This window comes from Lissotriton helveticus, chromosome 4_1 (genome assembly GCF_964261635.1).
Source record: "Lissotriton helveticus chromosome 4_1, aLisHel1.1, whole genome shotgun sequence".
NCBI classification, from domain to species: Eukaryota; Metazoa; Chordata; class Amphibia; order Caudata; family Salamandridae; genus Lissotriton; species Lissotriton helveticus.
This window is the reverse complement of record NC_136063.1, coordinates 2,140,355,855-2,140,932,570: the sequence shown is the minus strand read 5'-3', so window position 1 is coordinate 2,140,932,570 and position 576,716 is coordinate 2,140,355,855. Positions and strand designations below refer to the sequence as shown.

At 45.5% G+C, this 576,716-nt stretch overlaps 2 protein-coding genes, 1 long non-coding RNA gene and 1 pseudogene across 4 annotated transcripts; 3 read left to right on the top strand and 1 right to left on the bottom strand.

The window, feature by feature from the left end:
* Positions 1-83,554: 83,554 nt before the first annotated feature.
* LOC144828258 (thioredoxin-like protein 4A pseudogene) lies at positions 83,555-83,986 on the top strand (annotated as a pseudogene).
* Positions 83,987-143,428: 59,442 nt separating this feature from the next.
* On the top strand, positions 143,429-144,460 carry LOC144827818 (G-protein coupled receptor 12-like). The gene has a single exon (XM_078685985.1). It carries the CDS (start codon positions 143,429-143,431, stop codon positions 144,458-144,460), a length of 1,032 nt encoding a protein of 343 aa, XP_078542111.1.
* Positions 144,461-236,116: 91,656 nt separating this feature from the next.
* On the bottom strand, positions 236,117-470,069 carry LOC144829578 (actin-binding protein WASF3-like). 2 transcript variants are annotated; one of them, XM_078688839.1, is made up of 8 exons: positions 469,906-470,069; positions 466,367-466,501; positions 352,807-352,960; positions 333,096-333,213; positions 323,595-323,770; positions 276,309-276,572; positions 265,963-266,354; positions 236,117-238,905 (listed from the first exon to the last, which is right to left on the bottom strand). In XM_078688839.1, exons 1-8 carry the CDS (start codon positions 470,036-470,038, stop codon positions 238,748-238,750), a joined length of 1,530 nt encoding a protein of 509 aa, XP_078544965.1. In that variant the 5' UTR covers positions 470,039-470,069; the 3' UTR covers positions 236,117-238,747. The 2 variants fall into 2 exon arrangements, with proteins under 2 accessions (XP_078544965.1, XP_078544966.1); XM_078688840.1 differs by having other exon boundaries at positions 323,655-323,770.
* Positions 449,904-450,549, top strand: LOC144827817 (uncharacterized). Its single transcript, XR_013610393.1, has 3 exons — positions 449,904-449,977; positions 450,228-450,305; positions 450,390-450,549. It is a non-coding gene; the product is annotated as an uncharacterized LOC144827817 (long non-coding RNA).
* Positions 470,070-576,716: the final 106,647 nt, after the last annotated feature.

Sequence of the window (576,716 nt, the reverse complement as noted above, 5' to 3'; positions counted from 1 at the left end):
CTAATATTGGAAATAAAAACACAAATTTTGTTCAGACTGCAAATTCAAATCTTGGTCAAGGAAAAATTAAGGGTAATAATATTATCAGAAAATGTAATCCTAAAATCGAAGAGATGAAACAAAAATTGCCTTGTTTTAATTGTGGCGAGATTGGACATTGGAGGGACGAATGTAAGAAACCACCAAGAAATTTAAAAAATCCATTGTTAAATCCACAGATGCAGAATGATGTTGATCTGCAGCGACAGCTACAGTTACAACAGAGTATTAATGAGTTAAATCTTCAGCGACAGCTGCAGCATCAGGTGAATCACCAGCAGAATCAGTTGCCACAACCTCCCTTTCCTAATTGTGGGGGAATACAAAAATATAATTCTGGTGTGGGATTTCAAGGAGATGAACAGGTAATAAAATCCCAAAGGCAAACTGTGCAAAATGCTTCACAACAGTTTTTGTTAACTGAAGGACAGAGAAGTGACTCTGATGATTATTTCTGACGGTGCCCGAGAGAGGGGGAAGAGTGTGTTATTGGAGCCACTCTTGAGGTTGACCAGTCTGGTCCTTTCATAAACGGGAAAGTTAATGATGTAGACATCACTTTTCTAGTGGACACTGGTGCTACCCGTTCTACTGTTAGATCAGTAGAAATTGAAAACCTACCTCTCTCTGGGGAAACCATCCAAGTTGTCGGAGTAAGTAATCAACAGATCAGGACTGACCTAACTGACCCGGTACCGGTCGAAATTGGAAATTTTAAAGACAAACACAGGTTTGTGGTTTGTAATAGTAGTCCAGTAAATTTATTGGGCAGAGATATATTGTGCAAAATGAATTGCAGAATATATTGTTCTCCTGATGGGGTTGAATTACAAACAATAGAAGAAGATGGCTTGGACAGAATGACAATGATGTTGATGGAATCAGAGGAATCAAAATTGTTTCCCACATTTGAAAAAGAAATTCTGCCAGAAGAACTCAAAATTACTGTAAAATCTGAAATTTGGGATTTGACTGGAAATGAGATGGGTCTGATGAAACATGTCGATCCAGTCAAAATTACATTGAAGCAGGGAATAGAATTTCCTAATATTCCTCAGTACAAGATGAAAGCAGAGACAATTGAGGGAGTTATACCTGTGATTGAAAAATTCATTAAACAAGGTGTTTTAAAGGAAATTGGGAGTAGTCCTTGTAATTCACCGATCATGGGAATTAAGAAATCGAATGGAACGTACAGAATCGTTCAGGATTTGAGAAAAATTAATCAAATTGTAGTTCCATGTTGTCCTGTAGTTCCAAACCCAGCAGTTATTTTGTATCAGATTCCACATGATGCTGAATGGTACACTGTCATTGATCTTTGCAATGCGTTTTTTACTGTTCCTTTACATCCAGAGAGTCAGGAAATTTTTGCTTTCAGATTCCAGAGTAGGACCCTCGCATGGTGTAGAATTCCTCAGGGGTATACAGAAAGTCCTTCAATCTTTAATGAGCTGTTAAAAAGATCTTTAGAAGATTTAGATTTACCTGGCAGGTCAACGTTGGTGCAGTATATTGACGATTTGTTAATTGCTGCTAAAACAAGAGAAAATTGTGTGACAGACACCATAATACTTCTGAACCATCTTGCAGATGAGGGACATAAAGTGTCTCCAGCAAAATTGCAGTTTTGTAAACAAGAAGTGAAATATCTTGGTCATAGAATTGCTAAAGGGAAGAGACAGGTGACAGTTGAGAGAATATAAATGATTCAAGCAATGCAGCCACCGAGAACACAGAGACAAGTTAGGATGTTTTTGGGAATGGTTGGCTACTGTCGACAATGGATAAGTGGATTTTCAGTAATTGCAAAACCACTACAGAGACTTACTAAGTCTGATGTAAAAGATCCAATTATTCTTAATGAAGCTGAGTTGGAGTGTTTTGAGAATTTGAAAAAGAGCTTATGTCAAGCTCCGGCTTTAGGCATGCCAAATTATGAGAAAGGTTTTGAACTGTATTGTAGTGAAAGAGAAGGATGTGCATTGTCTGTGTTAATTCAGAGACATGGGAATTTGAAGAAACCCATTGCATATTTCTCTGCAGTTCTTGATCCTGTAGCTAAAGCCTTACCAGGTTGTTTGAAAGCAGTTGCAGCTACTAGTGTTAGTCTTGAACAGAGTGAAGGAATCATAATGGGATTTCCTGTGAAAGTTTTTGTGCCTCATTCAGTTGAAATATTACTGACAAGAGGTAAAACTCAACATTTAACCAGCAGCAGGTTGACAAAATATGAGAAAATCATTCTAGGAGCAGACAATGTTTCCATTTCAAGATGCTTGAATTTAAATCCATCTACTTTATTACCTGATTCAGAAATTGTTGATGAGAATGAAGTGGAACATGAGTGTTTGGATGTCATGGAATTTTGCACCAAACAGAGGCAGGATATTAAAGATGTACCTTTGCCTGAATCAGATGTCGTCTACTTTGTGGATGGCTCCTGTCTGAGGACAGAAGGAGGCGTTTTGAAGGCAGCGTACTCAGTTTGTACAGTTGCAGATGCTGAAGAAGCATCATGTCTTGAGGGAATTCGTTCAGCACAAGTGGCTGAATTGATTGCTTTGATTCGTGCTTGTGAAATATCAAAAGATAAAAGAGTTACCATCATTACTGATAGTCAATATGGGTACGGAGTTGTGCATGATTATGGACAGCTCTGGTCCCAGAGGGGCTATTTAACTTCAGCAGGGTCACCAATTAAAAATGCAGTTTTTATTAAAAGATTAATTGATGGTATACAATTGCCTAAAGAGATTGCAATTGTAAAGTGCGCAGCACATACAAAAGGAGTGGATTATATTTCAAAGGGCAATGCCTATGCAGATGAAACTGCTAAATTTTGTGCGAAAAATTGTCGCGCATACAATCGGGAAAAAAGTAAAGAATGTGATTCAAATTCATTGATGCTAACAACAACAGTAGAGACATGGCAGGAAATCAGAGACTTACAAAATGAAGCAGATGATGGGGAAAAAGGTTTATGGTTGAGAGCAGAATGTAGACAACGTGATGAGGATGGAGTGTGGACTTACAAAGATGGTAGAATAGTTTTACCAAATTGTTTGATTGCTGACATGGCTGGATTATATCATGGTCCAGCTCACCTTGGAAGAGATGCTATGATCAGACTTTTTCGAGAGACTTGGTTTAATACAAAATTCAGAACTATTGCAGAATCTTTTTGTCAAAGGTGTTTATCATGCCAACAAATGAACCCAAACAGAAAATCAGTTGTAGGAACAGGGGTAATTGGCTGAGAGGGTGGTCCTTTTACCAGGTTGCAGATGGATTTCATTGAGATTTCTCTACACAATTGTTTGAAATATGTTCTTGTGATTGTTTGTTTGTTTTCAAGATGGGTAGAAGCTTTTCCTACACGACATTGTGATTCAATTACTGTGGCAAAACTGCTGCTCAGAGAAATTATCCCAAGGTACGGTTTTCCAGTCACTATTGAGAGTGATGGAGGAAGCCATTTTGATAACAAACTTATGAAACTAATATGTGAGGCATTGAATATTGAGCAGAAGATACACTGTGCATACAGACCAGAGGCATCTGGGGTGGTAGAACAGATTAATGGAACAATAAAAAACAGGATTGGAAAAATGTGTTTAGAAACTGGTGTAAAGTGGACTGATGCTCTTCCACTTGTCTTAATGTCATTAAGAAGTACACCTGATAAAAAGACAGGTTTGAGTCCTCATGAAATTCTCATGGGAAGAGTCATGAGACAAGCTTTTGTACCTGTAGGCAAATTGTTAAGTATAAATGACAGTGCTATTTTGGATTACTGTAAGAGGTTATCTGATATAGTAACTTCTGTGTCTAATCAGGTGGGAACTGAAGCACAATCAAATGAGAAAGTTCAGACTCATGATTTGAAACCTGGTGATTGGGTCAGAACAAAAGTACATCGAAGAAGAAATTGTCTGGTTCCTAGGTGGCAGAAGCCTAGACAAATTATTCTGGTCACTACAAATGCAGTAAAGTGCAAAGGATTGAAAAGGTGGATCCATCCTAGTCATACTATTCCAGTGCCTACTCCTGAAAATTCTGATGATGAGAGTGATACTACGGAAGATTCTGATTCCGAATTAGAAAGTGAAACAAATCCAGATTCTGAAGATCGACAGGGAGGTCGACATCTGGAACATGTACCTGTGAATGAAGAGTTGAAAAGAAAAGAGTTGGAAATTATTGAAATAGATTCTGGAGAAGAAGAGAATCTATTAAAAGGAAAGATAACTGAAGATTCAGTTAAGAAGATAAATGGAGTAAAATCTATTGAAGACAGAGAAGCTGAACAAATTGAAATTTCTGACCAGGAGAGTATCGAAAAGCAGAAATCAAACTCTGAAGTAAGGAACGGAAGACCAGAAACTGGAAAGTTGGAGGAAATTGAAGAAGAGGAGGAGGACGAATTACCGAGTACCAGTGATGGAATACAAAGCATAGTTCCTGACAGAGTGAAACTGCCGAATAGAAAAATTCCTGAGTCAATCATTGAAGTTTCAGACTACGATTCTGGAGAAAGTGACGTAGATGTTGAAAGTAGAAGTGCAAAGAAAAGATCCTGGAAGTCAGAAGTAAATGTTTCTGAACCAAAAAGAAAATTTGTGAGAAAAACAGATTTCTGGCCAGGTGGAAGATTGAGAGTCAGATTAATCAAAAAACCAAAGGAGCAGGTGGAAGAAATAAGTAGTCAAAAGGATTGTGAAAAGGAAGTTGGAGTTGGAAGAAAAATTGAAGTAGTGACAAGAAAGACAAGGAGGATTATAAAGCCAAATCAAAAATATAAATCTCCTGAGTGGTCTTATCTAGTGATTCCACCTGTTATTGATATTTACGATAGCAGCCAAGAAGAAGAAGAAACTGAAGAGATTAGTGACAATGATTGAAGTATAGAGATTTTAATTTGGATTTTTGAGTTCTTTATTTTTGACAAAAGGCCGAAGAAATCTTGTTAGGTGACATAAGGTCGAAGAAATTTTGTTTAGCTGAGAAAAATTGTTTGTGACATAAGGTCGAAGAAACACTGTTAGGGAAACAAAAAAAAATAAAATTCTTTTAAAAAGGGGGGTGTAAATAATAATTAGTTAATTAGATTGTTTTTAAAATAATTTTTTGTTTTCTTTTAAGGCAAAGATAATAAAAGATGCCTTACGTCATGGGTCAGAGTACTTCAAGGTGTTCCATTTTTAAGAGATGCTGTAGGATGACTCTGGTGTGTGTGCTCATTTTGATTCTGCTCTGGTTAATTTTAGCTGTTGTTATTCCTTTTGAAATTAACAAAGATTCTCACAAAGTAAATATGACAAGCAAAGCTTCGATTAGTCAAAACAAACATAGTGTAATAAGCAAAGTTATTGATCATCAACCTGACATTCATCAGGACAAATCTATTAGTGATTTTTCAGGCAATACATTTACAAGGCTTTTGAGCGAATATGTCAAAGTAATGAATGCTAAAGATTGTTATGTTTGTATTAAATTACCTGCTTCTGTTTCTGAGGGAGTGACATACAATATGCTTCCTCTTACATATGGTGTAACATGTAGTGTGTTAGCTAGTCTGTTCTATTAAACTGGACGCTTAGAATATTATTATTCGAATTTTGATGACATTTTTGCTAATTTAAAAATTGAGGCTACTTTAAATAAGCATAAAAAGGCTAAACAGATGAGGGAATTTTTTCTTGTTACTAATGAGCTCACATATGAGTATGCTTACAAAAACAATCTAACCTGCAAATTAAGTGCTGAAGGAAAGAAATTTTTGAACCTAGTTGAGGAAAGGAGAGCAATTTACAAGAGAAATGAAATAGTCAAACAGACTAAGTCTAGGTTCTGGCAAAAAGAGGATGAGAAGTTAAATGGTAAAACGCTTGATAACGCTGCAATTCACATAGACAAACCAATTAGTGGTAAGCTTTGCATTAGAAGAGACAATACACTTTTTGATAATTACTTTGTGGGTGCGAGCAATTGTGAAGATACATATCAGATTTTGGGAGGTTGGGGATTCAAAGGTGGAAAAGATCCAATTTTCCCTGGGATTTATTTTGTTTGTGGTGATAAAGCTTACTACAACCTTCCTGACCACTGGTATGGGACTTGTTATGTTGGGATTGCTTTCCCTAAAATCTTTCATGTTGATAGAAACACAGAAGGTTTGTTCAAAATTAATAATTATGTAAATAGGGCTAAAAGAGAAACTTTTACAGAAATTTTGGGAGATATTTTTGAAGCAGTGATACCTTTAGTAGTTATAACCCTGAATGCAGGGAGAATTAGAAAATTGTCCACAATTGTTGACAGATTGTCAACAGATACAGCTGATGGTTTCCAATTAGTGAATGTTGAGGTCATTGCAATTAGATCCATGGTGATTCAAGATCGCCTTGCTTTAGACATACTCCTTGCAAAAGAGGGAGGAGTCTGCGGCATTTTACATGTGCAACATTGTTGCACTTACATTCCGATGAGAGTAAGAACATTGAGATGTATATTAAGAATATTACTGAAATGCATTCAGAGATAATTCCATTGGAAGAAGAAGATTTTTCAGAAAGGCTTTCAAAGAGATTTCAAACTATAAAAAAGTGGTTCCATGATATTGGAAGTTCAATTCTTGGCAAGATTTTGGCACCTTTGATTGTGATAATATTCATATTTGTTCTGACGAAAATTGGTTGTTTGTTGCATAAGAGAAAGAAACAAATGAAAGAAAAGAGAAGAATTTATAAAATTAAAAAAGAAGAAGAAAGGGAAATCGAGTTACAAGAATTACACAGAGCACAGTATGACAATTGCAAGGATTTTGCAGAAACACATTTCTAGAAATACTAACTCAAATGAATTTGAATCATTTTCCTAGTAGTCTAAATTTTCCAAATTTTGGGTTGTGGTGTGGTGATTTGTTAATCACCAGGGGCCAGATGTAGGTAAATCATATTTACCGACTCTTAAATACCGAATTTTACCGATTCGGTATTTAAGAGTCGGTAAATATGAAGTACCGAGATTTAGGTAAATCCAGATGTGGATTTACCGATTCTTTAAAAGACGGTATTTACCGATTCGGTAAATACCGACCGGTAATGCTCCATTCATTCCTATGGGCTTTGACGCCCATAGGAATGAATGGGGCATTACCGGTCGGTATTTACCGATCGGTAAATACCGATTTTGGCAAGGGTGCAGGGGGTGTCACTTTGACACCCTCTAGCACCCCCAAAAAAGGTTCGGGGGCCATATGGCAGGCAGACCTGCCCTAAGGGCAGGTCTGCCTGTCATATGGCACAGGTGTGCATGCACACATGTGCATGCACACCTGAATCGGTATTTCACCATCAAATTGGATTTGATGGTAAAATACCGATTTCTTAGGCCTTGTGGGACTAAGAAGAGTCCCACCTACATATCAATTTTACAGATTCTGTAAAAATACCGGTCGGTAAATTTACCGACCGGTATATTTACAGAATCGGTAAAATTACCGATTTGCCCAGTTTACCTGCCCCTACATCTCGGTAGCCAAATACCGGTCGGTAACGGCCGAATTCGGCCGTTACCGACCGGTATTTGGCTACCTACATCTGGCCCCAGATGAGGGAGTTGATGAAGCGAGATAGAAAATAAAATTTTGTTTAAACTCGTGAAGTCACACTTCCATAATATAAATTAATAATATTAATGATTTGTGATGTGTTATGCTAACTCAACTTAGATTAAACTTTACACATGGGTTATTAACATGTGTGCTCATAAACGTGCATTATTGTTGCATCTTTTGTTTGTGCAAAAATAATAAATTAATTTTGTCGTTTTCATTTTTGTCATTACTAACGGCAGCAGATTTAAAAGTGGTATGCGCTTGTATTGCTTCCCTTGTCTATGTGATGTTATTTCTACTATTATAGGTGCATATAAGATTTCATGGATTTATGAAGACTGGTAGATATAAAATGCTGCTTTATTTGTTTGCTTCTTGCTAGGTAACACTAGACTAATAGGGTGGGTTAATTAATTAGTAAACTAAGGGTGGAAACAGAATAAAATAATACTTCTTTCATTAATACTTTTCTTGTGTTTGTTTTATACTAAAAAAATAAGTTGCCTGCTTTTGGGCCTAGTTTGCTCGAGTTTGCAAAAAGATGAATTCAATTTCTGCCTGAAGCACGATGTCCACCCTAAAGTTTTCCATGAAAGTTACATTCACTTAACAATGAAGAAGCGCTGTCATTATTTTTGTCGGACATGGCCAAGGTCAGAAACCGGCAGAAAGAACATTTTGATAACTTGGCATCCGAGGAAGTAAAATGAAGCCAGTGAGAACTCTTGTTCAAATTTGTTGCAAACTAAGGAAGCTTTGGAACACGTACAATAAAGACAATGGTCTCAAAGAATATGACAGAATGGAAGTTTTGAAATATGGGGTGACATGTCACTTGTCACTTTCGGACCAATGGGACATCGACTTTTGCAGAAAATTTTCCTTTACTTAGATTAGCTAGCATAGAAAGGTATAAAAATCTGTGCCCTATGGTTAGGGCTGGCTGCTGCTTTTCAACTTTCAGATGAGGGTGTCGTGCTGATGGACTTTGCTTGGAGCACGTAAGAACTCATAAAGACTTTACTTTATTTCCATTTATTTTAACTTAGCTAGGGACTTAGGATTTTAGAAATGCTAAACTTTAAATTTCTTGCTTGAAACTGTAATTTCCTATAATGTTTTCAAATATGCTTACTATGGTTCTAATAAAATTACATTTATAAAATTATATTCACAATAATCTAAATTAGTTAATAAAATCTTACTTTTGGAAACAAGCTGGTCTTGATTATTCAGAAGTGTGGGTTACTATTAGCTAGATGCCATCGCCATGGTGGTCATTTAAATAGTTAGGATTTGTTCAAATGATGTTGTCTTTTACCGCGGATGTATATAAATTGTAAATAAGTTGTATATAAGTTTAATTTGGCCACCTGATTCAGTAGGTCAAAATATGTCATATTTGATTAATGGGTCCATGAGTTAGAGTAGTGTTTAATATAGTAGGTTATAGAGTTAGGTAGCGTTGCTTATGACATATTTCCTATAGGCCGCTGGATCACCAGCGCAAGTCGTTGTAACGACTTGCGTTCTAAAAACCGCGATGTAATGGCATCGTGATGTAACGACCGCGTTGTAAACGACGTTTCCTGTTGAAGGCAGCAGTAAGGTCTAGAAGGACAAAGAGGCAAGTGAGACTAACATCAACAATATGGTGGATGTTGTGTTTGTCGTAGATGAGGGAAGCTTTTTTTATACCTTGGGCAGCTCTGAGGCTGGACTAATGAACTGTGAGCAGATACGCTTTGTTGCTAAGATCATTCAGTTAAAGAGTGACACATTTTTCAAATGGTGTACTTAGACAAAGAAGGTTAGGAAAGGGATGGTAGTTGGGTGGCAGAGCAGGATCAAGGTAGAGTTCTCAGGGGATCAACTTGAACCTATTTTAGTGAATCAAGGACAACTCCTTGGTTTAGGGATACATTAGAAATATTGGACAACAGTTCAACAAGGAAAGGGACATTGACTTTAAATGATATTTGATGGACTGATGTCATTGAAGCATGGAGTTGAGATCGTTGACAATTCAAAACATATCCTCACGAGGGACTGTTTGAAATCATCCCAAATCATCAGTGTTTTAGAATGTACCATGTGTGTGGTCCTGATTAGAAGAGAGGAGGTCTGGATTGAGAGGATTTTGTTTTTGAACTAATCCAGAAATGTGTTGGGATGGATTGTTGCTGACACCCGAGAGGAAGTGACGGGGAAGATGTTGGAGAAGATGAATCGAAGATAAGAGCCCGAGAGGGTTTTTGAAGACTGTAAAAGCAGGGAATGCAGATGATTAGACTTAGATTTATCAAATGCAGTGTTTAATTTGTGCTAGCATTTGCCGGTGATCATTACTGTGCTTATTTGTAAATACTGGCATGCATTTCTGAGAATACACCCCATGGTGGCTCTATGCGTGTATTTGTTGTAAGCACAATTCATTTTGTGGGGCATTTAACTATTTATTTTAATGTTATAAAAATGACAAAACGTGGGCTTTTTTACATTATAAATAAGGATCCCTGTTTTCCGTTTTTACTGATTTTTTACACATAAATACAGACAGAAAACATTCATTTCTTGTCTGTATTTATTTTTAAATGTGGATAAAAACGGAAATTGGGTTGCTTTTTGAGTACTTCTAAATACTGTCTACCATGACTGCCAGGCCAATAGATGTGTGGTTTGATAGATAAGTGAGTTAAAAAAGACTTTTAATAAAGAGGCTTTAACAGCAGTAGATATGCACAAGGTTGATACTGAAATTAGCATATTTTCATATAAGTCCACAGATTTTTTTTCTGCTGGTGTTCACAGCCTTGAAACCTGCCAGATATTCAAGCTTGAGTGCATATTTATTGGTTGAATAAATGTTGAAAGATACTAATTTCAGCTAATTTTTCCACAAAACCCAAAATAAATATGGATAAATACTGATAAAATGAGCAAAAAAGAAATATGGATAAATACAGACGGAAATGGCAAAAAAAAAAATACCATAAAACCGGGAGCCCTAATATAAAGTAGCATCTGCTTTTTGCTAGCTGCAGTGGACCCTGTGAAATACTTTGGGTAGTGGCATGTCATTTTTTTAAAACAAATTAAGCACTGAATAGCACCAAATTTATCAGCAAATGAATACGTCATAGACCCCCCCCCCCCCAATCCTTTCCCATTGATAGATCCATCGAATTGATTAGACACAGAGCAGGCTAAACATACCAAGATTTGTGCAGATTCATCAAACTGTGCCAAAGCTAACCGCAAATCAAAAATGCTTCCCGGGTCAACCCCTTCTAGCTTTGCCTTCAATGGCTTGGTGCAAAAAATACCTACACTGGGTGCAAATCATTAACTGACAGATGCATTGGAGCAGATTTGTCCAGTCATGCTAAAGTTATAAGGAAATTAAAATATTATTGCCTCTTCCTTGATGGATTAGGATAAAATTAGACATACCAATAAATAACAAATCCTTCCAACCTTTTGCTGAATTTTGGACAGATTCCTCACACAGTGGCAACCTTTTCAAGACCACCAGAATGCTTTTCAAACCTAATATATCACAAAAACAACTTGCTAGATTTACAACAAATTCAGAAAAGGGCACTTTCTGAATAAAAATCTACTTTCATGTCAAGTTTGGTGTAATTCCAGTCAGTATTTTCCCCGAAGATGCAAGCAAACGTTGCTATTGAAGCTAAAATGGATAAAACAAATCTTTTTTTACTTCGACTCACTCCTTTAACATGGCTCCCTTGGTGTGAAAGTGCATGAACATCATGGCATTATTATCATATTTCTAAACCGATGAACTACCTACATATAGTTCTATTATGGATGAACCCAAAGTATTTTCAATGGATGTCTATTGACAGCTATATTAAGCTCCCACATGTTGCGGGCAACATCACGTAGGTGCTATTATACACACAATAGTAAGTTAAATTCGTTCTCTTCATTAACTCCGATTTCACACTTGGCCTTCCTACTACACATTTTCTGGAGGTGTGGGGGGGGGGTATTGTATATACATTATTCACTCAATGCACTTTCAAAATCTGTAACACCTTTCTTTTTTAATCTGTTTCTTGGAAAGCATGCTGTGTAAATTTCATAGATGAAATTAATATTTTATTTAGCACTAATAACGTTAAAACTGTGGGTATTTTGTTATTAATTGGGGAAAATGTCAACTACACGCACTGAGATCATTAGGTAGCTCTAGTGTTTGAGGCAAAAAAATAAAATAATTCAAGTGTTTCAAGATGTGGTGAATGAAACACAGAGTCAAGCTCCCCTGAGTCAAAAGGGAGGCGTTTGACACCGAGAGCTCCTGAAAAAAACTTTCTTGAAAGCCCTCTTCTTTTTACACAGAATTTAATTAATCACTTATATGCGCTAGGTTAATTTCATTGCTTTCAAGGGATCACAAAAATAACCCTCCAATCATTCCTCTGGAGGTTTGACTCAGAGCAACAGAACCAGGAATGCACATGGTGAAAGTGCCTTTTCTATGTTCATGAAGACTTTTCTGTTTTAATTTGTGATGTTAACTCTTTTCTGCTTGATCTTCTGAAAATGTGGAGGCACACATTTATCCAGAGGTGATACGAGGAAGGAGCTAGGATATCTGACGGCTCCAGTTCCATACATGGGGTCCTTATCAAGGAGGCTCTTCTGTATCATTTGACTTGCCGTTTTACATATTGCTGCTACTTCAGCAACACAGTTCCTTTTCCGCAAGAACACTACCTACACATGGTTTTGAGTGAATTTGGACCTTTGGTACTATACACGCCCTGACGAAGTTCACCCTGATGAACGAAACGCGTTGGCTGAGACTCTTTGCACCATTTTGGAATATTTGAATAAAGGATATATTTTTTCACCAAAAGATCTTGACTACTTGTTGTTACCTGGAACAGAGGACCAGGTTAGTGCACCACTCCATTTTTTCCCTGATTCCTGATCATCTGCTTGGCAGTTTGCACCTCACAACGGCATGCAGGAGCAGTTTCTACACACCAACTGTGAAGATTTTGGTAATAATTTATAAAGGGAACACAGCTAAGAGGTGCGGCCACAGGAGTCCGCCGTTGACCATTGCCTTTCCCATGATTTGCATATTTGATTTACTAGTAAGTCCCTAGTAAAGTGCACTGTGCACTGGGCCTGTAAATCAAATGCTATTAGTGGGCCTCCAGCACTGGTTGGGCCACCCACTTGTGAAGCCCTGTAAACCTGTCACTACAGTCAGTGCTTAATTTGTGCCGGTGCTTTCCGGTGCTTAGCAGCAGCAGTTATTTCTTAGGGCCGGGTCTACACGGGTATCGATTTGTGCATAAAATATTTAAATTTGGAACCCCGGATGCCTGCCTTCAACTGCCCGATTGAGGTCCCTGCCACAAGTGTAATAAACAGCAATAATAGTAGTGTTACCTTCCCAGGAGGCACGTGCAGGCCCAGGTCTGGTAAGTGAACTGTGCGACACCTGCCCCGAGGGCCGCACTAGACCCGGTCGCCGTGTGTATACAAGCCGCCTCGGTCGGCTGAATAGAGGGTGCGCCAACCGTGAACTGTGAGTGAAGGGTGTGGAGAAGATCAGATGGCCTCCTTTGGTGGTGCAGAACACAGATACACTGAGAGGAGATGGGGAGGCACTCACCATGTAAGAGCCACACAGTCGCGCAGCGGGGCTACCATCAAGGCTCAGTCGCCCGATGCTCAGCCAGCACCCAAGACGCCAGCTATTATCAACCAAAGTGGGCCTGCAATGCATGTGGCTAGTGGGGATGGTGAGCAGGAGCACAGCCCAGCGTCGTGCAGCGAAGAATCACTGGGGGTGGTAGTGTCTAGGCGCAAGTGCAGTAAATAGACCCAGCCCAAAGGCCCCATCAGCAGAACAGGTGGGAGCTGGCGAGCTGGCGAGGGTCCACGCAGCCCCACTCACAATCAGCGGGCGGTCGAAGGACACGCCATCCTCGGCCCAGGCATGTCTCCTACCGCCAGCGATGGCCCCATGCCTGCTGCTCTCAGATGCATACCGCATCCTCAGAGCAGGCAGTTTCGATCATAGCCTGCCAATCCGGTAATGTTAAAAAGGCCTATGGGCCTCCTCCCATCTCAAGCTTGCGGCCCTGTGAGTGAGCACTTAACCATGCAGTGCGGCGCACAGCCCCTGGTCTGGCGACAGGCAGCCGGCACAGTGAAGAGTGCTTCACTGAAGGGCATGGCTGTTTGAGAAAAGTCGAGCTGCAGCTGCGATAAGCTCCCAGCACACAGAGGTCGGCAAATGTCAGCAAAATGTTCCCGTGGGGGCCTTACTGGTTGTGGTGGTCACTACGGTGACTGCCCAGGTGGGTGGGCAGCCCAGTGTTTGCAGGATGCCTGCAGAGTTTTAGGTTTAGCCGGCGGAGCCTCTCTAGAGAATGGGCCCGGCTAAGCTCCGCCCCCACACCTCAATATTTACTTTCCTTTTATTAAAGTTGAGTTAATGGTGTTGGCTGATCTTTATTTTGGTGAAATCAATTTCACACATGAACGCTGCTAGGACATCTTTGTTGCAGTTGGCATATCGTTGTATAAAAAGTTCCGATATAGACTGAACCAAATTGATTCATATGCTCCCTTTGAGGTTTGGCAGGTCTGCCAGGGGTTAGGAATGGGCCGTGGATTTATATTTAATTCGGCCTCACACCACATACTGTCACTCATAGATAGACATGTTTTTTGCTAGTAACAGAATTGTACCAGCCCTTGTCCCTATCAATAACAATTGAAAAATTGATTATCCCGCCCCCTTTGTTCCTCTTTGGAGCTGAATCATCTTTCCTCTCGAGAAGTTGGACCAATGCAGACCAGTCCGGTGTCCCCACTTTTCACCCACCCTGGTGTACTGCACAGCTGCAGCAGCAATAGTCAGTTGAATTGACTCAAGAAGCAAGCAGAGTGAGTCACGTTGACTCAAGCAGCAACAGGCCTTTAAACCAAAAGGCAAAGTAAGTAATGATTTAATTTTAACATGCGTTAGTACTGTAGTGCGATGCAAGTATGTTGTTTAATGGTTGACACACTTGCCCAGAAAAGTTTGTTGCCCGCGTTTGTTTTATGTAAATGACCTGCCGTGCAATTCTGACTGCTGGGCTACCCGAGTAGTATTAATGTGTATGCGACAAATTGATTACGTGGGTGGGGCCAGTGGAAAAAAGTAGGTGGAGCCGGGGAAGTGGGTGTGGCCTCCTACTAAAATCTAAGCACCTGGACTTAATATTTTTCAAATTAAGCACTGACTACAGTGCTTGTGCATGCAGTTTTAAACTGCCATGTGAACCTGGCAAGTGCACCCTGATAAGCGTGGCTCAAATCCACCTGAGCGACTTACCTCACTCATCTATCATTCTCATATAATAAGCCAGCCAGGCAGTAGAGAAGAATTAGAAATATATTTATTAGGACATAATATTCATCTGCAGATGGGCCCTGTCAGGTCTACACCCCAGGGAGTGCATCGAGAGGACTGACTCATCCTATCATGACAATACATTATAACATAACATGGCAGGGTAAAGACACGCCCAGCCTGGAAAATTACAGAACTAGCGAAATGGTGAACAATGAACTCATACATGAGGCATCTGCACCTGCGAAGGCAACACTTATCTCCCCTCAAGGTCACAGAGCCGAAGCTCTGCTTCTCCAGGGCATGGAAACATTTCTGCAAAACTAACTCAAGGCAAGAAAAGGGAAGGGAGGGGGGAAAACTGTACCATGAGACTTTGGGGCTGCAGAGCAAATGTCAGCATCAGAAGTCTGTCTGCCATAGACAAGCTTCTCTCTCTTATTGGAAAGTATACAGAAATATCAATAATGGGAACCTAGCCAAGGGAAAGTAATGTACCACATCAGGTTTTCTAACTTAGAAGGCAATAATAAGACAAAAGCTTACACATTACAGAAACATTTCTATCCAACTGAAGCTTGCACATTACAAAAATAGCTCAGTGGGTTGCAGCACATGAATAATAGGCTGTAACTGCATGTTGGTTAGACACATCATGCTAACTCATAAGCGTAATATATACAGTGGGCGGGGCATCGAAAACTGAAACCTGTCAACCCACTTTCTAGGCTGAAACGACACCTTTTTCTACATGTAAGGCACACCTAAAGTAGGCCCACGTTAGCCCCATGGGAAGGATGCAGTGTATGTGAAAGGTAGGACATGTCCTGGTGTGTTTTATATGTCCTAATAGTGAAATACTGCCAATTTAATTTTTCACTATTAAAAGGCCTATCACTCCCATAGGTTATCTTTGGAGCTGCCTTGTAACATTTTACAAGTTTAACTTTCAATTGTGAAGAGATATAGATTTGGAGTTTAGGCTCCCTGAGCTCAGTATTCTAAAATACATATTTTAGTGAAGTTGGTTTGTAAATTGTGTGTGTGAAAATGCCACTTTTAGAAAGTGGGCATTTTCTTGCTTTACCATCGTGTGCCTCTATTTGCCTGTGGAATCAATGTCTGGTTTAGACTGACAGCTGGGCTGTCTGTTCATTCACTCTATAAAGTCATACAGAGGGAGCTGCGGTGTGCCTTACATATCCTGATGACCCATCACCAGGCTGATGGGTCTTCCTGAGAAAGAGTGGTAGGAGTTGTCACTGACACCTGAATAGGGCTGTGCCTGTCCTCTCACAATGTTGTTTCCCCTCAACCCCGTAGAGTGTCTGGAGCCAGGACAAGGCAAGGCGCTACACTGTGCACTACAACGATTATTCCCTTCGAAGTATGCCTACTTCAAAGACCAACAGGGGTATAAATATTGGACCTGTAACCCCATATCTTTTAGAACGCTTCCAGATCAAGAGGAGATCCTACCAAGAAGAAAGCCTGGAGAGCTGTCAAGAGGAGTACTACCCCTTTGCTGTGTGTTGCTTTGCTAGGTTGACCTGTCTGTAGAAAGAGTAAAGGACTAGGCTGTCTTTCCATCTTGCTTAATAAATGTTCTTCAGGGTCTTGTACGGGCTTTCCTGGCCATCAAAGACTACACTTGGGCTCCAGCTCTGGAGGAAGTGCGGAGTTTCCTCGCAGCCCTTGCATCTGGTGGGCGGTGAGTGCTTGTTCCCCACGGCCGCCTGTCGGTCAGCAATTTCCTGCCAGCCTCTGATACGGCTGTTGGTGCCGCCCCCCTCACACTACTGCCTGGCAACCAGTTCCGTGCCAGGAGCACTTTCTCCTGCGGCGGGAAGGAAACTGGAGCTGTGCACCTCTTCCCTTGCAAGCCAGCTGTGACACTGCACACCATGAGCCAGCCAACCTCACCGACTCAAGGTACACTGTACTCTCTGGTGGGGGCCACACAGCTTCATGAGGTGGACCCACCACCACCGTATGTCAACATCCCTAAAATGTGGTTAAAACTGGTGTCTCGGGGGCGTGGCTTAGCGGCTGAAGATGGCAGTCGCATAGCTGTAGGGCTCCGTGAGTGAGACAGCGACCCCACAACAATCCGACCATTAATCCGACCTAGAATAACCTTGGACCGGTGGAACCCGGATCCAGGACTGAGCGGGACCCACCCGGAGGCGAAACGACCGAAAACGGACACCGGGAGGCTAACTTCGAGCATCCGCCACCAGAGGGCCTGCGTCGCTCCAGCAACACCGGGATCTCGTGGATCTGGAGGCCGGGAGGAAGTGCGTGGGAAGCGGCACAGAGTGACCGGAAGTGAGCGTTGCTCACCCCTCCCCCCGAAAACAAGCCGGACCCACGGATCGGACCACTCCCCGAGTGACTGCGCTCCTGAGACGCCCACGGAGGTGGTGGGGCGCCGATCGGCGGAGGGGCAAGGTCAGTGTGGGTGCACTCAGACGGAGAACGCAGTCGGCGGTAGGGGGAGTACGGTGAGCACGCTTGGCGGGGGCCTCAGCGGGCCGGCTCTCAGTCCCCGCATACAAGGGACCAGCACTCGTGCGGCTCGCGGCACCTGCCGCATCCTGAAGTGGGCCGGCGCTACTCTGGAAGCGGCCGCATCTAGGAACGGGAGCGGACTTTGCTGAGCACAAGGCAGGGGGGGAGCGAACTGCTGAGGAGCGGCATAGGAAGAGGAGAAGGCCCGGGCAGAGACGAGGGTGCGAGCAAGGTGCCCATATACAGCATACAGCCCCAGAATCTGACGGTGGGCTGGGAGTGACTTCCATCCCACACATGGCTGGCATTGGATTGGGGTTTGCTGAGGAGTCATCACGTAGCGCGGATTGAGGTGGAGGGCGGCACCCCAAGGCGAGGAGGACCGAAGAGTGGAGGGCTGGTAGCTCGGTGCAAAGGGTCCGACCCGGTCTGCCCTTGAACTGAAGCCCCCTTCTGGCTGTTTGTCAGGACAGGGATCTTGCCCGTCACATTGCCATACACGGACTGCCCGCTCTCCAAGTAGGGGAAATACGTGGACGTGCACTTCGAGGTCCACCCTTCACCCATTACTCACTGACGCCCCACAGGAGCAGGGTCGCAACATGGCAGGCAGGGGCCCGAAGAACTCCTCGTCGCAGTCTACACTGACCAAATTTGCGTATGAGAGGCAGGCGCACTCTCAGGCTGAACCACGCACGTCAATGGGAAAATCGCCAGAGACTGATGGGACAAAAAAAGCGACGCTAGAGGACGTGATGAAGGCGCTGGCACAGGTACAGGCCACAGTGGGATCCACGGCCACAGAAGTCTCGCTCCTGAGGGCGGACTTCCAGAAAATGGGAGAAAGAGTGAAACAGGTCGAAGTGGTCACCAAGTCTCTAGTGGAGGACGTCTCCGACCTACAATTGGCAATGGAACGAGTGGCGGCCGAGAATAAGACACTGAAAGAAAAACTGGACGATCAGGAAGGGCGCTCGAGGCGCAACAACATAAGAATTCTTGGGGTCCCGGAGTCGGAAGGAACTAAAGCCATGGATCTGTACGTGGAGGACCTGGTCAAGACACAGCTTAAGCCCAAAGGCCTCTCGCACTTCTTCTCCGTCGAAAGGGCGCACAGAGTTCCGGGGGGTCAGCCCAAGACGGGGGCCGCCCCCAGACCCATCATAGCGAGACTGTTCAACTTTCGAGACCGGGATGCGATCCTACAGACGGCTAGGAGGGCGGCACCGCTTCAAATCCAGAACTCCACGATAGCCTTTTTCCCGGACTATACAGCGGAGGTGGCGCGCCGACGGAGGACCTTCCTCGACATCAAAAGGGAACTGAGGACTAAGGAACTGCCGTACTCGATGCTGTTCCCGGCCCGGCTGCGGGTGGTCGCGGACGGCAAGACTTGGTTTTTTGATACGCCAGAGTCAGCGCGTGATTGGCTGGATGGATGGCGCCAGGTAGGGTTACCCCGCCGCTCTCAGAGAACGAACCAGACCCACCAAGGAGACAGCCAGCCGAGGTCCCAAGCATCAGGTGGAATTGAATCTACGCACTCACAGGCGCAGGAGCACTCCGTTAGTCTGGAAGAAGTGGAGGAGTAGTCCCCGACAACGAATGGAATGACCATTGCCATGGCTTCGAGGGTGTGACCCGGCTTAGACACTGGCTGGGGGAGACCGGAGGGGGCAGGGGTCATGTCTACTCCGGAGGACACTTCACCCCAGCAAGCAAGTACTGTTCATGGGTTGGGTAAAGCACTCTGCTGAGTTGGGGAGGCGGTCAGTTTTAAGCCCGTCTGGCAGGGAGGCAGGGAGGGGGGGGACAGGGGGGGATGTTTGAACGTTTTATGTGTACCGCGAATTGTATTCTGCTGCATGTTTCTCCAGGTTCAGTTGGGGAAGGGAGAAGGGGAGCTAGTTGAGTTTTTAGGAGGTCTACTGGGTTGGTCGGGTTGTGCTGGCGGGTGCCCACGTTGTCACGATGGTCAGGAAGGGAGAGACACGATGGTCGTAGGGCATATTGGTCACATAGATAGCCACACGATGGGTCATGGCAGATTGCTCACAACGTAGGGGGGAAGTGAGTGCACCTAGTCCCCGGGGTGCACCCCTTCGCATTCTAACATGGAATGTGCGGGGCCTGGGGGATAAGGTAAAAAGAGGGCTGGTACTCACTGCATTGAAAAGACAGGGGTCGGCTCTGGCGCTTCTACAGGAAACTCATCTTCAGGGGGGGACTGTAAAGGCACTTGATAGGAGAGGTTATCGAATGGCGGTGCATTCAGAGTTCTCCTTTGGGTCTCGAGGGACTGGGATATTACTTCAGAAATCCTCACAATTTATACCACTGAGCACGAAGACAGATGAGCAGGGTTGCTTTGCGGCCATACAGGGTCAGTGGGAAGGAAGACTTCTTAATGTGGTTTCGATCTATATTCCACCGGCCCTCCATTCCATCATGCTCCCGGCTCTGGGTGAATTCCTGCTGGCACTTCCGGAGGGGGACATTATCCTTGGGGGGGATTTTAATGCCACTGTGGACGTCACACTTGATAGATTCCCACCCATGGAGCCGTCAGGGGTTCCCTCACGCTTTCAACGATTTCTGACTGCTATGGGTCTGGTGGATATGTGGAGGCATGCACACCCACACATGAGTCAATACACTTACCACTCAGCTGTCCACAACAGCCTCACGAGGATAGACTACTTCTTGGCACTGGGGGAAAGTATGCAACACATGGACACCATAGACATTCACCCCAGGGGCATTTCGGACCACTCCCCGGTTCTCTTAACACTCTCCACCCAGGGGAAAATCCGTAAACGGATATACCCTATCCCGGCGGCGTGCCTCAAGGTGCCCAAGGTCAGGAAGGCGCTCAAGGCGGCCACGAAGCTTTACTTCGAAGAGAATCTAGAGTCCGTGCATTCGGCAGCGACCCTGTGGGAGGCGTACAAGACAGTGTTGAGGGGGCACGCAATCGCTACACTTGCAGGCCATAGGAGAGAAAGGGCGCGCGAATTGGCCGAAATAGAGCTGGCACTGAGAGAAGCGACAGTGACACACGAGACACGCCCCACACCGGACTCTGCCCACACACTGCGCCTCCAGCAGCACACATATACGGAGTATCTGCGGCATCAGGTCAGAGGGCAGATAACGGAAACTAGGAACAGAATATATGACATAGGAGACAAAGCGGGCAGGATGCTGGCCTGGTTGGACAAGAAAGGAGGGAGCTCTAGAGGTATCCAACAGGTGGCAGATAGAGGGGGGGTGCTACACACGAGCCCGGAGCGAATCGCGGAGATATTCGCTGTCCATTTTGAGGGTGTTTACACGTCTGATAGGGAGGTGACGGTGGAGATGGCCAGGGCAGCGCTAGAGCCGCTCCACACACCGCGGTTGCAGCCGGAGGCTTCAGATGACCTGGAGGCAGACCTGACGGTGGATGAAGTCCAGATGGCAATACGAGCATTGAAGCCCGGTAAGGCGAGCGGCCCGAATGGCATCCCGGTTGAGTGGTACCAGGCCGCATCGGGACGGCTTAGTGAATACCTGCTGGCCATGTACGAGGATAGCCTAGTGAGGGGCGAGCTACCACCAGACCAAAGACTAGCGACGATTATCGCGATTCCCAAACCCGGGAAGCCACCGGAAGACTGCGACTCATATCGCCCCATTTCCCTGCTCAATGCAGAAGCCAAAATACTAGCCAAACTCCTAGCTACCCGGTTGCTGGCACACCTGCCGGACCTTATACACCCCGACCAGTCCGGGTTCATGCCGCATAGAAACACAGCATTGAATCTGAGGAGAGTGCACGGAGTGCTGGCGGGAGCGGAGTCGATTCTCGAGCCGGCGGTAGTATTGGCACTCGATGCGAAAATGGCATTTGATATGGTTGAGTGGACTTACCTGTTCGAAGTCCTGTGGCACTTTGGGTTCGGTCCCAAATTCATAGCATGGGTGAGGCTGTTATATGCGGGGCCACTGGCACAGGTGGTAGCGAATGGTCATATCTCGCGCACGTTTCCACTGGGTAGAGGAACTCGTCAAGGTTGCCCCCTGTCGCCACTGCTCTTTGCGATCGCCCTGGAACCGCTAGCGCACCTGATAAGGTCCACACCACTGATTAGGGGGATTTCCTGGGCTGGGGGGGAGGAGGATCGCGTCTCGCTATACGCAGACGACATGTTGGTTTACCTCACTGACCCGGACCACAGTATTCCGGCGCTCCTGACTCTGTGTGATGATCACGGGAAAGTCTCGGGATACACGTTGAACTGGAATAAGTCGGTATTGTATGTTTTGAAGGGACCAGGCCCGACACTGGATGCTCGTGGCCCCCTGACCGAGGCCGGTTCATCCTTCAAGTACCTGGGCATACATGTCACCAGGGACCCGACTGAATTTGCGCGGAAAAACCTGATGCCTCCTTTAGAACGGCTCAAACAAGACGTCGGGGTGTGGGCCGGGCTGCCCCTCACGATGCTGGGTAAGGCAGCTTTATATAAAATGATGTCATTGCCGCGATTCCTTTACATACTGGAGAATACGCCGTACCCGGTGGAACCAGGATACTTTAGGAGAGTGTCGGCGGTGGTGGCGAGTCTCCTGTGGAGTAACCGCCCGGCCCGCATAGCGCAGGCCAAGCTGCACAGAGGGTGGTTCGATGGAGGGATTGCATTGCCGGACCTGAAAATGTATTATTGGGCGGCGCAGCTGAAAATCATAAACCAGTGGATACATGCCCCCCAAAATGACCCTGCGTTCAGAGCGGACAGGACACAGTTGGGAACTAGTACCCTATTGGCCCCTTTATACGACCAACGCAAGGTGCGCACACTTCAGGGACCCACAAAACTCACTGCGGGGTTATGGCACAGGGCTCAGGCGACTCTAGGGTGGAAAGGGAGGATAACGAAACTTACGTCCTTGTGGGACTCCCGGGCGCTGGGGAACCTACGGAACAGTGCGGGCTTCACCCAATGGGACATGTTAGGCCTATCCACGGTGGGGGATCTGTGGGACCGGGGCGCGGTGATTCCGTTTGCACGACTGAGAGAACAATATGAGCTAGGACCTCGAGAAACATTTCGATATGCACAGATCCGACATGCATTACTCGCAGCCATCCCCCCAGACACGGAGGTGCCAGAGGCCTCGCCACTAGAGGACCGTCTCCTTACGGAATATATGCCAGAACGAGCCACTTCACTCACGTATAGAAAGCTAAGCAACAATCTACCGGACCCCATGCTCAAACTTAAGGGAAAGTGGGAGGGGGATGTGGCAGCTATGGATGAAACCGAATGGAACGCAGCAGTGGCTTCGCCCAAAGAAGTAGGCATATCAGCTAAATTCCGGCTCATACAGCTCAAAATACTGCACAGGGTATATTATACTAGGACGACGCTACACCTCATACACCGCGCGCAACACCCATTTTGTCTCCGAGGGTGTGGGGAGGAGGGAACTTTCTTCCACACGATATGGGACTGTCCCCGCATTCAAGTATACTGGAGAAGCATACTGCGCACCATATCACAAACTGTAGGAACCTCCCTGATCCATGAACCGCGCAAATGTTTACTTAATGTGTGGGAACCTAATGATTTGACCAGGTACGGGTTGCAGTGGGTCACGTTGGGGTTGGTCATAGCTAAGAGGGACATAGCACAGAAATGGGGGGCCGCGGAAGTGCCGACGAGGTCACAGTGGTGTGAGAATTTGGACAAGGTAATGCTCACAGAAAGAGAGGTGTATAGGAACAGGGCTTGCCCGAGGAAATGGAATAAGATCTGGTCCCCGTGGAACACGTACCGGGGAGACATTTGTGAGCCCCTACCAGAGGACGAACCGCCATCGTCTGATGAGGAAGATGAGGACGAGTAGCGTCCACAGGAGGTGGTGGAGTGGGGGAGGGGTGGGGGCAGCGGGTGGCACTGGGGAGGTGGGGGGGTTGGCACGAAAGGGGACAATATAGCAGGTGCACCGTAGGACTTCCATGTAACCTTGTCATCAGCACTATTTGTTGTGGGTAATTGTAAGAATATTTTGCAGGACAATTTGCCAGGAACTTTGCAAAGTACACCGTGTGCGGAATCGCTTCAGCGCGAGCTGACCTACCCGAGATTTCTTTGTTGATTTTTAGGTTTGTTTATTGTTTAAAGCATAAAAACCAAAACCTAAACCTTGGGCGAGCAGGACTTTACTTGTGAACAGGGCACATTCCCCACAGAGCGAGTTGTCCGGGACGTGGCCACAGTAACTGATGTGCAGACTTTTCCACTACAGAGGCTCATTCTTTTATGTTGTAGCGGCCGGCCCGCTGGGTTGTGCGCCAAGTGCTGTGTGTGATTATATGATGCAATAAAGGTTTTGGGAAAAAAAAAACAAAAAAAAAAAAAACTGGTGTCTCATACCTGTGTCAGGACGTGCCTGACGGGGCCACTGTTGTTTGTGTGCACTATGAGGGTCGGTGATCTCTATTGGTCAAGGAGACCATGCTGGTACTCTCACAACTCGAGTGCTCTCCATGCACTCGCCAATAATACTGTATCCTCCTTAGAGGGAGCGCCCGCATTGTTCACACCGACATTCCAGCACCCAAGCGGGCCGCTCTCGTTGGGAGCTACTATAAAGCATCTAGTAGGCATGAGGGCAATTTTAAAACAGGGATTACTCAGTTCAATCTGGTTAAATCTCCATTCCTTGATTTATGTATGTTGGATTTTTGCCACTTTGATCTTGTCTTGTTTAGATAAAGATTGGCTACTTTTCTAAACTGGTGTGGTGTCCCTTTTGTGGTGTTTTCACTGTGTTACTGTGTGTGTTATATACAAATACTTTACACATTGCCACTGAGATATGCCTGGCTGCTCTTGCCAAGCTACCAAGGGGGTGAGCAGGGGTTATTTTAGGTGTGTAATCCCCTTACCCTGACTACAAGCAAGGGTCCTACTTGGACAGAGTGAAAGCCACTGCCAAATAGAAACCCCCATTTCTAACAGTGTCACATTGGGAGTCATTACTTTACAGGTAAGCAAATAAATAATATTTAAATGCACTTTAGCTGTAAACACACACACATGCACACACAGCCACACACACACAAACACAATATACATGCGCCAAAATTGTTCTGCTGCTAAAAAAATAGACAAATGCAAAAATAATAATTGATGGACAGAATGCAGAACAATGTCATACATTCACCCCAGTACAGAGATCTGGGCCTAAATCCATCGTTTTTTTGCACTCCACACCACCCCAGTTCAGACATGGCCATATGCAAATCAGCCTTGACCCTGTGCCTCATGGGAACAGTCCAGCCCGAACTGCCAAGCCATGTCTTTCCTGGACCGGAATCAAGCATCCTAGGACCGGTTTCTGGCTATCAGCCTTCTTCAGCCAGGATAGCTTGACTCCAGTGGTGTGGAGAGCATGGGACTCACGTCTGAGCATACCCATCCCACTCGGGGTGACAAATGCAAAAATAATAATTGATGGACAGAATGCAGAACAATGTCATACATTCACCCCAGTACAGAGATCTGGGCCTAAATCCATCGTTTTTTTGCACTCCACACCACCCCAGTTCAGACATGGCCATATGCAAATCAGCCTTGACCCTGTGCCTCATGGGAACAGTCCAGCCCGAACTGCCAAGCCATGTCTTTCCTGGACCGGAATCAAGCATCCTAGGACCAGTTTCTGGCTATCAGCCTTCTTCAGCCAGGATAGCTTGACTCCAGTGGTGTGGAGAGCATGGGACTCACGTCTGAGCATACCCATCCCACTCGGGGTGACAAATGCAAAAATAACAATTGATGGACAGAATGCAGAACAATGTGATACATTCACCCCAGTACAGAGATCTGGGCCTAAATCCATCGTTTATTTGCACTCCACACCACCCCAGTTCAGACATGGCCATATGCAAATCAGCCTTTACCCTGTGCCTCATGGCCTCATCGGCCGATTTTGTTACAAGGCCGATTTTGCAGCTATGCTGCAAAAATGGCCCCCAGGGGCCCAAATCGGCCCCCACCCTTGCGGCGCACCGGGGGATTGCCGATGCCCGCAATGGCCCGTCCGGGCCTGCACACATTGCGAGAGAATAAATAAAACGATGGCATCTCAGAGAGAGTGCACGCCTTCAGTACGCACAAGATGAGGCAAAGAGGCTGTCAAATATGTACACGCTATGGCAATACCAGTGTCCCACACCGGTTGAAAAAAATGGTGTGAAAACAATGAAACACTGTATATAGCGCAGTGCTCAGTCACATGAATAAAGTCAGTTTGTGTAGAATAAGGAAATCACTGCCAAGAAGGATGCCCAGTGGGTGATCAGTAAATGCTCAGGCAGTCACTGGAGATCACAGGTATAACAGCATACAGCACAAAAAATACATAACTCACCAAGCTTGAGTTGATGTTGGCAAGCCCAGGTGAGGCTGACCGGTGTAGTTTGGTCACTGGTGGGGCTGGGGCTGCCAGATGGTAACGCAAGGATGGTTGAAACTTGGATTTCATTAAATAGTCACAGTATTTGTTGAATACTTAATTGCTGTAGAAAAGTTACTTGAAGTGTATGTCCATTAAATTTGAATTCACGCAGGGGTAAAAACCATATCATCGCCAAAAATGTCATAGCATGAAGTCCACCGGAAGCCAGGTAGTAGTTCCAAGTAGTAATTTATTAGATGGTTCAGTTACAGAGGTGATAAGGTAAGTAGCCAAGGTAGTAGGTAGGCCAGTAAGTAAGTTGATATGAGGGCCCCACCAGGAGCAGCTTCCTTCTGCTCAGCCTGGAGTCAACTGACTAACATGAGTCACCCCACATTCTGTGACATCATACAACATTCCAAATATCCTCAGGCTGAACAAAGAGGGAAGACAGGCTGGAAAGGAGGAAGACAAGAAAAGACCATACAACAACCGTCTGCCGGTTTTCCGCCCGGTCGTAGAGTCGACCGGGCGGAAAAGCTGCTAACATCGTGGCGGTGTCTGGGAGACACCACCATCCATATTAGCATGTTGCCGCTACGGAAAGGCAGGAGGTTTATGCCATTGGAGCCCCGTAGCAGGCCCCCAGGGATTCTGGGATGCACATGGGGGGTACCATACATTTCAATGTACAACGTGGCAGGTACCGCGCGGTGCCTGTCACGTTGTGTATTGAAAGGCACAACTTGCTTTTGTGGCATTGTGGTGGGCAGTGCTTTCAGCACCGCCCGCTGCAATGTTACAAATACGGTATGCGCCCGCCAGTATGACGGGTGCTTCCTAATTGTGGTTGCGGGACCGCAGCAAGCATTGCGGGCGGTCCCGTTTCCCGGGGGTATAGCGGGCGGACAAAGTCCGCCCGCCATACTAATGACCCCTTAGAGTGGAGTAGAGCGGGGTAGTTTGTCAGAGCAGAGTGGATTAAAATGGCATGGATTGACATAGAGGGAGTTCTGTAGAGTGTAGTAGAGTACCATAGAGTGGCATTGAGTGTTTTAGAGTACAGTGGAGTAGAGCGAAATGGTGATGTGTAGAGTGGAGTAAAATGCCATAAAAGGGACATGGAGTAGAGTACAGTAGAGTCGCGTATTATAGAGTGGCATGTTGGAAAGTGTTTTAGAGTGAAGTATCATACAGTGGAGTGGTGATAGAGTGTCGTGTCGTACAGTGGAGTGGTGTGTTGTACAGTGGAGTGGTGTGTCATAGAATGCATTGGTGTGTAGTAGAATGGAGTGGTGTGGAGTGACAGACAGTAAAGTGGAGTGTTATAGAGTGGAGTGATGTGTCATAGAGAAGAGTGGCCTGGCATAGAGTAGAGTGGCGTGTCATAGAGTTCAATGGCGTGTGGTAGAATGGAGTGGCATGGAGTGACGTAGACTGGAGGGGAGTGTCATAGAGTGGAGTGGTGTGTCGTAGAGTGAAGAAGCGTGCTATATAGTGTAGTGGCATGTAGTAGAGTGGAGTGGATAGGAGGGTCCTAGGTTGTCTTTTGTCATATATGAATTTCTTTTTTGATTTTAGTAGGTACAGCTGTACTTCCTATGTAGTTTAGAGGAAGTATCGTGGTACTCCGTACACTTTTTAAAAACATATAAAATAATAAAAATAGTTTTTCCTAGCTTTACACAAATAGTTGTCTAAAATTCCTAATTTTTTTCTATACCTTCCATAAACAGTAATAACCTACATATAACTCTCTCTCTTGACAAGGAAAATATTTTACTGCATTTATTCTTCAAATAGTCATCGTTTACCAAATATAAACAAGCTTAGTGCAGAAAGCACAGGAAGACTTCCTAGCTTTAGGATGCAGATGCGCAGAAAAGGCTACTCTCCTTCACGTAAAGTCATATACAAAGAAGCTTTAAAAAAGTACCACAACAGCTGCAAAACTGCTAAAGCAAATTACACTACAAAAACAGTGACTGATGCACAAAACTGTCCTAAGGTGTTATTCTCCGTCGTAAAAAAACTGACCGGTGTTAATTCCACTCCTCCTCCTCCGGCTCTTGATGCCGCTCAATGTCAGTCCTTAGCAGATTACTTTAAAAACTGTATTCTCCCTTGTGTCCGACCCCTTTTTAAAATTACCCCTCGCTGCTCTGCACTATTGCACTTTGGACCACTCGCTTTCTTGAAAGACTTAATTTTCTTGGAAGACATAATTTTACCTGGGGAATTGGCACTATAGCGTGAGGACTTCTACTTCCCTCTTCCCACGATCCCAAGGTGCTCGGCAGGGCTGGTGAAGCCCCGGGTCCCGGATTACGTGGCGGCCATCTTTGGTTGGGCTGTAGTTGCCAGTATAAAAGGGGAGGCGGGAGCCAAAACGCGAGAGATCATCATTTCATTACACCCCCGAGATTGAATCGGGCGGATCGCTTATTTTACCAGTGCTCTTTTAAAAACTGTATTCTCCCTTGTGTCCGACCCCTTTTTAAAATTACCCCTCGCTGCTCTGCACTATTGCACTTTGGACCACTCGCTTTCTTGAAAGACTTAATTTTCTTGGAAGACATAATTTTACCTGGGGAATTGGCACTATAGCGTGAGGACTTCTACTTCCCTCTTCCCACGATCCCAAGGTGCTCGGCAGGGCTGGTGAAGCCCCGGGTCCCGGATTACGTGGCGGCCATCTTTGGTTGGGCTGTAGTTGCCAGTATAAAAGGGGAGGCGGGAGCCAAAACGCGAGAGATCATCATTTCATTACACCCCCGAGATTGAATCGGGCGGATCGCTTATTTTACCAGTGCTCGTTTAAAAACTGTATTCTCCCTTGTGTCCGACCCCTTTTTAAAATTACCCCTCGCTGCTCTGCACTATTGCACTTTGGACCACTCGCTTTCTTGAAAGACTTAATTTTCTTGGAAGACATAATTTTACCTGGGGAATTGGCACTATAGCGTGAGGACTTCTACTTCCCTCTTCCCACGATCCCAAGGTGCTCGGCAGGGCTGGTGAAGCCCCGGGTCCCGGATTACGTGGCGGCCATCTTTGGTTGGGCTGTAGTTGCCAGTATAAAAGGGGAGGCGGGAGCCAAAACGCGAGAGATCATCATTTCATTACACCCCCGAGATTGAATCGGGCGGATCGCTTATTTTACCAGTGCTCTTTTAAAAACTGTATTCTCCCTTGTGTCCGACCCCTTTTTAAAATTACCCCTCGCTGCTCTGCACTATTGCACTTTGGACCACTCGCTTTCTTGAAAGACTTAATTTTCTTGGAAGACATAATTTTACCTGGGGAATTGGCACTATAGCGTGAGGACTTCTACTTCCCTCTTCCCACGATCCCAAGGTGCTCGGCAGGGCTGGTGAAGCCCCGGGTCCCGGATTACGTGGCGGCCATCTTTGGTTGGGCTGTAGTTGCCAGTATAAAAGGGGAGGCGGGAGCCAAAACGCGAGAGATCATCATTTCATTACACCCCCGAGATTGAATCGGGCGGATCGCTTATTTTACCAGTGCTCGTTTAAAAACTGTATTCTCCCTTGTGTCCGACCCCTTTTTAAAATTACCCCTCGCTGCTCTGCACTATTGCACTTTGGACCACTCGCTTTCTTGAAAGACTTAATTTTCTTGGAAGACATAATTTTACCTGGGGAATTGGCACTATAGCGTGAGGACTTCTACTTCCCTCTTCCCACGATCCCAAGGTGCTCGGCAGGGCTGGTGAAGCCCCGGGTCCCGGATTACGTGGCGGCCATCTTTGGTTGGGCTGTAGTTGCCAGTATAAAAGGGGAGGCGGGATCCAAAACGCGAGAGATCATCATTTCATTACACCCCCGCGATTGAATCGGGCGGATCGCTTATTTTACCAGTGCTCTTTTAAAAACTGTATTCTCCCTTGTGTCCGACCCCTTTTTAAAATTACCCCTCGCTGCTCTGCACTATTGCACTTTGGACCACTCGCTTTCTTGAAAGACTTAATTTTCTTGGAAGACATAATTTTACCTGGGGAACTGGCACTATAGCGTGAGGACTTCTACTTCCCTCTTCCCACGATCCCAAGGTGCTCGGCAGGGCTGGTGAAGCCCCGGGTCCCGGATTACGTGGCGGCCATCTTTGGTTGGGCTGTAGTTGCCAGTATAAAAGGGGAGGCGGGAGCCAAAACGCGAGAGATCATCATTTCATTACACCCCCGAGATTGAATCGGGCGGATCGCTTATTTTACCAGTGCTCTTTTAAAAACTGTATTCTCCCTTGTGTCCGACCCCTTTTTAAAATTACCCCTCGCTGCTCTGCACTATTGCACTTTGGACCACTCGCTTTCTTGAAAGACTTAATTTTCTTGGAAGACATAATTTTACCTGGGGAATTGGCACTATAGCGTGAGGACTTCTACTTCCCTCTTCCCACGATCCCAAGGTGCTCGGCAGGGCTGGTGAAGCCCCGGGTCCCGGATTACGTGGCGGCCATCTTTGGTTGGGCTGTAGTTGCCAGTATAAAAGGGGAGGCGGGAGCCAAAACGCGAGAGATCATCATTTCATTACACCCCCGAGATTGAATCGGGCGGATCGCTTATTTTACCAGTGCTCTTTTAAAAACGGTATTCTCCCTTGTGTCCGACCCCTTTTTAAAATTACCCCTCGCTGCTCTGCACTATTGCACTTTGGACCACTCGCTTTCTTGAAAGACTTAATTTTCTTGGAAGACATAATTTTACCTGGGGAATTGGCACTATAGTGTGAGGACTTCTACTTCCCTCTTCCCACGATCCCAAGGTGCTCGGCAGGGCTGGTGAAGCCCCGGGTCCCGGATTACGTGGCGGCCATCTTTGGTTGGGCTGTAGTTGCCAGTATAAAAGGGGAGGCGGGAGCCAAAACGCGAGAGATCATCATTTCATTACACCCCCGAGATTGAATCGGGCGGATCGCTTATTTTACCAGTGCTCTTTTAAAAACTGTATTCTCCCTTGTGTCCGACCCCTTTTTAAAATTACCCCTCGCTGCTCTGCACTATTGCACTTTGGACCACTCGCTTTCTTGAAAGACTTAATTTTCTTGGAAGACATAATTTTACCTGGGGAATTGGCACTATAGCGTGAGGACTTCTACTTCCCTCTTCCCACGATCCCAAGGTGCTCGGCAGGGCTGTTGAAGCCCCGGGTCCCGGATTACGTGGCGGCCATCTTTGGTTGGGCTGTAGTTGCCAGTATAAAAACGGTCGGCCATGTCTCCGCGCAGCGGACGCGGTCAGCGGGCGCGCCGGATCTGTGCCGGAGTCGTGCCAGAGTCCTGCCCGTCTGCGCCCGTCCGCGCACGGAAGGGCGCAGGGGCAGGGCCCCCCACCAAACGGATTACATACTCTGGTGAGGAAATCCGTTATCTGAATGGGGCTATGACATCTCCAGACCTGGCTACACTCACTCGTATTGAGGAACTGTCTATCCAGGCGCCGCAGATAGGTAGATCCCGAGCCCCCCCGCACACTTTAAAGCTCGTCAGCCTAAACACTAGGTCGCTATGCTGTCATAGTCTCGAGATTTACACTCTACTACAGGGCGAAGACATTGACATCCTGACCTTGTCCGAGACCTGGATGGGGGATAACTCCCTACCAGACATCATAGCTGCTGTTCCTGAAAATTACGACATCCACTGGCAGAATCGCATAGGGAAGACCCGAGGGGGAGGGGTGGCAATAATTTTCAAGAAATATCTAGCAGTGACTAAAATACTGGCGGAGTCGGCGGATTTGGCCGACTTGCTGGCGATAAAAATTATGTTTGATAACATGTGTGTTACAGTTCTCACAGTCTATCGCCCTCCCAACGCAACCCCAGGTTTTAATGACTCCTTTATGACCTATGCCTCCGACATGTGCTCTAGATTTAGAAACGTCATAGTTACAGGAGACTTCAATTTTCACTGGGACAAAGATAAGAAACAGCCAGCGGCCAGCACCCTAGAGACAACCATGTCCTCCCTGGGATTCAGGCAGCTTTTAAACGCTCCCCCCCATATAAAAGGCCACACCCTAGATCTGATATGGACCACAGATCTTAGGGTGGTACTAGCTGAAATCCTCCCTTGTATGTGGTCAGACCACCACCTGATCTACTGTGACATTCCCCTGGATATCATACTCCCACGCCCAGCATCAAAAACCAGACTGACCCGCCAGTGGAAAAACGTAGACCAACACACACTGACTACATCACTCAGAGGAACTGTCCAGCCGATAATGCCTAATAAAGATGTAGATCAGGATTGTAAAGATATGATGGGCTATTTGGTAAAGGCCATTGATCAGATAGCCCCTGAGAAACTTCAGACAAAAAACAGTGGGAAAAAGGGAGCCCCTTGGTTCACACCCGCCTTGAGGGACCAAAGGAAGGCCCTGCGCAATATAGAGAGAATCTGGAGGAGGAATAAGGACACAGCCACTTGTGAACAATACAAGATGGCGTTTCGTAGCTACAAAAAATCTATCCGGACAACTAAAGCCGTATACTATGAGGTCCGTATAAACAGGGCGAACAATGTCCAAAAGGAAACGTTTAAAATCCTGAAGGAACTAACAAAAAGAGCCCAGGATGCAGAAAGTAGCATAGACTGTGACACTTTCCAGAAATATTTTCTGGATAAAGTTGACACTATCATGCGCGAAATAAAAAGCATGGGGTGCAGCTTAATTGAGCAACATATCGCTCTAAACCCTACTGCCAGCTGCTTATCATCATTTCCCCCTATGGATTCACTAACCCTTGAATCACTGATGAGAAAGACAAAATCTGGCTCCCCAGCAGATCCATGCCCCCCAAGTATTTTTTGCTTGGCAGGTCCAATTCTAGAGGACCATATCCTAGCTACACTGAACAAATCCCTGAGCACTGGCAGGCTCCCCACTAGCTTCAAAGAAGCTCGTGTAAGACCATTGCTAAAAAAAGTGGGGGCAGATCCCAATGCCTTAAAAAATTATCGACCCATATCCCAGCTGCCCTTCCTGTCCAAAGTACTCGAGCAACATGTACTAAAATCTATGTCAAGCTATCTGGAGTTTAACCATCTACTCCATGAGAGGCAGGCAGGCTTCCGTGCACACCACAGCACCGAGTTGGTCATGCTCTCGGTGCTGGACGAGCTCAGAAGGATGGCTGACAGTAAAAGACCGAGCGCCCTGATTTTGTTAGACCTATCAGCGGCGTTCGATACTGTCAGCCACTCCATTCTGTTGAATAGGCTGGCAGGGTTTGGGATTCAGGGTTTAGCCCTTCGGTGGCTCGAATCATTTCTATCTGGGAGAACCCAGATGGGAGATAGTGTATCAGGAGTGGGAAGGCTGACTTGTGGCGTCCCCCAGGGCTCAGCACTGTCCCCACTCCTGTTTAACATATATCTACAGCCCCTGATTAACACACTAGCGGGGATGGGCTGTCGGGTGTTTAACTATGCTGACGACACACAGCTGCTGCTGGGCATAGATGACACAGCACAAGCCCAGTCACACGCGCAGGACATACTTAGATATACGGTCCACTGGATGTCCACAAACCAACTTAAAATTAACCCGGAAAAGACAGAGGTGCTGATAGTACCATCCAAGCGCTCTTCCTAGAGTGACATGTATTGGCCCCAGGAGCTGGGCCCAACCCCACAGCCAGCAGCCACGGTTAAAAGTCTGGGCATTAAATTGGACAGTGCCCTCTCAATGACCAACCAGGTTTCCACCGTGGTCGGCACTTGTACGGGTCTTCTAAGACAGTTGCGCAAACTAGTCCCTCTCCTCTCTCAGTCGATGCTACGCACAGTGGTCTCGGCCACCGTAGTGTCAAGACTCGACTATGGCAATGCGCTCTACTTAGGCCTGCCAAAAATGCTAACAAACAGACTTCAGGTAGTCCTAAACGACGCCGCTAGACTTATTTTTAACCTACCGCGGAGAACGCATGCCTCTCCACTATTAAAAAGTCTACACTGGCTGCCAATTGGACAGAGGTCCGTTTTTAAAAGCCTCTGTATAGCCCATAAAGCCATCTATGGGAAGGCCCCGACCTACATAAAGGAGCGGATTGAGATATACAGACCGGAAAGAAATCTCAGGTCCTCTGATGCCAAACTCCTTGTATGTCCTCGTTTTAAGCTGGCCACAATGGGAGGGAGATCCTTTTCGGTTTTACTACCGAACCATTGGAACGCCCTGCCTGAGACACTCCGAAAGGAGGGGAATCTACTCCGTTTCAGGAAAGCCTTGAAAACTAACTTGTTCAGAACAGCACTCAGCTTAGCTTAAGCACTCCACCCTTTTTCATATCCCGGATGTTATGTTTGGTGGTCAAAGCGCCCTGAGACCTGTAGGTGACCCGGCGCTATATAAATCCACTATAACAATAACAATAACAATAACAATAACAATAACAAAAAAAAAGTTGATCTTATTTACGATCATTTTACCACACCTTCAGAGACTACTCCCACTGCCCCTGTTACGGTCCAGGAATTGGTGAATACCACCACCGATGCAGTAATTACTACTTGGCAGCCTTTAGATGCCACTTCTTTTGAGTCCTGCTTAAACAGTGTGCGATCAGGCTCCCCACGGGACGTTCTCCCGGCCAAAATATTAAAACAATTAGATCCCCTCACCCACCCTCTCCTTATTAAATTAGTAAACGCTTCTCTGAGTGAGGCCCTGGTCCCCCAACCTTGGAAACACGCCATGGTGGTACCTTTGCTAAAAAAATCGGGTGCAGATTCTTCCAACCCTGCCAATTTTCGCCCGATATCTCTGCTGCCAATCTTCTCGAAGATACTGGAGAGACATATAAATTCCCAGCTTTCTAAACTGGTTGAAAACACTGCTTTCCTCCATCCTTCTCAGTCGGGTTTCCGGCCTAGGCATTCAACTGAGACAGCTCTCCTGGGGGTAACGGAGAGTCTGAGGCACGGTGTCGATCAAGGTAACACCATGGCGCTCATCCTGTTGGATTTGAGCGCAGCGTTCGACACCGTGTCACACTCCATCCTCATTGACTCTCTGAAATCTCTAGGTGTGGCAGGCCAGGCCTTGGCCTGGCTGGTGTCTTTCCTCAATGACCGAAGTTTTCAAGTGTTCTCCCCTAAAGCAGCTTCCACCATCTGTCCATCTACCCGCGGCGAGCCCCAAGGCTCAATCCTTAGCCCTTTATTGTTCAACATTTATGTTAAACCCTTGGCATCTATAGTTGAACAGGCTGGGCTTACCCTGTTTTCCTACGCTGATGACACCCAGATTGTCTTCTCCCTATCAGGGAGAGACGAGAACAACATCTCCGCACTCAAGTCGGGCCTCACTCTTGTGGCGGACTGGATGCGGAGAAACTGTCTCAAACTGAACGGGGAGAAGACCGAGGTGGTCATCTTGGGTCGGAATAAACATCTCTGGGGTCCTCGCCATTGGCCCATCGAACTGGGTAATGCGCCAATACCATCTACTGCAGTTCGTAACCTGGGTGTCATTATTGACGACAGGTTAACTATGAGACAACAGGCCACTAAGGTTGCGGCCTTTTGCTTTTCAACGCTGCGGTGGCTTCATAAGATTCTGTGGATGCTCCCCCTCTCCTCCCGCAGAACCGTAGTCCAGGCGCTTGTAACATCACGCCTGGACTATGGCAACATTCTCTACTTAGGCGCAGATAAAGCCACCTTACATGTGCTGCAGGTAGTACAAAATGCGGCGGCGCGCCTGTTAAAAAACATTCCTAGACGCACTTCAGCCAATACCGCCTTGCGTGACCTTCATTGGCTGAGCATCCCCGAACGCGTTAAATTCAAGGCACTCTGCTACATGTTCAAGGTTAAGCAGGGCAGCGCTCCTGCCTATATCCAAGGGCTGATAACACCCTACAGACCCCTACGCCCACTAAGGTCATCGGACATGGGAAACTTCACTGTGCCAAGATGGAAGCTGACAAAAATGGGAGGCCGTTCCTTTTCTGTTCTGGGCCCCAAATATTGGAACTCCCTCCCACTGACACTAAAATCAGAGACCAACCTACTCCGCTTCCGTAAGGCTCTGAAGACTTTGCTTTTTACTCAGCGTGGCCAATAGTCATTTGTGGCTTCAAGTCAGGTGATATACCCTCCTTCTTCTATAGTCTATCCCTAGCGCCGGGAAACCCATTGTGGGTAGCTGCGCGCGATATAAGCTTAAATAAATAAATAAACACACCGCGCTGTATGGTGACAACTGGTTGAGGTCGTGAAAGACAACTATTATTGACCACCCCAGCACACAAACAATGTACACTGCTTGGAGGTGTTGTGGTAAACAGCATGTTTGTGCCCTGAAGAGACCCGCTTAAATTGTGTGTAGGGTCAAAACATCAACAATTTTAAAAGGGATTGTTTGTTATTTGAAGACCGTAATCAGTGAATACATTTTGAACCGTAATTTATTAATGAACTTTGAGGCATCCCACTGTACATAGGTACCATAGTAGATGTTGCACAACACTGCACCTTGCCGCAATGGAAAGGCATGCCGTCTCTGAATGTGGGGGCCTGTTGCGGGCCCTCAGGGTAATGGGGGGTCGGCACATGGGGGGTACCTATGGTATCCCCCTGCATTTGCATGCACAACATGGTAGGCACGGTGTGGTGCACGTTGTGCATGCAAATGCACAAGGTGCAGCCACAGCATTGTGGTAGGTGGTGCTGTGTGCACCGCCCGCCACAATGTTGTGGATGGGGGATGCCATAGAGCCTGCCAAGAGCCGTTGTGTTGGCTTTATGTATATGACAGCTACATATAAGACGGGATGCAGAGCTACAGTTACATCTGTAAAGTGCCCTCCATCATTTTTATAAATTCCTTGTATTTCAAAATGCTGATTGTTGTTATAGATACATCCCATGCGATAGACACTGAGAAATGCAGAAACAGTTTTGTTAACGTGTTTCCTGGCATTGTCAATCTGTAGACAGACTTGATTTGATCACTTCCATTTCAGTCTTTGGCACATACACCAAGACATTGTGAGGGAAAAGTGATTTCAGTCCTGCAAAGGCTTCTTTCATCAGGATTTCCAGCCCTACTCCAATGGTTCAATGTGCCTAGGTCATTGCAACCACAGTGCGCAATCATGAGGTGAAGGTTCACAATGGTTTTCACCAAAGCCAGCAACTTATGAAACTTTAACATTCTCTGGCCAAACCAAGTATTCTCCACATATGGCAAAACCAAGTCCATATCAATAACTCTCTTTTTTGCAGCCTCTTTAGCCCAATAGATATAGCTGTGGCCCATAATCCATACTCTAAAAAAAATTAAGTGAAGGAGCAATAGTAGTCAGAAGAAGGCTGGAGCTGAATGAGGCAGTTTTCTTAAGGAAAAGTAGTTAAAATGGAGGTGATATATTTCATTGGATGCTGTCAGCATTAAAGCGAATAAAATTAGGTAGTGTTTTGGATGCCTTAGCAAGAAGTCTTATTATTGGCCATTTTTTACAAAAAGAAATGTAATACAGACGCAGATATGCTTTTGAATCTGTGCAGGAAAGCACATCGGCTGTATTTTAATTCAAAGTAGCATGTTCCTTCTAGAATGTGCTGTGAACTTGTGACCTACTGATTCCACTGGGTTGCTAGCTACACTGAACTAAGGGCCCCATTAGCATGGCGGGCGAACTTTGTACGCCCGCCAAACCCCCGGAAAAGGGGACCGCCCGCTGAGGGAGCGGTGGTCCCGCACTCCCAAAATAGGATGCGCCTGCCACAATGGCGGGCGCATGGCACATTTGCAACATTGCGGCGGGCGGTGCTGAAAGCACCGCCTGCCGCAATGCCACAAAGGCAGGTTGTGCCTTTCAATGCACAACGTGACAGGCACTGCGCGATGCCTGCCACATTGTTAATTGAAATGCAGGGGGGTGCCATAGGTACCCCCCATGTGCACCAGCCACACCCCAGAGCCCCTGGGGGCCCGCTATGGGCCCCCGAAAGCAAACTCTGCATGCCTTTTCGTGGCGGCAATGCCGCTATGGAAAGGCATGTTCCCGGCCACATTGTAATATGGCTGGTGGTGTTCAACAGACACCGTCACCATATTGAACCTTTTTCCGCCCGGTCGACTAAACGACCCTGCAGAAAAGCGACGGATGGTCTTTCCGTCTGCCGTGGACCCCCCAGCCATTGTAATATTGCGGGGGGTCTTTGCTGCAAGGATGGCTGGCAGCTCGCCTACCGCCGGCCCCGCGAGGCGATCTGTCCGCCATCCTAATGGGGCCCTAAGAGTCTATTTGGGGGAGGAAAATTTTTTTAAAAGTTGAGGAGCGATGACACAATTTATGTAATGGCAAGCTTTAATTTCCAACTCAGGACTGTGTAATAAATTGTTGTTGAGAATTTAAATTTAACAAAAATTAAGCTAGCTTTAGGTTTGAATTCCCATTTTTTTCCCAATTACTCCACGATGATTGCGAAAACATTGCGAAATCGTACCGGCAGGAACCTCGTTTTGAAAGAGATGGAAAGGGTTACCAGATGCTAACCATTCACAAGTGGAGATGCAATAGTCTAAAATGAAAGACATGATTTCATTTGCTGCCTCTCTTATGATGATAGAGTGGAAAGTTTAAAAGGTTGCCATTTTAGAGTTGCTTTGTATGAGGGTAGTGTACTCTTCTTGTGCTTAGTTTTTACAAATCTTAACAGTCTCAAAACTAAAGAGAAAGAGCTAAAACAACAATGTAATCTACACACTCAATTAACTGGTATTTATATAACTTTAAATTCTATAAAATATGTACATTGGAAATGAAGATTTATATGGGAGTTTCCTTAAAAAGAATATCATAGTGAAGTAATAAAGAATATATATATGTATCTGGCAGAGGGTATGTGTTTAAGATGTTAGTACTGTTGAAAATCACCATGATCAGTGCCCTAAAGGAAAGAACCTGGCGCTCCCAGTACTGTCCATTGGCTAAGGCCGCATACTGCTCAGCCAGGAAAACATACCAAAAAACTCTACAGAACCATAAAACAACCTACTATTCATCTAAAGTCCTCAACTCCACCAACAAGTCAAAAGAAATTTTCAGGATTGTGAACGACCTTTGCAACGACGATAGAACTTCCCCCCCGGTAGTTCCCTCACAAGCGTTATGCAACTCCCTGAACGACTTTTTCCGTGATAAGATCTTAACGATTAAGCAGAACATCTCCACACTCCCATCATCCGCCCCAGTGGACGACATCTATTTCAATCCCTCAACTTTACATTCCTATCCCCTTATTGATTTGAAAACTTTCTTGACATTATTGTCTAGAGTCAAATCAGGATCCCCTATGGATGTCTGCCCCCCCCATATCATGAAAGAAATTGGTCGAGCTATGCCCAACAGCATGATATCCCTACTCAACGACTCTCTTACGTCAGGGACAGTACCTAGCAGCTTCAAACAGGCCCTACTGATTCCCCTCACCAAGAAGCCTGGCATCGACCCGCTCGACCTTACGAACTATCGGCCCATATCTTTGCTACCTTTTCTATCGAAAATGCTGGAGGCGCACGTCACCAACTGCCTCTCTAACTTCGTGGAGGAAACAGAATATCTCCAACCCAACCAAGCAGGCTTTCGACCTGGCCACTCCACTGAGGCAGTAATATTGGCAGTCCAGAACACCTTGAGGTCCAACGCTGATAACAACCTTCATCAAGCCTTAGTACTTCTCGACCTGTCCGCGGCATTCGACACGGTTGACTATTCCATTCTGGTCAACCGTGTCGAACAGGCGGGTCTTAGAGACTCTGCCCTAGCCTGGTTAAAATCGTTCATCACCGAACGCACCCAATCGGTTCGCTTAGGCTCTTTTTCTGCCGCCAAGGTCAAGTCTTTTTGTGGGGTGCCCCAGGGCTCCTCACTATCCCCCCTGCTATTTAATCTGTACATGCGGCCCCTCCTCTTTGCCCTGAGTAAGCACAAAGTCACTGCATATAACTATGCAGATGACTTACAGCTTATCTTTGTTCTCAATTCCCCTAACGCGGTGGAGGACTTCCAAGCCACCATGACCCTAATCCAGAGCTGGATGTCCTCAAATCACCTCAAGTTAAACCCGGGGAAAACTGAGTTGATTCTGCCCGGCAAGAGCGAAATCAGTTGGAGCCCTAACTTCTGGCCGTCGGACATGGGTCTTCCCCCTAAGAAATCTTCCACTGTAAAAAGTCTGGGGATAACCATCAACGGGGACCTCTCGCTAAAATCCCAAATTGGTACCGTGGTCTCCTCTGGATTTTTCCAACTAAGAAAAATCAGGAAAATCGCCCATTTCCTCACTCCCTCCGCCTTAATCCAGGTAGTCATGGCCCTAGTCCTCTCCCACATTGACTTTTCTAATAGCCTATACCTAGGCCTACCCGCAGGACAACTCAAAAGACTACAGTACCTGCAGAATCAGGCCGCTAGGCTGATCTGCAAAGTACCCAAATGGGAATCTATCAAACCAGGCCTGGAGAGTTTGCACTGGCTACCCGTGGCTCAAAGAGCCGAATTCAAAGCCGGGTGCATTATCTTTAAGGCTCTGCAAGGCAAGGGACCCCTATTTATCAGACAGCTGATCGGTAGATATGTCCCTTCACGGAATCTAAGATCTGCCCACAAAGACCTTTTAGAAGTTCCTCGTTTTAAGAAAAAACGACAAGGCGGCAGCAGCTTCCACTTCCTGGCAGCCACCCTATGGAACTCTTTACCACTAGCCCTCAGACAGAGTAAAGACCTCCTTGCCTTTAGAAAGGCTTTTAAAACTCACCTCTTCATAAAAGCTTACCCGAAATAACTCTTCCGGCAGACTCACCTCTTGTTATGTTTTTTATCTTACCAGCGCCAAGAAGCCCCTGGGCGTACGCGCGCTTTATAAATTTTCAATAACATAACATAACATAACTTTAACAATGATAATGTTATAACTGTCTAACCATTTTGTGCAGAATAGATACATCTATATTATTTGCATTCTGGGAGTGTGGTAGTTTTAGTCACATTTTTAAACAGGAGTGCTGTAGTCATGAATAAAACATAAGACAATGTGCTGTGCCTGTAAATAATTTATAAAGACGTAATACTTGTTAGGTATGTATTAGGAAGTGTTTGTCTTTGTGGTTTTTAACTTATAACCAGTTTGCATATGTCTAGATTGTGAGGTATTGTTTTTCTGGTTGCAGATAGTATGATGAGAGAGTTGTTTACTTAAAGATGCAGAGAACTATATATTTATGGAAAGAAGGCCTTTGTGAGTAGTATTGAGTAATTAAGTGATTTTCCTATATAAAAAAAGCACTGATTGGACAGACATTCATTAAGTGTTGCTTGTTGCATTACTGAGTTCTGAGTCTAGCCCACAGCACCACCCCCTGAGTACGCCTTGGACTTCTGTGCTTCACTACCTTGAGAGCTAAGCGCTACATTCAGGTGCTTAATTCACAGTTTGAGTTCTGCAGTTCAGGAGGCCCAGGACACAGAGGAAAACAACCCCTAATATTACCATTGGGACTAACTATTATCTGACTGCCCGGGGACCCTTTTATCCAGATTTCTCACACTTATCAACATCCAGCCTACAAAAAAATATAAAAATTTGAGCATTCATCAGAAGGTGAAACATGTTTATTTTTAGCCAGTGCTTTTGTCATGCGATCATTTATTAAAATGTATGTTTTGAGTATATGAGTAGAACAAATTTTAGTGGAAGTGAATTGCAATGAGTTTGCTCATGTGATATTAATAAAACATTTGTTCAAAACAAACTATTGATTGCCCTCTCATCATTTATGTATTATGAATCTGAGGCAATGGCTTTTCATGCTCTGCACACACAGCCTTCTAGCCTGGCATTTGCAAGATGAGATTGTGGGATTCCTGACTTTCCTGCCCTTCAGTCCCCCGCTTTGTTGTGGCCCCCTTGCCTATAACCTGGCACCTTCCTCCCTATTAGCACCCCAGTCAGGCCAATAGGCTAAGTGATTGGGTCTGGGGCCAGAGTCACCTGAGCAGGCCTTCCTCATCCCATCAAACCTTTCACAGCCCCTTAAGTTTGGGGAAGGAACCCCAAGATTACCGTCTCCATGTTGTGCCTCTCCCATGGCTGCTGTGACCATTGATCAGTCCAGAAAGCAAGTCCAAAGGAAAGGTGGTTAGAGCAAGCACTTTCTACTGTGCAATTGTATGTTAAATATGCAGTTTTTGTGTAGGTACTAGTGCTTACATTTCTTTCCTTGCTTTCCATAAACTGCACTAAGGTTACATAGGGCCAAGCCTCCCTGATCCCAAAATACATTCAAAATAGGAAAAATAACTAACCCGAAACCCTACCCCGAGTGTGTAGAGACTGCTCAATCTGTTTTCTGTGTTTTGAATTGTGTTTGGGAGTATGTTTAGCACTTGTTGTTGTGTGGTAAGAGTAGTTTTTTTAAGTATGTGAAAAGTATTATTTGGTAGATTGACATTGTATCTTGCCTACAGGGTTGAACGGGAACGGCAAAGAGTGTATTGGGCCAGTCTTCATCCAAGGGGATTATGAGCTAAACAGCAGCATAAGATTTTCAGGTAAGAAACCACTCACTTACAAAATCTTTATCAACTAAGAATCCCCAAAACTCCACCTAAACTAAATACACAACCTAATATACAAATATTGAGTGACTTTAACTACTAGGAAAACTCCCCATCAACAATCTAACTTTTACTAAGCAAAACATCAACACCACACAACCTATAACAAACAATGCACCAATTTAATAACCACAAACCAAATACACTACAGAGTGCCACTTGCCAGTAGGAAAATCAAGAGAAGGCAAATTTTGTTGCGTGCACTGCATCACCAAATGCGATGCAGTGCACGCAATGAAATTTGTTTTATTTATTTATATGTTTACTTACCTGTTAAACTCCGTAATCCATACATTACTACCCCCCATCATGCCCCTCCCCCTCCCCACGTCACCGCCCTGCAGAAACTCCTAATACCGACCGCGGCTGCTATCTGCTTCACTTCATCTCACAAAGACACTCAGATAAGGGATGATAATAAAATTGTCCATCCAAAAAGAGATCTCCATTGCCAGCTCAGGGGGGAACATCCTTTACAACGCAACTTTAACTCCGCACTTCCATTACGACGCAGCTATTACAATGCAAGTTGTTACAACGACTTGTGCTGGAGGGCGCTGTAGGATAGGGAATAGTTTAATTTTCTATCCAACACCTTCCCTACTATCCACAGGGACTGGAGTTGGAATAGAAAATTAAACTATTCCACTATCCAGCGCCCCCCAACGCAAGTCGTTCTAACGACTTGCGTTGTAAAAACTGCATTGTAATGGCATGTGGATTAAAAGCATGCATTGTGATGTCATACATCCAGCTCAGGACTACAACTGCAGGCAAAATCTCAGATTGGACAACCCCCTGCAGTAATCAGCTAAGCACACTATATTATATGAAATACCATAAAAGGACCTGCAAAGCTAGCAGCATGCTGAGAACCATAAAAATGCATATCTGTCTGTCACACATCATCATTGTACACACTGCTACATGCTGTATCCTATAACGCGATAACCTCACCTCTGTGGTCATCACGCTTAACATGGAAACACTTCCCAAATGGGATCAAAACAAAGATAACATCCTTCTATCCACACACCCTACACTTCGTTGCGGGATATCCACTTATTCAAGTGCTTTAGTGCCCCATAGGGAGAGTAAGCACTATACAAGTGCTGCAATACAGTACAATAAACATTTTGTTAGTTGCCTGTTTCCCTCACAATATCTCTCCACATAGATCACATACAACTACTATCTGCTACCAGAACTCTATTTTCACTTCTCTCTCCTTCTGCAGCACTCATGTGCTGACAGCAACGTCACCCGCAAGTATACCAACCAGTCTTGATGTAGAAGGTGGGGAGATCGTTTTGCAGATTGACAGAACTGGGGATTTAGAAATGAATGAGTGAAAACAGAGACCGGGAAGTGACTCAGCAAACGTGGTATGCCTTTTCTTTAGACTAGTACTGTTCTACAGGAATCGGTCTACTGCAGCAGGAGCCATTTTTAGTAAGTCAGTGCTTGCACTGAAGGCATGGGAAGATGAGTGGCTATTGTCCATAGACTGGATGTGGCTGTCTAAAAGAAGGGAGAAGCTTTCATTGAGCTGGACAGGTTCCAGTGCTTTGGCTACACTCTTCTGTTCCTGGTCACTTTCCAGACATCACTGTATGGCTCATCGCATTAGAATGGAGGCAAATAGTTAGTACCACACATTCTGAGCTGTCTATTTGTCATTTGCAATGTCATCAGTGATGTCATGAGTGATGTAATTTGAGATGTCAGTAGTGATGTCATTGACCTTGTCATGAGTGATGTAATATTTGATGTCATTAGCAGTACATTGAGCTCAGGTAACCATACTTAGCTCAGGTAACCATAACTGCTGAATTTCTCTGTTTTTATGAGTGGAATGTGAGCCTACCTATAATGTCCCTGTAACTTTTGGTTTTTCAGTGTATTTTTAAGTTTTTTTTAAATCTGTCTCCTAACTATAACTTCCCTGTAACCTTTGTGTTTTTTCAGTGAATTTCTATTTCCTAACTGTAACCTGTAACATTTGAAAATAAGTGTGTGAGTGAGTGCAAAAGGGTCTCAGTGGGTGTGTAACTGAGGGCATGAGTGTCTAAATGGGTGTGTGAGTGGGTACGTGAGTGTCTGACTGGGTCTGTGAGGGAGTGTATGTAAATGTAAATGTAAATGTACAGGAATTTATATAGCGCAAATCACCGAGCGGTTTCTAAGCGCTTGCTTAGGGAACCCGTCCTGGTATTCCCTTGTGAGATAACCCCGGCAGGGTATCCGCAAGGTGAAAGCCAGGCATCCCGCCGCGAGGGGCCGTTGTGGAGATTAAGCAAGCTATTGCCCAGAGTCGCAGAGTGTGAACCCGTGAATCGAGTAGGCACCGGAGCGAGAATTGTCGAGTCCATGGACATTTTAGGACTCAAGACCCCGCCGAGCCGGGAATTGAACCCTGGTCCCGGGCTGACCTCTGCTTCCAGGTCTGCCTCCTCTAACCAGTGAGCCACACTTCTCCACATGAGTGACTGAGTGGGTGAATGAGTGTCTGAGTGGGTCTGTGAGTGTGCGTGAGTCTCTGAGTGGGTCTGTGAGTGGATGCATGAATGTCTATGTGGGTCTGTGAGGGAGTGTCTAATTGGGTCTGTGAGTGGGTGTGTGAGTCTCCGAGTGGGACTGAGTTTGGATGGGTGTGTGTCTAAGTGGGTCTATGAGTGAGTGTTTGAGTGGGTGAAAGAGTGTCTGAGTGGGTCTGTGAGTGGGTGTATGAGTGGGTAAATAGATTTGTGAGTGGGTGTGTGACTGTCGAATCCACATTTGAATGTGGGTGGGAGTTGTGCAGCCCCCTACCCAGGATGAGTTCAGTCTCGGGCCCCATCCCTTGGGGCCCGCCATAATACAATGGGGGTTGAGAGGTGGTCTGATTTTGAACCTATAGACCCAATTCTCTGGAGCCAGGCCATAATTCAATAGCGGAGGGGTATCGTGCAGCCCTCCTTCCTGGGCCGTTTTCAGCCCTACGGGCCCCATACCCCAGGGCCCAGCCAAAAATAATGAGGGAGGACGGGCCATGTGGCCCCATCCCTGGGGCTCGCTATAATTCAATGAGGGCGGGTGGTGGGCCGATTTTGGCCCTGGAGACCCAATTCCCTGTGTCCAGGCAATAATATAATAGGGAAGGAGTATGCGCAGCCCCCGTTCCTGAACGATTTTGGCCCCAGGGACCCCATACCCCAGGGACCAGCCTTTTTAAAATGTTACTTTTATTAGGGAGGGGGCTCTATGACCCCCCTCCCCAGGCCAATTCTGGACCCAGGGATCCCAACCCCCGGGGCGAAGCGATTATACTATGGGCATGGGGCCACATGGTACCCCCTGCTTGCGGGAGCAATGCTTTAATCTGCTTCCCTGCTGGCATATTTGTGGGCAGGGAAGCATATAAAAACTATGCCTCCTGCAAGCCGGAGCTCTGGACAGCTGGACAGCTCTGGTTTGCAGAAAGTGGAGTGATGTTTGCTTTTGCTTGGTGGGAGCAGTCAGCTCCCGCCAGGCAAAAGCAAACAGCTACTTCCCAAGGGTTGGCATTTCAGGAGGTAGCAGCAGCTGGCTTTGGGGGTGGCGGTCCCCAGGGACATCCATGGCTCCAATGTAGTATTTAGTCCCAGGGCCGAGGGCCGTGATGGATCTCCTACATTAATTTATTTCAGCCCCAGGACTGTGACGGGGCTGTAGGGGAGGGTGACATGACCCCCGCATTTATTTATACAGCTTTGCCCTTGGGTGGTGGTGGGCCCCATGGCATGGGTGTGTCACACGGGCACCCTAACATACATTAAACGCAGTGCCCCTAGTAGATGGGGGTCCCAGGACATTCTATAAGCCACCCAAGGAGGGGATGCCCGTGTACCCCCTCCTTTTTATAATTCCTTATGCCCCCAGGACCTGGCCCACCTGAGGACTCAATACAAAACAAGCAAATTTTGCCACAAATATGCAGATCAACTTGTGAGTTTGTGGCAAAATTGGAAAACAAAATGTTTTGATCCCCAGCGTGGTCCCTCTGGGACCCCACTACTACATCTAGGGGGTCAGGGTATTCCCACCGCCCCCTTTTCTTTATTTTAAACTTTTTGGGGGACGCGACTCGGCTCAAGCCAAGTCCCAAGACGGCAGCCATCACTTCCTGGTTGAAGTGCTGGCAGCCAATCAGATTACAGCATGGGGACTGTTGGATCTGCAGACAATCTGTGTCCCTATATATACAAATTTGGATTTTGGTTAATATCTCTAAAACTATTGAACACATTTACACGTAATCAAAAAGAACATGCTTTCTGGACCAAGAGCTAGTTTTCTGCCAAATTTGATGTAATTCTGTCCAGTGGTTCGGGCTGGAGCTGTGTTCAAAATCCATATAGGAATTGACATGGGGAAAATGTATTTTGGGACCACTCCTTTTACTCTTTCGTCACCCCACCCGCCTGCTCCCCTTGATGGATCACCTCAAAACTTTCCAGACCAGACACAAGCTGAAGGGATTGTTGAATTTATTTGGAAAATGTTGTGAAGATTCATCAACCGGTGCCAAAGGTATAAGTAACTGTAAAAAACTGCTTTTTAATAAGAATCCAGTCCTAACTATAACTACCCACTATCAACTGCCAAAAGGTGTCTGCATATATATAAATAAATATATATATATTCCAACCACTTCCGACTTCACCATCAAAATCGGACACCGACACAGGAGTTGCTTTGCCATTCAGCCTTCTGCTTAATTTAAACTTCTCTCTGAATATATATATATATATATATATATATATATATATATATATATATATGTATATATATATATATATATATATATATGATGGCAGAGAAACCTTCAGCACCTCCAAACTGGCGAACTGAGGAAGAACAGACCACCGGGAACTTTTCAATGGCAGGTTTTAATTTTATTTATTCCTTATATCCACAACGCGTTTCAGGCATCAAGTGCCCTTGATCACATATATATATTGTGTTGAGACCCTTCTTTCTTGTGAACACTCCGATTCTCGGAGGTATTCAGCCTGTTCCAAGATGGCGCCTACTGTGGTGTTGGAAGGGCTGGTCCCTTGTCAGTGTTTACTTTTGTTAACAAACCTTTATTAAAACCGGAACTGCTTGGTATCGGTGAGAAACACCGAGGAAGGCTAACGCCGAAACGTTTGTTGCTGCTGAAAAAATCACTGTGACTTGTCACTGTCGGAGTGCTATTTCCTTTCGTTAAGGGAGAGGATTTGTGAGCGTCATATATTGCGGGGTCCACGGCCCGCCAACAGCACCCGCTCCAGAGTGCCCGGGATTTTTTGTGGAAAACGGAGCGTTTTTGAAAAACCCTATTTCCGAGCACCGCCGTAATTGCGAAAGGACAGGCGAGAGGACCGCAAAGAGACTACGCGGTGAAAATCTCTCCGACCGCCGGCTGGGACGAGTTCTTCGCATCTAGCTGGTGAGTCTCTTATCCTCCCTCTTTTGCAACTGTAAAGGGGATTGCACAATACGGTAGAGCGTCTAGGCGGACGGCAAACACAGTGAGGCTCGACCTAGCAGGAAAACGAGCGCAGCAACCGGCAAGAACTTACCCATACCTGCTATCAGCATGGATGTGTTCGGCGAGGAAGAGCGTCGTGCTCTCGCGCAAGATATGTTTGAAAGGCGCGATAGACCATCAGCAGCGTCAGCCCCGTCCTCTGATACGGGAATGGGAAGTAACAAACTGAATGAGGCAATATTTAAACTGGGAAAATTACATGAGCGTGAAATACGGAAATGGTGGGAGGCCACCAGCCTGAGCAGCTACATAGATATGAAGCGGGTGCCAAGGGGACTGAGGGTGTATACAGTACCATCATACGAGCACCCAGACCCCCAATTGCTAACAGATTGGCATGAACAAACGCAAAGCTACTGTGAGGGGATACTTAAGTTACTGGTCAAGTATGCATGGAGCGACAGAGACAGGGCTCTGGCTGAAATTAAGATCTTGGAGAATGATATCGATAAAGAAGAAGACATTGCTAAGGTACAAGAGCTTAAGGAGGCAATGAAAAAACGCTTAATCAGATATCAACAGAAAATCATGACGGGCAAACAGGAAAAATTCGAGCACGATGAAAATGACTACCGCCAGAGGCGTGTCCTAACGTTCGCCATGAAATATGATGCACCAAGAAAGGCCATGAACCAGGGAACCTTGGTAATCCCCAGCTCAAGTGTGGCAACCTCAGAATCTGATGCCACAGCGAGGAATCAGGTGATGAACAGCGAGATCGTGGGAATGAACGAAGGAGAGGGGCTGTTCCTTTTCACACCGAGTTCCAACTGATAAGACAGAACTGGCTGAGGGGGGGGGAGAACAAGTCCCCAGAGCAACAAGAAGAATGAGAACCAGGAGATCAGGGGCGGCGGAAAAAGGAAAAGGAAGGGGAAGAGCAAAACCCCAGAACCGATCCTATCGCAACAACAAAAATAAGTAAGGGATAACACACAGATTGAGGCGACGAATTTGACTGTGGGCAACCTCACGGATCAAACCCTAACAGCCGAACAACACGAACTCTTGAGTCTAGGGCTCACCTTCTGTCCTTACACCAATCTGGAGTACACGCAAATGAAAATTGATCTTTTTCGGTTCACCAGGAGACAGAAACTACATAAACACTTTAAATTAAGACCCCATACTAAAGGACTACCTAAACAAGGCATAAGACTGACAGCCACCAATGCTTTGATAGACAATGATATACCTTGCATCGAAGCCATGGAAGCTCTAAGAACTGAGACAGACAATACAGATGTCAAGGGAATGGATATGGTGCAAAGGGCGGCAATACAGGGAATTGAACAAGAGCGAGACGAAAGTCATTTCAAATCTCTTTCTACATTTATTCCCCAGTCACCATGGGATGCCATCGATGCTTTCTCGGAGGCCATAACGATGGAGTTGGTTAAGCAAAGGAAGGATATCAATATCAATCCTCGCAACATCACAGAACCACAGAAAAGAGCCTTACAAGAACTGATGAACAATAAGAAAATCATCATAAAACCCTCGGACAAAGGGGGGAATGTTGTACTGATGTTAAGAGATTATTATCGTGAAGAAGCAATGAGGCAACTTTCCGATATTAAATTCTATTCCATCACCACCAGGAGTGTTTATGAAGCAAGCATCAGGCAATACGACGATTTGGTTCTTAAGTGGTACAACCTTTCCATGCTAGGGAAGGATGAACATATCTTCCTACGCAGCAACAACCCCATGATACCGACTTTCTATCACCTACCCAAGCTGCACAAAAACAATACCTCACCTCCGGGCCGTCCCATTGTGGCTTCCATCGACGGGCTAACAGAAAATATGTCCAAATTTGTGGATAACTATATCTTTCCACTGGTCTTGGAGTTGAAGTCTTACATCCAAGATACTAAAGACTTTTTGAGTAAAGTGGCTATGATGGAATGGAAATCAGACTATCTATTTCTGGTGATGGATATCACCAGTCTTTATACCATCATTGACCATACCCACGGCCTGGCTGCTATTGAATACTATCTAGGCAAACGCCAAATTCGTTTTGCACATCATAATATCATGTTAATTGAATTTGTGCAGTTTTGCCTAACTCACAACATTTTTCTGCTCGAGGATAGATTCTACAGACAAATTTCTGGTACGGCGATGGGCACCTGCTTCGCCCCCAGCTATGCGAACTTGTTCGTTGGCTGGTGGGAGGAGCGGGGGCCCAGGTGCTGGAAGGAAGGCCAGGAAAGCGGTAGGGTGGTACACTGGTACCGCTACATCGATGATTTGTTCATCGTGTGGCAAGGTACCAGTGACATGGCAGAGAAATACATCAAATCTCTTAATAACAACATCTACAACATACACCTATCGGGGACAATTAGTGGGGTGGCAGCCAACTATTTGGACCTCCGGGTGTATGTTGAAAATGGCCATGTCCATACCTCGCTGTATCGCAAGGAGACAGCGGGGAATTCTATCCTCTTTGCTAAAAGTGGACATCCAACAAAACTTGTCAATAGTATCCCTTACGGGGAACTATTGAGAATCAAGAGGAATAGCACCCAAGACCGGGAATTCGAGGCGGCTGCCTCTGATTGCCTGGCCCGCTTTCGTCTAAGAGGGTATGACGAGCCACTTTTACAGAGCACTCTTAAAAAAGTCAAGAAGATCCCTAGGGATGAACTGCTCAAAAAGAAATATAAAGGACCAAATATCTCTAAAAAAGATACATTTAGGATGATAACACCATATTCCACAGGTGCCAACAGACTAAAAGCAATGATGCGCAAGAATGGGCACATCTTGCTTACCGATGAGGTACTAAAAGACGATTTACCACCATATCCACTAGTGACCTTTAGCAAGGCTAGGTCCCTGGGCGATATGCTGGTGCATAGCCATCTGGAAGCTCCTAGTATCCAATCTAACACTTTGAGGGAAATGAGTGGGTTCTTTCCCTGCGGAAAATTCAAAGCATGTGCCAACAGCCGTAGGGTACTCCAATATGATATTTCGGATGCGGGCAGAACAAATAAAATCCAGAAATGTATCACGTGCAGTACTACCTATGCCGTGTATTGTTTAATATGCCCGTGTGGCTTACGCTACATCGGGAGCACTATTAACCAACTCAAATTGAGAGTGCTGGAGCACCGTAGGTCAATCGATAGAGTAGACCCCTCATATCCAGTAGCCCAACATTTCGCGGAACACCACAAGAAAGATAGAAACAAATTGCGATTCTTTGGGTTAGACCATGTTCCATGCAGCCCACGGGGAGGGGACAGACTTAGGAGGCTACAACGCCTTGAATCAAGGTATATTATCGATCTGTCCACTAAGTACCCGAAGGGTATGAATAGCGGGGAGGAAATGGCAGTACACCTTGGTAAATAATGAATAACATCTATAACAAGCCTTGTGTACTGAATTGGGGGAGCCAGCTGTATCATCTTGTCTTACTCGGTCCACATGATCTAGGGAGTCAATCATAAAACTACCATATATCTCTGCCCTTGACCATGCTTTGATTACTGCTCTGCAATAATTTGTGACAATAACAATTTTTGACATTATGAAGGGATCTTCTTTAAGTATCATGCAGTTTATCTGGTGTACCGATATGTCATTTATTGATAATGAATTATTATTTTCCAAGTTCCAATAATGGAACCTTGGGAATTTGAATATGAACTATGAAATGTTTTTATCCTTTGACTGCCATTCAGATTTTGTGTTTCTTCTTTTTCTACAGTGTCAGTGGCATGGCAGCTTTCGCTTTATGATAGTCATTTCATTATTTGCAATTATATGTAATATATCACAGTTCATTAATGATGTTATGAAATGCGCTGAACATCTACATGCAGTTCCCAGCATTATATCATCTGTATATATTTGTTATACTGTATTCACTTGTATAGGGACACATGCCGATCCACGGCCTTATTGTGTTGAGACCCTTCTTTCTTGTGAACACTCCGATTCTCGGAGGTATTCAGCCTGTTCCAAGATGGCGCCTACTGTGGTGTTGGAAGGGCTTGTCCCTTGTCAGTGTTTACTTTTGTTAACAAACCTTTATTAAAACCGGAACTGCTTGGTATCGGTGAGAAACACTGAGGAAGGCTAACGCCGAAACGTTTGTTGCTGCTGAATAAATCACTGTGACTTGTCACTGTCGGAGTGCTGTTTCCTTTCGTTAAGGGAGAGGATTTGTGAGCATCATATATATATATATATATATACACACAGCTCGTTGTAGGAAGAGACCACACAGGCTGGGACGCTTCGCGACCCATATCTAGCGTGAACAAATAATGAAGGAAAACGTCCAATGAAAATGCACTTTATTTCTGCAATTTGCATACAATTAGCCAAAAATTACACTAAATATTGATAGTGTCTTATGTCATTGCTTTCATTCTTGCTTTTAGATGGTATGCTTGGTGGTAAATTTTATGATTTTATGATTTTGCGATGAACCTAACCCAGTACAGTACTCTGGGGAGAGGAGCACAGTTCTTAAATGATGCTGTTGCCCAATCACATGTTGCTTGCCTATTATAATATTAAATGATCAAATTCTTTAGAAATTCAGAATTTGGGGTTATTAAGCAGTGTTACTATTCCTGCCAGTCGCACATCCAGAAACCTTATCATATCCTGTTTCTTTGAGTTAACATGCAGTAATTCTCCTTTTCACCTGCCAATATGGAGTGACATTTAATAAGTGACTGAACCATCAAACTGGTCACATCCTGTATGAAGGCATGCTTCATTCAAAGATTTCGAGTGATCGTCACCAGTAATTGTTCATTAGGAATGCCGAACTTGTAATTCTATGGACGTGTTTACAATTTGAGTATGTTTTTGCACACTGCATTGACGGACGTGGGATCCAGAATGAAAGAATGTGTGCTCAAATCTTAACGAGTGTACTGTGGGAAGGCTTGTTTTACTATGGGCTTGGTTGTGATTTACTTATTTATTTTAAGGATTAAGACTTACCTACTGAACAAAACAAAGATTTGTGAATCACAAAATATATTTTTCATAAGAATAACTTACTTCTGGTAATGCCTGAATAAGTGCTGGCTTGTACTGGAGTAAGACACATCTATTCACATGACAAGCTTGTGAATCAGGTCTTGATACTTAGTTGCAACTCACATTTAAGACAGGGCTCAGACACAATTACTCATAGAACAAGCTTTGTGAATTGGGCTTTAAGTGGCATGCATGTGTGTGTGTGTGTGTGTGTGTGTGTGTGTGTGTGTGTGTGGACATGTGTATGTGTATAAGTCTGTGTGTGTTCATTGGTGTAGGTTAGACAGGATTTTATTTGTTCACTGAAATCGAATGTGGAGGCTAGGAGAATGCTATCCTTAAGATTGTATTTGAGAGGGAGGAGGAGCTTGGCGGGCATCCGAGATGGCCGCGTGAGCACAGCGCTCCCCGGACCCCCGCCACTCCCGGCATGATATCCTGAACTTATCCTGACTTTTTACGAGGATTTGTATAGAGGACACTGGGCTGATTGCCCTGGACTTTTTGGAATTCGATTTGGACCCGGGGTTCCGGAGTTACGTCTGTTCGAACTTTCGGGCTCCACTCTCGAGGTACGCCCGGGACTGGGTGAGGCTCAGTGGCCGTCTTGAAGTTGAACAACAACGGCAGGGGGATTCGACCTGTGGGTCCCCCTCTTAAGTTTCGGTTTCGTTTCTGCCTCAGACTGAGACATCTGGCAGAGGAGCCTGGCCTGGGCTGCAGTCGGGGCACGGAACGGCTGTCGGGCCTTTGGCTAGCTTATTCTCCTATCTGTTGGCCTTTCTCTTAGTGGTGCCCTAGCTGCGGTTCTTTGGTCCCGAGGCCCTACTTTCCTGTGGCCACTTCATCCAGCCTGGTTGATTACCTGGTGACGCAGTTCTGATATGGCGGGCAGAGGGGACCGAGAGACTCGGAAGACCAAGACGCCCCTGCGTGGGGGCCCGATCCAGTCTAACGTGATGGACCGCTACACCCATTCCAAGGGGTCCCCCGGAGCCGCCTTGCCCGGAGCCAGTAATGCTGATCTCACTGTGGACGCGTCAACGGAGCCTTCTTTGCAGGACATCATGGGCGCCATTTCTGCTATGAAGGAATCGATAGGCCAACAATATGAAGCTTTGGCCCACAAAATCGACACCGTGGCCATCGAGGTCAACTTGATTCGTGCTGACCTGTCGAAAACCAATGAGAAGGTGAAGTCACTGGATCTTAAGTCATCCAGTCTCACGGAGGACGTTTCGGAGATACAGACGGAGGTCGGCAACCTTCGCAGGGTGTACGACTTCATGACCCGGCGCTTGGAGGACTTTGAGAACAGGGCACGTCGCTGTAATGTACGAGTGGTCGGAGTTCCGGAGAATCCAGAACCTCACTCTGTTGATCTCCTTGTTGAGGATTTGATCCAGAACCACCTCTCTCCGTCTGGTCTGACGAAGTTTTTCGCTGTGGAACGTGCCCATCGTGTTCCGGGGGGCAAGGGTAAACCAGGTGCCCCGCCGAGGCCTATTGTTGCGAAACTCTTCCATTATAGGGATCGGGACGCTATCCTGCAAGCATCGCGTGTGAAGGGCCCGGTGGCCTTTGAGAACGCCACGGTGAACTTCTATCCGGACTTTTCTCAACAGGTCCAGAGACAGCGTATGGGCTTCCGTGATGTTAAGAAACGTCTCCGAGACATGGGGCTTCGCTACGCCATGCTTTTTCCGACCAGGCTGCGCGTTGAGTACAACGACCGAACCTTCTTCTTTGATCGGCCTGATTCTGTAAATGACTGGATGGACTCTCTGCCTGATCGATCTCCTGAGACTGAGTCCGCCGCCCACCCGGGTGCTGCTGAGGGTGGTGTGGAGAGCTGAACAATCCGCCTACGCCTGGGCCCTCGACTAGAGTAAACTCTTCAGGGATTTGATGCCTCAGTGCCTCTGCTGTTTGTGTATTCTCCTCATTATCTGTCTTATTCGGGGTGGCGGGTGGGCCGGAGCCTTTCCTCCTCCGGGGTTCTTTTTGTGGAATGGGGGTTCCTGGGCGACAGGCACACTGCATGTTGGGGTGGCTATTTAGCATTTTGCAGGGGTGCAGGGTGGGGGGTGTTTTCTTGATTGTTGGGGGGTGGGTGGTTGGGATGTTCGATGTTTTTGTGTTATGTTTTCAAGGCGAATCAATCTGGCTTCTGCTCCTTTTTATGTCATGCTCATTGCGGGGGGGTTTCGGGGTTGCTGTGTGGGATGGGGGGTAGCGGGTTTAGGCTTGTTTCGTGGAATGTTAATGGTCTGGGAGATCGCATTAAGCGGAGTGTGGTGTTAAAATGTCTACGCCGTTTATCTCCCGATATTGTTTTCTTGCAGGAAACTCATTTGGTGGGCAATACTTATCGTGCGATGAATAGGTGGGGGTATCGCCTTGCTGCACATTCGGGGTTTACCACGGGTTCCAGGGGGGTGGGTATCCTTGTTCGGGCTTCCCTCCCCCTAGCTATTGATGATGTGATCCTTGATGATCGGGGGCGTTATGCTGCCCTCGTGGGTCGCTATGAAGGTCGTACCCTCTCCTTGTTTACTGTTTATGTGCCCCCCGGCCTACAGACTTCTACCTTTGCCGATTTGGGCCGTGTGTTGTTGGACCTTCCTGATAGTTGTTGGACCTTCCTGATAGTACTCTTTTTCTTGCAGGCGATTTTAATTCTGTGATCTCCGGTCTGCAAGATCGCTACCCCCCTAGGGATACTCCTTTAGCCCAACAGTGGTTAGGTGGGTTTTTGGATACGTTTGGTTTGGTGGATTGCTGGAGGCTCCTGCATCCTACCCAGCTTCAATACACTTTCCATTCGGGGGCCCACGGGAGTCTGTCTAGACTGGATTATTTCCTGATGCCCGCGGCGCAGACGCCGGTGGTGCGTGAGATCAGACACCTCCCCCGGGGCATCTCCGATCATTCTCCGCTCTGGCTTTGTTTTGAGTTGGGGGTGGAGGCGGTGGGCCGAGTGGCTCCAATTAACCCCTGGTATATTGCCTCCCCTGAGACCCGGAACCTTTTGACTAAGTCTTTAGATGCCTACTTTTTGGACAACGAGGGGTCGGTTTCCTCGGCGGTATCCCTGTGGGAGGCCTTAAAAACAGTGATTCGTGGGCAGGCCCTTTCTCTAATTGCTGAATCCAAGAAGGCTAGGAATCGGGAGGTGGTGGACCTTGAGATAGAGATTGCTGAGAGGGAGGCCGACTTAGAGTCTGAGATCACCTCTGATAAACTCCACGCCCTGGGTCTGAAACAATTTGCTTATAAATCCTTGGTCACGGATGCGGCTAGACTGATGTTCCGGGAACAGCAGGGTCGTCTGTATGATGTGGGGGACAAAGCGGGTAAATTGTTGGCATGGTTGGATAAGAAAGAGAGAGCGAATCGTGTGGTGCCTGTGATTCAGTCGTCGAATGGTGTCGGAGTGACAGACCCGGTTGGAATAGTTGAATGTTTTGCTGAGTATTTTTGTGTGGTGTATACCCCTGTGTCTGGACGAGATGTGGCTGACTCTCGCCTTTTGTTGCGCGATATAGCTTTGCCCAGTGTTTCCGATCGGGACCGTGTTTCATTGGAGTTCCCTTTTACTATGGATGAAATAGCGACTGCCATTCGTTCGCTCTGTTCGGGCAAGGCATTGGGCCCGAATGGGTTGCCAATTGAGCTGTACAAGCTACGCCCTGACAAGGTAGCGCCCTATCTTCGTGCCATGTTTTTGGAGTCCCGGGAACGGGGTATTCTCCCGTATGACCAGCGTCTTGCCACGATAGTCGTTATTCCCAAGGACGGGAAACCGCGGGACCTCTGTTCGTCTTATAGGCCCATTTCCCTGTTAAATGTTGAGCCTAAGGTCCTGGCTAAGCTCCTGGCAACCCGCCTGCTGACGGTCATTAGAGACTTGGTTCATCCGGATCAGTCCGGATTTATCCCGCATCGCAACACGGCTCTTAACCTACGTCGTCTTCACGGCGCTGTTGCGAGGGCGGGGCTTCTGACGGAGCCGGCCATTTTGGCCTCGTTAGACGCCTCGATGGCTTTTGACACGGTTGAGTGGCCCTATCTTTGGGCAGCTCTCGAAAAATTTGGTTTTGGACCTGAATTTATTGGATGGGTGAAGTTGTTGTATATGGAACCCTTAGCGCAAGTGGTGGTGAATGGTAGAGTTTCTGTCCCCTTTAGCCTTGGTAGAGGGACCCGTCAGGGTTGCCCCTTGTCTCCATTGCTTTTCGCGCTGGCCTTGGAACCGTTAGCTGCGTGGCTTCGATGGGAACCCTCCCTCAAAGGGATCCGTTGGTCACCGGACTTTGAAGACCGCGTCTCTCTTTACGCGGACGACATTCTTCTTTATTTGACATCCCCGCGTAAATCTTTGAACGTCTTATTTGATGTTCTTACTTCGTTCGGTGCTAACTCGGGCCTTGTTATTAATTGGGCGAAGTCCTGTGTGTATGTTCTCTCAGGTGTTTTGCCCTCTTTGCCGGCCAGATTCCCTATCCAGGTGGTGCAGTCTGGCTTCAAGTATTTAGGGATTTTTATTACCCGGGATTCCTCCCTCCGGTTGGAGCGTAATCTCCTCCCCCCGCTTCTTAGATTGCGACTGGATGTGGCCCGTTGGCGTAAGCTGCCCCTGTCTTTTCTGGGTAGGGCTGCTCTCTTTAAAATGATGTCTTTGCCGCGGTTCCTCTACGCCCTTCAGAATTCTTTCGACGATGTTCCTGCTACTTATTTCAGAGAAATCGAGAGTCTCCAAAGACAATTGATTTGGGATGGGCGTCCACGTATAGCCCTTGCGAAACTTACTATCCCTTGGTACGACGGGGGCATGGCACTCCCCGACATCAAGAGGTACTACTGGGCAGCCCAGCTATCGGCCATTAACCATGCGATGTACTCGCCGGGTCGCGATCCGGCGTTTGAGATGGATAAGCTCCAGTTGCCGGGAGGGGACTTTAATAGAGCGCTATACTCCAGATCGGCCGGGCGCCATCTTGTGGGCCCGACCAGGGCAGCGGTCAACGTGTGGCGCGCAGCGAATGTGAGTTTGGGATGGGAGAATCGGCTGACGCTGGCGACTCCGCTTTATGCTTCTGAACGTTTGGGATGTCTCTGGTCTTCTAAGGGCTTTGACCGCTGGGATGTGATCGGGATTTGTAAAGTGGGTGACGTTTGTGTGAATGGTCGCGTGAAATCATTCCAGGCCCTTAAGGCGGAATACGACTTGAGTGATAGAGAGTTTTTCCGGTATCTGCAAGTCCGACATGCCTTGGCCTCGGTTCTGACTCCTGATGTGGCCCTGCCCGAGTCTTCCCCCCTTGAAGATCGTATACTAGATGGACACTTGCCCGACAGCACCATCTCTCTCATCTACAAGAAGCTGATTCATAATCGCGCTGATTTGTTGGTCCGACTCCGAGAAATGTGGGTGGGTGATGGCTTGGAACTAGATGACGAGGACTGGCAGTCGGCACTCTCCTCCCCGAAGGAGGTCGCCATTCCCGCCCGTCTTCGTTTGGTGCAACTTAAGATCCTCCACCGGGTGTATGTGACTGGTCCGCGTCTGGTCGTGATGGGTTTTTCCCCGGATGGCTTGTGTAAGCGTGGCTGTGGGATGAGCGCTACCTTTATGCACATACTTTGGGAGTGTCCTGTGGTGGCAGCTTATTGGGTGGATGTGCTTGCGTTGATGACTGAGGTGACTGGTGTTGACCTGCGGCCTGAGGCCCGTCGATGTCTGCTGAATGTGTGGGAACCCTCCGATTACTCTGTGGCCCAAACTAGATGGGCGACCCTGGGTTACATGGTCGCGAAGCGTGACATTGCGCAACTCTGGGGCGCATCCCGACCTCCTGATGTTTCAGCGTGGGAGGACAACATGGACTGGTCCATGTTCCGTGAGAAGACAGTCTACATGGCTAGGGGCAGGCCGGGGGCGTGGACGAAAATTTGGGGTCAATGGAATGCGTACCGTGGAGAAATTTGTACCCCTCCCTTGGTTGCCACCTCCGATGCTACCCTGTCTCCTTAGGCTGACGTTCCCGAAATTTTTCGCTCTGTTCTAGGATTTTCCTGTCCTCCCTGCTTCCCCCCCCTCACGGCCTTCCCAACTCTCATTGATGTATTTTTGTTCTCCTGTTTCGTGACCTCCCCCTCTGCTATTTGGGCTGACTTGATTATTGCACTCGCCTTATGTTTGTGTTGAGTATTTTTCATGTTTTATATAGAAAATTGCTGTATCCTGTTCTATGTCTGTAGCAATTTCGTTCTACGATTTGGCCTGACCTAGGAACTGATTGTTTATTTCATGTGTCGTACTATGCGACTTAGCGGCCAGCCCGTGTGGTTGTGGGCCCATCTATGTACTTTTACGTGATTGCTCAATAAAAGTTTTTAACCAAAAAAAAAAAAAAAAAAGATTGTATTTGACTTTGGTTTATCTCTTGATCATTGGAGGGATTTATGAGAGGGAATTCCCAGGAAGCGCAGCGGACGGGTGCAGCGGGAGCGTCGGCGGGGTGCCGAAGGCGCACCAAAGGCAAGCCCGTCTGCGCCCGTCCGCGACGGGCCGGGACCAGGGGCCACAACCCCTGTCAATTTACCCAGTGATACACCCACCAGGCCAAGGATAATGTATTCCATCGGTGAACTTAAGAGACTGAACATCATGTCTCCACAAAAGCGTGGACTATGCGCTCAAGTGGGACCCGCTGAGACAATGGGCCTCTTCTGCTGCAGAAACTGTGGTTGGGATAGCAACTCCATGCATGATCCCACACCTAAAAACACTGTCAACCGCGATATCAATTGTATTTATCTCAATGCGAGGTCGCTCCCCAAGCATGCAATCGAAATTTGGGACACCCTGAATGAAGCCAAACCGGACCTAGCAGTTATTACTGAGACATGGCTCGACACACACAATACCCCAGATATCGTAACGGCACTCCCAGTAGGGTATAAAATATTAAACATGAATAGAGCCAACAAAAAAGGAGGAGAGGGTGGCCATACTATTTAGAGAATCCTTTACATGTAGGCAAGAAGTAACCACACAAGTAGGCAAACACGAAGCCATGGCATTCTCGGTCGGCATAGACACGAATGTTTTGTTTGGCGGTGTGATTATCTACAACCCACCAGGGAGCACAGCAGATTTAGGACTCAGCTCCTCGCGCAGATTATGCCGATCTGTCTTAATAACATAAAGGTTCTTATTTTAGGAGACTTTAATGTCCATTACGAAAATAAGATTAACACATTAGCCAAACACCTATCTGAGGATATGGAGATATTACAATTGTCCCAGAAAATAGACTCACCTACCCACAGAGCAGGACATATGTTGGACCTTATATTCACAAATATAAATTCTACCTTCATAAAATATATCAAACCACTGACCTGGACTGATCACTATAAGATTGAATTTACTATAAATCTCCCTTTTAAAAACATGAGGTCACTGGCACAGACTACAGGGAATGCCAGGAGCTGAAAGAAATTTTCAGTTGAAAAGTTTCAACAGCATTTTGACTACACAATGGATGCAGGATCCTCCGTTGATCTTGCAGTCAATCAACTGCAGAGCAAAATTATGAGTGCTCTAGATCACTGTTCATCAACCCGCCGCAATTATAATCCCAGACGAACCCTCTCTGAAAAATGGTACGGCCCAGATTTAAAGATACTAAAGAGGAAATGTATAACACTAGAACACAAATGGAGACTAACAAAAATGTACGACGCCCGACTCACCTACAAAAAGGAACTTAGGAAATATAACGCAGCCTTAAGGAAGGCAAAAAAAGAATATTTCACGCGGAGAATAATGGACAATAAAAATTCATCTAAAGATCTATTTAAAATTGTCAAAGAACTGTGCAGCCCCTTAAGCCTTTCCTCCAATCTGACTCCCTCACAAGAGGGCTGCGATAAGATAAGTGATTTCTTTTGCGAGAAAATAGAGAAAATCTATACCTCCTTCTCAAATAACAGTTCGGCTCAAACCAATTGCAAGGTACTTTCCACTCCCCTGGCATGTTGTACCACTTTCGGTCCCTTTTCAGAGGATGAAGTAAATAAAGTCATGCTGGAAATTAAATCGGGCTAGACCCCTGCCCACATCACATTTTCTCAAAACTTACCCAGGTAATATGCCCGGCAGTAACACAAATACTCAACCACTCATTGAGTCAAGACGAATTCCCATTAAGCTGGAAGAACGCTATAGTCACCCCATTAGTAAAAAAAGCCGGAGCTGATATCAACAACCCTGCCAATTACCGGCCCATTTCACAACTGCCATATCTGTCAAAAGTATTGGAAAAATTGGTCAACAAACAACTTACAAATTTCCTGGAAACAAATAATGTATTGGACATTTTGCAAACAGGCTTCAGGGCCAACAATAGCACCGAGGCCACACTCTTGGCAGTACTGGATGACATCAGGACCCAGGTGAACCAGGGGAAAATGATCGCCCTGATACTATTAGATCTTTCAGCTGCATTTGATACCGTACCCCACCACCTTCTATTAGAAACCCTAGCCGACAAAGGAATTCGAGCCTAAGCACTAGGTTGGCTGGAGTCATTTCTATCTGACAGAACTCAGGTTGTGCGTATGGGGAATTTTTCATCCTCCCCTTGGACTATCAAATACGGGGTCCCACAGGGGACCTCGTTAAGCCCAACACTTTTCAATGTATTTGTGTCATCCCTGGCGACTATAGGGAGAAAGTGGGATATCAACATCTGCTTATACGTGGATGATACCCAGCTAATGGTAGCCTTAAATGAAGAAGACGATCCGAAAAACAGGCTGCTTAACTGCCTCACGGAACTATCAGACTGGATGGATAGCCATTGCTTGAAGTTAAATGCTGATAAATCAGAAATCCTCCTGTTTGGCGGATCGCAGCATTTATGGGACAACACCTGGTGGCCCGCAGCCTTAGGCACACCCCCCAACCCCACACTGACTGCCAGGAACTTAGGAGTCATTATCGATAACACGCTATCCATGAAATACCAGGTATCGTCAATCTGTGGTAAAAGTTTTGCCCTGTTAAAAATGCTGAAAAGAGTGTTCCCATGGATTCCTATCGAATGTAGAAAGATCTTGGTCCAGTCACTGCTGATGAGCAGGCTGGACTATGGGAATGCCCTATTTGTTGGCATGGCAGACTATTTATTTGCAAAATTGCAACTGGTGCAAAACGCTGCAGCAAAGGCTATTTGCAACAGGAAAAAATATGACCCAGCCAAGAGCTGCCTGTGGGATTTGCACTGGCTTCCAATGAGGCAGAGAGCCTCCTTTAAGATGCTATGTATAGCGCACAAGGCATTGCACAACACCGGTCCAAGTATCCTAAAAAACAGGATCAAGTTTTACGCTCCCAATCGTAACCTTCGCTCGCAATTTACAGCAAGAGCGGTTACTTGGCGAGTAAAAAGAGCCAGGATGGGAGGGCGGGCTTTCTCCCACCTGGCAGATACTATTTGGAATGATCTGCCCATCGATCTTAGACTCACGGATTGTCATCTACCTTTCAGAAAAAAGTTAAAAACCGCACTTTTCCCAAAACTGGATTAACATTGCTTGACTCAAATTGGTGCCCCCTGCTATTCACTAGCAAATTCAGCGCCGTGATATCCTTTCCAGGATGAATGTTGCGCTTTACAAGAAATATTAACTAACTAACTAAATGATAGTGGTGGTTGCAGGAATGATTTTATGACTCTCTTAGGTAAAGTGGTTAACTTATTTCCTCTGCATATGTCATCTTTTGGTGAAATGAATTTTCTAAACCATATGTCTTTCCTTGCCGTCTACAGACCAAGTCCGACAAAACTCTTGGGACCTTTGAATCCAGGAATGGATTGAGTGACTGGCTTGAAGATAATTCAATAGCTCACATGCCACACTTAAGTCACTTGACACTGATCTTAATAATTACCCTGTGTGAGAAAGCCCTTCCTTTTGCCCTGATCACCCTTATTTTTTGATGGATACTGGTGGTGACGGTGACGGTGCCCTGGGATCTGCTAACCTGAACAAGGGCCAGTACTCTGATTACAAGGTATATGAAAATTAGGTTGAGTTACATTTTAAAGGTAGCACTGCTTTTCAAACTGCCTTTACATTAAATGTATATGCAACTTCAACTTTGGATTTAAAGGTACTTCCAAAGTCTCACACTACCTTATTTTTACATATAGGTTACCCCAAATGTGTCCAAAGGTGCCCCAGGAGTAGTGTATCTAAAAGTTATAAGCAGACACATTATAAAAGTTGTTTCATAAGCCCTGGTGAGGGAAAAACTACCAATTTCGATTTCCCCATTGTAGAGAACTAGCTCTATAGGCTAACATGGGAATATTTTATTTAAGTATAAATACTGACAGGAACAAGCTAGAAACTTAGACTTAAATTAATAGTTAGAATAAATTCAACAACTTGTCATTGGGAGATTTGTTATAACTATTACAGAAAATATATTATAGAACGTTCTTTTCTGCAAGCCGAATTCCAGCTTTCCAGCTGCCCTCTCCTGATTGGCCACCCTCTGCCAGGCTGAGCCAAGCTGTCTTAATGAGGTGTGAAGTGGCCTGCTGGAGAGACAAGGGATTTCCTGTGGGTGGGGAACTGCAGCTGCAGAAGCAAAAGGCAGGATGGACGTGGAGTAGTCAGACTGATTTTCAAAAGGAGAATGACACTATAGGGAAGCACAGACTCACCGCCATATCCTGCACCACCAGCCACACTGGAGCCCCTGTAATTAGATTAGTAGAGGTCCTGGCAGGGGAGTGTTAGAGAATCTTAGCCACACAAGTGGGTTGGCTTAGCCAGATCTAACCCTTCAAGAGAAAATTCCACCATTTTGTGTTTTTAGAGGTATAGTGCTTTCTGGGACAAGAATATGCCACACTTTGGAGGAAGTGGTCATACCGAGGGTGGCACCCTGCATCCCATTGGTCTGGGGTGCCCCTCTGCTTGAAGCCCAGGAACACTGAATAAATATGGAAGAGATGCCAAGCAACTCAGATCTATTGCCTTAATCAGCAAGGAGAAAAAGGGCTGCCCTGCTCGAACCCTGATCTGCACCCGAAGGACTGCACTCAGAAGCACCTGCTGCACAATTTGGTACTATAGCCCTAAGAACTTTGCCTGACTTCACAAGGATTACGGAGTGGGTTCTCTGAAAGCTAAAGGTTTACAAAGCCCACCTGACTCATCTCCACAAATAAGTCCCCATCCTAGAGTGCGTACAGTAGACTTTCAAGGATTTGGCCACGTACATTGAGCGAATGGTATTCCCAACATCCCAAGGACCATCTCAGAGCTTCTAGATCCTTGGATTGGTGTTTTTGATACTTTGAACCCACAAGAGGAACTTCAGAAAGAACTTCCAGAAGTTTGGAGACGTTTGGAGCAACTTTTGGAAAAAGTTCCGTAAGGTGACCAACCCGACATCGAGAGTCAAGCTGGCGACATCAAACCGCGATGCGGCCTGGATTTCAGACTCGTCCCACTGAAAGCTCCGGAGTTCATGACTTCCAGGAGTTGATTGAGGACTCGCGCTGGACCATGCTGACAAAGCCACTGTGAATCCGGCCTGCTGGAGAGACCTGCTCGATGTCGAGAGAAAATCCTACAGAAAAGTTTCTAAGTGCGATGGTAAAATTTTGACCAAGGCCTCCCAATTAGTTTAGCCGACCCAGTTGGCGCTATTCATTTCTAAGCACTAAAAAGGATTTATTCTTAAAAAAAACATATCTCCAATTCCCTGCATTGGATTTTTGTCATTTTGGTGTCTATGTGTTCATAAACATATAAGCTATTATTATAAATTGGTGTTGGATTTTTATTCGGTTTTGTGTCTTACTTATTTAATGTGTTAGTGTTTTTGAATGTTTTACACACATTTCCTAAGTTAAACCTGCCTGCCACCAAGGGTTGAGCAAGGGAATCATTTATGGAGACCTTGACTGAACCTTTTATTGGATTGTGGCCTTATTACTAGCGGTAATTCCCTACTAATAATCCACTTTCTGACAATCAGTCGGGTCTTTGTCTTCAGCTGAAGCTAGACAGTGGAAGGTGATAGCCTAATATGCAAAGACAATGTTGTTGTTGTATGACTTTATTCGATATGTAAATATCATAAAAGTATAAACAATCAATTCTTCCGAAAGGAAAGTATTGCTTTGTCATACACACAATCCAGTACAAAATTAAAAGTGTTTGCGACAAAATTTTCACAAGTATAAAATCTTTCTCATAAAAATAACTGTACAAGGTTAAAAACAATTATTATAAAAATTAGGGACCAAGCCCTAACGGAGGGGTAGTACTGTGATTTCTGGTGTTTAGCTCTTCTACCTAAGGAGCTTGGTTCTTAACCACCAAGCACCACCCAAATATTTTGCTGTCCCACAGATTACACTAGGACTGGAAGTCTCTGTTGATAAAATGCTAAATGCCTCCCTACAGTTCTTAGCTCCCAAGTTGGAACACACAGGTTTTAACCATTCTCTTCTCACCTGTTTGTACAGCGGGCAGGCAAAAAGAAAATGCAAAATAGATTCTGTGGGGGGATGGCATCCCGGGCATCTCCTATCAGTTGCTTTCATATGGTTCCACTCTGCGGTGAAATCATTGACTGGAAGAGTACCAAACCTTAGCTTAATAAACAGTGCCCTGTCTCTTGGAGACTCTATAAAATCGAGGAAAGATTCCAGTTGCGAGGCGGGCTTGTAGTCCAGAAACTTTTCAGTCAAAATACCATGTTTCTGGCTACGTAAAGTTCCTATTGCAACCCACTCCCAATAAGCCTTACTAACCACTTGTTTAGGGGGCGGAGTCTGACTCGCCCAGGCTTCTGCCAATCCAATGTCCCCTGCCAGCTGTTTCAATTTGGTAACCCAAGCTATCTTGTGTTCCGTATCCAGACGGATTACTTCCGTCAGGGCAGAGGCATCGCTTTGCTACCTCGCCTATTGAATGTATCCCCAGATCTTGATGGAGCGGAACTAGTGGGGTTGATGGAGGAAGCGAGACCAGGTCTTAGAGAAACTTGTTCTCTGATCTTGCTAAGTCTGTAGTATTCTCAAGGCCCCACAGCTCCGCCCCGTAAAGGGACGAGGGCAGGGCCTTACCCTGGTAAACCTTAATGGCAGGAGCCACAGGTCGGCTATCGGAGAGACGTTGGTGTCTTGCAATAGCACCCGCAACACGTTTATGATTTAGGAGCATTTTTGATAGGTGGGAATTCCACTTCATCTTGTTGTTGACCCGTACGCCCAGTTAGTTGAAAACTTCGACTAATTCCAATGGGGAGCCATCCAACTTGATGGTGTTTCTAAATCATTTTGCTGGTGCCAATACCATTAATTTAGTTTTATTTGTATTTATACTCAAGCCTCTGGTGTTGCAAAACTGGCTAAATTGATCTAATAATTTTTGTAGGTCCATTGGGGTTTTAGAGATCAGAAGGGTATTGTCTGCAAAAAGCAGCGTAGGTGTTTTCTCTCCTGCCAGGGTTGGGGCATCGGCCGGGTCCTCCCTCAAATGGTCTACCACCCCATTTATAAAGAGGGAGAACAAGGTTGGGGCCATAACACAGCCCTGGCGGACCCCTCTTTCTACTATTACCCTCTCAGTCAGTTGGCCCTGGCGTCCCCACCTTATTCTGGCGTAATTCCCCTCATGGAGGCGTTCAATGAGATCCAGAATCGGTTTTGGAGTACCGAGGCCAGACAGAACCTCCCAGAGCCTGGCACTAGGGACCAGGTTAAAGGCTGTTTTTAAATCAATGAATGCCAAGTAAAGGCTGCCTTTCTCAATGGTTACAGATTTCCAATATAACACAAAGAGTCTGAAGACCTGGTCCATTGTGCCGACCCCCTGTCTGAACCCCGCCTGGAGGTGGGACAAAACTTCATCCTCATCTATCCATGACCTCAATCTCGTAAGGAGGACCCGGCCAACCACTTTCTGGACCACGTCGATTAGACTGATTGGTCTGTAGTTGGCAGGATCCTCCCTATCTCCCGTTTTATAGATAGCAACCACCTCCGCACCCTTCCATGAATCCGGGACTGGATGCCCACTCGCAATAAGATTCAAAACCTGAAGAATAAAAAGGGCCCACAGATTTTTATCATGGCGGAGTAGGTCACCTGGGAGGCCATCGGGGCCCGCCGCCTTACCAGGTGCGATGCAATGTATTTAGCAGCAAAGGAGTCTTCACTAAGAAGGATCCTCTTGATTTTACTCCAAAGGTCTTTAAAAAGAACATAAAGTTTATGCATAGTTCCAAATAGCATGGAACTTGGATGACTGTGGCAGCCGTGGTAGGAACCTGTGTAGGGCTACTACGACAACTTCGGAAGCTGTCAACGCTGCTATCCTCCTCCACTATACGGACTGCGGTTTCGGCCCTGATACTTGCCCGCTTGGACTACGGTAACTAACTTTATGTGGGGTTGCCAAAAAAATCCTTGGCCAGGCTTCAGGGCGTTATGAACGATGCAGCCAGGCTGATTTTCAAAAAACCTAGGAGGACACATGTTACTCCACTGTTACAGGACTTGCACTGGCTGCCTGTATCTCAAAGAGTGAAGTTTAAAAGTTTGTGCATCACTCACAAAGCCATTCATGGCTCGGCCCCAAATTTCATCAAGGACAAATTGGCACACTATGTTCACAGTAGGGGGCTGCGGTCCTCAGAAGCTTGTCTTCTGGTATGTCCGCATTTTAAGCGCTCTACTCTGGGTGGGAGAGCTTTTTCAACCATGCTGCCACCCTTATGGAATAGTCTCCCTGAAAGCCTGCGTAAAGAGACCAATTTGCTCACTTTCAGGAAGAGATTAAAAACTGTTCTCTTCCTGGAAGCTTGGAGCCCGACTCGCCCGACTCGCTGCCCCTCTTCTCTGGACCCTCTTGGACAGCGCTTAGAGACCTCTTGGGTGATAACGCGCTATATAAATACACAATAACAATAAAAATAACAATAACTGAGATCCAACAGCCATGTGCACATACCCCATGACTTTCTAGACTGTAAAGCTGTCAATGAATGTGAAAATTATCCCATTACTCTGATTTTTGTTGTGGAGGCCTTTAAGTGGGATGAAAAGGCTGGGGGTGGGGGGTCCAACAAAGGGGGTGGCTTTAATACGTAAGCTAAAAATCCGTGCTTAGCATAGTTTGCTACCCAACTGGTGATTTGCTGTGTCTTTCTGTACCTGTATCCGATACAATACAACAACTGACATTTCATCTAAAGCAAGCAGGACTGTTGGCTTGGTCAATGGTTGATGCATATGATAAATTAGTAACAAAAATGACTTTGCTGTATATAGTATTGAAAATGCTTCAATTATGAATTGATGAGACTGTGAAATAACGAGTCTCCATGTTAAAGTTAAAGTCACAGGCCAATGAAGGGTGGTGCAGCTGTTGAGTTAAGATTTTTTTTCTCTCTCTCTGCGGTGAGGGCAATAACGGAGAGTCCAATATGGACCCGTCTCAGCACCTGCTTTTTAAAACTGCTGATGCTGAGCACCAACAGAACCCGGCCCACTTAGAGCCCAGCTGTGGTACTTCAAATATGGAGCCCTATTCTGTTTGGTCTAAAAGCAGGCAACCAGAAATGCTACATAATCTGTTTTTTCAAGAAATGCTCTCTATGACCAACCTGGTTGGCTTGGCGACTCTTTAAACCATGTGGTGGTCTCTTTGCTCAGACAGCTATGATTGGCTGCACTGTAGCAAATCAGAACAGCTGGTGGCTGCCACACCTTCCTTGACCAGTTTCGAGGTCTGGGGAGAAAAAAAAGACATAGGATGGGTTGTATTGGTGGGTAAAAATGCTACGGCATTCAAGTGTGGAAAGTACTTGGAGTCTGAAACTAATCTGTAGATTCCACACATTTTGCATGTCAGTGAAAAATAATGTAATCTACAACAAACTGCCCAACTTCAGCTGGCTTTTATCAGGAACGAAAAAAAAAACGCAATTTATTTTCACTGATTTGAGATGTTGGTGGTCAAAAATGTGGGTATTGTGTGCACATGATTTTTGTGTCATTATTTACCACCAGCTAAGAACAACTAAGGCCAGATGTATCAAAAGTACCCATTCTGTGTCTATGGGAAAATGCGTAGGTACATACGACCCTAACAGCCAGATTCATCATTGTCCCGTTTTGTGAGTCCTTAATAGCGATTATTAAGGAATCGCTATTAAGGACTTGCAAAACGGGATTCATGTAGAAATCGCAAAATAAATTGCGATTCCTACAGCTTCCTTATTTGCGATTAGCAAATTGCTAATCGCAAATAAGGAATTACTCCCCATTCATTCCTATGGGCCGGCCCATAGGAATGAATGGGGAGTAATTCCTTATTTGCGATTAGCAATTTGCTAATCGCAAATAAGGATGGGATTTCAAGGGTGCCAGGGGTGTCCAAAGGACACCCTGTAGCACCCCTGAAATGAAAATGTAGACTGATGTTGCGCACACACATGTCCAAAGGACATGTGTGTGTGTAACATACAACTTAGAAAAATGCACGAAGTGCATTTTTCTAAGTTTTCGCGATTTACCACGAAGTCAGACTTCGCGGTAAATAGCGGCCAAAAATTGCGAATTCGCAAATTAAAAATGGTTAATGAATTGCATTTAAGGAATCTCAAATAGAGATTCCTTAAATGTAATTAATCGTAATTTAGCGATTTTGCTATTAGCGATTTTTGCATTTCAGATGATGAATCCCAAATGCAAAAACTGCGCTTGCAAAGGGCCAGATTCTGAGAATCTGGCTCTTTGCGAGCGCAATTTTCAATGATGAATCTGGCTGTAAGTGCCCAGGAAACAGTGCAAGAGAAGCAGCGTTTGTGTGCAGCCAGTGCTAAAACAAGAGCAAATACCGCTTGCTAAACGGCTGAATAAATATCATAATTGCTTCTAAAACTATTCATCGTAGAGTCGTCAGAGTACCAGATAAAATCATATTAAATAATACAGCGTAGGTCAAGAGAAATCACACACGTAAAATAGACATGGTTCAAACATTCCTCCCTTAAAAAACACGTATATACATATCTGAACCACAAGCGACGCTCTGCAGATGCCAACATTACATTTCTGCGTGTCAGCACCACGGAGAGCGCCCAGCGGGGGCCCCCTTTCACTGTCGGGAGAGACGCCTAGTGTGATTCAATCTGGCAGGGAAAGCAATCCCGCGTTATCGAGAGAATTGGATCCGGGCGGAAGTAAATAAACACGTCTGGAAGCGGGTGTCACAGCCGCTTGTCAGACCGACGCCGACCCCAGCACGGAAGCGTACGTGGCGGCGTTCACACATGCAGACAGCGGCGCTACCTGCTGCTGAGTGGGAAACGAAAAGCACACGTTTGCATGCAGAGTTTTACATTATTTTGCAGACGAATCTTTGGTCCATGGCAACGACCCGGAAATGAGGAGTAGCAATCAATGAAATAACGTGGGGCTGCCGCGCACATGTGCGCCTCTGTGAAAAGTACCTTGGCATTTCCACGCACGCAGCAGCCATCTCATGAACACATGACGTCAGTGCAGAAACGAACTTGTGCGCATCTTAGCGCCGGCGTTTGCGTGAATGCAGCAGCGTGTCTGTGATTTGTAGGACTAATCATGGCCGGACTGGGAACCAAAAGCAGCCCTGGGAAAATGTTTAACCAGCACCTCGCCCTTACTCTCTCTTTCCATTTATTTTCTCTCTCTCTCTCTGTTTCTCTCTCTTCTGTACTATAGTATTTTATATTTGTGTTTTGCTGGACAACCTTATGAAATGTGCACCAATTGTTGAAAAATGTAATGTGGGCATTTGAGATGCTCACAGTATAGGACATGTTCGCAGCAGAGGATGAACCATTTGAATCACAGAAACATGGCTGCACGTGTGCCAAACAGAGGTGCAAAAGTGTGTAAACCAGTTATTGCACAGGATCACAATGTCCATGACTGGCCCCGGATTACGTTAATTGCACTACTGTAATTTTCCACTGATTCAATCACCAATTGCAAAAATTACACTTTGCACGAAATGCTGGTGAGAGATCGAGTGCAAAATTACACTGACATCAATGCAATATAAGCTGTATGGAAAAAGTGCAAACTTCCAACCTATATACTCTGACCATATATAGGTTGTACTTTGGTGCTGCTTTGCCACACGCAATGTAATCAATGGGAAACACAATAAACCATATCAGAAAGAATTTACATATGCGTCATTATGGTACCGGTTGAGGTCAATGTATGCTACAAGGGACTTGATTGTAAACAGCAATAGATTGCAAATAGGAGTAGTACAAATGTATCGTCCTCCAGTGAATCAGAACTGATATCACACTGATAGACTAGAGCATATTAAATAAAGAGTGGAAGGAAAAATAGAGACACGGAGGAAATAAATTATATGCAAAGAGTCATTTTATATTTGGGTGTCAAAGCATCATATGGGGAGATACATTGAGAGCAAATCAAGCAAAAAAAGTTATGAACAGAGATATAGTTCGCATCAACTCATTCGTTCACAACAAAGACATCAACTCCTGGTGGATATAGCAAACAACCAAATAAACAAATTAATAATGGTTGTATGTTGGTGCCAGCGCAACGCTTCTGGAGATGATGGAAGTGTCGACGTTTCGGTCTTGTACTGCAGTCGTCAAGAAGACCATCATCAGGACAATAATCATTCGTTGCTGGGACAACCCCCTGTAAATGAGGCAAGTTTGGTTCGCAGGATCGTTTCGGACAAGAAGATACTGTTTCAAGTCGGCTGAATCAGAGGAACCTGTTTAAGAATTGAGGGTCAAGAACATGGGTTCGTAGTTGTAATATTCTCCACGTCGTTATGGGACTCTTTACCACGCAACAATGAGATGAGGTAATGTAATTTTGCAAACACCGTGACCAGAACGGCGCTGAACCATCGGCGAACCATCGGCTGAACCATCGGCGAGCGTAGTCATTTGATGACTACGCTCGCCGATGGTTCAGCGCCGTTCTTGTTTCCTTTCTGCTGTTCGTGGTGTCAGTGCAGGGGCGGGCCTTGTTGAGGGTCGGTGTCAGTCCGGTGGCTCCAGTCATCTTCCCTGCCCGGCGCTGGTGTACTGGAGGGTGCCTGGGCTGGCTCTTGGGGGCAGGATGCTTTTTGGTGAGTCCTTCCTGCCCATGTGGTGAGTACCGCATATCGGTTCCGCTTTTCTTCACAGTTGCCTTGCACTTACATGTTCCTCTGGCTTTGTGTTTTGTGCTGTGCCTGGATGGGTCTGGCTGTGCGCAGTGGGGCTGCTTCGGCAGACTTGACTGGGAGACCTGCTCGGCCCCTTCAGTGGTTTTTTCTCCCCTTGTTTGCTTCTGGCGCTCTCACATTCCTCATAGGTTTGTTGGGTTGTTGCTGGTGCTCTGGGGCCCGGGGTCCTCCGGTCTCTCCATCTGATGGTTGATTCCTGTTGGGACCTTTTTTCCATGCTGGCTTATGGGGCTAACTGTCCCTGCGTGCTGGGTTGGGGTTTTGCGTGTTTTTTTTTGCGCTGTGTCTCTTCCTTGCTTCCCAGTGCTGTGAAAAGCTTCCTCCACAGGTTTTGGGTTCCCAGGCCTCCTGGTTTTCCGCTTGCTGGGCGCTTGTTGCTGGATGGCGTCTGGGCGAGGGGGTTGGGGGACGGTCTTTGTTTGGTGGTGTTGGCCTGTCGCCCTGGTGCGTTGCACATTACGGGTTTCTTCTTCCCTGTATTATGCTCTTCTGCTGTGCTGGCCTGCGGCCTTGGCTCCGGGTTTTCCTCTGCTTGGGGTGTGCCGGGGCTGGCGGTGCTGTGGACTTCCGCCCGTTCCCCTGTGCCCGCTTCTTCTCTCGTGGGCTTTTTTTTTTTGGGTGGGGTTCGGCCTGGTTCCTTCCTCTGGCCTCTGGGTTTCCTGCCTTCCTGCTCTGCGTGCTGCTGTTCTCCATGACTGGGCCGGGTTGGTGCCTGAAGGGGTGTCTGCCTTTGTTGCCTGTTTCCGGGCTTCTTCCGCTTCCTGCCTGTCCGCCCTGTTGGTTCCTGCCTGATCTTGTGGGTTCAGGCCTGGTGCGTACCTGTCTGGGTGCCTGCCTGGGCTCCTGGTGCTGGGCACTCCTTGCTTCCTTCTGGGGGTGTTGGCTTGGCCTGTGCTCGGGGTGCCTTGTTTCTTCCTGCCCCCCGGTGCATGGCCGGTGCTCTGGGCTTCGCTGTGTGAGGTTTCCTGGCCTGTGCCCTTTTTCCTCCCTGCTGGCGCCTGGTAGTGCCTGGGTGTGATGGCTGGGCCTGCCGGTTCCCTTGCGTTCGCCTCTCTCCTCCATCATGCCCTCCTGCCCGGGCTGATGGGCTCTTTCCCCCGGCGGGTTTCCTGTGCGTGGGGTTCGTGCTGGTTGCAGGTCGTGGAGGTGGGCGTGCGGCTCCCCATTTTGCCCCGTCTTCGGGTGCGGTGCCTCTGCTCTTGCACTTAGCCCCTGCTTGGGTTTGGCTGGGTCACTTCATGCGTCCTGCATCGGAGTCCTTGGTGCTTCCAGACTCCCTGTTACTTGGGTTCCTTTGTTTTTTTCCAGGGCAGGGGGCTGTTCTGTCCTCCCTCTGTCCTGGTGGGCCTTGGTTGGCTGTTGCTCCAGGTCTGTCCTGCAGGGTCCCCTGGTGGGATTTCTGGCTATGGTTGCAGCTTGCCTCTTGCCTGGTGCTGTGTTGTGTTGCACTTGGTTGGCCGGTGGGGTTTGGTTTCCTGTTGTGGTTTCCTTTTCCCCTCGTGTGGCTCTTTTTGTGGCTTGGTGCGCTTTGGGGTCCTTTGCCTTTCGCTGCCGCTCCCTTTGCTGCCTGTGGTGGCTGGGTGTTGTGGGTCTTCCTTGTCTCCTGTCTGGGTGGCTCCTTGGTTTCTTGGGTGCGCTGCTTCTGTGCCCCTACCTGTTTCAGGGTTTGGGCTGCCCTGTGCCCTTCTTTCCTGCTTTGTGAGTGCTGTTCCTGGCATCCTCCTCCCCATGCCTTCTCTTGGTTTTGGCAGGTGGGTTGTTGGTGGGGTTGCCAGTTGTGGTCTGGTGTCGTACTCCCCTGGTGTGTGGGACGCGTTGCTGCTTCCCCGCTCCCCCTTTTTTTCGGCCTTGCCTGGCCCTGCTGCTGGGACGTTCCCCTTGTAGGCTTGTCCTTGGGATTGTGCGTTTCCCCTTCCTGTGCGGCCTGCTTTCGGCCTGTGGTGTCTCTGGCCGTTGCTCTTGCTGTCTCTGCGGGGTTTGTTCTTCCCCTTTTTGGTTCTGTTCCCGCGCCCCTGAGGGGTTGTGCGCCTTTTGTTCTCTCCTGGCTCCTCTCCTGTGGTTTGGGGTTGCCTGGGGTGTTCCGGGGTTCTGTGGGGCCTCGACTCTGCCTCTGTTGGGTTTGTTCCCTTGCGGTCCCTGTTTGTGGCCTCCCTTTGTGGGGTCCCTGCCTGGGTCCTTCCCTGGCCTCTCGTTGTCTGGTGCTTTTGGGCCTCTTTCACGGCCTCTTGGTGGCCTGTTGTTCTGTCCCTGATGGTCTGGGTATTGGGTTGGGCTTGTATCCTTTCCTGTAATGCTCCTTTGCTCCTTTGCGCCTGGCTGGTGCACTGGGCCCTTTGTGTTGGTTGACGGTTGTGGCTTGATGATCTCCCTCTCTGTCTTCCTGCTGCTTCTCCTCTCTTGATGGCATGGCAGTGGCGGGCCTTGGTGCCATTCCCTGGGCACCATCTTGATTGAGGGTTTTTGGAGTTGGGTCGGTTGGCCCTCTGCCTCTCCTTTGGGGTTCTGCCGGCGCCGTGTTGGGGTCCTCCTGGCTGGTTGGCCTGTCGGTTGTCCGGTTGGCTTCTTGGGTCTTTCTGGGCCTCCTGCGTTATTGGGCTCTTGGCCTTCTTGTTGGTCCTTCCTGTTTTGCCCTTCTTGGGGTTCGCCTTGGGTGGTTCCTTGGTGTCCTCCTGGCCTGTGGGTCGGCTTTTGGTTGATAGCGGTTCCTCCTTCACGTTTCTGGGGTTGGTTTGCCCGGTTCCGTGTTCGGCCCTTGGTTTTTCTCTCTTGGCTGTACCCTGGCCGTATGTGGTGTCTGCTTTGGGTGTCGCTTTTTGCTCTCCCTGTCCTGGATTGGGCAGGTTCCTGGGTTCGTGTCCCTGTGTCTCCTGCTTTTGGTTGCCTTGAGCCTGGCCGATGGCTGGTTCCTGTGCCCCGGGTTTCTTCTCCCGGTGTGGCGGCCTTGGCTGCGGCCTTCCGGTGTCTCTGCTGGGGTTGGCTGCTTGTCTTTCCTGCCTTTGGCCTGGGCCTTCTGTGGGATTTCTGTGCTTTCGGTTCCCTGTTGCCGCGGTTGTCGGCTGTGAGTAGGGGCCTTGTCTGGGTTCCTTGGCCCCTTTCTTCCTGGTTGTTGCTCTGGGTCGGTGCCTGTTTTCTTGTCTGGTTCCTCCCTTTTCGGTCTTGGTGGCTCTGATGTTGGCTTCCCCTGGTGTGTTGGGTTTGGCCCTGTGGTTGGTCGCATTCGTTGTTCTCTTCCTTTGGCATGCCTCTTTGGTCTGGTCTTCCTTCCCCTCGCCTTTTGGAGTGGTCGTTTGTGGGTTGCCCCGGCTGTGGGTCGCTTTCTTCCCTGCTTTGGGGCGGTTCGCTCTCTGTCTTGCCCCTGCTGGTTTCCTTCCTATGCCTTGGAGGTGTCCTCCTGTGCAGCCTGCTCTTGTGTGCTCGCGGGAGTTGGTCACTGGTGGGGTGGCTGCTTGACCGTGCCTGGGGCTGTGGGTTTCTCCCTTGGTGGTTTTTCTCCCTGGCCTTTTGCCCTTCCCGGCAGGGTTTCTTCCGCTTCTCCGGGGTTCCCTTCCCCCGGTAGTTCAGGGGGTGGGGGGTCTTTCTGGTCCTCTGGGTGCTCCCTTGGGTCTTGGCTCTGGGTGCATGGACTTTTTAGGGCTTGCATTGGGGGTTCTTGTGCTTGTTTGTGGTCCTTTCTGGGTCGTCCCCTGCTTGTTTTGGGGTCTTGGCTCTGTAGGCTTGGTTGGGGCGTGGCTGGTTGTGCTCCTGCCTGCATTTTCTTGTGGGCTCCCTTCTGCTTCGGTTGGGTGCCATTTTGTTTCTCAGTCTGGTGCCCCTGGCGTTGGTGGGTGTCCGGAAGGCCGGGTTGTTTGCTTTGGTATTCTCCACTATGTTTAGGAATGGGACGAGGACAGGAGGACCTGGGGGTAATGTCCTATTACTTACCGGTAATCTTCATTACTCCTGGTCCTATTGTCCTCATCCCATTCCTAACACCCCTACCTCCCTCCCTGGCGGCCGGCCTTCTGGTTGTTGGCTTGGTATTTTCAGGCTGCATGCTGGGTTGGCACCGCTTATGTACTCACAGTGGGAGGGAGTGGGTTAGGTATCCCAGCATGCTCCTGTTCTTTTTGATCTCCACTATGTTTAGGAATGGGATGAGGACAACGGGACCAGGAGTAATGAAGATTACTGGTAAGTAATAGGACATTAACACGCCACTGGTGATTTAGGCCTTAGTGCACATGCAGTCAGCTGAAGTTTAAAAGCCACTCAGTTGATTGGCCCTTATCTTTGCATTAAAAAAATGTGACGTTTGCATCTCTCCTGGTCCATCACTTATTAATCTTATGAGAGCCGTCCCCATGGAAAGTGCCAACTAATACAGAAGATGGCAATTATTGAACTCAAGGGAAGGAATGTGCGTTTTTAGACGCCACCTTCTCTATCCCAGTGGAGTCATGTGACGCAGCTCTGAGTTTTGTGCGATGACCTTCAAGTATTGCTTCCAGCAGAGTGAAGATTGCCGCCTGTGCTTGCCTTCTTCAGGCAGGAAGGCTGGCTTCAAACTACAAGGGACGACCCATAGATTTCGATTTCTTTCCAAGGAACTCCCAAGAAAGAAACATGGCGCCCAATATTTTGAGAAACCAGGCAGCTGGAGATTTACCATTTAACTGAAATCCATGTGATTCTGGACAAACCAACTAATCTCCCTGTGCCTAAAACTGTAAAATTGTACTACAAAGCAAATGTAATTTTTTGTTTGATAATGTAATTTAGTATTTCAAATAAGTAAATCCCTGTGATGTAAATGATCTTGTGTTGTTTCCATACCACATATATCTATGTACAGCGCTCCCTTTTTCCAGATCTAGATTTGTGCCACGTCAAGCACATAACACATCAGACCTAATCATAATCAATACATTTACTGCACTTAGCTGATTCGCCAGATCCTCTCCCTTTTGATGGATTTTCCATTACCCGCCCTATAAACAATTGTTTGCTACTTGATCTTTCTGTAAATGCAAAAGTTATGTCAGAACTATTACCACTGTTGACACTAATCACACTTTGGTGCAATTTTTTAAATGTGGCAAACATTATGCCTAATACTACTTTTTGTGATCAATGTTGCATTTTTGAAAACTGTATGTATGTATAGAAAAATTCATATCCAATCTTTATGAACCCACACAATCACAAAATCTAAAAATACTAGTTATTTCCTATTTTAAAATGTATTTACCAGAAACTGCAAAGTTTAGGAGTTTTTTGCTATTCAAAAATCAACTATTTTGACTACACATCTAAATTTTGGGATTTAGGATTACATAACTAAAGCAGAATGTCTGCAGCTTTGCTGTGCGTTTAAAATGCCAAAATGTAGCAACTGTGTTTGTTTGAGTCTTATCCAATTTAGAGCTGTGAAAACTAATTTAAAGATAGCACTGTGTGGGAGACTTCCATGTTTCCATGGCAAAGCTTTATATGCATGGCATTTCCTGGGTGTGAAATGAACCTAACTAGTACATTTTGAATGATGATATTTCTCTTTATAGGATCTGCCTAGTCAATATGGGATTAGTGTGTTCTTGTTTTATCTGTTGATATAATGTTTACATAGAATATCAAGTTAAGATTGTTCTGTAAAGTAAAGCCTGGGTGAGAGCAGTGAAGAGATTTTGTAGAGCAATGTAGGACATACAAATACAATCTTTACGTCAAGTAGCTTCAAACATATTTTTCTTTTTTCATAGAAAATGTGGTCTACAGGCTAAATTTCCATGGGGCCTGGAGACCTAGGGCCTCATTTATGAGGCTGTGCGTCACTTTTACGCTGCCGGTGCGTCACTTTTTGTGACGCACCAGCAGCGTAAAAAATGTGCCTTGTTGCACCATATTTAGAAAGTGATACATCTAGGTAGATGCGTCACTTTGTAAACCCCTGCGCCACATTATACCTGCACCAGGTATAATGTATGCAGGGGGGGCGTTCTGATGCAAGAAAGGGTCATAGAAGTGACGCAGTGAAATCTATAAGATTTCGCTGCGCTACTTCTAGGACACAAATGCGTCAATTTCTTACGCCTGCCTCACAGCAGGCGTAAGACTGACGCAGGTCCTTTCACATGGGACTTGCCCCATGTGAAAGGACACATTGCTGGAGTTGCGTCACTTTTGTGACACACTCCAGCAATGCGTCACTTTTGCGCCATACAGATATGTCAGAAATACTGACGTATCAGTAACTCCTTGCGCCATGATGCGTCATACTGTAAATATTACGCATCATTGGTGTCGCAAGGAGTGCGCAGTGAAAACTGACGCATCGCTGTTTTCACGCAGCGATGCGTCACTTTTCATAAATGAGGCCCCTAGGTTCTAATCACAGTTTTGGAACTTGCCCGACATTTGTGAGTCTGGTCTACCTGCTTTGCTTCGCTGTGCCTCAAAATGTAAATATTCATCAAGTAAATACGAAAAATCGAACTGTCCAGTCTACTGTCCCACTCAGAGCATCCTAATTTCTGTGATCCACTCTCATGTGGACCCAATATACCAGACCATAATTGTGATGCTTCTGCTAGAATAAAAATGTTTTCTTTAAAGCTCACCACTGCCTTTTCGGGCCAGGTCTGCGCTGTATTAAATATACTACTGAGGAAAGAAATTAACCATGTTCCGAAGTCATGACATGTTGCAATCAGACTAGGAGTAGGCCTTCCTACTAGGACGATGAGTGGACGATGAGGATGCCTGGACTAGTAAAAGTGAAATCAAGCACCATTTAACAGCTGTTGACTTCAAAGGATTAACCAACATTGTCCCACCCTTAGCTCCTCAGAAGCCTTCTGTTTGCTGCTAGTGTAAGAGCTCTGTTTACTTTCAGTGTCTTTCGCTGCCTTCAAGAGCACTGTGGATAGATGTAGGAAGGGAGGTGCCAGCAATAGCACAGGTAGGTCAGGCTAGAGGAAGCAGTTGATGTCCAGGGGTGCTTCATGCTGGCAGCTCTTCACTTCCTTGTCAAGTAGTGACTTAGGGCCTAATTACGATGTCGGTCAGACAAGAGTTTAAATGACATCGTAGCGGAATGGAACCGCCCGACTATAAGTCGGAGGTTCAACCCACTGAATTAGGATGCAACCGCCCTATAGGCAGTTGGAAAAATCTATTTTTCTATAGCAGCTTTTGCTGCGGCTGGAAAAAGGCCACAGCACAAGCTGCAATCGAAAAATTGATGTTATCAAACATCCTTGCACCCGGTGGCAGGCACAATGCGGTGCCTTCCACACAATGCAGGGATGTTTAGGTGGGCACAAGCCCCATAGCGGAGGGCCAGGAGGGAAGGGAGCCCTGCTATGGGCTCCCAGAGTCACTTTCCGCCTGCCTTTTCATGGCAAATGGACCGCCATGAAAAGGCAGGTGGAAAGCAGCATCATAATCCCGATGGCGGAGCAGAGTCTGACTCTGCCATCATTATGAGATTACTATTCCGCCCGCCGCCCTGACGAGCTTTGTGACCCGGACGGAAGTGCAGCGGAATCCCCCCACAGGTATCCCGCTGACCACCAGTATTGTAATACGGTGCTCAGGGAGAAACCTATGATGTCGGGCGGAAAGCCTCCAACGAGCTGTCGGATGGCTTTCCGCCCGACATCATATTTTGGCCCTTAGTAATTAATGCTCATTACTTAAGATAGGGTGACGCCTGAGATTGAGGTGTGTGGGACAATAACCGAAACAATGAGCATAAGAGCACTTCCGGGTTAAATCCCATCTTTTGCTGATAGTCAATTACTTTGAATCTTCCTCATTCAACTAGAAGTTACATGCCCTTCTTTCTTTTGAGAGTTTGTTCTTTATTCTACTGGAGAGGAACGATTTCTGTATAGTATTTTTTAGGAGGTATAGTTGCCTAAAGATTAATCAATTTGCTTTTTAAACTACTAATTACGAACCTGTTCTTAGATGAAAAGCTTATATACATGATTGATGGGAACTGGGACAATTCAGGGAACTGTGAAAATGTCAGCTACACAACCTGTTTTGCAGTATCATCGGGTTTAGGACTGTCTTTAACGTGCTACCCAGCATTTGTGCATGCAATGCATGGGCACAGCATTTGCAAATGCCTGTGTTTGCATACAGTGGCACACCAAAGCCAGACTTATTGGCTTTGCCAGTGCTTGTTAGAGTCAGCACTTAACCGTTTGGACGGGGGAGTCTCTGAAGGACCAGAGTGGATCACGTTGTAATCACCCTTTCCTGATACTGATTATTTCATATTGATTTATAGGAGCTTATTTTAAGTCATTTCGTGTTCTATGAATAAATTAAGAGAGAGATTACAGGGTATAAACCGGTTACAATGAGTGAAACATGAGTTTGAAGCACATACGTGATGAATGTCATGAGTTTGCCAGTAGCCACAAAAAAAAGAATAGACTTTATTTTACTGTAGGTTACTGCACAGTTTTTAAATGTTATTGTACTTTAGGTACAATTTATGTCAATTGCTCTGTTGAGTTTTTAAGTAAAAGTCAATAGAGTAATTTAAAAAACTGTCCAATGCTCCTGATTGGAAGAAAATGATTTAAAGGTAGTTAGGAGTCAGGATGAAAGCTAGCTACAAACAGTCGAAGCCCGGTCAAACAAAGGCCAAATCACTGAAACTGTGAATGTGGAGTTACCACATGATGGACACTTTGGGGCATATTACCAACGATTAGCGATATTTATCGCTAACAAGGAATTTTTTAACGCTAAGCATCGCCGGAAATTATCGCAGAGATAACTTGCTATTAGCAAGGTTTATCTCAGAAGTGATAAAAATCCTCGCGCTAACTGCCAAATGAGAGATTATCGCTGGAACACCAACGATAATCTCTAGAAGTTTGACGTTAGCTTGATGATAGGGGCTCACAAACTTAGCCATGATATCCACCTTCCATAGGATATCATGGCTAAGTCAGGAAAATACCAGGTGTAAAAAAGCAGTGCTAAGCGCGGTTAGCGCTGCTTTTTTTATCACTAACAGGGTTAGCGAAATCTTTGATAATAGGAGAAAAGTCGCTTAACAACATTTCTCCTATTATTTTTCTCTGGTACGCCCCCTTTGCATCTCATTAGAGATGCAAGGGGAAGCATAGAGAAAAAGGGTGGTAACATGCAAATTTGCGTGTAAGCACCCTGTTGCAGATAGGGAGATAATTTTATCTCCGCTTTCTTGGCTTTTAAAGCCAAAAAAGCGGAGATAAATCCCTTGATAATATGCCCCTTTGTTCTGCTATGAAAATAAATTTGCACATTGAACAAATAAACCATCAATTTTTTTTCAACACTTTAATCAAAATCCACGCTGTGGATTACAATCATACCGGAAACATCTGCAGAGGACTCCGTTTCATATATATGTAGGTGTGCCTAGCTCAGATACTTAGGCGAAGCCATAGTTGGGGTGGGCAAAGTTTTGACAATGCCCTCAAAGGCAGAGATAGTCAGGAAACTTTGCATCACTGAGATGAAAAAAATATAGTAAATTATACTCAACTTTGACCAAGGGACAGTCAAAGCCTCCCTGCCTGTCGAAGCAGTCAATTTCCTGCACAGACTTTCCTATGGGACAGCCATTCAACGCCAGGAAAAATTAAAGAGATTTCCAGGGAGACGGTGCAGCCCTTGCGCACAGGTAAGAGGGAAGTGGGTGGTGTCCAAGCAGGGGCAGGGGTAAGGGATGCAGATTGTGGCCAGAGGGGGAGTAGCTCAGGTGTTGTTAGGGGGCAGAAGCAGCAGGCATGGATGATGCTGGGAACTGGACTTTTAGCTTTGTGCGATACCCAGAATAGTGGATATAGGAATGATGCCAACTCGTAGCATCACTCACTGCTCCGCATTGTGCTTCACGGAATAGGAATCATTTCTCACGGTGTGGATAGTAACAATTAAAGTCAGAATATCAATGGTATTATATATCGAGGACAAAATATAGAAATTCACAGGTAAGTACGTCAGATTTTCTGTACCTAGCTCCACATATATGTACATACTCCGCAGATATATATTCACGTTATGCAGTTGTGGAATTAGTAAGAGTTATCTATAGTTCCCTAGGTGTACTTACCTTTCGATATTTTCCCGCGATATTCTTGTACGTCGATATTCTTCATGCCGATATTCAGGAATACAATCGTTTCCCAATACAGAGAATGGCCACTTCAGCAGCACCCCTATTTTTCAACTTAGTGAGCTGCACACTCCACAAAGTTTATTAAGTCTGGGCAAAAAAAAAAGTGAACTTGAATGTTGCAAAATTAACAACTTTGGATCCCCCAAACCTTAGGCTTAAATAGAGAGCAAGCAGGAAGAGAAGGTTCAGGCCAATGGCAACAATACCAGTCACTGGGAATGTGTACAAATATTGATATTTAAAACACAAAGGCAAAGCTCTTGTGTGCACAGCGATTTTACCAATGTACTCCAACAGTGAGAACTTTGATGATCAATCACCATCGCACGCCCACCCATCTGCAAGACTATATACTAGTGCCGGCTGCTCTCAAACCCAAGTGGCATTGAAGGTTTCCTTCATCCCCAAAGATTGCAAAGCACACTCTGCCAATTGGAAAAGTCTTCCATTTTTTCACAGAAGTATCTTGCGTGCCATTATATATATCCTTACCAAATGGTATTTTGTTTAAATACAATTTGTACATTTAGTCTTGGAAAACAGTTTTCCTGGAGGAGATTTATGAGCCTATAAACAAAATGATACAAACCAAGGGGAGTCTGACTGTCTTTCAGTTCCGGTCTCATGTATAGACAACCTCCAGATAAACTGGTTCTTGATGCCGGCTTGCAGAGAGGCAGCAGGTCAATGGACTGCCAGGGCAGCGTGCAGGAGATATCTCGATGTAAGGTAGGGAAGGTATAGGACTGGTCGTTCTCTGCCAGGAAGGCATGGCGACTATCAACTCCAGAAGCCAGAACAAATTTGTGAAGATGCCGTACATGCTCTCTCATTTGCACAATGGATGGCAAGTGAATATGGCCATCCTTTTGGAAAAAGATCGTGCTTTGGCTATCCGCTTTGGCCATGATTGGGATCTAACATGCATGAAAGTGGATAGTGTTGCGGAGAAGATAATGAATTTTGCTGTTATTTATATAGTTGATATCACAGAAGTGCCAGATTTCAATAAGATGTAAAAGTTGTATGATCCATACACGCTCATGTGGTTTTTTTTTAGGGACAAACACATTATGACTGATTTAGAAGCAAGAAACAATCACAAGACAATGGAGGATATGCAAGAGACATTTTGGAAATGTGTTTATAGAGGAGCACGTGAAGGTCACGTTCTGGTGGTATCTCCAGGAGCATCGATATTTAACTGGTGCGATAAACACCTTACCAATACTGGGCACTTGTAATCAAGGTCTTAGAATGTTTACAGCTTTAGAGAGTCCACATTTTCTTAAAATTATCTAAGCTAAAGAATACTTACTTAAAATCACTTACCAATTTCAAAAGTAATTTTTTGTTTTGTTTGCCTTATGAGTTGTTGAATAAGTTGAGGTATTTACCATGTGTAGGAAATACCTCCTTTCCAAGTTAGTTTTTAGTTTGTGATTGAGGCATAGAATGTGCAATTGGGATTTAACACAACCAATTCTGAGTGTTTTGTCTTTTGGTTTTTCCCCTCTTATACATTTTGGCTGGATTCTATCTGATGGAAACTGCAAAGGTGGGATAATTATGCCACAACTCGTAATTCTGATCCCTGCGCAAACATGTGTAATGAGGTCCTTTGTATTCTTTTAACATTATGATACCTTGCCACAGTTATAGCATCTAGTCTTTGCTGTATCCTTCTGGGTATTAAATATTTAAACGTCTTAGGTTACTTTGTAAACCAGGTTAATGGATGAATTTTCTAGCCTAATTTTGATAGTTTTCAAAATCCTTGTAACTTTGTGTTCCAAAAACAAGAAATGTTCAGCTTGTTAATTGATTACATCTTCAGTAGGTGTTATTCATTTTTGGTTTACGGTGCAGCAAGAGGCTTTAGAGAGATACATACAAGTTTTATATTCCATTGAAAGACCAATGCACATAGACGTTTAAATTGCTTGGTGAGGTTTGTATATGACAATGCCACAATCTGGTCAGAAAACTTCTTTCCCTTCATCAGAAGAAAAATTATGAACCTAAACAAATAATAGGTGGCAATTTACGCTGAATAATCCATTCTAATGTTTTATAAAATTGTTCCTCATTATGGACCTAAGTGACTTTAGATTAACCCTGGGCATGGAGTACAGATAGCTAATAGCTAACTCAAAAACATCCTCAGATGTTTTGAAAAAGCAATTTTACATGCTAGAAAGCATATAGCAATTCACAAAAGTGAACTTTTTGAATGAATCTATTAGGCAATGAGGGAGGTGATGAATTTGGGGTCCCCCCTAACCTAGGGGGAGTACCAAGCTGATGCCTTGAACACTAAGAGCATAAACAAAAAGCACATCTTGTTGAAATTCGGTGGTGGTCCCATCCTCTCAGGACCACCCCAAGCACAGTTATTGGCAAAAAAAAAATCCCATCCAAAGGCCTTGCAAAGCATTATGGGACGAGATTAGCAGTGGACAGTGAATATTATGGTATCCTATATCAAAATAATTCTTCAAAGAGCTGCAGTTCAACTATTCGTTACTAGATGTCCCTCACGAGTTAAATGCAAAGTCATTGAAATTATTCTTACATCAAGCTGCAGTTCCACTAGTCGTTACTGGATGTCCCTCAAGAGTCAAAGACAAAAGCATTGAAAGACCCTTTCATGACTATTTGAACTGCAGCTCTTTGTAGAATTATTTTGATAATGGATTCTATAATATTCACTGCCCACTGCTAATCTTGTCCCATAATGCTTAGCAGGGCCTTTGGTTGGGATTGTTTTTTTGCCAATAACTGTGCTTGGGGTGGTCCTAAGAGGATGGGACCACCACCAAATCGCTCAATAAGATATGCTTTTTGTTTTCAAGGCATCTGCTTGGACCTCTCCCTAGGTTAGGGAGGATCCCAAAATCATCACCTTTCTCACTGCTTGCTAAATTTTCAGTTTCACTTCTGTGAAAGTGCTATATGCTCTTTAGCATTTAAAAATAGAGATACTTAATTCATTATAACTGGCACTGCACAAGATGCCGTTTGCATTTATTGTACAGTGCAGAGAAGTACAGTGCCATCAGCTACTCACTACCAAGAAAGTTCAGTACTATGCAAAGTTTAAAGTATACTATGTGAAGCTATGTGTAGTGCTACTACGCAAACTACGCCCAGGATTACTTTAGATGACACAAAGAAACCTTGTATAACTCTTCAACGTTCACATTACACAAGATCTTCCTTTAATCTCTATAACCTTAATGTGGGCTATGTCACTGCTCACCTCAATGGTGCAAGTCGCACAATTCACCCAAGGGCATGGTCATCCATACGTCATGGTGTCTGGGGTATTGATAACACGTGTCAAACAATGCCCAACTAGATGATGTATGGGTAAAAACAATATAAGGAAACTACTTGTCTGTGCTGTCGTTGGTCTGATTGCGACGCATAGCTTTCAAAAGTGAAGCCATCCTTGTTTGCATAGTGGAGTAAGATGTCCATTTTGCCATTTGTGCTGCATACAGATCTTTTACCCACAACAACACCATGACATGTCCCATTTGTGTAAAAATCAAATGTCGTTCTGATAGAGCAAGATTTCGCATCGCGACTTGCTCGAGTCATGAACCTCGAATCTGTTGTAATCCTATAAACAAATTGTACGTGTTACTAATCTCCTTTATTTTTGATATGCGTGTGTATTAGTGAAGCTTGCCTATGTGTTCTACTAATACAAATAACCCTTGTACCTAAAATGGCCGCTGCTTGAATTTTCGCTTCTGCGCATGCGTTAGTCATACTCACGTGACTTTACGTAGATGGAGTTCTGGAGGGAAAGGGTGCGCATGCGTAATAGCTATGAGATGGCTGCTTAATGTGATAACGAGGTGAAGCTCGTGCTGTTGCTCATCGTGTCGTTATGTGTAGCACTTACCCTTAATCGCATAGTATATTTTTATGATGATAAACCTGAAGTGTGAAATCATGACATGTAATACATTCATTTATTTCTATGTTTTAATTTGTTTTCGCTTACTTTTCATGTATCCCCGGCACGGAGGGGTGATGGGGGTTTGTGCGTCCATCTTGGAGTGCAGTACTGCGCAGGACCAGAAGTGGCGAGGTGGCATTGAAACCGAGCCAAAAGAAGGTTGCTGCCAAGAAGGGCCTGGGAAGATGCACCTTCACCCAGCCAGAGAAATCAAATTGTGTTACATTGTTAACAATGTATTCTTCCCCATTGTATTCCGTGCGACTTCTCATGGGAACCTCAATCTTGCTAGGCGGTACCCAAAAATGTAGATTAGGCCTTAGAAAAGTCTGTTCTGATTGGTGTGTTAACCCATCCTACCTTAGGACCAATCGAAATTGGGGATTCTGACACTTTGCAACATTTGGGGGGGTGGTACACTGACCCAAAACAGTATATCTAGCCTAGGTTCAGCTAGAGAAATTGTCCGACTTGTCCGAATAGCTGGCCTGTCACTGACCCAACGCACTCAATAGGTGACTGAATTTACAGAGCCCTGCGGAGCACTCTGTCCGAATTTGACCATAGACTCTAAGGTTTTACTAAACCTTAAGTGCTGGCAGAGCACTTTGCTGGGGAGTTCGCTAACCCAATCGGGGTTCTGACTAATAGCTGCAGAGAGGGTGGAGCGCAGGCGTTGCTTCCGAACTGCGGGTGCTGGTCGTATCCTGGTGGTCCTGTCCTGATCCTAATCTGGGTTTCCTGTCCTGTCCTGGGGTGTCCATTCTGCACCTGCTGTCCCGTTGATGTCTGTCCTTCCTGGGGGTATTTCCTGTCCTTAACTGACCCGTGGCCAGGGTTGGTTTTCACACCAGTCTAGGTAAATATCTTGCCGAAACTCTAAACCTGCACCTTTCCATTTTCTGTCTTTGCTTCAATAAAGACATACCTTTGCATATGATAATTTTCCATGCTTTCCGCAACATTGCCTATCATAAAGTCATTTGCATTTAATTTCATAGCGTGTTCCTATGTTACCCTACCTTTTAGAAATCATTTTCTCCATTGCAGTTTGCAATTTCCTGATGTGGTCTATAATTTTCTCTTATAACATTGACTGAAGTACTTTACTAGAGTTATAGCGTGTTCCACTTTTCACCCTTACTATAGCTGTTTAGGATTCCTAATTTCCCATTCATTTTCATGAAATACGTTTCCCATAGTATAAATTTATACTTGCATAACTTTGCCCATTTAAAGATGTCTACTCTTGAGTTCCATTCTTAGCGTGTTCCCTGTCGCACTATTTACACACTTAAATGATTGCCCTTACACTTTTCTTGTATGGTTATGTGCTTTTTGTTATCTTGATTATCGATTGCCTTTTTACTGTAAGCCTAATGCTCTCAGAAACTGATTTCTAGATAAAACCTTTAAAACTTCTCAGTTGTCATTTTATGCAGATTATCAAAGTTTATGAAGTTGGGTTTTGTATTTTGCTGCCTTTCCTTTTACAGCTAGCTCCCTGACCCATCGTGGTCATAGGTACCCGTAACGGTGGATGGTAAGTCGGGTACTCTAGAAACAATCGAAAGGACTCACGGTTATTGGTAGTAGATTGTAAGGTCGTCTGATCAATGTATATGGTGAATTAAGTATATGGGCCCGAAACCTAAGTGGTGAAATTATTGGTCGGGTGACCTGCGATCTCTATCAGTAATTTTCTGGTAGCAGAGAGGATGGTTAGGGAATAGTTAAAGGTTAGGTAGGACTAGTTAGATTAGCTAAGTTGGATGCTGCTAGGTAGGGAACCTTATTTGCTGCTACGAGAGTAGGCAGTTCAAGGGAATTGATCACTCGGTTGAAATGGTTTACTTTGAAAAATTATGAAATGTTTTAAAAACGTTATTCTTGTTATTATACTGTTATATGTATTAATCCATTCGTTTGTAAAACGTTTTATGTGTTGTCGGAAATCCCCGGGGAATTGAATAGCGAGTGGTGAATAGAATCCACTTGCTTTGAGGTCACTGGCTTTCAAGGAAAGTTGGTGCAGGTTAGGCAGAACTGGAAGCACTAACTAGGGTTTTCTGAATTTATGATTGAAAAAAAATGTTAGCAACGAGGTTCATTGGCAAAATTCCTATTGTGGCATAACCTAGTGAGGGTCACACCGGAAGAGTAGCAGGTTCATCGGAGCTTGGGTGAAAGCAAAGGGGCTCGCTGGTGAAACTTTAGACTTGTATATATCCCGGAAAAGGGGATGAGTCTAGGGAAGTAGCAGGTTCTCCAATGCTAGTGTGAAGGATAGGCAGAAGAGATCTATCCGTAGTGTGTGAAAAGTAAATAGAAGTAGTTTACTTGCAGTGAAACAAATTCTTTCCTGTCTAGACACTTGAGCACAGTGGCGAATGTGTATTCGTTGTTAAATAACCAAGCACTAGCACTTTAGAAAGAAAGAAAGTTTCCGTTACCTTGTAAAGGAGGGAGTCAGGCGCGAAGCTGCTCTGACGTCACTCTGTGCCGCGCTGGGATTGGTAGACGCAGCGGGTGGGTAGCGGAGCTGGAATTGTAAAGGAGGGGTGAGTGCCGAAGCGTGAGAACTGTCTCGCGAAAAGGCCGCGCACCCATTGGTCGAAATTATTTGAAATCGTGCATTTCATTGGTCGCACGAAAATAAAAGACGCACTTGGATTGGAAGTGATTTTGTAAACAAAGTCACTCGTAGAAATCGTATGTGGCATTCGTATAGACCGCATACCAGACCTGATCCACGGCATATGGGATTTGAGAACGATCAGTGGAAAGGTGTTAAAAACGACATTATGTACGGAAATAAGAGAAAATTGTCTCTTGTAAACAAAGTGAAGAATTATTTCAAAAAGGACAAGCCGATTAAAACTAGAGAAGGTGTTGTCATACCGCCACCCAACACTCCCGCATCTTTCATGATGTTCGATAAAGGGTACAACACATGTGTATGGTTGGAGAACTGGGCGGAATACACGAAGGATGATGGAGTATTGGCTTTTCCGTTAGAAGGTACATTTAACAGCAGGATTCTATTCAATCTGAGAACCCGGATGAATGATTTACATCCCAGACCTGGATTAACGCAGTACGAAGCACTAGAGGAATGGGAAATTGAGGCTTTTGGAAGGGATAAGCCCCGAATGGATAAAGGGTTAACTAAATTTTATCCAAAATTGAAGCAAGAAGCCCGAGCCAAAAAGATGAAACAGTGGAGACAGAATATGATTGTAGAAGGACTGTTTCCCATGATGCCAGCATGTGGTCCTCCTGGGGGGGAGAAGAAAACAGAAAAGTGCAAACATTGGGGGCCTATTGGAGAGTCGGAAGATGAATTATTAGATGACCTGTTTATGAGAAGTCCGCCTCCTTACAATGAAAGAAATAGACCTTCCAGTGAGGGGGATAATTCCCGAAGACTTCATCTCCAGGATGAGGCCCGATCTGCCAGTGTAGGAGGGGGTTGCCTCATACCTCCTTATACCGAGAGTTTAGGTCCCGTAGATACAAGAGATATTTATCCAAGAATACCAGCTAGTGGGGATGCGAGATACTCCCGTGAAAGCGATTTTTCCCCGAGACCTCCCTACGAAGGTGAGGCGAGACCATCAGGTTCAGGAATGCCGTTCTTACAGCCTCTATATGAAAAGGAACCAAGATCCCTAGGTACAGGAAGTTTGTTCCCAGGACCTAATTATGGTGAAGGACCAAGTGAGACACATCCCACTGCCCCGAGTTATGCTCCCACTCTGACCCCGCAGGTGTTACATGACAAATCCTTAGAGAGATTATTGGAAGAAAAGGAGCGAGAAGTTCTAGCAAAACAGAGAGCAGAAATAATTCAGAAAATCTCCCAGTTAAATACCAGTCCTGAAGCTTTGACAATCCCAGTAACTATCGGACCCGTGGTTCCGTTGTATGGGGACCGGCAAGAAAGTCCAAAACCTCCAGTCATTACCCCAGTCATAGCCCAGCCAAGACCAGAACCCTTAATCGTAGATGAACAGACAAGCGAGTGCGAGTCTGAAGTCTCACTAGTGGATCTGCCCATTAGGAATACAGGGAAAAGGATGCAGAAAAGACATAATCCTTTCAATACGAGGGAGATTCAAATGGAATCGACTTCGGGTACTAGAAGTGTCACCTTGGTTACACCTGAGGAAATCGAAAGATGGAGCCAAGAATTAAAAAAACAAACTCCGCAGACGAAAACCTTTAGATCTCTACAAACTGAGAGTAGAAATAGAAGAGTTAATGGCAGGAAATGTAGGATTAGACAGATTAAATACCTACTCTGAAGAAGAGCTGCTGTTTATTTGCAAAAGTCTTACCCAAAATGCCCGAGTACTTCATGAAAAATTGACAGATACTGCTGCTAGCATGGGAATAGATATTTCAAAATCGAAACCTTTGCAGAAACCATACAGAGCAGATTTCTCAGACAAAGATTTGGAAAACCTGAATGTGTCAGGGGAAAAGGCACAGGTCAAGGAACTATTGACAGTGTTGCAGAAATTGGGAGATGTAGAGAGATGGAAAGCCAGATGGGCTAGGAAAAAAGATGAGGCCAGGTCTAAGCAGGTAACTCCCGAATTCGTTCTAAAAGAGGCTGACAACCCAGAACAGTTATACCCTATGCGCGAAGTGCCAGGTGGAAAATATGTGCATGTTCCATGGTCCAGACAGGATATTGTGTCCTTTACAAATGATTTCCCAAAATTACGAGAGAAACCTGTGGACTGGTACAGGCAGGTGGAAAGGTTTGTAAAGGTTCAAAAAGGCCTGTGGAAAGATTTGGATGGGTTCTTTGATATCGTAGTTTCGGTAGACTTATGGACCGAGTGTAAAATCACCATAGGTTGGCCTAGTGAGGAATACCCGAGGGACTCAACAACAGGGGAACCATCTAAAGAAGTGATGAAAAAATATGAACAAGTAATCCAACACCTGAAGGGAAAGGTGCCCGCAAAAGAAACTGATTGGACTAAAATAGATAGAACCACGCAGGAAAGGGACGAGACTGTACATTCCTTTTATGAAAGGCTGTTACAGGTGTTCAAAACATACAGTGGTATAGATAACATCGAGATGAAGGATATGACCCACTTCATTTACAGGTTTGTAAACGGTTTAAGACCCGAAATTTGCCAGTGGATAAAAGATAACAAAATCTGTTGGCAGTCCAAGAAAATGGACGAGGTCCTACGGTACGCAAAGTACTGTGAGGACAAGATGGCAGAAAAGAAGAAGGCTCTGAAGGAGAAAGTGATGTGGGCACAAGTAAAGCTCGCAGAACAGCAGGAAAAGCAATTGAATAAGTTAAATAAAACTACTCAGAACCAAGGCCCTGGGGGTGGGGGTGGAGGAAAGCCCCGAGCGAAAATGAGCAGAGAGGAAGCCAAAAAGAAATTTCCCTGCCACCAATGCGGGGAAATTGGACATTGGAGAGACGAGTGTCCGTATTTACAGCCTGATAATACCCAAACCCCTGATTTAACTCCACAGGCGCAGAATGAAAAGCCAAGAAAGACCCAGCAGCAGGAAAAAACGATTCAAGTACCCCGAGCACCAGAGCCAACTTTTAAGGGAAAATCACCGCAGGGTGATGACGTAGAGATCTGGGGGGGCAATGAGAACAGAAATGCAGCAACTTCGCAGTATTTGTTAAATGACGCTTTCTTCTGTGACGATCAGTACTGACGGGGCCTGAGAGGGGAGGACAAGGAGTGCGTACTTAGCGCCTCCTTGCCGGTAGACCAGTCAGGGCCCTACATTGAAGGAAAGGTTGATGGAAATGATGTCACCTTTCTGTTGGACACTGGTGCTACCCGTTCTACTGTGAGGACAGCAGACGTTCCAAACCTACCCCTCTCGGGAGAAGCAATCCAAGTAGTGGGTGTATCTAATCAATTGATTAGTACCCCTGTTACAGAACCCATGGAGATCTCAATAGGGAACTTCAAAGAAATGCACAGATTTGTCGTCTGTGATACCAGTCCAGTTAACTTACTGGGACGTGATTTGCTGTGCAAAATGAACTGCACTATCTTTTGCACACCAAAGGGCGTTGAAATTCAGACCCAAGATGAAGATGGTATTTACAAGCTAATGTTAGTCAGACCTGACTCAGAAATTAAACGAATGACTATACAGGACTTACCTGAAGAACTCCAACAGACAGTGAAACCAGAAGTATGGGACTTTACAGGAAAGGATGTAGGATTAATGGCCAATGTAGACCCAATACAAATAGCCATGAAAGAAAATGCAGTCTACCCCAAATACTAAGCCTTACAGAATGAGTGCCGAAGTGAGAGCAGGAGTTGCCATTGAAATACAGAAATTGCTAGAAGCAAACATCATACAAGAAGTGATGAGTAGCCCGTGTAATTCCCCCATAATTAGAATCAAGAAACCTAGTGGCAAGTACAGAGTAGTGCAGGACCTGAGAAAGGTAAACAAAATTGTGGTTCCTTGCTGTCCTATCGTCCCAAACCCAGCAGTGATTCTGTATCAGATTCCCTGGGATGCTGAGTGGTTTACTGTGATAGACCTATGCCACGCATTCTTTTCAATCCCATTGCATCCAGACAGCAAATTTCTTTTCTCATTTGCTTTCAACAGTCACGTGTATGTCTGGAATTGTGTCCCCCAGGGGTACACAGAAAGCCCCTCTATCTTTAATCAGATCTTGAAAAAATGCCTTGAATCTTTAGTCTTACCTAGAAAGTCTGTTTTGGTGCAATACATTGACGACCTCTTGGTGGCGTCCAAAAGTCATAGGGATTGCGTGATTGACACCATTGCCCTACTGAATCACCTAAGTGAAAAGGGACATAAAGTGGCCCCTGAGAAATTGCAGTTCTGTTCAAAATCAGTGAAATATCTGGGGCACCAGATAGAAAAGGGAATCAGAAAAGTCACCTCAGAGAGAGTCAGAATAATTCAAAAGATGCAGTTACCCCGTACTCAGAAAGAAGTCAGAATGTTCCTTGGAGTTGTAGGTTACTGCAGGCAATGGATTGTGGGATTCGCAGTCCATGCAAAGCCTTTGATAAAAATGACAAAGAAAGGAGCACCGGACCCTGTGGAATGGGATGATGAAAGCTTAACAGCATTCACCAAATTACGGGATTGTCTGTGTACAGCCCCTGCTTTAGGGATGCCTGACTACTCTAAGGAGTTTGCCCTGTTCTGTGACACCCGTGATAATTGTGCTTTGTCAGTCCTAACTCAGGAGCATGGCTTGACCAGACAACCCGTGGCATATTTCTCTGCCACCTTGGATCCAGTGGCTGCTGGATTACCTGGGTGTCTGAAAGCAGTAGCTGCAACTTGCACGAGTTTAGAACAGAGTGAATCCATTGTCATGGGACATCCTGTAACTGTGTATGTTCCGCATGCAGTTGTGATTTTACTGACCCGAACCAAGACTCAGTATCTCACCCCTAGTCGGCTGACTAAATACGAGAGGATTCTCGTGGGTGCTGCAAATGTGGCCATTGCTCTGTGTAATATTTTGAACCCAGCCACACTACTCCCTGACTCAATGATTATGGAAGATGGGGGAGAAAATGAGCATGACTGCATTAACCTGACAGAGTTCAGTACTAAACCCCGTCCAGACATTAAAGAAACACCTTTGCCCAAACATGATAAGGAATGGTTTGTGGATGGTTCATGTATGAGACACGAACTTGTAGGCCTAAGTGCTGCATACGCTGTGGTCAATTTAGACAAAATTGAAGAAGCATCCTGTTTATTTGGAATAAAATCTGCACAAATAGCCGAATTGATTGCTCTGATAAGAGCCTGTAAATTGGGAAAAGACAAAAGAATAACAGTGTATACTGACAGTCAGTACTGTTATGGGGTTGTGCATGACTTTGGCCAATTATGGCTACAAAGAGAATTCCTGACTTCATCAGGTACCCCCATTCGAAATGGAAAGGTTGTACAAGACCTTCTAGAGGCAATCCAATTACCAAAAGAATTGGCAGTGGTCAAATGTGTTGCTCATAAAAAGGGCCTTGACCCTGTATCTTTGGGAAATGATTTTGCTGATCGAGTGGCAAAACAATGTGCTATGGATCGCATGTCAATAAATATCAGACTGGGAGGGATTGGAAACAGCTGCCAACTTATTGTGTTTGAAGAAGTGCCTACCTGGGATGAAGTGAGAGAATGGCAGCATGCTGTGCCCTGGGAAGAGAAAGAGAAGTGGAAGGAACTTGGTTGTCGACCAAGACGTGAGGATGGTGTGATTGTGGGCCCAGATGGTATGCCTGTGTTACCTAGACACCTGCTTGCCCCTATGGCCAGATTGATACATGAAGGATCACACATTGGTAGGGATGCCATGGTTCTGGTATTTCAACAGACCTGGTACAAACCGAAGTTCAGGAAGGTAGCAGAATCCCTTTGCCAGAGGTGCTTGACGTGTCAACAGTTCAACGCTGGCAAGAGAACAGTAGTTGAACTGGGGAAAATTGGGAAATCAGGGGGTCCCTTTGTGAGAATACAAATTGACTTCATCACCATGCCTCGTTGCGAGGGAAAAAGATATGTCCTTGTCATTGTCTGCCTATTTTCAAAATGGGTGGAAGCTTACCCTGTCCCACAGAGTGATGCCTTAACAGTAGCCAAATTGTTACTGCGAGAATTGATACCTAGGTTCGGGGTTCCAGTCACTATTGAATCAGATAGAGGCAAACATTTTCAGAATGAGGTAATCGATCAGCTCTGTAAAGCATTCGGAATCACACAAAAGCTGCACTGTGCATATCGTCCAGAGGCTTCTGGAGTAGTAGAGCAAATAAATGGCACAATAAAATCGAGATTGGCAAAAATGTGTGACTCAACTGGAATGAATTGGATTACTGCCTTGCCTCTTGTTCTGATGGGACTCAGAAGTATTCCAGATCGGAAAACAGGCCTGAGCCCCCATGAAATCCTAATGGGAAGAGTGATGAGACAAGCATGGGTACCAGGATACAAACTGTTAAGCATTACTGATGATTTGGTACTTGAGTACTGCAAGCAACTGGGTGACCAAGTGCGTTCTATCTCTCGCCAGATTGGGGAAGACGCCATCGCCAACCCGACAACTCCAGTTCACAAATTGGTTCCTGGTGACTGGGTTAGAATCAAGAAGCACACTCGTTCGAGTTGCCTTGCCCCGAGGTGGGGAGAAAAACGCCAAATAATACTGGTGACCACGACAGCGGTGAAGTGTGCAGGCGTTCCCAAGTGGATCCATGCCAGCGATACCCAGAAGGTGATACCAGACAAGGAGCCTGGAGCTGAAGGTTGTCCAGCTGAGGGGTCTGCAGACGTTGGTCCTGAAGTAGCTGATGACGTACAGCCAAGCACCAGTCCAGCTGAGGGTCCTGCAGACGTTGGTCCGGAAGTAGCTGATGACGAGCAACCGAGCACCAGCCAAGATGATTGGATACCCATAATCGATCTCATTGAAGACCCAATCAGAACAAGAGAGCGAATATACGAAGATAGAGAGTGGAAAAGAGAGGTCAAGATAGGCACAGGCGAAGACCCTCAGATCATTGAGATTCACGTCAAATCTGAGGACGAAGAGGAAGGTCAGACAGGGACAGAACAAGTGATTGACACTCCTCCACTAACTCCTGAAATCGAAAAGGGACAGACTAGAACTAGTGTAAAAGTTTGAGCAGAAGAAAATCAAGGGATTGAAGTGCTTGAACAGGATCAGACAGAACTAGAAGAACGTGTTCAGGACACAGAAACAGAGACATTCGAAAGCCATAACCAAAATTCACCTGAACCAGGCCAGCTTAGTAACCAGGCAGAAGAAATAGATACAAGACCTGGGACTAGTCAGACAGGAAGGGAAGAGACAGAAGAAGTGCCACAAACGAATGAAAACAAAAGAGCATTAGAATAAAGTCAACTCACAGTGCCAACCAAAAGACTCAAGAAAAAGAAAAATATCGAACCAAGATACATTAAGAGACTAAGACTGAGAATAAAAACCGTAAAAGAGAAACTTGCTGACAGACGAAAAGGTATACGGATAGCAGAGCAAGCTGGAGAAAGTTCCAAAAGAAGGAGTGATCGAATAAAAAGACTAAATGAAAAATACCAGGATCCTGAATGGACATACCTAGTCTTGGAAAATTTTGAAGAACTTGATATTACTGACGAAAGCGACGGGGAACCGATTGCTGATTACTCTGCAGAGGAAGAGGACGAACCGTCGTGAAATTGCTCAGCATAAAGATACCTGGGCAAGGCCACAAAGAGGGGTTGAAAACTTCTTCTGAGCCAAAATGTCTGATTCAAACGTGAGTGGTAGACCTAGCCGCAGTTGTTGCAAAACATGCTGCAAAGTATGTATATGTAGTATAGTTATAGTTATATTAGTTTGGATAGGACTAACAGTTTTCATTCCTTTTATGGTAAGCAAAAATACTAATATTGACCCTACTCAGACTACCGACACTGAAGAACTGACAACACGAAGTGTAGAAAGACGTGAAAAAGCACTCAGACAAACAAAACGAGACTTAGAAGCATCAGATGAGGAAGGACTACATTATCATGGAGTTAAGAACCAGACACATTTAAATGTTTTCGCAAACCTGTTAGTGCATTATGTAGAAACTATGGAGATAGAAGATTGCTATGTCTGCATGAAGCTACCTACTTCTGTAGCTGAAGGCGTGACTTACCATCACCTGCCCCTGACATATGGAATTTCCTGTAGTATTTTAGCAAGCTTATTTTACAAAAGAGGAGCGTTACAGTACTATTACTCTAACAATGACGTGATATTTTCGGAACTTCCTATACGTGGAAATCTGAATCCTGTACATACTAAAAGTGACGTTACACGTTATATGGGAGAATACTTTCTGACTATAGGTACCATAGACCTAAATGACGCACACAGGGACAACTTGACCTGTTCATTACATGAACAAGAAAAAATATTTTTGAACATGGCAGAGAAAAGAAGGGAGAGTTTCCAAAGAAAGGCAAATGACAAAAGACAGAAAACCCCAAAATGGGCTGAGGACATGGAAAGCACCTCAAATGGCGGGGCAGGGCCTGCTTTGTTGCTGGATTTCGAAAGGAAAGGGAAACTCTGTCTTCATCGCGAGAAGACTAGTTAATATAATAACATTTTCATTGGTTCCAGTCAATGTGAACACAATTACAAGGTAATTGGAGGTTGGGGTTTCAAAAATGGGTCAGAACCTGTGTTTCCCAGAATTTATTATATATGTGGAAATAAGGCTTATTTCAAATTGCCGGATCACTGGTATGGAAGCTGCTACTTTGGCATTGTTTTCCCGAAAATATACCATGTGAATGAAATTGCTGGAAGCAATGAAAACACTAATGGCTTAATGCGTAGCAAAAGAGAAAGCGTAGGTGAAATAATGGGTAGTATTTTTAGTGCACTGATACCTGGAGTGGGAGTGGTTCTGAACACTCACAGAATTTGTAAATTATCCACAATAGTGGATGTGTTGTCTACTGACACGGCTCATGGATTTCTGCTGGTCAATACCGAAATGGTTGCGATCAGATCAATGGTTTTGCAGAACAGACTTGCGCTTGATACCTTATTAGCAAAAGAGGGCGGAGTCTGCCGGATGTTGAAGGCGCAACATTGTTGCACTTACATTCCGGACAAAAGTGTGCAGCTCAAAAGATATGTGAAAAACATTACTAATTTGGAAAAGGAACTCAAACCACTCGAGGTTGACAGTGCCTGGAAGAGACTGGTTGATGGTCTCTCCAACGTAGGTCATTGGTTTGCTAGTTTAGGTAGAAGCTTATTGTTTAAGATACTGATGCCAATTGGAGTAATAGGTCTTATCCTATTTCTCATATTCGTCTGTTGCAAATGTCGCAAACACAACAAGAAGTACCAAGTGAATGCGAGAGGTGTGAAAAGGAGTGCGGATGAGCTTGAATTGAAAGAAATGAATAATCAGATTCACAAAAGGGTGAAAAATTCTCACCCTACCAAAAATGAGAAAGAGAAACTGAATCGCCTGTTGGAAGAGATAGAGTTGTACAAAGTGTGAAAGAAAGTTGGCATCTGGTTCCGTTATTTTGTGATGATAGTAAATATCATCAAAGAGGGGATTGATAGAGCAAGATTTCGCATCGCGACTTGCTCGAGTCATGAACCTCGAATCTGTTGTAATCCTATAAACAAATTGTACGTGTTACTAATCTCCTTTATTTTTGATATGCGTGTGTATTAGTGAAGCTTGCCTATGTGTTCTACTAATACAAATAACCCTTGTACCTAAAATGGCCGCTGCTTGAATTTTCGCTTCTGCGCATGCGTTAGTCATACTCACGTGACTTTACGTAGATAAAGTTCTGGAGGGAAAGGGTGCGCATGCGTAATAGCTATGAGATGGCTGCTTAATGTGATAACGAGGTGAAGCTCGTGCTGTTGCTCATCGTGTCGTTATGTGTAGCACTTACCCTTAATCGCATAGTATATTTTTATGATGATAAACCTGAAGTGTGAAATCATGACATGTAATAAATTCATTTATTTCTATGTTTTAATTTGTTTTCGCTTACTTTTCATGTATCCCCGGCACGGAGGGGTGATGGGGGTTTGTGCGTCCATCTTGGAGTGCAGTACTGCGCAGGACCAGAAGTGGCGAGGTGGCATTGAAACCGAGCCAAAAGAAGGTTGCTGCCAAGAAGGGCCTGGGAAGATGCACCTTCACCCAGCCAGAGAAATCAAATTGTGTTGCATTATTAACAATGTATTCTTCCCCATTGTATTCCATGCGACTTCTCATGGGAACCCCAATCTTGCTAGGCGGTACCCAAAAATGTAGATTAGGCCTTAGAAAAGTCTGTTCTGATTGGTGTGTTAACCCATCCTACCTTAGGACCAATCGAAATTGGGGATTCTGACACTTTGCAACATTTGGGGGGTGGTACACTGACCCAAAACAGTATATCTAGCCTAGGTTCAGCTAGAGAAATTGTCCGACTTATCCGAATAGCTGACCTGTCACTGACCCAACGCACTCAATAGGTGACTGAATTTACAGAGTGCTGCGGAGCACTCTGTCCGAATTCGACCATAGACTCTAAGGTTTTACTAAACCTTAAGTGCTGGCAGAGCACTTTGCTGGGGAGTTCGCTAACCCAATCGAGGTTCTGACTAATAGCTGCAGAGAGGGTGGAGCGCAGGCGTTGCTTCCGAACTGCGGGTGCTGGTCGTATCCTGGTGGTCCTGTCCTGATCCTAATCTGGGTTTCCTGTCCTGTCCTGAGGTGTCCATTCTGCACCTGCTGTCCCGCTGATGTCTGTCCTTCCTGGGGGTATTTCCTGTCCTTAACTGACCCGTGGCCAGGGTTGGTTTTCACACCAGTCTAGGTAAATATCTTGCCAAAACTCTAAACCTGCACCTTTCTATTTTCTGTCTTTGCTTCAATAAAGACATACCTTTGCATATGATAATTTTCCATGCTTTCCGCAACCATTGCCTATCATAAAGTCATTTGCATTTAATTTTATAGCGTGTTCCTATGTTACCCTACCTTTTAGAAATCATTTTCTCCATTGCAGTTTGCAATTTCCTGATGTGGTCTATAATTTTCTCTTATAACATTGACTGAAGTACTTTACTAGAGTTATAGCGTGTTCCACTTTTCACCCTTACTATAGCTGTTTAGGATTCCTAATTTCCCATTCATTTTCATGAAATACGTTTCCCATAGTATAAATTTATACTTGCATAACTTTGCCCATTTAAAGATGTCTACTCTTGAGTTCCATTCTTAGCGCATTCCCTCTCGCACTATTTACAAACTTAAATGATTGCCCTTACACTTTTCTTGTATGGTTATGTGCTTTTTGTTGTCTTGATTATCGATTGCCTTTTAACTGTAAGCCTAATGCTCTCAGAAACTGATTTCTAGATAAAACCTTTAAAACTTCTCAGTTGTCCGTGGTCATTTTATGCAGATTATCAAAGTTTATGAAGTTGGGTTTTGTATTTTGCTGCCTTTCCTTTTACAGCTAGCTCCCTGACCCATCATGGTCATAGGTACCCGTAATGGTGGATGGTAAGTCGGGTACTCTAGAAACAATCGAAAGGACTCATGGTTATTGGTAGTAGATTGTAAGGTCGTCTGATCAATGTATATGGTGAATTAAGTATATGGGCCCGAAACCTAAGTGGTGAAATTATTGGTTGGGTGACCTGCGATCTCTATCAGTTCCTTTGTATGTTTTCGTACATGCTAATTGCAGTGCCCAACTATTGAACCATGTATGGGCAGCATGGAGAAACAGTTTGATGCCTCATCACTTTGTGTCTTGCAGTTCTACACATTAAATCCTCTGTAATGGTTGGAGAAAAAACAATATTTTATCAGCATTTTAGATCTAACCGCAGCCCCTCCACTATCACTTTCATCTAGGACATCCATGCTGTGTCACCTCATCTTGGCGAGAGGATACCCCTTAACAATGCTGAGACCATGTCTCCAGGTCTATGACAGCATGTGCGTCACCACTGGGAGTGAGTCAGCACTGCACACACTCCATACTGTGGTGTCCATTCTTCTTAGCTTCAGGGAGTGTTGCATGTTGCCATGAAATGTGGCATGCTATCTGATAAACTTTAAAAAAAATTCCTTTGGTAGAAGCTGAAGACAGCTCCAAAACATACAACAAGCAAACACTCTCTGATAGGCAAAGTTTTTATATGTATTAAAAACAGAAAAAAGAGACAATATCCTGGAATTACTTCATTCCACTACATTGCTAGTCAATACGTTAAATTCGTGAATAGTGACAATAGTGATTAAAGTGACAAGTGCAATGTATATGGTGACACTTATGTACACAACAATTATTTACAATATTTTGGTCCGAGCATTACCCACGGACAGCTTGTGTTTGGCGTTCGTTGTTCAAATTCTTGAACTTTACCGTGGATTCAGATCGCGGTTGATACCACTTCGAGGGTTGACCAACGGGCGACCCTCTGGAATAACTCATCATTTGACCGTTTCCTTTCCCCTTGTCTTGATAAAGACCCGCCGCGACCACCAATTGGGGCGCTATCAGGGTCGAAACGTCGACGCTATTATCTTGGCCAAGCTAAACTCCAGGAACTTGGACATTAACCATTTGGTTTTCCTTGGAATATTTACTTATAAAAGACTGGCCTCATAAACGACAGAAAATACCTCGTTTTCCTCTTTTCCCCCCCGGTCCCTTCCCTTTGTGGTTTTATTGTAAATAATTGTTGTGTACATAAGTGTCACCATATACATTGCACTTGTCACTTTAATCACTATTGTCACTATTCACGAATTTAACGTATTGACTAGCAATGTAGTGGAATGAAGTAATTCCAGGATATTGTCTCTTTTTTCTGTTTTTAATACATATAAAAACTTTGCCTATCAGAGAGTGTTTGCTTGTTGTATGTTTTGGAGCTGTCTTCAGCTTCTACCAAAGGAATTGTTATTGCTACCCAACAGAACCACTTTGTTTGTTAATCGCATATACCCAGGTTCTGAGGGACACAGGGTTACCCCTTTTTTGTAAATCATCTGATAAACTTTAGTTCCTGTTTAATAAAGCAAACAGCGGGGGAAAGGATCAAGGCTGCTGGAGAGCAAGGGTTGATAGGGGCTGTGTGGTGGCCACCACCAACACAGAGGAGGACACCAAATTGGAAGTCCACCATGTCCTCAGCAAAGGGTTACAGGAGCCAGCAGCAGGCACCTTTAGGACTCAGACACAAATGGTGAAGTGGTTGTCATTGCCACAAATATGGCCCGGAAAGGAAGCACATAGAAAGGATATCCTGGCTGCCCTCATTGTCAACAATATCAACTCACTCTGTGCCAGCTCTCCTTTCCCTCCTCCACAAACCAGATCCTGCACTACTAAAGCATTCCCTCCAGCTCTGCAACAGCTGGTTGTGGACTAAGCATCTTGTAGAATTAATGCTGTACCAGAAACAAAAGGGTCTTTTTAATCTCTGTCCTCCCTCTGGGTGCAGTCTATCCGTAAGCAATACTTGGGGATGATACAGCAGCTCAACCCTGTGTTTAGCTAACACTAGCAAATTGCGGAGGAGAATTAACAGCTATCTTACAGACGTGATGGCTATTGTCACAGTAAATAGATGTCAAAAGGAGAACCCTTTAGGGACTAGGGGTGGGGTGTTAGACAAGATAAGCATGAACAGACTTGGAGGTAAGCCTCAAGAACCCAGGAACTCCGGCCTAAATCAGACTCTTGGCAGCCATTTTGAAAAACTAAGAAATGGTGCTCCAAGGAATTTAATTCACCACATAGTGCAGGATGTGATTGAAAATACAGGATAAAGATTGGATGTGAATTTCCATTTGATACGTGTAGAAAAATGCATCAATCACTAGTGGATTGTTCCTTTTAAATAAAGCTCCCCACACTTAGAAGTAAGAATGTTCCTGGAATTGAGACCGTCAGAAGATACCTGTATGGATGAATTCTTGGCTCTCTGGAAGAGGACTATAGAGAGTCCAACTCACCCTTGAGTCTCTGCATCTAACAGCTCATCCCAGAACTAGGAAAGCTATCCCTTGGTGATGTATCAAGGGGAAGAGGGATGCGGCATTGATCCAGGAGGACCCACCTTTGTTAATCAACTCCCAAACAGGCTGCGAAACGGAGATGCTCTTTAGATCAGATCATACAGGGATAACTTGAAGTAAAGCCGGACAACCATTAGGAACTAGAACAGAGAAGCTTGAACAAAGATGCAGCCTGGAAGGCAACATTACCAGGGTTCACGCGATCAGAACATTGTAACCATCAAGTCTGAGACTCCAGGTGGACCATGCAAATAAGGTGTTTGATCTTGTGGAGCCTTACTTTGCTGGAGGATTTTAAGCCCCCAAAATGTCTTCAGTCCAAAGTTGCTCCAATCAGTCATGCAAAAAGTGTGCCTCGTCACCCTAAGGATAACATTGACGTTTACATTTTCCACTGTTTTCTAAGGAATCATTCAATTGCATTCTTTATTTCGCTAAGGCAGGCTTGTCCCTTTGTGCCAAGCTACCACGAATAAGCCCCATGAATTCCTCATAGAAACCTACTTTTACTTCAAAGTACTAGATTTTCAGGGCGAGCCTAGGCAGCGCACATGCCCTGTCTGCAAGGCCTGCTGTAATCAATAAAACAACTTTTTCCATAGGTTTAGTTCAGTGTTGCTCTTCTTTGCTGCCTCCTAACTCGTTCTCTCAGCTGATACGTCACTTTCGTTGAAGGCTGAGACGCACCAGCCAAGTACAGTTTCCTTCCGCTTTCAGGGCGTATCTGTTGTTTGGGAGAACTCTTTATCTTCTGCTGCCTTTCAGTGCACTACAAGCCCAGCTCGCTTGTGTGTTCGGTGCCATGCATGTTCAGCTTCAGTGGCCGTCTTTTTTTAAATACTTTCCAGCTCGCTGGGCCATGCGGTGCCCTCCCCCCACCTCCACCTCCTGTTGCTGCTTGTTTACATTTTTCCTTTTGCATCTCCCTGTCTCCCACATAAGTGCCCTCTTTTGCATTCCCCCTCTCCTACCGCTCTCCACACACATTTGGTTTTGCTATCCCACAACACATTTTGATTTAGTATCCCACGTCTCTTTACTCTCTCAAGTCTGTTTTCTGTCTTCCTCAACTTCCCTCTTCCACCCAAGTATCCCAGCTTTCTTCATTTTCCTGTCACGCACAGACCCTCTCTTAGCCGCATCTCTCTAACCTTCCCATGGCTCACCTCGCCTCTGCACTTCCCCCTCTCGCTTGCACATCCCTCATCTCACCTCCATCCCCCATATGTTCTTGACACAGGCTTCAGGTGTTTGCCCCCATGCGCAGGAATTGAATTTTTCAATAATTCCTCAGACAAGGTCGGGACTCTTAACTGGCCGTGCGCCCTGGGCATCATCTGGCGCTATGTCTGACTGAAAGAAGTAGAAGATTGAGTTTTAATAGGCTCAACACGGCGGCCATTGTCCTCCGACAAAGGCCATCTATTGACAATAGCCAGAACAATCCATGGACGCGAGGCCATCTCAGTGACCAGAGTGGGGAGAGATTGGGGGAGGCAAGGCAATGACATCATTGCACACCAAGGCAAAGGGACATGTGGATGACAGGGTCTCATACGATAAATTTGGCAGACAGAGCTCCAACCTGTGGCTAAACATGCAGGTCTATCTCCATTTAGTAGAGCGGGTTTAGTTTTTGGCTGCAGCCGGTTTGCGAATTTTAGGTTAGCTCTTCCAGTTTGTGAGGATGTGTATGAGTAAAGTTAGCAGTGCAGTATTATTGTGTCATGTGACCCAGCCTGACAGGCTTGCTGAGGCTATGACATCAGAAAAAAATGTCCATGGGCGTATGACACATAAATCCACACTGTGCAATAGAACTCCACACCATGCCACATACTGCCACTACTAACCATGCCACATAATTCCACACAACACCACACAATTCAATGCCACAAAATTCTGAATCACACAACATAATTACACTCCACATAATACCACTCAGTGCCACGTAATTACACTACACATAACTACACTGTACTCAATACAACATAAATAAACCCGACATAAATGCACTCGATGCCAGATACCAACAATAAAACATAAATGCACTTCACAACATAACATATAATTCCAATAAGCATCATTTTGCTCAACCCCACACAATACAACTCCACACATTTCCAATACACCCCACAGATTTCCCCATCATGCCAGGAAATTTAACAGCACACCACATAAATCAACTTCACAACATGCCACTCCACAATACCATTACACATAATTAACTCAATTACTCAATTACACACATTCTCACTATACATAATTCGAATACACTTAATACCATGTAATTACTATCCACATACTTCCATAGCACACACCATGCCACATATTTCCACTACACAATTTCACGCCACACAATTCCACAACAAACAATTCCAATCCAACACATCTCTCCCTTGCACTTGCACCAACCCTGTAAACTCTACCTCACACTGCCGCTACCCCCTGTCATCTCAAAATCCCACTGCCGTTCTCATCCCCTCACACTCCCTGTCTCCTCTCTATACTGCCTGCTCACACATGCTACCTTATTTATTTATTTATTTATTCAAAGTTTTATATAGCGCGAACAAGATCCTTACAGATATCAGAGCGCTTCACAATGACAGGGTAGGGGCAGTAGGAATGAACAGAGGAGCAATGTAGTAGTCACTAACATGAAAGGATAATAATAACATACATAAAACATATCAATATACAGTCAGGTAAACAAGTAATATAAGACGGCATAAGTCATTGATCCCACTACAGAGGTGTTCAGGTACACTTTGGGTGTGTGGAAGGCTTATAACAGTGTTTTAGTATAGAGAGAGCACTGAGTGGGGGCAGCGGGAGGGTGAATCAGTGACCCAGCATGTATCATATATTGGTCGGTAGTAAGAAAGTAGCGTAGTAGTGTCTCCATCAAGTAGAGGTATAGTGCCAAAGGACAAGGTGAGCATTGACACAAGGCAATGCAGAGTCTCTGATCCAGCACCTATAAAGTTCAGGAGATCTTGGCCAGAAGGATGGTTTTCACCTCTTTCTTGAAGAGTGCAGTGGAGGAGATAAGCCTGGTTTCAGGAGTGAGCGCATTCCAGATCCTGGGTGCCATTCCTGAGAAGGAGCGCTTGTAAGTTTTCTCTTTCCGGAATCTACGGGGTTTCAGGAGTAGATTTTTTGAGCTTCTATTGGATCTCGAACCTCCTGATATGGACAACTTTTGAGCGAGGTAGGTGGGTGCATTGTGGTGCACGGCCGCGTGTGTCATAACTGCAATTTTTTGTTGTATTCTGGCTTCAAAAGGCAGCCATTTTAGGGACTTTAAGTCTGGGGAAATATGCGAATGTTTTCTTGAGCCAGTAATGAGTCTTGCGGCAGCGTTCAGGGAGGCTCTTAAGGGTGCTGTTGTGGATAGCGGGAGTCCGCTGAGGGCCACAATTCCGTAGTCTATTCGAGGGATGACTAACGCTTGTACAGCAGTTCGGAAGTCTTCAGCAGGGAGGAAGGGTTTAATTTTCCTCAGTGTGTTGATTTGGAAATTAGCTGCTTTTGTGGCTTTGCTGACGTGCTGCTGCATGTTGAGCTTGGCGTCCAGTGTGATGCCTAGGGATTTCGCTGAGTCCACGATGGTGGGTTGGACATTGAGTGCTGTTAGGTTGTTGAGCCATGTTTGGGTGGTTGAAATTTTCGCCGGGAGTGAGATGAGAAGGAACTCAGTTTTCAGAGCATTTAGTTTGAGGTGATTATCGGCTAGCCAAGATTGAGTGTTAATAAGCGTTGAATTCAGATGTTTGATATCTTCCGGGGATTGAAGCTTTAGGTACAGTTGTGTGTCGTCGGCGTACATATGGAATTGGACATTAGAAGCTTGGAGCAAGGTGGCGAGCGGTTCCATGACGAGGTTGAACAATGTGGGGGAGAGGGAGGATCCTTGTGGAACACCTAGATCTGCAGGCACAGGTGAAGATAGCACATTGTCGATCTTGAACTTCTGAGTCCGGTTGTGAAGGAAGGACGAAAACCATTTGAGAACCGTTCCCGATAGTCCCATTCTAGTGCTTAGCAGCTCCAGCAAGTTCTCATGTTTGACCGTGTCAAATGCTGACGAGAGGTCCAGAAGGATGAGGAGGCAGGACTCATTGCGATCAAGAATTTGGAGGGCGTCATCAATTATGTGTGTCATAGCTGTTTCCGTGCTAAGTTTCGCTCGGAAGCCTGATTGATGAGAGTTGAGGAGGTCAAATTGGCCAATGTGTCTTGTTAGTTGGAGTTGGACACATTTCTCCAGCAGTTTGGCCAGGGTGGGGATATTGGTGATGAGCCGGTAATTGTTTAGGTCAGACGGATCAGCTGTAGGTTTCTTGAGTATAGGCGTCACTTGCCCCACCTTGAGGGAGTCCGGAATGAGGCCTTGTTGCAGGGAGCTGTTGATGATTTTGGTCCAGAGAGGGAGGAGCAAGGGGATGAAGTCTTTTACCGCATTAGCAGGTAGAGGGTCTGTGAGGTGATTAGAGGGCTTCAAGGTGCAGAGCAGTTTGCGGATTGCTTCTTCCGAGTAGGTATCGAAGTACAGCCAAGATGCCTTGTTTTTAGGTTGAGTGTAAGACATTCTGGTGTTGTTGGGGAATCGACTTACATCCAAGATGAGGTCATTTCTTATGTTGTCAGTCTTTAGCTTAAAGAAAGCAGAGAAGGCTTCACAGTGTGGGGTGTCGCTTGTTGTGCTGTTTGATTGTAGGGGTTGAGTCTTTGTTTGGGTCTTGATTAGTTCGAACAGCTTTCTTGGCCTGTTTTTTGCTTGATCCAACTGACGGCTGAAAAAGTCCGCCTTTGTGCGCTTTATTTTCCTGAAGTAGACGTTTCTTTTGTTCTTAAGCCTTTTGAGGTGCAGTGCTGAAGGGTCCGATCTCCAGGTGCGCTCTGCCATTCGCATAGTACGCCTGTCATCATTGAGTCTATCATCATACCAGGGGTTAGAAGTTTTGGTGGAGACTCTCTTCAGTTGAAGTGGGGCGACTTCATTGACTACTGTGTTCATAGAGTCAAGGTAGTGGTCCATCAGTGTTTGAACATCCGAGGCACCTGAAGGGGGAAGGAGGAGATTGCCGATGTGGGGAGGCAGGGTAGAGGGGTTAAGGTTCTTCATGTCCCTTTTCCAAGTTTTGGATTTGATTGGTTGAGCTGGGGTAGGTTTCACTTTTTCATTGATAAAGAAGGTGATAATGTGGTGGTCAGACCAGTCGCAGGGTTGGATCGCCTCCAGTTGTGTTGAGTTCTCTTTGGCAATGATGAGATCGAGTATCGAGCCTTTGTCATGTGTTGGTCTATCGCATATTTGGGTGAGGTCAAGCGCATTAAGGAAAGTTTTGAGGCTATTCACCACTGTGTCTTTCTGATCGTTCCAGTGAAGATTGAAGTCACCCAGGTAGACTTGGGTTGTCTGCCGACCGGCATTGGAAGTGATCATGTCCATGAGTTGTTGGGTGAATATGAGGTTGTCACCAGGCGGGTGATAGATGAGATGTAAAGCACAAGCTTGTTTGCCCTCGCTGGTGATGTCGAGGCAGAGGAGTACCTTCCTGTACCTTGTAACGCTATGCACTGGTCCACCTCTCAACTCTCACCACACCCCCGGGTGCACCTCCCACTTGTCCCTCTATCTCTCGCTCTCATACGCTCTCTCACCCCCCTCGCTCTCTCTCTCTCATGCACTCTTCCCCCCTGTCTCATGTGGTTACCTTCAGGTCTTCAAGCACAGTTTCTTTCCTGTGCCTTTTCAAGGTTTCCATCCCTCAAACCCACGGCCTCCTTCTCTTCTTAGGGTGTCTTCTGCGTACACAGGTCTTCCCGCTTTATATGTTTGTGGCCTGTTCTCCCCTTCTTCCTCTCTTTCTCACAAACTCTTACTGCTCCTCTGTCTCGAGTTCATTCACCACTTCATGCACAAACTACCTATCACTCTCTACCTTCCTTTCTATCTATTCTGTGCAGCTCTCACCCTTATCTGGCAACCATGCCACATAATTCCACTACACAAATGCACTCCACATCACACAATTCCACCCCACGCAATTCCACAACTAACAATTCCAATATCAACCCACATAATTCCACTTCACACCACATACATCCATTACACGTCAAACCAAAACACATAGGTAAAAATCATTGGCCCATGTATCAAAAATCCATTTTGCATTCCTTAAATAGTGAATTTTAGGTAATTGCTATTTAAGGAATGCAAAATGGTATGTAAGAAAATAGCGATTACCAAATAGCAATTCCTAAAGATTCGTACCACAATTAGGTAATCGTTATTAGGTAATACAACTACATTCATTCCTATAGAGCTAGGTGCAAATGGTTTTGCATTAGCTAATTTGTGATTACCTAATCGGTAATTGCAAATTAGGCAATGCAAAACCAAGGGTGCCTGGGGGCCTAAGGCCCCCCTGAAGTAACCTCCAAAAAGATATGCCCATGTAAAGCGCACATAAGCGCACGTGTGCGCTCAATGGCACTATGAAAAATGCATTTTTGTGCAGTTTTCATAACTTGCACATGGTTACCATTGACTTGGAGTCGATGGTAATAGCATTTCCTAATTGCACAATTTGCATTTTGAAAATGCTTACAGAATTGCAAATTTAAATTCCCTATTTGCATTCGCTATTTTAGGTAATTGCATAGAATTGTGATTACCTAAAATTGCGACTACAAAGCCTTTTATACATCTTGGAAAACTTCTTTGCATTCGCAAATGGTCGAATCTAGCGATTCGCACCGTTTGCGAATGCAAAATGGTTTCATACATGTGGCCCATTGTGATTTACAATGCCAATAGCTCAAACTCTTGCAAATACAAGACGTCTTGCATTGCAAATGCTTGTTTAACTTTGTGCGACTTCCGCCACTGTTCACATTTTCTCTTCACCCTAGCTAACATTCCAGTTTGCTACACGTATCATCATCTGTCTCTACAACGTGTTCTGAGATACTTACAAAATACAGAGTAGGCACCTCTGTGTTTACTTCACATTTGTTGGTTGTACTTTGAAACAAGAGCTTCACTAATTCCTACATGGTTATATTTAAGCCATGTACCAAGAGGAATTAGCTTTTCTAATTCGCACACAGTAGCATTATTAATTAGCCAACACGTGATCCATGATATTGCTTCCTCAGGGATGAAACAAAAAACAATCTCATTCAGTGCATCAATTGATCAAAAACGAGCTTGCATTTGGGAAATCCCTTAAAAGTCGCCTATTTTCATCTCATTAGTGGTTAAGTTTGGGACACCTTCTTTCACTTTCCAGCGCTGAGACACTTTGTCCAGTAGCTGAGCGCTTTACAAGTCATGCATTTATTCATTTCTTCAATCAGTTGAAAAAAGCAATATCAGTTTCGCTTGATTCAAATCACACACATCAATATCTATCTGGATAAATAAATACCTAAAACATGCACTCAACTACTAGTTACCACTTGTGAGTTATAAAGTTTATGAATGAGTTCTATGTGGCGAGGACTTATTCTGGTCCTTATTCTTCAAAAATATAAAAATAAACAAAGATAAACATTTACCCGTCAGTAAGTCAGGATATCACGCAGGATTTGTGGAGGGGCGGGGAAGTAGAAAGAGGATTTGGCTAGGTATTTCCCGTGGTGGGTGAGGCTGCCCTCATTCAGCAATGACTGGGATGAAGGGACAAAGTAACTCGGGGTAATGAAATGTATCAGTGAGTAATAAACTCATTACTTGCCAACAGGGCACAAGTCCTATAAAAAGAAGTGGGGGAGCTGACAATATGCAAATGACCCCACCATGAGGTCACGTGCTGAGCGCTTCCTGGTGTCTGAAAATTACACCGGAGACACGTTCAGCATATTTCTGTGGGGCCCAGCTTCTTGGCAGGGGCGATGGCGTCCACCCTGTGAAAAGAGTGGGGGGACGCTGTGTACCTGTGTGTACCCCCGACTCGAGCCCTGCTTGCCAAGCTGGTCTTGTGTTGACCTGGAACTGTAAAAGAAACATCAAGTTGGAGTGATTCTGATTATAGCGGTCCCCAGAGAGAGCATCTCATGATTCTAAGTACAGTAAAGATATCTATTATCAATTCGAAACCTCTCTAAGTCTGTCATTTGAAGCGAGGGTGATAAATTATACTGCATGACTCTAATAAAGCACTTGCAAATTTTATGAAATGGGTACATTTGGATTTTTACACTTGAACAAGGTTTATAATATTATGCATGAATAATAATCCTCTTGTGTATTTACTTTTGGAAATCAGGATGGATTCAGAGTTGTACTGTGGTGCTGGACTGCTTGGCTTTGATTGGCTACTTTTCTTCTGCTGTCATTCCATCAACGAAGCAGATGTGTTTACTTATCCAGCTACTTCTCAAATACTGCATTAGCATCTTGTGACATTATTCTGTGAATCCCTCAATGCCCAATATCTGCCTCCCCAACTGTGTGTAGCATGTAGACCACACATGTTCCATAACACCTATTTGTCTCAGTTAAATAGCGTGACCACAATCCATGCTGTTCTTAGAACTCTTCTTCTCCCCTTCTCAACTAGGTCAGGCCCCCTCCTCCACTTGTATTCATGCATACAGGGCGCAACTTCAGTTTGGGGCGCACATCTAGGAAGGTATTTTATTATATTTTAAGTGCCTTTATATAGCGCTTTTACTCCTGATGAAGACCTGAAGCACTTCACAGCAAATTACACTCTACTCCAGAACCCAACAAGTAGCAGTTAATCCAGTGGTTATTGATTATTGGATTTAGTCTTCAGGCAGTGAGGGCAGGGGGCAGTGGGAGCCCCGGAGTGGATGAAGTTCATGATGGCTGTGGTGTTCGGTGTGGTGAGCGGTTCCCATGTAGTTAGATGTTGGTCGGGGAGGTTTCCGTTGGGGTAAGGAACCTGAGGAGGCCAGTGGGTTGGGGCTCCTAGTTCCTGTAGATAGTAGATATCTTGTTGTGGAAGTGATTCGCTAGAGCGTTGCATAGTTCCAGTGAGGGAGGGGTCGTGTTCTCGGTGGCTGTTGGGCAGGAGAACTTTCTGATGATGGTGAAGAGTTCCTTGGTTTGGGTGGAGCTAGCCTCAATGTGGTCTGCAAGGGTGTTCTTTTTCGCGTCTTTGAGTCATTGGTGGCACTTGTTGAGGGCTGACTTGAAGGTGGCTCGGTCTGTATTGTCCCTGCTGGTAAGCCATCTTCTTTCCAGTTGTTTTAAGCATGCAGCAAAAATTACATTATTTGCATGTGGAATAACTGTTTTTTATGTACTTTTGTTAAACATAAGAATAGGGGCAGCTGCCTGTCCACCAATAGAATTAGTTGCATTTTCCCATAGGTCTTTAAGAAATTAGACTGAAACTTCCGCCCAAATATAGCGACCGGTATTTTTTTTATATGTCCCATCTTTTGAGCATAGTACATTAGGGGGTCTATGAAGGTAACAAAGGGAATAACCAGTTCTTGATCATTCACAGCATTGTTTATAGATTGTACATCCATCCTACAATTGTAGGATAGAATAACTGCTGACTGCAAGTTTCTCCAAAGTCGGTCCTGGAGTGCCGGACCCATGCCAGACTTTTAAGATAACTACATTTATCAAAATGGAGTTTTGCTAAAAATCTAGCATGGATCCTGCCCTCCAGGACTGACCTTGGAGAACCCTGGATCATAGCATGGAATGTATGTGAATTACATCATGATTTTTTATCAGTTATAGCACAGTGTATGCTTCAATAAGTGAATCGAATTCTATTGATCAAAGCATTCTTGATCAATAGCACAGTATCTATGTTGATGATAGCATGGACATAAACAGTAAGCCATTCATATTAATCATGGAGTAGAGTTCTTACTGATCAAACAATAATGATCATATTGAAATTATATCTAGTAACAAGCATGAGAGTTATGTGGATTATAACACAGAATGATACTGAAAAAAGCCTTGTTATTTATCACAGCACTATATTCATGGAGCATAGTCTGAAAATCGAATTAATCAAAGTATGTTCTTACTATTGAGTAAAGCTTTGAATTCCTGATTGATCATAAAGAGGAATTGTTTTTTATGTTATGGTACATTGATTTGTGTAGCGCACTAATCACCCAAGAGTATCCAGGTGTTCGGGCAGGTGTGTAGGTGTGTGCTCACCATGGTGCTATACAAAGAGGCAGGCCTTCAGCTTTTTGCGGAACTCAAGAAGTGAGAAGGAGGCTTTGATATTTGGAGGGAGGTTGTTCCATGTCATTTGTGCGATGTAGGAGAATGAACGACCTACATGGCTGTGGATATTGTGCATTTGATGGATTCTTTGTAGATGACAGTGAGTCCTCCTCCTGGCTACTGAACACGGTCCTGTTGAGCAATCCTGTAGCCCACTGGGATTGCCATGGCGATGTCGGGGGCGATGAGGGGTTGAGCCAGGTCTCTGTGATGAAGAGGATGTTGAGTGCATCGCAACTCAGCAGGTCTCATATTTTGGTTGTGTATTTGCTGAGGGATCGTGTGTTAAGAAGCATGCATGCAAGTGGGTGTTAATGTGCGGCTTTGCTGTTGAATGTGTTGTAGGGTGAGAATGAAGGCGTTGCTGCTTATGCAGTGTGTGTGTTGGGAGGGGGTGTTAAAGGCATTGTTAGTATTTGTGTGAGGGGTGTGGATGGGTGGCTGCTGTAGAACCGACAGTGGGTGCAGATGAAAGCTTCTACCGTGGTGTGAGGCGTGGCAACAGTTGAAGGATCGTTGTCCAGGGTCTAACGACCTAAGAAGTGCTGCGAAGTATTGCTGGGCAGTAACTGTACCAGGGTTCTTGGCACTCAACGCGGTCCAAGCGTGGACAGGCAAAGACGGGTGCAGACGAGCTTGCCTTCGGCGTGTCAGTAGCAAGCTTGCTGCGCGTCCGTGTTGGTGTATGATGGGATATCCAGTAATGTAATTTCCTGTGCAGAGTGCTGATGGGAATTTAAGTCCTTTTGCTTAGCTTCCTTTTTTAAGATGTTTTGGCAGTAAAACCAGAAATGTCAAGATGGATGAGGGAAATTCAGTGATGTCACGTCTTGTGTAGGTGGGTGATTGAAGATCCAGTGATGTCACTTCCTGTGCTGAGGGGTGATGGAAAAATTGCATCATTGATGGGAAAATAGCATCACGGTTCTCATAACCATTCAAGCATGGAATTCTTATTCATTAAAGTACAATGTTTCTATTGTTTTTCGCACAGGACATATTATCATTTTATGTGCATATTGATCACCGCATGGAGTTAAAATTTATTGTATAGTACATTGGTATTGCTCAAGACAAATACAACATTTTTATGGATCACAGCACAAACGATTTCTTCACACTAGCATGGGGAATATATGATAAAAGATTAGAGCCTCATTATTCATAATGATAATAGTATAAAATTGTCATATATGTTTTTATGGTTTTTATATTTACCATATCACAATATTATTATAGATCATAGCTTGAAATACCTTTATCTTTGTGAGGATCATACCACTTAATTCTTTTTGATTATGGCATGGGCTATTGATATTTTAATTTATTTGAAAGATATATATAGCACGACATAACCCTTGTGGGTATCAAAGCACTTTACAATTGTTCAGAGAGCAGGGTCAAATTATTAGTTCTACCAATTAAACTTTATTACCCAAAGAAGAGCATTCTCATTAAGCATGAGATTGCATTTTTATTAGTCATGTCAGTACTATCATAATGATTACATAAAACTTTTCTTATTAAGCATATTATTATTGCTCATAATATGGATTTTGTATTGACCATACCATGGTCTTTATTGATCATGGAATTCCTACTGATCACAGCATGATATTGTCATTAATCATGGCATGGTATTATTATTAACAGACGCGCAGAGATACTCCTCGGAGTCTATTCTGGCGCCCTATAAACCCTTAAAAAATAAAATTAACATGAATCGTGGATTTTTTTGTCGTTATAGCACCCTTTTTTATGATTGAGTACAACAAATTATTTCTCGAACTAAATCCAATAGAGGTTTTTTTTCAAACGTTATTTAACTTTTGGTATAATCAACACACAAGAAAACAAAACCATCCAACAGCGTCGGTGGAGAAAATACAATTACTGTCAAGGTAAAAGATTACTGACAAAGTTTCCCTATTTCAGCTATATCATTATATAGCTTATGGAACACAAACGATTTGGGGCCACAACTGACCTCTTGTTATGTTATGTTATGTTATGTTATGTTATTATGTTAGTAGTACTTATTAAGCACAACAAATCTCCATCTCTAGGCGCTGCTATATTTTTACAGATCAAGAGGCAACAGAATTCGGGTCTTTTGAATTATCTACTGAATAGCAGAGCTAAAACAACCATGCTTTAGGAGCTTTTTTAAACTGTCTAAAATTAGAGCAGGCATGTAGATGTGGTGGAAGCTGGTTCCAGTGCTGAGGTGCCAAGTACAAGAAGGATCTGCCTCCATATCTAGCAGTTCGGATGCAGTGAGAATGTAGCAAAACCAGACCTGAGACTCCTAGTGGGGGAATACCATTTAAGTTTTTTTCTGCAGGTGCTGTGGTTGATTCACATAAAAGGATTTGTGGACCAAACAAATTTAAACAGTGATCGCTTTTTTTATGCGCAGGGAAGGTGACAGACTAGCCGTGCCGCCGTGTTTTGAACCACCTGAAGTTTGGTGAAACGTCCTTCATTCATAGAAGCCATTAGCACATTCCCATAGTCCAGGCAACTGATTATAAGGGCTTGGACTAGGGATTTTCTTGATTGGAGCAGTAGCCACTGAAATGATTTTCTGAGAGTGCGCATGATTCCGGACATGAACCCGTAATGGCGTTCACATGTTCCTTCATGGAAAGGTTCTCATCCACCATGCTTCCCAAGTTTCTCACCAGTACCTTCGGAGTTGGGACTAGGCCCAAGCTATGAGGTAACCAATCATCAGACCATACAGAGTGAACCTTACCAAACAGTACAATCTCTGTTTTAATTGCATTAAGTTGAAAACAGTTTTGCTGCATCCATGTGGTGATATTATTCATGCAATCTCTGAATCTTACTTTAGTAGACCCTGGATTTGGTCCCATTCTAATAACAATCCGAGTGTCATCTGTACAAGAGATGACCTTGAAACCATAGGATTTTATCACTAGCCAATACTGCCATGTCGATGTTAAAAAGAGTGGATTTAATGTAGATTGCTGTGGCACTCCCTTGTCCAAGGCTATGGTTCGAGAGTAAAAGGACTCCAGCCGCACCATGTGGGTGGATCACTCAGATAATTCTTCAGCCAACCCAAGGCTTTCCCATCAACACCAATCTCTCCCAGTCTTTTAATTAAGACAGCATGAGAGATGATGTCAAATACTGCCAACAGTTTCAATAGGACTAGCATTGCTGAGTGTCCGTCATCCAGGGAAAGTCTTACCTGACCTCTTCACCACCCAGATATCAATATAAACTACATAGCCCAAAACATCAAAATATGTTACGTGTGATTATGTTGTGTGCATGAGTGATTCAGTTTGTTTGAAGCCTAATTTTCGTGACAAGCAATCTTTTTAGAAAGGATGAACACGACTGGCCAGCAACATATGCAAAAGATACCAAAAATTCTTAGGCTTCGCTGTGGGTAGTTAATGTTGGGCATACAACTCGCTATTCATATTGCAAAGTATTAGGTCATTATGCCATGTTGTACATCAATTGAAGGGCTCTACTTATACCTATAGCAACACTCCTCCTGGCCATCAGTAGCACTACTGCTATATATTTGTGACTCGCCTTGGAGAGGTTGTGCACATACTCCAGCAGAGCCAACAGGTGGTCCAGCATTGTATATGTATGTATGTATAAATTGTTTTGTAACGCGCACTGTTACTTGGGAGTATCCTGGCGCGATGGGAAGGAGCAAAAGGAAAACATACAAGGATCAGCTTATGTCACACTTCTAAAGCATTCCCTGTACCACTGTCATCTTTGTCAGATCTTTTAAATGCCTATGCTTGAGACTGTGCTACTGGAGGGCATCCCCAGACCAAATGCAAGAAATAAGGCTCTGAGGTCCCTGCATCGTGCACAGTTTGCACCAATGCAGAACTTGAGATACCTGAGACCAATGAGGGTGGAGTAGACCTTCAACCAATCAATCAGGACATTTATAAAGCGCGCTACTCACCCGCGAGGGTCTCAAGGCGCTGGGAGGGGGGGCTGCTACTGCTCGAAGAGCCAGGTCTTGAGTTGCTTCCTGAAGGAGAGATGGTCTTGGGTCAGTCGTAGGTGGGTGGGGAGGGAGTTCCACGTCTTGGCAGCCAGGTAGGAGAAGGATCTTCCTCCGGTGGTGGTTCTGCGAATCCGTGAGATGGTGGCGAGGGCGAGGCTGGCGGAGCGGAGCTGTCTGGTGGGTGTGTAGAACGTGAGGCGGTTGTTGAGGTTTTTGGGGCCAGTGTCGTGGAGAGCTTTGTGAGCCTGGGTGAGGAGCCTGAACGTGATGCTTTTGCTGATGGGGAGCCAGTGCAGGTCTCTCAGGTGGGTAGAGATGTGGCTGTGTCAGGGGATGTCCAGGATGAGTCGTGCAGAAGCGTTCTCTATGTGTTGGAGTCTTTTCTGTAGGTTTGGCTGTGGTTCTGGTGTAGAGGGCGTTCCCGTAGTCCAGTCGGCTGGTGACGAGGGCCTGGGTGACCGTTTTTCTGGTGTTGGCGGGGATCCACCGGAAAATCTTTCGGAGCATGCGTAGGGTGTTGAAACATGATGATGAGACGGCGTTGACTTGTTTGGTCATCGTGAGGGAGGAGTCCAGGATGAAGTCTAGGTTGCGTACATGGTCCGTGGGCTTGGGGGCGGTGCCCAGTGCAGGGGGCCACCAGGAGTCATCCCAGGCAGAGGGGATGGTCCCAGGATGAGGACTTCCATCTTGTCTGAGTTCAGTTTCAGCCAGCTGAGCTTTATCCATTCCGCAACGTCTTTCATTCCTTCCTGGAGGCTGGCTCTGGTGGTGGCGGGGTCGTTGGTGAGGGAGATGATCAGCTGGGTGTCGTCAGCGTAGGAGATGATGTTTAGGTTGTGTTGGCGTGCGATGGCTACAGGGGGGTCATGTAGATGTTGAAGAGGGTGGGGCTGAGCGAGGAGCCTTGTGGTACCACGCAGATGATTTTGGTGGCCGCTGAGCGGAAGGGGGAGGTGGACTCGCTGAGATCGGTCGGAGAGGAAGGAGGTGATCCATTCCAGGGCCATACCTTGGATCCCGGCGTGGTGGAGGCGGCTTGTTAGGGTGCGGTGGCAGACTGTGTCCAATGCGGCCGATAGGTCGAGGAGGATGAGGGCAGCAGTTTCCCAGTTGTCGAGCAGGGACCTGATGTCGTCGGTGGCTGCGATGAGGGCTGTCTCGGTGCAGTGGTTTGCTCGGAATTCGGACTGCGAAGGGTCGAGGGATCCGTTGGTCTCGAGGAAGGAGGTTAGCTGTTTGTTGACGGTCTTCTCGATGACTTTAGTGGGAAACGGGAGGAGCGAGATGGGGCAGAAGTTCTTGAGGTCCGTGGGGTCTGCGGTGGGTTTCTTCAGGAGGGCGCTGATCTCCGCATATTTCTAGCTCTCCGGAAAGGTGGCGGATGCGAAGGAGTTGTTAATGATGTCCCGGAGTTGGGGTTAGAGATGGAGTCGGCTTTGTTAAAGATGTGGTGTGGACAGGGGTCGGCAGGGGAGTCGGAGTGGATGGAGTTCATCACGAGGGTGGTGTCTTCGGTGCTGACAGGGGTCCAGGTGCAGAGGATGGTGGCGGGGGGCGTTGGTTCGGTGGTTGGGTGCGTGGTCTGGGCGCTGAAGCTGTTGTGTATGTTGGTGATCTTGTGGTGGAAGAACGAGGTGAGTGCGTCGCAGAGGTCCTGCGAGGGCGTGATGTCGTTGTTGCTGGCGCTGGGGTTGGAGAGCTCTTTAACGATGTTGAAGAGTTCCTTGCTGTTGTGGGTGTTATTGTCCAGTCGTTCTCTGAATGCTGTCCTTTTGGTGATGCGGATCAGCTGGTGGTGTTTGCGGATGGCGTTCTTGAGGGCTGACATGTTTCCAGACTTTCTCGAGGGTACGGCAGGATTGTTTGGAGTCTTTGATGTCGTTGGTGAACCACAAGGTTTTCTTGCTGCCGGGTCTGCTGGGAGGGTTCTTCAGCGGTGCAAGGGCATTGGCGCAGTTGGTGAGCCACTGTGTGAGATTACGGGCTGCTTCGTTGTAGTTCGTATTGTTGGTGGGGGGTTTTGGCTCAGGGCGGTGGTGAGCTGGTCGGTGGTGATCTTGCTCCAGCATCTTCGGGGAGCCTGTTGCGGGTGGTGGTTGGTCGTAGTTTTCCTGAAGTTGAAGTGGACGCAGCTGTGATCTGTCCAGTGTAGTCCGGTGGAGTGGCTGAAGGCGATGTGGTTGCTGGAGGAGAAGACTGGGTCAAGTGTGTGGCCTGCGTAGTGGGTGGGGGTGTTCACCAGATGCTTTAGTCCGAGGTTGGCGAGGTTGTCCAGCAGGGTGGTGGTGTTGTTGTCGTTGTTGTTTTCCAGGTGGAAGTTGAGGTCTCCCAGGAGGATGTAGTCTGAGGAGGTGAGGGCGTGCGGGCTGATGAAGTCTGCGATGGCTTCGCTGAACTGTGTGCGTGGACCCGGTGGTCTGTAGATGAGAGTACCTCTGAGGGTGGTCCTGGGGTCGGTGTGTATCTGGAAGTGAAGGTGCTCGGCTGTGGTGAGGGTGTCGTCGGAGTTGGTTGTGATGCGGATGGTGTTTCTGTGGACGATGGCGATGCCACCTCCGGTTTGGTTGATGCGGTCCCTCCGGTTGATCTTGTAGCCATCCGGGATGGCTATGGCAATGTCAGGGGCTGAGGAGGCGTTCATCCAGGTTTCCGTGAGGAAGGCGACATCTGGTGATGTTGTGTCGAGGAGGTTCCAGAGTTCGACGGAGTGCCTGTGGATGGAGCGGGTGTTGAGCAGGATGCACTTGATGTGATTGTTGTTGGTGCCTAGCCTAGCGGGTGCGGTGCAGGTCCGGAGGCAGGTGAATTTGCAGGCTTGGCAGGTGAAGGGTCCGGGGTGCGTTTCGGGTGGCTCGGTGGTAGGCGGGGTTCTGGCTGGTGTTGAGAGCGTGGAGGGTGGCGGCGTCGTAGTGCAGACGGGTGGGCTGGTATCGCTGAGGGCCAGGGGTCCTGGCGCTGGGTGCGGTCCAGGCGCGGACGGGCGCAGACGGGCTTGCCTTTGGCGTGCAATCGGTGCGCCCGCTGCGCGTATGCGTGGACTCTGCCATTAATGGCAAAGTGGGAGGGAGGAGCAGCTGGGAGGCGGGAGCGGGGAGGCGAATGGGAGGGGGTACAGAAGAGAAAGGGGCGGGGCCGCAGGGGAGCAGCGGCGGTGAGCGGGGGGGGTAAAGAGCGGGAAAAAACGGAGGCGAAGGGGCAAAGAAAACAGGACGATTACGGGCAGCAATACAGGCACAGAGTAAAAACACACAATGCTCAGCTGCAGGAGCAGCGACGAAACATGGGCAGAAAAACAGGCACAGGAACAAAAACCAGGAGCTCAGCTGCAGGGCAGCGGCGAACTTGTGGCAGCAGCGGTGAAGCCTGGCACACTCACGGGGAGTCGGTCAGTGCGTGGAGCGACCGCCCCTGAAGCAGGGTCAAGGGTCGCAGCTCACCACTGCGTGGACTCCGCCATAAATGGCCAAGTGGGAGGGAGGAGCAGCTGGGGGGCGGGAGCAGGGAGGCGAATGGGAGGGGGTACAGAAGAGAAAGGGGCGGGCCGCAGGGGAGCGGCAGCCGGGAGCTGGGAGCGGGGGGGTAAAGAGCGGGAAAAAACGGTGGCGAGGGGGCAAAGAAAACAAGACAATTACGGGCAGCAATACAGGCACAGAGTAAAAACACACAATACTCAGCTACAGGAGCAGTGACGAAACACGGGCAGAAAAACAGGCACAGGAACAAAGACCAGAAGCTCAGCTGCAGGGCAGCGGTGAACTCGTGGCAGCAGCGGTGAAGCCTGGCACACTCACGGGGAGTCGCGCAGTGCGTGGAGCGACCGGCCCTGAAGCAGGACCTTCTGTAAACATTTGTAGTGGACTGCTCTTTGGCAGCAATTCAAAGATACATTCTGTTCCTGCTGACAATTGTACTTCCATGTGTATAGTTAATTTCCTGGCTAAGTTTTCCTCCCATCTTTTCTTAACATTGAAGGGACTCCTGTGTTCAGCTGTCACTGAAATATTACAACTTTTGGAGGCTTGCTCTTTAAAATTAGGAACACTAAGATATGAGTTATGAGAGCTACACCAATTCGGAGGGTTCCTGCAAGAAATCCTTCAGATGCTGTTTGAATGTCATTTTATTTCTGTTGTATAAGGAAACATCCAATGTGGATCTTTTATCATGTTCAGAAAACTTCTCAAGTGTCAGTAACCAGTCACCATGGACTAATTTACCCAACATGGTATTACCCTTCCAGAGGCCAGATTTCTGTTCTGCAACAAATGGAATTACCCGGTTGCCATTGAGGGGGGTGGGGTGAGGTAAGTGTAATTTTGGTGTCACTGAATATTTTTCAGGATAACGCACTGCATTGACTGTGCTTTCAAGCAGTTTAACATCTTTGGGCCTGATTACGAGCTTCTGGTAATATTCCGACCCCGGGCGTAAACTCTTGTTTACGCCTGGGTTGGAATTACAAGTTTGAAGATTTTTAACGCATGTGAGAAAAATTGGATGCATTAAATAACTCAACCTTCATTAAATTTTGCCGGGTCGAATCTCATGAAATTTAACATGGGAAAACGTACAGTAGTTCCAGTATCATGCGGATTTTGGTGCTTTAAACACCAAAATCTGCATGTTATTCCCCATGAACTCGTAAGAGGTGGTATTTATCTCAATGGATAAATAACGTTATTCAGCAGGGGCGATATATAACGCCTTAACACGTAGTCAGATCCTTTGAGGGATCTGCATACTGCTTGGCAAAGCACAGTCAGTAAATGTATGGGATCACCTATATCCATTTCCATATGTGTTGTGGAAAAGGAGTGGGATGATGCAGCAGTATGCAAAGTGGACCTGAGCACGAGTGTAAAAGAAAACTGGGTCTGATACTTCAAGTTCCCTCTCTTGAGATGGTGAAATCAATGTGGACAATTTCATCCTGGTTGCATGCCTGTCAAGAATGCTCTGGTCAACTGCAATTGGAATGCGGCAAAGAAGTGGCTAGTTGGATGTATAAAAATGTAGTTAAAAAAGAATGTATGTCAACACATCGCATACTAATACCACGCTTGTGTATTACTACGCGATGTCAATGACATTGCATACCATTACATCGCATACTTTTACAACGAGTATGCCTTTACCACGCATGCCATTACAACGCAAAGGCATGCGTGGTAAAACCATACTCACAGTAAAAGTATGCAAGGTAAGTAAAATCCCTACCCCTACACCTACACAACACACTACTGCCACCCCTACACTACCCCTAACCCAAAAACACTACCACACTACCCCTACCCCTACACCTGACACTACTCCCACCCCTACACTACCCCAACCCAAAAGCAGTACCACACTACAACACTACCCCTACACAACACACTACTCCCACCCCTACACTACCCCTAACTCAAAAAACACTACCACACTACAACACTACCCCTACCCCTACACCTACCCTAAACCTAAATCACTACACAAACACTACTACACTACCCTAACCTAAATCACTACACTACATAAACACTACTACATTACACTACCCTAAACCCTATAGCACAACACTACCCTAAACCACTACACTACCCTAAACCCTAAAACACTACACAAACACTACTACACTAAAACCTAAATCACTACACAAACACTACTACACTACCCTAAAACCTAAATCACTACACCTCATAAACACTACAACACTACCCTAAACCTTAATACACTGCACTACACAAACACTACAACACTACACTACCCTAAAACCTAAATCACTACACTGCATAAACAATACTACACCACCCTAAACCCTAATACACTACATTAAACAATTACTATAACACTACACTACCCTAAAACCTAAATCACTACACTACATAAACACTACCCTCCCTAATACACTACACTAAACAAACACAACAACACTACAACACGCACTAAAACGTTTTTAACTAAAACACAAACACAAACATTACCACACTACTTATACAGTACCCTAAACACTACAGAAGTAACCCCCACCCAATGCGCAAACCCCCTTACTCTCTCCTCTCCAGCGTCGCTGAGGGATCTTGCTTCCTCCTTCCTCTTTGGTTCTCGTCGTTGTGAGGAAACAGCCTAAGTTTCCTCACAACAACATGGATAGCCGCCGCCGCCATTACATCGCATGTGTTGTAATAGCGCATGTGATGTAATGGTATGCGTGGTTATACCACGCGTTATAACATCGCATGCATTTTAACGCATGTGATGTAAAAGCGCACGTGGTAAAACCCGTGTTGTAATGGCTGTTCCCTGTTAAAAAATATAGGAACTTGGGCAGGACAATCATTTTAATCAATGTGATACTGACAACGATTGTTAGTGGAAGTCATATCCAGCGTTCAATTTGACCAGTTAATTTATAAATGGCTCTACCGTAATTCCACATTAATATGGAGTCTACGTCACAATGAATCTGAATCCCAAGATATCTAATTGGGAAGGTACTCCATTCGACATGTGCTGTCCATCAAAGAGAATATAGTGATGTTGCGAATTGTGATTCCTTGAGATGGCCTCATATCTTCGCATCGCCCTGATAATTGGAGACAGGTTCATGCCCATTTTTGTCATACATAAGGTGAAGTCATCGGCATTGAGAAAAAAGTAAAGTGAGAGTGATGCTGGTGTAGCACACAAGCTATTTTTTCTATCCCAAAAGCAAACAATACTGGGGAGAGAGGACATCCCTGCCTCGTGCCACGTTAGATGTTAATTGTAAAGGAGACTAAATGATATGATTGCAGTCTATCCATAGGATTAGTATAAAGCAATCTTGCCCAATTTGAATATGGGGCTTATTCCTATAGAGCTTAGGATTTGAAATTGGTAGATCCATTAAGGATTAAGGAATCAAATGTCCCAAGTGCATCTAAAAATACTGCTGCGGTCTCTCTCTCCAAATTAAGTAGTAGCACAAATATCTTGCGGAGACTGTAGACCGTTGATCTCCCAGGTATAAAACCTGACTGTTGGGATTATGATAGTAGGAATTAAAGGGAGCAGCCTGCTCACTAGTCGTTTTGCTGGGATTTTTTTGTTGGTGTTTATTAGCACATGGGGTCTGTAAGAGCCGCAAGATGCTGGGTCTTTGCTGGATTTAACCAATGTAATCAGCAGGACCTCTCGCACAGTGTCCGGGAGAGAGCCTTTGCCGAATGCTTTCTGGAATGTATTGAGCAAAAATTGGGTAATAAGCCTAGCATTCTGTATAAAATTCTCTTATCAGCACATCGCCCCTGGGAGCTATACCATTTAGCACACTACGGATCGTATCTATGACTTTTCACGGACCAGATACTCGCGGTTGGTATACATGAGCCATGCCAGTCACTTTGTTAACATGTGTGTAATTCTCTGTCATGTTAACCAACCTACTTAACTTTAATAGGGTTGTTTAGTAATTTGTAAAGGCCTGCCGGACAGTCCCTGACTCTTGAGTAGAGTTGTCTGAAGTTGTGTGAATCTCTGTGATATCCGACGCGGTCAATGTCTATGAGTTAGTGCAGGTCAAAAACCCTAAACTAGAAAACTCACTGATCCTGAGTTGCAATCAATATTCTTCAAAAAAATTATTGAATAATGGGATGCAGCAAAAAGAGTACTTGTAAGTAGGTGTCAGTGACACTAGACAGTCATTCACTAGGATAGTCCTAATCGTTACTAATCAATTTGCAATATTTGCAATAGATCACCTTGCCGATACCAAAACTATTTAATAATCATCATAATACAACAATTGCCGTTCAAGCTCATCTGATTCCTTACTGCAGTTAAACACAACATACACAAAACACATTCAATCTAGCATTCTGTGTTTCACAGGTCTACTCAACAATCGCTATGCATTCGTATACTCATAACTGCATACACTAGTATTATTTTAGACGAACAGAACCTAAAGAAAGCAGACAATAAATTCCCATTGTGAATCCCTTAGGTGGCCTGAAGTAACAGGGAAGCTGTTTTCAAATCATATTAAAGAATATTTTTACAGTTTCAAAATGGCCACCACATTGAGTGACAAATGTGGCATGATAAAAAAAGTCTCCTTCATTCAACTGGAACCCACGGAGTGTGATGCAACCTGGTATCCACCTTGAATGCATAACAAGATTGCTTTCTATATTTGCAAGATGGCCACCACATTGCATCTCACCATGTTACGTCACATGTGGCGTCCCTCTTGAAAGTATAAACTTTCAAGCTAGCAGGTTGCCACTGACTACTTTACCAATACTGACACACTTTCTTAAAGCATCTGGCGTTGGCAAAGCCTATATTGACAAACAAAAAGCATTAGTAAAGCCAGATCAATAGGCTTTGACAATACTTGTTTTGATAAGGACTCCATCTGTATGGATGGATTGTTGGCTGTGTAGTAATAAATGTATAAAGAAGTCAAAGTAAAAGAAGAGCCTGTGGAGCTGGCACAGAGATGCTCTCTACAGTAGTGTTGGGCATTAGAGGACCAAGCCAGTAAATACTGTGCCCTGCTGCTTCTCTTCTCACCCACTTTTGTGTAGAGTGGTACCTTTCTATGGCCGCTATTTTGTCATCTTTATTCTGTGATTTCCATTATGGCTATTTCTGTCCAGTAATATCACTGTAATATAATCTTGTGCAGTCTGTATCTTCCATACATAAGTGTGTGTGTGTGCTCTTTATAAACAGCAGTCTAGAGTTATATTCCAATTATATTGTGTGATGTTGATAATATCGCACGTGATTTGAAATTTCTTGTCGACTCTCCTTGTCCACTTTGATTCACTAGTACTTACCTAGTTACACATCCCATTGTTACACCTATGGGCTCACATGCATGCTCGGGCCACCCAAGGTAGTAGTTGTGAAGATCTGGCACGCCTGAAGGCTGGAGTGGGGAAATGTCAAAGTTGCCTCAGCATCTCCATGGTAACCAGGGTTTAAGGGCAGGAGAAAAGAGATGGGCAACCTCATCCACCACAGGTCTAGGAGAAAAGGGACAGGCAACCTCAGCCACCACAGGTCTTGGGAAAAAGGAACGGGCAACCTCAGCCACGACAAGTATGGGGAAAAAGGGACGGGCAACCTCAGACACCACAGGTCTGGGGGAAAAGGGACGGGCAACCTCAGCCACGACAGGCATGGGGAAAAAGGGAAGGGAAACTTCAACCACCAGAGGCATGGGGAAAAAGGGACTGGCAACTTCTGCCACCACAGGTCTGGGAAAAAGGGACTGGCAACATCATCCACCACAGACCTGGGGAAAAAGGGACAGGCAAACTCAGCTACCACAGGTCTGGGGGACAGGCAACCTCAACCACCAGAGGCATGGGGAAAAAGGGACAGGCAAAGTCAGCTACCACAGGTCTGGGGGAAAAAGGGATGGGCAACCTCAACCACCAGAGGCAAGGGGAAAAGGGACAGGCAACCTCAGCCCCACAGGTCTGGGGAAAAAGGGACGGGCAACCTCATCCACCAGAGGCATTGGGAAAAAGGGACAGGCAACCTCAGCCCCACAGGTGTGGGGAAAAAGGGACGGGCAACCTCATCGACCACAGGCATTGGGAAAAAGGGACGGGCAACCTCAGCCACCACAGGTCTGGGGAAAAAGGGACGGGCAACCTCAGCCACCACAGGTCTGGGGGAAAAGGGACGGGCAACCTCAGTAACCACAGGAATGGGGAAAAAGGGACGGGCAACCTCAACCACCAGAGGCATGGGGAAGAAGGGACGGGCAGCTCCAGCCACCACAGGTCTGAGGGAAAAGGGACAGGCAACCTCAGCCACCACAGGTCTGGGGAAAGAAGGACGGGTAACCTCATCCACCACAGGTCTGGGGAAAAAGGGACGGGCAACCTCATCCACCAGAGGTCTGGGGGAAAAGGGACGGGCAACCTCATCCACCACAGATCTGGGGAAAAGGGACAGGCAACCTCATCCACCACAGGTCTGGGGGGAAAGGGACGGGCAACCTCATCCACCACAAGTCTGGGGGAAAAGGGACAGGCAACCTCATCCACCACAGACTTGGGGCAAAAGGGACGGGCAACCTCTGCTACCACAGGTCTGGGGAAAAAGGGATGGGCAACCTCAACCACCAGAGGCATGGGAAAAAGGGACAGGCAACCTCAGCTACCACAGGTCTGGGGGGGAAAGGGATGGGCAACCTCAACCACCAGAGGCATGGGGGAAAAGTGACAGGCAACCTCAGCCCCACAGGTCTGGGGGAAAAGGGACGGGCAACCTCATTCACCACACGCATGGGGAAAAAGGGACAGGCAACCTCAACCACCAGAGGCATGGGGGAAAAGGAACAGACAACTTCAGCCCCACAGGTCTGGGGAAAAAGGGACAGGCAACCTCAGCCACCACAGGTCTGGGGGAAAAGGGACAGGCAACCTCATCCACCACAGACTTGGGGCAAAAGGGACGGGCAACCTCTGCTACCACAGGTCTTGGGAAAAAGGGATGGGCAACCTCAACCACCAGAGGCATGGGAAAAAGGGACAGGCAACCTCAGCTACCACAGGTCTGGGGGGGAAAGGGATGGGCAACCTCAACCACCAGAGGCATGGGGGAAAAGTGACAGGCAACCTCAGCCCCACAGGTCTGGGGGAAAAGGGACGGGCAACCTCATTCACCACACGCATGGGGAAAAAGGGATAGGCAACCTCAACCACCAGAGGCATGGGGGAAAAGGAACAGACAACTTCAGCCCCACAGGTCTGGGGAAAAAGGGACAGGCAACCTCAGCCACCACAGGTCTGGGGAAAAAAGGACGGGCAACCTCATCCACCACAGGCATGGGGAAAAAGGGACGGGCAACCTCATCCACCACAGGTCTGGGGAAAAAGGGACGGGCAACCTCATCCACCACAGGTCTGGGGGAAAAGGGACGGGCAACCTCATCCACCACAGGCATAGGGAAAAAGGGACAGGCAACCTCAGCCACCACAGGTCTGGGGAAAAGGGACGGGCAACCTCATCCACCACAGGCATGGGGAAAAAGGGACGGGCAACCTCAACCACCAGAGGCATGGGGAAAAGGGACGGGCAACCTCAGCCTCACAGGTCTGGGGAAAAAGGGACGGGCAACCTCATCCACTACAGGCATAGAGAAAAAGGAAGGGCAACCTGACCCACCAGGCTTCTGGGGAAACCATGACGTCACCTTATATGCCACCCTCACTTTTTATTTCATCTTCTTTTGATAAGTTTCGGACTAAACCCGCATCCGAAGGCCCCTCCGTGGACTGGGTGTCATTGATTGGCCGGCTCAGCTAGAGAAGGGGGTTTGCTAAGTCTAGCTGCCTCTATACGAGCCATGCTGGCCCAATTTTGCCTCTTTCAGCATGGTTCTTTCACTCCTGTCCTGTATTACAATTTGTTTTCATACACAGTTTAGGCTGAATAATAGTTTAGGAATGCCTGGTAAAGCCCACATTGAGGGTGTAGTGGTCCATCAAGCAATGATCGTTATGTCTATGGGTGGTTAGCTCGCTGGAGTCTGAACAGCCGTCTTCTCTAGTCGTCTTTAAGAGGTCTGTGGACACAGTGGCTTTGTGTGTTGGTCTAGCCTAGCAACGTTTGCTGTAAGTGCTGGTCATGACCCCTAGTTTCAAGTAAGGAAGTCTGGTTGTGTTCCATGTGACTTCTATTGGTTAGTATTATCCTGCCTACCAGAAGGTCTGGTGGAATGGAAGGACCTTGGTGTGCCTTCATTACGCTGCAGTCTATAGTATTGCTTGTTATACTGTGTTATGCACTGATCATTTCTTTGCGTTGCACTTTTTGCCCTATGTGGGATGGGTATGCCCAGACGTGGGTCCCTTGCTCACTGTGCCTCTGGATTCAAGCTAGCCTGGCTGAAGAAGGGTGACTTATCCTGAAACTGGTCGCATGATGCTGGTTTCTGGTCCAGGAAGGACCTGGCTTGGCAGTTCGGTCTGGACTGTTCCCGTGAGGCACAGGGTCAAGACTGATTAGCATATGGCCATGTCTGAACTGGGGTGGCATGGTGAGCAAAAGAACAATGGATTCAACCCAGATCTCTTGACTGGGGTGAATGTATGATTCATTCAGCATTCCGTCTATCATTTGTTTGCGTAGCATACACTGATCTTAAAACAGGTAACCCTGTGTCTCTTCTCCCATTGGTTGACACAATGAGGCACCCAGCCACCTCTCCTGCTGATAATGCTGTCCTTCCATCGGTGTCCTTTGCACTAATGAATAGAGCCAGGATACAATGTTTGAGCAGTAAATGGAGGTTGATGTATGTCCCCCAAAGCACAGAAAGAGCAGCGGACTAGTCAAGGTGAACCGAAGACTGGGCTTGTGACATGCGGCTGAAAGATGTTAGCCTCTGTGCTCAGCTGGGAAATCCTGCCATTGGTCTATTCATTACAGGGGCCCTCTAATTGGTTTGCGGTTTGCTAATAGAGCAGCAATTGTCAAAACTACAGCAGCTTCCTGGCTATGACGTCAACAATTACAGGGCGATTAATTAGCGACGTCAGCCGAGTTCATCTACTGCGTGCTTGAATCGACCGCAGAATTATATGCATGGATGAACACACTTCGAGAAGACACCGATGCTCGCCTATTACAACTGCTGTGAGGCTGTGAAACAGATACAGACTTTTTAATTAGGTGGTGGGAGAGTCATAAAAGGCTTTTTACCTAATGCTCGGAATGCGATCCTATCTCCACCATTTTATGTGTGGTTTTATTATCAAACGGAACGCACTCGGCGGAATCACCGAGTCATGGAATGACCGAATCATGCGAACCGAGGTGCAAATTTAAATCAGCCTGGCTGCAGCACGCCAGCTTGGGTGCATGCAGGGGTGGCCATGGCCCTCACAGCCGTCTGAGCGCAGAGGCTTCCAAGGCGCTGGCCAGCTGCTGCTCCCGCGTGAGTCGAGAGGTCTCTGGCATATCCTCGTCGCCAGAGCCTATACCAAGCCTCGTCGCCACAGCCTATACCAAGCCTCGCAGCGCCGCTGCACCTGCAGCGCCGGCTCGTCCCTTGCAGCGTCAGCCGCGAGGGAGGCTGGGAGCAGGTTCACCTTGGGAGGTGCGCTTCGACGTCTCCGCCAATCTTATGAATGAAATTCCAGAGGACTGTGGTACAGTATGCATGTGCGCGTGCATGCCTCCCCCTCCCCTCCCCGTGCATGATGTGAGTGAGTGTGTGTGTAGAAAGGAGGTGGGTGAGAGGGAGGGGGCGGGTCCCTCCTTATTATTCTTCTCACAGCACCTCTGATTCACAGACTCGGGAGCCGATGAGGAATGTAAGTGCACACTTTGACGTCAGAGCCCGGATTTATCAGCAGAACCAATGGGGCAGGAATATTAAGTGCAAGTCAGCGGCGGCGGCACCCCCTGGCAGCGGTATTCGCCTGGCCGGGGAGGCGTGAGGTGAGGCTGGCACCCGAGGTCTGCGAGCACCGGCTCCACCAGGGAAGCGCAGCTGGCCGCCGGCAGCCACCAGCAGAGGTAAAGCCCCAGCAGACGTACCATGCCGCGGCGTATTGTTCTGCATGCACAGGGGTGGGGGGCCCAGCAGCATCGGGGAGGGTTCTCTAGGTGACAGTGGGCATCCTTGCTGTCAGCTAGGGGCTGGGATGCTGCTCTGTTTTACCGCATGTGCTCATCCTGCAGCCTGCCAGTTGTGTGGTTATGCGACACCCAGGGGTGCCTGCCCGGGGAGTGGGAGCAGCCTTCATCCTTGGGGAGGGGAGGGAAGGGCCCAGGCCGCCCCTGCAGTGCAGCAGTCTTTCCTGACAGACCCTCCACGCACAAAGGGGGTTTTCCTCGCTTCAGTGGAGGACCTGTGAACTTCGTCTGCGGCTTCCTAATATAGCCGCAGTTACTTAAAGCATCGAGAGGGGGGTCTCAGCCCGCTGCACCCGGATAATGAGCTCAGCTGGGAGGCGGGGCGGGAAGGGGGGCACATTTCTGAGCATGCAGCCAGACAGATGTCACCGCACCGGCAGCACGCGCCACACAAGGTGGTATGTGCTGCACCGTGACTGCGTGGTGTGCGGGGCTGGGGCAGTGACAGGCTGCTTCTGCCCATGTACTCTGAGGTGGGGAGGGATGCCAGCCACACGGAGGCGGCGAGGTGGCTCGGTGTTGGCACGCACCGAGCCGGGGCTGCTGGGCTCAGCCTCGGTTGCTGGGGAAGGGGATGGGGGCACCCAGGAAGCGTTGGGGTGAGCGGCAAAGTCCCGCCGCTGTGCTGAGATGTACGGACAACGTAGTACACCGTGTTACATAGCAAGCGGCGGCGGCGGGCGTGCACGGGGAATTCCTGATGGCGTACCTGCCTCCCACGGTTTACGTATGCGCCCTTCTCACACCCCCAGTCTTTTCTCAGTTCGCAATTCGCTGCGCATCTTCAATGTTCCTGCACTCCCGCGCTTTCACCCTTCTATTCATTTCTAATAATTCCCTGGCTTGTCGATATAAAACTATTATGACTCACAGTTCTGGGGTCTATTGATTACATTTCGTGGATATTTTTTAATTGCGTGGTTCTTTCATTCCTCCTTTCTTTATTTCTCTAGTTTCTCTTATTCATCTGTTTATTCGATCTCTCCATGTACTTGTTGTCTCTTAATTCTGTTCTCCTCTGATCTCTTCCTATACTTACCTTCTCTTAATTCAGTTGTTCATTGAACTCACCCTGTGATTGCTTTTTCTTAATTCTCTGACTGGTTGCTGTCATACTCTGGTTCGATTCTATTAACTGTGCAGTTCTTTTCTGTCATTCTACTGGTAGTATCTCTTATTTCTTGGTTTTCCTCTTTGGCCCTATGGTTAGTTCTCTCCTTCTTTGATTCGTTGCTCAACCACAACCAGGCTGTTGTTAATAGTTTCGCCTAATTATGTGGTTTATTACTCTCCACCTGTGATCGTTTGATTTCGCTGTGTAGATCTTTGGTGAATACTTTTGGTGTATTATTGTCATGCCTGTGTTGCTTTGTTGCCAGCGCGTGGCTCACTTTCTATAGTTCTTAGCTTTCTTGTGTGTCTCTTAGATCTTTCTTAGTTTGTGATTGATTGTTCACATCCACTGGTCTCATCCTCCACTTATAATTGCTTTGGTGTTATTTTGCTAATTTCTTCTACTGGCTGTTCTTATTATGGTTCTTTGCTGTGTTTGCTTTGATAATACCATGTAATTCGATGCTCTCGGCACATGGCTACTTTCTCTTAATTATTAGTCATTTTAGCTCATCCTGTATTTAGCTTCCCTCTTCATTCAGTGTTGTTCTGCTCTCAACCTGTATTGCTCTGTGAACATCTTGTGTTGCTTTGCTCTGATCCAATGGTTCTCAGCTCCCCTATAGTGTGTCTATGCTTTTATTCTGTGGTTTATTTGTCCTGTGTCTATTTTATCTAATGTTGTGGTTATTTCTTCTTCTCCTTTGGTCATGATTTGCTGGCATTTTATTGCTCTTTCCTCTCAGTTGTGATTACTTCGTTTCGTTGGTCGCACCCCTGCCTTCAGCCTGTGGTTCTTTTACCTACCATCCCTGGAATGGTTTGGCTGTCATCCCTGCAGTTCATGCCTGCCACCAGCCCTCCCATAGCTGCGTCTTTTGCTGTTGCGTGGGTGATTTTTGGCTCGCATGCCCATGGCACTAGCACTCCCTCGTGGCCGTGATTCTTTGCTCTTTGTCTGCAGTGACTTCATTGTATTCCAGGGATGCTTTGATGTCATACCATCACTTGTTTGCTTTCATGAATCCGATGCCTTGTTCTCATGCCTATCTGGCTTTTCTTTCCGGTGGTTGTGCCTAGCAGTAATGCTGTGATTCGTTGCTCTTCTTGCTGCAGTGCTTTGCTTGTGTTCATGCAATGCTTGGCCCTCATAGCTCCAATGATTAGCTCTTATGTCTGTAGTACTGTGCTTATTTGGTTATCAGGCTTGAAGATCATAACTGTGGTGATTTGCTTCCAAGCCTGTAATCTCTAAATCAGTTGCCTGTGATGCTTCAGTCTTACAGCTGTGATGATTGGTATTCACGTCTGTAATGCTTTATACACTTAATGCTTGGACTCATAGCTGTGCTGATTGACTCCCATGCCTGAAATCTCTTACTCATTTGCTTATCATGCTTATGTCCATTAGTTATTACAATTGACTTTCATGTCTATAATACTTTACTTGCTCACTTCTTATTTATAGGGTCCTATTATGGTTCTATATCTTCCTCTCTTCCTCACTTGCTTATGATGCTTGGGTCTCATAGTCATGATGATTGAGCCGGTACCCACAATCTCTCCCTCCCTTGCTTATGATGTTTGGATCTTATACTTGTCTTTATTGTGATGTGTGGGTCTCTTACCTGTGATGATTGACTCTCGTGCCTGTACTCTCTTACTTGCTTGGTTATGATATATGGGTCTCTTACATGTATTGATTGGCTCTCATGCCTGTAATATCTTGCTTGCTTGTTTGTGATTTATGGGTCTCTTACACGTGATGATTAACTCTCATGGCTGTAATATCTTGCATGCTTGTTTAGGATGTATGTGTCGCTTACCTGTGATGATTGACTCTCATGCCTGTAATCTCTTGATGTATGGGTCTCTTACCTGTGATGATTGACTCTCATGCTGTAGTATTTTGCTTGCTTGGTTATGATATATGGGGTTCTTACCTGTGATGATTGGCTCTCATGCCTGTGATATCTTGCTTGTATATGATGCTTGGGGCTCTTGCCTGTAATGATTGGCTCTCATGCCTGTAATATCTTGCATGCTTGTTTGTGATGTATGATTCTCTTACCTGTGATGATTGACTCTCATGCCTGTAATCTCTTGCTTGCTTAGTTATGATGTATGGGTCTCTTACCTGTGATGATTGACTCTCATGCTGTAATATTTTGCTTGCTTGGTTATGATACATGGGTCTGTCACCTAGAATGATTGACTCTAATGCCTGTAATATTTTGCTTGATTGTTTGGGATGTATGGGTCTCATTCCTGTGATGATTGGCTCTCACGCCTGTAATATCTTGCTTGCTTGGTTATGATGGATGGGTCTCTTACCTGTGATGATTGACTCCCATGCCTGCAATATCTTGCTTGCTTGTTTGTAATGTATGGGCCTCTTAACTGTAATGATTGGCTCTCATGCTTGTAATATCTTGCTTGCTTGTTCGGCTCTCATTCCTATAATCTCGTTTGCATCTGCTTATGATATTTGGGTTTGATACTTGCTCTTTTTTTACCGCTCACTTTCCTGTGATGCTTGGCTTCTACAGCTGTGATGATCGACTATAATGCATGTGCTCTTTTGCTTGTTTGTTTACAATGCTTTGGTGTAACTGCTGTGATGATTGGCTCTCACACCTATTCAGCCCTATGGTCTCTCCAGCTTATTTTGCAATAGTGATGAGAACTTCCAGGAGGTTGGGTAGTTCTACCACTTTCAGTTGGGAGTGAGATGGGACATGTGTGAGACCAAACTTTTTGTCTTTCTCCTCCATTTTTGCTGATCTAATTTTTGTTTGTTTTAGGACTCTGTGCACTTCACCACTGCTAACCAGTACTAAAGTGGGTGTGCTGTCTACTTTAATCATTGCGAAATTTGCTTGAACCCAAATGGTATATTTAATTTACTGTAAGGAGGAAGCAACCTCGTACTAATGAAGGCGACAGGTTAGTCTAGGCCCTCTTCCTTTAACTGTGTGAAGATAGCCCCTGCTTCATGCTCTGAAGCATTATTCTGCACAACGAACCCCTTAAAGAAATCAGGAGCCTTGAGTACAGGTGCTGTGCACATGGCCTCCTTGAGAGTGTCAAAGGCTTTCTGACAATCCTGTGCCCAGTTTGCATTTTTGGGCAGCTTCTTTGAAGCCAGCTCAGTAAATCGAGCAACAATGGCGCCATTGTCCTTAACAAACCTCTTGTAATATCCGGTGAGACCCAAGAAGGCCCTCACCTCAATCTGTGATTTGAGGGGTTGCCAGGCCAGAATAGTCCCAGTCGTGGCCTGAAGCAGCAACTTGCCCTCGCCCACCATGTGGCCCAGACATACCCCAGTACCATACCTTATCTGGCAATTACTGGCCTTGGTAGTCAGACCCGTTTGCTGCAGGGCCTGAAGCACCTCATGGAATGGGTACAGGTGTTCCTTCCAGCTGAAGCGTAAAACAGCTTTGTCATCTAGGTAGGCAGCACATAATGCCCCTTGCCAGCCATGACCCTGTACACTAATCTCTGAAAAGTGGCGGAGGCATTCTTTAAACCAAAGGGCATCACCCTGACCTGGAAGTGGCCTCTGGGATCAAGAATACAGACCTCTTGTTTGCTCCCTCAGTCAGAGCAATCTGCCAGTGCCTTGATGTGAGATCGAAGGAACTCGGGAAATTGGCAGCACCTGTCCTGTCATTGAACTCATCTGCTCAGGGATAGGGTTAACATCAACCTTCTATACTGAATTGAGTCCCCTGTCATCTGCACGGAACCAGAGTTCTGGGATTCTGCCTGGTGGGGAAGCCTCAGGTACCCGCATCGTAGGGCTGGACAAGGGATTTCTGGAGGCTAAGGGGCACATGCAGCAATATTGCATTTTGCGATTCCTTAATTGCGAAAAATAAGGAATCGCAATTAAGGAATTGCAAACTGCAATGCATCAAGAAATTGCTAAAAAAATAGCGATTTCTTAAAATTCCTTAATTGCGATTCTCTAATTGAGAATCGCAATTAAGGAATACCTCCCCATCCATTCCTATGGGCCTAGAGGCCCATTGGAATGAATGGAAAGACATTCTTAATTTGCAATTCACCATTAGAAATTCGCAAATTAAGAATGCAATTTCAAGTGTGCAGGGGTGTACAAAGAACACCCTGTTGCACCCCTGAAATCTGCTTACAAGTACATTTTGCACACTCACATGCCCCATGGGGAATGTGTGTGTGTAAAATGGAACTTTGAAAAATGCACTTTAGTGCATTTTTCAAATTTTTCGCAAATTACCATTAAGGTCATCTTCATGGTAATTTGCTCCCCTTATTTGCGAATTCGCAAATTTTTTACGTTTGATGCATTGCATTTAAGGAATCTCAATTTGAGATTCCTTCAATGCAATCGCAATTTAAGAAATCACAATTTTGCGATTTCTTAAATTGCGAAAATTACAAAAATGTTAATGCATCCCAAAAATGGGAATTGCATTCGCAAACGGCCGAATTTTGCGATTCGCACCATTTGCGAATGCAATTTCCATTGATGCATGTGCCCCTATATCACCCATAATACCAGCAGCTCTTCCTTGCTACTGGCCCGCCCCTCATCAGACAGCCTGTACATTTCGTTGTTGACTGGCATACTGTCTCCAATCTCAATGTGGTAGGGACACAAGAGGGCGAGCCCAGGGGAAAGGGAGAACAGAGCAGAAAACTGGTCCATTAACTGGCGACAATCACTCTGCTGTTTTGGTGTCAGAGTAGTGGAGACGTTAACATTCTCTACTCACCCATTGTGCTCCTGTGTAGACAGTTGGTCAATGAGAGGTTCGCTCTCCATTTCCACTCCGTCATCTTTTACCAAGAACATGGTGACTTCAGACCTCTCAAAGTAGGATTTGAGGTGGTTTATGTGGAGCACCTTAGGGAGCTCCAAGGGGCCTTGAATTCCACCAGGTAAATACTCTCCCCCTTTCACTCCTGTACCTCATATAGGCCTGTCCAACAGTCTTGGAGAGCTATGCGCTCTTCTGGCTCCATGACCTACATCTTCTGGCCAGGTTGAAACTCTACCATAGTGGCTTTCGGGTTGTAACAAAGTTTCATTACTTCTTGACTGGCTTCAAGATTGTCTTTAGCCTTTTTCCAGAAGCTCTTAACCTGGTTACAGAGAGCCAGCATGTAGGTGACTATATCCTGAGGGGGGTTACCTGAAGCTTGCTCCCACCCCTTTCTCACAAGTTTGAGAGGTTCCCTAACAGGGTGTCCATAGATGAGCTCAAATGGGCTAAACCCAACCCCCTTTTATGGCACCTGCCTGTAGACAAAGAGTGAGCATAGCAATAGGACGTCCCACTTTCACTTCATGGGCAAAGGCAGGCCCATGATCATGCACTTCAGGGTCTTGATGGATCTCTCAAAAAGCCTGTGGATTGAGAGTTGTAGGGTGTGGAGAACGTGTAAGGTACCCCAGACTCATCCCACATTGACTTCATTTACGCTGATATGAAGTCTGTGTCTCTGTCAGACACTACTTCATTGGGGAACGCCACATGGATAGAAATCCCCATCAGGGCTCTGACCACCAGAGATGCACTCACTGACTTTAGAGAGATGGCGTCTGGGTACCCTGTGGCGTGGTCCACCAAGACCAGCATGACTCTGTTACCTAAGGCTGTCATGGGGCCCAAGGGACCAATAATGTTGATGACACCCGTTCAAAGGGGGTGACAAAAACATGCAAGGGAACCAGGGTATCCTTCAGCTTTTTTCCTGCTGGCTTGGCAGGTGGAACAAGATCTACAGAACGTATCCAAGGCTGTCTTCATCAGGGGCCAATATAAGTGGGGGACATGGCTGGCAAAGCTCTTGTTCTGTCCCAGATGTCCTGCAGAGATATATCAATAGCCATCCCCAGTAGGAGGGCCCTGTAACACTGAGGGACCACACGCACATGTGCTGCCCAGGTCCAGGAACCTTAGGCTCACTGTAAAGGATGCCATTCTCCCAATATATAAGGTGCTCTCCAGAGATATCACATGCTGCCTGGGCCTCAGCTTGCCACATCAAGTGCTCTAGAGTTGGGCACTCTTTCTGTGCCCTGCAGAATTTCTCCCTGGTATGCCCACCCTCAACTTGCCATCCAGCAAGCTCAGACAGGTCTCCTAGGCTGGAAAGTCCTCCCCAGTAGGCTTAGGGATGGCTTCATCAGGCGCCCCATCAACCTTGACCAAGGGAACTCCGGGGGCAGATTTCCTGTGCTCCCTGCACTGCCTTTTCTTGGCAGCTACCTGGCCCATTTTTTCAGGCTTCCTTGACTCCCCTCTTTTGTAGCCATGAACCGTTTGGTCATACAGACCCATTAAGGCAAACCTAACATCTCCAGGTGGGATCTAAGGTCCACTCCTTTCCAGACACTGTGACCTAAGTCATTACCCAACAGACATTCTACAGGCATGGCTGAGCTCACAGCTACTTTTAGAGAACCTGAAACCCCCTCACACAGAGGAAACCAGAGCCACTGCATAGTGCCTCTCATAGCTGTCTGTGACTATGCCCTGGTGTAATATTTTAGGGATGATCTGCTCTGAGGATATCAGATGACCCCTCACAGTAGTCATTATGGCTCCTGTGTCTCTCAGAGCCACCACCTTGTGCCCAATGATGGTGATCCACTGCCTATACTTAGAAGTATTGGTGGGAGACCCTCCTGAGGCTGACAGGTCTAAAACCTCTCATTCTTTGATCCTGCACTTCTCAGTCTTTCCTTTCATGCTCTTGTCTACGATCCTATGCTTGTCATACTTTGGCCACATGCTCTCTGCCATTGTTCTTACGCCTGTCATCATTTATACCCAGGATCAGTCTTTTCTTCAATGACTCATTCTTTGCCCTCGTGCTCTGTCATTTCTCATATGCCTCTCACTCCTTGCCCTCATATTCTCTGTTTTTGTTATTCAACAAAAGCTGTCTGTCATTGCTTCTTTGTCTGTCATCAAGCTCTGTCTTTGATCCTCTGTCTCTCATACTTTGTCTTCAAGCTCTGTGCTAATATGCTTCTGCCTGTCATCCTTTGTTCTTATGATCTGTCTTTGCTACCATGACTCACTCATAATCCTCATGCTCTGGGTCTTTCTCACATGTCTCTCATTCTTTGATCCTCTTCACTGTCTTTGCTCTTATACCTTTTATTAATTCCTATCATGCTCTCGATCTCAGGACCCATGTCTTTAATTATTTCCCATTCTGCCTTCTGTTTATTGTCACAAACCTCTCATTCATTGCCATTACATTCCGCGTCTTTGGCAGCATGACTCTCATTGTTTGCCCTCATGCTCTCTTTCTTGCACTTATTCATGTCAATCTTTGATCTAATGCTCTCATCTTTAGTCCCTTAATTTTCATTATTTTCTCTTGTGCTCTCTGTCTTTAGTCCCTTGAGTCTCATTATTTGCTCTTGTGTTCTCTGCCTTTAATCCCTTAATTGTCACTCTTTGCTTCATGCTCTCTTTCTTGCACTTATTCATGTCAATCTTTGATCTAATGCTCTCATCTTTAGTCCCTTAATTTTCATTATTTTCTCTTGTGCTCTCTGTCTTTAGTCCCTTGAGTCTCATTATTTGCTCTTGTGTTCTCTGCCTTTAATCCCTTAATTGTCACTCTTTGCTTCATGCTATCTGTCTTTAATCCATTAGCTCTCTTTCTTCACCCACATGCTTTAGTCCACGAGCGTTCCTTCTTTGGCCTCATGCTATCAATCTTTAATCCCTTAACTCTCGTTCTTAGCCCACATACTCTGTATTTAGTTGCTTAACTTTCATTCTTTACCCTTGTTCTCTCTTTCCTTAATCCATGTACTCTCATTCTTTGCCCTAATGCTTTCTGCCTTTGATCCATCCCTTAATTCTCATTATTTGCTCTTGTGCTGTCTTTAGTCCCTCAGCTATTATTTTATGCTGTTGTGCTCTTCAGCTTCAGTCATACAGCTCCCTTGTTTTGCCTTCACAATATCTGTCTTTAGTTCCTTAACTCTTATTCTTTCTCTCATGTCATTCTTTGCCTCTGTACCCACTGCCTCATCATGCTCTCTGTCTTTAGTCCCTTAGCTCTAATTCTTTACTCTTGTGATCCCTGCCCTTATTCCCTTGTCTCTCATTATTTGTCCTCATGTTCTCTGTCTTTAGTCTCTTAACTCTTATTCTTTACTCTTGTGATCCCTGCCCTTATTCCCTTGTCTCTCATTATTTGTACTTATGTTCTCTGTCTTTAGTCCCTTAACTCTTTTTCTTTACTCTTGTGATCTAAGTCCGTATTCCCTTGTCTCTCATTATTTCTCCTCATGTTCTCTGTTTTTAATCTCTTAGCTCTTTATCTTTTCTCTTGTGATCGGAGAGCCTGATTCACAAAAGGCATCCGCACTCGTGGCGGACGCTTTGCAGTTGTGAGGGAGTCTGCTTATTCGGTAAAGAATCTCTCATTGTGGAGAGTCCTTCCCGAGTGCGGAGAGTACCTCACGACTGGTAGGGCCTCTGTCTTAAATCCCTTAACTCTCCTTGTTTTCTCCCATGTGCTCAGTATTTGGAGCCTTTTCTCCCATTCCAGGCCCTCATGCAGTCTGCTTTAGTCCCTTAACTCTCATACTTTGCCTTGTGCTCTCTGTCTGCAGTCCCTTAGCTCTCATTCATTTCTATCATGCGCTCAGTCTTTGGACCCACTTCTCTCATTCTGTGCACTTATGCTCTCTGTCTTTAGACCCACTCTTTTCATTCTAGGCCCTTTTTCTTTCTGTGTTTAGTTCCTTAAATCCCATTATTTGCTCTCTTGCTCCCTGTCTCTAGTTCCTTAACTCTCAATCTTTGCCTCATGCTCTCTGTCTTTAGTCCCGTAGCTCTCATTGTTTTCTCCCATGTGCTCCGTCTTTGGACACCTTTTATCTCATTCTAGGCCCTCTTGCTCTCTGTTTTCAGTTCTTTAACTCTCATTCTTTACTTCCTTAACTCCTCTCAATATTTTCCATCTTGCTCCCTGTCTTTAGACCCTTAGCTCTCACTCTTTGCCCTGGTGCTTTCTCTTTAGTTCCTTAGTTCCCATTATTTCCCCTCTTGCTTTCTGTTGTTGACCCCTAGCCTTTTCTTTTTTGACCTCATGCTCTCTTTCCTTACTCTCATACCACATTTTCATGATTCTTACATCTGTCAAACTTTGCTTCCATACCAACCAAACAGAGTAATGCTGGGAAGTTCTAATTTGAGGTGAAAAAGGTGAAAAGTGTTTCAGGTAAAAAGCATAAATCTAAGAGTCACTCTATTTCACTTACTCAATGGGCTGGCAGTAAATAACATACGCATTTAGGTATCCAAGGAAGGTATCACTTATATTTGATTTTTTAATTACCATCCGCACCCGCCTGGAATGCAGTAAAACAACTTCTGACAAGGGGTTCCCTCTCAGAGTTCATCAAAGGGTTTATATTTACTCCAGAGATGAGCAAGGCATCTAATACAAGGTAAACCAACTACTTTGGGAGCTTAGATGAATGCATGAAGTTTGCAAAGCAGTAAGAATACCTAGATCATTGTAATTTTGCTAGAGGGCTTTCCATCTGAACCTAATATGTACACTGGTGACACTACTCTGTGTTCTCAGGGGTATATGTTTGGGTATGGCGGTTATGGGTTCTTTTCACAAATACTATCCACACTAGGCCGGAAACGTAATTTAACCATTAGAGTAGACAGGCACAGTAATGCCCAGCACAAAGAATGCAAGTGAGGGGGTTCCAAGTCCCCCTAAGATGTCTTTTTACTACTAAACAATAATATGCCAGTCTGCTCTTTATGGCTTTTACCACTCCAGGCACAGGCTTCCAGGATTGTGATTAGTAAAACAACCCCCAGCATACTTGGGATGAGATAAGAGTAGTCTCTAGACATGTGGTTTGCTCTAATTAGAGGTTATTTGTAGAGTCCTGCTAAGTGCAGACATGATCACAGCACCGGGGTGAAAGAAAGCAAACCACGAAGAAATGCAAACCGATGCATTCCTTATGCAACACTGTGTTTTTGTTACAACACACCAGTACTCAAGTGGCTCTCTGCTTAGCCAACTCAATAATCTGGACCAAATATTGGCAGTTGGGGGGGTCATTTACTGCACCACCTGTAGTCGTCACCAAATCAGAAACAAACATTACCCACCTCTAATGACCAACTACCAATTGGTCAAGCATTAGAAACATTTATACATGGTAGAGAAGCAACAACAAAAATTGGAGTATGAAAAGAGAAGTCTTGTTGAAAACAGAACAGGATGCTCTGAGATTGTCTTTTTTATTCTTCTTCATCAAGATATATATAAACAAGTGCAGTGATTTGGGTTGTAAAGCAAACACAAGAAGATGATCGACGAAGCGCTGAAACTTTTCACACATTCACCCCGTCACAAATCTGGGTTGAATCCATCATCATTCTTTAGCTCACTTCGCCACCTCAGTTCAGACCCAGCTATATGCAAATCAGCCTTGACCATGTGCCTCATGGGAACAGTCCAGCACGAACTGCTACGCCAGGTCTTCCCCGAACCGGAAACAAGCATCCTGGGACCGGTTTCTGGGTAACACCCTTCATCAGCCAGGCTAGCTTGAATCCAGTGGCAAAGTGAACAAGGGTAGTGCCGAAACACCATCACTACAGAGCCAGAAAGTGACACAGTAATTCTCCTTTCCAGACAATGTATGACTGTTTCTGGTTCAGTAAAGTATCACCCAAGCCAAAAGGCAGTCTAGTAGGAGCAACCCCTTCTTCTCATACTTCCTGTTTATGCTTTTCAGTGTTTAGTCTTCCTCCTGTTTATCTTTATGCTTTGCCTGTGTCCCTTTGGTACTGTTTCTTTGCCATGTTGTATGGACTTCATTACACATCCTTCATATCACTCTTTAATTCTTATTATGCTTTACCCTCTTTACTACTATTGGTTAATCTGGTGCATGGGGTTTTGGAAGGACTTTTCCTCTAAGCTATACTTTTTGTGATTCTTTGCTCTGTTGCTCTCTTCAAACCACTCATATTTGTGATTTGTTGCAGTCTAGCAATGCTGTACAACCCTGTGGCAGCCGCAGCTATGGATTCCCTAGAGATGGAGCTACTTAACGCATCTGAAAACGGACACTTTACAGGCTGGGACGGCGATGGGGACTCCAACTCATCCTCCACAGTTACCGCCTCTGATCTCTGGTTCTCAGACGCAGTGAACCCATGGGACATCGTCCTCTGTGTCTCCGGCACGATCATGGCTTGTGAAAATGCGATTGTCCTTGCCATCCTCTTTTACTCGCCCACCCTGCGGGCCCCAATGTTCATCATGATTGGCAGCCTGGCTCTCGCAGACCTCTTAGCTGGTCTGGGACTGATCTTCAATTTTGTGGTCCTCTACCTCTTCAACACGGAGTACGCCACCTTAAGCTCAGCTGGAGTGCTGCTAACATCCTTCTCGGCTTCCATCTGCAGTCTCCTGGCCATCACAGTGGACAGATACCTTTCCCTGTACAATGCCCTCACTTACCACACGGACCGGACCTTGACGTGCACCTACACCATCCTGGTCCTCATCTGGGTGGCCTGCATCTGCATCGGATTGCTTCCAGTGCTGGGGTGGAACTGCATTAGGGATCAGTCCAACTGCAGCATCCTGAGGCCTGTCACCAAGAACAATGCCTCAGCCCTGGCTGTGCTCTTCCTCCTGCTCTTTGCCTCCATGATGCAGTTGTATCTCCAGATTTGTAAGATTGCCTTCAGGCATGCCCAGCAAATTGCTGTGCAGCATCAGTTCATGGCCACTTCCCAAGCTTCCAGCACCAGGAAGGGGGTCTCCACCCTCTCCGTCATCCTGGGCACCTTCGCTGTTTGTTGGATTCCTTTTGCTATTTACTCCCTGGTGGCAGACTCTAGCTACCCCATGATCTACACCTATTCTGTGGTGTTGCCCGCCACCTTCAACTCACTCATCAATCCCATCATCTACGCCTTCAGGAACCCAGACATCCAAAAGTCTCTCTGGCTGGCCTGCTGTGGCTGTGTCCCTCCCAGCTTCTCCTTCAGAGCAAGGACCTCAAGTGATGTGTAGGACCTGCTGTGGATTATATGGGGAGAACTCTACCATAGATGTCAAAACACTCCAAAGTTATTTATTTTGTGAAGGTTTATTTTCTGAAATGTTTACTTGAATTGTTTTTTCTTGTTAATGTGAACGGGGGCTCCAGAACAGGCGTTTTCACCTCTACTAATGAAGTTACCCAAAGTGCCAACACGTATCATATATTAGTAACAAACATTGGATGCAAATAGTTGGAGTACATTGGTACCTAAGCTATCCCTCTGAAGAGGGATTAAGAAGAATTTACCTGATTGGCCTAGAGTTCTGTACACTATGAAAACTATCTTCTCGTTATTGATTGGCATTTGCTTTCCCGCGTGATCAATTCTGAATGGCTATTGTCAATTTTTATTTGCTCCGTAGGTGTAAAGTTTGACATCACGTTGTATTGAGACTTTGGCGGTCTGATGTACAGTTGAGTGCCTCAACCATGTGTATGTATGTCAACTTGTCAAGTACAGACCTAACTAAAAAGTATGTAGCTTTGTACAATAGGGGAGGCAGTCACTCAGTAGGAATATTATTGTAAGCAATAGTACTGCTGAATTCTTCTCTGAATTTAGAAGTTTCGCCACAAATTGGAGGATTTTCCATTTCTACTCAACTCTAAATCAGGCTGAGACTCTATGTTTTCTGTATTATGGGCATTCCATAAATGACTATTTACTGTCTGAGTGGTAGTTGCACCTCTAACAGGTGTAATTCACAAAGTACACTCCAATTAGTTGCTTCTTGAAATTCCAAGCAGAAGTTCTGGTCTGAGTAAGGCTATTTACACTGGTGGCATATCCGACACATGTTGGTGGCATTATTCTGGTAGTTGCTTAATTGCATTGAAGCTAAAAACTGACCATCCTTCACTGAAAATGTGCACATCGACCACTATTCCTTGACCAGGTGTGCAATTCCACGAAGAGAGATTTCAAGGAAGTTCTGGGCCTCAAACTGAGTAGCTGGTTCATAGGGAGGGTGGTAGGGATGGAGGGGGTTCCATATCGTGCTATCAGAATACTTTGAGCAAAAGATAAAGGACCAAAATATTAGCAAGGTAACCATATATAGGTAAGCAAAGATTTACTATTCTTAGCTTCACATCACGTCTCGTCAACCTACTTTCAAGGTACATAGGTGTGAAGTTCCGTAAAGTAAGTACCCATCAGTGCTTACCTTGTGGATATTTTTGATATGTGTCCACAATACTATAGCAGCAGGATATTATTAGGATATCATGGTGGACAACCAACAAAATATTGATAAGGCAAGTGCATGTAGGTTAAGTATGTATTTTTTATTCTTAACTCTGCATCTGTGTACCTTGAAGACATATATATTGTCAATGCACATATATTTGGAGTTCAGTGAAGAAAAACTATACTTACCTATATATACTTACTTTGTAGATATTTTGCTCCCCGATAGTATGTCAACGATATGATGGGAGCACAATATTAGTGAGACAATATTCTGGTGGAATACCAAATGGATGGAAATTACCACACCCAGGAAATACTGGTACCTCAAGGTCGGATATTTAGTGGCGGCTATCCTGAGCTTTGCCAGTCAAAAGCATAACAAGGGGTATGAGTGCTTTGCATATGGATTACTACATTTCACAAATGTTCATCAAAACAGTTTCTCCAGGTGTTTCATTGCAAAATGTGCCTGGAGAAAATTGTAGGCCTGCGGTAACTACCCTGCGCTTTAATTGCCTCATTCAATATTTACTGCATGCGGTAAATACCACACAACTCAGAACCCTAATTATACACAGGATCCTGTTTGCAGGTCGAAATCGTTTTCATTACTCAAAATAAGGTTGTGGTTTGCAGGTGCTTGCGTCAATTTTATTCCTTGCACAGCATCTTTAAAGTGATTTTATTTTTTTATAGTTTGCTGTAATATTGAGTTTATTGGGCTCATAGTGGAAAAGTGAATGTTCCTTTTCCATTATGCAACCAAAGTCAGAAGTTCAATGGTTACTTGTGGGAGATATCACTAAATAATGTGCTGAATTCTGCCTCCTTGGAACATTTCATGTACATTCTCTTTCATACAGCCTTAGTAAACCCTTTTGCAGGAATTACTGTGGGATAATTGACCACCTATTGAATTAAGGATTTAATTTGAAGGTGAGTGTCCTGATAAAGTGTTAATTGCTCTTCCACTCATTGGCCCTCGTGATAAAAGAAGGTTAGGTAAATTGCAGCAGGTAACGCTCTTGTCAGAGGGTGTTAAACACTGTTAACGCATTAGCAGAGGAAAATAAAGCTTAATTAGTGCCATTTATGGAGTGGTGAGACTGGCTTGGAAAACCAGAGGGCTTAGAATAGGGGCCTTATGTACTGTTATTTGCCTGCATTCTAAGCCTTTCTAAGTGAAAGTGCAGAGCCGGGACCAGGAAACTCATGGATAAGGGATGACAATAAAGAAACATTAACAGAATTAGTAGAGGTCAATAAGACACAATTAATGCCAGATTCAACCCCTTTCCTCGCGTGAAGCACCACCCAATGACATATTCTCATGGATGGGGACACTACTCTGCTATGTAAAGAAACGCCGGGAGGATGGCTCAGTGAGCTGAAAGTTCGTAGCTGACAATTACACTGTTCTGCTGGCCAGGAAGTTGAATCCTGGCAAGGAAGACTCAGTTTCATCCTTCTGAGGTGGTAAATTAAATACACTAAACTAGTCAATAGTAACATTTGTTACTCACAGTGCTTGCAATTGACAAAAGCGCATTATTTTGCACTAAATAAAACCTATGACTACCTTAGACATAGGTTATAGGACCGGCTCTATATCCAAGTAGGCCTCTGCATCCTGAGAGAGGATGGTTTTGATACTGAAGCAACACCCCCTGTGGCATGGTGCTCTTAAACAGAGCACTGTTAAGGCTGAAGGGCTCCAGAAGACTGTGCTTTACCTCACTTCCACAGGTTTGAATCCTGCCAGGTTCACTCAGCTTCTCATTCTTCCAAGGTCGATAAAATAAGCACCAATTAGTCGGGTAACAATAAACACCTGTTTTTCAGGGCCAATGGGTGAACATGTGTTTTACAAAAAATAGGTTATGTTCAGGATAGACATGTGCTTAGAGAACATCTTTCACACCAACAGAACTCTCTTATTCATTCTATAGGTCCTTCTATACGTTTTTTCAAGTTAAAATTCATTAGTTGCACTTTTCTGGCAGAACAACAGCACCTTTGGTGCCATATTCATTCCACAAGCCCATTTGTGATTTTTTTTTTTTAACTTTGCACCCCATCCCAAAAAACATAAGAATGCAAAGAGAGTTCTCCAACCTCTCCACAATATAGGAAAGGTCGTAAAGTGGTGATAATGCACTAAGGTTACCTGAAAAAGTCTCTGCAAATAGGACTGAGACAATTATATTACTATGCTTAATTCATTAACAGTGTGCTAATTAGTTATTATGATTAAAGTAATCAACATCACATTCCACCTCTAAAGCTTGACCGGAACATGTAGCTCTTAAGTCTATCATTTAGAAATCCGTTTTCTTAAGAGTGAGTGACAGAATTTTCCTGTAGCTCTTAGTGCCAGGGTTTGCACTTTTGTAAGCACTCTAATTGCCTCATTTGAGAGCCTATGTTTTGGTGCAAAAATACAGCTCCTTTTAAATACGGATACCGCAGGACCCTAGATTTACCAGCTACAGCTTTGGCTCCCAAGTCCTTGTTCTTCTGCTTAGAACCCGAGTTTTCCATATTGATAGCACTTTTCCAACTTTTGGAGCCGCGTCTTTGTTCACAGTTTGCCAGGGTTTACGAGTGAACGGGAAAAATTGGGGGATGTGGGGAAAATTCCACAAAACATGCAATCCCCATTTTGGCACAGACTGTTGTTAACGCCCAATTTGGGATTTACGAAATGAGGCCCACCATTTTGGCAGGTAAAGGAATTGAGGCTAAGGAAGTAGTAATAGTTTATGTAAAATCACAACAGTTTATAAAGGAGGGAAAACAGTGTTGTTTCGCAGCTGCCAATTTACAAGGCCACAAACTATTCAGAACCTATTCTTATTTTTCACTCAATGACACCGATGAATAGTCCTGTGCAGCCAATCCAGGCCTTTAATTCTTGTTTCAATGTTACCCATTCATGTGGATGAGGCAGAGCTGTCACTTCCACATTGTGAATTTGAGTGACTCCTAGTGGGGATGGCAAATTACTGCAAAAGTCATGAAAAATGCACGGATTTCTGGCATCTGTAGTGCACTCCAGTAGGCAAAGTCAACTTTGCCTAAAGTGCAGAAAACCCTTGTACTGCACCAAGACCAGGGGTCCGTTGACATCCTCTTAAGTGTCAGGAACCTAGCAGGCTCAAAGGTCATTGCTATGACTTTAACTAATCCTGGATGTTCACCCACCAGCGCTTAGCATGCTGGGACATGTAGTAGTTTCTCTGTTCCCTTTATACTTATGGACCAAGAAATCCCAGCATGCTTAGAGACTGAAAGATCAGGAGTGTCTGGCAGTCCTAGCTTGGTTGACACCTACGCGGATGTGTAATCTTCATGCGTGAGATGTGCCCAGTTTACTGAAAGAAGTGTGATCGGGTTGTGTAAGTGTGAGCATCATGAGCACAGGCTTCACGACACATGAACTGAAGTTGATTACGAGCACGAAGACTGTTGATTTGGCCTGTATATAGAAAAAGCTTGCTAAACCACTTCAGAGGGAGTATATAAGTATGAGGAATGAATGTATTTGCGGAGTGAAAGTATGCATGGTAAAAGTATTTGTTATGAAAAATTCATAGTGAAGGTTGTTTACCCTTCAGAGGCCTCTTTGCACTCTCATTCACTCTCTGTGGCTTAATAAAAATGGCGTGTGGAGTTCACACGTGTGCTACAAACAGGCTGCTGATTTCATTAGGTCGATAATCAGTAACCCACCCTCGCCCAAATCCTATTAAAGTTTTTGCCTAGGGGTTCTTATTAAACTCCAGATCTGTCTAGAAAGGCCTGGTCTAGGTTAAATACTAGGGGTGGGTGTATGTCATGAAATGATGCAAAATTGAAGCGAAATTGTGTGAGATTATGCAAAATTATGCGAGGAACCAACCTGGCATTTAGCGCTATTTAATTACCACAAAAGGCACCCTCTCGTTCTAAATAGACCCAAGGATACCTTTTGTGCTAAGAAAATATCGCTAAAAGGCAACAGCCAGCAGCCGCTCACACACACTAAGGGGCATATTACCAACAACTAGCGATAATTATCGCTATGTTGGCTTAGCGGCAATATTTTTATCGCCGAGCTGCGGCGATTTTTATCGCTTAGGAACCTTGCTGTTATCAAGGTTTATCTCCTAAGCGATAAAAATCGGCCGAAATGCATGAATATCGCTGAAAAGTCAGCGATATTCATGCATTACCGAGCTAATGCTCTTAGCCATGTTATCCACCTACCATTGGATAACATGGCTAAGAACTGCTCAGGGGCAGGTGTTAGCTTTTGGAGATATTCGCGCTTAGTGCGAATATCTCCAAACGTTGGTAATAGGAGATAGCGATGTTAGCGACTGTTCGCTAACATCTTGGCACGCCCACTTTGCATTTCATTAGTGATAAATTTCACTGACATGCAAAGCGGGGCCCAAGATGGTCGCTATCTCCTACTAGCTGTCGCTAACTGGTGTTAGCGACAGCTAGGTAATAGGGAGATAATTTTATCTCCTTTCTTGGCTTTTAAAGCCAAAAAAGCGGAGATAAACCCCCTTGATAATATGCCCCTAAATTCTCTGCACCTGTGCAACTGCTGTATGATATTTGTGGCAAATTACTCATAATTATGCAAACAGGTATAATTGTGTATTTTTTGGTAATTTTGCATCAAAAGAATAACATGAAATTACCAAAATTTACCAGATTACTTCGGCATAATTACAATTTCGCTCAGGCCTACTAAATACACTGCCAAAAAGTGTTTATCCCAGCTGACAAACAAGGGAGGGTCACAATGCAACAGGTGGGCCTGCATGGACGCAATTTAGGGGTCACCAGGGGTCGCTGCTGCGACCCTAGCTGTTACCTCTAGCACTGTCTTTGCGAGCCCTAGTGCCAGCAGTGGCAAAATCAGTGGTAGGAGCAGAAGCAGCTCGTCCTTATGGACGTCAGTGGGGGCTTCACACACCTCGTTTTTTTGTCAATTTTTTATTATGCTAATAGTGAATAATATTACATTATTCGCTATTAGTTTAATACAAAACGGAATACAATAGCTGGAATAGGACTTTCCCAGGCAGCTGAGCTAAGTAAAAAAATGCTTTTATCTGTATGTATGGTGTGTGCATGCTTGCAGTTTTGAATGTGTTTTTTGTAAGAGTGTGTATGTATGTGTAGGCAGAGTGAGTGTGTGTGCGAACCCATGTGTATGTATAAGCATATGTGTGTGTGTGGTGGTCAAAGGGCATGTGAAGTCATTCCACTACCCCAGGCATTTTGGTGAATTGAGGTCCAGGGGGCCTTCCCATTAGGTAGAATTGACCGAAAAGACCCATAGAGATCTCAGGAGCAGTGTGGGCGTTGGAGACGGCACTGCACCTGACAGAGGTGCTGGCGGTGACTCGCAGAACAAAGCCTGCCGAAACCAATCTGCGAGCTGCAGCCTCAGACCCTCGAGGGCGGGGGCGGCTCATTAGCGCGCGAAGACTCTCGCCCACCCAGTCAAGTCGTGCAGCGCCCCTTTCATCCCGCAGCCTTTATCTCTCACTTCGGAAGCATTTGTGGCAAGATTGCATCCTCTCCAGAGCGCCACGGGCAGCATCCATCCGAGAGAGCGCGCGCGCCGCCGCCGCGGCACCGGGCCCGGCGCCCGCGCGCTGCCTGCGCACCAATAATTGAAGCCCCGCGTAAATTATGCAAACATCCTTCCAGCCGTGATGCAATTTCCCTTTGAAAATCAAACAGAGCCATGGAGAAGCAGAGATTCGGGGGCTCGTGGCAATTTCACGTGATTATCTTTTTGCCTATTATCTTTGGTAACTGACCGAAGTAATCTATCCCTTTCATCGTCATCCGTCGAACAGGGAGGAGCCATTCCTTCCAAGTATTTTGTTCCAAAATGCTTTTCATCTCGCGCAATATACACTCCAGCACATGCCTAAATGTGTTTGCACACACACACAGCAAAAGACATAACATCCCTAAATATTTGCACACACGTACACACAGTCCAATACACTAATGTGCAAACACAACACACACACATACATACACACACATATATCTCAAATAATCACACTAATAATTATGTTCACGCAAGCCTGCACACACCAATATACATCATGAACACACGCCCATAAGGACATCCCACCCCCAATTTTTATTACACAAAAATGCCCACACACATATTCTAATATTCACATACTAATGCACACCTACATATGTTTACATGTATGCGCACACACACACAGGTACATATTTATGAGCACACCCTTATCTAACCACACATACATACAACCACAGACCACTAACCAATGCACATACACCAACATACACTCCTAAGTATGTTTATGCACACAGACACACAATAATAATATATAAATGTGCACCTACATGTTTGCACACACACTCACATTCTCTGGTAGTATTCTTTTGAGGAATTTGAGCTAGAAACAGCGATGTGGTAAATTATTTGAGAAATGTGTTGAATACATCAGTAGTAAATGTTGCAGCCGCAGAATGTCATACTTCCACTGTCCCTCGCCACTGTTCATGGATTTATCAACAATTTATTCTTGAAAGGTAAACAAGATCTAAAAAGTCGAAATCCAATCAGTGCCTGCTGTTAGTTGAAAAGGTGCTCCAGGATAACTAATATAAAGATGTAATGTAAAAATTACAGAAAGGGCGACGTGTAATATGGCCCTTTATTGCCATCCTAGGATTCTGGTGGTGTATGCAAAGTACTCAAACTTCAGCCTTATGGTTTATACGTCTCTCTCTCTCTCTCTCTCTCTCTCTCTCTCTCTCTCTCTCTCTCTCTCTCTCTCTCTCTCTCTCTCTCTCTATATATATATATATATATATATATATATATATATATATATATATATATATATATATATATATATGTATAAATATATATATATATATATACACACACAAATATATATATACATATATAAGTATATATAATATATGTATATGTATATATATATATATTTATATATATATATATATATATATATATATATATATATATATATATATATATATATATATATGTATGCATACTTATTCTGTTTTAAGTGTAGCTACTAATACTATAGAGAGCTGGTGAGCCTGAAAAAAATCTAAAATGTGAATGCACAATAAACCATTCAAATAGGAAAATGCTTGTATTGCTGGGTTCAGAATCCACGCTGTAAAAATTGCAATAATCAAAAGTGCATGAGAAAAATAAATACCAGAAAGGTACCACCAATGGGTTAAACAAGTCAAACTAGAAAACTGCAGACAGTAACTCGAAAAACATACATTGCATAAACACAGTAAATATGTGATTAAAAGTCACCTTGAGCTTAGACATATGAAAAGTGATGTATATCCTCTACCACAGTAGGGTGGCTTGAACATATATTTCTTCAGCAAATGTACTAGGAAATATCGAGGCTAGGAATATTATGATACATTAATATCATGGGCAGAATGTGGTGGAACAAAATATGGACACATAGGTGCAAAAGGAGGAGGATACACGTACTGTTCTTAACTTCACATCTATTCACCTTGAATATATATATATATATATATATATATATATATATATATATATATATATATATATATATTTAGCTATATACATATATAGATAGCTATATATGTATATATATGGAAATCTCACAAGATACATGTATGTTTAGTTTGGTATAGAAAATCTAAATCTATAGTTACAATCGATATTGTGCCCACGATATTTGGTGGCATCGAGAGTCCTACCTCGATGTTCCGGGGGCACATGTTATTCAACCGATTTGCTTCTGGTAGAACACACACAACAAAAAGCATGTGGCCTTTCTAATATAGCACTTGGGAGGGGGGAGCTTTTGCAGTTTCTCTCAATGTTGGCAGAAAAGGAATCTGAGGTGCACAAAATTATAAAACCGGATGTTATGTATTTATTATGTGTATTTGTAGAGCGCTTTATCACCCTGGAGGGTATTCGACCCTTTAAGCAGGAGCATGCAAAGTCTGGTCTAGGGCTAAGTTGGTGGGATGCCCAGGATCACACAATAAACACAAAACAGAGGTTGAGGATTTATATATCAGGTCTTCTGGTTACATTTAGGAACAGTTTAGCTTAATTAATGTTTTTAAAGGTTTCAACATGAGAACTTTTGTATAACCATTGTAAGTGACACGTCTTACTGGCTTGGTTGTACTGTGAAAAGCAATTCTTGCAAAGTTTATGATAATTTTACTAGGGTAACTGTACAATTTGATGTGCCAATTATCAGCAATTGCCATTAACTGCAAGGAATGCAGTGGATGAACTAATACATGGGGTAGAAAGTGTTATGTGTTACATTCTAATTACCTGAAAGTTGCCAAAAATACAGTATCAGCTCTACATGAGACGCTTGTGCCCTGTCACCCTCCCCCAGCGACCACTGAATCGTGTGAATTACATTGTGGCTCTCTGCCTCATACAGTTAGCTGCCCATCTAAGAAAAGTGACTTATTTGGTATCGCCTACTGTAAATTCCAGTTGACAAGTTGCAAATAGATTCTAGCAGATGAGGGTTTCCATATTGTGCATCAGACAATGGATTTGATATGCCATCTGGGAAAAACAAGAGGAACTTGACTAATAAAAAACAGTCTGAATGAGACAACATTAGTTACCAATAACCAGTTCTAAACTACCGCTGACGTCAACTGGAACTATCTGCACAGCAGTTTAGAAGATGTCAGATAACCCATGTGGCGTCAACTGGCTCTAATACCATGTGCCAAACCTGCATTTTTACAAAATGTTGAGATGATGTGTATGTTTCAGTCAATAGTGTTATAGAAATGATGTCTTGTGGGCATGCAGGTCGACAGCATTCTGTCCAGGGGACAGTGCACTTGCTAACACTTCCAGAGGCCTGTGGACACACCATGGTCCCATGGGTGCATGTTGACCAATGGACATGATTCATTGTATTTCAAATGTCACAGTTTTCTGTTTGTTGGAACGAACATTCAACAGCATGCACATATCCTAGTCTATTTTTTTATGGTTTTATTTCAGATATATTTATTTGTCTAGTATTTCAATGTAATTTTTCACAAAAAGAAAAAAAACTAAAAAAAAAACAACTCACGGGGCATAGTGCAAAAGTTCGAAACAGAGTTTTTAAAATTATGTTTTATACAATCCTCTAAAAATGGCAGATTATATGTGCATTTTCCCGGCAGCTCATTTTGTACCTTTGGAAGAAAAAAGGACGCTTTAAGACTCCAGCGCTGTAAACAAGTTAAATTAAACATCATGAACTCAAAGTGGTTTGTTCATTTATTTGCCTGTTCTGTGATCTGTTGGTTCGAACTGGAAGCATCTCTCCTTCGTCGCCTCACCACTGATACCCTTCGGCAATCTAGAAGTATAAATCCATATCTAATTACTATTTGTGTCTCCTTTTGTTCCTTAAAAAAGACATCAACAACTCTTATTACAGTAACTATTATAAGTATAATAAAGAATGAGAATAAGTATAATAAAGAATGAGAATAACTACAATAAAGAATGAGAGTAACTACAATAAAGAATGAGACTAACTACAATAAAGCAAGAGAACTTCTATACCTGACCCCTACCGCTCCTTGAGCCATACCCAAAAATACGCTAATCTAGTGTGGATCCTCTGATTTCTCTTGCCTTGCCTCCTGTCCCTCTTTACCAGCCTCCTTCTGAAAGTGCCCCTCCACTCACTGACACAATACTGAGCAATTCCCGCATCCCATGTGTAAATGCAGCCTCCACCCCTTGATATGACTGTTACACGGTATGTGCTTTCCTGCCCACCCCTCACTCCCAACTTACTCTCCATTTATACGCCTTCTTTCTCACTGCCCTTGCTTACCTCCCCATTGTACACCACCCCTAATTTTACAACTCTCTTTTACTTTGTAACTAGTCACACGCAATACAAGTCTTGTTGCATTGGCACATACAAATTGCTGCAATAGAAAGAATTATCACAGAAAGTGGAAAAAAGTCCTGGGGTAGGTGAAAAATAATAAAAAAAAAAAAAAATCTCACAGAGGCAGATCAAAGGCAGTTATGTTATGTTATGTCAAAACATGTTGTGTCATGTTATGTGTATTTCTAAATCACACTATCACCGCAAGGGTTTCCTGGTGCTGAACAGGTGTGTGTGCCTAACCCTACGGTAGGTTGATTATTTGAAGAGCTAGATCTTTCAGCTTCTTGCATCATTCAAGAAGGGAGGAGGAGGCTCTGATGCGAAGTGGGAGGTCGTTCTACGCTTTAGGAGTGAAATAAGCGAATGCTTGTTCTGATCTGGTTCTGTGAATGCGTGAGATGTGTGTGAGTAGGAGTACTGATGTGTTTGGGTGGTTGGTGGAAGGAGATGCAACTATTCAAATAGGTAGGGCCTAAGTTGTGTAGTATCTTGAATGTGAGTGAGGAGTCTGAAATGAGCACGTTTGTGTATCAGGGGCCAGTGAAGCAACCTAAGGTGTTGTGTGATGTGAGTGCTGTGTGGGATGTTGAGTATGAGTCTGGCTGCCAGGTGCTGCATGGTTTGCAGTCTTCTGGTGGGCAGCTTGGTGATCGAGGCATAGAGGGTGCTTCCATAGCTCAAATTCCTGGTCACCAGGACGTACATCATGGTTTTTCTGGTGTTACTTTGGAGACATTTGAAGATCTTCATTAGCATTTTCAGGGTGTGAAAGCAGGATCTAGTGACAGTGTTGATTTGTGCATTCAGGTCCAGTTTGCTGTTAATGATGATTCCGAGGTTCTTGTCGTGGGTGCTGGGTGTGGGTCCAATGTCAGCCAGTCTACATTTGGAGCTCAATTGTCAGGTGTTCTTGCCAAATTTCACTACTTCTGTCTTGTTGGTGTTTAGCTGGAGACAGTTGGCTTTCATCCAGTCAGTGACTTTGGTCATGCAGGCTCTGAACTTGTTTCTTGGGTTGGAGGTCTTGTCTGAAAGAGAGAGCATGAGTTGTGTGTCCTCACTGTAGGAGAGGATTTTGATGTCGTGTGCATGGATCACGTTGGCCAGAGGGATCATATAGGCGTTGAAGTAAGCGGGCTGAGTGATGAACCTTGAGGCATTCCGCAGATGAGTTTGCAAGCTTCTGAGGCCTGAGGTACCAGGTTGACAGCTTGTGTCCTATCCATGAAAGAGCAGATCCAGTGGAGAGCTGGTCCTTGGATGCCAATCTTGTGCAAAGGCAGCTATGAGTTACAAGCTCATCTAGAGGTGGTAGTTGCTTTCCTTGATCCTGCTAAATAACACCCTGCCTTTAGTTACTGAGTCTCATAATGCCAAGTCTCAACTTCAAGTTCCAAACCGGTTCCTCTCTAATGGTGTCCTTGCACAAATGCTATGCAAAAATGCCTCCAACTACCAACAAAGGTATGGGTTTTTGGGTGTTTTGCCATTTTGCATGGTCCCTCCCTCTGTTACCTACTCCTCCCCATCTTTAAACACAAAGTGAGTACTACAGAAATCTGCTGTTATTAGTGGAGTTTTCGCACTCCCATCTGTAGGTGTAATTCTATCCAAATTTTCATTCTGTGAAACAGGGTCTTTGAATCAGCACCTTCACATTCATGTGTGGGTGCCTATGTTGTACTTAGGTGTGGAAAAAGTCTGTTAATTTGAAGAGGTGTTGATAAAGTCAGTGAATTTGAAGAGGCATGGAAAAAGTCAGTGAATTTGACACTTAGATACTAGTAAATGAAGTCAGAAAAAGGCACACATTCTGCAGTGTTCAAAATCTTTACTTCTGCTTGCCAGAACCTGGGAACTTAGGAGAAAGGCATAAAATACTTTGTTAACTGTATTTCCAGGGTGAAGAAAATATTTTTATTCATAATCCCAAATATCTTGTTCTGTTTAATACCTAGCGAAGCCGATGCTAATATCACTGACAGGGAGATAGCATGACTCTGCTGTCTGTAACTCTGTTCATCCTGCCAACTAAGGTTTCAACATCTGGTACTTTGACTCAGCATTTCATTATTATAAGGCTGCCAAAATTCCTGCTATAAGGTTTTGGTGCTAGTTTCACTTGCTATTTACATAACTTATGAAACACTGGTGTGGCATCCCACTAGCAAAAATGAGTTATACTTTATATTTTCTAGGGGTGCAAACTAATTCAACCCACGCACTCATGCCAACTGATTTGCAATATGTTAATTACCAATACCAATATCAATAAGCTTTATTTGGTTTCAGACACAAAACCATAAAAGCGCAATGTTAGAAATGGGGTTATCTAGTTGGCAGAGGTTTGCACCTTTGCCCAAGTAGGGACCCTTCCTTCCAGTAAGGGTAAGGGGATTACACACTTTAGATAACCCATGCTCACCCCCTTGGTAGCTTGGCTCTAGCAGACAGGCGTATCCCAAAGGTAATGTCTAAAGTATCAGTACCCAAACATACAGTAACACAGTGAATACACCACAAATGGACACCACACCAGTTTTGAAAATAAGGTATCTTTAGCCAAACAAAACAAGATCAAAACGACAAAAATCCAACATATATGTTTCAAGATATCACTTTTAAATAGGTTATTCAAAAATAGAGCTTGTAGAAACAAAATATCTCCATGTGGGGGTATTACGATGTTATGACAGGCACAAATCCAAAGTACTGCACTGACCGCGAGGTCACATGGACCCCCCAAACAACAGTACCTTGGAAACAAAGTCAACAGACGATGAAGGGCTGTGTGGAGGTGAAGCATTGGTGCAGAGGCAAAACCGGCTCCTTTCTTCCACTGGAGAGGTGAGGCGTCAAGTCCCTGAGGAGGCGAGGCGTCGAATACATGACAAGGGAAGGTAGGCAGTGTCGGCGATGAGACGTCGGTTCTGGTGAGACGATTCAACATCAAAAAGTTTGTGAGGCCACCTTTGTCAGTTATCGGCTTAACAATACCGTGATGCTGGCACTGGTGGTGACGGTGTAAAAGCGAGTGCTGGAGTTGTAAAGGACGATAACTTCTGGCAACAAGAGGTGTTGTAGACCATTGAAACTGCGGTGCAGGCACAGCGGTGCATTGTGCACTTCATGAGTGGTGCTCTTGGCCTCGGTGCAGGTCGCGGCGACACTGGCGACACCACAGATGGCATCGGAGTTGTTCTTTTTGCTTTGCTGCACCAACCACACAATTCTCAAGGCCCAGGATCTGGAATGGGCATCCTTGTGAATCCAGGATCCACAGAGGAGTCCAGGTGCTGGTTGGTAGCTGCAGGTGAAGTCTTTATGGTGCTGAGACTTCAGAACAGGAGGCAAGCACACACAGGCCCATGGATATTCTTCTTCAAGCAGGTTCACAGCAAAGTTCCAGTCCTTGTCCTCTCTTTGGCAGAAGCAGCAACTTCAGGCCAACCTAGCAAAACAACACAACAAAAGGGCAGTACTCCTCCTTACAGCTCTCCAACTCTTCTCCGTGGCAGAGGTTCCTCTTGAGTCCTGTAGTGATCTAATTCTCTGGGGTTTATGGTCCAATATGTATACCCCATTTCTCTTTGTTCTCTTTGTGGCAAGGGTCTCTGGGCCCAGTCCAAACTAGTTCTGCCCTCTCTGGCCCAGCTTCCCCTACAGGAGGTGGAGACAGCATTGTGCACAGGAGACACAGCCTATTCAGGGGCTCGTGAAACTCCTCCTACTAGTCTACATGCAGCCAAGGTTTATTCAGCCCAGCTATGAGTCACCCAGGCAAGGCAGGATACACCTCAATCCCCCTTGTAGCTGCCTACAGGGAATGCACATCCTCAGTTCCTGTCACTCCAAAACCAGAAAGTTTAATACACAAACAGTAAGAGGCACACAAAATGGTTAAACAAGAAAATGCCTAATTCCAAAAAATGGCATTTTCAGACACACAGTTTAAAAACCATCTTCATTAAAAATATGTGCTAATAAATTCTGAGTTTAGAGAGCCTAAACTCCATTTCTCTATCTTGCCCCTTTGGAAAGTGTAGGAAGCTGGCTCTGCATATACTATACCTAAGTAAGGTATAGTGTGAACAGAGTCCAGAGAGTCCCCAGGGGTATTGCAGAGGCTAAATTAGGTAAGTATGTTTTTTATAGAGTTTTATATAGCGTAAACTAGACACTAGACATCAGGTATCAGAGTGCTTTACATGAGCTATACAATACTAGGTAAGTAGGACTTTTCTTGGCTTGAGTTAAAGTTACTGTTTTTCCCATACAAAACAACATTTCAGCACACAACATTTTAGGCCCAAAATCCTATAACATGGGTTCCTATGGGAGAAAAATGGTTATCGCTTTCACAGGTAAGTAAACGTCTTATGAGTGGGAGTTTTGGGAGTTAGGACCAATGTTCCCCAAGGTCTAGGTTGACACTCGAGTTGCACTACCAGCAGCACTGGGGCGCCCGGGTGCAGAGTGCAGGGGCCCAATGTTAGACAAAGGGGCTAAGGAGGCCTTTGGTTAGGGACTGCTTATGAGCAGGCCACTCTGGTGTGGGAGTAAAGCTCCTGGGGATAGGGTCAGTACTGTAGGGGCCAACAATCAGCACAGGTGCTACACCACCAGCAGCACACGGGCGGCCGGTTGCAGTGTACCAAGAGGACGTCGGGGACCCTGCGGTTTTCAATGGGGACCTTTGGTTCGGCAAAGTCTCTGCAGGCTCGGACAGAGAGGTTTCCTGAAGATGACCACCAGCTGGAGAGGTAAATCAGATTCTTTAGGAATGCCTGGACACCATTGGTTGGGCCACCCAAGGCCATGGGGCGGCGGGAGCAGGGGTGTCCTCATGCATCGGGTTTTCTTACCAGCTCCGGTCACGGTCGGGGGACCCTTCAGGTTGAGGCTGCAGTCATCGTCTTGAGACTTGAGAGAGGTCAGGAATCACCAGATTTCAGGTCACGATCACTGGGGAGATCTCCTTGTGGTGTTGTGGCACTCAAACTCAGGACATTGGCGTCAGTTGCAGAGTGGTGCAGAATCGCGGAGTCGCCGGAATCTGGATTCTGGTCTTGGAGTCTTTGTTGAGCACATCTGGTGCTCACGGGAGACAGAGTCTGTAAGGTGAATGCAGGGCAGGTCCTCTGGGCTCTGGGAGGCTGCTGGCTGCTGTACACGCTGGGTAAAACCATTATGGAGTGGTGGAGTTCATAATGACCAACTTCCAGACCATGTACACTTATTGGCTTTACTACACTTACAATGTCTAAGAATGGACTTAGACACTGTAGGGGTACTGGGCTCATGTCACTGTACCCTCACCTGATGCTTGTGCACCCTGCTAGGGGGGTGGCTTACCTAGACCTCGGGCAGTGGGTTCTAGACATGGCATCTTTTCTCTGCACCGAAACACGCAGCCTGCAATGGCAGTGTGTGGGTGTTAAGTAACCCTGGGCGTAGTTCGCGTAGTAGCGCTACGCGAAGCTACACGAAGTGCACTTCGCACTACGCGAACTTCACGTAGCACTACGTGAGCTGCGTAGTAGCATGTTCGCACTGTGCAAGATGCGTTTTCAATGATTGCACAGTGCGGACAAGCATCCGGCACTGTGCAAGCATTGAAAACGGCATCTTGCACAGTGCGAGCTGTAGTTTTCTGCTGCTCGAGTAGATTATTACTCGAGCGGCAGCTTTCTCAACGCGAACAGGTAGTTTCTCATTGAGTGCGGTCGCGAGCATGCGCAACCACTCACAATGAGAAACCTGACCTCCTCGCGTTGAGAATCTCCCCAGGGATGTCATTTTGCTTGCTCGCGGCCGCGAACATGACGTTCAGGACCGCGAACAAGCAAAAAATGACCGCTGCACTACGCTACGCTGCACTACGCATGTTCGCACTGTGCTACGTGCAGCTCGCGTAGTGCAAAGTTGCGAAAACTTCGCAAACTCCGCGAGCGTAGCGTAGTGCTTCGCCCAGGGTTAGTGTTAAGGTACAGGGCTTCTAAGGGTTGCACAGTAGGTGCTGCAGCCAATAGAGGCCTGCCCAGATCACAGTGCCCTTGGTACCCATGGTACCTTTTACAGGGAACTTACTTGTGGCCAGAGATGTGCCGATTGTGGGTACAAAGGTACAGTTTTTTCACAGAGACCCTGGGAACCTGACTGGCAGGGACCCAGGACACATCAAGTCAGGTTGCATCGGACGTCATGCAGAAAGTGTGGGGGGGGTTGGTAATCATGCAAAAAGGGACCCTTTCCTACAGAGAGTTACATTGGTAAGATGTTACAGTGCAGCTCCCTTGTTAGCCTATTGGACGGACAGCCTTTCAATAATGAAAAATGAAATAGGCAGTATTTCACTATCAGGACATGCAAAACACACCTTCACATGTCCTGCCTTTCACAGACACTGCACCCTGCCCATGGGGGTACCATGGGCATACCTGAGGTAGGCCTTACATGTAAGAAAAGGGAATGTTAGGGACTAGCAAGTGGGCACACTTGCCAGGTTAACACGTCAGTTTAAAACTGCATGCATAGACACTACAGTGGTAGGTCTGAGACAGATTTACAGGGTTACTCATGTGTGTGGCACAATCAGTGCTGCAGTCCCACTTGTAGTATTTGACTTACAGGCCTGGGCACACACAGCGCACTTTAATAGGGACTTACTAGTAAATCAAATATGTCAATAATGGATAACCAATCATCATTACAATTTCCACAGGGAGCACTTGCCCTTTGACACCGATCAGAAGTGGCACAGTGCCCAAAGCATCTAAACCAACAAAATCGACATCCAGCATACCATCAAAAATAGAGGAGGTAGAGCTAAAGATTCAGGGTAAACCACGCAAGGATGCCAAGTCTAACACACAACACTAAAAAGATGCATTTAATTAAAATAATAAATAAATAAATAAAATACTTAGAAAACAAGTGTAGAATATCAAGATGACAACACCTTTCTAATATACATTTACACAAAAATATATAAACATACAAAAACTCTTTTTAATTGATTACTCACTAATATTCTTAGGTATTATTGTAGCCTTCCATAAAAACCTGGACACAGCTGAGCAGATTTCAAGAGAGTACAATTGTTGTAAAAAAAAAAGAAGCAAAGCTGGTCTGCATTGTATAAGTTTGAAACAGTGCAAAATCGGCTTTAAGAATTGTGTCCGGAGTCTCTCATACAACGTATTAAAAAAAAGTCACGTGTAATGTGCATTGTTCACTAACACCATCACCTGGGCACCTGACAAGGGTGGCAGACCAGTCATTTGCTCTAGGGAAGGACACAAAGTGATGGATGGGGTTATATCTGAATCGGGTTAAAACAAATCTATGCTGTTTCAGGTACAATTGTATGCACACATTGGTTAACACTAGGCTTTCCACACTCCCGGTAAAATCTTTCGTCCTTCAACCGATTCATTGACCTGTGTTTAATGTGTGCCTTTGTATCACCATATAGGTGTCAAGATCTCAAAAAGAACAGATTTCCACTAACCTGCTGATCACCACTGTGGGAGCAATCAATGCTGCTGTCCAACCATGGCCCATGATGGTCCCTGGGTAGAGCTGTTCGTGCTAGCACTCACCGAAGAACACTCAAGGGAGTGATAGGGGAATGGGACAAAATAACAAACTGGCCAACCTCTGGTCAACCATAACACCGGACTTCTGTCGGGAGACAACCATTGCAATGCGGCCTTTACACCGCGATCATTACAACGCAAGTTGTTACAACGACTTGCGCTGGATGACGCTATATACTAAGGAATAGTATGATTTACTATTCCAACACCTTCCCTACTGTTACGTAGGCTGGAGTTGGAATGGTAAATCATACTATTCCTAAGTCCAGCGCCTGTAGCACAAGTCGTTGTAACGACTTGCGTTGTCATGACCACGTTGTAAACATATCGCGGTGTAAAGACCGCGTTGTAACGTCATACATCCCTTCTGTCGTCTTTCCTGGTTTGAACTATCTGGTTCTTCGGGTGATGACCAGTGTTGGAGAGTATGATGCTGTAAAATAGACAAGCATTAGTCAACTGCCACAGTGTTCTGCATCCACCCATCTTTCGCCCCTCAACAAATGTATCAAACATACCTGGGTCACCCTCTGTGTAGCGGTGTACGCGTCTGCCTAGTTCAATTCTTAATCAATAACAGAGGTTCTCCCAAAGAATTAGTTCTGTTTGTGCTCAGGTTTCATGACTGCTGGAGCAACATTAGCACTTTCTCCTAGTCTCTCACATTAGTTGACAACACTTGTTGCTATATATTGTGAAGGTCTCTCAGTGAACTTGCTCTTTCTCCCAATGTCTCTCACACTAGTTGTTTTAATAGTTACACGAATTTTGATGATTTTCAGTGTGCTTCTCTGTTTTCCAAAAGTCTATAGCACTAGTTGAATCACTAGCAGCAGGAACTGCAACCCCTTAACAAATAATTTAGGGCCAGATGCATGAAGAAACCGTTTTGCTAGTCCCTAATTGCGAATCCTTGCGATTCGCAATTGGGAAATCGCAAAACGGCATGCTTGAAAGTGTGGTTAACACTTTTTGTGATTCCTAGGGGATCACAAATGACCTACCTCATGAATATTAATGAGGTATCTCACAATTTGTGACCCCCTAGGAATCGCTAAAATCACAGGGATGGTGGCCTGCTGGGGTCAGCAGACCACCATGTCTGTGACTGCTTTTAAATAAAGCAATTATTTTTAGGTTTCGCCTGTCGAAAGCTGCGCAAGCAGCGTTTCGCACAGGTGAAATCTAATGTTATAACAGTATGGGGGACTTGAACCCGCCCCTTCTTCCATTGGCTAGCTCCATAAATGGAGGCTAGCCATTGGAAGACATCGTTGTCAATCACTTTTTCCCGGTCAGAACGCGAATCGTGGGCGTTTCTGACTCTTTTTTTAAGTCCCGCCCCTTGTTGCCGTGTGTCCCGGGCCGCGCTGTAATTGGCTGCCGGCCCGGGACACCCCAAGACGTCATTCCCCGGGCCGCGCTGTGATTGGCTGCCAGCCCGGGACCTGACTTGTTCTTTTCTTGTGTGAAAAAAACAATTGTCGGCTTTGTACCAAGCGTTTTAAAGAAGGCACATAATATGTTTAGAACTTGATTCCCCTCCCTCCCCCCTCCTCCTCCCTCTCCGGTGTTCATATCCGTGCTGATATCGGTCTTGTAAAGCTGGCATATCACCAGGAGGCCACCTCGCAGCGCTAGTTCATCCCTGTCCATTGGCAAAGACGCAGTTCTGGAGTTAAGTGGGTCACGTTTCCTTTGGGCGAGGTTGTCTCTAAGAGAAGGGTTTTTTCCCCCAATGCCATGCCAGAGTGTCCGCCACCCCGTGGAGGTGCGGCTGCTGGTGGAGCAGGGCTCATTTCGCGTCATGGGTCGGCCAGGGCGCATCACATGACTGCAGTCTTGTGACTACCTCAGCAGCAGAGCACGGCCGCTTCCTCCGCTGCTGGGAGTTTGCCGTGAGTTTGTGGCTGCCGTGGACCCGGTCAGGGGCAGCAGGATCAGCAGGTAGTAGTGCCCGGGGAGGCAGCGAGACGGAGCTGCCGGGAGGAGCATGGATAACAAGCCGCTGCTGGAGCAGCGACCACCCGCCTACAGCCCTGCGGGGCAGGAGGGCTACGGGCAGCACACCTACGGGGCCATTAACCCGCCGCCACCTGGCTTCCAGCCAGCCCAGCCGGGCTTCCAGGTGCCGCCTCCATACCCCTACCTCAACGCCGTGGCCTCAGGGTATGTTACTCCACTCCCACACCCGCCATATCCAAGTACATATACGATCATTCAGCAGCCGACTACTACCACCTCCGTTGTTGTGGTTGGCGGATGCTAATGTAAATGTAAATGATGTAAATCACACCCCATATGGTGTTCCCTCCCACTCGCACATCAAAGGCTGCTGCTCCCACGCCAATGCGCTCCTGCCCCGCCCCCCCCCCCCCACAGCAATGCCAAGAGCTTGTTTTGTTTGTTGTTTTGCGATTGTGATTGTTTCAAATGCTGGATGACATATCTTTCATAACGGAATTACTTCGCAGCAGTGTGGTTTGTACGCCGCTAAAAATAACACATAGGTGAATTCCTCTTTGCGCATTCTGAGAGAAAAGGGCAGTTTATACTTCATTAAGCCATGCTCTAAAGCTGCTGCAGCTGTAATTTCCTTCTATGCAAAAGTGAGGTTTGACCGCGAGAGGGAAGGGAAATGAACCACCATTAATGCCAACAAGCTGCACTCAGTAAATCCATCAAGACGAGTTTCTTCCAATCATTCTGTTATCGCACCGTCACATTATTATCTCAAAATAGTTTACCATTCCAGTCTTAGATTTCTATTTTGGAATCGACTCTTTTCATTAAATGAAAAGTCTATTTGAATGCACCGAGCTGTGAGCTGGACTACTCGTGTGCTGGCTGTGTTTATGCAAATTAAGTGCTTTTTAGCATAGGCTGTCGTCACGAGATAGGCGTGCGTGGTGCCCAAATCACAACCAATTTTCTGACTGAACAGCAGCTGGCAGTAGCACTTCCTTCACTGGGCGAGACTTACACTCTTTAGAGAAGTGACTCATTCATTACCCCCTTGCCTCGACTCACATCTTTCCGTAAATGCATTTGCCATTGCTGTAAAGCACACGCCATGTTATCGTGTCGGCTCTATGTATTTTCTTTCTTACTGAAATCGGGCATTTTCTGTGCTGGTTACCTACTTCCGTCGTTTGTCACTAGTTTTAGTAAGCACTCGTGTTTCCAAGCTCAGGCGGCCCTATAAATTTTTTTTTATCCAATCGTTGTGTTTTCAATCCCAGGACTCCGACAGCCCTGTCATTTCTTTTTATTCCTACGTAATGTGCCGTGCTGCTTATAGTGGCTTCACGAGCGCTCGTGTTTTCCAAGCTCCGACGGCCCTGAAAATCTTTTTTTTAAAGTGCCACAGTATGTGTAAACAGAACAGCACTGATCTGCTAGAGGTATTTTTTTGTTTGATCGATTTTGTCCCATTTTAGTTTAGTGTACCGTGGTTTTGTGGAATCCTTTTTGTGGGCAATGAACTCTGCCATGCGGGACCTGTGGCATGATTACTGATAGTTGTAATGTGGAAGCGACACATCGCCCCAGTATTCTTACTGTGCCCTGAGGTTTCCACAATTCCACAGTCAATTATGCACACAGTACAGATTGCGGCACCCCCTGCCCCCACCCTTTCCAAGCAGAGGCCTCATACTTGCATGAGCTCATGAACCCTTTCATGCAGAGTGCCAGTTGGTTACACAAGCATCTGCTGCAGTGTTGCTCAGTGCATCACTGTGACTCTAAGAATGTCCGCACTACCCGAAGACCAGACTGGACAGCTCCCCATCTTGGGTATTTCGGTGCTTCAGTGCCTGCAGTGCTTTCATGCAATGCCGCACGTTAATTATTCCAGCACTTCCATATGCAATATTGTCCTACATTGCTGTGCTGTAATGCGCTGCAGTGTGTTGATGCAGTGCATCACTCCCATACAGCACCGTGGTTTATACTGTGGCCATTTTAACCCCCCCATATATACATTCCTGAGGCATTCACCTTTCATTCCTGAGACATTTATGTTCCATTTCTGAGACATTCACATTCCATTCTGTAGCTGCTTCAACAACCAATAGGTTTTGCCTTTAGGACCTTATAAGTGTTTAGCCATGCAACAGTAGAGGTTGTTGCACCAAGGATATTGTGGTGCATAACTAAACACTTATAAGGTCCCAAAAGCGAGACCTATTGGCTATGCCACATACAAACCCACACACGCAACTACAACCGCACCCGCACCCAAACACGCACCCACAAACACACCCACACCCACACCCACACCCACACCCACAACCACACACACACAACCACACCCACACCCACACCCAAAACAGACACAACAACCACACACAACCACACACACAACCACACACAACCACACACACAACCACACACAACCACACACATACAACCACACACGCAACCACACACACAGCCACACACAACCACACACACAACCACACACACACAACCACACCAAGCATTGGCATAGCCAATAGGTTTCGCCTTTGGGACCTTATAAGTGTTTAGCGATGCAACAGTTGATGTGGTTGCACAAAGGATATTATGCTGCATAAAAAAATACTTAGAAGGTCCCAAAAGCGAGAACTATTGGCTATGCCAATGCTTGGTGTGGTTGTGTGTGTGTAGTTCGTGCTATATACAAAAAACGAAAAAAAAACTATTGCAGTGCAATAGGTCTCACATTACTGAATCTTTTAGCTGCTAGTGTTGCATTATTATTAGCAATTCCAACAGCTCAAACTTTTATAATGCGAAACCTATTGCATTGCAAATGCTTGTTTTTGAAATGCAGCCCGTTTTCCTTAAAGGAAAATGGGATGTGCTTCAAAAACAAAAATGAAAAGTTTTCTTTTCATTTTTTAAGAGCAGGCAGTGGTCCGTGGGACCACTGCCTGCTCTTAAAAGATGCTGTACCAAACATTCACAAAGGGGAAGGGGTCCCTTGTGGACACCGTCCCATTTGCGAATGGGGTAACACCTATGTAAAGTAGGTGGTAAAATGCAAATGTTTTGCGACTGCATTTCGGTCACAAAACTTTCCTACATACTCATGCGAATCGGTATTAGCAAGACACGCCCCTACCTATTACCGAATCGCAAACCCATTTTGCGATTCGGTAACAGGTTACCGAATCGCCAAATAGGGTTTGCTGCATCAGAAATGCTTGATGCATGTGCCCCTTAGAGTCTTTAGGTTTAGTCTATAGCTGTTCAGGTTCTGAGGCGCGACCAAGTGCTAGGCTTTACCCTCGCAGAGCACCTTACTTGTTTACATATGCACTTCTTGAATTATATCCTTCGGGAGGATTTCCTCTCTGACCGTCCAGGCGGCCGTAGACAGTGGAAGACTTTGATGAAGCCTGAGGATGGAACCTCGTGGCCTTGTGGACTTACAAGCAAGCGGACACTTTGGGAGATGAGTACACAACGTGTTCCTGCAGAACTCCCATTGCTCAGCTAGGCGGGGTCCGTAGGGTGTGGTTTTTATACCACGAGGAGACTTGCGCTGGATGGCGCTATATACTAAGGAATAGTATGATTTACTATTCCAACACCTTCCCTACTGTTGCGTAAGCTGAAGTTGGAATAGTAAATCATACTATTCCCAAATCCAGCGCCTCTAGCACACGTTGTAAACGTATCGCGGTGTAAAGACCGCATTGTAACGTCATACATCCCTTCTGTCGTCTTTCCTGGTTTGAACTATCTGGTTCTTCGGGTGATGGCCAGTGTTGGAGATAATGATGCTGTAAAAAAGACAAGCATTAGTCAACTGCCACAGTGTTCTGCATCCATTCATCTTTCGCCCCTCAACAAATGTATCAAACATACCTGGATCACCCTCTGTGTAGTGGTGTACGTGTCTGCCTAGTTCAATTCTTAATCAATAACAGAGGTGCTCCCAAAGAATTAGTTCTGTTTGTGCTCAGGTTTCATGACTGCTGGAGCAACATTAGCATTTTCTCCAAGTCTCTCACATTAGTTGACAACACTTGGTGCTATATATTGTGAAGGTCTCTCAGTGAACTTGCTCTCTCTCCCAATGTCTCTCGCACTAGTTGTTTTAATAGTTACACGAATGTTGATGATTTTCAGTGTGCTTCTCTGTTTTCCAAAAGTCTATAGCACTAGTTGAATCACTAGCAGCAGGAACTGCAACCCCTTAACAAATAATTTAGGGCCTGATGCATGAAGAAACCGTTTTGCTAGTCCCTAATTGCGAATCCTCGCGATTCGCAATTAGGAAATCGCAAAACGGCATGCTTGAAAGTGTGGTGAACACTTTTTGTGATTCCTAAGAGATCACAAGTGACCTACCTCATGAATATTAATGAGGTATGTCACAATTTGTGACCCCCTAGGAATCGCAAAAATCACAGGGATGGTGGCCTGCTGGGGTCAGCAGACCACCATGTCTGTGACTGCTTTTAAATAAAGCAATTATTTTTTTATGAAATGCAGCCCGTTTTCCTTAAAGGGAAAATGGGACCACTGCCTGCTCTTAAAAGATGCTGTAAAAAACATTCACAAAGGGGAAGGGGTCCCTTGTGGACACCGTCCCATTTGCGAATGGGTTAACACCTGCGTAAAGTAGGTGGTAAAATGCGAATGTTTTGCAACTGCATTTCGGTCAAAAAACTTTCCTACATACTCATGTGAATCGGTAGTAGCAAGACACGCCCCTTCCTAATACCGAATCTCAAACCCATTTTGCGATTCGGTAACAGGTTACCGAATCGCAAAATAGGGTTTGCTGCATCAGAAATGCTTGATGCATGTGCCCCTTGGAGTCTTTAGGTTTAGTCTATAGCTGTTCAGGTTCTGAGGCGCGACCAAGTGCTAGGCTTTACCCTCGCAGAGCACCTTACTTGTTTACATATGCACTTCTTGAATTATATCCTTCGGGAGGATTTCCTCTCTGACCGTCTATGCGACCGTAGACAGTGGAAGACTTTGATGAAGCCTGAGGATGGTACCTCGTGGCCTTGTGGACTTACAAGCAAGCGGACACTTTGGGAGATGAGCACACAACGTGTTCCTGCAGAACTACCATTGCTCAGCTAGGCGGGGTCCGTGGGGTGTGGTTTTTATACCACGAGGAGACAAGATGGCAGCCGAGATTACAAAATCTTGGGCGGTCACGTGGGAGCGTTTCAGTCTGTTTGGTTCCCTGATCTCATGGAGTTGAGGCTGCCAGCCATTGCGGAGTACACTTTGGCTATGGTATCTCTGCCTTAACCTTGACCTTAGCTTGCGCTCAACTTGTATGCATACATGGTAAGGGACACAGTGAAATATATGTTACACACTACTTCCTAATACAGTGGTAATGGATGTCTCTTCGTGGCAATCAGTCGCGCCCACTCACTAGGGAGGAGGGCTCATTAAAAAATACGGTCTATCCAGAATGCCACAAAAGGATTTAGTATATTTGAGCCATGGAAATGTATCTGCCTGATCCAAATATCATTAATAATCATTCCGCTTAACGGCGTCTCAAGCTGGGTCCAAAGACTGTGCCAAAGTAGGTTAGGGTGTATTTGATTTTTTGTTGAAATAGTTTTTATTAACCTTTTTTTTGTTTGTTTTACACATTGATCAGTAAAACATTACAGTCAGAGCAGCACTCATGTGACAGATGGGAAAAAAGGGGGAGAGAATTAATTGCAAGAAGCATGGTACACTTAGGTTAGTAATGACATAACAATGCAAATTCAGGGTGTATTAATTACAACCTAGCTTGTGGCAATATCTCGAGATGGACAAAGTGGTGCTGCTAAATCTATACATCAGGTAGTATGTGAGTAGTGTAGGAACAGTGCAGTTCAAACATAACCTGGGACATAGGGTGCTTCAAAATGAGGACAACTAAAGCAAAGGAAGGGTAGGGAAGAGTCCCGTAAGACCTGCTGCCATATCTAAATTTGCTAGAGGGCCTCAGATACCTCCAAGACTCAGCGTAGCAGGAATCCATGGTGCAGGGGTGGTGACTGTCCGAGTGTCAGTGTTATTCCATATTCATGTCAGTGAGGAGGGAGGGGGGTTACCCTGAGTGATGATCCTTTGGGATGCAATTGGGGATTCCCTGCCCGTGTCTGCCCCCGAAAGTTTGGAAACCATTGCATCCCATTGAGGTGCCAGGGGGAACATATGAATGCCAAGCAGGTTCTCTCTGCATAGTACCGCATGCTCCGCCCTCGCCCAGTTGGGTAGGGATCTGCGCCAAGCAAGAGGATGCGGCAGCAGGGGGAAAACTATTGCATCTCATTGAGGTGCCAGGGGGAACATACGAATGCCAAGCAGGTCCTCTCTGCGTAGTACTGCACCCTCCGCCATTGCCCAGCTAAGTAGGGATCTGCGCCAGGCAAGAGAATGCGGCGGCAAGGGGGATTTCCACTGCTTGGTAAGCAAGCGTTTGGCCGTTATTAGACCGAGGTCTAAAAACCGTGTGGCAGCTCTGTATTTCTTGTTTCTGCAAAAGAGGTGTAACACATGGGCTTCCCAGGTCGGGGGAATGGTGCAGAAGTTGCAGCTTGTGAGAGTAGTGGCCACAGTACTCCAATAGTCAGTCAAGACTGGACACCACCAAAGCATTTGTACTAGGTCAGCATCTAATTGCGGTGACAAGCTGCATCTATGCGGAAGAAGTACCTGTTGATGTGGGCTGGGTTAAGGTGGGCCTGATGGAGTATGAAAAATTGTATCTGTCGAAATCGTTGATTCCGGGGGATGCGGGTGGGACCGCTATGAGCAGCCAACCATTCCCTATCTGTAAACACCCTACCCAGTACCCCCTCCCAGTGAAGTCGAAGTCGGGTGAGATCTGCTTTCGTGTGTTGTCGGAGTGGAGACGCAAACCAGCGTGTGAGATGTTTCCCTCTCCCCATCACGTGAAGATACTGCAGTGTGTGATGTATGGGAGGTTCCTGAGCCAGCGCACCCCATTTGGACGTTAACATAGCTATGAGTGTTCTGTGTAGTGAGAACTGCCCAGGATGTATATTCTCCCCTGCTATGAGTTCCTGGAATGGAATTAGAGCGCCTTCTTAAAAAAGGTCCCCCGCATCCTGTATCCCCTCGGAGGTCCAGTGATATAACTCCGCCGCCGTTGTGTAGGTGTCTCCCCATGGAGTTCCCAATAGCGGGATGGCGGGTACGTATGGGATTGTGGTCCCAGTGAGGAAAAGACACCTACGGAAACATTTGTGCACTACAGTGAGGAGAAAAATATCTGGGGGTCTAAGTGTGGAGTAAGAGTGCAAAATCTGGAGAAGGGTTTTCAGTGGTAGCGAAGGATGCATTGAGGCCGTGTTTAGCAGGTAACAGGAGGACATCCACCTGGCGATCCATTGCAGCTGGAAGGCCAGGTAGTAATGCTCGAAATTGGGCACCGCGAGACCGCCCAACTCAGAAGGCAGGTACAGTTTTCACATGGATACTCTGTGGCGTGAGGTCCCCCATATAAAATCCTGGACTACTCTTTCCCATTGCATAAAGAAGGGGGGTGAGATGATGAAGGGCAGTGTGGCAAAGTAATATAGGAGGCAGGGAAGAACCACCATCTTAACCAGGGCGATTCTACCAGAGATTGCCAATCGGAGGGTTTTCCAGAATCCCATCTGAGACCGAATCGCCGTGGTAGCGCGGACAACGTTTTCGTCAAAGAGGTCAGCTTTGGCTCGATAAACCTGGACTCCTAGGTAACGAAAAGGATCAGTGCACCAGGCCACTGGTGCCCCCGAGTGTGTAACCCAGATCGAGACTTCCCCTAAGAACGGGGAGAGTATGGACTTAGTCGGGTTGACTTGCAGCCCGGAGGCTCGCACAAAAAGACAGGATAGGCGTATCTTAATCAGATCTTCAAGAAAAGAGAGGCCCAATCCCCTGTTACAATCATAAGCAGAAACACTTTGTGGAGCAGAAAGGTGCTTTCTTAGGCATGCGCTTTCGATGTACTGTAGTTTTGTAGTTTTTTAAATTGCCATAGCCCCAAAACCCTGACCCTTACTGGGTCAAGGACATACATTTTGCTCTATGTATAATCACAGCTCTTTAAGCGCCTTCCTCCCTAATTTTGCTGAAATTATATTTAATGCAGCAATTGATCTATTCATCTGCATTGTTCTAACTATGATCGACTGCCACCAGGTGCTCTTAGCATCAAACAATAGTCCCAGTAAGGAGACGGTGGATGTCATTGAAAGCTTAGTAGCCTCTCCTTTAAACTAGTAAGACTTATCAGCTTTTGAACTGCATTTTATGATAAAGGAATATGTTAATTAAGTGTTCAAGAATTGTGGGACTTATTTAAAATATGGCAGATGGGCCCTACTTCTGCCAGCCCTGCAGCAACCCTTCCACCGCGCCTATACTTCTCTGATGCTTTGGCGGGGAATTTTCACCGTAAGTATTTTCTGTCTATACGGAGGAAGGAATGTAGTGCAGGATGAGCCACTTAGACCTGTTAAGGTGGTCAGCTCAGAATAGTTTTCAATTTATTTTATTTTATGTAAACAAACCTGCATAGAGAGAGATATTTTTTGTAAAACAAGAACATGAATGTCCCTGACACGCAGGGAGATTTTTCCATATGCAGTGGGAACATTGTTCGAGCAGTCACAAACTGGAAGGAAGAGGGTCAGAAGGCCAACCCTAAATAAGTCAGGTCTATGGCACTTTAATGCTGATAGCCCTTGACTGATGCCCAAACAAAGAGTTTCCTAAAGTGGACACCACAATTACAAACCCAGCAGTGTCTCACCTCTAAATGAGGCAGATGCAACCATGAGTGTAGCAAAATTGGGCAAATGTCTAATTCTAATTCCATGTTCACCAAATGTCCATTTCTGCAGGAAACATATTCCAAACACACCTGTTTTCACAGATTCCTCTAAGGTATTGATGGATCCTTTGATGGTTCACCCATAACAGATTTTCTACTGTTCTTTTCACAATATTCATGTATGGGGTAAAGTGCCTCCTACCATAATTTATTAAAATATTACAAGTGAGAGGGAAGTTCTGTGACTGAAGAGTGGGGACAGGAAGGGAGGGACAGCACTATTCTAGGTAAACACATGTCTCTCAAGGAGCCTTAGCTGTGTGCAACATTGCAGATCTTTGATAGTTTGGGCCATTCATTCTTTCGACCACTCCAGAAGCTGCAGGTCAGTAACACAATGGAAATGTCTTCGGAGTAGTGCACACAATCTTCATAAAATCTTTCTTAAAATATGTCCCCTTATCTGATTCCATAGAAATTGGGAAACCGAATCTAGCAATCAATGTCCTCAGTAAGAGCTTGGCTACGGTCAAGCTGTCACATCTCCTAATTGGAAAGGCTTCTACCCTTCTAGAGAATAAACAGACAACTAAAATATAAAGCAAATCATTACACTTTGGTGTTTCCACAAAATCAGTTTGCATCCAAGTAAAGTGGCTGTTGGACTGTCCAATATGACTGAAAGTTACTCTAGTTTTTTGCCAACATTTAACTGTTGACAAGTAACACAACACTACAGAAATTCTTAGCCTGAGCTCTAAAATGAGGATTGAACCGTGTTCAACATCTGGCAATATGATTTAAAATGACATTCGGCAGAACATATTTCTCTTCAGATAATTTCCAAATGCACTTTCATCCATAGTACAGACTGCTTCAAATAATTTCTTCTTTTTATCATCAGTAGCAGTATTTTGTAAAACTCTCAGCTCTTCTAATCTTTAACTCTTTTTAACAGGAAACAATTTACACTCTCCTTTTCAGAGTTACATTTTTCAAGTGGTACTAATGGACTGGGCATAGGAGCACAATATTTTGCAACTTTGTTAATATATTTGCTGCCAAGTGTAACTTTGTTATCTCCACTCTTTTGTGCTGCACATTCACAACTGCAGCAGCCTTAGGCAAATGAAGGACGTTCAATAAATCAAACATACTTGTTGCATTTCTGAATAAACTTCCAGAGGAGGTTTTGAATCCCATTTGTGACCAATGCTGACCAAAGTCATGGACCCTCCCAAAACCATAATGGTTATCTGTGTATATTATTACACTTAATCAATTTACTATGCAGAATGCTCTTGCAAGGGCAATCAATTCCACAACCTGAGCAGAAGTTACATTACATTAGTGTGATGCTTCAGCAGTGTAAGCGTTTGTGCAAACTGATTATGCTGCTCTCAGAATACCTTGATGGTCTCTCAGGCAAGAACGATCTACAAATAAAATCAAATGAGCCAATTCAAGTGGTACATTTTGAATAATTGGACTTGGGTTGGCATACAACCCTGTTACATTTAAGCAGCCATGATTATCACATTCATTGTATCCATCAACAGACTTTTTTCTTATCAGACATTGCAAGAGTGTGGCTGGATTCAAGTTTTTGCAGCACTCAATAGAAACCTTTTCTGTTGCATGCATGACTTGTTCATATTTTGTTAATCGACTGTCTAATGCTGAGTTTGACTACGAGTTAGCAAAATCTCAACTAAATGGGGAACAAACATCATAAACATATAACCAATCACAATCCCTTCACTGTGCTCTTTGGCATGACAGGATCCGGCAATGCTTTTCAAACAGACTGAGAGTGCAGTGGCCATGGGATCTAATGTAGCTGTAAAGTAAGCCACTGGCCGCTTGACTCCTCCATGTTGCTGAGTAAGTACCAAAAGTTGAGCACCATTCTCCCTCACAGAACAAAAAAAGAATATTTTCCATAACTAGGCATTCCAACAGCGATTTCCGTACAGAGATTATGGGTCTAACCATGAGTTTGGCGGTCCTCTTATGGAGTGCAATGCCAGCGCTCCACGGGAGGACCACACAACCTGTATTGAGACCGTTTGCTGGATTCCGACTTGAATCCAGGTCAGGCAGATGGTGCTGCGTCAGTTCCATGGCAGTCCTTTCTAAGGCTCAAAGTAGAGCCTTAGAAAGTCACTGCCGTGGGACAGCTGCAACACGTTCCTGCACAGGAAGAAATGCACCTAGTTCTGTATTCCTCACCGTGCAGGAACTTGGGGGTGCAATTCCAGGGGGGTACACCATGTACCCCCCTGAATGCACCCCCAGGTCCACAGACAACAGAGGGCTCTGTAATGGCCCTCTTACTTGCCTCTCTGATACCCTTTCCATGTCAGGCTCACCACCATGGGAAAAACGGCGGGGTGGCAAGTTGTAATATACTTGGGGGTGCTGCAGTGGCTCTGCCAGCATATTGCAGTCTCTAAATGCTGAACCACCGCCGCAGGCTCATGGATCCCCTGCATTTGCAGTGGTCTTGTGGCGGTCAAAGCGCCACACTCGTAATGCATCGCATGATGGCACAGTGTGGCGGTGGCAGGACTGCCACCACGGCCACAGCTGTCCTGTAGGCCACCATAGTCGTAATTAGGCCCTATGTCTGAGGTCCAGGAAAGCATTCTTGCATGTATCACTCAAATCACTGTGATTAAGCCTCTGTATAGGATAGAAAAAATGAAATCCACTGACAACCATTCCCAAAAACATCCCTGATCATTTTGTGTTGTTGGTGGGTTCATTTCGCGATTCACAGATCTCAGATCGGAAAAAAGTGAGCAAAGAAGGTGGAATCTGAGCGATTAGAGACGTCAGACGGCCCGGTCACTGCAGGCAACTGAATACCTTGAAGAGAACACTAACTTATACTGAAGCACATTAGTGCAACAGTGGTCAATTTGACCCCAAGGAGATCCAGAAGGAAGCAACTGGTCCGGGAGCAAAATAATTTCTTTGTACAGCAATGTCAAAAAAGCCTCAACTATGTGGTGAACAATCAAACCACCTTGTTACCAATGTCTAAAATTGGCAGCTGTGGAGTGGGACTTTACACCAACAGACCCTCTTTATAGTCCTCCAAGGTGCTCAGTTGAGGAGAGTCAACCACCAAGTCCCTTCTGAGAATTGCTTTGCCAGAATGATCAATTGCGAAAACCTTGAGAAGTTCAATTCGCAGAATCGTGCCAGTTGCAACGGCAAAAAATACAACTGAGTATGTAAGAATTGAAATCCCAATTGTAATTCATTTACTAATGTATATACCCTCTTACAGTCCTCAAAGATGCTTAGTTGAGGATAGCCAACCAGCAAGTACCCACTGAGAGTAGTAATGCCAGAATAATCACTTGCACCCAATTCCTGGTAAAAACTTTGGGGAGTTCAATTCACAGAATCTGGCCAGTTGTGACTGTGAAAAATACATTTTGCTATGTATGGAACCCCAATTGCGATTCAGTGGCAAGTTACTTAATTCTAATTTCAGTTTGAAACAACATATTTAATTGGCTTATTGAAGGTGCATGTTTAGAACGTCCCTTCCGAATACCAATTTGTTGTGAACGTATTCATGTTTTGTGACTAAGCTCCTGTTGCAAAATATTAATACTTTACTGACTACAAACATGTATGGGTAACCCATTCACAAACAGGAATGCATTTATAGGAAAATGGACTGCGCTTAAAAAAAAGACTACCTTTTTCAAAACAGTCACAAACATTGTGGACTGCTGAACCCTGTAGGACACCATCTCTGTGATGTTAGCTAATTGTAGTGGGTCACAATTTGCAACCTACCTCATTAATATCCATGAAGTAGGTTGAATTGCAACCGACTACAATTCGTTTTTTGCAAACCGACTGTAGAAATATGCCCCTTTTTACGTGGTCACTCGTTTTTTTGCTAAATTTTGTTGTTGTTTTTTTTACTCTGCACACTAGGACACTCCTGCCCAGTGCCCATTGTATGTGCTCTGAGCCTTAAAGCACGTCAAAATTAGCTACACCACTGATTGGCAAATTTAGCTTACCTGTAAGTCTTTAGTATATGGTACAAAAGTGTACCCAGGGCTTGTGAGTTAAATGTCACTAGATGACTGCAGCACATTATGTGCCACCACTGAAGTGACAATGCAAAGCATATCTCCAGGTATGCCACTCTAGCCTGTGTATGCAATTTTAAAACTACCAATTCGGCAAAATAAATCTCTTGCCAGACATAATTATCCTTTTAAACAAGGTCAGCCCTAAATGCACATGGTATCTGAAAAGTAGGACATCTGTATTTTATGTTTTACATGTCGTGGCAGTGAAAACCTCCGAAGTCGTTTTTCACTATGGTAGGATGGCCATCTAGGCTGTACCCAGGAACTTAATTAACTTCAAAGGATGACTATCCTGTCAGAGGCAAATGTGGTTCACACCTGGCCATGCCCCCTCTATTGTCCTGCTAACCAGCCAGGCAGCAATCCCAGTGGAATAGGAGTTGTCTCCAGAACCGGTTTTGAGTGATCACAGAGGAGGACTTGCTCATTATCATACACACACTTCTCATTGGGCACAGGGAGCTCTGCACAGGTGAAGAAAGTTTCTGCCATCTTGGCTTTAGATTTAAAGGGGGAATGTGGGATAGATTACTGTAAAACACACAGGAAATGTTACAAAAGTGGGTAGGGTCACAAAATACCTGTCAAATGCAATATTTTCTCAAAATATACGTTTAGTCACACATTTCTCTGCTCAAGTACAGAGATTCCAGCAAATATTTTACTGTGAATATGGGTAAACTCTTCATAATGTTATAAAAACAGTTGTCCACCATTTTGTATCAGCTGTACACTGACCTCTGAGGTGATCACATGCACTACTGACAGCAGGAGTGACAGAGACAATAAGATATGAACACAGTGCTACTTATGTTTCATAGTAGAATGAAACAGAATCTTTTAAAGGCAATACCTATAATACCTACTAACAATTAAATTTAAAAAGTAGCTAAGATAGATATAGGTATGCAGAGTGTTCCATAGTTTGGCGACTGCTACCGAAAAGGAGCGTCAACCCCATCTAGTCTTCCGAAATCTGGGGATCCTATGTTTTTTTCTGTATGAGTATCTAAGTTGTCTGCCAGAAGTGTACCAGTGAAAAAGAGCATTCATTTAGCTGGAGCCCCTATAATGAAGAGCCTTAAAGACGTAGTACAAGGCCTTGAAAGAAATTCGCCTCCTGACAGGGAGCCAATAAAGGGAACGAATCCCGTCTCTAACCGAGTGCCGTTTGGGAATGTTCAGAATAAGGCAGGCCTGTACAACCTGAAGTTTATTCAAGGGGGAACTATTGATTTTAAGGTAAAGTGCATTACAATAGTTCAGCAGTGAGGTGACAAGGGTGATAGTAACTGTCTGGTGCAATTCTAATGGAATATACAAAAATAACTTTTACAGGGTCCTAACGTTGTAAAAACAAGTACTGATTATGTGACTGACCTGTGCATCAAAACTCAGAGTACTATCAAAAATGATCCTGAGAGGGACAATGATCCTTGACAGGGATAGGGAGAGGTCCACAGGCATATGTGTTTAGCAAGTCAGGTAAGCTCCTGCATTGGCTGGCCATGAAGAACACAGATTCCAGAGTAGTGCCTAGAATACTAAATGGTACCGGGCTGGTGGTGGAGGACTCCGTGGGGATTGCATCTGTCTTTGCACATTTCTATGAGGGGCTCTGTGCGGAACACACCCATCGGGATTGCGAGTCCGAAACTCCCCTGATCACAGACCTCCAGTTCTGGCTGTCTTCAGCAGACAGAAACGCCTAGGAGTAATCGCCTACACTCGAGGAGGTGAGTAAAGCACTTGCGGATCCAAACTCTGAGAAAGCCCAGGGCCCAGATCACTACACAGAGCAATATTATCGAAAAACTCCATCCAGAGGCCCTTCCCTCCATCTTGGACTTATTTCCCGAGGCAATCATGAAAGGCTGCTTCCCGCTGGATGTAGACCTAGCAACTCTGGTTGTCCTGCCCAAATCTGGTCATCCGCCGGACCACCTCTCCTCATACTGCCTCATTTCCCTCATTAATACGGAGTTTAAGCTCTATGCCAAGTTCCTCACAAACCACCTCTTGCGGGTGATACCCCACATGATGCACCCATATCAGTGCAGCTTAATCCATCGCTTTAGCACCAACATTGCATCCAAAGGGTTCACTAGGTACTGGGCACCATATCCGGTCCCTCGGATGCTCTGCAGCACTCTTGCTTTTTGATTTTTTTTAAAAAAAGCATTCAACACACTGCACCGGTTATTTCTAGATGAAACTCTCACTAGATGGGGTTTGGCCCCAAATTTCAGGCATACATCAAGGCCCTTTATGTGAACCCACAAGCACAAGTATGAATACACTGAGTCTTGTTCCATAGGTTTCCCATTAGGCGAGGCACCAGGCAGGGCTGCCCTCTCTCCCCCTCCTCTTCACGCTTGCAATAGAGCCCTTGGCAGTCTGGGTGAACTGTAATGCGCAAGTGTGGGGATTCGACTGGGGATTAGCGATGGAAGATAGCATCGATTGATAGGCGGATAATGTTCTGCTGTTCCTCTCTTGGCCAGCGTAGACAAGGTCTCGCCTGATTGGCATCCTGCACATATTTGACTCAGCCCCTGGCTTGCAGGTTAACTAGGACAACTCACTCCTGGTCCTCATTTGGGGCAATCGATAGGATGAGGTCTGGCACCCAGTGATCCACATACGCTGTCTCCGTTTTTTGTACTTGGGGGTGCACATCTCTTGGGAGCTGGAACTCAACTGTAGCCTTAATCTTCGACCCCTAGAGCAGGGAGCTCTACCTATATGGTTATGGGGCAGTTTGACCTGATGGGACAAACTGCCCCATAACCATATAGGTAGAATAGTCGTCTTCAAGTTGATTATCCTCCTGAGGCTACTCTAGGCACTACAGAATTATACCCTTCATGTTCCACAGTCCTGGTTTAACTCACTGGCGGCGATATGGCAATGGTTTATCTGGGCAAATAAGCCTCCTAGAGTGGCCTTTGGTAAATGTGTTTCTTCCATTTACGACGGGGGACTCAAAATGGAAGATATTTCTGTACTACTGGGCAGACCAATATTCTGACCAAGATTGGTTGCATGGTGGCTGGGAGGACCCGGCATATCGGGAGAATTATCCCTTCTTGTCCTGAATATGATCACTGGCATCCTTTAAGGGCACTGATCCCACTATCCCTTCCAGAGTTAACCAAAATGGTGTTCTGGGAGTGGATCTGCATTGGCCCGGATGGGATCACAGACTCACGCTTGAGACTCCTCTATGGGAGGGCCACTGGTTGGAACATGTAGCAAACCTTGAGAGCTTCCGAGGGTGGGATCGCCTAGGGATATTGCGCCTGGGGGATGTCTGGGACCAGGGCCACATTAAATCCTTTCAGGAACTCCACACAGACTTCCAGATGCATAATTCCCAGTTTTTACGTACTTATAACTTCGGCATGCTCTTCCTGAAAACAAAAGGAGCTGGAAGAAGTCCCAGGATACAGTCCACTGAAAGGACGAGTACTTATGGGTTTTCTGGAGAAAGGTGGGATCACACAAATTTACAAAACCCTGGTAATACTCCTCGGATCTGATGGGACCACGGAGGGAAATGTGGGAGGAGTGTGTGGGGCCTCTGGATGATGCAGAGTGGGGGTATGCATGCATGGCACATGGCACATTTGGCAATCTCAGCAAGGCTCAAACTCATACAGTTTAAATACTGCCATCAGGCCTACCTTACACCCTTTCTTCTTTGGAAGGCACAGGTCTGCACCTCCCCCGCGTGCAATAGATGCCAGGATCCTATTGGGGACTTCTATCACAGGGCATTGTCCTGCCCCTTTATTCAGACCTATTGGACAACTATTATCTCTATTCTAGCCCGGGTGGTGGGACTACACATCGAGGCAGACCCTACGCTTACTCTACTATGTATACTGGTGGACCTGGGGGTCTTGAGGAAATAGGACACAGGTGAGGCTGGGTACGCTGGTGGCTAAGAGAGATATAGCCAGGCAATTGAACTCCTCTGTTGCTCCCTCCATCGCAGCCTGGATGAATGGTATGGACAGATGTGCCAAGATGGATGAGACTATTTACACTGCAAGGGAATGCCCCCGTAAATACGAGAAGATTTCAAACACATATTGGGCACATTATGACCTAGACAGATAAGGCTGGCATGGCCACTTGTTGTATTTTACATCTTAATGTTGGTGGAGGAGGGAGGGTAGAGTGGAATAAGCAGTCTATTTACATGTTGTTCATTCCAGGGAGGAACTGGTTGTAATATTTTAAATAAAAACACAACATTTTCTTATTAAAATAAAAATTATCATACCATAAACCACTTATGTTTGACTCGATGTTCAATAGCCCTTGGAATTTACTATAAGTTCAACACAAAAGATTAAAAGCAACGTGGAATTTCAATAGCAACTCACCAAGAAGAGGGATAGGTGAGGAAGAAAAATAGGGATAGGTTTGATTTAATTGCTAGGGTTTTAACATATTGCCAGGTTCCAACATATAGTCAGGTACAGGTGAAGCTCTCACAGGTTGATTGCAGCAGCTCACACTTCCATTCTACAGTCCACCGAAATGGATGCAGCACTGTTAGGGCACTATATCGTGCTATGCCAGATCCAAGTTCTGCTACAACAAACCATCTAGTCTAGTATGAGGATGGAACATTAGATGGTCATGGTGTCTTACCACCTCTTTGGCCACGACCTCTCGCTCAGGATTCGTAAACTAGTACTTATTTTCCCTGCCTGGGTCCAGTATGGAAAACTTGGCAGGTTTCTACTTGTGATGACTGAGTGATGTCAGAGGATGGCAGTGGGTTCTGTTTATCTTGTTTCAAGGTACTTTGTCCACACAAAACAAATGTCTTCACACTCCCACATAGATAGGCGTTATTGGTGTACTTTTGGAGTGTCTTAAGCTGCTTTTGAGTCATGCTCTGGCTGTTTCTCTTCTCTAAGATTAATTTCCACATTTCAGGAACTTCCAGTGCCTAAAAATGGCCACTCCCTGATGTTTTGTGGTTGCGCTTCTCGTCAGGTGAGATATTTACAACATGCTCTAAATAACTCATTTGGACCCTGATTACAAGTTGCTGCCTAAATTCTGTATCATGCGCAAACCCCTGTTTACACAAGAGTCAAAATTATGAGTTTGAAGGTATCTTAACACGTAAGATGCATTAAATACCTCAACATTTGTCAAATTCTGCAGGTCAAGCCTGCCAAAATTTAACAGGAAAAAGCATATAGTATTTACCGTATCATGCAGATTTTGGTGCGTTAAACACCAAAATCCGCACATCATTTCCCAAAAACCTCGTAATAGGTGCTATTTATAGCACCAGGTAAATACCAACCTTGTGTTATCATTATTCACCAGGAGAGGTATATGGCACTTATACTTGTAATAGGGCCCTTGGTATTTACCACATGCTCTAAATAGCACTCATTTGGAATTTAACACATGTGCATAAATAACAATACCTCAGTGCACAGTAAAAATCATAATGAGTTTTATTTAACACATGTGTTATTTACTGAACTCTGTGGTATCGGTATTTTCCTAACATGCAAGTTTGGTGGTATTTACCACCAAACTTGTAATCGAGGCCCTAATAGCATTTCTGTCTCACTGCAAGAAGGACTTATTCTGCTTTATCCATATCAGGTACTTTCAGTTGTGCCCTTCCTGTTCTGAGTCTTTGCCAGATGATTTTATAACCAGTTGTTCTACGTACTTACTCAAGTTTCCTCCTTTGCCTCTCCAGTTAATATATTTTCTCCCGTCTAGCTATATTAGCTTTGGCTGCCAGTGCTATCAGGGTCCCCCTTATTTCTGCTTTTAGTGCATCCCACATTGTGTCCAAATAAAAACCATCACTGTAATTTTCCTTATGGTAAATTAGAGGTGGTCAGAACTTGCGGAATATGACTCAGCAGTATTCCATATGGAAATAAGCCTGTCACGCTGTGATTTAGCGCCGGTAGCGCATTCCGTGTTTAAAAACCAGAGAGAACGGCACCGTGCGCCAGAGGCTGCAGCTATTTGAGTTGAGTTTACTGCCGCTTGAGTAGATTTTTTAATTGAGCGTCAGTCTCTGACCGCAAACGGTCGTGACCGCCTGTGTTAGAAAAATGTTCTTGGATGTCCCCCTAGCTAGCAGAGATCATGTTAGGGGATGTCAAATCTCACTTGCTCTCAACGACCTCCGGTCATGGAGCCGCACAGGAGAAGAAATTCCACAACACCGCAATTGCCAGAATTTGGGTAGAACTCCGCTCTACAAGAGTAACACAAGGTCACCAAAAGTCCACTAATTCCGCAGAAGGAGCACAATATTCCGCCCACTCCCAGCTATCACCCGGATTTGAGATTCATTATACTCATACTGTATGAAATTATCTCACAGTTGCCATCCCCCTTTAGATTTGTAGTATTCAGAGATTTGTATGGTAGTGTGTATAAAGCATGTTCTGAGTGTGTAAGGCGACCCTTGACCCTGTGAGCAGGCAGGTCGCTCCCTCTGCCACCGCGCAGACCCCCTGTGTGCCACTGTTGCTGCCCGTGTCATCTGCTGCCTCGCTGCTGACTGGTCAAGTACGTGCTGACCGCGTCCCAGGTGACTGGTTTCTCCGTTTTTTTGCCTCCGTGTTTTTGCCTCCCAATCTTCTGTACTGTGGAAGGGCGAGATTTTGATCGATACCTTATCACTATTGATCTAAACCCCGATCTGGTCGACTGAACCTTTGTTGCCTGTCATTGAAGGAAGAAAGTGCCTCTCTTACCAAGTTAGTTCACCCAATAAAGGACTCCGCTCCAAAAGATCACAAACAACTTCTAGCTTTCAAAAGTTTATTGTAAGGATAGGATAAGCTGCAAATACAGACATCTCAGAATGAGATTCACGAGATACACAGGTCCAACTACATACATGTGCTCTCTGAAAGCCCTCAGACGAGCAACGGAAATTACCAGCACAAGTTCTAAGAATAATAAAGCTATCAGCATTGACGCATATTGAGATCTCTCCTTCATTTAAGTTGGAGGAAAACACACAGGTTAGGCTGTCCCTACCCTGCTCTAGATGGTATCCCTACTTAACCAAGTCTCAACCTAACAAAGGTGTCAGCAGTGAATGACCCCCAAGGGAAGTCACTCTCTCTTAGTCTCTTGGTGAAAACCTATAGTTCTCCAGTCATGACCCCTCTCTGCCTACCCATCCGCTCTCTAAAGGGTCCTCAGGCATCTGCTCTAACTCCACCCAGGGGTGCTGTCCCTAATACAAAACAGTCAACAACATTTGAGACGCCCATCGTGAGACGCCCCTCACGTGGTGTAGCTTCTGGCTTTTTCCATGCTGCTTTGTATTGGGCCTCATACGTTGGAGTTGACCTTGCTTCTCAGACTCTTCTCCGGCCCGCTGATACCCCTTAAAACATTCCGGAACCCTCCTCCATGTCTGGGCCGTCTACTGAACAGACCTCTATTCATATTATTAATAATCGGATCCTCCCTTTTCTCTTGCAGACAGACATCTGCAGCCAAGAACCCAACTCTCATAGACTTCCAAAAAGGTTCGCAACATTTCTCGGCCCAGACATGTACGTGTAAATCAATGTTAAAACATTTCAGGCCTACAGCATTTCTCATAATAATTATAGCATTCAACTTCTTCATTAATTAAAGCATGTTAATACTCTTATTCTATTATTCAGTAAACACATCTATACATCATGGCCCATTAATGCAATGACCAAAACATTAGTTCAATCTATGTCGTGAAAAGAAACACCTTCCCTTCTAGCTCTGGCCCTGAGGCCTACCACATTCTGCGTTTAACCACATGCCATCTTACATTTTAACAGCTACACGACATGGATTCAGGAATAATCACATCTAATAAAATCATATAGTGTCACACATTTCTGTATTAGTTCCACTTCTACTTAAATCTCTACATTAGCTATACATTCAGAATATAATTGCAGATACTACTAGCACTCATGGCATTTCTCCTCATGATTTGTGCTTACTACAGGTAAGTGTGATGCACTCATACATTTAGGTCAGTTTGCGCTCTCTCAGTTCCCCCCTTTGATGACCTCTCGGGGTCATCACTAACATTTAAACTGCAGTTATTGCTAGCATAACTTGTCTCTGCGTTTCCAGAGCCCTCAGACTCCTGTACTGATTATCTTGTATGGCAGCCAATCTCTGCAGCTGCTCTCTTTGGGCCCTTTCTGACCTTTTTGCTCTGTACCATTTGAATACCCTCACCAATCCCCACAATATGATCCCACAGATCAATATTATGATGATAGGTTTTAGTATGTACCACACAAAGCTTTTGCCTAAGGTGGAGATCCACCCTCCAACTTCACTCATTCCGTGGCCCACCTTTTCCCAGACATTTTCTCTACTCAAGTCTTCGATCTCCTTGTGAATATCAGTTATGTTCCTAATAACTTTCTCAAGGGGCTTTGAATTGTCTGGAATGTAGGTACAACATTCCTGGACCTTCAAAGCCTTACAGACTCCGCCCTCTTTTGCTAGTAGGACGTCTAACGCAAGACGGTTCTGAAGAACCATAGCCCTTATCGATTGCATCTCTCCTTCTACCAGCATTAAGGACTGAGCAGTGCTGGCAGACAACCTGTCGACGACTGTTGCCAGTCGTCTAATTTTAACATCATTAAGGATTAGTCCCAAAAGAGGGAACATAGCTCCAAAGACATCTCCAACCATTTCTGCATCTCCTATATCTCTCCTTCCCCTCGATGATGTCTTGCCCTCAATGATCTCTAAGTCTTGTGCATGATATATTTTGGGGAAGACAATTGCTAGGTAACATGATCCATACCAGTTGTCAGGTAGTCTCACGTAGGCATTTCTTCCACATACAAAATACACATTTGGAATCACTTGCATTCCCTTCAGGAAATCTTTAGTATAGTACTCTATATTGAAAGCATGTTCACAACTGACTTCTCCCACGTATACATTTTCGTAATACGTTTTGGCTCGGTGAAGACATAGCTTTCCTCTCTGCGTCTTATCTAAAGCTATTGGACCACTACTACCCTTTCTCTTGTGTGCCTTCTCTTCCTCGGTCCAATCTGTTTTCCATTGTCCTGATTTTTTCAAAATCTTTTGTCTCCTGTAACGATCATCCACCTGCCCTATGAACTTCTTCTCGACTTCTGACACTTTGCATGTCAGGTTATTTCTACGGGCATGTGAAGTATCTAAGGTAATCCAAGGAATGAAGAACTTGGCCAATCTGTCTTCACTCTTCCAGTAGTCCCATTTGTTCATCTGCTTATAATTTGGGACTTCTGGCAACACTGAATCATAGTTGGAGAAATAGTATTCAAAACTATCTCTCCCATAAAATATACTAAGCAGTAAGCTACATGTAATGCCATATGTCAGCGGAAGGTGATGATATCTAATGCCTTCATCTACAGACGCCGGCAACTGCATGCAGACGTAACAGTCCTTAACCTCCATGGCATCCACGTATTCATATAAGAGTTTAGCATAAGCATTTGACCTAAAGTCTCCTTGGGACTCATCTACGTGTAACCTGCGGGCTTCTGCAGCTAATAACGCTTTCTCTTGAGTGTTTTCCCTTTTCTCACCAGCAACAGTGGGTATAAGCGTTTCTACAGATTTCACATCAGTTACCTTCGCCTCTTCCTCATGTCCCTTTACATAAGAAATTGTTACCACTAAAGCTATTAATATTATCACTCCTACTATTAGTGTACCTATTATACATTTAGCTCTGCGGTTCTGGGTGCCGGCTTCCATTTCGTCAGACAATATAGCTCTCTCTTATTTTGGCACAAAGTTCCTTTCTTCTCGTTCCTTTACAGTTTCTTTTTACTCTTTTTGTCTTTAGAATCCACACAACTGGAAGCTGACAACCTTCTTCGCAAAAGTCCTTTAACAGTTCAATAAAGACAACCCTAGCCCTTCTCCATCAACTCAAGGGAAGTTCCCTAATATTCTCTGCTTCCTGGGCGCTAGGTAATCTTCTTTTTCTCTGCTCGCTTTATTTACAAAGTCCTTTAAGCATCTACTATCAGGTTTGTGCCTGCAGCTTCGATAGCAAAGTTCAGTATTTCCAAACGAAGATTGTGCTCTTCATGGGCTGTTATCGTTGTACCAAAGTCGGGGAATTGCAATTCTGAAAGAAACATGTGTTTTAACTTGCTGAGGCGGGGAGGTCTGGGGAGCATGAATGTTAGTGACCCTTCTTGTTCGACTCCGGGTACCAACAGTCGTATTTCCACGGTGACGATGGGCTCAGAACTGGACACCACCACCGCTCGAATCCTCCCTGTCTCCTGTTTCAAAGACATTTGTCGCCAGATATGTCCACTCAGGTGTGGAGTATCTTCTGCTAGGCACACGCACTCTTCTTGACCTTCTTCGGTCCGGTGCTTCAGCGCCCTGAGCACCTTCTTCCGGGTCTGAGTCTTCTGATATCGGAGGAAGGGTTATCTCTGGAGTTGACCTCAGGCTAGAGCTCCTTCTTTGCGGCCAATTAGCTTCTCCACGTGCCCTTCTACTCCTTCTCCTTCTTGTCTGTTCTCGCTCTCTGTCAGACCTGTCAGTGTCTGACTCGTACTCCCAGCTACTTTCTCCTTCTGTAGCGTCGTCTGTTTCGCTGTTGTACTGACCGTCCTCAGCTTGGTCAGACTCGTTCCCTGCTTCCGCTGGCACCTCTACAGCTTGGCTAGCCCCCTCTATGGCTTCTCGGTCCTCTGCTGGACGTCTATCCGAGAGAGGAGCTGTTTCTTCCCGAGGTGCTGGAACCCTTCGCGTATGTGACGCGTGGATCCAATTGGGCAGGCCTCCCACCTTCACAGCCGTATTCGCGATCAGGATGATCTGGAAGGGCCCACGCCAACGAACATCCAAGCAGCTTCTTCTCACATGTTTTTTCACCAGGACCCAGTCCCCAGGGTACAGGTCATGGCACGGGCCCTGGCACGATGGAACCTCGGCAGCCTGCACCTGAAGGGACACAGAATGAATGGCGTCAGACAGCCCCTTACAATAGTCCAGGATCATATCATCTGTGATATTTAACAGTGCAGTAGTTGGGACAGATGGCAGCCTCATTGCTCTCCCCATTAACACCTCATGTGGTGACAACCCCGTTCTTCTGTCTGGGGTACTACGAAGGCTCATGAGGACCAATGGCAGGGCGTCAGGCCAACTCAGGGTCGTTGAGGAACACACTTTTGCAATTCTGGCTTTGATCGTGCCATTGATCTGCTCCACAATTCCTGAGGCTTCTGGTCGGTAACTGCAATGCAATTTCTGATCTATGTTCAGAGCCGCACAAATCATCTTCACAAGCTCGCTGTTGAAATGCGTTCCCCTATCTGATTCCAAAGAGGCCGGCACCCCGAAGCGCGGAATGAGTTCCCTAAGCAGTAACTTGGCCACTGTGAGGGTGTCGCACCTACGTGTAGGGTATGCCTCAACCCATCTGGAGAATACACAAACAACCACCAGGACATAGCGGAGGCGGTTGCACCTCGGCATTTCAATGAAATCTATCTGCATTCGATTGAATGGACCTCCAGACCTTCCTATGTGGCTTAGTGCAACTGGTGTTCTTTTCCCTACGTTCAGCTGCTGACAGGTCACACAACGCTGGCACACTGCTTCTGCTGCTATTCTAAACTTAGGATTGTACCATGTCTGTCTAAACACTCTCAGCATAGCGTCTCTCCCTAGGTGTACGGGACCATGTATGTGTCTGGCCATTGGGCTCACCATCTCATTGGGCAACACTGCTCTGCCGTCTGCTGAGACCCAAAAATGGGACTCACCCACTACACATCCTGCCTTTTCCCATGTTTCTTTTTCAAAATCAGGAGCATTTTCTTGCATGTTTGCCAGTTCGTCCCAAGTATCAACAGTTTCCAATATCATGGCTAATTCAGTCCTTACATTTATTCCACCCACTTCCACCTCTGTGAAAGAGTACCCTTGTTCTGCGCAATACCGCGCGACTTCGTCGGCATATCTATTGCCTTTCGAGACGAAGTCCTCATTTCTGGTATGTGCGGTGCACTTTACAACTGCGATACCTGCTGGACATTGCAACGCCTCTAACAACAGGCGCACAAACTCTCCATTGCGAATGGGAGAGCCTGAAGAGGTCATGAACCCTCTTTGAGACCATAACTGCCCGTAATCATGAACCACCCCATAACCATATTGGCTGTCGGTGTATATGGTGACTCGAATTTGATTGCTTGCCAAGCAAGCACGTGTCAAGGCAATAATCTCTGCTACCTGAGCGGAGTGTACTCCTTCCAGGCACCCAGCTTCCACAACTCCAGTAATTGTACAAACAGCGTAAGCTGCTCTCAACTGCCCAACTTCGTCTCTTACACATGAGCCATCGACAAAGAAAATTTCATCTGGGTCGGTCAGTGGCTCATCTACGATGTCGGGTCTGGGTTTGGTGCATAGTTCAGTCACATCGAGGCAGTCATGGTCTGTACATTCATCATCATCCTCGATATCATTTGGGAGTGGCATCAAGGTGGCAGGATTCAAAACAGAGCATCTCCTGAGGGTCACATTCTCTGCAGCAAGAATAACTTGCTCATAGCGCGTGAGCCTGCTGTTGGTCAGATGCTGTGTTTTGGTCCTGGTCATCAACAGTTCAACAGAATGGGGCACGCACACCTCTAACGGGTGCCCCATGACGATATTTTCACATCTCTCAATGCTGACACCCGTTGCAGCAACGGATTTGAGACATCCGGGCAACGCTGCGGCTACTGGGTCTAAAGTAGCCGAGAAATAAGCAACTGGTCTACGGGCATTCCCATGGATTTGGACTAACACAGACAACGCGCAACCTTCTCTCTCACAACAGTAAAGCAAAAATGGTTTATTGTAATCAGGCATTCCCAATGCCGGAGCACGACACAGGTCCTCTCGCAGCTGTAGGAATGCCATCAAACAGTCTTTGTCCCATGGTACCGGATCGCTCACCTCCTTATGCGTCAGTTTTTGCAAGGGCTTTGCTTTCAGTGAAAAGTTCGCGATCCACTGTCGGCAATAACCCACCATCCCTAGGAACATCCTGACCTCTCTCTGTGTCTTAGGCGCATTCATTTTCATGATCGCCTCTATCCTGTCTGGTGACACCTTTCGTTTGCCTTTCTCTATTCTGTGTCCCAAGTACTGCACTTCTGTCAGGCAGTACTGCAACTTTCCCGGGGACACCTTGTGCCCATTGGCAGCTAGGTGATTTAACAAAGCAATGGAGTCCTACCTGCAAGCTTCTTCTGTTTCTGACGCCACGAGGAGGTCGTCTATGTACTGGACCAGAACTGACTTCTGGGGCAGCACTAGACTTTCAAGATTTTTCTTCAAAAGCTGGTTAAAGATCGATGGGCTCTCTGTATACCCCTGAGGAATACGACACCATGTTAGGACGCGACCTTCCAGCTTAAATGCGAAAAGAAAATGGCTTTCTTCGTCCAGAGGGATCGAAAAGAAAGCCTGACAAAGATCAATCACAGTGAACCACTCAGCTTGGAATGGAATCTGAAACAGTATCACTGATGGATTCGGTACCACTGGACAACACGAAACGACTATGTTATTAATCTTTCGAAGGTCCTGTACTATCCGGAATTTCCCATTTGGTTTCTGCAGACCCATAATCGGGGAGTTGCATGGACTACCCACGATTTCTTTCAGTATTCCCTGTTTAATCATGGACTCGATCACGGGTTTTATGCCTGCAATCGTTTCTGGAGTCAATTTATATTGGGGTGTTCTTGGGAACTCAGCATGCGGTTTCACTACAATTTTCACTGGGTCCACCCCTTTGACCAATCCAATCTCTTCCCCAGTGAAGTCCCATACTTCTGGTGCCACTGTCTCTCTCAAGTCCCAGGGGAGCTCATCTACTGTCAAAGTAGGGTACAGCTCCACGCATATTCTTGAGTTTGCAACTTTGAAGTCTGCGTCATCATCATTGGTCAATACCTCCACTCCCTGAGGTGTACAGTATATTGTACAATTCAATTTACACAACAGGTCTCTACCTAGCAGACACACAGGACTTGAATCGCAAACCACAAACTGGTGCTCATCGCTGTACTTCCCTATTTTCACCTGTACCGGTTCTGTCAATTGGCTGGTTATTCTCCTGTTTGCGACCCCCACCACTTGTATGGTCTCTCCAGACATGGGCAGGTCTGGAACTGCAGCTGATCTGATCGTGGACCTAGTGGCTCCTGTGTCCACCAGAAATGTCGTGGGGCACCCTGCTACTTCTGCTTCGACATAGGGTCCCCTCTGGTCCACTTCCAAGGCTGCCCCGAGGGTGCAGTCTTCTCTTTCCACTCTCTGTCCGGTTAATGGGTCCACATAATAGCACTCTTCTCCTTCTACAAACAGGGGCATCTGTCTATAGGTCTTACCCATAGTCCCTACTCGGGGAGGTTGCGGGAACTGGGCTCGGGGAGGAGCCCCCCCCCCTTTGAGCACCTTTCCCTGGTATGGCGTCACCCCTCTCGTAGGCGCTCTCTGGACCTCTTCCTCCTCTTCCTCTTGTTCTCCTATCTCTACATTGTAGGGACACTCGCGTTTCCAATGCCCCACCTCGTTACACTGGTGGCACCTAGTCGTTTTCTTCAAGGCAGCTATGTCTATTCTGGGTCTAAAGGTGGAACTCTCCTCATTGCCCTTGTTCTGACTGTACTGCTTCTTTCCTCCTGTACCTGTTCCTTGCTGCTGTTGCTGCTGTCCCCCCTTCCCTGCTGCCTGCATCTGTACCACCATCAATTTTTCTTTTAGTTTCTTAGCCTTGGAGTCTATCTCATCACAGCAGTACCTAGCATATCTCAGTATTTCGTCTAGGGGTCTATTTTGCCAACAAATCAAGTGTTGCTGAATCATTAAACTAATATCCGGTCTCAGTCCCAGGACGAACTTGGACACAAATTGCCCTATGTCTTTTGGATCCATTACATCCAAGCCGCTATACTGTTTAAACGCCTTCAGCAATCTCTCATAATATTCGTGGACTGTCTCTTTGGGTTCCTGTCTGGTTCGGTCTATTTTGACCCAATCTATGTCTTGCATTGGCACTTTCTCTTTCAGCCAAGTCATCACTCTCTCGAATTTTGCCATCACAATCTCGGACGGCCCATTAGTCTTAGCATCTCTCTCCGGCTCCGTTGTGGGCCACTCAGCGCTAACCTTGCATGCTGTCCACAGATCTCCTGGTACTACAATGTCAAACAGCGTGTTCAGATCTATCCATAGGACCTTTGAGATTTTTACAAATCTCTCAACTTGCTTGTACCACTCCACTGGGCTTTCCCGCAATTTGGGGAAGGAGGTGGTAAAAGCAGCTAAATCTCCCCTACTCCAAGGGACATGTACATAATTCCCATTTGCGACTTCACGCAAAGGGTATGTTTCTATTCCCTGCAGCCTTCCTGGTGTCGTACCAAGCGTGCTTCTCCTGACGGTCCCTTTCTTGGACCACCTCTCTTCCCACTTATCTAGTGCCCTCCATGTCCTTATTCCAGTGATCAGTTCCCTTATGTGCGTTTTCAGCCCGATCGTTCTCCTCTCATCTAGGTCTCGATCTGTATAATGTAGCCTGTGGTTACCCTGTAATGCTTTGGTTCTTGACAGGTCCACCATATATTTGCCTGCTAATTCGACTAACTTCTCATGGATTGCTCTCGCTTTTCGAGTGATGTCCTTTGCCATATACAGTATTTCATCCTGCTCATACATTTCCATTCTTTCTAAAGGCAGGGTACCATCTATCATGTCATCCAGGTCTGACCTTAAGCTGGCGACATCGAGTCTCTTAGCTTTTATCTCAGCTCGCAATATGTCTTTCGAAGGGGGCTCACTGGTCTCCCTACCATCCCAACTCCGAGCTCTACGTTTGGGCTCGGGAGAGTTAATGAGTGCTCTCCTTTGCTCCCATCTCTCCAGGTCCCATGCTCGGCCATCCGATCTTGGAAGGTGATGGAACACGGGCCTGTTACCCCCACTCTTGCTCTGCCCACTCTCTCCTGCTTCTCTCCTTTCACCGTACTCCTCTCTGTTATTTTCCCTCTGGTCGCTACTCTCCCTTTGCCTAGTATCGCTCAGTATCCGATACGATCCTTCCTGGTTCCCCATATTCCCTGGGCTGCGCTCGTTTCCGTCATCACAGGGACTATGGTGCGACCTCTCACAACTCCCATTCAGTTCTCTGGTGCCGGGCACACAGTGGGTACACTTAAAGCTGTTTCTGTACTCTTGCGTTCTCCTCTCCCCTTCACTGAGTATTGGGCGCGCCACCCCTCCACTCCCGGGGCCCCCGTTTTCCAGGTCCGTTCTATCTCCACTCCGGGCCCAATGGGTGACTCCCCTACTATCTCTCTCTCTCCAGTCCCACTCCGGGCTGCTCTCCCCAGCCCCGCAGTGAGTCCGAGCTCTGCTGTCCTGACTTTCCCTTTCAGCTTCTGCAGCTATGATGCTCTTGTGAGCCTCCACTGCCTCATCCCACTTCTTCATGTACTCATTTAGCTCTTGAAAGGATTTTCGTCCAGATCCCCTCAGATCCACTGGCCATCTAGGGCCCCCGGGATCCCCTCCTGGGTCCCCTGCTGTGTGCATCGGGGTGCTCCACTCTCTGGGTATCGGCATCTGACTTGGGGAATTGATCGTATCGTTCCTCCTTGCCGTCTCTGCTCTTTCTCCGTCCTTCCGTACCCGTTCTTCCCCTCTTGCTCTCTCTGGGTCATATATCGATACTATAGGACCTATGGTAACAGGTACCTGTAGTGCAGCTGGTAATCCGTAGGATGTGGCGCACTCCGTTTCCGGCGCTCTTTGTACCACAAACCTCCCGACTACCTGTTGCACCTGACTAGGCTGGGACAGCTCTTTCTTTGCCTCAGGATCCCACTCTGAACTGGGAAGCGGTCCATGCTCCCCTGCATTGCCCCCCTTTTCTCTTTCCCTATGCTCGACCTCTCCCCCTGCTCTATTATACGGGGGTGGCCTGTCTGTCAATAATCTGTTTATCAGGCTGTCCTCTGTTTCGCTCTCATCATCTTCTTCTAGGGGGCTTTTATTTCCGGGCACCTCTAACACCGGGTACAGTTTATTTACTTCCATGTTATGCACTCTCCATCTTTTAGCATCCGCATCCCACCTGGCATCCTGCACTGCCCTTACCGATCGTTTCACCCTTTCTTGTCGTCTGTTCATATTCTTTTCATGCGCTGCCCTAATCCATGCATCAAGGGCTTCAAACTGGGTCGGTCTAGGCAAGGGTCTCATTGAGGTCATGACTGATTTTAATCGATGTAACACCTCTAATCTGAACGTCCCGTACTTCGGGAACGTCAGTTCCTCATTTCCTTCCGTAATCTTACTCCACTCTGATATCCAAAGGATCGTGTGCAGCCCAACATTCACTGCCATGTAACGAGCCGGCGTACCCTCCGGCGGGGCTTCTTCCCCTTCATCCGATCCCCGCTTCTCTTTTTTAAACGCCGCTCTCAGCCATTTAAAACACTTCATAATTATGCGCACAATATCCAGCCTCGCTACTCTGTTTACTTCCTGATGACAATCCACCAATCCTAACACGGCTTTGCTAACTTGGCCTATCGCAGCGCGGTCTTTCTCCGGTCGGCCAATCCCAGCTCGACACTTTCTGACGTCTTTGCTAGCTGGCCTATCACAACGCGGTCTTTCTCCGGTCAGCCAATCACTGCGCGACACTTCCTGACGTCACTTTTCTCCGCTTCGCAGCAGCACCCCTCCTTTCTCAACTCGTCTCCCGGTCATGCATGCGTCCCATTCATACACCGAAAAATGACTACTTCCGACCAAGCGGTCACTTCCCTCGACTGTACGTCCACAGTCTATATGTAATTGTCAACACAACTGACGAAATGTCTATCGTCTCTCTGATAGGTTGCTTACACACACAGTAACCTCCGACCAGCGTCCGTTACTCACGCACTCACTCTTACGTTCCCCCTATCTCGGTCTTTCGGGTGATCAATGGTACCTCATGACCCCCTTCACACTATTTGACAATTACTCTGGGTGTCCGATACACCCGAACCACTTAAGCTCTCACTTAAGATTTCCACCGGTTGCGCGCGCTCACAACCTGTTCCACAGTCACTCTACAGACATTCAACTCCGCCAGACATTACAACATAGATACAATACAAAAACACCGCAATCTAACACGCATGACCCTTTATACTCACTCTCGACCGATACTGCTGCTTTTTCTGTCTCACGTCATCCGGATGTTCTTCGGCGGGCGGTTCTTCCGATCATCGATCTCTAAGGGCCTTGGGGTAAGCTAACCTGGCCTAGGTCACCGTCCTCAAGAAGGCAACCATCCTCTATAGCTACCAACTGGAAGGGCGAGATTTTGATCGATACCTTATCACTATTGATCTAAACCCCGATCTGGTCGACTGAACCTTTGTTGCCTGTCATTGAAGGAAGAAAGTGCCTCTCTTACCAAGTTAGTTCACCCAATAAAGGACTCCGCTCCAAAAGATCACAAACAACTTCTAGCTTTCAAAAGTTTATTGTAAGGATAGGATAAGCTGCAAATACAGACATCTCAGAATGAGATTCACGAGATACACAGGTCCAACTACATACATGTGCTCTCTGAAAGCCCTCAGACGAGCAACGGAAATTACCAGCACAAGTTCTAAGAATAATAAAGCTATCAGCATTGACGCATATTGAGATCTCTCCTTCATTTAAGTTGGAGGAAAACACACAGGTTAGGCTGTCCCTACCCTGCTCTAGATGGTATCCCTACTTAACCAAGTCTCAACCTAACAAAGGTGTCAGCAGTGAATGACCCCCAAGGGAAGTCACTCTCTCTTAGTCTCTTGGTGAAAACCTATAGTTCTCCAGTCATGACCCCTCTCTGCCTACCCATCCGCTCTCTAAAGGGTCCTCAGGCATCTGCTCTAACTCCACCCAGGGGTGCTGTCCCTAATACAAAACAGTCAACAACATTTGAGACGCCCATCGTGAGACGCCCCTCACGTGGTGTAGCTTCTGGCTTTTTCCATGCTGCTTTGTATTGGGCCTCATACGTTGGAGTTGACCTTGCTTCTCAGACTCTTCTCCGGCCCGCTGATACCCCTTAAAACATTCCGGAACCCTCCTCCATGTCTGGGCCGTCTACTGAACAGACCTCTATTCATATTATTAATAATCGGATCCTCCCTTTTCTCTTGCAGACAGACATCTGCAGCCAAGAACCCAACTCTCATAGACTTCCAAAAAGGTTCGCAACATTTCTCGGCCCAGACATGTACGTGTAAATCAATGTTAAAACATTTCAGGCCTACAGCATTTCTCATAATAATTATAGCATTCAACTTCTTCATTAATTAAAGCATGTTAATACTCTTATTCTATTATTCAGTAAACACATCTATACATCATGGCCCATTAATGCAATGACCAAAACATTAGTTCAATCTATGTCGTGAAAAGAAACACCTTCCCTTCTAGCTCTGGCCCTGAGGCCTACCACATTCTGCGTTTAACCACATGCCATCTTACATTTTAACAGCTACACGACATGGATTCAGGAATAATCACATCTAATAAAATCATATAGTGTCACACATTTCTGTATTAGTTCCACTTCTACTTAAATCTCTACATTAGCTATACATTCAGAATATAATTGCAGATACTACTAGCACTCATGGCATTTCTCCTCATGATTTGTGCTTACTACAGGTAAGTGTGATGCACTCATACATTTAGGTCAGTTTGCGCTCTCTCAACTGTGCCCCTTGTTGTTTATTTTGACCCTAGTGCATCCCACATTGTATCCAAATAAAAACCATCCCTGTCATTTTCCATATGGTAAATTAGAGGTGGGCGGAACTTGCGGAATATGACTCAGCAGGATTCCATATGGAAATAAGCCTGTCAGGCTGTGATTTAGCGCCGGTAGCGCATTCCGTGTTTAAAAAACAGAGAGAACAACACCAAGCACCAGAGGTTGCAGCTATTTGAGTTGAGTTTACTGCCGCTTGAGTAGATTTTTTAATTGAGCGTCAGTCTCTGACCGCAAACGGTCGTGACCGCCTGTGTTAGAAAAATGTTCTTGGATGTCCCCCTAGCTAGCAGAGATCATGTTAGGGGATGTCAAATCTCACTTGCTCTCAATGACTTCCTGTCATGGAGCCGCACAGAAGAAGAAATTCCACAACACCGCAATTGCCAGAATTTGGGTAGAACTCCGCTCTACAAGAGTAACACAAGGTCACCAAAAGTCCACTAATTCCGCAGAAGGAGCACAATATTCCGCCCACTCCCAGCTATCACCCGGATTTGAGATTCATTATACTCATACTGTATGAAATTATCTCACAGTTGCCATCCCCCTTTAGATTTGTAGTATTCAGAGATTTGTATGGTAGTGTGTATAAAGCATGTTCTGAGTGTGTAAGGCGACCCTTGACCCTGTGAGCAGGCAGGTCGCTCCCTCTGCCACCGTGCAGACCCCCTGTGTGCCACTGTTGCTGCCCGTGTCATCTGCTGCCTCGCTGCTGACTGGTCAAGTACGTGCTGACCGCGTCCCAGGTGACTGGTTTCTCCGTTTTTTTGCCTCCGTGTTTTTGCCTCCCAATCTTCTGTACTGTGCCCCTTGTTGTTTATTTTGACCCTAGTGCATCCCACATTGTATCCAAATAAAAACCATCCCTGTCATTTTCCATATGGTAAATTAGAGGTGGGCGGAACTTGCGGAATATGACTCAGCAGGATTCCATATGGAAATAAGCCTGTCAGGCTGTGATTTAGCGCCGGTAGCGCATTCCGTGTTTAAAAAACAGAGAGAACAACACCAAGCACCAGAGGTTGCAGCTATTTGAGTTGAGTTTACTGCCGCTTGAGTAGATTTTCTAATTGAGCATCAGCCTCTGACCGCAAACGGTCGTGACCGCCTGTGTTAGAAAAATGTTCTTGGATGTCCCCCTAGCTAGCAGAGATCATGTTAGGGGATGTCAAATCTCACTTGCTCTCAACGACTTCCTGTCATGGAGCCGCACAGAAGAAGAAATTCCACAACACCGCAATTGCCAGAATTTGGGTAGAACTCCGCTCTACAAGAGTAACACAAGGTCACCAAAAGTCCACTAATTCCGCAGAAGGAGCACAATATTCCGCCCACTCCCAGCTATCACCCGGATTTGAGATTCATTATACTCATACTGTATGAAATTATCTCACAGTTGTCATCCTCCTTTAGATTTGTAGTATTCAGAGATTTGTATGGTAGTGTGTATAGAGCATGTTCTGAGTGTGTAAGGCGACCCTTGACCCTGTGAGCAGGCAGGTCGCTCCCTCTGCCACCGTGCAGACCCCCTGTGTGCCACTGCTGCTGCCCGTGTCATCTGCTGCCTCACCGCTGACTGGTCAACTACGTGCTGACCGCGTCCCTGGTGACTGGTTTCTCCGTTTTTTTGCCTCCGTGTTTTTGCCTCCCAATCTTCTGTACTGTGCCCCTTGTTGTTTATTTTGACCCTTGTTTTCTTTTTCTGTGCCCGCTGTGCCTGTCTCTCCCCCCCTGCCCCTTCTTGCCTTCTGTACCACTGGTTTCCCGCCGCTCGCGTCCCTCGCGGCCCCACCCCCTCGCTACCCATTGGCCGTTCCGCTCCCGCCTCCAAGCTGCTCCTCCCTCCCTCTCCCCCTCATATGGAGGCCGCACGGTGGTGAGAGGAGCGAACCTTGACCCTGTGAGCAGGCAGGTCGCTCCCTCTGCCACCGTGCAGACCCCCTGTGTGCCACTGTTGCTGCCCGTGTCATCTGCTGCCTCGCTGCTGACTGGTCGTCTACGTGTTGACCGCGTCCCTGGTGACTGGTTTCTCCGTTTTTTTGCCTCCGTGTTTTTGCCTCCCAATCTTCTGTACTGTGCCCCTTGTTGTTTATTTTGACCCTAGTGCATCCCACATTGTGTCCAAATAAAAACCATCACTGTCATTTTCCATATGGTAAATTAGAGGTGGGCGGAACTTGCGGAATATGACTCATCAGGATTCCATATGGAAATAAGCCTGTCATGCTGTGATTTAGTGCCGGTAGCGCATTCCGTGTTTAAAAACCAGAGAGAACGGCACCAAGCACCAGAGGTTGCAGCTATTTGAGTTGAGTTTACTGCCGCTTGAGTAGATTTTCTAATTGAGCATCAGCCTCTGACCGCAAACGGTCGTGACCGCCTGTGTTAGAAAAATGTTCTTGGATGTCCCCCTAGCTAGCAGAGATCATGTTAGGGGATGTCAAATCTCACTTGCTCTCAACGACTTCCTGTCATGGAGCCGCACAAGAGAAGAAATTCCACAACGCCGCAATTGCCAGAATTTGGGTAGAACTCCGCTCTACAAGAGTAACACAAGGTCACCAAAAGTCCACTAATTCCGCAGAAGGAGCACAATATTCCGCTCACCTCCAGTTATCACTCGGATTTGAGATTTATTATACTCATACTGTATGAAATTATCTCACAGTTGCCATCCCCCTTTAGATTTGTAGTATTCAGAGATTTGTATGGTAGTGTGTATAGAGCATGTTCTGAGTGTGTAAGGCGACCCTTGACCCTGTGAGCAGGCAGGTCGCTCCCTCTGCCACCGCGCAGACCCCCTGTGTGCCACTGCTGCTGCCCGTGTCATCTGCTGCCTCACCGCTGACTGGTCAACTACGTGCTGACCGCGTCCCTGGCGACTGGTTTCTCCGTTTTTTTGCCTCCGTGTTTTTGCCTCCCAATCTTCTGTACTGTGCCCCTTGTTGTTTATTTTGACCCTTGGTTTCTTTTTCTGTGCCCGCTGTGCCTGTATCTCCCCCCCTGCCCCCTCGTGCCTTCTGTACCACTGGTTTCCAGCCACTCGCGTCCCTCGCGGCCGCCCCTTCGCTACCCATTGGCCGCCAGCTCCCTCCTCCCAGCTGCTCCTCCCTCCCTCTCCTCCTCATATGGAGGTCGCACGGTGGTGAGAGGAGCGACCCTTGACCCTGTGAGCAGGCAGGTCGCTCCCTCTGCCACCGCGCAGACCCCCTGTGTGCCACTTCTGCTGCCCGTGTCATCTGCTGCCTCACCGCTGACTGGTGAACTACATGCTGACCACGTCCCTGGTGACTGGTTTCTCCGTTTTTTGCCTCTGTGTTTTTGCCTCCCAATCTTCTGTACTGTGCCCCTTGTTGTTTATTTTGACCCTTGGTTTCATTTTCTGTGCCCGCTGTGCCTGTCTCTCCCCCCCGCCCCTTCTTGCCTTCTGTACCACTGGTTTCCCGCCGCTCGCATCCCTCGCGGCCCCGCCCCCTCGCTACCCATTGGCCGCCCTGCTCCCGCCTCCCAGCTGCTCCTCCCTCCCTCTCCCCCTCATATGGAGGCCGCATGGTGGTGAGAGGAGCGACCCTTGACCCTGTGATCAGGCAGGTCGCTCCCTCTGCCACCGTGCAGACCCCCTGTATGCCACTGCTGCTGCCCGTGTCATCTGCTGCCTCACCGCTGACTGGTCAACTACGTGCTGACCGCGTCCCTGGTGACTGGTTTCTCCATTTTTTTGCCTCCGTGTTTTTGCCTCCCTATCCTCTGTACTGTGCCCCTTGTTGTTTATTTTGACCCTTGGTTTCTTTTTCTGTGCCCGCTCTGCCTGTCTCTTCCCCCACTGCCCCCTCTTGCCTTCTGTACCACTGTTTTCCCACCGCTCGCGTCCCTCACGGCCCCGCCCCCTCGCTACCCATTGGCCGCCTGCTCCCGCCTCCCAGCTGCTCCTCCCTCCCTCCCCCCTCAAATGGAGGCCGCTCAGCGGCCGCGCAGCGGACGTGCGCAGCAGGCGCGCCGCTGGCGTGCCAAAGCAAGCCCGTCTGCGCCGGGACCGCGCCCAGTGCCAGAAACCCTGGACCCCGTGCCCCCCGCTTCGCCAGACTACACTACGACTCCAACACCATCCACTCACTCAATAACTGACGAGCCCACCCCTGCTACCGGGCCACCCCGAAACGCACCCAAGGACCCTTCACCTGCCGCAACTGCAGCTACACCAGCATCAAGCCCGCCAAAACACCTGCCAAAGAACCCAACCACCTCTGCTGCATTCTCCTCAAGACCCGCTCCGCCCGCAAGCACGCCATCGAACTCTGGGACCTCCTAGACTCCACCGCCCCTGACGTCGCCTTCCTGATAGAGACCTGGCTGAACGCCACCTCAGCACCAGACATCGCCATAGCCATCCCACAGGGCTACAAGATCTCCTGCAAAGATCGCGACAACGGAGTAGGAGGGGAAATCGCGATCGTCCACAAAGACTCCATCAGAATCTCAACTAACACCGACGACACCCACACCACCGCCGAGCACATGCACTTCCAGATTCACACCGACCCCAACACCACCCTCAGAGGAACACTCATCTACAGACCTGTAAAAAGGTCAGGGACAACTGGTGAACAAGATCCTTAAGTATTGCCCGGCGATGTCGCCACTTGAACCCACAGAATATTAACCAATGAAGAGGCAGGCGCTGGAGACGGGAAGGCAGGAAACAAGGTTTATTCTCTCCGGAGGAGAACACATCAGTTCGGACAGCAAGTATCGTCACGAGGTGCTCTAACTGCATCTCTGAGGCCTGGCCTCTTATATACAGGTTTATAACTTTATTACATATAACACATTCTTGGAAATGCTTTGATGTACGGAAAGACTTTCTCGGAATCCCCGCTCCAAGCCCGTTCCCACACACATTTACAGTTGAAGTCCCCACCCCGGTCACAACAGGTGCTGATTATCGCGCAGCTGGATATTCCGCCGATTCGCGGAATGCGGGGGTTCGATCGGATCTCATAGGGTGGGGGCTTTGATCAACTCGGGGGTCCTTTGACGAGGGAAGCTTTCTACTGTACGGGGAGGGGCAACAAACAGTATCGGCAGAGCTAGGTGTTAGCCTGGGAACGAGGAAGACAAGCGGACACAGGAAAGGGGGTCCGAAAAGGCAAGATGGCGCAGATAATGTTTACCAAAATCGTACTAATTTTCCACAGTCCTCCCTTTAACATATCTAGCCAACTTGTCTACTCAATGTCAATCTTCATCAAGTTCTTAACCTCGGCATCATATAAAGCTCCCATGCGTTCGTTTCCAAAGTCCACAGTCTTAGGGCAAATACAGTTTGCGCATAGCGAACACAGGGGTGGCAGACATTGGATTCCTAAGCACAGACCACATATTACAACTACAGGAATCAGGATAATGGTGAACAGTCTCCAGCCCCAGGTCTTAACAGTGTTCCAGAACCAGCCACCAAGCGACCATTCTTCCTGCTCCTGGTGGACTTCTGAAGAGAGTCTGTGAAGATGTTCGATGGCCTTGTACACTGAGGGCGAGTTGTCCGGTATGTATGTACAGCAGCTGGACCCAATAATGCGGCATGCTCCACCACGGTCCGCAAGAACCACATCCAGGACAAGGCGGTTCTGAAGGGCCACCAAGCGGACTGCTTGGAGTTCGGCGGTGTTGTTAGCAAAGATGCCAGCCGTGATGTTCATTGTTGTCTCAACTGCCTGGGTCAGATGTCGGATGGCACGGCTGTTTGCCATCGGGCCCCAGAGAGGAACGAGTCCCTTCGTAGCATCGAGGAACTGCGCCCCAGTTGAGTCGGCTTGCTCAATGTCCTTGGCTCGTTTTTGATAATGGTGATTCGCTGGAGCCACATAAGTCGGAGGAAGGATGAAAGAGATGAAACAAGTGCCCCCCCAGCCTTTGGGGAGCCAGGTGTAAGCTTTTGTGCCACAGACGAAATACATGTTCGGGGACGATACAAAGGAAGGTGGATCCATGGAGTCCAAAGTTCTGGTAAAACGGCAAGCACTGTGACCCACCGGTTGTGTCCCAAGTCCTTCTATGCACAGGTGGCCTGTGACGTTGATGACTGACAGGGCTACAGTCAAGGTGGCGGCCGTTCGTTTCCGCAGATAGGAGAAGGTGGGCCTGATTGGATTGTTGAACACCTGCATTTCGACTCGCTCTTTAGCAGGGATGTCCATTTGGGTGGAGTCGTTGGAGGTCTGCGGACAGAAATGTGTCTTTGTTCTGTTTCGCCTGACCCCGTGAGAGAGATGCATTACGGTTTTGCTGGAGGTGGTGTTGTCCTTATAGCTTTCTTGCAGGAGGATCAGCCAAGCAAGGCAGGAGCCATGAACTGAGAAAGGTGAAGGGATGAATGGTATCGAGTGTCCAGTAGCGTGGGGTAGCAACCCACAGATCCAGCAGTTGGTGGCATTGGTGGCGAGATTGTGCTGGTGAAGAAGCTCTACGAAAGAGTTATTCCAGAACTCCTTTCGCCTCTCTCTGAGTTGAGGAGAGAGCGAAATCAGATGATGTTCCTTTGTGGTGGTAGGCTGAGCGGTGGTCAAGAATGTTTCGTGAGCGGGTGCATTTTCTTCCACAATCCAGAGTGTGGTCATGAGGAGAAAGCAAAAAAGGATTGTGATGAAGAGTGCGATTGTCTTTGAGCTGTGGAGTCTGTCTGTTCTTGGGTTTCTGTAGTGGGTATTTCCTGCTGCCTCCATCATCTTCTTATTTGGCGCTTCCATCATCTTCTTATCTGGCGCTTCCATCATCTTCATCTTCAAGGTGCTCGGTAGTGGGCAGAACCACAGACTTAGTTAGCTTCTCTCCAGGTGACCCTTGGTTGCTTTGGGTCACCGTTCTGAGATTCAACTTGGTTTGTGGTCTACTTAGCCGAAGCTCCCTCCTTTCGACGCAGGAAATACCCTTCTCTGGATGGCACGGTGGGATCAGAGAATCTCGAAAGTTCAAGTGCCTCGGTATCAGGATAGCAGGTTAGCGACGGTCGATCCTTGTTCAGGAGCTCTTCTTGGTTGTCGATGTTGTCTGTCGTGGCCAGGGTTGCGGAGACCTTCTTACAGTGGTGTGCGTGCAGCCAATGCCTTTTCCCCTCCACACGAAGAGCTGTCCGGGTGGTGATTAACACTTGCCAGGGGCCCGTCCACCGGGGTTCCAAACTCTTCGACCGCTGAAAATTTCGGATCAGCACGAAATCCCCGGGTTGGATGGTGTGTCCCGGACCCCTGGAAGCATCGGGGATGGCCTGCTGCACCTGCTGATGAATGACAGACAGAGTTTCAGTCAATTTATACAGATAATCAGACATTAGAACGTCCGGGACGTCATGAATGGAAGTCGGTTTCGGTGCTGACCAGACGCTCATGGGTCGGCCGAAAACAACTTCATAAGGTGTCAAATGATGTTTAGTGGGGGTGGAACGCATCGATAGCAATGCCAGTGGGAGGGCGTCTGGCCACTTCAGACCTGTGGTAGCCACTATCTTGGCCAGTTTAAGCTTCAGTGTGGCATTGTGTCGTTCAACAAGTCCAGCAGACTGGGGGTGGAAGCCTGCGTGGAACTTCTGTTTGATGCCCAACCCCTTTAAGATGAGTTGGATGACTTCGGCTATGAAGTGGGGGCCATTATCGCTCCATAAAATACGACAAAGGCCGTAACGGGGGAAAAACTCCTTTAACAGTACTTTTGCAGTGGCCATAGCAGTGTTGTCACGGGTTGGATATGCTTCCACCCATTTGCTAAATGCGCACACCACGACAAGTACATATTTCAGGCCTTGACATCTGTCTAGTTGGATGTAGTCCATCTGCAGGACTTCGAACGGGTGATCTGGGACCCCAAATCCCCCCCGGGGTACTACAGCTCCCTTCCCGGGGTTATGTTGCAGGCATATCAAGCACTGTTGGACCAGACGTTTGGCGGAGTCTGTGATTTTATCATTGTGCCAAACTCTGGAGACAAGTTCGATCATGGGGGCTGAACCTATGTGGGCAGGGGAGTGTGCCATAGTCAGTATGGGAATCAGGTACGAGTCAGGTAGCAACCATTTGTTCGTGTCTCTTGTCCGCCAGCAGCCATCGTCATCTTTCAACCCCACCCGTGCCCATTCAGTCTGTTCGTGCTGTGTGCTAGCCATTTGAATGTCTCTAATAGTGTCCCTAGCGTCAGTCCATTTTTCTGCTTGTGACCTGGTCACGTACATACGTGTTGTCGTCCTGTTTTCAGCTGTCGTTTGGGCAGTGATGTCGGCTAGTGCATTTCCCTGTCCAATGATGTCTGTCACCTTTTTGTGTGCCTGGCATTTGATGACGGCAAGCTTCTTGGGGAGGAGGACAGCTTTGATCAAGGCGGAGACTAGATCCCCGTGTAAAATGGGGGTGCCGTGTGAGGTCAGGAATCCCCTTTCCCTCCAAAGGAGCCCAAAATGGTGAACCACCCCAAAGGCATACTGGCTGTCGGTGTAAATGTTCGCTGTGGTTCCTGCTGCCAGAATGCAGGCTCGTGTCAGGGCAATCAGTTCCGCTGCCTGGGCCGATCGTTGCGCGATACGGGCTGTCTCGACTACAGTTCGAGCCGTGGTGACCGCATAGGCAGCGGAAGTGGTGCCGTCGGGGAGTTTGATGCAAGAACCGTCCACCCACAGCTCCCCGTCAGGGTCAGGGAAGGCCGTGTCTCTGAGGTCAACCCTACTCCTAGTCTGTTCGTCCGTAAGGGTCACGCAGTCATGCACGGGGTGCACATTGGGATCGTTCTCTGGCAAGGGTAACAGAGTTGCCGGGTTCAGTGTGGTGCATCTTTTCAGGGTGATGTGGGGTGCAAGCAAAGTCAGTTCGTATCCAGTCAGTCGTGCACTAGTTAGGTGTTGTGTCTTGGTTTGGTTCAGAAGGGTGTCAACTGCATGGGGTACCAGTACCGTGAGGGAGTTCGAGAGTACGATCCCCTCACTCTGTCGGATAGAGATTGCAGCAGCAGCTACAGCTCGAAGGCAGGCAGGCAAGGCTCTGGCTACAGGGTCAAGAGTGGCAGAGAAGTAAGCACATGGTCGTTGCTTTGGGCCGATGGCCTGGGTCAGGACAGATAAAGCACACCCCTCCCTTTCGTGAGTGTAAAGGAAGAACGGCTTTTTGTAATCGGGGGTACCTAGGACAGGGGCCGAACAAAGGGCATCTCGTAGTTCCGTGAAGGAGGTTTGACACTCAGCGGTCCAAGGGAGTGGGAAGGGGACGTCTTTACCTAGCAGAGAAAGCAGCGGTTTAACTACAAGGCTAAAGTTTGGTAACCATTGTCGGCAGAAGGAGGTGAGGCCTAGTAGGGAGCGAACCTGTTTCTGGGTCTGAGGGACAGGGGTTTCGAGAATGGTTTGGATTCGATCAGGGGTGAGTTTCCTTCCTTCTTTGGACAAAAGGTGGCCTAGGTAAGTGACCTGGGGTTGGCAGAATTGTAACTTCTTCTTGGAGACCTTGTGGCCGTTTTCCGCAAGGAAGTGCAGGAGTTGAAGGGTGGCTGTGACTGCTAAGGGAGCGGTGTCGGCTGCCAAAAGGATGTCATCGACATATTGCACTAACACCACCCCGTCGGGTAACTGGACTTGATCCAGTTGTCTCTTGAGGGCCTGGCTGTAAATGCTAGGGCTTTCCGTGTAGCCCTGGGGTGCTCGGCAGAACCTATATGAGCGATTTTTCAGGGTGAAGCCGAAGAGGTATCGGCTATCTGGGTGGATGGGGATGGAAAAGAATGCGTTTTTGAGGTCAATGACAGTGAAGGTGGTGGCAGTAGAAGGAATCAAAGTCAGGATGGTGGTGATGTCTGAGACCACAGGGTACTGGGGTACTACCACTTTGTTGATCTCTCGAAGGTCGATGATAAAACGGTATGCCTTCTCATCTCCCTCTCCCTGTTTCTTGATGATGGGCAAGATAGGGCTATTGCAAATGTTGCTTACCACTTCCTCTACCACTCCTGCATCTATTAGTGACTGAATAATCTTTACCAATGCCTTCTCGCCCTCGGGCGATATCCGATATTGTGGAAGTTTCGGGAGTGTTGCATCGGGTTGGACAGTAATGCGCACTGGGTCAATCAACATGCGCCCTACGTCCGAATCCGTTTTGGCCCACAGATACGGAGGCAGGGTGTCGAGCAGGGATGTGTCAGCATCGGTGATGGAAAACATGCGTCGGGGAGGGCAATGTCTAAGCAGAACAGGGTTGTCGTAAAGAAAAACTCGAACTCCGTCTTGGGAACACCTGATTGTCGCTCGGAAGTGTTTCAATAAATCAAGTCCCATAATGGCGTCAGGGCTATTTGAGGAAAGCAAAAACGTGGTGTCAGTGGTGTTATTTTCTACATCAAAGAGGATCGGGGCAGACAAAGGGTTAGTGGAGGGCGTTCCATCGAAACCTGTCGATGTTATAAGTGAGCCAGACAAGGGTGCCCCCGGAATCAGTCGTTTAGATAACGCACTACGTGTTGCGCCAGTGTCTACCAGAAATGGAGACTTGGTACCCAGGACCTTAGCAGTGACATAAGGGCCTTGCTGGTCAACATAGAGCTCGACTGGATCCCTCCCTTGTCCTTGGCAGTCCTATGCAAAGTCGTGGGCGTCATCGTAGTCAGATTGCTGGTATTGGTTCTGTCGGGGTCGATCAAACATATTTGGTCTACCTGATCTGTCGTTAGTCGTGTCATTTGGGGGCCCTCGCTGTTGTCCCTTACTTCTCGGTCCGCTCGCTACGTCCTTGGGGTCTTTGTTCCTGATTATTTCCAGAAGAACTGGACACTGGGATTTCCAATGGCCAGTTCCTTTGCAGAAAGCACACTGGTCCTGTCTAAGGTCTGTACGTCCACTGTGGGGAGTCAAAGGGCGGTCCTGGGGAGATATAGCCTTAGGGGCGTTCGTCTGGTAGTTTCCCCGGTATTGGTCTCGCCCTATAGTCACCCCTTGCAGTTGGGCCATCATCACCCTCTCTTTCAAGTCCTTCTTCTTTTTCTCTGTTGCCCTATCGTTTTCATTTTTCTGATGTTCATAATATTGGGCCATCTGGAGGATAGCCGTAGGTTTGGAGGCTGCCCAACTACTCTCGCTAGCCTGCAGTTTCTGGGAAACCTCCGACAACAGACCCTTGACATAATTCTGGACAAACAGATGGTGTCCGGTTGCAGTGGTCATGTCCTGGCCGCTGTAATCGGAGAACACTGTTTCAAACCGGGAGAAGTATTCGGATACATCCTCCTGGGGTTTCTGGCGACAGGCCGTTACTATCGACCAGTCCACTTTCTTTTCTGGGATCAGGGTTTTTAATTTCAGTACAATTTTATCTGGGAGGTCTAGGATGGCTTTTAAAGGCTTTTGTCCAGGTCCTCGTTGTTTATCAAGGGTATCGAGTTGTGTCCAGGTGTGTCCGAACAGCTCAAGGTGGTCGACTTTCCGGATTTGCTTCCACACATCAGCTGGTAGACATAACCCGAAAAACAAGTCGATGTCAGCTAAGGTCATGATTGTTGAACCTAGGGCTGTACCTAATTCAGTATAGAAGGCCGTGGGGTTTTTACGTAGGTCAGGCAGAGATTTCCGGAATGTCAGAATCTCTTGCCGGTCCCAAGGCTGGTAGACCCAGTTGTACACTACCCTTCCTTTTGCATCTGGGTGGTTTGCATCATCGTTAGTCCCTGCACCTCGTGGTGGAACCCAATAAGGGGCAGCCTCTCGTATCGGCATCATGGTGTTAGATTGCTCAGTTTGTGGCTCAGTCACTACGGAGGTCGTGGGTTTAATCCCCGACTCTCGTTCAGTGATGTGGCGGAAGACCTCAAGCGTACGCATAAGGAGGTCCGTCACATCACACTCGCCCTCATCCCCGATATCGACCTTCCGGTACAGAGTCGTAAGGCTCTCGGGACCTTGGTCTCGATATCGGGCCTCGTATGCGTTCAAGACATGGTAACACAGTCGTACGGTAAAATGTCGTCTGTGACTCCCAGTATACGATTTAAACATATCCGTGATGTACTCTTCACCTTCCTTCCTTTCTACCAGTGTTCTTACTATCTTGTCGATCCCTGTTAGCTCATCTTTGCTTAGTCTGTTTGTTCTCGTGGAGCCGATCCCTCGGGTCTCATGGTCGCCTAACGTTGTCGTTTGTGGAGTATTTGGTGCAAGGGGTTCGGCCGGCACAGAGACCGTGGGGGCCGAAGCTGTGGCACTACCTTCGTTTGTACCTAGGGGTGGTGAGTGTTGTGCTAAGGGTTGGGAGGGGGCATATGGAGGGGGCATGTAGATGATCGGAGGACCTAACAGCAGATCATCGTTGGCTCGTTGTTTCGAGGGTAGATCAGGGTAAAGCGTGGAGGACGTTCTAACCGGACACTGGCTTGAGGTTTCCCTTTCTAACTTCTGTTTGGCTTTCTCCCTTTCCTTTATCTCTTCTTCTAATTTCTGAGCAGCTAGGTGGGCTGCTTTTCGCAGCTCTTTTTCCAACCTACTCTCAATTTTCCTTCTACGTTGTTCGGTTTCTTTGCGCCACATGCCGAAACTATCGAGCATAGTGGGTGTTGTCTTGTTTTTACCAAGGGCTGTTTCTAGCGCATTTATTTTGTCATTATCAAAGGATCCTATCAGTGGCCACTGACTTTCTTGATCCTTTTTCGTATATTTATGCCACAGTTTGTTATAGGCTATAGCGATCAATCCATGCTTCATGAACATGTCCTTATTAGGGGTGCCTTCCAGTGGAGCCGGATGGTTCATCTCTAATAGGCGGTCCGGGCTAAACAGGCTACTAATCAGTGGGGAGAAGACAGACATGACGGCTCGCAACGAGGGACAAAAAGTCAGCACTGCCTATCTTATCACTGTGTGCAAAGACTAGACAGAATATTGCTATTCTACGTTGTTTGCAGGCAGTGAATACCTCATGGACCAATATCAAATAGTCAATGTTCGGTAATAAATAATTCAGTGGGGAGAAAAGTAGGCCCGCAAAGGTCTGCGTTACCTTACCCTTTCGCTATCTGCAAAAAGGGGAGGGGGGGCCTTTCCTGTTTGCAGACAGAGAATCTCCAGAAAAACAGTCCGTGAACAATAGTTCAGTTTCAGATAATTAATCAGTGGGGGAGAAAGACAGGCGCGGCGGTTGCATTACCTATCCTCCACTGCTTGCAAAGAGAGAGCCTGTTGTTTTCTCCGTTTGCAGACAGCGGATCTCCAAATAAATTAACAATGAGTAATACTAGTATTTTCTAAACAATTCAAATAATCATTTCGCCATTCGTCGTGTTTACACGACCTTACCCGGACCGCATGGACAGTTTCTTGTCTTCCGAATCCAGCGCCCGATCGTCCTCTTTTCCTCGTAATCTTCGCGGCACTCCTGATGGTTCCCAGTCAGGACCGTAGATCACTCGAGAGAGGTCTGTTCGGAACCAGTGAAGTTCGGATGATCGGCTGTCAGACGAGGGTCTATCGGACAGGTGCACTTCCCGATCGTTGCAGTCGTTCACTCTGTCGTCAGGACCTCTCCCACTGGATCCACGAGTCGCTGATGAGCCCCACGTTTGGGACGCCAATTGTAAAAAGGTCAGGGACAACTGGTGAACAAGATCCTTAAGTATTGCCCGGCGATGTCGCCACTTGAACCCACAGAATATTAACCAATGAAGAGGCAGGCGCTGGAGACGGGAAGGCAGGAAACAAGGTTTATTCTCTCCGGAGGAGAACACATCAGTTCGGACAGCAAGTATCGTCACGAGGTGCTCTAACTGCATCTCTGAGGCCTGGCCTCTTATATACAGGTTTATAACTTTATTACATATAACACATTCTTGGAAATGCTTTGATGTACGGAAAGACTTTCTCGGAATCCCCGCTCCAAGCCCGTTCCCACACACATTTACAGTTGAAGTCCCCACCCCGGTCACAACAGGTGCTGATTATCGCGCAGCTGGATATTCCGCCGATTCGCGGAATGCGGGGGTTCGATCGGATCTCATAGGGTGGGGGCTTTGATCAACTCGGGGGTCCTTTGACGAGGGAAGCTTTCTACTGTACGGGGAGGGGCAACAAACAGTATCGGCAGAGCTAGGTGTTAGCCTGGGAACGAGGAAGACAAGCGGACACAGGAAAGGGGGTCTTTGCATCAAAGGATCTGGGACTATGAAAGGAACGAAGGGAGGTGTCGCGCTGGGGACAGGATGGGGCTCTGAGGCAGAGCTGCGCTGGAGAGAGGTTTATGACCCAAGGCAAGCGAGAGCGGGGGGTTGTCAGTGTGCGGGCTTCGCGAGGGTGAAGGGCTATGCCGGGGGCCAGTGGCGTGCAGAGGGTGGTTCTGATCGAGGCACCTAAGATGGCGGGTGTGTACGACAAAAGTGTGGCATCCGAAAAGGCAAGATGGCGCAGATAATGTTTACCAAAATCGTACTAATTTTCCACAGACCTCCCGGACCATGACCACAGTTCAGCGACACCATCACAGCCCTCATCAGCACCCACGCCTTCGCCTCCACGGATTACATTCTCCTCGGGGACCTGAACTGCCACCTCGAGAACAACAACGACGCCAACTCCACTGCCCTGATCGACAACCTCGCCAACCTCAGACTCAAACAACTTGTGACGACTCCCACCCACGCCGCCGAACACACACTGGACCCCATCTTCTCCGCATGCCCCCACATCTCCTTCAACCGCATCACCGAACCCCACTGGACCGACCACAGATGCGTCCACTTCACCTTCAGGAAACCCACCACACACCACCGCACCCAACAGCTGCTGCGCCGCTGCTAGGGCAAGGTCACTGAGGACCAACTGACGCCCACCCTCGCCCGGAGACCACCCACCGACCCCACCGACCCAGAAACCACCGCAACCAACCTCACACAGTGGATCAACGACTGCGCCAACACCCTCACCCCTCTTAAGACCTCCACAACCAACCACACCAACAAGAAAGGCGCATGGTTCACCAAAGACCTCCGGACCTCCAAGCACACCTGCCGGAAGCTGGAGAAGAAATGGCTCCATGACCGAACACCAGACAGCCACACAGCCCTCAAGAGTGCCACTCGCAAACACCACCAACTCATCAGGTCCGCCAAGAGGACTGACTTCAAGGACCGACTCGACAATAACGCACACAACACCAAAGAGCTCTACAGCATCGTGAAAGAACTCTCCAACCCCAGCTCCAACACCAACAACATCCCACCATCACAAGACCTGTGCGACTCTCTGGCCACCTTCTTTCACCGCAAGATCACCGACATCCACGAAAGCTTCAACTCCGACCTCCCCGCACTCACCATTGAGCCCACCACCCGTGCGATTATCACCCGCACCAACCGCCTGACCACCTGGTCCAGCATCAGCGACGAAGACATCAAAACCATGAACTCCATCCACTCCGGATCCCCATCAGACCCCTGCCCTCACCACGTCTTCAACAAGGCCAGCGCTACCATCGCGCCCCACCTCCGAAAAACCATCAACTGCTCCTTCGAGACAGCCACCTACCCGGAAATCTGGAAGCATGCCGAGATCAACGCCCTTCTGAAGAAACCCAAGGCGGACCCCAAGGACCTCAAGAACTTCCGGCCCATCACCCTGCTCCCGTTCCCGGCGAAAGTAACAGAGAAGATCGTCAACAAACAGCTAACCCGTTACCTTGAAGACAACAGTATCCTGGACCCCTCCCAATCCGGCTTTTGCAGCAACCACAGCACCGAGGCCGCCCTCATCGCCGCCACTGACGACATCAGGACCCTGATGGACAAAGGAGAGACAGCCGCCCTCATCCTCCTGGACCTATCAGCAGCCTTTGACACAGTCTGCCACCGCACCCTATCATCACGCCTCCAGGACGCTGGCATTCAAGAGAAGGCCCTGGCCTGGACTACATCCTTCCTCTCCGGAAGAACGCAGAGCGTCCACCTCCCACCCTTCCGCTCAAAAAACACCGAGATCATCTGTGGCGTTCCACAGGGATCCTCCCTCAGCCCAACACTGTTCAATATCTACATGGCTCCTCTCGCCCACGTCACACGGCAACATAATCTCAACATCATCTCCTACGCCGACGACACCCAGCTGATCATTTCCCTCACCGAAGACCCCCACACCGCCAAAGCTAATCTCCACAGAGGAATGAGGGCCGTAGCCGACTGGATGAAGGACAGCGGACTGAAGCTGAACTCAGACAAGACGGAGGTCCTCATCCTCGGATCCGCCCCATCGGCCTGGGACGACTCCTGGTGGCCCACCTCACTAGGCACAGCCCCAGAACCCATGGACCACGCACGCAACCTGGGGGTCATCCTCGACTCCACCCTCTCCATGACCAGGCAAGTCAACGCCGTATCCGCGTCCTGCTTCAACATCCCCCGAATGCTCCGCAGAATCTTTAAATGGATCCCTATCGACATGAGAAAGACCGTCACCCAGGCCCTCGTCACCAGCCGACTCGACTACGGGAACGCCCTCTACTCAGGAACTACTAACAAGCTCCTGAAACGACTACAACGAGTCCAGAACGCCTCAGCTCATCTGATCCTCGACGTCCCCCGTCGCAGCCACATCACACCCCACCTGAGAGGCCTGCACTGGCTCCCCGTCAACAAGAGGATTACCTTCAAGCTCCTCATCCACGCACACAAAGCACTCCACAACACCGGACCTACCTACCTCAACAGCCGAAGCAGCTTCCATACCCCCTCCCGATGCCTCCGCTCAGCCAACCTTGCCCTCGCTGCAGTCCCTCGCATCCGGAAAACCACAGCCGGCGGAAGATCCTTCTCCTACCTCACCGCCAAGACCTGGAACGCTCTCCCAACCGCCCTACAACAGACTCAGGACCTACTGGCCTTCAGAAGACTCCTCAAGACCTGGCTCTTGGATCAGTAGCAGCACCCCCCCAGCGCCTTGAGACCCTAATGGGTATGTAGCGCGGTTTAGAAATGTAATGATTGATTGATTGATTGTAATCACATCTGTCTTTGATTGATTCTAGCCTTTTATTCATTGGTAGGTGGGGTGCAGAGGGTGTGATCTAATTTGACACATGTTTGGTGAGAGGCTAAGAAATACATAGAGTCTGTCAGCTCAGGGTGTAATTCTCGCCATGTATCGAGTAAAACCAGGTCCTATAGTCAAGTCTTGTCTACATTTGAGGTAGCCTCGTTTGACCCACTCTCCACGCCCCATCCCCCCAAAGCAGGACTATTTTATCCCGGTTTGCATGATGATGGAGATATCTGAGGGCTACGATTCTGCCCCATCATCCACCATCACCGCTTTAACTTCTCTCTTGAGGGACTAGGATAGGAGGATGAAACCTCTCCATTTGTGAAAGCTTCCCAAGATTGACAAAGTCTCTGAACCTATCTTGATCTTAAACGAGGCCAATCTTTCTTTATCCGGTGTGTTTACTGAAATAAACTTATGCTGCTATTTGCATCTCTAAACTTCACCAAGGCAGTAAGGGCCCGATGTAGGTGGCCCATTACCGGTCGGTAAACCAGAAATTTGGTAAATTTCAGGCTTACCAACCGTTATTGAGCCTTTCAGATGTAGGGGATGATACCGAATCGGTATTTACCGATTCTGTATTTACCAAATCATTATTTACTGATTCGGTATTTACTGAATCGGTATATGGCATGTAGGCAGCACTTTTAAGAGTGCTTTTGTGCTTTCAGGATTCATTATTTACCACCAACTATTAGTTGGTGGTAAATAACAAATACCTTTGAAAATGCAAATCTGTGCATTTTCAACAGTGCCATATGGCAGACATACATGCCCTTAGGGCATGTATGTGTGCCACATGTGCACACAAGCACTATTCAGGGGTGCAACATGTGAGACCCTGCCACCCTTGAATGTTTCCCTATTTTACGATTCGGTAATTCACATTCATTCCTATGGGCCTGGAGGCCCATAGGAATGAATGGGAATTAACGAATCGGTAAATACCGATTCGGTAAATATCGAATCGTACCGATTCAGTAATACTTACCGAATATTTAGCTACATAGCATTTACCGATTCTAGAATACCCAATCGGTAAAATTCGGTATTCTAGAATCGGTAAATGTACTTTACCTACATCTGGCCCTCATTCTCTTAATTGGGTCATTTGGACCCCTCACATTTAGTCTAGGTACCTTGATCTATTTTGTAAACTCACCTGAAGGCTTCTGTTTACCTGGGTCTCTTTACATGTCATTGTTTGGTATAGTGCTTTTCCAGATCACTTTATAAGTCGCCCTACGCTGTCCCCAGAACTGCTGCTCAAGAGAACATAATAAATGAACTCTTCAGTTGTTCCCTCTCAACAGAACACTTAGGTGTGTTAGTCCCATCCATCACCAAAAAGTTGACATTGATGTCCAAGCCATTGCTCCCTCCCTCGTGTAGCCCTCCTCCTGGGCCACTTTCTTCTAAGTGCTTAATGCTCCCCCACCTGCCCTGAAATGTCTTTAGGTCTCACCATGCTCTCCCAGCCTCTCAATGATCTCTTTCCATTCCTGCTCCATTGCCTCTGCTGTTGGCTTCGAGCTGTTCTTTTAATTTGGCACTTTCCCTGATCGGCTGGGTCTCAGGAAGGGGGGTTATCCATGTCCCTTGCATACTCCTGTCTGGATGGATCACATCTGGGGACCATCACGGAGGCTCGTGAGCTTGAAGATGGTGGAGACACATGTGTCAGGAATTACTTCCCAATTTTGGTAAATACGGTAATCACCCTGTAATTTTCCTCCTCATTCACATTAAGACAGGGCTTCTTCAGCAGGAGTCTGATTACTGTGCTCTTGTCCCTTTCTTCCAGTCCTGTGGTCCCACTCCCACCAGAAGAGAGGAATGACCGAGGAGGTCAGGATATGGATAGTGGCGGCTCCTCTGCTATGGCGCAGGAACGTCGCCTCACCTGCCAGCAACCAAAAAAAGAAAAAGAAAACGATAATAAACCCTTGTTTATTATCGTTTTATTTTTGCTCTCGGAGCCGAGGCCTGGGAGCAGGGTCAGGGTGATGACAGGCTGGTGGAGGAATGGCTGCACTGCTATTCGGTGCACATGACCGTCTGGCTGTCTGTCTCAGGCCGGTGAAACCATCTTGTGCACAGAACCTCTCTCCAACCCGAGTCTAACTGGGAGTCCAAATCATCGGCGCTCAGGCCAATCCTGATGCTGCTTTCATCAGCATGAAAGCAGCGTCTGGATTGGCTGCAGGTGACTCTGGGAGTGGCAGGTACGTGGATTTCAGTTTTTTAAATTTGTCTCCTCATCTGTCGTCTTTCCCCCCACCTGTCACTCTATTGACACACCGCCCACTACTGGACAGGTACCATCGTGGAGGCCAAGGGTTTACGAACTGACAATTGTGCCTTGATGATCCTCGCTCTACCTGGGGCCGCACACTGTCTCTTTCCATTCTTTACCATCATCTGATTTAGTAGATAATCATAAGGCACTGACCCCCTTCTCCTGCATTGTGCTCTCTCCTGATTCTAGCCTGGTGATGCTTTTACTATGAATCTTGCATAACTATCCCAGTGTCTTGATCTTGTATGCGAGGACGTTGGGAGGCCACCCTTGTCTGCCTTGTAAGTGGGACATCAGGCCTTCAAAAGCATGGGGGTGGGACAGAGGGACCCAGCAGACCGAGCTAATATTCATATTTCAGGAGACCACAGCATGACAAATGCTTCAGATCTTTCTCTAGGACGCCGGCAGGTCTGGTGCTGCATCACTTGAGGAGAGCTGGAACCTGTCTGGGACTCATCTTCTGTAAAAGAAAGGACTCTTGAAGTCACGTGGTCTGCTGCTCCTGCACAGATACCAGTATTTACAATGGTTGGCTTGTTCATGCATGTGGTGGACTTGCTGCATGATGCAGTCCTCCTGTGTCTACTAGCATCAGTATTACAACCAGTAGAACAATTGAGAAGTCTTTCTCTGATCCAACACTGCGATCTAGTGTTAGTTTTGCATAATGCTGCATTAATATCAAGTGCTTGTTGTACAACAAAAGGGCCAGATCACAATACTTATTTGGCTGGTGCTTTTTCATCCCCTTCTTTGGTTGAAACATCTCTTACCACCACTTTAAGAAAACAGGATTCTGAAGGTGGTAAGAATATTTATGCGCATTTGAAGTGTGGAATTTTGCTATAATAACGATGTGTTCTGTTGTTTTCTTGCGCTGCATTATTTCAATATGATTTTGTGGTGTGCTACATTCCGGTTTGAAGATTTTGCTGTGAAATGCTTTGTTATGTTTTAATTGTATTGCTCATTTGCTTTGTGTGTGGTATTGTGCTATGTTTAGCTATGACAATGTGTGCTGCTATATTTTCAACCAACAGATGCACGTGCCTTGTAAATTTCACGTGACAATCATCCGTTCAGCATTTTTAAAGGTGGTAAAATCGCGCTGCACCAGCTCTCCAGCTGTTTAAGACACCAAATTGCAAAACTGTGGCAGAGACTGTGTTTTAACTTAGCGGTTCCGCTGCTCACTTTATGTGATACATCCACATATCACAGTTTGGACCCCAGGTCACCAGAGCTGACACACATTCTATTGTTGCATTCATGGAGATGGTCTCTGTAAGTGGCATCCCTAGAGAGGAGGCGCAAGGGTCCTGTGCCCTAGCTTTTTTTGCCCTGGCCTCCCTTGTGCCTCACGACCATAACTGCAGATTGCGCCAGAAGATGATACTGAAAAAATACAGACACTGCATCTTGCCACGCACAATAAGTGGTCCAACCAACTTTCATTGAAAAGCAGTGTTGTTTGTTTGAAATATGACTTTGTGTGTATCTAAATATGCATAAGTAGATACACATGCACGCATACATACATACAAAAGCAAATATATATATATGCGACCCACTTCATAAAGATAAGGCCTTGGGGTCCTCAGGGCTTAATAAGGCTTGGAAGGAGCGGCCACGTGCCCCCCTCCTTTTTTGTATGTTTTGGCCCAGGGGGCGGTTTCCCTGGGGCCTATAATGGCTTAGGGAGAGGGGCCACACAGCCCCCTCCCCTTAAAAAAAAGCCCTGGGGGATGGGGTCCCAAGAGCTTAATTAGGTTCGGGGAGGTGGGTCACTTGGCCCCCCTTCCCCTTAAAAACACACAGGGCTCTGTGGGTGGGTTCTCAAGGGACAAATGAGGTTTGGGGAGGGAACTAAAAAACCCAGAAATTCACCAGTTATAGTTAGCTAGGCTAACTATAACTTGCACCCCACGCAATGCACTGCTTAAGACCTCACATATTACATCACTCATGACATGTTCTATGACATCATTTATGACATCACTCATGACATCTCGAATGACGACATTGATGACATCACTAATTATATCATCCAAGCTTCTTTTGTACACATTGCTCTATAAACGGAAATAGCATTGGAGCTATGTAGTGCAAAATCACTCAGAATAATATGAAGCATTATCACTGCTATCATACATACAGCCCCCATAGGTAAAGCAAGAATGTGTTATGTGCAGCATTGACCCTATAACAGACATTTCATCGGTAGCTGAGTTCATGTTGACTATGAACCACAGATAAAAGGGTAACCTTTCCTGCACACAGTGTTTAATCTGTATACAACTGTTCAGAGAAAACCAAGTTCCTCCATATACTGAAGTCATGCTACATAACTAATGCCCTGCTATGGACAGTCTTTGCCTGTATCAAACCACTGACAGGTACTGAATCTACATTCAGAACTGAAATGGATATGAGTAGAAAAGAGGGTACTGTTAACACTGTGTACCTCACTGTTTACAGACATTAAAACTTTCATGAGAAATACACCATAGAGTATTAAAATGTATCTACTTAGAACAATGTACATTCTATTCAATACTTATCTAAAGAGTGACTATTCACAAAAAATACTCAAGGTCTGAAGTTGCTAAAGATCATACTACCTGCAGCCTTCATACTGTTAGGGGGGGAAACTACAGACTGCCAATCTTCTTAAGCAAAACAAGCACATGTACATAGGTTAGTTCTGGGGCACAGTCTCCTATTTTAAGTAGAAATTGTCATGCTGAGATGATCTTGTCTAATAACTTAAGGCTGCTTACTTATAATACTTAGTATGTAGAATCTATGCCCTCCTGGAAACTTTTTCTGCAGTACCAAAAAACGTTATGGAACATAATGTACACGCACACATACATACACACACCCATACATATATATACACACACACAAACACACACACATATATATATCACCAAATAAAAACAAAAGTTACAGGGATGTTAAAGCAGTGAAATTCAGCAGTTATGGTTAGCTGAGCTAACTATAACTCAGGCCCCCGCAATGCACTGCTTATGACCTCACATATTACATCACTCATGACATGGTCAGTGACATCACTCATGACATCACTGATGACATCTTAAATGACATCACTGATGACATCATCCACAAAATCACTGAGGCACTCACTCATGCTCCACAGAACCTTTCAGATACCCACTTCCACACAAGCATTCACAAACCCATTCACAGACCCATACCAGTACTTAGACACCCACCCACTGATTAGTCGATCTACACACACACATCCACTCGCTCACCCATACAGCTACTCATACACCTATTCACTGACTAATACAACCAATGACATTTACACACATTCATTTATACAGCCACTCACACACTGAGTCAGTCACCCATAGAGCTACTCACACACCTAGTCACTCACCCATACAGTTAATCACACAGCCACCCACTCACTTACTCATACAATTACTAACATGTTCTCACTCACCTATACAGTCACTGACACAAGCACACACTCACCCATACCGCCATTCTCACATTCACTCACTCACCCATACAGTCACTCATATACTCTATCACTTACCTATACTGCCTTTCACACTCACCCATACAGCCCCTCACACATGCATGCACTAACCCATACAACCACTAATTCACCCACTCACTCATCCATACAGGCAGTCACACACACCCTCACCCACTCACACAGACACTCATACAGGTACTCAGACAACCAATTACTTGCCCATACAGCCCCTCACATACCCACTCACAGACCCATACAGCCACTTAGACACCAACTGACAGACATTCACACAACCAGTCACTCACCCATACATTCACTGAAACACCTAATCACTCACTTATATAGCCATTCACACATCCACTGAATCATCGATACAGGCACTAGAACACCCACTGACTCACCTATGAATAGGCCAGCTTACACTTCATGCGTTTCGAACCCATGCCATTACAACACGGTAATTACAATGACCACGTTATTACATTGTAGACCATTACAGCACAAGTCATTACAACGACATGCCATTCAGGGGGGGCGCTGGATGTTGGAATAGTATAATTTACTATTACAACTCCGTCTGTGCAACAATAGGGAAGTTGTTGGATTTAAACTCCAACACTTTCTGCCCCCTACATCAAGTCATTGTAAAGGCTTGCGATGTAACAAGCGGTCGTTGTAATGACCAAGTTACAATGGCATGCGGGGGGTAAACATCATTGTAAATGATGTTTACCCCCACCAATACACTTGGTATATATATTTAACACTCGTAAACTTTTTAAAAACACTCACAGTCAATGGATGATGTCATGAGTGATGTCATTTGAGATGTCATGAGTGATGTAACTGACCATGTCATTAAGGATGTAATATGTGAGGTCATAAGCAGTGCATTGCGAGGGCAGGAGTTGCAGTTAGCTCAGCTAACTATAACTGCTGAATTTCACTAGTTTTGTACACGTGAAATCTAAGCCTAACTGTAACTTCCCTGTAACCTTTTGTTGTTTTTCAGTGATAAAATATAGCTGCGTGGCTGAGTGAGTGGATGCGTCAGGGGTATTACTTTGACACAGAGGGAGCTGGTAACATGCAGTTCCCTCTGTGTCAAAGCAATTTTGCTCCGCTTTGAACAAGCAAGAGCAAAATGCTCTCACTTGCTCATAGCAGAGCACTGTTTGTTATGACTTGACGAGAGCGGTAAAGCTCCCACCAAGTCATAGCAAACAGCTATGTTGAGGGGGTGGGCACCCTGGGACATAGCAGGAGCTGGCCCTGATGGGTGTCGGTCCCCAGGGCCATTTATGGCTCCAGACCGGGGTACTGAGGGGCCCCCTCCATTTCAGGACACAGCCCGGGGGCCCTCTGTTTAATAGTTTACATTTGCCCCGGGAAGTTGGCGGTCCCCAGGGCACAGGGGTGCTGCATGGGCACCCCCCACGTTATTATAAAAACTGCCTCTGGGATGTGGCTCAACTGGGGGCATGATAAAAAAGACACACAAGAGTCTGTGTGTTGCTTTTGACATTTTTTGCAGTGGATCCACAGGTCCACCTGTGAATTTGTGGCGAAATTATTTAAAAAAATCACTTTTAACCCCTGGCTGGGTACCTGTGAGACGCCCTACTATACTTGGGGGGGGGGTCAGGGTATTTCCACCCTGTCCCCTTTTCATTATTGGTTACTTTTTTTGTGAGACTCAGCTTCAATCCAAGTTCTAAAATGGTTGCCAACTCTTCCTGGTTGAAGCCAATCAAATTTTAATAGGATCTGCGAGTTCACTGCAAGGACTCGCGTCCCCAGACATCTATATTTATTAAACCTTAATATTGCTGAAACTACTGAACGGATTTAAACCAAATCCCAAAAAGCACACTTTCTGGACCAACATCTAGCTTTCTGACAAATTTGTTTTAATTCCGTTCAGCGATTCGGGCTGTAGTCGTGTTCAAAAAATGAAAAAATGCCCATAGACATAACATGGGAAAAGCACATTTTGGGACCCTCTTTTTTCTTGGCCCCAGCTTGACAGATCACCCTGAAACTTTCAACACAGCAGTTAAGCCAAAAAGCGGACGTTTTTTGAACATTTTGTGAAGATTCGTCAAGCCGCGACAAAGTTATTGGCAAAATAAAAAATGTTTTCCTATGGAAACTTTGTTTCCTAACTGTAACTACCTACTGTCGACCACCAGTTGGTGATATATATATATTTATATACACACACGCGCACACACACACATATAATACATATAATACATACAAAATCTTTATAGTCGGACCAATGTGTGCCCCTCCTAAAATTCACTAATTCCCTTCACAAGACGCCACTTCTGTTCCTGATTGACAATAGGCAACATACAATGATTATACTGATGCTGTACACCTTTTTTCATGAGAAAAATAAAGATGGTCAACTCTGTAATGCTGATACCCCGAGAGGTAATTCTCCTCAGCAAATCAAAATGTATTCCATCATTTTATAAAATATATCCAATGATTTCATAATAATGATTCTGTGTTCCCCTTTAACTCAAATCATTTTGTTCTGCGTTCTTCTTTGTAAGCCTATAATTTAACATGTGGTACCTATAAATCAAATTTAAAAAGAAATTATTTTAATACAGATTTTTTCAGCAAAACACAATTACAGTGAGGTAAAAGTTCCACGAAATTCATTCGATGACGCATTCCTCTCTCGGTCCATGCTTGTCTATCCAACTCTCAGTGGTGTTCCAAACGGGTGTCTGTGGGCAGCAGTCATGCGCATTAGAACTGCACTGATTGGTCGCACTGTAAACCAAGATGAAACGTTGTTCTTTATGAACAGGCTCCATAGTATAGATTGGGGAATGAAATTTAAGGTATGATTCACACAGAGGCATGTATTGCTGATCATTTTGATTATTCAGACAGTTCTATGTGAATAGTTCTGAAGCATTAATAGTATCATGAACATTCTTGGAGGCTAATTTTTGAGTCATTAATATTGGGTTCCAATTTTTTGTTAGTATTTTTTCCAATAACCTCCTATTAATGATTTAGTTTAAAAAAAAATATTCTTTACAAAGGTAAATCGTATATCGCTCATATTTTTTACTTTTTATAAACATTTGACATCCGTATACCTGGCTTATTTTTAATTTCTCTTTGCATCTCTTAAATATAAAGGGGCTTCTTTATGGGGACGTTACACAGTGTAGTGCGGCAAGCCACCCTGCTGCGCTGCACTGCGTCACAGGGAAAGAGCAGGAATGGGCCGTATATAAGGGGAAATGGCGCATTCCTGTCCTTTCCCTATGTGTCAATGAGGCACCCTTGCAGAATGGTGCAAGGGTGCCTGCGTTGCATGCAGAATTCTTTTAGCCTGCACAAAAACATTCATGGGAGGCATATTCATCTTTCTATGTGTGCTGTACACATAGAAAGAGGATGAAACGAGGAAAAAAAGCGATATTTCTCCTCATTACGCCTGCCCTGGGAAAGTGTAAGGTTTTGTCGCATTCCCAGGTTTACAAGTTCTCGTAAATCTGGGAATGCATCAAAAGTCATGGGAGTAGCGTTGGGAACATCCATGCAATGCCCATGGAACGCCTTCCCATGGCAGAGTAACGCAACGCAGTGCTTTGCGCTGCTCTGTGTTACTCCAGATTGTTGGAGCCAGTCACAGTCATGCAAAGGGGTGTATTTACAAGAAAATTACGCAGCGTGGTGCTGCAAGCAATTTTGTTGCACTGAACTGGGTCATTTTCTAAGTGAAGGAATGCACAATATTTACAACAATACATTGCGTTCCTGTACTCACCCCTGCGCCGACACAAAAAAAGCAGCGTAGTGCCAGTGCAGGTACCCTTGCACCATGACTCAAGTGTGCGTGCATCGCAGGGTTGATTTATGTTGAGCAGGAAGGGAAACCTTCCTGCACAAAAACAATCATCAATGGCATTTTGCTCCTTCTATGCGTGGTGCAGAATGAACAAAAAACGAGTAGAAATAAAAGTATTTCTCTTCGGTGTGCCACTCTTACGCCTCCCCTGGGGAGGCATGCGTTTTTCGTGCTGCCTCAGATTTATAGATCCTTGTAATTCTGGAGCAGCGTCAGAAAGCAATGGGTGTTGCGTGGGAATGCCAACAGCAACTCCCATTGCACGCCCCTTTCATGCAGAAAACTGCATCGAGGAGGACTATATTTACAAGGCGGCGTTAAGCCACGCAAAGTGGCTTAGAGCAGCCTTGTAAATATGGATCAGGGCACAGCGCCACTGAAAGTTGGAAAATGTGGCGCTCTGGTGTCGCAATGCCCTTGTAAATATACCCCAAAGTGACTTTGCATGGCTTAAAAAATCTTTTTTAAGGCTTGGGTTGCTCTTGCATCCCATTGTGTGGTGTAAGAGCGACGCAAACAGCCTCATAAATAGGCTTCATAGTTTATTTTATGTGAACACTGTCTTTCAAAGCTTTGTATTCCAGGTGTTTTATTATTTCCAGTATTTACGGCCATTTTTTCACTTTCCTAATAATCCAAAACATTCAGATTACTAATACACCAGGAGGTTGATGATGATCAATGATGATGCTTAGAATGAGAAGATTGACGGGTGACAGCATGCACCAGATCCCTGCCCGAGGAACTGCACTGTCTGCACATGAAGGAAAGTCTATTTTAAGGGTGGAGCATGGCATATCTAGCAGCATGGGTGGTTGCCTCAGCTGCACATGTGATGTGGCTGTTAGTATTCTGCATTTGGTGGCTGCTTGGCCTGAACTAGAAATGGCGGGAGCAAGTAAGACAGGTCCAGTATCAGTCCTGCATGGGACTGGATGCCTTAATTCTTTCCATTGGTGAGGGGATGGGAATAAATTAGATGTATACAGAAGGTGTAAATATGTAACCCAAACATGCGCATGCTTGTTACTGGTGTCCTCAGCAGCCACCTGAAAAAGTCACAAAAGGACAAATAAAGTTCCGGGACCTGTAAAGGTTTAATGCCTGGGGAGTTGGCATCCCTTTGAAATGTAGAATGGGGCAAGAAAGAGGAGAGGACTACAGATATATACAAAATATGTCAACACCACAGGCTGTGCCATCACCAATCACAAACGGGCTCAAGTGTTCTTCCATTAACCATCAAGAAGACTACGCTCTGCCTCCCTTCACTTGCCCATACTTCCCTCATTTACCGAAGCAGAAGTGGAGGATGCTCCTTCACCCACATTGCAGCAAAGACCTGGACACGCACCTCTGGATCATCATCTCACTTCCGGAATTCTGAATGGCCCTCAAGATCTGGCTGTTCTAATAAGCCTCAGGGGCCTGCAAGCACATGGATACCATATTGGGTGATTATCGTGCTTCATAAATCCTGACTGATTGATTGAAGTGTTAGACTAGACTTGACTGTGAGGATGGCCACGTCATGAGGGAAACTCATGCATACATGCTGCCACAACTTTGTGATCCAGAACACTGAAGAGGAGCTGAAATCCTTCGCTCCTTGTACTATGCCATGTTACTGGTGGGACCACAGAAGCACTGGTTCATTACTTCTGGAGAGACGCTCTACTGGACAAGTATTTAAAGACTCTACGGGCTTGTCAATGAGAAGCTACCTAATGATCAGAGGGATCAGTTCTTTCACTTGTCTTGCTTTCAAAGTTAACAGATTGGTGAATATCAAACGGCATACCTTGTGGTGATAATCACAGTTCACTCTTAAGTGCTGCAATAGCAGCGTATTGAACCTGAAATCACCTACGCTTACATCAAGCAGTCCAAGACATGTGCAAATACTATACGAAGCAAGGTACTGGCAGAAGCCATGGGTACATGCATTGTTTCAGAAGAAACTCCACGTCACTGAGTGAGCACCTCTACTATCCAAGGTGTGGGATCCACCAGAACAATACATCAAAGGGAAAGATTCATACTCAATGAGTGGGTCCAAGATGTGAAAATTACTCGATAAAGTAGAACCAGTTCCAACAAGTGATACTCATACCGGTTGAGTAAGACTCTGCTCCAAGTCATGAAACTAAGCCATATGTGTGAAACAAAGATGTGCAAACCACACCCCATGAGCAAAACTGTGGTCTCAGTGAGGGGTGTATGACAGAACCTTTTGCATTTACCACGCAAGTCTTTACAATGCAGTCACTACCCAAACTGCGACGTTACCGCGCTTTCCTGTACCATTACTGTACCATTATAACGACTTGCTTTAGGGGGCGCTGGTCTTTGGAATATTATGAATTACATTTCTAACTCCAGTGGGTGCATCAGTAGGGAAGGTATTGGACTTAATATCCAACACCAGGCAAACACCGCATTGCCTAAAGCAAGTTACAGTAACGACTAGCGTGGTAAGGAAACACGTGGTAACATCGCAGTTGGGGTAGTGACTGTATTGTAGAGGCTGGTCATTGTTTTGAATGCGTGGTAAAGGATATTTCCCCTCAGTGAGTGATAGTGTGATCTAATGGTAGAGAGAGAACACAGAGGCGTGAGACTTACTTACAGTGAGAAAGACTGTGGGACTCATATCTAGTGTGTGAGACTGCATCAAGCTGTGACTTACACAAGTGAGTGGGGTTTGTGCTCCAAGAAGAGAAACATACACTCCATTAATGGGACTGTGCCCCAAAGCATGAGTCGTACGAAGAAAGAGTGAGACTGTGCTTCAGGGTTTGTGACTCAAGCAGCTCTATTGCTTCACCTTTGCTATCTTGGAGTCTATTATGCTCCTTCTCCAGTGTGTTGCCCTGTGCTCACTTACCGTCAAATTGTAAATTGGTGTTTTGCTCTGCGCTTTCCGCCTCTTGCAGATTTTTACATCTTTAATGCATGTACTGAGAACAGAAAAACTGATGCAGGAACACAGAAGTTTAATATAGTAGATTGCACTAAGGTATAGCCTAATGCACCGTAAAAAGATATTAGAAAAAGCACATAGCTGCTGATGGAGCAGACATTGCAGGAATGAGGATACACAAGGTGATTTTACTTTACACATTGGTTCTCAGAAAGTTTACATCCTTAATCCTACTGAAAGGGTTTGGCAGTGGTGGGGGCATCTGAGTTGAGATCTTCTCCCAGACCAGGCATGAGCCACTTACCGCGGTACCACATGAAGTTCTCATTTGAATGTAGAAAAACTAAAGGTGGTGATGGACGGAGCGTTGACAATACAAACACTCACCCCCAGTCAACTGATCTGGGTTTAATCCATCACCGTTCTTTAGCTCACTTCGCCACCCCAGTTCAGACATGGCCATATGCAAATCAGTCTGAGCCTGTGCCTCATTGGAACAGTCCAGCCCGAACTGCCAAGCCATGTCTTCCCTGGACCGGAATCAAGCTTCCCAGGACCGGTTTCTGGCATTACAGCCGTCTTCAGCCGGGCTTGCTTGACTCCAGTGGCAAAGTGAGCAAGGGACTCATGTCTGAGCATACCCTGCCACACTTAGGGCGAACAAAGAAAAACCAAAGGTGGTGATGGACGGAGCGTTGACAATACAAACACTCACCCCAAGTCAACTGATCTGGGTTTAATCCATCACCGTTCTTTAGCTCACTCCGCCACCCCAGTTCAGACATGACCATATGCAAATCAGTCTGAGCCTGTGCCTCATTGGAACTGTCCAGCCCGAACTGCCAAGCCTCATTGGAACAGTCCAGCCCGAACTGCCATGCCATGTCTTCCCTGGACCGGAATCAAGCTTCCCAGGACCGGTTTCTGGCATTACAGCCATCTTCAGCCGGGCTTGCTTGACTCCAGTGGCAAAGTGAGCAAGGGACTCACGTCTGAGCATACCCTGCCAACTTTGCCACTGGATTCAAGCAAGCCGGGCTGAAGACGGCTGAAATGCCAGAAATCGGTCCTCGGAAGCTTGTTTCCGGTCCAGGGAAGGCATGGCTTGACAGTTCGGGCTGGACTGTTCCCATGAGGCACAGGGTCAGACTGATTTGCATATGGCCATGTCTGAACTGGGGTGGCAGAGTGGGCTAAAGAACGGTGATGGATTAAACCCAGATCTGTTGACTGGGTGTGAGTGTTTGAATGGCGCAGATGCTCCGTCCATCACCACCCCCTTTTTTACCACTTTGTTCGCCATAAGTTGGCAGGGTATGCTCAGACGTGAGTCCCTTGCTCACTTTGCCACTGGATTCAAGCAAGCCGGGCTGAAGACGGCTGAAATGCCAGAAACCGGTCCTCGGAAGCTTGTTTCCGGTCCAGGGAAGGCATGGCTTGGTAGTTCGGGCTGGACTGTTCCCATGAGGCACAGGGTCAGACTGATTTGCATATGGGCATGTCTGAACTGGGGTGGCAGAGTGGGCTAAAGAACGGTGATGGATTAAACCCAGATCTGTTGACTGGGTGTGAGTGTTTGATTGGTTCAGATGCTCCGTCCATCACCACCCCCTTTTTTACCACTCATTTGAATGTACACACTCATGTCCTCACTACTAAGAACCTGAGTCCCCACACAACACAATTATATACTTAGGTGTTAGACAACTTATGCTGTTACAGAAGGTAAAATAAACAATAACAAGGTGCTTTGGTGTGAGAAGTACAAAATATCTACACCAGTTACACACTCAACAGTCAATATTAGAGGGTAGGGAAGGTAAATGTTTACCCTAGGGATGGGTTTAGATAAGGGGCACAAGTTGACTCTTCAAGTTTTAGTAAGAATGATTTGAGGGGCTATTTTGAAGGTACCCAGAAAATCAGTTCATTTTACACTTTGAAGCCTAGTTTATGTCCCATCTTTTTTATTTCATGTGGATGTGGTCCATCAATTGTATTTGACCTAGACTAATGCTCGGAACAGAGCTGAATTTCACTGGGATGCCTATTGTGCAGTGGCTTCTTGTGTGATGCTGCCAAAAATTAAACTGCACAAGGCCCATTACCTATCTCCAAGGTACATTGATTTAACATTTCCTGGCCTGTGTTTGCTGGATAATGCATGCCTTGTATTTGTTAGTATGCAGCTAGAAAACAGCATAGTACCAATATGTATAATTTTAATTGAATGTTCATCAAACAAGGCAATTACATATACATGGACACTTTAAGATATTGTTCAAAGTATTTCCCTATTGTAAGAAAGAATGTTGCAGCTTACGATTTTAGATAGCAAAAGTTATATACGGGATAAAGTACATTATAAAGGTATTGTAAGCCACTGAGGATTTCCATGACCATATAGGTCATTTATAAGGTTATGAAACTCTGAGGTGACCTGGAGTATCCTTATGATGTTTTGCAGGGGGTATTTTATTCCATATAATAGATAGTCACACCATCATCTTTCCCACAAACCACTTTATTCCTTGGTGATTGCCTCTTGGCTAAAATTCCCTCATTAGCAACGGAGGAAGCTGGCAATTTGATCTGCCTGATAGAATTAGAGGAAGTGGTGAAGGTAGTAAGGGCTCTCCCACAATACAAAGCAACAAGAGAAGATGGCTACCCCTCTGAATAGTATTCATTAATGATTAAATATTTAAGGAATCCACTTAAAGAGGAGCTGTTTAATCATGTTTTGTAAGGGGCTGGGGTGGCATACCTCCTTCATTCAAGAAAGGAATCTTAATCTGTTTTCCTAAAAGAGAAAAGAATACAGAACCTGTGCATTCCTACTACCCCATCACTCTGCTTAATTCATACTATAAGATTTTTATGAAGATTCTTGCCAGGAGAATATCAGTAGTAATAGGTATTATTATAGGTGAATAGGGAAGAGGATGTAGTCTAACGGCTAGGGTGGTCAACTTCAAATCTGGAGATCTGGGTTCGAGTCTTGGCAATGATGATCAACATCCTGTGATTCTGGGCAATTCACTTAATCTCCCCGTGCCTAACAAAAAAATGTATGTGTCCCATGCCTAACAAAAAAATGATTGTGTCCTTGTGTAACGTGACTGGTGCTAATGTAAAGTGCTCTGATACCCGATACCTTCGGGTCAAGTTTTTGCTATATAAAACTTCGAGGGAAAAAAAAGAAATAGCTGCTCTAGTGGCAGCAGATCAGAATGGGTTTGTGCCCACACGCCAATTATTTTCGAACACGCATTTCCTGATTGAAGCTATGGATTATTATGATAATTTATATATAGAATCTATAATCCAATGTACAATAGGAGCACTTGCACTATAACACTGAACAGTGGTGAGAAAGTGAGCAGAGACACTAAACCAGCAAAAACAGAGTCAAAACCAGGCAGTCAGAAAGCTAAAATAAAGGGGAAGCATGCCAAAAGATGCCAGGTCTAACAGTGTGCCAAAAGTTGGGTTGCCAAAAGCTGTGCGCACTGGGGATTGGTTCACTTTCCCAAACCCAGCTTTCCTCCAAGCCTCAAAATTACACAGATATAAAAATGTTTTCCTGACATCTGCACCTGCACCTGTTTGCCTTGCAGGGCACAAAAGCCATTCCTTCAAGTCAATTAATTGAAATAACTAATGATTTACCTTTGTGGTAACAGACGGGTTTTATGTCTACAACAACTCATCTAACTTAGCTGGAATGTAGTACGCCTGTTAAGGAGCATATGCTGAGTCTGACAAAGGATGTTGGGTTATCTGATAACCAGGTCATTCATTTTGGCAGGCTACAGGTTATTTAAAAGTGAATGTTGAGGAAGGTTGACAGATTTGAATCTCTCCATAGATAACACTCCATTTGTATAAGGCCCACTGCTGACTGTGATTGGGAGTGATTTAGACAAGGATACCATTATCACCAGCAAACAGTCTGCATCCAGGAATATCCTCGCTAATAAATAACGCATTATGTTTATTGGCAGGCTGAGTGTTATTAATCTGGAAAGATAGGGCCTTCCCAATTTAATAAACTCACCCTGGTTAGGTATAAACACAAGTCTCATAGAAATTCTTCCTAACCCCTAATAGCTATGCCATAAGCAGCAGACAGTTCCCCAGAGATGTGTGTAAGCTCAGGCAGTACCAACATTTTTAAAGTTACCAGCAGACTAAAATTCCCAATGAAATTAGAACATTAGAGAGGGGTTTAATGAGTAAAAAGACATGAATTTCCTTAAAATCAGATAAAGGAATAAGAGATATGGAGATATTTGTTTTACATTTTTAGGCAAAAAGTGCAGGGAAAGAAGAAAGTGCCAATCAATTGTAACAGTTCACGGTTGACTGAGACCTAATAGTGATTTCAGGCCGACCACCAGGGAGTGGAAGTTGGATCTTCCCAGCAGGTGGTCACTTTTAAAGTTTTTACCTTGGCACTTACCCCCACATTTAGAGATTGGTGGGTGGCCCACCATCCACTAGGGGGAAGGTGAGATAATAACCTCCATTGCCCTGGTGGACTGCCCTCTGCTATCTTTAGCAATATCCACCAGCCTGGCTCCTCTGAAAACATTGCAAATTTGCTGTGTGACCACCACGTTGCATGCAGTGGCGAAACAAACTTTTTGTTTTAAGAAAACAACCTCCCAAAGAGTCTTATTTTACTAAAACAATCCCCCAAAGGACCATAATTTGTGAAATGGCTGAAATTAAGTCAGAATCCTTCTGCAAGGTAAGAATCTAGGCTGAAACTAGTGATTACACCATAAAGTCACAAATTGCATTGTTTTACTGCCATTGAAGCCACTGGTTTTGGTGTCAAATGCTCTGCGTGGGACAAAGCTGGATTTCATAGTCACTGAGCTTTATTCGCTGCAGAAACAGATTTGTCACCTGGTCCAAGGTTTTACTTTTGGACTTAGTCACTTTTTCGGTTCTTAGAATCCTCCTTCGAGGCAAGGCTAAAATCTGTAGCTGGCAAGAACTCCACAAGGCTGGTCACATTCACATAGCTTTAACTTCATTTTCAGCACAGCAAAAAGTTCTGTGAGTGCCAAATCTGTTTTTTGTGCCCAGCCTGGGTGCGGCCTAGCTTGACAAACCCAGCGTCATGTCGTGGTCCTCCAGAGGTTGATACGTTTCTAAGTCCCACTTTTGTCCAGCTCTTAGGAAAGTTCCCTTTGGTCTTTCCTGGAGCCCCTGGATCCTCAGGTCAGGCTTCTAGGCTCCAGGTCTCTCTCCAGCCAGGGCTCCTCCAGGGTCCAATGAGAGCCACTGGCTACATCATCTCACAAAGTCCACGCTATTTAGGTGAGCATTCCGACATTGATTTTACCTACCTGCGGTCCGCCTTTTGAGTCATTGCAGCTGAGAGCAGGAAAAAAGTACAATTTTCCCTCACTAGGGGAGTTTGTTTTTATAACAAGAAAATGCAGAACCAGTTGCCATTACCCGGCAGCCCAGTGGGTGTGACATTCTCGCTACGAACCTGGTGCTGTTCTCTAGCTGAGGTAGATCGTCCGCTGCCAGGCTGCCAAAGAAATAGCCTTGACTGACCTTTCTGCCTGAAGGCTGCCCACCTGGGTCTAAATGACCCTATAGATATGTTTTTCCCATGTGAATGAGTTTATGGCCACTCAGCTACTTCAGATTGCTGGGTAGTGTAAATAATCTCTGAATACCCATGTCTTGCAAGCAGTTTGAGCCATTTACTTCTTTTCCTTTATTACTGATGGAGCACTGAGTGGTTCATGGCAAATCTGCAAACATGATATGTTTCACCTGGATACACTACCTGAAAGCAGTCGCAATTCCTGGGGAAGTACTCGGGGAAAATTAGGGATTACTGTGGGAATCGAAGGGGCGGGAGTGATCAGAGTCACTAGATATTTTATCAAGCAACACATAATAAGCTTCTTGCTGTATATGAGGTTTTCTGGACCCAGATGATAGGGGCAGCCCTGAAGGTACATATTCCCCAGAGTCGACTGACACACAGGACCTGGAATGTGAGTCTGCTTCTGTTCAAGTTTCAACTACATACAGATATGTTGTTCACAGAACATAACATATAAGTGCAAGCTGGTGGCTATGTTTATTGTCATGATACAAACTAGTGACTATGTTCGCCCTATGTAGGAAGGGTATGCCCAGACGTGTCTCCCGTGCTCACTACGCCAATGGAGTCAAGCTATCCTGGCTTATGACGGCTGATAGCCAGAAACCAGTCCTAGGACGCTTGATTCCAGTCCAGTGAAGGCATGGCTTGGCAGTTCGGGCTGGACAGTTCCCATGAGGCACAGGGTCAAGACTGATTTGCATATGGTCATGTCTGAACTGGGCTGGCGTGGTGAGCAAAATAACGATGGATTAAACCCAGATCTGTGACTGGGAGTGAATGTTTTGCCAGTGTGCAATATTCCGTCCATCACCTTGTGTGTTTTGCTATCCATATAAAACAACATCTTGAGAGAACTTGGTGCACAGCTATGAAATTCCCAAAAACCTCTACATTAGCGACTGGTGACCTCAACACACCAGTGATGCAATCCTTTTAACTACAACCCCCAGAAGCGTACAGCCATGCACTACTACTGGCAATCAGGAGTTGATACAAAGTCAGGTTTACACGAAGTAGCATGTCTGATGGACACAGAACAGTAGTTCAAAATGCAGCATACCTGCAGGAGGCAGCCAGCCAGAGGTATCTGTGATGGCTGAGAGATAACCAGAAACAGCACCACCAAGTACTGCCTGTTGGGTCCATGGGCTGTGCTTGGATGTGAACAAGCATTTCTCAAACTCCATATCCAGTAGCTGTGCGCTTTCCTTGATCATGTCATAGTGTTGCACCCTGGCCAGGGTTAGGGTAAGGGAGCTCATAATGTGAATGTTCATGTTTGGTGCACACCCCTTCCCACAAACCTCTCCACACCGGCAACACTTACCACAAATAATTGATGCCAACACTAGCAGAGTACACTTTCAGTCAAGTTGGTTTATTTTTGTGATATCCACACAAACAAAAGCTTCACAATCCTTTGCGAAATGCACAGACACCATTTCAACCACTGCAGCAGTCGCAGCACAGGATCACAGATACATCGATGTTGTTGACGGACGAGGGTTGCCAGGCCCATGTGCTTTGCCCAGTTCTCTGCCTGTTGCAAAGCTCCAAGTTGTTCCTACTCCCCACCTCTTTCATTGATGTTACACTGCCATTATCCTGGTGCTTTTAATACAGCTGATACATACTGACCCCAACTCCTCAGCCGGAAGGCAGCGTCAGTCAGTGTATAGAAGGACCTCGCTTATGGTCCTCCTGGGCCACCCCTAAATAGGTCCTGCCTTGTCACCACTTATTCCCTTTCACTTCAACCACATCTTAGTTGCGCTATGCAAGCTCCACTTATTGCATTCCCTTTCATATTCTTGTGCTATTTCTAACATTCTTCCAAACCTATTGCCCCTCTCTCCTCTCTTTAGACTGTATACATTGTTTTACAGATTGTGTCACCTTGCAATACTTTAAGAGTGAGGGACCAGCATAATTAGTAGTAGCTGGGTTGAGTAAATCGAGTTGTTTACGTTCTGCCCTCAGAACAACATTTACCTTGTTCCAGAGTTCGGGTCTCTGTGCTCTCAGGTACCTGCCTCCAAGTGTTATCTGTTTTAAGCCTTCTTGTTGAATCATGTTGGAAGAAGTCTCTGGTCGGTGTGTCATGAGAGACTCTTGCATTTTATTCCAGAACTTCTCTTTTGTAAGCATGGCACAGTCTTGATGGCCCTCTATGGTGTGTCTATAGAACACATTTGTCTGTTTAGATGTGGCTTCCAGAAGTCTACACTAATCATTTTGTGGCAACACAGGCTGTCTTCACTCCCCATCTTCACGAGAAACCTCAAAGCTTGGCTTTTCGACAGACCCCCTCCTTGATGGACTGGAACCTGCACCTCCCCAGCGCCTTGAGACCCTTACGGGTGAGTAGTCGCGCTTTACAAACATGTGATTGATTGATTGTCTTATGTTGGTTAAATTTCTCCCCTATACAAGCCACGATTCCCAGGGTAGTAGCGTAGTCAGTTAGATTTCGGGGGTGGAACGGAGATTTCCCAACCACCACTGCCATTGAAATGGCAAAATGGATAGCAATAGTATTACATTTAAAAGGCTTCTCTGCACCACATAAGAGCCATCAAGTTCTTTGTTTATTTTTGGCTTGTTTTGTGTGAAATAGAAAAGGAGAGTGGGGTGAGTGTATACACGCTATGCAAATTTTCATGTAGACATGGGTCTGTGCTATGAAGGCTGCTAATCCCAGTGGAAACTCGACCACAGACACTGCTAGCCCAACCGGAGGCCTCTGGACCTAACTACACAACCCAGAATGCATTTATTAGGAGTGTGTCGCACCCTAAACGCCCCTTACCCCCAGAGCTACCCCCTGGCAATTCCCCTGGATCTCAGACATCCCTTAAGGCTTGAGGGAATCTGGGATCTTGGATATGGAATTGGAATTGGTCAAACAGTGTCATCCTTTGCTGTGGTGCCACCAATGTTTCGTGAAGACATCACAAAAGGGAACTCGCTCACTGTGAATATGCCATATGGAGGCAACCTTCGATTCCATCCAGATAGGAAGAATACATGCCCCAATGGGGCAGGTAGGTTTTCTCACTTGAACAAATACACAGCTGGACTCAAGCAAAACAGTGCTCAATAGACCAGATGGATTCCTCTGGACTTTACCGATGAGCCCTGCTCTTAGCATTAAAATCGAAACAGGTGCCAACTGTAAGATTATGGTTGTGATCAGTTTGCTTCAGAAACCCCTGTCTATCAATATGACACATTTATGTATTCATTATTAATGCATTCATGTATTGACACTAGTGGTCTAGTGCGGACATAGCTACCTACACACAGGAAGTAATCATGTGGTTTTCCTTTGGAAAAGTACTAGGATTGATTGTGGAACAGGGAATGTATAAAACCTGTTGGTATTTGAGTCTAAGAAGGGTATATGAGTCAAGTATGGTAACACTCAGCTAGGCTGGTGTTTCCATTCATTTTGCGTTTGACAGGCATCTTCAGGTTTCGGTGGTGTGAAAAAGGGAATTCCAGAAAATCAATCAGAGATGTGACTTGGCACAAAATGCCAAGCAAGGACCTGAATTCATCACTAAAGAAAGCAGACACAGCACTTCAAATCAGCATGACGCATGAAATACAAATTTGATGTGCAACTTTCACTGATATGAAGCCCTTGTTTTTTTGTTCTCATATTCTTCCCATTAAAACCTGTTCCAGAAATCTAAAAGGAGAAATATGTGTTTTTAATTGGGGAGCAATATATGTGTGCATTTTTGCTGCCATGCTTACTGTGGGCATACTAATGTGCATTCAAATATACTCTTTGATTAAAGTTAGAAAATGTATGTATCTGCATATTGAAGCAGGTCCCCATATATTTTACACTGATAAATAGTTTTTACTCTGAATTTAAATGCATGGACGTCATTTAGGGTGTAGACAGTGGTCGCAGCTGCGACACCTGGCTTGCCCCTTGCAACTCCTGATACTGCCTTTGCGACCCCTGGCCTCAGGCAAAATCAGTGCCAGGAACACAGGGCAGCTCGCCCTCATGGACGACGGTTAGAGATCCACTTTCCTTGTTTTCAGTCATGTTTTTTACAACAATACAATTAGTTGGAAAATGACCCTATCAGCAGCTGAGGTAAGTAAAAAATGCTTTTAAATGTCTGTTGTACGCATGCTTGCGGGTGAGAGTGTGTTTATGTGAGAGAGAGTGTGTATGAGTGAATGTGTGTATATTTGTAAGCATGTGAGTGATAGTAAATGGCATGTGATGTCACTTCCGCTACCCCAGGCATATTGGTGAATTAACGTCCATGTTTCAATGGAAAGGTTTCTCATTACATCATTAGCATTTTGTTAATTAAATGTGGATTAGAGCTTTAATGGGCACTGCAAGGGTGCTGTTGTTTCACTCCCTTGTCAATCAACCTACTGTCCTCAGCTCTGTTTTACTCTCTCCCCATCTAAGGGTGTGCTTATATAGGCAGCAGCTGACGTCATGAGTCTAAGCCTTGGTACCTATATATTGTATCCTATATCGGATGCAGTGATGATACAGATAGAGGGGGAACGGAGTACCAGATTACCAGACCTAAATCTTTTGAAAGTCCGAGTGCCTACGTGAATTTGAGGAAAGATTATTTCCAAGCCCTTCGAGTAATAGAAATGTCTGCTCTTAAAAAGAAATCTGAACTTCATTAACCAGATTGGCTGGTGCTAACTAAATTTAACAATTATTTTCTTTTTATTCCAGCCCACGAGATTCTTCTTCAGCACTTTTCTCCCACTTCGCAGGATGAGCTTTTTACATTAAAGGCTGACACAAATTTCGAAATTCTGATACTTTACATCTGCAAACATCAATGTGACACTTTTGTCTAACTTCTGAGCAGGCATTAGTGGGCACGGTTCAGGATTGAGTCCCAGACAGCCCGTGGCTGTGCTTGGCACGTGCTCCACACTGACAATGGAGGTGTTCTACATGAATCAGGAAGTGCCAAATGCAAAAGAAGCATGCCGCCATCTTGTGCTTGCAACATATGCAGGGGACTAAAATATACTTCCGCTGGAACCGAGCAGTGAACAGGCCAGAAGCGCTGCAACATTTGGCTTTTTCTTTAAAAACACTTGCATGGGATGTCCATTTAAGCATGCAGCCCAATCCGATGAGAATGCCACTGCCTTTGGTGATACAACAATACAGCAACATAAATGCAAAGCCCCGAGAATAGCCTTGTAACAGGCCATGTCACCAGCAGGGGGCAGTGTTTACCTCCTCAATGCCAAGCCACACACACTTGCCGCATAACGAGTGGCACATGGGGGCAAAGGAACACAGTAAAGACTGAAAAGGCATATGCTCTCCGGTCAGACTAGTCAGACCACTCGTTTTCATCCAGTTCTGAATCGTCGTCGGATTCACTGTACTCCACAGCAATCCGGCGCGAGAGGATGGTCGCCACGTCATTGCCCACCGGCTCCTTCTTAGCCTCCTGTTCCCGCTGCTCCTGGACCTTGCGGAGTTGAAAGCCTGTTGTCATGAAAAAAAATGAGAACAGCTTAAAAAACTGCAGACAGAAAGAGGTTTAGTATGTATGATTCACTATATATATGGCACATCCTCACGCGCCAATCAGACGCACGGGCTTGTAGCAAAGTCTTTGGGCCCGATTCACAGAACTAACTTAAGACAAAATCCTAAACTTACTACCATTTTGGTATTTACAGAAGGCACTTACTCATTTTGGTATTCACAGAAGACACCTACTCATTTTGGTATTCATAGAAGTAAGGACTCCTAACTTTAGATCTCCTAAACCAGTGGCGTCACTAGGGTTGGTGTCACCATGTGCGGGTAACTCATGGTGTCATCCCCTCACGACTTACCGCATGGACCATCTCAACCTCTGCCTGCACCATATCCCCTCTGCCTGCACCATCTCTTCCTCAGTCCGCACTATCTCCTCTCCGCCTGCACTATCTCTTCCTCTGCCTGCACCATCTCTCCCTCTGCCTGCACTATCTCCCCCTTTCCCTGCACCATCTCCCTTCCCGCATCTCCCCCTCCGCCTGCACCCTCTCTCCCTCCTCCTGCAGCATCTCTCCCTCTGCCTGCACCATCTCTCCCTCTGCCTGCACCATCTCTCCCTCTGTCCGCACCATCTCCCCTCCGCCTGCACCATCTCTTCCATCTCTTCCTCCGCCTGCACCATCTCTCCCTCTGCCTGCACCATCTCCCCTCTGCCTGTGACCGTCCTGCTCTACACAGACACGGTCGCTCCAGACGCTGCCTCCCGCTCTGCCCACCACCCAACCAGCTTATTGCCTCTTCACCTCGCTCTGCCTCGAAACCGCAAGTTACCAGTAGCGCTAGATTGCCTGAGAGGCTGCCGAGCATTGCATTATCGTAGCGCTTGTGTTTTGCCTATCTACGCTGTAACTTACATTGTTTAAATTGCTGTGCTGCCTGACTATCTAATTGCTGCCTGATTTTACCGGTGCCACTGCCATCAGAGTAGCGCTATTTACCTCGTTGCCCCATTTGTGCTTTCGATTCTGGCTGAGGCCATTTTATGCTTGTTGTTGTTGATCTCTGTGCCTTCCCTCTGTGCCTGCCCAGATCTCCGCCCAGCTCCCGCCTCCCAGCTGACCATCCCTCGCCCCTCCCCCTCCACTATCCACTTATGACCAATACCTCTGCGCGCAGCGTTCACGCGCAGCGGACGCGCCCCATGCGCGCCGAAGGTGCGCCAAAGGTAAGCCCGTCTACGCCCGTCCACGCCTGGACCGCGCCCAGCGCCAGACCCCTTGGCCCCCGCAAACCTCACTCATCCCGCTTAACGTATGACGCCGCCACCCTCCTAGCCCTTAACACCGGACGCACAAACCAATGCTACGAAGCTGTCCCAGGACGTACCCACGGTCCCTTCGCCTGCCGCTCCTGCAAATTTACCAGCATCAAGACCCATACCACATCCACCAACCCCAAACACAACTCCGACTCTAACCACCTGAAGTGCATCCTGCTTAACACCCGCTCGATCCACAGACATGCCACCGAACTCTGGGATCTACTCGACACTACATCACCGGACGTCGCCTTCCTTACTGAAACATGGATGAACGCATCATCAACACCCGACATCGCCATAGCCATCCCGAACAATTACAAGATCATCCGAAAAGACCGCACCGTCCAAACAGGAGGAGGAATCGCCATAGTCCATAAGAACTCCATCAAAATCACGACCAGCTCCGATGATAACCTTGCAAACACCGAACACCTTCACTTCCAGATCCACACCGACCCTAGGACCACACTCAGAGGCTCCCTCATCTACAGACCTCCAGGAACCCGTAAACAATTCAGCGAAGACATCACTGACTTCATCAGTCCACATGCCCTCGCCTCCGAGAACTACATTCTACTAGGAGACCTCAACTTCCACCTGGAAAAGAAAAACGACAACAACACCACCACCCTTCTTGACAACCTGGCCAATCTCGGCCTCAAACAACTTGTTGACACCCCCACCCATGTAGCCGGTTACACGCTCGACCCAATCTTCACCTCGAGCAAACGCATCTCCTTCGACCGCACCACAGCTCTCCATTGGACGGACCACAGCTGCGTTCACTTCAGCTACAAAACCACCTCGACCCACAACCCCCCACAACCTATTCCCCGAAGAAAATGGAACAAAATCACCACCGACCAACTCCTCTCATCGCTCAACCAAAACCCATCCGTCCCCTCATCGGACCCAAACCAAGCTGCCATCAAATTCAAACAATGGATCACTCACAGCGCTGACGAATTAGCACCCCTGAAAAACCTTCACACCAAACAAGACAGCAAAAAGGCCCCCTGGTTCAACGATGACCTTAAGAAATCCAAAAAGCTATGCCGTACTCTCGAGAAAACATGGAGAAAAAACCCAACCACTGACAACATGACCACCTTCAAGACAGCCACCCGCAAACACCACCAGCTGATTCGATCCACCAAGAAATCAGCATTCAAGAATCGACTCGACAACAACGCACATAACAGCAAGGAACTATTCAACATCGTCAAAGAATTCACCAACCCCACCGCAGCCTCAAACGACATCACCCCCTCCCAAGACATCTGCGACTCGTTATCCTCCTTCTTCTACAACAAAATCGCCGACATACATAACAGCTTCGAAAACAGTTCCAACAAACAATCCTCTCCACCCCCTCTGAACCTAAACCGCCCTCTAACAACCTCAGCGCCTGGAACCCAATCAACACTGAAGACACTATCCGCCTAATGAATTCCATCCACTCTGGCTCGCCAACCGACCCCTGTCCCCACCACATCCTCAACAAAGCAGTCTCCATCATCGCACCCCATCTCCGTGATGTCATCAACTGCTCCTTCAACTCTGCTACCTTCCCAGAAAGCTGGAAACATGCCGAAGTCAGCGCCCTCCTGAAGAAACCCACAGCAGACCCCTCTGAACTTAAAAACTACCGACCCATATCCCTCCCCCCATTCCCAGCCAAAGTCATCGAGAAAGCCGTTAATAGCCAACTCGCCGCCTTCCTCGAATCCAACAACTCCCTCGATCCCTCACAGTCCGGATTTCTAGCCAAACACAGCACCGAGACCGCCCTCATCGCAGCAACAGACGACATCCGAACACTACTGGACAACGGAGAAACAGTGGCGCTCATTCTACTCGACCTCTCCGCCGCCTTCGACACTATCTGTCACAGCACCCTCATACAACGCCTCAGCAACATCGGCATAAGAGGAAAAGCCTTGGACTGGATCATCTCGTTCCTAGCTGGGAAAACTCAGAGAGTCCGACTTCCCCCTTTCAAATCAGAGGCCACCGAAGTCATCTGCAGTGTACCACAAGGATCATCACTCAGTCCCACCCTCTTCAATGTTTACATGAGTCTACTCGCTTCCATCGCACGTCAACACAACCTTAACATCATCTCCTACGCTGACGACACCCAGCTGATCCTTTCCCTCACCAAAGACCCCAAAACCGCCAAAACCAATCTTCACGAAGGCATGAAAGAAGTAGCCGTATGGATAAAACACAGCCACCTAAAACTAAACTCAGACAAAACGGAAGTGCTCATCCTAGGATCATCCCCCTCTGCCTGGGACGACTCATGGTGGCCCTCGGATCTGGGCTCAGCACCCATACCCATAGACCACGCACGCAACCTTGGCTTTATCCTAGACTCCTCACTCTCGATGACCAAACAAGTCAACGTCGTCTCATCCTCCTGTTTCAACGTACTCCGTATGCTCAAAAAAATCTTCCACTGGATCCCCACCGAGACAAGAAAGACCGTCACCCACGCACTGGTTACGAGTCGACTAGACTACGGAAACACCCTCTACGCCGGAATGACAGCCAAATTACAGAAAAAACTCCAACGCATCCAAAACGCATCAGCGAGACTCATTTTGGACATCCCTCGCCAAGATCACATTACCGGCCACCTGAAAGACCTCCACTGGCTTCCCGTCAACAAAAGAATAACATTCCGTCTCCTCACCCATGCACACAAGGCCCTCTACAAACTAGGGCCCGAATGCCTCAACACTCGACTATCCTTCTACACACCCACCCGCCAACTAAGATCCTCCAGTCAAGGCCTCGCCACAGTTCCGCGTATCCAAAGATCCACCATGGGAGGTAGATCCTTCTCCTACTTGGCAGCCAAGACCTGGAACTCTCTCCCCACTCACCTCCGTCTTACACAGAACCACATCTCCTTCAGAAAAGAACTTAAAACTTGGATATTTGATAAATAATGATCCCCCTCCCCAAGCGCCTTGAGACCCTATGGGTGAGTAGTGCGCTATATACATTTTTTAACTTGAACTTGAACTTGCCTGCACCATATCCCCTCTGCCTGAACCATCTCTCCCTCTGTCCGCACCATCTCCCCTCCGCCTGCACCATCTCTTCCTCTGCCTGCACCATCTCTCCCTCTGCCTGCACCATCTCCCCTCTGCCTGCACCATCTCCCTTCCCGCATCTCCCCCTCCGCCTGCACCATCTCTCCCTCCGCCTGCACCATCTCTCCCTCTGCCTGCACCATCTCTCCCTCTGCCTGCACCATCACTCCCTCTGTCCGCACCATCTCCCCTCCGCCTGCACCATCTCTTCCTCCGCCTGCACCATCTCTCCCTCTGCCTGCACCATCTCCCCTCTGCCTGCACCATATCCCCTCTGCCTGCACCATCTCTCCCTCTGTCCGCACCATCTCCCCTCCGCCTGCACCATCTCCCCTCCGCCTGCACCATCTCTTCCTCTGCCTGCACCATCTCTCCCTCTGCCTGCACCATCTCACCCCCTGCCTGCACCATCGCCCTTCCGCCATCTCCCCCTCCGCCTGCACCATCTCCCCCTCCGCCTGCACCATCTCACCCCCTGCCTGCACCATCTCACCCCCTGCCTGCACCATCTCACCCCCTGCCTGCACCATCTCACCCCCTGCCTGCACCATCTCACCCTCTGCCTGCACCATCTCACCCTCTGCCTGCACCATCTCAACCTCTGCCCGCACCATCTCACCCCCTGCCTGCACCGTGCAGGCAGGGGGTGAGATGGTGCATGCAGATTCCTAAAGATTGTCACTCAAATGGGTACGGAGACAATTCCGTGCTCTATCGAAGTGCACAGCAAATAGCCCCTAAGGTTTCAACACAATAATTAATCACTTAAACATAAATTCAACAAAGACTCTGTAAATCAGATTAGTAATTACATTGTTTTAATATATTCACAATTAAATCTTTGCGACAACAAAACAGTGCATGATTGACGAATCAAATCAGATTGTACAATATTATCAAAACATGATATAGCGAATCAACCAATGTTTTCAGTTGCGTATTTTTCAGTGACCAAAATGCAAAGAAAACGAGGATATTCTCGGGAAATACTGGATTCGGCCCAACTTAGAACACAGCAAATATTTGTTATCGACATCACGATCCAGAAGCAAAAGAGAGACATTATCGTGTAGAAGTTCTCTCACCAGGCTGCCAAATTAGAAAAAAAACATTTCACGCAGATGGGAAGTTTTGGACCAAGAAGCCTATTTCAAAACTCTTTTCACACACAAACCCTTATTCGCACACACACGGTCTAAGAATATCAGAGAAATTCTGAAGACAAAAGTTTCTCTGGCAACCCGACGCACATCACGTAAAGTGAGCATCAGAATTACAGAGCATAAAAGTGTCAACGTTTCATTAGGCCCTGGGTTCATTATAAAGCAAAGCAGAGCAGAGGTGAGGTGAGGCTGCAGCGTAACGGTGTCACCCTTGAGATGGTGTCACCCGGTGCGGTCCGCACCCCCCGCACTCCCCTAGTATCGCCACTGTCCTAAACTGAGAAAAATCCTAACTTTAAGACTTTCGGTATTCACAGAAGGCATTTAGGAGTCCTAAAGTTAGGACTCCTAACTTCTGTGAATACCGAAATGAGTAAGTGCCTTCTGTGAATATCGAAATGAGTAAGTGCCTTCTGTGAATACCAAAATGGTAGTAAGTTTAGGATTTTCTCTTAAGTTAGTTCTGTGAATCGGGCCCTTTAATTTTACAATAAACCAATGTTCATCCAGTGATCTGAATTCAATCCATATCTCTATTTATATTTTCAGGGCGAGGGAACATGTGAGCAAGTTTATGTCAGAATTAGTTGGTTAAAACACAGTGATTAATATTTATCCTATTTATTACACAGAACAGGAACTGAGTAATTTGTAGAAAGCTGGGGTGTCTGTGAATTCTAGTTTTTTGGCTTTGGGGCCTTGTCAACCATAGAGTGGTGTTACCCTTTACACTGACATGTTGACCCACCCCCAGAAGAGAGCTGACTGGAACCTAATAAAACAGAAGAGCCTCCCTGCTGCATTGAAGGCCTTCCTGTCTACCTGGCAGACACCTGGGAGAAATGTGTCTCCCGCAGGCCCGGACTGGCAATGCCGGGCACCGGGCAATCCCCCGGTCGGCTGGAGGGGGTGGGGGCCGGTTTTCAAAAAGGGGGGGCCGGGTTTGTGGCTGGGGGCCGATTTTCAGTCTGCCCGTCACAGCCTGTGATGGTCGGACTGAAAATCGGCCCCCAGCAGCGTCACGTCACTCACTTAGAAGAAGCCACATCAATCATGACTCTCAGTCAGACTTCCAAGTTACGATCAGTTACGATGCAGGCCTGCCGCCCCCGAATAGTACTGTAGCGCCGCCGCCAGCAAGCCTGATTGACCGGTGTGTGCACTGTAGCACTACAGCAAGTATGTGCAACCTAACTTAAACAAACAGAGCGAGGAGGAGGAGGTGCCTGTGCGCAGCGCGCAGAATTCCATTTCCGGCCCCTGCATAATTTTATTCCTACAGTGGCTAATGGCAGTGGCTGGGTAGCGCCGCCGCTTACCCGTTCCCCCCCGGCCCCCCCTGTGTCTGCCATAGTGCCAGTGCCACCCCGTCCCGTGACGTCACCAACAGCAGTCTTCAAGACGGCAATTGCGGTATAAAACCTAATGCTCCAAGACCAGAGGCCCGAAAACCAGCAAGGTAAATGTCCGGTTGGACGTTAAAAGACTTTCATAATGGCAGAGTCACTATAGGGTGGAAAAGCAGTGTGTGAATTACATGATTGCTGCCAGTGCATAAGGGCTGGAAGAGAACGAGTACTCCCCCAGCTTGCTTTTTCATGAGCTGGGAAGTGTTGGGACTGAAGCTCTTCGGTTAGGCTGGGGAGGGGGGCCACGGACTGCAGCAGCAAATGGCAGTTTAAGGATGACCCAAGTGTCTGAATATAATTTGGACAGATATGAGTCACAGGCAGCTCCTCGACCAGAGCTCCTCAGCCGGCAGCAGGGAAACTAACTATTTGAATAATTCCTACGTGAGATAGTCACATCGCAATTTCAAATTGTGATGTGACTTGTTGAAAGAAATTATTTAAATATTTTAGCACCTCTGCTGCCAGCCAACCCGCTTCCAGTGTTTACAGGCTCCCCATGCATGTCAGAGGTTTCTTGGGGTGGAAATCTGCTCCTGTGTTCCTTTCGCCAAGATGCCGCCCACGCCAGCAAAAGACCCCAACTTCCATAACTCACAACTTAGCCGCCTGACCGTGCTAGATGGGAAGCAGCAAGACGTGCGTGTCAGAGGGGGCACTGGCTGGGGCCGCAGAGGGAGCACAGTTTGTTTTTGAGGGGAATGTAAAATAATGTATCCTACTGTGCCGATCCACGTCACCATAACAGCGAGTCGGTGTGAATAGATTTAGCGCTGTGCACCAGTTTTGTTTTTCTGAGCAACACATTAGCCCCAAAGCATGTCAGAGTGCTCTCTATGCGTGGCAATACATTTTCATGCAGTGATGCCGACACCAACATCAAAATGCAATTTATCTAATTCCTGATGTGTGGTACTTGTTAGAGTTGTGTGATGATGTACTTGACTATTTATTGTCTGTCGCAAATTAAAGGTGCGCATTAACATTTACAGGAGGTGTGGTGCAGCCGCCACGGCGACTGGACGCTAGGGATCACGGTTCGATCCCCGGCTCCGGTAGGGATCTGCCCCGCACCATGTGACTCTGGGCAATAGCAGTCGCTTAATCTTCCCAATGGCCCCCAGCGCCTTGACACCTTCGAGTAATGGTTCACGCTTTACAAATACTGGACATGGACACATAGCTGCCAAGTTTTCAGGTTGCTTATGTGTGACATTTTCGTGGTTTCAGTGTACCTATGAGAGGCATTCTACAACCGACATTTTGAGTGACCCTTTCTCGCCAGTAGAATGAAATAGCAAAGCCCATATAAAGTGCTAAATACAGACATTACCAACCTTTCTGCCATGAGAAGCACTAGCCTGACTATATATGGTCCATTCTAGCCCCATTAACACACGTTGGAATTAGCCTTAACAATCCCAGTCCATTCTAAAACTCCATTAACGCTCATCAGAGTGTTTGAGTTTTAAGTATGCATTGAGAGGAGCTTTACGTGAGTTTCCTTTATTTGTGTGCCAACCAGGGTATTCAAGTACTGGTCAGGCAGGTAAAAAATCACAGCCATGTTGCAACCCTGTGATAATACTCGATAGATATGGGGCTAGAATGGTGTGAGCTGGTATTTGAACACACGGGGTGGGGATGGCTGTCTTAGATGGGAATGGGGCTTCTAGTGGGGACTGGACAGGACCGCACTAATTTGTATAAAATAATTTTAGTAAGAACAACATTGTATGTCCAACCGTATGAGTATAGATAATCCGTTTCACAACTGTTTCTATGACGAAATATATTTTATGTTTTCTCCTAGTTTTAATTCATTTATTTGTCCTGAAGAATGTGGGATAAAGCTCAAGGTTCCACTGAAACACTGCGTCTACACAATAACTTTTTTTGTGTTTTTATTGTATACAGTTGTTTTCTAAGTTATTTTTGGACCACATATTTTTGATACTGTATTTGGTCCAATGCATGATGAACTATATTAACAAATGTCACTAGTATTTTATGTGTATTTTGGGAGAATTATTGGTTATTTTTTTACTTTGAAGTTCTGTTCTTCTTATGTTGATAAGCATCCACATAGCAAAAATCTGGATTTTAACAAGTCCAGGGGAAAATCTTTTGTATTGGTTTAGCTGAATCCTATCCCTTGTGCCTTTATAAAATGGGGTTCTCTCTAAATTGTTGATAAAGAGTTGTATGTCGGCCATACCCATCACCCCCATTGTGCACTGAGAGGCGACATTTATCCATACCAATGCGAGGCTGTTGGCCTGCACAGAGAAAGGAGTGGATCCCAAACTTTAGTTTTTTTTTAAACCATGTGCTGGGTATCATCAGTGGGAAGTTTTGGAGTACATATAGGAATCGCAGGAGTATCATCATTTTAATAAGGACTACTCAGCCAAGTATGTTTAGCAGCTGGAGTGCCCTTCGCTGGAGAATTCTTTTCGTTTTTGCCCGGAGGGGAATAAGGTTGAGGCTCCATATAAGGCCTGGTCCCCAAGATGTAGCGAGGCCCAGGTATTGGAAGATAATGCACCTAATAGGAATCGAGGAATGCCATTCAAGATCTTGCTGTTCCCCTGAGTGGGGACCAGCAGGGATTTACTTTTGTTCACTTTGAGGCGAGAGGCCTTCTTGTAGAGTTATAAGAGGGAAAGGCAGTGGGGTCTGGACGCCATCTGTGTATAGCACGATTCTGTCCTCATCCCCACCCTTCCATTGGCAGTCGTGATTTTGAGCATCACAGCCTACTAATCTGGTCAGGGATGATGGCTTGCACCAAAAGGAGTGGGGAGAGTGGGCATCCTTGTCAGGTACCACAACGAATAGGAAAAGAGACCAACAACACACCATTTATTTGCACCCGTTCAAGGGTTGGAAATAGAGTAGTTTAGAATACCTACGAAAACATGGGCCAAAGCCCATACGTTCGAGAACCCCACCCAAAAAGCTGCAGTCTATTCAATGAAACTCCTTCTCAAAGTCAACTAGAAGAAGGGCACACGGGTCTTGACATTTCTGTAGTCCGGCCAGCGCTATATGCACCGCTGAATACAGTAGCAGATTCTAGGGCCAGGCATAAAGCTGCATTGATCCGGGTGGACAAGATCGGGCAGATTGTATTTAAGCCTTTTTGCAAAGATTTTGAGCTCAGTGTTTATTACGGAAATGGAGCGACATGCCGCGCAATGGTGGCGACTTAGGGATGACGGCAATTGTGGCCAAAAGCCAGGTCCACCAGTAAGGCTCCAGTCAGAAATGCTTCTTAATAAAGGGCAAGTAAATGAAGGGAGAGGATATCACGGAATATATGGTAATTCTCAATTAGGAAGCCACTGGGTCAGGTGTCTTACTGTGTTCATCCAGAGGACTGTGTGCTCTATGTCTTCAACAGTGAGGGGTGCATCTAGGTCAAATCTAGATGCTATGGAGAGTACAGGGAGTGGGATCATTGAGAGCAAGGGTTGGTGGTGTTCACAGGATGGCCTTGGGTGGTATGCAAAAAGGTTACAGTAGTAGTTGAAAAGGACTGCTACTATTTCGGTGGAGTGACTAGTGGTGTCGCCCGCAAAGTCTCAGATCGCAGGGATAAATCTGAAGGTCAGATGCCTTGTGACCAGTCTGTATAATAGTTTGCCAGTCTTGTCCCTGTTTTCATATACCTTATTTGTTGAGGATCTCTAACACTGCTGGGCCTAGTCATTAGCGATTTGGCGCAGGGAGATTCTTGCAAGTTCTAGCCAGCAGTGAAGGTTTTCTGTTTCGCCCTCTTGACACTGAAGTTTCAGCTGTAATATTTGAATTTTGTGGGTGGTAATGTGGTATAATCTGTCGCTCTCTTGGTGCCAGATGTAGCCTTATACAACACCTCTCATGGTGGCTTTACCTGCCACCTATAGTTTATTAGGAGAGGTGACTGTGCCCAGGTTGTCCGCTGATTCTCCTCCTGAATGTTCAAATTGGTAGATATTTGGAATACAGGCTCTGTTCACTGTGGCCTTTCCGAATTTCGCCACCACTTTCCCCAATACCCTTGTCAAAAACATTTGATAAGGCACAATCCCACAGCTACTTCGGTCTCAATTTATACTAGCCTATTATTAGTATGATCGCACTTTCCCTGGCTTCAAGAGCAAAGGGAAACTCCCTACTTTTCTAGAGTGCCTGTCAACTATTCCCCTTGTAATTTGACCACCCAATTTGAATATGTGATGAAAATGTGCTGTAAAATTCACCATTTTGGTCTGTCGTTTTCCAAAAATTTCTTGGGAGGAGAACCCCTCCAAACCCCCCTAGTAATAGTCGGGCTCGCTTGCTGCGCTCGCTTGCTACGCGCCGGATGGGGGCTGGATAGCTACGTGCCGGATGGGGGCTGGTCTGACAAAATTTGCTAGGGCTGCTTTCAGTTCCCAGTCCGGCCCTGGTCTCCCGCTTTAGTTTAGATCACTGTGACTGTTCTGCGTGCCTGTGACACTGGCTTCTTGCTCACTCCTGCTTGCAGACCTTGCCCGCGTGCTTGTATCTCTGAAAAGGTCTTGGAATAGAAATACCTGAGGCCTGCAGATACGAAATTCGGTGAATCTGCTACAAATAATCAATTCTCTTGCTGCTGAACATCTTGTAAACAAAGAGAACCGTCCCTGCTTCAGAGAAATTGAAATAAGCTGTTGGGGCCAGACATTTTGCTGTAGACCTGAAATGGAGTGGTGATGAGCTCTCTGCAATTAGAAACCACAGATTGAGGAAACAGTCCTGAACAGTTTTTGTCTCCCCTAAAAAAGCAGCAGAGGCTTTGATTTCCTCTAGTGAGAAAAATGAATGAACAACTGCCTGCTGGTTTTCATTTTCAGAACCAAACTTATAATTGTGACAGAAGAGAGCTGTATTGAAAGTATCCCCAGAACCTGTTTAGCCCCCTACATCAGATTTCCTCCAGTTTTGCTGTATGTCTTTAACTATTATCTTTTGAATTAATTTTGTTTAGATGTCTTTTAGAAGCCTATTTCCATGACTGGTTTGTTTTTTTGGTTAGTTGTTGATCATATACCACATGCATTTATCTGAGCAAAGACCTGCTGCTTGAAGCAAGCAAACCAATGTGTGACAAGAGTTATTCACAGAAATCAGTTTAGGTTTTAGGGGTCAGAAAATGTGGGTCTTTTAAGAGCTCAGTTACAGCTCACATCAAGATTGTGACCTCAATCTTCCCAATGCCAAACCGTCTGATTTCCTACACACATGCTCCAAATTGGTTAACTCCATACGGTCACTGATGTCCCTGATAGAGTAAGCAAAATGTGTACATATAAGTCCCCCATCCATAATGTGTGGTACGTCATCACGTACACGCGGATGGCAGTATCTAGGGAAAAGTCAGAAATAACAATTTGTAGCCTTCATATAGGTGTTTGTCATTGGCTTAGGCAATCACTTGCTTAAACATGCATAACTCAATTGCTTATCCAAGATATGGCACTTTGGCACTCCTCTGTGTGCACCATCTAGAGGAAAATAGAATCCTCTGAGACCAAACCCATTCACAGATAATCTAAAGTTGTAGAAGAGGTATATTGATGACGTCAGAATTACTATTTTAAATTCACACACACTGTTGAGCGAAATTCTGTGGACCCAGTTGATTCAATTGTTTAAACTATCCACATTTTAATACAGACATAATTCAGTTTCTCCTGCTCAGAATAGATAAGGAACACAAGGGTCTTAGAGGTTCTGATGAAATCTGTGCATCTTGAAAAGCAGAACAAACATGTCGACCTAAATAGACACACTAGCTCAGTAAATGCATCTGTGTGTCATGTTATGTTTTTAACCATATCACAGGCCCCCTCTAATTCATGAATTGGGTTAGGGTCCCCTAAAGATATATTTAACCTGTGCTAAGATCCCACTAACAACATAGAGCATATTAAAGTGCTCCCTCCCACTGCAAGCTTGAGCCCACCTGGTGAGGAACCAATAATGAAGCATCACACATGATTAGCATGAGTGTTCTATAAGAACTCATATTGTGTGCCTGGTGAGCACAGAGCAGCGCATAATGACAGCTTGTTTTGGGAGACGCCCTCCACTATTGGTTTGGTATATTAGTTTGGGGGGAACTGAGGACCTTTCCCACATAACATATAACATAGTAATTCAGGATCATATTTTGTTCAATGTTGCACTGATCTGTACGGTTTTTAGTAGTTCAGGGACAACTATTTGCAGCAGCTATTACCAGGTATGCTGCTCCGACTGTCTAGCTCTACCTTTGCCTTTTAATGTTTTTATGTCTCGAATTACCCTGAGTTGTTAATTCTATTTTTCAAGGCCACTACCTCGTTCCTTTAGGTAACCGCCCTCCTTCCTTGGACTGACGTGGCTTCTACCGTTTGAGCAGAGGGATGGTGGAACAATCCCCAAGTACTGCTCTTCTGGCCCAGTTAGCGGGCTAGACACTTTCAGGAGTGGGCGCATAAATACAAATGGCTGGTCGTACGTGCAGCGGCTATTAGCAGGTACGCTTCTCCAACTGTCCAAGCTTTACAATTGCCTTTTAAACGCTTTTCATGTTTTTTTAAGTTTTGAACTGCCCTCTGTTGTTTCTTCTATTTTTTCACTGCCACTACCTTGTTCCTTTAGGTAACCGCCCCTCCACGCCTTCCACGATCGGATGCAGCTTCTGCTGTTTGAGCGGGAAGGCAGAACGATCCCCTTCTTACTGCTCTTCCGGTCCGGTTAGAAGGCTACCCTCTTGCAGGGGTGGGCGCATAAATACAAATGGCTGGTTCTATGCGCAGCGGGCGCGCTGCTGGCGCACCAAGGGCAAGCCCATCTGTACCCGTCCAAGTCTGGCCGGGGGTAGGGACCCGGATACTTTTAAGGCCAAAACCAGAGACTAAGGGTAAGCCTTATATGACAGCGTTTCTGCTATCATACCGATCTCAGCCGAATATTTGCTGTCAGGTCGTTGACCCTGAAGCTGGTCCGTTGACCTGTAACTGCTGTAATTTTGTCTGCTCAAGTTCCCCCAATGTAGGGATTGTGTACATAGCCCAACTCAATTCTTTAAAGAATGTTGGTCTTGAAGAGCGTCATGATATAAGGAATCCTGTTCATTGCCCCCGACAAAATGTTTTAATTTTTTTTTTAATTGCTGTTTACTTCCTAAACAACAATATGTATTAAATTTTCTTTGTGACTACAAACCCGATGCTCTGTTTCTCACTGAGACCTGGCTTCATGCAGGCTAAGCGCCAGATATTATTGCCGTCCTGCCAGTAAACTTTTTCCTGGTTAAAATTGACAGGCAGAACAAACTGGGTGGAGGAATTGCTGTTATTTTTAAGAAGGAGTACACTTGCAGAATGGATGAACTTCTAATTCCTGATTGGGAAGCTCTGACATTTTCACTGACTCTGAAGCCTAAATTCACATTCTCTGGGGCGCTAATTTATAGTCCACCTGGATACCCCGGAAAATGGTGTACCTCCCTACCTGAGCATTTGGCCCCCCACCACTTTTTGTACGTCCAACTTTACTCTACTTGCGGCCCTCAATCTTCACCTTGAGGGCCTGGATAATATTTGCACTAGATTATTCATCAATGACTTGGACATCTTTGACCTGACGTTGCACAACTTCTCAACCGCGCACATGGCAGGGCACCTCCTTGATCCCATTTTTCCTAATATCAAAAGCTTACTGACTGGCCCCCCATTTCGACTATGTTGGTCTGACCACCTCGCGGTCAGACCAACCCTGAAATCTAAAACGAGAAACCCCCCCTGCCGCACCTATCCTATTGGATTTAAGCGCTGCTTTTCACACAGTATCCCATTCTATGCTGGTTCATAGACTGGAATCAATGGGCATATCAGATTCAGCCCTTGGGTAGCTTATCGCCTTCTTAAAGGACCGTACGTTTCAAGTTTTTCCAACCAACGTGAAGTCCTAAACACAAGCTCTGACTTCCGAAGTCCCGCAGGGATCCATTCTTAGTCCCTTGCTGTTCAACATCTATCATACACCCTTTGATGAACCTGATAGAGAGTTGTGGACTCACCCTCTTTTCATATGCTGACGATACCCAGATTATCTTCTCCTTGTCTTTGGCAAAGACAAATTATCCATCTTTACTTCATCTGGGTAGGACGAAGACTGCAGCTTGGTTGAATCAAAACTCACTTAAACTCAACAGCGATAATACCCAGGTCCTAGTTCTAGGTAACAATTACTCCCTTTGGGGTGCCAAACATTGTCCAGGATTACTAGGGACCCCTCCCATTCCGGTATGTAAGCTAAACAACCTGGGCTTTCTTATTAATGATAAGATGTCCATGATGCCGTAGATAGCTAAGTTGACTGCCACCTGTTTCTCAGTTCTTTAGTGGCTGAAAAATATTCTGTGGCTTATTCCTCTAGCCGCACAGGGGATCGCTTTCAGGCACTGGTTATTTCCCGCCTGGACTATGGCAATGTGCTGTATTTAGGCGCCAATAAGTACAGCGCCTGCAAATTGTCAAGAACGCTGCTGCTAGACTGCTTTTTCATTTACCCAGTTATGCTTCAGTGTCCCATTTACTTTAAGAACTTCATTGGCTTAAGGGGGCCAAACGCATAGAATTTAAAGCACTGTGCTATATGGTCAATGCTAACATGTGCAACATTCTGTCCATCATCTTGTGTGTTGTGCTGTTCACCCTATGTGGGAAGGGTATGCCCAGACGTGGGTCCCGTGCTCACTAAGCCACTGAAGTCAAGCTATCCTGGCTGAAGACGGCTGATAGCCAGAAACCGGTGCTAGGATGCTTGATTCCGGTCCAGGGAAGACATGACTTGGCAGTTCGGGCTGGACTGTTCCCATGAGGCACAGGGTCAAGATTGATTTGCATATGGCCATGTCTGAACTGGGGTGGCTTGGTGAGCAAAATAACGATGGATTAAACCCAGATCTGTGACTGGGGGTGAATGCTTTGCCATTGTGCAACATTCCGTCCATCATCTTGTGTGTTTTGCAATGCTAAAGTTGGCCTGAGTCCACGTTACATTTAGGTACTAGTATCCCCATACCAGCCGACTTGCTTACTAAGATCTTCGTCCCACGCCCTGTTCAGTGTTCCCGGGTTCCAATGAAGACGTATGGAGGGTCACACCTTTGCCTATCTGGGTCCAAAACTCTGGAACTCGTTACTGGACAACTTAAGAAACTGTCAATCACTCCTATAAACTTGCCTATTTTGAATCTGCTTGGTTGGGACAGTTACCTGCGGATGCCTTGCAATGGGAAAAACCTCGGGGTAGCTGTGTGCACTGCAACTTGTTATTAGTAATAATAATAATAATAATAATAACATTGCGTTGATCATCAGACACGGAGCTGATGCAAAGGGGTGGTTTGTTTTGTTGATATTTTCAGAAAGAATGTCTCGGTAGCAGTTCGGGTGTTTTATTATTGTGGATAGTCCATCTTTGGAAATTAAGTAGGTGTTTAACGGTTTCACTGTTTTTAGGGAAACAGATCCTGTGTGAGGTGGAGATGTGATTTTGTCTTGGTGTTGATTTTGCCAAAGAACAGAGAGAAATTGGTGCAATTTGGATGCTGGCAGTGAATGTAGAGAACTGGAACAAAGGCTGATGTTGGCATGAATACATCTGAATATTGAGCTTGCTGGGTTAGTGGAATTGGTAACTTGCTCCTGTTTAAACTTTTTATTTAAGTAAAGATTTTTAACATATCTTCAAGCCAGAGTACGAAAAAGACACCTTCGAAATATACATTTGAAGAAGTGCCGCATCTGCATATTCACTCATGTGTGAGAAACAGCAACGATGGAGAGGCTGCCGAAAGAATAAGGTGCAAATTGGAAAGACAATGAGAGGGGAGTGTGATGACAAAGGGTCTGATTTAGAGTTTGGCAGGCTGGGTACTCTGTCACAAATGTGATGCTCTGTTTTGACTTGGGCAGGCTGTCAGTTTTCCGATGGGGGTGCCCTGCTGGCTCTGCTTTTGGAAACCAACGCGGACAGCCTTAAAGAGTTGTGGGTGTCAGAGAAGGACATCAGTTTGCCTGCATTAGTTAGCGCAGGGAGTCTAATGTCCCTTTTTCTATCTATCACAACCAGGTTCACAAACAGAAAATAATATGATCCCACACTCATGGGGAAAACTCCCAGCATGTGGGGGTCATTCATTTTTTTGTTTGTTTTCAGAAGCAAATTTCCACTTTGGGAATTTGTTTATGAAAAAAAATTGGAACAATGCTAGTCAGCTAGATACTTTACAATCATAATCCCAGTCCTGCAATGATCCGGCTTAGGGTAAGATCTAGAGAACATGAACAAAATTACAGTTTGGCCAGTGGCTTCTCGAGTAGGACGTAGAGCTGAGTCCTGGTGAATGTAATGTAAGCATGAAGACATCCAGTGCCAGCTTTGCAATACTTTGAAGAACCTTGCTTCCCAGATGTCTTTGTCAAGCATCAGAAGCTGATTATACTATTCACTTTCAAGGTTTTGAAAGCTGGGTCAGGTAGTGGCTACAAAACATATGTTTAGACTGTCTAAGGAATGATTTGATGTTCTGGCTATGGGGGCCTTCATCTGGGTTTCCTGCTGGATGCTCCTGAAGAAGAAGATAAGCAGCTTCTCCGCCCAGACTCTTTTTTAGATTACTTCATGGGGAGGTTCTTCTCCAATAGAAGTGCCAAATTGTGTATATTGTAGTGAGTTAGATGAGTACCCTGTTACTCTTGGTCTAATGGACCAATCCATTGACATTCAGGGAGAGGATTGTGAGGCGTTTGGAACATCAGATAGTGGTACCATGCTCTCTGCAAATAATGTGAGAGTTTCACAACAAGCGAAGTAAGTGTTAGGCACAGTATGGAACAACAACAAGCATGGACCAGGGTGAGCTAATGTGAGTAGCATCTCAAGCAAGAAATAGTCAGTGATCCCTAGGTATCTGGGCCAATGGGTAGCACTTGCAATAGAAGGAGAGGTGGAATGAGGGTTTTGAATAGATGAGTGCAGACAGTGCGTTTGCCTAACAGGTGAATAGAAGATAACAGAGCACAGAGTATATTCTTCGAGCCCCTCAAGAGGGAATGGAATATTTACTAGTAAAACTGCACTTTAAGCTGCTCCAATAATGCTGATCTTTGGTAATAGTGGAGACGTCATCTTATATCTTTAACCAATTCTGTTCATAATAATATGTCCTTTAACATGGTGTCTCAATCCGATAAGAGATGTTTCGGTGGTCCAGCTTTATCCTTCATGGGGAAACTTAACTCCCTGTCCTGCTTTTGCATTGTCTAATGTTTTGCGTTTCTGCCCCTTGTCTAAGGAGTCATTCTATGGGGGTCCTTTGGCCAGTACACATACTGTCATTTTTCAGTATGATGGCAAGTCCCACAGAGGGCATTTTGGATCTCTGGAAGTGTGCACTGCTCAGGTTTCTAGACAATAGAGAAGTGTTCAAAATCTCTGGGTTGGAGGTATTCTCTGGTCTTGCGATACATTTTTATGATAATTGTCTCTCCGTCAAGAAGAAGTCCCACTTCTAGTGTACTGGACAAAGAGCAAGAAACTTGTTACTCAAGCTGTTTGTGAAGAGGGAGGAATCTGCCGATACATTCGACTATTTTTCTTTTTGCACTATTATCCATGCTTCCTACCTACAGCTACAATTTATCTGGGTTTGCTGATGGTGGAGAAAACAGACAATGGAGCACACTGTATCTATATTGCCTGGGTTACATGAACGGACCCAGTGCACCCTTTAAAATATTATATTTCTTGCAAAGTGGCTGGTCATTAGACAGAAAGCATATTTTGTTATTCTTTTCTTTGGGATTCCAAAATATCTCACATTGTCTTTCAATTTGATCTTCTACAGTCTCTGGTCTTCCTTGCATGGACTCAGACTCATTTGGATGGCCAAGTTATATATTTTAATGTACTTCACCTCTATGGAAAATGTAGATGCGTTGTCCAAAACTAATCCACTGGATGTCTTTATTGCTGTGGATTCCTCAATCAGATAATCCAGAGTTGCCATTCATATTCAAGCAATCATTGGGGTATTGGTCTTCTAGCTGCAACTGTTACCTTCAGAGAAGGCAACTGCCTGGAGACACTTGCTGCTGATGTTAACCAATATTGAGCAGTCACCCTTTGAGGGGTTGCATATATTTGTGGGACATTCCAACGATCTAATGTTGATCTGAGGTCACTCCAATCACTGCAACAGGTTATAATTTGATCCCTATGCCATGCTGTAGAAAGTGACTAGTATGAGATTAGCTTAAGAAGCCCTCAGGCTGGAGTTGTACAAAAAAATTAGACAAAGATGTATTGATGAAGCAAGGTTTGCCAAGATGGTTGAGACTTTGGGCACTTAAAGGAATAGTCACTGACAAACATAAATAGTGGTCAGTCTCCTGGTAGGTGATCCACATCTTCTATAGTAAGCTGTGTGATACTTTAGTAGCTGATCAGAAGCAGGAGTGCCTCTACCCTTTGCACTTTTTTTATTGGTGGTTGCCATGACCAGTGTCATGAGTTCATCATGAGTATCATTTTGGTGCAACCTAGGCAAGCAGAATCGTTGATCAAATGCATGAATCCGCAATTTCAGGATGGAGTGATTACAACAAAGTATCCCTAGATGACGTACTAGTAGAGTGTGTTTTATTGCAGGTATATGAGAGTTGGCACATCAAATCACAGATTATGGAAGAAAGAGTATATAGCCAGTTATTGACCTACCACACATGCCCGGTCACTTTTTGGTTTAGTAATGTAACAAGAGCAGCATGGCTCTCACATTCATGCTGACATGAAATGTACGCGTAAGCGAAGTCAGAGGTATCACAGATGTGGTGGTCTTCTGTGGTGGTCAGGAGCCAAGAAGAATGGTTTCCATTTCATGGAGCAAGAAGGGACAGTGAAAAGTAGGCCTGTCACTGCGGCCATTGCCAGAACATCTGATCAGGCATATGTTGATCCCAAGTTGGTAACACTGGTGTGGTAGCATTTCATAAAGCTAGAGGACCCAGTCACCATCCTATGTGTTGCAAAAACAATCAGAACGGCTGAAACATCATGCACCACAAGAATGACTTTTGCTTGATATACCCACCTTTGCCTATGAACACATTTGCAGTTGTGCATTCATCTTTATATTAATTGTTGAATGCCTTATCATTCGGTGATCCAACTAATGGATATATTTATAAACGTGTGTGGTATATTGTTCAATTTTTCACTTTTGTACAGAACATTTTGCTGCCTCAATTTAGCTGGAAGATGCCATGTCAACTTGGACTTCGGTCAAGGCTGAAAAGTTGATACATTCATGGGAACCGGAACAAAGGTCTACTGAAATGCACGAGAACTACTGGTTTTTTTTCTCTAAATTGTGACAATTACATTGTGAATACAGGTGGGAATAAAGACTGATGTATAACATTTAAGGGGTAGGATTTTAAACAGAGAGCTGAAAGAAAATAATATGAAATAAGCATGGTGTGATGATCACCTCCCTTGCCTGTCCAATCAGAGTTAGGAGTTTCATAAATTTGAAACATTAATGGGTGGTCCAAGCATACAGAAAAATATAATTGGTGTAGCATTAGTTAGTTAGTTAGCAGAGCTAAGAGCACAGAGGAGACGAGAGACTGGGATGCTGTTGGAGCGCATAGAGAAGTCCCAGACTTAGATGCTAAAGAAGAATCGAATTTCTGAACCAATTATCTTAAGCAAATTAATTTAGAAGAAGATCGTGGAAGAATCTCGAGGAGGAAGAGAGTGTCGGAGAGGGGTGCTACGCATGCCTCGGTGATAGAGAGGTCATCTGTCCTGTCCTGAACTCCTGTCCTGAAGTCTTTGTTCGCCAGATCTTTCCCGGGGGACCCTTCCCAATTCCTTGGCCTGGGAGTTGGTTTCCACACCATACTTGGTAAATATATCTATATATGTATATGCGCTATTGTGCTTTTCTCTCTGTCTTCTCCTTTCCAAGCAGCGTCATTGCAAAGTATAAATTAATGTATCTTGATTGATTTTGAATTTTCCTTCCTGAGAAAGACAGAGTTTATTCTGTGCTGTGTAAGTGGTTCACAAGAATTTAATCTGAGATACATTTTTAAAAAGACATCCTGACTCTGTGATCATTTCTAATGTGTAAGTAATTTAAAATCTTATGCCATTTCACCATCAGCTAGTTCCAACTGAAATGATCCATTGACCAGAGGAAAGAACTTTTGATCAGTGAAAAGACTAGTTAGGGACTAAAAGCTAACTAATCTAAAAATTACAAAACCTGACCCCCAGCAGTTATTACCAGTGTGATGTGGAGTGAATTTATGGGCCATGGGGAGCATGTGGTGTTAGATTACCTGTTGCTGGTAACCCACTGGATCAGGTGTTAAGTTAGGATGCATCGCTGAGAAGCTGAGTGATAAAGAGAAGCCAATCAGGAACTGAATGAGACTGACTGTTTAACGCCTTCGATGCTGGTGACGGAACCGTTCCGTCATCAGTCACGGCTGAGCTGTGCTGATGACGGAACGGTTCCGTCACGACCGCGCCCTGTTCTGGAATGTCCAGCACAGGGGCGGAATCGGCGCCGCGGTCAAGGTGTTAAAGTATGATGGACTCACTGTTTCGCACTTATCGAAGCCTAATAATAACATTGATTTAGGAAAGCAGCTAAAAGGAAAGCAGTCTCATGGACAACTTGGATGCATGAAGTGGCAAGTCTGATGCTCGCCCCATTCATTCTGCCAATCGGAGTAGGTGTACCCCTTCAACCATTGTGAATCCAAAAGAGAGCGGTCAGATCCTATCTGCAGCAGCAAGTCAGGGGGAAAATAGAATTGATTTACCTCCTGAAACGAGTCCATATTTGGTGGTCTTAACAGGCATTCCCGAATTAAGCAACCCGGTGCAGGAATCATATATGTCCCTAAAAAATAAAGTGTCTCAATGGCTTAATCAAAACAGACCACTACCCCCTCATATCGCCAGAGAAATATTGATGGTATGCAGGCTTTCATGGGTGGGTCACAGTCCTAAAACCATCACAGGTGACTGTGTCCTCGTAAATTTTAGGGATCCCGTACAGTGGAGTATATTTGTAACTGGAATTACAACAGTACTGGGTCAACTATTCAATCCTACCCCTTGTCATTCTTTTATCCTCCAACAGATTTTTCAGACTGTGCAGGTGATTGGTCCCTAGTATCACATCGACGTGGGCGAAGGGCGGAGAGGGGTAGGTATGGCCAACCGATTGTTCAGGGTTACCCAACTACACAGAATAGGTTCAGTAGTTTGGAAGCGGTGGACTGACTACACCCCAGCATGATGGACATGGTGGACCAAAAGGATATTTGTCTCTTTCAGGAGACTTGGGCCAGGGAAGAACACTCTAAGAGGGTTTCGCCACATTCCATGTACTTGCCAGGTGGGGTGGGAAAGGACGACCGTCTGGCGGTCTTGCGATTTGGGTTGCTACTCACCTGGGCAGTACGGCAGAGGTTAAGGCCACACACTCTGAAGATGTCCAGTGTATATTGTTAAAGTGGCCAAACTCGTACAAAGTAGCTATCGTGAATGTTTATTCACGCCCAGTGAGTTTGACTTCTGAATCACCCATTATAGATGACTTATTCCACTTTCTAAGCACATTGCCTACCGACTGCCATCTTGTGGTGGCAGGAGATGTCAATTGCCACTTTGAGCCCCTGCTAGGCACGAGTGAGGGCGCGCTTATAGGTGAGGATGACTATTGGGGTATTCCACTCTGCCAATCGCCACGCCCAAAATCATGGTCTCCCCTAGCGATCCAGATTACGTCCCTTATCTTAAATAATTTGTTTAGGGCCTGCAATGGGCGCACACCGTCTGATATTCCGTCGATGTGCACCTTTAACAAAAAGGGACAAGAATCGCGCCTTGACTACATCATGGTAGAAATGAGGATGTGGTCAAAGGTCATTGATTTTAGAGTGATCCCTAGGGCTGATAGTGACCACAACGCACTATGCCTGAAGATGGTCATTCCAGGACCAAAGGAAACTCCTACTGTAGAAACGGATGATTTGGGTGCAGGATTGTTACTTACAAACAACAGACGTAGGATAAAGTGGGGCAAAATAGTAGATTCCCAAGATCAACTGGCAAAATTGTATGATTTAGTCCTCCCTCGACTTCTCGAGGTCAATACTTTGATCACCCAACCAATGTCCCCAGACTTTAACGGGAAGCTAAGCCACATTCATGTGGATTTAGTCTCCGGTCTAGGAGAGGTCTTCAATCCCCAAGTTCCTCTAAGGAAAAAGAGAACAGCAGCTTCAGCCTGGTACAATTCATCTTGCAGAAAGGCCAAGTCTGAGCTGATCCTGGCAGTTAAGTCTGGGACCAATAAACAAAAAATTCGTGAATCAAGGCTGTTTTATAAAGAAGTAATGGCTCATGCAAAAAGTGAGAGGGATTGGGATAGGTGGTGTAACTTAACCACTGCCCTGGAATCAAGAGATGCACGCAGATTTTGGTCATTGGTTAATACAGGTTCAGGGGAACCAAAATCTGCAATAGAACCTAATATCTCTCCTTCAATGTGGGAAGCTCACTTCAAAGCTTTATATTCTGATGAACCTGCTGTTCATAACACACCCGCCCCGGTATTAGTAAATGTATAGCATGAGCCCTTGGAGTTCACCCAGGGTGAGGTCACTTGCGCGATAGGGAAACTTGCAGTGGGCAAGGCCCCGGGTCTTGACAAACTCCCTGGGGACTTATTCAGGCATGAACCTGGGATCTGGGCCCCTTACCTGCTTATTCTCTTCAATACAATTCTAGGAGGTATGGAGGTTCCCTGTAGTTGGCTGGGAGCAGAGATAGTCCCAATTTTTAAGAAGGGCTCACCTCTGCTCCCAGCCAACTACAGGCCTATTAGCCTCATTGATGTCCCACAAAATTTTTTCGCGCGGCTCGTTCTGGACCATCTCCTGGAATGGATGGAGGAACAGGAGGTCCTAAGTCCCTTTCAGGTGGGGTTCAGGAGGAACACATCCACCATGGATCAGATATTTTGCCTGATTCTCCTGTATTGGAAAACGACAAAGATCGAGGGTGGCAGCCTCTACCTGGTGTTTGTGGGCCTCCGGTCCGCGTTTGATCTAGTGCCAAGGGGGAAACTCTGGGGAGTTCTCCAGGAGCTGGGTGTCCCTTCCCAAATATTGAACGTGCTCATGAGGCTCCACGGGAGGACTTTCGCCCAGGTCAGATGCGGAAGGAATGGGGCACTGTCATCCAGGTTCCCAGTTGACAGAGGGGTGAGACAGGGCTGTGTTTTGGCACCGACCCTGTTTTGCCTCTATGTTAACGGTGTAATCTCACATCTGGACAGTGTCCCCAACAATGACGCCCCAAAGCTGGCAGGCAGGAGGCTCCCGGCGATTATGTTTGCCGATGATACTCTCCTGCTTTCCAAATCCCCTATGGGGATACAACAGATATTGAATGGTTTTGGGGATTTTTGTCGATCTCGTGGCCTCGAGATAAATGCCGATAAAACAAAATTTATGATATTTAATCTTCCGGCATTCACACGACCAAATCCAACTCTGGGTCGTGTAAGGTTGGAAAGGGTCACGACATTCCAATATCTTGGGGTAACATTACATGAAAATCTTTCCTGGGGACCTCAACAAGTAAAATCCCGACTGAAACTGTCCCAGCTTGTGGGTGGTATCTTTAAGGTATCAAATACATCTACACTCAGGCCAGTGAGCCCAACTCTGGAGATCTACAAGACTCAAGCCAGGGCTGCAGCTCTTTATGGCGGAGAGCTGTGGGGACATTCTTGTGGCTCTGAAATTGCCAAGCTGGAAACAAAATTTATTAGACCGTTGTTGACACTCCCTCAAAGCACCCCGCTTCTCCGCTTAAGGCTGGATCTGGGACTCTCACCTATAGAAGATGAATTAGCACTATAACCGCTTAGGTTTTGGCATAGGTTATGGGTAACCACAGATTTGCTATACTACAGGCAAGAGCTGAAACAGGTACTGAGCCTTAACGGTGCTAGCAAAATTCCCTGGTTGGCATTTATGAAGCATGAACTTCTGCGTCTAGGACTACCCGATCTGTAGGACAACCCAGAAAGGGGCTGTCTCAACCTATCGCGCAAGTCCCTGTCCAGGATTTTGAAGGAGAAAAAATTAAACTCCGCTGTTTGTGCTTCAAATGCTGGTACCCTCACTGATTCTTTTTTAGTCTTCAAAAATTCTTATATGTTTGAGGATTTTATGGATTGTGTCTTTCCGATTTTAGCAAGAAAACATGTTATTCAATGGATATATGGTACCCTGCCACTTAAAGCTTTTACAAGCAAATGGTCAGTGGCTGATAATAAATCATGTCCAGGATGTAGCTGTGATGTTGAGGATGAACTTCATGTGCTTTTTTTTGTCCTGCATACAGCAAATCCAGGAAGTATTGGCTGTCACCGCTTTGTAGAAACTTAGGATTTAAAAATTTGTTTGAATGCTTTTAGCATCTTAAAGACCAATACATCAAGTTCCATCGTATTTGCACTTTCCAAGTATCTTTTAGCCATGTGGACTAGAAGGCGTAAATTAATTGATATCCACTGCTAAAGCTCTTTTCACTGAAAACTATTTTTATATTCCAAATCCGTCAAATATCTGTATAGTGTAATTTATGATGTTTATCTAATGGCTGTAAATATCTCCTTCTTAATGTTTTATGTTCTAATCTGTACTCTTTTATGACCTTGGTGGTCGAAATAAAGAATTTTTTAATTGAATTGAGTTGATAGGTGGTTGTCTAGGAGGAAGAAAATTACTTTTCCTGGACACTTTTCCTGTGGAGTGAAACAGGTTTAGCTTGCTCTCAGATTTCTGAACTGAAGCAGTTGGGGACAGCTGACAATAAGTGGGTAGCATACAGAGTAGGTCATTAAACCACGGTTGGTCCCCGTTATGATAGAAGTGCAAACGGAATATGCCAAAAATAGCATCTGGGGCAAGGATGCTAGCTCCTGCTGAACGGTGGCTGTTTGTGTTTGGCATGAATGACCACATTGGATTGGTAAGTGCTGCAGGAAGTGGATCTGGAATCAGAGCCCGAGGAAAATCTGAGTAGCAGACCCCAAGGTTCTATGGATGGGGACACTAGACAATCATAAATATATTCAAACCATCTTTGAAGATAGTAGAAGGGTCACCAGTCTTCAAGTTTCTGGCATGAATTACAACAAGAAACCTTGAGTATGAGCTAGACCAGCAGTGCAGTCAGTGCTGCATTACCTTATACTGTCTGTCTACATGGTTTAGTGTGAAGCTTCCTTGCCATGTAAGGGATAAGACGAAAAGGTAACAGCCTTCACAACAAGGTTTGTACCACGTTGTACCTTTACCATGCATGTTTTTAGAATGCATTTGCTTTTACATCGTATGCCTTTGGCACACATTTAAGATAAGTTCAGGGTTGTGGGCGGTCTCCCCCCACAAATACCAAATACATTGTTTATATATATATATATATACATATATATATATAAGAACAGGAAAGTCGACACCTTGAGGAATTGGAAGGACGACAGCGGACCCAAATTTTGAAGGTGCAAGTATTTTATTTGTGCAAGTAACCCCGCACCTTAGCCATGACGCGTTTCGGGCCCCCTTGGCCCTTGATCACATATATATACACACACACACACACACACACACACACATATATATATATATATATATATATATATGTATATAAACAATGTGTGATAAAGGCATACGTTTTCAAAGCATATGCGATTTAAAAATGCAAGGTACAAAATTTGTGATAAAGTCATGCAGCGTAGTTCCCTGCGCTGTTCTGACTTAGAACCAGAGGAAAAGTGCCACGCCAGTGTCTTAGTATATGTTGCCAACACATGTATAGTATTTTATCTGGCCAAGAGCCAACTCATCTTTATTCGACTACCTCCGACCTGGATGTGACTAATCACTTACCTCGGCGGATAGCAGCAAGCAGGTCACTCCTGGCGTCACTCATTGGTATCAGAGGGATCTGAGGTTTTCTTTGTTCGATGTTCATGGCTGGTGAGGAGCCAGTATGAGCAGGAGATGCAACAAAGCAAGGAGGACCAGGCGGTGGAGGCGGAGGAGCAACAGGGGGGCCCATGGAACCAGTCTTAGGGGGAGAAGCAGCGTATGGGCAAGGAGGTGCCGGAGGGGGTGCAGGGATATAGGTGGAGAGAGTAACAGAAGCAGTTGAGTTGGGAGCCATGGGTGGAGGGGCAGAAATGGGGCTGTCAAATGCAGTCTGAGCAGAGGGAATGATGGGGGGCGGGGGTGGAGGGGCAGGCGGTACAAAGTATTCTGCCATTGTCTTCTGTTGGGGGCTACAAACATATGGAGAAAAAGAAACATTATTAATAACACATGATATTGATAAATGCATATATACTTGTTTACATTTTCAAATAGACACCAATTACTGCAAGATGGGTATCAGTGACATTAGGGTCCCAATCATGTATATAGATATTAACTGTTAAGCAGGTACAGTGGTACCAGGGCCCAGGGATATTAGGGGCCCACTGCACCCCAAAGGTGGTGTATCCTTGTTACACCTTGTTCCCAGTCAGATATTCAGCTCATGTTTACAGAGAATAATGTTGGCATTAAGTGCAGATAAAAGACATTTTTAAAGACAGAGGTCTTCTAGACAAACAGAAATCATGCTTTGATCACCTGATGGATGACATTCAAGTGTTTGGCCCTTTCGAAGGGATGAGTGAATCTTCTATCTGGGAACTATAGAGTCAAGTTGGATCTATACTTTGCTCTGAGAGGGTCCATACAAAGACCAGGAGTAGTGGCACCCTCTGGAGTAGCAGAGTTTGCTAAAACCAATGGGCTGACATTTGTCCCAAGTAATTAATCAGCTTCTGTGATTTATCATTCTTGCATGCGACCCATCATTCTTTTTACTCAGAGAGTTGCCCTAGGAACTCTGGGTATACCCCGACATGGGTCGCATGCTCACTGGGCGAAAGGACTCAAGTTGCACCTGACTGATAAGGCCCAATAAAGCCACAGCCCTCTTGAAAAGCCTGTGTTCCCATATAGTGAGGAGGTGGCCTGGCAGTTTTGCTGGACATATACTATTAGAGCATGACTTAACTGATTTAGATAACGTTGTTCCTGTCTGGGAGGTCACAGTAGGCAAGCAATGAAGGACTGGAACGTGACCCCAGTATTTATCAGTGGCTGAGGTTAATTGTAGCATTCCATTCATTACTTTTTTGATTATATGTACATTAGATGCTGATCCACTTCCTTGTTAAGGAGTAGCATATTATCAAAGACTTCCCCTTCATTACTCTCAGGTAATAGGGTGTACAAAAGGACAGAGCCAATCATTCCCAATTACTCCAATTTCTGATAAGCGACTAGCTAAGATCTCATTGCCGACAATGTCTGCCCTGATATCTATGCCATGTCTGCCAGCAGAAGCAAAGCAGATACACTGCTTTTGTACCCTCTCTGAAGATTAACATGGGCAGTGGTCAAAAACAGAGTCCAGGTCTGGGTGAGGATGGGTTCCCACCTGGAAGTCATCCAGATAGTCTGAAGTTTCCAAGAACCTTAACATCCAGCAAAAGGGAGCACCAATATCAGGATAAAATTAGTAGGATCACTTGTATTCAATAATGGTTCTTTACGAAGAGCAGAAATGAAGAAAGAAAATTTATAATATGATAGCGAGAAGGCGCCAGATCAGCACTTCATTTAAGTGAAGTAGCTAATTAGGTACAATGACTTCAAACATGTTGACGTTTGAAGAGGATATCTTAGTCTGAGTATCATAAATAGATGTACAGTGAAAACAGGTTTATGCACAATTCTATTTTACGCCATTCTTTCATTTTGCACTCACAACTGCCCCCCTTATGACATTTAACAGAGTTGGATTGTTTCTTTGTGAAATATTTTAGATGTCAAGCACAGCCCTAGATGTTCCTAATCAAATTAACTGGATACGTCGCAGTTTACTTTTATGTCACAAGATCACACTAATATGATTACTAGCCCATATGGCCATTGGATGTCTAGAGTCTGAGGCCTGATCGGTGCGTTGTCCTTACGACGATTGTAAAAGAAGAAAGGAGAATGAACTGGAGTGGATAAAGGGGTAAGTGAGCTTTCACCACTGAGATTGATCTAAAACTCAAAATCTTTCAGCACATCTGAAGAAGGGACACAATACAGCTACATCCGGAGCAGATATCAGAATAGTGAAAGAATGATGTCCAAAGACGAGTTCAGAAGATGCAGCTTTTGATGCCGCGAAACACGTGTCGGCTGAGGCTTACTTAGACATGAGTATCTCAATGTAGATACTATAGATATGATGCTCCTACCTTTATTTTGAATTCAGAATATGATGGACTATATTAGTTCTTGATCGTTAGGCTATGCTTTTCTGGATGTGATAACTTTTTTATAAATGGACGTGTGTTTTTAGATCACCAACATGATGTTTGCTGTGTATTTATATATTTCTAATACAATTTGAAGTGAAGTAATGTGAAGTAGAGATTGTTCAACTATTTATGTGGAATAAGCTCCCTACACAATTTGAAGTGGTTTATAGAGAATGTGTCAGTCAGTTAGGTTACTGACCATGTAGGCTGTAACTAGTGCAAGGCAGATGTCAACTAATTACCCATACAAGTCACCCGGATATGATCCAATAGTTTTTAACACTTCTGTTTCTCTAAAAGACTGTGGCGGCAGTATTACTTCAAGGCAAACATATACAATAGTTTTTAATGCAAGTGTTTCTGTTGTTTACTGTGTGATTCAGTGTTCCTTAATTTCCCAGAAGATATAAAGAAGTCCTGTGATGTACCCCCAAGCCTAGAGGCGATCAGCCCTCCTCTCCTTGGGGAGTGAGATGGTTAAAGGTGGCAGCAGTGGCAGGCATTCCTTATTGGCTTTTTGGGCTCTTACAAGCACTGCAGGAATAATGCTGATTCCCTACATCTGGATGACAAATGCACTCAAAGACATAAGACTACAACCAATATGTTTATTTGCACAAAGAAACACCTTGCCGAATATTTTCTAGCAGGAGGTAATTGGCTGCCAATTTCGCAGTCAGGAATTATCCAACAATGGGAGGTTATAGTTACTTTGCTGAGCATAATGTCTGTCACCTAGGAGTATAAATGATGTCACTCATTCTGAAAAAAGTAAAAATCCTGTCATGGTTGATTAAAAACAGATGCTTATATAGATTTTGAAGTCACATAGAGCAGTCACTTTCCTGAACAATGTGGACTTGATTCGCAAAGATAACTTATCCTTTTGAATAATTTACACTTTTGTCTAAGATTATTGCTTTTTGGCTATTTGCGAAAGCGGAGTGTACATTACCTCCAAACGTGTAACTTACATATTTCCTTCCAACTGAAGGGCCTAGGGGGCTATACATGTTTGAGTAATTTACATGTTTAAGTAAGTTTACAACTTTTTCACTATTCACAAAATCTAAGGGTAAGTTCCACATTTACACTTGGATTTTGTGAACCGTAAAAATGTAGTAAACTTACTCAAAGGTGTAGATTACACAAAAGTGTACGTTAGCTTTGTGAATCGGGCCCAGTGTGATTTACTGTGACGTGGCTCAAATCCACGTACGTGTATCTGTAAACCACTTCAACTACAGAGAGAACATACTTTGAGACATCTTCCTTTTGAGACTTTCCCACCATAGCATCCGTTAGTCCGCCTCGGTGACATTTCCCCATCGTTGAATCGCCTGAAAGACTGACATTTGCTTCAGCGAGTTGTGCTTCTAACACTATCCTTCAGAGAAGCAAGCAAGATAGGTTGCCATGTGCAGAGAAAGAAAAGGGAGAAGGCTAGATAGGCCATGTCCTCTGGTAGGCTTTCATAGGGGATGGAGTCAGTGTGATGTGAAACCCTAAAAAACCGAGGAGCCATATTTGCCTTTTGTTATTGCTCCTAAAACCCCTGGTCCAAGGTGGCATGGATGCTGGGACTTTACTTTCTGTTTGCCATCTAGATGCATGCTACCACGCATACTTTTTTCTTCGTTTAAAAACCTTTTTTGCCGGAAACAACCATTGTTCATTCATCAGATACTGCCTACAACTAACTCGCACTTTAGTAAACTGTAAACCGAGCTTCAGATTTTCCTAAGTGTTCAGATACCCTTTGCACTAAGTCCTGATTTTTTTGCATGCTGGCAGGAGTACTCCCAAGGCTGGCACCGGCTCCTACCCCCAAATAAACTCCCACAATGTCAGGACATCCTCCTTTTGCCGAGGTAGTCTATATTTTTTCTTTGTCATTCTAGCATTTTTGCATTTTAATACTTTAGACCTGCTCAATATGTCATCTGTATAAAAAGAAAAGCAATTTTAGCCTCATATGGCAATACCTGCCCCCTGGAAAATCAAATGTTGGTCCAGAGAGGATTTATGCAGTTTTACAAAATGCAGATATCTGGTATCAGAATGAAGTAAAGCCTTCACACCCTAACACCTAATATGTAGCACGTTTTCAGAATTGCAATGTTTCTTTTAAACCCGGATTAAAAGGCTTATTCTGTAACCCCTTTGGAGGAACATCATATCCACCTCAAATGCCCAGTGTATAGATAGTCCTGTAAAGAAGGACTATTGGCCAACAATGCTTCAATTGTTTTTGAAATATCGTTTTTGGCTGCAGGGATAAACACAATGGGATTCACAATCCTGTCTTGTCTCTTGCTTTTCACACCTGGGACGGATAGCAACGGAGGTGGTTGGCCAAGGTCATCTGCCCGTGAATAGCCCTTTGACACACTGCTATTCTGAGTTCAAGTTCAAGTTCAAGTTCATAAATTTGTATAGCGCACTACTCACCCATAGGGTCTCAAGGCGCTTGTGGGAGGGGGTGCATTATTTATCGAATAGCCATGTTTTAAGTTCCTTTCTGAAGGAAATGTGGTTCTGTGTGAGGCGGAGGTGGGTGGGGAGAGAGTTCCAGGTCTTGGCTGCCAGGTAGGAGAAGGATCTTCCTCCCATGGTGGATCTGTGGATGCGCGGAACTGTGGCAAGCGCTTGGTTGGAGGATCTTAGTTGGCGGGTGGGTGTGTAGAAGGACAGTCGTGTGTTGAGGTATTCGGGTCCTAGTTTGTAGAGGGCCTTGTGAGCGTGTGTGAGGAGACGGAACGTTATTCTCTTGTTGACGGGAAGCCAGTGGAGGTCTTTCAGGTGGCCGGTAATGTGAGCTTGGCGTGGAATGTCCAGTATGAGTCTGGCAGATGCGTTTTGGATGCGTTGGAGTTTTTTCTGTAATTTGGCTGTGGTTCCGGCGTAGAGGGTGTTTCCATAGTCCAGTCGGCTTGTGACCAGTGCGTGGGTGACCGTCTTTCTTGTTTCAGTGGGGATCCAACGGAAGATTTTTTTGAGCATGCGGAGTACGTTGAAGCAAGAGGATGAGACGGCGTTAGCTTGTCTGGTCATCGAGAGGGAGGAGTCTAGGATGAAGCCCAGGTTGCGTGCGTGGTCTGTGGGTATGGGTGCTGTGCCCAGGGCCGATGGCCACCAAGAGTCGTCCCAGGCAGAAGGTGAAGATCCTAGGATGAGGACTTCCGTTTTGTCTGAGTTAAGTTTAGGCGGCTGTTTTTCATCCATTCGGCTACTTCTTTCATGCCTTCATGAAGATTGGTCTTGGCGGTGTTAGGGTCCTTGGTGAGGGAAAGGATCAGCTGGGTGTCGTCGGCGTAGGAGATGATGTTGAGGTTGTGTTGTCGCGCGATGGATACGAGGGGATTCATGTAAAGGTTGAAGAGGGTGGGACTGAGTGATGATCCTTGTGGGACTCCGCAGATGACTTCGGTAGCCTCTGATTTGAATGGGGGGAGTCGGACTCTCTGGGTTCTCCCGGCGAGGAACGAGATGATCCAGTCCAAGGCTTTTCCTTGTATTCCGACGTTGCTGAGGCGTTGCATGAGGGTGCTATGACAGACTGTGTTGAAGGCGGCGGAGAGGTCAAGTAGGATGAGGGCAACTGTTTCTCCGTTATCCAGAAGCGTTCGGATGTCATCTGTCGCTGCAATGAGGGCGGTTTCGGTGCTGTGTTTGGCTCGAAAGCCGGATTGTGAGGGGTCGAGGGAGTTGTTGGATTCAAGGAAGTTGGCGAGCTGGCTATTAACGGCTTTCTCAATGACTTTGGCAGGGAATGGGAGGAGGGAGATGGGGCGGTAGTTCTCAAGTTCAGAGGGGTCAGCTGTGGGTTTCTTCAGGAGGGCACTGAGTTCGGCGTGTTTCCAGCTTTCTGGGAAGGTAGCGGAGTTGAAGGAGCAGTTGATGACATCACGGAGATGGGGTGCGATGATGGAGTCTGCTTTGTTGAAGATGTGGTGGGGACAGGGGTCGGTTGGCGAACCTGAATGGATGGAGTTCATTAGGTGGATGGTGTCTTCAGTGGTGATTGGGTTCCAGGCACTAAGGTTGTTAGAGAGCGGTTTGGGTTTGGAGGTGGGTGGGGTGGGCTGTTTTTTTGAAATGTTCTTAAAACTGTTATGTATGTCGGCGATTTTGTTGTAGAAGAAGGAGGATAGAGAGTCGCAGAGGTCTTGGGAGGGAGTAATGTCGTTAGAGGCTGCGGTGGGGTTGGTAAATTCTTTGACGATGTTGAATAGTTCCTTGCTGTTGTGGGCGTTGTTGTCGAGTCGATCCTTGAATGCTGATTTCTTGGTGGATCGGATCAGTTGGTGGTGTTTGCGGGTGGCTGCCTTGAAGGTGGTCAGATTGTCAGTGGTTGGGTTTTTTCTCCATGTTTTTTCGAGGGTACGGCATAGTTTCTTGGAAATCTTAAGGTCATCGTTGAACCAGGGGGCTTTATTGCTACCCTGTTTGGTTTGGTGGTTTTTCAGGGGTGCTAATTCGTCAGCGCTGTGGGTGATCCATTGTTTGAGTTTGGTGGCAGCTTCGTTTGGGTCCGATGAGAGGGCTGGAGGGTTTTGGTTGAGTGATGTGAGGAGTTGGTCGGTGGTGATTTTGTTCCAGTTTCTTCGAGGAATAGGTTGTGGGGGGTTGTGGGTCGTGGTCTTATTGTAGTTGAAGTGAACACAACTGTGGTCTGTCCAATGGAGAGCTGTGGTATGATCGAAGGAGATGTGTTTGCTGGAGGAGAAGATAGGGTCGAGCGTGTGTCCGGCTAAGTGGGTGTGGGTGTCAACAAGTTGTTTGAGTCCGAGAGTGGCCAGGTTGTCCAGAAGGGTGGTGGTGTTGCAGTCGTTTTTCTTTTCTAAGTGAAAGTTGAAGTCTCCCAGTAGAATGTAGTTCTCGGAGGGGAGGGCATGTGGGCTGATGAAGTCGGTGATGTCTTCGCTGAATTGTTTACGGGTTCCTGGTGGTCTGTAGATGAGGGTGCCTCTGAGTGTGGTCCTGGGGTCGGTGTGGATCTGGAAGTGGAGGTGTTCGGCGGTTGCAAGGTTATCGTCGGAGCTGGTCGTGATTCTGATGGTGTTCTTATGGACGATGGCGATGCCGCCTCCTGTTTGGTTGGTACGGTCTTTTCGGATGATCTTGTAAGCGTCCGGGATGGCTATGGCGATGTCGGGTGCTGATGATGCGTTCATCCAGGTTTCTGTAAGGAAGGCGATGTCTAGTGACGCAGTGTCGAGTAGGTCCCAGAGTTCTGTGGCGTGTTTATGGATCGAGCGGGTGTTTAGTAGGATGCATTTCAGGTGGTTAGAGTCGGAGCTGTGTTTGGAGGTCGTGCATTTGGTGTGGGTATTGATGCAGGCAAATTTGCAGGAGTGGCAGGCGAAGGGACCGTGGGTGCGTCCTGGGGCAGCCTCGAAGCATTGTGGTGTGCGTCCGGGGTTGAGGGCTAGGAGGGTGGCGGCGTCAAACGTTATGCGGGAGGAGTGCGGTTTGCGGGGACCAGGGGGTCTGGCGCTGGGCGCGGTCCAGGCGTGGACGGGCGTAGACGGGCTTACCTTTGGCGCACCTTCGGCGCGACCGCTGCGCGTGAACGCTACGCGCAAAAGCATCTGTCATATGTGGATGGTAGAGGGGGAAGGGGCGAGGGAGGAGCAGCTGGGAGGCGGGTGCGTGGTGGAGAGGGCGGGCTCCGGGCACAACAACAACAACAATGGCGGCAGAAACGAAACCGCAAACCGGTTGGGGGAAATAATTAATTAAGTTACGCTGTGGAATTAAGTTGCGCTTAAGGAATGGGGCAAAAGATAAAAATACCATCGCTTGAGTCCAGGCAATAAAGACAATTAATAAAAATAATGCGAGCAGGCACAGTCAAGCGCTATTGAATGCAGTGCAGCAGAGCAGCGCTACGATGAATCCAGGCAATAAAGGCACTTTGCAGCAGAGCAGCACTATGATACCCAGCCAGAGTAGGCACTGGAGACCAGGGTCTGTAGGGAGCGACCGATTCTGAGTTGGAAGACTAGCCCCAGAAGTTTGGAGTTACAATCCATATGTACTGTTTGAAAAAGATGGGTGTTTAGAGGTGTAGATTTCCTGTGAATATTACAGGACCAACCCAGACTGTAGTTTGGAGTTTTCTGGAACCCAGCACAAGTAAAGGAGATTTGGGCCAATTTGGGCTTCTCTGTTGAAAGGAACTGTACGATATATTTCACAGAATGCGTATCCCTGGAACACTGAATGTGCCATTATGCTGCACGAAATGTAATGTTTGGGCCCTCATTACGAGTTGGTTGTTAATTATAGGTGGCAATTAGCATGGGAAAATAAATTATCTCCAATGAGTCCATACAGAATGAGGAAATGCACACGGCCATCTATTTCACTAACCCAATCTTCACATCTTTTTCCTCAATTCTGACTAATTTTCGACATCATATCCAACTATATGTCAGAGGTGGATGTGTTTTGAAACTACAAAATGTGTAATTACTATAAGTGCTGAAAATGTACGCTTTGGGTCAGAATAGGAATTCCAATCGACATGTAAAGAGGACCTTAGTTTTACCTTTGGAATGCCAAACATGTCCTAGTGCCAGAATAGAAACTCCTGGCTGTTTCACTGAAGAATCCTAAAGTACCACCCTGAGGTTTAGGAAGAAGGATGCTTGCAACTCTGTTGTGCCTATCTGGGCCCATAAATCTGCTCTATGGCTAGTACTGCTTGCTTATGGAGAGACCCAAGGACTTAAAGGGCCATGTGCAAGTGTGGCCTGAAGCTCTCACTGAACGCCTCTATCTCCTGTGGCTGATGAGTACAAAACGTCCTAGAAACAGAAGAAGCGGAAACACTGGGGACCCGTTACAACTGGACAGTTCTCTAATCTACTCCTTTGAAACATCTCCCCTGTGAGATGTTTCTGTAGACAAAGGAAGAAAGATGCTACAAAGAAATTCCAAGGACAGTTGGAACTGGGCATTTTGTTTTGGACCGAACATTTCTTTCTGTTAAGGGGGTGAGGAATCTAGTAGTATCTTCAGTGCCATGAGTATACACTGCTGCAACCTTATGCATTTTTTGGAAAAGAAATGAGGTCATTTAAACCCCAGCAGGTATACTGCCACACCACAGAGGAAGTAGATGACCCACTTGCACTGACCATGGGTCGTACCCTCTGCCACATCTAAAGATCTCCCCAGCTTGACAAGGATCAATTCAGCAAAAGTCTTCTTGCTGGCAGGACAGGAGTGTTTTTTGGGCAAATATATAATGTAGGCAGATCAACATAATATGACCCTGGGGATTCTGAGACGTTATCATCTTCCTTTCATTAAGGATTATTGGTAGGTATCCACACTAGCCAGCTTTCTCTTATGCGTAGGGATATGTAACATCGATGGAATTAGAAGATAACTTGCGTTTCGTAACAATGCTATAGGAAACGCCACATGGAACTAACCACAAATGCTAGCAATAAACCATAGTAAATATGGGGTTGATTATTACAAACTCTGGGCTAGTAGGCAGTCATCAGTTGGAACTTCTGGCTTGGAGAAAGAGGGATAAACTTAACTATTACAAAAGTAAATGGGCCTTTTACTGTCCTTTCACCGAAATATACTTCCTCCAGAAAGGTGTAAACGTTCATGCATCATTTGGTATGAAAATAGACCTTTTTATTGCTGTGTATCTTATCTTAAAACCATATAGTGTGTTATATGATGGTGATAAAGCAAAGTAGACCAAATTATTTTGAATGAGAAGATCTGTGATTGACATTCCCCCCCCCCAAACCCAGCTCACACCGTTAGGGCCTAGAACTGCTATTAACACAGAAAATCACAATGAAAAACATGAGTAGTGTTAAATTTCCATACCCATAATCTTTAATTATTTGAGGTCTGGGTCCATTTAAAATGGCCTCTTGTGGCTGTGGTACGTGAGGTTGCAGGACTCTGTTAAGACTGTTTTGGCGGTTTCCTGTAGATGGCGGGCGGTAGCTATGTTCTTGCAGCTGATTGGCTACCAACATGATCTCTTTGTTTTCTGTTAGCATATGTGGCACAGGGGCTATCACTTGTTGAACTATATGGTTCGGACTGGCGGGGTAGGAGTGATCACCTATATCTGACGCATATGACCTGCAGGATGAGAACACAACAATCAGTAAGAAACCAATTTCAAAATGGAGGCACAAATACAATTACTGAGTCTCATATGATATAAATGCAATAATAAATGAAGCTGACAACAGTAGGATGGAAAACCTTCTGAACCTAGGTTACATGACACTGTCAATTGGCAGGTGTTAAACAAATTATCGCTTATTTTCTCAATATAGCTGGGATGTTTCTGAGTTTCTTAGAAAATATGAGATTCCGAGACATGTACCCTGACGGCAGACACCTACATCACTGACACCTTCTCAGGACAATACAGGGAGAAGGGAAGATATTTTAAGGTCTAAAGATGGCAGAACTTCTTTTTCCATTAAAGTGAGCTTCCTAAACACATGTACAATTAAAAGGAGACAAATTCTTTTTGACAAATCACTTTTATAACATAGAGATAATGTAGAATCCGACAACGTCCAATTTTCAACATTTTGTACAAAGAACCATTGTCTGTGGGGAAGAGACAATTCTAAATTATTGGTGGTAACAATATCTCAGAAGCAGCACCTGTATTGTGGTAATGACTCACTAGACCACTACTGATCTGTAAATTGAAAATCCTTAAACACCAATGTAAAGGCAAGGAGGCCCCCACTATAAGTTACCCATTAAATCAGGAAGAATATGCCAGGGCCGGAATTAACAATTCCAGCATGTGTCTAACAGTGAGTTAACAGGAAGTACCAGTTTTGTTCCCGGGAGTGGGGAATGACACGTTGACCCAGGAATACTGGATCCAAATCCGCAGGCTTTCTTCCTGGTGGTAGCAGGCCCAAATGGACACACATTTTTTGGAGTAGGGGGTAAATTGTACAGCAGTTTTTTACCTACGCAGCGAGAGAGGGTGATGGAGCAGAGGCACTGCGAGGGCCCCTGCACTATTTTATGATTTCTTCTCAATGAATATCCTAGCATTTTTAAATTGCACTGATGATAAATTTAATATTTCTTATTTCAACTGTTGATGAGGATTGAGTAATGACGACAGAGTGTTTTTATCCTTTGCATCTCTCAAACCACCACTTTTAGATCATTGTGTATAACGTGCTTTTACAATCTTTTACGATTTTTAACGAAATCTAATAAAAGTATTATTGACTTGACTTGACTTGAGAGGGCAGAGAGCCATAACCTCATTTTAGGTAAACCTTTTCTGCACAACTGCTGCCCACAGCTCCTGAGGCTTCACAGTAGACAGAGTGTCTCTAGGGGGCTCTGTTTTTAGGCGTAATATATTAATGAATGTGATAGAGCAACAATAAATAACAGCTGTTCTGTATAATAATCCCCATATTCTGGAATTCTTTCATCTACTTTGCTGCTCCAGCAAAGACTAGAACTCTCTTTTTCTTCTATTTTGTTTATTTTGATATAGAATTACATGTGTTTAATAGGCTCAGAGGCTATCATTGTATGTGTGTCATTGCCATTGCTGTAATCTATTTTACTATGAGGTTTGTTTTATGCTTGGAATTGAGAGTATATCTGTGTGTGCATGTGGTGTTTATTTGTTGTTTGGGTGGTTATTGTTAGGTTACATCCTCAGTGAAATACGTGAGTCACCTGCATGGTGGTTATAACCTTGTGGTGGGTTTGCTGTGGTGTCTTATTTTCGTCTACAAAACCAGGTCTGGTGTCTACCTGCCACACCTTGCATCTTTTTGCTTTGGCAATGCACATATGGTTACAGTCCTGCCAAGTATCACGCAACGGACATGACTCTAACGCATTTCAGTGTGGTGATCCTCATCACTGCACTGAAATGCTTTTTCACGCATTTTAATTGCACTGTCTCTTCTGTACCAGACACGCTGAAGTAAGTAACTGGCTATGCCAAATTGCTAGCGCGCAGTGCGCCGACCTATGACACCCAGTGCAGTTAATAATGATCTTATGCACTCACTGCTGCTGCAACAACAATGTATGGTGAAATGTATTGATCAAATTCCCGCCCTCGGTGTGGGCGAGGCTGAGTCACTCAATACAGCCCTGACGTCACCCGGCCGAGTGGCAGTCCTGTGCCCATTCAGACACCTAATCCGCGGCGGGCTTGGCCTGCCCTCTCAGCAGTGGTTGGCTACTGGTGCCGCCGGGGAGGGGGAGGGATGTGACCTCATGTCCTGGTTGTGGAGGAAAGTGTTGGATTGGTAGGACATAAGCGCAGGGACTCCACCATGGGTGTAGGAAGTGTGGGGGACGCGGGGGACATATCCCCCCCAGATTTTGTAGTCGGGGGGATGCGGGGGACAAGGGTGAGGTGACAAAAGAATTACCCCTCTGTCCCCTGTCTGTGGCAGGGCCATTAATATGTCAAAGCGCGAGTGTTTTGATGTGCTGATGTGCTAATGGCCCTGTACTTGACCTGTGACCTTCCCTTTTGTCATGCAGCAAAAGCTACAGGATTGTTTTCACACCTCTCCCTTGCCACCGTTGCTTGCAGTCTGCATTACCAGTTCAAGGAAGAGCGGAAGTTTGTTGATTGCTGACTGCAGGGCCGGCTTTAGAGTTGGTGGCGCCCAGTGCGACCATCTCTGTGGGTGCCCCAACAAACTTTTTTATTTTGAGTTATGCGGGAAAACAATGGTGGTGTAATGCTTTTTAAGGGACTCAGATTCATGGCGCTCTGAGCACATGAGATTTAAAATGTGCTATTTACTGCATTCCTGAAAACAAGAAAGATATTTGGGCTAGAGGCACACAAAGTAGAGGAATATGAAGAGGTGCCCAGAATGCATTAGGTGCACACTGCTGAAAGGCATTGTGCGGCACACACAGTGACAGGTGCAAGGCTACATGAAGCACAGCTAGTGCACGGTGCTTAAATCAATGAGACTTCTAGAATGAAAGGCGAAAAAATGACATCTGATGCTCTGTAAAACACAAAGACAAAGAATTAGCAGGTTAGGCCCTTGTGTATCAGACCTTCACGAAGCAAAGGAGCACAGATGGCCAGTGGTGAAATGGATGGAGAGTGGCTTCTTGAGTGGGAGGATATGTTCGGTTGCTATGCTTTCTTAGCAGTAACATTTTGCCTAATAGCCTAACAGTCTGCCTGCTTAGACGATGCCTGGGTGGCAGGCCTGTTACTGGTGGCTTGAAAGGCTAGATTGTATTACAAAGGCCCTGGCTTGCGAGGGGAAGTCTGGGCATTGAGACATGTCCCAGGGTGTCCATGTCCACCCACCATTTTATCCACTTTTGTAGTTTTCTTATTGCGCAAACCTGGCCGAAGGGGATCACAGTGATTCATGTGAACACTAGATTATAGTACACAAGTCAGATTCATGTTTTTTCCAGGTATGGGGAAATTAAATGCTTTGCCCAGAGTCACAGCATAGTGAGCCAAAGCCGGGACTTTAACCTGAGTGCCCAGTTGGAAAGTCAGAAGCTCTATACGTTAGGCCACATCTGGTATCCTGGCCACTTGAATTTGTTGGATGGCAGACTGTATATGCATGAAAGCGGCATAAAAAAAGTCCATACCAGACTGTACACACCATGAAAGTAGCGGAAAAATGATACAGGGCAGACTGTACACACCAGAGCTGTATTCTAAATGCAGACAAGCCACATCAGTGTAAAGAGGGTAAAAAAATAGACTGCATATAAGGGATAGAAGTGTAGACCCACAAGTAGGCTGTAAACCAGAAGAGTAGTGTAAAGAGAGATGAGGGCATACTGTACACAGCACACAGGGTTGCTGGGACCCACTGGCCTGAAGGGCCCATTTTCATTCTTTCACTGGGGTCCATGACACACTGATAGGCCTCTGGTAGCAGGAGAGCATTGTAAATAGGCACAGACAGACTGTCTACCACTTTAAAGTAAGACAGTATGGATCAGAATAGCGGTGTAAAGGGGGCAGGCTGTTAAGTAAAAAAATTGACAAGCAGACTGTTCACAATAAAACGTAAAGGCATGAAAAACGGCGAGACAAGGAAGACTTGTTCAAACCAAAAGACAGGTGCTGTGTTGTTAGCCACAGTGCTTTGCCTCAATTTCCTGTGATGGATGCTCTGGTGAAGGCCCGTGCTGTTCTTCTCCTGTCCTGTATCTGAGGGTTGCTCCTTCGAGGGCCCTCAGGCTTGTTGTCAGAAGCCCAAGGGTGCACGGCTGCTTAGACTAGCTGCTGGGCCTCGAGTCCACCACTTTTTTTTTAGGACTTGTGCCCTGTTGGGAGATGTATATTAGAGAACTGGTGTTGGTGGTTGTGGGAGGCAGGCTTAGGATATGGTGCACACTCTCTGGAGTGATGCACCGTGCACTAATACAGGCAACCCTTATGGTGACAAAGGAAGACTTCAAAGAAGATGCCTCTGACGAAGCATGTGAAGGAGTCTGGTGGAATCCAATAATGGATTCTTGAAGAAGAGAACCTGAAAGCAGTGGGGATAGAGTCTATGCCACTCAGAAGTGACCAGGAGGCACAGAAGCACAATCCCTACCGATGGTGGGAGGTTCAAGAGTGAAGACGGTGACCGTGTTTCTGCAGCTGCGAGGACCAGAAAATGCTGAGGAAGACCAGGAGCCATGCACTAGCTGTCCCATATTGGGTGTCGGTGTTCACGTGGTCGGTGTGTAGCGGGAGGACCAACAAGCCTTGGTAGCCGCAAATGGCGCAGAAAGCAAAAAGATGCAAACATTGGGACCAGTAAGATCCAAGCGACTCACCAAGTGCAGGAGAGTCAGAGCAAGCCCTGAGCAAGCAGGGGAGCCCACTGAAGCAAAGGAAGACCCTTGAAAGGACCCACATACCAAATGCACAGGAGTTGCAAGAGGTCCTCAGGCAGCTCACAAAAGATGGAGGCCCACGGTGCAGAGGATGCAGTAAGGATGTTGATCTTTGAGGGATGAAGTGCTACAGTGTGAATCGTCTTGCAGCCCAAATATCTCTTGAGTGCAGAGCCAACATGCCTTGGCAACAGCAATTCATCGCAGTGCACATGAGTTTGATCCCAACGGCTTCCATGAGCTATACTGTCTTCAAAATTGCAGAGAAGACAGGTCTGGCCTCTAGGGGCTGTAGAACCACCACCTGTGTTGCTTGGCTGCGGGAAGTCCGTTAGAGGACAGGAGCAGTAGACCGGTCAGCTTTGTTGCGGTGCCTGCAGATGCAGTGGAGTGACTCCCTTACGCCAAGGGAGATTACATCGGATGTCCTTGATGCCCAAAGGCCTTCTGGAGAACTTTAGTGATGCACAGACACAGACGACGCAGAAGACTTGAAGAACAGTGAGACCAGGAACAGCAGGAGTCTTCCATGATGCAGTCTCGTGTCCAGTCAAAGTCCGACAAAGTCAAAGTGCCCAAACGGTACAAGAATGTCTTGGTTTCAGAGGTGAGTCTTGTTCTGCAAAGAATCTGAGGATCTACCCACGGGGGCACCCTTAAGTACCCTAGGGAAAGTGTTGGAATGACTCAAGGGTCCCTCCCAGAGGAGGGGCTGGACAGAGGGGAGGATACTTCCCTTTTCTTTGTCCAGTTTTGCACCAGAGTGGAAACCAGGGGTTCCTGGACTGTCTCAAATAGAAGTATGCAAGGCAGGCACACATATGGCCCTTCAAAGTAGTCTGGTGCCACTGGCAAGCGCCCCACCCCAGGCCAATACAATAAATCCTCTCTGGGAGGAGGTCACACCTCCCTGTGACAGGAAACCTATTGCTCTACTTTCCCTTGCTCAAGTTCAGCTCAGGAGAAGGAGGGCAGTATTGTGTCTGTGGTCAGCAGCACTAGGTTGCTGGCAGACCCTGAAAGGCTGTTACTTGGAGTACAGGGAAGTCATCTAAGGAGCCTCCAGTACTTGGGATCATTCTTCTAGCACCAGAGTCAGTGTTGGGGTATGATTCCAACACGTTTGATACAAAACATGACCGGGTCCAGTGCAGCCGTTATTTAATTAGACATCTCATAATAACTGATGTCCTCTATATACCTTAAAATGGCTGATTGCTCTTCCAAAGCCTGGAGAATCAACTCCGGGCCTGTAGGGGTGTCTTTCTCATGTAGGGGCACCCTCACATTTTGAACTAAGCATCCTGCCTACCTTAGGGGTGACATAGTTTTTAAGTGCAGTGACCTCAGATATCAGGAACTTATAGCTATTGTGAAAGGGTGCAAGTACTATCTCACACAGGCTGTAAGGCAGGCCTGTAGTCAAGTTTAAGTGGACTACCCAATGTGATAAAATACATGCTGCAGCCCATTGGAGCCTCTGGTGTACCTATGTCCTGGGTACCTTAGTGGCATATACTAGCGACGTGTAATGTTACACCAGTAGCCAATTGTGGATGTACCAAAATACTTACCAGAGCCAATTTTGGGCATAGAGCACAGTTGCTGGCGTCCTGATTAGTAGGATCCCAGCAGACTACAGTCAAAACACACTGACCCCAGGAAAAAACAATGAAAGCAGATCCTGCTTTCCTATACCCCCTGCCCCAAACATAAGGATGAGGCTAACCTTTCCCATTTGAGGCTTCATTGTCATAGTGGAAATATCTGGAAAGTCCATCTTTGTTGGCATTTTTACTCCCAAGTCTATGTTCCACTGAAAAGTCCGTCCCCTGTAGGGAAATGGACCACCTCAAAAGTTTTAGTTTTTCACCCTTCATCTGTTTCAGCCATAAGAGGGGTGTGGTCTTTCTGAACAATGAAGTGAGTGCCAAACAGGTATGGCCTCAACATCTGTAAGGTCCAGACCACAGCAAAGACCTCCCTCTCAATAGCTAACCAACGTTTCTCCCTGGTGGTCAACTTTCTGCTTATAAAAGCTGGGGTTGATCCAGGCCCTCTGCATTAAATAGTGACACTACTGCACCTATCCCTATCTCAGAAGCATCTATATGGACAATTAATGGTTTTGAGTAGTCTAGACTTTGCAGAATTGGAGCAGAGCACATTGATTGCTTCAGGTTATCAAATGCCTTCTGACAGCTAAATACTAGATATGCTGCACTACAAGCTTGCAGACATGTTAAGACTTTATTCACCAGCCTCTGAAATGTGGTAGGTGCATTTTTTAAACCAAAAGTAATCACAATAAATTGATAATGTCCTTTGGGGGTTTGAAAATGCTGTTTTAGGTTTGAGTCTGATTTGTAAATAACCAGCAGCCAGGTCAAATGTACTGAGATATTTGGCTGTGGCCAAAGTATCAATCAGTTCATTTACCCTTGGAATTGGATGGGCATTAGCCCTAGTGACTGCATTGAGGCCTCTATAGTCATCACAAAAACTCATCTCTTTCTTACCATCCTGCTGTGAGATGTTGTTACAAGAACTACAAGACTAGCCCAAGGGCTATCTGAAGCCTCAATGACTCCCAACTCTGGCATCTTTTGGACCTCTGTCCTGATGCAGTCTCTGAAAGGCTGTCTGTATATATTACTTTTCACAGTCATGCTGTCACCTGTGTCCACTTCATGTGTACACCAGGTGGTTTGACTGGGTGTCTGAGAAAAGGGACCAGAAATCTGAGAACCTGTCTACAACCAGCTTGCTTGCTGTTGATCAGTGAGGCTGTCTGCCAAGGCTACTCCTTCAACTTATCTGTCAACAGGGTCCTGAGAGAGGAGATTAGGGTGAAGATCACTCTCTTCCTCCTGTCCCTCATCAGTGGCCATGAGCAAGCTCAAGTCAGCCCTGTTGACAAAAGGTTTCAGGCGTTTCACATGACGTACCCTGTGGGGACTTCTTGGAGTATCTAGGTCAAGTTGGGGCAACTCCACTTGTCTTAGAGAGCTGCTGGGGCCACAGGCCACAACACCAACACTTTCTGTCCTGGCCAGTAAACAGTGAGTACAGCTTTTAGGTCATGTCAAGCTTTCTGAAGCTTCTGTCTGGCCTCAAGGTTTTTGCTGGCCACCTTCATATGCTCAGCCATGTGAGAACGCAGGCTCAGAACATAGTCTACTGTGTTTAGGAGGCTTGAGAGGTTGCTCCCATCCTTCTTTGACCATACATAATGGACCCCTAACTGGATGTCCAAACAGAAGTTCAAATGGGTTGTAGCCCACCCCTTCTGAGGAACCTCTCTGTAGGGAAAGAGAAGGCAGGTAGTAAGGCATCCCATTTTCACTTCAGCTTTTCTAGGAGTCACATAATCATACTTTTGAGGGCCTTGTTGAACCTTTCAACAACCCCATTGTCCTGTGGATGGTAGGGTGTGGAAAGCTTATAGTTTACACCGCACTCTTTCAACATAGTAGTGATGTAACTAGACATGAAGTTAGTACTTCTATCTGAAAAGATCTCCTTAGGGAACCCAACTCTGAAAAAGATTCCCAGGAGAGCCCTGACCGCTGAAGGGGCTGTAGTGGTCCTAGGGGGAATTGCCTCTGAATATCTTGTGGCATGGTCTACCACCACTAAGATAAAACTATCTCCAGATGCTGTTGGAGGGTTTAAGGGACCTGCAATGTCTATCCCTACCCTCTCATAGAGAACCATAACCACTGGCAGAGGGATTAGGGGGGCCTGTGTAGTGCCACCTGACTTACCACTGGCTTGGCAGGTGACACCGGACTGACAAAACTCCCTGGTGCCACGACATGTGGGGCCAATGAAAGTAAGAGACAAGCCTGCACCAAGTCTTGCTTTGCCCAAGATGTTCTGAAAGGGGAATGTTGTGTGCCAGGGCCAATAAGACCCCCCCTGAACTTCGTAGGTATGACCAACCTCCTGGTAGCACCAGGCTTGGGGTCTCTACTTACAGAAAACAGGAGCCCTTCTTCCTGATAAGTCCTGTGGGACCTGCTGAAATGTCCTGTTTGCTCAGCAGCAGCTTGATGACTGAGTTGTTCAAGAGAGGGACAGGCCTTCTGCTCCAGACTGAAGTCTTCCCTTGAAGGACTCCTGACCCTAGTTGCTCTGCTTTGTCTGGCCCAAGCTCCTCTAGTACAGCTCCTTCACAAAGACTGAGAACATCTCCCTGAGGAGGCTGATTCTCATCGTAAGTCTGAGAGGAGGATACATCTTTAACCATCTTGCTCCATCTGTTGGGAGCTGGCTGGTCCATTTCTTCAGGATCCAGGGCTCCCACTGTGCCTAACTTCTTGGCCGCAGCCCTAGTGGCAGAAAATACACTGGCTGAAATTCCCATCATTTCTACATGAGTCATGAACTTCACTTTAGACCAGGCTGAAGTTTCCAAATGATTGCCCGGTAGACAGTCCACAGGTTGGTCAGGGGATGCCACAACTCTCTTTGGACCAGTTACCCCATCCCAGCTGAGATCGACATCTGCCATGGAATGATCTGTCTTGCTATTGTTAGCATTGGTCACTTGGTAAATCTGTCCAAATAGAATTTGCTCAGTAGAGACAAGTTTTTCTGTCACCATAGTGACACTGGCCCAATGTGTCCATGTATGCCACAGCTTCCTGACCATTGATGAGAGGCTGTTATCTGCATTTGCCTAAGTTAGTGGGACTTTACAATAAGGGTGGCGAGCTCAGTGCCACCATCACAAACTAAAACAGCCTGAGTGGGTGTCCTGACTAGGCCAGAGCCCACTTTAGTACACAAGGTTAACCCAGCTAAACTCTTGGGGGCCCTACCAGTGCTATTGCTATGGGCACTAGGAGGTTTAGTAGTAGTAGTAGCAGTATTGGTGCTAGACTTAGAGCAATCAGCATCCTTTGCCCTTTTACCTTTTACCTTACACAAATAGCACCAAGGTTTTTGTTAGAGTAGGAAGAGGTTGTAGATTTCTCCCCACCTTTCTTGTGGACCTTAGAATAATCTTGCTTCTTCTGGTCAGCACTACCATGAGACATTTGTTGCACTCTGGTACAGACCCACTAGTTTGCCTTCTTTACCAATACTTGGGGAGAGGTCAGATCTGAGTCCACCATGTACTGGTGCAGTTGCTGATTTTGACAGTTGTTAAAGATGTGCTTCCTCACAAGTAAATTGTACAGTCCCTCACAATCATGCACATGTCGTAAGAGCATTCAGTTTATTCTTCTTTTTTCGTCCCATCTTTGTTTACTGTGTGCATGAAGATGTGAGATTCAAAAACATGTTTTTTCACATTTGGTCCAATTATTTTGTGAATCGAAGCATACTTGCAAACTGTGACTACATGCCTGCCTTTATCAATGTTCCACCACAAAACTATGCGATTGTATTCTTTTAACGGAGTGTACGGTTCCCAGACAATGGTCGATTTGAATCGGGGCACTGGAAAGTCCAAAAGGTTGTCCCTGTCCCCCCCAGAAATTTAGTGTCTCCTACGCCCCTGGACTCCACTGGAGATTGGATTGCCGCGCGCCGGGGGCAGACAGAGTTACTGTCCTGTCCACGTCCCGGCGTGGCATGAATGAACTCACTCAGTGTGCGGTGCTGCGCATATTTTACCAGGTGTTGGACGCGGGCTGCATCACTCAGCAGCATGGCGTCACCCGTCCACAGGCGCGGAGCCGCGGCTCGTGCAGGTGTATAAATCAGTGCGTGAACTCTTATCTCCTCTCTCCCGGTTGTGAGCGTCTCTCATCTCTCCAGTTTCAGGACGGGCAGCCTCTGTCCTTCCTTGGGTTTATTTTCTATTTATCGAGCTTCAGGAGACTTTTGAGGAAAGCAAGGTAAATACGGACAAAAACACAAATTTGAGTATTGTGATGCAGTATCTCTGACTGAAACACTATATTCTGTCATGGATGTTCGCGTGTGGTAGTTGTTTTTTTTCCATATTGTGCATAACTTTCAGATGTGCTGCATCCATTTATTAAATTTCCCCGGCATGAAACTACTTGCGAGGGTCGGATTGCGGGGAAGCTAGTGTGCGCGTGCGTTAACTGCACGATTGGTACTGGGACCTGTCAGTTTCCTGACAGCATACTGGGACCAGAGAACACTGTTCCCATAATATTTATTGTGCACACCGAAAGACTCCTTATACGGTGACATTTATTCACTCATGTCTTTAAAGAAATGCTCCATTTGGACCATAGTTGCTACAGCGATGCGTCCCACACCCGTATAGTGAGAAACACCTAAGAGGGAGATTTAGAAAATAAATTTGAGCGAAATTAATTTTCCAATTCTCTTGTATTGTACTCAATGTAGGTTAATGCTCTAAAGATTTAAAAATATATATATATAGCGCCGGCTGCTTGAGTCATCGCATAATGAGGAAGGGAAAAAGGGAATCGAGCAAAAAAAAAAAGGAAAGGATGGGCGTGGCTGAAGGTTTCGAGGTACACACTTGCTGAGCGCACAGAGTTACGGAAAAGGGGAACTGGTGAGGGTGCACGTGCGTCGGCACGGGCGAGACTGTCTATGCATGATTACTCACCATGGCCTCGGGCAAACATACGAGTGCCATCAGAAGGGGGCAAGAGGATACACTACTCTCCAGGGCACAAACTCTTCAGGGTCCAGTGCATATGCAACAAAACGTCCTCACGGACTTAGAAGCAAGCCTGCCCTCTTCATAATGGTGGGGATGACGAGAAGGCCACACCAATGAAGCGGGCTCGAGGCTGCACCGGACGGGTTTTTTCTTCCCCTAAACCGTAGTTACACGTGTGAGAGAGCGCAAACTGATCTAAATGTATGAGTGCATCACACTTACCTGTAGTAAGCACAAATCATGAGGAGAAATGCCATGAGTGCTAATAGTATCTGAAATTATATTCTAAATGTATAGCTAATATAGAGATTTAAGTAGAAGTGGAACTAATACAGAAATGTGTGACACTATATGATTTTATTAGATGTGATAATTCCTGAATCCATGTCGTGTAGCTGTTAAAATGTAAGATGGTAGGCGGTTAAAACGCAGAATGTGGTAGGCCTCAGGGCCAGAGCTGGAGGGAAAGGGAAGGTGTTTCTTTTCACGACACAGATTGTATTAATGTTTTGGTCATTGCATTAATGGGCCAGGACTTATAAAAATGTTTACTGAATAATAGAATAAGAGTATTAACATGCTTTAGTTATGAGAAATATTGTAGGCCTGAAATGTTTTAGCATTGATTTACACGTACATGTCTGGGCTGAGAAATGTTGCAAGCCTTTCTTTTTGGAAGTCTATGAGAGTTGGGTTCTTGGCTGCAGATATCTGTCTGCAAAGGAATAGGGGGGATCCAATTATAAATGAATGAATAGAGGTCTGTTCAGTAGACGGCCCAGACATGGAGGAGGGTTCCGGAATGTTTGAGGGGTATCAGCGGGCCGGAGAAGAGTCTGAGAAGCAAGGTCAACTCTAACGTATGAGGCCCAATACAAAGCATCATGGAAAAAGCCAGAAGCTACACCACGTGAGGGGCGTCTCGAGAGGGGCGTCTCAAATGTTGTTGACTGTTTTGTATTAGGGACAGCACCCCTGGGTGGAGTTAGAGCAGATACCTGAGGACCCTTAGGAGAGCGGATGGGTAGGCAGAGAGGGGTCATGACTGGAGAACTATAGGTTTTCACCAAGGGACTTAGAGTGAGTGACTTCCCTTGGGGGTCATTCACTGCTGACACCTTTATTTAGGTTGGGACTTGGTTAAGTAGGGATACCATCTAGAGCAGGGTAGGGACAGCCTAACCTGTGCGTTTTCCTCCAACTTAAATGAAGGAGCGATATGCGTCGATGCTAATAGCTTTATTATTCTTAGAACTTGTGTTAGTGATTTCCGTTGCTCGTCTGAGGGCTTTCCGAGAGCACATGTATGTAATTGGACCTGTGTATCTCGTGAATCTCATTCTGAGATGCCTGTATTTGCAGCTAATCATTTCCTTACAATAAACTTTTGAAAGCTAGAAGTTGTCTGTGATCTTTGGGAGTAGAGTCCTTTATTGGGTGAACTAACTTGGAAATAGGTGTACCTTGTACCTTAAAGACAGGCAACAAAGGTTCAGTCGACCAGATCGAGGTTTGGATCAATAGTGCTAAGGTATCGATCAAAATCTCGCCCTTCCAGTTGGTAGCTATAGAGGATGGTTGCCTTCTTGAGGACGGTAACCTAGGCCAGGTTAGCTTACCCCAAGGCCCATAGAAATCGATGATCGGAAGAACAGCCTGCCGAAGAAGATCCGGATGACGCGAGACAGAAAAAGCAGCAGTATCGGTCGAGAGTGAGTATAGAGGGTTATGCGTGTTAGATTGCGGTGTTTTGTATTGTATCTATGTTGTAATGTCTGGCGGAGTTGAATGTCTGTAGAGTGACTGTGGAACAGGTTGTGAGCGCGCGCAACCGGTGGAAATCTTAAGTTCAAGGAGAGCTTAAGTGGTTCGGGTGTATCGGACACCCAGAGTAATTGTCAACTAGTGTGAAGGGGGTCATGAGGTACCATTGATCACCCGAAAGACCGAGATAGGGGAAACGTAAGAGTGAGTGCGTGAGTAACGGACCGCTGGTCGGAAGTTACTGTGTGTGTAAGCAACCTATCAGAAAGACGATAGACATTTCGTCAGTTGTGTTGACAATTACAGATAGACTGTGGACGTACAGTCGAGAGAAGTGACCGCTTGGTCGGAAGTAGTCATTTTTCGGTGTATGAATGGGACGCATGCATAACCGGGAGACGAGTTGAGAAAGGAGGGGTGCTGCTGCGAAGCGGAGAAAAGTGACGTCAGAAAGTGTCGCGACGTGATTGGCCGACCGAAGAAAGACCGCGCTGTGATAGGCCAGCTAGCAAAGACGTCAGACAGGGTCGCGACGTGATTGGCCGACCGGAGAAAGACCGCGCTGCGATAGGCCAAGTCAGCAAAGCCGCGACAGGATTGGTGGATTGTCATCAGGAAGTAAACAGAGTAGCGAGGCTGGATATTGTGCGCATAATTATGAAGTGTTTTAAATGGTTGAAAGCGGTGTTTAGAAAAGAGAAGCGGGGATCGTATGAAGGGGAAGAAGCCCCGCCGGAGGGTACGCCAGCTCGTTACATGGCAGTGAATGTTGGGTTGCATACGATCCTCTGGATATCAGAGTGGAGTAAGATTACTGAAGGAAATGAGGAACTGACGTTCCCGAAGTACGGGACGTTCAGATTAGAGGTGTTACATCGATTAAAATCAGTCATGACCTCAATAAGACCCTTGCCTAGACCGACCCAGTTTGAAGCCCTTGAAGCATGGATTAGGGCAGCGCATGAAAAGAATATGAACAGACGACAAGAAAGGGTGAAACGCTCGGTAAGGGCAGTGCAGGATGCCAGGTGGGATGCAGATGCTAAAAGATGGAGAGTGCATAACTTGGAAGTAAATAAACTGTACCCAGTATTAGAGGTGCCCGTAAATAAAAGTCCCCTAGAAGAAGATGATGAGAGCGAAACAGAGGACAGCCTGATAAACAGATTATTGACAGACAGGCCACCCCCGTATAATAGAGCAGGGGGAGAGGTCGAGCATACCGAAGGAGAAAAGGGGGGCAATGCAGGAGAGCATAGACCGCTTCCCAGTTCAGAGTGGGATCCTGAGCCAAAGAAAGAGCTGTCCCAGCCTAGTCAGGTGCAGCAGGTAGTCGGTAGGTTTGTGGTGCAAAGAGCGCCGGAAACGGAGAGAGCCACATCCTACACATTACCAGATGCACTACAGGTACCTGTTACCATAGGTCCTATAATATCGATATATGACCAAGAGAGAGCAAAAGGGGAAGAACGGGTACGGAAGGACAGAGAAAGAGCAGAGATGGCAAGGAGGAGCGATACGATTAATTCCCCAAGTCAGATGCCGATACCAAGAGAGTGGAGCACCCCGATGCACACAGCAGGGGACCCAGGAGGAGATCCTGGGGGCCCTAGATGGCCAGCGGATCTGAGGGGATCTGGACGAAAATCCTTTCAAGAGCTAAATGAGTACATGAAGCAGTGGGATGAGGCAGTGAAGGCCCAAAAGAACATCATAGCTGCGGAAGCTGAAAGGGAAAGTCAGGACAGCCGAGCTCGGACTCACTGCGGGGCTGGGGAGAGCAGCCCGGAGTGGGACTGTAGAGAAAGAGAGAGTAGGGGAGTCACCCATTGGGCCCGGAGTGGAGATAGAACAGATCTGGAAAACGGGGGCCCCGAGAGAGGAGGGGTGGCGCGCCCAATACTCAGTGAAGGGGAGAGGAGAGCACAAGAGTACAGAAACAGCTTTAAGTGTCCACACTGTGTGCCTGGCACCAGAGAACTGAATGGGAGTTGTGAGAGGTCACACCATAGACCCTGTGATGACGGAAATGAGCGCAGCCCAGGGAATATGGGGAACCAGGAAGGATCGTATCGGATACTGAGCGATACTAGGCAAAGGGAGAGTAGCGACCAGAGGGAAAATAACAGAGAGGTGTACGGTGAGAGGAGAGAAGAAGAAGAGAGTGGGCAGAGCAAGAGTAGGGGTAACAGGCCCGTGTTCCATCACCTTCCAAGATCGGATGGCCAAGCATGGGACCTGGAGAGATGGGAGCAAGGGAGGGCACCCATTAACTCTCCCGAGCCCAAACGCAGAGCTCGAAGTTGGGATGGTAGGGAGACCAGTGAGCCCCCTTCGAAAGACATATTGCGAGCTGAGATAAAAGCCAAAAGACTTGATGTCACCAGCTTAAGGTCAGACCTGGATGACATGGTAGATGGTACCCTGCCTTTAGAAAGAATGGAAATGTATGAGCAGGATGAAATACTGTATATGGCAAAGGACATCACTCGAAAGGCGAGAGCAGTCCATGAGAAGTTAGTCGAACTAGCAGGCAAATATATGGTGGATCTGTCAAGAACCAAAGCATTACAGGGTAACCACAGGCTACATTACACAGATCGAGACCTAGATGAGAGGAGAACGATTGGGCTGAAAACGCACATAAGGGAACTGATCGCTGGAATAAGGACATGGAGGGCACTAGATAAGTGGGAAGAGAGGTGGTCCAAGAAAGGGACCGGCAGGAGAAGCACGCTTGGTATGACACCAGGACTGCAGGGAATAGAAGCATACCCTTTGCGGGAAGTCGCAAATGGGAACTATGTGCATGTCCCTTGGAGTAGGGGAGATTTAGCTGCTTTTACCACCTCCTTCCCCAAATTGCGGGAAAACCCTGTGGAGTGGTACAAGCAAGTCGAGAGGTTTGTAAAAATCTCAAAGGTCCTATGGATAGATCTGAACACGCTGTTTGACATTGTAGTACCAGGAGATCTGTGGACAGCATGCAAGGTTAGCGCTGAGTGGCCCACAACGGAGCCAGAGAGAGATGCTAAGACTAATGGGCCGTCCGAGATTGTGATGGCAAAATTCGAGAGAGTGATGACTTGGCTGAAAGAGAAAGTGCCAATGCAGGACATAGATTGGGTCAGAATAGACCGAACCAGACAGGAACCCAAAGAGACAGTCCACGAATATTACGAGAGATTGCTGAAGGCGTTTAAACAGTATAGCGGCTTGGATGTAATGGATCCAAAGGACATAGGGCAATTTGTGTCCAAGTTCGTCCTGGGACTGAGACCGGATATTAGTTTAATGATTCAGCAACACTCGATTTGTTGGCAAAGTAAACCCCTAGATGAAATACTGAGATATGCCAGGTACTGCTGTGATGAGATAGACTCCAAGGCTAAGAAACTAAAAGAAAAGTTGATGGTGGTACAGATGCAGGCAGCAGGAAAGGGGGGACCGCAGCAACAGCAGCAAGGAACAGGTACAGGAGGAAAGAAGCAGTACAGTCAGAACAAGGGCAATGAGGAGAGTTCTACCTTTAGACCCAGAATAGACATAGCTGCCTTGAAGAAAACGACTAGGTGCCACCAGTGTAACGAGGTGGGGCATTGGAAACGCGAGTGTCCCTACAATGTAGAGATAGGAGAACAAGAGATAGAGGAGGAAGAGGTCCAGAGCGCACCTACAAGAGGGGCGACGCCATATCAAGGAAAGGTGCTCAAAGGGGGGGGGGCTCCTCCCCGAGCCCAGTTCCCGCAGCCTCCTCGAGTAGGGACTGTGGGTAAGACCTATAGACAAATGCCCCTGTTTGTGGAAGGTGAAGAGTGCTATTATGTGGACCCATTAACCGGACAGAGAGTGGAAAGAGAAGACTGCACCCTTGGGGCAGCCTTAGAGGTGGATCAGAGGGGACCCTATGTCGAAGCAGAAGTAGCAGGGTGCCCTACGACATTTCTGGTGGACACAGGAGCCACTAGGTCCACGATCAGATCAGCTGCAGTTCCAGACCTGCCCATGTCTGGAGAGACCATACAAGTGGTAGGGGTCGCAAATAGGAGAATAACCAGCCAATTGACAGAACCGGTACAGGTGAAAATAGGGAAGTACAGCGATGAGCACCAATTTGTGGTTTGCGATTCAAGCCCTGTGTGTCTGCTAGGAAGAGACCTGTTGTGTAAATTGAATTGTACTATATATTGTACACCTCAGGGAGTGGAGGTATTGACCAATGATGATGACGCAGATTTCAAGGTTGCAAACTCAAGAATATGCGTGGAGCTGTATCCTACTTTGACAGTAGATGAGCTCCCCTGGGACTTGAGAGAGACAGTGGCATCAGAAGTATGGGATTTCACTGGGGAAGAGATAGGTTTGGTCAAAGGGGTGGACCCAGTGAAAATTGTAGTGAAACCGCATGCTGAGTTCCCAAGAACACCCCAATATAAATTGACTCCAGAAACGATTGCAGGCATAAAACCCGTGATCGAGTCCATGATTAAGCAGGGAATACTGAAAGAAATCGTGGGTAGTCCATGCAACTCCCCGATTATGGGTCTGCAGAAGCCAAATGGGAAATTTCGGATAGTACAGGACCTTCGAAAGATTAATAACATAGTCGTTTCGTGTTGTCCAGTGGTACCGAATCCATCAGTGATACTGTTTCAGATTCCATTTCAAGCAGAGTGGTTCACAGTGATCGATCTTTGTCAGGCTTTCTTTTCGATCCCTCTGGACGAAGAAAGCCATTTTCTTTTCGCATTTAAGCTGGAAAATCGCGTCCTAACATGGTGTCGTATCCCTCAGGGGTATACAGAGAGTCCATCGATCTTTAACCAGCTTTTGAAGAAAAATCTTGAAAGTCTAGTGCTGCCCCAGAAGTCAGTTCTGGTCCAGTACATAGACGACCTTCTTGTGGCGTCAGAAACAGAAGAAGCTTGCAGGGAGGACTCCATTGCTTTGTTAAATCACCTAGCTGCCAATGGGCACAAGGTGTCCCCGGGAAAATTGCAGTACTGCCTGACAGAAGTGCAGTACTTAGGACACAGAATAGAGAAAGGCAAACGAAAGGTGTCACCAGACAGGATAGAGGCTATCATGAAAATGAATGCGCCTAAGACACAGAGAGAGGTCAGGATGTTTCTAGGGATGGTGGGTTATTGCCGACAGTGGATCGCAAACTTTTCACTGAAAGCAAAACCCTTGCAAAAACTGACGCACAAGGAGGTGAGCGATCCGGTACCATGGGACAAAGACTGTTTGATGGCATTCTTACAGCTGCGAGAGGACCTGTGTCGTGCTCCGGCATTGGGAATGCCTGATTACAATAAACAATTTTTTCTTTACTGTTGTGAGAGAGAAGGTTGTGCGTTGTCTGTGTTGGTCCAAATCCATGGGAATGCCCGTAGACCAGTTGCTTATTTCTCGGCTACTTTAGACCCAGTAGCCGCAGCGTTGCCCGGATGTCTCAAATCCGTTGCTGCAACGGGTGTCAGCATTGAAAGATGTGAAAATATCGTCATGGGGCACCCGTTAGAGGTGTGCGTGCCCCATTCTGTTGAACTGTTGATGACCAGGACCAAAACACAGCATCTGACCAATAGCAGGCTCACGCGATATGAGCAAGTTATTCTTGCTGCAGAGAATGTGACCCTCAAAAGATGCTCTGTTTTGAACCCTGCCACCTTGATGCCACTTCCAAATGATATCGATGATGATGATGAATGTACAGACCATGACTGTCTCGATGTGACTGAACTATGCACCAAACCCAGACCCGACATCGTAGATGAGCCACTGACTGACCCAGACGAAATTTTCTTTGTCGATGGCTCATGTGTAAGAGACGAAGTTGGGCAGTTGAGAGCGGCTTACGCTGTTTGTACAATTGCTGGAGTTGTGGAAGCTGGGTGCCTGGAAGGAGTACACTCCGCTCAGGTAGCCGAGATTATTGCCCTGACACGTGCTTGCTTAGCAAGCAATCAAATTCGAGTCACCATATACACCGACAGCCAATATGGTTATGGGGTAGTTCATGATTACGGACAGTTATGGTCTCAAAGAGGGTTCATGACCTCTTCAGGCTCTCCCATTCGCAATGGAGAGTTTGTGCGCCTGTTGTTAGAGGCGTTGCAATGCCCAGCAGGTATCGCAGTTGTAAAGTGCACCGCACATACCAAAAATGAGGACTTTGTTTCAAAAGGCAATAGATATGCAGATGAAGTTGCGCGGTATTGCGCGGAGCAAGGGTACTCTTTCACAGAGGTGGAAGTGGGCGGAATAAATGTAAGAACTGAATTAGCCATGATATTGGAAACTGTTGATACTTGGGATGAACTGTCAAACATGCAAGAAAATGCTCCTGATATTGAAAAAGAAACATGGGAAAAGGCAGGATGTGTAATGGGTGAGTCCCATTTTTGGGTCTCAGCAGACGGCAGAGCAGTGTTGCCAAATGAGATGGTGAGTCCAATGGCCAGACTCATACATGGTCCCGTACACTTAGGGAGAGATGCTATGCTGAGAGTGTTTAGACAGACTTGGTACAATCCTAAGTTTAGAATAGCAGCAGAAGCAGTGTGCCAGCGTTGTGTAACCTGCCAGCAGCTGAACGTAGGAAAAAGAACACCAGTTACACTGAGTCACATAGGAAGGTCTGGAGGTCCATTCAACAGAATGCAGATAGATTTCATTGAAATGCCAAGATGCAACCGCCTCCGCTATGTCCTGGTGGTTGTTTGTGTGTTCTCCAGATGGGTTGAGGCATACCCTACACGTAGGTGCGACACCCTCACAGTGGCCAAGATACTGCTTAGAGAACTCATTCCTCGCTTCGGGGTGCCGGCCTTTTTGGAATCAGATAGGGGAACGCATTTTAACAGCGAGCTTGTGAAGATGATTTGTGTAGCACTAAACATAGATCAAAAGTTGCATTGCAGTTACCGACCAGAAGCTTCAGGGATTGTGGAGCAGATCAATGGCACAATCAAGGCCAGGATAGCGAAAGTGTGCTCCTCAACGACCCTGAGTTGGCCTGACGCCCTGCCATTGGTCCTCATGAGCCTTCGTAGTACCCCAGACAGAAGAACAGGGTTGTCACCACATGAGGTGTTAATGGGGAGAGCAATGAGGCTGCCATCTATCCCAACTGCTGCACTGTTGAATATCACAGATGATATGATCCTGGACTATTGTAAGGGGCTGTCTGACGCCATTCGTTCTGTGTCCCTTCAGGTGCAGGCTGCCGAGGTTCCAGCGTGCCAGGGCCCGTGTCATGACCTGTATCCTGGGGACTGGGTCCTGGTGAAGAAACACGTGAGAAGAAGCTGTCTGGATATTCGTTGGCGTGGGCCCTTCCAGATCATCCTGATCACGAACACAGCTGTGAAGGTGGGAGGCCTGCCCAATTGGATCCACGCGTCACATACGCGAAGGGTTCCAGCACCTCTGGAAGAAACAGCTCCTCTCTCGGATAGACGTCCAGCAGGGGACCGAGAAGCCATAGAGGGGGCTAGCCAAGCTGTAGAGGTGCCAGCGGAAGCAGGGGAAGAGTCTGACCAAGCTGAGGACGGTCAGTACAACAGCGAAACAGAAGACGCTACAGAAGGAGAAAGTAGCTGGGAGTACGAGTCAGACACTGACCGGTCTGAGAGAGAGAGAGAACAGACAAGAAGAAGAAGGAGTAGAAGGGCACGTGGAGAAGCAAATTGGCCGCAAAGAAGGAGCTCTAGCCTGAGGTCAACTCCAGAAGCAACCCTTCCTCCGATATCAGAAGACTCAGATCCGGAAGAAGGTGCTCAGGGCGCTGAAGCACCAGACCGAAGAAGGTCAAGAAGAGTGCGTGTACCTAACAGAAGATACTCCACACCTGAGTGGACATATCTGGCGACAAATGTCTGTGAAACCGGAGACAGGGAGGATCCGAGCGGTGGTGGTGTCCAGTTCTGAGCCCATTATCACCGTGGAAATACGACTGTTGGTACCCGGTGTCGAACAAGAAGGGTCACTAACATTCATGCTCCCCAGACCTCCCCGCCTCAGCAAGTTAAAACACATGTTTCTTTCAGAATTGCAATTCCCCGACTTTGGTACAACGATAACAGCACATGAAGAGCACAATCTTCGTTTGGAAATATTGAACTATGCTATTGAAGCTGCAACAACAAATCTGATAGTAGACTGTTAAGGACTTTGTAAATAAAGCAAGCAGAAAAAGAAGATTACCTAGCGCCCAGGAAGCAGAGAATATTAGGGAACTTCCCTTGAGTTGATGGAGAAGGGCTAGGGTTGTCTTTTTGAACTGTTAAAGGACTTTTGCGGAGAAGGTTGTCAGCCTCCAGTTGTGTGGATTCTAAAGACAAAAGGATTAAAAGAGACTGTAAAGGAACGAGAGGAAAAGAACTTTTGCAAAGATAAGAGAGAGAGCCATATTGTCTGACGAAATGGAGGCCGGCGCCCCGAACCGCAGAGCTAAATGTATAATAGGTACACTAATAGTAGGAGTGATAATATTAATAGCTTTAGTGGTAACAATTTCTTATGTAAAGGGACATGAGGAAGAGGCAAAGGTAACTGATGTGAAATCTGTAGAAACGCTTACACCCACTGTTGCTGGTGAAAAAGGGGAAAACACTCAAGAAAAAGCGTTATTAGCTGCAGAAGCCCGCAGGTTACACGTAGACGAGTCCCAAGGAGACTTTAGGTCAAATGCTTATGCTAAACTTTTATATGAATACGTGGATGCCATGGAGGTTAAGGATTGTTATGTCTGCATGCAGTTGCCGGCATCTGTAGATGAAGGAATCCGATATCATCACCTCCCGCTGACATATGGCATTACATGTAGCTTATTGCTTAGTATATTTTATGAAAGAGATAGTTTTGAATACTATTTCTCCAATTATGATTCAGTGCTGCCAGAAGTCCCAAATTATAAGCAGATGAACAAATGGGATTACTGGAAGAGTGAAGACAGATTGGCCAAGTTCTTCATTCCTTGGATTACCTTAGATACTTCACATGCCCGTAGAAATAACCTGACATGCAAGGTGTCAGAAGTCGAGAAGAAGTTCATAGGGCAGGTGGATGATCGTTACAGGAGACAAAAGATTTTGAAAAAATCAGGACAATGGAAAACAGATTGGACCGAGGAAGAGAAGGCACACAAGAGAAAGGGTAGTAGTGGTCCAATAGCTTTAGATAAAACGCAGAGAGGAAAGCTATGTCTTCACCGAGCCAAAACGTATTATGAAAATGTATACGTTGGAGAAGTAGACTGTGAGCATGCTTTCAATATAGAGTACTATACTAAAGATTTCCTGAAGGGAATGCAAGTGATTCCAAATGTGTATTTTGTATGTGGAAGAAATGCTTACGTGAGACTACCTGACAACTGGTATGGATCATGTTACTTAGCAATTGTCTTCCCCAAAATATATCATGCACAAGACTTAGTGATCATTGAGGGCAAGACATCTTCGAGGGGAAGGAGAGATATAGGCGATGCAGAAATGGTTGGAGATGTCTTTGGAGCTATGTTCCCTCTTTTGGGAGTAATCCTTAATGATGTTAAAATTAGACGACTGGCAACAGTTGTCGACAGGTTGTCTGCCAGCACTGCTCAGTCCTTAATGCTGGTAGAAGGAGAGATGCAATCGATAAGGGCTATGGTTCTTCAGAACCGTCTTGCATTAGATGTCCTACTAGCAAAAGAGGGTGGAGTCTGTAAGGCTTTGAAGGTCCAGGAATGTTGCACTTACATTCCAGATAATTCAAAACCCCTTGAGAAGGTTATTAGGAACATAACTGATATTCACAAGGAGATCGAAGACTTGAGTAGAGAAAATGTCTGGGAAAAGGTGGGCCACGGAATGAGTGCAGTTGGTGGGTGGTTTTCCACCTTAGGCAAAAGCTTTGTGTGGTATATTCTAAAACCTGTCATCATAATATTGATCTGTGGGATCATATTGTGGGGACTGGTGAGGGTATTCAAATGGTACAGAGCAAGAAGGTCAGAAAGAGCCCAAAGAGAGCAGCTGCAGAGATTGGCTGCCATACAAGATAATCAGTACAGGAGTCTGAGGGCTCTGGAAGCGCAGAGAATGCCAGCAATAACTGCAGTTTAAATGTTAGTGATGACCCCGAGAGGTCATCAAAGGGGGGAACTGAGAGAGCGCAAACTGATCTAAATGTATGAGTGCATCACACTTACCTGTAGTAAGCACAAATCATGAGGAGAAATGCCATGAGTGCTAATAGTATCTGAAATTATATTCTAAATGTATAGCTAATATAGAGATTTAAGTAGAAGTGGAACTAATACAGAAATGTGTGACACTATATGATTTTATTAGATGTGATAATTCCTGAATCCATGTCGTGTAGCTGTTAAAATGTAAGATGGTAGGCGGTTAAAACGCAGAATGTGGTAGGCCTCAGGGCCAGAGCTGGAGGGAAAGGGAAGGTGTTTCTTTTCACGACACAGATTGTATTAATGTTTTGGTCATTGCATTAATGGGCCAGGACTTATAAAAATGTTTACTGAATAATAGAATAAGAGTATTAACATGCTTTAGTTATGAGAAATATTGTAGGCCTGAAATGTTTTAGCATTGATTTACACGTACATGTCTGGGCTGAGAAATGTTGCAAGCCTTTCTTTTTGGAAGTCTATGAGAGTTGGGTTCTTGGCTGCAGATATCTGTCTGCAAAGGAATAGGGGGGATCCAATTATAAATGAATGAATAGAGGTCTGTTCAGTAGACGGCCCAGACATGGAGGAGGGTTCCGGAATGTTTGAGGGGTATCAGCGGGCCGGAGAAGAGTCTGAGAAGCAAGGTCAACTCTAACGTATGAGGCCCAATACAAAGCATCATGGAAAAAGCCAGAAGCTACACCACGTGAGGGGCGTCTCGAGAGGGGCGTCTCAAATGTTGTTGACTGTTTTGTATTAGGGACAGCACCCCTGGGTGGAGTTAGAGCAGATACCTGAGGACCCTTAGGAGAGCGGATGGGTAGGCAGAGAGGGGTCATGACTGGAGAACTATAGGTTTTCACCAAGGGACTTAGAGTGAGTGACTTCCCTTGGGGGTCATTCACTGCTGACACCTTTATTTAGGTTGGGACTTGGTTAAGTAGGGATACCATCTAGAGCAGGGTAGGGACAGCCTAACCTGTGCGTTTTCCTCCAACTTAAATGAAGGAGCGATATGCGTCGATGCTAATAGCTTTATTATTCTTAGAACTTGTGTTAGTGATTTCCGTTGCTCGTCTGAGGGCTTTCCGAGAGCACATGTATGTAATTGGACCTGTGTATCTCGTGAATCTCATTCTGAGATGCCTGTATTTGCAGCTAATCATTTCCTTACAATAAACTTTTGAAAGCTAGAAGTTGTCTGTGATCTTTGGGAGTAGAGTCCTTTATTGGGTGAACTAACTTGGAAATAGGTGTACCTTGTACCTTAAAGACAGGCAACAAAGGTTCAGTCGACCAGATCGAGGTTTGGATCAATAGTGCTAAGGTATCGATCAAAGTCTCGCCCTTCCACGTGTTTGTACCACATTCAGTTTCTGACCCAGTCGTTCGAAAACCTTTGTAACTGGGAACCAGATTCGAGTCTCGGCGTCATCTCGACATCCAGTGATTATGGGCAAATCACTTAATCTCCCCGTGCCTAACAAAAAATGAATGTGTCCTTGTGTAATGTATATTCACCAGAATGCCTGGAGTACGTCAATCACACCCGATGACATAAGGTTGACCCCTTGTGTCACCTTTCGCCTGCAATGGCTCTTTGGTTGGGGGCTCTGTCTCACTCTCCCCTGGGGCTCATTCTGTGGCCTGGTGCACTATGCTTGAGAGGGTCCGTCTTGTCTTTGCACTTTGCTCTTGCTGCTAAGGAGGGCTGGAGGCAGGCATTAGGGGATCACGCCCTGACTCAGGGGCGCATTGTGGTACTGCAGAGACTGGGGTGAAGGGTGCTGATTGTTTAGAAATTAAATAATAGCTTTGAAAGCACTGGCTGCTGCAGGCTTCGACATCCTTGTTGCTCAAATGAGGTTAATTTCTGGTATTTGTCTGTTTCCATTGACTCCATTCCATGATTTTGGTCGCAAGAAAGTTCCACTCTATGTGTTACATATTTAGTCGTTGCCTTACTCTCTTAAATCCACTGAATCAATGAAAATGTCACACATAATCAATCTGAAACATTAGCAGCTATACTCAAATGGGTGTACTTTCCGATATTTACATGATTTCCTCGTCTTCATTGCTTCATTTTGCTAACGAGAAAGTGTCACTCATAGTCGTTGAAATGTCACTCATAATTACACTGAAATTATGAAATTGTCACACATAGCAATCTGAAACCTTGGCAGCTATGGTTGCTGCCTACATGCGAAAAGGTTCTGCAGGAGTGTGATCAGACGTTAATATGCCCTCTTCGGTTTGCATAATCCCTCGCTGGTGAGAATTTCATTCAAATGTGTCAATGAAATATTTCTGGCAGAAACCTATCTCTACTAGTTGCAAGACTCTTTGGTAAACCACTCTAAAACCACTGACAGTTTATATACGCCTGCACACGTGTCAATATTTCAACTAAAAAGTTATTTAGATGTGCTTTTCAGCTGAGAAAATAGCGCCTGAAGACATCTAGCGCGCACATTACTTGAGTATATAAAAGGTGGATGTTAAGATTGTAGTGTCTTGGGGCGCCGGGTAGCGGTTCAGTCTACCCGCGCCGCCGGAGGCACGTCAGCAATGGCGTATGACGTCACGCGCAGTAACTATAAATAAAGGAGGCGTGGCTGACGACGGCAGTCAGAAGCACACGGAATAGCAGAGAAGTGTCCCGTGTGTTATTTATGCGGCGGCGCCGCGTTAATTAGCGCGAGCGCCAGTAGGCCCATTCCAAAGATGTTTTTTCAAAATTTTCCTTTTTAAATCTCTTACGCACTGAAGTGCACATTGCTTCCCACGAATGCTATAGAAAGGCATTTAAAATTGCGTTGCTTTTATTACCAGATTATTTATTTTAAAACCTCTTCCTATCACTGAACACTGAATGAACCTTTAGTTTTGCACATCATGGTTCAATGATCACGATCAACGTGCTGACGCAGCCACGCGGCCTCTGCAAACGGCCCGAGCTGAGTGCAGTGTATTTTCTAGAAATGGCATTCACGTCAACCCCTGGTTTGGATGACGTAATGTGGACGAGTGATGGAACCCAGGCTGGAACCTATCAGATGAGAGCTCGGGTCTAGCAGGCAGCTGAGCGCGAGGCGCAGAACTCTGCTTCAAGAGACAGGGCATCACAGGTAGGGTGACCAGACGTCCCGGTTTTCCCCGGACGGTCCCCGTTTTTGGCAAAGTGTCCCCGTGTCCCGACCCTTTTCCCTAAGTTAGTCAAATGTCCCCGTTTTAGAACAGTGTCCGGGGCAAACAGAGAAATGTCCCGGTTTTTTACTGTTCTGGTTGCACGCATGCTCTGTTCGCACTGCGTGTGAGTGTGACGTCACTGAGGTGAGCGCCGTAGCAGGGGAAATCCTTTGAAGAGACATTTTCTCTCGGGATTTCCCTTCTTTGTCCACGTCGCAGCGCCACCTACGTCATTGTTGCGTTGCACCATCGCACAGCATGACCCTGATTTTACCTTCAGTCAGTGTGGCCCTGCTGTGCCTTAAAGCGAGCGAGGGTCGGGCATTCTAATCCAGCAGCAGCTTTGTGACTCTTCCCCAGCCCAGTCGAACCTGCACCGTCGTTGGGACCCGCTATTTCCACATCAGACTTGCCTCTGCCTGGAGCCAGGATCATCTTAAACCACACAACGAGACTTGCCCTGCCAGCCTGCAACATGAGTATTGTAATCCCCTTCCCCGCAGCAAACTACCTTGCCCGACTTTGTTTAAAGAGATGAAGCCAGAGGCCAGCTAGGGAAAGATTGCCATGTGAATGGTCCAATAAACGTCCTGTAAACACCTGACAAAGACTGTTTCTGATTAAAAACATTATTTCTTGACGGCACATATTTCACTTTAGCACATTAATCTACATCACTGCCTGGCATCTGTAAAAAGTAATAACTTTTAATCCGGCACTTTTCCCGCCTCCTGTGTCTTGACAAATCTGCCTCATTGGACCATGTGCATCAATAAAAGAAACATTATTGCAAGAGCAACTGGAATTATTTGATTCTGGGTCCCAGCGTTTTCTGTATATTTATAGATTTACTGCATTTGCCACATAATTCTCCACCTGCCGCATAATCTGCAGTTTTAAAAAAAATGATCAAAAGTTACTAAACCACAGCAACATATGTTTCTCCACAGTGGAAGGTCCTTCGCAAGGGTTAACTGGTCACCTTTCAGTTATTTATTGCTTTATGTTGGATGTTGAACTGTGTTAACCTGTGTAACAAGCATGGGCAAAGATATAAAAGATCTCGTCTTCAAGGCCTATTGAGTCTGCCGATGTCTTCACAATGTACAGCATGAATGCAGACGCTGCACAGATAAAAAAAAAGCAATTAAAAGTGAGCAGAATGAGGTGTTTGCTGGGTGTGACATCTGTAGTTACACAAATGTGTGAATGTCATTGAGTGGAGGTATAGATTGGCGAGGTAAATAAACGCAAGGATGGGCGGATCAATAAATGCATAGGTACAGACATGAGAAGTATAAAACTTGATATGGTTTCAAAATGTATGACCATTGTGGCTACACAAGGATTCAGGGAATCAGTAGCTATCTGTGCAGGGCTATAAAGTGATGGTGGACAACACATGTCCAATTACTTAGCGGTACTCTTCATTACTCCTGGTCCGGTTCAAAAAGCTGCATGGCAAGCCAGTAACACGCACTAAATAGGCGCTGCTCAGAGATGGGGAAACGGCGGGGAGGCGTGGCCTCTAGTGACAGCTCCCCACTGACATGATGTGTGATGTGTGGCAGAGAGAGCCGTTTCAACTAGAATATTTCCATGCTTCTTTATTGATAAATGTGCACCCTCCTAGGCTTCCTGGCAGCTTTTAGCACAACAGGCAGCCGTTTTTCACACAGGACTGCACTTGTGTGAAAACATTAGATTATTGTGCAAAGACAAGTGTTCAGTTCTAGTTACTTAACACCATCGCTGCGGCGGCTATTCCGCCGCAGCGCTAAGGGGGCGGGGCGGCCGCATGCTGGTGACGGAACCGCTCCGTCATCAGCCGCGGTTGGGCTGTGCTCATGACGGAGCGGTTCCGACATGGCCCCGCCCGCTCAATAGAACGCCCAGCGTAGGCGCGGAATCCGCGCTGTGCAGGCGCGGCGGCCGGGCCATGACGGAACCGCTCCGTCATCAGCACAGCGCCACCTTAGTCCTACTTCTATGTCTATGACCTGTCCCCGTTTTTTATTTTGAGAATCTGGTCACCCTAATCACAGGTAGGAAAAAAACCTCACACCTTCGAACCATAGAACATTGTGCACTTGAAACTTAAGTCTGCCATTATTTTTGGTTGTCTCCTTAACTTACGAAGCTCTGTGTTACCTCAGCAAAGAGCTGAATAAGCGCCATCAGCCTGCCGGATGGAAGTGAAGAAAGCTGCCAGCTGAGGAGTCATGAAAGCAAAACAAGCATTTGCAATGCAATAGGTCTCGCATTAGGAAAGTTTGAGCTATTGGTATTGTAAATGACAAATTTTGTATTTATGTGTTGCTTTTGAAAATAGCTAAATTAATAGCTTTGTCATTTACAATGCCAATAGTTTTAACTTTCGCAAATGTGACACCTATAGCATTTGTAATGCAATATGTGTTGTATTTACGTGACTTAGATGTATTGATATTACAAATAACAATGGCTTTTTTTAACCCCTTCGGTGCTGATGACGGAACCGCTCCGTCATCAGCCGCTGTCGCGCTGTGCTGATGACGGAGCGGTTCCGTCATGGCCCGCCCAGCTCGATAGAACGCTCATGCGCGGCGCGAATTCCGCGCCTGCGCTGAGGGTTCTATTGAGCGGGGCGGTCCGTGACGGAACCGCTCCGTCACGAGCACAGCTCAACCGATGCTGGTGACGGAGCGGTTCCGTCACCAGCATGCGCCCGCCGCGCGGCCGCTCAAAACCGCATAGCACTGCGGCGGAATAGCCGCCGCAGTGAAGGTGTTAAAATAATTAATACGTAAATAAAAGTTATTGTAATTTATAATGGCAATAGCTTAAACTTTGGTAAATTACTTTTGTGAAGATTATGTTCAGTGTAATTTATTGTGACGAAAATCCAGGAACAGAAGTGAAATATTAACACCTTTTTGTGACATTTGTAATAAAGCTTGAAACATTGAGAGAACATATTTGAACCAGTTGTTGTTGAATGGTTGCACAGACTGATGCTGTGGTGGCGCTGAGTGATGTTGTGGTGCCCCTGAGTGATGCTGTGGTGGTGCTGAATGATGCTGTGGTGATGCTGAATGATGCTGTGGTGATGCGACAGATAGAAAGAATGAGTGCGATATATAGATAAAGTGAGGGTGACAGATTGATAGAGGGAGGGCGATAGATAGATAGAGGGATTGCGATAGATAGAGTGAGGGCGATAGATAGATATAGGGGTGTGTAGAGAGAGAGAGAGAGAGGGGTGTGTATAGAGAGAGAGAGGGTTGTAGAGAGAGAGGGTTGTAGAGAGAGAGGGGTGTAGAGAGAGAGGGGTGTAGAGACAGGGGTGTAGAGAGATAGGAGTGTGTAGAGAGAGAGAGGGGTGTAGAGAGAGGGGTATAGAGAGATGGGGTAGAGCGAGGGGTGTAGAGAGATAGGGGTGTAGAGAGAGAGGGGTGTAGAGAGATAGGAGTTTGTAGAGAGTGAGAGAGAGGTGTAGAGAGAGTGGTGTAGAGAGAGGGGGTAGAGAGAGGGATGTAGAGAGATAGGGGTGTGTAGAGAGAGAGAGAAAGGGGTGTAGAGAGATAGGGTTGTGTAGAGAGAGAGAAAGGGGTGTTGAGAGAGAGGGTTGTAGAGGGAGAGGGGTGTAGAGAGAGGGGTGTAGAGACAGAGGGGTGTAGAGACAGAGGGGTGTAGAAAGAGGTGTAGAGAGATAGGGGTGTGTAGAGAGAGAGGGGTGTAGAGAGAGGGGGGTGTAGAAAGAGGGGTGTAGAGTGAGGGGTGTAGAGAGAGAGAGGTGCAGAGAGAGAGAGAGAGGAGTGTAAGGAGAGGGGTGTAAAGAGAGGGGTGTAGAGAGATAGGGGTGTGTAGAGAGAGAGGGGGTGTAGAGAGAGGGGTGTAGTTATGCGTAATCTTTCAATTTCAAATATATATTTGGATGTATCTCTACAAAACGCGAGTTAATGGCTCGGAGTTCTTGTGGGCGCGGATGGTTGTGTGAGTGACCTAAAGGGATCAGTGGGATGCGATGCGAGTTAAGAGGACAGTTACCTAAGAGAGAAGCGAACAAGGAGGAAGAAAGTTAGGGAGGAATTAACTTGTGAGTAAATCTAAACAGGGTTAAAGGTGGTTTATTTCCCTTTGCAAGTTTCAGTCAGGACTCCGTTGTTCCACTTGTGTGCTCAATAACAAGATCGAAATGGCATGTAAAGATTTTACGCATATACAATCAAGACTTCCCATTGAACTTGTGTTATGAAAAAAGTGAACAAAAATGCACTTCTTTATCTTAGGGTTGAATAAAATAAAGTACAGCAAGAAGAAGAGGAAAACCATCTTTACTTCATCTAGTATCAGGTGACGCACATATCAGATTTAAACAAGTGCACCGCATCGATGCAACTTCTGCAAAAGGGTTGTAAATTATGAAAAAGTGACCGTACCACTGCTTCCATCTATGTTAGGTGGAGAGGTCATTCATGACGTTTGAGGGGAGCAGAATGGCTTGCTGTCAAAAAGGCATCAGGGGCATGAGGTCTGGCTGTGTCGCTCCCTCCAATAGGTCGTAATTTCTTGACCTGCTCATTGGCGGTGCCACCTATCACAAGTTCTGCTGCAACAAACGTGACTGTTGTATTGCAGCACATTCTACTTACACTAGGGTCTAGTAAACATATTAGCGGTTTCTTAAATAAACTGTAGAAAATGAACATTAAGAAAGGGGTCATAATAAATAGGACACATAATTGGGCAGTAACGACAAAATCCTGGTACAGAAGCACCTTAGAGAGCGTCATTCAGCCCGTGGTGAACCCAGACACAAGTCCGGCCAGTGGTAAAGGCTCTCGCTCGGGTACAGCTTGCCTTGGCGATGGCAAGGTAGAAACGTTGAGGTGTGTAAAGAAGCCTTGGCAAAGCCACTACGTCCGGCCACTTGGATTGGTAGATAAAAAAAATACGTTTTTTTTGTGTAAATGCATATATATATATATATATATATATATATATATATATATATATATATATATATATATATATATATATATATAATTTTTTTTTTAAAGGAAGTAGCAGAGGAGCACGTGGCGAGGAGAATGGGGAAAAGCATCCTGTGCAAGGTGTGGGGGCACACTCGGAGAGGATACCAAGGGAAAGCTATACAGAGAGCAACAAGGAGTGCAGGGTTGGGGCGAGAAACACAGGAGAGAGAGAGAGAGAGAGAGAAAGAGCAGCGCAGGATGGGAGAGAAGAAAATGGACGAGAGAGAGCAACACGGGAGGGGAGAGAGGCAGACAACGGAGACAGGTGCAAAAATACATGCACTTATGGAGAGATTGCTTGAAAATAAATGAAAGAAGCAGCACGATGTGGAGGAAAGCACATATTGGAGACATAGCAACGTGGCGCAGAGTCTAGTCGATGTCGGTGTAGGAAGTTAAGTTAGTTCATGTAAGAGGGCTGGGAGGGAGCGTAAGGGGGTGTAGCATGACAGGAAGCAAAAAAGGTGACAAGAAAAAGAAAGAGGGAAGAGGAAGGAGGAGGGGGGCGAAAACAAGAGAAAACAAGCTCTTGGCATTGCTGTGGGGAGGGGAAGGAGAAATGCGACACGGCCTGGCGGCCGTGAAAAGTGCGAAATGAAAGCCTTTGATGCAGCAAGGGGCGGAGCGGATCCCTTTCAAGTGAAGCTGCTGGCGGCACCACGCTGGGGAAGCAACAGATGGCTGGCTTTCACGTGCACGCGCTTTTTAGGTCAATGCGCTTGCGCATTGAGCTTGCTTTTCACGGGATGGTTAAGCTCTGGTTAAGCCCCAATATCTCTCGCAAGCTCAATGTGCAAGCGCATTGACAGGCTCGACCTACAAATGATCAGTTTACGCAGAGACAAACCGTAAGCACGTGGAGCAAACAAGCATTGGCAAATCCGAAAGGTCTGGCACTGGTTGTCAGCCCTTAGTCTTGGTGAATGTTTGTTTTGTCAGGGTTTTTCAAAACATTATTGCTGGAGAGCTGATGGTCTGGGGCAGAGGCACAATTAGAGCCAAATTTCAGGGGGCTAAGAAATAATTTTTGGGTGGGGGGGCTAATTCTTCCAGAAATAGGCAGAGTGGAGATGCAGGGGCTCTAAGAAAGGGTCAAAACACAACTAATCCTCTTTAACAAGCAAATGGTCTTTTAAAGACCTTTGAAGTACTCGGATGCAGCTGTATGTGTACTCGGGAAGCTGTCTCAGCCCGGGCTCCCAAACGCGACGGGGGACGGTGCTGAAGCCATTTGAGCCCAATGGGCGTTGCGCGCCTGGCCTGGGGTGGGCTGTCGTGTCGTCACTCAGGAAGCCCGCGGAGACAGGTATGTTGGCACTAATACTTTATTCATCTTCCTCGTTGCTGTGCCCACATGCATGTCTCTCCCTGTGTCTTCGCCCTCGTTCCCCAGGATTGCCCTCCCCACTGCCTGACCGGATGTAGTGTCCAGTTGCTGTCCCTTCTCAACATTTGGGAGCAGGGTCCTAGTGCCCTCCGACCCAGGTCACTATATCTCCCCTTTTGTGGAAAGAAAACAACAGAAAAGGTATAGGGTGATTGAGGGGGGGGGGCTGGAGAGAAGGAAGGAGAGAGAAAGAGAAGATAGTGTTCCTGATCTTACATTTCCTCAATCAGTCTTTTTGGCCCTTTGCTCACTCATCTTGGACATGATCCTTCTGTTTCTTTCTGTGGTACCTCTCCTTGTCTCTCACTGGTGTGTGTCCTTCTTCCCTTGCTGTCCATAACTCCCTTTTTTCCATATGTTTCGTTGTTCTTTGCTGCTTTATCTCCTCCGTCTTCATCCAATGTCTTTAGTCCCTTGAAGTGAGAACAATTTCAGGTGATCTGGTAGGGGCCCGATGCAGCTGTTATTATTGGCCCCTTGACATTTATTATTGTCAGTGGTTTATCTGCGAATGGACTGTCTGATTTTCTTGATTGCCATTGGCACTGGCACTGGCATCTGCATAGACTTTCATCTTGTTTTTCCTTTTAGTTGGGACAATCTTGTCCTGCTTATCCTTCCCAGCACAAGTTCTGCTGGACATTGTCCCGTGGAGCTGTGAGGGGTGTTTCAGTAATCTCTTAGTAGTTGACAGAGTGCTTGTGCTATGGAGATCTGTGCTAGTTTTTCTCTTTGGACTGCCGACTTTATGTTCCCCATGAACCTCTCCACCATGCTGTTTGCTTGTCGCCACACAGGAGTTATTTTTGGCGGTGAATGCCTAGGTAGTCCATTGAACATGTGAAACTCCTCTCCTGAGAAAGGAGGACTGCTGTCTGTCTCTACTGCTTGTGGGGAGCCCCATGCTGCAAATATGTCATCCAGTATCGGCAAGGTTGCAGTCACTGATGTTGACAAGACATAACATACTATAGGAAATCTGGAGTACTCATCAAAGACCACTAGCAAGCAATTGGCCGTGTCCAATTGCCCATAGAAGTCAGCTGCCAATGTTGTCCACACTGCCCCTGGAAGCTCCGACATCTGTAGCTGTTCTTGCTTTGCTGGTCGTCATGTTATTTGGCACAGGTGGCAATTTAAGATAGTTTTCTCCACCAGTCGATCCAGGCGTGGAAATCATACTATTTCCCATAGCACCTTTTTTGTTGCCACCATGCCTTTGTGAGACTCATGTGCCAGGTTTACAGTCTGCAGACGTAATGCATTTGGCATTATTATCCTTTTTCCTCGTAGTATGATTACTTTTTCTGTCTCTGAGAGTTCCTTGTGTATGTTTTTGAATACCAGCAATTCTTCCCTGTTAACTCCTTCTCCCATGGTGCTGTTGCTGTTTACGTGTCTCCATTTTTGCTGTTGTGTTGTCATTTTGACTGCTTGCATTGTGGCAGCCCTCACTATCTCGTGTTCCTTATGATCTCTTGAAATATCTCTGCTGATGATGATATTCCAAAGCTGAGTCGCTTGTAGCAAAAAAGACCATGTGAGTGGAGAAGGTAGTGATGTACCGTGATGGCGGATCAAGCTCCAGTTGATGGTATCCTTTGCACAGATCTAGCTTTGAAAATCTGCATGTGCCAGTGAAATAGCTGATCATGTCATTGAGGTGAGGCCCAGGGTGCCTTTCCCTCTCGATTGCCGTGTTTGGTACTCTCATGTCAACGCATATGCAAATCTTTGAGGCGTTCTTCTTTGGTACTGCTATTATCGGAGATACCCAGGGGGTCGGTCTTTCAGCTGGCTCTGTGATATCCTGTGCCAGCAGGCTTTGTATTTCTTCTTCTACCTGTGGTTGCAGATGTATGGGCACTTTTTGGTGATGCAAAGCCACAAGTCTGATTGCTTCATTGATATGCACTGTTATTTGCTTTTCCTTTAGTTTGCCCAGCCCTTGTAGTATGGCCGGATGCTCTCTCAGAATGTTCTGTCTTTCTGACATGTTGTAGGTCATTGCTAAGAGATCCATCACATGTCCGGTGATGTTGCTTAGCAGACAAGGTGCTGGAATGTCTCCTCGTAGTACATGTATTTCCTCTTTGATTGACCTTTCTTTGTAAGTTATTGTCTCTGGGAACTTCACCATTTTCACTACTGGTTTTCTCGAGTCCCAGGTGAATACATCAACAGTGGATGGTGACAGTGGCGGTTTCACCCTCATCTTCTCATATTCTGACATGCCCATGAAGTTGCATGTAGCTCCACTAATACAAAGTTTGTACTGTGACTTCCTACCTCAATGTTCACTGTCGCTGTTTACTTTATCTGGTGTTTTTCTACGAGATGAATGTGTTCTGGACTGCGGTCTTCCGTTGGGGCAGCTGACATTAGATACAGTTGTTCTGCAGTCTCTGGCATGTTTGCTCCATCCGATCAGCAGAGGGACTGTGGGTCTCTATTTCCATGTGCCTTGCACATCTGCTTATCACTATCAATGGTCTTGCTGGTCTCCCTCGCTCACTTTTGAATTTCCCACTTATGCATGCGCTTGTGAAATGGTTTTCTCTGTTGCATTTCCTGCATTTGTGGCCCGTTGCTGGGCAAACGCCGGCATGTGGAAACTCATGTACGCATCAAAAAGCACTTTCTTTCTTGCTTCTTTCTTGGTATATTGTTTTGGTGTATTGTCTCTTTTCTTGATGTTTCCAGTAACGCAGTTTGCTTGTTCCACTCTTCTTGCCTTTCCCAGTTCCATCTGTCTTGCATGTGTTGTTGCTCTGGCCTCTGCTCGGGCCATGGTCAGTATTTTGTCTAGCGAGGTCGGTTCCTTCAGACTTTGTGCGCGGAACTCCACTGACTGACAGCCTTCAATGATGCACAGTCGTTTCGCTTGTTCGTTGTCAACTTGTCGAATTCGCCATATGTTATTAGTTTCCGCAGTCTTGTTGCAAAATCATCGAGGGACTCTTCTACTAGTTGACACATGGTGTTGAACGTGTACCTCTCGAAATCTACAGTTCTTTACGGGACAAATTTGTCTGTGAGACACTTTATCAGTGCCTTGTATGTTGCTGTTTGATCTCGGGGAAATGTTCTCAACAGGTCCTCAACCTCATCACCTACGAAATTTAGGAACAAGTCTATGTTTTGGTCATCTGTGTATGCCTTGCATGTGGCACGCATGTATTGCTCAAATTTTCTTATCCATCTCTCCCACCTAGTACCTGTTTGTGGTTCTGACAAGCTGAACGGTAGTGGTCTGCGGAAGATTGCATTTGCGCTATTCTTCTCGCTTGCGTCTTCTGTCATTTTGTTGTGGTGCCTTTCTTTTCTACTGTGTGCAGCATCTTCCTTTGCTGTCTTTTCTTTCTTTGCGTCATCTTTGTCTTGTTGTAATTTTACTTTAATTTTTACTTTGCTTCCTTTGTTTCACCTTTGTTTGTTGTTATTTCCTTTATTATCACCCTGTTTCTTTTTCTTATGCTCATTAAGTCTTTTCCTGACTTTAAAATGGCCAGCGGGCCTTCTCTGGCCTCCTATTGGCTCTCCCGCCTGTCCTTTAGATGGCCGCCGGAATTTCTGTGGGGCAAGATTTACTCAATGGCCTGACCTTAAGATGGCTGCTGTGCCTTCTTCAGCCTTCTCTTGGCTCTCCCGCCTGACTTCAAGATGGCTGCTCAGGTTTTGCGAGATTTCAGCTTGAAATCTACATGCGGGAGGCTCGGGCTGTCTTTCCAGTCAGCGGTCGGCTGTGATCACTGCTGGGTGCACCGCTTCTTCTCTCCTCACCTTCTTTACTTGATGTGGCTGGGTGGGCTCCCAATGTCGCTGTACGTGGACCAGGTGGGCTACTGACTTCGCTCTGCTTATGATTGTGGTGGGCTCCCGATTTCACCTTTTCCTTGTGGGGGCAGACAGACCAGGGTAGGCTCCTGATTTTGTTTTCTCGTGACCGGGTGGACTTCCAACTTTGCGTTTTTGCTTCTTGTAGTCGGTGGACCAGGGTGAGCTCCTGGCTCTGTTTGGACATTGTAGGGGGGCACGCGCTTCTGGTGACGACTTCGTATCCCACCTCTTCGTTGTCAGTTGTCGCGTCGTCACTCAGGAAGCAGGCGGAGACAGGCATGTTGACAATAATACTTTATTCTTCTTCCTCATTGTTGTGCCCACATGCACGTCTGTCCCAGTGTCCTCAATCCCCAAGAATGCCCTCCCCACTCCCTGACCAGAAGTGGTGTCCGGTTGCTGACCCCTCCCAACATTTCAGGTGTAGGGTCCTAGTACCCCCTGACCCAGGTCACTACAGGAAGTTGCTAGAAGCAAAAAAAAATATTTTGGTCTCAGGAAACACACATTGCCTTAGTATTTTCTGGTACTGAAGTGAAATGCTGGATGTGCTCCTTCTGAAAGGGCAGAATGACATCACTCACAGTGAAGGCAGCCAGTAGCTTTAATGGGATAACCCATTGCTGAAATATACTCAGCGCTGCCCCGGTTTGCGTGTAGGTTGTTAAGCCGTTAGAATGGATTGGACCTTACAGGCCGATTCTAAGCCACACGCTTCGACTTCAAGAATACAGAGTTTGGGGCGTTTTCCCTGTACTGAAAGCGCCCGTTATTGGGCTGGTGCGGTACCGCTTTACTAGTTATGCGCAACGATCCAGACTGCATTCACATGCAGGTAAATGTGTAATTTTTGCCCAAAGTCCTGAAGAGGCCTAAATAGTTTATAGGCTGAAACGCGTCGACTGTTATTATAATCTGACACCAAAAAACCGTTGAAATAGAATTCGAAAAATTTGATGAGAGCCTTGAAAAAAGAAGCATAAAGTGATTTCAGCTTCAGAGGCTTCATTATTGAATGTGGTGATCCAGATGAAGGAATTAAGGTCATATAACAAAGTACCATAGATTTCCTTGTTCAAATTGTTGGGCATTCGAACCATAAAAAGGGTTCAGGAGAAAGTTTCGTTGTTTTGGTTACGTTTACGTTTGTCTGCACATTGTAAATATTGTGTAAATATACATGCCAAATGTGATAAATATGTATAAAATGAAAAAAGTGAAATAAGTGAGAGAAAAGTGAGAAATAATTTTCCTTATGAAAAAAAGACTTGGTTTACTAAAAAAAAGTTATGCAAACCACTTTTTATGTCTGTGTTGATTCGTTGAAGTGTCTAGATAGCTACTAGATGAATAAAAATGAAGTGAAAATGGAGATTTAGTCAAGAAGTAATTAAAAAACAGAGGATAGATAATTTTTGGTATCGGTCCTAAATTAGGAAGTTTGTAAAAATAATACCATAGGCATCATTGTATTTAGTTTAGTTGATTTTCCCAGATGCCTTGTTGGTTTAATGGGTTTCCCCTGTGATAATTGTTGTTTATGAGGCAGAAGAAGCATATGAATTCTATTCCTATACCGTTCAGATTGTAGTGTGCATGACTACCATTGGAGGAGTTCGGGGAGGGGTGGATTCCAGTGTATTAGAGAAAAAATCTAATAGCACATCAAGATGTAGTAAAACCAGATCTTAAGCATCTTCCTGAGCACTGCATAAGAGTTGCATAGGTGAAGATTCTGTGGCAGGGAGTTCCATAGCTTCAGCCCCAGGAAGACTCCTTCAAGGATTCACAGAGATATTTTCATTAGGAAGAATCTACAGACATCTAATCGCCATGACTGAAAATAGTGGGGAAAATGGTCTGGTCATTCCTGTGGATACACAGGTTTGCAAATGGATCAGAATGGTGAATAGCGTGCCAGCAAAAACACAGCAAAACAATCAGGTGAAATATAGAGAAGAAAGTCCAAACATCGCAGCTTTGGTGAGGCAAAAACTTCAGGCCCTCATTAATGTTCCCACACATACCAGAATTAGGGTGCTATAATTGTTGGCAGGTCAAACCTGCCATCATTGATCAGGCAAGGGGGGAGGAGGATGAGGGGAATGCCAGGCAACTACGTGGCAGAGGCGCAACTAGAGCCAAATTTTGGGTGGGGTGGCTAACAACATTTTTCAGAGGGTGCTAATTCTTCCAGCAATAGTCAGACTGGAGATGCAGGGGTTCTAGAAGGGGGACAAAAACAATAGAGCCTCATTAACAAGCACATGTTCTTTTAAAGACCTGTGAAGTAATCAGGTGTGACTGTGTGTGTGCCCAGGAAGTTGTCTCAGCCCGGGCTGCCACACACAACAGGGGGGGGCTGAGGCTTTTACATTGGATGTTCACTATTTCTATTACCAGCTACCTGCCTCTGGATAAGATGGGAGTCTCACTGCATGCATTCTATGTTGCCATGGAACTCACTATGGTACTTCAACACGCACTCCCACTACCACACTATGAAGTCATGTGGTCATGGACCCTGCTTTGATAGGGCCATAATCAGCTGCAGTCCGCTGACTTCCTCCTCTCTTGATGCTGCAACTTAGAGGCCGAGCCCTTGTAGATTGAACACATTGTCCGCAGCGATGTTTATGCCACTGGCACTATCAGTCAGCTCCCGTCTTCTGTGCTACCCCCCACAGTGCACGGGCATCTCTGACCAGAGTTCAACAGCCTTTAAGGTGGCATCTTAATATCACAGCAGCATTTGAAGTAAGGGGAGAGAGCACAAGCCTTCTTAAAGAGCAGCAATTGGTCTGTTCCTCTCTTGAACACTGATCGTCTTGATCAGCACAGACTCCTCCATCCGGAGCTGGACTGTACCACCTGGTTAGTCTTATGAAGATAAGACAGCTTGAACAATATCGTTTTTGCACTCTGTGAGGAAAGAAGTTGTTTATTGTTCTTACTGGCAATTTTGAGTCTCAAAATTACGTAACTGTTTCCCATTGGCCGTATAATCCCCAATTATTTCAACTAACACAAATCTGCTCATTCTGTGTCTTAGTGACTACCTGCACTCTATTCGGTTCAACAATTTTTTCAGTGTCCTTATATTGAATTGCGCCTGCACCTTGGATTCTGCCCATCTATGCCTGCCAGCCTCAACCTACTCTTAAATAGCTATCTGGCCTTCTCCAAGATTACACGGATGGCATGTATTTAGTGCACCATGTCTTACTTACGATTTAATAGCTGTTGTGGTGCCTGGCCATAACTACTACTCTGGCCAATAACTACTACTCTACCTTGCAATCTGTGATTAACTTGTCCATGTAAACTCCAATCATTGCCTTGGTTTTACGTCTGCTCTAATTAGTTGCTTTACTCGTGCACCTTTGACTCATAGCTGCTCCTTGATTTTACATTTGCCTTAAAAGCCTTCTATAATAGATCACCTCTGGTTTTCTTCTTCAGCCTTGTCTAACCCATCACTAGCTTGTAGTGGTCTTTGAATTTCCTGTTTCTTTTTACTTCCTCAACATGCCTTTGCCTTTTACTGTTTTCATTTGTATTCCAGGTTAACCCATTAATAATAATAATAAGACCATTTCTTAAGCGCCTGGTTACACCTGTGACGGTGTGTCCCCGCGCTGAAAAACTGCTGCTCCCAAATGAAGCTGAAACCAAGATGCAATAAGTCCCCGAAGTGTCTGGATACACTTACTTTGGGAAAAGATGAGTTTTTAGATTCTGTCTAAATCTTGTTTCGGAGGGCTCCATCCGAAGATTCAGAGGGAGGCCATTCCAATGCTTGCTAGCCAAGAAGCGGAATGAGCTACCTCCCATTCTGGACTTATACACGCGGGGGAGTTTGAATAACATCGCTCCAGCGGATCTAAGATTTCGGGTAGGGCGATGGGTGATAAGGAGTCTTTGCAGGTATTTGGGGCCTTTTCCCTGAGCAATGCGATGAGCCATGCATAGTGCCTTAAATTTAATACGCTCCGCAATGGGGAGCCAATGAAGTTTGCGTAATGCCGTTGTACCGGATGCCCTACGTGGAAGGTTTAATACTAAGCGGGCGGCGGCATTTTGGACACACTGAAGTTGTTGAATGCCTTTTTTGCTCAGGCCAAGGAGAAGGGCATTGCCATAGTCCAGATGCGGCGTGACTAGGGCGTGGATAAGTTTCTTCCTGACACCAAAGGGGAGCAGGTCAAGAACTTTGCGGAGGGTTTTAAGAATTCCAAAGCATTTACCAGTGATTTTATTGATTTGTTGCTTGAAGGACAACTCCGTATCGATCATGATTCCCAGGTTTCTTACAGCCTCTGCTGGGCGGGGTATAGGCCCTAGTTCCATAGGCCACCAGACCTGCGACCAGGTAGATGACGATTTACCGATCACTAGCAGCTCAGTTTTTTCGCCATTAAGGCGAAGGCAGTTGTTGTTCATCCACCCAGCCACTGCCCGCATACAGTTGGAGAAATTAATGGCTTCCTCAGGTTGGTTATTGGCAAGTTGAATTATTAGTTGGGTATCGTCAGCGTATGTGACGATATCCACACCATACGATTCCACAATATGTGCCAAAGGCTCCATATAAATATTAAACAGCGTGGGGCTCAAACTTGAGCCCTGTGGAACCCCATGCCTTAACTTGCGGGGGGATGACTGATAGGGAGGGCAATGTACCTGGAAACTCCTGTTTTCCAGGAAGGATCTTACCCATTCAAAGGCTGGACCCTCAATTCCCATATCTGATAGGCGTGACAGCAGCGTTGAGTGCAGCACGGTGTCAAATGCTGCACTGAGATCTAATAACACCAAAGCTGCTGTCTGCCCTCCGTCAACAAGTTGTCTCAAGCGTTCTGTAGAAAACAGAACCGCAGATTCGGTTGAATAACCTGCTCTAAAACCTGACTGGGTTGAGTGGAGGCAAGAGTTCTCTTCAATGAATTGCATAAGTTGCTTATTCACAGCCTTCTCCACAACTTTCCCACAATAGGGGAGCAGAGATATCGGACGGAGATTTTGCAGTTGAGAGATCTGAATGTTTGCTTTCTTTTTCAGGGGTATAACCTGAGCGGTTTTCCAGGCCTCCAGCACATGGCACTCCTGGAAGGAAAGAGTGATAAGCTGTTCAATCTGCTCGGTCATGTCATCAAGGACTCCCGTACATCGATTAGGGGAGATCACATCCAGGGGGGATCCAGAATGTATTCCTCTCATAATCGAGAGCAGGTCAGATCTCTTAGGGACTGTAAAGGTTGTCAACTGGGGCTTGGTGTCGGGAACCTTTCTCACTATTAAATGATGGTCATGTGGGCTATTTGTGAAAGTATCGTGTATTAAATCTACTTTTTTCACACAAAAAATCTGCAATCTCCTCACATAACTCATTAGAGTATGTGTCTCGAGCCTCAAGTCTGGTGGGGACCGTGAGCTCTTTGTATATTGAAAACAGTTCCTTTGTGGGATTTTTAGCTTTTTCAATACGATCTTTGAAATGCACACCTTTGGCTGCTCTAATGAGTTTGTGATAAATTTTTAATTCATTTTTATATTTTAATTTGTCCTCTGGATCATAGTTTTTCCTCCATCCTCGTTCAATGTTTTTACATTTGGCCTTAGCTTCCTTGAGTTCTTTGGAGAACCATGGAGCCGTTTGAGTCTTTCTAACAGGGGGTTTAGAAGTCCAAGGTGCTACTGTGTCCAGAGCACTGGACATCCATTTTTCATATTCTTCCCATGCCTTAAGTAGGGTGTCGCTGGAGGGGGGAAGTTCCCTTCCAAGGGCAGATTTAAACTTTTCTTCTGAAAAGCTCTTCCAGTCTCTACGTTTCACGGGTTTTGAATTGAGCTCATTAGAATTAATCGTGCTATATTCCTGTAGAACATTTTGCACCTCAAAGGGGATGACAAAATGATCAGACCATGTGATCCGTAACGGGGTATTTATTTTGAGACCTTCCCAGTTAGCAAATACAGGGTCTAAAAGATGGCCAAGTTGATGGGATGGGGATAGTGATTGCAGTGTAAGTGATAGACAGTTCAAGGCTTCTACCACGGCCTGTGCCTCTCTACATTTAAAATCTTCAAAATGAAAATTAAGGTCTCCCAGGATGAGAAATTTCTTATGCCGAAGAGCATGTGGCGTTATTAGTTCAGTCAACTGAGTGGTAAAATCAGAAGATTTACCCGGCGGCCTATATATTAAAAGTCCATTGATGCTACTTTTAGGACTGGTCTTTATCGAAAAAAACCCACTCTCACTGTTCGATAGAGTAGCCTTCTCTAAGGTACAGTGTAGGTCGCTCTTATGTACTATAGCTAATCCTCCTCCTATCTGCTTTACTCTATCGATTCTGAGCAGGCTGTATCCTACCGGGACCGCCTCTAAGGTTTCTGGAGTCGAGGTTGTGTCCAGCCATGTCTCAGTTAAAAAAAGTACATCTAGATCCCCATCTAACACCATGTCATGTATCTCTAATCTATGTTTTTTGAGGGATCTACAATTAAGTAGTGACATTTTCAAAGTATTCCCTATTGACTTATCATCCTTTCCATTTTTTATAGCGAAATGGCAGGACGCGCAATACATCGTGGGAGGGTCTACAGACATAGTGTGGCGGCAGCGCTCGTTGATCTTGGGGCGTATGGCAAGCAGATCATTGGCAGTGTACCTAATATGTGTCCTGTTTGTTATGGCAGTTTGGGTAGAATGGGCAGGGGTTCTGGCCCCGTGCCCCGGACTGCCGCGGACGGGCGCAGACGGGCTTGCCTTTGGCGTGCCTTTGGCGCGCCGCCGGCGCGCCCGCTGCACCCGCCCGCTGCGCGGACGGGAAGTTGTCATCTTTATATCCAGTTGGGGGAGGAATAGGAGCGTCCTAACAACTGGACCGCTACCTCTTCCTTCCTTCCTCCCCAAGATGGCGCCCGTTGTAACCTGCCGGCGTCAGCCCTAAAATCGGCTGCACCGGTTTAGGGAAAGTCCTCGGGGGGCCTCGGGCCAATGTAAATCTTGCCACGAGAAGGTATTGTGTTTAAGCAGCTAAAAGCGGGCTGTCTAAAATATTTACACAGTTTTAAAAATAAATGCTGCAAACAGTTCTATAACTTCAAATCGTTGTTTAGAAAAAAAGGGACAGTGAAGAGAGCCCCCGGCTATTTTGCCTCAAGGGTGAGCAATAGTAGATCTGAGTTAGGGCGGGAGGGCCAGGTTTAAATACCTAATGCACTTGGGTAGCGTCCAACAACTGGACCGCTACCTCTTCCTTCCTTCCTCCCCAAGATGGCGCCCGTTGTAACCTGCCGGCGTCAGCCCTAAAATCGGCTGCACCGGTCAGGGAAAGTCCTCGGGGGGCCTCGGGCCAATGTAAATCTTGCCACGAGAAGGTATTGTGTTTAAGCAGCTAAAAGCGGGCTGTCTAAAATATTTACACAGTTTTAAAAATAAATGCTGCAAACAGTTCTATAACTTCAAATCGTTGTTTAGAAAAAAAGGGACAGTGAAGAGAGCCCCCGGCTATTTTGCCTCAAGGGTGAGCAGTAGTAGATCTGAGTTAGGGCGGGAGGGCGAGGTTTAAATACCTAATGCACTTGGGTAGCGTCCAACAACTGGACCGCTACCTCTTCCTTCCTTCCTCCCCAAGATGGCGCCCGTTGTAACCTGCCGGCGTCAGCCCTAAAATCGGCTGCACCGGTCAGGGAAAGTCCTCGGGGGGCCTCGGGCCAATGTAAATCTTGCCACGAGAAGGTATTGTGTTTAAGCAGCTAAAAGCGGGCTGTCTAAAATATTTACACAGTTTTAAAAATAAATGCTGCAAACAGTTCTATAACTTCAAATCGTTGTTTAGAAAAAAAGGGACAGTGAAGAGAGCCCCCGGCTATTTTGCCTCAAGGGTGAGCAATAGTAGATCTGAGTTAGGGCGGGAGGGCGAGGTTTAAATACCTAATGCACTTGGGTAGCGTCCAACAACTGGACCGCTACCTCTTCCTTCCTTCCTCCCCAAGATGGCGCCCGTTGTAACCTGCCGGCGTCAGCCCTAAAATCGGCTGCACCGGTCAGGGAAAGTCCTCGGGGGGCCTCGGGCCAATGTAAATCTTGCCACGAGAAGGTATTGTGTTTAAGCAGCTAAAAGCGGGCTGTCTAAAATATTTACACAGTTTTAAAAATAAATGCTGCAAACAGTTCTATAACTTCAAATCGTTGTTTAGAAAAAAAGGGACAGTGAAGAGAGCCCCCGGCTATTTTGCCTCAAGGGTGAGCAGTAGTAGATCTGAGTTAGGGCGGGAGGGCGAGGTTTAAATACCTAATGCACTTGGGTAGCGTCCAACAACTGGACCGCTACCTCTTCCTTCCTTCCTCCCCAAGATGGCGCCCGTTGTAACCTGCCGGCGTCAGCCCTAAAATCGGCTGCACCGGTCAGGGAAAGTCCTCGGGGGGCCATTGGTTCATGACTGCCCTTTGATTGGGCTTGATGTCTTAGGTTTGTTCTGAACCTCCTCTTGCTGGAAGAGACACTACAAGGGAAGTCCATTTGGCACCTCAAACTAAGATAAGACTTGACCACTACTAATCAAGGGTGGCAGGTGGCCAACCATCTGTACTTGTTCTAAGTCTAGCTTCAAACACTGCTTTGGTAATCAGTATACATATCTTGTGTCGTGCAAAGCCACATGAATCCTGTTGGTTTCTTCTTGACAATGGAAAATAAGCTGACAGACATCTCAGTGGGGTTAATGCTCTCTGCTGACATCTGTTTTGATCTACACATCATTAGTTTACATCTCTTTAAGATCAGTCCTGACTTCCACGGTAGGTAAGTTGAGTGCCATTGTATTGGATAGTTAAATCTATTACCTACAGCTTTCCAAACAACAGACCTGTGATACGAAGTGCTATGTAATAATGAGATACTTGTTCTTTTTGGAAATGGCACAAGCTCAGAAACACTGACGTGGTTAACAGTTTTTGTCATGAATTTGCAGTAAAACGTCGCAGGCAACTAATGCAAATATTTATGTATTTTGGTATCCGGCTTCTACTCTGCTGTCATACATTGGGAATGAATGTCTTTAGTAATGTGTCTGCATTCATTTGATGAGGAGTGATGGGCAATAAACACATTTATGGGTTTGTTAGGGATCGGGCATTCTTGAGTATTTAAGCATTGCCAATGGAAGCAGTTGTTTAGTGATGCATTGGTTCATGCGCTGCCAGGTGCAGTCCATTTAGCTGAATGGCTTTAGGTTGGCAAGCTATTTGATAGGAGCACGTGCTGAAGAGTTTGCAGGCAAAGGAGATCCAATGTTGAGGTGACAACGCAGTGAACACGGTCAAGAGGTCCTAAGAGCCTGAAGGAATGCCTCTGAAAATAACTATGGCGCTCAGAGATAACTTGTAAACGAACGAGACAGACGTGTCAATTTGATTAGGAAAAGCATACCTATCAATCACTTGGCTCTCAAACGGGGAGGCCAGATTTGGAAGAGGGCAATGCTATTATAGTGAATGGAGAAATAATATTTTTGGAGGGAGATATAGGCTTGAAAAAGGGGTGACATAGTAGAAGTCTATGGAGGCACGTTGACTTTCAGGTGGATGTATGCTATGGAAATGAGGATGACACCTGCCAAATGAGGGTGAGTTGTGAGGTCCGAACAATGATTTGCAGTGTCCTTGTCATACAGATTTGCAGTAGGCGCCATACACTTTCTTTACATTCAGCTCTTTAGCCAACATAAAACAACATTAAACACTGCTTCATTTGTTCAGGTGGTCACCGCTATCACTTGGGGCCTGGACTTATTTTTCATCATCCGCCTTTGGCCCAGAGCAAGAGGGAGAGGCAGTGAAGGGTGAAAGAAGAAGGAAACGAAAGATAGAAAAACAAAGAGAAAGCAGATATTGGAAAGACCCAGCAAGAGTAAGCTAAATATACAGGAAGTTTAGGGAGGTGGAAGAAAAAGGCAAGAGGAGGAGTCAAACTGGGGAAAAACAAATAATTGTCCCAAGCACTTTTTAAATTAAGCACTACTTGTTAGAGAATAGGTATTGATACCAGAAAGAGCAAAGTGCCTGATTCATATCTCCCCAAATTAATGTATCATCATCTTTGTATGTCTCCCATAAAGTCTATTTAAAATAAATGTGGGAGATGATAGGTGATTTCCTGATGCCTTACATGTTCCTGAAAACGAGAATGATTGCATAAAAATCCCCACCATTAAAGCAACCAAACACATCATTCATGAAACCTGCCTAGTATCTGGGGACAGTGATCCCTCGGATGAGGCCACATGATATGGAGATGGTGAGAACCTGTTATCGGGCCTGAATTCCTTATCATATGCCATCATGTTCCACTCTAGGCGTCGGTTCCGAGCCTTCCTCACTTTCTTCACCTCGCGGGTTGGGTCTTCCACCAGCCGCTGTTCCTGAAAACAGACATGTTGAATATGATAACTTTCAGTCAACAATATGATAACTTTAACTACATGGTAATGGGTTTCAAACACATTTTACACTCTTTTAAATCAATAACTTTCATTGATGGCCGACTCCATGGGCACCAATGTTTTCAGAAACATTTTGATGTTTGTTGTTTCTGTAATTTTCTATGGTAGCCTGAGGCCACCTCAGTGCATTTAAGGCGACAAGAGATTAAAAGGAGTTACCGAGGGAGGGAAAAGGAGGACACAAAAGAGGGATTGAGAAGGAAGCCTTGTGAATGGAAGATCTTCCTCAGAAAACTTTACCTCACTGAGCAATAGTGTTCTTTAGGTTGTCAACCTCGTCCATCCTGGCCCAAATGTATCTCTGTTGGGTATTATTATGGTGCTGTGTTTACATATTTTTTATGATGGGCATTTCTTTGCACTGAGTCATCTGCACTGGGAAGACCATAACACTTAGGGAATGTAAAATACTAAGGTTTGAACTCAGAATTTGCATAATATTATTATTGGATCTATGCACATTCTGGCAGTGTAAACGTTACTCCACATCACTAAACACTTGCATAGTATTTTACCATTAACTACATTTGGGATCAAAAGTAGTTTCCCTGACCACCCCGAAAATCACTGAGACCTCTGACCACATGACCTTCGACCTCACGGCCACTACCCTCACCAATCCCCTGCTCACCTGGACCAACCTAAACAAAGATGACACCATCAAAATCATGAACACCATCCACTCCGGCTCTCCGTCAGACCCATGCCCACACAACATCTTCCACAAAGCCAGCTCCACCATTGTACCCCATCTCCGCAAGGCCATCAACATCTCCTTTGAGGACGCGACCTTCCCGGAAAGCTGGAAGCATCCCGAGATCAAAGCCTTACTCAAAAAACCCAAGGCGGATCCCAAGGACCTCAAGAACTTCCGACCCATCTCCCTGCTTCCATTCCCAGCGAAGGTCCTCAAGCAGACCGTCAACAGACAACTGACCCGCTACCTCGAGGAGAACAGCATCCAGGATCCATCCCAGTCCGGGTTCCGCAGCAACCACAGCACCAAAACTGCCCTCATAGCTGCCACTGATGACACATCAGGATCCTATTAGACAATGGCGAATCCGCGGCCCTCATCCTCCTGGACCTGCCAGCCGCCTTCGACACTGTCGGCCTACGCACACGTCTCCACGCTGGGATCTGAGACAATTGTATTTAGCAACAAAATCTCAATCGGATTCAGTAAAACGGCAGGTATATATGTATGTACAAGACATTACACAAAACGCAGGTAAAGAAAGAGAGACTCCGAATTTTCGATTTTTAGAAAGTGCATGTATCATCATATATTTTAGGAGCACATTTTATACGAGCCAGTTAAGGCAGCACTGTAGGCATAGAATGCGGTGGCAACCCAAGGGGGCTTTGTGTACTAGGTGATAGTGAAGCAAAGACGGCGCAAGTGACAGGTGGGCGAACACAGCAAAGGACGCAGGGTGACACAGTGAAAAAACAATATGTACAACAGCAATGGTTCTTCCTCGGTGGATGAGTCATTAATATTTGATTGGGAACCAAAGTAGGAAACTTTATCAGGACCGGGTTGCCAGTTTTGGTCAGTGCGGGACGTGTACTGGCCGGTATAATCAAGGAGGGTCCAGTGGTGCAGCGCAGTGGGGAACCAATCCCGCGAGGAGGAAAGACGGGATTCGGTGGTCAGCGTGGGTTCGTCAGAGTCCTGGGTGGAATCAGGATGATTAGGACATTGGCGTAGACATGGAGCCCCGTGCTATCCTGGTATATGTCTAGGTGAAGTGAAGGTGTTTTAGAAGCAGGGGCGGAGTCACTTGATCCGCTGCCTGGATCCGGATAAGGTGCCGAAAGGATGGCGGTCAGCCATCAAAGTCCGGGGGCCGCTGGGCGGAGGGGGATCTGTTGAGTAGATTGTCTTACACGCCGGCGTGTAAGACTATCTACTCTGATCTACGTGGCCCCCGGACTTTGACGGCTGACCTCCATCCTTTCGGTACCTTATCTGGACCCGGGCAGCGCGTCAAGTGACTCCGACCCTGCCTCTAAAACCCCTTCACTGCACCTAGACGTATCCCAAGATTGCACGGGGCTCCATGTCTACACCAATGTCCTAATAATCCAGATTCCACCCGGACTCTGATGAACCCACGCTGACTACTGGATCCTGTCTTTCCTCCTTGCGGGATTGGTTACCCCACTTCGCCGCTCCACTGGACCCTCCTTGATTATACCGGCCAGTACACGTCCCGCACTGACCAAAATGGGCAACCCGGTCCTGATGAAGATCCTGACTACATAGGATCGAAACGCCGTTGACTCCCAATAAAGCGCGACTCATGGCGCACCACCTACCTTGGTTCCCAATCAAATATTAATGACTCATCCACTGAGGAAGAACCATTGCTGTTGTACATATTGTTTTTTCACTGTGTCACCCTGCGTCCTTCGCTGTGTTCACCCACCTGTCACTTGCGCAGTCACTCTTTGCTTTACTATCACCTAGTGCCCAAAGCCCCCTTGGGTTGCCACCGCATTCTATGCCTACAGTGCTGCCTTAACTGTCTCGTATAAAATGTGCTCCTAAAATATATGATGCTGCATGCACTTTCTAAAAATCTCTCTTTCTTTACCTGCGTTTTGTGTAATGTCTTGTACATACATATATACCTGCCGTTTTACTGAATCTGATTGAGATTTTGTTGCTAAATACATATGTACACCTGGATCTCAATCTGGTCTACGGGTTATACTCCTTGCCCCGGGATCCGAGACAAAGCACTGGACTGGACCACCTCCTTCTCTCCGGCAGAACCCAGAGCGTCCGCCATCCCCCTTTCCGATCCAAAGTCACCAAGATCATCTACGGCGTACCCCAAGGATCATCCCTCAGTCTGACATTGTTCAACATCTACATGGCACCACTTGCTCACGTCGCCTGGCAGCACAACCTCAACATCATCTCCTACGCCGACGACACCCAGCTGATCCCCTCCCTCATCAAGGACCCCCTCACCGCCAAAACCAATCTTCACAAAGTAATGAATGCCATCGCCAAGTGGATGAAGATCAGCTGCCTGAAGCTGAACTCAGACAAGACGGAAGTCCTCATCCTTGGCTCCACTCCCTCAGCATGGGACGACTCCTGCTGGCCGAGCGCACTGGGAGCAGCACCAACACCCACCAACCACGCACGGAACCTAGGGTTCATCCTCGAGTCAACACTCTCCATGACCAAGCAAGTCAACACCATCTCGTCCTCCTGCTTCAACACCCTCCGTATGCTCTGCAAGATCTACAGGTGGCTCCCCACCGAAACAAGAAGAAATGTCACCCAGGCCCTCGTCAACAGACTACAATAACGTCCTCTATGCAGGAGCCTCGGCCAAACTCCTGAAATGACTACAACTCATACATAATGCCTCCTCATGCTTGATCCTCGACATCCCTCGCAGCAGCCACACCCCACCTAAAAGACCTGCACTGGCTTCCCGTCAACAAGATGATCACCTTCAAGCTCCTCACCCACACACACAAAGCACTCCACAGCACCGGACAGACATACCTCAACAGACGCTCACCTTCTACACCCCTGAACTGCCAGCTCCGCTCCACCGACCTCGCCACCGTGCCCCGCATCCGAAGAGCGACCGTCGGCGGCAGATCATTCTCCCACCTCGCCCTCAAAACCTGGAACACCCTCCCCATCCTCCTATGGCAGACCCAGGACCTACTTACCTTCAGGAGGCTACTCAAGACCTGGTTATTTGAGCAGTAGCAGCACCCCTCCCCCCAGCGCCTTGAGACCCACAGGGTGAGTAGTGCACTTTACAAATGTTATAATTGATTGATTGATTGATTGATTTCCTTTCCAATGTACAATAGTGGTTAGAAAACGAACCAAAAATTACAACAGACAAACGGTGTGTGTCAGTGAAAAAAAGCTATTTTTACTCAAATGCCCAGCATTATCGTGAGACATGTCTTCTGTACTAGACGACTCGCTGGATTAGATCAACTGTATCTGGACACTCCATAGAAGTGTGGAATATAAAAGTTTTCTAGCGAGTCTCTTCTACTTGAAACTGGTATTTTCTCAAAGAATATTGGATGGAAACTCTCTATTTGAGTGACCCCAAGGTCAGCCAAAAAATGAGTAATGTTGTCAAATATTTACTAAATGTTTAATGGGCCAGAGGTAATCGTTCGATTACCCTACAATTTAGAAGATGGGCAAATTATCAATCAATCAATCAATCAAGAATTTGTAGAGCGCACTACTTACCCGTGAGGGTCTCAAGGCGCTGGGGGAAAAAAGGAGTGGGGGTGCTACTGGTCGAACAGCCAGGTTTTGAGTAGCTTCCTGAAGATCAGCAAGTCTTGGGTCTGTCGTAGGCTCAGTGGGTGGGTGTTCCAGGTCTTGGCAGCGAGGTGGGAGAAGGATCTGCCGCCGGTGGTTGTTCTTCAGATGCGACGGACGATGGCTAGGGCGAGGTCGGTGGAACGGAGCTGGCGGTTGGGGATGTAGATGAAGAGTCGTCTGTTGAGGTAGGCTGGGCCGGTCTTGTGGAGCGCCTTGTGTGCGTGGACGAGGAGCTTGAAGGAAATTCTCTTGTTGACGGGGAGCCAGTGCAGGTTTCTCAGGTGGGGGTGATGTGGCTGTGGCGTGGTACGTCGAGGATCAGGCGTGCAGAGGCGTTTTCAATGCGTTGCAGTCGTTTGATGAGCTTGGCCAGGGCTCCTGCGTAGAGGGCGTTTCCATAGTCGAGTCTGTTACTGACGAGGGCCTGGGTGACTGTACTTCTTGTATCTGTTGGGATCCACCTGTAGATCTTGCGGAGCATGTAGAGGGTGTTGAAGCGGGAGGAGGAGACTGCGTTGACTTGCTTGGTCTTGGGAGTGTTGGGCCGAGGTTGACTCCCAGGTTGTGTGTGTGGTCGGTGGGTGTCAGGGCTGCTCCCAGTGCCGTAGGCCACCAGGAGTCATCCCAGGCTGAAGGGTTGGAGTCGAGGATGAGGACCTCCATCTTGTCCGAGTTCAGCATCAGTCAGCTGCTCTTCATCCAGTCGGCGACGGCCTTCATTCCTTCGTGGAGGTTGGATTTGGCAGTTAGGGGGTCCTTAGTGAGGGAGAGGGTCAGTTGAGTGTTGTCGGCGTACGAGATTATGTTGAGGTCGTGCTGTCGGGCGAATATTTTGAGCTGGCCCATGTAGATGTTGAATAAGGCGAACAGCGAGGGGGTGCACTGCTATTATTCTACAGGTTTATACCGGATATCAAATTTCAATAAGTTAGGGTGCTCCTACAGGTGACATGTCCATCCATGCATGTCAATTCATAATGCCAGACTGTGCTACAACCGATGTGTGAAAGCATCCCTGCCGTGGGCACACCATAGGTTCTTTGTAAAAAGACTCCATCAAAGCTTCTTTAAAGTTTCAAAAGTTTCAAAGAATTCTTTATTTTTCCAAAACTGTCATATGTTGATACAGTGACACTCTTAATCATGGCCGCCACACTCGCTTGCAGTACACATTGTCCATTGTTTATTTCCACATGTCACGCCCGCCTCACGTGATTGAAGCAGCCGATTCGCGCTACTTCTTAACCGGTAATGACACTCCCCAAACATTTATACACATTCGAGACCACTTTCCTGGAACCTGAAGTAAGTTTTGGTCCTTTTGGTTAATATGCACGGGCGATTTGTAAAAACAATGTCATTCGTTACGGTTTAAGCTCGGTTTGATTGATGTCGAGCCATTGAGTTTAATCTACAGTTCCACACTGTTCTAGTGAACATAGCTTGTCGTTGTTCACCATATCCCTTATTTTTCACCGAGTATAATATATTTTGCGTAGTAAATATTTTGCAACTTAGTATATGTTTACACACTCATTTAGATTCATGATTATATACTTATGTAAAATGATATATGTTTACGTGTCAACTTGATGGTTATAAGCTTGCTGATTGCTATATCCTTATGTTTTAGGTCTCCTTGATAAAGGGCCAAGATGCCCGAAATGCATTGGAGTATTTCATAATGCAGAACTACAAATAATGACGTGGAATGATGTATCATGATGAAATAAACATTACGCTTGATATGAATTGAAATATTAGTTTTGGAAAAATAAAGAATTCTTTGAAACTTTTGAAACTTTAAAGAAGCTTTGATGGAGTCTTTTTACAAAGAACCTATGGTGTGCCCATGGCAGGGATGCTTTCACACATCGGTGGTAGCACAGTCTGGCACCATGTAGATGTTAAACAGTGTCGGGCTGAGGGATGATCCCTGGGGTACGGCACAGATGATCTTGGAGGCTTTGGCTCGGAATGAGGGGAGGCGGACGCTCTGTGTTCTGCCGGAGTGGAAGGAGGTGGTCCATTCCAGGGCCTTGTCACGGATCCCTGCGTAGTGGAGGCGTGTGCGTAGTGTGCCGTGGCAGACGGTGTCGAAGGCGGCGGAGAGGTACAGGAGGATGAGGGCCGCGGTCTCACCGTTGTCTAGCAGGGTCCTGATGTCGTCGGTGGCAGTGATGAGGGCAGTCTCGGTGCTGTGGTTGCTGTGGAACCCTGACTGGGATGGGTCCAGGATGCTGTTTTCTTTGAGGTACCGGGTTAGCTGTCTGTTGACAATCTTCTCGATGACCTTGGCTGGGAACTGAAGCAGGGAGATGGGCCGGAAGTTCTTGAGGTCTCTCGGGTCCGCCTTGTTTTTTTTTTTTGAGTAAGGCGATGATTTTGTCATGTTTCCAGTTCTCTGGGAAGGTCGCGGTCTCAAAGAAGAGATCGGTGACGTTGCACATGTGGGGTGCGATGGAGCTGCTGGCTTTGTTGAAGATGTGGTGCGGGAGTGGGTCTGACGGGGAGCCGGAGTGCATTGTGCTACTGGTCTTGATGGTGTCATCTATGTACATTTCCTTCTCAAAATAAGAACATTCAACCTTAGCGAAAAGGATCAAAGGAGATACACTCGACTGCCTTGAGCCATCCTGGGTGTCAAGGTGAGGATCCCAGCAATAGGTCTATAACTGTGGTCGTAACTTTGACCTCAACTGACAATAACACTGCTAAGCTATGCAATACTTTGCTAACACAAGATAAAGAATCTTTGAGAATGTAGAAAGTTCATTGAACAGTATAACAAGCAGGTGGGAAGAAATCTTGACTCATTCAACTAATTTTGCTCACAAATAATGATCGACTTATATAAATAAATGTGATTGGCACACTACAAAAGGGAGATTCTCAATTTTCATACCAAAATGGACAGACTTTGTTATGAATCGGTAACATAAACTCGTTGCAAATAAAGCTTTCAGAAACATCTAAAACAATGCAGAAATACAATTAGACAGAAGGATGGCGGAAGGAGTTAAAACCGTCTTCAATATTAATGAACACTGTGGGAATTAAATTTGATGCTGAATCGACTCTTAGGCCCTGGTTACGAGGTGGATGGTTGATTCTGACCTGTGTGTAGACACATTGTTGCATTGCACTTGAAGCCGCCAACCAAATCCATTCAAAAATTACAGTTGATATAAAATTCAGCGACAATGCCTAAACTTAAACCCACGCGATTTAATGTTATGTTTCCTTTTCTCGGTGCTTTACTTTGTCTTCCAGGATCAGTATTATATGACTTTGCCCCATTCTGTGTTGTTATATGTTTGCGACACACTCCGCAAAATCCAAAGACTGTATCATGTTGCTGTATTACAGAATTGTTCGCTGTTCTACAGTATTGCAGCCTGCCTTTACAGGCTTGCTACATTGTTGTGGTCAATTGTATGTTTCAATTTGTGCCCCTTTCTACAATGTTACAAGACTGATCCTAGTTTTTTAGTATTTAAAAATTGTGGAACATTCTGTAGGTTTACAGAATTGTCCCTTGTAATATACTACTGCATCGTTTTGTCACATTCGATTGAGCGCCAGTGTATGTCTCACTCATTCTTCAATACCGTAAAACTCTCCAATTGTTAAAATATTATTTAAAAAGTTGCTTCTTCTCCATTTTTGGAGGACTATACCAGACTGTACAGCATTACATGGTGGCCTCTTGTTCAATAGTGTTTGAGGCCTTTGCAAGGTTCTAAGGTGTCATACGATTGTTTCCCTTCCAATAATATCAAAAACACGTGCCACGGTTTGTCAGTGTTGCATATTCTTTTGGTCTGCACAGAGTTGCAATTTCGTCACCATTTATATTTTATTACAAGATGCTGCCCAATTTTGCAGTGTACCACCCAATGGTGCAGTGTACCATTTTTTTCCCATTCTGCTGCATCCTCACCAGCTATCACTCCTTTGGTCTTTTTGTGTTTAATATAGCAGCAATTTGCTAGGGCTGGACCGACCATATGAAGCAGAGGGCAAGCTCCAGGTAGGCTAAGGACTACCGGACTACTTTTGGGGGTGGATGAGCCGATGGATTATCTGATATCCAGCCTTCCAAACAGCCCTGATGAAGCACACTTTTTCTTTTAGACAGTATATAATTTGCCTCCCCAATACCCTGGATGCAGTTGGACGCACTTGGTACACTCACCTGGTACGCTATGTGTCAGGTACCACCACATTTTCTGGGGATACTATTAGCTCCTGGTCAACCACTGATTTATGCCATTCTCAGTGTTATATCATTGTTCCTCATCTACAATGTTTGACGATTTTTAACCCATTCTTCAGTGTTGTAGGATTTTGAACCCAATTTATAAGTTTGAAATCATTGTTGTACAGTACAAGATTTGTTTGCCTCTCGCAGTTGCATCTTTAAATAAAAAATAAAAACGAACGCGAAGGCCCTGTTTTTTGCATTCACTGTAATTTGCAAAAAAGTGAGATTTGGTGCTCATACACAGGCTAACTTCACTAAATACAAATATACTAACATGCCAGAGCTTCTTGAACAGCTCAATAAAACTAGTAAAACTCTTGTTTTCTTCCCAAGTAAGATGGGTCATCATTTCCCAAATATTTTTTGTGACTTAAGACAGCCTCGAGGCTCTCTTAAGCCAGGAAAGAAGGGTATGGTTTACAAAGATTTCTCACAGCTTAAGACAGTCTAAATGTATACACTCATAGAAAACCTGTGTATCTCACACTTAGTCTAACCTTAAACTAGGGGACGACTGTCATAAACCAGGACAAAGCATTCAGGCACCTCTTTGTTTATAGTAGTAACACAAGTCAGGAAGACTCAAGTCCATAGGTAGGTGAGGCGGAACAATCACTTTCCTGATGAATCTCAGCCCGATTTACCTTCTGCCTTCTTTTCTCCTTCCTTTTGTCTTCCGTGGCTTGCAGCATCTTCTCCTTCCATAGGTTGAAGAAGTACGATGGGTCAGTGTAGAACTTGAGACCGTCCTTCCGGTCATCCCTGAAAAGGAGCGTATAATAGAGATCAGTCTCTGCAGGTGTACCCATTTAGATGTAGGTGGCAAGCACAGAGGTCCTCTATTATGGAAATTAAGAAGAAAATAATATGCCACTACCATAATGCAATAGTTATTTAATTATTCCACATGATACTTCTATATTCACCTATTTCCAGTATTACAACATAGTATGAATTTACTGCACAATCCAGGATTTTGAACAAACCTTTAATGTCAGTTGTTACCAAATGACTCTGAGTCAATAGGCAGATTATATTCCAGTCCTTGGCTTTCATTTACCAACCCAGTGCATTCTGGAATGTGTAGTCCTGATTCATCTTACTTGAACTAATTGGACTGAAATTCAATTTTGCAATGATTTGTGGAAGAAAAACTAGACTGAAATATGGTGTCCTCCAAGAAATGGAGCCATCGAGTAAATATAGAATTTTTCAACATATAGATAATATTCAAATTCACGTTACTATATATGAGCATGCCACCCTCTTTTTACTTCTCCTCTATGTGTCCTCCAGTCCTATCCTGGACCACATTTGGAGCATGGTGGGTGTTATAAAATTCAGCAGAATTTGAGTATCAATAGAAATTACTGCATCCGCACATTTAACATCATCACCTCCTGTGCGGTAACACTTACAGTAAATCTGCCTGGATAGTAAGTTGTCCAACAACTTGTAAATCTGGTGGGAATATCTAAAAAATACCATTACACAGAAGCAGGCAGTAAACAGCTCACCATCCTCATTACAATGTTCTTATAGAACTCAAATGACACCCATTGACAGGCTACTGACAGCTAAGATTACAACTGTTGCTGTGCATTTGTGCAAATAAAATATGTACAAAATTGTGCACTGTTTCTGGTCAATTTTGCAGGTTTGCATCCCCACTGGAAGCACTACTATTGCGTCACGCAATTCTGGTAGATGGCATTGCACTGCCATAATTGTCGCGTAGTCCTTCCATTGTTATCTTTGAAGGCCAGTGCTGTTCACCACCAAGGCAGTGCTGATGGCGCTCCAAAGCATGTTGTAATACCAATGTGGTCTGACCACAGTTTTCAACACCACCGCTGAGTAACGTTGGATGGCAGTATGGCTTCATCATCTGCAACGTGCAACTCGTTCCTGAAAATGCATGTGTACGGTTATACTAACTGTGTGAAGGTAAACCTATCTTCAGGATGTTGCACTCAGTACATCTCAAGAGTAGCAGAGTATGTGAGGTGATTGTTTGTTTTCATATTTGTAAGCGGCTATTAATTATTAATTAAAGTGTATGATAATTTAGTAGAAAAACTAATAACAAAAAATCCAAAGGCTTCTCTACCTGCAGAGAAAATGCTGATGCTAGCCCCCCTAAACCCCACCTACCCACTTTCATTGTTTCCTAGAGGCCACACTTTTTGTGCACAGACCTGCTAAATAACAGCAACACTGTCTCACAAGATACTGGCTCTTATCACACAGTCACTGGCTGAAGGCTCCTCTGTGGATAATATGGCACAAAATGCCTCGAGGCCCCACCCCTATCCAGACCCCGCTTACTCCAAGGTTCCACTACCACCTCTCACATAATGAGAATGTTTTTAAAGTTTACACATTTGCATGCATTCCAGCATGCTGGAGTTACTGGGGCCACAAGGCCACTCCCGACTTCTGGTTCCTAGTCAGTGTGTGTGCTGCCTAGTTTTACAAAGCCACAGTCCATATCCCTCTAAGTCCACTCATCTACAGCACCCTATTTTTATTAATAAGGTGACATTTGTGTTGGTGTTTTTTTTTTTTTACTATCTCCATGTTCCCCCACTTCTCATCTCTCCCTTGGCGCCCTGTCACTCCACACCCTTTTCCTTTTTTTTTTTTAAATCTTTTTATTGAGATGGATCGGAATATAACACAATTTACAAATACCAACTGAATCCCATCAGACATTTACACATATGGATATAAACTATATTGAATATGATAAAATCAGACAGTTAATATGTAAAAACATCTCGGCAAACAGCAAAAGGGCAGCAAAAGTACACAAAAATGTTACAGTCCAAATAATACAGGGGGATCATTCTTACATCAACTCACTGTCTATTCATCTTCGTTCTCTCCACTTTCTAAGAGGAGCCCAAATCCTTTTACCATATTCTTTCATCCTTTTACCCTTAAAGTTATATAGGCATTCCTCTATATTATGGATCCCCAGCAGCCTGGTTAGCCACATCTGAAAAGAGGGCGCAATCGGGTCTTTCCAAGCCGCTGCAATTAAGATTCTAAAAACAGCCACGGATAGAAAAATAAATGCTTCAGCGTCATGTCCGATTGCTAGGTTTTCATCCCTACCAAGTAAAACCATAATTGGGGATAGAGATATTTGAGACTCTAGCAGCCCCGATAAAAATTTTTCCATTTCTGTTAAAACAAGTGTGAGATTCTGACAAGAATAAAAAATATGCAGAAGATCCGCCGGGCCTTGATTACACCTTGGACATTTATCGTTATCTCTTAGCCCCCATTGAAACAACTTTGCAGGGGTATAATACAAATTGAAAACCATCTTGTAGTGCTGCGCTTTTAAATTAGTTGCTCTTAATACCTTTTTGTTCAATACGAGCACATAATCTATGTCTACATTTGGATCCCCTATCCTTTGAGCCCAAGCAGACTCTATCTGTGTAATATCATTACCCAGCGCCTTCAAGAGATAACTATACCCTACTTTGATCTTCTTGCCGCCATTTATTACATACTTTATAAGAGGATTTATCTCCTGTAATGCTAATCTCGGTCTGAGTGATTTAATCGTTTGCTTGACTTGATTATACAGGAGCCAGTGGGTAGCCGGAATACCAAATTTCTGTTGTAATATATCGAACTCCAGTAAATCATCCCCACACATGACATCCCCCAGACATCTAATACCCAATGCCTTCCATGAGCTACTATTTCTGTTCTCTCCAAGATGAGAAAAAGGTCTTGAGGTCCAGAGGTCAATCATACCATTGATCTTCGGGATTTTCAGGAATTTCAGTATCGCCTTCCAAGTACCCCATACACTTAGCATTACTTTGCTTTTACTCCTTTTAAAGTATGATACATTAATTTCTCGTGTTAGGAGCCCCCGAGCCCTTTCTCCTAGTAATACTTCATAAATTGACGGAATTCTATAGAAGCCAGGTGGAGTTTCTAAAACATCATTTCTCAACAAATAATTCATTTGCAGCAGTAAACAAACCCAATGGTACAGCCTCAAATTGGGTGCAGAAAGCCCTCCTTCCTCTAATGGTGTAGAAAGTCGAGCTAATGATCTCCGGACTTTCCCATACTGCCACACGAATTTTACAAAAACTGCTTCCATTTTTTTAAGCAAACCCTCTTCTACTAGTAAGGGTATGGCACGGAATAAATACAACAATTTCGGAAACATTGACATTTTCAGTACATTCACCCTCCCAATCAAAGATAAATGTAAAACATCTAATCTTCTGAGTTCTCTATCTATTGAGGTAAGTAGAGGCAGATAATTTTCCTCGATGATTTTCCCAACATTAGCATTGATTCTTACCCCAAGATAAACTGCAGAATCCACATATCTTGGATCTCTTTTATAGATATTTCTAGTCCCAATTATTATAGTTTTTTCGGTATTAAGCCTATAGCCAGAACATAATCCAAACTCATGCGCAAGATGAGTTAATTCAATCATTGCCGTTTGCGGATCCTTAGTGGTGATTGCCAGGTCATCCGCATATGCCAATAATTTAGTGCTATGACCATTGGTTATAACTGGGGATATGTTATCAGAGGCGAGGATTTTCCTGATAAAAGGGTCGATGAAGAGAGAAAAAAGGATCGGGGAACAGGGACACCCCTGTCGAGTTCCTCTCCTAATCACCACTTCTTCCGACTGCAGACCCATTGCGTTAATTCTGGCTACCGGATCTCTGTACATAGCTTTAATTGCATTTCTACATTTTTCTCCAAAACCCCTTCTAGCTAAAACCTCCCACATAAAATCCCATACTACACGGTCAAAGGCCTTTTCCGCATCTAAAAGGATCATGGCCATATCTCCTCCCGTAGCAGCATTTGAGTCAAACAGCGAGATTGCTCGCGCAATGTGTTCCGTTGTCCCCCTACCCGGGACAAACCCATGCTGCCAGGGTGAGACAAGTTGGCCAATTACCCTCCCTAGTCTTTTGGCCCATACTTTCGAATAAAGTTTTGCATCCGAATTTATCAATGATATTGGCCGATACGAGCCTGGATTTTCCGCCGGTTTTCCCTTCTTATGAAATATAACGATGTTGGTTTGTTTCCATGTATCGGGGATCATTCCAGTGCAGATTATTCCATTAAAAAGATCTACCAACATAGGAAGGATTTCGTCTTCCAAAGCCCTGTAAACTTCTAATGGTAACCCATCAGGACCTACTGCCTTACCCGCTGCTAATTCATATAAAGCAGTCTTGATCTCTTCTGATGTTATGTCTAAGTCCAGTCGCATCTTCTCCTCCTCCCCCAGCGAGGGGCATGATGGCCCATAGTCATGCAAAATTGGTACCAACACAGTCTCTTGATCATATAATTTTTGATAAAAATTCTGGAATACCCCCATTATAGCTTTAGGGTCTGTATGCTCAACACCGTTATATTTGATCTTCGCAATTTTATTTTTATTCGTTTCTTGCCTAATACGGAGGGCTAGGACTCTTCCAGCTTGCTCACCTGTCTCATATCTCCTTGCTCTGTGTGTCTGATAATTACCGATCTCCTTCTGCGTAATTATTTTTAGAATCTCCCCCTTGATCAAAGCCATAGTTCTAGTCGTTTCCGAACTATCCTGACCTGAAGCTATTTCCATTATGTGGCGTTTCTCAGCTTCTGCTAACTCCGATGTACGTTTCTCCAAGATACTTCTATCCTCTTTCCTTAATTTGGCTGCACAACTGATTGTCTCCCCTCTTAATGAAGCTTTAAAGGATTCCCATACACCATTTCTAGATGCACTGTATCTATTCATTTCAAAAAATTATTTCGCCCATTGTTTAATGTGTTTGACAAACCTTTCGTCATTTAGGAGTTTCCTTTCAAACGTCCACTTTGAGAATTTCCTTTGAGTACTAGGAGTTTTATATGTTAGTATCAGAGGATTGTGATCCGAAATAATTCTTGGGGTTTTAGTAATTTTAACCTTACAGATTTCTCCTTTTGTCACAAAAAAGTAATCTAATTTAGAATATTTCTGTGCGGGATGTGAGAAATATGTATACCCTGGATCCCCGGGCATATTAAGTCCCCAAACATCCCCCAGGCCATGTGACTCTATTAGAGAGTCAAGAGCCCTCTTTACCTTCCGTTTACGCCCTGTGTATCTGCTTCCCTGTTTCCAGTCAGCTGTGATGTTCATATCCCCACATACTATAATCGGGGTTGCCCAATTAGCCAGTTCTTCCTCCAGCTTATCAAAAACCATTGGCTACACTCCACACCCTTTTCCTATGCTGTCCCTGCTTCTTCCTAAGTCCCACAGCCACACCGTTGTGACAGAGGTTGCTTTTTGTGACTTAATCCGTATCTGGTACTGCTTTGTCTCGCCACATCAGCCCCACTTTCTGCATAGGCTATCCTTGCCCCTTTCTGCTCACCACAGATGCTGTGCTGGCAGGCCCAAGTTATTGTTAAGTCTGGCTTCACAGCGCAGCTGTCCAAGACGTATTGGGCCGGATGTATCAATATTGGGAATAACGAATACCTATTTGCTATTCTCTGCGATCCGCAGTTAGGTAATCACTATTCCGAATGTACGAAGCTCAGAGTTTCATTTAGTGATTCCTACTAGGTCGCAAATTAACCTACCTGAGGGATATTGATCAGGTAGGTCGCAATTTGCGACCCATTCAGAATCGCTAAAATCACACGCCCACCGTGACGTCGGACGGCCAGGTGCCGTTCGACGCATGGAAGAGTTTACATGTGCACAAGACACACTATTTTACTCTTGGTGTTAGAAAGGTCAATAAGATAGTGCTCCTGACCTTTCACCGTAAAACAAAATATTATATGTTGGTGAATAACATTTCCAATATAATCCGGGAATTCTTCCCAAACCTTTGTAATTGCCTTGCCATTTGAGGTACCGTAGCATTGGAGCAGCCTAATGTTGGATCCACCATTATACGTCACAAATACATAACATAAACATGCACTTACAACATGCCACCTGTGTGACCTAAGGACATTAATATAAAGTGTTGCACCTGACATCAATATTGAAGTGCATTCACTGTAGAATTAGAAGATTTATACACAACACTGTGTGCCTTAACCCTTTCGGTGCTGCGAATGGACCTCGGCCATCCCACGTCACAGTGGGCATGTGCGGAGGATGGCCAGGGGCCGTCCGAATCCCACCCACTCGTTAATTCGCCTGCACAGCGGGAGAATTAGCGCAGCATGCGTGGGGTTAAGCATATTAAAAGAGTTATTCTTTAGCGACTTAAAGAATGAAACGTCCTCGACTATTTAGAATGCGTTTACTCTAGAAATGATGATGAATTTATGTAATGTGGGCACTAATGTTTTGCATACTTCATTTAAAATGTAGCTCATAGCTATACGTACACATGTATATTAAGGGTTTACTGATTGCCTTATACAATATGAATCTAATGTACTGACAAGCTTTATTCATTTGTGTCTGAAAGTGCAAACATATACAAGCATTGGCAAAGCCTATAGGCCTCGCCTTTGCAAGTGTTTCTATTTTTGTTATCGCGCTTCTACAGTAGTTGTGTGTATAGCAAGTGTCGATTGTTTGTGTCTGTGTTAATAATTATTTTTAAAATGTTTTGCTGATTCAGTGATGTATGTTGAATATTGTGACTTTGTAAATAAAATGTGCCTTCAAAGGCTGTTGTAATCAGATTAACTTTAGTATGTAAAAGCAGCATTCTCTAGTGTTTTCTGTTTTGTTTGCATAGTGTTAAGTGGGGTTTGTGGCGTTTAATAGTGTGCCTTATTAAGTGTTGTATGTGTGAAACCATTCATATGGTAGTGAAATATTGCAGGATATCTTGAGTAAGCTTCTTCCATCAAGAAATGCCATAGTAATACTGTGACTAGATCTGCCCCTCATAAAAAAATACTTCTCCCCCCACTGCCTTTATCCATATTAAGATCTCTGCTCCCTTCTACGCATCTCCCTTCTGCCTTCCTTTTGAAGCATGCCATGGTCCCTTCACTCTACACCTCTTACATAAACACCTCGCTAGTTAGTCTATGTGTCATCATGCTAGGTAATGATTACATCTGTCACCTCTTCTCCCTTTGAGAGTTTGTACCCTTCAAAGGACACGTTTACTGTCAAGGCCAGGGCTAAGAGAGACTATCAAAAGATTCATAGTGCAGTCATTTGCTGCATATCGCAGCATACAACTCAACTGAACTGTCATTACAATAAAAAACTCAGTCCATGATGGCATCCCTGTTTCCTTTGCCCCAGTTATTACTCTTTCCTTTCTGATGCTTCTGCATATTTTCTTTCTTCTTCAAAGAAAATCTTTGGGCAACTTGATAAAATATCAAAAATCTGGGTGGATCAATTAAAAAACAGCATTTCCCACATAATGGTGTTCTATAGATTTCTAAGAACTCTGCTCTTGAGTAAGAACATAGTTAACAACATTCATTAATTTATGTCTAGCATCCAAAATTTCTTCCAAGTTTACATATGGTCTTTTCAACAATTTAATAATATAAACTCACCATATGAGAATGTTGATAACATTTTGGAGGCTAGATACTTGATTATGAATAAAATTACCAAAACGACACAAAAAATGGTGGACAATGAAGTTGCTTTGAAAACCAACAAAAAGTGAAGAATAGGGATCAACAGACACCGGTGAAGGAGTGCACAATTTCCCAGCAGGGATAGTTTGCACTTTCATATACTAAGGACCCAGTAATCAGTGGGTCACACCAATGGTTGCACAAAAAAGATAAATTTGTAGATCAATTTCTAAACATAAGTGTATACTAGGAGTACTACGAACTTCAACATTTTCTATGGCCTCAATATAGTGATCATGATATCTTGTGCCATCAAAATTACATCTCGAAATTCGGTGAGGCGTCGGAGGGGAGCTGACCACGCAGGATGGTATATAGGGGTAGTGTCACCTGCTAATTTTTTTAGATCTCTCGGGTTGCCTTAGAAATTTTAAACCAACACATTGTACTTCAAAATGTATAGCATCTGAAAATCCTTAGGGGCAGATTTACAATAACTGGCGCATCCCTGCATAGGAGCAGGGATAGCGCCAGTTATTTTGCCTGACATTAGGAATCTCTTGCGCCACCATGGATGTGTCGCATTTCTGAACCTGGGGTGGCTTGGTGAGCAAAATGACGATGGATTAAACCCAGATCTGTGACTGGGGTGAATGTTTTGCCATTGTGCAACATTCCGTCCATCATCTTGTGTGTTTTGCATTTACAATGCGGAGCACCGTGGCGCAAGGAGAGACAGATGAGTGATGCATCTGACAGTGTATAGGTGATGCAGTGCTGGAGTCGTGTCGCAATCACAACGCAACTCTAGCACTGCTGAGGTGCATCCTATACTTGCAATGCTGCGTCACTCCTTACGCCTGCTACAATTAGCAGGTGTAAGGTTTTGACGCAGCATGGACATAAAAGTGACTCAGTGAAACCTCATAGATGGTTTATGACGCTGCTGCGTCACAAAAGTGATGCAACGGTGGTGTAAAGATGATACAAGGGGCTTATCTAATTTATAAAATATCCTTTTTTCGGCATAAATGACAAGTTGTAAAATTTGGATCCTGCATTTAATTTTGTAACAGGTATGGACCACAGGCTCAGTTCTCTCTGCTTTCCCCTTTAATTTGAACTTGTCGCCAATTGTGCATCTTCTGTATGAGGGTATATCCCTGTTCACTTCTGTATGCAGATGATGCACGCCTCTGTTGAATATTCTTCTGTTGAATATACATTCAGTTGAAGTCCCTAAAGTATTTGCTCTATACTTTGCTTTAGCAAACTCCCTGTGGAACCTGAATATTTACTCCTAAATTTGAAACTTTACACACAAAAAACTATTTAATTACTGCAATATGTCTTTTTGCATTATGTCAATGGGGACGTCTCAATGGCCCTTTCCAGTCATTACAAATCTAGGAGCATAGCTTGTGACTTGGGACTCCTTCTTCAGGATATTGGAAAAATTCAAGTTTCTGTAGGTGCTCACGAGGTTATATGTCGAGCTTTATGGAAACACTTCGGCCCAAGTTATTATAAACAATCTGTGCGCTGGCACCGTGTTTCCCAGCAGAGACACCCATTAAGGTTGTACCCTATTATGTTTACTTTATTTATCGAACCTTTAGTCTAATATTTTCACTCATATGAGATAATGATATCCTCTATAGCATGCATAGCCAAATTAAAATTATATTATGATGATGTTGCTCTTTTATGTCTCCCAAAAAGGCATAACATTGAGACTGCTTTGCAAACTGTACAGAGATTCACTAAACTGGGGGGGGGACTACAAAATCAGTTCATCGAAAAACTGAGTCACTTCTGTTTAATACCACTCCTGATATTTTCTACCCAAACTTAGGGCTACCTATAATCAAAACCCAGAAAGGTATTTAGGAGCTTATTATTCAGACATAATTCTGGACTCCTACTGAATTTAATTCCACTTTTATCTAAACTTCAGTCTATTTCTGTAGTCTGGAAATCTCTTCTTTCAAACAAATCTCTTTCCTCTCTCCATTATAAGTCAAATTTCTCTTTTTAAAATGTCTATTTTGCCCCTTTTTCTATTTCTTATTTAAAATGCTCCCTGTAAACTTGATGTGATTTTTTAAACTAAATTAAATAGCTTGATGACTTCATATATATGAGACAATAAGACCTGCCATGCTAGTTTAAATTTTTTACAGCAAACAAAATTTAAGGGCAGTGTGGCACTCCCCTATCTTATGTTGTATTATTGGGCAGTCTTTGCGTTACAGATAAGAAGACTTTTGATGCAGACATCCAAATTTGACAATTTTGTCATTTTATGCATGCTGAATAATTATGGTAATAGCAGTTTGCCTGGGGCCAGAAAGGAGCTAAAGGTACCAAACAAGCTGAGCTAAAAATCCCTGCAAGTGCTATTGGTGGTTCGGCGCCATCTGTTCCAGAAGTTAAATGTTCCAGCCATATATGCTGAAACATCCTTGGATAAATGTAAGCATCTATCTCCCTGTCGCTCTGCGGGGGCGTAATCAACAGGTGGTGAGTCATCAAGATCAGTAAAGTTGGAGATTTGTTTGATGGAGTCAGAATTCAATCTTATGGGGAAATATGCCTGATCGACCTTCAGTATGGAGCCATTCATAGTTTTTCATACAAACAGATTGACTCCGTCCTCAATAATTTATACTCAGTAGATATAGTCAAGAAATTGTAAGCGATAGATAAGGTTAATAATTCTTTTAGATTTTGGTACAAGGAACTTCACCAAGATCAAACCCAGGTTACTGAGGAGGTTGGTGATAAATGGGAGCGCCGTATGGGCATCAACATCAACATTGACATGGATATTTGACAGATGAATTTCAGCTTTCACTTTTCTTTACTGAGAGGTGCAAATGTTCCTAGAATGGTGTTCTTAATGGCTGGATGCTCTACCATACCTACTAAAATGTTTCAGTTGGCCAGCAGGAAGTGCCCCAGATGAGATAAACTAGGGGATTGAGAGTATGTGTTCGGTTGTGCAAGGCAGTGAGAGAATATTGGGAACAGATTGTGGCTCTGATCTGGATTAGGGTAGGGAAAATGGTTAAAACTTTGCAGACCCATCCCCAGAGTTTATATTTATTTCAGCTGTAGGGTCTCAATCTGTTATAAAATATTGAAAATCTCTAAACAGCCCCACGTCTAGGGAATGGTTGAAAACAGTTAGTGAAAGGGAATTTTGCTATCATGCTTGGGTCAATAAAGTATTATGCTATAGAAAAGAATGGATCAGCTTTGCTGTGAAAGGGGCTTCACAAGAACAGGGCATACCATAGCTATAGACTGCACAGCAACTTTAAGAAGTTTTATAGGACCTTTCGAAACAAGGTTTAAGATAGTGGCACTTAACCATGCACAGACACTTTCAGTAATTTTAGGAGGATGAAAATGTGGAAAACATATCTGTCAGGCCTTTCAGAAAATGGATGCTCAGTGAGCAACTTCCGAGTCTGGCATAACACAATACTCAAAGTTTCTGAGATGGTTCTGAATGCTGTCTTCCACACATCCCCTTCCTCTATTCACAATAGATGGTAAACTCCACAGAGGTCAAGTCTGAAGAAAATCTTGGCTCCTCGAACTGATTCTAATATTTCGTTGATGAGGGGCATTGGGTACCTATCTTTGATAGTAATCTTGTTTAAACCCCTAAAATCAATACAAGGCCTCAACTCATTTGTTTTTTCAGGAACTAAAACATAGAAGCCCAAGCAAGAGAAGAGGATCGAGTTATTAGCCTATTCAAGTTTTCCTCTAGATATTGTCTCAGGCCCTCCATCTCTGACTCAGACAGAGAATAAATCCGAGCAAAAGCACTACAGCTCCTGTTTCTAATGGAATGGCACAATCAAAATCTCGATGTGGTGGTAAGGACACGTCCTTTGGTTTATGAAAAAGGATAACATAGGCTTAATAAGGAACAGAAAGCACTTGTAGGAGATTGATTGAATTACTGTCAAATCTGGGATTCTTTGGAATTTCCTTGAGATTCCATTAGTATTCATTAGCAAAATAAAATTGATGACCGAACTGAGAAGACAAGGAGATAGTACTTGTCTCCCAATTCATGAGGGGATTATCGCCAACACCTGAAAGCGTCTTAGAAATTGGTGCTTCCCGGAAGGATTCTAAAGGATAAAAAGTCAATATGGTAAAAAAACTCCTGATGGCAGATAGGAGCCAGTGGCTGGAACCCAAAAGGCGGAGGAAGACAGAGAAATATCCAAAGAAAATCATGGGTGAACAGCTGCAGGCAACAGGAGCAAGGAGAAACAAGCACAAGAACGAAGAAGTGTTGCACCTTTTATACGGGTAGAGCAAGAAATGCATCACAGGAAGGCACTATCCCCCATGATAGATTGGGAAAAAGTATGTTTAAGGATATGTGAAGTGGCCATCTTGTATTGGGCTATTCTATAACCCAGAATTCCTCACCAGAGGATTCTGGGATGAAAAATCAGGAAGAATTTGGCGATGCAAGCTACCCCACCGGCCTCCCCAAGGAGAGGCATGCCTGTGTGGGAGATAGTAGTGGCGGGCCCGCTGCTGCAAGTAAGTTCACACCAGAGGAAGTGTGGTGGCCTGCTGGCCTCTCCTCCATCATCCATGAACCACACATCTCGCCCGACGACAAAGATTAGAACCAGCTATCTTCATCTCCAAGCAGAAATGGAGCCAAAATGCAGAGAAATTGGTGCATGCTTGTAAATGCACACATTTTTATAACATATCGATGTTATTCAACCTATTACCATATAGTTATGTTATTTAACCTATTATCTTATGGCTGATTGTTGTTTTGAAATAGGTCACCATGGAGCAATGGCGGCCGGTAAGTTTAGGAGGGGGCGGACGGGACACACAAGCACACATACACACTCACAGCCATGCATTCACATGCACGCACACAGAAACGCACTCAAACACATCCATTCACAACATTCATTACCAAACATTCATACATTCACGCATGCACCAAACATTAATTTTAAAAAAACACACACACTTACCTATAGTTCTGCCTTGGAGGTTCCAGGAGGCTTGGGACCTAAGGTGAGGCTATGAGGGAAGGCAGCAGTCCCAATGTCATCACAGAGTGGGAAGTGAGACTGCTGTCCCCACTCTGTGATGAAGTGTCACTGATTGCCACTTGTCCCTGGCTCTTCAGGGCTTAAAACTGAAGCGCCCAGGTACGAGTAAATCATTGACGCTACACCTTGTCACTGAGGGGAGGGTCACAGGGACCCTTGCTATGATGAGGAGGTCACACCCAAATGAGCTGTGACTTCCTCAGCCCAGCAAAGTTCATCTCAGGCAGCCAGGAGCCTTTGCATTTAGCACATGTCTGGCTCCTGGCTGCCTGACACAAGAATAAACAGACAATAGAGAATAGACACTGTTTGTGAGGAGCAAAAAGAAAGGTGGGAGGGAGGGGCGTGCCCCTCAGCCCCAATGAACAGGCTGAGATGGAGAGTATACAGACTCCCATCCAGAAAATGACAAAAATTCCAAGAGTTTCCCCTTGCAATCGCAGCCTCTGACCAGAATGCTAATAGACACACAGCATTGCCCAAAGTTAAGCAACCAGAATTACAGTGCCTGTTTGTCACTTGGGACATCAAAGAAAAAGCAAATTAGAAATGAATAATTTTCAGAATTATGTGCACCGAAAAGTCAAATGAAAACTTACTTTATATAAAGTGCGGCAGGAGAGACATGAAAGACTATACCGAATTCTGCACATTTTTCCCCTATAGGAACAGACACCTGCAAATACTTTACAGCTACACAAGGAGATTTTGCAGTTGAACCCAAAAGCAAGGGCATTGAAAGATGTCTGAAAAGTTAAAAGATATACTTCAAAGTAAAAGTAAAGACAGAAGTTCATACACAGGAGGAGAAAGAAGTCAACAGATAATGATGAATGAGAATCTAAAATGTCTGATCAGAAGGTTATGAAGGTATATGGCCAACCGCAGACATGAACACCACCAGCAGCTGAAACATTACCTCCTTAACAGACCGTGAACGGTGATTGGATGCCGCAGAAGGGGAGGCACCAACTGAGCTTGACCAGGGCCAGACTGGGAACCCAAAGGAGCCCTTGCAAATTTTGTCAGACAAGCCACCATAAGCTGCATAGTGAGTACGCCTGACCACTACAAGTGGGCTTGCAAGGTTCTCCAAGAAAATTTGGAGGAAAATGGCAAAACTGGTGCGTTCTTTAGCATATTTTTCATTATATATTCTATTGCATTAGTTTTTAAAGCATAGAAAATGATGATCTTACAGTGCACCAGGATACGGCAATTTTATTGGGGCTCTTTCATGATTCCCTCACTATCACCCTCCAACAGTGCCTCTCATCTCTCCATAGCCCCTCTCTCATGTGTATTTCATTTGTTATATAGTGTTTTTCCTATCAGTGTAGGGTGTTGGATCATTTTACATCACACACACATACCAAGACAATGAATGATACGTGTGTAAATCATTTTATAGAAAATTTAACATAAGAGACAAGGGCACTACAAGTTGTAGGATTCACATGTTATCCATGCTGGTTGGCATTTTTTCACAGTGCTTGGTCTGGGGAAGCACAAACTCAGGATTCAGAACCTAACACAGTGGTTAGGGTTCACTTTACTAATAAGAATTTATTTCATACCAAACCCTTTTTAGCAGAATTAGGATAATGAAAGACTGGGAACAAAAACTACTTTCTAACTTAGATTATTATATTAATTTATGAACGGCGCATTAATAAAAGGATCTTTGTGACAAAAGCGGTAAACCACTGAGCTTGCAAATAAAATACTGTTCTGTAATCTGAATAGTACACTCTTTGCAGCAGGCAAATTAACCCTCTGCACTACATTAGATGAGTCAAAACTGCCACTAGGCAAAACCCCACTCTGACTGGCATACGCCAAGTTAAATGGCATTACTGCAATGGATGATGCTTATATGTTTTTGAGGGCAGGAAATATTTTATGGAGGGAAGAGTGTAGCAGCCAAGAAATACACATTTTGTTGCAGTCATAAATTAATTCTTTACAAGTGTCAGTATATGTCTGAATGCTTACTGTGTGCTTCTGATATTGCACATTAAATGTGAGTATTTACAAATGTGATTCAAACATATTTTTGAATTCCTTATAAATGCTCAACTGAGCATATGAGTCTTAGTACAAACATTTCAGACCTTGCTGGATAACTTGTATCGGAAAGTCACAATCAGCATTCATAATTGCAGGCCACAGACATTATCATGTTATTCAATGGGATAGGAGTAATTTCAGACCTACAGGCCTGCCAACTCACAGGATGCTACATTATGCGGCCCAATACTGGTTCCCTTCACAAGGTCTCCCGGTGAGGAGCCAATATCACACAATGGCAGGCAGTTCCGGCTTTAGGGTGGTGCGACTTCTGCGGCCGCACTGGGTGCTGACCTGGTCAGGGGGTGTTGACCTCAGGGGGAGGGGGAGGATGCTGTGTTTAGCAAATTTAAAAACACCTTCTGCAGAATTCCTTGTGCATCCAGCTTTCAGGCAGCAATAAAAATGTCAAGATAGGTCTTGCGATTAATATTCCTGCTAGAGAGACAGATATCTGAGTTTTGTCCAGTTGCAGTTTCGAATCGCCATAAAGTAGAGCAGAGGGTTACTGTGCCTGCTGCAAAAAAATGTGTACTGTGCTGATCACATCTCTATTTTACGTGGATAGCTGAGTGGGTCACTGCTTTTGTTAAAGAGATCCTTTTATTTCGGCAATTCATAAGATACAACCTTAATAAAGAACAATTACTGTTACAAACTGTCTTTAAAAAGCTGCATGCAAACTACATAAAATAGGCGAGGACTTTATGTTTTTTCCTCTATCTTTCATTATTTATTCCTAATGTTGCTAAAAAGGGTTTGTGGGTGGTTTAAAACATATGACATGTATGTGAGAGAGGTCCTATGGAGAGATGAGGGAGGCTTCTGCTCAGTGGAAGTGAGGGAGTCCGAGGAGGAGGTCAATGGAGGGGGTGCCAAAAATGATTGTCGAACTGGGCGCCGCCAGTGCTAAAGGCCGGCCCTGATGGCAGGGAAAAAGAGCTGTGAACCGCTGCACAGTCTTTTTTCAGCCCCGCCTTGGAGGCTCAGAGTAACCAATGTCCATTAAAGGGTGTGAAAACACCTCTTCACATCGGCACCAACAAAATCAAGCTTTTCTTTCTTTTTTTTGTTTTTGTTTTTTGGAAGAGGCAGTTGATAGGTGAAGGAGGAAGAAGTCCCTTTTAAGTAATTCTTGGCACATGGATACACCCCTTGTAGGCCACGCCACTTCCTCACATGGTCAAATATGTTGTTTAAGTTGCCAGGTCTGTGCCTATTCAACATGTGCTGTAGACTGAAATTCATGAGAATTCCGTGTGCCATCCTTTGTACTGGGGAGAGTAGAGGTGGTCAGGACCCACTCGATAAGAGATACAGCCAAAGTTAAGCTCTGCAGAACTGGGTTATGGTGTGCTCTCAGCGACAAGTAAGATTGAAAGATAATTTTAGTAATAGGTATATAAACATTCCACTGAGGCTCAGTTTGACTTTTACCTGCAGTGATTTCATGAGTAATTCCATTAGAAAGGGACCATGGTAGATCTTGATCCGTGTGATGGTTTTCAGACAAGTAGGTTTCTAATGCAGTTCGACTACTCAATCGTGAGGGTCTCAAGGCGCTGAACGGATTAAATGATTTAAAACTTTGTAAATAAATAAAACATCAACTTTCAGATTAAACTCTAGTAAGAGAGTGTGTGTTAAAGGAAGAAGTGTGGCATGGATACTGATTGCTGACTGGACTAAACAGGACCACCAACAAGAACGCCGCCCGCCTGCCAGTAGTTTCATGGCAACGGGGCAGTTCTGCACTGGTGCAGGACAAAGGCTCATTTGTGAGCCTTAGAACCGCACCGCCGCTGGACCGCCAATGTATGTTCCCATGTTCCTGCACGGCATGGACTGTGCAGTCAATGCTGTGCAGGAACAGTGGTGCATGCACCCTCCATGCACCCCTATGCACAGGCGCATGAGGGAGTCCTGTAAGGCCCGCTTTGGTTCCTCACCTCCAGCAGTTTCATGGCGTCAGAACCGCCATGAAACTGCTGGCGGTGAGGAAACTCCTAATGTGTTTAGAGGTGCAGCAGTGGCACAACCTGCCTATGCGCCCTCAAGATCGCCGCACCGCCACCAGGACTTGCGGATCCCTGACGGTTGCGGCGGTTCTCTGGAGTTCCGACCTCCATTCTCGTAATATGACGGTTAGACCGCTGGTGTGGCTCCACCATGAGTATTGCTTACTACAATTAAGAGAGTGTTCAGTCTCGGGTTGTGAGAAGCCTATGAGTAAGAGTTCTGTGAGCCAAGAACAGCCATCACTTGAGTTGAAATGATGTTTGATGCTGAAGCTGGTATACTGATTTTGACAGTGTGACCTTACTACTGCTTCGATTTCCGTGCTAACAGGAGGTTGAAGAGACGCACTCTGAACATTTCTGAATGCCTCGAATAAAAACATTGTTTTTATCTGAGGACTCCAACATGGCGTTGCTTGACTAAATGCCCCCACCAACTCTACAGGGACTTAATGACTAGAAAGGTCTATGAATCCTCCCATATTAAAGAGAGGAAGAGAGAGAAGCCAGGGTCTGTGGTTTGCAGCAGTTATCTGTTGTTATTATATTGGCTCATCAATACATAACTTATTATTATGATGTTGCAAGGCAACTAAGGAGTTCTAAACTATTTTGTCAGGGATGTGTAATGGAAAATGTTTGGGGCATATATTTTATTCATTTTTACAACGGTTATGATTGTGGAGCTATCCCTTATCATAGTGATAACTTACATTCATATGATATATATTGATTTGGTATTACATTAGAATATAATAAACACAAATGTATAAAATACCAAGGGCCAGATGTACGACCCTTACAATTTGTGAGTCCCAAATTGCGTCGCTCTGCAACTCGCAATATGTGACTCGCAAAATGTTATTTGCAACAGTGTCTCAGACACTGTTTGAGATTTCTAAGGGGTTCGCAAATTGCCTGCCTCATTAATATTCATGAAGCAGGTGCTATTTGCGATCAGCAAGCACGCCCATGGATGGTGGCCTGCTCGGGTCAGCAGACCATCATGCCTGTGACTGCTTTTTAAATAAAGCAGTTTTGAATGCATTAAGGAAAATGGGCTGCATTTAAAAAAGAAAAAAGAAACAATTCTATTTCATTTTTAAGAGGAAGCAGCTCTTAAAAAATATTTTCACACACACTCATAAAGGGGAAGAGATGCCCCCCTGGGGACACCTTCCCGTTTGCAAGTGGCTTACCACCTACTTGAAATAGATTGCCAAACAATCTTACATTGCAGTGCGAATCGCTATTAGGAAGGGATGCCCTTGGCACGCCCTTTTCTAATAGTGAGTCGCAGACCCTATTTTGCAAGTCTGTAAAAGGTTACCGACTCGCAAACAGGGGTTTGTACATGGGGCAGACCAAATTTTCGGTCACAAATGGGCCAATTTCCCGTTTGCGACTGCAAAATATGGTTGTACATCTGGCCCCAAGTTTCTGAATCCACACATAGCCATATTTTACTAAGCAGACCTAGTTTTTGTTTTCTCTGAGGAGGCAAAGGCCATCATTGTGGGCCCTGGAAATCAAATCTTTCTAGTTGTGATCCCCCAGAAAGGTGGGTTTTGTGACAGCAGAAACAGTGGTTCTATACTTCACTGCAAGCACAGTTTTGTGAACTGGACCAAAATCTTTTCTCAAAGTTGACCAGCCGGTAAACCCCTGATGGAATATAGCATTCCCAAATAATTTTACTATTGAATGATACTGTCCCTTCTCAAATGTCATATTAATATGTTTCAATGCTGTACTTAGAGGTTTATTTGGCACCTCAGGTTGTGACATTTCACTGAACCATCACTTACCGTGACACTAGTATATTGTTAGCCTTGTCCTTGCTTGCAAAGTAACCCCAAGGCACACTCTTATGATTACTGAACAGGAGGAGCTGCTCTGCTATGGGGGAGGAGCGTCGCCCCACTGCTTTTAAGCAGTGCACTGCAAAGTAAAGGAAACATAAAATGATATTAACTTTGAGTTATTATCATTTTATGTTTCCTGATGCTTTGCGGGTGGGCGGAGCTGCTCTGCTCTTAGAGCAGGGCTGGGTAGGAGTGGTTTGCCCACTCCTAAGTGTGCAATGACTGTTTGGTCCGCCCTCTTGGGCCGCCCAAACCAGTCATACCCACTTCCCCATTCTCTATGCAGGCTGCATTAAAGCCTGCATGGAGAACAAGCCCAGGCCCCCATTCCCTGGTTGAGTGTTGAACCAGGATGCTCAAACCCAAACACAACACAGCATTGCAAAATTGTGATTAGTCAGGGGAGCCTGGTCGCTTACCAATCACAACAATGCATTGCAGCCTTGTGATTGGTCAGGGAAGCATTTTTTGTGCTTCCTGTGCATAGGTCTGATGGAGAGGGAAGGAGCAGAGACGTTGGTCAGGCACAGCAAGGTGAGTGTTTCCTTTATTTTTTTACCGTTTCCATCCGAACACCCTTGCAGCCCCTCTCACGTGACTGTATCCGCCCTGCCACCCACGAACCATGCCGGCCACCACTGTTACAGAATGTGATTTAGTGATGTGCAGCAGTTCTGGAAGGGAGTGAAGTCAATCAGTATGTCAGTTTCTTACCTGTAAGGTGTGAGAATGTTGAGTGGGGGTGGCTTGTCACATCGATGGTACATCTCCATCACTGGATTCGGAATCGAGTTCCGAGATACCACCTGTTGATTTTGCACCATAGAACTTTTGAATGCCTTCCTCATGTTGATATCCTGCAGTGAAACTGTGGGTACAAAAAGAGAAACATATAAGAGATGCATAATTAGAAACTCTGAAAATTATATAAATAAACACATCATTAATGATAGGATATTTCATTCTGATATATTTTAGAAAATAATGTTATTTGCGCTACAAAATATCAAATCACACATCTAAACAATTTAGAAAATTAAATTTTGCCCATCTTTGCCTTCTATCAGCAATGGCAAAAGACCGACTGATTAAGGTACGAGTTGGGGTAGTTAGACAACGTTTAAGATCTTTGCTCCATCGCTGATCATGCACAGATGTTCTTCTTCTTTTGAGGAATATTATTTATTCAGCTACACAGTCTCTCAGTTTTAAATTTTTTTACAGAAATGTGTGCACATTCCATCTGCTCTGCATCTAGAACTTTCCAAATTCTGATTGGGGTTCATATATGTGATATTTTCACTGATCGCAAGGTAGAACACTCCCCCTATTTATGTAGCTCCATTCTATACTAGACTTTGGTAAAGCTATGCCCTCATTTAGAGTGTTTTCGTAAATTTGATGTAATATTACAAATCACTACTAGTGTTACCACACATGGCTTGCTTGTATTGCTGGGAATTTCAATGAGGAAGTATGGGCCCAATTCACAAAGGCAATCTGAGACAAAAGTCTAACTTTACGACGTGTGCAAATTGTGAACTGCATGTACCAGAATGCACAGGAGCAAACTTTTCTGGGATGTGATATAATGTCTGGCCACACCCATTTACCTGCCCAAACTGATTTTAATGACCTCCTCTACCATGTATCTCACCTTCCTAATGTTCTTTTTTGTAAAAATTGAGTTCAGGCCCATTTATTACACTTCATCCGGCGCGAGTCGGGGATTCTCTTGTCTCAGATTGCCTTTGTGAATTCGGCCCTACGTTTCTGCAGGATTTTCCACATTTATTGGTGAAGCATTAGCACCAACTCACTGCCGGTGCTAACTGCTAGGCATTGTTTTAAATTAAAGAGAAGTGTTAAATGTGTGGTCTAGCGCTTACCTGCATATTTAACAAGACCATCTAGCACTAGCTCTGAAGGAGGGTCTACTAAACTATTCCACATCATCATGTGTTAGGGTGTAAAAGTGCATGACACCAATAACCTCACATTAAGAAAATTACTCAATGATTACAGTGTTTTAAAGCATCTGCAGTTACAGGATGGAAATGTGTTGCTTTTAGGCATTAGTAATGTATAAATATCCAAACCAAAAATGTAGACAAAGCACAGTATAATATCCTATACTGTGCACACAAGATATGGTAACATAATATATTTTTTTTTAATTAATCTAAACGCAAAGGATGGAGTGGAAAGGTGTACTCGCCATAGTTTGCAGCCTAATAGTCGGTGACATCTGAATACAGAACTCACCGATTATAAGGCTGAAATCCACTTCTATTCCTTCATCTGGGCGTTCTGCTTTTGTGGAAAAAAATGTATACATATGTGTTAAAATCACTTGTGATCACACAGCCTGTTTAAACTAACAAAAATGTCAATATGACTGCTTGTGGTCAGCAGAGATTTCTACTCTGCTGTAATTTATATAGAGGCCACTTGGGGTAAGAAATCAGTCCAACAACGAATTCATATCATGCAAAGAACACATACAACTAGCAAACGTACAGACACCACATATATTAAAATCAACTGTGGTCAGAAACTCATCATCCAACATCACAAATGATAATGTGTACATGGCACCATTTGGACCAACAAACCTGTCCTTATTGCCTTAAATTGGAAAAGGGCCAAATAGGGTGGGATACAAAACTACAAAGTATACTAAGGACCATTTAGATGATAGTTTGGCCAGCTGTAATTGAAGGTCTTTCTAAAGCAGTGACAAATTCATGGTTGTCAGATGTGATTCATAGCAAGACTGCCAGTACACTACTGAAATTATACTAGGTCTACTAATGACCTTGCACTGCAAGTCAACCCATTTAGTTGTTCTTGTAGACTTCTACAACAGCCTGAAAATAAGTACAGTATTAAAATACTACATGCTATTCACATATTACACATGAACTTAATTGGAAGCCGCAGCCCCATCCATACAAGGTGAATGTGGATGAGATGCCTTGGGAAACACAACCTGCCGCAAGAAATGTACTACCACTGTTGACAACAAATGGCACAACCATGATCCAGGCGTGTGATCTCAACATGAAACGGCATAGAAAGAGGTACCAAACCTAACAAGGTCAATGGTGACAAAGGGGAACCTTCAACCAGAAACTGTCCCAAAAATGCACTAATGAATTCAAGGAGCAAGAGTTTAGTACATTCATGATCATCAGGGTTAATGCACAATACTCACAGCGCAGTATAGGATTCTTACATTTCACTGCAGCAACCCTTAGATCGCACATCTTGCTAGAGAGACTCTTGTTGCTGACTTATGCAACCTTGTTAACTTTTGCTTTGACTATGTTAGGTTCCTTCTAATTGGGAACAAGCTATACTAGTATCTCTGCCAAAAACCCTTTAGCTGACCCTCCCTTCCCAGCAACTATTTGTGGCTAATTTGTCAGGGCCCGATTCACAGAACAAACTTAAGACAAAATCCTAAACTTACTACCATTTTAGTATTCACAGAAGGCACTTACTCATTTCGGTATTCACAGAAGTTAGGAATCTTAACCGCTTCAGCGCGGCACGAATTTTCGCGCTGTGCTGAATGTTCTAATGAGCCAACGGGCTCATGACGGAATGGTTCCTTCATGAGCACAGGCCAACCGACGCTCATGACGGAACCGTTCCGTCATGAGCATCGAAGGGGTTAACTTTAGAATTCCTAAATGCCTTCTGTGTGTACCGAAAGTCTTAAAGTTAGGATTTTTCTCCGTTTAGGAGTCCTAAAGTTAGGACTCCTAACTTCTATGAATACCGAAATGAGTAAGTGCCTTCTGTGAATACCAAAATGAGTAAGTGCCTTCTGTGAATACCGAAATGGTAGTAAGTTTAGGATTTTGTCTTAATTTAGTTCTGTGAATCGGGGCCTCAGTAAGGGAGGAGACTCTCCAGATCTCCAGGTTTATCGACACATATAACCTTTTAGATACTGCTAAAGCTGGCTTCTATGGTTATTACGGTGCTGAAGTTATATTACTATCTGCTATGACCCATCTAAAATTCATTCATGATCAAAGTAGCGTTGCAGCGCTGATTCATTTGGGCCTCTCAGCAGCCTTTAATACCATCTCTCAAGGATTACGAGGAAGCACCAGCATGGTATCTATAATACAATTCTAGACTAGCTCACTTCCTTCTTGAAGGGACATAAGCAAGCTGTTGTCCTTCCTCCTGTAAACCATTAATCGGAATTCTTTATGTCCCACATTATTCAATCTTGTATTCTCTTTTGAAAACCTCTCCCATAATTTCTGTAGAAGAGATATGTACACACGTTACCCAAATCCACACTGAATCGAGATCAAGTAACACTATAAGATAGAGTGTAGGATGTTCGGCTTTCAACGGTCTCACTAGGTCTATGGACATTTCATCCCATTGAAGAATTGAAAGCTTTCTAGACAGCTTAGGCACCTGAGGGCTGATCAATATGTTGCACAAAATACATCCTTTAACAGTTTGTTCTACTTCTGTTTGGATGTATGTCAGTACAACGCGATCTTTTAGATCGTGGTACTTGACAACGCTGCCATTACAACACAAGTCGTTACAACGACTTGCGTTGGAGGGCGCGGATTGTGGAATATTATAATTTTATATTCCAACACCAGTCCACGTAACAGTAGAGAAGGTGTTGGAATATAAAATTACAATATTCCTTAACCAACAGCGCCATCCAGCGCAAGTCGTAGTAACGACTTGCGTTGTAATGGCAGCGGTGTTACGGTAGTGCGGTGTAAACACCGTGTTGTAAACGATGTTCCCCCTTCTGTTTGTATCCCTAGCCATCAAAAATTAGCTTGTAACCTTTCTATAGCATTCATGGGCTAAAGTTACCAATTTACACTCAGACCTTTAGGAAGTACTAGTCTGGTCCCACTCAACAAAATGCCATTATCAGTAGACAGTTCATCTTTCTCTAAGGAACATGACTTATTCGAAATACCATTACTTTTGATGAAATAGAATCATTCTCCAGTAATTTCCACTCCTCTTTAGCCACAGCAACCATTGTGACCACACATACACTCAAAACGCCCTCAGTAAACTCATCTTGACCATCATCTTGAACATATAATTGATATTGCATGCTTCTAACCAGGACAAAGAATCTGCTAATACATTTTCTATTCCAGGTAGGTATTCTACCTGCTAGTAGAACTCTTCAAAAGCAATAACCTACACACTTAGTCTAAAAGAAAGTGAATCAAGACCCTTCTTCATAAACAAATCCTTCAAAGGCTTGTGGGCAGAATGAACTTCAAATGTGGCTCTCTGCACTAAATTCCTTAACATATTCAGTGCCCAAAAAATAGCATTGCTTCTCTCTTGATCAGGTAGAAGTTAAACTCCGATCCTCTCAGACAAAACAGTGCACGAACAATCAACTGTTCTACTCCTTGCCTTCTTTGAATTAACATAGCTCCTAAGCCTTTTAAACTAGCATATGTTACAATTATGCTCTCATCATCTGGTACAAACGCCTGTATACTGGAGCATACTTTTGAATTGTAATTGTATTTATGTAGTGCTTACTACCCTGATGAGGCATAGAAGCTCTTTAGCAGGTAGCACGCTACTATGGAATCCAAGATGGATTAGCGGTGAATTAGTGGAGTGAGAATATAAATTGCTATTGGGAGTGGTAGACATGTGCACCTGTTCATTGGAAGAATAGCATTGAGTTTGGAAAGGATAATTTGGGACATAGTAGTATGAGAGGTTTGAGATGCATGAGCGTCGAGGTAGGGGGATAGTTTGAGAGAGGTATAGGATGAGTCATGGAGTAGTGGTTTAGGGAGAGTTGTAAACATTTTTTTTCTCTGCAGTAGGTGGAAAATATATAAATATATAGTTACATACCCACACATAAAAGGTTACATACTTGAAGATGTAAAAATATTACGCATATACATAATAATCTAGAGGTATAAATTGTACTATATAAAGACAAACATGTACGTGCATGGATAAACATTTACATACGCAGAAATTCCATTTTTCTTTGCAAATAAATAACGTTTACAATTATTTCTTTTAACGTTTATATTTTTTTTGTCCTCCAATATTTCAGTAGTGAAGCACTTAACGATCCATGTGCTATAATCAAATAACACATTGTGACAGATATGTGTTATTAAAGAAAAATAAACCCTGAAGCATGCACTCATTACCTTATATGCTATTGATTTATTGATCTACCTATATATCATATATATATATATATATATATATATATATATATATATATATATATATATATATATATATATATATATATATATATATATATATATATATATATATATATATATATATAATTGACAACCTCGAGTAACTCGGTGATAGAGTGCCATAGTATAAAGGATTTCAATACTGTTTCCCCTTGGGCAAGAGTACAGGGACCTCCTTGGAGATAGCCCTTTAGGCTTAAACTCTCGGCCATGTACAGCTTTTCAGGTCTCCTGGTATATCGCCCTCTGGGCACACGGGTCAATTTCCCTGAAGTCTGGTGCCAGACCCTGGAACCTAACCTGCACTCTCAATTCACTATCTTAGGGAACTTCAGTTTTCATTTTAATGATTTATCTTGTAAAGACTGTGCCTCTTTATTTGAACTAATGTCAAATTTAGAGTTTGGCCAGTTGGTAAAATCTTCTACCCATTCTGCAGACCATACTTTTGATGGGATTTTTACCAACCCTCATGACGTGGCTATTGAGGGATTTCAACCCCTAAGATGGGTAGATTATCAGGTGATTCTCTTTAAAGTCCTCTCTCCCGCTCCGCATTTGGTACATGCTCTGCCCCCATATGTTGCACACACATGTTGCAGGAATTTAAGCAAGCTCACCTCGGAAAGCCTGGAATAGGCCCTTAAACCGCTATTGCCAAACATGTTAGCCCGTTTGCATGTACTGTGGGAGCCGGGCTCAATGCAGCTTTGGACATTGTAGCGCCCCTCAAAGTTAAGACTGCAACCAGATGTAAGCCCTCTGCACCTTGGTTTTCCAGAGAACTTAAGATCCTTAGGCAGGAATGAAGCAGCCAAAATTAAATGGAAGTCTAACCCATGCCTAAGGGGAAAAAGAGAAGCATAAAGCCCTTCTTTTGGGTTACAAACAGACCATTGGGCGGGCTAAAGCATCCTTATTCACAGATAAAATTAGATCTGATAATAGTTCTTCTAAGCAGTTGTTCAAGGCAGTGAAGGAGGAGGTCCAATTTACCCTCTTAGCAATCGTTCAATTCCTCTCACGAATTTTGTGACAAAGTAGTACTCTACTTTCGGGATAAAATTCTCAAATTTGTTTCAGCCTTCAATGTGCCTTTGGCAAATGATCCCCTTCTTGACAATCCCACCACCTGCCCTTCAGATAATATCATCTCATGATTCCCCCCTATTGCCAACCAGCAAACCAAGGATTTATTGTTGAGCTTAAAATCAGGATCCCCTTCCGAACCCTGTATGCCCAGACCATTACAACTAGCTCTGGACCTTATTGCTAATTTTCTGCAGAAGGTGTTTAATCACATGCTTCAATCAGCTTCTCAAGAAACCAAACTCGGATCCTGACGATATGAACAATCTCCGCCCTTTCTCTCTGTTGCCAGCTCCTGCTAAGATCCTAGAATAGGTTATCAATCAAGAACTGGTCAAAATGATGGAAATCCATGGTATACTTGACCCATCTCAAAATGTGTTTCGGACTGGCCAAAGCACCGAGACTGCCCTTATTGTGGCAGCAGACAGTATTCAATGCCAGATCGATCAGGGCAGGGAGGCTGTCTTGGTAATGCTTGATCTGTCTGCAGTATTTAATACCGTTTTGCCCGTATGGATGGTTCAATATCTGCAGAAAGCTGGGTTTAATGACCGCCTTGCAGCTTCTCTACTCTTTTTCATCCAATAGGGTGAAAACTGTCAGCTGTGGTAGTTTTAGAGCAAAGGTGTTAAGCCTTCCATGAGTGGTGCCTCAGGGCTTGTCCATGACCCAGACCCTCTTTAATCTGTATGTGAACCCACTGGCTGAATTGGTGCGTTCACTTGGGTTTCAAGTGCTATCTTACACAGATAATACTCAAATTATCGAATCCATTTCCAACAACCTGTCCTCAGTTGTAGAGAAATTCAACCAGTGTATGTCTACCATCAGTAGCTGGATGAGAGGCAACTCTCGAAGCTTATTACAGACAAGACTGAGGTGCTATTGTTCAGTTCTCAAGACTCTATCTGGTCTAACATCTTGTGGACGGAAGCCTGTGGACCGCTCCCCACTCCAGTTAAGTCCGCTAAAAATCTCAATGTCATTTTTGATAATACCTTGAGTTTTGACACGCAGGCTAGTCATACTATTCAATCATTCAATCAATCTATCAATCAAACATTGTAGAGCGCACTAATCACCCGTGAGGGTCTTGCGGCGCTGAGGGGAGGAGGGGGTGCAGCTACTGCTCGAACAGCCAGGTCTTGAGATGTCTCCTGAAGGTCAGCATGTCTGCCGCAGGTGGGTGGGGAGGGTGTTCCATGTCTTGGCGGCAAGGTAGGAGAATGATCTGCCGCCGGTAGTCGTCCTGTGAATGCGCTGAACGTTGGCGAGGGTGAGGTCGGCGGAGCAAAGCTGGCAGTTTGTGGTGTAGAAGGTGAGTCGTTGGTTGAGTTATACTGGTCCGGTGTTGTGGAGTGACTTATGAGCGTGGGTGAAGAGCTTGAAGGTGATCCTCTTGTTGACTGGGAGCCAGTGTAGGTCTCTCAGGTGAGTTGTGATGTGGGTGTGGCGGGGGATGTCGAGGATGAGGCGTGCGAGGCATTCTGTATGCATTGTAGTCTTTTCTGGAGTTTGGCCGTGGTTCCTGCGTAGAGGGCGTTACCGTAGTCCAGTCTGCTGCTGGCGAGGGCCTGGGTGACTGTCCTTCTGGTTTCAGTGAGAATCCATCTGTAGATCTTGCGTAGCACGCGGAGGGTGTTGAAGCAGGAGGAGGAGACAGTGTTGACTTGCTGGGTCATTGAGAGCGATGAGTTCAGGATGAACCCCAGGTTGCGTGCGTGGTTGGTTGGTGTCGGTGCGGATCCCAGTGAGGTCGGCCACCAAGAGTCATCCCAGGCAGAAGGGGCGGAGCCGAGGATGAGGACCTCTGTCTTGTCTGAGTTCAGTTTCAGCCCACTGTTCTTCATCTAGTCGGCGACGACCTTCATTCCTTCGTGGAGGTTGGTTTTGGCGATGGCAGGGTCCTTGGTGAGGGAGAGGATCAGCTGGGTGTCATCGGCGTAAGAGACGATGTTGCGGTTGTGTGATCAGAAGATGTTGGCGTGCGGTGCCATGTAGACGTTGAAAAGGGTTGGGCTCTGAGGGATGATCCTTGGGGTACGCCGCAGAAGATCTTGGTGGCTTCGGATCGGAATGGAGGGAGGTGAACCCTCTGGGTTCTGTCAGTAAAGAAGGAGGTGATCCAGTCCAGGGCTTTGTTGTGGATACCTGCGTTGTGGAGGCGTGTACATAGGGTGTGGCGGCCGAGAGGTCCAGGAGGATGAGGGCCGCGGTTTTGCCATTATCCAGCAGGTTCCTGATGTCGCGGTGGCAGTTTCGATGCTGTGGTTGCTGCGGACACTGGATTGGGACGGGTCCAGGGTGTTGTTCTCCTTGAGGAAATGTTGACGATCTTCTTGATTACTTTTGCCTGGAACGGGAGCAGGGAGATGGGCCGGAAGTTCTTGAGGTCCTTTGGATCCGCCTTGAGTTTCTTAAGTAGGGCGTTGATCTCAGCGTGCTTTCAGCTTTCCAGGAAGGTGGCAGTCTCGAGGGAGCTGTTGATGGTCTTCCAGAGTTGGGGTGCGATGATGGAGCTCGCTTTGTTGAAGATGTGATGAGGGCAGGGTTCGGATGGTGAGCCGGAGTGGATGGTGTTCATGATTTTAATGGTGTCGTCGTCGTTGATGTGGGTCCAGGAGAGCAGGAGGTTGGTGTGGCTGGGGGGCAGTGAGTCTGTGGTGTCAGTGACTTTCGGGAGGGTCTGGGCGTTGAAGCTGTCGTGGATGTCTGCGATTTTGCAGTGAAAGAAGGTGGTTAGGGAGTCGCATAGGTCTTGCGACGGTGAGATGTCGTTGGAGCTGGAGCTGGGTTGGAGAGTTCCTTCACGATGTTGAAAAGCTCTTTGCTTTTGTGCACGTTGCTGTCAATGCGTTCCTTGAAGGAGGTCTTTTTGGTGGCTCGAATGAGTTGGTGGTGCTTGCGGCTGGCGTTCTTGAGGGCTGCGTGGTTGTCCTGTGTCTGTTCGTGGCACCACTTTTTCTCGAGTCTTCGGCAAGTCCGCTTTGATTCCTGGAGTTCGGTGGTGAATCAGCTAGCCTTTCTGTCAGTGCTTCTAGTTGAGGGTTTCATGATCGGGGCGAGGGTGTTGGCGCAGTCCTCAATCCACTGCCTGAGGTTGCGGGCGGCTGTGTCGGTGTCAGTGGTGTCGGTTGGTGAGTCTCGGGCGAGGGTGGTGATTAGCTGGTCTTCGGTGACCTTGTTCCAGCTGCGGTGGGGGATCCGTTATGGGCAGTGGTGCGTGGTGGGTTTTAGTAGGTGATGTGGATACAGAGATGGTGGGTCCAGTGGAGCTCGGTAGTGTGGCTGAAGGTGATGTGGTTGTTGGTGGAAAAGATGGCGTCGAGCGTGTGTCCGGCGGAGTGGGTGGGAGTCATGACGAGCAGTTTGAGTCCGAGGTTGGCGAGGTTTTCGGGTGGTGGAGTTGCTGTCGTTGGCGTTCTCGAAGTGGTAGTTCAGGTCTCTGAGTACTACTAGTACTTGTTTCCATATTATAAGGACTTTGAAAAGATATTTCCTTAAATCCCATCAGAACTGCACCAATCAGTTATCATTGCCCATGTCACCTCGTGGCTGGGTTATTGTAACACACTGTACCTTAACATCAGCAGTTCTTCCCTTAATAAACTTCAGGTTGAGCAGAACTCAGCTGCCTGCCTTATCTTAAACATTCCCAAACGGTTCTCTGTCAACATGGGAACCGCTCCCTCCACTGGCTGCCAGTTAGGAAACAAATCTCCTTCAAAGCTCGGTGTACAGTCTTTTTGACTTTGCACCAGAAAGGCTCTAGCCAACTGAGTGCAATATTTAATTGGTACACTCCTAGTAGGCCTCTCAGATCATCGTGCTGCAACAAGCTGGATGAGGAGGGCGTTCCTTCTCGGTAGCCACTGCAGACTGTGGCACAACCTAGCTACCCATATCTCTGAAGCAGACTCCTTTACGTCTTTTTAAAAATTCTGAAAACCTGGCTTTTTTCATCATAGACTCAATGATTTCTCGGTTGCTGGGCCTTTGTTGATCAGTCTGTCTCACTTCAGTGCTTTGGTACATACGGGTTTTAGTGCGCTCTATAAATCTGTATCATATCATATCTAATTTTTAACTGGAAACAACAGCTCATTATCATAGTGTCCAAGCTGGATGCCCAGAAGGCGCTGGGCGCTAAAGCTTTCTTTTCGGCATCCAGCAACAAAAGCAGCGATTTGGCTGAAGGAGTCAACTCAAGTCCAACAATACACGGCAACTGGGGAGATTGGAAATGCTGTACAAAATTGAATTGAGAAAGTAGTGGAAAGGGGAAACATCCTTTACAACGCAACTTTTACCACACAGTTCCTGTACGACGCAACTTTTACAACACAAACCATTAAATGCTTGGGGCAAAATTTGACATCAAAGACTGCTTACAGAAAGAACAAGATCAGATTGCAAAGTTCAAAGTGGAAATGAAAAAAGATTGGATCAACTGGAAGGTAAAATTAACATTTGTCAAAAATGGAAATATGCGTGAGATCTCCATGACTATGAAAGGGGATGAATTCTGACTTTCAATAAAAAGTTTGATAACACCTATGGCACAGTCAGGGGTACTGAGGGTTATACAATTGTGCAGAAAAGAAGGGAATTAGTGTAAGTGGGGACACAGTGGAAGCATCTGACATATGAGATACACGTGAAACAAGTGCCTCAGAATGTGAAAGTAGACCTGCACCTTTTTTAGAACAAATCTGTCTCCTGAGAAAGGTATGGAGACCAACCAGAAAGAGCAAGTGGCCCAGGCTGAACTCACACGACTTTGTAATCTTAGCATTTTACCACCTTGAATGAAACTCCAAGACGATGGGGACACAGAATTCAAGAGTCTTGAAAGTATATTTGATGAGCTGGGTATTGTGTGTGATACAAATGCTTGCAGTAATTTTAAGCCCAAGTCCAAATTTACACTGATTTTAACATTTGATATGTTTGACGCCTTTCAGAAGATAGCGGTATCTGATTTTAGGAAACTGAGATAAAAAAATACATACAAGAACAACAAGGAGAGGGAATGTCATGTGGTGCCAAAGCAAGGCGATTGATTCTCTTGCCAATGATAAAGAGATAGTGATAAACCTGCTGACAAGGGAGGAAATATTGTCATCATGCCCTTAGAGATGTATTTAGCAGATGCCCAGCGACAACTTGATGACAAGTGATGCTATGAGGTCATTAGTCATGTTGAATACAAGAACACAATTGAAAAAAACTGGAAGGTTCTCAGTACTTAGAAAGATGAAGGTTTGATTGAATATGAAGATTATCATTATTTAAAGAACAATCCCCCTCGGCTGCCAGTGTTTTACTTGCTGCCTAATGTGCACAGATCTTTAGCTCATCTTCCTGGTAGGACAATTGTGTCCTCCAGAGATAGATCACATTTCAGTGTATTGATCACTTTTTGAGACCATTAGCGTGCACATTACCATCTCAACATTAAAGACACCAAGGATTTCCTGAAAAGGATTGAGGCCATTCATTTGGAAGAAAACTTTTACTAGTGACACTTGATGTGAGCTCCCTGTCTACAACATCAGGATGGGGTAACTGCATGTGAACAATTTATAAGAGCAAGGCCCATTTGTTAATATGCCCATACCACAATGTTGCTTAATATGATGATTTACCGTTTGAATAATAATTTTATTCTCTTTAACAGGATTCTGTACAGACAGATTCTGAGGTCTGCGATGGGCACATGCTTCGCCCCCAGTTGTGCCAACCTGTTGATGGGCTGGTGGGAGGAGCAGGTGTCCATGGCACCCAATTTGGTCCAGGATATTGAGAAAGTGGTATTAAGGGGCAGATTAATCAATTACCTGTTTATCATCTGACAGTGCAGTAAGGAGGATGTCAAATAAATTTGAATTCACATGGAATATGAGCTGGGAACATATCGACCCACAGAGCAGGACACACCCTCGACCCCATCTTCGTTGCAGGAAACAGCGTCCACTTCAGCCACACAACACAACCACCATGGACTGACCACCACTGCGTACACTTCACCGTCGACAAGTCCAAGGCACCCAAACCACCCCTACACCCACCACGAAGGAACTGGAGCAGGGTTACCGATGAACAACTCCACCCTGACCAGAGACAGCCGCACCTATGCATCCAATGCAAACATCGCAGCCAGAGAACTACACACCTGGATCTTCATCTGCGCAGAAGAACTCGCCCCACTGCGGAACCCCGACAAACAATGCCCCTAAAAAGCCACCTGGTTTACCACCGATCTAAAAAAAAACAGGCGCACCTGCAGACGCCTAGAGAAGAACTGGAGTAACACCAAGACAACCGAAAACTACTACACCTACAAGGACGCCATGACGGACTACCACAACCAAATCAGAACCACCAAGAGGAACTTCATCCACAACAAAATCCTCGACAACTCCACCAACTCAAAGGAACTCTTCAGTGTCATTCAGGAATTCACCAACCCATGCACTGAAGCCACAGCCATCACCCCATCCCAAGACCTCTGCGACAAGCTTGGAACCTACTTCCACCTCAAAATCAAAAACCTCTACGACAACTTCATCAACCACATACCCGCAGCCGTCATCACACCCGAACTACGAAGTACCATCAACACCACCTTCAAAACTGGCACCTTCCCAGACGACTGGAAGCTCACAGAAGTCAGGCCACTGCTTAAGAAGCCTATATCTGACCCCACCGACCTTAAGAACTACCGGCCTATCTCGCTCCTCCGCTTCACAGCCAAGGTTGCGGTGAAAACAGTCAACAGAGAACTGACACGATTCATTGAAGATAACGCCATTATCTACCTGTCCCAATCCGAATTCCAAAGTAACAACAGCACCGAGACCGCCCTACTCACCGCTACAGATGACATCCGCACCCGCCTGGACCAAGGTCACTCCGCAGCCGTCATCCTACTCAAACTATCAGCGGCCTTCGACAACGTCTCAGACCGCACACTAATCGCCAGACTACACAACGCCATCATTCAAGGAACAGCCCTGAATGGAATCAGATCATTCCTCACCGGAAGAAGCCAAAGGATCAGGCTGCCACATTTCATCTCCAATCCCACGAGAATCACCTGCGGAGTCCCACAAGGATCATCACTGAGCCCTACCCTCTTCAATCTCTACTAGACCCCCCTCGCAGCCATCGTCTGACAACACGGCCTCAACATCGTATCCTGCGCTGATGACCCCCAGCTTATCCTCTCCCTCACCAAAGATCCCACCACCAACAAACTCAGCTTCCAGAAAGGAATGCAAGACGCTGCAGTATGGATGACCAACAGCTGCCTGAAGCTCAACGTCGAGAATACAGAGTCCTCGGCCTTGGAACCACCCTCGGGAGACCAGCCCCCCCCCCTCGGACCATGCCAAAAACTCCGTCATCTTACTTGACTTGTCACTCACCATGAACCGACAGGTCGACACCGTCACCTCCAGCTGCTTCAACATCCACCGCATCCTCCGCAAGACCTTCCAATGGATCCCCCCCCGGAGTCAAGGAAGACAGTCACCCACGCACTAATCACCAGCAGACTGGACTATGGAAACACACTTTACGCCGGCATCAACAAGTCCCTACTTCGCAAACTCCAGACAATACAAAAAGCTGCCACCAGACTCGTCCTCGGAATCCCCCGGCACAAACACATCTGCCAACAACTATGAAGTCTCCACTTGCTCTCCTTGGAGAAAATAGTCACCTTCAAAATCCTCACTCATGCCTTCAAAGGCCTACACAACAATTGACCCAAATTCCTCAACAACAGAATCAACTTCCACGTACCCAAAAGAAACCTCTGTTCTTCCAACCTCGCCCTGGCCGAAACCCTGTGCATCCACAGATCTAGACCAGGTGGAAGATCCTTCTCTCACATCGTAGCCAAGACCTGGAATGAGCTACCGTCAGACATCAGATGCGCCCCCTCCCTGAACACCTTCAGATAGATCCTTAAGACCTGGCTCTTCGGCCAAAACAGACCCGCGGACCACACCCCCCCAGCGCCTTGAGACCCTCACGGCTGAGTAGCGCGCTCACCATTCCCTGATTGATTGATTGTGATGTGATTGTGGAGGAATCAGGCTATAAATTGGTGCCCAAATTGTACAGGAAACCAAAGGCAGGTAATAGCCTACAGTATACCCTTAGTAGCCACTCGAATCACCTGAACTGAAGCATACCATACGGTGCGTTAATTGGAGGTCCGGAGGCATGCTACATTTTTAAGATAAATACATTTATATAAATGGGGATATTCTAAAATCTGGCCTGAAATCAGCCCTCCAGGACCGACTTTGGAGAACCCAGCTCTATGTAGAGGTGTTCCACCAGCTTGACTTTTACAGTTCAGCACCAGTGTAACAAAGTGGTTCCAATCAGCACACCAAGGCACTTTAACAAAGCTGAAGTTGGGACCTTGAAGTGAAAACCTCAGCCATTCACAGTGTATCCCAGCTGACACCCAATAAAAGCAAAACATTCTTAATGCAGTCGTGGGGGAGTTGCTGCAATCCGGGCGGAATCTCCTCAATGAGAATTTTTATTGCGGAGATTCTGCCCCGCGTGAGGAAACTCCCCCATAACTGCAGGGCGTGTCCGCAACGAGTCCGGATGCCCTTTGTGAACCATGTCATGAGTATTTGCCACAAAGTAGCGTTCGGGCAGAGCTCTGAATTCATTAGGCCAATTTTCTCATTTCACCAACCTGCTTGCAAACTAAGATTTTTATCTGCCATGCTTTTGAACATTTCCAAGATTCACAAAACGCAGTTGGGCAGGTTACTTTTCTCTCATCTTCTTCCATAAAAACGGAATACTTCACCACCCCCTTTGTTCTTTATGACTGATCATCTTTAATACAGGGAAAACCCTATCTATTTTAACAATACCCCGCCCTTGCTGCCTCTTCCAGCTGAGCTAGCACCAGGCGATCTAGCATGTATTTGGGTAGTGATCAAATGAATACATACATAAATAAACAAATAAATAAAAAAAATATGATTAGGTAGCGAATGAATACTAACAAGAGATCCGTAGGATATTATGAAAACATGAGTGATACACTAACACTACAACACCAGGAGAACAGGCCTTACGCAGAGTTCCAAGAATCAACCCAGCTTAGGGAAGGAAGGTAGCCGCAATAGCTGACCACACCGTTGATTGTTATGTGCTAAACAAATGCTGAAGCACATGGTTAACAGCCCCAGGACAAGTGTACAGCCTAAGGTCGATGACCGCCCACACCCCCAGGAAAAGGACTGAACGGCATAAAGTATAGACACAGTGGTGCCATATTATCATTGCATGACAAGAACCACAGGAAGATCCTTCTCCTACCTCGCCACCGCCAAGACCTGGAACTCCCTGCATCTCCACCTCAGACTATCCCCATCACTGACCCAATTCAGGAAGGACCTCATGACCTGGCTCTTCGACTGAACACTATCAGTGACATAGCTAGGCCTTAGGTCACCCGTGGCGGCCTCTGCATTTGCCGCCCGCGGCAGCCTGATTGCAGAGCGGGGGTTGGAGGAGGGTGTTACTGGGTATTTATGCGGCCTCGACGGCCGCAGGTAAGAGCAGGAGGGTTGGGTTGGGGGGGGCAGGGTGCTGCCGATTCTTACGGCTGCAGGTAAGAGCAGGGGGAGGGAGGCCGGCCGCCACCCCCAAAACTTGTGCCGCCTGTGGTGGTCCCCACTACCGCGCCCCCTAACTAGGCCACTGAACACCATAGCGCAGTCAAACCAGCAGCCTCCCCCTGCCACCCTCCCAGCACCTGGAGACCCTCATAGATGAGTAGCTGCGCTTTACAAACCCTGATTGATTGATTGATTGATGTCAATGCTCACGTATCACCGTGCGATGCCCCCACTGGCGCCAAACAATTCTTCTGCTTCTGTGGGCGTGGCTAGGGGGTGGGTTGATGGGGACTGACACTTTCCGTATGTGAGACGGGCGGGCCAACGGGACTGACATCAAGAATGTTAACATTTGATTTTTTTTTTGTTTTCTCTCTGGCTTCCTGAGGTCTTGGCTTTAACTTTTATCACCAATTTTCCATTGTGATGTTGTTGCGGATAAGACAGTGAGCACTCATGTTTGTTTCAATATAATGTACTAAAATGGTAAATAAAGTGAAAGCAAAAACAAAAAGCAAGTTTTCTGCTGGAAAGCAAATTCAAAATAAACCTTTTGCTCTGGTTTGTATCACTTTTGTGTTACAAACCAGCGCAAAACGTTAATGAGTCGAGAATCTAGGGGCATATTAACAATAATGATCGCTGGCCGTGCTTAGCGCTAATTATATTATCGCAGGCTATCTCTGGTACTTATCGCCCTGGTAGCGCGTAATTAACTACGGGTTACTCCAGGACGATAAAAATTCCAGAGATAGCGAGGTTATCACACTTTTGCAGGGAAGATCGCTGGTTTTCCAGCGATGTTCCCTGCAAAAGGGCGATAACCTTGCTGATACGACCCACAGGGTGGTATCAGCATAATCCACCCCCTATGTTAGGGATGGCTAAGTCAGGATTTTAGCAGACGTTAGATTATGGCGAAAACAGCTGTTTTCGCCAAAATCTAATGTGTGCTAAAATCATGTGGGCTGCCTTGTAAATATCGCAATGTAAACATCAGCGATATTTGCAAGGTAGTCCATCTGGGGTACGCCCAGTAACGACCACTTTGCATCTCATTGGAGATGCAAAGGGAGACGTGGGGAAAAAGGGTGCTAACATGCGATTATGCATGTTAGCACCCTCTTGTAAATAGGGCGCTGGTTTGCGGAGATAAAGCCCTTGTAAATATGCCCCTTAGGTCCTGACTTTTTCTTAAAACTCCTCCGGTGGAGGAAATTTCCTAATTTAATGGCTCCATAAATTGGAGTCTTTACTGATTTTAGACTTCCATATTACCACCCACCTTCGAATCGCGCCATATACATTTTCGTGCCATTAAATGACCTGTTTTACCATATGCGCCTAACAAAAAGATGGCAAAAAAACATTCCCTCTTTCTTCTAAAATGTTAAAATCGTGTACCACGAAATTACTAAATGTACCTTACAAAAACAGCACAACATATAGTCACTCGAGTCCTGTGCTGTACTAAAATGAAAGGAAATAAAAGTCTAAAAATGCACATACCAGTTTGTCATATATGTTCTTGGTGACACCTAAAATAAAAGCACGCTAACGGGTCAGACTCTTAGGCAACCCTAGAGTGGTACACAATTTAAAGGGATATATACAAACAGCAAGTCAAACTGTCTCCTTTCTTCTCCCTTAACCCCTTCGTCTGCCTGAGCCAAATCATTCTTTCTAACTCACTGGTCTTTGGCAGCCAATGTGTACGGTCTTGGCGTGCGTCTAGCGCCACCTACTGGTTCATTTAAGCCCACGCTTCATTTAATTCATTAGTGGTCGAGTTTGTTTCGCCACTTTTGACAAAATATTAGTGCATTTTCATTTCATAACAAAGTTGCGTGTCATTAGGGGCAGTCCTAGCCTTTCATTTAGCAAGCCAGTGCATTCTGGGAGTTGGTGTCCTGATTCACTTTAACTGAAGGACTTGAGATACAGTTTTATATTACAGCGGTATCTAGAAGGAATGAGAAAACAGGAGTATCTTGTTTCTCACGTGGTAGCTGTAAATAACATTGTGTTCAAGCTGCAAGAAGGGTGATTTTTTTTCTCTTAACATACAAAGCTTCATGGGTCATCTTTTTCTGAGTAGCATGCAGTCTTGAACACTTGCAGAACACTGAAGCTGTGGCAGTGTGTTTTTTTTTCGTTTTTTTGTTGCTTTTAGTAATGAATGTAGCAGATATGATATAACCCCTGGGAGTGAGGCCTGTTGCCTGGGTTACCATTCAACTCCATACGACAAGGACTTTTCATTCCCAGTACAAGGCTTCCATTTACCATACAAGTGCATTTTGGGACTTGTAGTATAGGTTTGTTTCATTTTGAACTCAACAGATAAAATACATGAAAACAAAGATTTGTAAAAGGAAAACCAAGGACTGGAAAGTTGTGTCCCCGAGGCACGGGGTCATATGGTAAATGGCAAGTTTCCATATTAGCAAGAGGTTGTGGGCGGGACTGACTGAATTTAGAGCTCTGAAGTCGCTCCACCAAAGGCATGTGTTGCTTATTTTGGTTTTATTGTTTCTATACTGGCCCCCTGTAGATTTGCTTTTAGCCATATAATGTACAGTAAGTTCTAAAATTGAATGAAAAATGACATGACTGAATGAACAATTCATGGCTAACATTGCTAAACCAAGATATCTGACTGACTGAGCAGTGAGGTTATCTCACTCATTCGAATTCACAAAGTGGGCGGTTTACCAAAGCAAATCATGAGAGAAATTAGCAAATTATGGGGCAGATTTATGAAGGCCTTGCGCCGCCGGAGCGTCACTTTTTCCCATGTTAAAAATGACGCACCGGCGGCGCAAGGCCTTCATAAATCTGCCCCTATGTATAGTGCTACGCCCCTGAGCAGCAGACCTCAGGAAAGAACCAACATGGAGGCAGCAGTCAGAATCCGCCAGTTGCAAAAATCTAGTCGACATTACCTGAAATTACCTGATATGATAAATGGAATTAAAAATTGTTTGCTGTATTTTTATATAATATTTGCAAAAGAAAAGAAAGTGTAACATTGTTTGGACAGATCTTTCATCACAGGGATATGTGCGCCTGCTAAAGCCCAAAGGGAAGCAGAGTAAATGTTTAACAGTGTCAGCCCTAATAGGGAATAATAGGATTATTCCTGAGCTGATAATGAAACCATGCCAAGCACTTACTCCAGTTTCTATGTGGTAGATTAAATTAATAGGTGTTAGGTGCGATCTTTCGTGGGAGAAAGGGATAAGTGAACTCTTGCGTTTGTTGCGGTATTAATAGATGAGCTACAGGAGATTAGGTATTGTTGGATTGCGGAGTATGACTCTTAAAGGAGAGGCTGGGATCTCTGAATTGAGGTGTGGGCAATTTGCAGAGATTCAATAATAGTGATTAAGGCAAAACTACACCTAAAAGAATAGGATGTGCTCAGAGAGAGAAGGCATGCCGAGGGCAGAATGGAAGGAGAGAGTCACTTAAAAGAAAAAGTTGACAATTGGAGGTTTTAAGTCAAAGTCAGCTTTCAAACAGGGTTTTTAGGAATATTGTGGGGGCTTTCTGAGATTGCATGCAATATTGAGATCAACAAATTACTATTACAAGTGTAAATTGTAATTTTTTAGAGTGGCAAACCAATGTTGTAGGCTCAAGCAACATGACATTTGCCATGTGTTTTGTCCATAAGACTATTCATGGCAATGCTCTATTTTTTGAGTTAGTGACTACAATGGTACCCTCCCGGAAAATCCCTCCGGTCATCAAGCCAACTACTTCTGAAAGCTTCTCTTTTTAAAACACCTACATTAGGTGGCAGGAGTTTATCAGATCTCGGGCCTGATGTAATATGAGTTATTGCAAAAAGTGCTAAAAAAAAAATATATATACATATATATATATATATATATATATGAGGATTGGGATATGGACTGTTTGTCTCCTGAGGGAATTTTTTTTTATTAGGTTTGTTCATTGATTTAACAGTAGTCTATTGTGTTTAACTATGCCACCCAAGACGGCCAGTGGTGGGAAAACTAGAGCCGGGGGGGACGGGTCAGTTGGCACACGTGCAGCACTTGCAGCTAAAAATAAAGAAATGCTGGGTGCGCAAGACTCCGAGAGTGCTGGTCAGAGTAACCCAAGGCACCCCAAGATACCCCAAATGTATCAACCTGCAAGTGGGCTGCTGAAAAGTAATATCGTGGCGTCTAAGTCTCAAGTCGAGGTCGAGGTCGATGTAAGTGGTCCGGGTGGTGGTACGGACCAGGACATACCCGCAATTGAGAGGCTGACTACTTCTGAGGTAATAGGAGAGATCGCAGCAGTGTCAAATGTCACGACGGCAATGGAGGTTGGCGACGGCGCTGCTAGTGAGGAGGAATCTCATGAGCCGCCGAGTAGTAAGGATGGTGAATTCTATTCATTATCTGAACAGTCTGAAGTTTCAGATATGGAAGAAGTTTCACTTCCAGAAGATGGTGATGGGGAAAGTACTCCAACTATGACGGAGGGTGGTTTTCGGGAAAATACCCCGTCTATAGAAGATATTTCAGGTCAAGCCTCTGATTTAACTACAGCCACTATGGAGATGACGGAAGGGGATCTCTCTGCAGGCACGCAGTTATTGGAGCAGCTAGATCTTTCAGATCAAGCTAGTGGAGGGGCTAGTGGAGGGGTGGAAGCGGTGGAAGCAGTGGATCACTGTCAAATGCCTAGCTCAGTTTCACTGGAGGAAATCTATCGATCCATCAACGATCATCGGCTAGAGGCTCGAGCGGAACATTTAAAGACACATACTGCTTGTAGAAAACTACGAAACACCGTTCGACGTCTGGTAAAAACTTGTAACGACTTTACAGATCGAATAACAGAGGCTGAGGCAAGGCTGTCAACTTTGGAAGATCAGATGGTTTTACAGTCTGCTGATGTTGTTGAAATTAAGGCGCATCAAGATGATGTGCAGGATAAGCTTGCTGAACTTGAAAATCGCCTCCGTCGTAATAATCTATGTGTACTTGGAGTTCTGGAAGTTCTTGAGGTGCAGGATGTGTGCAAATTTATTGTTGAATTATTTACGGAAGCGCTTCCCGAAGTCACTGAATGGAATGGGAGTCGCGAGATACAACGGGCTCATAAATTTCCTTTTCGACAGCAAGCATCAAGAAGTGGACAAACAAGTCGACAGCAGCAATGCGCTATTTTGATATCTTTGAACAATTTTCTTGCAAGACAGGTATTATATGATAAGGCGAGACCTGATAAGAAGAGAACTGGGAAAGGCATACAGTTTTTTGTTCGACCAGACTTTTGTCATTCTACTGTTAAGAAACGTTGGAAATTACGGCAGCTGATTGTACCCTTGCAAGCAAAAGGCCTACAAGTTTTTTTATTGCAACCTGCAACTTTAAAAATTGTTAACAAGGGCCAGAGTCGTTTCTTTACATCAGAAGCTGCCGTGAAAGAGTATATGCTTACTCTTCCTTGATGTATCAAGTTGGAATATCTTTTTGCTGTATATATTGTATACTTCTTTATTAGTATTTTCTCGAATTGTTCTTTTAATATTTGCGGTCTTAATAATGCTTTGAAACGTAAACGGGTTGCTAATGAATTACGTTTGATTAACCCAGACATTCTTTGTTTACAGGAAACTCATATTCCCTGTTCTAACTATAAGGTTTTATTAGAATTGGGCTTTTCCATACTAGCGGTGTCTAAACAATCGACTATGAATCGGGGAGTAGCCATAATGGGCAGTCGTGTTGTAGTTGGCACGGGTAGGATACGGGTTGATAATTTGGGACGCTGGGCGATTAGCGAGTGTATTATAGGGGGTATCAATGTTACAATATGTACAGTATAGGGGTCTAATTTTGACGAGGCAGAAATTCTTGAGTTTCTTAATGTGGAATTAGCACAGTGGCCAACACCGTTGATATTACTTGGTGATTTTAATATACACGGGGATACCCATACATGGGGACCTCAACCACAGAGGTATCAGGGCCGGAAGCCGAAAGTGTATCAGGCATTATATCAGTTGATATCTCAACATGGATTAGTTGATGGGTGGTCTAAGTTAAATCCGGGTAACCCAGGGTACACTTTCTTTTCCCCATGCGAAATTTGTGAGGCTAGATTACATTTTTTTACCCCGATCATTCATTGTTGGCGCAAAAATACAAGTGATGCCTCGGATAACGTCGGATCATAGCCCAGTAGTTTTAGATGTGATCTGCCTGCAGCCAATACGTGCAGTACGTACATTTACATTTAACCAAAAACTTATGTCTGATGAGGAGTTTATAACTCATATCAAACATTGGGCGGTGCAATTTCTAGAATATAATAGAGGTACTGCTAGCCAATCGATGGTGTGGGACTCCTTTAAAGCAGGCGTTCGGGGAGAAACATGGAGTTATGGATGGGTCAAACAAAAAGAAAGGAAAGCTACGATAGCTGGGATGGTTGAGGATTTAAGAGTGGCAGAGTGTGAGCTTATGCTGACAATCCAATCTAATGCTGACTATCAAGCTGCTCAAACTAAGGTAGCTAGTCTGAAAGCGAAGATTAATGGAATTTGGAGCCAAGATATTGCTGCCCAGTATAATACTTATAAAGCTGAAAGATATTAATATGGAGAGGCAGTGGACAAATGCTTGGCTCAAAGAATGCGGGGCAAGCAGGTGTTCCAAAGCATTGATAAGCTGGAGAATGACAGAGGAGAATTGGTAGAAACTATGGATGGCATTATGGAGGTCTTTCGTATATACTATAAGGGATTATATACTCAAGAGGAAATTGGTCAAGATCATATAGCTATCTTTCTCCAAGATTTTAACTTCACTAAAATCGCCTCTCCCGAGAGGGAAATGCAAGAGGCTCCAATTACGATGCAAGAACTGGAGCTTGCAGTTGAACAGTTAGCGCTAGGAAAGGCATCTGGTCCGGACAAACTGCCTTTAGAGGTCTATCGATTATTATTTTGTGGTATTAAGGAGGATATGCTCGCTACATTTATTATTGCTCAACGGGGGAACCCACCGGCATCTTGGGATGAAGCCAACATAGTTGTCTTTAAAAAGAAAGACAAGCCCTCCTCATTGCCGGGATCATACCGGCCTATATCATTAATTAATGCCGATGCAAAAATGTATTCCAAAATATTGGCTAACCGGATGGTGCGAGTTAGTTCAAAGTTGGTATCCCGGCATCAACATGGGTTTCTCCCAGGGAGAAGCATGGTAAATCATCTCCATCGGGTAATAGTGTTAATAGATTATGCAACCGCACTTCTAAAGAATATTGGAATTATATTTTTGGATGCGAAAAAAGCATTTGATCGTGTTACGTGGGTTTTTTTATGGGCCATTATGCGTAAAATGGGGTTTGGTCCACTATTTTTACAGGCAGTACAAACTATGTATAGGAATCCTCGGGCCAAAATATGTACAATGGGATATGAATCATCATTTGTCTATATTACCCGGGGAACGAGACAGGGTTGCCCCTGCTCTCCGTTGCTTTTTGAAATTTATATAGAGCCATTAATACAACTATTGGAGTCCACTAGTTTAATACAATCAATTCTGGTGGGCGAACATGAAGTGCGTGTTCTTGCTTATGCCGACGATACTGCGGTAGTGACTTCGGATCCGGAGCCTGCATTAAGGGAGGTGGAGCGGCTGACAAGCATTTGGACAGGTGGCTGGGTATAAATTGAATATCACTAAAACCCAAGTAATCTGTACGACTGGTTTGTGTCCAAGTGAAACACGAGTAACAAAAGAGGCTAAATGTTTAGGGATTAAAATTAGATTGTCCATTCAGGAGATAGTTGATGTAAATTAGAGGGATATAATAAGTTAAAAGCCAGCTTGATAAGCTAGAATGCTTACACCTTTCGATGGTTGGACGTCGAAACGTGCTTAAGATGTGTATCCTCCCTAAAGTGCTATACTATTTCCGGACGTTACCTTTGGAATTGTCAAAGGCACAATTAACACAACTTCAAAGTATTTCAGATAGGTTTATTTGGGGTGGGCGTAAACCACGCCGTGCTTCAAAATATATGTTGTTACCACTGATACATGGTGGATGGGGGGTCCCAAATTTTATTTTGTATTATTTGGTATGCCTTATACAAAATGCGCGATATATGGTGATTGGGGGTGCCACACGGTATTTTGAGACACCGAATATCTATCAGATGATATTGGGAAATCAGACGTGTGAAGCGCTGTTGAAATTCTATGAGCCAAGCTACTACAAACGTACCAGCTTTAAAATTCTGACCGCAGTGTATAAGGGGTGGAAGTGGCTGCGGAAGATTCTGGTTGTCCAACGGATTAATTTTTATACACCTCTTGACTCCAGGGCCATACTGCCCATGATATTCTGGGATACAAAGATGCGAATATGGCGTGAAAAAGGGATCGGCCGCCTAGGGAATTTCTTTAAGGATGGTACATTGGTTTCATTTACTGAGTTGATGGAAACATATGCAATTGTCAAGAATGATTTTTTTAAATATTTACAATTACGGGTACTTTTTATATAAACAATGTCGACTTCAGTGTATTGTTAAGATTGAATTTATTGAAGCTCTCTTAAAAGGGGCTAAGATTGGGGCTTTGTATGAAATTTTAGTGTTGAAACAACCAGATGATATAGAAATGCAGGATTTGAAATGTCAAAATCGAATGGGTAGCTCTGTACCTTTTTTGCAAGCATCGATTGAGATGGCGACAGAGGTAGTTTTGTCGGCAAATTTACTTACTCAACATTATAAAACAGTTTACAATTTGTACCATACCCCGGCTAAAATGATGAAATGGGGGGATGTCTACGATGGAAAATGTTTATGTCAAATGGATGAGGCAGACATTGTTCATGTATTCTTTGATTGTAATGCACTCCTCCAGTTTTTTGTACATATTGAGGAATTTCTGATTGAAGTAACAAAGGTGCAAAGGCATATTAGCCGTGAATTGCTGCTTTTCCGGGTTAGTAATGATATACCTAGAACACAGAATTCTTACCCCCATCGTTATTTTATTTTTATGGCAATGGCGGTAGCCAGGTTATGTATTGCTACAATGTGGCTGAAACCAGAAGCACCTGCATTTGAAATGTGGAGAGCTAAGTTATATAATGTGTTCCATCTAGAATTTAACCAATATCGCATCAAATCTGTTAAAAAAAAACAACTAGGGTTGAAGATATGGCAACCAATGCTCCAACATCTTGAATTCTCACTTTGAAAGTATGGTTTGTGATATATGTATTGCTATGAACTGAATAATAAAATAAAATAAAAAATAAAAAAAGTGCTCAAAAATTGTGCATCAACCTTTTGTGACCAGTCTTTAATTTAGTGATGCAACCCTTGTTCTATTAGGTCCCTTTGCAAAATCTCCAGTTGCATGGGATCGCAGAATGACCTACCAAGTGAATATTAATGAAGCTAGTTGCTGTTTGTGACTGCCTGCGATTGACTACAAATACGAGGATGGTGGCCGGCAAGGATCAGAAGACCGCCATCTCTGTGTCTGTATTCCCAAACAGGATTTCTTTTTTATATTCAGACCATGTTTCTAAAGGAACTGTTGCTGCTTTAAAAAAAATCCCATTTGGGAACACATAAAGGGAACAGGCAGTGGTGATGAGGTCAAAAGACGCAATTTTGATAGAGGAAGCTGTTGAATGGAGACATGTTACCCTGTGCAGATCAGTTGACCCGTTTGCTGCGCGGGTCGGCCAATGGCTGTCGCAAGCACTAACTCGGTAGTGCTGCGCACGTCCGTTGGCTGACGTGGCCCCGTCCACTCTTTCAAACCGCCACACCGCAGCGGAATTCGCGCTGCGGTTAAGTGGCTAAAACTTCCTTTGATTGGTAACTGTTCAATGACTTGCGACTGCCATTGCGGTCTCAAACCACTTATAGATACCTCACCAAATCACAATCAGTCAAGGATGCCGCTTTTTAAATTCTGATCCCGTATTGGTCCGCAAACAGATTTTTAAGGTCGGAAATGCTTTTCTGCACACAAAATGGGTTTAATACATACCAAAAGGCAATTTTGATGTTTCAAAAACTATTATCTTGTAAATTGCAGGGTTTGTAACTGGCTTGGTACATCAGGCCCTCATTCCCACTCTCGGCAACTTCAAGACAATCATTCTTTAGACTGGTTTCTGAATCGAGAGTGCTTTACAAACACCTTCAACCCTGTTTTTTCGCATCTATGCTTGTGTATGGTTTGGCCTGCTCTTTTGATGGCCTCTCTTTAGTCTAGCACCATGAAACACTCATGTTTTATAAAAATGATTAAAAAAAAGAAATCTTAATAAATAGGATGTGAGCATGGAACAGCGACGATGTGTGATGTGCTGAAGCAACTCCCTCCCACATTCACTCACGTGAATTCACAAACAAAATAAAAATCGTCACCGCACGTTTCCGATCTTTCACGCCTTCCAATTTTTGCTACTTCGCAATTTGCTAAAATGACCCAGGTTATGCCTGGAAACCTGCAACAGCCATTAATCTCCAGGCCTACTTTTAGGAATTAGAATTTGCAACTAACCAGCGGCATCTCTGCATGTATAATGGTACATAGAGAATAACAGTGCACGAGAAAATCCCACAGCCTTTGTGCAATGGTACGGTTTGAATATTTTTTACCTTTATGTGAGAAACATTTGAATCCATGGAAAACCTCCTTACCCTACATCTCAATCAATTTTTAAAGTTATCACTACCCACCATGCCTTTTAGACAGCGGCATAACACAAAATGATGGGGCCCATCTGCAGAAGGAGATGATGGGGCCACTGTGTTTCATACCTCACAGTTCCAGCGCTTAATTTGAGCCGGTGGTTTCCGGGACTCGGCACCATCACCTAATTGTCAACACCGGTACTTAAGATAGTCTGCCACATGGAGGCGCTGTCTGTCTAATTCAGAAATGAGCGCAACAACAGTAGTGCATGAATTCAATATACATCAAAAGGGACTTATACCTGCACCCTAAGCCATTCTTATAGTTTTGGGCACCTGGAATAGTCAGAATTGTCACACTTGTAGTAGGAGTGTGATTATCTGTAGTTGGGTTGATATTGTCATTGGCAGCGTTGGCATGACAATGGGTGGTGCGAGCTGCAGTGGAACCTGACGAGTGCCCTGGCACTTACTGTTTTACCAATTCAGCACTGCACAGATCTACATTGATCTTGGCTTGAGTGGGGGCCCTCTGAAGGGCTGTGGCCCCCTTAAGCCACAGGGGCTGCAGGGGCCTGCATTATACTCCTGCTTTGGGAGACGTCAATATCGGACATGTATTTCCTGCTTTGTAACAGTCTGGAGAATGAGTTGAGAATAGTCTCAGAATTCTCAAACTTTCCAGGGTATTCCCGCCCTAAAAAAGCTCCCCCTCCTCCCTGGAGTAGGATTTACTCATGCACAATATTCCATCATGGAATAACGGCTGTCTTTATTGCCAGCACTCCAGATTTAGGCAGCGAGCTGCTGTTTTTATAGCAAGAAAATTATGCTGTTTTACCTTTAACTTAACCACATAAATCTTTCTCCACTACAATAACATTGAAATGGAATATAAATCTCTCCCAATTTTCTATCTAATTTTCCTTCTTATGAGCTCTCCAATATTGGCATGTATTGGGTAGGAGTAAATGGATTTAAAAGAGTAAGATGGCCTTCTGTGAATATCTTGTACTCGTTGTAGTGTTGCGCCGGTGATGTAACCGGGTCGACACAGACTAGTCTAGTCTAGTCAGACTAGTCTATTGGTGAGGCGGGTGTAATGATGGTGCGTTTAAAGAATTGCACAATGCTGAATTGGTTATGTTAAGTAATTTATTCTTAATGTTACAGGTTACTGAGGAGCGCCGGCCGGCGCTTCCGATCACTGCTGTGTCTCCGCGCGCAATGAAAGCTGCGCGCACAGCTTGCCAACATGGCCGACGCACGTCACGCCTACGTGACGTGCAACAACTAGAATGCGTCCGCTACATATCTCCCCCTTTTTTATCAAACATTAAAGAGTCACTTACAGTTCATTGTCCAATTCAAAATCTCGATATCTGGAAGGTCTTACCACCTGCCTTCCGCTCCTTGTGACCCTGACTGGGTTCTCCATTGTCTCTTGACTCTGCGTCTCAGGGTTTACTGTCCCTTCATTCTCAACTCTTCCTTCATGCGTGCTTCTCTCCAGCCTGTCCCCTTCCAATCCTTGACTTCCATTTTCTCCTTCCTCTTCACTTTCCGTTCCAGCTCTCACTCCACCTTGCTGTACCGCGGCTTCTTGATTCCTCTCCACTTCCGAGCCTTCCTTGTCTTCCCAGTCGGCGCTCTGTTGCTCCCAGCCCAAAACTTTATTGCACCTGGCCATGCGGTCTTGGGACCACACGTTCCCATCGCTTAGTAAGGCTGCCCGATCGTACACTTCTACCACTTGCAACGGCTTGCTGTACTTGCTGTCTCCCTTCTTCTGCAGGGTGGCCAATCTTACTCTTACCCACTCTCCTTGCTCCAGACCTGTGCCTTTGACATTCTTTCGTTTGTTGTAGTGGTTGCTGTAAATTGTCTGTGCCTTTTCCAGGTTGGCCCGCACCACTGCAGGGGACCATTCACTGGTGATGAGCTTTTCCTTCCAAATTCTGTTGTCGTGGGTAAAGGGTTCACGTCCTCTCAGTATTTGGAAAGGACTATACCCCGTGCCAGTGGGGGTTATTCTATAGGCCCATACCATGTTCTCTAGCGCCTTCTCCCAGTTCTGTTCACTTGATATGGCCGCTTGTATGGCTCCCATCACTACCCTGTTAAATCTCTCCACTAAACCGTTTCCGGCCGGATGGTAGATTGCGGTGTGTTTGACAGTGACGCCATTTCTTTGCATGAACTTGTTCCACTTTTCTGACGTGAACTGGGGTCCATTGTCACTCAAGATCGATTTAGGTATTCCTTCCCTCGTGAAAGTCTCAGACAGAAACTTAAGGATGTTCTCCGTGTCCATGGATTCATCTACTCTCAACTCTGGCCACTTTGAATATCGATCCATAAGCACACACACATATTTCTGTGTGCCTTGGTCGTCTAGGACCGGTCCCAAAATGTCTATGGATAGTTCTTCCCACGGATTTGAAGGGGGATCAAACTTTCCTATCGCTGGCCTCAATGGTTTTAATGTCTTGTCCGCCCGTTGACATTGGGGACACTCTCTGACATGCCTTTCAGCCCTTATGTCCATGCCTGGCCACCAGTAATTTTGTTTGGCACGTGCCTTGAGTTTCCCTATGCCCAGGTGTCCCTCATGTAGCAAGTCCATCAGTTTTGAGGTGAGGGTCCTTGGGGGAATCACCTTATCTCCTCTGTATATGAAGATCCCTCTGTCTCCTATCGACAGTTCTTCCCGCACTTCGAAGTACGGCTTGAGGCCTGCTCTCACGTTTCTTTTGTCCGGCCATCCCTGTACGATGTACCCCTTCACTTCCTTTATGTCAGTGTCCTCTTCATATGACTCTGTCCATTCTTGTAGACTGATTAGTTTCTCTTGGTCCTCTATTAGAGCTACCAAATCCCCACTGCCGACAGGGTCTTCCTCTCCTGGCTCCATGGCAGCCGCCCTGCTCAGATAATCCGCTACTCGGTTCCGGCTCCCGGGAATGTACTCGACATCATACCTGAACTCGAGCAACTTTAGAGACATCTTGGATATCCGGGGAGTGGCACTGGCATGTCCACTCGACGTCAGCACCTTCACCAACGGTTTGTGGTCTGTTCTGAGTAGAAAGCGTGTTCCCCACAGAAATTGCCGGAATCTCATCATGGCCCATACGACCGCCAGCATTTCTTTCTCGATCACGCTGTATTTGCTCTCCGTATCTGTCAATGCTCTGGATGCAAAGCTGATGGTCTCCATTTCCCCCCTACCTCTGTCTTGCATGAGTACAGCGCCCAGGCCTTTGTCGCTGGCATCTGTCGTCAGTACCGTGGTGCCTTGTGGGTCGTACCCTTTGAGGGGAACAGCTCCAGTGACATCCCTTTTGATCAATTCGAACTCTGCTTGGGCTTCCGGTGTCCATTGGAACACTGTGCTGTCTCTGGTCAACAGCCTCAAATTGTGGGTCTTGGAAGCGAAGTGTACCACAAACTTGCTGTAGTACTCCGCCATCCCCAGGAACGACCTGACCTCTTCCTTGTTCCTGGGCGGCGGTGCTTCAGCGATGGCTTTGACATTTTCCGATTTGGGGGTCACGCCCTGTCGTCCGATCTCGTGACCTAGGTATGTTACCGACTGCAGTCCCAACCGACACTTCGACCACTCCGCCGTGAGGCCTTTGTTCTCTAGTGTTTTCAACACCTTTCCCAGCTTCTGATCATGATCCTGCTGGTCCCGCCCCATCACCAAGATGTCATCCTGGAAATACTGGACATCCTTGCAGTCTCTGAACAGTTGGTGCATCATTTTCTGGAAAACAGCGGCTGCTGAGGCCAGCCCAAAAGGCATCCGACAAAATTGGTAACATCCAAACGGGGTGATGAAGGAGGTGAGCCGTTTGCTGTCCGGGTGAAGTGCAATTTGGTGATAGGCCGAGGTCAAGTCGATAGTGGAGTACCACTGTACCCCCCTGGTCTTGGTCAACATTTCTTCGATTCTGGGGAGGGGAAATTTCTCCACAACAATATTCTTATTCAGTTCTCTCAGATCCACGCAGAGCCGGACCTTCCCATTTGGCTTCATTACGACCACCAGGGGCGCCAACCATTCTGCACAGGTTATCGGCTCTATTATTCCTTTCTTTTCCAGCTCCTGGAGTTCAGTTTGGACTGCTTCTCTCACAGCAATCGGTACATTCCTCACCTTGTGGGCTACCGGAATGGCCCCTTCCTTGAGCACAATCCTGTGTTGGAAGTTTTCCATCCGTCCCACTGTGCCACCAAACACTTTCGGGTAGTTCTCCTTCCATTTGTTCATGTCCGGCCATTCTTCTTGCTCTGTGAGTAATATTTGCTCTTTCCCTCCTGGATCCAGTTTTATTCCGAGGTCCCCCTGGTCTAGCCATCCCAGGACCGAGGGTCCCTTTTCTGCAATGTACAGCTTGCACCATGCTGACCGGCCCCTGAATTCAAACAATAGGCGGCGGAACCCCAACATTGGATTGCGGTCCCCATTGTAAGTGACCGGTCTGATGTCTAGCTTTTCCAGTTCCGGTCCCAACTTGGGTCTGAATGTTTCTTCCCATACTGCCTGTTGGATGATGGTGAAGGGGGATCCTGTGTCCGCCACCACGGTGATGGTGATTCCTCCCATTGACATGTCCAGGATGGGTTTTGTGGATTTCCTCCCTTCTATGCTCATTACCTGGTCATATATGCACAGGACAGTGATCACCTCTTACTCTGCTACTTCTTCCAGATCTTCTTCGCCTTGCTCAACGCATTTCACTGTTTCCTTCGAATGTTTCTTTCTACACACCTTTTCGTAGTGGCCCAGGATACCGCAGTGTAGGCACTTGGCTCTGAATGCGGGACATCTTCTGTCACGTGCATCGTGGGACCAACTGCCACATCTGTAGCACGATTTCTTGCTGTCGCTCCCTGTTTGTTTCCCTTGCCACCTACTAGTTCCTTTGGCTGCTGAGTCTTTTCCTCTTTGGTCCTTACGGTGGTCTCCCTCTTGTATCCTGTTCACCATTGTTGGGGTGACCACATCTTTCTTGGTTGCTGCCGCACACCTCCTAGCAAGCTCAGCCCTTTTTACGATGACCATTACTTCTTTGAGCGTGGTGTCGCCGCTCGCCCACAACTTGTCTTGGACCTGTGTACTCGTAGTGTGCATCACGATCTGGTCTTTTATGAATTCATCCTCCCACAGTGCGTATTTACACGGGGCCGCTAGTTTCCTCAAGGCCCCTACATATTCCTCTATGGTTTCACCAGCCCGTTGTTTAGTTTGCTGGAAGTTGAACCTATCCACAGACACACATATGGTGGGGCGGTACCTCTCATCCAGGTCTTCTACTGCATGGGCATAGACATCCGTATCAGTGTCCTCTCTCTTCTTGGGCACCAGACTCTTGTAAATCCTGAGACCCTCCGGTCCCAGGTTCAGCAGCAGGATACGTTTTTTTCTTTGGGGGGTGAACTTCTCTTCATTTTCGTCCTCTAGGACCCCTATGAAATTATCTATATATTCCTTCCAATCCTCCCACTTCATCAGGGGTTCGCCAGGTTTCGGTAGGAACTGCACCGGCGCAATTGCATATCCTGCCGGTGTGCTCATCCTCACCTCCTTGACCTCAGTCGCCTTGCTGGTGGGGCTCCCTGGGGTACTGTCCTTCACTTCTGTATGGGCGTCCTCCCGGGGACTCCTAGTTCCGGTCCCCTCTTCCTCCCCTTTGGTAGCCAGCGCTGTTCCTACCTTCCACTGTGGGATGGGGAGGTCTTTGCGGTGATTTGTCTTCTGTGGGTTGCAGTGCAGCCTCTCTGGCCACTGCGCCGCCCCTCCGGTTGCTGTGGCACTGCCACGCTCCTCTGCCTGTCTTTCTTGGTGGGCTCAGCCTTGCCCCCTTGTGCTCTCCACTCTCTGGCCCGGTAGCGCCGCTCTGCGCTGTGTCCCAGTGGCCAGGGGGTCGCCTGCTTTGCTGCTGCCCACGTGGTGGTGGGTTCGATTTTTTTTCCTTGCTGGATACCAGTTGGATCCTCCCGTCCTCGTCGCCACTGTAATGATGGTGCGTTTAAAGAATTGCACAATGCTGAATTGGTTATGTTAAGTAATTTATTCTTAATGTTACAGGTTACTGAGGAGCACCGGCCGGCGCTTCCGATCACTGCTGTGTCTCCGCGCGCAATGAAAGCTGCGCGCGCAGCTTGCCAACATGGCCGACGCACGTCACGTCTACGTGACGTGCAACAACTAGAATGCGTCCGCTACTGCGGGTTCGAGGTAGCTTTTGTTGAGCCCCCTCGACTTTGTATAATGTGTAGAATTCCGTGCCCCATGTGACGGAATGAATAAATGGGAGCCCGAACGGATGTGACGTCGGGGACGCATGTATGCTGGGGCTCTGCGCACAACACACAATTGGGCTCTGAGTGATTATCTGCTGCGCCGTGACCTTCCAATTACTGCACAGTGTGGTAATTATCTATTTAGTGTTGGGCGGCGCACACACGTGCCAACACCACATTGGTGACGAGGGTGTGAGTAGAACACCACCAGACCTGCTCCGTGGCGGCTGCGAGTGCGAAGCAGACAAATGAGGTGCTCGTTCCACGGAGCGCCCTGAAAGAATCAAAGCCTCCACTCGGGTAAGCTCTGTTTGTTTGCTCCAGAGGGGGCCCAAAAGAATTCACCAGAAGGGGAGCCCTCAGCGTGTTATCAAAGGCAGAAGAGCCTCAGTGGTCGAAGTGGGGACAAAAAAGTAGGGGAACTGTGGGCGGAGACTCAGGGGGCGGGAACAAGCAGAAGATTGGATTAGTGGGCGGAGTCGGAGGTGTGGCTAAAAATAGCAAAACATACCAATTTTTTGTGCATTTGACATTTCACTGACCAGTTACAGCTTATAACGTTATTTAATTCAAACAATCGATACACATGTTTATTTGAGGTTTAATATATAAGTTGTTTATATTTAATTCATTTACAATGTGGGACAGGTTTCCAATCACAGAATATTCCAAATACGCGAATAAGTGGAATCATAAGCCATTTGTCTCCGAGCCATGCAGTTTCTTTCATTGGCACTTCTTCTCCCTTTTTCTAACCATTTCTGAACATAAAATTCAGGTTTAAATTCTAGGACAGGAGGCCCCACGATGTTTATGAACATTATAGAAGACAGACGATTTATTGATATTCTGTTCCGCAGTGGTGTGAGCACATCATTCATTACACTAAAGCCCCGTTCACATTCAGCAGTTGAGGTACAAAAGGTGTTTATAATGTGCACTAATGGTTTCAGGCTTTCAGGGATGCAATTTTTATTTTGTTTGTACTCTCTGAAACCAAGGATATACTACCTAATATCAAATACATGCAACCTGCTACAAAGGTTTTGTAATTCTCCCTCACCGTATAAGATGTCTACTGGATCTGGCCAATAAACTGGTTGTAGGAGTTTCATTCTGGTTACTAACTCTTTGTATTCGATTTGGTCATTGTTTGTGGTTGTCCATCTCGAAACATTTGATGCATTAGACATTGTCATCCTTTTTCGCAGGTTATTTGCTAAGCTCCGAAAGAACTGTGCCCTATTGATGCTAACACTAGTTTGCAGATGTTTTCCACATAATTATAGCTCTGCCGTATTTTTCCACATGATACATCTGCCGCGTAATCTGATGGTTTTATGAAAAAAATTGTTTGTAGCTCAAACGGATCAAAAGTTACTAAACAGCGTGAATTGTGTTGCTGTGGAGTGGAAGGCCGTGTGCAAAGGTTGACTGGTCACCTTTCTCACCGCTGCATTGGCATGTTACACTGGGATTAATGAGGTGAAAGCTTTCCAGAGACTGTTACTATGTGTAAAAAATGTCAAAATAATAAAGTATCAGAAAATGTACTATGTAACCCTGCAGTCTTTTTTTGCTTCATCATTTAGTCATACCTCCAACATTATGTTGTCCTCCTTTGCTGCATAATTGCAGTGGGTTCAATGCAGGTAGCACATGCTAAAAGTGATTGTGTATGAAGCAGAGATACCATGAAGTTTGTGAGCTTAGGGGCATATTTATGGGAATGGTGGTGCAGGGCAGCACAGCATGTTACTTTGCTGCACTGCCCTGTAACACAGGGAAAGGGCAATAATGCACATTATTTATCCATGGCTTTTAAAACATGACTTGGAGCTTTGCATTGTGCATGTACCACATTGCAAGCATACCTACACCCAGCACTCCCCTTGCTCCCCCTCAATTCCTAGCATATCATTACCCTGTTTCTAGCATACCCGGACCCAGCCCGCCATCGCCACCCTCACTTCCTGGCAACGCTCATTACCCTGTTTCTAGCATACCCGGACCCAGCCCGCCCTCGCCACCCTCACTTCCTGGCAACGCTCATTACCCTGTTTCTAGCATACCCACATCCTGGCCTCCCCTCGCTCCCCCTCACTTCCTGGGTACACTCATTACCCTGCTTCTAGCATACCCACATCCTGGTCTCCCCTAGCTCCCCCTCACTTCCTGGTATTTCTCATTACCCTGCTTCTAGTATACCCAGATCCAGCCCTCCCTCAACACCCTCACTTCCTGGCATATCATTCATTACCCTGCTTCTAGTAAACACGGACCCATCCCTCCCTCGCCACCTTTACTTACTCCTTTCAAGCATTACTCCTGCATCCAGCCCTCCCCTCGCCCACCTTGCTTCTTCTGGTATACCCGGCCCCGCCATCTCTACACTTCTGGAGACTTGCCGCAGATCACACGGGCAGGCAGAGCAGACTGCAAACTGCCCAGGGGGCACATAGGGCGAGCGGGCATAAAAAAAGGCTTGAGGGGCATCAGCAGAGCCTCTGCACTGTAATTGCAGGTTAAGCTGCACGTCTGGATTGAGATAGGCAGGGAAAGCATTGTCGGGCCCCTACCAACAGCACAGAGAGCAGTGGCAGATCGGGATAGATGCCCTTCGGTGGAGCAAAATGCCAACATTTTAGAAGAGTAAAGAGGGAGATTTGTTTAAAATAACCGGAAGAATGAATTTCCCCCATTGACTTCTGTTGAAAGCAGAGGCCGCAGGCAGTTGAAATCAGTGCTTAATTTGTCAAATAATATGTGCCGGGGCTCAAAGTTTTTCTCAAAAGCTCGTTAACAGTGCTGCCGAATGCAGGGTTGACAGTTGTGTCCGCTACCACCAAACACTCCCTGAGCCTTTATTTTACTTTTGCAAGTTCTTTTTCATCCCTGCTTTCTGCTCGTCTCTATTTTCCAGTCCTCTTTCTTTACACATATTCTGCCTTTCTCTCTTGTACTGTTTTAGTCCCCAAAAACGAGTGCTGGTGGCCACCACCTGCAACCACCTTTTCAAATGCCACTGGATTCGGGCAAGCCGGGCTGGGGACGGCTGGAATGCCAGAGGCCAGTCCTCGGAGGCTTGTTTCCGGTCCAGGGAAGACTTGGCTTGGCAGTTCGGGCTGGGCTGATCCCATGAGGCACGGGGTCAGACTGATTTGCGTGTAGCCATGTCTGAACTGGGGTGGCAGATTGGGCTAAAGAACGGTGATGGATTAAACCCAAATCTTTTGACTGGGTGTGAGTGTTTGATTGATTCAGATGCTCCGTCCATCACCACCCCCTTTTGTACCTCTTTTGGCCGCCATAAGTGTGGCAGGGTATGCTCAGACATGAGTCCCTTGCTCACTTTGCCACTGGATTCGGGCAAGCCGGGCTGGGGACGGCTGGAATGCCAGAGGCCGGTCCTCGGAGGCTTGTTTCCGGTCCAGGGAAGACTTGGCTTGGCAGTTCGGGCTGGTCTGTTCCCATGAGGCATGGGGTAAGACTGATTTGCGTGTAGCCATGTCTGAACTGGGGTGGCAGAGTGGGCTAAAGAACGGTGATGGATTAAACCCAGATCTTTTGACTGGGTGTGAGTGTTTGATTGATTAAGATGCTCCGTCCATCACCACCCCCTTTTGTACCTCTTTTGGCCGCCATAAGTGTTGCAGGGTATGCTCAGACGTGAGTCCCTTGCTCACTTTGCCAATGGATTCGGGCAAGACGGGCTGGGGACGGCTGGAATGCCAGAGGCCGGTCCTCTGAGGCTTGTTTCCGGTCCAGGGAAGACTTGGCTTGGCAGTTCGGGCTGGGCTGTTCCCATGAGGCACGGGGTCAGACTGATTTGCGTGTAGCCATGTCTGAACTGGGGTGGCAGAGTGGGCTAAAGAACGGTGATGGATTAAACCCAGATCTTTTGACTGGGTGTGAGTGTTTGATTGATTCAGATGCTCCGTCCATCACCACCCCCTTTTGTACCTCTTTTGGCCGCCATAAGTGTGGCAGGGTATGCTCAGACGTGAGTCCCTTGATCACTTTGCCACTGGATTCAAGCAAGCCGGGCTGAAGACAGCTGGAATGCCAGAAAACGGTCATCGGAAGCTTGTTTCCGGTCCAGGGAAGACATGGCTTGGCAGTTCGGGCTGGGCTGTTCCCATGAGGCACGGGGTCAGACTGATTTGCGTGTAGCCATGTCTGAACTGGGGTGGCAGAGTGGGCTAAAGAACGGTGATGGATTAAACCCAGATCTTTTGACTGGGTGTGAGTGTTTGATTGATTCAGATGCTCTGTCCATCACCACCCCCTTTTGTACCTCTTTTGGCCGCCATAAGTGTGGCAGGGTATGCTCAGACGTGAGTCCCTTGATCACTTTGCCACTGGATTCAAGCAAGCCGGGCTGAAGACAGAAAACGGTCATCGGAAGCTTGTTTCCGGTCCAGGGAAGACATGGCTTGGCAGTTCGGGCTGGGCTGTTCCCATGAGGCACGGGGTCAGACTGATTTGTGTGTAGCCATGTCTGAACTGGGGTGGCAGAGTGGGCTAAAGAACGGTGATGGATTAAACCCAGATCTTTTGACTGGGTGTGAGTGTTTGATTGATTCAGATGCTCCGTCCATCACCACCCCCTTTTGTACCTCTTTTGGCCGCCATAAGTGTGGCAGGGTATGCTCAGACGTGAGTCCCTTGATCACTTTGCCACTGGATTCAAGCAAGCCGGGCTGAAGACAGCTGGAATGCCAGAAAACGGTCATCGGAAGCTTGTTTCCGGTCCAGGGAAGACATGGCTTGGCAGTTCGGGCTGGGCTGTTCCCATGAGGCACGGGGTCAGACTGATTTGCGTGTAGCCATGTCTGAACTGGGGTGGCAGAGTGGGCTAAAGAACGGTGATGGATTAAACCCAGATCTTTTGACTGGGTGTGAGTGTTTGATTGATTCAGATGCTCTGTCCATCACCACCCCCTTTTGTACCTCTTTTGGCCGCCATATGTGTGGCAGGGTATGCTCAGACGTGAGTCCCTTGCTCACTTTGCCACTGGATTCGGGCAAGCCGGGCTGGGGACGGCTGGAATGCCAGAGGCCGGTCCTCGGAGGCTTGTTTCCGGTCCAGGGAAGACTTGGCTTGGCAGTTCGGGCTGGGCTGTTCCCATGAGGCATGGGGTCAGACTGATTTGCTCCCTCTAGCTCCCGCTCTCTCTCTATCTTACTCCCTCTAGCTCCCTCTCTCTGTCTAGCTCCCTCTCTCGCTGTCTTACTCTCTCTAGCTCACTCTGTCTCCCTCTCTCTCTGTCTTACTCTCTCTAGCTCCCTCTCTCTGTCTTACTCCCTCTAGCTCCCTCTCTCTTGCTCCCTCTAGCTCCCTCTGTCTCCCTCTCTCTCTTACTCCCTCTAGCTCCCCCTCTCTCAGTCTTACTCCCTCTAGCTCCCTCTCTCTCTGTTGTACTCCCTCTAGCTCCCTCTCTCTCTGTCTTCCTCCCTCTAGCTCCCTCTCTCTCTCTTACTCCCTCTTGCTCCCTCTCTCTCTGTCTTACTCCCTCTAGCTCCCTCTCTCTCTGTCTTACTCCCTCTAGCTCCCTCTCTCTCTATCTTACTCCCTCTAGCTCCCTCTCTCTGTCTAGCTCCCTCTGTCTCTGTCTTGCTCCCTCTGGCTCCCTCTGTCTCCTTCTCTCTCTATCTTACTCCCTCTAGCTCCCTCTCTCTGTCTAGCTCCCTCTAGCTCCATCTCTCTGTCTTACTCCCTCTCTCTGTCTAGCTCCCTCTAGCTCCCTCTCTCTGTCTGACTGCCTCTAGCTCCCTCTCTCTGTCTAGCTCCCTCTCTCTCTCTGTCTTACTCCCTCTAGCTCCCTCTGTCTCCCTCTCTCTCTGTCTTACTCCCTCTAGCTCCCTCTCTCTCTGTCTTACTCCCTCTAGCTCCCTCTCTCTGTCTTACTCCCTCTAGCTCCCTCTCTCTTATACCCTCTAGCTCCCTCTCTCTCTGTCTTACTCCCTCTAGCCCCTTCTGTCTAGCTCCCTCTCTCTCTGTCTTACTGCCTCTAGCTCCCTCTGTCTCCCTCTCTTTGTCTTACTCCCTCTAGCTCCCTCTCTCTGTGTCTTTCTCACTCTAGCTCCCTCTCTCTGTCTTTCTCACTCTAGCTCTCTCTCTCTCTGTCATACTCCCTCTAGCTCCCTCTCTGTCTAGCTCCCTCTCTCTCTGTCTGACTCCCTCTAGCTCCCTCTCTGTCTAGCTCCCTCTCTCTCTGTCTTATTGCCTCTAGCTCCCACTGTCTCCCTTTCTCTGTCTTACTCCCTCTAGCTCCCCCTCTCTCTGTCTTTCTCACTCTAGCTCCCTCTCTCTCTGTCTTTCTCACTCTAGCTCTCTCTCTGTCTTACTCCCTCTAGCTCCCTCTCTCTCTGTCTTTCTCACTCTAGCTCCCTCTCTCTCTGTCTTTCTCACTCTAGCTCTCTCTCTCTCTGTCGTACTCCCTCTAGCTCCCTCTCTGTCTAGCTCCCTCTAGCTCCCTCTCTCTCTGTCTTTCTCCCTCTAGCTCCCTCTCTCTTATTCCCTCTAGCTCCCTCTCTCTCTGTCTTGCTCCCTCTAGCTCCCTTTCTCTCTATCTTGCTCCCTCTGTCTAGCTCCCTCTCTCTCTGCCTTACTGCCTCTAGCTCCCTTTGTCTCCCTCACTCTGTCTTACTCCCTCTAGCTCCCTCTCTGTCTTTCTCACTCTAGCTCCCTCTCTCTCTGTCTTTCTCACTCTAGCTCCCTCTCTCTCTGTCTTGCTCTCTCTATTTCCCTCTCTCTGTCTTACTCCCTCTAGCTCCCTCTCTCTATCTTACTCCCTCTAGCTCCCTCTGTCTAGCTCCCTCTCTCTCTGTCTTACTGCCTCTAGCTCCCTCTGTCTCCCTCTCTCTGTCTTACTCCCTCTAGCTCCCTCTCTCTCTGTCTTTCTCACTCTAGCTCCCTCTCTCTCTGTCTTTCTCACTCTAGCTCTCTCTGTCATACTCCCTCTAGCTCCCTCTCTGTCTAGCTCCCTCTCTCTCTGTCTTACTCCCTCTAGCTCCCTCTCTGTCTAGCTCCCTCTCTCTCTGTCTTACTGCCTCTAGCTCCCTCTGTCTCCCTTTCTCTGTCTTACTCCCTCTAGCTCCCCCTCTCTCTGTCTTGCTCTCTCTCTAGCTCCCTCTCTCTGTCTTACTCCCTCTAGCTCCCTCTCTCTATGTCTTGCTCCCTTTAGCTCCCTCTCTCTCTGTCTTACTCTCTCTAGCCCCCTCTATCTGTCTAGCTCCCTCTCTCTCTGTCTTACTCCCTCTAGCTCCCCCTCTCTCTGTCTTGCTCTCTCTCTAGCTCCCTCTCTCTGTCTTACTCCCTCTAGCTCCCTCTCTATGTCTTGCTCCCTTTAGCTCCCTCTCTCTCTGTCTTACTCCCTCTAGCTCCCTCTCTCTCTGTCTTACTCCCTCTAGCTCCCTCTCTCTCTATCTTACTCCCTCTAGCTCCCTCTCTCTGTCTAGCTCCCTCTGTCTCTGTCTTGCTCCCTCTGGCTCCCTCTGTCTCCTTCTCTCTCTATCTTACTCCCTCTAGCTCCCTCTCTCTGTCTAGCTCCCTCTAGCTCCATCTCTCTGTCTTACTCCCTCTCTCTGTCTAGCTCCCTCTAGCTCCCTCTCTCTGTCTGACTCCCTCTAGCTCCCTCTCTCTGTCTAGCTCCCTCTCTCTCTCTGTCTTACTCCCTCTAGCTCCCTCTGTCTCTGTCTTACTCCCTCTAGCTCCCTCTCTCTGTCTTACTCCCTCTAGCTCCCTCTCTCGTATACCCTCTAGCTCCCTCTCTCTCTGTCTTACTCCCTCTAGCCCCTTCTGTCTAGCTCCCTCTCTCTCTGTCTTACGGCCTCTAGCTCCCTCTGTCTCCCTCTCTTTGTCTTACTCGCTCTAGCTCCCTCTCTCTGTGTCTTTCTCACTCTAGCTCCCTCTCTCTCTGTCTTTCTCACTCTAGCTCTCTCTCTCTCTCTCTCTCTGTCATACTCCCTCTAGCTCCCTCTCTGTCTAGCTCCCTCTCTCTCTGTCTGACTCCCTCTAGCTCCCTCTCTGTCTAGCTCCCTCTCTCTCTGTCTTATTGCCTCTAGCTCCCACTGTCTCCCTTTCTCTGTCTTACTCCCTCTAGCTCCCCCTCTCTCTGTCTTTCTCACTCTAGCTCCCTCTCTCTCTGTCTTTCTCACTCTAGCTCTCTCTCTGTCTTACTCCCTCTAGCTCCCTCTCTCTCTGTCTTTCTCACTCTAGCTCCCTCTCTCTCTGTCTTTCTCACTCTAGCTCTCTCTCTCTCTGTCGTACTCCCTCTAGCTCCCTCTCTGTCTAGCTCCCTCTAGCTCCCTCTCTCTCTGTCTTTTTCCCTCTAGCTCCCTCTCTCTTATTCCCTCTAGCTCCCTCTCTCTCTGTCTTGCTCCCTCTAGCTCCCTTTCTCTCTATCTTGCTCCCTCTGTCTAGCTCCCTCTCTCTCTGCCTTACTGCCTCTAGCTCCCTTTGTCTCCCTCACTCTGTCTTACTCCCTCTAGCTCCCTCTCTGTCTTTCTCACTCTAGCTCCCTCTCTCTCTGTCTTTCTCACTCTAGCTCTGTCTCTCTGTCGTACTCCCTCTAGCTCCCTCTCTGTCTAGCTCCCTCTAGCTCCCTCTCTCTGTCTGACTCCCTCTAGCTCCCTCTCTGTCTAGCTCCCTCTCTCTCTGTCTTACTGCCTCTAGCTCCCACTGTCTCCCTTTCTCTGTCTTACTCCCTCTAGCTCCCTCTCTCTCTGTCTTTCTCACTCTAGCTCCCTCTCTCTCTGTCTTTCTCACTCTAGCTCCCTCTCTCTCTGTCTTGCTCTCTCTATTTCCCTCTCTCTGTCTTACTCCCTCTAGCTCCCTCTCTCTATCTTACTCCCTCTAGCTCCCTCTGTCTAGCTCCCCCTCTCTCTGTCTTACTGCCTCTAGCTCCCTCTGTCTCCCTCTCTCTGTCTTACTCCCTCTAGCTCCCTCTCTCTCTGTCTTTCTCACTCTAGCTCCTCTCTGTCTTTCTCACTCTAGCTCTCTCTGTCATACTCCCTCTAGCTCCCTCTCTGTCTAGCTCCCTCTCTCTCTGTCTTACTCCCTCTAGCTCCCTCTCTGTCTAGCTCCCTCTCTCTCTGTCTTACTGCCTCTAGCTCCCTCTGTCTCCCTTTCTCTGTCTTACTCCCTCTAGCTCCCCCTCTCTCTGTCTTGCTCTCTCTCTAGCTCCCTCTCTCTGTCTTACTCCCTCTAGCTCCCTCTCTCTATGTCTTGCTCCCTTTAGCTCCCTCTCTCTCTGTCTTACTCTCTCTAGCCCCCTCTCTCTGTCTAGCTCCCTCTCTCTCTGTCTTACTCCCTCTAGCTCCCCCTCTCTCTGTCTTGCTCTCTCTCTAGCTCCCTCTCTCTGTCTTACTCCCTCTAGCTCCCTCTCTATGTCTTGCTCCCTTTAGCTCCCTCTCTCTCTGTCTTACTCTCTCTAGCCCCCTCTCTCTGTCTAGCTCCCTCTCTCTCTGTCTTACTCCCTCTAGCCCCCTCTCTCTGTCTAGCTCCCTCTCTCTCTGTCTTACTCCCTCTAGCTCCCTCTGGAAAACTGAAGACTGTGCAAGATACTGAAAAATAGGAAACCATGCACCCTCAGGTGAGCAAGGCTGCTATAGAGTTGCCTTGTGAGCAAAGAAAATTGCAGTCAAGCATTGCAGATGTCCTGCGAGACGCTGGCGAGTGTGAACAGCATGAGGAACAAACTCGCACAGGGAGCAGAGGCGAGGCTGCAGTGACTTCAGAGAATCATTGTCACAGGTCACAGTGGGGGCTGGCAGCGTTGTGAGGTGTGAATCACGGGCTCACAGCAGCAGCAGGGCCATCAGAGTAGCCGTTTTCGCACCATGCTACACTGATGGCCCTTTCAGTCTCACTTTGCAGGCCCATTAGACACAGCGGGGAAGGGGAGGGGGTCGGGCGCACTGCAGAGGCCTTCTGAATATTCACGTTGACGTTGCACCACTCATGGGGGGGAAAAAAAGTGTACTTTTAAAGTATGGCAATTTTACAGTCCCCGGTACGCTCTTTCAAAAGTAAGAAGTAGGGGAACGGACTAACATAATTTTAAGAAGTAGGGGCACGCCGTGCCCTTCCGTCCCCGCCCACTTCTAACGCTGAAGAGCCCACAGTCTAGCACACCACCTGAAGCCACATCAGCACAGGAGTGCTGGCAAGCGGACAGTCTTCAACATGGCCTGACAGAAAGAACCACAACAGGAACACAACCAGGAAAGTGAGCCAGGGCCCACTAGGATAACTTTGTTAAGGCAAGATGGTGGGCCTGCGGTCACAAACTCACGGGGAGACTACCAGTGGTACTCCAAGGGGAGTTCGGCACATTGGTTGGTGGCACGAAACTCTGGTTGCAAGCGCCGGTTGCACAGCAGACAGCGGGAGGCACAACCGTCCCAGTTACAGCACGTCCTGATGCTACTGTGAGGAGCGTTAGAAGAGGAGAATGGCCACAATACCGCCCGTCGCGCCGTTCCTGGTAGAAGGTCTGCACTCGGCCCAAGCACCCAGATGGAAAGAATGGGTGGAGCGTCTTCTCTTATTTTTTTAGGCCACCAAAATAGACAATGACCAGAAGAGGGCCATGCTCCTGCATCTGGAGGAGAAAGACATCTACAGGATTTCCAAGTCGATTAATGAAGTGGCTCCCAAGTGGCACTGATTGTGGCTATTTCAGCACACTTTGAGCCCATGGAGAACCACGACTAGCAGTTCGTTTTCCGCCAGGCATGCCAACAGGCAGGCAAATCCATCGATACATTCCACACTCGCCTAAAGGACCAAGCATGTGTTTATTTCATGATGAAGCGGAAGAGAGAAGGGGTCAAATAATACAAGGATGTGCCACTGCCAAGTTCAGGGAGAGAATACTCGAGGAGTTGGGGAAACCCCTGGCCGACATCCTAACCCTAGAGAGGACTAAAGAACTGTCACGGGCCAGGGCGGCACACATGGAGGCAGCTCTACAAACCTCAGTAAAAGTGGAACCGGTCAATGTGGTTGTGACCCGCCCAGTGGATAAGCCAGGCAGGAAGGAGTACGTGAACAGTCGGGGATGTGGGTACTGTGGAGGAAACCCTCATGGGTCAACTGAATGTCCAGCTCGCAGAAAGAGGTGCCCGGGATGTGAGAAGATGACCCACTTTGAGCGAGTGTGCCGATCCCAGAAGAACCGAGCGCCCAGGCCCACTGTCAACCTAATCCCTGAAACACCGAGCGGAACCAGTGATATGGATGATGATGAAGGAGAGAACACACTGATCACACAGCAAACATTATAGGCGCAACCACCCAGACATCGCATCGACTTCCACAATGTCAGGTGCGAGTCGGAGATCAAGACATCACGGGTGTCGTAGACATGGGACCGACTATCAATATCAAGTTGGCAAACGCCACCTCTGCGGCCCACTACCATCAATGTATTTGCGTAGGGGCAAGATAAGCTGCCGGCAATTAGGGGGAAATTCAAGACAGCCATCTCATACGGTTCCCACTCCATCAAATCACAAATATATGATGCGGAAGATGGGCCTGGCATGCTGTTAGGATGCTGGGCAGCGGAAGACAGGGGACTCATGACGTTTGCCTTCGGAATCCACCAGGAAACAGTTCAGCACATCTTAGCCGAGTTTCCGGCAGTCTTTGAGGGGGTCAGGCGTGTTTAAGGAAAAGAAGTACAGCCCATGGCCTTACGTCACCAACATATTGCTTTCCATCTGAGGCCTCTGGTTGAGAAGGAACTGGTGAACCTGGAATCGGCCGGAATCATCGGGGAGGTGACGGGGCCTACCCCGTGGTTGTCACCTATTGTCATCACACGCAAACCAAAACAGCCTGGAGAGGTGTGGGTCTGTGTCGATATGAGACTGCCCAACGCCGCCATAAAGAGGGAAAGACACATCACCCCCACGATAGACGATCTCATAGGGGAACTAAGTCAGTGTGTTGGTTCTCAAAACTAGATCTCCTGTCTGGATACCATCATTTAGTGCTGGACGAAGAATCGAGATACATCACCACTTTTTCCACCCATGTGGGCCTGAGAAGATACACTCGCCTGAGCTTTGGGGTGTCAAGTGCGGCTGAGGTATTTCAGAATGTAATCCAAGAACTGCTGATGGACCTTCCTGGAGTGGTGAACGTCAGTGAAGACTTCCTCATATACGCAAAAAACATTGCGAAGCACAACCACCAGGTTGACTCAGGTGTTGCAGAGAATCCAAGAGTCTGGCCTTACCCTCATCGCAACAAGTGTGAGTTCCTTAAACGGCATCTACAATTCTTCGGGTATGTCTTCTTGGCCACAGGTGTTACCCCGGATCCTGGCAAGGTACGAGATGTAAAGACGGCACCTGCTCCCACCAATATCACCGAGGTAAGGAGTTTCCTCCGCATGGTCAACTATTGTGGCCGGTTTATCTGAGATCTCACTACTCCCACTCAGCCACTCAGGAAGCTAACCAAGGGCTCCGTCCCCTAGACCTGGGCTGCGGAACATGAAACAGCGTTCCAAGCAATCAAAGATGCCCTATTCTCCAAGACAACATTAGCCGCCTTTGACCCACACAAACTGATGATGGTCGCTGTTAATGCTGTATATCAAGGACTGGGAGCTGTCCTGTTGCAACGGAGCCAGGCTGAGGAAGATCAGACCCCTGTGGCATTTGCAAGCCGCTCTTTAACAGACACGTAGCAGAGATATTCCCAAATTGAAAAGGCAGCAATATCTATTCATTGGGGATGTTGACACTTCCCTTTATATGTATATGGGCATCGTTTGTTGTGGCAACGGGCCACAAGCCTCTTCTTCCCTTGTTCACTGGCACTGCCTCCAAACCGCCTCCTCGAATTGAAAAATGGATGCTCCAATTGTAGGAGTACAACTGTCGAGTGGAGTACTATTCTGGGGCTGGGAATCCGGCGGACTACCTATCGCGTCATCCCCGGGCAGCTACCCCGGAGGAGGAGGCTGACATTGAGGACACGGAGGAATATGTTCGATGTGTAACTGCAAGGTCCTGCCCAATCCCCTTCTCCATGGAGGTGCTAGGGGAGGAGACACGCTCGGATGAATGTATCCAACGAGCCATCCGAATCATGAAGCATGGTCGTTGGCAGAATGCCAAGAATGAATGGAAGGTGCTCGCCCCGGAAGCAAAAAGCATCACAGAGAGTTTGTACCAAGTCCGCAATTAGTTCAATTTGGACTCTACGGGGTGCCTCCTCCGAGGCCATCGTATAGTCATCCCTTCGGCCCTGACAACACATGTTATCTAACTGGCCCATGTGGGGCATCAGGGGATGGTAAAGACTAAGCCCCGGATGCGAACCAAGGTGTGGTTCTCCCTGATGGATGAGAAGGTAGAAGAAGCTGTGAGGTCTTGTTAGTGGTACCAGGTCACCTGCGAAGTCAGTCCACCGGCTCTGATAATTATGGAGCCCCACTAGGCCGCCTGTGATCCTGTGTCAGCCTGGATTTCGGGAGTCCCCTGGATGGAAGACACACCTTCGTACTGATCGATAATCACTCAAAATATCCAGAAGTAGAGGAAATCCCATCCTTGAGTGCGAGCAAGGTCATTCCCAATCTGGAGAAAGTGATGGCCACTCATGGACTCATCCAGGAGTTGAGAACGGATAACGGTCCAACCTTCCAGGGACAAGAAATGGCCCACTATCTTTCCTCTCTCAGCATTGCCCACAGGAAGGTAACACCAAGGTGGCCTCAGGCTAACGGAGAGGCTGAGAGGTTCATGTGCACATTAAACAAGGTTATCAGCATTGCTCATGAACGTCACCAGTATTTGGAGATGGCGATTTTTTCATTTCTTCGAGTGTAAGGGCAAACACAACATACCACAGCAAGAATAGCCCCAGGTCATCTGTCCATGGGGCGTGTGTTTGCATATTCCATCCCACATCACCCTCTGTGTTGTCTGGAGACCCTGAACGAAGACCAAGTTCAAGCTCGCCATCAGCTTCGGAATAATCATGCCAGTTGACGATGAAGAGCCCAGCTGTCCAAACTCAACGTTGGTGATTTCATTCTCCTACAGAACCGTGCCATGGGTGGCAAATTTAGACTGCCTTACGAGAAAGAGCCTTGGGTTATCAGCAACCAGAGAGGCACGTGGCACGGAGACAGTCACAAGGAATGTGTCATTTTTCAGAAGGTTTCACCCCTCCAGGGATGGAGCTATGGACTTAATGGGACAGGGCCCTGATCTGGCAACCATTCCAGACCAGTAAGAGTGGGGAGGTTCTGAGCGGGACTTACCGGTAACTGTTGCACCTGCTCCGGAAGTCCCTATGACCAGTTCTAGTACTACAGAAAGTTCCGCGGTGGTCCCTCCCATCGGTGTGCTTGGGCATCTTAGGTGCACCCTGTACAGCCTGAAAAGAAACCCTGAACCATCCTATAAACTGAAGGATCATTTCATGTAAGATTGTCACACTTCACATTTTACATGTGTGTGCCAAGTCTGTATTTAAGGGTTATTTGTATTTGTACAATTCTTACATTCGCCCCCGGTGGGCAGTTGGGCGGTATTAGTTGTTGTTGGGGTTATTCAGAATGATTGGTATGTTGGTGTAATCTGTTTGGGGAGGAATGTAGTGTTGCACTGTTGACGTAACCGGGTCGACATAGACTAGTACTAGTCTATTGGTGAGGCGGTAATTATCTAAGTAGTGTCGGGCGGCGCGCACACACACGCTGACACCACACTCGTAAATCAAGCTTTTTTCAGCATGTACCTTAAATACACACACGAAAATGGCTGTGTGAACCGGCCTTGGAAGATGGTTTGCTTCCTTTCAGTCTTCAGACTGGGCTGCAGCATCATGATGCCTGTGCTGAGAGTGGCTCTCTGGCCTCACCGCTGCAAGCGGCTACAGGACACAGATAGCAAGGGATCAATGTTAGCTCTCTGATAGTCAAAGCCCTTTCTGTGGGTGTGAGCTTTGCGCTGGCTCCAGGCAGGCACTGAGGCACGACTTGTGTGGGCAGCAGCCTCTCGGAGAATGAAGACAACCAAGGTGATGTCCTCTGCCCACCGGGGGTCCATGATGGATCACACCTGACACCGTCCTTCCCGCAGCCTCCACGGAACGCAAAGGTGATTGCACACGGAGGGCCTGAGGCAGAGAGGCGCGTGGGCACAACCTGCTGCAAACCTGCTGGTAAAAGGAAGCAGGTCTGCCCTCTGGTTTAAATTTCAGTCAGTGAAAGCTGGCAAGACGGGCCTGTAATCATGGCTGACGCCTGATGCCATGCTATGAATGGGTGTTCTCACACCTGCCAACTCACACAATGCCACAGTGTGACACACATTATTGTCTCCCATCACACGGTCTCCCATTGAGGGGCAGATATCACATGGTGGCAGGGAAAAGGAGCTGAAAACCACTGTAAATAGTGCTTTTCCAGCTTTTTCTTCAAGGCTTTGAACTGCAGACCTCCATCAAGGGGTGTGAATATACCCCAGGACATCGGCACCAGCCTCAGCAAGTTTTTTTTGTTTTGTTGGGAAGGGATTTTGGGGGCAGGGTGGGGTTCAAAACTACCTCGTAGGTATTTCTCGGCACTATACCCGCCCCCTTGCAGGCCCCACCCCCTCCTCACACAGTGACATTTTTCTTCATGTTGGGAGGCGTTGAACAGCTATTATTATTATTATTACTCACCATTTTATGTGACTGTACTGTCAAAAACACATACATTTGCCTCAGATAATTCTCTGGGCCAGAGCGAGTGCAGCAGAAAAGAGTGAACAGTGGTTGTGTCTCTGCTTCTGATCTGTGTTATCTTCAGCTCATGCACTAACAACAAATTCAATTTGAGTGTATGCTGTTTAGTCAGTGCAATCATGTAAAAATATCATGCATTCTAACACTTTTTTGTTCACTTCAGGGTGCTGCCCGAAATGTGACAGGTATGCTCATTGTGCCAATGGATCTAAGCTGCAGCCGACTAAAGAGCCCCTACTATGCCAAAACCATTCTTAGGTTGCTCGTGTTCTGGTTCAGAGAGGACATGGCTTGGCATTTCGGGCAGGACTGTCCTTATTGGAGTAGGACCAGGGCTGATTTGCGGTATACAGTCAAAATATCGAGTAAAAAATATAGAATGGGTAAAATATCGAGTAAAAAATATAGAATGGGCAATATCGAATGGACAGAATATAGACCACAAAAATATCGAATTGAATAGCAGTAATATCGAATTCAAAATATACAATGGACAAAATATCGAATGGACAGAATATAGACAACAAATATATCGATGGACAGAATATAGACAACAAAAATATCAAATTTTAGGTAAGTAAGGTAATATTTATTTTTTAATAATATCTATGTTTTTTTCTGTTAGTATATGTGTTAAAAGTGTATTTTTATTTTATAATTTATTTTAAGTAATTAATTTTATGGTATTTAATTTTTGCGTAATATAATTCTGTAGCGGGTTGTGGGTTTATAGGGGAATAGGGTGGGAAGTAATTTAATTATAATTATTTTAATTTATTTATTGGTATTTATTTTTAATTAATTGTTAATTGGTAATTAATTAAAATATAATTGGTGATTAATTTTAATTGATTGATTAATTGATAATTATGTTAATTTTATTAATTTATTTCCTGTAGCGGGTTGTGGTTTTATAGGGGAATAGGGTTGGAAGTAATTTATTTATTGTCGGCCGCGTACGACACTGTTTGCCATCAGACCCTTATCAGGAGACTAGAGGAGTGTGGGGTCACAGAGGGGGCAAGAGACTGGCTGATATCTTATCTGAGTAATCGGCAACAGCTGGTCTCGCTCCCGCCATTCAGCTCAGAGCCCAGGAAAGTTGGTCAGGGGGTTCCTCAGGGCTCGGCCATCAGCCCGATACTTTTCAACTTGTATCTTCGCCCCCTGGTCCAGCTTATTAAATCTTTCGGTGTCTCGGCTTTCAATTATGCCGACGACATCCAACTGGTTTTTTCTCTGGAAGGAAATAATGCGGTCCCGCTGGAGGCATTTCACCGCTGTATGGCAGCCACAGCGGACTGGTTACGGGCCAACTCCCTCCAATTTAACAGCTCAAAGACGGAGGTGCTCTACTGCTCTATAGACCGGATTCCGCGAGTTCTTCCAGAGAACTTTTGGCCTTCCACCTTTCCCGAGCCAGTAGCGGCGTCGGAATCAGCGCGTAACCTGGGAGTGATCTTCGGCCCAAATCTACAGCTTGACCTGCACGTCAATAAAACTATCTCCACGTGCATGATGCTGTTACGCATGTTGCGTAAAGTTCTGCCTCTTCCCCGCCCAGGCCAGGCCGGAAGTAGTTCGCAGTGCAATTTTAAGTCGCTTTGACTATTGCAATGCGCTACTTCTGGAGGCCCCTAAATATCTGCTGGGGAAGTTACAACGAGTGCAGAACATGGCCGCTAAGTTGGCTCTGTTTCGCCCAAGGTCCAGCTCCTCCACTCTTGCTCTCAGAGACTTACACTGGCTCCCGGTTCACCTGCGTGTGCAGTATAAAGCCGCGTGCCTAGTGTTTAAGGCAGTACACCAACTGGGCCCAATACCATTGCGGAAAATGTTCGCCTGGTACTCTGCCTCGCGGCCCCTTCGCTCCTCTACGGCACAACTGCTGGTTGTCCCGAGATTCCAGAGAGTTAGGATGGGTGGCCGCTCATTTAGTGTTGCGGCGGCCAAACTCTGGAACTCCTTGCCTGGCTCCTTGAGAAGCCACAAGGACTACCTGCTGTTTAGGAAAGCGCTAAAATACGCACCTCTTTCCGAAAAGTGTTTGAGTAGCAAGAAGTGTATCCGCCCAGAAGTTCAAAGCGCCAGGATGCCCTTTGGGTGACAGGTCTGCGCTCTACAAATACACAAAATAAATAAATAAATAAAAGAAAATTTATAATTAATAAAAAAATGTAATTTATTTATTGGTATTTATTTTGAAATAATTGTTACTTAATTGGTAATTGGTAATTAATTAAAATATGATTGGTGATTAATTTTAATTAATTCATTAATTGATAATTATGTTAATTTTATTAATTTATTTTCTGTAGCGGGTTGTGGGTTTATAGGGGAAAAGGGTGGGAAGTAATTTAATTATAAATAATTTATTTATTTTATTTATTTATTGGTATTTATTTTGAATGAATTGTTATTTAATTTTTTAATTGGTATTTAATTAAAATATAATTGGTAATTAATTTTATATAAATGGATTAATTAATAATTATGTTAATTTTATTAACGTATTTTCTGTTGTGGGTTGTGTGTTAATAGGGGAATAGGGTGGGAAGTAATTTACTTGACAATAATTAAATATTTTAATTTATTTATTGGTTTTTTGTTGTAATTATTTTTAATTGTTAATTAATTAATTGTTAATTGGTAAATAATTTGTATTAATAGGTTATAATTTTTAATAATTACTTTTTATTTGTATTTATAATTGATGAATTATTATATTATATAACATTGTTAATTACTTTTAATTAATTTGTAATTGGTATTAATATTTAATTTATTTTTATTTATATATGAATTATTTACTTTCCCTACTGTTGCACTCTCTGGAGTGGGGATAGTAATTTTTACCCCTACGCTATCCAACGCTTTCCCTACTGTTGCACTCTTTGGAGTGGGAATAGTAATTTTTACCCCTACGCCATCCAACGCTTTCCCTACTGTTGCACTCTCTGGAGTGGGAATAGTAATTTTTACCCCTACACCATCCAACGCTTTCTCTACTGTTGCACTCTCTGGAGTGGGAATAGTAATTTTTACCTATTTCATTAATTTTTAATTAATTTAAAGCATTTTAAAAAATTCGATATTTTGACTAACTATATTTTTTTCATTGACATTTTTGCTTCGATATTTTTGTACTTACCTGTTTGGAGATAGGAGGTCGATATTTTGGTATTCTATATTTTTACCTCGATATTTTGGTATTCTATATTATGTCAGTGATCCCTGATTTGCATATGGCTGAGTCTAATCTGAGGTGGCATGGTGGGCATATAAGTAATGGACTGGGATGCGAGTGAGTAATTACCAGTGACTGAGATTTATTAAAGTATTCTATAGATCACTTTTATGTTTAAGTCAGTGTAATGCCCTAAGTGTGACAGGCATGGCCAGACTTGGATTCCATTCTCATTGTGCCCCAGGAACCAAGATGCACCTTATTGAAGAGTCTCACTTAGGGTGAAACCGGTCTTGGGTTGCCTGTGTTCTGATTCAGAGAGTACCTGACTTAGCAGTTGGGACTGGACTATTCTTATTGGAGCAGGTTCAAGACAGATTTACACACAGGTTTATCTATTCTGAGGTGTCATGGTGGGCAACAAAATGATGGATTGGGATGCAGCACTGCTTAATTACCAGTAACTGAGATTAATTCAAGCATTCAATTCGTCACTTTCATGTGCACACCATGTAAAAACAGGCACATAGCTGTGCCGATTGTGAGCACACACATTCATGATGTGGCCTTTGGTGCAACCTGCTGATCATGGCACACAAAAAAGTACTGGAACTCCTATTATTAGTAAATGGATATAGTGATGGAAAAGACCAAAATGGCATGAAGGCCTCGCTCACAGAAGTGACATACCGGGGTTACTATCAGGTTACACACAATGGGCTCTTCCTGGAGCTCTCGGAGAGGAAACGGTAAGTAAGTAAGTATTTATTTGTTAATTAATTAAAATCATTACAAACAAGGAAAGATAAAAACAACCGAATAAAACAAGCATATACTATACACAGAGTTATTAGCATCTTAAAATGATCCTCCAATAATACGTTGATAGATGACCATTCCATCAAAACGTTCATACATTACGCAATAATTAAAAATCCATAAAACTAACTAGAGTGCCTTATGATTTATTTTATTTTATTTTATTTTTAGAGTTTTATATAGCGCGAACTTGAACCGATTAGGTTATCAGAGCGCTTTACATAGCACCAGTTCCGTTACATGTTATCAAAGCACTTTACATAGAATCAGTTACGTTACATAAGGAACACATTTCTTTTTGTTCTAGTGAATAGGGTTATCTCTTCACACGGGGGAAGGGATAAACCTGGCTATACTTAGGATTAAATGCGTTATAAAACAGGTACAACATGATTGCCCCAAAAACTATTATAGCAGCTTTTACATAAAGTGACTTGTGTTGGCAGATGCAATTACAAATACAAATTTTAGCTGTATTTCATGTACAAGCGATAGTAAAGTGCAACATTAATATATTATGCAATAATTAAAATACATAAAACTTACTAAAATGCCTTATAATTGCCCCAGGAACTATTATAGCAGCATTTACATAAAGTGACTTCTGTTGGTGTTGGAAATGGGATCCCCGGCTGGCCAGGGCTTTCGCCAAAGTCAGTCGGAGACCACCACACCCAAGTCAGGGCAAGGGAGTTACACGCCAAGATAACCCCTACTCACCCTCTAGGTAACGTGGCGCGAGCAGCAAGGCTAAACCTGGAGGCGATGTAGGCTAAGTATTTGCGCACGCACCCCAGCAACAACAACCAAAGGCCCACCACAAAGGAAACTCCACACAAGGTTATATAAAAATAGCCTTTGTATTACACCAAAACACATTAGATAAAACACACACTTTACAATGTGCCAGAGGCACGGGCAGAATTTACAAGGGATATGTACAAGACAGGGCCACCTGGACCACTGTCAGGAATCAGAAGTAGCACTGTCAGAAATAGCACTTAGTACATAGAATATAGCACAAAATAGCACACAACCAGTAATCACTGGTAACCAGGACCTCACTAGCACCACCTGTACTAGGGAGAAAACAACCACCTATGTATTACAATACCTGTAGGGGTGTAAGAGGAAAACACATGATGCAATGCATAACATTCATTCAGAGGTGTAAGGGAGGAAAACACATGATGCATCACAATACATTCAGAGGTGCATAGGAAAGTACAATTGCGCCAAACTCACGTAAGTCACCCTCTGTGACTGTCCCTAGGCCCTCTGGCCTTGTTGGGGCTAGGACGCCCTGTGTCCAAAGTCAGGGGGGCCTAAACGGAGTAGTTGCCCACAAAGTGCTGGGCAACTGGGTAGCAATTGATGGGGCCAACACGCTGGGGGAGCCTCACAGGCTCTGCAGAAATAAATGTCCCCCTGAGCCCCTCTGGGCTCTAGCAAATGTCTGGTCCCTCTGAGCCTCTCTGGGCTCTGGAAATAACAGTGGGGGCTGTGAGCCTCTCTGGCTCGTCAACAATAATGCACCTGAGCCCCTCGTGGGCTTTCAACCAGCACTGGCTGCCACGAGCCTCTCAGGCTCTCGAACACCAATTGCCCTTCTTGAGCCTCTCTGGGCTCAAAACACAATGGTGGGGCTCACGAGCCTCTCTGGGCTCTGCAAAACAACTGGTGCCCCCGGGGCACCTCGTGGCTCCAAGAAAAATGCCCCTGAGCCTCGCAGGCCCCAACAACCAAATGCCGCCGTTATGAGCCTTTCTGGGCTCTTGAAGCAAGACAGAGGCCCCCGTGAGCCTCCTCTGGGCTCAGAGAACAAAGAGCGAGGTCGCGCTAAGGAGAGGGGGCGGGGCGGACACCGGCAATGTGTCCCGACGCCCCCCTCTCCCCTTTCCAAGCACCAACACTCACCGGGACGTGACGCTGCAGCTTTCCTCTGCCCGGCGGCTCTTCACGGGAGCTCCCGCTCCTCAGGGGCTCCCTTCCCACACTTCTCCCTCTTGTGGGCGGCGGGGCTCTCCTCTCCGCAACGGGGCCCCGCCGGCACCTTCCCGCCGCCTCTCCTCGCTGCTGGGCTCTCCTCTCCGGCGGCGAGGCGGGACTTCCGGTTGCTTCCCCCCGGGGCCGCGCACGGATTGGCCGGCCGGCCCTTCACTTCCGGGTCACCGCGGGCAGCGCGGCGGCCCGATTCAGGCAGGCAGGCGGGGGATGAATTTACCGAGGGGTGGCCTCCCTCGAGGTAAATTATAAATCAAAACAGCGGCAATGTCCCGGGCAGGGTGGGCACCTGCCAGGGGACTCCAAAATCAGCAAGAGCGGCGTGGGCAGCCGCGGAAGGACAACGACAGCGCTCCCAGCGCTCAGCTGATAAGCAAAGCGCTTCTGAGCGCTATGGCCGCGAATAAAGCGCTTCAAACGCTTCAGGGGTAAGAGAAAGCGCTCTCAAGCGCTAAGGGCCACAAGGAAGCGCTTCCAAGCGCTAGAGGCAAAGTTCAGGCCCCAAAGTCCTTGTAGGCAGGCAGGGGGGCAGGGCTGGGCCCAGAGCCAGCACACTGGGTCTCCAGGCAGGGAGACAGTCCAAGTGGCAGTCCTCTGGCCCAGCGACAGCAGCAGCAGCCCCCTCAGGATCCTGGAAGAGAACAACTTCTGTGGGGACACAGCCCCATTTTTATACAGTGCATTCCTTTGTTCAAGGGTGTAGAGTGGGGGCGGAACCAGTCGCAGCTGGTTCTTGAGTACTCTGTTTACCTCAACCACCCTCTCTATTCACTGGCAGGGCTTGGGTCATTAGACACACCACAGGGGGGCGGAGCCAGCATTGTGTGGGGAAAACCCAGCCCATCCAGGACACAGGTACACTCCTCCCACACATCACTCATGCTAATCTCCCACTCACCACCGGGCAGACCCATCCAGACTTCCTGGAGCCTGGCATGCCAGCCAGCTCCAGCCAATCACACGCCAGCACCCTCACAGCACACGTACAGCCATGTCTAGAAATGGCGCTTCGCTACTAGACACATACATGCTGCATACACCATCTCGCAGCATTCACTCTCACGAGTTCACACATACCAGACTCAAGCCTGTACACCCCACGCATCAGGAACTACCAGGGACACATACATTCCCCATGCATTCCTATGGGCGGGCAGGCCTAGCTCAGCACATGCACTCAGAGTGCGCACGCACTTTCCACTGGGACACAGTGAAAGTGCGCACAATCCAAAAATCACCATCTCCAGGTCACCATTTCAAGCAAAAAGTCTAGGGGTGAACCTGCCCTAAGGGCCAAAGTCCAACATAACCCCCTTCCAGCCAAAGCGCAGGAGAGACCAATCACCACCGTGATGGACTTCCCTGCTTGGGGCGATAGAACACGGACGCGGGCCCGCAACTGCAGGGACACCCTCCTGTTCTATGCCACGGTGAACCCATGGGATTCCTTCTAAACACACTGTCTGGACCAACTGGGCTACCCCACTGGTACTCCCAAGTTGTCCGCGGCCAGGACCAGGCCCTGGGCCACCCAGGTGCCACTGGTCCATGCCAATTCGCAGAGCGGGGGGTAGTAACCCCTGGCACATAGGAGCCATTTTCCACTCTTCCTGTCTGCAAGACAGGACTAGACTGCCACTGGTACTCCAGCCTAGGGCCTACAACCTCAGGCGGACCAGGAGTCTCGGGGAAGGCTCTCCTCCCCCTACCTCTTCTCCTAGGGTTCCTCCTCCCTCTGCGAGGGGTACCCCTAGAACGCCATTCCAACCCAGGACTTATCCACTCAGGTTGCACCGGGGTCAGAGGTGGGCTCTCCCACCCCCTGCACCCCCTTCCAGAGGTCTGCCCTCTCCCACCTGGAGAAGTTCCTCTGGACGAAGAACCGGTCAGGACACTGGTTACAGTCGTCCTACCCTTCAGGTCAGGCTGATCCTGAACCTGGCCTCCCAACCTCTGGTCTAGAACCTTCGGTGGAACAATTGCCTGGCACTCCAGGACTTCTGGGGACTTACACTCCATCCCCCTGAGGCTAACAAATGTCACATCTGTTGTGTGACTGTCTGTCTGGCGCAGATCTCCCGCCCTCTGTCCACCTGACAGTGCGTGAAGATCCCCCAGACCAGAAGTGTTGTTACCATGGTCACTACACGGGAACCTAGCCCAACTGGGTAGTCCCTGACCCACTGGTCCTTCCACTGGGGAACTCCCCCAATCACTCCTCACTCTGGACTCCTGTACCCTCCCTATCGGAGCGGTACTGCCAGACTCTAGAACCACAGGAGCTCTGGTTACAGACGCTCCAGGTCCTCTACTCACTAGGAGATCCTCCTCAACTGGGTTAACAGGACAGCCTAGGTCCCCAACCTGGTGTTCCCTCAAGAAACCACCCAGGTTCTGAGACAGGGCTTCGGGCCTCTGGGGGCTCTCAGCCACCCACTGACTCCTGCTCCACTGAGCCAGGCAGTCAGCCCCTCCACCCTTCTCACTATACTGGGACCTCGCTGGGCTACACTGAGCCTCTTCCACCACGCTGGGCTGGAAGATCCCTGACCCACTACTTTTGGAGTCACTCACCAATGACTCTACAGAACCTCTGGTCCCTTCCCAGCGGTCTGCTTCCTCTGCCAGCTCACATGGTTCAGACAATCCACACCCTAACAGGTGTTGGCGCAACCCTGGTGAACAACAACTGAGCAACTGCTCTCTGAGAAACATATCGAGCAATAGGTCCCAATCATATTTCGTGGGCTCCCGTACCCAATCACACAGGGCTCTACAACAGTCATCCTCAAAGTCTTCCCAAGACTGATGAGACGGTTTCCTAAGGTTCCTAAACCTCAACCTATTCTCCTCCTCTGGGGAAACAGGAACCATACTCTGGGAACTGGGACTTTCTAGACTGAGATTTAAATAGCTGCCACCACTGGACCCAACCCTCCCTGGGGGATCCAGACACTCAACACTGCGCGCAGGGGATAGTCTACCCTCCAGAGCTACTTTGCCTCTGGTGGCGGCCCTCTCAGCCTCCTCTATCCTGTCCTGCGCTAAGACCCTCTCGGTCTCCAGCTGTTGCTTCTTAACCTCCAGCTGTTGCCTTCTAATGCCCAGCTGTGCCATAGCCTGGGCATGCTCCAACCTGAGCTTTTCTAAAGCCAGCTGGTGCTCCCTTTCTCTCCTCCTATCTTCCAGCTCCTCTGGGGACAGGGAAAGGGATGAGGCGCTGCCTCCTAAACTGGACCCAGCAAGGGACTCCCTATCTATGGGGTCCTCACTATCTGCTGGCGTCCCTGTGCTATCATCTTCTTCCTCCTCAGACTCTTCAGGGCTCCCCTCTGACCCACCACCCTCATGGTGTGAGACCCGGGCCCTCTCCTCACTGTGCTCACGCTCCCAGTCCTCCTTCTGCCATTGGATCAGGTTACCCCTCAGTTGGGACTGGGTGTCTGACTCATTCACTGCAATGTCTCTCTCTTCGCAAAACTCTCTCAGTTCATGCAAAAACAGACCCCAGACATTAAAAGCAGACTCCATCTTGGCAAGATGATCACAGACACGTGCAACACAGGGGACTGAACAATCTGAAGTAAGAGGACACAATTCCAAAACTTCAACAATCTCCTTATCGAAGAGAACTCATACTCATGCGTCCAGGAAAACACACCATTCATCCACACACACCCTCCCCTCGGATCGGTAAGGCAGTTTCTACCACCCCTGACTTCTCAACCTGACCAAAAGCGACACAGGTACCAAACTCTGGAAGCAGGGCGGGGGACAAATGTACTGAACACAATCAAATGACACTCTTCAGGAGAAGAAACAATGGAATTTCAAAAACAATCCCCTAAAATGTGGTCATCTAAAATGCAGAGTTTTGTGGTGCAGCCAGCTGCTACTAAGGTACAAGGCAAACACAAATCCTTATCCCACCGCTTGCCGCCAATGTTGGAAATGGGATCCCCGGCTGGCCAGGGCTTTCGCCAAAGTCAGTCGGAGACCACCACACCCAAGTCAGGGCAAGGGAGTTACACGCCAAGATAACCCCTACTCACCCTCTAGGTAACGTGGCGCGAGCAGCAAGGCTAAACCTGGAGGCGATGTAGGCTAAGTATTTGCGCACGCACCCCAGCAACAACAACCAAAGGCCCACCACAAAGGAAACTCCACACAAGGTTATATAAAAATAGCCTTTGTATTACACCAAAACACATTAGATAAAACACACACTTTACAATGTGCCAGAGGCACGGGCAGAATTTACAAGGGATATGTACAAGACAGGGCCACCTGGACCACTGTCAGGAATCAGAAATAGCACTGTCAGAAATAGCACTTAGTACATAGAATATAGCACAAAATAGCACACAACCAGTAATCACTGGTAACCAGGACCTCACTAGCACCACCTGTACTAGGGAGAAAACAACCACCTATGTATTACAATACCTGTAGGGGTGTAAGAGGAAAACACATGATGCAATGCATAACATTCATTCAGAGGTGTAAGGGAGGAAAACACATGATGCATCACAATACATTCAGAGGTGCATAGAAAAGTACAATTGCGCCAAACTCACGTAAGTCACCCTCTGTGACTGTCCCTAGGCCCTCTGGCCTTGTTGGGGCTAGGACGCCCTGTGTCCAAAGTCAGGGGGGCCTAAACGGAGTAGTTGCCCACAAAGTGCTGGGCAACTGGGTAGCAATTGATGGGGCCAACACGCTGGGGGAGCCTCACAGGCTCTGCAGAAATAAATGTCCCCCTGAGCCCCTCTGGGCTCTAGCAAATGTCTGGTCCCTCTGAGCCTCTCTGGGCTCTGGAAATAACAGTGGGGGCTGTGAGCCTCTCTGGCTCGTCAACAATAATGCACCTGAGCCCCTCGTGGGCTTTCAACCAGCACTGGCTGCCACGAGCCTCTCAGGCTCTCGAACACCAATTGCCCTTCTTGAGCCTCTCTGGGCTCAAAACACAATGGTGGGGCTCACGAGCCTCTCTGGGCTCTGCAAAACAACTGGTGCCCCCGGGGCACCTCGTGGCTCCAAGAAAAATGCCCCTGAGCCTCGCAGGCCCCAACAACCAAATGCCGCCGTTATGAGCCTTTCTGGGCTCTTGAAGCAAGACAGAGGCCCCCGTGAGCCTCCTCTGGGCTCAGAGAACAAAGAGCGAGGTCGCGCTAAGGAGAGGGGGCGGGGCGGACACCGGCAATGTGTCCCGACGCCCCCCTCTCCCCTTTCCAAGCACCAACACTCACCGGGACGTGACGCTGCAGCTTTCCTCTGCCCGGCGGCTCTTCACGGGAGCTCCCGCTCCTCAGGGGCTCCCTTCCCACACTTCTCCCTCTTGTGGGCGGCGGGGCTCTCCTCTCCGCAACGGGGCCCCGCCGGCACCTTCCCGCCGCCTCTCCTCGCTGCTGGGCTCTCCTCTCCGGCGGCGAGGCGGGACTTCCGGTTGCTTCCCCCCGGGGCCGCGCACGGATTGGCCGGCCGGCCCTTCACTTCCGGGTCACCGCGGGCAGCGCGGAGGCCCGATTCAGGCAGGCAGGCAGGCGGGGGATGAATTTACCGAGGGGTGGCCTCCCTCGAGGTAAATTATAAATCAAAACAGCGGCAATGTCCCGGGCAGGGTGGGCACCTGCCAGGGGACTCCAAAATCAGCAAGAGCGGCGTGGGCAGCCGCGGAAGGACAACGACAGCGCTCCCAGCGCTCAGCTGATAAGCAAAGCGCTTCTGAGCGCTATGGCCGCGAATAAAGCGCTTCAAACGCTTCAGGGGTAAGAGAAAGCGCTCTCAAGCGCTAAGGGCCACAAGGAAGCGCTTCCAAGCGCTAGAGGCAAAGTTCAGGCCCCAAAGTCCTTGTAGGCAGGCAGGGGGGCAGGGCTGGGCCCAGAGCCAGCACACTGGGTCTCCAGGCAGGGAGACAGTCCAAGTGGCGGTCCTCTGGCCCAGCGACAGCAGCAGCAGCCCCCTCAGGATCCTGGAAGAGAACAACTTCTGTGGGGACACAGCCCCATTTTTATACAGTGCATTCCTTTGTTCAAGGGTGTAGAGTGGGGGCGGAACCAGTCGCAGCTGGTTCTTGAGTACTCTGTTTACCTCAACCACCCTCTCTATTCACTGGCAGGGCTTGGGTCATTAGACACACCACAGGGGGGCGGAGCCAGCATTGTGTGGGGAAAACCCAGCCCATCCAGGACACAGGTACACTCCTCCCACACATCACTCATGCTAATCTCCCACTCACCACCGGGCAGACCCATCCAGACTTCCTGGAGCCTGGCATGCCAGCCAGCTCCAGCCAATCACACGCCAGCACCCTCACAGCACACGTACAGCCATGTCTAGAAATGGCGCTTCGCTACTAGACACATACATGCTGCATACACCATCTCGCAGCATTCACTCTCACGAGTTCACACATACCAGACTCAAGCCTGTACACCCCACGCATCAGGAACTACCAGGGACACATACATTCCCCATGCATTCCTATGGGCGGGCAGGCCTAGCTCAGCACATGCACTCAGAGTGCGCACGCACTTTCCACTGGGACACAGTGAAAGTGCGCACAATCCAAAAATCACCATCTCCAGGTCACCATTTCAAGCAAAAAGTCTAGGGGTGAACCTGCCCTAAGGGCCAAAGTCCAACAGTTGGCATTTGCAGTTACAAATACAAGTTTTAGCTGTATTCCATGTGAAAGCGATAATAAAGTGCAATGTGCGCAACTATAATAAAATATACTCCCAGTCCCTTAAGCTAACTTAACACTTTGCATCCAATTAACATTAAATTATGTTTCTTACGTATTTTATATCGCAATACAGAGGAAACGGAATGTGGTGGAGTATCTGAGGACATAAGATGCGTAGGGGAAAGAAAAATGGTTTGCAATACTTCATTGGGCCTTCCCTATCGCATAGCTAACATTATTGCAATCAGGGAGCTGTTCAGTCCAGGACCCATAGTATCCTATTTGCGAATGCTTTCTGTCATCTTCTATTAATGATAAACAAAAAGGAATCCACTAGGTGGACGGCGGTTGTTACCACAATGGTGGGGAGCAACCAGTGTTGTTAAAATACCCCTCACACACCAACAGGCCCCTTGGTGTCATGCTTCATCATCGGGGTCTTCGCAAACCTCTACGGAATGCGGCGTGCTACGACTTCACGACTACGCAGGAGCACTTTATGAGTGAACTATGTGTTTGGTGTGTGTGAGGGTACCAAAATGTGAGTGGTGAGGTGAAAGTGAAGGATTAAAAAATACCTGGCACGTGAGTGCTGAAATTTTTTTTAATGAGTCTCCGGCTGGTATTGTTAAAAAGAGTGCTAGAGTGGTTGTGGTTTACTAATTAGGGTAACCCAACCAAGTTAGTGCGTCGACATGTTTCGGAGTTATGGAACTCCTTCTTCAGGACGGGAATATGCACTACTTATCCCCACCTTACTCACATGTGTGTAGATTTTAAAAGTGTGCTCTACAAAAATAGATATGGTGAATAATGTACCTATCTATGTTGGATGTACGGTCCGTTGCGCCCAGTTGGCGGTTCAGGATACCTGTAACAGAAAAGTCATGTAAAACACGATGACACAGATTGTTGTGTCCATACTGTGCAAACACACAGAAGGGTAATAAGGAACAAAAGTGAAGGTCCAGGAACCCTAAGAATTATTACTAAACAGGATAATACATGTTCTCGTATTTATACTGTGTAAATACACAGAAGGGTAACAAGGAACAAAAGTGAAGGTCCAGGAACCCTAAAAAAAGGAAAAAAACGAACAACATATAGACTGAGACACATACACATTCAAAGTATCAGATAGGTCTTAGAGGGTATGGTTTCTGACCCAAAAGTGTAGCTTACTTATTAAGAGAGGTCCAATGGCCTCATGAGCCACAGCGTGTTGGGGGGTCCGTTCTACCCGATATGGCAACCTGTGAGGTATTTAAGGGAATGGATCAAAAGGTTGTAATCCCTCGATAATAAAAGATCACACACCATTAGGCTTGTTCATACATCCATACACACTCACGGTTATTCACAGGGCTGTCTGGCTTGCTCCCCCTCCACGCGGCTCCGACGAGTGAGGCTGTGAACTAAGGAGCGAGTTTAAATAGTCTCAGAAGACTTCAATTAGCCCCTAATTGAAAGCGGAAAAAGCCCATAACTGGTCCGGACCCCTAGTCTGCATTCCGCATCTGCGCGCACCGGGTAGGGTGTTCCCGTGTGAATGCGCATGTGCGGAGGAGTAGTGTTGAAGTGGTGCGCATGCGCCCCTGCTCTATTCGTCAGTGACAACCCTGAGTCGCTTCGCGCATGCGCGAAACCGGTGACAGACCGGACTCAGTGTCTGCCGCCTCGCGCATGCGCGGAGATGGTATAATTGCCTGTATTCGAATTGATTTAACATAGAAACCTCGTGTGTTACAAGGAGACGAGCTGAGATCGCTTTGGTGACAGTAAAAGGCGCCATGTATAAGCCGCCTACACAAAAAGGGATAATGATAATATTTAACCATGGGCATTAAGGGGGGAATGTTACAAGTATTTAAAGTCTGGTAACAAGCCCGATTGGGAGGTAAATTTTCAAAACAAAGACTAATGGACTACATCTATCACTGGACCCCTATGAGCCAAATGGAACAGTAGGGTTTTTTGACCTGGATGTTAACGAGGATGTCCTCCTGTGGAGTGAGTATTGGGGACAGGGAACTCTAGAAAAAGAGTGTAGAGGGAGATGGTTAACAGATCTCAGGGTTCTTGGCAAAAGTGGTGGTTATTTAACGCAATTGGCTCCATGGAATGGAGTAGGTGGTTAACAGATCTCGGCGTGCTTGGCAAAAATGGGGGTTATTTAGCGCAATTGGCTCCATGGAATGGAGTCGTTCAACCCAGTCACATCTGAGCCCAGACGGAACACCCATCTTTGTTCCTTCTCAAACAAGCCTCTTTCAGATTTCAATTGCTCAATAACAGTCCAATGTATATCATTCACACAGTGCTGTGCCTCTAGGAAGTGAGATGCCATTTTCGTTGTCTGTTTTTTGCATCTCACATTGCTCTTGTGTTCATTAATTCTGGTTTTGACTGCACGTGTGGTCATTCCTACATACTCTTTTCCGCAAGGGCATGTGATAAGATACACCACATTGCGGCTGTTGCAATTCGTGACAGCGCGTTGTTCCCATTTCTCGCCATTACTAAATTCAAGAGTCAGGCTTTTCTTCGTCAGGTGGCAACTATTACAATTCCCACATGGGTGATGCCCATGTAGTCCTTTTAGCCTTGTCTGCTGTGTTACATTGGTTTGAGGTCTTGTATGGACCAGGATATCCTTCAAGTTTCTTCCTCTCCTATGTGCAAAGATGGGTTTTTCCAGATCTAAATTCACACTCGTAAGGATGCGCCAGTGTTTGTTTACCAGTTTGGATACCTGGTTTGACACGGGGCTGAAGGTCGTGACACAGACTGGTCTGACAGATTCCTCTTTTGGTGGGTTGTCATCTAAAAGAGCTTCCCGGTTGTTGTTCCGGGCTCTTTTCATAGCCTGGTTAATGATCTTATCTGGGTATTTCCTCTGTTGTAGTTTTTTGCTCAGATCCAGTGCTTGGATTTTGTACTTTCCCACATCGCTGCAGTTCCGACGTAGGCGAAGGAACTGTCCATATGGTAAGTTCTCCCTCAGGTGACGTGGATGAAAACTGTCGAACCTGAGGAGGCAGTTCCTTGCTGTCGGTTTAAAGTGTGTCTCTGTCTTTAAATGTCCAACCTCATGATAAATGTTGAGGTCTAAAAAGACCATGGACTCATTGGACATTTGATGAGTAAATTTCAGGAAATCGTTCTGGCTGTTAATCCATTGCATGAAATCCAAAACAGATTGGTTATTGCCTTCCCATATGACCAAGACGTCATCGATATAACGTTTCCATGACAGGATTTTATTCCTGAACGGATTGTCCTGGTGAAGGATTTTGGTAGTCTCCAGGTGGTGGACATAGAGACCCGCCAGGCTTGGAGCAAAGGTGCTCCCCATGCTAGTCCCATGGCGTTGCAAGTAGAGGGTACCTTCATACTCGAAAAAATTCTTCGTGAGGGCCATCGAGATGCATTCCATCACCACACCTCGTGGGGTATGGTAAAGCCACTGCTTGCTATACAAGACTTCCTCAATGATGTTCAGGGTTTCATCGTGTGGGAGACTGGTGTACAAGCTCTCCACATCGAGGCTCAGTAAGATTTGTGAGGTTGGGTTGAAAGGATGGTCTTTCAGTAATTGAAGGACGGCTTTCGTATCCTTAAGATACGTATCAGTGGCCTGTACCAAAGGTCTCAGGAAGGCATCCGCGAACTTGGAAAGGGGTTCCAAAATAGAAGCGATGCCCGACACGATGGGGCGACCAGGGGGGTTCTCGAGGTTCTTGTGAACCTTGGGTATCGTATAAAAATACGGTACCCGTGGGTTTTTCTGTGTCAGAAACAGGGCCTCTTTTTTCGTGAGCCAATCATGGCTGAGAGCTTCTTCGGTCATTGCTCCCACTTGGATTCGTATGGACTCTGTGGGGTCCTCATCCAGAACCTGATAGTTCCTCCTGTCTGCGAGGAGTCTCCTGCATTCTTGATCATATGCCGTCATTGTTTGAATCACAACGGCCCCGCCCTTGTCCGCGGGTTTTATGATAATCAATTTGTTTCTTGATAATTCCCTCACAGCCTCGTTCTCTAGTCTGCTCATGTTCTGAAAGACCCTGGAGTCTGTATCCAATTTGCCTAACTCAGTCATGACAGCTTTCTCAAAAGCTAAGACTTCCACTGGGAGCTGGTTATCCTGTGGTGTGAAGGAAGATTTTGGTTTCAAACCCGTGTCTGATGTCTCGACATTAGGTTCTTGGTTATAGAAAAAGGCCTTCAGCTTGATGGTCCTGATAAAATCCTGGACCTCTCTGTGTAGAAATGGGACCAATGTACCCACAATGGGGGGATGATCAGTCCACCGTACCACAACAAAACCAACAACCTTTTTTATCGTGGGGCCCAGGATCCAACAGGGGCAGGAACAAGAGAGGGAACAATGTCACTTGGCAACCGGTGACAGAATCAGACCCCAGAATGCACACCAGGAGCATGACAGCGGGTCAAGCCTCAACCAGCAAGAGAGGGACTTAGTTATCAACATATCCCCATGGCCATTAACTGAGATACAGCAAAAAGTACTGAACAAGGGTCTAGGTTATGTACCAACGAACAAACCAGACATTTTTCTTCTACACAGAGAGGTCCAGGATTTTATCAGGACCATCAAGCTGAAGGCTACAGACTCCAGGGTCTTTCAGAACATGAGCAGACTAGAGAACGAGGCTGTGAGGGAATTATCAAGAAACAAATTGATTATCATAAAACCCGCGGACAAGGGCGGGGCCGTTGTGATTCAAACAATGACGGCATATGATCAAGAATGCAGGAGACTCCTCGCAGACAGGAGGAACTATCAGGTTCTGGATGAGGACCCCACAGAGTCCATACGAATCCAAGTGGGAGCAATGACCGAAGAAGCTCTCAGCCATGATTGGCTCACGAAAAAAGAGGCCCTGTTTCTGACACAGAAAAACCCACGGGTACCGTATTTTTATACGATACCCAAGGTTCACAAGAACCTCGAGAACCCCCCTGGTCGCCCCATCGTGTCGGGCATCGCTTCTATTTTGGAACCCCTTTCCAAGTTCGCGGATGCCTTCCTGAGACCTTTGGTACAGGCCACTGATACGTATCTTAAGGATACGAAAGCCGTCCTTCAATTACTGAAAGACCATCCTTTCAACCCAACCTCACAAATCTTACTGAGCCTCGATGTGGAGAGCTTGTACACCAGTCTCCCACACGATGAAACCCTGAACATCATTGAGGAAGTCTTGTATAGCAAGCAGTGGCTTTACCATACCCCACGAGGTGTGGTGATGGAATGCATCTCGATGGCCCTCACGAAGAATTTTTTCGAGTATGAAGGTACCCTCTACTTGCAACGCCATGGGACTAGCATGGGGAGCACCTTTGCTCCAAGCCTGGCGGGTCTCTATGTCCACCACCTGGAGACTACCAAAATCCTTCACCAGGACAATCCGTTCAGGAGTAAAATCCTGTCATGGAAACGTTATATCGATGACGTCTTGGTCATATGGGAAGGCAATAACCAATCTGTTTTGGATTTCATGCAATGGATTAACAGCCAGAACGATTTCCTGAAATTTACTCATCAAATGTCCAATGAGTCCATGGTCTTTTTAGACCTCAACATTTATCATGAGGTTTGACATTTAAAGACAGAGACACACTTTAAACCGACAGCAAGGAACTGCCTCCTCAGGTTCGACAGTTTTCATCCACGTCACCTGAGGGAGAACTTACCATATGGACAGTTCCTTCGCCTACGTCGGAACTGCAGCGATGTGGGAAAGTACAAAATCCAAGCACTGGATCTGAGCAAAAAACTACAACAGAGGAAATACCCAGATAAGATCATTAACCAGGCTATGAAAAGAGCCCGGAACAACAACCGGGAAGCTCTTTTAGATGACAACCCACCAAAAGTGGAATCTGTCAGACCAGTCTGTGTCACGACCTTCAGCCCCGTGTCAAACCAGGTATCCAAACTGGTAAACAAACACTGGCGCATCCTTACGAGTGTGAATTTAGATCTGGAAAAACCCATCTTTGCACATAGGAGAGGAAGAAACTTGAAGGATATCCTGGTCCATACAAGACCTCAAACCAATGTAACACAGCAGACAAGGCTAAAAGGACTACATGGGCATCACCCATGTGGGAATTGTAATAGTTGCCACCTGACGAAGAAAAGCCTGACTCTTGAATTTAGTAATGGCGAGAAATGGGAACAACGCGCTGTCACGAATTGCAACAGCCGCAATGTGGTGTATCTTATCATATGCCCTTGCGGAAAAGAGTATGTAGGAATGACCACACGTGCAGTCAAAACCAGAATTAATGAACACAAGAGCAATGTGAGATGCAAAAAACAGACAACGAAAATGGCATCTCACTTCCTAGAGGCACAGCACTGTGTGAATGATATACATTGGACTGTTATTGAGCAATTGAAATCTGAAAGAGGCTTGTTTGAGAAGGAACAAAGATGGGTGTTCCGTCTGGGCTCAGATGTGACTGGGTTGAACGACTCCATTCCATGGAGCCAATTGCGCTAAATAACCCCCATTTTTGCCAAGCACGCCGAGATCTGTTAACCACCTACTCCATTCCATGGAGCCAATTGCGTTAAATAACCACCACTTTTGCCAAGAACCCTGAGATCTGTTAACCATCTCCCTCTACACTCTTTTTCTAGAGTTCCCTGTCCCCAATACTCACTCCACAGGAGGACATCCTCGTTAACATCCAGGTCAAAAAACCCTACTGTTCCATTTGGCTCATAGGGGTCCAGTGATAGATGTAGTCCATTAGTCTTTGTTTTGAAAATTTACCTCCCAATCAGGCTTGTTACCAGACTTTAAATACTTGTAACATTCCCCCCTTAATGCCCATGGTTAAATATTATCATTATCCCTTTTTGTGTAGGCGGCTTATACATGGCGCCTTTTACTGTCACCAAAGCGATCTCAGCTCGTCTCCTTGTAACACACGAGGTTTCTATGTTAAATCAATTCGAATACAGGCAATTATACCATCTCCGCGCATGCGCGAGGCGGCAGACACTGAGTCCGGTCTGTCACCGGTTTCGCGCATGCGCGAAGCGACTCAGGGTTGTCACTGACGAATAGAGCAGGGGCGCATGCGCACCACTTCAACACTACTCCTCCGCACATGCGCATTCACACGGGAACACCCTACCCGGTGCGCGCAGATGCGGAATGCAGACTAGGGGTCCGGACCAGTTATGGGCTTTTTCCGCTTTCAATTAGGGGCTAATTGAAGTCTTCTGAGACTATTTAAACTCGCTCCTTAGTTCACAGCCTCACTCGTCGGAGCCGCGTGGAGGGGGAGCAAGCCAGACAGCCCTGTGAATAACCGTGAGTGTGTATGGATGTATGAACAAGCCTAATGGTGTGTGATCTTTTATTATCGAGGGATTACAACCTTTTGATCCATTCCCTTAAATACCTCACAGGTTGCCATATCGGGTAGAACGGACCCCCCAACACGCTGTGGCTCATGAGGCCATTGGACCTCTCTTAATAAGTAAGCTACACTTTTGGGTCAGAAACCATACCCTCTAAGACCTATCTGATACTTTGAATGTGTATGTGTCTCAGTCTATATGTTGTTCGTTTTTTTCCTTTTTTTAGGGTTCCTGGACCTTCACTTTTGTTCCTTGTTACCCTTCTGTGTATTTACACAGTATAAATACGAGAACATGTATTATCCTGTTTAGTAATAATTCTTAGGGTTCCTGGACCTTCACTTTTGTTCCTTATTACCCTTCTGTGTGTTTGCACAGTATGGACACAACAATCTGTGTCATCGTGTTTTACATGACTTTTCTGTTACAGGTATCCTGAACCGCCAACTGGGCGCAACGGACCGTACATCCAACATAGATAGGTACATTATTCACCATATCTATTTTTGTAGAGCACACTTTTAAAATCTACACACATGTGAGTAAGGTGGGGATAAGTAGTGCATATTCCCGTCCTGAAGAAGGAGTTCCATAACTCCGAAACATGTCGACGCACTAACTTGGTTGGGTTACCCTAATTAGTAAACCACAACCACTCTAGCACTCTTTTTAACAATACCAGCCGGAGACTCATTAAAAAAATTTTCAGCACTCACGTGCCAGGTATTTTTTAATCCTTCACTTTCACCTCACCACTCACATTTTGGTACCCTCACACACACCAAACACATAGTTCACTCATAAAGTGCTCCTGCGTAGTCGTGAAGTCGTAGCACGCCGCATTCCGTAGAGGTTTGCGAAGACCCCGATGATGAAGCATGACACCAAGGGGCCTGTTGGTGTGTGAGGGGTATTTTAACAACACTGGTTGCTCCCCACCATTGTGGTAACAACCGCCGTCCACCTAGTGGATTCCTTTTTGTTTATGATAGTTGCTAGGGGAGACAGAATCCACTATTCCCTCTCCATCCCTCTTTTGTTAAAGATTATCTTCTATTAATGACCTTCTTATGCAGATATTTAGAATAACCTGGCAGATTAGTATGGTTGCATAATTAGTATCTGTGTCAAAAACAAATCCCTGAAAGCTCCCTATTCCATATTACAAACCGACTGCTGTGCGTTCTGATGATGTTTTTATAGATCAGTGAACCAGTACAGGTTATGCCAAACAGGCAAGGTGTAGCTTTCTCTCTTTCACCATATGACTAATTACCTTACAATAGGGGCAATGTTAGGGACGGTGAAGACCATTTTCGTCCTGATGAATGCCCAGGACTAGTGAGGGCTGAAAATAGTGGGGCAGAAACATGTTGACATTGACTCAGGTTCTATATTGAACCCCTGCCTGAGTGTATTTATGTTAGTTGCTCTAATAGTAGGAATACAAGTACTTTTTTGTGTGCCAGGTGCTTTTGTGTTACAGACCAAATGAGAGAGGGTGTACCATAAAGCATTGCAACTTCAAACTTCTCCCCCTTTCTTTGGGCATTCATTGCTGCAATCATGGGCCAAAAATCTGTTATTTGTAGTTAAAAAGAGATTGTTATATTGTAAAGTTATGTACAGAAATAATATATGAGTTAAATGGAAGTGCCAAGTCTGGTGTATAGAGATATCCAGGATCAACTTTCCAGGCTTGCTATGTGCTTCCCACATGTGTGCAAGAACAGCAGCAGGTGCAGGTCCACTCCTACAGGAAGGACCGATATCAGTAGATGGTGTGCTGGTCTGTATATAAACACTAAACACCCAATCCAATTCTAGGGCTAGACAATGATGCAGGTTTATTAGCAAGCCTAGAGAAACAGGTATCACTAAATATGATTACAAAGTGGCACCTGCTGCACTGCAGCACCTTATATAACCACTAGGGGTGTGTAATTCACAAAGGCATTTATGAGTAAGTTTCCCAGCCACGTTAAGTTTCAAAAACTGCCTTTATTAAGTCATCCGGTGGATACAATCCAATTATTTAAAATGTAATGCTGACAAAACTGAGATCATGCTGCTTGGAACGTCAAACTCTTTTTCCCCCTCCCAATGACGGCCGCCTTTGGTCCCCCCCCCCCGACCGGCCACTGTTGCTCCCATTGGCTACTAGAAAGAAAGTTGATTTGCCCAGATAACCTCCAGATTAGATTACTGCAACAGTCTTTATGCAGGATCCTCAAAACTAATTATCCTTAAACTTCTTGTTCTGCAGCATGAGGCGGACAGACTTGTACTGAAACTTCCCAGACAATCTTCTGCCTCGGCAGCTTTGAAGGCTTTATACTGGCTTCCAGTGCACAAAAGGGTCCTGTTTAAAATTCTTTTGCTAACCTTCAGGGCTTACAGATCCTCTGGGCCTAGATATCTAACTGCCGGATTTACCCACTATACAATTAAAAGAACGCTGACGTCGTCTCCTGCCAACCTCCTTAAACCCCCTTCTTTCAGACTCAAAACCCAAGGCGTTAAATCTTTACTCAAATTCAGGCACCAAAAGCACTTACAGTGCATCTGTACACTTTGTTTTTACTGTCTTTCTTTCTTTGGTTTCTTCACCTCTGAGAAATTTGGACACACTTTTTTCTTTTATGGTCATGAAAGTTACCAATAATGATAATGTGGGCAACCTTGTGAGTAACAACCAGCAGCTGCCCTGGTGACGCTTACGTGAGGTACTTTCTGACCCTTCACTCATTTTTTTTCACAAATCTTTCATATTTTCCTTTTTTCTTTTGACACTTGAAATGTAATGTGGTATATTGACAAACTTTGAAACTGAACAATTGGACTAATCGGTGAATGGCAATGAGTCCCTCCTGTGATATAATATTTAAAAAGTCCCCCTGTGTGCCAAAAAAGATAATTGTTCATAACTAATCAAGGGGCATAATATCAAGGGATTTATCTCCGCTCTTTGGGCTTTAAAAGCCAAGAAAGCAGAGATAAAATTATCTCCCTATCAGCAACAGGGTGCTAACACTCAAATTCGCATGTTAGCACCCTTTTTCTCTATGCTTCCCCTTGCATCTCTAATGAGATGCAAAGGGGGCGTTCCAGAGAAAAATAATAGGAGAAATGTTGTTAAGCGACATTTCTCCTATTATCCAGGATTTCGCTAACCCTGTTAGTGATAAAAAAAGCAGCGCTGACTGCGGTTAGCACTGTTTTTTTTACACCTGGTATTTTCCTGACTTAGCCATGATATCCTATGAAAGGTGGATATCATGGCTAAGTTTGTGAGCCCCTATCATCAAGCTAACGCCAAACTTTGAGAGAATATCGTTGGTTTTCCAGCGATAATCTCTCATTTGGCAGTAAGCGCGAGTATTTTTATCACTTCTGAGATAAACCTTGCTAATAGCAAGTTATCTCTGCGATAATTTCTGCCGATGTTTAGAGTTAAAAAATTCGTTGCATACATCTTTGACAAAAAAAATAAAAATTTGTTGCTAAGCATCGTTAGAGATAAATAACGCTATTCGTTGGTAATATGCCCCCAAGTCTTTTTGCGTTCATAAGTTACTGATTGGGGGGCAACCTAATTATTAACCCCCTGATGCTCCTTTGTGAATGATCAAAAGCATGGACCCAACTCCCTGGGCACCTATGATTCATCGCATCTGAAACAATGTTTAAAAAGCAGCTGAAGACCTGGCTCTTTTCAGCCTCTTAAGCGCTTTATTACTCCTTAATTCTTTAATCTAGTATCTCTCCTGATTTTTCTTACCGCTTGATTGAATCATTTCTGCTGTGAAGTGCTAGGATGCTCTTGTGGGATTGACAGGGCGCTATACAAGTGCTTAATTCATTCATTCATGTGAAACTGCTACTATTTCTGCAATTTCTGCATCGGAGTGGAGAAAGGGAGGTGTAATGCACGAGAACTGCCATACAAAACAATAGTTTCCCATTGTTGGCATTCAAGAACACAAGGAATGATGGAATCTTGTGCTGCTTGGCACTATCAGGGGCCAGCTATTGTAATTAACCTAATGATAACTATGCTAAGTTAATTAAAATGTACCGGCTCCTGACAGTGCTCTTCAAAGAAAGTTTCCCAGCAGGAGAGCTTTATTGAGAACCATGTCTTGGAGGAAAATCTTGGGGGCAGGCACTGCAAAGAGACTTACTTGCTAGGGAAGTTGCTTTTAATTGCACTGTGGGGGGTAGGCAGTGTATCTATCTTAATGCAATTAGCTTTAGGTAAATACATTGTCCAGCACATCACAGTGCTTCAGAAAATAATTGTGCTTTTTGGGTGCTTTTTCTTCCCACAGGTCCAATTCTTTCTGTGAGCAGACAGAAAAACAGGGGCAAAATTCACGTGTTTTGCTGCCAGTGTGGAAATTTCACCCACCCCTATTTATGAGTGCAGGAAACAGTTCTTAATGTCTATGCCTTTGTAAATTGGTACTGAAATGTCCAACTCTCTATTAGTAAAAGTACAAAGAGGGCACAGTCCTTTCTACTTGTACTAACTGCAAGTCACTATTGCCTGAACATTTCTATTTTATTCCCATTTTAGATTTGTTGCCACCAATTCACAAACACCTTTAAGAGTATACAAGCTAGTACTATAGAAGGACTAATTCCCGTACTCATAAATACCTTTGAGAATCAATCCTATATATTCCACCATGCTATCATACAGCTGCCATGTTATGTGCGATATGTTAAGCCATTCATGGCTAATTAGCTGACAGCATCTTGTATTCTGGGACACGTAGTTTTGCTTTTAACACTGTAAGTACAGTGATGTTTGCAGTCGCAGATGCCAAGGAATGGTGGTGGGGCAGGGCGTGGGGGAATAAAAATAAAAAGAACACGTACCTGTGAACGGCTGCTGTCTCTCCTCTATCCTCTTCTCTTCCCAGCAGCACGGAATGGAAGCGCACATGCTCCCAGACTGCCCTAAGCCTATCATGACGCTGCTGTCCCCAGCATGACAGCAGCATTGTGATTGGTTTGAGCAGCCTGTTTGGCCGCCCAGGCATTGCCTGGGAGCCTGGAAGAGTTCTCCACCTGGCAGTTCAACACAGCCGGATTGAGAAATGCTAAGTGCGCATGTCTGTTTGGCCTGCCCAAGACAGTCGGCCAAACTGACATGAGCACTTATGGTGTACATATTTCTTCCTCCCCGGCTCTGACAGCCTAGCCCCGCCTGTCTCTAACCTGGCTCTGAGTCCACACTGAAAAATAAAATGATGATAACACCTCCTTCTCATTATTTAATTTTTCCTTTTTTGCACTTCTCTAAGAGCAGTGAGGCGATGCTCTTCCACCTTAGAGGAGGATGTTTGCTAAGAAGCTGGGACTGGCTGAAGGTGCCACACAAGAAAAGGGGCTCCACAGAAGCTATGGCTCCATATAGATAAGATTCAGAATTTAATCAGCCTTAGAGCACAACTGCATGGAAAACTGGCCAGCCAGTCGAAGTGCTGAGCAGGCAGTGTGGATTGCTGGTTCAGTTTACGGCAGGCTTACATTTGGTACTGCGCATTTCTGGTGCAAGGTAAGGCTGATTTGATTGCTGTCAGCGACCAGGATTGGTAGACAGCATACAGGCCACCAATGCACATGGCTACCAGGTTGCATGAGTATAGCGTGCTTAGCAGGGCTGTTAGGCAATATGCTGGGCTGCATGCACCCTGGGCTGTTGGTGCACAGGACTACCTGCGTGCACAATTACTAGTACTTACATGGTTACTGATAAAATAAGCTTTCTGACTGCTCTGCTGTCTGTTCACACCTCAGTGTGCGTGCAAGGTTGCCTCTGTGCAACTCTGACCATAAGTAGCATTGCCTTGTGGTATGGCTTTAATGCACTGCCCTGGGATCTCACAAATAGGGGACCTCAGAGTACACATCAGTTTATTTTCAGTTTGCTAATGCACACAGCCATCAATGTAGACAGTACCATGCACAGGGCTTCAATTGCAAAAAGCATTAACGTTGGATTAATAGATTTGTTTTCAGTGTTTAAAAGAGAACAGAACACTCACAAAAAGATAATATATGTTAAAATGTCAAAATAGTGAAGTAATCCTGCCTTAGAAAGTGCTGCATTATGGCGCTTAACTTCTGTTTACAGGTCGCATAATTTAGTCAATCCTTCTGCATCATTTGGTCCCCCATTGCCACATAATTCTGAGTCTTAGATAGGGCCACAGAGAGACTCAGGATTGCACCTTGTAATAGCAAGAGGAGGAGGTCCCAGACAAGAAGACCACACACCCCTCAGGGCCCCTGATCCTCAGACAGTTCATGGAAGAGCCCTTAACCTAGAACAACCAGGGCTGCAGCAATAAAGCATCAATTTAGTGCATGATGCAATAGTCCTTTGTAGCAATGGGACTAACAATCTTCTTTCCTGGCCCATGTTTTTGGTAGACTAGTTGCTCACCACGAATCAGAGGCGTAAAAAAAACTTGAGGGGGCCCCATGCAAAGTGCATGGAGGGGCCCCCATGTTCTGGACCCAGTCAGGAGCTCTCAGCCACTGCCTGAGGGGCCCCCTGGAGCTCGGGCCCTTCCCCCGCACCGCGAGGGCTATTGTTACGCTACTGTCGTGAATCATGATTCTCAAAAATTTCTATAATGGGATACAGTTTCTTCCTTCCCCTTCCGCCTGCTGGTCTTTGGTAACTTCATAATCTACCACTAGTAAATGTTAAATCAGTCGGTATGCAGGCAAGATATTATGTAATCTCATTAACTAGCTAGGATTAAAGAATTGAAAGGATGTGGCTCCAATCAGGATTAAACTTGACAATGCGCTATGGCTTTGGTGGGGCTGTTACATGTTCTGTGGTAGTGAATACCAGAGCCAGCATGCCGATGAGATAACTATGGAGCGCTACCTATCAGTATTGCCAAATTATGGAATTGTGGTTGCAACAGTGCATAATTTGTGTCTGTGGGTGGACTCGGTGGACACCAGCTAACACTATCGGAGCTCAAGAAGACTTATTTTTCATCACCAGATTTTGACCAAGAAGAAGAGAGAGAAATTGGTACAAATCCTACAAAGTGAGCACCTGGTTGAAAATGGACTTTTCTTAGCACATGGCAGGTGCATCAGTTGGCACAATTGGGCTTTGTCCAGAGCGCTGAAAATCCTTGCACTTTTCCTGGTGGGTGCTCCACCAAAGAGTGTAAGATTCCACTGCCACAAATGGATAACTGAATGTGTGCAAGTCCATCAAGTTGTGTAGGAAACCTTGTTACTCTTATTTCTAGCTCAAAGCTCCCAATAAGGGCATTTGTGTGCAATAAAGATAAAAAAGACAAGGCTGTACAGTGCGCTGATAGGAGATCATATGTAAAAGGATGATGTTTAATTCTATAAATTGTTTAAATTAGGATGCATTTGTGCAATTTCATATTTGTGTACATTGGTCTAAAACATTTAAAATATATATATTTAAAATTTTTGCAAATTGTAAGATTTTTTAACTTCACATAAAATATATTATTCTCTTTCAGAGAATCTCCATTGATAGTAATAAGCAATGAATAGTCCCCTCTTTCCTTGATTGATTGTATTTTATTATGAACTTTTAAATATTTTTTGTGTAAATTTGTTTTTAACAATTTTATACTTTTATGATTCTGTTGTTGAATCGAAATAAAGTTCAATGACTGACTGAATAGTCCTGCCTATGTGCAGGGATTTAGGATCACTTTTCCATAATATATCTTCTTAAGTGTAGGTGTTTGCCATTCTTCAGGAAGGCCTCTAGAAACACTTACGAGAAGAATATTATGCGGCTTACAAGGAAGGCTAAAATGGCCAAATTCTTCAGATTGTAGTTAAAAAAGGATCAAGAAACCAATACATGTCTATATTTTAAAGCCAATACTTTGAAAACCGCTTAAATCTCTTTCACAGCCCCTTCTAGTAAATTAGAGTGATGCAGAATAGCAGGACAGTCCGGCCCCATATGCTGCCATTATATCAGAACAAAAACAGCATCTGGGCCTTTAAAGACATAGAGACCACCAGTATCGCATCATGCTCAGCACGTGGCAGTTGCTTCAGCTCTTTTTCCCGGCTCCTGGAGACAGGATCGTGGAGCAATGAGCTTGGTCTTTTAAGATTTTTCCCTTCAAAAATCTCAAGTGGATTTTTGTGACAGTTTCTTCATTTGAGGGTTTTCAAAGGTCCATTTAATTTTCTGCCTTTGTCTCACAGGAATTTGTGGTATTTTGTCAAATAAAATGCCATCTTTATTTGGCAAGTGCCTTGCCTGTGGAGGAAAGAAGACCAAGACAGACCCTCACTATGTCTGCACCATCTGCCTTCCACAAATCCATGTTCCTTACAAATGCCAGCACTGCAGGAAGTTTTCAAGGCATACCCTGAGGGAAAGTGAGAAGATTCACCTCCATGGCACAGAAAAGCGACACAGGCGCAGTCCGAAGGTCGGACATCAGAGCGAGAAGAGAGTAAGTCCTCTACCAGGGCTCATCCATCTGTCTCTGAGGATCCCAGGCGTGGATGGTCCTAAAAGCAGAGTTCAGCCCAAGAACAATGTAGTTCCAGGTCGATGTTGAGAGGATCGACGTTGAGACAAGGTACAGCAGCAACTTGTTCTCCGTCAAGGGCTGGGTTGATATTGTAGGTGAGGCGAAGATTGACGTAGAGACAGGGTAGGTCGACATCGAAGGTGATTACACTGTCGACACATAGAAAGAGGTCAATGTCACGGAGTTTGTCGATGTCGAGACAACAAAGCATGCAGAAAGAAGGAAATGAAGATGCTTTTAATCATCTTCCGACTCTAGAGTATACTCTCCTTCTCCAATAGTGTTGCCACACTCACCTACCCCTCCGCCACCATCTTCTCTGCCGCCTTCACCACTTCCATCGCCACCTCCTCCGGCACCCTTTTACCAGTGCCAATTCCTCCCCTTCCACCAGTGGAGACCCCTCTGCCAAGGCCTAGAGTTTTTCCACACAGATCATTGCCACAGGTCCTGGCGCTCTTCGTCTCATCCGTTCTCCTGGTGCTCTCACTATCATCATGCATCCTGGTTTAGATCAAGATCATGCACAAGGTCTAGACATCATTCCTACTATACTACATCCAATTCCAGCACAGGAAAATATTCATCAACGCTATCAGACTCTCCAACACCATGGGTTGCTTCAATGGATGATGTCACTGCTTTCCAGGAGGTCCTGGTGAGAGGTGCTGCAAAGCTAAATATCACGATGGTGGTTCCAACTCCTTCCACATCGGTTATATTTGAGACGCTTCACCATAGGTCAGCGCCAATACCTCTCCTTCCTTTGTTTCTGGGTCTGTTGCAACCAACAATGGTAGTATTCTTGACTCCAGCCTCAACTAAATCTGCTTCATTAAGGCTACAAAAATAATACAGACCTCCAGAGCAGGATCAACTTCTTCTCAGCTGCAACCCACCTCCATACTCTGTGGTCATCTTAGCAGCTAAAAAATATCATGCTACAATTCCATCGTCAATGGTACCACCCAACAAGGAAAGCAAGATGCTGGACTCATTGGGTCGCAACATATGCAGTACAGCTATGACCACTATGAAGGCAGCGAGTGCATCGGCTCTTCTGGGCAGGTATGAGAGGGCTTTTTGGGACTCCTTAAAGAAGTTTGCTGACAATTTCCTTAGAGAGAAAAGGGAGGACTTTTTAAAGGGTTGTCAATAAACAGATCCAACCAGATCATCAGTGCCGCAACTGATTCATCCTTGCTAGTGGCACGCGAATACTGTCATGGGGTGGCATTACGACAACATTCATGGCTCTGTCTCATGGCCCTTAACAGGAGTCACAATAAAGGATCCTAAATCTGTCATTCTCAGGATCCATTCTCTTCACCAGTCACATTGATGATGAGATGACTCAGTTGTAATCCAAAATGGAGACCCTGGAGGTAGTTGGCCCAGAAAACCAAAAAGTACAAACAAGGCCCTACAAGCCCTATTAACAGCGTTCTTTCCCTCATAGGATTCAAACCCCTAACTGGTATCAAGGTCGCCAGCAATCCTAACAGCAGAGGCCTTACCAGCATCAACAGCACTGGCTTTCTAGAGGGAGAGACACTCAACAGGCTGCTCATGGGGGAAAGCCTTCAGCGGCTCCAAGCCATGAATCTTTCCTTCCCTCTCTTCTGTTAGCCGCTCTGGTAGGGGGAAGTATTACACATTTTCTGACACAGTGGCAATACATCACAACATAAGCCTGTGTAATAAATATTATTTGGAATGGGTACTGTCTCAGGTTCACAAGTACTCCACTGAATATACCACCAAAACCATCTAATCACCATCCACAGATACTACGATCGGAAGTCAACATCCTTCTGCAGAAGCATGTGGTGGAGACTGTTCCTCCCAAACAACAGGGAACTGGCATTTATTCCCAATACTTTCTAGTAAAGAAAAAAGGCCCCAAAATTAGTTAGGATCCATTCTCGATTTGAAACTGGCCAACAAGAGGATTGGACGTGAAAAGTTTTGAATGCTGCCACGGCATCAGATCTATCCCCACTTACACCAGGGAGACTGGCTCTGCCCCATATACCAATAGGCAAGAAACATTGCGCGCACTGCATTGCATTTGGTAATGCAGTGCACGCAACAAAATTTGGTTTATTTATTTATATGTTGACTTACCTGTTAAGGTCAGTAATCAATACATTACTACCCCCCACCATGCCCCTCCCCTCCCCACGTCAGCGCCCGACAGGTACTCCCACTACCTGCCGCGGCTGGATATACCTCTACATTGATAGTGGTCATCTTTACATTGCTGCTCCTCCACACTCTAACCCATTGAAATTCACTGCAAAAACCAAAGGTTGTTGGGACATTACAGTTAGGAAATAGAATGGAAAAAACCATAGATATTCACTAAAAAAAAGCCAAAAGGTACAGCAACATTATAGTTAGGTTCTGAATTTACACACAAAACCGTAGAAATTCAGCAGTTATAGTTATACTTATTTCCAGAAACTATAACTCGTGCCCTAAGGTAACTAAAACTTGTGCCCTCGCCATCCGCTGCTAATTACCCCACATATTACATCACTCATTACATCTTCTATTGATAATATCAATGCAAAATGTGCTGTAAAATTATTGATGAGAAAACTGTTCATGTCAGGTGCACAACTTATAGTTAGTTACCTTAGGGCACGAGTTATAGTGAATGGGGTGCTAAGGCCCTAATAAGGCTCTGGAATGGTGGCCACATGCCCCCTCCCTCTAATTAAAAAGAGCAGCTCTGGCGGATGGGGTTTCCAGGGCCTAACATTGCTTAGGGGGGGCACATGGCCCACCTCCCCCGTAATAAACAAAAAGGCTCAAGTGGTGGGGTCCCCAGGGCCATGAAGGCTCAAGATAGTGGCCACATAGACCTCCTCCCTTTTAAAATAAAATGACCTGAAAATAGGGTCCCTCAGGGCCCAATAAGGCCCAGGATGGGTGGTACGTGGACCCCTCCCTTAAAAAAACATGAGGGCCTGTGGCTAATCGTTTAGCCAGGTGCAGTGGGGGCTTTCTTTAACCTTTGCGTGTTTTTAGTGAATTTGCAGGTTTTTCAACATAAAGTAATATTTTAACGGATGTATGACATTACAACGCATGCTTTTACCATGCATGCCTTTACAACGCAGTTTTTACAACGCATGCTGTTACAACGCATAGCGCTTAGGGGTGCTGGATAGTGAATATTTTAATTTACTATTCCAACTCCGGTCCCCGTGGATAGTAGGAAAGGTGTTGGATAGTAAATTAAATCTATTCCCTATCCTAGAGCGCTCCCCAGCCCAATGCGTTGTAATGACATGCGTTGTAATAGTTGCGTCATAAAGGCACTGCGTGGTAAAAGTTGCGTTGTAAAGGATGTTTCCCTATTTTAACACCATATTCTATAATATGTGCATACCGACTGTCCTAAAATCAATCATACATCTCATCACATCAAGGGATAATTTGTCAGGGAGGTAAAACTAAATTTTCCTAATTCAGCCATACTAAATATGTACCTTAATTATTCTTGCTTACGATTTTAGGAAGGTATTTCTTTTTGTCACATACTGATTTTAGCCACCTATTAAATTCTCTACTTGAGTAGGTATGAATGAAATATGTTGCGGAGTAGTCTTAACTTATCCAGTGATTCCCTAAAAGGGCGAAAACTACTAATTGACTCATAAAATTTGCCTAGTTCCTGTCACATGTATGCTGGTAATGAGGATTGAGTTTAGGACACTGAATGAATCAGGTATTTGTTGATATTGCTTACTTCAAATGCTAATCAGCAGTCTAGTCTAGAGTTAGTGCAAGGTCTGTGTCCGAAACTTAATGTGGTGCCCTCTAGATGCTTCTTCAAGTTTGGCCTGGGGCAATAAGCAGCACAAGTTTATAAGGACTGAAAAAATATGCTTTAGGGACAGAGAAAAATTGGCATCTGGTACCAACTCATGATCTGGCGGCACAAGTTGCCTCATCATTCAAGATGCCTGCAGGTTTGCTTCCAATTAGAATTCTATAAATAAAAGTTGCTGAAGGAGAAAGCACGAGTCTGGGGAATGATGTGAAAAAAGGCCCCTCCTTGCTTTCCAATTACAAAATAGTTGGCAAATTTCCTCATGAAAAGTTAAGGAAGAAAATATCAAATTGAGATTCGTCCAAACACGTGGTTTTAAAAAAAAACGCAGAACATAGACATGTTGCTGACCAAGCAAGCAGTAAAAAGTAAAGGGGAATAAAGAAAACCCTGTGTGGAGGAACATTTGACAACTGAGGAAAATAGATCACCATCAACCCTAAGAACATAAAATAGTGGGTGATTGAAAAGTATCCATAGGGGAAACGTCTCGAATATGGGGTTGCGATTCCACTGGGAGAATGCTCTTTTTCTTCAAATTTCTAACATTGCCTCTGTGTACTACGTGTTAATATAACTAATGGAAAATCTAAATCATTTAATGTCCTGGAAAAGGCAGATAGTATAATATCATCCCACAGAAACGTGTCAAAATCTAGTGGTTCATTGCTGAAAAGTGATGAATTTTTCAGTTTTTAATTTTCTGTGGGTATGTTTTACTGTGTTTAGCATATGTATGTTTTTAAGAATGAATCATATATAAAAAAGTAATACACATGTATATGTATATATATATATATGTATAAATATATATATGTATGTATAAATATATATATGTATGTATATATATATATATACATGTGTGTATATATATATATATATATATTGTTGTACTTTAGCAAGCATGTAGGACTGCTAACAAAGTAAGAGGCACACGCGGAGTCAGATTATAAAGCTAAAATGCTTTAATCGGTGCTTTACAGTTTCCTCTTCCCTCCAATTCGACAGACGCGTTTCGCCTTCGCGGCTTTTTAAAAAAAAAAAAGAAATATATATATATATATATGCGTGAGCAAGGGCATAACTTGCCAGAAACGCGTAGCTGCTCTGTGCTTCAAATAAAATCTGCCGAAGCTGAATCATTGTGGTCCGTCTCCCTTTGTTTGCTGGTGTGTGCTCGAGGCCAGGCTGGGCCGGAGACGCCGAGAGAGATTCAAGGAGAGTCATGGGGTATATATATATATATACATTTAATAAGGCATAATTTCTAAACATGTAGTATCCATGTTAGTTGTTTACATTGGGTTCCGGGTGATATTCGAAAACGTGGTATTGTGGATTGAAGGATCTTTTACTGTTGTTTCTGGAACTGTAACAGGAGTCTTTCTCTACCACTTCAGCCCTTGTCTGTATGATATATGGGCTGTATTCTCAGTGTAGCTAAGTTGCCCATAATATTGATTTGGTGGTCTGTGGGGGACTAGAGAAGGGGGCAGCAGTAATCACACATCCCTCCTATCACCATGTGTTATTCTCCTAGTCGCCTTTAGGGCAAACATGTGCACAATAATAAACAACAACGAATGTGCCCGTAACTTGGTCAAAGAATGAATTGTTGTTTCACTCCATCAATTAAGAAGACAGAGTGGCCTGGGAGGCTCCATCGTTGGATGTCACACTCCGATACTACTTTTTTCACTCAAATGATTCACTTTAAGACATTCAGTGGAGACCTGGATGATATGCCTTACCCCTTTATCCTGCCACCTGAGAAGCAAAAATCAGAACTTCAATCTTAGCCACATCTCTGAGACTGTAACACTCAAAAGTACCTCTCACCGCTTATGATCCCCGAGAGACTAAGCAGGTACCATCATCTGAGATCTTTTTCTGTTTGCTGCTGACCTACAGCACAGAGATAGGAAGTATATTGTCTCTCAGTATTTAGGACAATTAATATAATTTGTTGGTTATTAAAGGTTAGCAAGACCATCGAAATTATTTTTTAAAGTTATGTCAAAAAGTTGGGAGCAGGAGCATTAGGTGCTCAAGCGGACCCCTAGGATGTCCATCCGGATCCGTTTGGGGGGAGCCTGCCCATGAGTGAGTTCCCGCCGCAATCTCAGGACCCATGTATATTCCTTCTCCTTTCAAACTCAATTTGATTGGTTTGGCCTTGGCTAGCATGCAGTTTTTAAAACTTTTTGGGGGACACTTGAAATATGGAATAAATGTACAAAAAAAACATAAAAAATAAAGGAGTTGCCTAGAGGCCCAAATGCACCAGCCTTGGCACTGAAGTGCATTCCCTTTCAGGTGACTGTGCACACGTGATCAGGCCGAATGTGGCCAATCACAGTGCTTGACAGCCAATGGCTGAAGTGGGCTTACCAATTACCCCATGCCTTAGGCCGCAGGGTTAGAAGCAAAATGTGAATGACATTTGACATGACCAATGGATAAAGAGGGCTGGCCAAATGCCTCTCTGCATATACATATATGTATATATTTTTACCATGACTATTTTGGAAAGCATGAGGCTAGGTGGACAGCTAAAACTATCTGTAGATCGAGACGAAAACATTTTTTTTTCAGCCGCAGCTCCTCTGTTAAAGCTGAGGAGCGTCGCCCCACTGCTTTTTTAGTAGTGAAAATTGAAAAATAAATTGATCACAAGGGTTATTATCATTTTATTTTCTCTCCCTCACTTCCAGCAGCCGGGCTGGGCACGCCGACCATTCTGACACGACACAGCTGCAGGAAGGAGGAGTGGTGGCACTCCTTCAAGGGTGCATGACAGTTCGGCCGGCGTTCTAAGGCTGGCCAAACCGTCATGCACACTTCGATCTCTCCACCCGAGCTGTGCTGTACAGCCGCGTGGAGAGCAAACACAGGGTCATAGTCCCTTAGTGAGCTCCTGACTAGGGCGCTCACACCAATCACGGCGCTGCTCTCATGTTGGCTAATACCAGGATGAAACCAGCGTCTGGATTGTCATAGGGTAGCCTGTGGCATGCTGGGAATCGATAAGTAGAGGCCAGAAGAGCACCGACGCTGCAGAAAATGATTTTCCTTGCTCTGCCCCCCCCCATAGCCCCCTGTGTGCTGCCTCCCCCGTGTTGTCCACCACTTTAATGCCCCAGCCGCCGCCACTGGTTCTGTTGTGAGTGGCCATGTTTCAATGCAAGGTACCATTGTCAAACACCACAGTTTGAGTTTGAGTTTGAGTTTTAAAGTATTTGTAAAGCGCTCATACACCTGCGGTTTCTTGGCGCTACTGCTAACCAGATCCAGGGCTAAAGAACGGGGGAAACTGCTGGGGGTTTAATCAAAGGATTTTGTGAACAAATGGGTTTTGAGATGTTTGCGAAATTGCGGGTACAGGGCAATGGATCGCAGATCCAAGGGAAGGTTTGTCCTTCCTGTACAACCTGATAGTCTCTGTAGGGCAAGGGAACTAACTTTAAATCTGATGACTGGTCTGGCTATCTAACCGTACTCCCACATCACCCCCTCCCCCACGTGACATGCATAGCAGCGGATCCGCTGTCAGCAGACGCGCTCGCTCACTATGGTTACTCAGAATAGCATAATTGCTTTAATAGCGTGCTGATGAATGGCATAACTGGAATGAATAGTGATGAAAAAGATGAGGGGATAAATGATGACAAATTATCTCAGAGTCCTTTTTGTTGTCTACACAGACTGATGACAAATACAATCATCACTTAAAGAACATCAAGCAATTTTGTCTGTCTTTTGATGCATTTTGGTATTTATATTTCAATGCACGTCAGCTTGTTTTAGGGAGAAGGAGGAGGAGATGGGCATCCTGAACGAATAATTAATTGAATTTCTGTTTGACAAATGTCAGCATGTAAGTGGACTGCCAGTCACTGATGGTATGATGCCAGACTTGTAGGGGGGGAGTGTGGGGACACAAACAGGAATGACATGTCTCACTGGCCAATCGGTCATCTTAGGAAGCCATAGGAAGACTACTAAAGTACTGTGCCTAACCTAGGCAATGGGAGGGCTCAAATGGGAACATACTGCATAGACCACTGCAGAAGGACCACAGGGACAGCAAGGTCCATGGCACAGTATGATGGAGAGGAAATCATGTGTGCAGTAGTGCTGGAATAATTTTTAGACTGTGCCTCGACACTGCCTCATCAATGCATGGGGTTTGTATAATGTTGAAGGGATACTTAAAGATCAAGCTTCAAAAATGATTCATACTCATTCAGCCAGAGAGGAGGACTAAGGGGATACAGTGCTGGATTTTGGAACACAATTTCACAAATATATGCCTACACAGGGGTGGTTCCTCCATTGGAGCGGAAGAGGATCGCCCCACCTAAGTGCCCCAAACAGGCGTAGAGATGAAAAATAAAATGGTAATTCAATACCATTTTTTTTCATTGCCCTGTCAGGATGGGACAGGGCCTGCTGAGTGACAGCAGGGAGGACTGGTGAGCAGAGGGATGCCTTTGCACTGTTTGAAGTGCACATGTCTGTTTTTTTATGGTAATTTATTGAAGCGCACGTCCACCGACAGGTCTCTTGGTGCTAGGGAGTCTGAGCAGAGAAAAAGAGCAAGCAAGAAGCATCTAGTTGTACACCAAGGAGAACAGCCAGGTTTTAAGTTGTCACCTAAACAGCACACAATCAGCCTCAAGCCTGAGTGAGATAGCAAGTGAATTCCGGAACATCGGGCCCAGAAAAGAAAACCGGGTTCCTCCGATGCGCTTGGCCGGCCATCTTGAGACAGCCAGTCACACATGTGCACTTTAAACCTCTCAGCCGAGCTGTCTTAAGACAGCTAGGTTAAGACCAAGTGGAGGCAGCCAGAGCCTTCGGGAGCGCCGAGAGAGGCCACTCCCACCAATTAGGGCACTGCTCATATGCTCAGCATGTGAGCATGCCAGGATTGGTCGAGGGAGTTTGCTGGGGCCTGCAATGCAGTCCCAGCGTATATGATTGTAGTGCAAAGGACATCCTCAGACACTATTCTATTGCTTGTCTTTTTTCTTTTTATTCTGTTTGCCTTCCCCCCTCCCCTCAGTAGATGCCAACCACCACTGGCCTACAATGTAGTAGAATATGGTCATTTATAGAGCACACATTCTCCATCATAATGGCAAAAAGCAACCACTGGATATTTGATTGAGGAAAAATGACAATGTAATCCCCTTTTACAACTTATAGTAAGCTAGTTTAGAGACAGACCTGGAAGACCACGCCAACTTAACACTTTTTAGCATTCAGATGGCGAGCCTTGACCCTTCTAATAAAGAAGCGCTATACCAACCTTCACTGGTGATTGGTCCATGTAAATGACCGAGGTGATCTTTATCTGACTACTGGTTGGTGTTGGTTGCGCCTACTTGGAAAACTCTAACTAGCTTGACTTTGAAATAGCCTCGAGGCACTGATAGAGCCATATCAAACACCCAAGCTAACCTGTTTAGTGGTTACTGGATAGCAAGCCAACAAGGGGCTTCCCCTCTGTCTCATGTCCAGGCATTCCTCCGTTTCACAGTCCTTGAAGAAACAAAAGACTGGCAACGAAGATTAAGCCTTTGGGGAGTGGCTTGGTATTTCCATCTGAATTGTAGAAAACTATTTGGATAACTCTGCTGGTGGAGATGCAATAGTTCTCAGGCCCAATTATTTGGTCTCTACCCAGTCCACCCACAAACATCCAAGCTTTCTCCAAAATTGTAGACTAGCACACCTGTAACAATGATTTGGTGTCTTGCCAACATGGAGCAGTTTTAACGTTGAATGCTGTCCACAAACGATGTAAATTAATGTTCCTTGGTTTCTTTCATTCTAATATATTGTTCTGATCTGGTTCCCAGACCTCTTCTGTGGAAATCCCTTAAGGTCAATGGGCGTTCCGTCAATTTATTGACAACCATTTTAAGGCTTTGTGAAAACAAGTATGTGCAGGTGCTTTGGGGTAGGCAGGGGGAGCTTACACAATGCATCCCTATCCGCAGAGGTGTACAGAAAGGATGTGTTCTAGCCCCAACCTTTTTCTTTCGTTACTTCAATGATGTAATTGAGACTATGCTTGAGTGTATACATGACTCCCCAAAAATAAATGGCTCAACTGTTCCGGCCCTATCCTTTGCAGATGGTGCGTTGCTTCTATCAAGTCCTCCTATGGGTTTACGGACCCTACAGACCAAGTTCAAAGGCTTGTGTCATTCAAAGGGCCTTGAAATGAATCTTCAAAAAACGTAGGGCCCATTTCATAAAGGGCCTCCGCACTTGTGGTGGAAGCTCTTCAGTCATGGCAAGGGGCCTGCACTCATCACCGGGGCCTCTTTACTCATGACGGAACTCCACAATGAGTAACTGCAGTGTATCACACCCGTCACAAGTGCGGGGTCTCCACCGCGAGTGCGGGGTGTCTGCCACGAGTACGGGGTCTCCACCACGAGTGCGGGGGCTCCGCCACGACTGCAGGGTCTCTGCTACGAGTGCAGAGGCAGTTTGTGAATTGGGCCCAGAGTATATGACCATTAGTTCGCACAAGTCATTCAGAGGACATACTAGCTTGGTATCTACCTGCCTAGAAAGGGTGGAAATATGTAATTATTTGGAAATCAAAGTTGATAGTGAATTATTCTGGGTCCCTCACATTGAGAAAAGCAGGGCCATATGTCAGCACAGGGCTGTGGCAGTGATACATAAAATACAGCATGCAACAATCTCAAAACCTGTATCCGGGACCCTGGAGGCCAAAAAAGCCAACGCGCCAGCTGCTGCTCTGTAAGGAGCAGAAATGTGGGTCTTTGAAAACGCTAAGGTATTATCTGTAGGAGAGAAGATTTTGTTAGATCTCTCCATAGCTTATCTCAAGGTACCCGTTTATATGCTAAAGAAAATATAACATCTTGCTGCTTCAAGCCTTTTAGGGCCTCATTACGATTTCGGTCAGAAAGACTCTGAATGGCATTCGGATTTTGCTAACCCGTGTCGGAACCCATGTTTCCGACTGACCGATTACGATAGAAGGAAACCGTTCGGTCATTCTGACTCGGTTCCGACCAGTCTGGACGAATCCGAGACAGTCGGAGCCGATTCGTACAGCACAATGGACAGTGTTTCCGACCGACCAATTACATCGTCGCATTCTGACAGCCTTTACCGAAAAGGCTGTCTGAAACTGACTTCAGGGCCCCGTAGCAGACCTCCTTTACCCAGAGGTCTCCGGCTAGGGCCCGTGGGGGTGCCCATGGACCTTGGGGTGCCCGCCAAAGGGTGCAGTCTTTTCCGCAACCACTCCTTTTTACAATGGGAGCCTGTGTAGTCGGTCAGAACACAGGCTCCCGTTGAAGTCAATGTAAGTCAGACGGAATGGTGTTACGAACTATAACAATCGGTCGGTCGGACTCCCCTAACCCGAGTCGGTTGGAAGCGATTCCGACAAGGAGTTGATCGGAATGCTTTCCGATCGACATTGTAATTAGGCCCTTACTGTTTCGGGCCAGATTATGGTCAACTGGTAAACCAGTCCCCTGTAGGGACAGTGTAATTAAAATAATGCCCCTTGATGCCCTGGTCATTCTCACTTGGCTTTGTCATGTCAATGTTTTTCTTTGGGATTAGGAAGATTTTTGCCGGCTCGGGCTTCGATTTCCCCTGCCTACAAGGCCGCTTAAAAGATTCATACTGGAATGATGTAGTCAGACAGTCGCATCACAGTGCTACTAATAGGAAAAGTTTTAGGATTTAAACCATTCCCTTCATACGAGAAGTTCATAGATGGAATACACCCACATCAATCCAAAACATTATTCTTAACATTTCACCTTGCAAATAAAAAGTTTAACAAGCAAGTGGAAAGTCTACTCTGCTGATAGCAGCCTATGCTCTCTATGTAATAACCAGGTTATTGAAAACATGGAGCATGTGTTGTTGCTTTGTCTAGCGTGACCATCGTGCGAGAAGGAAGTGCATTTGCCCCGTGTTCCGCAGAATTGGACTCCTTTAAAGGTGCTCAAATCGGACACTTCTCCCAGTATTGTGTTTAGTTCAAGCAGGCTCCTGTGTTGTGCATGGCTAACCAGGAATCGTTAGTGGCTCGATTTTTAGGGCCTTATTTATGAAGGCCTTGCGCCGCCAGTGCGTCACTTTTAACATGGGAAAAAGTGACACACTGGTGGCGCAAGGCCTTCATAAATAAGGCCCTTAGATGTTAAGCTCAATGAATTACTTTTTTTATAATGCATTAGTCTTGCGTACGTTTTTATTCTTTTTTTATGCATGCGCACTTTTAATATGAATTTGCTGCCATTTTAGACTTGTTTAAGTGTATTTTTATGTATGTTCTATGGGTTAGCACTCTTTGAACTGAACGAATACATTATTCACAGCACCGTCCAGAATTAAGACTATATGTGCCATATTCTTCTTACATCCCTTGCAACTTATTTTTCGAGACATTTTCGTCAACGTTATCTGTTGTGCAAACAGACGATTTATTTTTCTTGTATTTGAAAACATCCTTTCTTGCACCTATACCCCAGTGTCACTTGGTGAACGTTACAAAAGTCTCTCCATTTCACTCAGAACAAGTCAAAGTAAACACAAATGTCCGTGTTAGAAGAACTACTGCAAATTATCAGATGAAATTGCCTGACATTCAACTCTGTCTTTAAACTCAGAGCAAACAAGAAAATAAACGTGTCTTGCTATTTCCCTTTCTCTCTGGAGACTCAGGGATATGTAGGGTTTTTTTCTTCTTCCCAGTCAAAGGAAAGAGGAAAGCCACTCGTGGACATCAGCATTCTCAGCTCTTAGATGAACAGGCCGGATGTTGCTTCACATCCATCCAAGCAACAGTAGGTGTGACAGTGCAGCTACCTTTACTGTCAGCAGGAAGATTGATACTTCAAACTCCTCATCAAGGACCCTTTTTCAAGAATGGAAACAAAGTTGTCCCCTTCAGAGTTGGATGCAAAGAATGTTTTTTCCTTGAGGTGTCAGTACAGCCAGGAAATAATTCACACCTGGTACTTTCATGTTTGAAATAGAAATATCTCTGAATCTTTAATGGCATTTGTGACAGATCGATGTGAATACTGAATTCACAACTACAGGATGAGTGAGCTAGTCAATATGTTTTTTTTCAGTTCTCTGTCATGTTTTCACTCAGTAATCCTGGGATTAAATTAGTAGCTTTAATTGGGAAATAGTGAGCATCCCTTGTACTGGGGAATGGCTGCCGGTGCTGCAAAAATGCACCTATTTTCTGAGACTGAAAGGAAATAATCTGCTGTGGTCAGATTCAAGAACAAGAGGGAGGGCGCATGGTTCAAGGGTTGACTCTCCCATATGGGGAACATAGTTCAAGGAGTGACCCTAACACACAGCGGCATAGGTATCATTGGTGTAGAAAATGCAGTTATTGCAGCACCAGGGTGTGAAAGGGCTACTGAACCAGCTGTGTTAGTCATAGATGATGTTATAATAAATGGGTCAACCCACTAGTACTGGGACCTGGGTAATCAATGGTATATGAGAAGGGGTCCCAGTTGGAAGAGCATAAGATAAACAAATCAGCAAAATTAACCTCATAAACATGGACTTCAAAGAATGTTATTTAATATACATCCTTTCTTGTAAATTAATTACCATATCTTTTCGCAGTATTACAATTCAAAATATTTCATGATAAGCCCAAAGGAGAAGGGGGGTGGGGGGGAGGTGAAGAAAGGAAAATTGTGCAGCATAGATTTAAATTAGTCGTAAAGGAGTAACATAATATGTGGTCTCATCAATATTTGAACATATAGTACCACACTGGATCTATATACATCATCATATATCAACTCATAGGTTGAGCAAATCCTATCCTGTTGATGTCTGGCACAGTCCACAAGTGATCAGTTTGCCCACAGGTAAGAAAGAAAAAACAGTATGTCGACGTTTCGACCCCAATTTCGCAGGCGACGTTATTGCCCTACAGCGGGGTCTTCCTCAGGACGGGTGGTGGTGGGGTGTGGGAGTACAAAAGGGGGCACCTACAAAAGGAAAAACTAAATTAGGATTGGTATATTCTTACAAGAATAGCTGAAGGCTAATTAAAGCCATGCCTAGTTACCTACACGAAGCGCGGTGAATCTAGCGGCTCCGTCTGAAACTGATGTTGGGCCACGGGCTCCTATTGCCAAGAGAGCGTAATCCTAAAAATAAATTAGGCATTTATAAGACAGTGGACCGTACTCGACTATAATCCACGTCATATCATATTTAATATCAGCACATGTGTACAGTTCAGTAAAACATCATACACTACCCAGCCGGGTTAAAAACATAAGTTACCAAATCAAACGACGGAGAACCAAACAAAACAGCCAACCACAGGGCTAGCCCCCACAATTCAAGTCAAATCTTACTCCACAGAAGAGCGTGTGGCACTAGTCTAAGGCTCACCTATTCACGCAGCCGCGATCCTAGGTGCTGATTATGCATGGAAACGCTTCTATTCGTGGCAGAAAACTCATATCTGCAATTAACAAGAAAGTGCAATTCAGAACATAATTAACATGTCGTCATTGCATTTTAACCCACTACTTTATCTGTTTACTCACCATATACAAGGGTGAAACAAAAGAAATCCAACACAATTTGCTGGCAGTGGCTTCTTGCTTCCAAAACGCCAATCGGGAAAAATGCCTTTACAAAAGACCTCCTAGGTTCGTTTGTATGTCTAGGAATTGGAATAAACAGGAGGCGTGTGTTACCAAACACATATAGCGATCGCCGCATCACTAAAAAGGGGCACGATTAAGGTATAGCCCAATCTTACCCGGAACTCGAAGAAAGCGGGAAACCTCCTCGCTGTGCATCCGTACCATTTAATTTAATGGCTTGCCGCGAGCCATGGAGCGGGATGCCTGGTATCTCTTAGACAAACCCTTTCAAAGTTCACTCGGGTTTCTAAGGAAAAAATAAATAAACAGGCGGTGCGTGTTAGCGTCTACACTCACAACCTCCGCATAGTCATACAAAGGGGGGACATGGCTATTAATTAACTCGAGCTTACCCATTAGAAAATGCGTGCTGAATCCTCCGCATAGCAGCAGACCGTTTGCTCTAGTGACCTGACGCGAGGACAGGAGCGGAATTTATAATGATAGAGAGCGAGACTTTGTCATACACGGAGGACTATATCAACCAGCTGATTAAGGACAGGTCTAATCAATTCTTGTCTTCAGATACACCCAACGTGGACTATACGTTGAATGACAAACTAGCACGCCTAGAGAGGCTTGAAAAGAAACTAGTCAGAACACGCTTGCACGGCCACCTGTTGACCAAATATCTAGAATCCAACATCATCCCAATTGGTCTGCAGGTTAAGAACGAGCCTGCGATTTTCGTGGACGTGCCTAAATTTAAGGAAGGCTTTAGTTTTGTAGCTAACAATTGCTCTCGGCACTGGATGGTGCTGGGGGTGGAGACGGCTGCTCACCAAGTGCAAACACTAACCCGTGAAATTGCAGATTTGAAGTCTGAGATTGCAGGTGATGCAACTTTGATTAATGCAAAAGAGGCTTTGGAAAAAGCAGCAAAAACTTTGAAAGATTTTGAAACGAATACACAACAGAGGAAACTTGAAAAGTTGGCTAAAGATATCAAGTTCTATGAGAAAAAGAACACATATCCGTACCTGAACGAGGATTACTATAAACAAGACTCCCAAGGACGCTTTTCAGGAAGGGGTAGGGGAGCGTCCCGTGGCCGGAGGAACTTCACCACTTTCTCGGATTCTTCCTACAGTGGGGACAGCGACAGTGGTCAGGTAGCAACTACATCAGGATATAACTACCAAAACCAGTGGAACCAGCCTCAGGAACTATTCAACCAACCCCAGCCTTTTTTAGGAGGGGGCCAATGGCGGCCGCCACGTGGCAGAGGGAACTGGTAGAGAGGCTTTACGAGGGGCCAGAACACCAACTGGGACAAGGGCCGTGGGCAGACCCAGAAGCAGGTGCACTTTCCACAGGAGAGCCACGGCGAAATCTCGACCCGCCGCAAGGTGTACCGGTGGTGAACACAGAACCCAGCCCGGTTGTAAACCTATCATCTTATGAACTCAATGAGAATGAATGTAGGATCCTGGAGAAGGGTCTGTCTTTTGTACCGACATCTCTCCCTAACATTTTTACTATAAAAACAGAACTGATGAAATTTTTTAGAAAAGTACGACTGCGTTACTTCTTCCGAAACAGTACAGCCTACAACAGTCCATCGGTTACAGGCCTGAGAATACCATCAACATTTGTACCACCTAAGAGTGCGATGACGAATCAAATCTTAGCCTATGAAGATATGGTACTAAAAGAGGTTGAAAAAACGTTATCAACACATAAGTACACTAAGTTCAATATCAATCAAAGTGAGAGGAGAGCTCTAACCACTCTGAAAGACAATAACAATATCGTAATTAAATCAGCGGATAAAGGGGGAGCAATTGTCATTCAAGATGTAGGAAAATATAAGAACGAAATCCTTCGACAATTGGGCGACGGAGTGAGCTACCAGCCACTAAGATGTGATCCCACTAAAGATCTAGCCTTGGAGATCCTGGCAGTGACAACAGAGGGCAAGGATCAAGGTTTCCTGAGCGAGCTTGAATTTAAGTATCTCAACCAAAAAGACCCAAGAATACCAACGATTTATACCCTCCCCAAAATTCACAAGTGTATGCTAGAACCCCCAGGCCGCCCTATCGTGTCCGGGTGTGGATCAATTTTGGAACCCTTGTGCAAATATATTGACTTTTTCCTAAAACCTATTGCAGAAGGTACACCCACATACCTGAGGGATACTATGCAGATCATAAATCTTGTGGATGGTCTTTCCTTTGACAAAAGTAAACAGAGGTTGGTGACATGCGATATAGTTTCGCTCTACATGAGCATTCCACAACTAGACGCTCTTGAGGTCATACGTGTAGCACTTGATGAACGTACTGCACCTATGTTGGTGCCTACTGAATTTATTATCCAATTGCTAACCATCGCAATGAGAAAGAATTTCTTCATGTTTCAGGGCAAATTCTATGTACAATCCAAGGGAGTGGCGATGGGGGCAGCATTTGCGCCGGATCTGGCCATCATATATATGGCAGATTTTGAACGGAAATTTATCCTGAATCAAAACAACCCATACCAGGCACAATTACAGATGTGGCGTCGATACATAGACGACGTCTTGATGATTTGGACTGGCTCTGAAGAAACCTTGAATGTGTTCCATCTCTGGTTGAATGAACAGAGTACGGATATTCAATTTACCATGCAGTCGCATCAAGAAAAAGTCGATTTCCTTGATATTACTATCTTCCAGGAAGAAGGGCTACTATCCACAACATTGTATCGGAAACCCACTGAACGGAACTCGCTCTTATTATATAATAGCCATCATCCCAGAGGCCTGAGGGACAACCTGCCAGTTGGTCAGTTTCTTAGGGTAAGACGGAACTGTTCCAAAAAAGATGACTATTTCGTGCAGTCCGAGGCCCTTACTGCAAAATTGTTGGAAAGAGGATATCCGAGGAGACTTGTGAAGAGAGCACAAAAACGAGCTTGGTACAGTCCCAGAGAGGAACTACTTACGCCTCACACCAGAAATGACAACACCAATGAGCAGATGATCTGTGTGACCACATATAATACGCAAAGTAACAGCATTAAGAAGATTGTCAACAATTATTGGCCAATGGTGTCTGAGGAGATTGGCCAACCACTTAAACCAATGCACTCGTTCAAGAAATCAAGGAATGTAAAAGATCAAGTGGTTAGTTCCTACCTAATGACACCTGATACTCCCACCTTACAATCTATGTGGAATTTGCCATCAGTGTTTGGGCATTACAGGTGTGGCCAGTGTAAAGTCTGTCCAATGTGTTTACAAACTAAACAGTTTAAATACAAAGAGCAATGTGTTGATCTGAAATCCCTTACGAATTGCAATACAACCTGTGTGATTTACTGCATCAAATGTCCGTGTGGCTTGGCCTATGTAGGTCAAACACAACAGAAAATCAAGGTCCGAATTATGCAACATCAAAGCAGGATCAGATGTGAGGTAGTGGGTGCACCACTCGTAGACCACTACAGGAGGTTTGGCCATACATTGAATGAACTTGAGTGGGTGGTCCTTGAAAAGGTGACCTTGGGTCCCCGGGGAGGGAGTATATCTTCTATCCTCACTGTGAGAGAAAGTAAGTGGATGCACTTGTTGGACACTATAGTGCATGGTCTTAATGAACAGGAGAACAATTTTGCACAATTAGCATGTTTATAATATAGATTCCATGCAATACTGACATCGTTTATTGTAATTTGTTTAATGTGACACATTTGGCAAGGTTGTAATACTAATTATGATGTGAGGGCCCATTCAATCCGATTGAGACAATATGTGCTATTTTTCATTCATATATATATGTTTCATTACTACAGCTCTGCAATTTTTGCGTTTTTGAAATGTAATACAACTGAGGATTTTACATAAAAAGGAGGAAAAAAAACCCCTCCCGTTTTATCTATTTGGTTGGCCATGACGAGTGCCCCACTGAATTTAATTAAAATTTATCTGGCCTTTAAAAAGTCAACTGATAAATAAGACGTCTGCGCACTAGCAAGGTTGTTATCCTTTCGCGCTAAGATAGAAATCTCTAACTTAGTTAAATGAGGCACTAGGCTACTCCAGCGCTTAATTTCACCAGGGGCCGAGTCTGTCTACTATTTTCACTGGGCGCGCATTGGCTACATGCAAGCAGTGACATTTAGCTGCTGCCCTGTTGATAAATTCCGCTCCTGTCCTCGCGTCAGGTCACTAGAGCAAACGGTCTGCTGCTATGCGGAGGATTCAGCACGCATTTTCTAATGGGTAAGCTCGAGTTAATTAATAGCCATGTCCCCCCTTTGTATGACTATGCGGAGGTTGTGAGTGTAGACGCTAACACGCACCGCCTGTTTATTTATTTTTTCCTTAGAAACCCGAGTGAACTTTGAAAGGGTTTGTCTAAGAGATACCAGGCATCCCGCTCCATGGCTCGCGGCAAGCCATTAAATTAAATGGTACGGATGCACAGCGAGGAGGTTTCCCGCTTTCTTCGAGTTCCGGGTAAGATTGGGCTATACCTTAATCGTGCCCCTTTTTAGTGATGCGGCGATCGCTATATGTGTTTGGTAACACACGCCTCCTGTTTATTCCAATTCCTAGACATACAAACGAACCTAGGAGGTCTTTTGTAAAGGCATTTTTCCCGATTGGCGTTTTGGAAGCAAGAAGCCACTGCCAGCAAATTGTGTTGGATTTCTTTTGTTTCACCCTTGTATATGGTGAGTAAACAGATAAAGTAGTGGGTTAAAATGCAATGACGACATGTTAATTATGTTCTGAATTGCACTTTCTTGTTAATTGCAGATATGAGTTTTCTGTCACGAATAGAAGCGTTTCCATGCATAATCAGCACCTAGGATCGCGGCTGCGTGAATAGGTGAGCCTTAGACTAGTGCCACACGCTCTTCTGTGGAGTAAGATTTGACTTGAATTGTGGGGGCTAGCCCTGTGGTTGGCTGTTTTGTTTGGTTCTCCGTCGTTTGATTTGGTAACTTATGTTTTTAACCCGGCTGGGTAGTGTATGATGTTTTACTGAACTGTACACATGTGCTGATATTAAATATGATATGACGTGGATTATAGTTGAGTACGGTCCACTGTCTTATAAATGCCTAATTTATTTTTAGGATTACGCTCTCTTGGCAATAGGAGCCCGTGGCCCAACATCAGTTTCAGACGGAGCCGCTAGATTCACCGCGCTTCGTGTAGGTAACTAGGCATGGCTTTAATTAGCCTTCAGCTATTCTTGTAAGAATATACCAATCCTAATTTAGTTTTTCCTTTTGTAGGTGCCCCCTTTTGTACTCCCACACCCCACCACCACCCGTCCTGAGGAAGACCCCGCTGTAGGGCAATAACGTCGCCTGCGAAATTGGGGTCGAAACGTCGACATACTGTTTTTTCTTTCTTACCTGTGGGCAAACTGATCACTTGTGGACTGTGCCAGACATCAACAGGATAGGATTTGCTCAACCTATGAGTTGATATATGATGATGTATATAGATCCAGTGTGGTACTATATGTTCAAATATTGATGAGACCACATATTATGGTACTACTTTACGACTAATTTAAATCTATGCTGCACAATTTTCCTTTCTTCACCTCCCCCCCACCCCCCTTCTCCTTTGGGCTTATCATGAAATATTTTGAATTGTAATACTGCGAAAAGATATGGTAATTAATTTACAAGAAAGGATGTATATTAAATAACATTCTTTGAAGTCCATGTTTATGAGGTTAATTTTGCTGATTTGTTTATCTTATGCTCTTCCAACTGGGACCCCTTCTCATATACCAGTCATAGATGATGGCCAACATAATTTAACAATGCTTTTACTATTCAACAGGGGGAGGGTGACCCCTGCTCCTTGTTTGCAATATGGTCCGTGTAAGAATTTAGGATTCTAATGCGGGGGGGGGTAAAACCCTTCTCAAGCAGCAACCACAATTCTTCTCAGGGTGTCACCAGCAGACCCAAAATGAACCTGTGCTCAACCCTTGGGTAGCTTGGCACACAGCAGTTAGGCTTAACTCAGGCTTAGCCCAAAGCGTAAAGTATTTGTGTAACACTGTTGATGAGGGATACGAGGGCCTACGCTGCGCATGTGTCGCACAGCGGCACTTCAGAAGAGGCTGCAGGCTGCGAAGGCAATGCAATCTTTGTGAGGGGTCCGATTCACATAGCAACGGCGATGCATCAGCTCTGCTCAGGGCTACGCCTCACAGCAGATGAGGTGCGTTGGTTACGGTGGATCCACAGAGGCAGGCAGCGCACCTTAGGCCCACTTCCAAGCGCCCAGAACTGGGGTGGCACCACTTGGCAAGGTAAACTCACAGATGGCAGTGTCCAGGCGCTAGAGTCGAGGTTGGAGCCTTCTGTCCCTGAGGCTCAAGTCAGGAGGCCAGCTAACTAGTCACTCTGGGGTCAATTATATCATGTGATATGCCATCAGTGGTGTCATAAATGATGTCATAGAACATGTCATGAGTGATGTTATATGTATGGTAATAAGCAGTGCATGGTGGGGGTGCAAGTTACAGTTAGCTCTGCTAGCTATAACTGGTGAATTTCTGTGTTATGTTTAGTTCAAAACGCTAATGTTGTCACTGACATATTCGCCCAACTATAACATTACTTTAACCTTTGTGTTTTTTCAGTGAGTATATGCACACATACACACCTATGTCATTTTAAGCATTCGCAATTGTCAAGAATTTTTATATTGGTGGCTAAAAAGGAAGTTGGTTTCTGGTTTCTTTATCATGACTCATGGAGCAGCACATGACTGTTCACGGAATCTAATATGGACAGTTAGTGGGCTTAAATGAAGCACTGGTATGTGCTGCCAAAAAGAGAGCATGCATTTGGATCAGTTAAAACAAAGTGATATGCTAGAGTCGAGCATATCACTTGGTGTTTTAGAAATAAAAATACATTTTAGAACGCTCCAACCTTCCCATTGAGAGTAAAATGTAGATTTTTTCCTATTTCCTATTTGTGAATTCAATAAAATATTTCATAATTTGTGTGAGTGTTTGATGTATACTTGTTTCTGCGTTTTTGTGTATTGTTTTTAGATTCAACTGGTAGAAATTGCTTAGGCTGGGGTGCCCAGCTTTCAGTAGTAATACAGTGGGGTCCACAGTAGTCAAAAGTTAAGTTATTTTATTGTCTTATTGCATAATGTGTTTTTTTTGTTTGGAAGTAGTTTAGCTCCCACATGTACATTTGATTTACTGGGTTAACAAATGTTTTGGTTCTGATCAACGAAGGGCCATAGAAGGTCTTATAGGAGAGATTCATGAGGCGCACAGAATAATCAATTGGGTAATTTAGATGCCGGTGACATTAGGTTCCACTGTTTGTTTTGTCAAGCAAAAGCTTTGCTTGCTGAGCATCTTTGTTAAAAGCAAAGGTTACAAAATGCTTGTAAACTTCTAATTACTAATAATTCTTCTCCTCAGGATCAACTATGTGCTTACTGTCAATCAGCGCCGGGAAACCCTTATGGGTAGCTGTCGCGCTCTATAAGATTAATTAATAAATAAATAAATAAAATAAATAAACTCTCAGAAAGAGAGCATCAAGTCATGCATATGATAGACGACTACATGTTCCCTGACAAAGATGGCTACCAAAAATGACATATACTACATGTTCCCTCACAAAGATGGCTGCCAAAAATTACATGTACTACATGTTTCCCCACAAAGATGGCTGCCAAGAATTACAAGCATTATAGAGTACAGGTGCTGGAAATGACCTTCATATGAGAGAAGTGTATTGATGTGATGAAACACATGATGCTAGTATACATTATGTAAACAAAGTATGTGCAGAAATATTTTACTGTTATGTTTCTGACTCAGACTAGACGCCGTTTAGGAGCATTTTGGAAACAATGTGCAACTTGCATGAACTAGACTTAAAACCTGCTCATGAAGGCAGTATCAACATTAATGCAGCATCAACATTAAACACGAAGACAGTATCACTATTAAACACATACATCTAGTGGTGCACCCTTAAAAGTAGTGAGAGAAATAGCAACAGCAGACAAAAATCAAAAAACGACTAGATGTCACCCAGGGTTTTGCAAGGCATGCAGGGTTTATTGTTTATGAGGATAAATAAGTCATTTGAGGTTTAATTAAGTAAAACAAAGAGAGAGGTGGTGGGAGTGATAGAACAAAGGCGTCTCTCGAGAAAAATAGAATATTGTTTAAATGTGAGATTTCTTAAAAGTTCACACCAAAAACACAACAAAAGCACGTAGTATGGTCCAAGTAGTCATGCCTCCAATGTTTAACCACCTGTGAATGATTTTGGTCATTAAACAAAGACATATTAAGATTTAATGTACAATTAACTAAAAGAAACAAGATTAGTTTGGGTGGTTTTCAGCAGTGCCCACTCTGGGGTGCCTGTGAGCTTTGTTTTGCTTCAAGATGCAGCAAATAACCACAGTATTCAGCCTATTAATTATTTGTAATTGCAGCTACCATCAACGTTGCAAAACTTTACACCGACAACAGCAGTGTAAGAAAAAAGCATTCTATTTGATTATCAAAATATTGCCTGTCTGACTTGAAGACATCCTTAATACTTTCTGTGTGATAACCCCATAAACGTTTCCTCTATCCAGAGGCAAATTAACTCAGCTTGATGGAAATTCCCATTTAGTGTCACTTCCTTAACCAGATTAGGGAGTTGGGAATTAAGGCAAATTCTCCTAATCATATAAAATTGTCATTGCAGGCTCTTTCCGCTCAAGTATATAGATGGATTATAAATGAGGCAGACATATTGTAATTACTGCAGCAACTGCATTCTGACTGCGCGTGAGAGCCTCGATGAACCGACCTAGAACAATGAGTGATGGCAAACAATGATCACTCTCACGGTGATAGCTTTGCCAAATCAATCTTGCACACACCGAGTTTGGTAATGATAATGCCACGCTGAAGCACGTCACTAGGTAGTGATTTAAGGGATGTATGACGTTACAACGCATGCTTTTACAACGCATGCCATTACGACGCAGGTTTTACAACGCAAGTCGTTACAACGACTTGCATTGGGGGGCGCTGGATAGTGAATAGTTTAATTTACTATTCCAACTCCAGTCCTAGTGGATAGTAGGGAAGGTGTTGGATAGTAATTAAACTATTCCCTATCCTAGAGCGCCCTCCAGCGCAATTCGTTGTAATGACTTGCGTTGTAAAAGTTGCGTCGTAATGGTAGTGCGTTGTAAAAGTTGCGTTGTAAAGGATGTTTCCCGATTTAAGGATAGGGAAATATGCCCTGCAGTATTTTTATGCAAAGCCCAAAGATTGCACTACCTGTGAATCTCACGTTAAACAAGTTGAGCTATTCAATTATTTTCACAAATGGGACAATTTACACTATTGATCCAATGCCATGATTTTTCAAATCAACGTTTTTCCAATTCGATTGCTAGGTATCTCACAATATTTGCCTCTCTGAGGACACCGTATTAAACAGATACTGTACTCGTCGACAAATTGTTCAAATACTGCATGTTATGTATACAGTAATGAGGAACTGCTCTCTGCCTCTACCACCCGCAACACTGCTACATTGTCCCCGTTGCATAACTTTAATTAAAACTATAACGTATGGAATAATCACTGATGCTCAAAGAATGCCTGTGTAATAAATGCATTATCACCTGGCTGCCAATTTAGAGGTTGACTGGAGTAGCCTCAGCTATGACTACCTTGCCTGTTGCAATCCCTGGAACTGCAGTTGCTAACCCTGGCCCCAGGGAACTCAACGGCAGCGGCAGCGACGAAATCTAGATAGGGCTCGAGGACCGCTATTATTTACTTTCTATAGTTAACACTCCTTGCCCTTCTCCTAGCTCCTCAACTGCAAATGGGAGGCTACTAGGGGCTAAAAGTGGCTAGGTGTGGGAGGGGTCAAGCTTGTGGTGTCGTCAAGGTGTAATGAGCCATCCAGCTCCATCCCTTTGACCCCAACCCTGTGACCATCCAATCAACCCAATGGTTGGGCACGGCTATGGGGGATAAATAAAGAAGATCGAGACCGCTCGTGGATCCCCCCCCCCCCAAATGGTATATGTCTGTGTGGGACTCTATTCAATGTGCACAGTGGAGTAGGCCCTCCTGCTGTGCAACAGGGCATTACACTGGCAATGAGGATCTCTGCCTCAAGCTTCTGCACCAGCTAATAGCAGTCTTCACCCTGCCAACACAGACAGCTATCAGCAGGTTTCCTTCTACGGGCCTGGAGCACACAGCGCGACGCCGCAGGCCAGCGGCGGCCCCTTCCTTCAAACCAGGATGCATGGGTGACAAACCACATGGGAAACACTCACACTCATGAGCCACATCCTACGTCAAGAAGACTCGAAACACTGAGCAGCATTGCGGGCCCCACACCGGGTCCCCCACATGGCACACTATAAGCCTGGTGCACAGGCCCTGCCAAGTGCATCACCCAAGACTGTACACCAAGCATTCCAGGTGGGCAGAACAGCCCCATTCCACAGGCCTGATGGCCATTTCAGCCCACAGTAAGTAAAACATCTCCAGGGTATAGAGTGGCAGTGTGGGTGCTCCCCTCAGCGCATCAAGGGTATCAGCCTTCACCTTCATCACAGCAAGCAAATCCCATTGGGCAACACCAGCATAATACAATTGCGGATAATGGTGATTTATCGCGTGGAGACTTGCAAGCCCCTGCGCCCACACTAAGAGCTATGAATGCAGCCCACCCTCACAATCCGGTCAATGAACTGCAGCCCTTCAGCGAGCACGCTATCCCAGCCACTGCTGAGTGGTAGGCCATCCACCAGCTACTTTCGAGCGACAAGGGAGACAGATGTTGCTGTTAAAAGGTAATTGCTGCTGCACTACGCTGGAGAAGAAATATATAAACCTTTCGAGCACCTCTCAGGAAGGGGTCAGACAATGATTTTGGCACAGCCACCAGGGGCCTCAATTCTCACTTTTGATCCTCAGCTCAACTCCGGACTTTGAGCGGTTCTAGTTACTCCGATGCCATCAGGAGTCCTTAGACAACTTCTACATCCGCCTCTGAGGACTCGCAAGCACATGGCCCAATGGTGATCAACCCAAGGAAGTGTGTGCGCAACTAATCCAAGGGTGCAGGTCCATAACCCTTAGAGGCCTCAATCTACACCAACCAGGCATCATCCTGGTCCTCGCCCGGTCCAATGGCCTTTCAACTGCACACACTGCCGAGATAGACATGGCACGCACTTGTGGTCAAGGCGGCACACAGTCCAGCAATCTACCTTGAATCAAGACATACACAGCTGATGTAGTCAGGGCATGTACTGCGACAAGCGGCAGAAAAACACCAGAAAGCATGTCTGACACCCATTGCAGGAACTGCAAGAGATAGGAACATCCACTGAACAACTGTCCTGCACAAGAAAACAAATGCTCATACTTTGGAAAACCTAATCACTTTGCAAAGGTCTTCCAGAGCGGGCTGAAGACCCGTGGTGGCAGAGTTAGAACGACACCCTTAAAGGTGATCAGACACCTCACGCTCGAAGACAGCAAACAGCAAGTTAAGGCATGGGCGCCCGACCACCAGAAGCTGGGTTGCTCGGAAGACAAATGCGCTCTCCTTATATCCTTCACAGAACACATGAAGCAAAACCGGAGATCACAAACAATGTGCAACATACTTATTACAGGGCCAGCCTTGAGAGCACTCATTGACACAGAGGATGTCAATGAATGTCATGAGCCACCAACAATACACCAACCTCAAGCTAAGTCTGGTCTTGTCACCCTCACCATCAAAATCTGAACATACGAAGGCCAGGGACCACTCCCGCTCATAGGAGTAATGAAAGTAACAGAGCAGGATGAAGACCAGGAAGCACCTGAAAAATTCCACATTGTCAAATGAGAATCAGAGACCCTAGTCATGTGACACACAGCCAAAGAACTCAGCCAAGTATTCTTTGCTGGGACTTTCCAGGCCACCTAAGTGGATGCCATCATACGCCAATTTTCAAGTCTGTTCCATGGACTGGGGTGTCTCAAGGACCTGCCTGTGAAGCTGCACATAGACTAGATAGTTAAACTGGCGGCACTACGACACCATAGGGTGCTGTTCCATCTATGGCCCATTAGTTGAGCAAGACCTGGAGAAACTGGAGAAGCTCAACATAATCGAGAATGTATCGGGTCCTACCCCATGGTAGTCCCTCTATGGTATTTGCAGAAATACCCAGGCAGTCCGGCAAAATCCGTCTGTGCATCAACATGTGCCCCCCAACAAGGCCTTTAGAAGAGAAAGAAATATCACCTCTAATACGAATTATATAATAGCCAACCTCAATGGCATCAAGTGATTCTGTAAACTCAACTTGAATGCAGGCTACAACCAACTGCAGCTAGATGAGGACAGCCAATATATAACCACTTTTTCAACACATCTCAGCATGAGGCAGTACAAAAGCCTACATTTTGGAAGCTCTGAGGTGTTCCAGAAAACCATCCAGCCTAAAAGGCATCATGAACATAAATGATGACATCCTCATCTACTCGATGACCACTGGAGAACATGATAGCTGCTGAACGTGCCCCTGAGACAATGAAGAGAGCATGGCCTCAAGCTCCACCACGAAAAATGATACTCCTTCGAAACAAAGATCGATTTTTTTCAGATATGTGTTCACCAAGGAAGAAATTCAGGTGGACCCTTGAAAGTTGCAGGCGATCCAGAAGGCACCTGCCCTAAAAAACCTGAGAAATACGCAGCTTCCCAGGGATGGCCACATACTATGGCCGGTTCAATTCCAACCTAGCGACCCTAGCGATTCCAATTAGTGTACTCACAAATGCAGGTGCATGATGGGTCTGGGGCTCCGAAGAAACAAAGGCTTTCAAGAGCGTCAACAAAGCGCTGCTGGATGGCACCAGGATGGCATACTTTGACATGGAAAAGCCAACAGAGATGATTGTTGGCATGAGTGTTGTAGGACTGGGAATGGTACTGACCCACATAAATGAACCAGGGTGAAGGGCATCCATTGCGTTTGTAAGCCGGGACAGGTATGTCTAAATCAAGAGGGAAGCACTGACGATCAAGTGGGGCTGTGGGCATTTCCTCCTATATATATGTGGAAAGCCAGTCAACATAATCACGGATCATCAGCCACTGGTCTCCCTGCTTGTTGGGGCCACGGCATTCTTTACCACCAGGAATGAGAGGTTGGCAGTGTAAATGTAACAGTTCCGATTCAATGATATCTACCACTTCGGATCCAATTATCCAGCAGACTTCCTCTCCCGTCACCCTGTAACCTGTAGGGTCGCTCCAACACACAACAGCTCTCAAGCTGAAGAGTACCTGTGAATGGTGAGTCGAGGGGCGTGCCCAGTAGTGCTAAGTATAAAGGAAATCAGACAAGTGACAGCCAAAAATGAAGTGCTTCAGAAGGTCACCACCACTCTTCAAGAAAGAATCTGGAAGGCATTCTGTGGATGCCAATCAGTGGATCAACACTGACAAGAACAGACTATAACAGCTCTGGAGGGTCAAACATTAACTAAATCTCACACCTGACGGGCTACAGCTACGTGGACAACACATAGTGTTGCCAGCATCATTTACCGATCGAGTGTTGGGGTTGGTGCACGCGGGACCTCAAGGAGCAGCAAAAACAAAGGCAAGACTGTGGGGAAATATGTGCTTCCCAATCGGTAGTCACTGCTGCAAGTTGCACCATGGTAACCAGCCGCCAAGGCAAGGAGACGATCATCGGGAATGCATCATGGTTCAAGAAGGCAGAAATTCTAATGACGGAGGAATGCATAAATGCGGGAAGCAGCTTGACCGCAGAGTCGCATGAGTGGACCACTATTACTATGCTGGGCAGCCCTGCAGAGACACCAAGCACAGACCCCAGTGGAGATGCCCAAACAGTCAAGTGCCATCTGGAACCTGTAGTACAATCTCATGCCCAATCCAAACCCCATCCAGAGAGGTTGCGTTGGAGGGGATATCATAAACCATCCAGCCCAATCCCTTTGAACCTGACCCAGTGAACATGCACACAACCTCATGGCTGAGCGAGGCGATGGAGTTTAAATAAAGGGGCTCAAGTCCGCTTGTGGGTCGTCTTAAATTGTACATGTCTGTGTGAGACTGTATTACCTGCTAGTAGCGGATCAGGCCCTACCGCCGCACGTCCGCACATTACACAAGACTCAAATTATGTCTGATGTCATCTCCACTATTTTGTTTAATTTGGTGACACTGGGCATCCCCTGTGATAAGCTATGTTCCAGCTGGGCTTGCACAGTAAGTAGAGCAGAGATTGGGAAATATTAAGTCACAGTTATCATGAAGAGTTATTTTTTAGAGGGTTTTTATTTGACTTTTTGGGGGTCTAGCTCACAGAAAAGGTGCAAATGTAGCCGCTGTGGTCTAATGCCTACCATTTCTGTTAAATTCTTACTTTTGCGTATTTTCAAAATATCTCCTGATCAGTGCATGAAAATTCTAGAGTTGCAAGGAAGCCTAAACCTGAAATGACAGATGGTCTGCATGTAGAGATCCAACTAGTTTATATTAGATATACAAAAAGCAACTTACATTTTTGCTCCACAAGGAAGTTATTTTATATTTGCTGAGAAATCCCTAACTTTACTACGCCTGAAGACACAGATGGTTTAGGGATTTTGCACCATGAATTTGCACTATTAATCATACATTTTAATGCCTGAGTGCATGCTTAAAAGGCATGAAGAACAATTTGGAATGTCTATGAATACCCACAAAGGACCTCATTTACAAAGCTATTTTGTCCCCGTCTTCATTTACTTAGGTATCCAAATGACGATTTTGCAGGTGTAAATTGCAAGTGTCGATTAATTGAATCAGAATTTGTGGATCCTTGGAAAATCAATTTGGAAATGTGGAGAATCCAGTAGTATGGTACATTTTCTGCAACAGCAGTGTTATCAGGTTGGTGACAGAAGAGTTAAATGTGGAGAATCTAGTAGTATGGAGGATTTTCTGCAACAGCATTGTTGAAATGGAAGCTTTCAGTTGAGCGGTTTAACCCCTTGGTGCTGATGACGGCTCCCGGTCATCATAAGTTACGGTGGGCGTGTGCTGATGACGGCCGGGAGCCGTCATGACCATGCCCGCGATCGGAATGTCCCGCACAGGCGGGGAATTCCGGCCGCAGCCAGGGGGTTAAGGTTCTTGGAGCAGGAGTAGGCTTGGTTCAATGTTTTTGTTTTTTTATCGTCAGGATTTCAAGGGTAAGCATGATGTGATTCTAATGTCTGACTGTTCTTGTAATGTCTAAGTTGTCTTTCAGATCAATGTGAAGCACAACATAAAGGTCTTTGCAGATGTAACTTAAAGTATATCCTGGAATGAGTAGGCAACCAGAGGGAATAACTTAAAGTGGGAGGGATGTGAATGGATTTACTAAAGCTTTTTACTAGGACGCAGCAAGAGGGAGGACGACTTTTATTGGGGTTAGGAAGGATTTGGGAGCTCACCTAATAATGAATTACCACCATTTAGATGAGAGAGAAGCAGAGCCTATTGGAATGAGGGGTCAGATTTCAGAGAAGTTGGATGGTATATTTGTGGAATTATTCAAACGAGTTGGTTGATGGTAAGTGCTAGCAATGTGGCAAAAGTGACTAATTTAGGAAGATGCCGGACTCAGAAACAAAACGTTTTTTTGCACTGGGGGTGGGGTTCTTGGTAGTGTAGAAGGAGGAATTCTTTGAGATATGGACATGTTGCTTTCCAGACATATTAAAGGTTCCATGTAGGGATTTAACAAAGAGGTTGGCATAGGGGGCACAACATTTAGAAGCTAAGTTGGAGATAGAAAGGCACCAATTTTAATGAACTGTGATCTTGACATGAAAATGTTGTGGATGTGGTCTTCCATTCTCATTCTGATGGAAAGGATGTTGAGGAGACTATCATGGTCAGTTCTGTCGAACTCTGCTCATAAGTTCAGAAGCACTAGAAGACATATGTCAACAGTGTCCATAATCAATCAATCAATCAATTGGTACTTGCATAGCGCAGCTGATCACCCGTGAGAGTATCCAGGCACTGGACTGCAGGATTTAGTCCAAAAGCCAGTCTTGAGTTTCTTCCTGAAGTATGCCAGCTAGGGTGATGTTCGGGAGGGTGGGGTCAAGGATTTGGCGACAAGGTGGGAAAAGGAACGTTCTCCGGGGTGGCAGCGGCAGATATCTGTTCGGGGGTGGGGGGGCAGATTGAAGGTTTCTTGATGGTTGGTGGAAATTCATGCAGGGGTTCAAATATGCCACTCCTTTGTCGTGGAGGGCTTTGTAGGTGTGGGTCAGTAGCTTGAACTGGCATCTCTTCTGGTTGAGGGACCTGTGGAGGTCTCTCAAGTATTGGGTGATATGGGTCCTTTTGGGCAGGTTGAGGATCAGTCTGATTGCCGCGTTCTGTATCGACTGGATTCTTCTCATGAGTTTGCTGATTGTGCCTGCATAGAGTATGTTGTTGTAATTGAGGTGGCTGGTGATGAGGGCTTGTGTCACTGTTTTTCTGGTGCTCATAGGGAGCCAATTGAAGATTCTGAAGATCATGCGAAGTGTGTGAAAGCAAGCTGAGGAGACGGCTTTGACCTGTCGTTTTATGGAGAGTGTGCTGTCCAGGATGATGCGCAGATTCTGATTATGTTTTTTTGGTATGTGGAGGTGGGTACAACTTCTGATGACCACCAGGTGTCAGCAGGTGAGGCTGCCGAAAATCAGCACTACAGTTTTGTCTGTGTTGAGCTTCAGGCAGTTGCCCTTCATCCAGGCGGAGATGTTTTTCATGCAGTTGTGGAAGTTTGACTTCATGGTGGTGAGGTTGGCTGAGAGCGAGAGGACGAGCTGGGTGTCATCATAGGAGTAGGAAATGATGTTGATGTTGTGGGTTCTGGCGATGCCTGCTTCCAGCATTATGTAGATGTTGAAAAGGGTAGGACTGAGGGATGAACCTTGAGGGATGCAGCAGATTGTGTGTTTGGGTTATGAGGTGAAGGGGCATCATCTTAGATTCCCAGATGGTGTAGTCATTTGATGAGTGTGTGGTGGGAGACAATGTTTTAAGGCTGTCAAGAGATCGAAGAGGATCAGGACGGCAGATTCTCCTCTGTCTAGTAAGGAGCAGGTGTCCTCTCTGCTGTAGTTGAGCTGTAGTTGGCTCTGAATACTGATTGGGAGGGGTCTAGCAGTTTGCTTCTCTCCAGTTGTTCAGAGAGTTGGAGGTTGATGCTTTTTTCCAGGTCTTTGGTGGGAAACGGGAGCAGCGAAATGGGGTGGTATTTCTTGAGATCGCTGGGGTCTATGGAGGGTTTCTTGAGGAGGGTATGATCTCTAAGTGTTTTCAGGCATCAAGAAAGGTGGCAGTGGTGATGGAGGTGTTGAAGATGGTGGTGAGCAGGTGGCTGATCTCGTTGCTTCCGAGGCTGAAGAATCGGTGGGGATTGGGTTGGAGGGTGCTGCCGAATGGATGGAGTTCATTAGGCCATAGTTTTTGGTCTGTTGAGCTGTTCCCATGTGATGAGCAGGTGGTTGCTAGCGTTCTTCGTGGTGGTTGGGAGGCTGAGGAGGTCGCTGTGTTAGGGTTCAAAGCTTATGTATATGGTGGCTATCTTGTTGTGGAAGTGGTCTGCTGGAGTGTCGCAAAGTTCCTGTGTGGCGGGGATTGAGTACTTGGTGGCTTATGGGCAGGTCAACTCTCTGACGATGGTGAAAAGTTCCTTGGTCTGGTTGGTGCTGGCCTCGATGCAACTTGCCAAAGCCTCCTTTTTTGCATCTCGGAGTCGGTGGGGGTATGTGTTGAGGGCCGACTTGAAGGTGGCTCGATGGGTGTTGCTTCTGCTGGTGCACCATATTCTTTCTAGGTGTTTGCATCTGTGTTTCAATGCGCTGAGTTCTGGGGTGTACCAGCTGGCTGGTTTGGCAGGTCAGCGCGTTTTGGCTGATTCGGTTGGCGGTGCAGGTGATCCATTTGTTGAAGTACTCTACTGCTTGATTAAGGTTGGTGTAGATGTCAGGCTAAGTAATGCTGGGGGCGTTGGTCCATTGGCACTGAGTGACTTCAATCCAACTGCAGAAGGAGGCGCTGTGGCGGTTGGGGGTGGTGCGGGGTTGTCCAGCAATGGTGAAGTGGATGATGCCTTGATCGGACCAGGTGAGATCCGTGGTGCAGTTGTATCTGACTCTGTTGCTGGAAGTGAAGATAGGTTCTAGTGTTTGTCCTGCTCTGTGTGTGGGATCTGAGACCACCTGCGTGAGGCCAATGTTGTCCATTCTTTCCAGGAGGTCAGTGGAGTTGATGTCTGTGGGGTCGTCCACATGGAAATTGAGGTCTCCCAGGATTTCGATGGCGAGCGGGATGATGAATTCGGTGATGGCATCGCTAAGGCCGGTTCGGGCCCTGGGGGTCTGTATGCTAGGGTGGCTTTGATGATGGTATTGATGCAGGTGTGGAGTTTGGAAGTTGAGGTGTTCCATGATCGGCCTGGTTTCGTCTTCGGTGGTGGAGCCAATGATTGGTTCTTTGTGTATGATGGCGATGCCACCTTCGTGTCTGTTGGTGTGATCCCAGTGTTTCATATTGTAGCCAGCTGATTTCACTGTGGTGATGTCAGAGGCTGATGTGGTGGTGAGCCAGGTTTCTGTGGTGAAGGTCACGTCAGGGGCAAGGATAGACACGGTGCCCCAGACTTCCGTGGCCGGTATGCGAAAAATGCTGCATTTGGATAGGATCCAACTTGAAAGAATTTAAAGAGTTACTTTCTTGTATTTAAGATAGGATTTGCAGTGAGACAACTTTTTCAGCGATTTTGTGCAGGAAGGACAATTTAAAAATTGACATATAGATTTATAAGTCTTTGGGATCTAGGTTTGATTTTTATTTTGGGTGAAGCTTGATCTGGCATGATTTGGGAGAAGAAAGGAATGTACCTTCTTTGAGAGAGGAATTGATCATTCTTGGGATTATTGAGACATTGTGAGTAGTCCAAAACGTTCAAAATAGTTTTTCACACCTATTTTATGCATACATCATTGTTACCACAATAGGCAGAATTAGGTGTGGAAATGGGTTACAATTCCAATTAAAATATAGTGCATGTAAAACTCCATATCAAAGCAACTTAGTCCTAGTTTTACCTCAGCCAAGGATGGCTATGCAAATAAATGAGTCTTTAGAGCCTAAAGAGCAAAAACTGTTGGATATTCCTTAGTTCGTATCGTACAAAATTCCATAATGAGCTGTCAAGTACAGTGGAAGGGAGGACATGAGGAGACATTTCTCTGCAGATCCCAGACATCTTTTAGGGCATTATAGTGTGAAGTTGTGCTGTAGGTAATTTCGAAAAATGCTGGAAAACATTTTGTGTGCCAGCGTGATAACCTTGAATTGTATAAGTGCGTCAACCAAGAGCCAATGCAGGCTTCGTTGAGCTGTGAGGAAACTTGCGGTTTCAGATAAAGTGAACACTGCGCTTACTGCTGAATTCGGCATTAGGTGATGCTTGAGGATGTTCCTTATGGAGGTATTGACCAGCAGAGTATTGCCATTGTCCATTTTGACACACAAAGCAGCTCTGTCAGCAGTAGACTGATCTTCTGGCGACAGTAAGAGAATTGAAAGTTGGACGACTTAATAATCTGATTGAGTTGATGATCCATAGAAAGGAATTCATCAAAATACACCCCCAGAGTACTGAACTTTCATTTGGTGTGAACATTGACCTTTCCCTAGATAAATTACCTATAGCTTGCACGGTAATTTTTAAATGAGTAGTTTTAACCAATTAAAATAAACTCTGTTTTGTGTGCATTCAAGTTAATCCAACTTTCATTCGTCCTTTCCTGAATATGACTGAAAACCTCTCAAACTCTCTGTCTGGCTTACAACAGAGGAAAAACACTCTAATATTTAGTGGTCCTGTGAAATGGAAGAATTTCACACAAACATATGTATCTTGCCTCTAGGGAAAAGGTTATGGTTGGTTTGAACCTTTACATTTAGCTGAAACAGGTGTATTTTCCACTAGTAGAACTCTGCCTATTTAAAATTTGGCTAACACATGATGATCTATGATTTTCACAGGTTTTCATTGTCGAGTCAGAGATTTTTGTGAAATACAAAAAAGCAGTAATGAACCAATGAACGTGAAATTGACTCTGTTCTATTTTTTGTGAATGAAATAGTCCAATTAAGTATAAACGAAACATATGGTACAATTCTTTAAAAAAGTGAGGAATTCTACACCCAATGATTTATGAACTTGCATACACTTGAAAATCTGCAACACTCTCATGTTTGCTGGAGAACTCTGGAAACCTTTGTTGATTTGCAAATGAAAATATACATCGACATTTCCGGGTTTACAATTTTACGTACTGCATAATGGTGCATGGACAAATGCAATTGCAACAGTATTTTTTTATTTTCGTTTTGTATCTCCTGCCAAAAAAACATGTATTACCCATTGAGAATACCCTCTCAAAATAGTCCTGCCAGTAATTGGTGTGTTCCGCAATCCTTAAAACTCTCCAAAGAGATTTAATCTGAAACAATTTTCAGGTAATATTGTGAATACCCACACATGTCTGTTTGTGTGAAAGTGCTCAATGTTAAGGCCTGTCTAGTCCCAGAATGTTCTACCCATGCGTTGTCCCAGAATGTATGTTAACTCGCATAAATATCTTTCTATGAGTAAATCCTCTTACAAGTGTAAAACTAACCTTTGTGAATTTAAAAGTTTACATTTGTAAAAAAAACAAAGCTACATGCTTCTCATGCCAAAACTACTTAAAAAAATTCTAAAACATATGAAAGTACATAGTCCATCTGCATTTTTAAGAGCTATCTTAGGTAGTTTCAATATCCACTACGACCCCCCTCCACAGTTATGCATAAAAGGTCCTGGGTAGGCTTTTCAAACTAAGCAGGCCATATAGCTAGATATGGGATGTTACTGAATGAGAAAATTCTAATGTCTTCAATTTGTAAACTAAGAAAATTCTTTCGCGAAGCACATTTACCCTAAAACAATAGAGCAATCAATGATATCTGTTTTATTTATTAGATAGCTATTTTAGAATGAGTTTCTTCATCTAAATACAAGTTTGATATCCAAACAGTAAAAAGGGAAGCATTATCTCAAAATTTAGATCCTGAAACATAAAGGTAAGCATTCAAACAAATACCTTCTTCCACCGTTGAGTCCAGTTGGGTCACTTTGATCACCAGGAGATCCACTCTCTCCTGTAAGGAGTTCATCCTCATATAAAAACTATTTGCCTCATTGAACAGCTCTCCAAATATGTCCTCAGCATGTCTACCTGTGGAGGAATAGGAAACATACAGAGTGATATGAAAGCCCACACAGTGGTTAATGCTGAATTTACGGGCAACCCTCTTTTTTCATGTGTCAGCCATGGATTCTTTAGGTGCCCATGATTTCCTTATGTAAAATAAAATATTGCTTTTACTATTTTGTAAAATGTCTAAAGTGGTTGTTCTAAAAGCAACAGCATGGTTAAGAATCACATTACCCCATCGTTTATACTTCATACAGATGAGCAACTTCTAAGTAAACGTACACAACTCCCTCAAAATGGATATATATTGTAAAACGTAGTTCCAATTCTTTATCATAAAAAGCATAGAGACATAAATATATAAATATTTAGTTCATAAACCTCTAAAAAGTGCCCAATTGTTTGACGCCACTAATGGCGTGGTTAATAGTTTGGCAACAGTGACAGTACCCTCTTTGCCAAACCAAAGGTCTGCCCTCCTCATTTTGGGCCGGATGTAGGTAAAGTACATTTACCGATTCTAAAATACCGAATTTTACCGATTCGGTATTTTAGAATCTGTAAATGCTATGTAGGTAATTACTCGGTAAGTATTACCGAATCGGTGCGATTCGGTATTTACCGAATCGTTAAATACCGATTCGGTATTTCCCATTCTTTCCTATGGGCCTGTAGGCCCATAGGAATGAATGGGAATTACCGAATCTGTATTTACTGATTCGGTAAAAGGGGGGAAACATTCAAGGGTGGCAGGGTGTCACTTTGACACCCAGTTGCACCCCTGAATTGTGCATGGGTGCACATGTGGCACACATACATGCCCTCAGGGCATGTATGTCTGCCACATGGCACTGCTATTAAATGCAAAAAATTTCTTTTTTTTAGGGTTTTCGTAATTTACCACCAACTTGTAGTTGGTGGTAAATAACGAATCCTTATAGGTGAAAAGCACTCACTTGAGTGCTTCCTACATTTTAGATTTGGTCATTTACCGAATCCGTATTTAGTAATTCGGTAATTTACCGAATTCTTAAATTCCGATTCGGTAAATTAACTAATCTGAAATGTAGCCACCTACATCCCAAATGCCTAATACCGGTCGGTAACAGCCGAAATTCGGTAATTTCGGCCATTACCGACCGGTATTAGGGTTCCTACATCTGGCCCTTAGTGTCTAGAGCAGAGACTACTCCATTTCCATCACCAACATAAACCTCCGACTGACTGATAGAGTAAGGTCCGTCGGAGTTTGGCCACTCAATTTACAGTGGGCGAACATACGGCCAGTTTTCACTACCAATCACCGCCTGGCGGTAAGGGGCAGTGAAAATTGCAAAATGGCCCTCATGCCATGGGAGAAAACACCCATGGGGGGCTGGAGGGTGGTTTTATTTTCAAAAACAAAATTTCACTTTGAATTTTTGTTTTGAAAAATTAAAAAAAATGTTTGCTATGGCGCTCCACCATGTTGACGGAGCCATCTATCAAAGTTACAATGCATTAGTAGGAATCCGTGGCCGTACTTCATCTCAGTATGTGGCAGGCAGGGAGTCCATTAGGGTGACTAGGTACTTTACTCCATCGCCCTGACAGAGTAAATATTCTCCACAAAAACTCTAAGTAAGGCCAAAAGTATCAAGTTTATAAAGAAATCAATCAGTCAATCAATCAGAGCATTTATATAGCGCACTACTCACCCGGAGGGTCTCAAGGCGCTGGGGGGAGGGGGTCCGCTACTGTTCGAACAGCCAGGTCTTGAGCTGCTTCCTGAAGGCAAGGTGGTCCTGGGTCAGGCGGAGGTGGGTCGGAAGGGAGTTCCAAGTCTTGGCGGCCAGGTAGGAGAAGGACCTTCCTCCTGTGGTGGCTCTTCGGATGCGGGGGACGGCGGCGAGGGCGTGGCTGGTCGATCGAAGCTGGCGTTTGGGAGCGTAGAAGTTGAGGCGGCTGTTGAGGTAACCTGGGCCTTGGTTGTGTAGGGCTTTGTGTGCGTGGGTGAGGAGCCGGAAGGTGATTCTCTTGTTGACCGGGAGCCAGTGCAGGTCTCTCAGGTGTCCGGAGATGTGGCTGCAGCGGGGGATGTCCAGGATGAGTCGTGCTGAGGTGTTCTGGATCCGCTGGAGTTTCTTCTGGAGCTTGGCGGTGGTTCCGGCATAGAGGGAGTTGCCGTAGTCCAGAGTTTTAAGAGATCAGAAAATGGTGACCACCCTGATACGCCAATAACACTCAAAACTCTCTGGGACCAACAGTATCATTGTTATTTCAATAACTATTTTTGTTGCTCTATATTTTTTATTCTACGCACTCAATAGAACGTGAGCTAAAATGCAGTCATTCCATGGGTTTATATTCCTCTGCAGAGAGACTGCAGGTAGTTTGTAGTACTCAAGGTTAAGACTGACAGGTGTGTTGTAATATGTTGGGATCTGTCTGGAATGAGTCATGGCAATGTTAAGGTCTATGGTTTTTAGACTTGTAGAAGAATCCTCAATGTATACAGTGCCCCAGGGACTGTGCTGAAACAGAGAGATTCTGAGGACTGAGTTTAGGGAAGACTATTGCACCCATTGCATAAATGCATCGATAAATGATCTGTAAAACCGAATATAGCTGTGAATTGCCTACAAGTCACAATGGGGCATCCACTTACTCACAGCCTTGACTGCATAGTCCAAATCCCATATTTACAGTTCCAGGGCCAGTCCTGTTCTTCTGTAATGAACTCCCATCCCTAGACTGTTGTGTTTTCAGCATAGAGCTGACCCTTCCTCTCATTCATTATCAGTCACTTCCACCCAAAGCTTCAGAAACAATGGATAACTCAGTGGTACAGAATTCTCACGAATTAGGAGTAGCCACGGGTAGCAGCTGCTACTTGAGCCTTGCTGGTGGGTACCGCTGGCAGAGCCAGTGCAGTTTCCATTTCAGAGATTATGAAAGCAGCAACTCGGAGAGTATATAAACAGAGTTTGAAAAGCCCCATTTACTTTATGTAGTTTCCACAAATTGTCATATTGTACACGTCAGCAGCAAAAAGGAGAATGTTAAGTTCTTAAGTGTCTAAGACTGGGTCAAGAGGTCAATTCTATGATGTCATCCGAAGTCAAGAGATATATTTATATATATATATATATTTATATATATATATATATATATATATATATAGAGAGAGAGAGAGAGAGAGAGAGAGAGAGAGAGAGAGAGAGAGAGAGAGAGAGAGAGAGAGAGAGTGTGCGTGTATTTAACCCATATTCAAAAATGCTAATGTCTTCATACGGTACTCATTTCTCATTGAACCGATACTATAAGTGACAAAATCAAAGATTTTAGTAGTCTGGATTTAATTTTTTTTTTAAAACAACAGTATTTGCAGTTCACTACTTTTAAAAGATAATTCAGATAAAATGTCTCCACTAAGGGTAACTTACTGAGACTCCCCAGCTGTTTAATGATGGCCGCCAGGGTGCTGTTCGTGACGCACTCGAGTTCGCTGGTGACCCCATTTGGCACAGTCCCTCGGCACAAGTGCCGGGGTTCAATATTTCTTTTCACCAACGGCATGTCTCTGGTGTAAGCTCACTTCAGCATCTGTAAAAAACCATACATGCAATATTAAAAAACCAATAAAGCGAGAAGGAAAGACATTTTCAAAATGTTAAAGACTGTTTCAGTCAACTCCTATTTTCACTAAGAAATAATATGTGTTTTTATAGCCTGAAGAGGCGTCTGCAAAGCGAATTGGCAACAGTTAACCCAGGGTTTAATCAATAAGGGCAGACTCCACTGTGTATGGAGGATGGAGTTTCTTTCATTATTGTTAGGAGTACAAAATACTAAATAAATCGGTTATGACTCTCAGTGTATTCCTTGGTGTGATAGTAAGAGTGCATTCACGCGCTTAACATTCAGTACCAGTACGGCCGAAGTTCACCCCCTGTGCAGATGTTTACAAGTCATGGGGGCATATGTATGAAAGTTTGATTTTGCGATTCTCAAATACCGAGTTATAGAGAATCGCTATTTGGGAATCGCAAAACAAGATGTATGTAGGATTTGCAAAAAGATTTGCGAATCCTACATATTACTTAATTGCAAATCGCAAAGTGCGATTTCTCAATTAAGGAAACCCTCTCCATTCATTCCTAGGAGCCTAGAGGCTCTTTGGGAAGAATGAGAAGACATTCTCAATTTGCGATTAGCAATTAGAGAATCGCAAATTGCGAATGCAATTTCAAGGTTGCAAGGGTGTCAAAAGGACACCCTGTTGCACCCCTGAAATAAGCATGTGTGCACATGTGGCGCACATGCATGTCCTAAGGGCATGTATGTGCGCCACATTGCACTTTGAAAAATGCAACAAAATATGCATTTTTGAAAGAAATCGCAAATTTCCACCAACTTGAAGTTGGTGGTAATTTGCGATTCCTTAAGGCCAAATTGCAGTTTTTCTGTGCTTCTTACATTACATTTAAGAAATCGCATTTTGCGATTCCTTAAATTCAATTGCAAAATAGGGACTCACAAATTTTGCGATTCCTTATTTTGCGAAGCAGTTTTTCATAAATACATACAACTAAGTCCAATTGCGATCGCAAACGCTGAAATTGTTTGCGATCGCAATTTGGAATGATACATATGGCCCATGGGCTTTTATTTTTAATCTTCTGAATTAACAAAGTCCCTGTTTTCAGGTGTTCATTTACATGGACGTCAAATCCCCAAAATGCCATGTGTAATGAAAGTGACATCACACATTCTTTGACCTTAATGATATCACTAGAAGTGATATCATATGTCCTATGACCCTAAATCTCCACAGGAAACTGTGTCACATGCCCTTAATACCGAAGTCATTGCAATAATTGACTTCACTGAAGTTCTGTAATGACTGCGTGATCATAACACAACACGGACAAGTGGCCATTTTAGAAACCACCTATACTAGGGTGGTGACATGGTCTTTGAAACTAGTGGGAAGTAATATTTACTGTGAATTGTAGTGAGCCAGACCTCTTCTAGGTGGGCTTGGGGGAGGAGTTGGGAGGCGGGGTTCCCCCACTGAGAAAAATGGGACCAAATAGTCTATTAAAAACTAGAATTTTCACATATATATGCTAAAATGCCAGAGATTTGGAAAATGCATTAAAATAAAAGGGGTTCTTATTAGTGATATGATTAATATAAAAATATAAATACAATGGGACACAGTGCACTTGCATTAAAAAAAAATAATGACTATAGGCATTGGGTGATGGCTCTTTATCGCTTTGTGTTGTGAACATAATAATCGTATACGGCCATTGTTCAGTTTAGACTTTTATATTAATCATGTCACTATTGAGAAAATCCTGTACTTTGAAAACAGAATATGCCCTGGTTCTCGTTGAGTAAGGGCTGCCCTTGTTTTCTCAGGGAGAGCTTAGGAAAGGGCACTCTTTCATATTCCAGTACTTTCTAGATGTGCCAAGCCAATAAAACATGAAACTTTTGAGGAGTTCACCCTATTGTTTTCAGAATGTGCTATGGATGCACCCTTTTGTCAACAATCATCTCCACTGTTGCTGGGCCATCATTCCCTCAGGGGTGCCCCTCACATGCAACGTGTGCACCTTTATCCTAAAAATAATCTGCTATACCCGAGTGTCAGAAGTTTGCAATGAATGCCAACATATACCTTAGGTTACTCTTATGTCAAACTACCTCTAGTAGGGGCCAGAATTTGCCATGTTTGCCCCCTCCCATATGTTGTGGTTTTCCTCTCTTATGCCAAGAAGTGTCTCCAATGAGCCAGCACCAGAATGTTATCATGAGTGCTCCCATGCCAACAATTTCCTCAAGTCTGCCAGTATATTCCCATGGGTGCCTATTATGCCAAATTTACATTGTGCATGCCAGTACCAGTATTTTTCACCGGTGCCTGTCATGCTAACAATTGCCTCCAGTGTGCAAGAGGTAGAATTGTTTTCATGGTTGTCTCTATTAGCCAAAAATGACTTTTGGTAGGTCAGGGCCAATGGCGGATTAGCAAGCATAACTTCACATTTTCACTCACTCACTCACACTCACTTACATTCATTCATTCACACTCATTCTCACTCATTTCCATCGTTCAGTCTCACGTGCACTCATTTATTCTTACTATCTTGCATGCACTCTAACTCACTCTCATTCTTACTCTGACTCAACCATACTTACTCATATTCACTTACACTAACTCTGTCATTCTCCCATACTCTCACTCACTCATTTCTCTCCTTCATTTATACTCACTCTCACTCACATTCACTATAACACTCACCTTCTTTCTCACTCATGTGCAGTCACTCTTATTGTCACTCTTTTTGACTCACATTCTCACTGACACTCAATCTCACTGATTCTTACTTACTACCTGTCACTGATTCTAACTCACTTTCACTCACACAATTCTAACTCACTCTCATTCTTACTCTGACTCAATCATACTTACTAATATTTACTTGGACTAAGTCTGTAATTCTCATACACACGTACCCACTCAAGCTCTCCTTCATTTATACTCACTCTCATTCACATTCAGTCTAACACTCACTCATTCTTTATCACTTGTGTGCAGTCACCCTTATTGTCACTCATTTTGACTCACTCATTCTCACTGACTGCGAATCTCACGTTTTCTTACTCACTAACTGTCAATGATTCTTACTCACTACCTGTCACTCACTTTCACTCACACACACTCTAACTCACTCTCATACTTACTCTGACCCAATCATACTTACTCATATTCACTTGCACTAACTAACTCTGTCAGTCTCACATACTCTCACTCACTCATTCTCTCTCCTTCATTTATACTCACTCACTCTCACATTCACTCTAACACTCACTCTATCTTTCTCACTCATGTGAAGTCACCCTAATTGTCACTCATTCTGACTCACACATACTCACTGACCGCAAATCTCACTTATTCTTCCTCACTACCTGCCACTTATTCTCACTCACTACCTGTCACTGACTCTCATTCACTTTCACTCACACACACTCATGCTCACACATACCACCATACTATTACCAACACACACTCGCTTGCACAGAAACACACTAACCCACAAGCATGCATATAACATACATTTAAATACAGTTTTTTACTTAGAACACCTGCCTCTGAAGATCACCTTGTAGCTCCTGGTGTTCCATTTTTATTACACTATTAGGGAATTAAAACCTATGATTCACTATTAGTGTAATACAAAATTGGCACAAAGCGAAGGTGGAGAGCACGATACTCATAAGGGCGAGCTGCCTCTGCCTGCTTGGCACAGATGTTGCTACCTCTGAAGCCAGGGGTTGCAAGGGGCAAGCCAGCGGTCGCAACTGCGACCCCTGGTGACCCCTAAATGAAGTCCATGTTCATGTAGCGTTTGACACAGCTGGATCAGGCACCACCAAAACTGCTGCCCCCCTCCCTCGTCTCATTTAGAAGTATGGGAACCTTTAAATTTCCAATGGTTTAACCTCTGGTGGCTGCGTTGTTGGGAACCACTTACTGTTGGATCATCTGCCACAGGGCCGCTGTTGTCATAGCAACAGGGGCCCTGCACTGTTTAGGGCAGAGCTTCTGTCTTTAATTCTTTCTTCCTGAAACTGTCATGCAAGGCCTTGTGGATGTATGTGGGGGAGGGGTCTACCTGCATGTCAGGAACATTTCATACTTTGCTCTGCGCAGAGAAACCCAAAATCAATAAAAGCTCTTTAGGAACCGCTGGAAGGATTTTGACTTTGCTACTATGGTGACCTGTAGGACATCATCTCTGCCTCTGCTTGGGCGCAGACACATTGACAATGTAGCATCTGGGCACGCCCTTGGCTCTGGAATATTTATTATAGGGGCGCCCATCATAGTATGGTTTAGTGAACTGAGTTCTGCATTTTGTATTTGTGTAGGAGAGCCCCATTTACTTCTTGTCTCTTTGTGGGTTTTTTAACTGAATTGCTGTCACATTTGGGTCTCCACTCACTGGGACGCAAAACTTGATGCCAGTACATGCGGACACACTTAAACATGGCAAATAGTTGGCAAACTCCAGCTGGCTCAATTATTTTTTTAAGAAAGGCCATTGCGAAAGTGCACAAAAGCTGCTGTGGTATACAAATGAAATCCCACATGTAGGACACAATGTGAAAAATTATAATATTTAAAAGTAATAACATTAAAAAACGATCTGGAATTTTTTGATATCTGCCTTAAAACACATCAGTTTCAACATATTTTTGAAGTATATGAACAAGTTGAAAACATATCAGTGGTCATTAGGAGCTAAAGCAAAACAAAAAAACATTTTTTTATTCCTATTTTTAAGATGGAGGCCCAGCCTTTTGCCCTACCTATAATACTCTCTTGTTGGTTTGTGCTGTAGCACCCTTGGTGTTGTATGATCTGTCCTAGGTGCTATATTTGTCTGGGTAAGGTACTATTTAGAAGCATTGAGATAAAGCAACAGTCTGTTGAGGAGAGGAGCGTTTCTGCAGTGAGTAGGTTTACATACAGGTGCTTTTCTTGCTTAGTATATTAACACATGTGTTGGACCTGACCCTTTTTGCAGGGTAGCCTCAGATTTTTGCCTTTCTTTGCTGAACCTGCTTTTGTTGGCTTTTAGGACTCTGCACGCATTACTCCTGGTAACCAGTGGTAGAGCGCTTGGGCTCTCCCTTCTAAAAATGGTAAAATTGACATACACCAGATTGATCCATTTAATTTAGTTCTAATGCCTTAGTATGTGGTACTACATGTACTCAGGGCCTGAAATTTAAATGCCACCCACTAAACTAGCACTGGAAAACGTCTGGAGCATGGCAATGAACCCTGTAGTGCAGTTTTAAACTGCCATTTCAACCAGCCAAAATAAACCTTTTGCCAGGCCTAAACATTCCTTTTTAATACTTATAAGTTACTCCTATGGTAGGCTCTAAAGGCACATAGAGCAGGGCACATGGTATTTATAGGGTAGGACATGTGTAATTAAGTGTTTTATGTCCTAACAGTAAAAAATTATTAAAGTCATTTTTCACTGTACCAAGGCTACCTCTCATAGACTAACACTATTGTACCTTATTATGTTTAATATGTGATAACTTCAGTTTGGAACAGATTGAAAAATACTTCTTCCACTGATTTGAATTGTAATTTAAAATCATCTTTAGTGATAAAGCTGGATTTAGGTTACTATTCTGAAAATACCAGTTTTGGCATAAAAGCCTATACCAAAGGGGCCTTTCTGCCAGTGTCCCAGGTCACATTACTCTTAATGGCTCTCCTGTGGTGTGATATGTATTTTTTCCAGACAGTTGGAAAAAGGAGCCTGGGTGTAGAGGGAGATAATCATCCTGGCAGGATGGCTGGGGAGAAGTTGTGCCCTGGCCTGATTACACTTCAAAACAACCTGACACAAGTGCCTTTGTCCCCCCTACCCTGGTTAGAGCCAAAACAGGGAAGAGGGAATAAGTAGTCAGAATTATTTAGGAAGTAGGTCAGGATTTGCCCATACAAGCAGTCTGGCACTGGGTGTAAAACAGGCAACTCTAGAACCTAGAATCAAAACATTAGTGGTCCTGAGAAGATTCAGAAGAAGGACTGCCCTGCTATCTAAAGAAGGAAGATTAGACCTGCTTGCCTTGAACCAGGATCCTAGAAGTGACACCAAGGGCCAGTTGGCTGACCTGTTTGAGCTACAGGGACACAAAAGGTTTTGAGAGGCCTTCCCTGCAACTTCCAGGATGACCAGCACCAACTGGACCTGCATGGACATAGCTACCTACTGGCCTCTGCTGAAGTGAGTACTGACCTCCGAGAGGTGCCTTCCAGGTCCTGGACCGGTGGCTGGAGTCGCAATGTACCCCTCCAACCTGCAAACTGCAAGAATTGGACTCCAGGTGAAAATCCAGAGGTTCTGTTCTGGTTTGATTTGAAAAAACACATTCCTGGTCATCTCGCAAACGTGAGGGGACTTGACTGTGGCGGACGTGGGACCTGCATCCAACAGCTGACCCGACCTTCCTGGCTACAACTCCGGACTCCACCCATATGTTGCACATTATGTCAAAAACAACGGCCCCACGTTTCTCACCAAAACGAAGCTCCGATCCGTGCCAATCTCTTCACGTTGACAACAAATGCAATGCCAGTGTGAAGTGCCCACTGAGAACCTCTTGTAGAAGTAGATTAAGTTAGAAGGTAAACTCTTCACTGGGACGAAGCGGGTCCCTGTATTTAAACTGCGCTCCATCGCAGTCGGCTGGAAGTATTAGCTTTGACCTTGTCCAGGGCAACCGGATAACCGCAATTGGTGGTCTGTTGTTCTTGGTGCTATATTTACCCCGCCCCAACAAAATGGGTCATATTTGCAATTCCCAGCTGCAATCTGGCAGGCATCAGGGGCTGGGTGGATCTTATGGCTGTTACCCCTTTCTACAAACATGATTAATCACAGTTCTTGAGTGCATTTCCAAAACCTCAATTAAGAAAGCTGTTAGACGGGGCTGGCAAATTACAAATCTGGCTCTAACACTAACGAACAACTCAGACATTTACAACAGAGGCAGATGCTGCTGCGGCCGGCAGTGGGAGTAACTGTAGGGTGGTGACATGGGGAGGGGGAGGGGCATGGTGGGGGGTAGTAATGTATGGATTACGGAGCTTCCCAGGTAAATAAACATTCAAATAAATAAAACGAATTTCGTTGAATGCACAGCATCCCCAAATGCGATGCAGTGCGCGCAACAAAATTCATTTTATTTATTTAAATGTTTAATTACCTGTAAAACTCCATAATCCATACATTACTACCCCCCATCCTTCCCCTCCCCCTCCCCACGTCACCGCCCTGCAGGTACTCCCACTGCCGGCCGTGCCTGAGCAGATGCACAATAAAGTGTTCAATGAAAAAGTCGATAACAGAGAGACAGCGTGAATGGGATGTATCTAGAGTGCTCAGGCATGGATGGGGCTAATTGCTGGGGCGAGTGCAGTCAATAGACAGAGAATGCAGTAAGCTGGTCCAAGCAACAGCGACAGAGATCCTCGTGTTTGGTGCATTTATGCAAAGACATGCATCAGAGAAAGAGGACAGGCTCATACAGCAGAAGAAATGTAGGGCTGATTCACAGATCTCTTGGGTGCGCTTAAATTCATCAGAGGTGACTGAAGGATGGCATTTAGATAGCTCACTACAACAACAGGCTGGCTCTAGGTGCACACAATAACAGCGCGCGACAGTAAATTCTACACTCTGATTGATAGAATCAGGGGAGGTGGAATCTCAGAAGACAGAATACCCTGCAGTAAGGTGTACTCCCTGCATTTGTACACATAGGAGCGGGGGCGGGTGTGGGCTGTGGAAGGAGGCCCTACAAAATGCACATAGATCCTACAACTAGTAGATGTGTGGGTATTCACAACCAAGCTGTAGTTAGTTTTCCACACATGAAACTCACATCTACTCAGACACCGCCGGCTTTGACACTGGTGGCGCCCTGTGCGACAATGTTTGATGGCACCCCCCCGCCCCCAATGACCACCTCTGCCATTTAGTTTTAAAGCACCACTCATACCGGTGGAGGGTGTCAGAGCACTTTACATCACACACACATTGCACAGAGACAATCATATGTGTGTAAATCAGTGTATAGGAATTGTTACATCTGACAGGAATACAAGGTGTAGTGTGTGAGTGACATGTCATCGATACTGGTAGGCAATATAGTTTAGGAGTCCCTATTCTGGAAAAGCGCAAATTCAGAATTTAAAACATATCATTGTTAAGGGTTCTCTTTAATAATAAGAATTGTTTTCTACCCAAATGAACCCTTTTGGCAAGATTAGTATAATGAAAGACTGGGCAAAAAAATATATAACACTAACATATACTTTGCACTTTGCATGTAGATCTTAGATGACAGTTAATAGCTCAATGTTCTATATTTGGATTCTGACTGATAAACCACAAGTAACAAAAGGAGCTCCCTTACAGAAGCTGTAAACCACTGACCTATTTCCATTATATGCACTTTGTTATCTGCATGGTACACATTCTTAGCAGCAGGCATTTTAACCCTCTGCACTACCTTAGGAAGAGTCAAAACTTCCACAAGACAAACCTCGGTCTCTTTCCAGGAAGACGATTAATCACAAGAGTTATCTTTACATTTTAATTGATGCCTGATAATTGCTGAAGGGCAGGAACACGGCAGCAGGTGCTTTTAAAATGAGAATTTACTTGTGAATATGACAACCCCACCCCAAGTCAGCGCCCGGTGCGGTGGCACCGATCGCACCTCACTAGAGCCGGCCCTTTACTCCGATGAGTTAGACCAGTCCGTGTCGCTGCGGACTGACTCCTGCCAAATGGAGGCGCAGAAAGTGCTTGGGTAGGCACTGAGGGGCAGATTTATGAAGGCCTTGCGCCGCCGATGCGGCATTTTTAACATGGGAAAAAGTGACGCACCGGCGGCGCAAGGCCTTCATAAATCTGCCCCTGAATGCCCTTCCTCAGATTCCACCCCTGAGCCCGCCCATCCCCCACATTTAAATATATACAGCCTCGTATCTGTTTTAAGGGTGGGCTTAAGCTACCAGGCTGACAATTCCTTGGCAGAGATTAGACATGTGTTTCCGAGCTGCCTTGTCCGTCACCAGCAGGTTAGTCAAAATTAGATTTCTGCGACCAAGAATCAGGAGACGAGATATTACGATTATAATCTGTAGTAGTCTACCTCTAAACCGGGAGGGCAGGGCCGGCATTAGCGCTGGTGGAGCCCCATGCGATTAACTTTTGTGGTGCCCCCCCCTCCTTGTCCAGGGATGTTCTCACTACCACCCTTCAACAGTGCGCCTCATCGCTCCATAGCCCCTCTCTCACAAGCGAACCCTTTTTAGCAACATTACGGTAATGGAAGACTGGAGACAAATCATAAGGTTCTAACCTATATCAAAAAGGCTAAAGTCTTTAATCTACTTTTATGTCTGGCCTGTCACAGTTTTTGCTTCTCAAAATCTGGTCACCCTCGTATACCATGCATCTCTTTGGTGACAGTTCGTAGGTCACACTTATTGTGCCATATTAACATTGTAACTTATGAACTGCAAGTAACAACAGGAGCTCTGTGACAAAAGCAGTAACCCACTGAGCTAACCATGTAAATACAGTTCTGTGCTCTGCATGGTACACGTTTGTTGCAGCAGGCACATTAACTCACCGTGCTACTTTGTAAGGAGTCAAAACTGCCTCTAGACAAAACTCAGATCTCACTCCAGCACAAAAAATAATCACTTGAGCTATCTTGACAATTTTATTGTTGCCCGAAAACGTCTGGACATGCAAGAAACTCTGCAACAAGTACTTTTAAACCCACAAAATATTTCTATATACAGCGCCCTCCCCGAAGTACAGGCCAGGTGCAGCTGCACGGATCGTACAGCGGCAGCCCTTAAGTCCGCCCTGCCGATGGTTTGGCATCTATACACTTTGGACGCATTACAGTTTCTTGTTTGTTTGCCCACTACACCACTCTAGACAGAGTCCAGCCATATTCAAATCATTGTTGGTCCTGATCAAATAGGGTGAGCCCAAAGCTGATTTGCACTGGTTCCTGCCTGAGGTAGAGGCACAAAAAACAATGGACTGGAATGCAGGCAGGGGCAACTGCCAGTGAGTGAGATGAGTTCCAGCGTTCCACAGATTTCTCTTTTGTTTTCCTAAAGGAACTCATACTGAGGCCCACAGCTAGCACGTGCCCTGTACTGTGATGTTTGCAGAAATAAAGCATCCCCGCAGTCAGTCCATGCTTCCAGGATTGATACGGAGAGGGTTCTCCTAAATATTATCCCCAGTCCACCCTATGTAATGGATGAGGAACCTCTCGGGTCTTCACCAGGGCTGGATTTGCTCCTGATATACCGTACCACGCTCACCCAGTTGCGCTTCAGCTCTTCTGCACCTCTGTAGACAGAGGGATGACTTGTGGCAGAAACTTTTCTCATGATTGAATCCAACGTAACCTAAGACATGGCAGAATCTATTCGTGTCTGTGGGTCCTTCCTTGGCCAGCCGACAAAGACATCCGTGAGTAGAAGTTGTCTCTGGAGTTAAAGTGGATGTATGTCGTTTCAACGCATGCTTTTACCACGCATGCTTTTACCACGCATGCCTTTACAACGCGGGGATTACAACGCAAGTCGTAACAACGAGTTGCATTGGGGGGCGCTGGATAGTGGAATAGTTTAATTTCTATTCCAACTCCAGTCCCCGTGGATAGTAGGGAAGGTGTTGAATAGAAAATTAAACTATTCCCTATCCTAGAGCGCCCTCCAGCGAAAGTCGTTGTAACGACTTTCGTTGTAATTCCTGCGTTGTAATGGTAGTGCGGGGTAAAAGTTTCATTGTAAATGATGTTCCCCGTTAAAGCAGGGCATGAAGTGTGGGACGGAGAGTAGACCTTTGATTGGAGTGGGAGTCTGTGCAGACTCATGTCTGTATCAGAGCCGTGGACAGTCACCTCACTGTGTGGAGGGATTGACCTGCCCAACACCAGTCAGAACACCTAAGGAGGAGGCAGGAAGCCCCTGTGCCACAAGCAGGGATCAGAAATGCTGAAAGAGAGTGAGGGTCATGCCCTAACATCTCCCTGTGGTCGATTGGCTTGTGATATGGCTGGTGGAGGGACTATCACAGCACTTATATAACCCCCCCAAGTCTGTGCAATAGGCCGCTTATGGATTGGTCCTGGTCCCAATCATAGGCAGCCCATATTGGAGCCCATAAAGACAGCGTTGAACCTCAATCCTCAGAAGTCACGAGTTCAGCAAGGTACAGTCTACAGTTCACTCACAGCTTCCGAATACTGTCCGATTCTACGCATTGTGGAGCTTCAGACACACCAATAGAACCAACTGCCTCCATGTTGAAACGGGCCATTGGGTCGCGGCAGAGTAGGGTGCATAGAGCGGGCAGTTGATAAAAGGGTCCGTTCACAGGTCGTCAAGGACTATCCCAGCGATATTCTGGATTTGTGCACAGTCTGAGCACCAGACCACCTTCAGTTGTCATAAATAATGTTTTAGCACCTCAGCTGCTGTCAGCTCACATGCCATAAGATGGCCCCTGGTTTGCATGGACTCACTCTGGTGCACATCAGGCGAGCCGTTCACCATCAGCTTCCACCTGCATCCCCTTCAGAGCAGACTGCACAACTTCCCCACTGCTAAAACAACAATTGATGGACAGAATGCAGAACAATGTCATACATTCACCCCAGTACAGAGATCCGGGCTTAAATCCATCGCTTTTTGGCACTCCACGCCACCCCAGTTCAGACATGGCCATATGCAAATCAGCCTTGACCCTGTGCCTCGTGGGAACAGTGCAGCCCGAACTGCCAAGCCAGGTCTTCCCTGGACCGGAATCAAGCATCCTAGGACCGGTTTCTGGCTATCAGCCGTCTTCAGCCAGGATAGTTTGAATCCAGTGGTGTGGAGAGCCTGGGACTCACGTCTGAGCATACCAATCCCACTCGGGATGACAAATGCAAAAACAACAATTGATGGACAGAATGCAGAACAATGTCATACATTCACCCCAGTACAGAGATCTGGGCCTATATCCATTTTTTTTTGCGCTCCACTGCTGGCACCAATCATGCCTCTTAGCAGCTTACATCAGGAATTTAAGGGTGAGGTCTGCCGCCTCCTCCACTCATCTGAGCCTATGAAGCCCACATGCAGCCAGTGCTGAAAGTATGATTAGGGCTCAGGCTGCTTCCCGGTTACTTGACAATCATTGCCATAGGCCTTGAGCGGCGCTCATATGCTTCCCGCTTACCCATCAAGCATTGTAATAGGTCTTGAGTGGAGCTATTGGGGTGGTACTCCCCACACTTTCCCCAGAAGTAGTGAGTGGTTTCTGAGGTCAGAAATTAATTTTATTAGGATCACTAAGGACTTATAGATAAAATGATGTGTAGGAAATACGTCCACAATTATTTAAGTGGTAGTTTCCTAAGTCAGTCGACATTAACTATCAGCACGATTGTTTATCGCGCCGACATTTTAGGTTGATAGCGTTTTTTAACTCACAACCCCCTGTAAATATCACACGTTGTACATAGCACGTATAGCACTTAGCACTAGTTACTCATAACGCTCTTTTCGCTGGGGATCAAGGTGGTGTTAACTATACTGTTTTTTAACCACAGGATGTCTCTGATACCACCAACTGGAGCACAATGGACTGCTATTAGGCAAATCATCAATACAACTGACTGTTTGTTTTGTCTTCTTGTTTGTCCTCGTCACTTCTTCTCCTAACAGGTGCAGAAACCGAAAAATAGGAAGCCTCCTAAACCAGGAGTTATTAGAAAGACAGCTTTTCTTTCTAATTTTTTGCACTTTTTCACGATTAATTTTCAATTTCACGTCCCTAGGTAAGGGTGGACCTTAGCGAGTCCATACCGCCAGGGTTTATCTACACCAAGTCCTGAAGAATGCCAGGTAAATTTACACCGTTTCGTGGCTGAAACATGTCGACTGACTTAGGAAACTACCACTTAAATAATTGTGGACGTATTTCCTACACATCATTTTATCTATAAGTCCTTAGTGATCCTAATAAAATTAATTTTGATACACTACAGACTTTTTTTAAAACCTCACATCACTCACTTAATATTCTTTGCACAGCACTGTCCTTACCCACCAACCCGCTCCGCAGTAGATCTGGCGTTGCAGCACACAGAGGGGATGCTAGGTCCCCTCTGTGGGGCCCGATGATGAAGCATGTCATCACTAGGTGGTGAGTGAGGGCTTTCTTAAAAACGCCTTAAGTGAAGTCGTTTCTCTGCTCCTTACTGATGGTCTCTATCATTGCCATAGAATACTCTTGTTTTGTTTACTAGATTGATACTGGGGTGTAAGAGTATCCTACTACCCTGCCTCTCCTTTTGTTTTGATATGTGTACCTACATAGTCATGCGTCGATACTCCAACATCTCTGTTGATGTCTATGCCGATAACACACTGCTGTATTGTGTCCTCCCCGAATGACATCTCAGTCTCCTAGAATCTTGTCGAGACGCAGTTCTTGATGTTGAAACATCACTTCAAACTGAATCTTTTTAAAAACGGAATTTCTGCTTAACTTTCCTTCACCTCAAAGTTCTTTGCTGGTTCACTCCAGGTTGGATTATCCAAACATTTTGGGCTACAAGTCCTCAGCCACTAAATATACCAACCTCTGGGCTTGACCTCAGAAAACAACTGAATCTATGCTCTTGGAATAAGTCCTGAGGTAAAAGTGCCTATGACCTGCTTAGACTCCTCCGACAGATAAAGTCACCCATTCTGAAATGAGACTTGAGAACAGTTGTGCAATCCTGAGTCCTTACAAAGTTATAACATGGCTGGGAGGCAGGAATGGTAGATCATTAGCAAAGCGCCTTAAAAGAGAACAATCTTACGGTCTAATACTAATGATGAAAGATGAACAAAGTAATCCTGACTCCAACAGGAAAAACACAGCACCTTCTTCAAGCACTTACAGAATTATATAGAGGGAACACTGCGGGATGCTGGATCCAAACTATGGTTGGGGCCTGTCTACTGCCTAAATAATTGTAAATTTTAAATGCAAATATATTGTAAATTGATTGATTTTAGTTTTGATATGTGCCCTTTTATTATTATTGTATTTATTGAAAAAAATCTTGATTAACACCATCCCTCCTTAAATAGTATTGTAAAATTATATTAGCAGAGTTGCATCCATATGAAAATGCCTTGGATGAATATGTTCTTTTTTTAATGTACCTTTTATGATACAGTTGTATCGAAATAAAGATCTGATGATGATGAGTTATATACTCAGCCTCACACAGTCGACCCTGAAGAAATACAAGAGGCTCCTATTACACAGGAGCAGAGGGAGGCACTTGCATAACTAGTCACCAGGGAAGACATAGTCAGTGCAACACAGCAAATGCAGAAGGCTTCAGCTCTGGGTAGCAAAGGCTCTCCTGCTGAGATGGATCACTAATGTGGAGGACAAATAATGGATAAATTGTTGGATGTTTATACTTAGGCATTTTCAACAGAGCTGCTTTCAACAACTAAGAGGGAAGTGTTGAATGTCTTTATTACGAAACCTAATAAAGATCATAATATATATTTCTGTGAGGAGTAGGGTTGGATTATATATATATATATATATATATATATATATATATATATATATATATATGTCAGATTACACCCTCCACTATCTATGACAAATGTGGCCGGTAAAACACTAAATAAAATATTAACAAATACATTGTTGGAAGCTCATAAATAAATAAATTACTCCATATGTATGTTGACGTTGTATCTCATCCAGTGCCCCATGCACACAAGGCGGGCAGATGCACCCTCTCTGGAACAGCCATTCTAGATTATATTCGAAATGGTCTGTGTTGTCCCACAAATAGTCATGTGTAAACAAGCCATGAGCTACTGCCAAAAACACATTGTCTCTCAGTCGACTACATTGTACAACTTTGTAAGGCTAATATGTAAAAAATCAGGTATTATATGTGACATTAAGGTTTTTCCGGTTTACACGTCCTCCCCTCTACTTTTATACCTTGATATCTATTACATGCAACTATCAATCAATCTATCAGGTTTTTTGTAAAGTGCGACTAGTCACCCATAATTGTCTCAAGGAACTAAAATTCAATATACAAATAAAACATGTTTTCTTTAAAAGATTTTATTCTTATTTTTTTTAATTTATTTTATTTTTGGAGTTTTCTATAGCGCTAGCCAGACCCGGAGGTATCGGAGCGCTTTACAACATTGATGTAAACAGATTACATTGTTATAAACAGATTGTAACACCAGGAGTGCTCAGGTAAATAGTGAGTCCACGGTCTAAGGGGGTTCGGTAATCCGCTTTGACGTAGTTTCTAGTCTTTTGTTCTGTGGTCGGGAGTTAAAGAGGATCCGTTTTTACTTTGTGAGGATTTGATTGAGGAAGAGCGTTTTGAGCTGGCTCTTGAAGGCTCTGTAGGAAGAGTTTGTCCTAATGTGTATGGGAATGGCATTCCAGATTTTGGGTGCATTTCCGGTGAAGGACCTAGATAGAGTCTTTTGTTTGCAGGTTTTCGGAGGGATGAGAAGCAGAGAGTTAGTGCTTCTGAGGTTTCTTGTCTGTCCCGCTTTCTTGAGTTTGGCAGCTAGATAGGTGGGTTTGCCAGTATGTAGAGCTTTGTGTGTGAGGCAGGCGGTTCGGAAATTAGCTCGCATTTCTACTGGGAGCCACTTGAGTTCAGTTAGCGCGGGAGTGATGTGTTCATATTTCTTCACCCCCGACACCATTCTGGCTGCTGCATTTAGTGTTGTTCTAAGTGGAGCCAGGTGTAGTTTAGCTGTGCCTGTGAGGGTGGCGATCCCGTAGTGTAATCTGGATAGGACAAGGGACTGCGTGGCTTGTTTGAGGTCCGTTGGTGGGATGAAGGGTTTGATTTTACTTAGTAGCTTTAGGTTGAAGACGGCACCTTTAGCGGTGCTCTTGATGTGTTTAATCATATCCAAGTTGGGGTCCAGAGTGATACCCAATGACTTCACTGAGTCTGCTGGGATGAGAGTGCAGTCTAGAGCATCAATAGCCTTTAACCATTCCGTGATCTGCGGGGTCTTTTCCTTGCTGGCTAGGAGAAGAATTTCCGTTTTGTTTTGATTTAGTTTCAGATGGTTGCGGGATATCCACTCTTGTACTTCTCTTAGGGTGATGTTTAGTCTTTGCATGTCTGCTAGGGAGGAGGTTTCTAGGTATATCTGGGTGTCGTCGGCATAGAGATGGAAGGGAATGTTGGCTTGTTTAAGGATGATGGTGAGTGGCTCCATGTAGATGTTGAATAGTGCGGGTGATAGCACTGACCCTTGGGGGACACCTCTAGTTATAGGGTGTAGGTCAGACGTGAAGTTTCCTATTTTTATTCGTTGAGATCGGTTTTGTAGGAAGGAGGTGAACCACTGTGCAACCACTCCATTGGCACCTACCCTATCTGTGAGAGTGTTGATGAGTAGTTTGTGGTCGACCGTGTCAAAGGCCGCCGAAAGGTCCAGGAGTATGAGTAGGCAACAGCGGTTTTTGTCTAGTGATTTGTGCATGTCATCTATGACATTAAGGATGGCAGTCTCTGTGCTACATCCTTTCCTGAAGCCTGATTGGTGTGGGTCGAGGAGGTTGTTGATGTCCATGTGGTGGGTGAGTTGACGGAGAACACATTTTTCTAGTAATTTTGCTAGGAAAGGAAGATTGGATACAGGTCTGTAGTTGCTAAGATCGTTGGGGTCAGCACCAGCCTTTTTTATTAGAGGTGTTACCTGGCCTATTTTGAGGCAGTCAGGTATGCTTCCTGTTTCCAGGGAGCTGTTAATGATCCTGGTACAGGTGGGGGCTAAGGAGTGTTTGAGTTGTTTTGCCAGTTGCGCGGGGATGGGGTCTTCAAGGTGCGATGAGGGTTTGGATCCGGTGGTTAGTTCAGTAATTTCAGTTACAGTGGTGGGAGTGAAGGTTAGCCAATTGTAGGTAGGTTGGCTGGGTGGGTTTGCAACATCTTTACTGAGTAGCGGGCCGGTCTTTGATGGAGGTGGATGGGCCGTTAGTGAGAGCTCAATCTTTAGAATTTTATCATTGAAGAAGTTAGCAAATTTGTTGCATAGCTCTTTTGGAGGCCGGAATAGCAGCCAGAGTTGGTTTAGATGTTTGTTGTCTGATAATGTTGAAGAGTTCTTAGGGGCGGTTTTTTGCATTGTTCAGTGTGTTGCAGAAGAAGGAGGATTTCTCATGCGCGATGTGCTTGTTATACATCCTACGTTTTGTTTTGAGTAGTTCGAGGTGAGTTGACGGGGGGTTATTGTGCGAGAGTCTTTCAGATGCTCTTAGCTGTCTTCTTTCCACGTTTAGTTCAGAGTTGAACCACGATCTCGATGGGAGGGTCTTGCTCTTTTTTTGTTTCAAGGGTGCTAATTTGTCCAACATGTCGGTTAGGGCCTCGTTATATTGGGTGGTAAGTTCTATAGTGGACCTTTCGTCTTCATTGGGGGGGAAGAGTGGGTTCAGACTTTCTTCTAGTTCTTCCAAGGGGATCTGTCTCAGGTTTCTTGTCCAGTGGAAGTGATCATTACTCTTAGGAGTTTGATGCGGTTTTTGATTGATGTGGAAGAGGATGAGATGATGATCTGACCAGTCAACTGGGAGGGTGCGAATGATGGTGATTGCATCCTCATGGGCAATGATGGCATCTAGGATTGAGCCTTTGTCGTGGCTTTGGTCAGTGCAGTGTTGAATCAAGTTGTTGTTGTGAAGGAGATCGTTTAATGTTTGCATTAGAGGGTTGTTTGTCTCATTCCAGTGAAGGTTTAGGTCTCCTAGTATCAGGTTGTTCTCATTTGAGAGTTAGCAGTGCGAGATCAGGTCAGCCAGCTGTTCACCAAAAATAGTATTGTTTCCTGGTGGTCTATAGATAAGGTGACAGTGAAGTCTCTTGTAGTCAGACATTTTGATGTTGACTGACAGGTAATCCAGATTATTATATTTGAGGGAGTCGATTTCTGTTATAGAGATGTTCTTTTTAAATATGATTGCCGTCCCTCCACCTCTTTGGTTGTTCCTGTCCTTGTTGAGGATAGAGAATCCTGGGGGTACAAGCATGTCGAAGATAGGTGGGGAGGTTTCATTCAGTCAGGTTTCAGTGATGAACAGGATGTCTAAGTCATGTGTTAAGAGGGTTTCTGCCAGTTCAGTTGAGTGTTTATTCGCAGATCTGCAGTTGATGAGCATGCAGTTGGCCATTTTCTTGTTGTTTAGCTCTAAGCTTGGGGGGGCCCTAGGAATGTTAATGAGGTGCGCTAGATGTCTCAATAATTTTGAGGTTGTGGTTTTTCTCCCAAGACCGATAATTACTGGGATCATAGCACTTGTGAGGGAGTTTGGCTTTGCTTTATAGGATTCAGCAAGGTCCCTCGCTTCTAGCATGGACATTACAGCGCTCGTACTCTTGGGTCTGTGTGGATGGTTACTAAGGGGGGTTGTCTTCCAACTCAGTCGTGAATTTATGTGGTGGGGTCTAAGTTTGTTGAGGGGGCCAGGGAGTAGAAGGGGTAGGCCTTGAATAGAGGGGAAGTTAAGTTTAGATAAGATTCTGTTAACATTTTGGGTCACTGTTCCTAGCTGGAGTTCTAGTCGAGCCAATCTTTGGGTTATGCTCAAGGAAGGAGGGGTGGGGGGGTTGAGGCTTTGTGTGTCCTGCGTCCGATCGTTAGTTGTTGGAGGGAGATTTGTTATGGTAGGTGGAGAAAGCGAATCAGTGAGGGAGTTCTTCTCTCTGTCTGTGATCTTATTGTAGTTTATGGGGGTAGTCACTAGTATCGGTGGGCTTACTGGGTTTAGAGTGGGCAGGGCATTCAGGACAGTTAGCAGTGGGTCGGTTTCTTTAGTTACTGGGAGGGGGTAAGGGGAGACCCTTGTGCTGGAGAGGGGTTGGGGTGTATTGTCTGGTGAGGGTCTAGAGGTGGATGAGCATAAGCGGGATGAATGTTGCGGGCTCAGGAAGGCGTTGAGGTGAATGGGGGAGCTAGGGGGCGGTAGGTTGGCGGTACCCGCAGGGGGGGGGGGGTTGAGTGTGTGCAAGGGTTGGGAGGTTTTCGTCTTGTGTGTGGTTAGAGGCTCGGGAGTCTTTCGTGTTGGTCTGAGATGAATGGGTGAGGGCAAGGCGTAAAGTGGGGAAGAGTGAGTCAAAGGCCTCTAGGTTGTCGATGTTGGCTTGGATCAGGGTTCTATTCTAAAGTACATGTTTCTTAAAACATTGTTCTAAAAGGCAAACGTCATTCCCAACATTAAATTGGATAATAGTATCAAGCACCTGTCATGTACAGCTAGCTCCTAGCATGGCAGGAGTGCTGTGCGAAGCGCTATATAAATGACGTCACTAGGTGCAAGCACAGAAAGAAGTGCGCAGATATATCGGTTCCTTTCGCCTTCGCGGAAGTGGAACGGTGCTCATTTCTCCTCGAGAAAGTAGTCCGTGTCCCAGGCTCCCCTCTCAGGAGGTGACTGAAGGCCGCGCTCCCTCTGAAGCCTTCAGTCAGCGGAGGAACCACCGCGGGGGCGGGGAAGGTAGAGCCCAGGCCGCCAGTCAGTCACGTCTGTCTCGGGTGAGGAGCATCCCCGGCCCCGGTTATGGCAGGCTGGAGCAGAGAACGCGAGGCCAGGCACTTCGGTAAAAGGGCCGGCACATCCGTCAACAGAGCCGCCCCCGAGCCGTCTCGGCGTGGAGGCCTCCCACGCTGCCCTTTCAGAAGAATAACCCGGGAACCACCGCAGAGCTGGATAAATCCATGCCCACGCTGACGCCTGGTCTCTGAGCCACGGGGAAATGTCAAGAAGGGAAGCTTAAGAGCTAACTTTATTGAACTGAATTCAGCAGAGCAACTTCAATCAAACACGTCATGCACTGGAAGCAAGAAGCATACGGCTCTGGGGCGCAGGCTCCCTGCATGAGCATGTTAAGCCCCTAAACTGATGAAATAGCTCAGTGAGTTGAGCGATTACTGCTCCAGTTAGGGTCAAATGTACAGATTCGGGCAGGGCACACTCAGCCCTTCATCCTTCCAAATAGATATCTATGCTGAGAAAGACGGAGGAGAAAATGTAGGCCAAAGTGACAAAGAGAGAAAGCATGGATGAAACAGAACCTGTCACATGGACTAGGAGTCAGGAGGGGAAGAGAGATGGAAGAAAGAGACATGAGGTGGTACTCGACAACTTCTCTATTCAACAGCAGACTCCTACGAAACAAATTGGGCCGCTTTTGTCCCTGTAATACTTCCTTCATTCCCACTAAAATCTTTTGTACCTTGTTTCTTTTGCCCCCTCCCTTATGCAAAATAATTTAATTCATTCATTTATTTTTTGCATCACCCCATCTCCACCATCGTGATGGAACATCATTGTCTTCCCTTTAACATCCACACAATCTTGAAACAGTGGCGTAACAATAGCCCCTAGAAGTGCATTGGCGAGTCCCCAAGCTCTAGGGCACACCAACCCCCTGGCACTGTGCACAGGCGGCAGGCCCCTTGCCTTAGAGTTCCTGACTGGGTCCAGATTTGGTGGGTCCTCTCCATGTACTTTTCAGGGGGGGAGGCTCAAGTTTTGTTATGCCACTGTTTTAAAAACGCAGTGGCATTATTATTTCCGAAGCCATCATGATCAGCACCCCACTTATCTTGCACACAAGCTCACCATCTCTGGTGACTCTTGGCACACAGGACACCATCAGATGGGGGACTAATACGTGTAAAAAAGAAGATAAAAAAAAAGAAAGCAGACCTTTTTCATCTAAGCAATCAGGATCTAGAACAACGTTCCCATAACCATCAAGCCAGCGGCGGCTCCTCCGCAATGGCGAAGGAGCGTCGCCTCACTCACTAGAGAAGGAAAATAAAACAATAATTTAAAAAATTGTACACCATAATTCGAAAGTATATGAGCGCTGTACATGTAAACAACGATTACGTGCAGTATCAGAGAAATCGACAATTTTCACTGAATCCTAAACATCAACAGAATATACCTGCGGGTGCACTGGTACGAGGGAGAATTTGAACAGGTGACTCGCCAGCTGTCCAGCAGAAGGACGAGATGTTTGGGTTGATCTGAGGTCACTAACAAGAGCGTTCCAGAAAGTGGGGGACTCCCCTGAAAATGACTAGTGTTGAGCATGAGAGGTTTTTGAATCAAGTCCTTTTGAAGAGTGGATCCTTGCTTTACATACCTTGTTTGCCAGAGAATTAGGCCTTGAAGTACAAGGGTCTGTTGAAATGGAGAGCCTTGGAAGTGAGACTTTAGGGTTTAAGCTTAGCTTTTGCCTCAATAGGAAGCCAGTGTAATGCAGAGAGGGTGGGGAGAAGTGATCATAAAGACAGGAGTCTCACACTGGCATTGTCTCGAAGTAGATTGAGTGAGGCTGTACACACCCACCAGGATTGCACTGTAAAAGGCTGCTCCTGATACCATCAGTGTGTGTGCAGCAGGTTTAAGCTAGACAGGTGTCAGAATAGGTTTCATTTTCTTTAAGGTTTGCAGGTGAAAGTTAGCTGCTTTTGAGATTCTGGTTGCAGGAGGTACCATGGACAGCGAGAAATGGAGACCGAATCCCAGTAAATGAACAGAGAGAGAGAGAGAGACAGAGACAGAGAGAAGAAACAAAAGGTATGATGATGTTAGTTCCTTAAAAAGGTGACGATTAAAGCTGTTTTCAATTGTGGGAAGGCTGCCAAAAGTTAGTATAGTTTGTAGATTTCTATAGTGCGGCTTATCACCCATGAGGGTATCCAGGCGCTGCCCGTGGGCACTGGGAGATGAAGTGATTTGCTTGGAATCAAAGGACATTGCACCGACGCTGAGACTCGAACCCTTGAGTCAGCAGCTCTGGCTGCTGCACCACATCCTGTTCCCTAAACTCTCTGTGAAGTATAGATAACTGTTTGTCGTCTATGTTTTCAGCTTTTGAGCTTAGAACACAGCTTTAGATTGCCTTGAATCAGTGAGGTTTATGGTAGATGTGTGTGAGGGGTCGGTGTACTGATGTAGAGAACTCTTTTACCTTCGCATACAGATCTCTTGAGTTCAATATACTTGTTGAATAGTAAACAAAATGTTGCTTCCGAGCAAAGAGACAAATAACATTCAAATTCGATCATACCAGTTAGTCAGTGGCATGAACAATTCTTTGATATTATCATCACCACATTCCAGGTATAGCCTGTCTGAGGTCCTTCTTAAGGTTTTGGCTCTACACTTTGTAGAATATTGTATGTTGCACATGGAATTAATAATCTCTACCTTTTAAACCCATACTGTATGGGACCTCAGACAGGCTATACCTGGAATGTGGTGATGATATTATCAAAGAATTGTTCATGCCCTGATGAAGTCGTCGGGTGATTATTCCCGAGACGAAACGCGTGTCGGCTGCTTGGCTACATCTGGTGATGTCAACTACACCAATTCATCATTAAGAATGATTTGCTGCATTTATGACAAAGAAAATAAAATAAAGGATATATCACTTTGAACCTTCAAATTTAGATGTCTATTTGGACTGATTAATTGTTATGATCGAATTTGATTGTTAATTGTCTCTTTGCTCGGGAGCAACATTTTGTTTATAGTTTATCCTTTGTTGTCTTTATTACAGAAGATTTTTTTGGGACGTGGGTGGCCGTTGCCTTCTTGTTCCCTGGAGCATTTGTTTATGTAACCTGATCATTGGCACGTGATATTGGTTTGCCAAGGTGTAACCTAGCCACGCTTCACAGTTTATTATTACTTGTTGATTAGCATGGGTCCCAAGGGAGAACCCTGAGCTATCCCACAGGATGCCAAAGGGGAGGGGGAGGTCTAGCAGCTGACTTTACTATTTCAGATCTCTTGAAAGGAAGGTGATGAACCAGGTCGGTGTTCTGCCTCAGATTTTTACGCGGTGTTCAAGAACTGACAGTAGGAACCCATGGCCAACCGGGTCAAATGCTGCTGCGAGGTCTAATAGTACCTGCTGACAAGAGTCATATACGAGTAATTCTAAAAAAATACAATATTCCCAAGTGTACAGAATAAGGATACTGCATGTTGCCGTAGAGCAGTGGTTAATTTGTAAAAAAAAAAAAAATTGCCGGGCCTTTCGTCAGGAGCCGCTTGCACCAGCCCATTTTTTCCTGTTAGGGCCTCCTAATACAGAACCAACTGCTAACCATGAAAATGGGGAGAGGATGTGGCATAATGGGCAGAGCTGTCAACTTCAGAGCTGGGGAAACAGATACGAGTCTCGGCGTCGGCTCAACATCCTGTGATACTGGGCAAATCACTTAATCTACCTATAAATGAATGATGATGAACTGCAGGTGCTGAACACAGGAAACCACATGCTCAAATTAAGCACTGCAGTGGAGTTCTATTGTTAGATGAAGGCACTTGGTTTGTGGGTGTTTACCCCTGGTCACAGAACTATTTGGTGTGTAGCAATAGCCTTATAATGAACCCTTGGAGGTACTTCACCCCATGTGTAGTACATGAAAGCCGGCAAACTCTTGTTACAGTCTAGTTGTTACACCGCTAGTCCCTTGAAGAAAGTGAGAAAACGACTTTACTGTAATAAGTTATTACAGTTGCTATCATAACGCCAGCGGCCATAACCAAATTACACTGTGAAAGATTGGTGACAGAGAAGAATTACACCAATTGTTCAAACAAATGAGAGACAGATAGCTTTTTAGCTCATTCTTCCCAACATTTTCCCTCTGGAAATTCATACATGGCAGTATTTTCACTTATTCGACTGGAGGACTTCATTATAAGCAAGTAGGAATTTAATCTGCAGGTTACCACACATTATGAAAGTGATTTACATTAAATTGCTTACTATATGTGTTTGCGACAAACTAGAGACTAGATATTGGTGTGTATATTTTATTCATGATACAGATTTCATATTTATTCTACATATATGCAATCAGAAGATGCATTTCTTTAGAAGGAGCAAAATACCTAGTATTTAAAAGATTATAGGAAGAAGATGGAATGGAAATACCCATATATTAAGAAATGTAAATTTCCTCTCTCACATATAACAAGCATTTGCAATGCAATAGGTTTCACGTTTACCAAATTACCAAAGTCTAAGCTATTGGCATTTTAAATGACAATGCCTTTTATTTATGTTTTAAAACTAAAACATAAATGAAAGGCATTGTCATTTCAATACCAATAGCTCAAACTCTCGTATATGCAAGACCAATTACATTGAAAGGTCAGCAACGTGAGACATTAGAGCGCAGTGTCTGTGAAGCGGGCGTTACACAGACTATTAAAGTTTGAAAAAAACAATAATTGTAACTGAGTACGGTGTCCCTGAAGTGGGTGACGTGCTCAACATGAAAGTTTTAAAATAGGGCATAGGGCTATATAAAAATAAGCTGCTACCATTGGCCTGTGTGGGCGCGCTGCAAATACAACAAGCCGGCGCCATTGTCCCCTTCAGTGCCAATAAACAGAATAGTGCTCACCCCCTATATATAAAACGGACCGTGTAACGAGCCTAGTAAAAGGTCCCGCCGTTCTGGGAGGTAACAAATGCAGACAAGGCAGTACTAAGGAGGGACTAACAAGCCTATTTAGGAATCAGAAGCCGGCATTTATGAACGACAATGACACAAGCCAATGACAAATATAGGCGGAAAGTGCATACCCCAATACAGCATGCCTCGCATGTGCTGCTCTCCGCCTGGCTTGACCTAAAAATTATATTGCAAGTTAAATCAGAGTTGAATGACCATAAAAAAGGAAGGCCAAATAACTCTCCATGATGTGCAAAACCCTTTAACTTATGGCATGGTTTACTCTACGACATATATATCAGATGTAATCTCACTTCAAAACCTGAATGTAAAAAGAACATTACGTCACTATTATATTATATATATATTATAATAGTTTATTACAAGTGAATATTGACCCAGCCTTTCATCATTACATCCATTTGTGGATTCATTGAGCACTAATATTGTGCAAGAATAAAGTGTTGTATACAGTGTTGAGAAATGCCAAACACTGTGTTATGGTAATATATGGTACTATATATACAAACACGTTATTATTCTTATTGTAAGTGTGAGACAGGTGGTAATGGTATATAAACTCTTGGTTTTGAAAAAAATGATTCGGAGGCCCTGTAACTGCCCTTTAACCACATGGCAATAAGCTTCCTATTACAAAAGTGTTCAGAACACGCTTGTAATAGGAAAATATGTCTTTCCACCCTTGTAATAAATGGATACAGGCCACCTTCGATGTTACTGACCTCCACATCAATACTTCACAACTAGTTTCCTTTAGGAAGAGGGAGTCTGATGACAACTTATGGCGCTGCCCTGTTGTTCTACACAAGCAGCAACCAATGGTGGTAGTACAGTCTTCAGAGTGGGAGCGCTGCCATTCATCCATAGCACAAGCTCTATCAAGCAGCCTCTTTCCGCCATCACTGGGCATGGTGTAGGAGTTTTGTATCTCTGTCACTACGGCCCACATGCATCATTGTGTCTTTTTGCATTTCTTAATTTGCGAAAAATAAGGAATCGCAAATTAAGAAATGCAAAATGATATGCATCAATATTTTCGGTATTCTTTTGGGATTCGGTAAAAATCGCAATTTTTACCGAATCCCAAAGAAATACCGATTTCTTAACTTAATTTTCGCAATTCCCATTGATTCCTATGGGCCAAAAGGCCCATAGGAGTCAATGGAAATTGCGAGTGGCACTTAGAAAATTTCATGGGTGCAGGGGGGGGGTCCAAAGGACCCCCCCTGCACCCCTGAAATGTATTTTTCGCATCATGTTGCACACACACATGTCCTAAGGACATGTGTGTCCGTAACATGAATGTTGAAAAAAAAACATTTTCAACATTTTACACACTTTTTCCAAATTTACCGAGTGGTTCAACCACTCGGTAAATTTGGCACCCTATTTGCGAATTTTCACTTTTAAAAAAAATGATGCATTGCTTTTAAGAAATCGCACATCTGCGACTTCTTAAAAGCACCCGCAATTTTAGAATTCGCACACATGTTACGAATTCTAAAATTGCTTCATGCATCCCAAAAAGCACTTTTGCATTCGCAAACGGCCGATTTTAAGGAATCGCACCGTTTGCGACTACAAAAATGCTTGATGCATGTGGGCCTACATCTCTCTCCTTTGCTGTCCCTTCACTTTCTTTTTCTCTTGCTGTTACTCTTTCACTTTCACTTTCTCTCTACCTTTCTTTTTCTCTCTCTTTTTACTTTCTCTCAAGCTAAATCTTCTATTCCTCTATCCTCATATCAGAAAAGGTCTTAGTAAAATGATTTTGTGAATTTCACAGGAGGGTTACCCATATACCAATACAGGACTGGGTAGGTAAGGTGCAATAAAGAAACAATGTCCTGAGAGGTAAAAATCTGTAGACAGTTAAAGCATGCATGCACATAGCATTACTAGCAAAGAAAGAAGGAGAACATTTGTTTGTATGCCAAAAGATAGTTAGTCATCTTTATATGTTACATTAATTTCATGGTCAGATTTTATACAGTTAAGAAACAGCACTGCAAAAATTCAATTGGTGACAACCATAAAAAACTTGGTGCAAAAAAGTGTACAAAGTGCAGGCGGTGACGCAAGAATAACAGGCGCACTCCTCAATTATGGCTCTACATTTAATTTAAAGAACTTGTACCATTGTGATATCACGTTGTCACATCTACTTTTGAGCCACTCACTGTAAATTATTTGCACTTTATTCACAGTGCGCCATCCACGCTGTTCACCTTCACTTGCGTCGCCACCTGCACTTTGTACACTTTTTTTGCACCAAGTTTTTTATGGTTGTCACCAATTGAATTTTTGCAGTGCTGTTTCTTAACTGTATAAAATCATCTGACCATGAAATTAATGTAACATATAGAGATGATTAACTATCTTTTGGCATACAAACACATTTTCTCCTTCTTTCTTTGCTAGTAATGCTATGTGCATGCATGCTTTAGTAAAATGAAGCATCACTTGTCAGTTTTACTCTTTCTGTGGGAAAAGATTAGCATGATTCCAGTTCTTAATTTGGAATAAAATAAGTGCCAGGGCCCTTGTCAGAAGGCCTCTGTAGCTTGAACCACCCATTGCCCATCACACCACTGCTATATAGTACCTACACAACTACTCATTTTAACACTCGTACATGAAGAATTCAGACTATTTCACGCCCCCAGTGTTATAAGAATGGCTTGGGTGGTAGGAATTTGTCACTTTTAATGTAAAGTATATTGTATTAATAAACAACTGTTGTTCTGCTCATCTCTAAATTACACAGACAGCACATAATGTGGCAGACAGTCAAAAGTGCCAGTGTTCACAATTAAGTGCCGGTGCAAAGCACTGCATAATTCTATTGATGGAGGTGCAGTAGTTCTGAATACTCCGTATAGGGCCAGTGATCAGAGGGTAACCCAAACACAGGAACCAATATTGAACTGCCCCCAATGCACACTGAGCAGCATTGGAACCTGCAGATGTCAGGCGAGTACAGTATATACAGATCCCTGTGACGATAATGTTAATGAGACCCAGTCTTCCACATTCCCACACACTGAACCATCCACATATGATGTGTGCTTTGGTCAAAGAATAATTGGTTAATGGGCTTTCTACAGGGTGATATATACAGTTTTTAAAGCATATTTAATTGTGTAGTAATTATATAACAAACACATAATTATAATAGTTCATGTCTATTTTGCATGCATTCTTTTCATTGCATCTGTCTTCACAGAACGTACAGCTTGTCTTTTCCTTTTCTCCTCATAACATCAACTGAACATAACTAACTTTTCCTATAAGAAACCTTTAACTTATTTTCCCTTATTTTCTATCTTTCTATCTAGTTTTAATGCTCATTTATTTAATTTCCTGTTATATGCCAGCCTCCAGCTTTATTTATAGATCTCTGACCATGTCTCTAGTTCCTGTTACTTTTTTCAATCGTAGGTTCCATTTTGTCTTTTCTTTTGTTGCCATTTCTTCCAACCAATTTGGTTTCAGTATATGTATACTTTCTGCTTCAAGGCAGTCTATCATTTTGAGGAAATAATCCATTTCTTAGGAATACTTTTTAAGTCCTTCTCTAACATTCCATCTCTTCTAATTAGTTTTATTCTTAGTTCCTCAATGGTTGACCATAATGTGAAGTCCTTCAACCAGTCATTCATAGGAGGAGCATCTAATGACATTCATTTAACCATGGTCAACTTTACTACGTTCCTCGTGAATTTGTTTTTTATTCTTGGTGTGGTTAGCCCTATTAGACATGGCTTTTGTGTTTATTGTATTTTTACTTTACCTGTTGTGTCTAGACTGTGGCATGTCTTCTTTCAATATGCAGGTATGAGTGTACAGCCCTGCACCATCTTGTCCATATTTTAAACATTGCTGGTGTGGTGAATGTTAGATGTTGAGTTGCATTAATTTGAACGTAGGAATGGTGCCTGCCAAACTGTGCCGAGATGTTTACAGACATCTATTTTTCAATGGCAGCTTGTGCTGCAGGCCTTTTCCGCCCGCCGCACATGCTGCAAATGTAAAATTGATGTTTCCGACCGCCCATAGGGTGGTCGCCTCCAGATTCCGAGCACGGAACCTCTGACCTATGGTCGGGCAGTTCCAGTCAGCAGTGATGCATCCGACCGACATCGTAATCAGGCCCATTGTGTTTTTTAGACTTGGGTATTGTATCAAATTAGCCTGCAGAACTCTAAGTCAGATTTTTTTAAGCCACGCAAAGCTCTTTGCATTGTTCTGACTGGCTTAAAAAGTCTGAAATAATGCACCGCAGTATAAATTGCTGCGTTGCGTTAGTCTGCCCTGGGAAGGCATTCCATGGGTGTTGCGTGGGTGTTCCCATAAAACTCTCATTGATTTTGACGCAGCCTCAGATTTACAAAACCATGTAAACATGGGTATGTTCCAAAATCTTACATGTTCCCAGGGAGGCGTAACATGGAAAAATATCTCTATTTCTCCTCGTTTCTTTCTCTTTCTAAGTGTTTCTATGTACGCACTCCCTGCACAAAAACAATCCTGCATACAACACAGGCACCCTTGCATCATGATGAGCGGCCACTAGGCTGCAAAAAGGGCACCAGTGATTGGGAAAGGACAGGAATGCAAAGGTTTGACTTAAATACGATGCATTCCTGCCCTTTCCCTGTCACTCAGTGGAGAGCAGGAAGGTGACATGCTGTGCTGCACTGTGTGACTTGCCCTATGTTTCTTGCATGCCCCTGAAAATGATCGCTTATCCACCGAGGAAAAGGTCTCGGTCTCCCATTCCAAAACTCATAGTTCATGCAATCGAATGTGCTGATTTATCCACTGAGAAATATTTCTTCCATTTTACAGTAGTCGCCCACTGTACCAAGGCTCTTCGTTCATGCCTTCTGTTGTCTTGTGGAACAAAACTGCGTTTGGGGCATATGGGTATCTGATTAGTCCTTTGTGACAGAATGGATTGCTTTGTTTTTCAGCAAGTTAAACTAAAAATGGCGTATTTTCATCGGAAGTGCTAGGGTTAAGTAACTCCTAGTTAGATGGTAGCTACTCTTCTCTATTCTGAAAACCATACTAATATATACTCATTTGAGCGGTATATAGTACTTTTCCATCTCACAAAGTTGTATTCCAGCTCTCTTTTTTCCCCATTGCTGCTTTTTTAGACTCAATCTGTTCCTCATTCCTCCCCACATCTGCCTGTCTAACATTTTGCTTCATCAGACCATATTCTACACACCCTGCTCCCGGTTGGATCGCCATGCTGCTCTGAAACACGTCTTACATATTAATGACTGGGTGGAATTCCTGAGCTACAGCATTACATGCATAAGGCTTATCCTCAGAAGTGATACCGATGAGCCATTTACAATAATCAGTTCTTAACCAGGTCTCATGGGTTTATGGGTTGTTCTTGTAGCACGGCAAGGCTGAAATACATAAAGGAATTTCGGTAGCATTATCAGTTTTGCCAAGCTGCCAATTATATGGGTACATCTAACCAAAATTCTATTGTTTTTCCTTTGATGTTATGGGTGTAAGGACGTTTAATTCATTTACTAAGGGAAGTGATCTTTATGGTATGTCATTGGAGGCCCTGCTGTCCACGTTGTCCTTTCCATCATGTGCGTGGTCAGAGGGTACATTAACGATTTGTGCCAATTTAGTTTAAGACTTAAGAAAACTCAGTCCATTTTAGTAACTTATCGAGTTGGGTTTCTTAAATATTATAAACAAAAAGTGTTCCTTTCTGTATTGTTATACTTATGATTGGTGACCGAAAGGCCTACACACAAGTCATGATTTACTTTGTATTCAAATTGTGACACGAATAATTGTTGCTACACAACTCTAGATTTACTCTTTATCTCTCAAGTTTTATTTTCCTTAAAAAGTTTTTTCTTTTTCAGTTAAAAACATACACTAGTCATGCATTCATTATATATTGTGATCATAATCAAGTGCTCTGGTACATCATATCATGATCTAACCAACAATTCCAATTTACGGTTACTAACTCAGTCACTGATCCTAAAACTTTGGTCAAAGTTTAACTTAAATCACAAATCAATAAATGTACATAGTACATAAAATACATTTAATAAACATAATACATAAATATAAAAAGTCCTTTGTCAACGCGTTTCGGTGCTTTTGTAGTGTTGTCACACCTTCCTCAGGACAGACGAGTTAAAAACAAGAATAATCTTCTTTTTTGGTTTGTCAACTTTTGGTCCTTCTCATCAATGTAGAGGCCAAAGAATATCGTATTTGTGACGATTGTGGAGCCAGTGGACTGTAGCTCACGAATTTTAAAAACGGGGAGGCTCGTGTTTACGATGCCATAATGTAATTGCTGCGTCTTTCAATCTGCGCATAACATCTTATGGATACTGGTACATACAATACCAATAAACTTAAGGCACATGACTTAATCCAGTTTATTGTTTTCACACTGTCATTTGATTTGAAGATAATGATCCGGGTACAGTCAATTCACCCCGTCTTAATATGTTGGCACACTTCTTCTGTGATACCGTGTTTAAGCGTATAGATGTCGTCTGGCACCGTCATGCTCCCCGTACTCGATGTACATATTAAGACGGGGTGAATTGACTGTACCCGGATCATTATCTTCAAATCAAATGACTGTGTGAAAACAATAAACTGAATTAAAAGACGCGGCAATTACATTATGGCATCGTAAACACGAGCCTCCCCGTTTTTAAAATTTGTGAGCTACAGTTCACTGGCTCCACAATCGTCACGAATACGATATTCTTTGGCCTCTACATTGATGAGAAGGACCAAAAGTTGACAAACCAAAAAAGAAGATTATTCTTGTTTTTAACTCGTCTGTCCTGAGGAAGGTGTAACAACACTACAAAAGCACCGAAACGCGTCGACAAAGGACTTTTTATATTTATGTATTATGTTTATTAAATGTATTTTATGTACTATGTACATTTATTGATTTGTGATTTAAGTTAAACTTTGACCAAAGTATTAGGATCAGTGACTCTGAGTTAGTAACCGTAAATTGGAATTGTTAGTTAGATCATGATATGATGTATCAGAGCACTTGATTATGATCACAATATATAATGAATGCATGACTAGTGTATGTTTTTAACTGAAAAAGAAAAAACTTTTTAAGGAAAATAAAACTTGAGAGATAAAAAGTAAATCTAGAGTTGTGTAGCAACAATTATTCGTGTCACAATTTGAATACAAAGTAAATCATGACTCGTGTGTAGGCCTTTCGGTCACCAATCATAAGTATAACAATACAGAAAGGAACACTTTTTGTTTATATTATTGATACCCGGTTCTTTCTGTTGTCTGGGAGACTCTCTTATTTTTTTAAGGGGGTTTCTTAAATATACCAGCAGGTCACCTGCATATAGTGATACTATAGGTGTTGTGTGCCCTATTTGTATCCCCTACTGTTCTAACTTAGCTCTCAGTGGGTTGGCAAACGTTCAGCTGCTATTGTGAACAGCAGGACAGCAGATAACCTCAGAATTCCCATTTTTCAGACACTAGCGAGTTGGTTTTCGCCCTGAAGACCTGGGAGTGTACTATACATTTGTGTGGTTCTTTAATAGCCATGTGAGCAGTTCTTAGTACGTATCTCCATCTTTATGCAACCACTGCTTATATGATGTCAAATTGTATTCCTCTAATCTTAGTAATGCTGTCAGTGCCTAATAACTTAGTAAATGTTTGGCCATTTATGGCATTTTTTCCCCACTTTGAACAACTGACCTTCTTTGCATTCTCTTTTGTTAGTGTTTGCTTACCTCATACTGATTTTCCTCTTACATAACCCCTTATTACTGTTTTCACAGTGTTCCATTTTTTCCTCTGGTTATTCTTATGCTTGTGTGGTCCACGTGCTTGTCTGATTGCTGTCTTGGACTTGTGCATTCTGTTTGGTTTGTGTGTCGCTTCCTGTATCCCATCTCCCTGTCTGATTCTTTGCGTAGCGCCTGTGTTTGTAGTCTCCCTCCATTCCCCATTTGCAATTGTTTTGGAGTTTAGACTGCCTCACACTTTTTCCTCCCAACAAACTTATAACTAGCATATACCATAATATTAAACTTCTTTACCTCCAAACCATATAATGTACAGAAGTAATCTCCGTCTAGCCCCCGTGTAACCACTTACGACACTCCTGAAGACGTTCGGCTCACCTCACGCTGCCGCCTTCTGAAACTTAATAACAAGATTTTAAGCCCTTTGTCTCATTCTTCCTACACTGCCAGTAATGACCGTTCATCTTCTGTATTAGCTGAGACTGCCGTTCTTTTGTTAATGTTCCATCCTTTTCAACTACAATACTGCTGCCACATCAATGTGTTTTGTTGGCGCCATCTTCAATTGATCGTGTGCTGGTTATGAGTCCCCCTTGTAGTCTTGTAATGTTGATGTTCCGTGTCTGGTTTCTTTTCTTTGTAGTCTGTACTTTAGATCCATTTCTGTGATCTTTCTGGATTTCTAAAACATAGAAATCTATTTCTAGGCATGGGCAAAATTCAAAATATGCCGTAGTATTTTGAGTAATTTTGGGAATTTCACATTATGTTTGCGATGCAAATTTACAGAAATTACATAATTATGTCACGTGGGGTAACTACACCACATTCACAGTGAAATGATTGCACGAGAACGCGGTAACGACGTGAATCACAGAATGCGAGCAGATGTTGCTCACAGCACAAGTGCTTTTGGTGTCATATTTTTAGTGCACAATGCGTACTTGCAACCAAAATGGAAACAAGGATACCTTACGCATTAAATATAGTTCTGCCTGCTGAATTAGAATTTCATATAGTGACGTGCATTCTCGCATGATTTTCCAATAGTTCAATGCAATTAAGTGAAAGCAAATTGCACGAATGTCCCACAGCTCTATTTCCATCTGCTAATCTGAGCTTTGCCAGTAGTACTGGCTTGTATTTATATCCTAGGTCTCTCAATCGGCTTTTAATACTATTAAATGTATTTGCACCACTGTGTGTAGTCTGGGAACAGTAGATGGGGTGTATTTTCGCATTGTATGGGGCACATTTTCATCGCTGTTTGTAGTGTAATATCCCTGTCTCTGTAACTTAATAGTCTGCAGATAAACACTTTTGGGAGAGCCCTCACCTCTGGAGAAGACACCAGTGCTCTTTGCGCATTTTCTACTCTGAACAGCTTTGGGAGTCCTTTGCGTTTTTAATTCCTCTGTGATCAGTTCTTCCATAAATTGTTCATCTTTTTGTTCTTCTGCCCCTTTCGGCAATCCAACTAGGTGAAAGTTATTCCTGTGGGATCTGCCTTCTGCATCTTCAGTTCTTGCTTCCACTCTTTCATCATCTGCTCCAGTTCTGTCACTTTTCTGGCAATTTCTGAACATCAGTTATATCCTGTTTTGATGTGTTTTCCACTTGTGAGACTCTTTCAAATACCTTTCGCAAGTCTGCTCGTAACAGGTTCAGGTCTATTGCCACAGCATATATTATGAATTCCACTGATCTTCTTGTGTCTTCGATGACGGTTAACAAATCATTGATAGTGGGTTCATTTGAAGTGGGGACTCTCCTGCTAGTATTGTTGCAGATGAGTGGGGTGTCCATGTTATTCCATTGGGTGGACTTTTTTGCTTTCTCTCTTTCCATGTTTTCCCTGGGGACTCTTGCACTGCTTGTATGTTATAGGTTGTCAACTTACTCTCTGTGTGATTGAACATTGTTCCCTTTTATTTTGGGCTTTGTTACTTGTGTGTTTTTCCATCTACCACTTGGGGTGCTCGTTAGGGGTTCTGTTTTAGTTTTACTTGGGTGTGCAGTGTGTCCCTTATGGTATCTTAAGTTATCTCCCTCAATAAGTTCTGGATAATAACCCTTTCACTTTATGGATTGAATTGAGGAGGAGGCCTGTTGAGCTTCTTTTTGATCCACCAGGCATTCATGCTAGGGGGTAGCTCTATCACATCACAGTGGTCTTCTGCTTTTCACAGGTGTGTTTTAGTTTACTGGATCTTCCTGGCTGTGTTCAAGGTAAGACCAAGATGACAGCTGTTCCTGCTGTGTCTGGTGGACTTTATCTTCCTTTTGCTGTATCCTTCTGTGTACTTAACAATACAATTCCTGTGCCTTTGCTTTTTTTGTTATTTCCTATAGGCATACAAGCATTTTGTTCTATAGTTTCTTGGCTTGTGGTCCCCGGTTGCAGGCGGGTAGCCCAGTAGATGTGTCCTTCCTACATGACTGTCTATACCGTGTCAGGCAGCATCCAAACTTGGGGTTAAGCTAACAAATATGCACTTATTTATAATAAAACTGAAAACTTAGGGGCACATGTATAAGAAAGTGGCAGAGTGCAGGCTAGCTCCAAAATTGCTAACGTCGCACTCAGTCACTTTAGAAACGCAGGAATGCACAGTATTTACAATAATACGGTGCACCCCTGTGTTTCTCCCTCCGTTGACGCTAAATTCTGCTGGCTAACACCAATGCAGGCACACTTGCAACCTAGTGCAATATAGTGCAAGGGTGCCTGCATTGAGGGAATGATTGTTTCTGTGCAGGAAGGGACACCTTTCTCTACATAAACAATAATTCATGGCAATTTGCTGTTTCTATGTGTGCTGCACAATGCAGCACACATAGAACAGCAAAAACGAGGAGAAATACAGCATTGCTCCTCTTTTCACCATGCTAAGACCGGGTTTTCCTTGGTCTTAATTGTGGTGCTGCCTCCTATTTCTGCCACCCTTGTAAATAGGGGGCAGCATCAGAATCAATGGTTGTTGGGGCGGAATGCCCACCACAACACCCATTACACTAAGTGTAGCATGAAAGGCACCGTACTTGTATATAAGGCGAATGGTTTATCGCCACAGGAACTTCACTCAAATTGACATTCCTGTGATGATAGGGGCTTGGAAATATGCCCCTTAATATCACCTTATATTATATGTGTCTGCAGGGAAACATCCTGTACCCCACAGTCTCAACAAGGACCAGCCTTCACAACCCAGTCACTACCCCAACTGCGACGTTACCACAAGTTACTTTAACTCGCAAGTCATTACAGCGACTTGCTGTAGGGGGAGCATTGTTGGACTGGTGTTGAATTTATAAATCCAACACCTTCCCTATTGTTGTGTAGACTGGAGTTGGAATAGTAATTTGTACTATACCAAAATCCAGAGCCCCCTAAAGCAAGTGGTTGTAACCGCTTGCGAGGTAAAGTAACGCATGATAACGTCGCAGTCGGGATAGTGACTGCATCGTAAAGGCATGCAGGGTAAAAGCATGCGGGGTTCCATCATGCAACCGTGACAGCAACTTATTGAAGAGAATGATATAAATATATATATATATTTAAACATTTTAAAGGATCAAATATTCAAGTGGAGGCACTAGTTTGCTTTGTTAATTTGTATCACTCTTTGACAATGCTTAGAGTTTGGCAAACACTTTACTTCTGCCACAACAAAGAACTGCCTTATTTCTCCTCGTTTTTGCTGTTCTTGTCTGTTGCATTCTGCAGCACACATAGAAACAGCAATTTGCCATACATTTATTGACTTTAGAAGGATGATAGGCTGAGTGGTCCTACTGGGATTCAAACCTGTGACCATGAGGTCAAACACAGGCCCTACAGTGGACGCACAAGTCCACTCAGCCACCAGACCCAGGCTCATTAGCACATTTTTTCACAGTAACAATATCTTCCATAGATTTCAATGCTTACTCCTACAGGATACCATGAATAATCAAAAATGAATAAATCTACGCAAATCAGGTGCAAGACTATAAAGACCAACTGTCTCCAGTATGGTATAATATATACATATAGTGGGCTTTGGGTCAGCCCATTCCTCATCATTGGTCGGTGTTTTTGTCAATCTCATTTGCTAATTTTTTATTCAATTGCTCTCCTTTTTTGGGATTGTCCCTTCCCCTGGGTGATAGCATCCAAATTATTTTCACTGCATAACTTGCATCCTTCATTTTGTTACATTCAGGGAACTACTTTTTTTCTTTTTCCATTGGAATGCATGTGTTTTCTTTCTCCATTGTGTGCACCTTCCCACCTCAGGGTGAACCCTGCACTCCATGTTGCATCCCCCTCCCCAGCTCAGTTATTCCATGACTTCAGATAGGCAAAGGACATAATTTTCCTGTGCCTGAAGTTATGAAATGAAAAATTGTATTATTATTAGTGTTTTAATGCAAGCATTCATGTAATGAGTTCACCTGATTTCTGTAATTGTTTTCAGAGGCGATCCTGAGAGTCCAATAAATAATGAAAAGGCATTAACGTCATAATTAAGGTTCCCTGTATTCCGTTTTTACTGATTTCTACAGATAAATACAGACAGAAACATTCATTTTCTTGTCTGTATTTATTTTTAAATGTGGATAAAAATGAAAATTGGGTTGCTTTTTGGGTAATTCTAAATACTGTCGGCCGTGACTGCCAGGTCAATAAATGTGTGGATCGCTAGATAAGGGGGTTAAAAAAGAAAGGAATTTTTGTAAAGAGGCTTTAAGATCAGTAGATATGCACAAGGTTCATACTGAAATTTGCTTATCTTCATATAAGTGCACTGATTTATCTTCTGTGGGTGTTCACTGCACTGAAACCTTGCAGACATTCAAGCATGAGTGCATATTTATTGGTTAAATACATGTGGAAATATACTAATTTCAGCTTACTTTTTCTACAAAACCCAAAATAAGTATGGATAAATACAGACGGAAATGGTAAAAAAATAAATACCATAAACCGGGAGCCCTAGTCATAATGGATTCCTTGATTAGTACCAAAAATCTACTAAAAACTGCTGAATAAAGAGTTCCACAATTTGTATCAATTTGTAGCTACTTTAGGTCAGCGGCACAAGTTTCTCTCTTATGCTTACCATCTTGAGCCTTTCTCAAGGCATAAAATATTTTTAATACCAAAATTATACCTGAATATTTATATGATACATTTTGGGTTTGCGAGCACTTTAATGCATAAATGGTACAGCAAACTGGACCACACGACAAAAAGTGAAAAGGTGAATGTGGACAGAGTGTATAAGTATAGAGAATTGTTGTGTGAGGAAAGAAGATGAGTGACATATGTAAACAGTCCACGTTTTGGATTGAGAAGAAATTGCAGGATTTAGTATTATTTCATGCACAGTTCCTTAATAGTCCTCATTTATAGGTTAGTCACACGTAAAGACAAATCGAGAGGCCATTGAAGGTACTGCAAAAAGAAACAATCCTTTTATGAATCTTGTATGGATAGAGGAACAGTCTAACCAAAATGAAAGTATCTAATCATGTGGTTCGTTTTGAAAAACTGGTCTCATGTGGTTCGTTTGGCCGAGCAGGATGAGGCTCCTACAGTTTGAAATCTTCCATGGCCTGACCACCAAGCAGGGTCTGATGCGTGATGTAGAAAAAGGACTGCTTTGTTTTGGTTACCAGAAGTGATGTATTGTGTAAGCATTTTCTGCACAGTCCTTTGTTACTATTGTGTTTTGTTTCAAGTGGGAAAAGGAGGTCCATTGTTTTCCAGGTGCTAAACTAGAAAAAAAATAATTAGAGTCAATATGTGCTAAACATGGCGGACATATTGAAGTGCTCAACGGGGTTGAGTACATTTATTACTCTTTCTTAACTTCTATTAATTTAGTTATGTTGAATTATCAGACATATATTGGAAAGTGGATCATACTAATCCTCATAAGTTTGGGGGTTTGTATTAAAAGATTTCATAAGAGGGAAAGTCCTCATTCTACTAATATATAAAGGGAAAACCCACAGACATGGATCAATTTTATCGGTTGTGGCAAACATATTTAAACATTCTGTGTAAGACAGCTGTCAGTCACAGAGTAGGTCTGTCATGATGATCTGATTCGAAAGTCTAAGGGCCTGATTTACAATTTGACGGAAAGTACTTTCTCCATCAGGCCGCCATTGGTTTTGATGGCCGTTCACCAAAATGTTAGATTTATTTTTTCCAGAAACAAAGTACCAGTGCGGAAAACAAAATACCCACACACCCCAGAGTATTTTACACCGTTCACCCTAACTAAGACTGGTAGTGAAGTGTCTTTCCTCTGACAGCCCCTACTTCGTTGGGCTGTCGAAGGACGTTTTCTGTTGACAGCGCAGGCAGGGGCTCTAAATGAGGTTGGGAGAACAAGGGTTTTGCAGACAAAGTACTCGATCACGTTTGCACAGGAGTACCCCGTCCACCAAACTCTAAATCACGCTATAAGTGTGTGTGGCACAGCTGGCAGACATCTTAAAAAGTGAAGAATTACCACATGACACAAAATGCACCCAATCAATATTTAGCACATCAACAGCAAACATCCCTCAAAACAAAGCTTAAAGTCACTGCTTAGGATATTAATTTTTGGTAGTGGTGGAGTTTGTCAAATAACAATGCTAGTTAAAACAATAATAATAATAATAACTGGTTTATAAACAACCACAATACATATACATTTGACACACAGCCTTATGGTTCAAGAACATAAAATCACCTCAAACCATTAATATCTTCCATTATAAACACAAAATAATGTACACTTTTGTGGTCATTATTCATACTTATGCTTCCCACATTTAGTATTCATTTTCTTTCCCACTTATTCATCAAAATCAAGACCTTGTCTTAAATATTTCCACACAAATTAAAGGTAACATAAAATTACAAAGCACGTGTTCATGTCTTGTGGCATCTTATCGCTGACTTTGTTCATTATTACCTTACTCAATGGTACTCATTTTACCAACCGTGAAAGAATGAATGGCTGAGTGAGCCCTCAATGATTCAAATCTGTGACCAGGAGTTCAAAGAGTGGAAGTATTAGTCTAGTCAATCAATCAATCAATCAATCAATCAATCATAACATTTGTATAGCGCGCTACTCACCCGGAAGGGTCTCAAGGCGCTTGGGGGAAAGGGTCCGCTACTGCTCGAACAGCCAGGTCTTGAGTTGTCTCCTGAAGGCGAGATGGTCCTGGGTCAGTCGAAGGTAGATGGGGAGGGAGTTCCAAGTTTTGGCCGCCCGGTAGGAGAAGGATCTTCCTCCGGCGGTGGCTCTGCGGATGCGTGGAACGGCGGCGAGGGCGTGGTTGGTCGATCGTAGCTGGCGGGTGGGAGTGTAGAAGGTCAGGCGGTCGTTGAGGTACTTGGGGCCCAGGTCGTGGAGAGACTTGTGTGCGTGGGTGAGGAGCCTGAACGTGATCCTCTTGTTGACGGGGAGCCAGTGCAGGTCCCTCAGGTGGCCGGAGATGTGGCAGCAACGGGGGATGTTCAGGATGAGTCGGGCGGCGGCGTTCTGGATGCGTTGGAGTCTTCTCTGAAGCTTGGCTGTGGTTCCGGCGTAGAGGGTGTTTCCGTAGTACAGTCGGCTGGTGACGAGTGCCTGGGTGACCGTCTTCCTGGTTTCGGTCGGGATCCATCGGAAGATCTTGCGGAGCATGCGTAGGGTGTGAAAGCAGGATGAGGAGACGGCGTTGACTTGTCTGGTCATCGAGAGGGAGGAGTCCAGGATGAAGCCCAGGTTGCGTGCGTGGTCTGTTGGCTTGGGAGCGGTGCCCAGGGCGGGGGGCCACCAGGAGTCGTCCCAGGCGGAGGGCGATGGTCCCAGGATGAGGACTTCCGTCTTGTCTGAGTTCAGTTTCAGGCGGCTGGTCTTCATCCATTCGGCGACGTCTTTCATCCCTTCGTGTAGGCTGGTTCTGGCGGTGTCGGGGTCCCTGGTGAGGGAGAGGATCAGCTGGGTGTCATCGGCGTAGGAGATGATGTTGAGGTTGTGTTGGCGTGCGATGGCTGCAAGAGGTCTCATGTAGACGTTGAAGAGGGTGGGGCTGAGTGATGATCCTTGTGGTACGCCGCAGATGACTTCGGTGGCCTGGGATCGAAACGGGGGGAGGCGAACTCTCTGTGTTCTTGTGGCGAGGAACGAGATGATCCACTCCAGTGCCTTCTCTTGGATGCCGATGTTGCTGAGGCGTTGAACTAGGGTGCGGTGACAGACTGTGTCGAACGCTGCAGAGAGGTCCAGGAGGATGAGTGCCGCTGTTTCCCCATTGTCGAGCAGGGCTCGGATGTCGTCGGTGGCTGCGATCAGGGCAGTCTCGGTGCTGTGGTTGGCTCTGAAACCGGACTGCGAAGGGTCGAGGGATCCGTTCGTCTCGAGGAAGGCGGCCAGCTGTCTGTTGACGATCTTCTCGATGACTTTGGCAGGAAAAGGGAGGAGCGAGATGGGGCAGAAGTTCTTGAGGTCGGTGGGATCCGCTGTTGGTTTCTTCAGTAGGGCGCTGAGCTCGGCATGCTTCCAACTCTCCGGGAAGGTGGCGGTGTTGAAGGAGGAGTTGATGATGTTCCGGAGTAGGGGTGCGATAGTGGAGTCGGTCTTGTTGAAGACGTGGTGGGGGCACGGGTCGGTCGGAGATCCGGAGTGGATGGTGTTCATCGTGCCGGCGGTGTCTTCGGTGGTCACTGTGGTCCAGGTGCGGAGGGCGGTGGTGGGAGGCGCTGGTTCGACGGTTGGGTGCGTGGATGGTGCGCCGAAGCTGTTGTGGATGTCGGCGATCTTGCGGTGGAAGAACGAGGCGAGAGAGTCGCAGAGATCTTGTGAAGGAGCGATGTCGTTGTTGCCAGTGCTGGGGTTGGAGAACTCCTTGACGATGCTGAAGAGTTCCTTGCTGTCGTGGGCGTTGTTGTCCAGTCGGTCCTTTAGTGATTTCTTCTTGGTGGTGCGGATAAGCTGGTGGTGCTTTCGGGTGGCTTGTTTGAGGGCGGTCATGTTGTCAGTGGTCTTGTCGAGGAGCCAGGCTTTCTCGAGGGTGTGGCAGTTCTTCTTGGAGTCCTTGAGTTCGTCGGTGAACCAGGAGGCCTTCTTGCTTCTGGGCCTGCTGGGAGGGTTCTTCAGTGGAGCGAGGTCGTCTGCGCAGGCGGTCAGCCACTGTGTGAAGTTGTAGGCTGCTTCGTTGGGGTCCGTTGTGTTGGCAGGTGGGCTCTGGCTGAGGGAGGTGGTGAGCTGGTCGGCGGTGATCTTGCTCCAATTCCTGTGAGGTACCTGTTGCGGGTGGTGGTGAGTCGTGGTTCTTTTGAAGCTGAAGTGGACGCAGCTGTGGTCGGTCCAGTGGAGTCCGGTGGCGTGGCTGAAGGTGATGTACTTGCTGGAAGAGAAGACGGGATCAAGCGTGTGCCGGCGTAGTGGGTGGGGGTGTTGACCAGTTGCTTGAGTCCGAGGTTGGCGAGGTTTTCCAGCAGAGCAGCGGTGTTGCGGTCCTTGTTGTTCTCCAGATGGAAGTTGAGGTCCCCTAGGAGGATGTAGTCGGCGGAGGGGAGGGCGTGTGGGCTGATGAAGTCGGCGATGTCTTCGCTGAATTGTGTGCGTGGTCCCGGGGGTCTGTAGATGAGGGTGCCTCTGAGGGTCGTCTTAGGGTCGGTGTGTATCTGGAAGTGGAGGTGTTCCGCGGTAGCGAGGGTGTCGTTGGCGTCGGTCGTGATGCGGATGGTGTTCTTGTGGACGATGGCGATGCCTCCTCCGGTCTGGTTGACGCGGTCCCTCCTGATGATCTTGTACCCGTCCGGTATGGCGATGGCGATGTCGGGGGCTGAGGATACGTTCATCCAGGTTTCCGTGAGGAAGGCGATGTCAGGTGATGTTGTGTCGAGGAGGTTCCAGAGTTCCACGGCGTGTCTGTGGACGGAGCGGGTGTTGAGCAGGATGCACTTCAGGTGGTTGCTGCTTGTGTTTGGCTTGGCGGGAGCGGTGCCGGTTCGGAGACAGGTGAACTTGCAGCTTTTGCAGGTGAAGGGTCCGTGGGTGCGTTTCGGGGTTGCTCGGCAGCAGGCGGGGTTCCGGCCGGCATTGAGTACTTTGAGGGCGGCGGCGGCGTAGGTCTGTCGGGTCGTCTTGCAACGGCGAGGGCCAGGGGTCCTGGCGCTGGGCGCGGGTCAGGCACGGACGGGCGCAGACGGGCTTACCTTTGGCGCGCCTTTCATATGTGGAGAGTGGGGGGGGGCGGAGCGAGGGAGGAGCAGCTGGGAGGCGGGAGCGGGGCGGCGAATTGGAAGGGCGACAGAGGGAAGGGGGCGGGGCCGCTGGGGGGGCAGCGGCGGGGAGCGGGGAGGTGGCAGGAAACGCGGTAGGGGCTGGGCACAACAAGGGGCAAACCGAGGGAGAAAACACCAAAAATAAACAACAAGGAACAAAATTAATACAACAAGGGGCAAACAGGGGGAGAGATACACCAAAAATTAAACAAATAACGAAATTAACACAGGGATAATACAACGCAGCGCAAGCAGGGCAAAATGCAGCAACAGAGGACGAGGGTCAGGAGCCCAGCTGCGGGCAGCGGCGGCACTCGGCAGGCACAGGGGGCAGCCTGGGCTCACTTACGGGGAGTGTGCGCGGTGCGTGGGGTGACCGGCCCAGAGGGTCAGAGGTCACAGCTCACCACTGCGCGCACTCTGCCATATATGGTCCAGTGGGAGGGAGGAGCAGCTGGGAGGCGGGAGCGGGGCGGCGAATGGGAAGGGCGACAGAGGGAAGGGGGCGGGGCCGCAGGGGGGGCAGCGGCGGGGAGCGAGGAGGTGGCGGGAAACGCGGTAGGGGCTGGGCGCAACAAGGGGCAAACCGAGGGAGAAAACACCAACAATAAACAACAAGGAACAAAATTAATACAACAAGGGGCAAACAGGGGGAGAGATACACCAAAAATTAAACAAATAACGGAATTAACACAGGGATAATACAACGCAGCGCAAGCTGGGCAAAATGCAGCAACAGAGGACGAGGGTCAGGAGCCCAGCTGCGGGCAGCGGCGGCACTCGGCAGGCACGGGGGGCAGCCTGGGCTCACTCACGGGGAGTGTGCGCGGTGCGTGGGGTGACCGGCCCAGAGGGTCAGAGGTCAGTGAGGTCTAGTGAGCCACCAGGCCCAATAGTCAGGGGTTTTCAATATCTGTTTCACCATATCCTCGTAGGCTCATGGACAACCCTATCAAAACACCTGGAAATGCCATAAAAGATGATTGCCTTAAGTAAAATAACATGCTAAAACCATCTTTCCTCACCAACTGACATGAGTTCACACAAATATGTTCCACAAGCTCATGGACACTCCCCATCTCCTGTTGAGTACGCCAGGGGTCCAGCCTCTCTCCTGTTATCTTTAACCTCCACATAGAACCTCTTGGGTCCATTCTTGAAGACAGCAGCATCGACAGATGGTACCCAACTGTACCTAAAATATCCTCACTCAGTCTTCAAGACCAGCTGCATTGCTTACAAAGCTTTCAATACCAAGATGCCAGCTTTCCTGAGAAACAAACCAGCCATGTCTCATAGGCAGTGCCAGTCAGGAACCAATATATGTTTGCATTTGAGCATTCACAATATCGCACGGCCAGCCATGCCTTGTAACCCTCACTCCCCACCCTTTGCATGGGATTTAGACCTACATATTTGTATGCAATTGTGGTGTACAACTATGCAGGTGTAAATCTGCTATACTGTGAATTGCCTGAGTACAAAAGTAAATTTAAAGGAGCAGGAACGTACACAGAAGTATACAAGATCTGTAGATTATCAAAAGAGCATTTGCAAGTTTTTTGAGTCCCCAAAAAATCAGAAACATACTCAAAATCCAAGGGCTAAGGGCCATATGTATCATTCCCAATTGCGATCACAAACTTCGGCGTTTATGATCGCAATTTGGCTCAGTGGTATGTATGAAAGAAAAACTGCCACGCAAAATAAGGAATCGCAAAATGTGTGATTCCTTATTTTGCGATTGCATTTAAGGAATCGCATATTGCTATTCCTTAAATGCAATGTAGGAATCACAGAAAAAGCGCAATTTGGCCTTAAGGAATCGCAAATTACCACCAACTTCAAGTGTCATGTGGCGCACATACATGCCTTTGGGCCCATAGGAATGAATGGGGAGGTATTCCTTAATTGCGAATTGCAATTTGAGATTCGCAATTAAGGAATATGTAGGATTCTCTAAATTTTTTGCAAATCCTACATACATAGCGTTTTGCGATTCTCAAATAGCGATTCTCTAAAAATCGCTATTTGAGAATCGCAAAACCAAAGTTTCATGCATATTGCCCTTGGTCTGCAGCGAGTACATTTACAGTTATCATAAATTGTCTTGTGAATTGGTACCAAGTTCTTTCTCACACTCACGAGAGGCAGATAATGTCAGTTATTTCGTACATCTATGCTTTCTGACATACTCAGTTCAGGTTTTTTCGCAACACTCAGGCTAACGCGAGATGGATTTCATGAAAAAAATCTCACATTTCAGGTCATGTTTAATCAGCTAAATCCCTGAATGATGCTTCACATACTTAGCGAGTGTGTCACCTAATTAGAAAAAAGATTAACAAGATGTTTTCGGCAATTAAGTTTTCATTCAGCTATATTAGTTGAGAGGTTGTGACAAAACAGCGTTTCTAAAATTTACGAAGTGCAGGACTCAGTGTGAAGTCATTAATAGGTTTTTATTAAAGCAACATTTCATGCGAAGGTGCCAGAAAGGATTTGTACATACTTTTGTCAATTGCAATCCACTGTCTGCTTCACTGGGATACAGCAAGCATGTAAATACTGATTAACTTTTGATTTGGTTAGGGCTGCACCTCACCTTGCAGCCACTTGGAGATGCAATGGAACACAGAATTTCCAGAAACACTGTCTCAAGTTAGTTGGAATCCAACTGGATGTGAGGTGGGACGATCTACCAGATAATCAGCCCACGGTCCTTCTGAATAGTCTTGGCATGAAATTGATTTCATTTTGTTCTAGGCAAGGGTTGAGAACATCCCAAATTTCAGATGCCCCCATCTCCATTAATTGATGACCATATTTTTATGTGTAGGCCATTGCCTGTGAATAACAAGTGAGCTAGCCATTGGTAATGTCCTGGCTAGGACTTAGAGGTGTGTCAAGTTGGCCGGGGATCACTGAGTGAAGGGATTTACTTCAGACCCTCTGGTCTGCATCACATCTAGGGATTTTAGCAAAAGAAAGTCCTGGAATCACTTTGAAGTGGTCTGGGTTTAACTGGTTAGACGTGGGGGAGTTGCGTGGCAGAAAAAACTAATCAGCCACAAGGCTGAACTTGGGGCCCGATTTAGAGTTTTGTCTGTCGCAAAGATAATGGAATACCCTCTCTCCCAAACTGAAGGTCCTCCAACCTCGTTTAGAGTCGGTGGACCTTCAGTATGAAACGAAAGGTATAACTCTATTTCCACCGCTGACATACACCTCCAACGGTCCGATGAAGTAAAGTCTGCCAGATGTTTTGCCATTTGTCAGCACTATTTAGAGTGAGTGAACAAATGGCAAGTTTTAACTGTTCGTCAGCGCAGGTAAAACCTAGTGGTAAGGGGCAATGAAAATTGCAAAAAGGACCTCCACGCCATGGGATAAAACTCCGATAGTGAGGGGGGTCATTGTTTGTTTTTTGTTTTTTTTAAACAAAATCCAGCTTTGTGATTTTTGTTTTTTGAAAATAAAAAATACAACTGAATGCTTACGGTTCAGCTTTGTCATGTTAACAGCTGTTCGTCAAACTTTACATACATTGACAGGCATTGCCATGATGCTGGTTCCGACCAATGCAAGAGATGTCCGCTGGCCCGACAGACATCTCTAGATTTGGTGGGCGGGTATTCCATCAGATGAACAGAGTACTTTCCTCCATCACCCTGACTAAGCAAATCCCATCCTCCAAAGTCAAAATCAGGCCCTTAGTCATGTATATAAGGATAAGTGACCAGATGTTGGATTTCCACATGTAAAGTATATTGGGGGATTATTGTTGCTACCAGGCATACATTCAGCACAAGAATTCCATCACCCAGTAGTTAACATTTGCAAGTAACTTGCAAGTTATCATGCAAGGTATGGAGCCAGCTGTCTGGGCTGTGTTTAAAGGTGGAAACAGGGTTGGGGCGAATTGGGGGCGGGGGGTCGTTTCTCACTGGAGTACATGTGACCAGTTTGCTGGTCACATCTTTCCTTTATTGGTGTATTGTGTGTTGAATGTTGAAAATGTCAATAAACAGATTATGCATTTTTTTTTTAAATAACAATGGAATTTCAGACATTTGAGTATCATGTATTACTGTAGTATTTCTTAGGGGCTGAGTCCTCTGGGGGAAATTACGGATCACTGACATACTATCGATAACATAAATATCGATGTAGCAAAATATTGAGTAAAAAATATAGAATAGAAAAATATCAAACTCCTCTCTCCAAACAGGTAAGTACAAAAATATTGAATCAAAAATATCGTTGTAAAAAATATAGATAGTCAAAATATCGATTTTTTAAAATATCTTAAAAGTAATTGAATAATAATATAATATTAAATATAATTAACTTAAACATACTTAAAATACTTAAATAACCTTAAAATTAATAAATAATTATTTTAAGTTAAAAATAAATAAACATACAATTTCATTTTCAAATACATACATATATATATAAACATAATATTAATAAAAAATATACAATATTTTTTTACCGTAGGTTAGCGGGACAGTAACATTTACTATTACTATTCCACTGAGTGCAACAGTAGAGAAAGCGTTGGATAGCATAGGGGTAAAAATTACTATTCCCACTCCAGTGAGTGCAACAGTTGGGAAAGCGTTGGATAGCGGGAGGGTAAAAATTACTATTCCCACTCCAGAGAGTGTAACAGTAGGGAAAGCATTGGATAGCGTAGGGGTAAAAATTACTATTCCCACTCCAGTGAGTGCAACAGTAGGGAAAGCATTTGATAGCGTAGGGGCAAAAATTAATATTCCCACTCCAGGGAGGGCAACAGTAGGGAAAGCGTTGGATAGCGGGAGTGTAAAAATTACTATTCCCACTCCAAACATTGCAACGGTAGGGAAAGCGTTGGATAGCGTAGGGGTAAAAATTACTATTCCCACTCCAGTGAATGCAACAGTAGGGAAAGCGTTAGATAGCGAGAAGGTAAAAATTACTATTCCCACTCCAAAGAGTGCGACAGTAGGGAAAGCGTTGGATAGCGTAGGGGTAAAAATTACTATTCCCACTCCAGGGAGTGCAACAGTAGGGTAAGCGTTGGATAGCGTAGGGGTAAAACATTTAAAAATGAATTACTAAAAAATAATTACCTAATACAAATTAATTAACAATTAACAATTAATTAATGAACAATTGAAAAATAATTAGCAATTAATTCAAAATAAATACCAATTAATAAATAAAAAAAATTAATGAATTACAATTAAATTACTTCCCACCCAATTCCCCTATAAACCCACAACCCACTACAGAAAATAACTTAATAAAATTAACATAATTATCAATTAATCAATTAAAAAAAATTCATTACAAAATATAATTCAATTAATTAACAATTAAAAAATATTTAACAATTAATTCAAAATAAATACCAATAAATGAATTAAAATATTTAATTAATTATAACTAAATTACTTCCCACCCTATTGCCCTATAAACCCACAACCCGCTACAGAAAATAAATTAATAAAATTAACAAAATTATCAATTAATCAATTAATAAACATTATTTACCAATTATATTTTAATTAATTACCAATTAAAACTTAATTAACAATTCATTCAAAATAAATATCAATAAATAAATAAAAATAATTAAATAATTATAATTAAATTACTTCCCACCCTATTCCCCTATAAACCCACAACCCGCTACAGAATTATATTATGCAAAAATTAAATACCATAAAATTAATTACTTCAAATAAATTATAAAATAAAAATACACTTTTAACACATATACTAACATAAAAAACACATAGATATTATTAAAAAATAAATAATAACTTACTTACCTAAAATTCGATATTTTTGTTGTCTATATTCTGTCCACCGATATTTTTGTTGTCTATATTCTGTCCATTCGATATTTTGTCCATTCTATATTTTGAATTCGATATTACTGCTATTCAATCGATATTTTTGTGGTCTATATTCTGTCCATTCGATATTTTGCCCATTTAATATTTTGTACTCAATATTTTGCCCATTCTATATTTTTTACTCGATAGTTTGACTGTATACCGGAAATTACACTTATCTTATCACTGCTTTGTGAAGGAAATATATTTATGATCCTGGAACATGGTGATGCTAATTCCATCAGAGAAAGTTGATCTTGCTAAAATTCCACTTGTGGAGAAAATTCCATTACCACTGACTTTTAAGGAATACGTGTTTACCATCCTTCTATAAACCAAGCTCTCAGAGACCATCTTTTAACTGCTTAGCCCTTGGTGCCTTCAATATTTGGCTTGCGCAGTGTATTGCCTTTTAGGTTGAAAGTGACAATACTTATTGCCAACCTAGCCCAGTCTAACGGGCACACCATCCAGAGCTAGTTGTGAGCAGTCTTTTGCTCTCTCCTGCTGCAGCTCTGGTTGCCTTCTGGACTCAGTGGTAGTTTGGGTCTAACTTTCCTGGCCTTCCTTCTTCGCCACCATCGCAATGCAGCACAGATCTCTGTTCGTGGCTGCCAATTTGTATTTGCTAGGTCTGGTTAGTGTTTCTCTCCCACATTTTACTAGTGCAGGAACTCCAAGGGTGCTAACATGCTCTGCTAGGGAAATAGCACTGGTCAGGAGTGTGGTGGCTGTAATCCCTGGCCTTTTCTGGCCTCTGAATTATGTTGCTGGGAATTCAGGACAAAGGGCAATTCCTATATGGTGGTGTTGCCTTCATGTTTTAAGGCAAGGCCTAAGTGGGAGTGTGACTGTTACGGCAGCCACAGTGAAGTCAGGTTTATTTCCAACTATCAACTATCATCAGGCACCTTTAAGTCAGGTAGATTCAAGGAACATTAGCCTGGAATAATAAGCTCTGACAGGTGTGGGCCAATATGTGAGTTTGGATTTTATTTAAGTCTTACAGTAGCTCAGTACTGAAGATAAATGCTGGTACCAGCAGAACTCAGTTTATTTGCTGCAATCAACTGTTAACGTACACCCTCTGGAAATCAAAGCCACTTGCTCGGCTTTTACTGTGGGTGTTGCCCGGTTTACCTGTCTTTACAAACTGTGGTATAAAGGACTATATTTAAAAAATAACACAGTGTGGCACAGGTTGATGAAGGTCGCAGACAGTGACTCTTTGTGCTCCTGTCTTTTCCAATATTTAGAACTGAAGACATGGCTTAACATACATTTGAAATGATTTTGAGGCACTTGGAGTTAGAACCCTGGACTGTCTGTTTGTCTTTCTGAAACCACAACAGTGTAGTTGAATTATATCTGAAACCACAGCAGTGTAGTTGAATTATACACACAAATCACTTCATTTTGAATTGTGAAGCATGTATTATGCTACCCATGGGAGACCACTCAATTTGCAACTACAGGCCTGCCATTGCACCCTACGTAAGCTGGTGCTAGCACCACTTACGAAAGATACAGGTTCCCTATATCTAAGTTCACTGCACTTAAAACCTATAAGTCACCCCTAGAGCAGGCCTTTCAATCCTGAAGGCAGGGTGTTTGGTTCTAAGTGTGAGGGTGCCCCTGTATAAGCAGGACACCCCCACGACCTACGGAGTCCATTCTCCTGGGTTGTAAGTGAGAGAGCCATATGACACATAGAGGGGCACCACATCATTACGTGGTGACCATATTGAAACTGGCTGCAACGAATCCTATCATATTTGGTATTAACATGTTGTAATCATACCCCCACACTGTAAACTGTGAGGGAGTTACAGTGTGGGAGGTATGATTGCACGCACCGTAAAGCTCCTTTGGGAGATCAGGACAGCAAGCCAGGGCTGCTGCCCGCCAGAGACATGTTTCTGCCCTCCTGCTGCTGAGCCAAGACAGGATTTAGTGCATTGGGGCAAGGTGGAAGCGCTTGCCAGCGCCACATAGTCTGCATGCAGGGCACACTTGGTGCCCTCCACGCATAGTCCAGTTCAAACCAGTTCAGGAAGCCGCTGTCTCCCACTCTGCCACAAAACTGGACGAAGGACAGGAGAGTATCCCCCCTTGTACAGCCTCTCTTTTGGGAGGGACCCCTGAATTGTCCCAGCCCTTTCCTTAGGGCATTTAAGGGCTTACCTGTGTGTGGGTCCCTAGATTCGTTGTGGGACAAGAGTCATTTCAGACACCACTTCTTTTTCAACCGTCTGGACACTCTGCACTTTGCTGGACTTCGTTCTGGGCATCAAGGCTGCAACTAGGAAGACTCCTGCTGCTCCTGATCTCGTCGCCCTGCTCGTCGGCTGCAACTTCCATGCCTGTGCACCTTACCGGAACCTTCCAAGACCGGTGGGCATCCAAGACACCTGAAGGAAGGAATCTCCCTTGGTGTTCCTTCCCAGCATCCGCAGGCAACGCAACTAAGCTGACTGATCTGCTGATCCTGAGCTCCCACGGACTCCAAAACACTCAGCAACACAGGTGGTGATTCTTCACATCCCTCGAGGCCCGCCCTGTCTTCTCACCAAGTTTTAGGCAAGTATTCCTCATCGGAGCTGCAGGAATGGAACCCCTGTGCACCGCGTCGACTTGCAGTTGAAACGGCATGTTGGCTTACTTCCATCAATCAATCAATCAATCAGAGTACTTGTAAAGCACGCTACTTACCCGTGAGGGTACCAAGGCGCTGAGGGGGCGGGGGGGGCTGCTACTGAGGTCTTGAGGAGTCTTCTGAAGGCGAGTAGGTCTTGGGTCTGCCGTATGTGGGTAGGGAGGGTGGCGGCGAGGTAGGAGAAGGATCTGCCGCCGGAGGTCGTTCGTTGGATGCGGGGGACAGCGGCGAGGGCAAGGATGGCGGAGCGGAGATGGCGGGTGGGGGTGTGGAAGCTGAGTCTGCTGTTCAGATAGGCTGGTCCGGCGTTGTGGAGGGCTTTGGGTGCGTGGGTGAGGAGCTTGAAGGTGATCCTCTTGTCAACGGGAGCCAGTGTAGGTCTCTCAGGTGGCGGGTGATGTGGCTGCGGCGAGGGACATTGAAGATCAGTCGGGTGGAGGCGTTTTGGATGCGTTGTAGCCGTCTTAGGTGTTTGGCTGGGATTCCTGCGTAGAGTGCGTTGCCAAAGTCCAGTCTGCTGCTGACGAGGGCCTGTGTCACCGTTCTTCATGTTTCGGTCGGGATCCACTTGTAGATGCTGCGGAGCATCCGGAGGGTGTTGTAGCAGGAGGAGGAGACGGCGTTGACCTGCTTAGACATGGAGAGGGAGAGGGAGGAGTCGAGGATGAATCTTAGATTGTGTGCATGGTCGGTGGGTGTTGGTGCTGTTCCTCGTGTGGTCTTTGGGCTCCAAGTATCCCCAACCTCAAGAATCTCCAGTGACCAAGATCTTCATCCTCTCCACATCTCTTACATCATGGGCTTGCATCTTTGGTGAGCTGCTTGAGGTCCTCTTGCGACTCCAGTGCCTCCGGCCTGTGGGTCTTCTTGAGGGTCCTCTTCATATTCTTTGGGCTCCCCTGTTTGCTCGGGCCTACCCTGACTCCCCTACTTGTGGTGAGACTCCTGGACCATGCTGGTCCCCACATTGCACTATTCTCCACTTCCACATAGGTTGCCAAGGCTTGTTGTTGGTCACGCCGGACACTGAACCCTCAACTCTCGACATCCGATGTGGGACAGCTTGTATACGGCTCCTGGTCTTTCACAGTGTCGCCTGGTCCAGACAGCTGCAGTTCTACGGTCGCCGTCAGCTCCCCTGCACCACCAATCATCTGTAGGCCATCATTTTCTATGCCTCCTGGTCACTCCTGAGTGACCAGACTCAATCCCCTCTGCTTGCAGGTTCGTCACATCTTGAATCCACCTTTGGGTTCCACTGGACACTTTCACCTTCTACAGCAGCAGCATCCTTCCGAAGTCCTCCATTGGAATTGACTGCAGTTTCCGACGCCAGTTTACACCTACGCACCAGGCTTCCCTGGTGGCTCTCCAACCTTTTGTCTTCCACTGGGTTTCTTCAGGGTCCGCTGGGAAGGGTCCTTCTTCTTTAAAATTGCAACTGCCACTTACTCATTGACTTGTATTGATTACACGGTTGTGTTCCCACTTAGCACACAACCTCTGTGGGGCTCCTAGTTACTTACCTTGGGTGGTTCCTTGGGTGACTGCTGTGTATTAAGTGCTACTTACCTGTTTCTGTTGTAACGTATTGTGCACATTGTGTATATCTCCGGGTAGGAGATATCTGTACGTGTTAGTGAGTGTCTTGTAATAAATACTGTTAGACCTGGCATTTTTGGCGTGGTTTTCCCTGTCTTTTTGCCTCTACCTCCTGTATTTTTGATGCTGTGCTGGATTTCGTTTTTGCTGGTTTAGATGCTTTGGGCACTTTGCCACTGCTGATCAGTGTCAAAGTGCAAGTGCTCCCTGTATAAATTGTTACTATAATTGGCTATCCATGATTGGCATATTTGTATCACCAAGAAGTCCCTAGTAAAGTGCACTGGGTGTGCCAGGGGCGGTGATTCAAATGCTACTAGCGGGCCTGCAGCACTGATTGTGCCAACCACATGAGTAACCCTAAAAATTGTGTCTTAGGCCTGCCACTGCAGGGCCTGTGTGCAGCCTGTGAACTGCCATGTCAACCTGTCCAGTGTCCCCACTGACCAGGCCTAACCCTTCCCTTTCTGTACACATTGGTCACCCCTATGTAAGGTCCAAGCTACTCCCCTGGGCAGGATGCAGTGTATGTGAAAGGTAGAGCATGTACTAGTGCAGGTGACATGCTCTGGTAGTGAATTACAGCCATTTTCGTTTTTCACTATTGGAAGGCTATCTTGCCCATAGGCTATCATGAGGAATGCTGGCTACAGTGGCTACCAGCATATCTTCCCATAGGAGCAAGATAGGACATAAAAGTCTGGTATCCCAGACTTTAATTACACATCTTCTAGGAAAGGTTGTTTTTAAATCCTGTGTTTGAGAACAACACTTTTATAAAGTGGCTGTTCTCTTGTCTGACCTTTCTGTGTGCCTTGGCCTGTTTGTGAATTGACTGTCTGGTTTGCGAGTGATAGAGTCTGGGGAGCCCCCAGGAGGCTGGCTGAGTCAGCCCTAGGCTGAATGACTGCATCTGCATCTTGAGTTGTGGGAGGGGATAGCACCTGGGCCTGAATAGGGCTGTGCCTGCCTTCCACAATTCTGGCTCCACCTCCTGCTGGGCGGCTGGTGACCCTGCCCCTCTCTCTGGAAGGAAAGGAGAAGCCAGGAAAACAAAGTGCTCAAAGAACACCCAGAACTGGTTCAGACCGGGCTCAGGGCCCTCCTGCACAAAGGGAACAAAGACTTTTTGGGGTATAAGTATAGGACCCCAGACTACAGAAAATTAGATCATCCTGGAATCAAGAAGGAACCTCTGCCAAGGAGAAAGCTGGAAGACTGAAGAAGGAAGACTGTCCTGCTGTTGCTTTGCTGGACTGACCTGCAGTTGATTTGCTGCCAAGGAGAGGGGAAGGACTTTGCTTTGAGCTGTATCCATTTGCTTAAAGGAATCTCCAAGGGCCTGAGAAGAGCTGGCCCCCTGTTAAGAAGTCCCAGGAACAAAAGGGCTTCACCCCCCAGCTTCCCTGAACTCTACTGAGAGAGTTCTGTCCTTCCTAGAGTGCCTGGGCCAGTTGTGGTGCCTCTGGAAGTTGTACCTGTGTTGGGAAGCTGGAAACCAAGACTTGAAGAACTTTCTGCAAGTTTACACGCATCGCTCGCTTGCGAAGCGCATCCCCGTCAGTGCGTAGAAATTCCCGCCGCCGCGATGGTCGAGATCGTCGCAGCGCCTGTTGCCGCTGCCAGAGTCGTCGCAACCTTCGCTTGTGGGACGCACCAGACCGATGCGGGAAGATTACCGTCGCTGCGAGTATCGTCGCAGGGCCTGTCGTCACTGGGTGAGAACGTCGTACCGCTTGCTTGCGGACCGCATCACGTCGCTGCGAGAGTAGTCGCAGAGCCATCGCATCGAGGGGCCGTGAGAGGATAAGATCGATGCTGAGCCGTGCATCATCACTGCACCGGAGATCGTCACCGCCCCGAAAATCGTGGCATCGTACCTTTTGCGAGCCGCTTCCACCGAAACCTGTTCACCGGAATCCATGCAAGGTATCACATCCCTCCCCATACAGACCGGAGTCACCGCAACACGCCCGCTGAGTTCCAGCGGGGTTGTCACATCGCCTCCCCAGGGTCTCAGGAGTGACGCATCGCTTGCTTTTCAACGCTGCAGCTTTCACTTGGAACTTTTGTCGCATCTAAAGGTACTGTTGGCTAAAACGTGGTGCAACTGTGGATTATTTTAACGCAACCTTTAGAACACTTTTGAAACCATATTCTTGAACTGTGTATGTTGGATTTTTGTTTTGTTTTTCTTGTGTAGTTTAGATTAAATACCTTTATTTTTCTAAACTGTTGTGGAGTCAGTTTGTGGTGTTTTCACTGTGTTACTGTGAGTGTTGGTACAAATACTTTACACATTGCCTTTGCTAAGCCTGGCTGCTCGTGCCAAGCTACCAAGGGGGTGAACAGGGGTTATCTAAAGAGTGTATCCTCCTTACCCTGACTAGAAGCAAGTGTCCCTATTTGGACAGTTGTACCTACCCCTGCCAACTAGAGACCCCCAGTTCTAACAAATAAATATTTTTATAAATATACTGTGTGGGTCTTTTTCACTTAATCTATATTATGATCTGGTAAAACAAGCTGCTTTACACTCCTTCTGGACTAACGTTTGAAAGCTGCTCACCACACTTACCACTTAGAGAGCTTTGTAAGGTTGTCTAAGACCACTAAAATCACCATAAGCGTTGTCTAGATTGGTGCAGGGTACCCACTTAAATAAATGTGCATCATATACCAAGCCAGCTTCTCACACCTCCTCGACTGCGGTGAGGCAGCTGCCCTGATCCTCCTTGACCTTTTCAACGCTATTGACACCGTTTCTCACCACACCCTCATTACAAGACTAACCATATCGGTGTCCAGGGAAATGCCCTCAAGTAGATCACCTCCTTCCTCTCCGGACAAACTCAGAGAGTCCGCCTACCACCCTTCACCTCAGAGAATAAGAATATCATCTGCGACGTTCAACCTTCCTCAGCCACTCCTTGTTCAACGCCTACAGGACCCTACTAGCAGACACTGGCCGCACACACAGACTCAAAATCATCACTGACGACACCCAGCTCATCCTCTCCCTGCTGAAGACCCCGCCACCACCAGATCCAGCTTCTGGAACGCCATGACCAACGTCGCCGATTGGATGAGGTTCAACTGCCTAAAGCTGACCACAGACAAGACTGAAGTGCTGATCTTTGGGAGGAACACCTCACTGTGGGACGACACCTGGTGGCCTACCGCACTCGGACTCCCACCAACCCCCTCAGACCACGCCTGCAACATCTGCGTCATCCTGGACACCAAACTAACATGGAAGCGCCAGGTCAACGCAGTATCTTCATCCTGCTTCCACAGCCTCTGCATGCTCCAAAAGATCTTCAGTTGGATCCCCATCAACACCAGGAAAACAATAACTTAAGCCCTCATCACCAGCAGACTGGACTACGGAAACACTGTCTATGCAGGAACCACCACCCAACTCCTCAAGAGATTACAGACTATCCAGAACACCGCAGCCAGACTCATCATCAATCTCCCCAAACAGACCAGCATCACCCCCCACCTCAGAAATCTAAACTGGCTCCTGGTCCAGAAGAGATGCCAGTTTAAACTACTCACTCATGCCTACAGAGCCCTCCATCAACCACCGCCTGACTCACCTACACTCTGCCTCTCTCGCACAAGTCCACCGCATCCGCTGAAGCCACAGTAGAGGTCGTTCCTTCTCCTACATTGCCGCCAAGCCCTGGAACAACCTCCCCCTACACCTCCGAACTGCACCTTTGCTCTCTAACTTCGGGAAGGGAATCAAGACCTAGTTCTTTGATGAACAGCCTTCAAACCTTAGCGCCTGGACAACCCCCGGGGTGATAAGCCACGCTATACAATTACAGCCTGATTGATTTTAGAAACAGTATTACATATTCAATCTTTATTGCTGGTTTACTTTATTCCTTTTTGTAGCACTAGACTCCTTTTTTGGGGTACGCACTTATTACCCCAGAATAATGAACTTTTTTTCCCCCGGTGAATTCTGAAGGATTCATTGTTTTCTATGCCTGCCTTGCTGCAGCTGCCGTTTAGAGTTAGCAGCCTCTGGCACGAAGTACCAGGGCAATGGTGATGCTTTATAGCCTATTTTCAACTAGTTTGGGGTGATCTGACTTACAGTTCCTAGCAGCTCTTACAGAATGACAATAATTTAGGGCAGAGTCGCACATTCCAGCAAGCAAGGTTCCCGCTCAAATTATCCTTATGCGTGTACAGAAGCCAGGAAGGGTAAGTCGGAAGAGGGATCATTCATGCCAGAAGGAATGAGGGTGTATAAGGTTTGAGGCTGTAGTGATGGCCAGCGCCTAGAGACCCCCGTCTAATGTACGTTCCTCTAATCTGGTCTGTGTTATTACTTGAAGTATAGGCGATTTGCAGAAAAAGCTGATTTTGTTTGCACCCTGAGCTCTGCGTGCAGCAGGCATGTCGCGCAGTGCATCTTGGGAGCAGGCGCGGAGAGGTGACGCTGCCTCTGAACGGCGCGCGGAGTTATTTTGCAACAGATGGTTCCAATGTCTAGAAATGCTGCCATGTCTGGGCTGCGGGCTAAACCCCGATTAAGCACCATAAGCTCCCGAGAGATGCAAACTAAAGGCTCCAGCAAAGTCGGCTCAGAGCTCCCCCGATCTCATTTGACCCAGTGACCAGGATTTTCAACCCGACCTGGAAGCAACCCGGCAGCCTACGGCCAGCGAGGAATCCTCCAAGGTTGAACGAACCCTCAAAGAAAACCACGTGATCGTCCTCTGGAAATAATATTACATGCAAAGCTCTATACTCTATTTAACAATACCTCTGACATCCGAAAGATTAAAAATAGTACAATTTGAATGTACTTTACCAAGATTAAACAAGCATTAACAGAGCCCAGAGGCCTGGCTTTTGCAAAGGGTGCAGAGAGATGCACACAGCGTAGAGGTGCACATAGCACATACATATGTACATGCACACATGCAGGCACAAACTAGAGCACACATACAGCAACACATATATCTGACACACTGACCAGCATGTGTACAAGTATGCATGCATAATCACTGATCACGTTACATACAGGCACTCGTGCACCCTTGTGACCAATTTGTAAACAGAGGCACATATACACATAAACATAAAATACTCCCCATGAATCACGACTGATAAAGAGACGCGTGAACGACTGAGGTAAGACTAGTGTGCACTGAACACAAGAGCGACTCCCACAACAGATAATTTAATCTTGCTATTTGCTTAAAGTTCATGTGTTTCGCCTTTGGAGCCTGCTCTGATCTCTAAATGAGGGATGTGCTCTTAATCTGGACAGCTTTCAAAGATAACAGATACTCCTGTGCTGGCAGTGTTTTGACTGACAGTGACATTTCACAAATACAGTCAGTTCAAAAACATACATTGAAAGATCTGTGTAATTTATAAGCAGGAGTAAACAGGATATCTACATTAGTTCAGTGTACAAAAGACAGACACAACATACATGTAATACAAGTTTGGTTATCTGTTATGTTGAAACAAACATCCATGGGGGAGGCTTACAAAAACATGTTTCTCCACAAAGTACACAATCATAATTATTCGAGAGGCGATGTTTCGGTTCTTTTACACTGAATGCAGAAGAGCATCTTCAGGTCTATAACTATTAAAAACTCACTCCTGAATGAAAGGGTTTGCAGAGCTCCATGACCCTAATGTTCTGTATCAGCAGATCAGCGGACCTATAAGTATCAGGATAAGGGGTAATGGGACGCCCAAGACCAATGGGATTAGGAGAGAGATGCGGTAGGGAAAGAGCAGGAAGAAGTCAGATTGGGAAGGCTGGTCAATGGCATCTGGGGCACAAAAGTATCAGCAGGTGTTCCAGGTCAAGATCACTGTTGGGACTATCCTCTGCATGGTGCATGTACTGTTGTCTGCATCCCCAAAGCTGATATGATTTTTTGTCCTAGGCAAACACGGATCATGCATGTGCACCATGACATAGGACTGTCTCATGGATTGCAGCCTTGTTGGACCGGAAGTGGCACCCAAAGCATTACCCTCATAGTGGTGAAAAGCTACTGCCTTCACTAAGAGTTCAGCAGCACAAGCCGGCAAGTACGATCCGTGTTGTGTACGCTCCGTACGACCCTTTTTCTACGGGAGCTGGAAACTGTCGTACAGTCAGAGTTCGCCCCGAAACAGGTACGGAACGGCCCCCCTGGGTACGGCGTGTACCCCCCATGATCACAGGGGTACGTGGCGTACCCCATGTACGCTGGGTGTACGGCACGTACCCCCCATGTACGCTGGGTGTACGGCACGTACCCCGCATGATCACAGGGGTACGGCGCGTACCCCTGTGATCATGGGGGGTAGGCGCCGTACGGTGTGTAGGTGATCGTGCGCTTCTCCGTACGAATCGACGTGTACCGTACGAATCGCGTCCCGGTCGGCCGATCGGAATCGTCCGGTCGTACGGCATACGTACGAGTCGTACGGAAACGGCTCCGGATACGATTCGTACGGACGGGGATTTTACCGGATCGGAATCGACCCCTAAGTGTGCTGTGAATGTGCACTAAGTATGTGTGATTGCAAGGAGAACCCTGGGTTCCATTTTGGGAAGCCCAGGCCTGCCTGGTGAAGACATGAGTAGTGATGGGCATGAAACATGTTGGTGCCTTAGGATCATAGGACCATCACATCCTTATAGCCCTACATATATATTTTTTAATATTCCCTCCCACCCTACGAATAAGCGATGCTTTTGGAGTGGGAGAGGAATGTTATCTTTACGGTTACACCCCCCATACACCAGGTCTTCATAAGTGCTCCCTGAAATGCGGTTGAGCGCACCGACCTTTAGGAGTTGGAGAGAACTCAATGATGAAACATGTCACTATTATAGTGAGTGAGAGTTATATTAAGAAAAGGATCCCTCTTCCTTCCCACCCACAATAGCGGGTGTGCTGCCACCTGGTGTACTAGCCATTTCACAAGAACCGCTTTGCTTCCTGAGGGGATACTTTTTATGTTTTTGAAAAATGAAAATAGACAGTTCAAGAACAAGGGGTGAAATTGAAAAAAGATTGACCTTAACATTAGGAAGAATTAAATGAGAGAGCATTGATTCACTGTGGGAACAGTGAAAGGCATTAATGGGGAGAGGGAGAACAGACATGTGGAATGAAAGGAAACAGAGGAAGACGTAGAGATGGAAATTCACTATCATGTTACTGAATCCATATGGAACTAGTAACCAGGAACGACAAGCCATTAAGTCTCTAGCCTGGACCACGGCCTTGCCATTAACAGTGAGACAGAAGCAGAGATGGGCCAAAGGCTGTTAAAGGGCAGTAGATAAGGAGAACATGTGTGGTGCAGTGTGGCAGTAAAAAGGCAACGTCCAAAAATATGTAGGAAGTGGCAGAGACAGCCTATAAAAATGGTGCCTGTTGGTGAGTGACACATAAGGATAAGCGGGGGGCAGGGACGCAGAATAAAACAAAAACGGCTGCATAGGGACTGCAGCAAAAACAAACTGAAAAGGAGCAGAAGACAAGGACGACAGACTCTGAATTCCTCAGGCTACGACCAGGCAGTATTAGTAACGAATGTCTATATGGCAGCAGAGCCTTTAGAAGGCAGTAGTCTATCCATTGGTAGGGTCCCTTCTTAGTGCTTTCCCAGGATGAAAATCAGCAAATGCCCTGTTATACTAGAAATACAGTTCCCTGCCAAATGTAGACGTAACAGAAACTCTTGTCTAGCTCGGCAGTGGGAGACCCTTCATTTTGACAGCCCATAAGCTACATGGCTGCTGGGGTCCCACAGTTGGGAGGCCTGCTCAGTGTCAGACTGGGACATTAAATAGGCCAGGGACCAAAATAAAAGTGACACCCATTAGTGAATTAGAAAGCTAAAAAAGTGTCCCATGTCTGTAAACTGGGTCAGTTCTGAACTTGTAAAGACATGCTGTATAAGTATTTTGCATGGTATGGGACAGGGCATAGTTTTGTGCTTGTTGCAGGCAATGTTTGTTTTAATATCAGGGAAATCAACAGTAAAAACCAGCCCATAAGACCATAAAACCGGCCCAGAAACGACCCACACCCTGATCTGTGAGAACAGCCATTTGAGCGATTCCTGATTGATCTATAGGCCAGTCTGACCACGGGCCTGCTCTAGTCAGCGCGGACATTCTAATGTCTGACATGCAAGGCATGGCGCACCCTGACAGGGAAAATCGTCCATGGCCCCCATGTTCAAGGAGAAAATTCACTGTGAATCTCACCATTGATTTTTTCCTATTTCAGAAACAAGCACCCACTTTAGGCGTATATTTCTGAAATACAAAACAATGTTGACCGGTCTCCATGACATCGTAGCGCACTAAAATTTCGCCTTAGCGGCTGCGGCACTTACAATAAAAAAGATCAGTGAGGTGCTGGTGTGGATCCCAAAATATGGCAGTATAACAGCGCACAGTGCCTCCGCCGGGGTGCCAGAGGACCGCACATCAAATTCTCTATGACCCCAACAGTGTTTAGCAGCAGCATAGATTGCAGGAGGTAGATCTATTTGCCAGAAGCAACTATTGATACATCAAGGAAAGAGAAATACATCCTCCACCAAAGATCATTAAATGTAAACATCTTTTTCATTAATCAAGATGATTTTTTTACTTTCTTTAATTATTACATTTTAGGTTTTGTCTGATATTTTAGTTTTAGTTTTGCTTTCAACATATAGATTGCCTTATTGTTAATGTTGTAAGTATCATTCAGATTGGAAGTATTTAATATTATAGCACTATAATGCCCTTGAGCTTTTGTGGTGCTTTAGGAAACCTTTAAAAAAATACAAATTGTTGAAAGGAACATCTACAGGAAATAATGTTTGTTTGTTTGTTCATTCATTTGTAATGTGTACATAATGCCAGAGCACATCGGGCGTCTAAGCATGTTGTGCTTGACAAAAAACAAGTATTATTCATGTGTTGAAACTTTAATAACAACAGGTTAGGATCCTAGCATGAAGGCTGCAAGGACAAAGACTTATTTAATGTCAAGGATCAATGACAAGAGAAAAATGCCCCATGCTAAAGATGAAATACACAAGCACCAAATACAGAACATACAGGGGCATATTACCAACAAGTAGCGATATTTATCGCTAAATAGGCTTAGCGACGATTTTTTTTATCGCTGCCTATCGCTGGATATGTTAGCGGAGAAAACATGCTATTAGCAACGTTTTTCTCCATTGTGCTAAAATATCCAGCGACAGCGGCGAAATGCGTGAATATCGCTGAGAATACAGCGATATTCACGCATTAGCGACGAAATGCTCTTAGCCATGTTATCCACCTCTCATTGGATAACATGGCTAAGAACTGGTCTGAGCAGGCGTTGGTTTTTGGCGATAGCGGGAGTATTTCCATCGCTACGCCTGCCTTGATAGTAGGCGAAAGCGACGTTAGCGACTGCTTTCAGTCGCTAACAGGTTGGGTACGCCCACTTTGCATGTCATTAGCGATAAATATCTCTGACATGCAAAGCAGGCCTCAAACCGCTCGCTAGCGCCTAAAAGCTGTCGCTAACATCAGTTAGCGACAGCTTGCTAATAGAGCGATAGAATTATCGCCGCATAGAGGCCGAAAACGACCACAAAACCGGCGATAATTGCCTATCGCCCCCCTTGGTAATATGCCCCACAGTGTTTAATCCAAGAGAGCGTTCTCTTCTTACTGATTCTGCAAGGATTCACACAAGATGACGCTAAAGCGCAGCAAAAGCCGAGCCTAAAAGCGATCCGAAATGAAAACAAATGCCAAGGAGGAATAAAGTCAGGAAAGAGGTTGTTTGCCTCGGTGAGATCTGCTGCAGCAGTTCGATTGTCAAGGGAAGATAATTGGTTTGAATTAAACTCAGTGCAAGGTGACTGCAGCATTCTGCCTGAGCTCATGTCTTCCTTTGGAAAGCTGTGTCATGTTAAGAGGCTGGCAAACTGTACACACGAAAGCTGCTTTTTGAAACATTGCAGCAGCATGGAAATCTCTGTGTATCTTCCCTGTGTTTGCCCTCAGATGCCTGCAGTCAGTAGAGTATTGATTTATTTGTGAAGTTTTATATAGCGCGAACATGACCCATCTGGTTATCAGAGAGCTGTACAAAGAGCAGACGTGTTAAACAAGTAGACATGCAAATAGTAAATACTGAACATATCACAACAGGTTACACCGACAAATGAGAAAAGGGAACAACAAGAAACATAATAAATATGAAGTAATAGAATTGCAAAGTGGTTAGGCTTCCAGAGCTCTATGCACGAAAAAATGGTCAATTTGAGTGGCTTCAGGTCTATTTTGGAAGGTATTTTTTGAGGAGCACAGAGTACTAGATCGTTCAATCAAATAGGCCAGCTGGTGACCCTTGGTATAGATGTTTAATGTTTGGCACACAATTGCAACACACCAATCTCCATCCATACTACTCCATGTGTACAAGAAACTGTGATCATCAGTGACATTGGAGGAATATAAGAAATGAAAACACCATGGTTGGAGGGGGCGTGGCTACGCGGCGCCTGAGATGGCGGCGCTGCGGTGAAGCTCCGTGACTCACCCTCGCCTTTCCTGACCTCGGAGCGACGCGACCAGCATTTCGATTCAGAAATTGCCATTTTTCAGCGTCTAAACATGAGGTGAGCCCTGCGACCTCATGTATTTTCTTCAAAGTGGATTCTTAATCCCCAATTTCACCGTGACTCGGACCTTCCCGGTCCCGACCGCCATTTTGTGCCTCGCAGCGGATCTCTGCGATTTTTGGCAACACTCATGGCTCTTCAAGGAGGGATGCCCCAGGAGATTGAATTACTGCTTCCCAATGCTGAGGTGAGCTGAGCGCCCTCTTGTTTTGTTATTTTAGCGGCTTTTTGCTTCATATTTTTTCCGCGAATTGGTACTCCTGCTCCCGGCCGCCATTTTGTGCCTTCTACCACCTCTCGCACGTAATTGTCATTCCTCGAAGTGGTTTTTCAAGGAGATTGAATTCCTGCGCTCCTTGAGATGAAATAATTTTAGTGCTCTCTGGTTCTATCCCTTTGGTGGCTTTCCATTCCCTTATTTTTGCTGTAATTTTTACACCTCATGGCTCTGGCCGCCATTTTGAATTCAACTCAACGCTGTCTCTCAGTTTTTGAGGTGCGGATGCTGGATTTCTTCCTTTTTTCGCTACGCAAATGGTTTTTTCTGCTTCTCCTTCTCTTCTGAAAGTGTCACATGGTCTTTTCCACCAGCTTATTTTTTCAAATACCTTTCCCTAACTGAACTGCCGCCATTTTGGGTATTTTTCTGTTTTCTTTTCCAACTATTTAACATATGCTCCCTTATGGACTGACTCTTGGTGGCTTTTGCATTGGTTCATTTATATTTCTTTGATTTCTTATGGGGAGACTTCACTCTTTGAAACTCTCAACGCGTACAAAAGTACCTACCTGCTCAGATTCTGACTCGACCTTACACGACATGGAGGATGTTACTAAGTCCAAACCTGATATGGCGACTGGGACAATCCCTAAATCACACAATGGTGGTAAACTTCCCACTAACTCAGTGTCAACTAAACGCCTGAAGAAAGATCCACCCTCACCAAGTGGTACCTCCTCCTCCTCGTCAATCGATCTTATTTTGGAGGAGATACGAGCTCTTAAACCATTCATGGATCTCACCACCAAGACACTCCAAACTATGCAGGACAAATGGTCCTCCCTAGACTCTCGAGTCCTAATCATAGAGCAGTCAACTGAGTCTCTCCAAACTTCCTGTTCCTGTATTACATCCATGCAAGCTGATATACTTCATCTTAAAAGACAGGCGGAGGAATTGGAAAACAGAAATCGTAGGAACAACCTACGCTTGTATGGTCTTCCTGAACTTTCGGAGGGGTCCAATCCCACAGCTTTCTTCCAATCTTTTCTCCCCAAAATTTTGGACTCCCCTGCTCTTTCTTACATCAATATTCAAAGAGCTCATCGCCTTGGTCCCAAGACTTCCTCCAAGCCTCGAGGTGTTATAATGCTATTTCTTCAATATACGGATCTCCTTCAGGTTCTTTCAGCTGCAAAAGCCAAGAAACACATTTTATAGGAAGGTCACCGTCTCTTTCTATCACAAGATGTAGCTAAAGTAACCGCAGACCGTCGCAAGAAATTTCTGGATTTGCGTCCTCAACTGAGAGCTCTTGGTGCCCGATATGGTCTCCTCCACCCATGTCTTTTCAAAGTTACTTACAAGGAAAAGACTACCACTTTTGACGACCCTGCAATGCTGCAGGAATTTCTTCGCCATCATGGAGCAGGCGTCATGGACACTTCCAGAATTGTTTAATGGATTGTTCTCCATACCAATGTGACCTTGCTGTCTCTGTTCATTTTTGTTGACTTGTGTTGTCTTGGTTCTAGGTGTTGTTGTTTATCTCTTATGCTTCCACATTCTCCCCTAAATAATATTGTCCTGACCTCATATTTTTCCCTTTCATATAACGTTTTCTCCCTCTTTTTATCTTTCAGATACCCTCTCCCCTCGCATTCTCCCCTAAATAATATTGTCCTGACCTCATATTTTCCCCTTTCATATAACGTTTTCTCCCTCTTTTTATCTTTCAGATACCCTCTCCCCCCTTTTTTCTATTCCGATTGTGTCGCACTGTCTTTGTGAATATTTGAACTTCCTATGGCGGGGGTTGATGTTCGTTCTCACTGTTGTCATCGCCGTCTCTTGACGCCGTCACTTCCCCATCGTTTGTTTGTTTTCGTAAGTATGCTCTACAGTCGTCTGTTTTGGACCTGTACTGTCTTCTTGCTCTTTATCTCTTTCTCTTCTTTTCTTCCTATGCTATTGCTTTTCCCTTCCTTGTCTCTTCATTCTCATCATCTCCGTCTTCATTTTCATTTTCGTCCTTTCTTTATTCCTCTTTTTTCTGTCCTCTTTATTTTTTCGCTCTCTTTCCTACTATCTCTTTTTTTATTCTTTCTTCTTGTTGTACATTTTTCCTTTTCAATTTTGAACAAGCATATCATTGTTTTATACTTTTTCACAGAATTACCTTCCAGGTTACTACTTGGAATGTTAAGGGTTTAAATAGCCCGATTAAAAGGCAACGAGTATTAACCCATCTTGCCAGGCTTAAAACTGATGTCGCCCTTCTTCAAGAATCTCATCTCTCAGATGCAGAAGCCTCAAAGCTTAAACGTTGTTGGGTAGGACATGTCTTTCATTCTCCTGCTGTGGGCAAGAAAAATGGTGTTGTGATTTTGTTTCATAAAAAGTTAAATGTTTCCATGGTTTCTCATGATTGTGATGCCAATGGTCGCTGGGTAATTGTTAATCTGCTTGTTGATAAAATTCCTGTTGTTATTTTCAATGTTTATTCCCCTACTGGTATAGATAAATCATTTTGGCCTTCCATCGCTGACAAATTAACCACACTTAATGAAGATTATATTATATTGGGTGGTGACTGTAATCAAATCTCTGACCCTATTCTTGACAGGAATTCCAAAGCAAAATTTTCCCCGTCTAGGATGCACTCCCAGTTCACCAACGCCATTCATCATAATGCATTGGTTGATATCTGGAGACTATGTAATCCGGATCTTAGAGAATATAGTTTCTATTCCCCATCCCATCATTCACAATCTCGCATTGACTATATTTTCCTTAGCAAATCTCTCGCTCAGCATGCCATACACTCTGATATTGGCTCAATTTTAATTTCAGATCATGATCCTGTCCTTGTAGATATTGATCTCATTCCCTTTTCCCCTCACTCTGGCAGATGGAGATTCAATGATTCCTTACTTCTCGATCCCTCTTTTTGTACACAATTTACTTCTTTTGCTACTGAGTTCTTTTCTCTAAAACAAACTCCTGATATCCCTTATGTCACGGTATGGGACTCTTTCAAAGCAGCTTCTAGAGGTTTCATCATAAATTTTGTCTCACAAAAGAAAAAATTAATGGAACCCAAATCTGCTCAAATTCTCACAAAAATTAAACAATTGGAACTTCTTTACCATTCCTCTAACTCAGAATCCTCCCTCAAAGACCTTATCGATGCTAAAATCTCATTCAATAAATTTACTACTGACGCCGCCTCCAATCTCTAATTAAAATGTAATTCATGTTATTACGGTGGTCACAACAAAATGGGGCAATTGCTTGCCAACTACCTGAAGGTTCGGAAAGAACGTACTAAGATTGAATCTATCCGCTCTTCCTCCGGGGAGTCTCTCTTCAAAGACAAAGACATTCTAAGCGAATTTGTCACATTTTTATAAAACCCTTTACACCCCTGAAACCATCCCTACCTCAGAAGATCTTCTTTCCTATTTTCATTCTATTCCTCCTCCTCCTTCTACCCATATTAATTTTGAATCTTTAGAACGCGATGTCTCTCTTACAGAAATTTCCCACGCTGTTTCAAAGCTACGTCATGGTAAGGCCCCTGGTCCTGATGGCTTCACCATTGACTTCTACAATCATTTTGCTTCTCTTCTTCTACCAAATCTTTCACTTTTATTTCAATCTTTTCTTGATGCAGGTTTGTCTAGCGGATTTTGGCTCTCAGAATGGATCCTTTCTTACCCGACTTAGTCGGTCCTGAACAGTCCGGTTTCGTTAAAGGTCGCCTTTCTTAGGGCAACTCACGTGTCTTTTTCGACATCCTTAGTAAGGCTTCTTCCCTAGATGTTCCTTTAGCTGCTATCTCTTTAGGCGCTGAAAAAGCGTTTGACAGGATTAGTTGGGATTTCATGTTCCATGCTCTTAAATGGGCGGGATTTCCACCCAAATTTATATCTATTATTTCCTTACTTTATTCTGGCCCTCAAGCTTCAATTTTTGTTAATGGTACGATTTCAGATTATTTTGATCTCCAGCGGGGTGTTCGTCAAGGATGTCCATTATCTCCTCTATTGTTTGTTATAGCCCTGGAACCTTTTCTCACCAAAATTCGTCAAGACAATTCTATTTCTGATTTTCTATATGGCTCCCAACAAGTTAAACTTTTGGTTTATGCTGATGATATTCTTTTCTATTGTTCGGATCCTCTTTCTTCGCTTCCTGCTTTTCTTCATCAGGTTTCCTCTTTTTCCGCTGTATCTGGTTATCGTCTTAATGCTGACAAGTGTGAAATCTTGCCCCTTAATCCTTTCTGTCAAAAACATCTCTTTGACCAATCTGGTTTTTCGTGGCAACCATCCAAGATTAAATATCTAGGCGTTTGGTTTGCCCCCCTCCTATCTGACACTCTTATAATAAACTTTGATTGTATTTCAAAGAAATTGGATGCTGCCATCACCTGTTGGAACCCTCTCTTCTTGTCATGGTGGGGGCGACTCAATTCAATAAAAATGATGTTATCACTACTTATACTTTATACCATCTCTACGATTCCCATTCATATTCCTGATTACTATTTCAAAAAAATTGATTCCCTTCTGCTAAAGTTCCTATGGAACGGCAATCGTTCTCGTATTGCTCTTGCTTCTTTACGTAAGGATAAATCCCATGCTGGAGTTCGCTTCACGGATTTCAGGGCCTACCATCGTGCTTTTTCCTTGAAACAAACGTCTCGTTGGCTCTCCATCGATCTCCCTTTTTATCCTCCACTTTGGCTGCAAATTGAATCCTTTTTTACTTCTCCCTTTGATTTCCACGAAATCCTGTCCTTTACGTCTACTTTGACTTGTTTCCGTCATGCCATTCTTTCTCACTCTCGTAAACTCCTTCTCCCTTTCCTATTATCTTCTTATCCTTCTCTTTCTTCAGCTCATCTTCAACCTATTTGGTATAATAAACTTCTCAAACTTCGTAATCGCTCCTTTTTCTGGAAAACGTGGCACTCCCGTGGTATCCGATGGATCTCTCAACTCCTTTCACATGATCATCCCCTTTCCTTTTCAGAACTTCAATCTCAATTCTCCTTACCATCTAGTTCTCGTACTCAATACAATTTGCTACTACCTGTTCTTACTCAATATCTACAATCCTTACCAAATTCTAGCGATAGCCCTCTCGCTCATCGTTCTATTTCTTCTGCATTAGATTCTTCTCCTTCTGCTTCTTTCTTTTATAAGTCTTTCTTCCTCTCATTAGATACACCTAAGTCTAAGACTGAGCTAGCTTGGGAACGTGATTTTCAACAAGAGTGGTCGGTCCCTTTTTGGGATAAGATTTGGTCTAAACTTCAAAAAACCTCTAGAGCTGCTAAAACTACTCAAACTCTTTATTTCAATTATAATCGAACTTTATTTACCCCGTTAACTCTCTTCACTTACTCCTCAGACACTCCTTCTACATGCTGGGCTTGCCCTTGTCCATCTGCTGATTTGAAACATATGTTATTCGAATGTCCCCCTATACTCCAATTTTGGAAAGTGGTCTGGCTCCAACTCCAAAAAATCTTTCATTTCCAAATCCCCTTCTCACCTATACACATTTTTCTGGGTTCGTTATCTCCTACTCCCCCCCCAATCTCCTCACCATCATTTGCTCATAGATCTGTTTCTAGCAATTGCATTTCACCTAATCACCACTAATTGGAAACAAGCTACTAATGTTACTTTTCGTGCATGGTGGAATGCGATTTGCTTTCATCATCGTCTTGATACCAACTATGTTACCCCCATCTCTCTAGCGATTACAAGAGACCTTCTCTGGCTCCCTTTGGTGAATTACCTGTCTTCATCTGCCGCCTCTGCCATTACTTCCAATGTTAGATCAGTTGAAGTACAAAAACCACCGTGATTTACCGTAGCCTTTTTCCTCATTATTATTATTCATTGAATGTTTTTCTTAATAGTGTTTTTGATATATTGCATGGTTTTGTTGGTTCTTCAATTATTGATATGCTTCTGTTGTTTCCTATTTGCATATATTTTCCTTGATTGCATTTGGTATTTTTCTCTTTGTAATTTGTAACATCATAATCTTCTTTACATTGTTTACCTCATTCATTCATCATTTTATCTGTTTCTTCTTTTATGTTTTATGCTTTTGTAATGTGTTTTCTCTTTAATTTTTAATAAACTCAAACTTAAAAAAAACACCATGGTTGTAGGTCTGTCTATGGGAACTGGAGGACAAGGTCAGGAAAACATGACCAGTTTAGAGTAGCACAGCTAAGGTTCTCATAGCGACCAAAACTGACATTGTTGAAATTGATTTATCCACAGTATCTTTGTGGAAGATTTACAAAGATGACTTTGGTTGAGGTGGATGTAATGAAGAGACACTTGGAAAGGTTGCTTAGAATTATTAAGAGACCTTGGACGAAGGTGAGGGACAGTATGAAGAAGTTGCAGAAAGGATGGTGCGCAGGCTCAAAGCACGATCTAACTGGGTAATGTGACACAGAGGGACTACCAAAGAAATTATATTTATAGATTCTAGTTTGTGCCTTGGCTACTTTAGGGTGTGTGAGAAGCTATACTCTAACTCATTGGTTCGTACCCAAGGGCTCAGGGAGACTAGATGGAATATTAAATATTATTAGCACATTAGTAAAATGCACACAAATAAAGAAACACACTCTAAAACTGAATTTTAACTTTTAAATCTTTCTGTAAATGTGAATTTGAAATTGGAGGCTAAAAATTAAGGCGGTATTCTTAGATTGATTTGTTGGAGCAGCACAAGTGCAGCAAACTCAATACAGTATGGTTCAGTTCAGTTCATATAAACTTTATTTCGGTCAGAATGACCTAAAAAGTACAATACACAGTGATCACAAAAGTTTAAAATACATCGAAAATTCAGTAATGACTAAGAATCACATTAATAATTAAACACATATATTTCATTCAGAGCATCCAAGTTAATGGTGTGTTGCAACTAGACGAAGGACACAAAGTTAATTCTGGAAAGTGCGTAGTACATTAATAAATATATAATTTATCTAAAACAAACATAGTAAAAAAGGAGTACAATAAACATCCAATTTAAAAGGTGTAAAAAAGGGCTACAAATAATTAAGCCAGCTTGCTATAATAACACTATTAGTTCATTGTGGCGGGATCAATACAGCATTTTTAAGATTTCAGAAAAACCCTGCTGGTGCACCACGTGGACATCAAGAAGCCTGCAACTGAATAAACTATTGGGATACTCCAATCAGATTTCAGTATCTTAAATACTTCAAGGCAGCGCCTATCAACAAGATTTCTGCAGATCTGAACCAACCAGCGATTCCTTGCCTTCTGATAGCCTGGACAGCTAAAGAAAACATGGAGCTTGGATTCCTCTGGGTGGGCACACACCGGGCACTGGAGCATTTGCTGATCTCTCAACTTAGACGTAAAACAGCGAAGAGGCAGCACCCCATATCTATACTGGATATAAAGCTTCCTAGCCGTCAGAGGATTAATTAGATCTATACAGTATGGATAAAGTGTGGCTTCAATTAAAGCGCTGACAAAATGAGAGCATGCAATCGAAGCAAAAAAGACAAAGTGATATGCTACAGTTAAGCATATGGTTTTGACTTTTAGAATTAAAACAAATTTAGAAAAACTCCAACCTTCCCATTAACATTTAATTTTCTATTTCTAAATTTGTAAATTATGTAAAATAATTCATCATTTGTGTATGGGTTTGATGTATATTTTTCTGTACTGTTTTGAAGTTCAAACTGTAGAAATTGCTTAGGCCATGGACCTTTGCTTAATGACTCAGTGGGGGAGGGGGAGTCCCTGGATTCCTGTAATGATTCAGTGGGAGTCCTCGGATTCCATTAATGATGTAGTGGAGTCTAAAGAAGTCAAAAGGCCTAGAACTGCTGCTCTAACTGAATGGAGATGGGTCTTTTACTAGCGACTGTATCCCACAGACGTGTTCTGTTTGTGGAGCTCATAGAGATGATTACTCATGTTAATCACCATATGTAGCTCTCAAGAGTTTACAAGATCGAGGGTCATGACATCCATTGATTTCTGCAATGTCATCAACTCATGGCACCAGATAATGACTTGAAATAGAGGCACATCCTTGGGAATTTAAGGCTGTTATCTATGAAACACCCTGAATTGGAACCTAGGAGATTAACCAAAATACAATTGGTTCGGAAAACAGCTAAAAACAGAACGTTTATAATTTGCCTAGAACTAATCTTTACGCAGTAACGACTGAAAGACATCGGACAAGAATCTGCCTCATCAGTGGAAACCTTCTGAAGTATAAAAGCTGACTTTTACCCTTCATTCTATAAGCGCTATGAAGTGACGGAAAGGAGGCGTGTGGCACTCCCTAAAATTCGGAAATTAGTAGATGAATAACGTGGTGGGTCTGTACATCCGGGCATACTCTCCTCGTATGGAGTATCTAGTGATTCAATCCTGCTGCTTGACTTGCCTGTACCTGTAATGGGTCTTTGGACAGGTCTCTAGGGTCAAGCCCAAGACCGCACAAGAGTCCAAGAACCAGAAGCCCTTTGCGCATTCGCTCCAGTGTACTTCCATGATTGAGACTGCAGTGGGAGGATGTTGTCATTGGGCTGGTGAACGGCAAACTGCGAGTGAGACTGGTGAGTGAACCTGGAAGAGGCAGAGATTTCAGGTAGGAAGAGGGAAGGTGAGATGAACGGAGATGAAGCCTTAGACATTGTGGAGTGTGGAGATGTCGTGAAGCAGTTAATTTGATTTATGTATACAGTTTTCTCTAGCGTGAACGCAGCACAAGGGCATTAAAGTACTTTACAAGTGAGCAGGATTGCATTTCGAATAACAATCCAGCAATTAGGCACCAAATCAGCTCTGTCATGTTCAATCAGTAGAATATGGGTGATGGACTGTCTTTCTCTTAACAATTGCAATGTAACCCTCCAGATAACAACTGTGATGCAGTCTTGCATAGCCTTTCAGTCAACAACTGTGACTGAGTCTCTGAGTTAACAACTGTGATTCAGTTTTCAGTAGTCTCTCAGTTAACAACCTTTACGCAGTCTCTCAGTTAAGAATTGTGATTCCGTTTTTAATAATCTTTCTGTCAACAACTGTATTGCAATCTCTCAGTTATCAATTGTGACTCCGTTTTTAATAGTCTCTCAGTTAAGAACATTGATGCAGGGCCTTAGTTAATAACTGTGACTCTGTTTTTAATAGTCTGTCTGGTGATAACCGTGATGCAGTCTCTGTTAACAACTGTGACATACCCTCTTAGTTAAGATTTTTGATGCAGTCTCTGAGTTAATAATTGTGATGCAGTCTCTCAGTTAACAACTGTGACAATGTCTCTCAGTTAACAACTGTGACACAGTCTCTCAGTTAACAACTGTGACGAAGTCTCTCAGCTAACAACTGTGACACAGTTTCTCAGTTAACAAGTGTGACGAAGTCTCTGAGTTAACAACAGTGACAAAGTCTTTAAGTTAACAACTGTTACACAGTCCCTCAGTTAACAACTGTGACACAGTCTCTCGTTAACAGCTGTGATGCAGGGTCTTAGTTAATACCTCTGACTCCGCTTTTGATAGTCTGTCTGGAGATAACTGTGATGTAGTCTCTGTTACCAACTGTGACACAGCCTCATTGTTGGACACGGCCTCGTGGCGTGGTCCGACCCCGTCCGCATGGAGGGCCCGGGACGACATCGGCCCTCCATTTACCTACTATCGACCCCCCTGACACGCACATTCACGAACCATCGGCGCGAGCAGCCTCCCCGGCCACCTACAGCTCTCCCCCTCCCTGGTACCCCGGCAGAACCTGCTCGCCAACGCTGCCAGCCTGGCACCCTGACCAGGCCACCCTTTCCGGCCCGACTCCATCTTGGGACCCTCACGCCCCGAACACGTGGCCGCAGCCATCCTGGGCCCGGCCCCAGCGAAGCCCAGACATTGAGGCACCAGGATCCTCCCAGGTGGTAAAGTGGCCACTCGACCAGACCCCAGAGGAGGAGAGTCTCGATGGGCCTTCCACCGCCCCCGGACGCCTGGTATCGATCGCTCTCCCGGCTCCCTGGGCGCTGGCTCCGCCCCCCTGCTGGGTGTCTGGACACCTTCATCCCGGCCCCTCTGACCCCCAGGCGCGAGGGTCCGGACATCAAAGCCCTCCAGTCCTATATCTGGGCCAGCCCCGGATCAAGACGGCAGTTGTATCTGGAGTCGAAGCCCTGCTGACCTCGTCGCGGCTGATCCTGATCCGAACTCTTGCACCTGGAACTATCTTCGAGGCCCTGCTGACGCTGTCGCGGCCTGACCAAGCTAAACCACCTTCGAGGCCCTGCTGACGCTGTCGCGGCCTGACCAAGCTAAACCACCTTCGAGGCCCTGCTGACGCTGTCGCGGCCTGACCAAACTAAACCACCTTCGAGGCCCTGCTGACGCTGTCGCGGCCTGTCCAAGCTGAACTATCTTCGAGGCCCTGCTGACGCTGTCGCGGCCTGTCCAAGCTGAACTATCTCCGAGGCCCTGCTGACGCTGTCGCGGCCTGAACCCTTGAACTATCCACGCACCAGTGGGTGCCAAGACTGTCCCGCTACCCCCTTTCCCCAAGACCACGACATTACGGATCCCTCGATCCTTGCCGCTACCCTGCCAAGAACTTGCCTTGATTACTTATATAAAGATTCTTGTGAATATCCTTCCTGTGTGGTGTCTATCTGTAAGTAGTGTGATTGCTCTGCGGGTACGATTGTAGGAGCGGAGCCTCGCCAAGGAGGCCTCCCTACGGCGCTCGGCCTATTCCACAGAGAGAGGTGGGACTCGGGGCGGACAGTCAGACACCTTCTGTCTCCCCTGGGGTCGCCTTTCTAACATTGGTGGCAAGCGACGGGATCCGAGCCCACGCGAATCGTACAGCGAGTAACACGTCACTACTGACAGAGACCCACAGCCACGATGACTACTAAGGAAGCCGGAACGACTGCAGAATTCCAGAAAGACCTGTTAGAGGAGTATACCCATAAAGAACTTAAACAATTTTGCAAAGACTTGGGTATCGCTACCACCGGACTAAGCACAAAGGACGATTTCAAAGAAGCGCTGCAAACCTGGGTGGAGACCAGAGAGACCCCACCCCAAACGAACGATGACATTGTCCGAGAAGTACCCGTGAGTACCGTCATAGCCCCCATAGAGGAAAGAACCGCCAACAGGGACCCGGGCCTCTCCCACGAAGACGCCCGGGAGCGAGAGAGGAGTCGGCTCCATGAACTAGAGCTCGCCCGACTCCGGCTGGACGGAGAACTCCAATTAGCAGAAAAGAAAATGGCCCTTGAACAACTGCGATTAGAGGGAGATCTGGAAGAGAGGCGGCGGCAAAGAGAATTAGAAGAAAAAAAACTCGCATACGAACACGAGCGTGGCCTCAAAGAACTCGAAATCAAAGCCAAACTCGAAGAGGCTGGCGCCACGGTAGCCCGGAACCCCCCACCTCCTGCCGACCCAAAGGTCCACATCCCGAAGGATATCGTCAAGGAGTACTACAAGAATGACGATATCCAGCAATGGTTCAAGGCGTACGAAGTTGCCATGACCGCGCACCGCATTCCGCGAAAGGACTGGGGTGCCGGCTTATGGGGGAGATTCGTCAGCGAAGGAAGAGACACCCTGCTGGAGCTGGCCGACGACGTAATGTCCTCCTATGACCACATGAAGGACGCCCTGCTTGTCCGGTATGGCCTCACCCCCGAGATGTACCGGCAGAGATTCAGAGACTGCAAGAAAATCCCCGGTACCACGTGGGTCGAGTACGTGAACTTTTATAGCAGGGCCCTGGAAGGGTGGATAAAGGGCAGCAAAGTGTCCACCTACGAGCAGCTGTTCGACCTCATCGTTTGGGAGCACCTCTCCAACAACTGCTTTGTCGAGCTCAGACAGCATCTACTCGACAGCAAGCTAACCGAGCCCCGGAAACTCGCAGTCGAGGCGGATCGATGGGTGAACACCCGGGTCCCCCGAACACCGATAGGAGAAACCGGTCAGGGCGGCCGGGGGCACCCCCGCCAGCGGGGAGGCGAAGGAGGACAGAACCAGAGCCGAAGCTTCCCGCCGGCCTCGGACCGGGGCCCCACTCCAACGTCCCCCCGAGTAACACTTCGCCGTCCCTGAAGAGGGACCCCCCAGCACGGCCGGGGCCCCACCCGAACATTACTTGCCACAGATGCCAGCGGACCGGTCACTATGCCAGTGACCCCCTCTGCCCCATGAACCAGCGTCCCGGCACCACTGGGCCTCCGACCCGCCAGTTCGCTGCTGCAGCTCTGGGAGAAGAGGGAGAAGAAGACGTAGGGGTCTGCGAGGAAGATCAAATCGAGTATGAACCGGCCGCCATGGCCCTAGCCTGCCTGGGCAATAGAGACCTGGTCCCCCAGGCCCCACTACCGAGCAACACTCGAAAATACCGTCAGTGGGTCCACATCAATGGACGACGGACCGAAGCCCTCCGAGACACGGGAGCCAGTGTGACGGCCGTCCGCTGCCACTTGGTGACCCCCGAACAGATCATCCCGAACGTACGCTGCCCCGTGAGGGCCGCCGACAACTCCGAAACTCTATGCCAGATGGCCCGAATTCCCTTCGAATGGGGGGGAGTGTCGGGCACCCTCAAGGTGACCGTCCAGGACGACGCCCCCGTGGACTGCCTCCTTGGGAACGACCTCGAGAGCTCTCCCTGGGCCCAAGTCGAGCGGAGAGAGCACCTAGGAATGATGGGATTACCAGAGTGGGTCTGTGCGACGACCCGATCTATGGCGGCCCGAGCCCCGGCAGCGACCGAGGCCGCCCCGACCGAAGAGCCGGAGTGGCCCGAGCCACCACCCTCTGCCATCCATGAAGAATGCGACTCCGAGACCAGGCCCTCGGAGCCCGGAAACCACCACGAGCTCAGCGACATCCCCGAACTCGCCCAAAGGCGCCAAGAGGGTGGTCCCACCCGAGAACAGTTTCGGCAGGAACAGAAGACCTGCCCTTCCCTCGAGGGGACCCGCCAACAAGCCGCTGCCCAAGCTACCGGGGACACCTCAGGGTCCCACTGGGTCTACTGGGACCACGACCTCCTATATAGTGAACAGAAAATTGCCGAGCTGGGGGCCAGCCGAGTGCTAGTGGTTCCCCTGCGATTCAGAGACTTCCTTTTGAACCTGGCGCACGATGTGCCCCTCGCAGGGCACCTGGGGCAGGACAAAACTTACAGCCGCCTGGTGACCCATTTCTACTGGCCCAAAATGCGCACTGATGTACATAACCACTGCCGCACCTGCCCGACATGCCAAGCCAGCGGAAAGAGCGGGGGGAAGGTGAAGGCCCCGCTCCAACCTTTTCCAGTAGTGACCACCCCCTTCGAGCGAGTGGGAATAGACATTGTGGGGCCCCTGGACCCTCAAACCTCGCAAGGGCATCGCTTCATACTTGTCCTAGTGGACCACGCCACCCGCTATCCTGAGGCCATCCCCCTCAGAACCATCACCGCTCCCGTGGTGGGGCGAGCCTTGATGGGGATCTTCTCCCGAGTAGGATTCCCCCGGGAGGTCGTGAGCGATCGGGGCACGAACTTTATATCTAAGTATATGCGGTCCCTGTGGCAACAGTGCGGGGTCACATACAAGTTCACCACCCCGTATCATCCCCAAGGGAATGGACTTGTGGAGCGGTTCAACCGGACACTCAAGGGAATGATCCAGGGCCTAGAAGAGCCACTACGACGCAAATGGGATGTCCTGCTGCCCTGCCTCCTGTTTGCCTATCGGGAGGTACCACAGAAATCCCTGGGGTTCAGCCCCTTTGAACTCTTGTACGGACACCCTGTCCGAGGTCCGCTCAGCCTAGTCAAAAAGGGCTGGGAAACTACCGTCCAAGGCGCACCACCGGATGTCTACCGGTACCTCCTGACCCTCCGAAACCAGACTCGGAAGTTCCGGGCCCTTGCAGAGGCCAACCTGGAGGCCAGTCAGGAGGACATGAAACGCTGGTACGACCAGCACTCCTCCTCCATCGAGTTCGAGCCGGGCCAGCGGGTCTGGGTCATGTCCCCGGTCGAACCATGTGCCCTCCAGGACAAATGGTCGGGGCCCTTCAAGGTGATCGAGCGCAAGAGCCCCGTCACTTACCTCGTGGATATGGAGTCTCCCCGGAACCCCCTCCGGGTTCTGCACGCCAACCGGCTCAAACCTCATTTTGCCCGCACCGAACTGAGCCTGCTACTCGCTACCGACGATGGGACCGAAGACGACTCCGAGCCCGTGCCCGACCTCCTAAAGTGCACTGAGAAGGACGGCTCCGTCGAAGGGATCTCTCTCTCCCCCGACCTGACCCCCGCACAACGCCGGGACTGTCAAGAGCTGTTGGGACAATTCACAGATCTGTTCTCCCTCACCCCCGGGGTTACCCAATGGTGTGTCCACGATGTCGACACCGGGGACAGTCAGCCAGTACGACACCGGGCCTACCGGGTCCCCGACCGAGTTCGGGCCTGCATCCAGACGGAAGTCACCAAGATGCTGGCCCTGGGTTAGTCGAACCCTCCGACAGTCCCTGGGCCAGCCCAGTGGTCCTGGTCCCCAAGGCCGCCGCACCTGGCACCCCGCCAGAACTCCGGTTTTGCGTCGACTACCGGGGGCTGAATGCTGTTACGAGAACCGACGCACATCCCATCCCCCGGGCCGATGAACTGATCGACCGCCTGGGGGCCGCCAAGTACCTCAGTACCTTCGACCTCACCGCCGGGTATTGGCAGATCGGCCTCACCCCTGGCGCCCAGGAGCGCTCCGCCTTCTCCACGCCCGATGGCCACTTCCAGTTCAAGGTGATGCCCTTCGGCATGAAAAACGCCCCGGCCACCTTCCAGAGACTAGTAAACAAAGTACTGGCGGGGCTAGAAGAGTTCAGTGCCGCCTACCTAGACGACATTGCGGTCTACAGCCTCCACTGGGCTGAGCACCTGAAACACCTCTGGGAAGTCCTGGCCGCCCTCCGCCGGGCCGGGCTAACTGTGAAGGCCAGCAAATGCCAGATAGGCCAAGGGTCCGTGACCTATCTGGGACACCAAGTGGGGAGCGGCCAAGTGGCTCCCCTCCAACCCAAGATCGACGCCATCCTAGCCTGGGAACCCCCGGTCAACCAGACCGCCGTCCGCGCCTTCCTGGGGCTCACAGGGTACTATCGGCGTTTTATCAAGAACTATGGGAGCATTGTGGGGCCCCTCACGGAACTGACCTCGAAGAACCGGCCACAGAAAGTGCAGTGGACACCCGCGTGTCAGGTGGCCTTCGAGACCTTGAAAGCAGCCATGTGTACCGCCCCTGTGCTCCAGGCCCCCGACTACAGCCGAGAGTTTGTGGTCCAGACCGACGCCTCGGAACACGGCATCGGGGCGGTCCTATCGCAAATGGACTCCGCAGGAACTGACCATCCTGTGGCCTTCATCAGCCGGCGGCTGCTGGCCCGAGAGCAGCGATGGAGCACCATCGAGAGAGAAGCTTTCGCTGTCGTGTGGGCCCTCAAGAAACTCAGGCCCTACCTCTTCGGCACCCACTTCCGGGTGCAGACTGACCACCGGCCCCTAAGGTGGCTGATGCACATGCGTGGCGAAAATCCCAAACTGCTGCGATGGTCCATCTCCCTCCAAGGCATGGATTTCACTGTGGAGCATCGCCCTGGCAGTGACCACGCCAACGCTGACGGCCTGTCCCGGTTTTTCCGCCTCGACGAAGAGAGCCCCCAGGAAGATGGGTGACTCTCCCCGCCTTCAGCTGGAGGGGACGTGTGTTGGACACGGCCTCGTGGCGTGGTCCGACCCCGTCCGCATGGAGGGCCCGGGACGACATCGGCCCTCCATTTACCTACTATCGACCCCCCTGACACGCACATTCAGGGGGGTCGATAGTAGGTACAGCAGCCTCCCCGGCCACCTACAGCTCTCCCCCTCCCTGGTACCCCGGCAGAACCTGCTCGCCAACGCTGCCAGCCTGGCACCCTGACCAGGCCACCCTTTCCGGCCCGACTCCATCTTGGGACCCTCACGCCTCGAACACGTGGTCGCAGCCATCCCGGGCCCGGCCCCAGCGAAGCCCAGACATTGAGGCACCAGGATCCTCCCAGGTGGTAAAGTGGCCACTCGACCAGACCCCGGAGGAGGAGAGTCTCGATGGGCCTTCCACCGCCCCCGGACGCCTGGTATCGATCGCTCTCCCGGCTCCCTGGGTGCTGGCTCCGCCCCCCTGCTGGGTGTCTGGACACCTTCATCCCGGCCCCTCTGACCCCCAGGCGCGAGGGTCCGGACATCAAAGCCCTCCAGTCCTATATCTGGGCCAGCCCCGGATCAAGACGGCAGTTGTATCTGGAGTCGAAGCCCTGCTGACCTCGTCGCGGCTGATCCTGATCCGAACTCTTGCACCTGGAACTATCTTCGAGGCCCTGCTGACGCTGTCGCGGCCTGACCAAGCTAAACCATCTTCGAGGCCCTGCTGACGCTGTCGCGGCCTGACCAAGCTAAACCACCTTCGAGGCCCTGCTGACGCTGTCGCGGCCTGACCAAACTAAACCACCTTCGAGGCCCTGCTGACGCTGTCGCGGCCTGTCCAAGCTGAACTATCTTCGAGGCCCTGCTGACGCTGTCGCGGCCTGTCCAAACTGAACTATCTCCGAGGCCCTGCTGACGCTGTCGCGGCCTGAACCCTTGAACTATCCACGCACCAGTGGGTGCCAAGACTGTCCCGCTACCCCCTTTCCCCGAGACCACGACATTACGGATCCCTCGATCCTTGCCGCTACCCTGCCAAGAACTTGCCTTGATTACTTATATAAAGATTCTTGTGAATATCCTTCCTGTGTGGTGTCTATCTGTAAGTAGTGTGATTGCTCTGCGGGTACGATTGTAGGAGCGGAGCCTCGCCAAGGAGGCCTCCCTACGGCGCTCGGCCTATTCCACAGAGAGAGGCGGGACTCGGGGCGGACAGTCAGACACCTTCTGTCTCCCCTGGGGTCGCCTTTCTAACACTCATAGTTAAGAACTGTGACACAGCCTCTTAGTTAAAAACTTTGACGCAGTCTCTAAGTTAACAACTCTGATGAAGTCTCTCAGTTAACAACTGTGACACAGTCTCTCAGTTAACAACTGTGACAAAGTTTCTCAGTTAACAACTGTGACAAAGTCTCTTTGTTAACACCTGTGACACAGTTTCTCAGTTAACAACTGTGACAAAGTCTCTCAGTTAACAAATGTGACACAGTCCCTCAGTTCAAAAGAGACTTTATTCGGTATATTTCAACCATAAAAATCTGATTGCAGGTGATAAAAGGACTGAGTACATTAAATCCGTCAATTCATTCATTGGTCCAAGCAAATTCGCAGTTTGAGAGACAGTTTTAAAAAATCAAGAACTTGGAGCACACTATCACTATGCAGCAATTGTAAATATAAAAAGGCTGGTCGTATCTGATTAAAATTCATTTTTTTTAAAAGAGCAATTAAAAAGCGTTTACGTGGGAATTCATAAAATCTGCATAAAAACATAAAATGCAACATATCCTGTGGAGACTTTCCGTCGCAGCCACAGGATATTGGATTTTTACAGAAACTCTCCTTTTTAGGCCTGATAAGCAGATGTTGAAACAGGTTAAATCTGAATCTTGTTAATAAGAACTTGTCGTGAGTGCTAAGAGTGCCGAGTAGGTAAGGCTCTGTTGTCAGACAGGTTTTAACCATAATGAATTTCCTTACACTTACTTTTTGTAACTCAACACCCTCCCTCACAGCCTTCTTGCGCAGAAGAAAGGTCTGCTTGACTAGATCAATGTCCGCCTTTCCAATCCCTGACGGGTGTTCGAACAGATCAGGACGACCCATCTTAGAGAAGCAAGTTTTTAAGTACTTCAACCAGGGGGTGCCCAACGCATTATCATGAGCCATAAAATAATTAACAATTAAATGTGTTAGTGGAATGTCTTCGCATAACCACATTTTCAACCAGCATATCAGAGGTCGTAGGGACAGGATATCGCTCAAATACCCCACTCCTAGTTCCTCGTGAACCACCCGCGTAGCTAGGGGGGGCGAGGGGGGCGGTCCGCCCCAGGCGGCACTGTTTTGGGGGGCGGCCATGGCCGCGCGACTCTGGTGGCCCTACTGTTACAGAAGACGGAGTCAGCACAAGTTGCAGAAAGGATTTTGCAAAGGTAGATTCTTTACAAAAGACCCAGACGGAGTACAATCGCCGCCCCTAGCTACGCGACTGGCGGCCGCGGGAGTAAATAGAAGTGTGTCCCGGCATTGCGCGCATTAGAAATATGACTAAAGGGGAATAGTGTGAGGCGGCAGCCTATCACCCTTAGTCATACTTCTCGCGCGCGCAACGTCAGGACGCAGTGAGTGACGCAATTCCTTTTACTCCCGTCCCGCGGCCGCCATCTATTTGACTTGGCATTCAAACACAGTTGCAACCAGTTTTACTCGTTAAGCTTTCGCATCTGGCATTTAAATTTGACAAAGTCGGATGACTGCATTTTCACGCATATGCATGTTTCTGCTACTTTCAGAAGCCTTATTTTTTTTTCAAGAAGCTTCGCGTTTCATGTACGTCAGCAGTGTGTGTCAGGCTACCAGAACCAGAGTCTCTTCATGCCCGGGCGGGGACAGCGCGCCGTCCGTGCATGTTTGCGGACGGAGTGCACTGAGACATTGAGGCCAGGAGTCTGAGGAGGCGGCGGTGCCCATAAACAGAATGGCTCGCCTTGCAACTGTAAGTGTCACATTTGAGACCGTGTCAGCCAAGTGTCAATCATCTGCAAATTTTCATTTTTAGCGCCAGCGTGTTTTCAGCTGTCCGTTACTTACTGCTAGCGTACTTCTGCTCTGGCTCGAGGCTGCAGCCTGTGGGCTGTGACTTTTAGAGTGTACCGCAGTCTGAGGCTGTCTTGCCCAAATTCTATGCCCTGAGGTTGCGTGCTAGTGGTTTGCTGTGGTGGCGACTAGTGAGAATGCTGGCTCAGAGGTATGTGAGTGCACATTTAGATACCTGTGCGTGTGTATTGTGGTACAGTGGTTGATATCAGAATTTCAGGTGAACATTCATAGATAATGAGTGGGTGCACTGCAGGTGTCATGGTATTCTCTCATGCGGCGATGCAAGGAACTCAGATGTGTAGAGGTCGATACACAGACTGTTGTCTGTGACTGCATATACATTAAAAAATTTAAATTCAGTGCGTTTCAAGTGAATGAATGCAGACCGTGAGCCTGTCACCACGAGCACTATGCACATAGTGTTAACTGGCAATTGACTCCTCCACGAGTACACATTAGTTTTCAGCATATACTACTTTACCCCCTCGGTTAGACAGCTGTGAAATGCCCCTCCTTGTGTTTATGCCAAGCAAAAACTAAGTGTCGCACAGCTACAGAGGCCCTCACTTAGGCCTAATGAATATTTTTCTGTTTTACCATTTTATCAATTCACTTTCTTCACGTCATGAAACATTTAAAAAAAAACGTACTCAAAAATGATATTGCTATTATGTTTAGCTTTATACACAATGTGATGTATTCTCACTTGCAAAAATCATAAAGATAAACATAATAGCAATATCATTTTTGAGTACGTTTTTTTGAAATGTTTCATGACGTGAAGAAAGTGAATTGATAAAATGGTAAAATAGAAAAATATTTATTAGGCCTAAGTGAGGGCCTCTGTAGCTGTGCGACACTTAGTTTGTGCTTGGCATAAACTCATTATCTTGATTCTATTACCTTTGGGAGGAGGGTACTCTCCTAAACATACGTGTTTGCACGCAATAAACTCTTTTACACTCATCACCATATAAAGTTCACAGAAGAATATTAGGATTACTTGAGGAGTGCTGATCAATCCATTTTGATTACCTCCTTGTGTTTAGCCAGTTTGAGGGCTGTTCTCATGGCGACCATTGGGAGAGCAGACAAGTTTTTATAGTCATCCCTGCTGATGCAAGATCTCAAAAGATCTGACTGCCTCCGGTGCTCTGTTGTAGTAAGAGGCCACATGTTGGCCGCTCAAGTCTGATAATTCATAACTTCTGGCATAATGGTGATTTACAACATTAATAGTAACAAAGGGACGATACCGCCTTTTGGTGAACAGCCTTAGTGATTAAGGGGGTAGTTGAAATGCTAAACCCCCCATAACAGTTGCAGAGGAAATAAAAGCAAGCTTTAGAAACAGGAAGTATTTTTTAATCATTAACTTCAGCTCTGACAATATTAAAAAAAACATGCTCGCAGCAGTGCAATTCAAATAGATCGCTCTGCCTGTATTAACCGTTGATAAGATTCCAAATTAAATGTGTAGTGACAGCAAACTTTTCAGTGTTTTAAAATAGTCCCTCATGAATTTAAAAGGAGGAGGGAGGGGTGGAATTTCTGCTAATTGTCTTTCCTCATCTTCATTGCTTGATTTTGCTTGCGAGAAAGTGTCACTCATAGTTTTTGAAATGTCACTCATAATTCCACTGAAATTATGAAAATGTCACACATAGCAATGTGAGACATTGGCAGCTATGGAAGCGCAGCCATGGCGTCCCTTCCTGCTGGGCTAAGGCTGTAGAGATCTCGGCAAACGTAATAGGTACGGGGCAAGTTGGCCGATCGGATATATTTGGCACTGCGTGATTTGGGGTCAAGGGGCAGCAAGGAAGGATGTGTGGATTGGAACTGCAGGCATGAGAGTGAAGGGAAATGTAGGGGGGCATGTTGTGGCACTGCCGTACAGTAGGGTGAGGTGGACACGCCAGGGAATGCGGCTTAGGGGGGACAAGATTGATGTGTTCCGTACTGCTGCATGCCCTGGGTGTAGGGAGAGCAAGATGGATGTGTTCTGACACCCCCTAAAGTGAAGGGCGGGGAGATGTGTTCTCGTGCTGACACGGCAACGGCATGGATTGGTGTCAAGGGTGTTAAGGGAGATGTGCTCTGCCCGCATCGTGTCATGGGGGCATGTTCTTATTTGGCATACACCACTATATTTTCCATTTCCATGTTTGATTTCAGGTGCCTTTCCGCTACGGCTCTGCATCCTGATGGGTGCTGGTAAGGAAGGTTGGCGGGGCCTGGGATTCTCAAGGAATGAGAACACATCCGTTAAGAAGCCGGCACTGTTGATAGGCCTGGATGCTTTGGTGGATGGTGATGCTGTAACCCTGCAGGGTCGAACTTTGTTGTTGCTATAGTGGCTTGCTGCTGTGGTGGGCCACTAGTGCAACTCTCAATTAATGCAGGCTGATACTAGGTTGGTGACAAGATACTCAGAAATTAGAAATCTCCCTTGACTTGAATTGAACTTAGCTGTTGCACACACTCCAACTTAGATCGGCACCAAGCCGTAGGCACTAGGAGTTTGGCAGAAAGTCTCTGGCTGCAATGGCGTGGGTCTGACTGGTGTGAATCTCTTCTAAGGCCAGGCTATATGTGTACCACCCTGCCCCCACCTCCTCTCAGTAGTTCATGCTGTTCTGAGTTCGTCATTGCATTATTGTACCTCAAGTCAGGGCACATCACATTTGTGCATGTCCCCACTGCTTTAATGGGGGACCATGATGTTTGGTCATTTAATGTCAGCTGTAGATGATGGATCCCTGAACAGTGTCATGTATGTGTATGTTTGCATTGTGCTAAGGGGATTACCAGGTAATCGTTCATGCATCTCTCTGATGGATGTTACATGCGTTTTTTCTGAGTCGCCAGTCCGATTATGCAGTCTGTGTGTTCTAAGTTGGAGGTAGAGGCCGGGACACACAGAAGCCGTTTGTAAAAAGAATTTTCTGTGATCTGGAGTTGATCCCCAGCCATGTAACCCCAAAGCTCACTCCCGTAGGCTGCGGTTGCTACAGATTTAGCGTCATATAGTTTTATCATAGCAGCCGTGGGCTTTTTACCAAGTTTTGAAGCAAAGTTGAAAATGGAGGCATTAACCCTAGTAACGTCACATCTTTTCTTCGCAAGTTGTGGGCCCCAGGATAATTTAGAATCAAAGAGAACTCCTAGATAGGAAAATGTGTTAGAAAACGGTATTACTGCCTTATCTAGTTTAAAAGTATATTGTCTCTTTGGCTGTTTCCCAACTGGCATAATGTAAGATTTTGAATTATTCACTAACAGATCTCTGTCTTCCATGAACTTTTTAAATGCGTTCAGTAGTAATTGAAGGCCTTTTTCAGTTCTTGCCAGCAACACCGCATCATCTGCGTATAGCAGGACAGGGATACTTCTTTTCCCCACTCTTGGACTGTCTGCTTTCACCTCCTGTAAAACGCCATCCAGCTCGTTTATATAAAAGGTAAAAAGGAAAGGAGCTAATATGCAGCCTTGCCGCACCCCCTTCCCTGTTCTAAAATCATCAGTTACTGACAGGTCTTGGCAATACCTTATATTTGCACTTGTATTACTGTGGAGGTCAACCAAAAAATTTATAATACCGCTGTCTACTCCCTTATCCCTCATGGACCCCCACAGCTTCCCCCTGTTCACACCGTCGAAAGCTGAGGATAGGTCCATGAAGGCCAGGTGGACTGTACCCTTTTGTGCAATAGTATATTTACTGAGTATTAAGAAGAGATTTAAACATTGTGTTGTGGTCGAGCGGCCGTTACAAAAACCATATTGAGTAATAGACATGATGTTATTGTCCTGTGACCACTCAGAGAGACGCCGCAGTACAATTCTCCCCACTAGTTTCGCCATAGAGTTAATAAGGGAGATGGGCCTGTAACAGAGGGGGCTATCCCTGTCCCCCTTTTTAAATATAGGCACAATAGTGGAGAGCCCCCAGGATGACGGGCATCCGACTCTCGCGGCTGCATTAATACCCGCCACAATAATCGGGGCCCAAAAATTAGGATCAGATTTGAAGAGATCCGGGGGTATCCCATCAGGGCCTGGTGATTTGCCCGCTGTGAGCCCCTCTATTCCCACTAAAACCTCTCCTATAATGACATTAAGGCATGGGCCCCCTTTAGTGCATTCAGAAAGTACAGCGTTGACCTCACTACCCCCATACAATTGTTTAAAATGTGCAACCTATTCATCTTTTGTTATAACACATTCTAACCCCTCACCCAAGTCTTGCACTAGGAAGGGTTTCTTAAGCACCGCCCAAAATCTAGCACTGTTTTTCAATGTTTGTGGTTCCAGGATCTCAGCCCAAGCCTCATTCTTCAGTACCTCCTTCCGTGAGGCAATGACTGATTTGTACTCTTTACGTGATCTCTGTACTAATTCCTTGTTTCTTGGTTTTATTGACAAGGCAGCTCTGAGGTCACGAGCTGCTTTAGAGCATTCCTTGTTGAACCACCTCGAGCCATCCCTCCCTCTACTCTTTAAAGGTTCTGTCATTAAAATAGCTATTTTATCTGTTAAGCTCTGAAAATCAGACAGGACCTGAGTTGGATCAGAATCTTCCTGGGTGCAACTAATGATTATGTCACTACAATTATTTTGGATATTCTGATATATGAGGTCCAGTGTGCACATAGACCATTTTAGGCGGCGTCTGCCATCCATTACTGTTACCCTACCCTTAGCCTGGTTGCGACTTACACTAGCCACCCAGGGCCCCCTTAGATGGATAGTGAGTGGATTGTGGTCGCTGAGTGTGTTATTATCTATAGAAAATGAACGCACAAAGACCTGCATGGGCAAGGTTAACAGCATATAGTCGATAATAGTCCCCTTTCCATGTCCTTTAAAAGTTGGGGTGACAAAGCGCTTTGAGGGGTCACATAGTGCCATTGCTAGAGTAAGACCATGGTCATTAAGGAAATTATTAAAACGTGCCCCCTCCATGGAATGTTCCAGATGTAAACCATTTAGTCTGGGACAGTGTAATTCCTGAAGGTTTTTCCCTAGGGGGTCACCACAGGGGTGAATATTGAAATCGCCCATGATCAACAGATTATGTGAACAATCCCTCATTGAGGTGCCTATATAATCATTTAAAATTTCTAAGTTGCCATGAGCTGTACCTTTGTTAATAGAATTATAGAAATTGATCAGGCCAGCCTTACAATTGCCAGCAGATAAAACTAGACCTTGTATACCTGGGTTGCTTGATACCCTGCTATCGATTGTACATGTCAGTGATACTGAGATAAACATAACCATGCCACCCTTTGGCCTTCCCCGGTTTACTGATATAGCAGGTACAAAATACGCCTTGTAACCTTCAATATACATTTCACATTTAACTGACCAGGTCTCTTGAAGGCAAATAATCTGAAAACCCCTAATATATGATAACCAGCTTTCATCTTGCATTTTGTTTTCTAGGCCTGCCACATTCCAGCATATAACATTGTTTTTAAGTGTTGTGTGTAGGTTCACATCTGTCTGTTGTCCTACAGGAGACTGTACAATACTCTGACCATCACAGACCCTCAGTCAATCGCAGGCGTCCAGCCCTGAAAACATTTCAAATCGATTATGAGTGGGAACATTGTACCCTCTCATACTCTGTTCAAGTTCAAGTTCAAAAGACCTTTATTCGAATTTGATAAAATTCATAAAAGTACCGAACACAGCAAAACACACATGTACTTATAATACAAAACAATTATATAAATAACATTCCATAATAACAAAGTAGTTCATACAGTAAATAAGCGGTATATTTCATTATCTAATAAAGTTATTGCAGTAGTGTCATTATGACTGATTCTGATTTCAGGAACTTTCCATTGACTTGCGTGCACGTATGGCTAATCTTAAAAAAGAACTGGTACGAAAGGTCAGTTCATCAGTGTCCAGGGTAAGCAACAACAAATAGGATTCCTGAAGTGTGAGAGGTCTGAATTTTCTAAAATAAGGGGTTAAAAACCATTTAATATAGCTCATGTAAAATTTGCAGAAAAACAGAAAATGCACATCATCTTGAGTACTTATGCCATCGCAAGGGCAGGGGGTAAGATCTATACAATGTTGGTACCCCAATGGAAAAGACAGCAAAAATTTCACAGTTCCTGCCCTTAAACGAAATAATAAAGATCGCTCCCAGTTTGACATGGGAAGGGAGAGATAGGACGGCATAATTTGCATACAAAGACCATTTCCTATGTATTTCTGAACCCTGGATTTCTGAGATTCTCTTCCAAGCCGTTCGTTACGATAAAGAGCATAAAGTGCCTTTTGGACCTCGAATTTATCCTTTAGTTCAATAGCTGTCGGGTCAGTAAACAAAATACCTCTACCAATTTCATTTAGTGTTTTAAAAACTTCTTTGAACCAGGGGATCTTCATGCCATTTTCACAATTTAAGCAGTCCTTAATGATGTTTTGTGTGAGGACAGCAGCGTCATTCCTCCAGATTCTGATCCAGAAGAGAACTGGTCTTGCTTTAATAAAATCACTTATGAAGGGGAGGTTAAGTAAATTATGGCAAATAAAATTAGAAGAGGAGATCGGTACACCCAGTAATTTTCTGCAGAAACGGTTTTCCTCTCTTTGGACACTGTGGCTGCTAACCGATCCTCTCATACTCTGATTAACAGCGTTGGAATTTGCTGCCGGAGTTTGCCAACAGGGTCGGATTGGGATCACAATTTGGCCCGGGCACTGACGAAAAAAGTGGCCCACGTTCAAGGGGCGTGGCCTACAGTTACGGGGCGTGGCCTACAGTTAAGGGGCGTGGCCTACATTCAAGGGGCATGCCCTTTCATGAAACACTATTTGGTTACTCTTTGAGGTCTAATTCGTAGAGAAATATTTAGTAAATTAAGCCTTTTAATGCTTACAGAGCAAGTAATATTGGTAAAGACTAGGAGCACTGCAGGTCTGATAACTGAATGCTTACATGCAGTCTTAACGCCCTGCACAAGGTCGTTAGATACTCTTTCCCAACCAGCTAATCATCACATAAATCAGAAATCTAGTACAAAGTCAAGGAGAAAGGGTAAGACTGGAATCTCTGGGAACAGAACATGTAATAACAAAAGTAAGAATTCACAAATGAGGAAAAGGCAGTCTGGGGTGAAAAGAATGCTGAAAAAATTTATCTGTACAATCTAGTCATAAATTTATTTCACAGCCAGCAAGTGATGTCTATATACAAAAAACACAGTTTTATTCACATCTGTTGCTGCCTTCAAGTCTGGGCCATGAGGAGACTGAGGATTACTCAATTAACCATGAAAATGATATAAAATCTGCAAAAAGGAATTCTAACCTGAACATGCTAGAAAAGTTAATTCTTCTGCACAGAGAAAGAAGTGCCAAGTTTGCAAATTTTGCTTAGGCCTCGAACAAGGCCTAGCATAGAATGAGGCTAAACAGCTCTCTTTTTTTCAGAAATCACATTACACAAAATCTTAGACATGTCCTGAAATCAACACACAAGCATGTTGCCACATTCTGGCGTAGGACCTAAAATAGAGTGCAGTCAGACCTACACACTACAAACAAAAACTAACCAAAACTTACTAATTAATATTTTTGGCATATAGAGAAATATGCCCCTTGTCTGCATTTTGGATGAGGCATTTAAAATAAAGTTACATTATTGACTGGCACACAAATGAATCAGTAAATTGTGCAAAGAAATGGTAAACAAAATGGTTCCTACCGGTTCCTTCTTGCTTCAGAGGAAGGGGTCGGCTAGCAACACATTGCATTTCTGGGTGCTGGATGTGGCAAGTCAAGTAAACCTTTGAGGAAGACCTACTGCACTGAGTCTAGTGCAGTATTTTCTGGATTCGGTGGGATGACAATTGAGGCACACTCGATGTAGCTTTGAGTACTGCTTTACTCAGCCTACTTTGGGTCAGCCCTGTGGAGAGTGGGATGCCAAGGGGATTAGATGGCCCCTCTTGAGTTAGAGCTTGGCAGTGTGGTGCATCTGGTTACAACAGTAACCAAATAGAAAAGGCAGGGTGAACACTCTGTAGTTCTGTATGGGAGTGTCAGGACTAGGGTGACCAACTGGCATGGGTGCAAATTCAGGATGGGGAGTGTAAAAATTCGGGACAAAGGGTTAAAATTCAGAACAAACCTTCTGGACAAAAGGTACGTTTTACAGACCCATCAGAGGAGGTTGCGCATTATTATGTAAGTAAGTAAATAGACAACCATTTAAGCACTAGTCAAAATAAGTTTATATCAGGTTGAACCAATCGTGTACTTCACGGTTTTTCAGTATGCACGCAGCTTTGATCAACTGTGCAGGTCTTTTTGTGATATTTCATATGATAATAATCTATATATGGTTACAGCACTGGGTTGTCCAATCTGATATTTTGTTTATACATCATGGTCCTGAGCAGGCGTGTTTGGTGAGAGAAATGGTCGGGAAGATCTGCCCGGATAGATAGTGTGAGGTGTAAAGTGGCAAGCATAAGATGCAGCTAATCCAGATCCAAACATATTCAACCATTTGCAAACGTATCCATCATGTATCCTTCCATCCATCATTTCACTCATCCATCCTTCCATCCACCCTTTTACTCATCCACCCATTATCCACCCATTCATCCACTCTTCCACCCATCCATCCATTCACTCATCCATCCATTTACCCTTTCACCCATCCAGCCACCCTTTCACTTACTCATCCATCCACCCAGTCACTCACCCTTAGACACATTCACCCGTTCAGTCATCCACACATCCATCCTCACTTTTTCTCTCCATCCACCCTTTCACCCAATCCATCTCTTCACTCATCCATCTAGCCATTTGCCCTCTCACCCATCCAGCCATCCCAACTATCCATCTACTCATACACTCATGCATCCATCCATTGACCCTATCAATCATCCATCCATCTTTTCTCTCATCCATCCTTTCAGTCCTTCACTCATCTATCCAATCTTTTGCCCATGTACCCTCCCTCCCTTTCACTCACTCATCCATCCTTACGGCCACCCTTTCACACATCTGTTCATCCATTCACACTTTCACTTATCAATTAATCAATCCATCCATCATTTCACTCATCCATCCACCCATTCTCTCTCATCATCCATCCATTCACCCTTTCATTCATCCATTGACCCTTTCACTGATCCATCCAGCCATCCCTTCACTTACTCTCTCACCCACCTTTTCACAATAATTGTGAGCTGAGCCTTTGTACGCAGAGTTGCAGACAGAAGAGACTCATCAGGAACTCACCCCTCGCTGTAGTTCCTAAAGCAAAGGGAGGCGTTCAAGATGCCCCTGCACATAGTCAATCTGAAAGCTTGGAAGTCATGAGTCATGCATGATGCACAGTGCCAGGCCCTGAGGTGTCTGTGACATGGTGTTGTTTCCAGGGCTTTAAGTGGGATGACAAAACTGAGGGGTCTCTCCAAAGGGGTGTTCAATGTAATTATGGGCGTAGCTTAAAACACCTAAGCTACAAATCTGTGCTTAGCATAGTGTGTCGCCCGACTGGTATTTTGCTGCTTCTGTCATTGCGTTCAGATATATAATACAGCAAGTAATGTTACACCTACAACAAGCCAGAACTACGGTTTTGTCAATGGTTGCTAGTTGCATAAAATAGAAAAGCTGCAAACATGACTTCCTTGAATGTAATATTGAAAATGCATCAGTCCTAAAATGATGACACAGAGAAAGAACTATAACCCTTTTTTTAAACTTCTTGCGGGGGGGGGGGGGGCCTAAGGTGAAGATTGTGCGCTTTCAAAACATCACCTGGCCCCCACAGCCAGACCCATTCTTCCTCGCCCACTGTGCCCTGAATGTGAGGGGCTGTGGGCGAGGTGTTAAGACTATCACTGTTTCCGCGGCGTGGGCCCCAGGGGGGCCATGGTGAAAATGGCTCAAAAGGCCTGAGAAACACCTGGCCCCCAGGGAGGCCGATTCTTGTAAACAATCACCCCCTCCCCAGCCACCCTCAGCGTGATTGCTTTGCAGGGCAGGGGGTGCAGTAGAGGCCACAGCTGATAATCGCTGTTTGGCCTGCACAGTGAAGCGCTTTCATTTCTGTCTCTGTCTCCGTGCTGTGGGCCGTTTTTTTTTCTCCCATTTCCCAGTCGACATAGAGCAGACAGCAGAGAGCACTCTCTGTGGACTGGGAAAGGGGAGAAAAAAAACGGCCCACAGAGGGCACTGAAACAGCGGCCCTTCAGCCGATTCCCGAATGCCCGCAGTGCCAATCCGCCCCTGTTTGCCAACCATTCTGCCCATTAGTATTATTGTTATACATATGTGGTATTGCCGAAATTGGGGTCTGAGCATGGGATATGGGCCTATACCTACGAGGATCTTTAGAAGAATTCTGATCAGGGGCATAGAAGTAGCCCAGAGGGCGCACACAAACACTGTTTGCATTATATACTAATGAGGATGCACGCAGTAAGACTGTCGCGACATGTTGGGAATGCTGGAAATTAACAATCACACAATCCCCCGTGGTCGCCTTCCTCGAAGGGCCAACCCAATCGACCCTTTCAGTGGAAATAATTTGGTCATAGTAATGAGTTGGGTAACCACAATTTTTGTTTAACCACGCCACCGTTTTATTTTTTAGAGAATCATGAGATTCTCCATGTGGTTGGGTTGGTACTTCTTCGTAGCGTGGAACATTGGTTAACACCACCACATATGGCACACAATCAGGAGGGAGATTTACATTCCTAAGTTTAGCCCACTGCGGAGCAGCTGCACGAGTACCCAAGGATGCAGGAGCCTGCTGAATTGGCTGGATTTCTGGTGCTGTAGGTATCACAGCCCCAGCACCAGACAAACCTTGGGGATTCGGCCGTTGCCCGCTCTGCCCCCTGGCTGCGTTCTCCTTCCCGCCCCTAACAGAAATAATTTTCGGGGCTGTAGCTGCTGGGGCTGGGGTCAGGTGTACCGCCACCAAACTGCCCAGCCTTTCTACCTCAGAAGCTACTACATCCAATCTAGACATTATTGGGCTGATTAAATCAATGATTTTAGCCTCCAGCTTTCCTACTATTGTGTTTATCAATGTTTCTAGATTGGAGGCAGATAGGATTAGGCTTCCCTCGTTAATGCCCTCTTGGTTTGTTTCTTCTATGACAGGATTGCTTGCGCTGTTAACGATAGTGGCTTTGCAATTATTGATTGGATTGGAATGGGATTTAGTTTTTAGAGGTTTCCCCCCGCGCCTCCCTTGAGTCTTTCTACACTTCCTCACTGGTCTTTGGGCAGAAGGGGCCTCTACTGACTCTTCCACAACTGAGTCTTCCTCCGATGTATTGTGCAGGTCCACAGGCTTCTCAGAATGTACCTGTGCCTGTACCACTAAGCTGGGTCCCCCTATACTATGTGGGGCATCTTCTGTAGTGCCTTCTGAGCCTTCTGATGTTTCAGTGGGCACATTATCCATGAGGGGGGGAAGACTTTTACTGCCTAGTGAGGCCCTACGGTCGTTGTTTATTTGAGTGACTTTTTTGACCAGGAAATTATCCATGGTAAGCAGGCCAGCTGCTGGTGGATCCGAGATTATTTTGGGCATTATAGCTGTTACAATATCCCCCGAGCCCCCAGTAGGCGATAGGAGACCTGTATTACCTCAGTCTGATGTAACAATTGTCCACAAAACAGTACAAGAGCGAATTAAAAATAGAATATGAACAGTCCAATGTCTCACTTGAATGTACTGAGTCCTTAAGTTGGAGCCAGGGTCCGTGGCCCGTCCCGTCCTCTTCCGGCCACTGAGGGCCAAAGAGGGCCCGCCCTTTGCCCGGACTTAGCCCGGCGTGCGCCCGCGCGCGTCCCGCGACGCGGAGGGAGCGCCCCTTGATGTAGTGCCTCCGAGCGCGCTCTGGCCGGATGCCGGAAGTGGCCGCTCTGCTCCCTGGGAGCTGTAGTCTCTAGCCGCGGGATGGAATGCGGTGGCGGCGAGACTCACAGCGTTTGGGCCCCAGGAGCTAGCTGTCTATTTTTCCCCCCTTTTTGTATTTCCCTTAATGTCCAATAGTTCCACAAGAGGTTTCAAGTTATTTCAAATAGAGTCCACAAGGGACTCAATTTCCCAGAATGCAACAGTCTGTATCACCATCAATCCGGAGCAGGCCAAAGAAAGAGCCTAAGTAAAGTGCTTGTTTTCAGTAAGCATTGCCTCTTTACCTCTTTTCTACACCTCGCTCACCTCTTCCGCTGGCCGCTGCAGAAAGAAATTTCGATGGCATCCCCTGCATTCTCTGCCATCTAGAGCAAGAGCCAAACTGGATCCTCCACCAAGCAAACTCGGAGAAAAATTTCCCTAGAGAAGGAGGGAGAGGCCGACGCTGGACACTTTAATAATAAAGCAGACAAAAGCCCCAGCGCTGTGGACTCGGCTTTGTGAGTTTTCACTACACTCACACATCAAGCGGCGGCCGCCCCAGCTTCTTTCTTTGCTGCACACCTAAATGAAGCCCACCAAGGGAGCACAATCGTGCCGCCAAAGCCACTGCCAAAAACACGCTTCTATCTGCAAAAAGGAAAGCAGCCCCCGTAAATATCGAGAACCGCTTCACTGCTGGTTGCCTGATGCAGGAAGTAATTGCGGAGCCTGCATTCTTGCCGAGAGGAGAAACGCAAGTCTGCTGAACGCCTTCACCATTACTGAGGGCGGGGCGGAGATCACCTGAGCATAAGTCACTACACAGCAAAGCAGCGTCACTGCTGCGACAGTCCCTCAGTTAACAACTGTGACAGTCTATCAGTTAACAACTGTGACAAAGTCTCTCAGTTAACAACTGTGACAAAGTCTCTCGGTTAACAACTGCGACACAGTTTCTCAGTTAACAACTGTGACGAAGTCGCTCAGTTAACAACTGTGACACAGTCTCTCAGTTAACAACTGTGATGCAGGGTCTTAGTTAATAATTCTGACTCCGTTTTTAATAGTCTGGCTGGAGATAACTGTGATGCACTCTCTATTAACAACTTTGACACAGCCTCTTAGTTAAGAATTGTGACACAGCCTCTTAGTTAAGAACGTTGACGCAGTCTCTGAGTTAACAACTGTGAAGAAGTGTCTCAGTTAACAACTGTGACAAAGTCTCTCAGTTAACAACTGTGACAAAGTTTCTCAGTTAACAACTGTGACACAGTTTTTCAGTTAACAACTGTGATGCAGTCTCTCAGGTAACAAGTGTGACGAAGTCTCTCAGTTAACAACTGTGACACAGTCCCTCAGTTAACAACTGTGACGCAGTCTCCGAGTTAACAACTATGACGAAGTCTCTCAGTTAACAACTGTGATAGTCTCTCAGTTAACAACTGTGACAAAGTCTCTCAGTTAACAAATGTGAGACAGTCCCTCAGTCAACAACTGTGACACAGTCTCTCAGTTAACAACTGTGACAAAGTCTCTCAGTTAACAACTGTGACACAGTCTCTCAGTTAACAACTGTGACGCAGTCTCTCAGTTAACAACTGTGACAAAGTCTCTCAGTTAACAACTGCGACACAGTCTCTCAGTTAACAACTGTGACAAAGTCTCTCAGTTAACAACTGTGACAAAGTCTCTCAGTTAACAACTGTGACACAGTCTCTCAGTTAACAACTGTGCCGAAGTCTCTCAGTGAACAACTGTGACACAGTCTCTCAGTTAACAACTGTGACAGTCTCTCAGTTAAGAAGTTTGACGCTGTCTCTCAGTTAACAACTGTGACGAAGTCTCTCAGTTAACAACTGCGACATAGTCTCTCAGTTAACAACTGTGACAAAGACTCTCAGTTAACAACTGTGACGCAGTCTCTCAGTAAACAACTGTGCCGCAGTCTCTCAGTTAACAACTGTGACACAGTCTCTCAGTTAACAACTGTGCCGAAGTCTCTCAGTGAACAACTGTGACACAGTCTCTCAGTTAACAACTGTGCCGCAGTCTCTCAGTTAACAACTGTGAAAAAGGCTCTCAGTTAACAACTGTGACACAGTCTCTCAGTTAACAACTGTGATGCAGGGTCTTAGTTAATAACTTTGACTCCTTTTTTTATAGTACGTCTGGTAATAACTGTGACACAGTTTTTGAGTTAATAACTGTCACACAGTTTTTGAGTTAACAAATGTGGTCAGCTTTAATAGCCTCTCTGTTAACAAGTGTGTCACAGTCTCTCAGTTAGCAACTGTGACTCAGTTTTTAATAGTCTCTCAGTTAAGAACTTTGATGCAGGGTCATAGTTAATAACTGGGACTCCGTTTTTACTAGTCAGTCTGTTAATAACTGTGACACAGTCTCTGAGTTAAGAACTTTGATGCAGTTTCTTAGTTAATAACTTTGACTTCATCTTTAATAGTCTGTCTGGTAATTACTGTGACGCAGTCTGAGTTAAAAACTGTGACGCAGTTTCTGAGTTAACAACTGTGACGCAGCTTCTCAGTTAACAAGTGTGACGCAGTCTCTCAGTTAACAACTGTGACTCCATTTTTCATATCTCTGAGTTAACAACTGTGATGCAGTCTCTTAATTAATAATTGACTTAGTTTTTAATAGTCTGCTGGTAATTACTGTGACACAGTCTCTGAGTTAACTGTGATGCAGTCTCTAAGTTAACAACTGTGACACAGTCTCTGAGTTAACAACTGTGACGCAGTCTCTGAGTTAACAACTGTGACACAGTCTCACAGTTAAGAACTTTGATGCAGTCTCTTAGTTAATCACTGCGACTTCATTTTTAATACCCTTTCTGTTAACAACTGTCGGAGTCTCTCAGTTAACAACTGAGATATTTTTTATTTGATATTTATTGGTTTTTTGTAAAGCGCTTCTTTCGCTCCGGAGGGAGCATATTGGCGCTAGGCCCACAGCAGATCTACTTGGATAGCATGGATCAGATAGCTGCGAGAACTGAGGAGTCAGATTGAGAGTAAATCCATGTCTTCAGGTATTTCCTGAAAAGGCTTTCTGAGGGGGCATGCCTAAGATTAGGGGGGAGGCGATTCCATGCCCTAACAGCAAGGAATGAAAAGGTCTTTCCACCCTTTGTTTTTAATTTGATTCGGGGTTCAGAGATGAAATTAGCGCCTGATGACCTCAAGCAGCGAGTTGGAGTATAACGCTGAAAGCGCTTGATTAGGTAAGCTGGACCCGTACACTTGTTAGCTTTGAAGACGGTGACTAAAAGCTTAAACAAGATTCTCTTGTGGAGGGGCAGCCAATGGAGTGCGTTAAGGGCTGCAGTGGCCGAAGACCTACGGGGGAGTTTCAGGACGAGCCTGGCCGCTGCGTGTTGAACAGTTTGTAATTTTTTTAGTGAGGACTTCTTAATGCCTGCTAGGAGGCCATTACAATAATCCAGCCGGGAAAGGATGAGCGCAACCGCGACTGATTTCCTGGCTGAAATGGGCAAAAAATTAAAGAATTTCTTTAGTTGCCTGATTAAGCTGAAGCAGCGCCCTGCGGTGATACGCACATGTTCATCGAAGCTGAGGGAAGCATCGAATTGAACTCCCAGATTGCGGGCTGACACAACCGCGCTAGGTGGTGCTTCGGAGTTATGAGGCCACCACTCTTTAGGGGAAAAGAGTGTACCTTTACCGAGGGGTATTATTTCGGTTTTGGCGCTGTTACATTTCAGATGATTCAGATGATTTCAGATGATTCAGGATGCAGTCTCTTAGTTAACAACTGTGACTCTGTGTGTAATATTCTCTCAGGTAACAACTGTGACGAAGTCTCTCAGTTAACAACTGTGACACAGTCCCTCAGTTAACAACTGTGACGCAGTCTCCGAGTTAACAACTATGACGAAGTCTCTCAGTTAACAACTGTGATACAGTCTCTCAGTTAACAACTGTGACGAAGTCTCTCAGTTAACAAATGTGAGACAGTCCCTCAGTCAACAACTGTGACACAGTCTCTCAGTTAACAACTGTGACAAAGTCTCTCAGTTAACAACTGTGACAGTCTTTCAGTTAACAACTGTGACGCAGTCTCTCAGTTAACAACTGTGACAAAGTCTCTCAGTTAACAACTGTGACACAGTCTCTCAGTTAACAACTGTGACGCAGTCTCTCAATTAACAACTGTGACAGTCTCTCAGTTAAGAAGTTTTACGCTGTCTCTCAGTTAACAACTGTGACGAAGTCTCTCAGTTAACAACTGCGACATAGTCTCTCAGTTAACAACTGTGACGAAGACTCTCAGTTAACAACTGTGACACAGTCTCTCAGTTAACAACTGTGCCGCAGTTTCTCAGTTAACAACTGTGACAAAGTCTCTCAGTTAACAACTGTGACACAGTCTCTCAGTTAATAACTACGCCAAAGTCTCTCAGTGAACAACTATGACACAGTCTCTCAGTTAACAACTGTGCCACAGTCTCTCAGTTAACAACTGTGAAAAAGTCTCTCAGTTAACAACTGTGACACAGTCTCTCAGTTAACAACTGTGATGCAGGGTCTTAGTTAATAACTTTGACTCCTTTTTTAATAGTACGTCTGGGAATAACTGTGACACAGTTTTTGAGTTAATAACTGTCACACAGTCTCTGAGTTAACAAATGTGGTCAGCTTTAATAGCCTCTCTGTTAATAAGTGTGTCACAGTCTCTCAGTTAGCAACTGTGACTCAGTTTTTAATAGTCTCTCAGTTAAGAACTTTGATGCAGGGTCATAGTTAATAACTGGGACTCCGTTTTTACTAGTCAGTCTGTTAATAACTGTGACACAGTCTCTGAGTTAAGAACTTTGATGCAGTCTCTTAGTTAATAACTTTAACTTCATCTTTAATAGTCTGTCTGGTAATTACTGTGACGCAGTCTGAGTTAAAAACTGTGACGCAGTTTCTGAGTTAACAACTGTGACGCAGCTTCTCAGTTAACAACTGTGACTCCGTTTTTAATATTCTCTGAGTTAACAACTGTGATGCAGTCTCTGAGTTAAGAACTTTGATGCAGTCTCTTAATTAATAATTGACTTAGTTTTTAATAGTCTGCTGGTAATTACTGTGACACAGTCTCTGAGTTAACTGTGATGCAGTCTCTAAGTTAACATCTGTGATACAGTCTCTGAGTTAACAACTGTGACGCAGTCTCTGAGTTAACAACTGTGACGCAGTCTCACAGTTAAGAACTTTGATGCAGTCTCTTAGTTAATCACTGCGACTTCATTTTTAATACACTTTCTGTTAACAACTGTCGGAGTCTCTCAGTTAACAACTGAGATGCAGTCTCTTAGTTAACAACTGTGAATCCGTGTTTAATATTTTCTCAGTTAACAACTTTGATGCAGTCTCTCAGTTAAGAACCGTGATGCAGTGTCTTAGTTAATAATTGTTACTTCGATTTCAATAGTCTGTCTGGTAATTACTGTGACGCAGTCTCTGAGTTAACTGTGACGCAGTCTCTGAGTTAAGAACTTTGATGCAGTCTCTTAATTAATAATTTACTTAGTTTTTAATAGTCTGCTGGTAATTACTGTGACACAGTCTCTGAGTTAACTGTGATGCAGTCTCTGAGTTAACAACTGTGACGCCATCTCTGAGTCAACTGAGACACAGTTTCTCAGTTAACAACTAGTCTCTCTTTAAACAACTGTCACAATTTTTTAGTTAACAACTGTGACTGAGTTTTTAATAGTTTCTCTGTCAACAACTGACACAGTTTCTCAGTTAACAACTGTGACAAAGTCTTTCAGTAAACAATTGTTGTGCAGTTTTTAATAGTCTCTCTGTTAACAGCTGTGATGTAGTCTCTTAACAACTGTCACAGGGTCTTTCATAGTCATACAGCTGACAATTATGATGCAGTCATGGTGAAGCTGACTAGGATTCTTTCAGAATAGTGGGTTATTTCATGCTATGTTACAACGTCAAAGTGGCTGCTTGAGTTGAACTAGAAGGTTATTTCTTCAACTATACAGCTAGCATCGGGAAATAAAGATGCCTCATGCATTTTACCATTTTAAATCTATGGGTTTCCTCTGGTAGGTCAGGTGGTTTTGTGGGGCCAGGGCCAACTATTTCAGAGGGCTCGTCATAGGAGGAGAACCTTTTCAGCTGTTAAAAAAATATGCTGCTGAATAAGAGAATATAATGGAGATGCTACCTAGTGGTATTATCTGCCCAGTTATTAATAAACAGGGCAGGGCTGCGTTAAAATTTATATATAAATTATGCCTCCTGAGTGCAAAATGCCCCCTCGCTCTCCCTTTTTACATTGATGGGTTTCCTTATAATATGACGGCACACCAAGTTGTGGCAGTCACCCAGGACACATACCAGTTGTTAGCACCTAGGTCTTGGTCATATTCTAAAGTGGTTAATTCGACTTCTGATCTGACCTAGTGAAGAGGCATTTGACAGGGTTGCTAATTATTTCAGGTCTTGACAATTACATTCCACCGAGTTTAAGTGTACAAGCCTGAAGAGGAGTTAGGTAATATTAAAAGGGTTCTCCCATTTAAGTACCTAATTATGGATCAGCTTTTACTACTGTGCGTGTTTCAATATGCGTGAGTTAAGACTTCGGAGATACAATAGGTAGACGGGAGTGGAAGATGACTGAAAAATTGGGTAACCACTAACCACCTAGCAAAACGCAGGTATGTAGGTTATTTATTGGTGCCTTTAGAACTTCTCTTGCTAAATGAAAATAGATTGGGAAGTGGCATTCTGCAGGATTCGTGCTAGTCTAGAGAACTGTGACATTACACCGTTGATGCATAGAAGTATGTGGTCTAGGTTTCAGTATCCCTGACACTCTCCAATTGAACATAAATTTGTTTCAGCATTTGACTTGTTTGAAAGCCACAGTCAGGTTACCATCTGTGTTTATTAGTTAAAACAGGAAAGGTTTCTGAACAACCTGACTTGAGAATGGTGTCAGAACCCCATGGCCTGGAGTTATAGATAATGATAAACTTACATAAGCAATGGTGGGGGACATTGCTTGATGAAGAAAGGTGCCAGAGGAAGGAAGGCAATATGGCACCAAAGTACTCCAGCAATGTCCCACGAGCATGCACCGGCTGTTGAACGCTGCTTAGGAAGAATCGCAGGATTGTAATTTGTCTTGTGCTACCTCAGTCACTAAGAAATTAAGCCAGACTAGGTCACAAGCAGGTCTTCTCTATAAGTTGAATTTATTTCTGAGTACCAGAAGGGGGCTATCTGTTGATCTGCAAGCAGGGTGGGGCATAGCAACATTGATGTTGAACCTGTAGTTGTTACTGTTACCATGCAAAGGGACATGAAGATGTTCGACAAAACTGATTCACCGGCGTAGAAAATAAACTAGGCAAACAGGAACTTTTGTTTTCAAAGCAACCATGGATGGCCATGCCAAGAAACAAGGTATATCACAGCCAAACTGTCACCTGAATATTTCAGTTTCTGACTTTGGCAAACAGCCAGTGAGATAGAAAGTACCCCCAAAATGACAGGAGTACTGGTTAAGAAGAATATGGATGATGAAGCCAATGTGCTTTAGAGTGCCTAAGGCGTGCACAGAAGAATTTTGTGAGATATCAGATGTTTCCACAGATCTTGTAGCCGACAGAATTCCGAACTCCCGGACAAATGAGAGTGACCCAGTGCAGCTCAAAGTAAGGCCTGAGAGTGCAGGAACTCTTGCTAGGTCCTACCAAATCGAAATTAAAACAAGTGAATGAGAAATTGTCCATAATAATAATACGGCCATTTATAGAGCACAAAACAGCTACCTCCTAGAGGACGTGTCCCGGCGCTAAGCAGAGTTGAGAGATTGAGGCAGAAGCAAGTGGCACAGCTGTGGGGTTTACATATTTTTGTCTCTCAGCCTGGGCCAACAGCAAAAGGAAAAAAGATTGTGCCATGGGGATCCAAGACTTAGCCTTTCTGTAGGGAACTGAAATATGCGCATTTCGTACGGATATAACCTTAGCTCAATTTAACTGCTATAATTGTAAGTTTCTGGGGCATGATATGTAGCGTTACGTGCCAAAGGACACCTGGTACCCCTAATTAGAACACTGGAAGTTTGGGAGCTCGTTAAAGACAATGTAGTGCCAGTGCAAATAACTTCTGGTATAGACCATCTGTTCAAACATGCCAATGCTTTTCTCTGTTTATTTTAGAACATTCTACCTTCAGCAGGTGGAATGTTCTAGTAGCATTATAGCCTTTCTGCGTCAGGCTATACCAGTTGTTAACCCCTTCCGTGCTCATGACGAGCTCAGCTCGTCATGAGGCACGGTCGCGCTGTGCTCATGACGAGCTGAGCTCGTCATGACATGCACGGTGCTCACACACTGGGCTAATTCCCCCGCTGTGCTGAGCGTTCTTAAAAACGGACGTGGTCATGACGAGCCGAGCTCGTCACGAGCACCGTGGCCCTACGCGCGCCCCCTGTCCCCCCAGCACACGGGGGAATTAGCCCCGCTGTGAAGGTGTTAAAGTCTCTCACCCTTGTTATAAGATCTCGCCTCTATAGAGGTGGGCCTTTAACAGCCATTAGAACTCGAAGTAGAATGTTGGGAGTTGGTCAGCCAATCAGAATGCTTCTTTGCTGGCAATATTCAACATTACAGGCACAGAAAGGTAGAATTCTATGGCTGCCCAGCTCCCAATGTCCATAATGTGGGCAAATAGGGAGCACTGATGGACTCTGAGCAGCCTCCCCTCTAAATGCTCAGGGGATAAAAACTGTTCTGTCCTCCTGCACTACTCACTCTGCCTCTTCTAACCGAGCTGCATGTACACAGATTGCTGCCTAGGCTCCTCCCCTTACTTTTGGTGAAGGCAAGCCCAATCAGCCCAAAAAAATTAGAATCACGTAGCATGTTTCTGTTTTTTTAGGCTGATTGGGCTTCTCAAGTATATATCTCAAGTGTTCTTTAGCGTTGGAGTTGAGTGCCAATTCGAGCTGAGGCAGTATATGTTGTTATCCTGGAGTATTGTGTTGGTGCTGTGGAGAAAGGTCTGTGTGTGTGTGTGCATGTGGTTGTATGTGAGAGACAGATAGTTCCTGGGAGAGTCAAAGGTAAGAACCCGGACATTCTAATTCAGATTTCCTAAGGAGCTATCAGGCATCTAAATTCCAATCAGCTCTTGAGTGAAAGTACTAACCAGTATCCTGTCTCAGGCTTGGATTAAGAGAGACTTTCAGAAGGCCTTGGCGAAATTTAATTTACGCTGGTGCACTTAATGGAATTTTGGAATTTCGCATTACACTTGTTAAACAAAATTCTAAAAATTCCACGCTTAGACAACACTGTGTAATTATATTCAATTCGTGGTACAATTTTACAGTGTGTGCCTCAAACAAATGGAAGCAGCCAAAACACGAGTGGCTATTGCTCGCTTCACTTGTGTTTGGTTGACGTGAGGACGCATTTCACGCTAACATAGAGTGCTAAATATGGATATGCATTTTTCATAATTTCGCATAATTTTCCTGAAATTTCACATAATTATGCCAAAGCAAATTATGTGAATTTTCCACACCCCAAGTTCTCAGTGAGGGGCACTGACACTAGACTGCTTTTAATGGAAGGTTTATTTATTTATTTATTTATATGCTTCTATAGCGCCTGAATAAACTCCCGAAGGGGTATCTCTGCGCTTTGCCAACTAGGAAGAATTTCTAAATGCTACCAGCAATTCAGGATCCCCTCATATCTGCTGCTCCATCAATAATCCAACATGTACCGACAGAGAGGCCCAGCTAGCGATGACAGGACCAACACATCTACCTTCCACTCTTCTGCATCACCACTGAATCTTAGGTGCAACGCCAGGTCCACAGTGCAAGACTGGGGCACCCCTCTGGCCCTCACACTGACATCCAACGGTCCAGCCAGATATGTGCTTGTTTTAGGATCTTACGGGAAAATATAACTAATCGTTACACTATGATAATGTATTGAATTGTCAATGATTTACAAATAGCAGCCTTGGGCGGCTTCACAGTACCCGTGCTGCAGCCGCCCACCCACACCCCCAGAAGGAGACTCTGAGGGCGGCAGGCACAGCATGTCGGATGCCAGTTAATGTCATTGAGGGTGTCTTGGAATGAGTGGCACTCTGCCAGGATGGCCCTTGCCGTCGCGCTATCGATCCTTCAATAAATCAAGGTTACTTAAGCACCGGTTGCCTCGGCCAGGAGGCTGCTGCTGATTGCTCGGCGGCGCGTGCTTATTGCAGGCAGGCGCTGCGAGCAGGGGAGGGAGCGCGCGCCGGCGCACGCACGCGCGCGCGCACGCGCGGCTCAAAGGCCGCACGCGCTGCCATGGCAACGGAGTGAACTGGCCTGCTCCGAATCCCCCTCGTGGTGGCGGTGAAAGGAGGCCCTGGCGGAGGCGCGAGGCGGCGGCGGGGAGCGGGAACGCTGCGCCGTCACCGGGCTCGCTGCAGCTTTTAATGGAGCGGGGGCGGAAATGGTTCCTCCCCGGAGACGGCTTCTGCTGTGTTTCTCCTCTCGTATGCATCGCCTCGGATTATAAACCATGTCAGCATTTCAGCGCCAGAGCAGAGTCATACTTCCGTCGGAATGACTGCACTGCAGGCCGCGTGTGCCCAGGGGCCGGGTTAACCTTGGGGCAGCAGGTGCAGCGGGGGTGAGAGGGCCAGAGCATGTTCTTGGCTTGCATCAGGTTCCAGTCAGTGTCTGCGGCCATCAGTGGCATGCACAGCCAGGGTGCATAGCTGCCAAGGTGTCAGATTGCTATGTGTGACATTTTCATAATTTCAGTGTAATTATGAGTGACATTTCAACAACTATGAGTGACACATGCTCGCCAGCAAAATCGAGCAATAAAGACGATTGCGCTTTACCACCCTTTAACAGTGACCCTTAAGTGTCCACAACCACTCTCTCTAACATGCTTTTGTTTTGCTTTTTAGAGCTACTTGTACCATTTTAGGGTGTCAAAGAACTGTACATCAAACATGGAGACAAAATCATAAGTGGTAAAGCAGTGTATATGAAATGTTGCAAAAGAGGTATAGTGGGTATAGTTTAAGAGTGCTTGATCTGAAGAAGCACAAACTCAGAATTTAAAATGTCCCACCGTGGTTTGGGGTTGTCATTACTAATAACAATTGATTTCTACTCAACTAAACCCGTTTTGCAACATTAGGATAATAAAAGATCGGGGAGATTTTCATTTGTAAATTGCAACTATTAAAATAATCTCTCAGACAAAAGCAGTAACTAAATAACCTCTCTACATTATTTGCACTTCTGTGAGCTGCATGATGCGCGTGCTTTGCAGCAAGCACATTTACCTTCTGTGTACAATTTGAAATGTCCACTAGACAAACCTTGATCGATCCCAAGCGGGTCATTAATCAACAGCGTTTTCTTGACAGTTTTATTGGTGCTCGAAACATACTGGAGGCAAGCGAACTGTCAGGTGCCATTGGAATATGGCAGACACATTGGCAGGAGTGGGATGACGTGAGGTTAGTGCCCCTCACCAAGGCCAGTATATCTACAAAAGGAGGTGGATATAATACCACTTATCCAAGAGAAGGCCTGGGTGGCCTGCGGGGATGTCTGGGAGGCCTTGAATTAAACGATGTCTTGTCAAATTAAGCAATCGGGTGAGCACGGAACAGCTGTGCACACTGGTGATGTCATGCGTCAAAACGTCGGTGCTCAAACCTGCTGCCAACTTTCTCAAACATTGCTCCAAATACGTAATTTGGACTGGGGGTTAGGGTTGTTTAGATGACACGACCCTGTGCGCTGCAGGGCACTACTTTTGTTGCTGCGGTCATGATCCGGTGCCCCACGAGCTCATATACATTCAGCGGGACAAGTGCCATCCCTGCTCTTTGGTGTACATCTGAAGGGTGTCGCTTCGGTGTTTCAAGGAATTACACACTTATTCTTCAATTACCTTAACAGTTACTCACTCTGTGAGAGGAGAGGAGCGGCAATACAGTACGGGCAGCCTCGTGGCCTCAGCGACTTCCGACCGCCGCAAA

Coding starts and splice junctions, on each gene's coding strand:
- LOC144827818 (XM_078685985.1), top strand. CDS start 143,429: ATGCTGTACAACCCTGTGGCAGCCGCAGCTATGGATTCCCTAGAGATG.
- LOC144829578 (XM_078688839.1), bottom strand. CDS start 470,038: ATGCCGTTGGTGAAAAGAAATATTGAACCCCGGCACTTGTGCCGAGGG. Junction 352,961..466,366: donor GGACTCAACGGTGGAAGAAG/GTATTTGTTTGA, acceptor TTGTACCCACAG/TTTCACTGCAGGATATCAAC. Junction 276,573..323,594: donor TCACTGTCCCCAGATACTAG/GCAGGTTTCATG, acceptor CTCATCCTGCAG/GTCATATGCGTCAGATATAG.